Source organism: Acomys russatus, chromosome 30 (assembly GCF_903995435.1).
Source record: "Acomys russatus chromosome 30, mAcoRus1.1, whole genome shotgun sequence".
NCBI classification, from domain to species: Eukaryota; Metazoa; Chordata; class Mammalia; order Rodentia; family Muridae; genus Acomys; species Acomys russatus.
This window is the reverse complement of record NC_067166.1, coordinates 124,869-701,584: the sequence shown is the minus strand read 5'-3', so window position 1 is coordinate 701,584 and position 576,716 is coordinate 124,869. Positions and strand designations below refer to the sequence as shown.

General features: G+C 41.1%; 7 protein-coding genes, 1 non-coding gene and 1 pseudogene across 9 annotated transcripts in view; 3 read left to right on the top strand and 6 right to left on the bottom strand.

Annotated features, from left to right (window-relative positions):
* The window catches only part of Hmgcs1 (3-hydroxy-3-methylglutaryl-CoA synthase 1), an 18,259-nt gene extending 15,181 nt beyond the window's left edge, over positions 1–3,078 (top strand). For both annotated transcript variants that reach the window (XM_051172241.1, XM_051172242.1), the window contains 5 exons: positions 1–122; positions 613–719; positions 1,209–1,334; positions 1,815–1,978; positions 2,744–3,078. The exon at positions 1–122 is cut by the window's left edge and continues 49 nt beyond it. In XM_051172241.1, coding sequence (XP_051028198.1) covers positions 1–122; positions 613–719; positions 1,209–1,334; positions 1,815–1,978; positions 2,744–2,833 — 609 coding nt within the window. In that variant the 3' untranslated portion in view covers positions 2,834–3,078. The remainder of the gene's footprint in view (positions 123–612; positions 720–1,208; positions 1,335–1,814; positions 1,979–2,743) is intronic.
* A 5,422-nt stretch (positions 3,079–8,500) lies between these two features.
* Nim1k (NIM1 serine/threonine protein kinase) lies at positions 8,501–21,205 on the bottom strand. Its single transcript, XM_051172520.1, has 3 exons — positions 20,811–21,205; positions 10,997–11,265; positions 8,501–9,354 (listed from the first exon to the last, which is right to left on the bottom strand). The coding sequence occupies exons 1-3, from the start codon at positions 21,100–21,102 to the stop codon at positions 8,605–8,607; spliced, it is 1,311 nt and encodes a 436-aa protein (XP_051028477.1). The 5' UTR covers positions 21,103–21,205; the 3' UTR covers positions 8,501–8,604.
* A 39,952-nt stretch (positions 21,206–61,157) lies between these two features.
* Znf131 (zinc finger protein 131) lies at positions 61,158–89,258 on the bottom strand. Its single transcript, XM_051172248.1, is given in 7 exon segments — positions 61,158–62,998; positions 64,558–64,688; positions 71,634–71,856; positions 71,959–72,316; positions 77,859–78,003; positions 87,600–87,701; positions 89,010–89,258. Coding segments are annotated over 7 exon segments (1,764 nt in total). The 5' UTR covers positions 89,134–89,258; the 3' UTR covers positions 61,158–62,317.
* A 35,827-nt stretch (positions 89,259–125,085) lies between these two features.
* On the bottom strand, positions 125,086–125,727 carry LOC127212188 (uncharacterized). Its single transcript, XM_051172255.1, has one exon. It carries the CDS (start codon positions 125,725–125,727, stop codon positions 125,125–125,127), a length of 603 nt encoding a protein of 200 aa, XP_051028212.1. The 3' UTR covers positions 125,086–125,124.
* Positions 125,728–160,463: 34,736 nt separating this feature from the next.
* On the bottom strand, positions 160,464–160,570 carry LOC127212512 (U6 spliceosomal RNA). The gene has a single exon (XR_007833555.1). It is a non-coding gene; the product is annotated as a U6 spliceosomal RNA (small nuclear RNA).
* A 57,815-nt stretch (positions 160,571–218,385) lies between these two features.
* Selenop (selenoprotein P) lies at positions 218,386–224,554 on the top strand. Its single transcript, XM_051172601.1, is given in 4 exon segments — positions 218,386–218,601; positions 219,330–219,542; positions 220,993–221,110; positions 223,177–224,554. Coding segments are annotated over 4 exon segments (1,137 nt in total). The 5' UTR covers positions 218,386–218,398; the 3' UTR covers positions 223,780–224,554.
* An 8-nt stretch (positions 224,555–224,562) lies between these two features.
* Positions 224,563–249,048, bottom strand: Ccdc152 (coiled-coil domain containing 152). The gene is made up of 9 exons (XM_051172600.1): positions 248,978–249,048; positions 246,131–246,219; positions 241,624–241,729; positions 237,365–237,433; positions 235,346–235,410; positions 229,837–229,939; positions 226,830–226,957; positions 225,045–225,128; positions 224,563–224,783 (listed from the first exon to the last, which is right to left on the bottom strand). The coding sequence occupies exons 2-9, from the start codon at positions 246,215–246,217 to the stop codon at positions 224,661–224,663; spliced, it is 765 nt and encodes a 254-aa protein (XP_051028557.1). The 5' UTR covers positions 246,218–246,219; positions 248,978–249,048; the 3' UTR covers positions 224,563–224,660.
* Positions 249,049–254,873: 5,825 nt separating this feature from the next.
* On the bottom strand, positions 254,874–498,601 carry Ghr (growth hormone receptor). Its single transcript, XM_051172293.1, is given in 11 exon segments — positions 254,874–256,800; positions 257,041–257,110; positions 268,467–268,557; positions 270,463–270,499; positions 270,501–270,632; positions 276,656–276,834; positions 284,993–285,168; positions 291,363–291,489; positions 333,712–333,777; positions 393,223–393,303; positions 498,369–498,601. Coding segments are annotated over 10 exon segments (1,926 nt in total). The 5' UTR covers positions 393,293–393,303; positions 498,369–498,601; the 3' UTR covers positions 254,874–255,822.
* A 67,998-nt stretch (positions 498,602–566,599) lies between these two features.
* LOC127212187 (mediator of RNA polymerase II transcription subunit 27-like) lies at positions 566,600–569,507 on the top strand (annotated as a pseudogene).
* The last annotated feature ends 7,209 nt before the right edge of the window (positions 569,508–576,716 follow it).

Sequence of the window (576,716 nt, the reverse complement as noted above, 5' to 3'; positions counted from 1 at the left end):
TTTATGAAGGCTAGTTCTGAACTGTTCAACCAGAAAACAAAGGCATCTTTGCTTGTATCAAATCAAAATGGCAATATGTACACATCATCTGTATACGGCTCCCTTGCTTCTGTTCTGGCACAGTAAGTATAGATCTTGGTCCCTAGCTCCCCTTTTCTGAATGATAGTGCGTCTTCAGGGCTGGTCTACTGATGTGAAGAGCAAGGGAGGCTGCAGCTCTTCCTGAGGCTTTGTCACTGTCTCTGGGCTTTCCTGAATCTAGTTTTTGTGTAGTCTTGACCTACAGTTAATAACTGCGGAAGTCCCATCGTTCCCTAAAAGATGCAGGCTTTGCTTTAAGTGTGCACCCAGCACTAAGACCTCAATTCTGGGTGCTTACTGCAGTGTTAACTCTTAGAGCAGGGAGCGGTGGTGCACACCTATAATCCCAGTGTGCAGGGGGTTAAGGCAGGAAGATTGTTAGTGCAGGTCCAGCATGGGCTGTGCAGGCAGACCATGTGTCAGAGTAACGGAAAAAAGCTTTGAGTCAGCTGCTGCGTGGAGCTGCAGACTGCTTGTGGCTCCGACACACTGTAGTGTGCTCCTGTTACGTGTGCCCTTTCCCGTACACAGGTACTCTCCACAGCAGTTGGCAGGGAAGAGGATCGGAGTGTTCTCCTACGGTTCTGGCTTGGCTGCCACTCTTTACTCCCTTAGAGTCACACAGGACGCCACCCCAGGTGAGTGCCATGTCCGTCAGCACAGCACACTGCAGATGCCTGGGAGGCCATCCCATTCTCTGTTTATTTCATTACTTCTTCCCAGAGGCCTTTTTACTCTCTACCCTACAAATCTGCCTTAAGAGACTAGATTTTTCCTCAGTGGTTTTGACTGTATTGAAGTGAACATTTGCGCCTCCCTTGAGAAAAAAGGAACAAAATTAAGGGAAAACTTGGCATCATTGAAAAGTATGCTGAGGGCTGAATATAGAAAACTTTATAGTTTCAAATCCACGTGTTTCTAGCTGGTGGCCTGGCTGATACTAAAGAGTGTCTGGTCAGAGGCGGTAGGAGGTGGTGTCAGGAAGGCACCATCTGTATCTTAGCTAAGCAGTAGCTAGGAGTTTTTAAAAGAGAGAAGAAATCATTTGCATTTGGCAACATTTTATTAAGTTATTTTGAGACATGCTATTCTTGGTCTTTTAATGTTGAAGTTATTTGTTCTTTTAGGGTCTGCTCTTGACAAAATAACAGCAAGTTTATGTGATCTCAAGTCAAGGCTTGACTCAAGAACCTGTGTGACACCGGATGTCTTTGCTGAAAAAATGAAGCTCAGGGAAGACACGCATCACCTCGGTAAATGCTGTGTTGGAGACACAGTCATGTAAACACACAGTACATAAGGCAAGGATAGGACACGCGTCACCTCGGTAAATGCTGTGTTGGAGACACAGTCATGTAAACACACAGTACATAAGGCAAGGATAGGACACGCGTCACCTCGGTAAATGCTGTGTTGGAGACACAGTCATGTAAACACACAGTACATAAGGCAAGGATAGGACACGCATCACCTCGGTAAATGCTGTGTTGGAGACACAGTCATGTAAACACACAGTACACAAGGCAAGGATAGGACACGCATCACCTCGGTAAATGCTGTGTTGGAGACACAGTCATGTAAACACACAGTACACAAGGCAAGGATGTCACAGCTTTGTTGAGTACTACTGTGGTGTTAGTGACAACTGTAGAGAAATAGGGAAATTCCCTGTTTACTTTGATTGCCAGATGGGTTAATCATGTGTAATTTTTGATATTCTGCTCTCCTTTCAGCCAACTATATTCCCCAGTGTTCAATAGACTCACTGTTTGAAGGAACATGGTACCTAGTTAGAGTGGATGAAAAGCACAGAAGAACCTATGCCCGGCGCCCCTTCACAAATGACCGCAGTTTGGATGAAGGAGTGGGACTTGTGCATTCTAACACAGCAACAGAGGTCAGTAAACCTCACTGTGTTAACCCTGCTCTTTGGCAGAATATGGGAACTTTTCACTCCCATATGTCTGGGTTTGGGAGCCCTAAGAGATGTACAACTTAAAGAGATGTCAGTAAGGCAGAGTGACTCAGAGCAAGGGCCCTGGCCTCTCCATCCATCTTTGCCATTTCCAGCTGTAGAAGGCACCTACTAAGTGCTGGGTTTGTCAGGAACTAGAACTGAGGGGAAATTTAGAGAAGGCTCCTTTGTGTCTTAGGGGCTGGTAAGCAGTGTGGGGGCGGGGTGCTGAACCCCTCATATTTCTCTTGAGACCTTTTCAGAAGTGACAGCAATGATAGAATTCCTGTTATATGCTAGGCACTTAGATTTCCTTTTATAACCCTTACAAGCCTTATACTATCCTCTTGAGGTTTACAAATGGTCCTAACTCCAAGGTGAGGCCCGTAGAAGTCTCATCACTCAGGATTACATGGTTATTAACTCATCTCTGTGTGTGTAATCGTACATCTGGAGGTAGCATCTGAGCTGGGCTGTAAGAAGTTATGGTGAAGACTTGGAAGGCCCTCCTTACTACTGAGTAACTGCAGAAACATCTCACTGTAAGGGCAAGACTGGGTGCTTAGGTCTCCTTGGAAAGCTTCACAGTGTGAGTCAGTGTCAGCTTCTAGATTTGTTCTTTATTGGCTTCTCTGTTCTTTTTTAGCCTTCTGATTCTTAGGGGAAAAAAGCCTGTAAAAGCCAACAACTGTTTCCTTTTCGTTTTAGCATATTCCAAGCCCTGCTAAGAAAGTGCCAAGACTCCCTACAACCACAGCAGAATCCGAATCAGCTGTCATTAGTAACGGGGAACACTGAGCTCTGTGGGCCGTAAGGCTTCACAGCGCCTAGGGCTGGGGTGGGGTATGAAACCGTTAGAGGAATCGATGTCTCGGGACAATTTTACAGATTATGTGTTGCTTAAAATGTAATGTAACTGACATGGAGCCTAGAAAACTATTGTGTTCTTGAAGGGTCTCTGCTGAACTTGCTAACGCGCTTCCTGCTGTGGTCTGGCCAGTGGTGAGTGTGCTGCGATGGTGCTAAGGGCTCTGAACCTCTATGCCTCTCTGATGTTTGTATGCATGCACTTCGTTTTCAAACATGGTGTGAGGGCTTCTGCGGCAACAAGCAGAGCTACTAGTGTCCAATTTTAAAAATTGGTTGGTTTTATTTTTTCTTTCTTTCTTTTTAATGTGTAAGAATTTTATACTTAAAAAGTACCTGTAGCATTTGGCGGGGGCAACTTTTCTAGGTTGGGGATTGTGGAATTTAAATGTTACGCACAAACCCTGCTTGAAAATGTCAAGACAAGCATTCTCTTTTTTGAAGATTTGTAAATCCTAAAGAGAAAAGAGGGTTACAGTTCTAGAATCTGGATGAACCATCAGTGAGAAAGCTTAACTGTAATCACATGAGCAGACGGATGCTGGCATCGAGCAGCCTCCGTCACAGCCAGTAGGGCTCACCTGGGCACTGGGGGCAGGACTGTGGGAACTGGTTCTGGCCAGGTCACGGCAGCTGGCGCTCAGCAGCACTGAGTCGCCTGGTGTGAGGAAGCTGGGCAGCCCTGATGTAAAGCAGGAAGAAGGGGCGGGGCATTATTAGGTTACAGTGTTACAAATCCAGTTTACAGACTGACAGCTTAAATTCATAGGACACCTTTTTTCCTTTGTGGTTTGTGTATTTTTGTGTTTTGTTTGTTTTTGTATCTGTTCAATGGAAATAAAAATTAACCCACGTTTTCACATAGTGAACATTTCACATAATCTGACTAGCCAAAAGGAATATTCACTTCAACGTCCAGAAGTCATAACATTTTTCCTAAACTTTAACTTTAAAAAACAACAAAAACTACCACATGAGATAATAAGAAAATTCACTAGCAAGTTTTCTGGGTGATTTTGGTGCTGAACAGTGACATGAGCCTCACGACTAGAGATAGTTGGAACTAATGTACAGAACTAAAATTTTAAACTTTATTTGCTGTTCAATTCTGTGAAGTTTCAGTTATCTAAAATAAACATACACATGTAGTGTTTCAGATTTGCAAGGTGGTATGTAATGTAGCATCTGTAAGATATTCTTGTCAATATTAACTAGTAGGGTTTTGATTTGTACAGTTTTAATTGGTTAAAATGATTTCATTTTAACATCCACTGCTATAGATGAATAATGTAAGTTCAGATTTAAAGAATAGAGGGGAAATGGTGCATGTAATCCTTTTGCAAGTACTGAGAGTTCTGTATGTTTTTAAAAAGAGTAATTTAATGTTTGCGTGCCAAGAAGGTTTTCTCAGAGTCCATTGCCGGCAATGGGCAAGCCTGGCGACACTGGCACGGAACGTTAACCGAATACCTTACTAATAGCGAGATGAATAACTTTGAAATAAAGTTTTAGACAAATATTTCAGATATTTGAGTGTTCTTTTCTGAGCCAACAACTTGGTCATGGGGTCAGCAAATGGCTGTTTTTAAATGTGAGCCTTCAGTTCATTACTCATTGGCTTATTCTGCCAGCATTCCCAAACACAGCATAAGGAACACACTCTGCCTACGGAGAAATAAAGTGTATCCCTTGTGGCCGTGTCGCTCCTATTAGGGTTCTACACACTAGGAAACAGCAGATTATTCTCTGGTGTACAACAACTCATATCATCATTTTAGACCTAAGGTCAGTACGTATTGATACTTAGTTTCATTTTCTGGTCCAGTGTCCTCGCACTCAGGTTGGCCCAGTGTTCTCAGGTCACTTTTCTCCCATACCCTGGGCTCCTAGGAAAGAGACCTTTCCTGTGTCCTGTGGGGAGTCGGCTTTGTTGTCTTTTTCTGGATTTTGAGCTTCACACTAAGTATGAAAGCAATTACTTGTGATCTCCTGTGACATAATTGAAGCTCATCTTGTGTCTGCTACTTGTGATCTGAAAACCCTGAGATGGAAGTTGGGATAGCCAAGGCTGTAGCAGGCTCTCATTTTAAACAGGGTATTGTTTTCATTGAGACAGGCTCTCACGTAGGTTGGCCTAAGCGGCTAATCCTCCTGCCCCCGCTGGGATTACAGGCATTGTGCTACCAGGCCCAGGCAGAAGCCACCTGATCTTAATGTCAAAGTGAATTCTTTCTTCAAACTTTTGAAGAGCTGTTCTTAAGTTAAAGATCCTTTTGGGTTTTGTTTTGTTTTGTCCTTGATTGTAGGGGGGAAATTGATTGTAGGAAGAAGTAGCTGACCTGAGATTCTTTGGGCAAAATTACTTCTGTTGAGGTAGTAATTTGATTCAGAGGATTACAAATAAAATAGGTTCCCCCCCTAAAACAAGATGCCAGTTCACTTATCAGCAGCAAACATTTTCCACCAGCATTGAGGCTTGTGGATTCTGTGGCATTTTCTCCCCACATACTTGTGTGAGAAGAGTCTAGAATCCCCCAGGCAAAGGGATTGTTGTCACACTGACGTATGTGACGAGCACATGGAAACATGACATGGTGGGGCAACCGTCACTCCTAAGACTTATCATCTGTGGTGTAGGAGGAAGACAGCACTGGGTTCTGTGGGTGAACAAAGCAATAGCCAAAGTGAAGTCTAAACACAGCCCAAGTGGAGAGAAACAACACTGAGGGAATTGCAGACGCTGGCTAATAAGCACTGTCAATCGAGACAAATGTGCAAGTGGATCTTAAGTGTGTCAGAAACTGTGGAGGGAAAACTGTAAGACCGGCCATGAGAGAGTTTGCCTCCCATTGAGAACACTTACCTTTGACTTTGATAGGGGCCATCTAAGCGGATCTTGGTATTCTGCTAGATGGCTATGTAGTTTGGACTGCAACTGTGACAATAAGTATGGTGGAACCACCCTAGCCCAGGATTGAAATGCTGAGAAACTCCAGGCGATACAAGTGTTGTTATGCAAGACTGAATAGACATCCCAAGGGTAGTGCCTTCACTAGGGCCATCTGAAATGCACCGGGTAGCAAGCAAACAGCCATGAAGTTGTGGTCCCGTGGATCGTGACGAGATCCACAGAGTCATCAACTCAGTGAGCACAGCAGCAGTTCATTCTCATTGGAATTGACATTACTCAGACTATGGGTGTGCACTTCCTGCCCACAGTGTGTCCTTGAAACAACTGTGCTAGAACCTAGAGAAAACTTGATTCAGTGTCATCATATCTCATAACGTTGGGTCAAGGACTACATACGGAATCCCTATGCCTTAGCCTAGACCTCAATGCTGCAAGCAACTAGTACAAATAGACCATGAGTGGCCAAACCTGCAGGGTTGGTGTGAGTTCTCCCGCAACTAGTGTGCATGCTTTAATAATGGCATAGGTCCCTCTGTGTTTAAACTCAGGCGCGGGGACCAGAGGACTCATCTCACAGTCAATGACTTGAAGGTTTTGTATTCCTTCCAACAACCTAGACTTAAGTAGATAAGCAGTTTGGGGGGTCCCAGGAGGCAAGGAGGATGTTTTCACTAGGAACCCCGATAAGGACACTTGCGAGTCTGTGACTAGCATGGCTGTGGCGCTGCCCATGCCAGGGGGCAAGCCGGCTAAGCACAAAGATATAATGAAGAGAATCGATCCTAAGTATACCAAGGAGCTGATGGTGGTCGCGGGAACCCAAGAGATGCTGGTGGTAGTCTCGGAGCCCATGGTGACAGCGAGCGAGCAGGCAGTGACAGCAGTTATACGCTGAAGATACGGTGATTGAGGACAACGGTCCTTTCACGATGACAGTTTGGGTCATGCTACCTTGTGTAAACTGGTTGAGACGCTGGTCTACGTCTACGGTGAGGGAAAGTTAGGGTAGCTCACAGAAGAAGGAGGGGCTGGTTACAGCCTCCAGACCCACTGCAGTAATTAATGACTGCGGTTCAGCGAGCCTCCAGGCCTGGCCTTAAACTAACTGCATAGGCATCACCTAGAAAGTTGTTTAAAATGTACCTGCTCTTGCACACCCAAGGGTTCACTGAATTGAAAGGCCTGGAGGTGGAACTTGCTGGTCTGGTAAAACAAACATAATCCTGGTGCCTAGAGCTTGAGAGCCATTGTTACAGCTCTGATAACTTGCAGTGCTGAGTCCTGTCAGGTACCACCCACTCCAAGGAATGAACGAATGAATATATATATATATATTTTTTTTTTCCTGTTTTTTTGAGACAAGGTTTCTCTGGGTAGCCTCAGGACGTCTTGGTCTCACATTGTAGACCAGGCTGGCCTTGAACTCACTGCAATCCACCTGCCTCTGCCCCCCTGAGTGCTGGGGCTAAAGGCATGCTCCACAGCACCCAACACTCCAAGGAGTATATTTAACAGAGGGATTTTAAGTGGAGCAGGGCGTCCAGATAGAATGTTACCTTCCGTGCACCACTTCAGGGCCTCCCTGCCGTAGTGCTTTCCCCAGCCACTGGTTCCATAACCGTTTCCATGTAAGTGAAAGGTTTGCACAGGTCCCATTTGGCAGGACACTGCCTCCTCAAGCCAATGCTGTGACCTTTTCCTTCTTGCTCTAAGGCTACTTTGATACAAAGGCCTGAGAAGTTAAGAGAAACCACTTGGTACTCACACAGCATTATCTGGAGTTTCAGAGGGCCAGTGACACCAGTGACCTCTGGTGATCTAATGGTGAATGAGGGTGTTACGTCTTTTTCCCCTTTCACACCTTGGCAGACCCTTGAGATGTGAAGCACATGATGCTTTCAAGATCCTTGGGACTGTGATGGTGCACGCCTTTAATCCCAGCACTCAGGAAGCAGAGGCAGGCAGGTCGCTATGAGCTCAAGGCCAGCCTGGTCTACAAAGCAAGTCCAGGGCAGTCAAGGCTACACAGAGAAACCCTGTCAGGAAAAACAAAAAACAAAAAACAAAACAAAACAAAACAAAAAGGATTCTTGGGACTGGATGCCAGTCACCTATACCACTGGCTATCTTTGGTAATGCCTTTGTGTCCCTATTACTGCTCCTTCTGCCCCTCGCTGTTGTGGGATCATGTCCCAAATAAACTACATGAAAGCTTTCGTTGTCAGCTCTGTTTGGAGGTATCTAATTTATAGCCCTCGCTGTTGGGCGCAGCCTTCGTCTTCCTCAACTCACTCTTTCTACTCCCTCAGTTCTCACACCGTCATCCACTCCAAGTGGCTGCCCTTAAACATCTAGTCCTAAAGCGGTGAGCCCTGTGGGGAGTCTGCATGGCATCTCCCAGTATTTTTAAAAACATAAAAATAGTTGCCAGTGGATGTCTATGTTTTCTGTTAGATTATCCTCCATAGGGGGAAGGAGACTGGCTTTGCTATTTCCTCAGCACCTTAGACACTTGGCTGCACACACAGCATTAAATGCACATATTTCTCTATTAAATAAATGAGTGGTTGGAATATGACAAGAAGACAAAAACCAAACAACAACAAAAAACCCCATGTCAAGCCAGCATCCAGGCTAAGAGACTAAGGTGTGGGGAGGGAGGAGAGGGAGATACGCATGTCTCAAATTTAAATTTTATTTAGGTTTAAAAGTTTACAAAAAAAATGTGTGCATGAGAAAAGTTAAAAGCAGAAACTGTTGGTGGTTAGTTGCCAAAGCTGCCTGGTGCAATTTATAAAATTGAACACAACTTAGACGTGTGCCTTATGCCTCTATAGACACGGGAGCCTTTCTTCAGGTCCCTTTCCTTAGGTTCTGGTAGTTTCATTATTGGGACACTTTCCAACGCCTTTTTCCTTTGCACTCGGTGTAAAATGATTCTGTAGACCCCCGTGATAGAGCTTCGGGCGTCTCTCCCTTGGTTATTTCTGATATGCTCGTCCGTAATCCCCAAGTGTTCTAAAGTGCTTTTCACCTCGTTTTCCTCTTCCTTGAGGGTGCTGGTTTCCGACAGATGTTTAGGATCCAGTTGAAAAGGTTCCAGAGGGGTGGGGTGTGGCACCCCTCTCATCCACTCACTGTTCATGATGTAGTTGATCCCAGACCTCTCCGTAGGTATGGGCTGAAGGACTCCTCGGATGAGCCGGTGGCAGGGCTCTGACACATGCTGGGGTATGCTGTAGGTCCCCTCAAGGATGCTCTTCTTAAGTTTGGCCACAGTTTCTGCTCGAAATGGCATCATACCAGTCACCATGAAGTACAAAAGGACCCCCAAGGCCCAGATATCCACATAAACACCAACATAGTGTTCATCTCGGAAAAGTTCAGGTGCGGCATAGGGCGGAGAGCCGCAGAACGTGTTCAGCATTTCACCTTTTTTGCTTACAGTGCTGAATCCGAAATCTCCCACCTTCACACACGTGCTACTGGTATAAAAGACATTCTCCGCTTTCAGATCTCTGTGAATAATTTGGTTTTCATGCTGTGAAGAAAACATGGGAGTGGGGGGGGGGTGACAGTCACTTTTGAGGTAAATGACAAAATAGAAAATATATCTGTTTCTCTGCAACAGGGAGGTGGATGATGACAACACAACCGTAAAAATTCAATAGAAAACAGCCTGAATCATATTAGCAAACTCTGCCACAACCTTTAACCCAGTGTAATGCCTGCACCCCCCACAAATAGACCAAAGATTTGAGTCTTCTGTGGGATTCATACCGGGGGGGGGGGGGGGGGAAGACCCAGATCTTACACAACTGCACAATTCTGAATCAAATAACAAGCCTTTTCTTTCTTTGAGGTCTTACCTGGCTTTTCTGAGTGTCCCCTTAACTGAGACCAAGAGCAAAAAATCTTGGGGCCTCGGTCCCGCCACCTGGCCATACTCCTTTTGGGGGGGCTCATATCATTTAGCAAAAAAGAGGAGGTTGGGTTTGGAAAGGTTCTTGCAACAGAGCCTGCTGTGTGTGTTGAGTGCATACGTGTCCCCTCATGCCCTCACACTCTAAGTTTGGGCAACAGTCTGGGAACTTTGACCTATTTAGTTTTAAAGGCTTGGGTAAAGCTTTAATGTCATTTGTCCCAGTGAACCCTTGGGGTGACAAAACAAGCTTTGTAAGCTGGCGCTGGTCAAATCTACATTCAGTTCTGTGAGGTGCAATATGAATGACACTTCATAAAATGGGATGCTGACATTCACCTCCGAGCTGTAAGAACTATATGTGAAACTGTGTGGGCAGTGCTCAGCATGGTCCTCCCACACAAACAATGCAGTAAAACCTGAGTGTGACTCAACCTTTCTCTTTTCAGAGACCAGACTGCAGGGCAAAGTGGCGGGACACAGGGCTCCTGCGGAACCATATCTGGACTCCCTGCTGCAGACTGCTGCTCTCCTCCTTGATAACTGGTAGTTAAGAGCACAAGTCAAGTTCCTTCTGTGTGCCCAGCAGTATGGCTGGGCCTAGCGAGCACATGAGTGGTTCTTGGAGGAGTTAGGTAGTGTGCTTCACAAAATCCAGCTTTATATAAAGAAATAATCCGAGAATTAAAGAATGACTTGATTGAACATTAATATGTGAGGTACAGAGGCAGTGAAAGAACTGGGGGCCTGGCGGAGGGGGGCAGTCAAGGAAGATGAGAAAGTTTGGTATTAGCTGGCCTGAGACTGAAGCAAATTTCAGAGAGGGAGAGGGAAACTGGGCTGGCCATGAGGTACGAGAGGACTAAAATGAGAGACATGGGATGAGGTATAAAGGCAACCAGAACAGGATATGAGGGCCAGGGAGCAATGGCAAACCATCTGGGAGGCAGAATGTGAGTTTGGAGAAATGAGTGTGGCCAATAAGTGAAGGATGCTGAACTGGCTTCTCCGATTGGCTCCTATCAACAGATTCTGGAGAAGCCACAAGCCTGCTATGTACCAAGGTCCTAGATGTTGCTTTGGAGGCGAGGACCATGGTCCCAGCCAGACTTCCAACTCTCATGGAAGGGTCAACTGTTTGCTATTGCAAAGCCAACATTCTCTGTAATGACTCTGCAATGATAAACCACAGCCTCAGGTTCCCAAAGTGGAGCCGGAGGCCCTGGCCCCCTCCCCCACCTCCCCACTCCCACTCCCTTACCATGTGCTTTACGGCAGACACGATCTGGGAGAAGATGAGCTTGCTCTCCGATTCGGAAAGCTTCCCCTCAGTGCTGATTTTCCCAAAGAGCTCCCCACCTCCTGCGTACTCCATCACCAGATGGAGCTTGGACAGGGTCTCCACGACTTCATAAAGACGGACAATGTTGGGATGGTGCAACTTTTCCATGCTGGAAATTTCTCTGGATAGCAGCCTTTGGGTTTTCTGGTCTAACTTGGTCTTGTCTAGAATCTTAATGGCCACCTTTTCTGGAAAGAAAAGGAGATAAAGGGGCGGGGTTTTGTTGTTGTTGTTGTTTTGTTTTGTTTTAATGAAAAATAGATATTTAAAGCTGGAAGGGTTCTGGGTCCTTTATTCTATTAGATATAGAGGTTCCGTGGTTCCCAAATCAGTGGAAATGAAAAAAAGAAATTTCTCAAGTTCAGTATCAACATCTCTACACAGGTTTGGATGCCAACTCCTGCCTCCCCACCACCCGCCCCCGCCAAAAGGAGTTGTCACTTGCTGTCTCCACCTGGTTTTCCAAGTGAAGTTCAGACTTTGCTAAGTCCTGAGAGCACTTCTTGATCAGAACTGGCTTCTCTCTTCAGTGTCAACGTCCGTGGTCCCTCCTGGCCAGCGTCCCTCCAATTCCCTACTTTAGTCTCGGGTTCTTGAGGCAAACGCCCCACGTGTGAGAGCATCCCTTTATCCATTTTGTTATCCAGATCACTCGGCCCCTGTTCTTTACTCAGCCCATCCCTGGTGGCCCCACAAGGTTAGCCTTATAATTAACCCGTCCTAGGACATGTCTCATAGCACCCAGACTCTGGGTATCCAAAGCACAGGTTTGCTTGCGACCTCAGCCCACTAGCCTATCAGTCCTGCCTTCCCTCTTATCCTCAACCCTCCCTGCGAGGGCTGTGTCTTAGTTTACTCTTTTCTATGCCTGACATATAAGTTCCAAGGTACAAGCATACCCTGTCTATGCTATGTTGGTGAAGGCTTGAAGAAACTGGCCCATCACTGTGCCGCTGGAGGGAGGGCTACTTGGTGCAATAGTTCTGGATAGCAGTTTGGTATAATGTGTCGACATCTTAACAGTGATTACATACTTCAGTGCAGCCATTTCACTTTTAGCAGTTAACCTTAAAGAAACAACCCGGTATGTGTACAAGGTGTTACAGAGAACAGCGAGTAGCCAGCAAGAGATGGTTAAATTGTAGATCATCTTTGCCTAAAAGTGATTATTAATCTGTATGTATAGATGCAAGAAGATGTTAGATATATAAGACATAAGAAAAATAGAAATGTTCACTTGTACAGAAAAATATGGCAAGACATTTCATTAAAATGTTTAGAAGAGCTCTCTACCTTTATTTATTGATTTTTCAAAAGAAAGGGTCTTGTGTATTCCAGTACGGCTTTGAACTTATATAATCAAAAATAACCTTGAATTTCTTATTCCCTTACCTCTGTCTCCCAAGTGCTACCAACACCTACTTTTTGCAGGACTGGGATAAGCCGGAACTTTGTGTATGCTGTGTGAGCATGCTGCCTACACCCCCAACCCTAGAAGACTTATCTTCTAATTGGGGGGGGGGGGCCGTCATCACAGGTAGTGTTTCTGTAAATGTTGCACTGATTACTAGTACTTGTAATTTTCTACAAAATAGATCATATGACAAAAATGGTTACCATTACGAATAAGCAAATCTTGAATTCATAATAAAGCAACATTTTGCTGTTGCACAAGTCTGGCCAGACTATCCAAAGAGGCAGACAAGTTAGAAGAGGCAATGTCGGGCTGACTGCTTGACCTACTTGCAACATCCTGCTTCATACTTTGGTACACTGTTATTGGCATGAAAATTGATGCCGTTTCCTCAGAGCAGAAGGGTTATTTGCACGTTAAAGGTCAGCTCCACTTTCTGAACTGGACAGAGGTAGTAATGGCGCTCCTCCTGCTGGGATCAATACTGAGCGGCAAGGAGGCAAACCATAAATAATTAAGTCCCCGTTTGGCTATTTCTACAGACTCTCAGCCCAGCCAACAGACTTCCTTATCCCATCCTCTGGGCACTTTTCTCCCTTGGTCCCAGCTTTTCTACTTTCCAGTGGTTAGTGATGATTGCCTCCTGCTGTCTCCCAGGATCCCAGCATCTTGTACAGTCTATTGGGTGAGTTGTTGTTGCAAGAGCTAAAATTCTACCCTTCAGCCTCACAGTCACTGCTGAAGGGTTCCCCCCTCCTTCCACCCCCCCCCCCATTTTTCCCTCTCCTTGTCTCAGTCTTAGATCAGTGCTGACCTCTGTGGGCCCTTTCTTCCATGCACTGTGAGTGGCCAACAATAGGTGGCAGCAGGCATCTCCTGTGCCCTCCTGTTACTTCCCCGCCCTCCCTGGCTTTGGCAAAGGCTCCCTCCCCAGCCAGGACTACAGTTGGACAAGACAAGTGCTGTGGGATGAGTGCCTCTTCACATTCTGCTCCCAAGGCTCCATAACTGTCTCGTCTCATGTTAAATCACTTGCAAGCTGTGCTTTGGAACTATACTCACTCAAGATGTTCTTAAACCCGGGCACTGTGGCTCACACCTTTGAGCCCAGCACTTGGGAGGCAGGGTTGGGCCTCCTTGTGAGTTCAAGGCTAGCCTGATCTATATAGAAAGTCCCAGGATAGACAGGACTACATAGAGAGACCCTGTCTCAAAATATAATAATAATAATTTAAAGCCGTGGTATTCCATATTATTGCTCACCGGTAGAAATGCCTGCCCCCTAAAGAAATCAGGTGTCACATCTAGTCGTGTGTGCACAGATGTGCGGGTGCAATGTACAGGTCACAGGACAACCTTGAATGTCATTTCTTAGGCACCTTTTACCTTTTATTTACGATCAGACCTTCCCTTGTTCTGTACCTTTGCCAAGTAGGCAAGGCTAGCTGGCTAGTATTTTCCAGGCATCTTTCTTCTGAGGATCTCAAAATCTCTGCCCTCCACCTCCCCACCCCAGGTATGTACAAAAGTGCACTGAAGGCTGGTGTTCTATGTGGGGTCTGAGAATCTAACCTCAGGGGCTCACGCTTGTAAGGCAAGCGCTTTACCCGCTGAGCCAGATCCCCTGCCCCTGCTGTTACTCTTTAAACACATGTTCAGGGAGTACGTACCATGCGTTAGGCAATGAGAAGACAAGCACTGTTCCTATGACCCAGTAAGAGAGAGAAGGACTTTGAAAACAGCCCTTACAAGTTGCATGTTTAACATTCGGAAAGGGTCAGAATAAAAAAAAAAAAAGACAACAGCCCCTCTGAGTGAGATAGGAGGAAGTGATGGAGGAACCTAGGGCATGCTGCATGTCCTGGCTTTCGTGAGATGTAACGTTTGTGCTAGAGAGCTGAGAGGACCCCTCTATGGTAGAGATGTAGAGTGATGGATAGTGACCCCCAAAATCAGCCAGGAGTACTAGCAGGCTGGGGTAACCAACAGTCCTGGAGCCTGGATTAGGGACGGCAGCCTTGGGAAACCCAGGGCTTTATGAAGAGTGGCATAATCTTGACTCCAGTTGTGGGAAGAGTGGTCTGACTGCAGTATGGACGTGCAGAGGAGTAGCTGGCCTGGGAGCATGTGAGGAGGCCGTACAATCCCAGGAAGGACCCTCTTGGTGCTGGAAGATTTGAGAGGTCAAACTGCCCTTTCTCCATGTCTGATAAAAACTCTGACATGGGTCCCTCTTAGTAGCTAACATATTTTTTTTTCCAACCTAGATTTACAAGCTGGGATGTCTCTAGAGAAGAGATGGCGGTAAAGGGTTAGTCAGTGGGGCTGCAGGGTCCTCGGGCGCCTGAAACAGAAGGACAACTGCTGTTGCTCAACTCCAAATGGCCATTCCTATTTTGACTGCAGATCTGATGTTGGGTTTTTCTGCTTTTACTTTTCAAGAGAAGGCAGGTATCTGTATATTTATGGGAAGGCTTAAAATTATTTTATTTTATTTTTTATTTTTGGGATTTTTTTGTTTGTTTGTTTTGTTTATTTTACGAGACAGGGTTTTCTTCTCTGTGTGGCCTTGGCTGTCCTGGACTTGCTTTGTAGACCAAGCTGGCCTCGAACTCACAGAGATCCACCTGCCTCTGCCTCCTGAGTGCTCGGATTAAAGGCTGGTGCCACCATGCCCGGCCCAATGGCTTTCCTTACACAGGTTTCCCCCTGAGTTAGCTCCTAGCCCCACCCTCCTGCCTCAATTCACCAAATATTTGTCAAATGCTTAATGCTTATAATAAATGCGGGGCAAACTGCAAGTTATAACATGATACACTGGCTGATGCCAACGAGCTCTGAACTAAAACCCTATGATGGTTTGAACGAGGGTGGCTCCCATAGGCTCGAATCCGAATGCTTGGTCTCCAGTTCGTACATCCACTTGGGAAAGATTAGGAAGCATCTCTTTGTTGCAGGAAGTGTATTACTGGGGGGGGGGGTGAGTTTTGAGGTTTCAAGAGCCCAGGCAGTTCCCAGTTAGCTCTCTCTGCCTCCGTCTCAGGCAGACAAAGATGTAAGCGCTTAGCTAACGCTCTAGCGCCTGCCTGTCTGCAGCCATGCTCCCAGACGTGACGGTCATAGGCTCACTCCCTGAACCTGTAAGCCCCAATGAACTCTTCTATACGTTGTGCCACTGCAGCTGAAAAGTAACTAAGACAAAAGAACCTTTGATTTTTCTAAGCCTCAAATCTTTATTTCTCAGTCATCTGTTCCTTCTCATGCAATGTTCTTTGTTGAGTCATTACTCAGCTCTGTTTTCTTCCTCTCCCTTTGCTCCCTGGTCTCGCTCATCCAAAGGCCAAGAGATTTTAAAATATTCTTGTTTGAATTTACACTTTAAATCTGTATGTATGTATGGTGTGTGTGCATGTATGTATGTGTGCTCTCATGCATGGGCATGAACGCCTGTTGGTGGAAGTGGGCAGGTTGGAGGCCAGATTGGGCTGAGTCAAGTGTCTTCCTCAATCTGTGTCTATTTTGTTGAGGCGGTGTCTCTTGCTAAACCCAAGCTCACAGATTCAGTCTAAATGGCCACTGCACTCTACGGATCCCTGTCTTTACCTCTTGACTCTGGGGTTACAGACTGGTCTGTGTGGCTTGGATGTGAGTCCTGAATATCTGAACTCTGGTCTTCACACTTGGAATGCAAGCACTATATCCACAGAGCCATCACGCCAGCCTAGGTTTCAATACTCTAAACCAATTTTAAGTTGCACCCTTTCTCTCCATCCTCCTCATCTCTTCCTTTGGTTATGATGGGCATCATGATTCCTTCATGAGGCTCATTGGACTGGCTTCATTTACTCTTAAAGCTCCCCGACTTCAGTTCACTTTGCTCACTGAAATCACATCACAGTAATTACTTTGTTTACAACCTTCAGTGGGATACCTAAACGGCAAAATCCAATCAGGCAAGACCAGTCTTTGTGGGCAAGCTGGTGCCTACATCAACATCACCTGTCTCCCCTCCTGCCACTCTGCAGCTGAGCCCCCCAGCTCTACTGAACTACTTTTAAGTTCCTAAGTGTCCCCTCACTGATTCTCACCTGCAGGTACTTTACATACTAGCCTTCTTTCTGAGGCTCTCCCCAGTGTGCCCTGTGAAGTAAACCTTAAGGCCCATCTTTGCCAGCCTTTCTAGCACAACAGACCATGTCTGGATTCTGCCGGGGGTCCTGGTGAACACACTCCTGTAGCCCAACTCTGTGACAATATGTATTACCTGTCTTTCAGTTAGTCTCCTCTAAGCGGCTTATTAGCACATACAAGAGGTGCACCATCTCTGTAAAGTCCCGAGCAAAGCATGCACTCAGGGGGCGGTTAGTATTTACTGCTTGTTTTCGGTGGTGACTGGGGAGATGGATCAGAGGGGAAAGTGCTTTCTGTGCAGGAATGAGGACCTGAGTTTGTATCCCCAGCACTCATGTGAGATCTATAGCCCTGGTGCTATGGGGAGGGAAGAAAAGGGGAACCCCCCCCCATGGACCCACTGGGTAGCCAATCTAGCCAAAAACAGTGAGCCCAAAGTCTGCAGACAAAATGAATAATGTTTAAAAAAAAAAAAAAGCTTAACATGGACATTTACAACCAGCAATAATTGGATTTTAGTGATTTGTAAAAGAAAAAGGAGGAAGTGAAGTTAGAAAAGGGATGGGGGAGGGGGACGGGGTCAGAAAGAACTGGACGATGAATCAGTGTGCGTTTATGAACACAATAAATACATTTTGTTCATGTATGAAATTACCAAAGAATAACTTTTAAAAAATTAAAGGTGAAGAGAGATTCGTATATGAAATTAGCAAAGAATAAACATTAAAAAATTTAAAGGTAAAGAGAATTAAAGGAAGAGATTCCAATCTCAACCTTTAGCAACACACATGAATGTATGTGAGAGTGTACCCACCCACATACATGTACACACACGTACATGACATAACATATGTGACATGCACAAATAAATAAAATGAACAAATAAGTAAAAATGAATAGATCAATGAATGAACAAACTGAAAGAGAAGAAGCAAAGCCTCTTGAAACTTAAGCCAAGGGAAGGAGCAAGGAGGAGGTCACTAAGGGCAGCCAAGAAAAGCACAGGCACCTGCGGTTTCTTTTGTGTTGGTGGCAACAGATGGGCTGTGAAATATTCAGAAGCTTGGTGCATCGCTGCTTTTGAGAAATTTCCCATTGGCCTAAAAGGAGCTCATGATGGCTTTCAGACTGCTCTATCTCCCTGCAGATCCCAAGAGAATCTACACTGTCAGCTATGAAAATAAACTGCCAGAAGAGAGGTCTGTTGTCAACTTCTTCCTGGAGATCCAGGGCAGCTTAGTTATTATAATCATCATCATCATCATCAATAATAACAATAAATTATATAGTATATGATAAATATTATTTATATAATATATGTTATTGTTATATAATATTATTATTTTTATATATAATATAATCATATATTTTTATTATATATGTAATATATAATATGATTATATAATAATAACAACAACAATAATTATTATTATTGTTGTTATTATTATTATTATTATCCTTAGCTACTGTCCTGGGAACTTTCTGGGCATCGAAATGCTCTGTTTTCTATTACCCAGACTGTTCGCATTTCCTAGATTTTCCTGCTCTCTTTTGCACGTGCCATCCCATAACCACAGGTGACACTGGACCTTTGATAACAGGGTTAGGCTATGGTGGCTAGGCACAAGAAGAGCACGCAGACAAGCCTCACAGAACACCGCCTACTGCACAGCGGGGAACTGTTCTCTGAAACTCAGGCAGATGGGCATGAAGTGGATTATAAAATGTATCAGACAGGAAGCCATGTGATTCTTAGGAACACTAATCGCCATTTTTCCTTCTCACCGGAACAGCTTGTGTGCCAAATGAACACTGTCTTGTCCTTGCCTTGCCTTGTGGAGTGCTCTCAGCTTAGCTGGTTACTTTTGTCCATGGTGGATACATACTTACCAGCTTCCTCCCTTCTTTGTTCTCCTAAGAGATACTTCAGACCTTGAGCTCAGGTGAAAGAGCGAGCAGGTGGCTAAGGGCTGCCACAGCCTTCACTCAAAGGCCGCCATGATGGCTGGCCAGTGAGCAAACATGTTTTCTTTCCAGAATCTGATCTGCAATACAATGGGACTAACGGGATGGAGATGGGCAATATAGGGGAGCTTCTAGAACTTGAGCTAGCAAGCACAGTTCCTGGCCAAGATAGGCCACCGATACAAACACCGAGTGTTATTCTGTTCAGAGAAGTCAAGGGGTCTCTATTATGACGACAAATAACATGCTAATAAAGATGAAAGGGCATCATGGCAAGCCATGAAATCCCTGAGCGAGCAAAAGAGATGGGTGAGTGACACTGACTGAGACCCTGCTGTGGGTCCTCAGAATTCCCTACTGCCCCTCTTTCTGTGTGGGCTAATTTAACCAGACCTATGTTCATGGGACTGACTGGTAAACGACTCAGGTCTGAAGAACCTGGAATGCTTTGGAAGAGGCCCTAATGCTGTCATTTAGCGACTTTGTGTAGCACGTGGGACGTAGCCTGTTTGTTCTGGTTTGTTGTTGTTGTTGTTGTTGTTGTTAACTTTACACAGGCTAGGGTCATCTGGGAAGACAGAAACTCCTTTGGCCTCAATTGAGAAAATGCCCCCATCAGATTGGCCTACGGGCAAGCATTTTCTCAATTAATGATTTTATGTAAGAGGACCCAGGCCACAGTAAGCATATTGTGGGTGGTGCTACCCTTCAGCAGGTGGTCCTGGGTTATATAAGAAAGCAGACCGAGCAAGCCACGGGCAGCAAGGCAGTAAGCAGCACCCTTCCATGGCTTATGCTACAGTTCCGGCCTCCAGGTTCCCGCCCACAATTCCTGCCATGGCGTCTATCAGCGATCGGCTGTGACTGGGCTGTGTGAGGTGAACAAAGCCTTCCTCTTCAAGTTGCTTTTGGTCAGAATGTATCATGACAACAATAGAAAGCAAACTAAAACAATATGGATATGCTTTCTAATCTGCTCCACACAACAACGCCATGCAGCCAGTGTAAATGAACCCTTGCCTTGCTTTATGCATGGGAAAACCGCACAGGATGGAGGAGACACGGCTTTTTTTTTAAATGGTCACACCGAAAAACGATGACGCACACAATCCAAACAGGAAACGTCAATTTACTTTTGGCTGCACAAAGGCAAGATAGATATAACTGGGGGGAAAATATCTCATCAATAACTAGTATTTATTGCTCACTTATGCGTCCTTTCTGACACCCAGAGAAGTAAGTGAGCACTGTTACTGGGAGCATTTTTGCCAATGGAGACTGGGAACAGGTACTTTAATTTACAGAGTGACTAAACTAAGTAAGGTAGCTGAGACACAGAAGTGTGAACCCACATACCCAGGAGGCTCTAGAGTGGAGTGGAAGATTTGGTGTTCCCATGACCTCTGAGTGTATGTACTTATGTACATGTGTGTCGGGGGGTATGTGTGCCCATGTATGATGCTTTTTTCTTAGCTGTGCGGTTGATTGCATTCAGGACCTTGCATATACCAGGCAAGCACCATACCACTGTGTTTTCAGCCCTCGAGTTTTTGTTTTTGTTTTTGTTTCTTTCTGTAGCGGTAAAACAGATGAAAAGGGCACAGATTGGGGCTAGACTAAACAGAAAGCAAAAGACATCTCTGACAGAAGACAAGCAGGATGTTGGGGCATGGTAGCAGGGTAGGCCAAGGAGACAACATCAGGACGGGTCTCTCAGGAGAGGCTAGAGCCCACAGCCTCAGAGACGATGGTTTCAGCATGACTTGCTGGTCATGCCAGCTTTAGCTAAGCTGGGGTAACTCTGGGAAAGGGCCTAATTAGGGTAGGATAGCAAAGGTGCCCTGTGCCCTCTACACAGTTCCTCCCTTAGGCCAAATTGGGGAACATTGTTCATCCAGAGTCCCAGGGTGCCCAGTAGCTGGCAAGTGTGAAGAGCCAAGCATGCACAAAGAAGGTTAAGGCAGAATGGAGCTGAGACTAAGCCCTCCATTTCACAAAAGAACAGTGGTGGTCTGCTTGGTTATAGGGGACCCTTGAACCTACTATTTAGAGACCCTAGTGGTGGTGGTGGGCTCTTCTATAACATTCCAGGCCATTGTTAATGACACATCAATACAAACAGAGGCTATGGACAGGGCCTTAGATAGCCTTCTAACCCCACCCTCAGTTAGCGCCTCGGCCCCCCAATACCTCACAGGTAGTCGTTGGGAAGTCCGATCCTACCTTTGGTTAGGGAGTGAACCCCGAGCTTGACCTGGGAAAAGTTTCCGCTTCCGATCTCCCCGCGAATCCGGTAGAAGCCTATGCGTTTCCCCAGTGTGATCTCCCTCACCACCGTCTCATCTTGGCACATGTCCTGAGTCAGTTTCTCAAAGGGTGTCAGCTGGCGTGGCTGATCCCCCGCACCCTCCTTGCCGCACTCCGTCTGACAGTTGCTTTCCGCGCTCTCCCTCCAGTCCCACCTGTCACTGTGCGTGTTCACCAGGCCGCCTCCATTCACAAACACTGCAGTCATCGTCCATGCAGGCTCACGTCTCCATCTCAGCCCGGAGCTACTGTCAGGGCAGTTGGCAGGAGAAGACGCTGCAAGTGAGGCCGACGTGAACTGACGCCTCCCCGAGCACAGTGTCCATGAGAGCGGAGAAGAGATGAGCAGAAAGTCCTTGCTGTGACAGGATAGAGCCTGCACAGCTCAGTGGGGCCCCACTGCAGGCTCGTCCCACCTTCCCTCACCTCGGGTACCGAGGTAGAATCTGATGCTTTTGTGGCAGGTGGCTGTGATGGAGGTGGGGCTTGGGGTTCGGGGACAAAGGCCCACTCTGTTATTTTCCTATGTAACCAAGTAGTCTGGCACTCCAGAGTGTAAAACCCCCTTGGGGGTCCCCGAGTCGCTGCAGCGGGTGCTCATCGCTGACTGTCATTTCGTGTTTCTCCTGCTGTCCCTGGACCCTGGGAACTTAATAATCTGGACTCCAGAAAGAAAGAGTCTTGTAAATCAGCCTTTGGTCGCACAGGCAGCCAGAGAAGGATTAAATCCCCACAATGTCACTTTAGCTGGCCTTTATTTAGAAGAGCTCTCTTCTAAGCTCTGAGCTGTCCTGAAAATTTGGCAGAGGACAGCTCATCCTAAGGACAGAGAGTAAAATAATTATTAGCCCATTCTGATGCGCTCCACAGGAGAATGTGACACAGCCAATATGAACAGTTTCCCAAAAAAGGGCTCTACAAATTTATGAGTCATATTATCAGCACATGCTAAATTACATTATTGCTGAACAAAAAGAAAAGTCAATATGTACACATTCCCACAACGTAATTTTTAGGGAAGCCTTTATAGTCCACATATCTTTCAAGCAAGGGAATTCTACTTCTTGAATTTTAGCAAATCATGTATATTGTATTACTTTGGTTCAAAAATAGATTTTTAATTAAAAAAAAGATGCAGCAGCAATAATGACAAAGTTTATCAATTTTCAAACTGCCTTACATTTGTGACCATGTTTTGTCGCCTTCATATTCCAGTACAGCTTCTCCTTTGCTGGTCGCTTTCATTCTTTCTGGTTTTCAAATGACAAAGGTAACTTTTCTCCTAAGCTTATTTTTTTCTTTATATTTCCAGATGGGCTGTCAGCCTCCCGAGCCTAGCCCTGGAGGGCAAGCAGGGCCAGTGATGGGAGTGCTGCCCTGTGGCCCGCACACCAGCCCTGCCTGTACTCCCTCTTCTGTTCACTGTCCTAGGCTCCCGGAGTCCTTTGCGACGTTAACAAAACAGCTCTAAGCACCTTCTCTCGGAATCCCCTTGGCATTTTTGTATATTTTCTGAAATGTCATGTCTCAATGAAGGTGGAAAGCACTTCCTGCCCCCACTTAGCCTCCCACAGCAGGGAACGTGGGTTCTGTGTTGAGCTTTCACTAAACGGGTATAAATGATTTTTTTTTAACTTGAGCATCTTTTGAATTAAAGATTTAGCAAACAAACAAACAAACAAACAAAAAGTCACAACTTAACATATTTCCTGGGAAATACAGATCTCCAGTCTGTTTGAAGATATTACATTCTTGTTATGACTAGGACCGCCTGTATGGTTGATAGAGGTTAAGTACGGGGCTGCTGCTGGAAAGAGTAGGAGGTCCCTGCCCAGTTTTCCTGCTGTTTCTGGATATGGGGACATGAAGGTAGAAGAGGAACACAGGAGAAAAGGGGGCCACATAGCAGCAACTAGCACAGCCCTAAGGTAGAATGGTTCAGATGTTTACAGAAAATGTTGTGTTGTGTTTTTTCTGAGACAGGGTTTCTCTGTGTACCCTTGCCTGTCCTGGACTCACTTTGTAGACCCGGCTGGCCTCAAATGCACAGCGATCTGCCTGCGCCTGCCTCCCGAGTGCTGGGATTAAAGGTGTTCACCACTACAGCCCAGCTCCTTTACGGAAAATGTTAAGGCAAAAGTTAGTTTGTTGGATTAAGTAAATATAAGACACTAGCTAGTAATTGTTCTGGGCTGCATGGCTCCTTTGAAATGATAACAAAATCTATGACCAGGAAAAGGCACACTCACACAGTTTGCATCTAATGTTATAGAGTTCACAGACTCCCTGAAACCTAACCCTGTATGTGCGACTAAGCAAAGGTCAAGTGACACCGGACGCCGTCATATTTGCAATACAGAGCTAATGAGAGACAGGAGTAGCATCAACCATGAATCTGAAAGAAATTTTAGCTTAACCTATGCAAAGGAGAAGGGCTCGCCGGAGTAGGGGGGGTTGGGGGAGTGGGGGTGGCGGGGGTCACCTTCAGTACAGCAAGTGCGATGAAGAACTAACTCTTGGCTCTGTGTCCTTTCAGAGCACCGCCTCACTGGGCTGCCCTGGTCAGCGGCCTATTGTGCTGCAGCTAAATAAATAAAGAAGGTGTGCTCTGTTCTTCTGTGTCCAAGGCACACAGTACAGTGCCTGGCACTCATCTGATACATTTTTGAAGGAGGAACCAAGTACCAAGTTACAGGCAGTGTTAAACTTTGGTATGACTTAGTGGAGGTGAGTATCTTTTTACTGACACACTAGTAACACTAGCCCAGCCGTTACTTTTAGTTATCTCAGAGAACTTACTTCGGCACATTCTTTCCAAAGCCCAGGCTATGCTCTGCCGGCTGTTAGGACTCTTGAGAGCTTCTTCCTGTGTAGATGAAAATCTTAGCTGCACTTCTATCATCAGAGTGGGGAAAGTGCTGCAGGGCTCCTTACAGCTGCATCTGCTCCTTCCAAGCCTCCACTGTTCCCAAGCCCTCAGGGCTCCGGGCACCTGCTTACCCTTCTCCCACACAATTGCTGACCACACAACTACTTGTTGTGTGCTTGCCTGGTTGCCCAGCGCTCTCAATCCGGGCTCTGTATCTTGCGCTCCCCTCAGGCCTTGGTTAACACAACAGTGTTCTAACCTCACTAACCTAATTTGCCGCTGGTACCTCCTAGGAACAGCACTTCACACTGCGGGGCAGAGGTCAGACATGACTGCTGACAGCGGTCAAGCTGTATAGTGGTTTCTGAGTTGTATACCCTCAAGGTAGATTTCCCGCGACGTGGTCCTAAATTGATTCCCTTTCTCCTTCTCCTTCTTCTTCCTTCCTTCCTTCCTTTCTTTCTTTTTTTTTCTTTTCTTTTCTTTTTTTTTTTTTTTTTTTTTTTTTTTTTTTTTTTTGAGACAGGGTTTCTCTGTATATCCGTGACTGTCCTGAACTTGCTTTGTAGACCAGGCTGGCCTCGAACTCACAGCAATCTGCCTGCCTCTGCCTCCTGCGTGCTGGGATTAAGGACGTGTGCCACCACACCCAGCTAATGATTCTCTTTTCTTAACAGCCGGGAAAAATAGCTCATCTTCTGCTTAAGTTAGATAAAGAAGCTTTTACAAATTTACCAGAATTAGGTTTGCACTGAAGATGAACTGAAACTTGTTAATAGTGCTAATAATTCAATTAGGGAGAAAATGAACTCTTTCCAACTCCAAAATAAATCATGTAAATAAATATAAAGAAAGGCACAAAACACTGGGGGGTAGGGGGTAGAGGGGTGGGGGGCTAGAGGGGTGGGGGGATGGGTACCTCAATGATTAGAAGGTTGAAGGTTACAGAGCCAAAAGCATGGGAGCTGTTTGAGTGTGGAAGAGACCAAAGCCCTAGCCTTTGCTTCTCCAAACCTAGACTGGACCTCCTAAACCTGTCTAGCTCAGGAAGAAGCCTGGGCACAGGAGAGAGAGTTAGGTAAAACTTGCTTATGGCACCCTGTTCGCTTCATCTTCCTGCACTTAGAGTTTTGGGAAAGGAGGGGACCAACCATTTAAACCTCCAGGCAGGATATTTTCTTTGGCTGGACTAGCTCAGGAGGAAAGGAAAGGCCTCCCAAAACCTACTCTCTGCCAGCTGCACAGTCCTTGTGTGCCCGTGACACACACACACACACACACACACACACACACACACACACACACACACACACACACAATAAATAAATAAATGGAGGGAGGGAGGGAGGGAGGGAGGGGGGAGTCCCATCAAGTCTTTGTTTTTTCCTAGTAGAGTGAACGGCCACCCAAGGGGCACCAAAAGAAGTTCTCCAGAATAGAAGAAATGATACCCACCCAAAGCACCACAACAGCCAAAAGGAAATTGAGGGAAATTGAACCAGAAGGAAGCAGAAAACATCTACAAAACCAAACCAAAGACTAACAATAAAAACAATGCCTCCCCCTGCTGCCACCCAACCCCCGCCCCCCCGCCCCCCCCCCCACCCCCCCCCCCCCCCCCCCCCCCCCCCACCCCCGCAAACAAAACAAAACATTCAAGAGACAAGAAAGAGATCTCTTGGGAATTAAATTCTTGAAGGATTCTTTTCCCCTTTAAATCTAGAAGGAACTAGCAATAGAGGACAAAAGAAAAGAAAGTGCAGACAATCAAATCAGAAATTGCAACATCTGATTATCAGAACTCCCAGTCAGTCACACTGTTACATTCTCAATAGTGACAAACATATGTCTCTTGCCACGCTTGAATTGCCAATAAATTGTGGACTTTTCTGAAACAGTTATGAATGAGGAGAAACTTCATGCACTCTCGTGTTCTATTAGACTGAAAATCTGATTGGAAGAATGCACATGGGTGAATGCTTATTCATTTTATAAAGCTTTGTTTCCTCCTTTAGAGACTTAATGGGTCTCTATCAACAGAGTTTAAACTCTGTTTAAACAGAGTTTAAAGAGCTGCCACCAACAGTAGCATCTTGACTGCTTTTTAGTAGTATCCCCAGACATCAACCTTGAGATATACTTAATTTCAGATGAAATCTCGCCCCCCCCTTTTTTTAATGCAGGTAGTTTCCATTGTTGTTTTTGCCCTTTTGCCCCCTTTGATTTTGACCAATTTTTATGGACACTAATAAGAGCTTGGAAACTCATCCAAACAAAAATAGAGCCATGTCATCAGAGATCAAAGCATCCGGTGGAGGGCAGAACGGCCCTTAATTATTAGCTTGCTGCTGCAGCACAGCAATGCATTAAATAAGATGAAAGAAAACAGGGCTTACTTGGTAATTTATTTTCTGACTTGCAATCCACTGAGAAAATAATATCAAAGAAAGCCATCTTGCTTTTGTTCTCTTTGTCTCTGTTTCAAAACTTCTGGGCAAGGCTTTCAGATCATGCTTCTGTTAGTTGGCAGGGCCAGGCTTGCTTAGAAGAAAAATCTGGGTTTCTTTTTTTATTTTATTTTTCCTATATGTGGCAACAAGATTGGGTGATAATTGGACAGTGGTCATAATCCTCCTCAGACCTGTACAGAGATTGTTAACAAATACAGTCCATTTGAAAGTTTATTTTAGCACTTAGAAATAATTTTCACCATCGTTACTTTTGTCCTCAGTTCTTATTTCTCAGCATACACACTGAGATCCTCATGGGGAGCAGTGAGGACATTTTGAGGCAAATGCAATACCAGTGTGAACTGTATTCTGTGCGTACTGTAACACAGCTGCTTCCCGGCTTGACATCACGGGGCTACTTTTCTCTGTTGCTCATCTCGGGTCATGGGACTCTCTACTGTGGGAGAACTCACCACCCGTGGCCAGTCCACTCAGTCTGATGGGCCTGCATCAGCACTTTTCTGTAGAGAGTCCCGTGACCATCGGGGTCACAGACTGAGAAGTCTGTGAGGGCTGTGCAGGTATTCTATACGGATGACCCCTCACAGATCATGCTGAAATGTGGGGCTTATGTTTGTCAAGTTTTGTAATCCCCCAAAGAGACTGGCAATTGAGAGTTTTTTGGTTTTGCTTTTAAATAAACTCTCTATATCTTTAAATGGTGGGTTAAAGATTTTAAAAACATAAGCCATCATGGTAGTGCATGCCTGTAATCCCAGCACTAGGGGAAGCAGAGGCAGGTGGATTTCCATGAGGCCAGCCTGGTCTACAAAGCAGGTCCAGGACAGCTAAGGCTACACAGAGAAACCCTGCCCTTGAAAACAAACAAACAAACACAAACCAACACCCATAAGTAAATGAAACTGAACTGTTGAACCAGAGTTACGTGTTGTGTTTATGTGCTCATGTGTGTGCGTGTGGAGGCCACGCAAAGGGACGCTGTCTGGTGTAGAAAGCCTAGCATTACTGTATAGGGACAGGGAGATGACTCACTGGGTGAAGGGCTTCTTGTCCAAGTATGAGGAGATGAATTTGGATCATCAGCCTAGTCAAAAACTGGAGTACCTATAGCCCCAGCTCTGGGGACACAGAGAAAGGGACCTACCCTAGGGACCTACTTGCCAGCCAGTCTAACCGAAACAGAGAGCTCCAAGCTTAGGGAGAAACACTGTCTTGAGAAAAAAAATTTATGAGATGGGGAATAATAGAAGAGGATCACGTCAACCTCTGGCATTTCATCCCCCCTCCACCCCCCGGGAATGGACAGCCTGACAGCAGTGTTCGAGTGAGCAGCCTTCAGTCCCCTTCCACGGGGTTAAAGAAGTAAAATCTATTTTGAAGCTAACAAAGTTGCCTTTGACCACCAGGCGTGGTCACGCACGCCTGTGATCTCAGCGCTCAGGGAGGCAGAGGCAGGTAGATCGATGTGAGTTCGAGGCCAGCCTGGTCTACTAAGCAAGTCCAGGACAGCCAAGGCTACACAGAGAAACCCTGCCTGGGAAAAAAAACAAAAACAAAACAATTCATTTTCAAAACATAAATCCTCCTGTCACCTTTAAGAGACGGTGCTTGCCTTCAAAGAAGCAGAGGATGCCATGGAGACACTATGCCACGCACTGAACCACAAGCAAGCAGCCCTGAGCACAGAACCAAACACATTCTCCATGTCCCCAGAGCTAGTTTAGGAAGCAACGTGAGAACTCTCCTACTTATTTGCAACTCACTGTTTATTTTTAGGGCATGAAAATATTTGCACATTAAAGCAAAAACTGCTCTTTTACTGCTTTGTAACTTCACTTAGTTCCAGTAGAACACATACTGGAAGACAGGGAAACTAGCACACGAGAGACGAGATTAGGGAATTTAGCTCCCTTTGAGCCAAACTGAGGAAAGTCAATCGTTCATGAGCAACAGAGTCAGTGCTCTGTGTGAGGAGAGAGGACCGCGGAGCAAACACTTCTGTTGTCAGAAAGTTCCAGTGCATATGAAACCTTTATTGAGTCTCCCCTATCTGTGACTGATGCCTGCACACAGAACGGGCAGCACACTCGAGATCTGTGCTGGAAGAGCAAATCCAGGCCCTCCTGCCTGCTAGGCTAGGGTTCCACCTAAGCTACTCCTCCAGCCTTTATTTGCTTGTCTTCAGGGTATCCTAGTGATTTGGTGTGCTGCCTTTTTTTTTTTTTTGAAAGGCCCTGCCTCAGAACATAGAAACTTCAGGTGGCCATGCTGCTGTCTGACTGAAGACCACTTTTCCCAATATCTGCTGATGTTGGGCTTGGCTGTATGTTTCAGTCATGAACTCTGGGCAAAAGTAATGAATACAGTTGATAGGCTACTGCCTTAAAAGAGGCATGCCCCATCCTCTTGCTTTTTCCTATCTTCAGGACAGCTGGAGTGTTGACACAATAGTGTAAAAAAAAAAAAAAAAAAATCACCATTTAGACCAAGATGGAAGCCAGATCCTGAGACTGGCAAAGCCACAGACAGCGAACGCCATCATGGTGTACTGTGGGGTGCCACAGGCTCAAAGCAACATGGACAAGCAACCACTAATGCAAACTCCCAAAACTGTGAACCAAAATAATGTTTCCTCCTATTAACTTGTTTACTGTAAATATTTTGTCACAGCAAGAGAAAGCAGATTGGTGGGGCTTGGTGATACACACCTAAAATCTCAGCACCCAAGCAGATGAGGCAGGGGCATTATAAATTTGACAGTTGTAAGACAAATACCAAGCTTCTATCTCAAAAAACATGCACATACACCCCTGCTCCCCGAAAGAAGAAAGTTATGAGCCCAGGTTCTGTCTTCCTTAACCCTGATGGTTATACGAGGAGGTGCCTTGATTTCTTATGTCAAATTCTATATTGTCTGAACATTTTACAACATGCACAACTACTTTTATAATTAAAAAAAAAACTGTGTCCTTCTACATCTATCTGTTTATACAGAGATAGACACAGGCTGGATAAAGACAGACAGTAGATGAAGGATAGTGGGCCAAGGACAGAAAACCAATTACAGAGGCTTCAGATTTTAATTTTCTGGGACTGCAGAATATTTCAAATATTTATACCTTTGTACAATCAAATTCGCAAACCTTAATTACATCTTATCCTGTGGAAGAAAACACAATGACCCAAAAAGGGATTCCATTGTGACTTCTGAGTAAAAAGCTAGTTTCAAGAAAACAATATCATTAATTTACTTATTTAAATGTTTTTGCTAATATTTTATTTATCACAGGATGGGCATGTGTGGGCATGTGTGGAGGACAGGGACAACTTTGTGGAGTCAGTTCTCTCCCACCTTTACATGGGTTTGGGGTACTGAACTCAGGCTTGCACAGCAAGCATTCTTACCCACTGAGCCATCTTGCCGATCCAGTCATCCTTACTTTCCCAGTAAGACTGTAAATTTTGTAATGGTGTAAATATCATTGGCTTGAAATGTTACCTGTACTTGGTAAATATGTTCTGCTTTAGGAAAAAGAAATTTTAAAGCTTTATATTTTAACATTCTTTTCAGTATTTTTAATACAAAATCATCGTTTCCATTCACTTATAAGCACAGAGTTGTGAATGTGTTCTTTCAGTAAGCGTCACCAGTGTGTGATGAGAGCTAAGGGCCTCTACTTTGAAGTCATTTCTGTCAAATCAAACCACTGAGGGACAGGTGATGGTGGCTTAGGGTCAGAATTAGGGTAAGTCTTGGCTTCCCAGTGAATGTCTGTGCTCCGGGACCAGGTTACTTTCTCTCTCAAGGGTTTTAACTGGCAAGTGAGAAGACTGGACCCATGATGTCTTTGGCTCACTCTAGACCAGACATTCTGGGATTCTGGATTTAGCAATATTAGATAAAGTCCAAACCATCAGCCCAAAGTCCTGATGTCACAATGCCCCCTTCTGGGCCTTTGCAGTATCCACATGGATCAAATTATTTAAAAACCCAGAACCCACACTAGACATACTGGAATACTCCAGTCCAGACCTCTTTTTCTGCCCTCAGCAACTCAGAAGACAGGCTTGAAAGCATGATAGAAGTGGTAAGAGGCAACCCAGAAGAGGCCTGTGGCTCGTGAGAAACAGGGATGCTCACCTCATAAGAGTGCTGGAGACTCAGCACGAAAGGCAGAATGGGATATCTTGTGACCTTTGCAAAGTTGGGTGTCAGCATAAAGAAAAGGCAAGCAAGCAAACAAAGCATAGATGGCACGCTGACTGGGCACAAAACATCGTTTCTATACTCCTGATCACATTCCTACCCCCTGAATTCCTCACTGGCTGGGTTCTTCTTCAAATGCTCCATCCTACTGATTCCGAGGTCGGAGTCTTATCTAACATACGCCCTTGGGACTCTAGAGTCCCTCCTTTTCTGGTTCATGGGCATAGTCACATAGCAGATTGCCTGTAACTTTTCTCGACGCTAGGAGGAACTGAACTGAGAGAGCGCACACGCGCTGACAGCTAGGGAAGGCAGGGACCTAGTGCCTCCTGCTTAACTGTGATTGTCTAATGTGCCCTAACACCACCTTGTTCTAGAAGTAAACCATAATGATTTATTTCTTATGCATGGAGAGGGTGTGTAGGGGGGGCGGGGTGAGGCTGCTCTATCAATAACGGCAACTTGCCTCCAAGTCAGGCAGCCTGAGCTCAGTCCCTAAGACCCATTTGGTAGAAGAGAGAGCAAACGTCCAGTTTCTCTTCTAACCTCCACACCTGCACCATAGCATGCAAGTCCTTGCTCCAACACACAATTAATCAATAAAAATGTAATTATATATTTTTTTATAGGAGAGGGTATTAACATAGAAGGCTCTCGGGAGTTTACAGTTTTGTTTTGCTTCTGTTTTTGTTCTCGAGACAGGGTTTCTCTGTGTAGCCTTGGCTGTCCTGGACTCGCTTTGTAGACCAGGCTGGCCTCAAACTCACAGCCAATCCACCTGCCTCTGCCCCTCCCTCCCCTCCAAGTGCTGGGATTAAAGGCATGTACCACCATGCCTGGCTGAGTTTACAGTTTTATCTCCATCTGCTTTACCAAAATAAGAAAGATTATCACCTGGTTTTCAGCAAATGTGGGGTGCGTGTTGGGAGCAGTACCTCCACACACTCGCCACCCGCTACCCGCCACCATTTCTCCTCTCTCACTTTTTCCTTTGCGTTTTACTTATTTTTTTTTTTTTTTTTTTTAAAGTCACCTCAAGAAGTCTCCGGCCAGGTGTGGAATACCCATGACCTCAGGGGTCTGTCTGCAGCCGTGCTCACACTTCCCTCTGTTAACCAGCTGACGACGCTTGAGACCTCTGTACCAGGGAGCTGGTCTTCGCCTGCACATTTCTTCCCCATTGTCTTGAGTGAGGCAAGCCCCCTCCCAAGTTGTCCATGAGAGCAGCAGACCCACGGACTGGGTGACAGTCCATCCCTACGGTGCTGCTGGCTTCATCCTGAGGACGCCATACTGATAACTCAGATGACCATACATCACAGCTTCCTCAGGAGAGAGACAGCAGGGAGTGAGAGCTATATTTACATTACAGTAGGTGAATGACAAGTCTGTCTTTTTTTTTTCTCCTCTAGACTTGTTCCTCTCCCAGCTTTCCCCATTTGGTGAATGGCAGCACATCCTTCTGTTCGGAGCCTTAGACACAGACTTATTTGGCTCACATTTCATATTTAGTCTGCCAGCCAATCCTGCTGGTCCTCTGTCAAAGAGCACAGCCACTTGCCACCGAGCCCAAGCCACCAAGAGCTTTTGGTTGGCTCTTTTACCCACTGGTGAGGTGGCTCGGTGGATAGAGCCACTTGTCACCAAACTTGACAGCTCCCACACATACATACACACAAAGTAAATAAGTTTAAATGTACAGCTTGTACAGAAATATAGCTTTTTTTTTTTTTTTTTTTTTTTTTTTTTTTTTTTGTCCTGGCAGGCCCAGGACCCTTCAGAAATTTCAAACTAAGTATCCAGTAAGATCTTTCTAGAAGACATCAAATCAGGTTACTTCTTAAAACCCTTAGATTCCTTTCCATGCTATTCACAGTAAAAGCTTAAACTATCATCCATGCGGTCGTCCCCTTCCTATCTGAGGCCACATCCTCCAATAGCCACCTGTACTCACCTGCACTCCAATACTGCTCTCCTCCCTTTTAAACACACTGGGCATGCTGCTGTCACCTCTGCCAGCACATGCTGACTCTGTGAATCTGATTTCAGTGTTAATGCTTTCAGGGAGATTTCCCACTGTACAAACCAAACAGTGTTCTCCTTTGTACCTCCAACACCTGAAAGCAGGAAGCACGGTTTCCTCCACTGCTTCATAAAGCTATGACTCACAATGCCAGGCTGTCTCTTTAATCAGGTCGTACACTTCTTAAGGGTAGTGACCATGTTTGAGTTATTCAGACTCCCTCCCCAAGAACTGCAGTCAGCTAGGCAGGACATCTCAGTTAGGGTTCTATGGCTGTGATGAAACACCATGGCCAAAAGCAACTTAGGGAATAAAGGGTTTATTTGGTCTTATAGCTTATAGTCCATTCTCCAGGAAAGTCAGCAGGACCTTGAGGGAGGGCCTGGAGGCAGGAACAGAAGCAGAGGCCATGGCAGAATGATGCTCCCTGGCTTCCTCCTTAGCCTGCTTTCTTATACCACCAGAGGTGGCACCTAACCTTATGGGATGGACACACTCATCTCAGCACTCAGTGGGCAAGAGGCAGACAGATCTCTATGAGGTTGAAACTAGCTTGGTCTACAGAGTGAGTTTTAGGACAGCAGGGCTACACAAAGAAACCCTGTCTTGAAAACCAAATTCTTTATGAAGTAGAGTTGAGGTTTATGCTTTAATATAGGTTAAGAAAGACACGCTTGAGAGCGCAGATGTGTACTTCTCAAAAAGGTCTCAGAAAGTAAGACAACCCAAGTGTGGGTACAGGCTGCCTGTCCAAGAGACGATCACTAAGACAAGCGTTCTTAAGCAAATGGTGGCAAGTCAAATAAGCCTTTATCCCACGCCAGACACACAGTGAGCGGAGACTGACTGAACAGACTTGGCTTTACGCCTAGGTGAATGAAGTCTATGCCGGAAAACACCTTCAGGATTCAGAAGCAGGCCAGCATGTTGGACTAGATACGGAAACCACAGAAAGAGAAACAAAATAGATATATTTACCTTATCAGAATTGAAAATTTCTGGATACTAAAAAGATGTCACTAAGAGTCAGATGAAGGGCTGGAGAGATGGCTCAGAGATTATGAGCTCTTCCAGAGGTCCTGAGTTCAACTCCCAGCAACCACATGGTGGCTCATAACCATCTATAATGAGCTCTGGCGCCCTCTTCTGGCCTGAGGGTGTACATGCAGACAAAGCACTGTACATAATAAATTAAAAAAAAAAAAAAAAAGTCAGACGGAGTGGTGCATGCCACACCTGAAAACCAACAGGTTGGGAGGCAGAGGCAGGGGGGTCTATGAGTTCAAGGCCAGCCTGGTCTACAGAGTGAGTTCTAGGAAAGCCAGAGCTACACAGAAAAAAAAAAAAACTGTCTCGGGGGAAAAAATTTAAAGACTGAAGCATGAGGAAATGCCCATGCAGTGTAAACCGGCAAATAAAGATCAACTTAGGAGGGAGTTTTTCTTTTTGTTACTGCCAGGCCTCAAACTCAATACCCTGCAAACAGGAGACATACACTCCACTGAACTCCATCCCATCCCAGGGAGGAGCTTCTATGCCTTGATTTGTCAAAAGGGTTAAACTGATCCTGCACGCTTGCTTCTGAGTGTGGCTTATACCCATACACTTGGCCCTGTCAGACACCTTGCAGGAGTGCCCCTAAGTCATTACTGTCACTTTCTTTTTTACCCTCAAAAATACCTTACTACATCTGTCACTGCCCCCTCTCATTTTGGAGGCAGAGAGGGTAAGTACTGGTGTAGCTATGGATCCTCTCTTAGTTTGGGTTGTTTTGTTTTGAGAAAGGGTCCTACTATGTTTCCCTGGCTGGACTAGAATTCACTGAGACCCACCTGCCTTGGCCTGCTGAATGCTGGGACTAAAGGTGTGCACCACCATGCCTGGCCTCCTCTTTGGCGCAGTGGTGCTGGGTGATGGTGTAGTGCGCAGCACTTTGCTTTCTTGTCAGCATTATTCCCCAGAGAGGAACCTCGGGCCAAGTGAAACACAGTGCTCATTTCCGGAGAAAGGTTTTGTTGGCAATGGGGCAATTACTCGGTCTGGTGCTCCATCCTACAGCCAGGTGATCCAGGCAATAAGCATAAGACAGTCTTTAGTATGATTGTTTTTAATTGCTGCTTTTATTTTATTTTATGCTTTAATTTTGGCTTTTCAAGACAGGGTTTCTCTGTGCAGCCTTGGCTCTCCTGGAATTCGCTCTGTAGAGTCAGCTAGCCTCGAGTTCACAGAGATCCATCTTCCTCTGCCTCCCTCTGAGATAAAAAGCATAGGCCACCATCACCTGCCTTGTTTTTAAATCTCTAGAGATTTCTGTGTTATGTCTCCTCCGAACCCAGAAGCTGATTCATCAAATAGCCCAGTTAAATAATGTGCCTAGGATCATTTAGGCCGGAGAATCCAGCTGGAATCCTTACCGATGATCAATGTATTAATCAGTTTATTTCCAGCTCTCTGTAAGCACTATTATTTGTGCTGTTAACAAACATTTGTTAAATGTCTACCATGGACCATTGATTCCCCCCCCCTAAGGATGAGTAACCTTGAGAACCCAATGTCCTGGACATCCGCTGTATAGTTTAACACAGACAATCAATGCACCTTTGAGGGGAGAACACGGGGTACCAGTGCTAATGTCTGAAATGCGTCCTGTGTCTCTAGCGCGGAAACTGGCCAGGATGGACCTCAGGCCCTACGTTAAGACAGTTAAATTATACTAATGCATTGTGTTTCAAGGAGGTCAGGTAAAGTAAACAGGCCATGCGACTGCTGTGCATTTTCTTTGGGTAATTGTCTATTTAGATCCCTCGTGTGTTTTAAAATTGGTTATTTGGAATCTAGAGAGATGGCTCAGCAGTTAAGCACTTGCTGCTCTTTCAGGAGACCCAAGGTCAGTTCCCAGAACCCATGTTGGGTGGGTCACAACCACAACTACCTGTAACTCAAGTTCCAGAGGATCTAACACCCTCTTCTAGCCTCTGAGGGCACTTTCACCCGTGTACACACACACACACACACACACACACACTTAAAAATGAAACAAATATCTTTAAGTTGTTAAAGTAGATTGCTCATTTTCTTATCATTACATTTGTTATTTACATTCTAGATATAAGTTACTTATTGACCCGTTGCTGTAGCATTTGTTAGTAGGGTTTACTGAAGGAGACAGAGAGGGAAAGGTCACAAATTCCTTAATGGATACTGATTTTCAAAATATTTTTCCCATTGTGTGGATGAATGTTCTTGATGTTGACTTTTGTAAAGCACAAGTTTTTTCCTTTTCTTTCTTTCTTTCTTTCTTTCTTTCTTTCTTTCTTTCTTTCTTTCTTGTTTTGTTTTTCGAGACAGGGTTTCTCTGTGTAGCCTTGGCTGTGCTGGATTTGCTTTGTAGACCAGGCTGGCCTTGAACTCACAGCGATCCACCTGCCTCTGCCTCCCGAGTGCTGGGATTAGAGGAGTGCGCCACTACACCAGCCCTTTTTTCCCTTTCATTAAGTGAAAAATTATACATTTTGATGATGCTTCACTTGCTTTCATTTATTATTATTATTTTTTTTTTTCCGGCACAAACGTGTATTGGGGGAGGGGCATTGGTCCTTCTCGGCTTCGGTCCTCATGGCTGCCAGCACATCCTCCCACTTCCTCTGGGCCCGGATGCGGATGTGCGTGGCCACCCTCTTCTCCACGAAGTTGAGCATTTGCGGCCATCTAGCACAGGGCATGTCTGCTGCTTCCAATGGCAGCCACAACAGGACATCTTTTATTATTTTTACTTTTGGTATCACCTGTTACCTAACCCAAGGTCAGGAAAATGTATATTTGTTTTATTCTAGGATTTTCATTCTTTAAATTCTAATGTTTGACATATAAATAGGTTTATTTATGGTGTGAGGTAAGGACGTAGTGTCATTTTTTCTGTGTGTGGTGGATCTCTCTGTCTCTCTCTCTCTCTCTCTGTTTTTCAAACACGGTTTCTCTGACTGTCCTGGAACTCACTCTGTAGATCAGGCTGCCTCCAACTCAGAGATCTGCCTACCTATGTCTCCCAAGCACTGGGATTAAAGGCTTGGAGCACCACTCCCCAACAGCTCTGTATTTTAGCTGTAATTATTTAGGTTGTTTGTTTGTTTTCAATGCTGCTCACATATTGTTACTTACCAAATGTTGTTACCAAATGTTTCTGCTAACTATCCCTCCCTTTGTAGCTGCATTCTCTCCATCTATTTGTCATCTGTTATTATATGTGTTATGTCTGTATGTTCAAACACAATAAATCATTGTTTTAATTGTTTTTCTATAATTTGTGTATGTTTTATTGCTGTTAGACAGGGTCTGCTTTCCGCACTGGCCTGGAACTTGCCCAGTGGCTGAGAGTAACCACAAAACTCCAATCCTTTCCCTAATCTGTTTAGAGTGGCGCACAACAGGTGTGCACTGTTGTGCCCAGCCTTTGTGGTGCTGGGTGCTGAGCCAGGGCCTTGTGTACATTAGGAGAATAGTCTTCCAACTGAGCTACATCCCCAGCAAGTGGGTGTCTTTTAAAGAAGCTGAAACTAGATGTATTAGTACAGGCCTGTACTCCCAGCCACTCAGGAGGCTGACAAGGAAGGAGCACAAGGTCAAGGCCTGATTAGGGAACTTAGTAAGGCCTTGTCAAAAGAAAGAAGAGGGAGGCCAGGCATGGTGGCGCACACTCGGGAGGCAGAGGCAGGCAGATCGATGTGAGTTCGAGGCCAGCCTGGTCTACAAAGCGAGCCCAGGACAACCAAGGCTACACAGAGAAACCCTGTCTCAAAAACAAACAAACAAAAAAAAGAAAGAAAGAAGAGGAAGAGGGGAGGAAAAGAAATGGAGGAGGTAGGAGAGGGGAGGGGGGATGAAGCAGGGGAGGGAGGGGAAAGGAGAGGCGAGAATTGAGAGAGAAAGAGAAGGAAGGCAAGAAAACCAAAAAAGAAAAGAAGAGCGACAGGTGAGAAGAGTTTCCACGCATAGACTTGGGTACTATTACAAGCCCTGAGCATGAAGAAACGCTCTCTGCTTTGCTCTCTTCAGATAGCGCCACTGCTCAGGTGCGACGTAGAAACATGAGTGAATAATGATCTGCACACGGACATTAACGGACAAACTGCAGGAAGTCCCAATCAGATACAGACGCACAAGACCAAGCGGTTGTGATTTGGGTGGGGTGACATGCCGAGTGAGGCGCAGGAAGAGATCCCTGCCAGGCGGGAGCCCCTACAGGAAAGGGGCCTCCGTGTACCCTGTGTGCTCAGCAAATGCTCGCGAGTGAATGACGCATCCGGGGTTAGTACGGATCTCGGAGGAGGAAGCAGGAGAATTTTCAGTCTTAGAAATGCCCGTGTTTCCCACACGGAGGCTGCTTCTGCTTGTTCTTGGTGTGCACGATCAAGTCCCACTTAGAAAAAAACGAACAAATATAGGAGCACACCCATCCACACATTCCTATACAGGACATTGTCTGAACTCACAGAGAAATATTCCTGATGTCTGCAGGGGGGAAAAAAGCTGTTTTGCTCATATAAGCCAAAGAATCTATGGTTTTAAAGCAGGGCTCAATTTATAAAATGAAGACGAATATTCACATTTCTTCATAGGTTTATATCTATGTGTATACCAGGTTCAAAAGTATATGCCGCTTTGTAATAATTTTCGTGGGAGACAGAAAAGCCTCTGAAGACGCGGGACGCCTAGAACTCACATAGTTATAGGCAGTCATGCTGGACTTCACACAAAGAGGAAGTGTGTCAGAACCAAGCTGGCCTCACAACTTCACAGAGGCAGTAAATGACGCGAATCCACATGAATCATGGTGTCCTTGAGCATAAGTGATCCTCCTACCTACACCTCCCAAGCCTGACATGCCCCATTGATGTGGTCAGTGCTGGGGACTGAACCCTGGGTTTCCTGTGTGTTAGGCAGACGACACCTTACCTACTGAGCTACATCCCTAGTCCAGACAGACCTCATCTGCTAAAAACAAAACATCCAGCTCTTTGAAAGGATTCTGAAGGGGCTGGAGATGGGGCTCAGTGGCTAAGAGTCCTTGCTATTCTTGCTGAGGACTGGAGTTCAGATCTTAGGACCCATGTCTGTGGTTCATGACCACCTGTAACTCTAGTTCCAGAGAATCTGACATCATCTTCTGGCCTGAGAGAGAGAGAGAGAGAGAGAGAGAGAGAGAGAGAGAGAGAGAGAGAGAGAGAGACGCAGACAGACAGACAAACAGACACAGAGAGACAGAGACATAGACAAAGACAGAGACAGAGAAACATAGAGGAAGGGCAGGATGAGGGAGGGAGGGAGAGAGAGAGAGAGAGAGAGAGAGAGAGAGAGAGAGAGAGAGAGAGAGAGAGAGAGACTTAAAAGAAGAGACTTGACCCTTGGAAGGCTGAAGCAGGAAGAGTAATTCCAGGCCAGGTCAGACCTTCACCTCAAAAACCAAACCCAGGCCACATCAAACAAACAAAACCCAAAACAACAACAACAATGGATGGATGGGAAAGGCTCTGGCTGGCTGGCTATGCCTTTCTTAACTTAACAGCTGGGCATAGGCAGTTCGTCTGCGACCACGGCCTTGGTGACAGTAAAGAGAAAGGCAAATGTAGTTAGAGATGCTTTGTTCTCCAGAGTGGTTCCTGGCTGGGATCTGACTGAGTAGTGATAACAGGCTGTCGGAGAGAGTTTAAGAGCTGCCAGCAGGCTTCTCAGGCAGCTCTTAAAACTACACCGTTCTATGGAGCTTGCTAATTGACCTGTATTTCTGACTGAAGAAATTTCCCCAAGGAGGCTAATGGAAGTAGATAATGACATCTCTCATCTCTCAGGGAGCGGAGCTCAGAGCTCTGGAGAGTGATCATTATTTAAACGCAAAAACATTTCAAGAACCCTCAGGGGCAGGCCCCAAGGATTTCTCTGCCTCCCACCTGCACCCTAGGTTGCTTCGGCTTGACTTTTTTGAATTAGAGTTGTGAAGCTAAGGAGTGCACGCAGTGAAAACCATGTAGTCTGTGAAATGTACAATTTCTGAGAACTTTGTGATAGTAGCAGCTATTCATCTACATGCATATCCGTGCATACAAAAGAAAAGTGTGTCTGCAGTGAGCCCCAGTGAGCGGCCGCTGGTCAGATGAAGGGAAAGGAGACTAGGGTTGAGGAAGGGTCCAGCTGTATCACATTTTTCACCATGTAGAAGTCTTCTATTATTATGTTGATTTTTATTATTATTACCCTATGCCCTAGGGACAATGTGTGTGTGTGTGTGTGTGTGTGTGTGTGTGTGTGTGTGTGTGTGTGTGTGTGCATGCGCACGCACATCTCTATTGTTATCTGAGAATGTCTCCTATCTCTGAAAGCCATGTATATAAAAGTAGCTTTGATGTGTAATACAATACCCTGTCCCATCTGCCTGGGATGGCGGGCTCCCAACACACAAAAAAGGAAAGCTTTGAATCTAGAAATAGATGAACAAGAAAGGCACAGCAGGCACAACTTAATTCAAGTGGCACAATTACCAGTTGGCTGCAATGGTAAAAGAAAGAAAGAAATAAAACCAGGTGTAGTGGCACACGCCTCTAATCTCAGCAGCTGGGAAGCAGAGGCAGGTGGATCTCTGTGACTTCGAGACCAGCCTGGTCTACAAAGTGAGTTCCAAGACAGCCAGAGCTACATAGTAAAACAAACCATAGATAGATAGATAGACAGACAGACAGACAGACAGACGGCATTTGTGGAGTTCTGTGCTCTCCACTAGGCCTGCAGGAGCAACAAGGGCGAGCCAAAACTGTAATTAGGAGTGCATCTGGTAGGCTTTCTAAATGCGTTTTCTCTTGAAGTTAGGACTTCGAGAACCCAAGTACAATGAACATAAGGATCATGACAAGTACACTCACACAAGGCGTTCCCAGTGCTCCAGAATACCCAGGAGCAAACTCAGAGCTGGGTTTAGCCTGGATACTGTTGCCAGGTATTAGACTGAGGGACAGTGGTGGCTCCCTTACATTTATCAGTGGGTAAAGCTGTGCAGATGCTACTGTGTTGCTGTTGTATCACAGATGAGTGCAAGGGTCTTAAACGCTAGATGGTTTATTCTGGGCCACGGCCAGAAGGGTATTTTAGAGCACAAAGGATGGGAGTTCCTGCAGTGGGGTCAGAGATTAGCAAGAAGTCTTCTGGAGAGGAGCTCCTGCGGCAGGGCCAGGAGGGATGAGAGGGAGAAATGGGAGACACTCAGATGCTGCCCTGGGTTGTCTTTTGCCCTCACCTAGTCCTGTCAATCTCAAAGCCTTATTACCCCCCTGATCTTGCTATATACCCATGCCCCAGCCACCCTAGGGCAGGACTGGATTCCACGACACATGGAGACTCACTCACATGAACGTATCAGGAGACCCCAGGGACACTAAGCGGAGAAAGAAAAGTGTTAAGGATGTAACTGGGGTTTATTAGACTTGTTTTATGGCTAGTGATACAGTTTGCAGTGTGTCTCCAGAGGGGACTGCAAAAACTTTAGCCCTCTTCTCTTCCGCTTTTTGTTCCCTGGTCAAGAGCAGGTGGTTTTGTTCCACTATGCTTTTCTCACCATGATGTGCTGAAGTCACTGGAGCCAATAGCTCATGAATAAGCCAGGAACAGTGGCACACACCTATAATCCCAGCACTGGGGGAGGCAGAGGTAGAGGCAGAGGCAGAGGCAGAGGCAGAGGGATCTCTGTGAGTTTGAGGTCAGCCTGGTCTACAAAACAAGTCCACGACAGCCAAGGCTACACCGAGAAACCCTGTCTCGGGGAAAAAAAACCAAAAACCACCAAACCAAACCAAACAAAAACAAGCACACACACACACACAAAAGAACCACCCAACCTGTGAGGCACAGCAACCCTTTCATCTCATAACTTGGTATAGTAATGGAAAGCAGCAGTGTACATTTGGTTTTACTTGAAGTTTTAACTGCATGTGAGGTGTGACATGGTCTAATGGCATCTACAGGATTTTTTCTTTTTGTGAGTTACCAGGGATTGAGGGGTGCCACAGCTTCACGTACAATAAGCATACATTCTCCCACTGAGCTATTTTCCCAGAGAACATGAAAACCTGTCAGACTTAAACCTGCCCTGAATCTAGTTGGTTATTTAGCCTGCTAACAAGCCTCCCTCCATCTCATAATGCTGAGTCAAAGTTTATTCCCCCCAAGAAAACTACCTATCTGATCATTCCAAAAATGCAGATTTAAAATAAGTTCTTTTTACCTTTATTTATTCACTGTGTGTTATGTGTGTGTAGAGGATGCACACATGCCATCGTGTGCTTGTTGAGGTCAGAAGAAAACACGTGGGCCTCAGGGATTGAACTTAGACCTTTCAGCTTGGTGACAAGTGTCCTTACACACTGAAGCAGCTCACCAGGCCCCAAAACTCAGTCTTTCATATTATTTACTTCTTAGACTCCTACAAGTCTGTAGTGTTCCCAGAGTGGTAGCTGTGCCTCTTCTCGGAAATTGTGGTGTTGATTTCTGTATGGACTTTTCTGCATTGATTCAAACAATGAGGGCATGTGAGCAGGACATTCACCATTTATCTAAACATGCATGGCCTCTCAGATGGGCTTGGAACATGTCTCTAAAACTGATAGGGTACTAAGTGACTTGCTATACTTTTTGTTTGGTGCTAAGGCCTATCAGCTGGGCTTGGAACATGTCTCTGAAACTGATAGGCTGCTAAGTTACTTGCTACACTTTTAGTTTGGTGCTAAACACAACATTCTTTGTGAATTCTAGTTTTGCAAGAGAGACCCTTCATTTCTTTCTTGACCACCTAGTAGATGACATTCAAGTGTTAACGTCGGCTTCAATGTTCTTCCCTTTTTGATCCCTGCTCTTCTGTCCCTGTGGCTCTTCCAGAGTCTTCCAAGCAGAAGTCAGTGCTGCCTCTGCTGTCTCCGAGATGCTGGCTGTTTTCTTTCCACATCTCCACCCTTCCTGGTGCCCATGCCCATCCTGCCCATTATCAGGTGGGGTTCTGCCCAGCTGGTCCTCAGTCTCAGTCCTTCCAGGCTTCTGAGCACCCAGGATCCAAGAAGGGTCCCTAGGTTAAGTGAATTGACTTGAATTGGACAGTTATTATTAAAGATGGCATGACAACTGCCCAGAAGGTAGAAAAACAGATATTCTCTCATATTTTTATTATCTGAACAATTGAACACTATAAACTATAAACAACTGTTTTATGACAAAATAAAAGGTAAACAGGTAAAACAAAATTTAAAACAACCGAATATCTTTAAATGCTTTTGTGCCTGTCTGGGAAAGAAGGGCAGGTTTGCTAAAAAAAAAAAAAAAAAAAAGAATGGCCCTGGGAAGCTCATGTCTAGTGGAAATTTTCTGAAACGCTTTGGATTTGATGAGATGTCCCTCTGCTCTCCTTAAGACAGGCTGTGGTTCCCTGGGAAGCACGCTGTATTCGGGTAGACATTCCTGCGGGACCATTTGAATTGGAAGCATCAGAATGTTTGCAAGCCAGCGTTTGTGCCAGCCCCTAAACAAGGGAACCAACCTGAGGGTGGAAGGCTGCCGAGGCTAACAGGGCCACACTAAATGTAAAAAGGTCTCAATTTTTCCCGTTTTTTATTTTTAGGATGTGCTATTGTTAGTCGCTTCCAGCTGATTTAACTCCATTAATCTCCCCTCCGTTTTAAAGACCTTCTCCAAACAGCTCTGCAAACACAGCCCCATGCACTAGCCTGGGCCCTTCTTCCTGCCCCTTAGCTTCTCTGGTTCTGTATTTCCCCTAAGGAGCCAAAAGCAATACAAAGTAGCAATGAGTTAAACTAGGCCTCTAAGGCACTAGCAGCAGCTCAGTGTCTGCCCAGGATCCCAAGGAATCCCCAATCTGTTTCCCCGCCCTCCAAAGACCAACGACTAATAGTTTAATGCCTAGTCTAAGACAATGGTCTGAGATCTGTTGCAATTATGCAAAATTTTCCTAAAGGTTTCGTGCCAGGTACCTTTACAAACCCAGGTTTTTTAATGTAATACACTTGGGGTTTTTTGTTTTGTTTTGTTTTTTGTTTTTTTAAGCCTTTAAATCTCTCTCCCTCCCAGTCTCTCTTCCCAACTCGCCTTTCCTTTGTTGGCTATTCACCCTTAGTCAAGAGCAAGGAAGCCTTGGATTCCCTTTGTAAATTTTTTTGTTTGTTTGTTTGTTTGTTTTGTTTTTTCAGGCCAGGGTCTCTCTGTGTAGCCTTGGCTGTCCTGGATTCCCTTTGCAGACCAGGCTGGCCTTGAATTCACAGCGACCTGCCTGCCTCTGCCTCCCGAGTGCTGGGATTAAAGGCGTACGCAACCAAGCCCGGCTCTGTTCTCCATGTTTTATGATTCAAGTATGTGGTACCTTCAGCAATAAGGTCTTACCTACAAGTTCTGGAGAGTAACCAAAAGCAGTGGCAATCACTTGTAATGTTCAGGGGTCTATGGGACTCCACTGGCCAACAGCTAAAAAAAAAAAAAAAAAAAAAAAGATAATCTGTTCCTGGTACTGGAGGTTTTTATTTCCTGGCTATTGTGAACCAAGCAGCAATGAACATGGATGAACAGGTATCTCTGTCGTAGGACATAGAGTTCAGGAATAACACAGTTGAGTCTTACTGCAGATCTATTTCTAGTTCTTTGCGGAACCTCCATGCTGATTTCCACAGTGGCTGTACTACTTGGCACTGCCACCTGCAGTGAACAAATATTCCCATTTCCCCACATCCCAGCAGCATTTATTGTCTTTTTTTTTCTGTTAGTCTTCCTGATTGGGGGAAAGGCGAAATCTCAAAGTGGCTTTAATCTGCCCTTCCCTGATAACCAAGGATGCTAACAATGTTTGTTTGTTTGTTTGTTTTTAATGTTAACATTAAAAAAATGTGTCTCAGTCATTTAAAAATTTCATCTTTTGACAACTCACTTTATTTCCATGCCCTATTTTATAATTGAGTTGTTTTCTTTTATATATTCACTCTAGATACTAGCCCTCTGTCAGATGTTTAACTGACAAAGATTTTCTCCATCCTGTAGGCTACCTCTTCACTTGAATGAGGTATCCTTTGCTACCCAGAAGCTTTTTTTAGCATCATGTGGTCCTGTTTGCCAATGGTTGGTCTTAATGCCTGTGCTACTGGGCTCAATTTATAAAGAGTATTTCATCACTTTTTTCTCTGTAATATTCAGCGTATAAGCTCTTATGTTGAGATTCTTGATTCATAACAACCAATGAGATGGAAGCAGTAATTAAAAATTACTAGCTCACAAAAGCCCAGGACCAGATGGATACAGAATTCTACCAGACATAAAACACCTCTCTCTCTCTCTCTCTCTCTCTCTCTCTCTCTCTCTCTCACACACACACACACACATACACACACCAATACTCCTCAAATATGTCTTAAGACAGAAAAGTAAGAAAAATATCCACATTATTTTTATGAAGCTAGTATCCAATATCACCCTGATAGAAAAGAAGACAATTCTCCAACAAAAAGAAAGAAAGTTATAGTCCAACCTCTCTAATAACCATGTATGCCAAGGTTCTCAATAAAATACTTTCAAACCAGATTCAAGAGCATATCAAAAAGAGCACCCACCATGGTTAAGTCAGCTTCACTCCAGAGTTGCAGAGATGGGTCAACATGTGTAAATTAATAAATGTAATCTACCAAATACATCTTGTTAGGTGCAGAAAAAAAAAGTCTTGACCCAATTCGGCCTTCATCCCTTCCTGATGAAAGTCCTGTAGAGACTCAGGGTCTAGAGACATATCTCAGCACAGTAAAGGCGATTTACAAGAAGCCAACATCATGCTAAATATAGAGACACCAAGAGCATTTCCACTAAAATTAGGAACAAGACAAGGATTTCTCTCTCCATTCCTACTCAGAATACTGCTTGAAGTCTTAGGTGGAGCAAAAAGACAAAATGAAATAAATCAAGGGGCTACAAATAAGAAAGGAAGAAGTCAAAGTATTTTGATTTGCTAGTCAGATATGATTCTAAACATTAAAAAACAAACAAACAAACAAAGGTTAGAACTCCCGGGGGGAAAGTACCTTCTGATCCTTTTCTCCTGTCTACTCACTTGATGTTAATTGCTCAGTCACCTCTGCTCCTGACGAACACAGTCACATACAAATTGTGTGCAACCTGTCTAAAACTAGCATTGTCTTTTATATCTTCAATACATTCTAGCGTCTAATGGAAGTAAGGACATAGTAGGTTCCAAGTGAATACTAGTAAAACTAACAGAAAAAATAAAGCATACTATATGAGGTTCTATAAAGGAATATACATTACTAGCACCTTTGAACAGATATTTGAATGTAGCAGTTCTTTTATCTGGTGTTAAGTCGGTATTGACAGCATTTTATTCTTTATAACAGTGAGGAATATTGAAAGATACCTTTATTAATTGTTTACCATATAGTAAACACTCTGCTAAATATTCTTATACCATTGATCTAGTCATTGTAACAAATTATGTAATATAGAGACTAAGTTACTCTCCTATTCCTGCAAAGAGAGACACTGTGACCAAGGTGACTATAAGAAGTGTCTACGGGGACTTGCTTACATTTTCAGAGAGTGAGTTCATGCCCACCACAGCATGGAGCAATGGTAGCAGGCAGGGAGGCGTGGTTTCAGTGCAGCAGCTGAGAGCTCACATCTTATCCACAAGGTGGAGTCAGAGAGAGGGAGAGTGGGAGGGAGAGAGGAGGTGAGGCGGGGCTTAGAGAGAAAGAGACTGGGTCTGAAGTGGGTTTTTGAAACCTCAAAGCCTATCATTCCCAGTGGCACACTTTCTCCAGTAAGGCCACACCCCTAATCCTTCCTAAAACAGTTCCACCAAGCACTCAACTATATGGACCTACAGGGACCTCTCTCACTCAAACTACCACAGAGGCTGTACTCCACTGTGCTGATGAAATAAGCAGTTTGAAGAGGTTGAGAACTCTGTCCAACTCCAGATAGCTAGTGAGGGACAGTCCCCTTGGATGCAAAGAACCAGAAAGAGAAAGGAGGAAGAGAATGACTTAAGACAAAGTAATGAAGTGGGGTGTGTGTGTGTGTGTGTGTGTGTGTGTGTGTGTGTGTGTGTGTGTGTTTTCCCTAACATCCTTAAGAACAGGACAATAACAGTGATAAGCGGTAAAAATAATCTCAGGGCCGCACTGAGAAACAGATGACCTAACTTGACCTTTGGGCCCCTGAAGAGGGCACAATTGGTCCTTGGCTCTTTGATAATTGCAGCTCCGATCTTTAGTCCAGATATGCCATTAGGTCATTGAACACTGCAAAAGAGCTCAGAATCTGTAGTGTGCCATTTTTAATTTCACCCAGGCTGACTTTGGACTCTTGGGTTCAAGATATATCTCGTGCATTAGCCTCCTGAGTAGCTAGGATCACAGCCAACTGCCACTGCAGCAGCTGAAGTAAGTCTATTTTTCTTCCTTGTCAAGTCTTCCTTCCCTCCAGCTCATGAGGCATATCTTGTGGGGTGTGTGTGTGTGTGTGTGTGTGTGTGTGTGTGTGTGTGTGTGTATCCAAAGCCTCGTGGATATCAGTCAGACACTCTCCACCACTAAGTGTATCCCTGGCCCATGTCTTCCTTCTGTGGGAAGCACATGACAATTTGCTCAGTTGGGTTAAAGGCACTTACTTTGTGGTCCCCTCATGTTTTTCTCTGAAGTCTTCTTAATTTCTCTATACAAGATTACTCTGAGTGGGGGTTCAGGCAGACTAGCTGAATAGAGGAGGAGGAAGAGGAGGAGGAGGAGGAGAAGTCACTAACAGAGGGACTAGAGAGATGGCTCAGAATTAATAATACTGTCCGCTCTTGCAGAGGATGTGGGTTTGATTCCCAGCATCCACATAGTGGCTCTGAACATCTGTAGCCTCATTTCCAGGGCATCTGACGCCCTCTTCTGCCCTCCACAGGCATGGACATGGTGCAAACAGGAAAACATTCATACACATAGAAGTGTTTTTCTCTTTCTTTCTTTCTTTTTCTTTGAGATAGCTTTTCTCTGTGTAACTCTGGCTGTCCTGGAGTTGCTTTGTAGACCAGGCTGGCCTCAAACTCATAGACCTGCGTGCCTCTGCCTCCCATGTACTGGGGATTAAAGGTGTGTGCCGCCACCACCAGCTTATTTATTTATTTATTTATTTATTTTAATTAACAAGTGCTTCATAGAGGGAAGCGGTAAACTAGGACTGGGGAAAGTGAGAGAACAGGGACTCTCTCATAACACCAACAAGCATTGGAACTGGTAAGTCACTGGTTGGGATGGGAGAACCGACAGTGCTGTGTTGCACAGCAGAGAGGAGGCCAGAAAAAAACTATTGCTTGCCAGATGCATTTGAACTTGAGGAACATTCCAAGAAGAGGTGTTTTTGGAGCCATTAGAATATTTGGCAAGATGTAGCAATGGGTCCTTAAAATTTTTTTTAAATGAAAAAATAAAAGTTTTCTCCAAAAAAAATCATATAAAAGAGAGAGAAAGAGAGAGAGAGAGATTGAGAGAGAGAGAGAGAGAGAGAGAGAGAGAGAGAGAGAGAGAGAGAGAATTCCACAGAGCACTGTAGAGATCAGGAGGCACCTGAAGGAATTGGTTCTCGCCTTCCATCTTGTTTGAAGCGGGGTCTCCTGTTTCACCATTGTGCTGTGTATTGCAGACTTGCTGACCCTAGAGCTCTCTGCCTTCCACATCATTAGGACTGCTGGGGTTGCAAACACAAACACCACCAGTCCTGGCTTTTATGTGGCTTCTGGGGAGTGGAAGTAAAGCCCCCAGGGTTACGTGTCAAGTGTTTTTACCCACTGAGCCATCTCCCTGGCCCAATGCCTGCTGTTACCAGATAAAGGGTTTTACTAATGAGGATGTAGTTGAGTTTCATCTACAAACTATGTTGCAAAAAGAAAATGGCGGAAGTGGGCTGGAGAGATGGCCCAGAGGTTAAGAGCACTGGCTGCCCTTCCAAAGGTCCTGAGTTCAATTCCCAGCAACCACATGGTGGCTCATAACCATCTATAATAAGATGTGGTGCATGCAGACAGAACACTGTATATATAATAAATAAGTAAATCTTTAAAAAAAAAAAAAGAAAGAAAGAAAGAAAGAAAAGGAAAAGAAGATAGAGGAAGCAAGTTGGAAGAAGCGGATAGAGTTAAATCCTTACCTAGGATAAGAGTAACTTGAGTAGAGACTATGACTAAAACTGATAGGCCAAACCCCAGCAGCATAACGTAATTATTTGAATAGAGGAAGGGAACTGAACAAACTGCTAAGAGCTCACAGTGATTATACTTGGGGAGTATGAGTGTTGTTAGTCCTGCCGGGTGGTGGCGGCTCACTCCTTGAAATCCCAGCATTCAGGAAGCAGAGGCAGGTGGGTCTCTTGAGTTTGAGGCCAGCCTGTTCCACAAAGGGAGTTCGAGTACAGCCATGGCTTCACAGAGAAACCCTGCCTTGTAAAACAAAAACAAACGGCCGGGTGCTGATGACACACGCCTTTAATCCAGCACTTGGGAGGCAGAGGCTGGTGGATCACTGTGAGTTCAAGGCCAGCCTGGTCTACAAAGTGAGTCCAGGACAGCCATGGCTGCACAGAGAGACCCTGTCTCAAAAAACCAACAAAACAAAACAAAACAAAACACAGGAATAAAAACAAACAAAAACAAAAACAAAAAAACTAGGAAAACAGACTAGGAGACGAGTACACTTTTTTGAGTGCAACCTGGTCTACAGAGCCAGTAGAATTCGTAAAGATTCTGGTTATGTGACTTGGCTTCCCTCACTGTAACTCCCTTTATCCCATGTCCTCTTCTGTTCATGCTGTCTTCACCTGCTTTCCCCTCATTTGAGGGTTCCCTTCCAGCTTTAGTCTTCCCTCTGCCCCAAACTCTTCCCTCACCACCCCAACTTTGCCTCCCTTCTCACCCTAATTCTAATCTTCACTAACATGCCAAATGACTTACGTTCTTGTTTTAATTTTCCAGGTGGGTAGCTGAAGTAATTTGTCCTTGGACTGCAACTTACCCACCTATACAACTGGTTGTACAGAAAAATATTCTGTATTACAGTGGCTGAGCTAACCTTGAAGCTATTCAAAGTAATTTAAGACATATAGGAGGGTTAATCTCAGCTGTAGACTGCTGCCATCAATAAGTGATTTGAATGTTTTCTTCTGAGATTTATAACAAATCCTAGAAACTCAGCCAATGCATGAAGGTTCTTTAATCCTAGAGAAGTGCGGATTGAAGTTGAATGCAAGTCTATTTTAATTTTTAACATCCCTGAATAAAGTTCTGTATGTTGCTGAAAACACGACTTTACTTTCTCCTTTTTATAAGCAGCAAAATTTCCAAATTTCCACTCATTCGCTATCAATGTGTGAGATCTATGTCCAGAAATAAAATAAATCGTGGCTGTTGAAGAATTATATTTTTAAAGGCACCGTCAGTTGCTGATGAAAGTATTTAAAGTGTGGTACCACTGCTTGTCCTAAATTAAGCTTTCTAAACTAAAGCCCAAAAGCTAAATGAGATGGTGGAAAGGTTTATAACCCATTTGTATGTAGTTATGACTGGGAAACTTAGATTCATACAAACCTGTCTTTATTTTAAATGCAGTTTAAATAAGGAAAAGCACACACTTCATCCCAAAATCCCAGCCGCATTTCTCTCTAGCAGAAAAAGGCCTTTTCTTGAAGGGTTTTCCAGGCTTACCACTTAATAGTGGTCAGTCCAAAAATAAATGCACGAGAGCTTTACTAAGCACATTCAACAGCCCACCAAAGGTGGATCTGTGGAGAGCTGGCCTCAGCTTTTCCCCCAATAGCCTCTGCCAGGCCCCCCATCTACATTCTCTGGCTCCTAATTAGAAAGCTAATTAGAATTCCAAATTTAATAGCTAAATAGACAGGGCAGTCTGGTCCCAGGCCAGGATTCCTTTGAACATCAAACAGCCCCTCTGTCCGCTGTTGGTGCAGTGAGTGTGGGAAGACAGCTGCGCCCTCAGGACCCATGGCCATTTGACTTGCTGGAGGACAGCAATGTTTTTACTCCCATTTGTTTGAGAGGGAAGGTCTGAAGAATAGACTATAAATGCAGGTGAGGCGGGTGGGGGGGAGCCCCACAAAAACATGGTTTAACGTTTAACTACTTTAAGCAAAAGAAACATCTTTTTATGAATTCAGTTATTGCTGGGGCGACGGGAGGGGGCATGAGGAGGTCCCCTTCAGAAACAGTTCCTGGTTCCAACTAGGCAGCCTCTCTGAGTGCAGGGCGCCTTCTGTAGTTACCATGGCAACCCAAAAAAATTAAAAGGGCTCTTGCAACACTAACAGAAACTGTCTCCTGAAGTGTTTCTGTGAATCACACTGAATGCTGATGATGCAAACTGTGTATATAGATTTTCAAACATTTTTTTTTTTTAATCTCGATCACGACAAACAAATATCCGTTTGAAATTGTACCTTGGAACACATTTTTGTTCGACTGCTTTTTGTTGTTGTTGTTGTTGCTTTTTGTTTTTTGTTTCCCTTTTGGTACCCCAGGCCCCAAAGTGCAAACGCAATTTGTTTGATTTCCAAACTTGTCTGAGTTACACCACCCCTGAGCAACACTTAGACTGCAATTCGTTTGCCCTTATTTTGAAGTGGGGTAGGGGAGGGTGAGTTTAACATAGAGCACTCTGTTTACTAATCTGCTCTAGAGGGGTAAACTGGAAAGCAAAGGGAGACAGTAAGGGTGAGGCAGAGGGAAGAGAGAAGGGGGCGGGGAGGGGAGGGGAGAAAGTCAGGGTTAGGGTTAGGGTTAGGGTTAGGGTTAGGGTTAGGGTTAGGGTTAGGGTTAGGGTTAGGGTTAGGCCTCTCCATCGGAACCCCAAACGGGTTCTGCTTGCAGAAGGCATTTTTTAAAGACGCTGTGGAAGTCCCTTCCTGGCTGTATCTCCAAATCCTCTTGCTCCACTATAATAATCCTAGAGAGATTATATAGGTGGAAGAGACATGAGCTTCCTTTTTAATTTGTTGGGTCTTCCCAAACGAACACCCCTTTCTAGGGAGGATTCTGTGTGTAGTGTCCTTGAGGATTCAAGCCACCTCCTCCCCCGGGGCTACAGCTGTGAGAAGTTACATCCACTCTTAATCCAGGTCACACAGGTGCTCAGCCCTAGTTACAAACTACCAGATTTGAGCCGGTGCCTACTCTTGTGGTTCAGAAAACTGGAGTGTATGCTGCCCTCTGGCTCACGTGAGGAACCGCATACAGACACGAGTGACCGCACCGAGCACACAGAAGGCTGCATACGCGCACCCAGACCCCCGCCCCGGTACCAACGTCCCCTTCTTCAGGGTGATGATTGACCCGGTGGACGTCCCCAGGAGCGCCTAACCTTCTCCTAACCGACCTTCACCGCTGCCGCTGACCAGAACTTGTGTCCTCCTTTTCTCTTTTGCGGTCCCGGAGAAGTGCCTGTTTCTAGCCACGCACATCTGCAGCGTGGAGGTGGCGAGGCTGGCGTGACCCAGGCGCTGGCAACAAGCCCCGCTTACCTCGGTCAGGAGGCCGCCGGGGGAGCTCGCTGCGCGGCCCGGCTAGGCACGCAGAGCGGCAGGCGCTGGAGCAGGGCTGGTGAGTGTCCCGGAGAGCAGACCTCTCTGGGTCCCTCCTATGGCTCCGCGAGCTGTGATGGGCAGCAGATCTGACCCACAGGGCCGTGGCAAATCCCGCTGCCTGTCTGAGCCTGGCTCAGCCGCCACTAGAGCCGAATGCCCCCGCAGCGTCCTGAACAGGACCAATCCCGAGCAGGGGGCTGGCTCTGGGGAGCAGGGAAAGGAGACTGGATGGCCACGGCGACGCGACTGTGGGCCTGGTCCTGGCAGGCCGGTTTCTATGGCAGCCAGGAAGAAGGAGCGGAAGAGAAGGGAGTGTGTAGTTGTGTGGCAGGGGGACACCCACTGCAGACTTCCCGGGAGGGGGTTCGGGCCTCCTGCACAGAAGATCCCTCCTAGAGCGAAGATGGGAAGCAGAGACAAGGCGAAATCAACTTAACACCTAGGCGGAACAGCCCTCGCGCCGTTCTGTCCCCTCTGAGTGAGCGCGACACCATCCTGTAATCCTTCCAAGAGAGCGGGGACTTCCAGCAAAGCCCCCTCCCCCGCCGCCACCCCGCCCTACCCCTTCCCCGTGACTCTGGCAGGGCATAATAAGCATGGAGGAAAGAAGTGCTCCTGAGCCCCTTTGCCTGCATCCCTGCATACGTCAGGCCTAGTTCTCACAGTGCCACTTAGTCATGCCCCCCCACCCCACCCCCGTTGCCAACCTGCTCCCTTCTGTGATACCCTGGCTGGTGGTAGGTGCCAATACTATTTGTCTAGCTTACAAACTAGTAAGGCAAGTCACTGGATTGAGTGTGGAGCCGGGAATTTGATTGAGATGCCAAAGAACACAGAAGATCGTTCCTGGAGCTAATGTGCTTTACTTAATATCGGAGGAAACTGAGTTCAGAGAGGTAGTTAACTCAGCTGGAGTCTCACAGATGGCTTAATGGCCGAGCCAGGTCTAGGAGCCTAAATTCAGTTTTGTGAGCAAGGTGTCCACTTTCTCTTTATTGCCTACCCCACTAAATGCCAGGGCAAAATTACAAGAATCAAAATAATCTACACTTAAAGTTCTTATGAGGCAGAAATTAGGGGACTGGAAGTTTTTTTTTTTTTTTTTCCCTACCAGCCAGACACTGTATTAAACAATTTTATAAAGACCAACTCCCCACAGCAATCTGAGTAGGTTCTGGTATTACCATCCCTGTTTTAGCAGATAAGGAAACATAAGCAAAGACAGACTATGATTGTCCCCAAGCTATGGGATGCTGGGGCTGGGGCTGGAACCCAAGCAGTGGGGACTCCAGACTTAGTCAAGAACTTCCCTTACTGCCGCCCCCTGAGTTCCCCTTAAAGGGGTCAAGAACAGAAGGGCAAGACAGAAAACCTTGGACAGCTCCATGCTGTCATCAGCTGGTTAGGTTGGGGAAGTAGTCTTTTCAGTCTATTGGCTTCCCTCTCTATTGGCTTCCCTCCGCAGGACCTCTGAGCCATCTCTCCAGCCCAGGCACTTTCTTATCAGCAGTTAGAAGTTTGTGCTGAGGGTGTCAACATGGCCAACTGTAACTTAATGGGCTGCAGACTACCAGCTTCTCATTGACTCCTCACATGGCAGAGGGAGGGCCAGAAAGTGCGCTGCGGTCTCTCATATAGGTTTGCTCTCACGCGTGAGATTGGCTCTACTCTAATGACCTAATTGTCGTCCATCTCCCAGAGGCCCTCCTCCCAAAACCAGCAAACTAGGAACTGTGATTTCAATATACACACTGGGAACGGGGAGGGGGGTCACATAAATGCTTAGAAATCTGGAGGAGGCCCATCAGATTCTGTCCCAGTTTCCACCCCCCCTCAGAATCTCGCACAGCATTAGATGTATCAGGTATTCATCTTTCTTTCTATAGATCTTTGTCTTTGTGTGACATTTTAGGTAACCACTTTCCATGGATCTTCTACTTCTCTAACATAACTTGACTCATAGCTGTCCAACCTGATTGACTTGTAGCTGCCCAACCTGATTGACTTGTAGCTGCCCAACCTGATTGACTCATAGCTGTCCAACCTGATTGACTTGTAGCTGTCCAACCTGATTGACTTGTAGCTGCCCAACCTGATTGACTTGTAGCTGCCCAACCTGATTGACTTGTAGCTGTCCAACCTGACAGCCTTTATCACTTTGAGAGTGGAAACGCAACTAGCCATGGGAGTGAAGTGCTCACGTGCCAGACTCTCCATCTTCTCAGAAAGGAGACAGCTGAGGGTTAAAATTGAATCACTTTTTTTTCATACCAATTAGTGTGTTTAGCAATGACATTCATTCTTTTTTCTTTTCTTTTTCTTAAGTTTTTTGGCACAGGGTTTCTCTGTGTTGTCTTGGCTATCCTGGACTCACTTTGTAGACCAGGCTGGCCTCGACCTCACGCGATCCACCTACCTCTGCTTCCCAAGTGCTGAGATTAAAGGTGTGTGCCACCACACCCTGCATCATTTGTTCTTTAACTTTACAAGAACCTTTGAAGAACTAGTAGTGGACCAGGCATGGTGGTGCATGACTTTAATCGCAGTACTCAGAAGGGAGGGGAAGGCTGATCTCTGTGAGTTCAAGATTAGCCTGGTCTACTTAGCAAGATCCAGTCTAGCAAGTGCTACACGGAAAGGCCCCTATCTAAAAAACCAAAACCAACCCAACCCAAGGAACCCTAGTGTTGCTGTAGTAATGAGGCATTTATCTGGCTTATCATAATGATGTTCCTTTAAAAACTAATACCACTTATCTTGCTTTGTTGGGGAGGGGAGGCCTTATGCATGCCGTGGAGGAGAAAAGATAGCCTGCAGACGTCAGTCCTCTCCATCAACTAGGTAGTCCCTACGGACCACAGGTGAATAGGCTGAGGCATCTTGCCAGCCCTTGTTGTCAGCCTTTTCTTTTTGCTTTTATTACAGCCAAAGTCAAGCAAAAACTCAACTGGAAGAATGAAAACAATTACACTAATCCTGTCTTTTACAACGCTCTCCCTCCTCCTTCTCCCAGAGATATCTTGGCTGACTTTCACCTAATGTCAGCAAATTATTTCTGACTGATGGGTTGGGGTAGTTTTCATTTTTTTCCCCCTCATCATTCTGAATTACTTGATTTTGTACTTTAGCAAATGTAATTCAACAGCAACAACACACAGTATCAGTGGCTAAGGGGGACCAACTCCATTTAAGTCTGCCGGTAGCCTTGGTATCCTTTTATTTTAGAAATGTTTTGTGAGGGGTGGTGCACGTACATGCCCACGAGGGGCTCACAGGACAATGTTGGGCCTTTTCAATCATTCTCCAACTTACTGGCACTGGGTTTCTCAACCTGGAGCTCTGGTTCCACTAGGCACACCCCTGGGATTCTCCTGTCTGTCTCCCCACTAGGATGCCAGGACATGCTGTCATGCCTGGCTTTCTACACGGATGGTGGGAATCTAAACTCAGGTGTTTGAGCAACTAGAACTTTACCTGCTGAGTAATGTTATTGAGAGTTTTTGGTTTCTTTAAAAACACAGAAATGTTATGTTGATATGTTATGTGGGATATGGGACTGCTTCAGATTATCCACAGCAGCTATATTTGCCTCATGTAGATGGCCAGCACAAGAGGGACAGTAGCTGCTGTTGCTGTTTGGAGATATCCTGACAATGAAGATCAAGCTCTCCCCAAGGAACCAGAGGCCCCTAATCGGCAGCACCCCCTTTCCCTCTAACCTTTCTCTTCTATTTGGTGTTGGGGGTTGAAAGGGATAAGGGTGGTATAAAGAGGTAGGAAAAAGAACCCAATAAAGCAGCCAAAAGTACAACCCCTGGGTGTTTATTTTAGCTGCCCTGATTTTTAATTTTACTTTACTTCTTAATGTTTAACTATAAAATTTCTTGCCAAAATTAAAATACAAGTTAAAAAAGTGATACTGAGAAAAGGCATGTAATTCTCACTATAAATTTGAGTTGCTTCCATTCTCACTGTAGTAAAAACTATACTCCAAACCTGTCTTTATTTCAGCACTGGGGCTTGAGCTCACAACCTCTCAGCATACCAGGCAAGCACACGATCACTGGCTGTATTACCAACGTCTCAAACTTTCCTTCATAAAAGCCAAATACACTAATCAGTGCTGCAGGGAAATCAAGCTTCCTTTTGGAGCTCTTAGTCCTGTTAAATAGTTGTAAAAAGAGACAACTCCATCAGTTTGGGCAGCATGCTGTAACTCTCGCAGCTGCTGGAAGGAGGGGGATGGAAGAGAGAAAGAGAAGCCTTATCTTTTGAGTTTAGGTCTGAGAAATCTGGTAGGTTTAGCAATGGAGGTTGGCAGGCAGCTCCACAGTAGACAGGGTGGCTCCAGAGAGAAAACTCAGGGTATCAGGAAGGGCGTACTCAGGCTTTTGGGCAGTACCCAAAAGAAAAAAGATAGAAAGAAGGAAAAGTTAACTTTTTTGGGTTAGAGCTCAGAAAACAGGCTTAGTAGCTCCACCATACTAAACTCGAGGTAAGCCATTTAAGCAGCTGTACCATGGGACAATGTGCTGGGAAGGGAAAAGACATTATCTCACTAAGGGGAAAATGGGATAATTCCTCCTCTCATATCTTTAGAGAGATTTCGGGTGACTCATCTTTCCTTGGGGTGCACTTCTGAACAAGTGACCAACAGGCTCACCTGGATTAACTGCCTCAGAGGAAACAGCCATCTCTCACCGTTAGAGAGCAAGCCATCTTTCTTTCCTCTCTCTCCTCTCTCCCCCTTTCCTTCCTTCGTTTTTTTTTTTGTTTGTTTGTTTGTTTTTTTTGTTTGTTTGTTTTGTTTTTTGAGACAGGGTTTCTCTGGAACCCTGGAACGCTGGCTGTCCTGGAACTCACTTTGTAGACCAGGCTGACCTCGAACTCAGACTTACCTGTCTCTGCCTCCCAAGTGCTGGGATTAAAGGCGTGTGCCACCACCTCTTCATGGCCAGTGGTATTCATTTTCCAAGAAACCCAAGAAGGGGCAATCATGTTTTCCTTCCTGGTATCTGATGGAATATGGGAACTGGGGTCTAAGGCTGACTGTGAGGGACTGGTCCATCCTCAGTGGCCTCCAAGGCCACGGATCCCTATCTAGCCACCTGACACTCTATGGAAAGCTGAGGATTTAGCATCCTTTGGGGACAGGCAGAAATTGGGAAATGGCATAACCGTTCGTTACCCAGTTCCAAAGCTGTTCACCAGGTGGGTTTAAGTGTCTGGACTGGGGTTTTGGTCACATACTCAAGTATGGCTTCCAGGAGGAGGGGCTCCTTTAAGTAAGTGAGGTAACAAGAAACCAGAGCTCCTTTCTGTATTCCTGGCCTTGGACAGCACAAAACCAAGAACATTTCTGGCTTCTGGACTGTTAGAATTAGAACTAACTGCTAGCTTTTCCCTAACCCTGCTCAACCCACTTCTTTTCCTGAGTGTGATACTTGTGTATAAATCCTTGGGTATCATTTACAACTGGACCACGGGTAATACGAGGCTCTAGATCCAAAGACACTTAGCAGAAGGACCTACTAAGTAGTTAAAATAAGACAAAATTCTGCATGACTTTAGCCTTCGTAAGAACCGCTCCATTTGAACTATGGCTCTGAATTCATATTATTCCCTCCAAAGAATTGCATAGATAATTATAGCTTCACACAGCATAGTCTCCTAGGCACCCACACCAGAGTTAACGGTCAGCTGTTCTGATAATTTAGGTTCCTGACAGATATGAGTCAACATTTTGTGTCTACATCATGCAAACTACCCAGAAACAACTGTTACTAGTCTTTTTTTTTTTTTTTTTTTTAAGTTTTTAATGTCTATTGCTCTCTTGGCATTTCCTGTCTAGGTGGCACTTGCATTTCAAGAACATAAAAACAGCTCAGATGAAAAAGTTTGTGACTTGTCATTACAATCAAAAGCTACCAGCAACAATCCATAGTGGCACATGGCTGCTCTATAGTGAGCCTCTTGGGTCACTCCAGGGCTGCAGACACAGCTCAGTCACCATGGCACTTCTGTAGCATGGTCAAGGCCTCGACTATGGAGTGAGGTCGTCACACACTGTGTAAAGACTGTCTCTGTATTATTCAAATGCTGATTTCTGTGCCTGGACTTTGATATTGTAATTACTATGATGCATCTCCTGTCTTAGTATTTTGTAAACTAAAGCGCTAAATGGCCAATAGCTGGACAGGAGAGGAAGGCAGGACGTCTGAACCCAGTGACAGGGTATTGGAGGAGACAGCTGACATCAGAACACGGATAAAAAAGCAGGTCGCCAGACTAAGATAGCAGGTAACAGGCCACGTGGAGGGATACAGGCCAGGCTAGTATTGTCCGGTTAGAATAGCTCAGTATCTGCCCAGCTATAGTGCATAAATCTTATAATAAAATTAAAGGTCTCCGTGTCATGACTTAAGAGAGCAAGGGCATATGGTTACAATCCCCAGTACTGAAAAAAACATCTTCCCCAACACATGCACTTCACTCCACTGGCCAATCAACTGCTTCCTGGCAGTGTCCTCAGTCACTTACGTCAGTTGTTCACCAAGTGACCCGAGGGCCAACCAGGAACTTGTTCAGTAATGCAGATTCGCAGAACTAACTCCAGACCAACAGAATGCTCAAGTCTGGGGATGGAGCCTAACACACTGTTTTAAAAGATTCTGGTTATCTGCAAGGCCGCTGCCTGTCTGCTGAGCATCGGAAGGCAATGGGCTTGTTCTCTCTTCCCCTCAGCAAAAGGCCACCTTAAGAAACTCAGGTACAAGCATACAGAGGAAAGCAGCACAGTGTGACCATGAGCAGGCACACCACACGCTGAGTGGTCTGTGTGATCTGTGACAGTTCAACCCCTTTTTGTCAGTAACTAGGAAACCTTGACTTCTTAGGGCAGTTGCCATAAAGTTCAGATAATTTTTCTCTAAGTTAATGGTCATCTTACACATTTGAAGTATTCTAGCAACCACCAGATATTCTGGGTTATGTAAATTTAGAGGATACACAATAATGTTTGGGAGCAACATGTAATAAACTGCAGTTTTCTTAGAATTTGGAATGCCAGTAAAATGGAGATTGACAGATTGGGGCAGCCACCACTAGATGGTATAGCTATGGAGCAAGGCAATGAGGTGATTTTGCTGCACGCAACTTGGCAGCTTTACTCATCTCTTATCTCTTCCACTCCCAGTTCCATCAACAGCTGGAGAAGGTTCCAGAAAGAAAATGAGTAATTACTCTGAAGTAAAGGGGTCTCTTAGAGGTTAGTACTTGAACAATGTAACTAGCTCCCTTTCATTTAATCTAAGAGGTCGCTGGGATAGAGGGGTGCAGATGTATACTTAGGTGACTCATGACTGACAGCTATCATTACAATAAGACATTTCTTTCCCAGGTTACACACTTTGGTAGGAACACTAAGTCACACCTTACTGGTGGTAATAAACAAGGTCAAGGAGAAAACACTGCCTTTGTGCTTACCATGCAGGAGGGACTGCAGAAGTTTACAGGGTACAGTGTAAGGTGTCCTTTAAATTCTGACTTTGTGATGATAGCCTCTTCATCTATGGTTTTAGGGCAACACAACCCTAGGCCTCTGACTATAGGACTTCATCAACTGATGGTGAGCAGAGGTTTGGTCTGGCACTGATTCTCACTTGAATTCTTTATGACAAACTTTGTTGCGTTACAGCACAGTTCAGCACACTGCACACGAAATACATTTTGCCTAGGTCTCCTCCTCCAGAAGTAATCACCACAGGGCTCACCTCTCACTTTCCACATCAGTTATGAGACTGATGTGGGGGCCCCCTCTAGCGCCCCCAGAGTTTCTGCATAGCCTTGACTGTTCTGGACTTTGTCGACTAGGCTGGCCTTGAACTCACAGCGATCCACCTGCCTCTGCCTCCCAAGTGCTGGGATTACAGGTGTGTGCCACCACAGCCAGGCTTCAGGTGAACTCCTTAATGACCATGTTGCCACCAACAGACAACTCATGCTAAATTGCAGAAAGACATTAAAATATCCACTTGATTGAGGATTTTACATTTAAGCCTCATTTGTTGTTGGCTTATTCAACATATAAGACACACAGTGTAGTGACGGCACTAGTAAGCCCAAGCTTAATATTAACAACTTGAGTGATATAAAATACCTCTTCAGTATACTTTGTGATTTGTTACCACTTAATGCCAGGATTACCAAAAGTATTACTTGAGCTGATCTTTTGAAAAGTAATTTGTTTAAAATAGACACTACTAAAAAAAACCACTACTACTTGTCATGCCAGTAAGATCAAAAATAAAAAATAGAAGTTAACTCGTGTCTTTGCATTTTTTAGCTAATTCTTGGGTTAGGCAGTATGTATTAACAATCTTGGGGCTAGAGATGGCTCAGACGTTAAGAGCACTGGCTGCTCTTCCAGAGGTCCTGAGTTCAATTCCCAGCAACCACATGGTGGCTCATAGCCATCTAGAATGAGATCTGGTGTCTTCTTCTGGCGTGCAGGCACATATGTGGGCAGAATACTATAGAAATAAAATAAATAAAAAATCTCGTCTTTTTTTTTTTTTTGAGACAGGGTTTCTCTGTGTAGCCGTTGTTGTCCTGCACTCACTTTCTAGACCAGGCTGGCCTCGAACTCACATAGATCCAACTGCTTCTGCTTCCCTGAGTGCTGGGATTACAGGCGCACACCACCACAACAATCTTGTGTCTTTATTCATTAAGGAGCCTTGTTGCTATGGTCACAAAGATACATGAAACATCACCCAAGTAAACTGATAATTAAAAGAACAAGGAAGCTGGAGAGATGGCTCAGCAGGGTACTGGCTGCTCTTCCAGGGGACCTAGGTTTGGTTCCCTGCACCCATGTGGCAGCTCACAACCATCTCTAGCTCCAGCTCCAACAATTTTCTAGCTTTTGGGAGCAACAAACATGTAAGGGTGCACAGACATACATACAAGCAAAACATCCACACACATAAAATAATAATTTAAAAAAAAGAGCCATAAACACATAATTTTAAAGTTTACTTTAAAATGTAAATATCTCCCAGTATTTAACAGGTAAAGAAAATAGCATATTGATTTTATGTGGTTGTTATATTTTTATTTTCCAAGTAATACTGATTAAAAATATTTACACACCTACTTTTAAGTCCACAGTTTAGCACTCTTATTTGTATGGCTTTAAAAGTTATAGCACAAAATCTTTACAGTAAGGATGGGGGGGGGGGGAAGATTCCATTCAAAACAAAGCCTGATATATTATACACATACTTTTTCTCTGTACTTTATTTTAAATACATTAATTTTAAAATGATGCTCATCTAATTTTTTTTTCCATCTGGTGGTAAAATACTAGTGCAACTTCTCATCAAAATAAAGTTTACCACAGATGTAAATGCAGTTTTCCAATTGAAAATGGCCCCTCAGCTGCCGCTTAATGAAAAAAATTTAATGTAACTTAAAAGGAAAAAGAATTGGTAGTTGCCATTATAAGCAAAAATACCAGTACCAGAGCAGTTTACACTGCTCTTAAAAACACAAACTTTGAAAGAACCAGAGTCGTTTTACTGAAGTATTGTTGGTTTTGGAAAGGCACAAGGGTGGTTGTTTTTTTTTTTTTTTTTTAACATTCTAGAAATTCTGCCACCACCATTTCTGTTGTGGAGACAGTATCTGTAACCACTGGATAGACAAAAACGTTGTTCAAAATAAAGCCAGCCCCCAACTGTTCACTGCACAGTAACAATGCACTTCTCTCATGCAGCCTTGTGTTGCCTACATACTCAATTTCCTAACATGCATTAGAATACAAAGGTATGTATTCTAATGATTTTAAGAATGATTTTATAATATGCAAAATATTTAAGGAAGGACATGACCTGGGGAGAATATGGAGACCCTTACCACAATGAAAATAGATGCATTCGTACCCAACTATATAATAAGAATATAATTCATTTAAGTTACCAGAAATATACTTCTCAAAGCTCCACTCATTATGAGGAATATTCCCACTCTGTGGCATTAACTGGAAGGACATCAGCCTGTTTCCACTAGAAACAGTTCAGCACAACAGGAAATAGTTTAACTTTGGTCCAGTTATCTGATAGCTTAAGGTCACACTGCCCATCAGTTTACCCCAAATGTAAGTTTAAAAATATAATTGTTGTTTCATTCTAAAACTGGCATCGATGTCCTGTCGCCGTCTCCTTTTACAGCTTGGGAATACTCTGTTTTGGTCTCTAGCCCCTCAGCATCTTCGTGTTCTTCCACAGCAGCTTCAGTAGCGTCTGCATGGCTGGGCTCCCTCTCTTCTTGGCTCATGATTTCTGGGGTCATGTGATCCAAGTCAGCTTCTAGAAGCTCTGTTTGTACTTCGACTGGCAACTGATTTACCCGCTCAACATGAAGCTCTTCCACATGCACTTCAGTTCCTTCTTCCGTCTGGATGGGACCCACTTCTAGGTAACTCACTTGGACCTGCTCTGGAAGCTCGCTCAGATGCGAGTGGTGCATGTGGCTGTCCTGGAGCGCGTCTGGATGGACTTGCTCCACAGTTACCTGCCCGGAGTCCACCTGGACCTGAAGCAGTGGTAACACATGCACCTTCCCAACCTGCTCTATAATAGTCATTGACGTCACTGGCTCCGTTTGTAAATGTGTTTCCACCGAAAGGACTTCTTCAGTTACTATACGCTCTGAGATATTGTGAGCATCACTAAGATGCCTCCTTAGTTCATTTCCTTGCATAAACCACAAGTCACATAGAGTACAATGGTTGGGCTTATCTCCAGTGTGTATTACCAAGTGATCTTTGAACTGGTCCCAGCTGTTAAACACACTGTTACAGACCTGAAATCACCAAATACAGTGCGTTAATTATAATCATACTGAAGTAAATTTAGATACATTCATTTTCCACAAAATAAACTGAGGGGTTGAGGTTAGCTCAATAGTATCTGCCTAGCATGCAGAAGGCACTGTACTGAGTCTAATCCTCAGCATCAACAATGACACTCATTAAGGTCTGAATGTATAATTTAGTGGTAAGAGAGTTTGCCTAGTATATGAGAGGTCCTGTGTTTAATCCTCAGTACTGGAAAAGAAACAAACAAATACCAAAACACTACCATCCACACTGGTTAAATCAATTCATTTGCTCTTTCAGCCCATACACCTAACAACTTACTAGATTCTGCGACCATGTCAGCATGCCCCCTGATACATATGAAATATAAAGTAACAATATCATGGCTTATCCAGTGTCAAGATTTAGACCCACTCCATTCTTGGGACAAAAAGATAATCTAATCATGAAAGACACAGTTGTACCTTTCCTGCCCCTCTCCCAGAAGCCAAGGACTGTTCCTGTGATTAAGAATGACTAACTGTGGGCAGGTGAGACGGTTCAGTGAGTAAAGGCACTGAGTCTGGGCGCCTGAGTTCAATCCCTAGACCCCAGGTGATGAACAGAGAACAAACTCCTGAAAATTGTCCTCTAACCTACACAGACAGACAGAACAGACAGACAGAGCCAATAAGCAAATAAATGTAAACAAACACTCCAATCTATTATTCCCCAAAGCTAGGTGTGGTGGTGCACGCCTAAGCACTTGGGAGACACAAGATCATAGTTCAAGGTCATCTTTAGCTACAAAGTGAGCTTGAGGACAGCCTGGGATATGACAAACTGCCTTTAAGAGAAAGGAAGGAAGGAAGGAAGGAAGGAAGGAAGGAAGGCAGGCAGGCAGGCAGGCAGGAAGGCAGGCAGGCAGGCAAGCCTGCACTACTGTTTGCACTACTACTCAGGGCAATTTTTTTATCATCACTCATCTAGGTTTGAATAAAAAAACAAACAAAAAAAAATATTCAAATAACCCTTACATAATAAACACAGTTTTTTCTTTATTTCCAACTCTTTCTGAAGCTCTAGTTTGCTTGAGATGCTGACACATCACTGCAATGTTTTGTTAGACGTGCACCCACTGCACCTAACCTACCCAACAGTATAGGAGCTAAGGGCACGTCCAGCTCTTTGACATGATGACAGGACACTGCCATCTACAAAGTTCACATTCAAGAGCTGTACAAGTTTTAAAAAACCAAAAGCCCCTCAAAGTTCAAGGAATTTCACAATTCTGCTTTGGCTCTGTGTACTATTGTTGAGTGCATGGCTATGTAGGAGCTGAGGCTGCCACAGTGTCACAGGAGAACTTCCTACTGGATATCGCTAAAGCAGGCATAGATCAGATTTCAGAATTCCAAGAGTGGTTTCTAACCAACACATAACGCCTTTTGCACTACTATCAAGTCAAAAACTTCTAGTTAATCCCTCGAGTGAAGGACTATTTACTCTGCACTCTGACTGCAAGTAAGTTCCTCTGGTGAAAAGAAAATAAACCCACACATACCTGGCATTCGTAAAGCTTCTTCCTTCCCTTTTTTGCCCCTACTCCAGTTTGGCATGCAGTGAGGTGACATTTGAGAGTGCTATTTCTAGCAAACCGCTCGTGACAATTTGAACATTCAAATGGTTTTTCACCTATTATAAGAAGAAAAAAATACATCAACAAGTTGAAAATATCAGTAAAGGCAAATATGAGCTCATTTTTGGTTATTAATTTTTTTTCCTTTTGCAGTCCTGGAGATTGAACCACAGGCTTCACGCATGCCAGGAGGATGACCTACCACTGAGGCATATTTTTGCTTAACTTTAATGTCTTATTTTTTGAGACAGGGTCTATTATGTAGCTGTGGCTATTCTGTAACTTGGTATATACATTAGGCTGGCCTCCAACTCAAAGATCCACCTGCCTCTGCGTTCTGGGACTACAAGTGTATATACCCTGACACCCAACTCATATTCATTTTCTTTTGAGTGTGAGTGTGAGTGTATGAGAGAGAGAGAGAGAGAGAGAGAGAGAGAGAGAGAGAGAGAGAGAGAGAGTAGGACTTGCCGTGCATACTAGGCTGGCCTCAAAAAAACATTTCTTTTTTTTTTTCCTTTTTGGTTTTTCGATACAGGGTTTCTCTGTGTAGCCTTGACTGTCCTGGACTCACTTTGTAGACCAGGCTGGCCTCGAACTCACAAAGATCCGCCTGCCTCTGCCTCCCAAGTGCTGGGATTAAAGGCGTGCGCCACCACAGTCCGGCACTTCAAACTCTAATGGTCAGTCTTCTGAGTACCTCTGCCTCTTCAGTGCTGAGATTGTAGGCATGGGCCAGAATATAAGGCTTTCCTTTTTCTTTCCTTTTGTAAATAGTATCCAGGCTGGAAATTAAACTCACAATCTTCATGCCTCAGCCTCCCAAGTGATACAGCTATAGGCATGAACCACATGTCTGACTGCATTAACATATCCTTAAGAGGGGGGCACAACTGATAACTCATGTTTTCACGACACCTGAAATTTTTCCTTAGATAAAAATCATGATCAACCTCTGCTTTATGGAGACAGAGAACTACAATTCCACTAAGGATCTTACTTATTTATTTACTTACATATTGCTCTTACTATGTACCAGACCATGATTTAAGTGATGACAATTAAAAAAAAATAAATAAAGACACAGAGAAAGGCACACATCCATAACCTCTCAATATTAGGAGAGGCTGAGTTGTTAGTTCTAATTTGAGGCAAATTTTAGCAACACAGCCAAGATCCTGTCTCAAAAAGTAAAACACAGCCAGGCATGGTGGCATATGCGTTTTAATTCCAGAGGCACACAGATCTCGGAGTTCGAGGCCAGCCTGGTGTACAAAGCGAGTCTTGGACAGCCAAGAAACACAGAAAAACGCTGTCTTGAAATACCAAAACTCAAAAAGAAAAAGGCACTGGGGCACGGTGATGAATACCTTTCCTCTTAGCACCAGGGAGCCCGAGGTTGTAGGCTCCAGGCTAATCAGGGCTACACAGTGAGACTGTCTCTAACAAAACAAAAATAAAAAACAAAGACGAGGCAAAATAAACTGCTTGGAACATTTTCGTGAAAATAAAAGCAAAGAACTAGAGACCTGCTAAAAAAGAGAGCTCTGGGAGAATGGATGGTGCTGCAGCAGTGTGAAGCAGACAGCTCTGCAGGGACCAGAACGCTTGCTTCAGTCAGAGGCTCGGCACAGAAGGACAGCACTGCACAGCAAATGAGTAACGAGTAACTAATTACGACCCTCAGATCTCTGGCTTAGCTTGCCACCTAGCATCAGGGACCAAGAGTGCAAGAGTTCAAATGAAGTCTGTAGTGGGTATGCTGGGAAAGACCATGAATCTAGTCCCCCCCCCTGCCCCCCCCCCCCCCCCGCAAAGTAGCACAAGGCCCTGGGTCTAACCCTTAGCACCATATAAACTGGACGTGATGGTGCACACCTGCAATCTTGGTGCCTGGAAGGTAGAGGCAGTTTAAGATCATCTTGGACGATGTATTTATTAAACTCAAGGCCACTTGGGCTACACCAAACTGTCTCAAAAAATAAGTCAGAGGTTAGATAGTTCAGTATCTGTTCTTTCAGAGGACCCAAATTGGACTCCCAGCAAACACATGGAAAGTCACAACCACAGACTTACATGTAGGCAAAATATTAATAATAGTAATGATGATGATCTGTTTAAAAAAAAAAAAAAAAAAAGACAACCCAAGAGGTTAAAAATGAATTTTGAAAGGAACTCAAAGCAGAGTAGAGGTGCCTAAGACAATTCTGGAGTTAAATACAAAATAGACTGATATATAGATGAAGGGGTTATTTTCAAAGGCGATGAATACTTCCAAGATGGATCAAAATTCTCGATGTGTTACATAATTACAAAATCTTGAGTGGACATTAGTGAAACCTCAAGCAGATAAGCCAATGGCACAAACAGAAAGGTAGCCAAACGCTACCAAGACAATTAGAGCAGTCAGCGGTACAGGATCAGGAGCCAGGCTGAGGGAGCTAATGAGAAGCACAACAGTAAATCAACACGGAATCTTTCAACAAAGCCTGGAAGTAGGGTACGGATGAGGCGCCATGGCAGAGTGCTTATCTGGCATGCACAGGGCCCAGGTTCAGTTTTCAGAAACAGATACATGGATTCACTCCTTTTTGTTTTTATTTTTCGAGACAGTGTTTCTCTGTGTAGACTTGGCTGTCCTGGACTTGCTATGTAGACCAGGCTGGCCTCGAACTCACACAGATCTGCCTGCTTCTACCTCCCATGTGCTGGGATTAAAGGCGTGCGCCACCACCGCCCAACTATACTCACTCCTTTTTAAAACCTTTTTTTCAGTGTTTACTTTTATTTCACGTGCACTGGTGTTTTGCCGGCGTGTATGTCTGTGTGAGGGTGTCAAATCCACTGGAACTTGAGTAACAAGCTGCCATACAGCAGCTGCTGGGAACTGACGCAGGATCTCAGGAAGAGCAACAAGTGCTCTTAACAGTGGAGCCATCTCTCCAGCCCACAGAACTCATTCTTTAAAAAAAGAAAGGTGGGGGGGGGGGGGGGAAGGACTGGAAGAGATCTCTCTAATCAACAAGAGTCATCATTTCTTGACTTTGTGTGGCAGAACAAGGCTGAGGGACAGGAAAGGAGGAGCTGGCTAAGGACAGACGGGATAGACGTGGCTCTGGAAGATGGAGCAGGCTGCTGGAGACGTGGGCAACAAGAGCTACGCTAATGCTGCAGTGGGTGCAAGGGTCCTGAATACACAGCAGGGATCTGGGAGAGGCAATCAGAAATCACACAACCCGGTGCCTCAGTTGACGTCTCAGGGTCTTCTCCAGCACTGCTGACTAACAAGGGAGGGCAGACAGCGGCAGTGATTCCAAGATGGAGGCTCCTCTTAAATACAGATAAGCTCCCTCTGTGCTTACATAACAAGGTTCTGGTTAAGACAGAAGTCAGGAATATGGCAGTAAACTGAAAGGGATGGAAGAGCTGAAAAGGCTTGGAGGTGGAAGAACAAGAACTGTTAGGGGTTCAAAGACAGGGTAGTGAGCGCAGAGATGGCCCACGACTTTGGAGGTGTCACTGCCCCAGTGAGGAGGTTCTGGACATGACCAGAAGACTTAAGTAAACTGACATTAGTTCCCAAGTCACACACTCTTCTCACAATGAAACACAGCTTTGTACAGTTTCCACATGAGGAAAAAATAGGCAATACCTAACTATCTAGAACTAATGTCAATATGAGAACTCTTTTTACTTCAAGAAGTGCTGAGAAATAGGCTTAAAAAAAAAAGTTACATTTTATTAGTGCATACGTTTTCACTGCCAATCTGTAAGCATAGATTGTTACAGCCTTTTGAAAAGGCGACGTGAGGAGCTCAGGAATGGCTCAGTAGAGTTCCAGCCGGTAAGCAAGATGACCCGAGTTTGGACCCCCAGCATTCACTTAAGAACCCAGTTGTGGTAGCACAGCCGTAACTGCAGCCCTGGAAGTGATGGGGCAGTAGGGCAGGCACAGGTAGCTTCCTGGAGCCAGATGCCCATCGAGCAAGCTTCAGGGTCAGCGAGAGTCTCAAAAAATGTGGAGAGTTGGGTGTGGTGGGGCCTTTAATCCCAGCACTCGGTAGGCAGAGGCAGGGGGATCCGTGTGAGTTCCAAGTCCAGGACAGCCAAGGCTACACAGAGAAACCCTGTTTTGAAAAACAAAATCCAAAAAAAATAAGGTGGTAAAAGACACCTGAAGTCTACCTCTGGCCATTACAGACACGTATGCACTTGCTCTCTCTTCTCTCCTCCCCCTTCCTCTCTCTTACACACACCTCCACAGACACATACATATGCTACACACATACAGAGTCAGGAAAAAAAAAAGGGGGGGGCTGGGGATTTAGCTCAGCGGTAGAGCGCTTGCCTAGCAAGCACCAAGGCCTTGGGTTCGGTCCTCAGCTATGGAAAAACAAAACAAAACAAAACAAAAAGAACACAGAGTCAGAGACACAGACACACAGACACAGGTATAGAGGAGGGAGGGAGGAAGAAAGGTAGGGAGGGAAGAAATAAAAAATTTCGTATTTATCAAGGTTTCTCTAACCTGGCAATTCTTTTCTTAAAAAATAAATGACATCGGCCAGGAAGAAAGCTCAGAACTTGCTGCTAAGACTCATAAACTTGACTTCAATTCCTGGAGCCTAAACAGTAGAAGGAACCAACTCCTACAAACTGTTCTCTGACTTCCACACTTATGTGGTAGCAAGTACACACACACAATACCTGCAGTAAGTAAGAAGCCTTAAAAGTATATTGCATGTGGCTGGAGAGATGCCTGAACAATTAAGAATGCCAACTGCTCTTCCAGAGGACCTGGGTTTAATTTCCAGCACCCACATGGCAGCTCACAACTATCTGTAACTCCAAGATCTGACACCTTACACAGGTACACAAGCAGGCAAAACACCAATGCACATACAATAAAATTAATTAAAAACTTAAAAAGACAAATCCTTTCAGTGAAATTTTAAAGTATATTACATGTGCATCTTACAATGATAAATGTACAAGGATGCTTACAACATCACACTTGCAAGCTCTAACAAAAACTCTATGTTTGCTCAGAGCTACAATGACATACCCACACACTAAAATAGCAGTTTTAGTGTCATGGTTTAGCAGCCACAGTAAAAGAAAACTAAGACATACTAAGTGGTTCATTTAAAAAAGTGTAAGCAGAGCATTACAGCACATGCTTACGATCCTAGCACTTGGGAGGCTGATGAGAATTTGCCAGAGAGGGGGGCGGGGAGAGAGAGAAAGAGGGGAGAGAGGGAGAGGGGGGGAGAGAAAGAGAAAGGGGGTGGAGAAGGAGAGGGGGAGGGGGGAGAGAGAGAAACTGACTGACTTAGCTGAGCATGGTGGCACACACCTTTAATCCAGCACTCAAGAAGAAGAGGCAGGGAGATCCAAGTTCAAAGGCAGCCTGGTCTACAGAGTGAATTCTAGGACAGCCAAGACTACATAGAGAAATCCTGTCCGGAAAACCAATCAATCAACTAACCAGAGTCTAAAACCAAATGGTATAAATCCATGCACTGCTTGCTCATGCTTTCTTTACATGTGTGTGCTTATGGTTCCTTGATAATGCAGAGAATATACCTGAAGGCTCGAGGCCAACACTCCCGCTGACCTGCTGGCCACCCCAACCCAGCGGTAATTGTTAGGTGTTTTGTATGCTGAATAGTGTTCCAGAGAGCTAGTAGCTGCTTTTAAGAAATCTACTGGAGCCGGGTGTGGTGGCGCATGCCTTTAATCCCAGCACTTGGGGAGGCAGAGGCAGGTGGATTGCTGGGAGTTTGAGGCCAGCCTAGTCTACAAAGTAAGAGGTCTCCTGAGTAGGAATTCACTGCATGCCACTGGAGCTATGCCTATTAAACACTAAGCTTAATGAGCCTGGTGAAATCTAGAAATAGCTAAGTGACTGCTTTTTAAGACCGTGAACTATTAAGTTGTTAGAGAGCTTCCACCCTTTTCTTATTTGTCTCATCTGTGGGACAGGTGCCACTATCCTCAATGCAAAGAAAGGGGCCTCAATATAGTGACCCACGTGTTTGTCAAACCGGCAATTATCAGGACACCTGTAATCCCAGCACTTGGGAGGCAGAAGCAGGCAGGTTGCTGTGAGTTCGAGGCCAGCCTGCTCTATAAAGTGAGTCCAGGGCAGCCGAGGATACACAGAGAAACTGTCTCGAAAAAAACCAGAAAGAGTGGGTAGCTCTTGGAACAAAGAGTATCTATTCCTTACCCACCTTGGCTGTCCACTAGTCCAGAAACATTTGCCATTAAGAGAGTTGGAGGGAGACAGACATAGATGACTATCTTATTTCTGGGTCAAAATATATTATTCCTAATGGAAGTTAAGTGCCTGCTGCACAGACAAGATGTGAGTTTGTATCCTCAGACACCACGTAAGAAGCCAGGAAGGTGGTGTAAGTGCATAACCCCAGCATCTGGCGAGGGAGGGAGTAGGGGCAGACCCTCGAAGCTCCCTGACTAGCCAGCTTCGCTCAATTGATTAACTTTAAGTTCACTGAAACTGCTTCCAAAAATAAAGTTGAAAAGAAATATTGAGGAAAGACCCATCATCTCTAGCTTGCACACACGCATGTGCATACAAGGTATACACACACCCATAAGCATACTCAACACCCACAGAATACAGCACATTCTCCCAAAAGGTAATTTAATGTATGATCTCTTTCACAAAGGGAAAATATATTTGTTATCTGTGTAACATTAACGTGGGAAGCCAAAATAGAAGAATAAAGTCACATTACAATTAGAATTTAATCATTTGTAGTACTTAACAAATAAACTACATACTTCTTTAAAGAATATAAAAAGGGCAAGACATAAAAGTGACAATCATTTTTAAGGTTGATACTGATTTGTATTTAAAACATCAAATATTTCAAGAAGTGAGTACGTATGCGCCTGCTCATCAGAAAACACGGGGAGACTTCAAGTGAATGTAGAAAAAAAGTTATGCTTGAAACAAAGTATTTGCTAATTACCTGTATGTTTTCGGAGGTGTTCTTTAAAGTGTCCAAAGTGGTCAAACTGTTTCTCACAGTACTGGCATATGTGGATTTTTTTCCCAGTTCTTTGCTTCTTGCTCACTCCACCTTCTTCAAGGTGGTAACAGTTCAGGTGTTGCTTCCACGCACTCTCTCGAAGATACCTTTTATTGCATATTTCACACTTGAAACTCTCAGTGGAGTGTGATTTCATGTGTTCCTTAAAATGGTAAAACAATTTAAACGAACGGTTACATTTCTCACAATGGAACAAGTCCTTCACATGTGACAGCTGAAGTTCCACAATTTCAATACCTTCTACCTGTTTGCTTATGGGGTCAGATGCACAGTCATCTTCGCTAATCTGTCCTTTGCTATCACCTTGACGGTACTTGCTGGTAATGTCCGCCAACAGTGCGAGCGCAGACTCATCGGAGGACCCTGCGCTCTGAATGTACTTTATAGACTGCCTGGCAGAAGCCACGTCCTCCAATGTCTCGATGTTTTCATCTTCTACTTCAATTGTGCCTTCAGCAATCTCCACCTCGATCTACACAGGTTCTGACTCTGCAGATGGCAATGATTCAGTGATAACATTCGAAGTTTCTGCAATCTTTCTTTTTTTTGCCTCATTTTTTCCTGTGGTATTTTCCTCTAATGGAGCTGAGTTTTCTTTGTTTCTGAAATATACAAAGTATGGATTTTTAAAAAATCTATAAAATCAAATAAAAATATCATTAAAATCATAGATTTCTTTGAAAAAAAAATCAATAAATTAAATTTATATGGAAGGCAGAAAACAAATTGGGCAGCCTATAGTAATCAATTTTAAGATTTCCTAAAAGTTCTAACAATTAAAACAATGACATTGGTCTAAGTATAGATATATGAAGGTTAACAGAACAGAACAAGGTCCAAAAACAGAACAACACTTATAATATAAACTAACTTCTAGGGAAAAACAAAACATCCAGAGTAACTCAATGGAGAAGAGACACCTTTTTAGAGTAGTAGTGCTGGAATATCTATCTGCTATGTACACTAGAAAATAAGCTAATCCCAGCACTTGAGAGGCAGGCGGATCTCTGTGAGTCCTAGGCTAGCATGGTCTACAACGCAAGTTCTAGGCAGCCAGAGCTGTTACACAGAGAAACCCTGTCTTGAAAAACCAAAAAAGAAAAAGAAAAGAAAAAAGAAGAAAAAAAAAAAAAAAGAAAAAGAAAATAAGCTTCCACCTTTAAACTCATACCATTTATAAATAATAATAACTAAATGATCATAAACTAAAATGTGAGACCTAAAATTCTTCAATTTCCAGAAAACATGGAAAAGTCTTAGCCTCAGGCCCCCAATCCCTGCCCCTCAACTGCTAGTCTTTGTTTTATAACTGCACGAAATCCTAAGATACAGTATTGTGATGAGAGGGCATCAAATGTCCAGGGTATGCACTGCAAACCAAGCCTGAAACAAGCCAGGGCACAGATCTGTTATCCTCATGTAGAAAGCAACAATACTAAATGAGAAGCAAGCATGAAAGACTAACTGCCACAGCAACCCATTCACAGCAACGACTCAAGTGATGACCACCAGACCCAGGCCAACTAGTCATCAAGCCTCTGGGGCGAGAGACAAGCTTGTCCTGGCTACACTGCTGCACATAGCTGCTTGCATTCAAACTCTGGCCAGGCGTGGGGGCACACGTCTCTAATTCCAGCACTCAGGGGGCAGAGGCAGGCAGATTTCTGAGTTTATGGCCGGCTGGTTTACACGTGAGTTTTAGGACAGCCAGACCCACAAAGGAAGACTCTGTCTCAAAACATAAAAAACAAAATCCAAACAAACATACAAACAGCACCAACAAAAAAACCTAACTCTGTGATCAAGATGAGCATATAGGTGCCATACATACAATTACACGTCAAGAGGAAGAAGGAAAACTCCACATGGCAACTACAGCTTTCTATTAAGTTTTAAATAAGCAAGATGACATTCCAACAATGGAAAATAAGGCCCTAGTGTCTACTCAGTATAATTCAAAATTTACACTGTATTCCAGAAATAATTCCTTTCCTGTAAATGTTAAAAGGAACACTGTACCTATGGCAGCAAAATAAATACATACTTATCAATTGTTCCTCTAAGTAGTAAATTTAGCCAAAACTAAATTTTCCTTATTAAACTGTTTAGCCCACTACTTACATATTTAATGTTTTGTTATTGTAGCACCAAAAGATTTGCCTGCCCAATCTGTCACCTATTAAGTACTTAGTTACTAATATATACTCCTCTTCTAGGTGGCAAACACTTGTTCTTTTAATACAGTTTTAACAGACCACTTTAGAAGGCTTTAACTATGCAACAATTATTTTATTTAACATCAACTCACTGTAATCATTTCAGGTATTTTAAGTAATAAGCTAAAATTATCTAGTAGTAATTTTACCTAATAAACTAAGTTATACTGTCTAGGCATTCATAAAAAATCCAAAAACCAAAAAACATTCTCCCGCCTCTCCAAGACAGGGTTTCTGTGTAGCCCTGACTGTCCAGGACCCAGCTTCATAGACCAGGCTGGCCTTGAACTCACAGCGATCCGCCTGCCTCTGCCTCCCAAGTGCTGGGATTAAAGGTGTGCATCACCACACCTGGCAAAAATCTTTTTTTGAAAGATGTCAAAACCATTTTAGTAAAAAGAAAGAAATGAAGTACTGTTGCTTAAACTATGTTTAAGTCCAAATATTTGAGGTAAATTGTCATTACTCTTAACCAGGCTTCTAATGCTCATTTACTTAAGAGTATGACCAGGTAATCCAGATCCCTGATCCCAACTGCAATGACTGCAACACAGCAAGCTATGGAGGTTTGCCCGTTAAGAGCTCACCGTTCTTCCAGAAGGACCAAGCTGAGGTCCCAGAACCTGCTCACAGCTGCCTGTACCTCCAAGCAGCTTGGGTACCTGACACTTTCTTCAGGTCTCTGCTGCTGTCTCACGTGACACACGTGACATACATACATCCCCATACACACACACACACACACACACACACACACACAAAATAATCTTTAACTTATAGATGCCTCAATAACACAGCAGTAATCGTGCATAGGCAAATTTGTTTCTAATGGTGAAATTTTATAATGTTCCTTTTGAGATAACTGAGAAACTTTAAAAAAAAAAAAAAGAAAAAAGGGGGGATGGCATGCTGGATGTCTCCATTAATTTTATTGAGATGACTACAGAATTCACGAAGCTATTATTACTGTTGTCTTATCATACATCCATTACTGTTTCATACACACACACACACACACACACACACACACACATACATTAATTCCAATTTTTGGGACCCTTAGCTGTGCTGTGTACTTTAGAACAGTGTCCCAGCTTACCAGGCTGAGCTGGCCTCAGACAGAAACTGTAAAGCCATGCTGATCTTAAATACTGAATTCAGTTTTTCCATTAGCAAGTAAGGTCTTGTTTTATTGAGTTTGATTACAAAAACTAATAAAGCATTCTCTAAATAACAAAGGTAACGTGCTTCTATCAGGCTTTTACTAGTTGGATATATACTCTCAGTTGAATGGCAAAGCAAGACATTTTTGAGTCTAGCAGACAATGAAAGGAAGTGGTCTCACTATTGGCACCACAAAGAACAATTTTTATGGTAGCTTTTCAAACTTACCAAACGCCTCAAGATGAAAAAATGTGTAAGCCCCCAAAAAGGTTGAAGTCTAACGCAAAAATCTGGGTGCAACAATAAACCACATTAAAGTGGCTTACAAATACTAACTGGAAGATGTGTCTAATGAAGAACAGGAACATGTGGAGACTTGCTGTGTGTGCCTCTCTGTGGGGTGAGGGAGCTACGCAGTGGCGACACAGAAGTCGGGGCCTGGGAACGGGGTACCTTTCTCTTTGAGCCGCCTCACTCACCACTCAAACTGACCCTGAGTGAAATGCTTAATGACAAGGCTTTATTAAACAATCAGCACTGGCCATTCGTTAATGTACTTTCTTAGCATTACCAACTGAGGCTAAGAAGCTGACTTTAAAAAAAAAGGGGGGGGGAAGAAACAGGGAAATGGGACATTTACAGGAGATGCTTCATATTCTAGAAAATTTAGAGGGTCACACACACGCAGAGTCCTATGTTGCAGCCACTCAGTGCTAGGACACAGAGTCACATGCTGCTGTGCTGCTTTAGTTCCACCACAGGGAGGTGGGAGGCAGACGCAGGAAAACCCTCGCAGCTTACAAGCCAGGTGGTCTCAAATACAAAGAGCAGCAGAGAAAAAGAAGAGACTTCTGGAAGTGGGCAAGTGTTTTGAGTAGCTTCGTTAAACTAGCTTTTGATTTTTCTATCCACACCTGAGCCACAGAACACGCGCTCGCAAACTCAGATGCACGCTCCCGTTCTGTTCTCTGGTTGCAGATGCTGCTTTTGACAATGAGCAGAAACAGACCTTACACAAGACTTCTTTCAGAAGGTTCTCCAAAATTTAACCCGAGATTGTGGCATCTGTACACAAGCCTCAGCACACCTTAATTTTGCTAATTAATTTCTGGTCAGACTGAGCTGGTTTGGATTGGCATAGACCCACAAATGTCTATGAGCTACACACATGGACCAGGTTTTGGAGAGCAGAACAGATATATGCCAAGCTGTTTTCAGGAAAGTTTAATTTCAACTGTCAAATTAGCTGAAAGAAATGTTACCAGAGTCTGGAGGGATGGCTCAGAAGAGCACTAGCTGCTCTCCCAGCAAACCTGGGCTCAGTTCCCAGTGCCCCCGTGGAAGCTCACCACCATCTATAACTCCTGTCTTTTTCTTGTCTCCGGGAACACCCTATGTACAAAGGAACACAGATATTTGCTCACAGGCAAAAACACCCATATGCAAAAAATATCCAAAAATGTTTTTTAGAATCTTACTTACGGACAATTGAAATTCAAATTTTCTCCTAGATTTAGTCCCAATTACATCTCTTGACTAAACCATACCAGTATAGGATTAAATCATGTTGTTCCCCAAGAAAAATGACTTACAAAATTGTTGGCATGTTAGTGGCCTATACTAAATCATTATTTAAAAAACAAAAACAAGAACAGGAGGAAGGGGAAAGCCAAACAGTACCAGGAGGTACCAGTGAAGTACCAGTTCACAAATACGGTCTATTATATGATAGACCCCATTATATGTATTTTACAGGCACTGACTTAGCCTCACAAACAATTCTATGTGGTCTAACTATTGCACCGCCCAGCAGAACTGCGCAGCTTTACCGTGCCAGGGCCCTCAGCTCGTTCTCCCCACTGCTTCCCACGTCCAGGTGCTAAGTGCTTTGCTCACTGTATCCTCTAACAGTTTCTGAATGAAACTCTGTGGGAGTGTTTGTGTTTTTGTTTTTTTTCAAGACAAGGTTTCTTTGTATGTAAGCTTGACTGTCCTGGAATTCACTCTATAGACCAGGCGGTCTCGAACCGAGAGACCTGCCTGCCTCTGCCTCTCGCGTGCTAGGACTAGAGGTGTGTCACCAAGTAGTAACTCCTTAGCAGTGATCTTTTCTCATGCTACACCACCATTGGATGCTCTATTTGCCCCTTTGCAGCTGGTATTTCAGAATTCAGGTGGAGATTTACATCATCTACAGAGTACTGAGTATATAGCAAGCTTATACAAATACATTTAAGTTGTAATTTGTCCATTGTGGTGGTTTGACAGGAATTCGGAGGCATGTCATTGAGGCTGGGGAAATGCACTGCCTACTGACCCTGATGTAGAACCCTGAGCTACCCCTCCAGCCTGCCTGAATGCTGCCATGACAGCGATGGACTGGACCTCTGATCCTGTGAGCCAGCCCCAGTCAAATGCTTTCCTTTGTAAGAGCTGCCATAGAAACTCTTCACAGCAATAGAAGTATGTTCGAGCCTTTATTTAATTTTATTTTTAACATTCTTAGTTTAATAGTTACCACTCAAGTCCAGCAGAAGAATTTATGAGGGCTAGGAGACCACCCTGAGAGCTGCCTACACTATTAAGACACCAGAGAAGCTGCTTTAATCCTATCAGGGTTTACTTGAGGAACCAAATGTAAATGGAAAACAAATCAATATCCAGAATTTTCTTAGTTTCAGAATGCCGGTACTTAATGGTGTAACATATAGTACGGTCTTGACTAACAGTGTTGTTTAGTATTCCTGAAGAACTAAACAGTTACCTGACTTCAAGTGCTTTAATTGCTTCCAGCATTTGTAGAAACTCTGCTGCTTTCCACACATCATTGGCTTCTTCTTCCCCTTGTATCATTAGTTTTGCTGTGTATGTGAACTCAATTAAGTGACGAAAAGCCATTTTACTAACACCTGCAAAAATGATGCACATTATCATTAGTTCACAAGAACTCAAACTTCACAATGCAGAGTAAAGAAGAAAGCACTTGGGATTTGATTACTTCTCATTTTTAAAAATGCCCAGAATCCTTAGCACAGTGTCCTACTCACATTCCGGTACAACGAATCAAGCTGCGATCTCATGCTCCTCCTTCCAGGCCCCAGCCCCACTTTAAAGCTTAATTTACTTCAAAACACATTTTTGTCTGAGTGCCTGCGAAAGCCAGAAGCACTGGATCCCCTGGAGCTAACAGGTGGTTGTGAGTCACCTATAGAGGAGCTGGGATTTGAACTCAGGTCCTCTGAAAAGTAATATACTCTATCTAAACTGCTGGCCCATCTCACCAGCTCCCGGTCCTTAACTATAAATTTGATCATTTCAGATAATTATACAAGCTGTTTTATCATGTATCTTTAACTGGCTTAATTTAACACGTTTTCAAGGTTTACATACGTTGTTGCATATGGCAGAAGTTTTAAAGGCTGGCCAGTATTCTACTTTGTGCATGTGTAAAGTTCCTTTATTCATGGGCCTGCTGATGAAGATTTAGGTCATTTCCACATGTTGGCTATGATGAGTGTGTTGGGGGGTGGTGGGAATGGACATTCAATTAAAATTTTTAAAAATTTATTATTATTGTGTGTGCATGATACATGAGCATGTATGTGCTGTGCTTTGTGGGGCCTAGGACCTGAACTCAGGTTGTCGGGCTTGCACACCAAATGCTGCCGTTCACAAAGCCATCTTGCTGTCCAAAGAGTACAATTCCTTTGCATGGACACTCAGATGTGGGATTACTGATTCTGTGTGTTATGACTTAGATGAGCTACTGCTCCCAATGGCTCATGTGCTCACAGCTTACACCCCAGCTGGTGATGGTACTCAGACTGGACTGTGAGACTCTTATTAAAGCTGAATGCACTATTAAAGAGATGGGGCCTCAGTTGTGCTACCTGCATAGTCTGTGCAGCTTTTAACTGTATACGTACGACACCTGACATTGATCTCCATGAAAGTATTATAAACTCATTCATGGACAGGAAGAATTTATATACTAGCAGAGTTTTGGTTAGATTACATAGTAAGGACTCGATAGACACACGTTGGGCGATTTTTAAAGAAGGGCTGGTGGTGAGAAGGTCTTTGTTGCTCAAGCTGCAGGCTTCAGCCTCAGCACCTGCTGCGTCAAGGTGTTCTGACCTCTGAAGAACTCCTCAAACTCTGCCAAAGCAACTCTCCTCCCTTGGCATGCTCAACACATATGCTAGTTCCACTTAAGTTTTTGGACTGCTTCCCGTTTTCCACAGCAGCCACACTCATTTCAAGCTTCTCACCACACTGCCTTCTGCTTTCTTGATAGGCCTCTTCACAAATGTGCAGTGACCCTTTCTAGATTTGACTTGTCTGACAAGTAATGATGTGGAACATTTTTTTTTCACATACTTAATGGTCATTTATATTTCTTCCTTGGAGAGATTTCTACTTAAATTTACTGTTTTAAAATAATGTAGTTTTAAATTTTTAATTGAATTGTTTCTTTCTAGATATGGTTTGCAAATATCTTCTATTTCACCAGTTGTGTTCTCACTGCTCCTTTTCCTGTTTTGTTGCCTATGATATAAATGTCACATTCGTGAAATGCTCTGCCTGAGTCTTAGTCTATTGAGATATAATTAGTCAACATGGAACACCAAATTGATTTTGGCACAGAAGTATCCTTGTACCACAGGAACAAATCAAAATTGGTCATAGAAAATGGTGTCTTGTATGTGGACAATTTCTTAGGCCATTCTCCTTCCCGGGTTTGAAGGAGACATTCTTTTGTCTCTGTCACTGTGCTGTGAACTCCATGCCACCACCCCAAAGGACGCTGATGCTACAAATGCTGCTGTGTCTGGCGGGTTCCAGGGATCAAATTCAGGCTTCCCTTGGAGGCCTCAGTCTGTAGCCTTGAGCCTCTGACAGCAGCACCCCAGCGTCCCAGTGGGGGGCAGCTGCTGGCTACCATGCTTGTTTCCTGTACTTTATTGACAATTCTTACATCTATCTTCCTAAAGGATGTTGGCCTACAGTTTTCTTTGTAAATTATCTGTCAATCTTTCTATGGTATCAGAGTCATACTGAAATGTTCACGTGCTCCTAAATACTTATTTTCATTTATATGTATCTGTATGTGTATCCACACACAGGTGTCAGCAGAGACCTAAGGAGGGGATCAGATCCTGGGCACTGGAGGGATGGACAAGTATGAGCCATCTGACACGGGAGCTGGAAATGAAACTCAGGTTCTCTAAAAGGGCAGCTGTGTGCTCCTAGCTGCTGAGCTCTCTCCAGCCCCTTATTCATGTTTGGGGAGAGAGGTATAAGGGAAGATGGTATGAATTCTTTAAGTGCTTCACTAGTGAAGCCGTCTGGTTCTGGACTCTCTCTGTTGGGAGGATTTTGGATAGCTAACTACTCCACCTCCACAGGAGGGCCTTCACACCGTTTCTTCATGGTTCAGTAACTAACCTGTTAGAAATTCCCACAGGCTCAACTCTGTCACTGTTTCGGTAACTTAGTTTCCAGAACTCTCTTCACTCTAACTCTCTTGAGAGAAATTAACTTTTGATCTGCACACTGACCTCAGAGCATCTAACAGAGCTTTCTGACATACAGGCACATACAACAAAAATGAAAGTTACTTTTGAAACTGTCTGTCCAGGTATGGTGGCACCATCCTTGATTCATGCACCCCAGAGGCAGGAGGGTTTCTCTGAGTTAGAGGCCAATCTAGTCCAACAAAGTGAGTTCTGGGCCAGCAAGGACTACATGACATGATGAGACCTGTCTCAGAACAAACAAAACCCTGTTTCTACAATTCTTATTTTTCTGTTAAAGTTTTGTGTTTAAATTTAATAACAAAATGACACTATTTCTGTATGCCCCTTAATGCTAGGTTATTGTTTCAGACTAGCTAAAGCAAGAAACAATTTTAAAAGGCTATTTAAAGGCGCAAAAATGAACTTAATAGATTTCTTAACAATTTCTAGACCAAGAAATGCCAAAGTCTAAACTGTAATCAGTGTACAATTGTTAATCAAAAAACATTTTTATGTTTGTTTCATTTATTTTGCACATCTAAAAGTGGCCTGGCCACAACTAACAGCTGTCTGTCTATCTCTATTATCTATGTTTCTTCCTTTCCTTCCTTCCTTTTTTTTTTTTTTTTTTTTTTGGTTTTGAGGCAGGGTTTCTGTGTAGTCTTGACAGTCCTGGAACTCACTCTGTAGACCAGGCTGGTCTTGAACTCAAAATTCACATGCCTCTGCCTCCCGCGTGCTGGGATTAAAGGCAACACCACCACCTGGCTCAAAACAGTGACCTTTATTTGTATAAAGTGTGAGTATTAGGGCTGGAGAAATGGCTCAGCAGTTTACTGGTCAGGAAATAAATGAGTTCAGTTCCTAGCACCCGTATCAGGTGGCTCAACAACTGTGTGTGGCTCCAGCTAGAGGGACTAGATGCCTCTAGACAGACAGACAGACAGACACACACACACACACACACACACAGAAAAAAAACACCACTTTAGAGTATATAATTTTGAAGTAGTAAAATGTAATCTTTTTAAAATAGGGAGATATCAAGCAGGCATGGTGGCGCATGCCTTTAATTCCAGCACTCAGAAGGCAGAGGCAGGCGGATAACTGTGAGTTTGAGGACAGCCTGGTCTACAAAGCAAGTCTAGGGCAGCCAAGGCTAACATAACAGAGAGACTCTGTCTCTAAAAACCAGAAAAACAAACAAAACAAACAACAACAACAAAAAACCCAGAAACAAAAAGAAAAAAAGGCGGTGGTCGTGGCGGTTATCACTTAATGGAATCAAACGTTTATATCTGCTCTAGAAACTATGACACTTTTAAACTCATTTTGACTCATCTTCAAGATGTCTCAAAGCAACCTGAATATTGAAAAATACTATAAAACAGTTATAGAGAGTTACATGCTACTAAGTAGGCAAACTAAAAGTAACTGGTTACCAAGCTGCAATCTTGCTTTTCATTCATCCTGAAGCTCAGACTGACCCAGCAATCTTCTTCCTGCAGTTCCCTGGCTGCTGGGGTTACAATCACAAACCACCACGTGTCTGGCTAAGACAAGTTAAGACTGTCAAAAGTAAGGTCTATTTTGACCCCATCTTCAAGCCATCATTGAGTGACAGATGTCCTTGGAAGACTATAAAGCTATTTGGTTACTTTATACTAGAGGTCGAATACAGAAATCTTTTAGGAACTTTGACTAAAATTTTCAAAGTACGAAAGTCCTTTCCAAGCATTATGTCCTACAATAAAATATTTAACCAAACACGCATAGATGATGCTTATTATACAATCAAGCATGGTACCAAATTGTTTACTTAATCTTTATAACATGTCTGAAATATTGATTAAATAATTAAAAATTAGGAGCAAACTTAAGTAATATGACTCCTACATCTGTAAGAAAACTTAAACTTCTCCGTTGCTTCCACGTCTGACGACCCTAGTCACCACAGGTCTCATTATCACATTCATAAGCTGACCGCCTCCATTCCAAAAGTAGGATAATTTAATCACTGATTCTCTCAACTTAAATATCTCAATTTTTTTTTCCTGCCACAGACTTGGGGGTGGATGAGGATATAAATCTGACGCAGATTCTTGTATAAATGCCTGGGGAAGTGTTTGGTCACTGTTCGATACTTCTCAGCTTTACACCTTCATCCTTGTTTGTTTTGAGACAGTGTTTATCTGTTTATACTTGGCTGTCTTGGATTTGCTTTGTAGACCAGGTTGCCCTAGAACTCACGGAGATCCAGCTGCCTCTGCCTCCAGGCGTGCTGGGACTACAGGCGTGTGACACCATGCCCAGCTACAACTTGTCCTTTATTAATGGCTTTTATCAGAGGTTTCACTGAACCCTTGAAGATACTTACATAGGAAGTATTTGTACTATTTCAGGTACAAAAATCTAATACTAGTATGAATCTCAAATAAACTGGGCCTGGAGGTGAACACAATCCTAGCACTCAGGTGTTAGGCCAGCCTCTAAGAGTCCATGAAAGAAAGTAAGAGGGGAAGACAGAGAGAGAGAGAGAGAGAGAGAGAGAGAGAGAGAGAGAGAGAGAGAACAGACAATGACCTATAAGATCACTATTCTGTGCTTTACTGAACACGGCCAAAAGGCCTGGCCATCTATTTGTAGCAAACTCTACATAGTGTTTCTGTTTAAAGCTGTCTAGAGGGCTGGCTCAGCTCTTTCCAGAGCACCGGGCCTGACTCAATTTCCAGCACCCAAGTGGCAGCTCACAGCTGTTTGTAATTTCAGTTCCAGGGATTGGCACCCTCTTGTGGTTCCTGTGAGCACTGCATACATGTAGTTAAACACAGATGCAGCATAATATTCATACACATAAAATAAAAATATAATAACATAAATTCTCTTAGAAAAAGAAATTATCAAGAGCTACAGAGTAGCCTGGAACACTGCCACTTGAAACTGGCCCACACATTATAACTAACACCATTAACATTCAGAAAAAAACTGAAGGTAGAAGGTTGATCAAAAGAAACGCTATTTCAAAAAAAAAAAAAAAAAAAAAAAAAAAAAGTTTACTGTTTCTAGAGCCTTGCCTGTATTTTTATTACTCTTGCTGAGCCCTTCCTCCAGGCCTGGCCTAACCTGGATTACTCAGAATCACTGGTCCTATGAACTTCAAGTATGGTTCTCTGGTCTTTTGAGTGAAACTCCAGAAAAAGTTACTTGTTTTGCTAAATAGAAGCACTTCCGGTTATATCGGAATAGATTTATTACCGCCCATCTTGATTGAATGGATTCCTCTTTTTCCTGGGTGACATCTTTCTGGGAGACCCAGAATTAGAGGGTTTGTTGTTTATTGTTTTACGTAACTAGCTCAGTACTATCCTAGAACCACCCACTGACCTTACTAATTAGCTATTAGAAATCAACCTGGCAACTCCTGCCCAGGTGAGGAGGCAGCAGACAATGTGGTTGTGAGAAATATAATCTGGAAATATGCAGAGGGGGTGGGCTGGGAGTAGGGTGGAGACACACAGACATTCTTTCTAAGAGATTCTATCTAAGGAAAATGCTAAAGAGCACTTAACTTCAATGTTCTCCTGGGGGGGGGGGGCACTATTCTGATAGTCCTCTAGTTTAGGTTAAAAAAAAAAAAAATCACAGTCAAAACAGCTTTTGGCTGGGTGTGGTGGCACATGCCTTAGCAATCAGGAGGCCAGCCTGTTCTATATAGCTTTCCAGTTCAGGACTGCAGAGGTCTGTAGAGACCCTGTCTTTAAACAAACAAACCAACCAGGCGTGGTGGGACAATGCCTGTAATCCCAGCACTCGGGAGGCAGAGGCAGGAGGATCTGTGAGTTTGAGGCCAGCCTGGTCTACAAAGTGAGTCCAGGGCAGCCAAGGCTACACAGAGAGACCCTGTCTTGAAAGAAACCAAACAAACAAAAACAAACCAAACAAACAAAAAAAGAATTTAGAAAATTAGTCTTTATGAATTAGGGACTACATGTCTCCTGAAGATGAAATATGCCTAAAATCCAAGCCACAGAAAGCTGAACAGGTATGTAAATGGCTTCAGGAGCAACAATTTTGAATTCAAAGCCAAATGGGGGTTGGAGGATGCTGTGTTCATATTTGATAAGAAACCACAAGACACTCTTCTCAATTTCACAGACATGGGTTCTAGTTCCAGCTGAAGCAGAAAGCACAAGCACGGCCCACCGCCTCCTGTGCACTAACGCTCCTGGACAGAACACACAGCAAATATGCAAGAACCCTGAGCAGAGCTCACTAGATATTTCCCAAATATTTCCTCCCAAATATCCTGGCTTAGACCTAAGGGAAGCCCAAACCCCATAGTTGAGCAATGGGTACAAACAGGAACGGCTACCAGAGAAATTTCTAGAGAACCAAGCAAAGTAATAAGAGGTGTGTGTGAGGTAGTTACTTAATATTTTTTTCCTCCTCTCAGAAACATGCAAAATAGGTTGTAATTCTAAGTCCTGCACTCTGGCCGTCACAGCAACGTTCATGTGTTCGCCATCCTCATGTAGCCCAGGACAAGCTGGTTCCCACTTTCTTGCCCATCTGACTAGTAATGGATGATGACTTCAATCAGCACCTTGCCAGGACTATGAAGATTTTGAAGGTAAATTAGGTCCATGGGATATAGGGTGCCTGGACCCACACAGACTGACTGCATGCTAACACAGACAAATAAAAACAAAAGCACTCTCTTACACCAAATGTCCACGACAGAATCCAAAACTATTTATATCCTGAAAAACAGAAGCTATGTCATTCAAGGTCTTTTAGTGAACAGTAAACCAAGACCAAAACTCAAGCGTTCTAATATATGTCTAGGGCTTTCTTTATAGCCAGGTGACCTTGGGAGAAAAATAGAGCAACCTCACGAGTTAAGGGTTAAATGATAATTCAAAAAACTCATTTTTAAAACCCAAATCTGGACAAATAACAAAAGCAAGTATTTTCCATTTTAGTTTCTGTCAGCAACTTAAGTATTTACATATACGTGTACCGCTCTCTAATGGGTGTAGGCCAAAGGTACTGAGCGACACAACAGAAAATTGCAGAACATTTCTTAGAAGGGAAATCCTTTTTCCAGTGCTGCTTTCTCAATTAGCAGCAAGTATCCCAACCTGGCCAGGGTTCAAAATGTAAGGTGTGGGGAGGCAGCTCAGTGTGCTGGCTGTGCAAATCCTGGGGAGTTGTGGCGATCTGCTTGTGATCGGAGAGTACTTGGGAAGAGAGGGACGGGGCTGGCAGAGCAGTCAGCTCTGGGCTCACCTGTGAGACCCTGCGTCAGGGAGTAATGTGACAGCCATCAAGTGAGGCTGTGGATGCTGGCCTTTGGCCCTGACTGACCACAGGCGCAGGGGTATCCAACACACACACACACACACACACACACACACACACACACACACACACTTCCCTGGATAACTTCACCTCGCATAGTCGACTTCCCCCTGAAATAGACTAACCCTCACTCTTCCTCCTTACCTACACCACCCACACTAATGGTCTCTGTAGTGTTTTTCGCACTCCTTCTTTTAGACTGTTGCTACATTTCCACGAACTCCAAGGATGTAGCATTCATAAATTCCTTAGCTCTTGGCACTAGCATACGACTGAACGTATGAGGTAATCAATATGATGAGTAGCTTCCACCAAATAGGCTTTGGCAACACACAGGGTTTCCCTGTGTCACCCTGGCTGTCTTGGATTCACTTTGTAGACCAGACTACCCTCCAACTCAGAGATCTGCCTGCCTCTGCCTCCCCAGAGCTGGGATTAAAGACATGCGCTACCACACCTGGCTTAGGTGGCAGATTTTCTGTGAGCTTTATTCCAACTAATCACTCCAAGCCTATTAACCTGCTTTCAGATGGGAAAACAAACACGATGGCCTGGGCTTAAGCAAAAGCAGTGCTATCTGGCAGCCGGAGTCTCACTAGCAATCCCTGTGTATGTACAAGAAGCCCATGATCGGTCTATCACACACCATCAAAAAATAATTTACCTGCTGATACATTAACTATACCAAAAATAAACAACACTTGTAGTTCTTTACTCCCCTAGGTATCAAATTTCCCAAGAGAACAGTTTCTAGGCAACCTACTCATAATAAAGAATATGTACGAATTCTAAAAGATGCAAAAACCAAGGCCTAGAATGCAGGAAGAAGACTGTGTGCACATAAGCAGATGCTTTAGAGTGTGACAGGACATGGGCAAGCACTGTGGCAGCGAGACACAGTACAAATTAAATCTCTTGCTAGCTGGGCAACCTTGGTTAAGTCAACTTTAGGAGCCTGGGCCACACATGAAAAATGGAAATACCACCACTTCTCAGAAGATTAACATGAGCCCCAAACTACAGGGCACAGTGCTTGGCACTTGACCTGCTCTATGGAAAAACATGTCAGTCATTCTGTTTCAAAGCAGTACCTGAGGACCCTCTGTCTCCTAAACATGATACAACCAAATTTCATCAGCATGTTACTGTCTTAGCTCATCTTTCCGTCTTCCTCACATGACGGCGGTCCATTCCATTTGTGTCCATTAGTACACATCAGTACTTCTGATAGTACAGAGGTCTCTATAATTTCTAATTATCTCTAAAGCACCAGACCACAAAAACAAAGATGGTAGTTTCCATTTATATATGCTTTGAAAACAGTGGTCCCTGGTATCACCACGGGCCAGACTAGTTTGAACCAGTATCTATTTACTACTTCAAACACTTTACTGAAAAAGTGAGTGCCTGGTCTACAAAGCAAGTCCAGGACAGCCAAGAAAACAGAGAAACGCTGCATCAGAGAAAGGCTGCATTGGAAAAACAAAAAACAGAAACAAGAATTCTCAGGTAATAAAAAAAACAATGTTTCTAGTTGTCTACTGGCAACTATTCATATTTATTTCCCAGGATGTCTTGCTAAATCAATCATTTTTGCTAAGTACTGTATGGAAACTGCCACTTACCTTCTATTTCAACCAAAGGTTCTTGAGTAAACTCCTGAAAGAATTTGTAGAAGAACTTACTGCAGGCAGCCAGAACAGCCTTGTGGGCCTTAAAATGGTGTCCTAAGTAAGAGGGGTGAGGAGAAAAATCATACACTGGCGTTAAAACTATGAACCGTGTAAGGAAACCTTTCTTCATAATATAAATACATAGCCACATCTACTATTAGAAAAAAGCCAAACTGGTCCTATCAATTATCTTGGGAATTTTTAATTAGACATGGCTCAAAAATCTTGAAAGATTTAGTTGTTTTTTCTAGACAGGGTTTCTCTGTGTAGCCTTGGCTATCCTGGACTCACTTTGTAGACCAGGCTGGCCTCCAATGCCAGCCTCTGATTCCCGGGTGTGCCACCAAGCTGAGTAAGACTTAGTTTTTATAGAAATTTATACTAAGTAACAAGGTATATTTAACCCCACGAAACTGTGGGCTGGAGAACCGGCTCAGTGGTTAATTAAGAGCAACATCGGCTCTTCCAGGGGACCCAGGATCAATTCCCAGCACCCATGTGGCAGCTCAGAACTGTCTGCAATTCCAGTTCCAGGGACTTGACACTTTTCTGACGTGGAACTCTTCAGGCATTTGATGCACATGTCTAAGTGCAGGCAAAGCACTCACACACTTGAAAGAAACTGCTAAATATAACAATGCAAAAGTTCATATATCATTTAGAAAGAGATGTTTTTAAGAAGTACAAGCCACAAGTGGTGGTGCATGCCTGTAATCTGGCATAGGAAATGTTTCAATACGCCTAATATATTTGTAGGCACAACACACCTATGAACGCTATGACAACAAACAGCTTGTCTTGAAAGCCAATTTTCACTATATAGTAAAGAATCCCAATCTGGACTTGCCTCTACAAGGAAGACTGGTAAAGACTCCCAACTTATTTTTCAGTCTCCCAAAGGGGGCGTGAGTGTAGCCAAGGATTCTCTCCCATTTTTCCTTCCCACACTGTTTGGGAAACCAGCAAGAAAACTTCCCAAATGATTCTTGCGCTGGACTCAATGCAGCTCCCTAAGAGGAGGCTTACTAACAACGTTCAGATAGCCTGTCTTACCAAACATTTCAAGATACTTTCTCTCTCCTTGAGGCACTTATTATTTTCCGTTCGAGCGTGCAAATAGAAAACCTGAACAGGCTGCAAGAAGTTAAAATGTGATGCACGACAGACTAGATTAAAATAGCCAACCAGCTTTCTGCAGCATGGTCTACGTGAGCAATCCTGACAAGCGCCCTCCCCATTCCGATGCAAACCCTCCACAGACTTTTGGAAGAGAGCCCGGAGAGGGTGGGTACAAAAAGGCGGGCAGCTGAGAAGAGAGAACTGAAGCTCCAATTTTCCTCCTCTGCCCACTACTCCACCCACCGTCGACAATCAGAGTGATGTCTGTAAACCGGTCCTGCTCCCGTTGCTCATTCAATCGGTCCAAGATCATTTTATGATGTTCAGGAAACTCCTGAAGGCATTCCATCGCTTCCTCAGCCTCCATGGCCGTCGGGTGCTCTACAAAACAGGAGCATGATAATGTACACCCATGAGCTCGGGTTGACACAAAACCCCTATAGCAGAAAACAAAACAAAACCCAGGAACTGGGTGGTGGGGAGAGTGGGGGTGGGGAGGACGGGGAGGGGGAGGCCGAGAGCAAGGCTGGGGGGGGGGGGGGGGGGGGAGAAGAAAGGCGAGCCGAGCGGCCGCCGCGCGTCGCGAGCGGGAGCCGCGGCCGCGGGACTCCGAGCCTGACCTAATTGGAGCCTGGAGACGCGAGCTGGAGCGGGGTGGGCACACTGCCGGAGGCTCCGGGCGCCCAGGAGCCCAAGTCCGGCCAGGGAGGACACCGATCAGCCACAGCGGCCTCCCAACGGCCCGCCAAGACTTCCGCCCGGCCCGGGCTCCCGCAGCCCCAGCCCCGGTCCGGCCCGCGGCCCACAACGACTCCCGGGTCGCCTCTCCCTCCTCTCCTCCCCTCCCTCCCTCCCCCCCGCCCCGACCCGGCCGGCACTCACTCAGGGAAGGAGGAGCGGCCCGGGCCTGCGCGTCACTTACGTCGACGTGCTGCGTCACGGCGCCGGACGCGGACGCGCCGGGAGCGCCTATCCCCGCAACGCCTGGCCACGCCCCTTTGGGGGAGAGGAGGGAGCCGCCGGTGGGGGGGAGGATGGGGGTGGGGCGCCCGCGGGGCAAAGGCTCCGTAGGCTGCTGCGGCTTCTCCCGGTAGAGCCGGGTAAGGTCAGGGCTGGAAAAGTCGGTGCCCTCGAGCGAGCGCCGCGCTCCTGCAGCCCGTCCGCCCCCACCGGGCCCAGTAACTACACTTCCGACCGCGAACCCAGAGAAAACTGGCTCCGCCGCCCGGCCCGGGACGTTTATATCCCCGCGGCCCCGCCCCGTCCCGCCCCCTTTCCGGGAGCCGAGGTGGACCCTTACCCTTACCTAGCTGGCGCCGGGTCCACGTGCCTCCCTTTCCACGCTCTCCCCTCCGGTGGCGCTCTGGTGCTCAGGCTGGCCCCCAACGCCCTCCATTTCCATCTCCGCAGCCGGGGCCCCCGATCGATCCGCCCGGGTCCTGCCGACGCACGTGCGCCCTGTGCTGGGCGGGCGCGAGCACGCTCGGGCGCCCGGGGATCCCTCTTCCCCTGGGTACGCCCGCGGTTGGCAGCACGTGTCTGCAGACTGAAGAGACCCGGTCAGCTCCGTGAGATCCAGTTGAGATTGCTACATCACAGCTCTCCGCACCAGCCTCCTCCTCCCTAAAGAGGCCGGAGGTTGTCAGTCGGTTGCACGTGGCAGGTTCATTCATTCATCCAAACATAGGCTCGGTTGAGGGTAATCGCTATAATACTTGAGGGATAGTGGTCGTTAATTTCTCAGAGTCAGGGAATAAGGATTAATGAGAGGTCAAATAGTTTGTGTGAGAGTAGATATAATCACTCCAGCAGCTGTGCTCTGAGGCAATGCACTGGTAGTTACTGTTTAAGAAGCTGTGTCCTCCCTACATTGTCACTGTAGTCTGACCAGGCTCAATACTTCCGCAGGAAGTAGTCTAGAGAGTCCAAGGAAGCGGTGTGTGTTCTTATCCAAGCACACATAACACATGCAGACTTGGAGGTCCGAGTGTCCTTGTTGCTGGAATAGGCACATAACTGTCCTTTAACTGTTCAAGAGGTCAGTTTTTTTTGTTTTTGTTTTTTTAAATCACTTTAGGAGTTGAATCCTTGCAGGTCAAGCAGGAAGAAAGAATGGAGATGGGAGGAACAGGACAAGTGGACATGGTGAGATCAAAGAAGAATTGAGCTGTATCATCCTCTTCGGGGGAAAGAGCTGGCTTTAGAGATTCGGACATTGTTGGCACACACTAAGCTGTAAAGATACAGATGTGGCTATTTTATGAAGAATCTGCGAGAGTGACCAGTTAGTGCCTTGTAGATCAAACTGGTGCTCTGTTGTGCTTCTAATATTAGGATTGCTGTTATTATTCACACTTTTTATTTTAGATTTACGTGCGTGATTGTTTTGCCCGCATGTACATGTGTGTGCCACGTGTGTGCCTGTTACTTACAGGTCAGAAGAAGGCATCTCCCAGAACTGGAGTTACAGTTACCATGTGGGCTTTGGGAGTGGAAATGCAAGAGCAACAAGTGCTCGTAACTGCTAAGCCATCTCTCCAGCCTATGTATTAGCATAAGAAATCACATACAGCCGGGCGGGGATCGCTGTGAGTTCGAGGCCAGCCTGGTCTACAAAGTGAGTCCAGGACAGCCAGGGCTACACAGAGAAACGCTATCTCATAACAACTAAAAGAAACAGAAAAGGTGAGGGAGGTGAGGTTTATTTTGGCTTACAGGTTTGGGGTGGGGCAGCTAGGACTGGCTCCTCTCCAAAACAGCAGGAACACTCTGTCTGGTCACCTCAGAGCAGCAGAGCGCTTGTTCGGGACACTGGTCAGGCTATAATCCTGTGACCTCCCTACGGAAGCATGCCTCTCACCCCACAGTCTCCATCGTCTTCAAACAGGACCACCCAAGGACCAGGTATTCAAACATGTAAGCCTTGGAGGGCTGTGGGCATCCAAACCATACTGTCATCTCTGGGCTCACCTGGGACAGGTCCAAGGTCACATGAGGCGTTTATAGAATTCAGTTTCCTCTGTCCTCTTAGATCAAGTCTCTCAAATCTTTACACAGCTTCCTTCCAGCTAGATCCCAGTAGAGAAAGAGAGAAAGCAAGAAGGAACAAGACAGACGCCAACATCTTTTCTTAAAAGCTGTTTCAGTGAACTGTTACTGTAAAGAAATACCTAAGGCAGTGGACTTAGAAGAGGAACCCTTTATGCTGACTCAGCATCTGCAGAGGCTTAACTTCATGCTTAGTCTCATTGCTTTGGATCCCAAAGCGAGGTAACGCCTCACCGTGGGGTGGCTCACTTGCTCCTCAGCCTGTGGATGTTGGTCTTGAGTTAGTTTGGTATCCGATAGGTTCTTCAGAGCTTGCCAAGTAGAGAGAACAAGCTGTAGGGGTGAAGTCCTGACTGAATGTGTGTCGCTTGACATGAACTGGCCATGTCAGGGACCAAAGCCTCAGGCACATGGGAAATGGGCAAAGCCTTTTCCCGTACTGGTCAGGTTTGTAATTGTCAAGTCCTTCCGGAGCGTGATTGTTGGCAGAGCGTGCAGGGATGAGTGTTTCTGAACGACTGACGAGTGTGAGCAAACCAGCAGCTGCAGCTTCCTCCCTCCCTGCTGTTTGCAGCCTGAGACTGTTGCCTGCTGGTATGTGATGAAACTTTTTTAGGGGAAGACACAAGACTGCTTCTCTTCCCGCCCCAGATCAGGATCCCACAGCAGACCGAAAGCAGATACCAGCAAAGTCCAACTTGGCGAACCAGTGAGTTTTATTAGGGTTCCTTACAGGAGCAAAGACGGAATGACTCACAGACAGCCTCACTACCAAAGCCCACTCCAGCGTGGGTCACACCGCACAGCCCACAGGCAGGCATTTCAACAGGCTGTGCCCTTTCTGGGAGTCTCGGTTGATCCCCTTGCGGGCGGCTCAGTTGATTTCTGCTCCTTCCAGGCAGCTGGTCTGGTGTGCTTTGAGAATCTTCTTTGCAGCTTGACTTGTTTCCTCTGAGGGAGACTCTCAGCTTTTCTTATTGACTCTGGTAGGGAGGAGCCTAGCGAATCTGGTCTGTCTTAGGGATGCTCTCCTGAACTATTTACCTTCCTGCTCAGGGAGCTGCTCGGCAGGATGAACTGTTTGAATCCTGGAGGAATCTGTTACGCAACACTTTACAGGGACCTTGCACCAGAAGACTAGCTAGTACATAATAAACAGGCTCAGGTCTGCATTGCTCGGTGCTACCCAGAGTATGCACAGCCCCTCCAACACCAGCTTTTCAGTATGGATGTGTATCTGTCCCTTGCTCCTTCCCTGGTGGCCCCAAGGATGACCTTGAACTTCCAATCCTCCCTCCACCTCCTAAGTGGCTTTGAAAGGCATGCACTATCATAACCAGTTTTATGAGGCACTAAACATTGAACTCAGAGCCTCATGCTCTGTAGGCAAATGCTCTAACTGAGCTACCTCCCTCGCCCATGACTTAAAGCATCTCAATATCCTAGAGACATTGTAATCCCCTAATTTGCCTCCCCTCCAGGTCTTTCACTTTTGTTTTTTGTTTTGAGACAGGGTTTCTCCGTGTAGCTGTAGCTGTCCTGGATTCACTTTGTAGACCAGGCTGGCCTCGAACTCACAGATATCCACCTGCCTCTGCCTCCCAAGTGCTGGGATTAAAGGCATGTGTCACCACTGCCCGACTCACTTTTGAATCTCAATATCATAAACGTTACCTTACCATCTCATGCGGGTAGCATCCATTCAGATTTCTTTTCAGGTTCAAAGTTTGCTTATCATTTACCGTTTTTTGTTATCCACTTATTCTACTAAAAATCTATATTTCAGATTTGAAGCTTTCCTTCTGTTTGCAAGTTCTTTTTAAGTACTTCCTTTAAGGTGAGGCTAATGGTTGGACAAGGTGGCGCACACCTTTTATTTCATCACTTAGGAGGCAGATGCAGACAGATTTCTGTGAATTTGAAGCCAGCCTGGTCTATATAGTGGGTCCTGGCGAGCCCACTTATGAGACACCGGCTTAAAAAAAAAAACAAACAAAACAGTGACAAACTTTTACTTGTTTTTCTGGAAACTTTTTGTTAAAAAATGTCTCTGATAGTAGCCTTAAACATGTCTTCGAAACAGAGCCTTTAGGTGAGGTGGGTGAGGCCTTTACCTGGTTTGCTAAAAATCTAGAATACAAAATAAATAATATTCTCATTCTCCTGCAGTGCTTTTTAAAGTTTTTTTTTAATGTGTATGTATCCATGTATGCTGTGTGTGTGTGTGTGTGTGTGTGTGTGTGTGTGTGTGTCTCCACAAAAGCCAAAAGAGGTCAGCTAGAGTTATGTATAAGTAGCTAAGCAGTTGTAAGCCGCCTGACATAGGTGCTGGGAACTGAACATGGATCCTCTGGAAGAGGAGCAGGCACTGAACCACTGAGCACGTTCTAGCCTATATTGAATTCTTTAAAAAAAAAAAACAACAAAATGAATACAAAACTCCTACTTCTAGGAAGTTGTAGATGGTTCCCGCCCCATGAAAAACCCTGAAAACCCTGGGATGTTATATAAAGAAATAAAGAGAGACTGGCAGGTAGGGAGAAGAAGAAAGTGATCCCGGGAGCCTCAGAAGCTGAAAGCGGGTTTCCTGCCTGCCTACTTGCTTGTTTGCATGACATCTTCCAGACTTTGAACCAATGAAGCCAGAGGTGCCAGTGAGCACAGCCAACAAAAGCAAAGCAAAGAAAACTAATAAAAAGTCCGTCCTCTCTGGCCAAGAGAGCTGGGAAGAATGACTGAGAACTTCTAGAAAAAAAAAACCTGTATTGTTCAGGCCAAGCATTACAGAAAAACAAAAATAAAGCCTTTGCTCCACCTATGCCTGAGTGTAATGTGAAGTTTCTGCCATCGTTGGCTTGTGATGAGGCCAAAACGCCTACCTGGCTTCTGGGGTGAGGTCATAAACAGCCTAGCAGGACCCTCTCCTCTGGGAGTTAACAGAAGCACAATGCAGAGTCAGAATGTGTTTCACCCAGCAACAATAAGAACATCGAGGCTGGAGAGATGGCTCAGAGGCTCAGAGCATTGGCTCCTCTTCCAAAGGTCCTGAGTTCAAATCCCCCACAACCACCTGGTGGTTCACAACCATCCATAATGAGATCTGATGCCCTCTTCTGGACTGCTAAGTCACATGAAGGTAGAACAAAGTGTATATAATAAATAAATATTTTTAAAAAATCTTCCCTGTACGTTCAGGGCTGGCCACCTGAACATCCAGATGTTGCTCAGTGCCATGACAACCCTCTCCCTGAGTGTTTATGGAGACTCAGGGGGACCTGGGCTTCTGCATCCATCTGACAGAAATATGGTGGGGTCCTCCCCTCCTGCAAAAGCCATGTCCTTAAAAGCCTGTGGGTGTAGAAGAATGTTAATTCAGAACATAGCTGTTCTGGCAGGAGATCACATCCTAAGATCTACGTCTATGTGATCTGGCTGGAATACAAACAGGAAACAGGCAAGCAGATCCGAGTTCAAGGCCAGCCTGGTATAGAGCAAGTTTCAGGAAAAGAAAAGCTTAGGTCCAGGCGTGGTGGCACATGCCTTTAAACTCAAATGAAGGTAAACTTAGCTTGTAGAAGGAAACACAAATGTTTGAAAGTGGTGTCTAATTGACAGAATAGGATATGCCCAACTCTCATGCAAAGAGAGAGCAAAGGGAGCTACTTATGAGGCAGTTTTACCAGGACAGTAAAGGAGACACGGGTTGCAGAGAGAAAGAAGCCAGAAGGTTAGAGCAGATTGCTGAGTTAGTTTGAGGCCAGGCAGAGCAATTCCAGGCCAAGAGAGAAGCCAGATTAAGTCAGCTGGAAGAAGAGTTTGAGCCAGAACAGCTGAGTTGAGCCAGCCAGCCCAGAGCTCAGAAAGAACAAGTAAGGGTGAGCTTATTAAGCAGTGAGTCTCAGAGACTGAAAGCATTCTAGGCCCAGGTTAGCTTGTATGGAGACTAGAAGCTTCCAGGACTAGGCCTAGGCCAGCAGAAGGAGGCAGTGAGCCTCCCAGACAACAGCTGAGCCAGGAGAGTAAAAGTTACATGTGGAAAAAAAGAAATAAAAAACAAGGAATTTTAGTACTGAATGTTAATGACAGAAAATGTAAAAATTAAAAATAGAGCCAACAAAGGGCTCTGCACTCGCTACACAAGTGTAGGAGAGAGAGAAAAAAAGCTTTTGTGTTGATCCCAAGTGTGGAATTGGGAACAGACCAGCCGGAGAGCAGGATGTTTATCCCCTTAGAAGTCGAACCACTTCGTTGAGGAGCTTGGGTGTTGCCAGCTGAAAACATCCTAGTAGGGACTCTGAGAGGAGATACATATATGATCCTAAAACAGGAGAGAGAGAGAGAGAGAGAGAGAGAGAGAGAGAGAGAGAGAGAGAGAGAGAGAGAGAGAGAGACAGACTTGGGATTGTTTTAAGGCTGTTCATCGCTACACTTCCAGAGACCTCCTAGAGAGAACTGCTCCAGGGAAGGCTTCAATGCATTGGGCTCAGGCTGAGGCTCTGGGCCTCCGCTGTTGTTCCAGGTTCCAGCAGCAACCTTGGTTGAATTATGGGTTTGCTGAGATCCTGCTGACTAAGCCAGGAGAATCGTTCTTCAGAACTGATATCCTTAAGGTTTCATTTTTGTGTTCTTTAATCTCCTTTTCCTATTGTTTGGGTTAGTCGGGTTGTAAGGGAGGTAGGCTCGTTTGATGAGTTCATAATAAAATATAGTTGCTAAGAAAATTGAGCCTAGGGCTGGAGAGATGGCTCAGAGGTTAAGAGCACTAACTCCTCTTCCGAAGGTCCTGAGTTCAATTCCCAGCAACCACATGATGGCTTACCACCTTCTATAACGTGATCTGATGCCTTCTTCTAGCCTGCAGGTATACATGCAGGCAGAACACTAAATATAATAATAGATAAAGCCGGGCGTGGTGGTACACGCCTTTAATCCCAGCACTGGGGAGGCAGAGGCAGGCGGATCGCTGTGAGTTTGAGGCCAGCCTGGTCTACAAAGTGAGTCCAGGATGGCCAAGGCTACACAGAGAAACCCTGTCTCGAAAAACCAAAAATAAATAAATAAATAAATAAATAAATAAATAAATAAATAAAATCTTGAAAAAAAAAATAAAGAAAATTGAGCCTACACACAAGCTTGATAAATTCAGTCAGATTCCCCGAAATTCCCATATGTGTGTGTTTGTGTGTGTATACATAGATAATACATTTTAAAAATTAAAAATAGTGAATGGATTCAGTGTTTAATAAATATTTATATTTAATGTCTGCGTTTCCACAAATCAGAATACAATTTTCTTTTGTTGTTGTTGGTGGTGGTGGTTTTTCGAGACAGGGTTTCTCTATGTAGTCTTGGCTGACCTGGAACTCGATTTGTAGACCAGGCTGGCCTCAAACTCACAGAGATCTGCCTGCCTCTGCTTCACTGGGTGCCTAGACTACAGGTGTGTGCCACTGTGCCTGGCCAGAATACAATCTTCATAGCTAAAACTCAGCATCCCTGAAACAAGGATGAAGTAATAGTGCCCTATGAAGACCAAGTTTTGAAGGTGCAGGGTTTCCATCTTCCAGTGCTATAGGTGTAGCTGTGACTGAGGTCGTCCATTGGGCATCGTGTCTTGAGTCAAGTGTATGTCCTGTTGTCTCCTGGTTTCTTGGTTTAATCTTACTCATCTTTGTCTTATGGTCCCTTATGATCTAGACAGGATTTCTCTATTAAAACACAGCCCTGGCTATCCTGGACTTTCTTTGTAGGCCAGGCTGGCCTCGAACTGACAACAATCTGCCTGCCTCTGCCTCCCAAGTGCTGGGATTAAAGGTGTGCACCACCACCGTACGGCTTTTTACTGCAGCAATGTAATGTCCCCTTGCTCTTGCTTGATGTGAAGGAGCGGCCTTGTGCTCTCCAGTTTTCCACTAGAGTAACTACCTACAATGGCTTTCACAACGCGAAAAGGATTGCTTTGGTTCGTGGGTCGTGGTTTGGGGTTCCAGCTCGGGATCTATGGGCTCCATTGCTTTGGTGTGGAGTGTGTGATAAAGCAATACATGGTGAGGGCAGGCCAGAACACAGCCATTCTCCTTGTGAGCAGCAAGAGGAAGAGGCTGGATCTCACAGTCTCCTTCAAAGACTCATTCCCAAAGACCAAAGCCTTCTGCAGGCGGTCTCTTAAACGCTCGCTCGCTGCCCAGTATGCACCGTGGTCCTTTGTGAATGGGTGTTGGGGAGCATTTGAAATAGAAACTTTGCCTGGCGGTGGTGGCACACGCCTTTAATCCCAGCACTCCGGAGGCAGAGACAGGCGGATTGCTGTGAGTTCGAGGCCAGCCTGGTCTACAAAATGAGTCCAGGACAGCCAAAGCTACACAGAGAGAGACCCTGTCTTGAAAAACCAAATAAATAAATAAATAAAATTAAATAAACAAAACAGAATGGAAACTTCATCAAACTCTATCACTCCAGTTCAGACACTGATGTCTGTTCCTGTTGCTCTCTCGGGTATCTGAGCCACCTCAATACCACATCTTGTGAATATATCAAACTTATTCTCTTTTTTTGTTTGTTTTGTTTGAGACAGGGTTTTTCTGTGTAGCCTTGGCTGTCCTGGACTCGCTTTGTAGACCAGGCTGGCCTTGAACTCACAGTGATCTGCCTGCCTCTGCCTCCCGAGTGCTGGGATTAAAGGCGTGCACCACCACACCTGGCCACACTCATTCTCTTTACCCAGTCATACACTTGGTTACTGATGCCCATTTGATACTGATGCCCACTGATACCCTTGCCCATTTGTAGATCTCTTCTCCTTTTCTCTCCCTAGTTTTCCCTCTCGTATAGCATCCCAGCCAGCATATACTAATTCTGCACGTGATGGCAGTTTAGTCCAGGATAGCCACATTCACCAGCAGTGCTCCAATAAGGTTATAATGGAGCTGGAAAGTCCCTACAACCTGGTCCTGTCACAGATTATTATTATTATTATTAATTTATTTTTTAAAAGATTTTTATCTCTTGCCAGGCATGGTGGCTCATGCCTTTAATCCTAGTGCTCAGGCTGGGGCAGGCGGATCACTGTGACTTCGAGGCCAGCCTGATCTACAAAGCGAGTCCAGGACAGCCAAGGCTACACAGAGAAACCTCGTCTCAAAAAAAAAAAAAAAAAAAAAAGTTTCTTTCTTTCTTTCTTTCTTTCTTTCTTTCTCTGTAGCTGTTCTGGAACTAGCTCTGTAGACCAGGCTGACCTTGAACTCACAGAGATACACCTGCCTCTGCCTTCCAACTGCTGGGATTGAAGGCATGTGCCACCACGCCCAGCCCTGTTACATGTTTCCTAATGTTTTGGAACACTGTGCACCTTCTGTGTTTGTGGTGATGTTGGTGTAAACAAATCTGCAATTCTAGCTGTACCAAGATTCAGGGCATATTGTGTGGTACTTGATAATAAGCAACTGCTACTGGTTTGTGTCCTATGTTGTACTTGCTGTTGTTTTATTTTTTTAAATGTGGGCCATAGATATATGAAATGCAAATAAATCGAATATATTAAGCATGCAAATATATTAAAATTTTATTAAATACAGTATGTGGTAGCGTCATATATCTCATGCCTGTCTTGTTCCCAGATCATACTATTTTCCTTTGTACTTAAACTAACCTTGTATCTTGTTATGTCCCTATAAGCAGTGGGTTTTATGCCACAGATATATAACACATATGCGCAAATTCATCACATAGCTTGGTGTATGGGAGCTATGTCACCTAGATTTCTGTAAGTATATTGTTCCTTGATACTTGTGTAATTGCGGAATCACCCTTCGCCAGCTGCTAAGTGATACACCCTGTGTTGATAAGTCTTGCTGTTTTGGAAATTTTTTAATAGCTCCAAAATGATCGACTAACAATTTTTCTGTAAATCTGCTTGGCAATTTTTATGAAGAGGATCTGGGAGTTCGAACAGGTGCCTGACACCAGTTGTATAATCCTCTATGAAACAAGGTACAGAAGGTCTCAGATCTGTACACTGTGTAGATGCCTGCGCAGGCATAGCCAAGGATGTGCAGGAAACACAAGACGCCCACGTGCCATGAGCCTCTTATCCCAATTACAGGAGAGGCAGATGTAGGAGGATCCAAACTTCAAAGCCTGTCCGAGCAACCTACCATACTCCCCAGAATAAAAAGTTGGAAAATTTGAGTTATAGCTTTGAAGTGGCAGAGTGCCTAGCGTGCAGGGAAGCCCCGGGTTCAATCCTCAATGCCACAAGAAAGAAACTAAGCAAACAGGAAAGTATCAACACCTAAACACTTTCTTTTCCATTTTCTTTGTCCTTGTCTTGTTTTTGTTTTTGAGGCTAGAGTCTTGCTCTGGAATGTGACTGGCCCTGAGCTCCTAGCAGCTCTTGTGTGCTGGGCACCATGCCTGGCTAACACTAGACATTTCATTTTCCTTCATAAAAAGAGTTTGCATTTTCCAGATGTTGTACATGACACACATGTAATCACTAAATGTGAGCTCCATAAAGGAATTATGATTGCCCAGATCATAACTGTACTTACTCAGTAAATTTTTGCTGATGGGATGAATCTATATAATATAAAATTGCTATGAAGGTAAAAATATGTATTAAAGTTACATTTCTTCCTCTTTCTGGGTATTTTGCTTAACATACTCTCTTATTAAAAAATATAAATGTAAGCCTGGCATGGTGGCGCATGCCTTTAATCCCAGCACTCAGGAGGCAGAGGCAGGTGGATCGCTGTGAGTTTGAGGCCAGCCTGGTCTAGAAAGCGAGTCCAGGACAGCTAGGGCTACACAGAAAAACCTTGTCTGGAAAAACCAAAATAAATAAGTAAATAAATGCATTTTAAAAATACTTTTTAATTAATTAATTACTTTTATTTTGTGTGCATTGGTGTTCTGCCTGCACTGTGTGTGAGGCTGTCAAGTCAACTCGAGTTACAGTTGTGAGCTGCTATTGTGAGTGCTGGGAATAGAACCTAAGTACTCTGAAAGAGGAACCAATGCTCTTCACCGTTGGACCATCTCTCCAGCCCCTTAACACAGTCTTTATCCTTCATATTTTCCCGCTGGACTGCCTGTGAACTACAGTAATAATGGTAGACACACCTACCGAGTTCATCCATCTTTTGGTCTTTTCCTACCAGACCTTTGTGCGCTGGCCAGTCCTTTCACTTTGCCACGCGGACGTTGCTGGGTCTGTCTGTTCTAAATGCATATTCTCCTATTAACTTCTGTATGGAAAGCAGCACTACTTCATCTTCTGAATTTAGGACCATGGCTGCTGAGCAGTCTTAACCGGACCTTTGGGACCAAACAGTTTGCTCTGGTGCTCGGCTCACTGCTGCCCTCTAGTGACCTACTGGTTAGTGCGGCGGACAGGTCGCTTTTCTCCCACCAGCAGGTGTCAGCAAACCTTCAAACCAGGACACTGAAGCTGCTGAAGCCATCCAAGCCCACTGCCTTGCCCCCCAAGATCCTGAAAATGTGAAGGAGGAAGTGTTAGGCCGAGCTTCAGGAGGATGGGGTACGACTGTGGTACCTCTCTTGAGGTGCAAAGTTGGAGTGCTAAACTTCTGTTCTCTGTGGGTGTGCAAAAAGAAGAAAGGGTTACAGAGTGGCCTTCCCAGCAGGACCTAAAGCCACAGTTGGATGATGATGATGATTATAATGATAATAATAATAATAATAGTAATAGCAATAATAGTAGTAATATTAATAATAATTGTTGTTGTTGTTTACAATAAAGGTAACATTTTTATGAGGGTTGTAATGTCTTTAATAGACAAAAACAAAAACAAACAAAACCCAAAAAACTCAACAGGTTAGTTGCAGGTTGGTTTGCCCTTTTTCTAAGACAGGGTCTCACTGTGTAGCCTTGGTGTGATGGAATTCCCTGTGTGGCCCAGGCTGACCTTGAACTCACAGATCTTCCTACCTTCACCCACCCCCGCCCCCACCCCCACCCCTGTGGTGGAATGTGCCACCATTTCCGGCTTGCCCTGCAGTTCTTCAGGGTTTTGTAATTTGTTTTGGGTACTTGGGATTCAACCCGAGGACCTCTTGCATGCTGCTAGCCCTTAAACTAAGACAGCCTTCAGGAGATTTGACAAGCAATGTTTAGAAGGAGGTTCTGATTTTGTATTCCTCACAGCTTCTCTCTCTCCCCCAGAGACACTCTTGAGTCTGTGATATAAATGTGTTATCAGTGGTGAAACAGCAAATCAATTGACCATATATGCTGGCTAAAAACAGTCTGCAGGACATAGAATCTACAAATCTTGGGTTATTAAATACCAAGACATAGTCTAGTTCTGAATTTTATTTTTCTGTCTGTTTTTGGCTTTTTTTGAGACAGGATTTCTCTGTGTAGCCTTGGCTTACCTGGACTAACTTTGTAGACCAGGCTGGCCTTGAACTCACAGCGACCCACCTGTCTCGGCTTCCTGAGTGCTGGGATTAAAGGCCTGCGCCACCACACCTGGCTCTAAGTTAAAGCCTTCAGATCCCTCCATATATAACAGAAGTTCCCTGCTTATTCCTCATTTCCAACATGGTTTTGAATCATCAGGGAAATGTACCCCTTGCCATGTGGGGAATGTTGTCAATGAGAAGACTCACCTTGAGTGTCAGCACACTTGGCCCCTGGATGCACCAGACCTGTTCTTGTGTGTCTGTTCTCCCACACCTCAGAACCCAACCTATTAGGGTGGTAGTGATGGGGCTTAGGACACTCTCCCAAAGTACAGCACCTTGGCATTTATGAGAATGGTAGACGCCAGAAGGTTCTCTCCTGCCTCTTTCCTGCCTCTCTAACATGAGACAAGCCATAACAGAATTCTGCTTCCTGAAGCAGATGCCCCCACTATTCCTGGAAGGAAGGAATGAAAACAGGGACCAAGGAGAGTATAAGCAAGCTGCTCTTGCTGGCTTCTGCTTCATTTGTTACCATTAATTCTTCCTCTTTTGTTCTGTACAGCGCACATATATCACCCACGTTCCCTTTTTCTGTGGGTCTTCATTTCTGAAGACACCTTGTGCCACATGAACTTAAAGAAAATCCGTTTGTAATCTTTTCTCCCTAATATCTTTTTTCTTTCTTTCTTTCTTTCTTTCTTTCTTTCTTTCTTTCTTTCTTTTCTTTTTTCTTTCTTTCTTTCTTTCTTTCTTTCTTTCTTTCTTTCTTTCTTTCTTTCTTTCTTTCTTTCTTTCTTGTGGTCTCCCTGCCATGATCCTGTCAACGAATGAGGAAAAACAAAACTTTTCATGCCATAAGGTGATTTTAAGATGGTCCCTAAGAGCTGGGAGGTAGTGGCATATGCCTTTAATCCCAACATTCAAGAGGCAGAGGCAGGTGGATCTCTGTGAGCTAGAGAGCCGCTTGGTCTACAGAGCAAGTTCCAGGACAGCCAGGGCTACACAAAGAAACCTTGTCTCAAAAAAACAAACCAAAAACAACAACAAAACCCAAGAAACAAAACAAAAACCCCAAAAAACAAAAAGACAAACAAACAAAAAACGTGGTTCCCTAGGACTCCAATCTCTCCTGACATCTGATTGTGTCTTATAACCTCCCCGAATTTGAGCTGGATCTAGTCCTCAACTTCCAAATACAGAAAGAACAGCGTCTTCTTTCTCTGCGGCGGCTCTGCAGACCATGGGTTACTCTGTCCAGTGGCTGCAGCTGAGTTTAGTGCTGTGGGTAGTTGTTTTGTGTGAGTCACCTGAAACCCCCCGCCTGGGCAGAAGCCATCTTTGCTTATGTGTATGGTATACGTGGAAATGAAGTGGAGGGAAATTAATTTGAACCTTCTATACCCTCAGGTGTTTTCTGAGGGTTTGATTATTTATTTTATATTTGGTTTTTTTGAGACAGGGTATCTCTGTGTAGCCTTGGCTTGAACTCACTCTATATACCAGGATGGCCTTGAACTCACAGTGATCCGCCTGCCTCTGCTTCCCAAATGCTGGGATTAAAGGCGTGCGCCACCACGCCAGGCTTGATTATTAATTTTAATCGTCAAGTTAATTGGATTAAGAAATGCCATGGTGGTGAACATGTTTAATCCCAGAGGCAGAGGCAGAGGCAGGTGGATCTCTCTGAATTCAAGGCCTGGTCTACAGAGCTCTTTCTAGGACAGCCAGGGCCACACAGGGAAACTGTGTCACAAAAAAACAAAAAAGAAAGAACTGCCTAGGGATTAATGAGGCTGACGTCAATGACAGGATTTCCGGAGAGATTAGATCAAGAGGGCTCTGGCCTAAAGGTTCACAGTATGATGACATTATTGAGAGAAGTTGACAGATTAAGGGAGGAGGGGACGTGTCTACAGTCTTAAGTATGTCATTGGAGGCATGTCCCTGGGAACTAACTCTTGCCCCCACTCCTTTCCTTTGATTCCCAACAGCATGGTTTTTATTAATGTGGTATTCTAGAAGCAGCCATAAGTTGAGAGGCACTGAGGTCTCTTTCATGAGATTCTTCATCCACTTTTTTCTTGTAGGAAGTAATTTCTAGGAAAACAGTGTCTGGGGATTGGTGAAAGGATGTGATTATATGCCAGTGAGTATTATTTATTTTAATTTTTAAAAAGACTTATTTATGTATTATTATGTATACAGTGTTCTCTCTGTATGTACATCAGGCCAGATCACATTATAGATGGTTGTGAGCCACCATATGGTTGCTGGGACTTGAACTCAGGACCTCTGGGAAAAGCAGTCAGTGCTTAACCTCTGAGCCATCTCTCCAGCCCTTAATTTTTAAAAAATATAAACCGACTCCTCTGTACCCTGTGTGATATACCGGAGCCAGAACTTTGCAGACCCCGATCTTATTTTCACCAACTGGCCTTACGTTGGGCTCCCCCTGCAGACAGTAAAGGGAACTTTCCAAACTGCAATAGAAGGCATGGACTTCCTCCTTCCTGCTTCCTGGTGGTGCATCCTGAGGGAACAGTTTTGCCTTGGGAAGGTACGTTTGTTAGTCAGTTATTCATCATTATGAGATGTCAGGAGCATCTAGCTCACAGGGTTTGGAGGCCAGAAAGTCAAGCACCACGTCACAGACTCTGATGAGGAAGCCCCAGCGCTGCTGCTGCATTGCATCTTGCCCTAGAGTTCCCGTGCGCGTAGCTGTGTGGCATCTTTCACTACCATTTTAGACGCCGCCAGGATTCATGCATGGGATCTCCACTCCAAAGACCTTGTCTAACCTAATCCCATTTCCCAAAGACCCCACCTCTGAGCACCACACTGGGATTTAGTTTCAACCATAAGGCTAATACCAATTAGCATAAAACTTCTTTAATGAATCCAGTGGTGGGAGAGACACAACCATATCCAAAGCATAGAATGTCCATATGCGTCTAGATGTGTCTTCTAGATGATTCTAAACCACGCTGACAATATGAGGATTAGCCACCATAAAGGGCATAGAAGATTGGTCACATAGAGAGCATGACAGAGGGCTGGCTCTTGCTCTCACCGCCCAGCTGCATCTGTTCTTTTCCTAAGGTGTAGCAGCGGCAGCTTGCTGTCCTCCCCTTGGAAACATTAGCACCAGTCAGTGGGTGAACTCTCCTCAAAGATGGGCGAGTGTCAACCTAGTCCCACCTCACTTTCCTAGTCTAAAGCAGCTTAGGGATGCCTGTAAGCATTCGCTTAAGTCTGGCCTCTACTGTGATCCACCAGTTGCTCCCTGTAGCTGATATCTTCCATCTACAAGAGATTAACTTTGCTAATAAAGATACATACCGATGAAAATGAAGGGATGTAGGGGCTGGAGAGATGGCTCAGAGGTTAAGAGCACTGTCTTCTCTTCCAGAGGTCCTGAGTTCAATTCCCAGCAACCGCATGGTGGCTCACAACCATCTATAATGAGATCTGGTGTCCTCTTCTGGCCTACATGTGTACATGCAGGCAGAGCAGTGTGTACATAATAAATAATTAAAATAGTATTTGTTTAAAAAAAAAAAAAGAAAAGTGAAGGGATGTAAAAAGACAGTTTCAGTACAAGAATTGCCACACAAAGCACTTGAGTACCAGTCTCAATGAGCTATTGGTTTATTACACGAAATAACCCCAAGACTGACCATGACCGGGACACAATGGACTCCAGAGCCAAACTCCGCCTGTTTCTAAGACAGGTTTTAACAAGAAAAACTGTAACCCAGTAACAACCAGGTAACCAGATGGAAAGCAACAGGAGGACAGCTTTACATCACTTTAACTAGATAAACACAAGAAAAGTAGATCTTGTTCCAAATACATTGTATCTAGCTAGATAGAAAAAGCATTTTTAAGCTGATTGGCTAGGATATAGGCTTCTGGACTTTCTACTCCCCACAGTTCAGGGAAAAAGGAACCTAGAAGGGTATTGTGGCTTTGCTTAAGTAGAACATATATCCTTAATTCAAGCAGAACATTCAACAAGGATTGAACTGTAAGTAAAAGGCTGTTCAAGCTCCTAGGCAGGTGGAGCCTGAGAATCTGATCACAAGAAAGCAGGTGTTAACAGAGGAGCTACAGTTACTCCATAACTAAAGTAAGACTATGGTTTAAGCAGATTACAAGAACATTCCCTGCTGATTGAGAAGTAGCTATACTTGTATCAGAGAAAACAGACTATCAGTAAAAAGATGGGGGGGAAAGTGGTTAACTGATGAAGACAGGTGGGCAAGTGTAAACATGCATGCACACAACACCAGAGCAGCCACCTACAAAAAATAATTGCTAGATTATCTAGAGCAGTGTTTCTCAACCCTTTCACAGGGGATGCCTAAAACTAACAGAAAACACAGATATTACATTACAGTAACAGTAGCAAAATTACAGTTATGAGTTAACAAGGAAAATAATTTTATGGTTGGGGTCACCACAATATGAGCTGTATTTAAGGGCTGCAGCATTAGCCGGGTGTGGTGGCATATACCTTTAATCCCGGCACTCGGAAGGCAGAGGCAGGAGGATTGCTGTGAGTTCAAGGCCAGCCTGGTCTACAGAGTGAGTCCAGGACAGCCAAGGCTACACAGAGAAACCCTGTCTCAAGAAGAAAAAAAAAAGGTTGCAGCATTAGGAATATTGAGAACCACTGACCTAGAAGGAGAGATGGAGTGCACAGTAGGGACGTCGGCACATCACTTACACAACAATGGGCAAATCACCTAGAGTAGTCAATAAAGAAACATTGTTCTGAGTTATACATCAGGCCAAAGAACCTGGCAGACACTACCACATATCCCTTCTCACAGCTGTAGAACACACATTGGTCTCAGGTGCACATGAAGCTCTCTATGTCAGACTCTTTTGTAAGCCACACATCTTAACAAATTTAAGAGGCTTGAACGCATATCAAGTATTTCTTTTCAGATCATAATAGTATAAAATGAGAAATCGCTTACATTAGGAATCTTAGGAAAATACACAAATCAGTAGAAATTAAACAAAATGATTCTAAACAAACACTAGGTCACAGGAGAAGCCAAAAAGGAACTTGTGGTGGTTTGAATGGTTCCAGAAGACGCGTGTGTTTGGAAGCTTGGCCCATGGAGAGCAGCAGAATTAGGAAGTGTGGCCTTGTTGGAGGAAGTGTGTTGCTGTGGCGGCAGGCTTTGAGGTCTTTTATGCTCAAACTATGCCCAGGGTGGCACACAGTCTCCTGCTGCTGCCCGCAGATCAGGATGTAGAGCTCTTGGCTCCTCCAGCACCATGTCTGCCTGCATGCTGCCATGCTTCCTGCCATGATGATAATGTAAAGCAGCCCCAGTTAAATACTTTCCTTTATAAGAGTTGCCTCAGTCATGGTGTCTCTTCTCAGCAATGAAACACTAACTTAGAAATGAAGATGCCTTGAGACAGAATACATTCTTGTCTGTTTGTCTTGAGACATAACCTTGTAGGTCAGGCTGGCCCTAAACTTTCCTGACTTTGTCTTTCAAGTGCTAGCACCCACATGGCCACTCACAATGGTTTGTAACTCAAAGATGTCTGTAACTTCACATTTCCAGTGAATTTGACACTCTCTGCTGGTGTGTGTGTGTGTGTTCATATATATGGGTGTTTTGGTTGATGTGTGTCTGTGTACCACCTGGGTCTGTGAAGGCCAGAAAATGGTGTCAAAGTCCATGGATATATATCAACTAGGATTTGTTTATTTATTTATTTACTTATTTAACCTGTTTTTCAAGACAGAGTTTCTATGTGTAGCCCTGACTGTCCTGAAACTTACTTTGTAGACCAGGCTGGCCTTGAACTTGGAAATCCACCTGTATCGGACTCCCAAGTGCTAGGGTTGAAGGTATGTTGAGTACTTAAAATTACTTATTTTAGGGGCTGGAGAGCTGGCTCAGTAGCTAAGAGTTCTTTTTTCTTTTTAAATTTTTTTCCCAGACAGGGTTTCTCTATGTGCCCTTGGCTGTCCTGCACTCTTTTTGTAAACCAGGCTGGCCTTGAACTCACAGCACCCCTCTTGCCTTTGTTTCTGCCTCCCAAGTGCTGGGATTAAAAGTGTGCACCACCACACCTGGCTAAAGATTTATTTATTTATTTTGTGCACAGTGCTCTGCCTGCATGTACACCTGCAGGCCAGAAGAGGGCATCCGATCACATGGTAGATGGTTGTGAGCCTCCATGTGGTTGCTCTTGCAGAGGACCCAAGTTCAGTTCCCAGCATCCATTTTGGGTGGCTTACAATCTCTTAAAACTCTAAGGGACCCAACAACATCCTCTTCTGGCCTGTAAGGGTACTTTCATGCACCTGTGGGTGTGCACAGATATACACATAAGTAAAACACAAATCTTTTAAAATGATTTATTTCAAGGGCTAGAGAGATGGTTCAGAGGTTAAGAACACTGACTGTATTTCCAAAGGTCCCCAGTTCAACTCCCAGAAACCACATGAACCAGCATAGATGGTACATAACCATCTATAGTGAGATCTGGTGCCCTCTTCTGGTGTGTGGGCATACATGCAGACAGAACACTGTATAAATAATAACTAAATCTTTTTTAAAAAATTGACTTTCAAGAATACATGCATTGGCTGGGCAGTGGAGGCACTTACCTTTAGCCCCAGCACTTGGGAGGGAGAGGCAGATGGATCTATGAGTTCGAGGCTGGCCTGGTCTATAGAGTGAGTTCCGGGGCAGCCAAGGTTATAAAGAAACCCTGACTTGAAAACAAAAGTAACAAGAACTCATGCATCGTAAAGCCAAGTGCACTGGTCCTTGCCTGTGATGTAATCCTAGGTATTCAGAGAGCTGAAACAGGAGGATGGAGAGCTTGAAGTTTGAGGCCAGTACCAGTAGCTACACAGGAAGAGCCTGTTTTCTGAGAAAGAAATCAAAGGGAAGGAGAGAAACATTTAATTACATCTTTAGTTGTATTACTGTTACCATTTAGCGTCATTTGGACCCAGAAGTGGCTTGGTCGATCAAGCCATTTGCTGTGCAAGCTTGACTACCTCAGTTTAGTCCTTGGAACCCGCAGTGAGGGGCAGGACCAGATATCAAATGCTGTCCTCTGACCTTCACACATATGCTGTGGCATGCACGTACCTGCCTCCAGCACACACACCATGCACACAAACACACACAGCAATAATAACAGAAGTTTTTTAACATCTCTATCACTATAGTGTGGGGGTCTTTTTTGTGACCAATCTACAGCCGGACATGGTGGCACACTCCTTAATCCCAGCACTCGGGAGGCAGAGACAGGCAGATTGCTGTGAGTTTGAGGCCAGCCTGATCTACAAAGTGAGTCCGGGACAGCCAAGATAACACAAAGAAACCCTGTCTCGAACAAACAAAAAACAAAACAAACAAACAAAAAACCCCCCAAAAAACAAAAACAGAACCAAACAAAACAAAACAACAAAAGAAAATGAAACAAACAAACAAACAAAAAAACCCAACCCATCACCAATCCACAATATGTTTTCGATTTGCTATGCAAAGTATGAAAAATGTTGCTTCAACTGAGAGAGAGGGAGGGATAAATCAGGCTGGCCTTGAGATCACAGAGATCTACCTGTCTCTGCCTCTGCCTCCTGAGTGCTGGGTTTAAAGGTGTGCACCACCACACCTGGCTATCATTTGTACTTTTTAAAATGTTATTTAAGAACAAACCCAAGGGCCGGGCTGGTGGCACATGCCTTTAATCCCAGCACTTGGGAGGCAGAGGCAGCGGGAACCACTGTGAGTTCGAGGCCAGCCAGGTCTACAAAGTGAGTCTAGGACAGCTAAGGCTACACAGAGAAAACCTGTCTCAAAAAAAAAAAAAAAAAAAAAACAGAACAACAACAAAAACAAAAAACAAACAAGAAAACCCCAACAAAACAAAAAACCAGAGCCAAAGCTAAACAAAGAAACTGTTGCAGAGAGGTGCAGGGAGAAGAACACATGAACATCAGAGTGTGATGGCTCAGGCCTATAATCCCAGCACTTGGAAGGCTGAGGCAGGAGGATTTTGGTGAGCCTGAGTTCAGCCTGAGCTACAGAATGAGATCCTGTCTCAAAAGTAAATAAATAAATAAAGAAATAAAGAAAGAAAGAAAGAAAGAAAGAAAGAAAAAACTGGATGGGGTAGTACACACCATTAATTCCAGGATTTGGGAGGTAGATCTCTGAGTTTGAGTTCCAGGCCAGCCAAGGCTCCATAGTGAGACCCTGTCTCTAAATAAATAAATACAGAGACTGAAAGAAAGGTGTGATGTGTCTTTAATTACTTATTTTTAAGATTTATTTATTATGTATACAGTGTTTTGCCTTGCATACACACCTGCATGCCAGAAGAGGGCATTAGATGGTTGTGAGTTTAGGACTTCTGAAATAGCAGGTGCTCTTAACCTCTGAGCCACCTTGCATGTCTTTAATCCCAGCACTTGGAGGCAGAGGGAGACAGATCTCTGTGAGTTGAAGGCCAGTTGGTTCTAGGACAGCCAGGGCTACACAAAGAAACTCTTTCTCAAAAAATATCACATAAAACAAAATAAAGTACAATAAAAACAGCCTGAAAAAAAAAAGAAAAAAGAAAGAAGAAAAAAAAAAAAAGGAACCCCCCCCCCCAGAATATTCCTTCTTGGATATGCATAAGACAGGCTACTGTAGCTCATTTCTCCAGTGGACTTCAACCGCCATTGGCTTGACACAATCTCAATCTGTCTCACTCCTCCACTCATACCGTGAATGTCCTTTTATTTTATTTTAGAGACAGGGTCACACTATATAGCCTTCACTACCCTGAAACCTACTACGTAGACCAGGCTGACATTAAACTCACAGAGATCTGCCTGCCTCTGCTTCCAGAGTGTTGAAATTACAGGCGTGGGCCACCATGCCTGGCGATGCCTAGCTTTTTATACAATTTTCCGTCTCTAGCTCAATGGTGTTTATTCCACATTAGTTGACATAAAAAATTTAAGTAACTTTACAGTCACTTAATAATAAGATTTAGAAGCTGGGGCGTGGCAGCGCATGCCTTTAATCCCAGCACTCAGGAGGCAGAGGCAGGCAGTTTGCTGTGAGTTCAAGGCCAGCCTGGTCTACAAAGCATGTTCAGGACAGCTAAGGCTACACAGAGAAACCCTGCTTGGAAAAACCAAACAAAACCAACCAACCAAACAAACAAAAAAAAAAAACCCCAAATTAGGAGTTTGTTCTGAGCAGTATGTCTTTTGGGACTTTTGTAGTTATGCCAGGATTATAGTATACTAGAAAGTCCAGATAATACAGGTCAATTATTTCAAGTTGTTTCTCCATACATCAAGGGGGAGGAAAAATCATGTTTTTGTTTGTTTGTTTTTGGTCTGGTTTTTAGAGACAGGGTCTCTTCACTGTGTAGCCTTGGCTGTCCTGGACTGGCTTTGCAGATCTGGCCTTGAACTCACAGAGATCTGCCTGTCTCTGCCTCTCTAGTGCTGGGATTAAAAGCATGTGCCACGCCTTTACCCTAAGCACTTGGGAGGCAGAGACAGGTAAATCTCTGTGAGTTTGAGGCCAGGCTGGACTACAGAGCGAGTTCTAGGACAGCCAGAGCTGTTACACAGAGAAACTCTGTCTAGAAAAACAAAAAATAAATAAAATAAAATAAAAATTAAAAAAGCGTGGCTACCACACTCACCTCTAAAATTTCATGTTCTAATGTTCACTCCTGGTGTAATGAGATGTGCCGGTTTACAGTACTCAGTTGGTGCTTTTCTCAGAGAGCTATTTCATACACGTGAGAATGTGTTACACAGTTATAATATAGAAAAGGAAATGCAATCCACTTGCAGAAAACATAAATTCCTATTTTATTTTGCTCTCATTTAGGTCATGTATCTGCTGTTCTGAGATTAACAATAAAGATAATAGAAGTAGAAATATAATTCAGCAAATTACATAGAAGAACTGAAGATCTCCTGGGCTGCATGAGACCCTCATTGGAAAGCACACAACACAACACAACACACATAATCGGGTGGGCTTGGTGCTGCACACCATCCATCTCTGCACTCAGAAGAGGCAGGTAGGTCATCTATGGATTTGTGTATAGTCTGATCTACGTATCACATTCCAAGCAACACTACATAGGCTACATAGCAAGACCTTGCCTCAAACTCCCCCTACAAAAAAAAAAAAAAAACCTCAAAGAAAACAGACAAACAGAAGCTAATCTTGACGTCTAAGGAATCAACTAAGCGTCCGCGATCAACTAAACCTCAAGGTGCTTAACACTCCAATGAGGGATTTTCGTTTATTTGTTCATTTGATTTTTTCGAGACAGGGTTTCTCTGTGTAGCCTTATCTGTCCCAGACTCACTTTGTAGGCCAGGCTGGCCTTAAACTCACAGCAATCTGCCTGCCTCTGCCTCCCGAGTGCTGGGATTACAGGCGTGTGCCACCACGCCCGGCCAACGAGGGATTATTGGAAGCAAGAAGATCCACCCAATATCTGGGCTATACCCTGTCGTGGAAGCGGGGCGTGGTGGCGCGAGCCTTTAAAAGTGCTACAAAGGCAGGGGCAGACATTCCTTCGCTCGTGTTAGAACCACTTCTTCAGGACTCCGACACAGACCGAATGAAGACTTGTAGCTCCCCGGGAATCCTCCGGGCCTTCAGCACCAGGTCGACGAGGGCTACCCAAGAGACATCCAACTTCCCGCGTTGAACCCCAGCCAGAGTGTCACGCTTTCAAGTGTGAGCCAGCCGCTGTAGAATCACCCAGACTCCATCCAGTAAGCCGACCTCATGCTTATTCTATCAGCTCTCTTCTTTCAGAGAACCTGACTAATTCAGCTATCTCTGTGAGATCTAAATAGTAACATCTATTAGAGGGTGTTTACATAAACGCCATCTTGTAAAATTACATCTGATATTGGCTTCCACGGACAAAGATAATTTAGAATCACAATACGCAGAGAAATTAGACAACACGAATGGGGAGTCTCTCTCCTAACTACTGGCACCTGAGCCTTTTTCTTTTGTTTGGGGCTTTAATTTTTTAAAAATTAACTTTTGAAATTACACAAATGATTAGCCAGGTGGTGGCAGCACGTGTCTTTAATCCTAACTCTCAGAGGCAGAGGCAGGTGAATCTGTGAGTTTGAGGACAGCTTGGTCTACAGAGTGAGTTCCAGGACAGGCAGGGGTACTCAAAGAAACTATTGAGCTGTTACACAGAGAAACTATGTCTCAAAAAACCAAACCAAGCCAAACCAAACAAACAAACAAACAAAAAAACCAAACACAAATCAAAGTTAAATGTTTTTTAAAAAATATTTTATTTATTTTTATGTATATGAGTGCTCCATCTCCATGCACACCTGCATGCCAGAAGAGGGCGTTAGATCACATTATAAATGGTTGTGAACCACCATATGTTTGCTGGGAATTGAACTCAGGATCTCTGGAAGAGCAGACCGTGCTCTTAACTGATGAGCCATCTCTCCAGCCCCAGCTCTTTGCATTTTAAAAAATCGTTTATTTATTTTTATTTGATGTACACTTGGGGTTTTGCCTGCATGTGTGTCTGTGAGGGTGTTGAGCTCCTGGAGCTGGAATTTCTGACAGTGGTGAGCTGTCATGTAGGTGCTGGGAATTGAACCTGGGTCTTCTGAAGGAGCAGCCAGTGCTCTCAACAGCTGAGCTGTCGCCCCAGCCCTATCTCTTCCCCCTTGTTCTTTGCATTTTGACCAGTTGTGTTATTCTGTACTGGTCTCTGCTTGTTGCATAGAGAAGTTTCTTTGGTGAGTGTTAGGAGCAGTATTTACCTGTGGGTATAAGGACAAACATCTGGAATGCAGTTAGGAATAACTCTGGTTTAGCAGAGTGAAGCTGGTGGGTTTTCCTCTAAGGTCCATGGCTTCACTCATCCCAGGGGTGTTGGTCTGGGTTCCAGTACCAGGCATAATTTCACTCTTGCTGAACAAACCTTAAGTCTGATCAGACATCTGTGGGTTACTGCCATGATCTGAATGCCATTATCGTACCTTTAGGGGTATCTTGCCTTGCTGGTTGTTGTGTGCAGCTCTCCTGGTTGCTTATCTCAGGCTCTAGGAAAGCTAGTCCTCAGAGAGGGAGTTTCCAGTCAGATGCAGGGCATGCCGTCTTAAGCAATCAGGACTCACCTTCAGTCTCTGGGTCATAAACAAAGGTCAATAGCAATAGCGTATACTGTTTGTGAGTCTCTTGGACAGTCCTGACCTGACCAATTTTAAAGGGGGCTTCTCATGCCTGGTGCTGGGGCTTTTGTTAAATGGTCTATAGTTTTGAGGGGGCTTGTGAGCCCAAGTGACCTAACATCATTTAAACTATATATGTATACATACATACACACTTACATATGTGTCCCATGAGGGTATAGCTTTTCCAAACATTCTTGGTGTTATTTTCCCCCTCTTCTTCCTTCTCTCTTTATGTCTTGACTTCCCTCTCCCTCCCCAATTCCCTCCTTCCCCTCCCCACTTCACACTTGTATCCCTTGGGACTGTTTCACCTGCCTGGTTTCCTAGATTGCTCCAGGCTATACTCATCTGAAGATCTGAGTTAGGGCTTCACTGTGTGGACTAGACTGGCCTCAGACTCACAGAGATCCATCGGTCTCTGCCTCTGAGCGCTGGGATTCAAGGCATGTGCCATGACGCGGGCCGGCTGCTTGCTACTGTGCATAAATATGTATAAGGTGGAGCCCTTTGAACTGAGAAGTTTGGCAGCTAAAAACAAGACATAACGGTAGTGAAATTCTATTAAAGTCCTGGGGGTGGAAGCCTGCAAATCCCAGCTACTTGGGGAGATGGGGTGACAGGAGGGTCACAAGTTAAGGCCTGCCTAGTACAACCAATTCAAGATATCCTGGACCTCTTTTTTTGTTTGTTTGTTGAGACAGGGCTTCTCTGTGTGTAGCCTCGGCTGGCCTTGAACTCACAGCAATTTCCCTGCTTCTGCCTCCTCGAGTGCTAGAATTAAAGGTGTGCACCACCACGCCCAGGTATCTCTGGTCTCTTAAGGAGACCTTATATATTAAAATAAATTAATAAAGTGTGTGTTAGGATAAATCTCAAAGGTAGAATGCTTACTAGCAGACACACTGGATTCAGTTTCCAGCCCTGGGAAGGAGAGCGGAATTAGATGACTGAACTTCAACACTTGCAAATCCTCATTCAGGCATCAGTTCCTTTCACTCCCTCATCCTTTCACCCCCCACACCCTCATCCTCATCCCCAATCATTCCTGTGCTTGGAGCCTGGGGTTTCAGTGTCTGCTGTAGAGTTACCAGATATGATCAGTGCTACAGGTCTGTTTCTGGGGAGGCGGGGGTGGGGGGTGGCAGGGGGTGTGGGCGGGGTTGGACCCCTCCCTCTCTGACACATCCAAACTTTTTTTTCCCTAGGCTTACTTGCTTCTACTCTGGATACCCAAGACAGCTGTTAATCTAGGCCAGTGCTCTGGACCAGGTTCCCCCTGTCACCTGCTGTGAGAAGGAAACATGGAACAGCAGTGTCAGCTCTGCGTGAGGGAGGCCTGGGATTCAGCCAACCAGACACCAGAGCCCAGAAGCCTGAGAAACCTTCGTCCAGAGTGTTCCGGGGCCTGGCCACTCCCTCTGTATCCAAAACTGGGACACGTCTATGACAACCGCTGGAACTTTGAAGCCAAGCAGCCTGCCGGGCCCTGCGGTCTTCTGAGTTGGGCCTGCCCAAGACACAAACCCGGAGAGCAGAGGACCCCGACGTGGGAGGGAAAACACCCTGCCCTGGGCTCCCACTTCTGCAACATGGAGGGAGCCACGGGACTCTCCGGAAAAGCTGAACCCCTCCAGCAAGCCTGCCCAGAAGCCATCCGCAAAGCTTCGCTCTCTTAGGTCTCGATAATCTGAGTAAAGACCACCGGAGCCTGAGAAAGCGGACGTTGGTGATGAACAGTGACACCTTTTGTCTGCTCCACGTCAGCCACCACCTGGTGTACGGAGTCCTGCTGATGGGCAGCCCTGCTCCCAGTAGCAGTGACCCCCAGTCTCTGCCTCCACATTCCTTTGGCGACCAGGAGCTGGGAGATTTCTTCAACCTAGGTGCCTCATTGTGTAAGACTGAGACCTTTAGAACGATCTCTAGTCTGTTCCTGGCCGGAGTCCCTACTGAGAGACGGAGTCCATTGTCGATGCAAACGCATAGGAATTTATTGAGCCCACGCGACGAGGTCTACCAACTCTTTAGAGTTGGAGACCCCGAGAAACAGAGGCATGGGCCTTTTATAGGTTTTAGACAAAGAAGAGTTTTAAAGTATGTGACTGGTTTGCAGTCACAGGGGTGTTAGGAACTTTTTTAGTTGGGAGGGGTAAGTACATTCCTGGGAAAGTGAAAATTTTAAACACAAGCTGTAACACAAACTTGTTGTGCTTGGGACAAACTGGATTCTCCAAGCAGATAAGGTTTACAGACTTTGGCCTTAATGGGGGTCCTTAAGGCGAGGGGCCTGGTTCCTTCAATTGGACAGCCCTTTGGACAGATGGGGACAGAGGCCTTACCTAAGCCTGCTTCTCCACATGTCATAAAAGGGCTTCTGTCTTCTGATATGTTGTTACACATTTGAAACTATCTTAATAAAACATCAAAACAGATTTTTCCTGTGTCCTTCTGCTTTTAGAGAAAAACAGAGCTTTGGAGGCCGAGGTGACTGTTGGCTGGTTTCAGCAGCCCGGGGAACTCTGTCGTTGCTCTCTTTGGAATGGTTCCAACCCCTTACTTGGTTGCTTCCCTGAATGAGTTCGGCTGAGGAGACATGGAATATATTCCTTCTCCTCTGTAGAGTGTCATTTCATGGCAAAGACCCCATAGATGAACTAGACCTCAGCCATTGTGACTGTTGACCCTTGAGCAACTTAGGTTTAGCAGTTTTTGTTTGTTGTTGTTTTGATCTTTCTGTCTCCTCCCCCCCCCCCCACCACCTACGACACCAGAGTGCTGGGATTAAAGGCCTGTGCCACCACGCCTGGCTTTGTTTTAGTTTTTAATTAGTTAAGAATTTTATTAGAGATAAAGATATAATTTATTGGTAGAGGGCTTGCTGGTAGCAAAACTAACTGAGATAGGCATTTACTGTTTGTTATCCAATACATCTTGACACTGGGGAGTCAAATGCATTTCCCTTCTAATAGCACGAATGCCAGCTTTCCTGCTAACATGTGCCGTGCTGGCTTTGCGAAGATCAGAGGTAGGTCTTCATAGTTAGATTTTGAGGATCCCTGGGGGGTGGGAGGGAGGTGGGGCACTCCTTCCTGATGGAGGTGGCAGCAGGTTTTCTGGCAGGGGACGATAATAATTTTTCTTTAGTCTTTAATTTACAAGGCAAAGACGCAATCATAGTGACCTCAAACACCAGGGAGTAGCCTCTCCTGAGAAAAAAAACTGGTAGGGATGGGTGAAAGCTGGCCTCGGGTCCGGCAAGTCCTTCAAAATGTTTCTTTAGGCAGAGTGGGGTGGCACACGCTTTTAATGTCAGCACTCCGGAGGCTGATCGATTTCACTTTGAGGCCAGCATGGTCTACAAAGTGAATCCAGGACAGCCAAGGCTACACAGGGAAACCCTGTCTCAAAAAACTAAAAACAAAACGAAAACACCGGGAGGATGGTGGCGCACGCCTTTAATCCCAGCACTTGGGAGGCAGAGGCAGGCAGATCTCTGTGAGTTCGAGGCCAGCCTGGTCAACAAAGTGAGTCCAGGACAGCCAAGGCTACACAAAGAAACCCTGTGTGAGAACACTTGAGGGTAATTAGAGACCCTCCTTCTGCCTGGGGAGTCCAGGCTGGAGGAAGTAGGGCAAAGTGGAAGTGGCAGGAGAGCATCTACACTAATCTGGAGAGAAGGGCCTGGGCAGCTCAGTAGAAGTCCATGTTGAAGCAGCAAGACTTCCCCAGATTCTCAAGGTTTCTGCCTGTGAGCAGGTTGTCTTATGGCCCAGCGTGCATGACCACCAGAATGCCTCCCAAAGTCCCCAGGAGGAGTCCTCTTGGAGAGGAACCAATAGTTAGCCCTACAACCAAGATGTCCACTCCATGCCTAATCTTTTTTCCTAGGGCTATCTCAAACAAATATGCCAAGTGTGGTGGCACACGCTTTTAATTCCAGCACTCCAGAGACAGAGGCCGGAGGATCTCTGTTGTGAGTTTCAGACCAGCCTGGTCTCCAGAATGAGTTCAGAGAAGCCAGGGTCACACAGAGAAACCCTGTCTGGAAACCAAAACCAAAGCAAAAGGACAAATACAACACAAGTTTACAGGCGTTTAATAACTTTATTAAAAAACAAAAACCAGATCAGGCATGGTGGTACATGCCTTTAATCCCAACACTCCAGAGGCAGAGGGAGGCAGATTATTGTGAGTTTGAGGCCAGCCTGGTCTGCAGAGTGACTACAGAACAGCCAAGGCTACACAGAGAAACTCTTGTCTCTAAAAACCAAACCAAACCAAACCAAACAACAAAACAAAATAGAAAACAAAAAAACAAACCCAACCAACAAACAGCAATAACACCAAAAAAACTAACCTAAATACAGACTGATGCAAAGACAAAAATCGCCTTTGGGTGTGAGCAGTAATAGTGCTGTGATAGTGGGAGCTGACAGAGGATGTCCTAATTGCACTCCTCAGGTCTTCTGGGCTCCAAACAGCTCTGGGTGGCTTTGCATTTCTGCTTCTTCTTCCTGCCAAAAACCCTCTGTAGCCATGGCCAGCAGCCTAGGCACCTGGGACTGTCAGAAACAGGATCGTGTTCAGGGCAGTCTCCACCATCACTGGCCTCAAGGTGCAGTCCTTTGTCCCTGAGCAAGCCTGGTGAAGGTTGGCCTGGCTTCTCTGTTTCACTGTCTTTGTCACTGTCCACATCTCGTGAGGCCACTTGTGGCTCCTTCTGACTCTCACTGTGGAAGACTTCTGTGCCCCACTTCCTGATACAATTGAACCTGTGGTGATAGCTCAGGAAATCCCAGCCCTCAAATGCAGGGGGAAAGGTAACCCGGTCCCACTTAATGGACCAGCCCTCCTCAAAGCAGTTGCTTGGCTCTGCATGGCTACAAACTGGCAAAGACTTGGAATATCTCCGACTCAGGGATGGCAAGCCCTGTGCATTTGGTGGTCCAGGCTCTGCAGAATCCGATGAATCTTCTAGGAAACAGGAACAGAACTGCCCCATGGTCTTGCCTTCACCAGTGTAACATCGAGGAAATTCCATGACCTTTTGATTTAAGAGAGACCAGTTAGTTACACTGTGACTTTTAGGTGTGGGGTCTGGGGGGTGTAAGACTTGTTTATTCCCAGACCACAGGGACAAAAGCAGATCAGCACAGAAGGAGATAAAGATGGATCTCTGAGTTTGAGGTCAGCCTGAAAAACAGACAACACTAGTTCCAGGGCAACACAGGAAAACCAAGTCTTATCAAACAAACAAACAAAAAAGAATGAAGATTCTCAAAATAACATCTTGTCATTGGGAGCCAGTGTGGTGGCACAAGCCTTTAATTCCAACACTCCAGAGGCAGAAGCAGGCCAAATTTCTGTGAGTTCAAGGCCAGCCTGGTATACAAAGATGAGTCCAAGACAGCCAAGGCTACACAGGCTGGTACAATGCAACACAAGGTTACAATGAACAACAGCAACAAAACCCTATTGGCCTGGCGGTGCTGGTGGCGGTGCTGGCGCACACCTTTAATCGCAGCACTCTGCAGGCAGAGGCAGGTAGATCACTGTGAGTTCAGTCAGCCTGGTTTACAAAGAGTCCAGGACAGCCAAGGCTACACAGAGAAACCCTGTCTCCAAAAACCAACAAAACAAAACACCAAAACAAACAAACAAGCAAAAAACCCCAAACCCCTATCATCCAGGATTAAATTATCTACCATTAAAGATTATAGGTAACAGAGTCAGATAAGGACTGGGGGAAGAGCTATTGGTTCAGGAAATCATTAGGGATGCCTGGCTTAGAGAAACTATGGCTTCCCTTGAAGTCATATAATGAAGTAATATAATGAATCGCTCTTTCTGTCTCTCTGTCTCTGAGTTATTTATTCGAATGACTTACAGACTGCAGTCCAGCTAGTCCCACGTGGCTGGATAGGAAGGAACCTCCTAGAATCCAGAGGCTCTTAGTCCCCGAGGCTGGATGTCTCAGCAGGTCTTCAGTAAAAGATGGGGTCCCAAAGATGTAGGCTCTAGTGCCAGTCAAGCAACAGACTTGCTAGCAAGGTGAGACCAAGCAGCAGAGTGGAAAACAGTTCTCATCCTTGCTCTTATATAGGCTTCCATCAGAAGGTGTGGCCAAACCAAAGGTGTGTCCTCAGGGTCACTATGTGGATAAAGATGTGTGTCTTCACTAGGTGTGGTGGCTCACATCTTTAATCCCAGAACTCAGGTGCCAGATCCAGATAGCGGATCTCTCTCAGTTCAAGGCCAATTTGGTCTACAAAGTGAGTTCCAGGACTACCAGAGCTGTTACAGACAAACTCTGCATAGGAAAAACAAAGATATGTCTTGAGCCAGGTGTAGTGGTGCACACCTTTAATCCCAGCACTTAGAAGACAGAGGCAAGTGGATCGCTGTGAGTTTGAGGCCAGCCTGGTCTAGGAAGTGAGTATAGGACAGTCAAGGGTCTACAGAAAAACTCTGTCTTGGAAAAAAGAAAAGACATGTGTAGTCCTTCCTCCATATCTGGCCTGTGTCTTTTCATCTCAACAGATTGCATTAAAGGCACGTATTCCTACCTCAAAAGTGCAGATCACTTCCTACTTTAAATTAAGCAAAAATTCCCCAGGGAATAAACCACCACAGAGACAGAGTTTATCCATGTAGCCCAGGCTGCTCTGAGCTCACTTTGTGGACCAGGCTGGAAACCAACTTAAAACTCTCCCTGCTTCTGCATCTCTAGAAATGAGGTCAAAGGCACCTGTCACCATGCCCCTCTTGGAAATCATGTTAATAGTCCTTTGGGCAGCTGGAATGCTGAGCAGACCCTAACCCTGACCTCCCAGCAGAGAAATGTTTAGGAGGAGAACCTCTAAAGGAAGAGATTAGGAGTCAGACTTCTACCCTCCAGCCCCGTCTTCCTGTCTTGCTTGACTTTTTATGTCTATGCGTTTGTGATGACTACAAATGACAATATTTCCATCCTATGCCCTGGCCTGGGGACCCTGCTGCCACACTCATGTGTCACACATTCTCCTACCTGGAGACCTTCTAGTCTCTTGTGTTCATGAAGAAGGCAGGAAGGGATTTGCTGAGAGGACGGGGCTCAGAGTGCTCTGGACTGGAGTCGCGTTTGCAGGGAAGCGGGAAGCCAGACTGGAAAGCAGTTTCTGGAGGAACTGTCCAACCAGGGGTTTCTAAGTCAGGGACATCGAGGGCAGAAAACAATGGCTCAAGATCTTCCCCTGGAGGAGCCAGGAGCCACTGGTGTGAAACCCCAAGACAGCCTCTTCCCACACAAGGATCAAAAAGCCAGCACTACTGCTTTAGGTCCCGGCACACAGGACATCAGCAGTGTGTTCCCTGGGATGGACCACACGGACCACATGCACTCACCTTGTCTGTGGTAATCACAGTCTTGAAAGAAGTTGGGGAAGTCAAGGGAATGACTCTGAAACCTAGGGTTTAAAAACCCCACAAAAAAGACAAAATAAATTTTGAACAGGCAAAGTTGTTTTAAGAGTACATAAACCAAAACAACCCATTGAGGGGCCAGATGAAACCAACGCAATGCCACAGTCGTGATAAGCAAGTCTGTGTGGAGTGACAGGAACCCCCTGCTGCTAATATGAGTGTCTCTGCAGTAGCGAAAACCTAACATCTCGCCCTGACCCTTTGGTGCACTTAGGTCAGCCTAGCACTCCACTGGCACCCTCGGGATGGTAGGGCTACCTTCATAGCCTGTCTAGTAGGCACAGGAACCGGCTCAACACCGCAGTACAAAGATGGCTGCTTGCCTGCTGCCGCCGAGATTTGTGGAGAGGAAGCACATTCAAAGACTTCAAATCGGGTTCCAGTGAGCAAAGCAGAATTTTCTGGGCCTGGCTAATCTCAGACACTACCTAACTGCACTCTGAGAACCCTCAGATCCAGTATCATGCCAATTAATGCATATTATAGGATCTTTGATCCCTGAGATGGGGAACTGTAAAAAAAACAAACAAACCAGGCTTTGGTCCCATTGTGATTGCTGAGATTGAACTGTAAATCCATGTTACTTGTGGTTTAGCCCTAACACACCTTTAATCCAAGAAGTTTCTATTTATTGTAAACAGGTGGTTAAGGTGTGGTACAGCCAGCCTTACACACACCTTTAATCCAAGTGCCTTCTGTACACAGGATTTAATAAAGTTGACCCTAGGTCAAGACGGGACCCAAGAAACCAACTGACCGGGATTAAAGAGTAGCAGGGACTTTAAGGAGAGTGGTATTTGAGACAGTGTGTAGAGTGGGAGGGATCTTTGGCTTTAGGTTTAGCTCTTGGGATTTTAGCTTGAGCTCTTTATCTCTAATTAAATAATCCCAAGTTTGTAGTCCCTAAAAAGTCAGGATCCTGAGTTTGATCCCTGGTTAGCCATGGCTGAACTTCAAGTCCTATGGAGGCACAGGCAGGGCTAGAGCTGGCCTTTAGTTGTCAGTGCCCTGATCTCTTTCCCATCTGGCTTGACCTTGCTTTGCTCCCTGTTCCCAAATAGCCTGTTCAAAGAATCAGAAATCCCTGCAGAACTAAAGAAAAAGTAGTAAAATGTAAAAATTCACAGTGACAAAGCAATGAACAGTAACCCTGGATTTGTTTATTACATATTCTGTCACCACAGGATCCAAAGTTTGTTTAAATTTCTTCTGAATAAAATAAGGCAATGTCAGAATCCAGCCAAAGCTGGTATAAAGAGTGTGGGACTATTAGTTTAAAAAAAAATTCTCATTAAACTTTTCTGCGCCTTTTTTTTTAAAGGGGGGTGTCTCATTTGTATTAAAGACAGAAGTTCTGTAGGAATATTTTATTGTTAATGAAGAATTGTACAGCCATACTCCCAGGTCTGGTCCTTACAAAGGAAATGAAGGAAGGCTGCCATTCTCCAATGAGTTCATGATGTGTTATCTGAGTCCTCTTACCTCTTACACGGTCCAGAAACGTCAACTAGAAAAAATGGTGAAGACAAAAATAAATAAACAAAGGATACAGGGACACAATTTTTTTTAAGTGTTTATTTTATTTCCTTCTTAAACTTCCTGAAAAGAAGTTCAAATAGCAAACTTGAAGACTGAAAGCGATGATGCTTCAGTGTCCTCTTCTCACCTGCATCTGTGTGATCACTCTCTACCTGGTACATCTGTGCTTCACAGGTTAGATCTTACTGCGGGAAAATCAGTCAGTATTCCTGGGAATACAGAAGAGGCACAACTGGAACCCACAGCCCAGCAAAGGACAACAGTAGTTGTTGTCTTAGAATCGCAACAGACGCTGCTCAAGCTGGAGCACTGGAGCTCACATCCTTAGCCGTGGTGTAGAGAATGCAGGTTGACCCTGGAGGAAAAGGGTGGGCTGCACACTGAGAGCTACTAAGGCCCTGGCATGTACTGCACAGGTGAAATCCATGAGAAATAGTATAACTGACTCTCACAATTTCTGTTTCAAACAGCTATCTCCTTTTATTCTCCACAGATGCAGTGGGGCTTGTCATTCAGCTGCCTCCCTCCTTTCCTGTATTCCTCTCACTGTATAACCCTGTCTGTCCTAGACTGTGTAAATCAGAGGAGCCTGGAACTCACAGGGACCCACCTATTGGAGGGAAAGGCCTGCATGGTCATGCCTAGCACAGATCCATTTCCTACTGAGAGGCTACATTTCCTGAAAGCCCTACAGTTGAAGTGTGATTATAAAGTGCCACCCCAGTGCTGTTTCTGTAGGTAGATTCAGTTCCTATTGGGATCTGGAAGTTAATTAAAAAAAAAAAAATCTTGCATGTCAGGTGTGGAGGTACCCACCTCTAATCTCTACACTTAGGGAGGCAGAGGCAGGTAATCTGAGTTCAAGCCAAGTTGAGTCTACATAGATTTCCAGAATAACCAAGGCACACAGAAACTATTACACACATACACTAAAAGACACCTCAGGAGTATTCTATGAAACCTATGAAGACAGAAAGGCTGTATTTGTAGTCGGAGGGCTAGGGACTTAGGATGGCATTAGACCCCTCCTTCTGCCTGGCGAATCCAGGCTGGAGGAATTAGAGCAAAGTGGAAGTGACAGCAGAGCATCTACAGTAATCTGGGCAGCTCAGTAGAAGTCCATGTTGATGCAGCAAGACTTCCCCAGATTCTCAAGGTTTCTGCCTGTGAGCAGGTTGTCCAGCATGCATGACCACCAGAATGCCTAAGGTCCCCGGGAGGATGCTCCTGGAGAGGAACCAATAGTTAGCCCTACAACCCATATGTCCACTCCACCCCTTATCTTTTCCCAGGGTTAGCTCAAGAAAAATTAAACCAGGCATGATGGTGCACGCCTTTAATCCCAAACTCCAGAGCTAGAAGCAGACTGATCTGTGAGTTGCAGGCCATCCAGTCTCCAGAGGAAGTCCAGGACAGCCAGGGTTACACAGGGAGAAACAAATATAAAAACAAACAGAAGAACAAATGTAACACATAAACTTCCAGGTGTTCGTACAATGTTTTATTAAGAACAAATTATTTTATACTTAAAAAAATAAAAACTAAATACAGACAGATGCAAAACAAAACCGCCTTTGGGTGTGAGCAGCGGCCAGGCTGTTGCTGTGATAGTGGGAGCTGACAGAGGATGTCCTAATTGCACTCCTCAGGTCTCCTGGGCTCCAAACAGTTCTGGGTGGCTTTGCATTTCTGCTGCTGCTTCTTCTTCCTGCCAAAGGCCCTCTGTAGCCATGGCCAGCAGCCTAGGCACCTGGGACTGCCAGAAACAGGATCCTTCTGAGGGCAGTCTCCACCATCACTGGCCTCAAGGTGCAGTCCTTTGTCCCTGAGCAAGCCTGGTGAAGGTTGGCCTGACTTCTCTGTTTCACTGTCTTTGTCACTGTCCACATCTCCTGAGGCCACTTGTGGCTCCTTCTGACTCTCATTGTAGAAGACTTCTGTGCCCAACTTCCTGACACAATTGGACCTGCCCTGGTAGCTCAGGAAATCCCAGCCCTCAAATACACAGGGAAGGAAAACTGGGTCCCACTCAATGGAAAAGCCCCCTTCAAAGCAGTGGCTTGGCTCTGCATAGCTACAAAGTGGCAAAGACTTGGGATATCTCTGACTCAGGGATGGCAAGCTCTGTGCATTTGGTGGTCCAGGCTCTGCGGAATCTGATGAATCTTCCAGAAAGCAGGAACAGAACTGCCCCATGGCCTTGCCTTTACCAGTGTGACACCGAGGAAATTCCATGACCTTTTAATTTAAGAGAGACCAGTTAATTACACTGTGACTTTTAAGCCCCTCCCAACCCTTACACTTCAGGAAGCAGGGGTATAATTTCATAACCCCAAAAGTTATTTGCATTCAGTAAGGAGTGGAGACTCTGCGGGATCTGGAGGTGTAAGGCTCATGTCTCCCAGAACACAGGGACAGAAGCAGATCAGCACAGAGGGAGATGGAGATGTATCTCTGAGTTTGAGGTCAGCCTGGAAAACAGACAACACTAGTTCCAGGGCAACACAGGAAAACCAAGTCTTATCAAAGGAACAAACAAAAAAGAATGAAGATTCTCAAAATAACATCTTGTCATTGGGAGCCAGTGTGGTGGCACAAGCCTTTAATTCCAACACTCCAGAGGCAGAAGCAGGCCAAATTTCTGTGAGTTCAAGGCCAGCCTGGTATACAAAGATGAGTCCAAGACAGCCAAGTTTACACAGAGAAACCTTGTCCTAAAAAACAAATGAACAAACAAACAAACAAACAACAAGAAAACCCTATTGGCCTGGCAGTGCTCGTGCATACCTTTACTCCCAGCACTGTGGAGGTAAAGGCAGGTAGATCACTGTGAATTCAGTCAGCCTGGTCTACAAAGAGTCCAGGACAGCCAAGGCTACACAGAGAAACCCTATCTCCAAAAACCAACAAAACAAACAAACAAGCAAAAAACCCCAAACCCCTATCATTCAGGATTAAATTATCTACCATTAAAGATTATAGGTAACAGAGTCAAATAAGGATTGGGGGAAGAGCTATTGGTTCAGGAAATCATTTGGGGTGCCTGGCTTAGAGAAACTGTGGTTTCCCTTGAAGTCATATAATGAAGTAATATACTGAATCTCTCTTTCTGTCTGTCTCTGTTATTTATTCGAATGACTTACAGACTGCAGTCCAGCTAGTCCCACGTGGCTGGATAGGAAGGAACCTCCTAGAATCCAGAGGCTCTTAGTCCCCGAGGCTGGATGTCTCAGCAGGTCTTCAGTAGAAGATGGGGTCCCAAAGATGTAGGCTCTAGCGCCAGTCAAGCAACAGACTTGCTAGCAAGGTGAGACCAAGCAGCAGAGTGGACAACAGTTCTCATCCTTGCTCTTATATAGGCTTCCATCAGAAGGTGTGGCCAAACCAAAGGTGTGTCCTCAGGGTCACTATGTGGATAAAGATGTGTGTCTTCACTGGGTGTGGTGGCTCACGCCTTTAATCCCAGCTCCTGAGTGGTGGGTCTGACAAGTGGATCTCTGTGAGTTCAAGGCTAGCCTGGTCTACAAAGTGAGTTCCAGAACAACCAGGGCTCTTACAGACAAACAACCCTGGGTAGAAAAAAGAAAAGACATGTGTAGTCCTTCCTCCAGGTCTGGTTTAAAGGCCTGTGTCTTTCCAGCTGTATAGATCTGCATGAAAGCTGTGCATTCCTACCTCAAAGATACAAATCACTTCCTACTTCAGATTAAGCAGGACAGCCCTTCAATGGGGCTACCATCATGGCCTCTCTAATAGGGATAGAAAAAGGCTCAAAAATGTCTACTTGTCTTCCACCTAGATCAGTGGAGCAGAAATACCTTCAAAGACTTACAATAGGGCTTCCAGTGAATGAACCAGAACTTGCTGGGCCTAGTTAATCCCAGGCACCTCCGAACTGCCCTTTTAAGATCCCCAGATCTGAATGCCTCTGCCTCCAGAGGGCTCAGATTGAAGGCTTGTCCCACCACACCCGGCAGCAAAATTGAGTTTCCCAACTCTCACTTGTGCCAGATGTTGATACTTGTGGAGAGTAAGTCACACTAGAACTGAGGTGGGGCAGTCACGGACAGAAGGAAGAGATCCAAAGAGAGCAGGGTGGTGGAGGACACGCCTTTAATCTCAGCACTTGGGAGGCAGAGTCAGGCAGATCTCTGAGTTCTATGCCAATCTGGTCTACAGAGCAATTTCCAGGACAGTCAGGGCTAAACAGAGAAACCTGGTCTCAAAAAACAAACAAACAAACAAACCCAGAAGAAAACAAAAACAGACAAAGAAATCTAAAGAGCTGCCAACCTTTGTGTTATGGGCTTAAGACTTATATTAATTTATTGTTACATTATAGATGGCTGTGAGCCACCATGTGGTTGCTGGGAATTGAACTCAGGACCTCTGCGAGAGCACTGAGCCATCTCTCCTGCCCTGTTTTACGGGTTTAAACAATCACTTCTTTTAAGATCTCACCTGGACCTAGTAGTGGTGGTGCCCCATGCCTTTAATATCAGGACTTGGGAGGCAGAGGTAGGTGGATCTCTGTGAGTTCAAGGGCAGCATGGTCTACTAAGAGAGTCCAGGACAGTCAAGGCTACAGAGAGAGACCCTCTCTGGGAATAAAAAGAACAACAACAAAACAAAAACAAAGAAACACACAAACAAAAATCTCACCTTGACACACTAAAAGTTAGATAGCTGCCTGTTGTGGCCCCTGGTGGCACATGGTCTCTCATGCCAGGTTATAGGCCCATCCAGGCCTGTGAGGTCAAGACGCAGCCAGAGCTACATAGTGAGACCCTGAATTGAAATATAAATATATTAATAAAACAAACTCAGAAATGTTTAAGAGCATTTTCTTCTTTGTCCCATGGCTTCCACCTGACTCTCTTACACCTCTTCCCATTTCTTCTATCCTCCAGCCTTTACAGATTACACTCAGCACACTGCAACTTTATGAGATAACATAATTATTTTTGTTTATTTATTTATTGTTGTGGCATGAATTATTCAACTTCCTACAATTAAAATCAGGATTCTGGGTAAGGACAAGATGAAGGGGGGATGGGGGTAGAAAGAATTTTTTTCCTTGAAGCCAATATTGTTGGCTTAAGCCTTTAATCCTAGCATCATGAGTCAGAGGCAAGCAGATCTCTGTGAGTTTGAGGCCAGCCTGCTCTACCAAGGAGAGTTCCAGGACCACCAAGGCTGTTACATACGAGAAATCTTGTGCCTAAAACTGGAAAGAAAGAGTTTAAGAATTGAGCTGGGTGGTGGTGGTCAACACCTTTGATCCCAGCACTCTGTGGGGCAGAGGCAGGCCGATCTCTGTGAGTTCCAGGCTAGCCTGGTTTTCAAGAGCTGAGCTCTTGGACAACCAGGGATGTTGTAAGAGAAACCTTGTCTAAAATAAATAAATAAATAAACAAACAAATAAATAAATAAATAAATAAGAAAACAAAGGAAGAATGAACGAAAGAAAAGGAATTGAATAAAGTTAAGTGGTTTGTTGGGGTGTTAATCAGCCATATCATTAACCAAGGGGGAAAATCATCCTCCAAGAAAGGCCTTGGTTTTCCCTTGTCTGTGCCTCCAAATTGCTGCTCAGGAGGTCTAGACTCTCCTTCTGCAGCTTTGTGCTTTCAGTTTTGCCCTGATTTTTAGAATAACTGACCCGATGTGAGTGTGTGATATGAACAGCTTTTCTGGGACCCATGGACTCAAAGTAAATTTTAGAGAAAATGTTGCTACTACTTTTTTTTTTTTTTAAGATTTATTTATTTATGTATTATGTATACACTGTTCTGCCTGCGTGTATGCCTGCAGGACAGAAGGTGTCTCAAGCTCAGACATCCACCTGCCTCAGCTTCCAGAGTGAAGAGATTAAAGGTGTGCTCTATCAGGCCTGACTTGTCACATAGGATTTTAGTAACTCATGGCTGTCCCTCTCCCGTCTGACCCCACCCCCATCTGACCCCACCCCCATCTGACCCCATCCCCGCCAGGGAGTTGAAGGTCTCCAGCTTCCAGCACTACTACTAATCCCACTCTCAGAAGCCCCTGGAAACCCGGCTCCCCATCACAGCCGCCTATATCTGCAATTGGATTCAGTTGCAGGACAGCTATTTTCTCTGTGCTTCTGGTTTTCCAAAATTGTGCAATCCATGCTGCCAGTGCAGTGTTACCTGCTTCTCCTGCGAGATTCCAGCAGTAGAGAAAGAGAAGCAGAGTTTCTCCATAAGAGCTGCTGGCTCAGCGCATCCATCCACCTCCTGCAGCCAGCTGGCAGGACTAGGACAGCCTGACAGTGTCTCCCAGCCTACAGGGTTGGCCAGAACCCAGACTTCCCCTGTGGCAGGTCCTCATAGGTGTGCACCCAGTGTCTTCTAAGAAGCCTTTCTTGGCAGAGAGCAGTCCGGCCCCTTCTACAGCAGTAGCTGAGCATGAACAGCTTTCTCTCCTGTAGGTTTTACCTGGTGGCCAGCGGCTGCAATTTTCCTCTGGAGAATGAAGGTGTCTGGTTCTCAGCCTGAAAACCACTAGCTCCACTTCTGCTTAGTCAGAGAAACAGGCTCACTTTCTTGGGACCTGCTAAGGCAGATTGAGCTGGGATATGGTGTTTCTGTCTGGTTCAGTGTTGGGAGCCATTTTTTGGCTTTGGTTTTGTTTTGTTTTTCCAGACAGGGTTTCTCTGTGTAGCCTTGGCTGTCCTGAACTCACTTTGTAGACCAGGCTGGCCTTGAACTCACAGTGATCCACCAGCTTCTGCCTCCCCCCCACCCCCCCCCCACACACACACTCTGCTGGGGCTAAAGGGCTGTGCCACTAGGCCTGGTGTGGAGCTATTTTTTGAAGTGCTCAACAGAAGCAGGTCACAGAGTTTATGGCCTTGCCTTACAAACTCTCACACAACCTTGAGCTCGTGACAAGATACTTGTGTTGGCTAAGTTCTCATATAAGAAAGTTATTTATTAATTCCAGTTGTCCATGTGAGCTTGATGTAGATCTTTAGCCTTGAGATGGAGGAAATCTAAGCATGTACATAACTAAAGTAATTGGTAGCTCTGGTTTCTGTTCCAAGAATCTGGTTCACATTGATGAACACTGTATAAAAGCTCTGAGAGAAATAAACTGGTGGCCACAGTATTTACTATTAGTCCTTTTGAATATTTGTTATTTTTCTTTTATCTCTTTTGCTACATCTTTTCTATCTTCTCCTATATCCTTTTTATTTCTCCATCCTCACCCCTCATATCCAGGTACTGGTGGATATTGTCCAGAGCGAGTTCTGGCAGTTCCGTGTTTGTACTAGCATGCAGTCGAAGCTCTGCCCTTTAAGATGCTCCTTGAGAGTGGGAAGGTTGCCAGGGTAATGGGTGCATATGGAGCAAAGGGGAACAAAGTGGGATTGGGGTGCACAATGTGAAATTCACAAATAATCAATAAAGAAATTAAAGAAATATTAGGATGTTATGTTTAGTAATATCTGTATAAACAAAAATGAGCATGCACTAGTAGTTACAGACGAATTTTCTAAGCTTTCTGTCGGGGCCTGATTCCGGCGACAAAACGAAAGACCCACGGAATAAAATCGCGTAAGCGGTTTGAAATCATGGTCGGATTTCATCTGGCGGGTGAGGATAGGCGAGCAGAGAATAAATCGTAGTCGTTACTAACCCAAAATCGGGCTCTAACCATCTGAATTTGGCCAGAGGCAGAGTGCGGCCACCACAGCGACCCCTGCTGTGAAGACCTCTCTTGGAGGCAAAGTTCTGGACCTGTGCTCTGAGAACATTTTAGGCTTCTAGCCTGGATTCCTCCATTGGTTCTGGCTCCAGCTGTGGCCGGACCAGTGAGCACAAGCAGAAGGTGGTCCTAACCATAGACTTGCTGCAAGTCTTGGCTAAGAGCAGCTGGTGTGCTAGTGAGAAGCCTTCAGCAGGCACGGTCCCGTGCGTTTCGTCCACGGACAAGTGCTCGCTGGGACCGTGGCGGGGAGGCAACCAAGGAAATGAACGCGAGATGAAAAAGGCCAGCCAAGAGGGACTGGCACTGGAACCCTGGTCCGTGTGGCCTCAGAAAACCGTAGGCTCACCGAAAGGGACGCAGATGCGATGGGCAAACTGTGTCTCTTGTCTTGGGACATTTGCCTGGCTGAAAACGTATGCTTGTGGAAGGAGGACGTCACGAAAGCCGCTATCCAAAGGAATCGGACTGATTTTCATCTTTTAGGAACACTACGGAGCCGAGAGGATGAGAAAACAAACCGAGACCCTGTGGTCTGCATCGTATCTCCTACATACTTGAACCCGGCCTCGAGACATTTCGGTAGGTCAGCGTTTAAACCACATACCGTCCCCACTGTGGGTTCACAGAGAAACCCACTGCAGCTCGCCTGGCAGAATCTGATTTCGGCCGCAAAATGAAAGCACCGAAGTCACGTAGGCGATTTCGGATCATGGTCAGATTTCGTTGGCGCGTGAGGACAATCGAGCTGAAGTCGCTAGGTGGACAAGTTACTGTTCTTTGCGACCCAATATCCTGAGAACCCAAAGCATGGGCGCTCACCAACTGGAATCTGGCCAAGGCAGAGTGCTGGCCCCACAGCGACCCCTGCTGTGAAGATGTTGCCAGCCCTCAGCTCGGAGGCAGCGCTGTGGACTTGTGACTTGAGAACCATTTTGGCTTCTGGCTTGGACTCCTCCATTGGACCGGGCTCCAGCTGTGGCCCCCACCAGTGTGGACAAGCAGATGGACAGACTAACCACGGACTTGCTGGAAGGCTTGGCTGCTGTACCCCGGGTGTGCTATTGAGGAACCTTCAGCCGGGGATGTCCCTCAAGAGCTTCCTCTGCCAGACAAGAGCTCGCCCTGGCCATGGCTCCAAGGCGACCAGGGAAAGGACCCAGAGATGGGAAAGGCCAGCTGAGAAGGAAGGGCACTGGAACCTTGGTCTGGTTCAACCCGGAAACCTTAGGTGCACCGAAAGGGAAGTAGCTGCGAGGGAGATTTGTGTTTGCCCTGAACGTCTTTCCAAGGGCCTGTGGCGCTTGTCTTGGGACACTTGCCCTGCGGAAAACATGCCTGTACCGACGGCAGACGGCAAGAAGTCCGCTATCGAATGAAATCGAACGAATTTTCATCTTTTAGAAACACCCGGGATGGTGTTTCTAAAAGGAAACGAAGAGGATGAGAAGACAAACCGAAACCGTGCCTTCTGCATCGTATCTCCTGCTTACCGGGGCTCAGGCGGTTCGGTAGGTCAGCGTGGAAGCCCACATTGTCCCCACTGTGCGTTCGCCCAGAATCCCACCGCAACCTGCCTGGCAGAGTTTGACTTGGCCGCAAAACGAAAGCATCTAGAAACAAAATCACGTAAGCCAATTGAAATCACTGGTTTCGTCAGGCCTGTGCAGACAACCGACTGGATCTCCCCCAGCGGAGTGAAGAAGTCGCCATCCAGGTTGTCTGAGGCGGATCCGCAGATCTTGGAATCAATTCTTTTTAGGCTTCTGGGTCGCACTCCTTCATTGGCTCCTGTTGTGCTGTGCTCGACCCCCCCAGTGTGGAAAAGCAGGCAGGCGTTCTAACCACGGACTTGCCCAGGACCGCGATGCTTGTCTAAAACTTAGAAGGTGTGAGGAGAAGCCTTCAGGCCTTCAGGCCGGCACTGTGGGCTCCTTGTTGGCTGGACGAGTGTCCGCCAAGGGCATAGCACTGTGCCTCCTGGAGAAATGACTGAGAGAGACAAGGCCAGCCGATGGGCCACCGGTTTAGCGCCCTGGACCTTGCGCTCCCCAAATTGCGAGAGCCTAAAAGTGTCCCCACTGTAGACTGCATCATGGTTGCCTCATCGACTCTTTCCAGGAATCTGACAAATCGGGGATCCGAACTGTGCCTTTGAAACCTGGCATGCACACCCAGGCTATTACCTTTGAAATCATGTATTAAGCAATTAAGAATTGACACGGACCGCCAACAGCAAGTCACCGTATGTGTTTATTGTGGGAGCAGCGGGCTGCACTGAAGATAGTCCAGTGCGGTACCGACTTTCTGTGGCACAGAGCTCACTCTAAGATGCTGAACCTGGCCTGCTGCTCTCTATGCTGTCAAAAGCTGGCAGGCGGAAACCTCGTGGGGGGCAGCAGCCACGTGGCAGGCAGCTTACCAGGGCAGCGAATAAGCTCCCGGAGTCCGGGCAAAACCCTCAGTCTTCTGGACCGTGCTCTCCCTGAAACAATCAAAAAGAAACAAACCAAAAACAAAACAAAACAAACAAACAAAAAAAAAAACCAAAACACCTCAATGATAGAAATGCAGTCCCGACCCTGCATGGCCACCGACGTTGTAGGCCTCCAGGGGGCGGCGGTGAGGTTACCAGATGCCTTGGGCATCTTGCTGGACTGAAACCGCCTGTGCTTCCCTACTGCCTGGGCTCGAATTCAACAACAGGGACGAATTTGCTGCGTTTAGAAACCACGGAGAGCAGAGATAACGCGAAAACAGAACGAAACCGCGTGCTAGCAGAGATGGGACAGCACTGGAGTGCTGGTCTGGGTGGAATAGAGAAAAGAAAGCAGCCGCATTGGAGGTTTGTGTTTGCACCGAATTTATCTTTCAGGGGGCTGGTGTCACAAGTCTTCGGATACTTACCCTGATGAAAACTTGTGTTTGCCCACGCACTCACCACGAAACTTACTACGGAAAAAGCATCGGACGAATTTTCAGCGTTTAACAGCGACAGAAAGCGCAGGGGATAGGAAAACAAACCCAAACCAAGGCGTCCGGATCGCGTCTCCAACATACTCAGAGCGCGAAGCCAGGTGTTTTTCATCAGCGTTTAGGCCAGGCTTCCCTACCATAGACTCATAGGGCATTCCAACGCATCCTGCCTGGCAGAGTCTATTCTCGGAGCAAAACGAAAGCGCTCAGCCACAAAATCTTGTGCGCGGTTTGTAGTCACCATCGGATTTTGGCCCAAAAGCGGATACTGACCAATGGGAATCTGCGAAAGGTTTGTGCTGTGCTGCAGCGACCCCTGCTGTATAGAAATCGCCAGACTGGGCCTGGTGGGCAGAGCTGCTAATTTGTGAATGGCCCCTTTAGGTTTGTAGTCCTATTGGACAAGGTGAGATGGGTATGGGGGGTAGAGGGGGAATCTCAAGGATTGGGTAACCGCCTTGAGTCAAAGGTTGTAACCTCTGGCCCACCAGACAAGTGCAGGTCAGAGCCAAAGCCTCCAGACAACCCCAGAAAGGACAGAGAGAGAGAGAGAGAGAGAGAGAGAGAGAGAGAGAGAGAGAGAGAGAGAGAGAGAGAGAGAGAGAGAGAAGGCCAGACTACAGGACACCACCTTGGCGCCCTAGACAGGAAATCTACAAAAGAAATAGGATTTTTTTTTTTTTTTCCGGTTTAATAATGAAGGAGAGCGAAGAGGTCGGGAAAACAAAACGAAACCGCTTTGTCAGCTCGCACCTCGTGCACACCGAGGGGCCAGGCAGTTTCTAGTGGATTCAGCTAGCTCTCCGCAATTGGCCTGGAAAACCTGATTCTGGCCACTAATAGAAAGCATCGAGCCATGAAGCAACGGTTTTCAGTTTTAAATCGATATTAGTTAGCTCCGTGTGCCAGCGGATCAGTACTGGGCTTGGCTGACAAGCTTCAGAAGGCTGCAGTCCAAGAACACCACTAGGAAAATGCAAGGCATGAGCACTGAACACAGGGAATTGCCAAGCTGTGGAGTTCTGTCGCCAAGGCAGCCCCAAGCAGAGAGGAAGTGGGTTTGCAGCTCTCAGGCTGCCTCAGAACCCTTCTGGCTTCGGCCTTAGACTGTTTGTTTGGACCAACTCTGGCTGTGCCCTCCCACCAGTGTGGAACTAGGGCAAGGGGACTGTCCACCATCATGCCTAGGATCACAAGGCTCCACTAAAACCCAGAGGGGGACAGTGAGAGGTGTGAACCCTGCATTTGCTGACAGCACGAGACATGATTACCTCAAACAAAAGGAAAAAAGGTGAATTTTCAGCATTTAGTTAAGAAGAGAGTGGGGAGGGCACGAAAACAAGCCCAAATCGCTGTGTCCTTACTGCACTTCGTGACCCTGGCACCTGGGCCCCAGGCAGTTTCCACTGGGTTCAGAGGACACAGTCCAGACCCCGAACTCTCACAGAGTCCCAAGACAGCCAAGCTGGAGGAGCCTACTTCTGGCAGGAAAACAAAAGCACAGAGGAACACAGTCACTTACATGACTTGAAATCACCATATGTTATCAGCCTGGCCTGGCTGGCAGTGCATTCCTTAAAGGCTCAAGGAGCATCTTAAAGGGCAGAGCTTCGACTGCATGCTAGTACAAACACGGAACTGCCAGAACTCGCTCTGGACAATATCCACCAGTACCTGGATATGAGGGGTGAGGATGGAGAAATAAAAAGGATATAGGAGAAGATAGAAAAGATGTAGCAAAAGAGATAAAAGAAAAATAACAAATATTCAAAAGGACTAATAGTAAATACTGTGGCCACCAGTTTATTTCTCTCAGAGCTTTTATACAGTGTTCATCAATGTGAACCAGATTCTTGGAACAGAAACCAGAGCTACCAATTACTTTAGTTATGTACATGCTTAGATTTCCTCCATCTCAAGGCTAAAGATCTACATCAAGCTCACATGGACAACTGGAATTAATAAATAACTTTCTTATATGAGAACTTAGCCAACACAAGTATCTTGTCACGAGCTCAAGGTTGTGTGAGAGTTTGTAAGGCAAGGCCATAAACTCTGTGACCTGCTTCTGTTGAGCACTTCAAAAAATAGCTCCACACCAGGCCTAGTGGCACAGCCCTTTAGCCCCAGCAGAGTGTGTGTGGGGGGGGGGGTGGGGGGGAGGCAGAAGCTGGTGGATCACTGTGAGTTCAAGGCCAGCCTGGTCTACAAAGTGAGTTCAGGACAGCCAAGGCTACACAGAGAAACCCTGTCTGGAAAAACAAAACAAAACCAAAGCCAAAAAATGGCTCCCAACACTGAACCAGACAGAAACACCATATCCCAGCTCAATCTGCCTTAGCAGGTCCCAAGAAAGTGAGCCTGTTTCTCTGACTAAGCAGAAGTGGAGCTAGTGGTTTTCAGGCTGAGAACCAGACACCTTCATTCTCCAGAGGAAAATTGCAGCCGCTGGCCACCAGGTAAAACCTACAGGAGAGAAAGCTGTTCATGCTCAGCTACTGCTGTAGAAGGGGCCGGACTGCTCTCTGCCAAGAAAGGCTTCTTAGAAGACACTGGGTGCACACCTATGAGGACCTGCCACAGGGGAAGTCTGGGTTCTGGCCAACCCTGTAGGCTGGGAGACACTGTCAGGCTGTCCTAGTCCTGCCAGCTGGCTGCAGGAGGTGGATGGATGCGCTGAGCCAGCAGCTCTTATGGAGAAACTCTGCTTCTCTTTCTCTACTGCTGGAATCTCGCAGGAGAAGCAGGTAACACTGCACTGGCAGCATGGATTGCACAATTTTGGAAAACCAGAAGCACAGAGAAAATAGCTGTCCTGCAACTGAATCCAATTGCAGATATAGGCGGCTGTGATGGGGAGCCGGGTTTCCAGGGGCTTCTGAGAGTGGGATTAGAAGTAGTGCTGGAAGCTGGAGACCTTCAACTCCCTGGCGGGGATGGGGTCAGATGGGGGTGGGGTCAGATGGGGGGGGGGTCAGACGGGAGAGGGACAGCCATGAGTTACTAAAATCCTATGTGACAAGTCAGGCCTGATAGAGCACACCTTTAATCTCTTCACTCTGGAAGCTGAGGCAGGTGGATGTCTGAGCTTGAGACACCTTCTGTCCTGCAGGCATACACGCAGGCAGAACAGTGTATACATAATACATAAATAAATAAATCTTAAAAAAAAAAAAAAGTAGAAGCAACATTTTCTCTAAAATTTACTTTGAGTCCATGGGTCCCAGAAAAGCTGTTCATATCACACACTCACATCGGGTCAGTTATTCTAAAAATCAGGGCAAAACTGAAAGCACAAAGCTGCAGAAGGAGAGTCTAGACCTCCTGAGCAGCAATTTGGAGGCACAGACAAGGGAAAACCAAGGCCTTTCTTGGAGGATGATTTTCCCCCTTGGTTAATGATATGGCTGATTAACACCCCAACAAACCACTTAACTTTATTCAATTCCTTTTCTTTCGATCATTCTTCCTTTGTTTTCTTATTTATTTATTTATTTATTTGTTTGTTTATTTATTTATTTATTTTAGACAAGGTTTCTCTTACAACATCCCTGGTTGTCCAAGAGCTCAGCTCTTGAAAACCAGGCTAGCCTGGAACTCACAGAGATCGGCCTGCCTCTGCCCCACAGAGTGCTGGGATCAAAGGTGTTGACCACCACCACCCAGCTCAATTCTTAAACTCTTTCTTTCCAGTTTTAGGCACAAGATTTCTCGTATGTAACAGCCTTGGTGGTCCTGGAACTCTCCTTGGTAGAGCAGGCTGGCCTCAAACTCACAGAGATCTGCTTGCCTCTGACTCATGATGCTAGAATTAAAGGCTTAAGCCAACAATATTGGCTTCAAGGAAAAAAATTCCTTCTACCCCCATCCCCCCTTCGTCTTGTCCTTACCCAGAATCCTGATTTTAATTGTAGGAAGTTGAATAATTCATGCCACAACAATAAATAAATAAACAAAAATAATTATGTTATCTCATAAAGTTGCAGTGTGCTGAGTGTAATCTGTAAAGGCTGGAGGATAGAAGAAATGGGAAGAGGTGTAAGAGAGTCAGGTGGAAGCCATGGGACAAAGAAGAAAATGCTCTTAAACATTTCTGAGTTTGTTTTATTAATATATTTATATTTCAATTCAGGGTCTCACTATGTAGCTCTGGCTGCGTCTTGACCTCACAGGCCTGGATGGGCCTATAACCTGGCATGAGAGACCATGTGCCACCAGGGGCCACAACAGGCAGCTATCTAACTTTTAGTGTGTCAAGGTGAGATTTTTGTTTGTGTGTTTCTTTGTTTTTGTTTTGTTGTTGTTCTTTTTATTCCCAGAGAGGGTCTCTCTCTGTAGCCTTGACTGTCCTGGACTCTCTTAGTAGACCATGCTGCCCTTGAACTCACAGAGATCCACCTACCTCTGCCTCCCAAGTCCTGATATTAAAGGCATGGGGCACCACCACTACTAGGTCCAGGTGAGATCTTAAAAGAAGTGATTGTTTAAACCCGTAAAACAGGGCAGGAGAGATGGCTCAGTGCTCTCGCAGAGGTCCTGAGTTCAATTCCCAGCAACCACATGGTGGCTCACAGCCATCTATAATGTAACAATAAATTAATATAAGTCTTAAGCCCATAACACAAAGGTTGGCAGCTCTTTAGATTTCTTTGTCTGTTTTTGTTTTCTTCTGGGTTTGTTTGTTTGTTTGTTTTTTGAGACCAGGTTTCTCTGTTTAGCCCTGACTGTCCTGGAAATTGCTCTGTAGACCAGATTGGCATAGAACTCAGAGATCTGCCTGACTCTGCCTCCCAAGTGCTGAGATTAAAGGCGTGTCCTCCACCACCCTGCTCTCTTTGGATCTCTTCCTTCTGTCCGTGACTGCCCCACCTCAGTTCTAGTGTGACTTACTCTCCACAAGTATCAACATCTGGCACAAGTGAGAGTTGGGAAACTCAATTTTGCTGCCGGGTGTGGTGGGACAAGCCTTCAATCTGAGCCCTCTGGAGGCAGAGGCATTCAGATCTGGGGATCTTAAAAGGGCAGTTCGGAGGTGCCTGGGATTAACTAGGCCCAGCAAGTTCTGGTTCATTCACTGGAAGCCCTATTGTAAGTCTTTGAAGGTATTTCTGCTCCACTGATCTAGGTGGAAGACAAGTAGACATTTTTGAGCCTTTTTCTATCCCTATTAGAGAGGCCATGATGGTAGCCCCATTGAAGGGCTGTCCTGCTTAATCTGAAGTAGGAAGTGATTTGTATCTTTGAGGTAGGAATGCACAGCTTTCATGCAGATCTATACAGCTGGAAAGACACAGGCCTTTAATCCAGACCTGGAGGAAGGACTACACATGTCTTTTCTTTTTTCTACCCAGGGTTGTTTGTCTGTAAGAGCCCTGGTTGTTCTGGAACTCACTTTGTACACCAGGCTAGCCTTGAACTCACAGAGATCCACTTGTCAGACCCACCACTCAGGAGCTGGGATTAAAGGCGTGAGCCACCACACCCAGTGAAGACACACATCTTTATCCACATAGTGACCCTGAGGACACACCCTTGGTTTGGCCACACCTTCTGACGGAAGCCTATATAAGAGCAAGGATGAGAACTGTTGTCCACTCTGCTGCTTGGTCTCACCTTGCTAGCAAGTCTGTTGCTTGACTGGCGCTAGAGCCTACATCTTTGGGACCCCATCTTCTACTGAAGACCTGCTGAGACATCCAGCCTCGGGGAGGTTCCTTCCTATCCACCATGGGACTAGCTGGACTGCAGTCTGTAAGTCATTCTAATAAATAACTCGGAGAGTCAGAAACAGAGAGAAAGAGAGCGATTCCTTATATTACATTATATGACTTCAAGGGAAACCACAGTTTCTCTAAGCCAGGTACCTCTAATGATTTCCTGAACCAGTAGCACTTCCCTCGATCCTTACCTAACTCAGTTTCCTATAATGTTTACCTATAATGTTTAACTCTGGATTAAACTCTGGATGATAGGATTCTGGGATTATGAATTTATACCCCTGCTTCCTGCAGTGTGAGGGTTGAGAGGGTCCTAAAAGTCACAGTGTAACTAACTGGTCACTTCTACATCATAAGGCCAAGGAGTTTTCTTCGGCGTTACATTGGTGAAGTCAAGGCCATGGAGCAGGTCTGTTCCTGTTTTCTGAAAGATACATCGGATTCTGCAGAGCCTGCACCACCAAATGCACAAGGCTTGCAGTCCCCGCATCAGAGATATTCTAAGCCCGTGCCACTTTGTTACTATGCAGAGCCAAGATACAGCTTTGAGGCAAGAAACAGCTTTGGGGAGGGCTGGTCCGCCAAGTGGGAACCAGTTTCCTTTCCCCGAGTATTTGAGGGCTGCGATTATCTGAGTTACTACCACAGTTCCAGTTGTGACAGGACATGGTGCGCAGAGGACTTCCAGATTGACAACCAGAAAGAACGACAAATGCCCCCAGTTGATGTGGACAGTGAAAGAGAGGAGCCTGGCCAACCCTCACCAGGCTTGCTCAGGGACAAAGGACTGTACCTTGAGGCCAGTGATGGTGGTGAGTGCCCTCAGAAGGATCCTGTTTCTGGCAGTCCCAGGTGCCTAGGCTGCTGGCCATGGCTACAGAGGGCCTTTGGCAGGAAGAAGCAGCAGCAGAAATGCAAAGCCACCCAGAACTGTTTGGAGCCCAGGAGACCTGAGGAGTGCAATTAGGACATCCTCTGTCAGCCCCCACTATCACAGCAACAGCCTGGCCACTGCTCACACCCAAAGGCGGTTTTGTCTTTGCATCAGTCTGTATTTAGTTGTTTTTTTGATATATATATATATGTATTTTTTCTTAATAAAGGTACTTAACACCCGGAGATTTATGTGTTATATTTGTTCTTTTGTTTGTTTTTATTTTTGTTTCCCAGTGTGACAACCAAAAGAAGAAATTCTTCCCACAGAATCTCTACCCAACAGGAAAGAGTCCATGCCTTTTGAGACAGGATCTCACTATGCAGTCCTTGCTGCCCCGTAGCTCACTATGTAGAGCAGGCTGGCCTTGAACTCTGAGATCAGCTTGCCTCCATGGTGCTGGGATTAAATATGTGTACAGCCAAGCCTGGCCATGGAAATCTTTAGTATTTAAATTATAAGCCCTAGGGGCGGTTTGCTGTTAATACAGATCACACCTGCAGTGGTCAGGGTTAACATGGAGGTATTCTGGACCTGCCTGCACCTGGTCCTGTCATTTCTCCGATTGCCCTGTCATTGTAACCTGCAGATCACTAACAACTCCCTGACACACCCTCCAAGAGTTTGTGTCCATGCTTTCACTCTGCCTTCCTTTGGAACACCATATTTAATTAAGAAATCCTAAGACAAGCATGCTGGCCCACACGTTAAATCCCAGCGCTGGAGACAGAGACAGGCAGGATCACTGTGAGTTCAATGCCAGCCTGGTCTAAAAAGTGAATCCAGGACAGTCAAGGCTTCACAGAGAAACCCTGTCTTGAAAAACTAAAAATCAAAAACAAACAAACATAAAAAAAAGAAAAAGAAAAAGAAAAAAAGAATATCCTAGGAAGTGGACAGCTCACTTGTCCCTCCCAACCCTGAGAGTTTCCACATCATCCCAACCCACGGACCCTACCTCACCCTAACCCATACAACCCCACCCATACCCAAAGAGAAATAAATGTCCCACTGAACTGATTATTTCCTACCCCAATTTCATTTATTTATTTGTTTTTTTATTTGAGACAGGGTTTCTCTGTAGGTAACCTTGGCAGTCCTGAATTTGCTTTGTAGATCAGGCTGGTCTCAAACTCACAGAGATCCCTCTGCCTCTGCCTCTTATGTGCTGGGATTACAGGCATGGACCAGCACACCCAGGATCCCACCCCAGATTCAAATCCTGACTTTGCCCCCAGAAAAGCATTACACAGGAGGTAGAGAGGAACTGTTTTAATTATCTACACTTTCCATCAGGAAGCAATGCTTCTACATAGATTTATCAATTCTAAGACAGATTAAAAAAAAAAACAAAACAAAAAACCAAAACAACAACAACAGCAAAAAACCTTTGATCTCAGCACTTGGAAGGCAGAAGCAGGTGCATCTCTGTGAGTTCCAGGACAGCCTGGTCTACAAGTGAATCCAGGACAGCCAGGGCTACACAGAGAAACCCTGTCTCCAGGAAAACAAACAAACAAACTGAAAAACAACTTTGAACAGCAAGAAAGACAAAATAAAGAGACGCCAAGTCTCCTAGGCATGCAGGGCACAGTCCTGGCACTCAAGTCCACAGAGACAGCGCGAGGCTCTCACTCCCGTTTTCTCTGACTCCTTCCAGGGAGTAGGCTGAAGGATGTCATGGTGTAGGCTACCCACAAGGCTGGGATGTCTTTGCTTTCCAGGTTCCTGTCTCATGTAAGCCTCGGTTTTCAATATTTTCTTGGAACGACCTGGGCTGCAGGGTTCACCGTGGGCAAGCATCTCTCCTCCGTTGTGAGCGCTGTCATCTTCTGCCTGGTTCAGAGTCCACTGGGCCCCTGTCCTGGAAGAGCTTCCTACTTCCTGAGAAGCCCAAAGCCTCTCTGCAGTTTCAGCCTTTGGAGCTTCCACATGTGGCTCTCTGCAGCCTTTCTGTCCCCTTTCAGCTCCAAAGGCGGCTCCACCCAGCAGTGTGACTATGCTGGAGTTCCCACTTCCACAGCACTGGGGGTGCTGACATGAGTGGTGGCTCAGGGCCTCAAAATTATCCATGGCCCAGGCCCAGACCTGCTCTGGGTTCATGTTTGGAGGCATGTGGAGCTCTGGGTGGTACCTCCTTCCAGCCAGCTCCTCCCAGGCTGCTTCAGAGAAAGGCATGGCTTCAGCTTCCCAGCCAGGCTAAGCAGCACAGCAGTCTCAGAGGCAGCTGACTCTCTCAGCAGGGAGGCTGTTCTGCTGGAGTGTTCTTCTGAGCTGACCCTGATATCAAAGCCCAGCTGGGTGGGGAAGGGCACACCCTCCCTCAGCAAATCCCTTCAGAGCCCAAGCCTGTCAAGGTGAAGACTGAATCTTTGTGAAGGGATGCCCCAAATTTCTCAGATTGGAGAAATGAGCAGGAAAGACAGTGGGCTGTAACTGGGTTGGTAGAGACAAGAGTCCTGCCTAGCTGGCTGGTGGTGGCCCTTTAATCCCAGCACTCAGGAGTCAGAGACAGGCTGATCTCTGTGAGTTTGAGACCAGCCTGGTCTACAGAGCTAGTTCCTGGACAGTCAGGGCTACACAGACAAACTGTGTCACAAGCAAACCAACAAACAAACAAGAGTCCTGTGCCCACCAGGTCTAAATTTCCTGCACCAAAGGGGCATTCTAATTTGCCATATTTTCATATTTTAAGAAAATAATTAAGTTAGCTATTGCAACATTACCCATATTGGTTTTAGCACCATCTTGATCCTTCCCACTTTTGTTTGCTTGTTTGTTTTTATTTTTTTATTTTCTCTTACACAGGGTTTCTCTCTGTTGCCCTGGTTGTCCTGGAAGTCTTTCTGTAAACCAGGTTGGACTGTCACTCAGAGATCCTCCTATCTTTGCCTCACATGTGGTTGGATTAATGGTGTGTGCCCCCAGCACCCGGCAATAATTATGGTCATGAGAACAATGCTGAAGCCCTTAGAGTGTTGCTCTGAACCTTGCCAGAGAAGCTGTTCTTCCTCCTCCTCCTCTTCCTCCTAGGAGTCCAGGACTGCCAAAGCTTTATGTAACAGATTTCTTGTCTCAAAAACCGAAAATAAATAAATAAATAAATATAAATAAATATGTTGCAATTCTCAGGCTTAGTATTGACAGAAGTTTCTTTCACGGTCCTAATAATAATTACACAATATCCAGTTTGTTGTTGTTGTTGTGGTTTTGTTTTGTTTTCAAGACAGCGTTTCTCTGTGTACCTTTGGCTATCCTGAACTTACTTTGTAGACCAGGTTGGCTTCAAACTCACAACCACCCCTCTGCCTACCCAGTGCTGGGATTAAAGGTGTGTGCCTCTACGCCTGGCTGTTTTTTGTTTTTTTGAGACTGGGTTTCTCTGTATAGCCTTGGCTGACCTAGACTCGCTTTGTAGTCTAGTCTGACCTCAAACTCACAGCAACCTGCCTGCCTCTGCCTCCCCAGTGCTGGGATTAAAGGCATGAGCCACCCTTCCCAGGTAACTCTGATTTTTGGTGTGGCCACAATTCAGGCTGTCAGGCCCTCCCAAGTTCTCTAATGAGTAGTTTCTGTGGTCGCTGCTGGCTCTGACGGCACATTTTCCTCAGGCAGCAGCACAGACCATGTGAGTGTAACTCACATCCTTGGGGCAGCAGTGTGTGTCTGCTCAGGAGCCCTTCTTGCACTGAGCACCACTGGCTCCTTCTCAAGAGCTCACTCAGTCAGGTTCGCTGTGTTGTCAGAGCCTATGTGGCAGGACCCCAGCTTTCCTACATATGAGGTTCCTGGATTTTGCCACTTTTTCTTTATCCTGCAGGGATTTCCTGCCCCATGGACCAGGCCACTCAGGGTCAGGGAGTAAAACAAGGTCAAGCCAGATGGGAAAAGGTTAGGACAGTGACAACTAAGGTCCCCTCTAGCCCTGCCTATGCTGCCGTAGTTTAGCCATGTCTAGCCAGGGATCGACGTTAGTATAACTTTTAGGCAGGGCAAACTCTGATTAAAGTGTTGGTTTATGTGCACTTCGAAAGGCCAGGCATGGTGGCAGACACCTTTAATCCCAGTACTCAGAAGGCAGAGGCAGGCAGATCACTGTGAGTTGGAGGCTAGCCTGGTCTATAAAGTAAGTCCAGGACAGCCAAGGCTGCACAGGGAAACCCTGTCTTGAAAAACAACAACAACAAAACAAAACCAAAAACAAACAACAACAAAAAACCCAAATGTGCAATTTGGTGGTGACTGAGATTTATGAGGCCCAGCAAATTCTGGTTTGTGGCCTGGAAGCCCTATTGTAAGTCTTTGGATGTGTTTCTTCTCCACAGATCTAGGTTACAGGCTTTCAAGACAGGGTTTCTCTGTGTAGGCATGGCTGCCCTGGACTCCCTGTGACTCCAACTCACACCAATCTGCTTACCTCTGTCTCCTTGGTGCTGGGTTAGGGTTAGGGTTAGGGTTAGGGTTTTAACCCAGATCTGGGGGGAAGGAAGACACATGTCTTTTCCTTTTTTCTGACCAGGGTTTGTCTGTAACAGCCCATGATGTCCAAGACCACACTTTGTAGACCAGGCTAGCCTTGAACTCACAGAGATCCACTTGTCAGACCCACCACTCAGGAGCTGGGATTAAAGGCGTGAGCCACCACACCCAGTGAAGACACACATCTTTATCCACATAGTGACCCTGAGGACACACCTTTGGTTTGGCCACACCTTCTGATGGAAGCCTATATAAGAGCAAGGATGAGAACTGTTTTCCACTCTGCTGCTTGGTCTCACCTTGCTAGCAAGTCTGTTGCTTGACTGGCACTAGAGCCTACATCTTTGGGACCCCATCTTCTACTGAAGACCTGCTGAGACATCCAGCCTCGGGGACCAAGAGCCTCTGGATTCTAGGAGGTTCCTTCCTATCCAGCCACGTGGGACTAGCTGGACTGCAGTCTGTAAGTCATTCGAATAAATAACAGAGACAGACAGAAAGAGAGATTCAGTATATTACTTCATTATATGACTTCAAGGGAAGCCATAGTTTCTCTAACCCAGGTACCTCTAATGATTTCCTAACCAATAGCACTTCCCCCACTCCTTATCTGACCCTGTTACCAATAATCTTTAATGGTAGATAATTTAATCCTGGATGATAGGGGTTTGGGGTTTTTTGCTTGCTTATTTGTTCGTTTTGGTGTTTTGTTTTGTGGTTTTTGGAGACAGGATTTCTCTGTGTAGCCTTTGCTGTCTTGGACTCTTTTGTAGACCAGGCTGCCTGAACTTACAGTGATCTACCTGCCTTTGCCTCCACAGTGCTGGGATTAAAGGTGTGCGCCAGCACCGCCCAGCCAATAGGTTTTTTGTTGTTGTTGTTCATTTGTTTGTTTTTTGAGCCAAGGTTTCTCTGTGTAAACTTGGCTGTCTTGGACTCATCTTTGTATACCAGGCTGGCCTTGAACTCACAGAAATTTGGCCTGCTTCTGCCTCTGGAGTGTTGGAATTAAAGGCTTGTGCCACCACGCTGGCTCCCAATGACAAGATGTTATTTTGAGAATCTTCAATCTTTTTTGTTTGTTCCTTTGATAAGACTTGGTTTTCCTGTGTTGCTCTGGAACTAGTGTTGTCTGTTTTCCAGGCTGACCTCAAACTCAGAGATACATCTCCATCTCCCTCTGTGCTGATCTGCTTCTGTCCCTGTGTTCTGGGAGTCATGAGCCTTACACCCCCAGATCCCGCAGAGTCTTCCACTACTTACTGAATGCAAATAACTTTTGGGGTTATGAAATTATACCCCTGCTTCCTGAAGTGTAAGGGTTGGGAGGGGCTTAAAAGTCACAGTGTAATTAACTGGTCTCTCTTAAATTAAAAGGTCATGGAATTTCCTCGGTGTCACACTGGTGAAGGCAAGGCCATGGGGCAGTTCTGTTCCTGCTTTCTGAAAGACTCATCAGATTCCGCAGAGCCTGGACCACCAATGCACAGAGCTTGCCATCCCTGAGTCAGAGATATCCCAAGTCTTTGCCACTTTGTAGCTATGCAGAGCCAAGCCACTACTTTGGAGAGGCCTGGTCCATTGAGTGGGACCCAGTTTTCCTTCCCTGTGTATTTGAGGGCTGGGATTTCCTGAGCTACCAGGGCAGGTCCAATTGTGTCAGGAAGTCGGGCACAGAAATCTTCTACAGTGAGAGTCAGAAGGAGCCACAAGTGGCCTCAGGAGATGTGAACAGTGACAAAGACAGTGAAAGAGAGGAGCCAGGCCAACCCTTACCAGGCTTGCTCAAGGACAAAGGACTGCACCTTGAGGCCAGTGATGGTGGAGACTGCCCTCAGAAGGATCCTGTTTCTGGCAGTCCCAGGTGCCTAGGCTGCTGGCCATGGCTACAGAGGGCCCTTGGCAGGAAGAAGAAGAAGCAGCAGAAATACAAAGCCACCCAGAACTGTTTGGAGCCCAGGAGACCTGAGGAGAGCAATTAGGACATCCTCTGTCAGCCCCCACTATCACAGCAACAGCCTGGCCGCTGCTCACACCCAAAGGTGGTTTTGTTTTGCATCTGTCTGTATTTAGTTTTTATTTTTTTAAGTATAAAATAATTTGTTCTTAATAAAACATTGTACGAACACCTGGAAGTTTATGTGTTACATTTGTTCTTCTGTTTGTTTTTATATTTGTTTCTCCCTGTGTAACCCTGGCTGTCCTGGACTTCCTCTGGAGACTGGATGGCCTGCAACTCACAGATCAGTCTGCTTCTAGCTCTGGAGTTTGGGATTAAAGGCGTGCACCATCATGCCTGGTTTAATTTTTCTTGAGCTAACCCTGGGAAAAGATAAGGGGTGGAGTGGACATATGGGTTGTAGGGCTAACTATTGGTTCCTCTCCAGGAGCATCCTCCCGGGGACCTTAGGCATTCTGGTGGTCATGCATGCTGGACAACCTGCTCACAGGCAGAAACCTTGAGAATCTGGGGAAGTCTTGCTGCATCAACATGGACTTCTACTGAGCTGCCCAGATTACTGTAGATGCTCTGCTGTCACTTCCACTTTGCTCTAATTCCTCCAGCCTGGATTCGCCAGGCAGAAGGAGGGGTCTAATGCCATCCTAAGTCCCTAGCCCTCCGACTACAAATACAGCCTTTCTGTCTTCATAGGTTTCATAGAATACTCCTGAGGTGTCTTTTAGTGTATGTGTGTAATAGTTTCTGTGTGCCTTGGTTATTCTGGAAATCTATGTAGACTCAACTTGGCTTGAACTCAGATTACCTGCCTCTGCCTCCCTAAGTGTAGAGATTAGAGGTGGGTACCTCCACACCTGACATGCAAGATTTTTTTTTTTTTTAATTAACTTCCAGATCCCAATAGGAACTGAATCTACCTACAGAAACAGCACTGGGGTGGCACTTTATAATCACACTTCAACTGTAGGGCTTTCAGGAAATGTAGCCTCTCAGTAGGAAATGGATCTGTGCTAGGCATGACCATGCAGGCCTTTCCCTCCAATAGGTGGGTCCCTGTGAGTTCCAGGCTCCTCTGATTTACACAGTCTAGGACAGACAGGGTTATACAGTGAGAGGAATACAGGAAAGGAGGGAGGCAGCTGAATGACAAGCCCCACTGCATCTGTGGAGAATAAAAGGAGATAGCTGTTTGAAACAGAAATTGTGAGAGTCAGTTATACTATTTCTCATGGATTTCACCTGTGCAGTACATGCCAGGGCCTTAGTAGCTCTCAGTGTGCAGCCCACCCTTTTCCTCCAGGGTCAACCTGCATTCTCTACACCACGGCTAAGGATGTGAGCTCCAGTGCTCCAGCTTGAGCAGCGTCTGTTGCGATTCTAAGACAACAACTACTGTTGTCCTTTGCTGGGCTGTGGGTTCCAGTTGTGCCTCTTCTGTATTCCCAGGAATACTGACTGATTTTCCCGCAGTAAGATCTAACCTGTGAAGCACAGATGTACCAGGTAGAGAGTGATCACACAGATGCAGGTGAGAAGAGGACACTGAAGCATCATCGCTTTCAGTCTTCAAGTTTGCTATTTGAACTTCTTTTCAGGAAGTTTAAGAAGGAAATAAAATAAACACTTAAAAAAAATTGTGTCCCTGTATCCTTTGTTTATTTATTTTTGTCTTCACCATTTTTTCTAGTTGACGTTTCTGGACTGTGTAAGAGGTAAGAGGACTCAGATAACACATCATGAACTCATTGGAGAATGGCAGCCTTCCTTCATTTCCTTTGTAAGGACCAGACCTGGGAGTATGTAGTTTATTGTCCCACACTCTCTAACCAGCCTTGGTTGGTTTCTGGACATTGCCATATTTTATTCAGAAGAAATTTAAACAAATAGAAGCTCTGCACTTTGGATCCTGTGGAGAGGAGTACATAATAAACAAATCCAGTTTTTTTTTTCTTCATCGCTTTGTTGTGGAATGCTGCTGGATAAGGTTGAAGTCTGATCTCTCTGGATAGCCATTTTGTGCTCAGTCCATGAAGGTGGACTTCCTTTTCTTACTGGGGTTCTGTACCTGATCTGGCAACCCCAGATTTTGTGAAGAGTGTCACATCACCCTAAAGGAAAATGACAGGCCTGACCCTTTCCTGATAAGGACTTCCACAAGCATAGGGAAATCATTAAAAGTACCCCATTCTAAGCTTAGATCCCAGCCTCTAGCAAATGACCTTCAATTGTACCTACAAGTTATCCCCTCACACATAGGATAATTAAATACTGTTTCCTCCCTGTGTGTTACTGCTTATAAATGAGGTACTGCACTACTGTATGTAGACCAGGTAAGTATCTTATCACCCTTAGCCTGGGGGCAGACACATTTATCCTCAAAACCCCTCCCTCCTGGCAAGCTGGCTGGGGGCAATGTTCTTGTGCTTGCTCTCTTGCCATTCCTCCATCATGACCATCTGAGACTCCCATTTATTTGAGGGAGGGGAGGATGTGGAGGAGGGACCTAACTACCTGGGGCCTCAGATCTCACCCTAAAGTGCCCTAGCCACCCACCCCTGAGCAAGAAATGGGACCTTTGATCTGGAGGTCCATTCATTCTCTTCTGGAGGCAAGCAGTGCCTGGAGCAGCCTGCCAGACACGGGACCCAGGACACCCACCAGATGCTGAACGACACTTTGTCACTGTGAATTTCTGACCTGGAGGAATGTTGTGTTCAAGTTGAAAGAGGTGTTGGTTTAGACATTTCTTGAGTATCTGCAGACAGGTACACTAGTTACTAAGACTAAGTGTATCGATCCAGGATAGTTTTGCTCTGGACTCTTCCAGCCTGGTCACTGAGGCAAGGCCGTGCTAAGGCTGTACTTGCTACATTGTCCCTGTGGGAGCCTAGGAGGATTGAAAGGACAGTGAGAAGGTCCCACAGGTGTAAGGAGTGGAATCCTTTCTTCACCTGTTTTGATGCCTAGGTGAACTTCAAACTCATCTTGAAAAGAACTGGACACAGGTATGCTAGCCTAAACAAATGACTAGTTCATAGCTTGATTTCCTGGGAATGGAGTCTGGATTTTGGGATGGTTATTTAACTCAGAAATATCCATCCTACCTACTTTGTGACAATTTGTCATGATTATGTGTCCTCAAGACACTGAAGTACATTATGATTTTGCATGAACATGGCTGGAGGTTATCTAGTTTAACAAAGTTTTAAATTAAACATCACCAAGGTAGAAATCAGGAGACCCTGGAGACCATAGACCCATCCCACCCACATCACCAGGTACAGTTTCACTTTCTGCTCCTCCTCGTCTTTTGTTTGCTTTGTTTTCCAAGACTGGGTTTCTCTGTGTACCAGTCCTGGCTGTGCTGGCACTTGCTTTGTAGACCAGGCTGGCTTTGAACTCACAGAGATCTGCTTGCCTCTGCTTTCACAGATCTGGGATTAAAGATGCACGCCAGCACTTGCAGCTCACTTTCCTCTTCTAACTCAGGAGTACACAAAGGGCTTTCCCACTGAGCACCAGACTTACAAAATTAAGATTTCTTTTGGAAATGCCTTAAGAATTCAAAATGGGGAGTGGGTATTACCTGCTAGGTGGGAACTTTTTTGGGCAAGTGTCTGTGCTTATAGGGAAGCAAGTGGCTGCCCCTTTAAATGATGCTTAAGGTCACTGCCAGCTGATTTGGTTTCTGGAAAAGTGTTCTAGAGAAAATCAGCTAGGGACAGATTTAAAACAGTTCCCAATTACCCTTTTTTCCTGCGAGGGCTTTGCTCGCCATATAAAAACAACTTTCTGAGGCAGCTGGTGGTGCACACCTTTAATTCTAGGACTACAGAGGCAGAGGCTGGCAGATCTTTGAGAGTTGGAAGCCAGTCTGGTCTACAAAGTTCCAGGACAGCCAGGGCTATACAGAAAAACCCTGACAACACTGTCTTCCTGTCTCTGAAAACAAAGCAAAACAAAATTTCGTTCTTGAAGCACTTTGGTTCGGATGTTAGGAACAACTAGGAATGAAGCGTGAACTTCAATTTCATGTGTCCAGAAACAGAGTTCTGTTTCTGATAAAGTCTTTTGATAAGATTGTGCCTAAGTCTCCTAAATAAAATCCCCATTCCTTCTGAATCGGGTAAGAACCTGCTGATCACTCTCACCATCTTGTTGCAAATAATAAAAATTTCCTCGCACTCTGGGTTTGTTCTTAGAAGGGTAAACATGCCCGTTGGGTGAGATTTCCAAGGAGAGAAACACAAAGTATGGAAACCTGCTCTGACACCCGCCTTAGAGGGGAACAGAAACATTTTGGAGCCTGGGCGCTGTAGCCCGCACCTCTGCTGCCACCTAGTGGACACACCTCGCAATCACGGCGAGGCGGGGCGGTGCCTGGTAGTCCTGGGAGGGTGCACTAGCTCTGCTTCCCGGTTTCTGGACCAACAAGAACCCTTAGGACTAAGGAGCTTAGTGCAGAGTCTCAAGATTTAAAAAAAAAAAAAGTGGCTACCAGAAAAAATAAAATAAAGTAAATAATGTACAGGGAGGTTGACTCTTCATATGAACACGTTTACTGTGGAGAGCTGTGCTAGCAGAAATCACTGTGCTTACAGCTGTGGCTGACAGCTGAGCAGCAGCTACATTCTTCCATGCTGTGTGACTTTTGAGTTGTTTTTCACAAAACTGGGCAACAACATTCCAAACACAGGAGTAGGAGCTTGTGGTGTTTTGCTATATAAGCCCAGCTGGCTTAAATAAAGTTGAGCTAGGCGTGGTGGGCCACGCCTTTAATTCCAGCACTCGGGAGGCAGAGGCAGGTGGATAGCTGTGAGTTTGAGGCCAGCCTGGTCAGCCTAAAACATCTGACAGACTGCTCTGAAGCAGGAATCCTGAAGGACCTGGACACCTAATCTCTAAAAGGCTGGGCAGCCAATTTCTCAGTATCAGGCTTGATCATAGTGGACGGTCAGTTGCTCATCAACAGTAGAGATCAGCACAGTTCCTCAGTCCAGTGGCTATCTGCCACTCTCATTTCTTGATTCCATCATAATCAGACTGGAGGTGCTGCCAGGAGTGGATGTGTCTCTCTGTCATACAAGTCCTTTTATTATTAAATGCCATTTTCTGTAGATCTCTGAAGTATTTGAAGACTATCTATTTCTCTATTCTATCCGTTATCTATCTATTCCTTTTGAAAACATATACAAGAAACTAAATAAAGCATATTCTTATAGTTAAGTAACTTAGTATCTAGTAAGATTTATATGTGACCAACTACCAATTTCTATCTCCTACCATGCTGAACAAGTTATAACAGTTATCTTTCACCTTTTCAAATAAATTGTATATGTATAATACGTTAAATAAATGTCATTTTTAAAAAGATTGGAAGTAAGACCAATAAGATGCTAAAACCAGAAGGGTCAGTAAGTTCTATTGTTCTGGAAAGGATTGCAGAGTTGGCAGGAGGGCAAGGAGAAGTGTGACTATGGCTAGGCACATTGCAAACAAATTCATAAATACCAAAACAAAGCCACAAGAGATCCAAGAACCCTCTGTCATGGTGTCTTGGAAAGGGACCATAGCAGTTTTTATCTTATTATTTTTTCTAGGCTGTTAACCCTAGGCCAGTTTAGAAGACTCCAAGCCTCTTAATTCCGCCTCTCCGACTAGCCACCTGTCTGTAACCATCTTTGCTCTAGCTCATGGATGCTCTCTAGGAGCTAGTCCCTTCTTTTAGACTATGACAAAATTTGATGTTTAAGAGTGTGGATACCTGCCCCACATCAAGCGCCACCACCCAGTACTGACTTTGCTATTGTTGTTGTTTTTCCGAGACAGGGTTTCTCTGTGTAACAACCCTGCTGTCCTGGACCTCACTCTGTAGACCAGGCTGGCCTCCAACTCCCAGAGATCAACCTGCCTGTGTCTCCTGAGTGCTAGGATTAAATGCGTGCATCTCTACCTACTGACATCTTTTTCATATTAATATAATTTTTCACACAGGATATCTTGACCATGTTTTCCTCTCCCTCATCTCCTCTCACGTCCTCCCTAACCGATCCAAGCCCATACCTTATATCCTGCATTAGAAAAAAAATTAAAAAAAGAAAACAAACAAATGAAAAATAAAAACAAAGAAAAAACAGCAGAAACACACATATACTCATAGAGACAAAATATGAAGCTGCCACAGATATGAGGACAAGTTGTAGGCGCTTTGCTTGACAAAGTTTCAGAGACCGTCGACTGTTCAGCGTGATCTCTAGACACCCAGAACAGCTGTGGAGGCTTTGCTTGACAATGTTCCAAAGATCTCTGGCTGAGCACCACTGTCCTTAAATATTATGTATGGTCCAGGTGTAATTTTGCCAAATTATTCTGAAATCTGGGTTTTCTCCTAACACTGTCTTTTTCTCTTTATTTCTCAGCCCTAATGAAAGAAACACAGGAAAAACTTTTTTCCCCCACAGAGAATGTTGAAGGAAGCCATCTATCTGGCTGAAGGCTTGAGACAACAAGAGAGTTCTTGCTTCTGACTGTGTGCAGATAGGCAGAAACTGCTTGGAAGAAAGTTAGGACCTTGATGTAACAGTACCTGGCTAGATACTGGTAGCTACAGGAAAGTCTCTTTAGAGTCTGTTTTGAGATCAGATAGAAGGTGGGCTTGCACCATCATGCTTCCCCAGTACTTTACAATAGAGGACTCCTTGGCAGTTAGTCTGCGCCTAGATACCACACCTGTTGGTTTGGGACTGGGAGTAAGTCAAATTTGTTCTTTATTAGAGAACATTTAGCTCAAGTTATACCTCCCCACAAGTACAGACAAGTTTTAGAAAAAGTTTTAAAAAGTTACAAAAAAAATACAACCTAAAAGAAAATTACCCCACTAAACACAAAACAACTGTACTTACAAAACTAAAACAAAAACAAAAATAAACTATATAAAAATTTTATAGCCGAAAAACAAAACAAAACAAACAAACAAAAAAACCCCACTAAATAAGATACTTCCTACCTCTGAGAAATCAAACATATTATTAAAACAACTTACAAAAAAAAAATACCAATACTCTCTACCAAAAACTAATCAAAGAGATTAAAAAAACAAAAACTGTATAAAACTACATTGAAATATATATAAATGCCCCAGCCAATGGTAGGTCCAAAATATAGCCTACACACTGTAACTATAAAAACAAAACAAAACAAAACAAAACAACCATTTTCAAGCCTTCAAAACTTAAAAAAAGGTAAGAGATAAAAATTTCATACCTGTCTTATGGTCAACCGGGTCACATTAATCGTGATTACACCAAGGGGGTAAAAAAACTTCCTATACAATAAAAAAGCCTCGAGAGTTATGTCCTCAAGGTAAAAAAAAAAAAAAGTATAAATCAAGGTTTCACAAACATAAACCCCACCTTACAGTTAAAAACAAAAAACAAAATAAGGGGTAAACCCTCAGCCCAAAAATAAAAAGAGAGCATAAAAACAAAAAACAAAACCTTAAATCGTCTTGCCCCTAAATTTAACATCTTAACTTTGCCAAAAACAACACCAAAAAACACCAAGTTAGATCTTACAGTAAATAAAGATCATCTACTTTTTATGAAAATATACAATTAATAAAAACAAGATTTAATAGACCACTGCTTTCAAACACCTTTGGCCTTATAATAAGAAAAAGTTCAAATTATAAAAAAAACCTTTAAAGTGTTCCCAAAAATAATTAACTCTAATTTGCAACAAAAAATTAATAAAAATTATAATTGGACCTTAAAAAATAAAAAACAACTATACAGTTATACAAAAATCAACGGGTAGCTCAAATTCTATTACTTTCCTATATTCAACTGCCTAATCCAATTTTAAAACAAAACAGAAACATAAAAGGTTTTAAGTCCACTAAAATAGTGGGCTAAACTAAAAAAAAAAAAAAAGAAAAAAAAATCACCAAAGAAAAACCTCTTAATAACCATAAAAATATTCAAAAATATTAAATTATATACAATAAAATTTCATAAACAAATAAAATGCCTATTTAAATTAATCAATAACCCCTAACATACAAAAAATACAAACATTAAAACAATTTGTTAAAAGAATTAAATACAAAGCATATAAAAAAATCAAATAGTCCATAAAATACTCCTGTGCTTGTTATTAAAAACATTTAAAAACTAAACATTTTTCTAAATTTAAAAACTATAAAAAAACCCATACATAATTACATTCTTGTTATAGATCTAAAAGATTGTTTTTTCACTATTAAATTACTCCTAAATATTCTCATACATTTACATTTAACATACTTTCAAAAACCTTATCAAAAACATCAATAGAAAGTTATACATCAAAAAAAAAAAAATAGTCCCACTCTTTGTCAAAAACTTGTAAACCTAACAAAAACTCTTAAAAATAAATATAAAGACTTTTATTTTACATTATATAGATAATATTCTTATAACAAAAAACAAGATAAATCAACTAAATCCATCCTTAAAAATATAATTGAGTCTTTAACTCAATATATATTGGTTATTATCCCTAATAAAATACAACATAATAGAACAATCACTTACTTAAAAAAAAACTATAACAATTTTATTATGTTACAAAAGTTACAACTTATGTTTAATAAATTAAAAACACTTTATGATTTTCAAAAATTGTTAAAAAGCGTACATTTAATCAAACTCTATTTAAAAATTACTACTAAACAATTACATCATTTGTTTAAAACTCTTTAAAAAAAAATTCCAAATCCAAGATCTCCCAGTTAACACAAAAAACCTTACAACAACTAAAACTAATAAAACAAAAAATACAAAATGCCAAAGTACAACAAATTATTTATTCTAAACATTGGACTCTTATTATATTAAAAACTATATGCCCACTGCCTGCCACAAACAAAATAAAATCTTAAATTAAATATACACAAATAAAAATAGTTTTTTCCTATTCATTTATGGGTAACTAATTACAAAAAAACCCTAAAATCTAAAAAGTTATTTAAAAAAATACAAAAAATAATATTCCTTATAAAAAAAATTAAATGCTCCATTACAAACATGTAATAATTAAAACATCACTCTATCATATTATATGGGTTAAATAAAATTTCATATGCCTCAAAATCCTATATTAAAGTTTGTAAAAACAGCAAACATTATTTTTCCTTCAAAAATAACAAAAAAAACCGATAACAAAAAAATCTGATAACAAAAGCCCTTTTAGTTTTTACTAATAGATCCTCAAATAAAACTTCAACAATATATCTTTTACCCAATACCTAAAAAAGGCCAGATGCCTTAATCACCTCAAAAAAAAAAAAAAAATATATATATACTTATATGTTTCCAGAAAATACAAAATCACCCAGGCTCAGGCTAGTCTGCTGTAAAGGAGTTCTTGGGCTCTCACTGAGCTTGGAAAGACAGGTCTTGGTGAGCTGCTGGGGTAGAGTGAGGCAGAGCCTGGCTCTGGGCTCTGGGGTGTCTGAGCTGTCATTTCCTTCCTGAGGGCTCGCCCAGCCCCAGGGGACAGGGTGTGACTGTCTCCAAACTCAAGAAGAAACCCACGAAAATTATGTCGTTTATTTAAAAGCCGAAACAAGTCGTTGATGCCGAATAGAAAAAGACGAACACGTCCAACAACAAGGAACCAGAGGCAAACCCTGCTGCGAGGACAGGAAAGCTCTCAGAAGGGTCAAGATTATGGGAGTGGGGCACTGTGCAGGGCTGGAGACCCACCCTGCAGACTGGCCAGCAGGCCATGTGCCTTCCCCAGAAGCCATCCTCGGGCTGCTTGGTCATGGTGGTACCTGGCGCTGAGCAGAGGCCAGGCCCAGGGCCCTGCAGAAAAGGCACGGCAAAATCCAGACACCTCCACTGCTCTGGCTGTGGTGCCCTCCACCCAGCTGTGCTGGGCCAGCTTGGCCCCTGGGGCCCTGCAAAGCCCTTGTCTTCAGCAAAGGGCAAGTGCACTGGCCAGGCGAAGGAAACTGCAAGGCTTCCAAGCGCAGCCCCACATTTGCTGGCAGGCATGAGCAGGAAGAAAGTCAGTTCACCCAGATGTCGCTGTCCTGGCTCTGGGGCCTCTGCTTCCCAGGTGATTTAGGGACCTGAAAAGTGTCCCCCCTTTGGGGTGAGAGGGAGCTTGGGTTCTCCAGCCTGCCTGATCTTGACTTTCAGATTTCAGCCATCCTTAGCTTATGCAGGGGCAGGGCTGGTGGTGTGGTGTGTTTAGGAGAAGGGGACAGGGGTGAGGACAGAATCCAGGCAACAGAAGCCTGCTACTTTGTCCTCTTGAGTCAGGTCTGCCTGCACAAAATCCACACTTGATGGTGCAGCCTGACCTAGAGGCCGCTCATTTTGAAATGTCCAGTTCACTACAATAGTGGCTCAGCACCGAGCAGCGTAGTGGCAGCAGTACGGAAGTCATTCTATTTTATACCTTCACAGCATCACACTAGGGGCTGGACAGATGGCTGAGCGGTTAAGAGCACTGACTGCTCTTCCGGAGGTCCTGAGTTCAATTCCCACCAGCCACATGGTGGCTCACAACCATTTACAAGTGGCCCCAATCTGCCTGGCTCAAAATAAGATAAACGTTCTCTCCTCTTTTTAAATGCTTTTTTCAAACAAAGATAAAAACCTCACCAAAAAGTGCTACAAACTCCTCAACAAATGGACAGCCCAAGAGGGCGAGTAAGTAAAAGTCATAAAACACTCTGAGTCCAAAAATAAAAAAAATGTTCCTAACAGTATTAAGTCATGTGTTAAAAGACAAAAAAGTTAACAAAATTTTATGATTTTTTGTTAAATGTGAGTCCCTGGTTTGCCCCCCCCCCAAAAAAAAGCAAAATAAAACAAAACAGAAAATAAAACCCAGTCTTTAAAAAACTAAAAAAAAAAAAGTAAAAAGAAAAATAAAAAGATTCAATAAAACTCACAGTCCATGTAAGATACCGACACAAATACTTTCCTTATGGATAAATATTAAAAATCTGTTATCAGACAAGCCTAAGATAATATTCTTCACACAAAAGACACTGTCTAAAAAAGAGGCTGCTTCATTAAAACAAACAAACAAAAACATAAATCCTGTAATACTTACATATACATTCTTTTTTTTTTTTTTTTTTTTTTTGTGGCCATGCAAGTGTGTCTAATTTATTTATTTTTTTTTTTTTTGTTTTTTTGTTTTTTTGTTTTTTTTTATTAATTTATTCTTGTTACATCTCAATGTTTATCCCATCCCTTGTATCCTCCCATTCCTCCCCCCCCCCATTTTCCCATTATTCCCCTCCCCTATGACTGTTCCTGAGGGGGATTACGTCCCCCTATATATTCTCATAGGGTATCAAGTCTCTTCTTGGCTACTTGCTGTCCTTCCTCTGAGTGCCACCAGGTCTCCCCCTCCAGGGGACATGGTCAAATGTGAGGCACCAGAGTATGTGAGAAAGTCGTATCACACTCTCCACTCAACTGTGGAGAATATTCTGACCATTGGCTAGATCTGGGAAGGGGTTTAAAGTTTACCTCCTGTATTGTCCTTGGCTGGTGCCTTAGTTTGAGCGGGACCCCTGGGCCCAAATCTGCCTATCATATTGTTCTACTTGTAGATTTCTAGGACCCTCTGGATCCTTTTATTTTGCTGTTCTCCCATGCGTCTCTCATTTAGAGTCCCAATAGGATGCCTTCCCCTCTGTCCCAGTTTCCTGGTAAGTGAAGGCTTTCGTAGGACATGCCCCTTGGGCTAGTATGCAGATATAAGTGAGTATATACCATTTGATTCTTTCTGCTTCTGGGTTAACTCACTCATTATGATCATTTCTAGCTCAATCCATTTATCCACAAATTTCGGGAATTCCTTGTTTTTAATAGCTGAGTAGTATTCCATAGTGTATATGTACCACAGTTTCTTTATCCACTCTTCTACTGAGGGACACTTAGGCTGTTTCCATGTTCTGGCTATTATGAATAAGGCTGCTATGAACATGGTTGAGCAAATTTTCTTGTTGTGTGCTGGAGCATCTTCTGTGTATATTCCAAGGAGTGGAATAGCTGGGTCTTGAGGAAGCCCTATTCCCATTTTTCTGAGATAGCACCAGATAGATTTCCAAAGTGGCTGTACTAGTTTGCATTCCCACCAGCAATGAAGGAGTGTTCCTCTCTCCCCACATCCTCGCCAGCATGTGGTGTCGCTTGAATTTTTGATCTTAGCCATTCTGATGGGTGTAAGATGGAATCTCAGAGTTGTTTTGATTTGCATTTCCCTGATGACTAAGGAGGTTGAGCATTTCTTTAAGTGTTTCTCAGCCATTTGATACTCCTCTGTTGAGAATTCTCTGTTTAGTTCCAAGCCCCATTTCTCAATTGGGTTATTCGGTTTGGTGGTGTTTAATTTCTTGAGTTCTTTATATATTTTGGATATTAGACCTTTGTCAGATGTAGGGTTGGTGAAGATTTTTTCCCAGTCTGTAGGCTGTCGCTTTGTTCTCTTGACAGTGTCTCCTGCCTTACAGAAGCTTCTCAGCCTCATGAGGTCCCATTTATTAATGGTTGACATTAAGGCCTGGGCCGTTGGTGTTCTGTTCAGGAAGTTGTCTCCTGTGCCAATATGTTCCAGGCTCTTTCCCACTTTTTCTTCTAAGTGGCTTAGTGTCTCTGGTTTTATGTTGAGGTCTTTAATCCCCTTGGATTTGAGTTTTGTGCAAGGTGACAAATATGGGTCCAGTTTCATTTTTTTACACATAGACCTCCAGTTAGACCAGCACCATTTGTTGAAGATGCTATCCTTTTTCCATTGAATGGATTTGGCTTCTTTGTCAAAAATCAAGTGACCATATGTGTGTGGATTCATATCTGGGTCTTCGATTCGATTCCACTGATCAACCAGCCTGTTGCTGTGCCAGTACCATGCTGTTTTAAGTACTATTGCTTTATAGTACAGTTTGAGATCAGGTATGGAGATTCCTCCGGAGCATCTTTTATTGTACAAGATTGTTTTAGCTATTCTGGGTTTTTTGTTTTTCCATATGAAGTTCAGAATTGAACTTTCAATGTCTTTAAAAAATTGTGTAGTTATTTTGATAGGGATTGCATTGAATCTGTAGATTGCTTTTGGTAGGATGGCCATTTTTACTATGTTAATTCTCCCGATCCATGAGCAAAAAAATATGGAACGCTTCACGAATTTGCGTGTCATCCTTGCGCAGGGGCCATGCTAATCTTCTCTGTATCGTTCCAATTTTAGTATATGTGCTGCCGAAGCGAGCACACATATACATTCTTAAACCTAAACTAAAAGATAATTGGTCAAGGGGCTGGAGAGACGGCTCAGCGGGTAAGAGCAGGGCCTGCTCCTCGGAAGGTCTTGAGTTCATTTCCCAGCAACCACATGGTGCCTCACAACCATCTATGATGAGATCTGGTGCCCTCTTCTGGCCTGCAGGTGTACATGCATGAAGAGCGCTGTATACATAATAAATTTAAAAAGAAAAAGGAAATAATATTTTTTAAAAAGATAATTGGTTAAATAATAAAAAACTAAAAAGTAAAAAAAAAAAAAAAATGAGAAGAGGGATCATTTTCATAACCAAGACCCCCCTCTTCAAAATATTTTTGTAACAGCCACAGTGCCTCCACCTTTTAAACCAAAACCTAAACCAAAACAAAAAATAAAAATACCCACTAATGTAAAATTCATGAAAACTGTTAAAAACAAACAAAATTTCTACCTTCCAATAACCTCTCTTAAAGAAAAGGCCCCTCAATAAAAACCTCTTCCTTTAAAAACACTTAAACGGCTTCAGTATTCTGTAAAAAATTTGGGACCTAATGCCCCACATACTTTAAAATTTATAAAAGTGATGAAAAACATATGGCTAACACCATATCATTGGTTTCAAACAACAAAATCTACCCTAAATCCAAGTCAATTTGTGATTTAAAAAGCAAAATATAAAAATAAGACCAAAAAAAACAAAAAAAACAACAAAAAAAACTATACAAACTGCTACCCTTAAAAAAAAGACAAACAAACTTACTTTGACAATACTCATAGATAAAGATGACTATGCCTCCCCACAAACACAAATAAGTTTAAATTTTTTTTAAGTTATAAAAAACAACAATTACAACCAAAAAAAAAAAAAAAAAAAAAAAAAAAAAACTACCCCCTAATAAAAACAAAAACAAAACAACTGTACTTAAAAAACAAAAACCAAAAAAATATACAAAAATTTTATAGCCAAACTGAAAAAAAAAAACAGTAAATAAGATACTTCCTACCTCTGAGGGATCAAACATATTATTAAAACAACTTACATTAAAAAATACCAATACTCTTTTTGCTTCTGGGTGAACTCACTCGTTATGATAATTTCTAGATCAATCCATTTGTCCACAAATTTCGGGAAGTCCTTGTTTTTAATAGCTGAGTAGTATTCCATAGTGTAAATGTACAACAGTTTCTTAGTCCATTCTTCTACTGAGGGACACTTAGGCTGTTTCCATGTTCTGGCTATTATACCCACTTATATCAAAACACTAGTCCAAGGGATATGTACCATGAAAAACTTTATTTACCAAGAAAGTGGGTCAGAGGAGAGGACATCCTATTGAGACTTTAGGCGAGAGTAGCATGGAAGAATGGGGAAATAGTAGGATCCACAGGGTCCTGGAAACCTACAAGAAGAACTTTATGACAGGCAGATCTGGGTCCTGGGGTCCTCCTCAAACTAAGGCACCAGCCAAGGAGAATATAGACATTAAACTTCAAACCACTACCAAGACCTAGCCGACGAACAGGATATTCTCCACCGTTGAGTGGAGAGTGAGAGCTGACTCTCACATGAACTCTGGTGCCCCTTTTTTGACCACGTCCCCTGGATGGGGAGGCCTGGTGGCACTCAGAGGAAGGATAGCAAGTTACCAAGAAGAGACCCGATATTCTCAGAGCATATATAGGAGGAGGAGGTCTCCCTCAATCACAGACATAGGGGAGGGGAGAAGGGGGGAAGTGGGAGGGAGGGAAGAATGGGAGGAAACAGGGGAAGGGCTAACAATCGAGATGTAATATAAATAAATTAATTTTAAAAATGTAATAAAATAAAAAAAATACTAATACTCTCTACCAAAAACTAATCAAACCAAGTAAAAAAACAAAAACTATATAAAATTACATTAAAGTATATATAAATGCCCCAGCCAACGGTAGGTACAAAATATAACCTACACACTGTAACTATACATATAAAAATTTTTTTTCATGCCTTCAAAACTTTAAAAAAGGTAACAAATAAAAAATTTCATATTTTTTTTTAATGGTCAACAGGGTCACATTAATCATGATTACACCAGGGGGGAAAAAAAACCCTATACAATAAACAAGCCTCCAGAGTTATGTCCTCAGTGTAAAAAACAAACAAACAAAAAAACACATTAAAAACATAAGTATAAATCAAAGTTTCACAAAGATAAACTCCCCTTACAGTTAAAAAAAAAACAAAACAAAATAAAAAATAAGGGGTAAACTCTCAGCCCAAAAATAAAAAGAGGGCATAAAAAATAATAATAATAACTTAAATCCCCTTGCCCCTAAATTTAACATCTTAATTTTCCCCAAAACAACACGAAAAAACACAAAGTTAGATCTTACAGTAAATAAAGATTATCTACTTTCTCTTTACAAAAAAATACAATTAATAAAAGCAAGATATAATAGATCACTACCTTCAAACACCTTTGGCCTTATTATAAGAAAACGTTCAAATTATTTAAAAAAAAAAAAAAACCTTAAAAGTACTCCCAAAAATAATTAACTCTAATTTCCAAAAATAAAAAAATAAAAATTATAATTAGACATTTTAAAAAAACTATACAGTTGCACAGAGATCAATGGGTAACTCAAATTCTGTTACTTCCCTATGTTCAACTGCCTAATCCAATTTTAAAACAAAGGTTTGAAGTCTAGGCCGAAACTCAAAAAATAACCAAACAAAAACTTCTAATAACCATAAAAATATTCAAAAATATTAAAATTATATGCAAATAAACTTTCATAAATAAATAAAACGCTTATTTAAATTAATCAATAACCCCTAATACACAAAAAATACAAACGTTACAACAGTTTGTTAAAAAGCAATTAAAGCCAGGTGGTGGTGGCACACGCCTTTAATCCCAGCACTTGGGAGGCAGAGGCAGGCGGATCGCTGTGAGTTCGAGGCCAGCCTGGTCTACAAAGTGAGTCTAGGGCAGCCAAGGCTACACAGAGAGACCCTGTCTCAAAAAACCAAAAAAAAAAAAAAAGCAATTAAATACAAAACATATTAAAAATTCAAATAGTCCATAAAATACTCCTGTGTTTGTTATTAAAAAATCAAAAAAATAAAGATTTTTACAAAATTTTAAAACTATAAATAAAACTATACACAATATGAGGTTTCTTCAATGTGGCCTCCTTTCTCCTGTAACTATTCCCAGAAAATATTACATTATTGTTACAGATCCAAAAGATTGGTTTTTACTATTAAATTACTTCCTAAAAATTCTCATAAATTTACATTTAACATACCTTCAGTTAACTTTCAAAAACCTTATCCAAGATATCATTAAAAAGTTTTACCTCAAAAAAAAAAGTAGTCTATGAAACAATTACATAATTTGTTAAAACTCTAAAAAAAAGTCCAAATCTAAGATCTCCCAAATAGTTAACACAAAACACCTTACAACAACTAAAACTAATAAAACGAAAAATACAGAATGCCAAAGTACGACAAATTAATTATACAAAACCTTGATCTCTTACTATATTAAAAACTAACTATATGGCCACTGCCTGCCTCTAACAAAATAAAATCTTATATTAAATATATTTACCTCATACACAAATAAAAATAGTTTCTTCCTATCCATATATGTGTAACCAATTAATTATTAAAAAAAAACCCTAAAATCTAAAAAGTTATTTTAAAAAATACAAAACATAATTATTCCTTATAATAAAAAACAATTAGATACTCTATTATAAACATGTAACAATTAAAAATTACTCTATCATATTATATGGGTCAAATAAAATTTCATATGCCTCAAAACCCTGTACTAAAATTTGTAAAAAAAAAAAAAAAGCATTATGTTTCCTTCAAAAATAACAGAAAAAAATCCGATAACAAAAGCCCTTTTTTTAGTTTTTACTAATAGATCCTCAAATAAAACTTCAATAGTATATCTTTTAACTTACACCTAAAAAGGGCCAGGTGTCTTAATCACCTCAAAAAAATATAAACTTATATCCTTCCACAAAATACACAATCACCCTCTAAATCCCAGACCAGCCAATCCAACCTTTCAATCAAAAACCTTTTGTCAAAAAAAAAAAAAAAAAAAAAAAAAAAATCAAAAACAATATTACAGATTTAAAAATGAGATATTTTCATATATGCTTTTCTACATGTATGCTCACTACTTGTATAGATCCTTCTTGAAACATATCGTATTCTGTCATGATGTTTTTTTTAAAAAACAAAATATGTTATACTACCAATAAATCTTTAAAAAGATCCATGATTTAATAATACAACTCTACAAACTTTTTAAAAGGTCATTAAACTCATTAAGCCTAAAAACTTTCTTACAGTTCTCATCCTAAAGATTAACACTGTAATAATCATTCTCAGCTTTCACAACTGTTACATGAACTTCAAAACTACAAACTACTCATTTTGTTAATAACTGAAAGAAAAATGTTTCCCAGGCCCTCACTAAACATCAAATTATAAATAAAAAGTTAAAAACAAAGATTAATACTCTAAAAGATATAGTTTTAACACTCAAAAATAAAAAATAAAAAATATCAAGATTCGGTTATCTACCCGATAGCACACAAACTTTAAATATGTATATGTTACATCTCTTCCTTATAATAAAACTATGTTAAAATCTTACTAAAAATCATTTATTAAAATTTTAAAAAAATAATAATCTTACCCAAAATATACAAACTCTTCAAACACAAAATAAAAAAACACCTAACTAAATTATTACAAACAAAACTTGGTAACTTAAATCCTAACAATTAATTATATTGGTTAATTTCTATCAAGGTCCTAACTAGGGTAGTGTTTCTTTTAATGTATCCAATTGTATCCGTTCTATGTACCAGAGAACAGAAAACAGTGAAAATTTTCACCAGAAATACCTTGTCTATTTAAGACTTTCCCTCTGAGGGCCCTGCCACAGTCGATTTCTTTGTATCCGAGTGTTGAGCGAGTTCTGTTCTAAACTTTTTGAGACTACAAGCCACGATTACCGAAAAAAGCTGCCTCTTTGTACCCAAAAGCTCTTAAGTTCTGCGATACTGCAAAAACTAAAAACGGTTTAAAAAAAAAAAAAAAAAAACCGAACAACGCAGAAAACTACAACGTGTCTGTTGCATGTACCAGAGTGAGATATTGTGAAACCGTCACAGGAAATCGTCTATTATCCTCTGTCAGACTTATCCTCTGACTGGCCTGGCAGAAGTCAACCTCTGTATCCAGTGTTCAGAAGTTCTGTTCTAACCTTTTTAAAGCTGAAAACAACTATTACCAAAAATCTATATATCAATTTGAGTTTACACCTGACTGGCCTGAGCCAGCACTACCGGCCTCTTTATATCCAAACCGTTCAGCACCATCTGTGGTTCTAAGCTTTGTGAGACTGAATAAACAGTCACTGGGAGAGAAGAAGAAAAAGAAAAAGAAAGAAAAGCCTGGGATAAATAAATATAAATAAATAAATACCTGAATTGGTTGAAAGATTTTACAGCAGGCTGGTTGAGGCAGGCTCTGCCACACTACTGTACCCAAGCTGCTAAACTAAGGCTGTTGTGCTCAGCTGTGCAAGCTTGAGAAAGCCTTACCACAAACAGCGAGAGTCCGTGATATAACACCGTATAGCTACTACCTGAGTGGTGTTTGACCCATGGAGCGAAATTTGTGGAATGTGAACATGAAAGAGGCTTCGGATGAAAACGATATAAATGAAAATACCACCAAGAATGTCCAAACTGTCTTATCCATGCCTGATAAAATAATTGTACAAGTAGGAGAATTACCTGTGCTAATAGAGAGAAGCGGTGAGAGACAGGAGACCAAGGAAGCCCGAGGACAGCAAGGGCTTAACGGGGAACCTGTGGTACCTAAGGAGATTCAGGATCGAGATAAGCAGTCCATTGACCCTACAGTGCCACCTGTTAATGAAACTGAGGAACAGCGACCACCCCCACTAGCTTTCCCAGTCACCAGGGATTATATGGATTCCTCAGTTACAGGGGTTCAGAGATTTCAAGATATCCTCAAAAAACCATACAAGCTGGAATTTAAAAATGAACTAGGGAGAGCAGATCTGAAGCACATTGTTATAGACGGGAGTAACGTTGCCATGGCCCATGGTCTGCAAAGGTTCTTTAGCTGCCGGGGAATAGCCATTGCAGTTGACCATTTTTGGAAGCTTGGCAGCCGAGACATCACTGTGTTTGTCCCACAGTGGAGAACGAGGCGGGACCCTAATATCACAGAACAGCACTTTTTAAAACAGCTCAATGAGGCTGGAATATTATCTTTCACCCCTGCCCGGACAGTCTTGGGGAAAAGAATCGCTTCTCATGATGACAGGTTCCTACTCCACTTAGCGGAGAAGACTGGGGGTGTGATTGTCACCAATGATAACTTCAGAGAGTTTGTGACTGAGTCAGAGTCCTGGAGAGAAATTATTACAAGAAGACTGCTTCCGTACACCTTTGTGGGGGACATATTTATGGTTCCCGATGACCCTCTGGGAAGAAACGGACCTCAGCTACAAGAATTTCTTCGAAAGGAGATAAGAAGTTCTTCCACAGGAGAGGCAAGTTCTAAAAGTCTTGGGAAAAATCAAAGTGGCAGATGTTTCAATTGTGGTAATCAAGGCCATTTGAAAAAGGACTGTCGGCAAGGCTTTCCTAGACACAATGGCGTGTCTATAGCTAATCCACAAAGAAGGCCCCAGCCTCCTGGAGTCTGCAGAAGGTGTAGAAAGGGCAGGCATTGGACTAACCAGTGCAGATCCTCAAGAGACAGGCAAGGGAACCCTCTGCCAAGGGGGCCTCCCTGCCAAGGGGGCCTCCCTGCCAAGGGGGCCTCCAGAGGGCCCCAACATCCAATTCCATTCTGTCATTTCTTGTCAGCTTAGGAGAAACTCATCCACAGAGCAATCGAAGGATTTAGTGCCTATTGTTAAACACAGCACTGCAAATAATTTGACTGTCTTAGAGTTCAAATTGTTCCTTTGATTTAGACGAAAGGGGGGATATAGAAATAGATAGGAACAATAGCAAAAACAGGGTAGATTATTGAATCTGCGCTTATAGAACTTTGTATATTGGTACAAAATTAAGGTGATAATTGGTTACATTGGTATAGATCCTTTGCATAGTGATAGAAAATTAAGGTTATCTTTTGGTTACAGCATACCGTGTATCAACTCATTTTAAGGTATTGTACCTTTGTAATCTTAAAACAGCGATGTGAAGTTCTAGTCTTTTTGAAAGCTACTATCACAAACTGTTTAGGGTAATAAGGAAATGCAAACTAATAGTCCATCAAATTTGTGGTTTTGTCAGATACTAGTTTTCTAAATTTTTTTTAGATTTTTTTTTCCAGACAAGTTTTCTCTGTGTAGCCTGGGCTGTCCTGCACTCACTATGTAGACCAGCCTGGCCTCGAACCCACAGAGATCCACTCGCCTCTGCCTCCAGAATGCTGGGATTAAAGGCGTGTACCACCATGCCTGGCACCAGTATTCTCAGTTAATCAATCAGTATTTAGCTTGAAACTAGTAATTCAGATATATTAGAAAGAGATAGATGGTCTTCAAAGGGGCGGGGGCGGGAGTGGGGGAGAAATATTGCAGGATATTTGATCCCATTGTGATCCCTGAGATTGTGAACTCTAAAAAACTGTATGTATCCCATTATGACCGCTGAGATTGTGAACTGTAAAAATCTAAATTTATCCCAATGTAACCCCTGAGATTGTAAATGAAAGGCTTTCTCGGCCTAAGCCTGGGAACGTGACCCAGAAAAGTGTTTGTTCTCAGAGTCAGATCGACCAACTTTAGTAAACAATTCTCAGAAAAACCCATCTGGAAATTCCCTAAATTCCCCAACACCCTTCCTCGCCAAGAATAGCCCGCCCAGACCTATGACCCCGGCAGTAGCCAATAACATTTAAACAAGCGCCCCTAGCAACTGCCAAGAGCCAATCCTCACACGGGGCACTCAGCCCCTCCTAACCTTGCGGTTTTAGCCTGTGACAGTAACTCGGGTTCCTCCGCCTCCCGAGTGCTGAGGTTCCCTGACGCGTCAGCAATAAACCTTGTGCTTTTGCATCAACGCTGTGGTCCTCGAGTGGTCTCTCGCGATGAACCCCCACCTGAGTGGACTCTAGGGTCCAACATAAAAACCTGTATTTGTCCTAATGTGACCCCTGACATTGTGACTGTAAAAACCTGTATTTATCCCAATGTAACCCATGAGTTGTGATGTGTAAAATCCTGTCTTTGATCCCATTGTGATCCCTGAGAGTGTGAACTGTAAAAACCCATTTTTTGCATGTCCTGGGTGAGCCCTGACACACACCTGTATTCCAAGAGCTATCTGTACAGAGAATTTAATAAAGTTAACCCTAAGTCAAGAGGCAGAGCAAGAAACCAGCTGACAGGGATTCCTTTGAGTTGAGGGGTATTTAAGACAGCTGTAGATGTAGAAGGGCTCTTTAACTCTTAGCTTTCAGCTCTCTGCCTCTCTGAGCCAGCAGGATTTCACCCCAGCATCTGCCTCTGGAGTCTTTGTTGGTAAAATCAAATAAATGGAGTTTTTCACTTAAAATTACACTCTTTTTTTCTTTCTTCTTTTGTTTGTTTCTTTCTTTCTCTTTTTCAAAGAATACTAGAGATAAACGGAAGGTGAGCTATAAGATGACATGATGCTAGGAGGAGTGTAAAATAATTACAATTTATTTACTTATATTATCTATATGAGTGCTCCATTAAGTGTAGTTGGCTTATATGAGCGAAGAGGATATCAGATCACTTTGTAGAGAGTTATGAGCCCCCATGTGGTTGCTAGGAATTTTACTCAGGATTTAGAGAAGAGAAGACAGTCCTCCTAACCACTGAACCATCTCTGCAGGCAAATTTTATTTCTCTTTACAGTCGATTACTTTTATTGCATTACAGTATATTTTACTTACTCTTTCTCTTTTTATCTCATTGCATTTCATCTTACAATTTTGCAAGGCTGTTTATTTTATTTCCTTATTTTATGTAATTTCATTATCACATCTCTCTTCAGTTTCTGTCACTCGCTACAACATGGAATCAACCTCTTATCACTTCTATTCATTGTTTCGTGACCTATCTGTTTATTTCATACATTGTTTCGTTTTTAGCATCACTTTATTTAATTTCATTATGTCTTTTCATTTCATTTGTGTACATTTCATTGTATTAGAGTGGATGACAGTTTCTGCCAGTACACTGTATGTTACACTCTATTTCAATTCATTTCCCTTGGTTTGGTTTTGGCTTAGTTTTGGGGTTTTTGATTATAAAAAACCTAAGACAATATACAATGAGATGAGGGAGATAATGAAAGGAAGTATAAAGTACTGCAATGAAACATACTTAAAAACTAAAATGATGAAATGAAACAATGAAAAGAAGCTAAATAAAACGATTATCAAACGAGTTTTATGCAACAATAAATAGAAACGAAACTAAGAACTGAAATCCAGTCCACAATTTTAATGTAAAAATGATTGACATGTCATCAAATATAAATGACGGAAATGGAATAAAATGGTAGAATCAAATGACTTGGAAAGATGAAGTGAAATAAAGGTTAATGACTGCAATTTAATGCGACAGGCTTTTTTTAAAGATTTATTCATTTATTTATTTCTTATGTATACAGCGCTCTGCTGGCATGTACGCCTGCATATCAGAAGACAGGATTAGATCACCTTATAAATGGTTTTGAGCCACCAAGTTGTAGGTGGGAACTGAACTCAGGACCTCCGGAAGAGCAGTCAGTGCTCTTAACCGCTCAGCCATCTGTCCAGCCCCTAGTGCGATGTTTTGAAGGTATAAAATAGAATGACTTCCGTACTGCTGCCACTACGCTGCTCGGTGCTGAGCCACTATTGTAGTGAACTGGACATTTCAAAATGAGCGGCCTCTAGGTCAGGCTGCACCATCAAGTGTGGATTTTGTGCAGGCAGACCTGACTCAAGAGGACAAAGTAGCAGGCTTCTGTTGCCTGGATTCTGTCCTCACCCCTGTCCCCTTCTCCTAAACACACCACACCACCAGCCCTGCCCCTGCATAAGCTAAGGATGGCTGAAATCTGAAAGTCAAGATCAGGCAGGCTGGAGAACCCAAGCTCCCTCTCACCCCAAAGGGGGGACACTTTTCAGGTCCCTAAATCACCTGGGAAGCAGAGGCCCCAGAGCCAGGACAGCGACATCTGGGTGAACTGACTTTCTTCCTGCTCATGCCTGCCAGCAAATGTGGGGCTGCGCTTGGAAGCCTTGCAGTTTCCTTCGCCTGGCCAGTGCACTTGCCCTTTGCTGAAGACAAGGGCTTTGCAGGGCCCCAGGGGCCAAGCTGGCCCAGCACAGCTGGGTGGAGGGCACCACAGCCAGAGCAGTGGAGGTGTCTGGATTTTGCCGTGCCTTTTCTGCAGGGCCCTGGGCCTGGCCTCTGCTCAGCGCCAGGTACCACCATGACCAAGCAGCCCGAGGATGGCTTCTGGGGAAGGCACATGGCCTGCTGGCCAGTCTGCAGGGTGGGTCTCCAGCCCTGCACAGTGCCCCACTCCCATAGTCTTGACCCTTCTGAGAGCTTTCCTGTCCTCGCAGCAGGGTTTGCCTCTGGTTCCTTGTTGTTGGACGTGTTTGTCTTTTTCTATTCGGCATCAACGACTTGTTTCGGCTTTTAAATAAACGACATAATTTTCGTGGGTTTCTTCTTGAGTTTGGAGACAGAGCCACACCCTGTCCCCTGGGGCTGGGCGAGCCCTCAGGAAGGAAATGACAGCTCAGACACCCCAGAGCCCAGAGCCAGGCTCTGCCTCACTCTACCCCAGCAGCTCACCAAGACCTGTCTTTCCAAGGACATAACTCTCGAGGCTTTTTTATTGTATAGGAAGTTTTTTTACTCCCTTGGTGTAATCATGATTAATGTGACCCTGTTGACCATAAGACAAGTATGAAATTTTTATCTCTTACCTTTTTTTAAGTTTTGAAGGCTTGAAAATGGTTGTTTTGTTTTGTTTTTATAGTTACAGTGTGTAGGCTATATATTTGGACCTACCGTTGGCTGGGGCATTTATATATACTTCAATGTAGTTTTATACAGTTTTTGTTTTTTTAATCTCTTTGGTTAGTTTTTGGTAGAGAGTATTGGTTTGTTTGTTTGTTTGTTTGTTTGTTTTTTTTTTTGGTAAGTTGTTTTAATAATATGTTTGATTTCTCAGAGGTAGGAAGTAAGTGTTTCTCAGCCATTTGATATTCCTCTGTTGAGAATTCTCTGTTTAGTTTTGAGCCCCATTTCTCAATTGGGTTATTTGGTTTGGGGTGTTTTTTGCTTTTATCACCCAGCAAATCCCTTTGTGCTTAAATCATTTGAGTCTGTTTCCCTTCTGTTTCTACAATAAAAGAAATACCCTGGTGACACCACGCTACACTTCTATCTTACTGTCATCCCTTCTCTTTTCATTTTTATTGTTTACCACATTGTGGATTAAACTCCGGGTTCTGCACATGATAAATCTTTCTTTCAACAACATGGAAATAACAAATTTACATCTACCTCTGGAATTATTAAAGCTTTGAATTTTCTTTCTTCAGGGCATTTTTGAAAAGTAGAATCTTATTTTCGGGGCTGGCAGGATGCTCAGTGGGGTAAAGATTCTTGCCACCAGCCATAGTGATTTGAATTAGATGCCTGGGACCCACAGGTAGAAGGATAGCATCAACATCTACAAATTCTGTTTTGACCTCCAGATGTGCACCAAAGCACACATGCACACGCCCCCTGCTAATACATAAACAAGTATAGTAAGGTCTTTATTTTGTACTACCATGAGTTAGTGTGTGGTAATTGATAGTTTTATGGATAGCTTTGTGTGTCTACTTGACACAAGCTGGAGTTATTAGAAAGGAAGGATCCTCAGTTGATTTTCCTTCCTGATTTTCCAGTTGTAAGGCGTTTTCTCAATTAGTGATTGACCCAGACCCCTGACAGTAGTGCTATTGCAGGGCTGGTGACCCTTGCTTCTATAAGAGAGCAGGCTGAGCAAGCCATGGGAAGCAAGCTAGTTAATAGCACTCTTCCACACTTCTGCACCTGCTCCTGCATCAAGGTTCCTGCCCTGTTTGATTCCTGTTCTTGACTTCCCTTAATAATGAACAGCAATGTGAAAGTGTAAGCCAAATAAACTCTTTCCCCATGTCTTAGTCAATAGTCCATTACTGTGATGATACAGTGTGACTATGGTAACTCTTGTAAAGGAAAGCATTTAATTGGGGCTGGCTGACATTTTAGAGGTTCAGTCCATTTTCATCATGGTGGGAAACATGGCAGCGTGCAGGCAGACGTGGTGCTGGAGAAGGAGCTGAGAGTTCTACATCTTGATCCATAGGCAGCAGGAAGTGATCTGGCTTGAGCTTCTCAGACCTCAAAGTCCAACAAAGCCACACTATGTCACCAAGGCCACACCTCCAAAGCCACACTATGTCACCAAGGCCACACCTCTCACACCTCCCCATAGTGTCACTCCTTATGGGCCTCCGGTCTGTAACTCCAGTTCCAGGGGATCTGACACCCTTACATAGACGTTCATGCAGGCAAAACACCAATTCACACAAAATAAAAATAAATAAGTCATTAAAAATCACCTTTATTATACCCCCAACTCTGCTTCATTAAAAAATAATGCTGTTTGTATGAGTTACAACAAGTATTTTGTTTATTATTCCAGGCCTTTTATTTCTCCCACTGAGGTCTTTGACCTGCCCAAACAACTTGGTTTTCTTGTCTACAACCAACATTGATGGATTCCCTGCATACACAGGTGAGAGTGAGGTGTTGGGTGATTAATGGTTGTAGCTCACCCAGAACAGTTCGATTTTCCATAAAAATTTACTTCATCTCATATCCTCTCCAAATCCCCTAAAATTTTAAATTCCTATTTTTCTACCTTGTGGAACACAAATGTTGGACTGAAAGACTTAACTTCATTCTGCATAGAAGAGTTCTCATAATAATTTGTAACATATTCAAATTCTACCATGAAAACCATACTGGGCAGTATCATCCCTCAACTTTCATTTCTCTGGATTTTTTTGTTTTGTTTTGTTTTTTTGTTTGTTTTGTTTTTTTGAGACAGGGTTTCTCTGTTTTAGCCTGGCTGTCCTGGACTCACAGTATAGACCAGGCTGGCCTCAAACTCACAGAGATCTGCCTGCCTCTGCTTCCTGAGTGCTGGGATTAAAGGTGTGCACCACCATACCCGGCTGGAATTTTATAACTAATTTAAAAAGGATTTGTTCTGTTATACATGAGTGAGTGTTTTGCCTGCATGCATCTCATGAGTGCCTACTGCCTACAGAGGGCAGAAGGTATCAAATCTCCTAAAACTGGAGTTATAGATGGCTGTGAGCCACCATGTAGGTGCTGGGACTTGAACCTGGGTCCTCTGGAAGAACAGCCATTGCTCTTAACTACTGAGCCACCTCTATCCCCCATGCCTTTCTTTCTTTATCTCACTTGGCTTCCTAGCATCCCTGGGACAACAAAACACAGTGCAGGTAGGTGTCCTACCACTCATGTGCTTCCTGGGGCCTGTGTTCTCCTTCCTGTCCCACCTTGGCTTTTGGTAGAATCAGTTTCTGGGCCTAGTTCCTATATTTTCGCACCTTTCACTTTACTGCCTTCAGTTTTGTTTTTGTTTTTTGTTTTTAATTCCCCATTGCAGCAGAATTTTATTTCAATTAAAAAATTTTTTTGTTTGTTTTTTGTTGTTGTTGTTGTTTCTGATATTTCCTGCAATGTAATCAAGGATAGTTCTGGGATTCTGAGATAAAGTAAACGTTTTCTATTTGTGCTGAGCAACAGCAGTTGCTCGCTGCTGTACGAGCACATGAAATGTGAGAGACGCAATAGAGAGAAGCTTAAAATTTCATTTGATATTGATTTAAATAAAATAGCCACACTCGGCTAGTGGATATGCTATTGGACAGTCTGGATCTAGGCCAGTAGGCATTCACTGCTGTATGGGAAAAGTAGAACATTAGAAAAATCAGAGAAAAGACACTTTTGCCTTTTTTTTTTTTTTTTTTTTTTTTTTTTTTTTTTTTTTTTTTTTTTTTTAAGAAACAGGGTTCTAAGGAAGTGATACCTACAGGGAAGACATGGAGTGGATACCACATAGGATGCAGACGTTTCTACAGAAAGAGGCAAGGGCATAGAGAGAAGGAGAGGTTTTTGGGACTGAGTGAGATATTTGACCCAGGCAGGACTGTGTTAGCTGTCCATTCAGTGAGCAACACGTCCACTGTGTGAACACTATCACCACGACATTGTTTCTTCACTGTAGCTGTAGCATTCAGCATCCTACTCCTGGCTGTCCAGCATTGGACACCATCCTGTGCTCAGAAACAGTTCTGCTCAACCACAAGCGGATAGCACACAACCGCATATGAAATGGATGCCCCAAGTTAGACGTATGACTAAGAACCCTAGTGGAAATTATAGTCTCGAGGGCAGACTTGACTTGCTTCTGTTTATCACCTTTGGATAACCTGGTCTAGCTTTTCTGTCCTCTCTGGGATCTCTTTCTGGGCCAGTGTCTTCAGTGTGCCAAATCCTGGAAGAAATTCACATGGGTACACACCTGGTCCCGCTGGCCTTGGGTGGCTGGAAGAAAGACACTCAAGTGCCTGTTGCGGGTGCCACTACGATGGGTGAGTGTGTGATGGAGAGATGGGAGAGCACGTGACAGAGAGATGGGAGAGAAAGCAAAGCTGAAGAGTTCGTATACTGTGGGGAAAGGCGGAGCTGCAGACTCGATGAAGGCGAGGAACAGGCGTATGTGAGGAGCCTGTGCAATTACCTGAGACCATGGTGATGCCCTGACCCTGGCTGCTGCCAGGGGCCATGACTGGTTCTGTGGTCCCGCTGCACCTGGGATCTGTGTTGATTTCTGGTGACCCATGTTACCATCAAAGGCCAAGCAGATGTCCTTGGTCTGAGCTGTCACCAGAGGCCAAGTGGATATCTGAGGGGACATGCTGATCTGAGTGGTCTGTGCTGCCACTTGAGACCATGGGGGACATCTGGGATCATGTTTCTGCCAGGGGTCATGTCTTGGTCTTTGGTCCTATCACAGCCAGGGCCTGTGCTGATGCCCTCTTTTGCTTTAGGGAGGTGTGGGTGAGAGAGAGAGAGATGTCCTCCCCCCTAGTCCCTTCCCATCTGTGACAAGTGGGAGAGCTGGCCGGCCCTAAGGTCATGAGAGCAGGATAGCAGGCTCTGCACCTCCCCTGGGCAGCATGGTAGAGCTGGCCCTGGTGTGTGTGAGGGGAGCTGGTGTGCTAGCCTGGGACTAAGGGAGCAGGAAAACTGGCCCGAGGGCATGAAAGCAGGAAAGCTGACTCTGACCCTTGCCAGCTAAGGCGTTGGGTGAGCTAGCTGAAGTAGTGCTGGAGAGTTGGTGGGCTGACTAACTTAGCTACCTCAGATTAGATTCAGGGCTTTGAGTTGGCCCACCCCAACATCTACCCGATCTATGAACTGCTATAGTGTGAAAGGTCTGGTCCTGCAGATCCAAAGCTACAGGATCTCCATGACCCAGGGCAACAACAGGGTTTCTGAAGGAAGTCCCAGTGAGGATCCAGTATTGATGGTGTAGCAGAACCCAGAGGCCTCAAAAGAGACCAACAACTCATGGCAATAAATACTTGTAAGGGAAGATGTGTGGACAAAAAGGTGTACTGTGTGACAATACTACAGCTTCTATGACAAGATTTTTTTTTCTATTTTAGTTTATTTTCTTTTGGGGGTTGGGGGAAATTTCCAGGACAGAGGGAGGATACAAAGGGATGAGGAGGTGAGTGGGGTTGAGGTGCATGATATGAAATTCACAAAGATCAATAAAGAGTTTTTTTTTTTGAAAGCTGTCGCACTATTCAAAGACAGGTCTACGCTGCGTTCACTGGGGATTCTCCAATGTGAGTCCCTCGGAATGAGTGATGCTCAGTTAGGTTTGAAAATTAGAGCGAAGGCAGCTCCTCCCTGGGCCGTACCTGCTAAGTCCCCGTCTTCACTGGCAGGTAGTTACTTATATGACATTTATTCACCTGACAAATAACTATTCAATTCCTATTAAGTGCCAATGTTCTCTAACGTCACAGAGCTTGTAGTTTAGTGTGTATAAGGTGCAATGACAAATAAATACCCAAGATAAATGAAGGGACACAACACGTCAATGGGGCAAATAGCAGAGGGTAAAGATGTAAGAGGAGTTCAGGGGTGACTTCTCCGGGGAGGTGACGTTTGAGCAGAGATTGGAAGGATGGGGAGTGTGGGATATGTGGACATTTCAGACAAGGTTCCATCTCATAAGGGAGCTTGGTCTGGTCTAGGAAAAGCGAGCAAGTCTGTGTGGCCAGACAGAAGGAAGTGAGACAGAGGGTAAGAAATAAGGAGTTCACCCAGAAGCCAAAAGAGACAAACGGTATATACTCACTTATATCAAAACACTAGTCCAAGGGATATGTACCATGAAAAGCTTTACTTACCAAGAAAGTGGGTCAGAGGAGAGGACATCCTATTGAGACTTTAGGCAAGAGTAGCATGGAAGAATGGGGAAATAGTAGGACCCACAGGGTCCTGGAAACCTACAAGAAGAACTTTATAACAGGTAGATCTGGGTCCTGGGGTCCTCCTCAAACTAAGGCACCAGCCAAGGAGAATATAGGCAGTAAGCTTCGAACCCCTACCAGGACCTAGCCAACGAACAGGATATCCTCCACCGTTGAGTGGAGAGTGAGATCTGACTCTCACACGAACTCTGGTGCCCCTTTTCTGACCATGTCCCCTGGATGGGGAGACCTGGTGGCATTCAGAGGAAGGATAGCAAGTTACCAAGAAGAGACTCGATATTCTAAGAGCATATATAGGGGGAGGAGGTCTCCCTCAATCACAGACATAGGGAAGGGGAGAAGGGGGGAAGTGGGAGGGAGGGAAGAATGGGAGGAAACAGGGGAAGGGCTAACAATCGAGATGTAATATGAATAAATTAATAAAATTAAAAAATAAAATAAAATAACTTAAAAAAAAAAAGAAATAAGGCTAAGGAGATAGACACAAGCCAGAGAGTTTAACTTTATGTGGCACTTTAAGGAATTAAAATAAAAAGATTTATTTTATTGTGTATATAATGTTCTGCCTGCGTGTACACCTGCAGGCCGGAAGAGGGCACCAGATCTCACCATAGATGGCCGAGCCACCATGTGGTTGCTGGGAACTGAACCCAGGACCCCTAGAAGAACAGATAGTGCTCCCAACCTCCGAGCCATCTCTCCAGCCCGGAATTTGGGTTTTATTCAAAGTATTGTGAGAGGCCACTGAGGCAGGGATGAGAAACCGTTGAAAGGTATTTTAAGATTATCCTCTGGTTTCTGTTCAGAGACTGGAGCACCCAGGGGTCAAGAAGGATCGGGAGGAAACGGTGTGGTGGGTGAATGAGGAATGGCCGCCGTAGATTCAGATACTTGAACACAGTCCAGAGTTGGTTGTGAGAGCACGGAAACTTCGGGAGGTGGAGCCTCGCTGGAGGAGGTTCGTCGTCGCTAGGAGCGGACTTTGAGTGTTTATAGTCATGCCCCACATTCCGTTTTGTTTTGTTTCATTTCTGACTCCTGCTTGCATCTGAAAACGTGCACCTCAAATTCTTGTTCCAGATGCCATGCTTCTGGCTTGCTGCTGTGCCTCTCTGCTGTGATTCCTTCTTATCCTTCTGGAACTGTAGGTGAAGCAAACTGCTTATGTAAAATGCCCTGGTCATGGTGTTTTACCACAGCAACAAAATAGTGATTGCTAAACTCAGGTGTAAGATTTTCAGCTGACCAGTGGTGGTTCCTTTGGTCTAGGATCTAGACTCTTGGTGGTAACAGTGCAAGCCAGGAGATTTGAAATGAAATCAATTATTTTATTCTGTTATTTTATGTATGGGTGTCTTTACCAGTGTGTGTGTGTGTGTGTGTGTGTGTGTGTGTGTGTGTGTACGTACACATGTGTGTGAAGGGTCTAACAAAGGCCATCCAGGTGCTGGATTCCTAGATCTGGAGCTACAGGTGTTTGTGAGCCAGCTGACTGTGAGTCTGGCATCTGAACTCCAGTCCTCTGATAGAGTACTATTAACTGTTGAGCCGTCTCTCTAGGCCCCCAGATGGGACCTCAGAGGCAGATGGCCAACAGTGGCGATGGCAGAGGCAATTGTTCTATGCTGCTCCGGCAGCCTGAGAAATTCCCTTATTCATTAGGGGCCCACCACCCAGGTAACCCCAGATTATGTAAACCCAGACTTTTGATTTCACTACAAAAGAGAATCTTAAGATAGGCCAGTATGAAGTAGAATCAGAGTCTATTTAAAAAGCATTTAAAATATAGTCTTAGGCATGGGAGTCAAAAGCAACAGAGGCACCCAGGGAGATCATAGGAGGCATGGGAGCGCAGGTGTGAGTTTCTCAAAGAGGAGTCACACTTCATCGAGCAATGGCGTGATTATTGGGACCACTGTTTGAAACAGGAACAGTTGGGTAGGGGGCTCTCTAGGAGTATGTGTTCTTCAAGTAGGCAGACAGCTGGAGATGGGAACACAGATTCTATAAATATAAATAGGTAGCAGCTGAGGATATGATATGGAATAGAGAAATAGGTTTCATAGTCTTCTTTTTAAAGTCCTGGATTGCATGACCAGGGAGGGGCGCTTACATAAAGAAGGCATTAAAAACCTGAGCTCTGAGAACTGGGGAGGGAGAGGAATCAATGAGCAGAGTGATCTTTAAAGAAGATACACAGTGAGATCAGAAGAATTTTCCAGGCCAAGGGAAGAGAAATCCAATGACGTGTATAGGTCAATTAGGAGGGCAATCACTGCACCTGTACAAGGTCAAGTTCACGGCAGTGAACCTCAGTATGGGTGAGGTGAGCAAGTGATGGTGATGAACAAAGACAGATCGGTTCATGGTTGCCTGGATACCAAGCGGCAGCTGTGAACGTGAGAGTGTCTGAAGAAGGCTCTCACTATTGTCTGATGAGGACGTTACATCATCCTCTTCTCCTGGCTGAGAGGCCCAGGCTGACTTAGAATTTACACACCTCTTGGGGCTTGGTCTCTCACAACCGAGATTACAAGAACATCCCACCACCCCTGGCTCCTTCTCAGAGTATTAAAGGTACAGGACTTGGAAGACAGGATCCTTCCTTACTGTCCAGTCATTCAGAGGGACTTTTACCTGAGAGTTTAGGTTGTATAGAAAGGATTGCAGGCCAAAGCATATGGGTGTGGGGGGTGGTGAGGGTGTCAGGTGGCCATGCTGTGCTGAGCTTCAGATCTTTACTTTGTCCTGAAGTTTCACAGTGGGTCTCTGAGTGGCATAATCATTCAGTTATTGCAAACTCCAAGTCTTTCCCTCTAGTTATTGGGGAAACTGAGTCTAGCAACTGAGATGTAGTCTAAGGCCTATGGATTACTGTAGTCCAGTTACGCTGTGTTATGAGGAAAAGTGCAAAGCCAAAAGCCAAGTTTATATTCCATTTTTCAAGATAGGGGGTAACATGGGGGGCATATTGATATTTTCCTCTCTGTCTTTTCTCTCATTATCTCTACTTCATAAGAAAAAACCAGGTTAGTGCCGGGTGTGGTGGTGCATGCCTTTAATCCCAGCACTTGGGAGGCAGAGGCAGGTGGGATTGCTGTGAGTTCGAGGCCAGCCTGGTCTACAAAGTGAGTCCAGGACAGCCAAGGCTATACAGAGAAACCCTGTCTCTGAAAAAACAAAACAAAACAAAACAAATAACAACAACAACAAAACAAAACCAAAAACCAAAAAAAAGAACCCCAACAGGTTAGCATGGGCTGACCTCGCCTGAGGAGTAATACCAACCTCAGCAAAGCCATTGGATGATAAGACTAATGTGCTGACGCCCCAGTTACCTTATGCTGCAGTGGAAATTGCTCTCTGAACAAATATCAACATGTGACCCTGATAGAGCTACTTCTGGACCTCAGGTGATCTACTGTGTTAGCATTTTCACTGCTGTGACAAATGTCTGAGAAATAACCTCAAGGAGGAAATATCTATGAGTGGGTGGGGAGTGTGTGTCTGTTGGATTTCTTCTTTTCCTCCTCTTATTAATACAGTCTACAGGCTGTGTGAAGGTGCTGCCCACACCCCACATGTGGGGATGGTCTTCTCCCTTCCTTAATTGATTCTGGGAATGTCTTCATGGACACCCCCCGCCCTTGTAGGAGTGCTAACTCTTAGACACTTCTCAATCCAAACAAGTTGACAATAAAGACTGATCATTGTACGTACAAAGTAAAACATGAGAAAGGATAAAAATGCCACAAGTCACTTTTGTTTAACAGGTGATGGGTCTTATTATGATGCAGTGTAACTGGAGATGTGGCTTTTTGGCTACACATTAGAATCACCCAGGGAGCTTTATCACCGTCGCTATCAGGCATCCAGGAGATGCCAGTGTGAGCTAAGTCTGAGAAGCCTGATGGAAATCTGTAAATCAGGACTCAGATCTTAGCAATTTCCCAGCTGTTTTACATTTCTATGGCATTGCTGGCAAATGCAGCCAGCGTTCTTGAATTTTTCTGACATGGTATAACCCAGTTGCAACACTAGGTGTCTCTGTAGAAAAAGATGAAAGTTACAAAGAAACTGGTTTGTAGCCTCTTAGCGCAATGCTGGAGGGAATGACTAAGCACTGTGATTTTTTTTTTTCTTTCCTTTTTTCTTTTTCCAGACACAGGAGAATGTGATTAATCTACTCCTTTCCTAGAAAACAGTGGAAGTTGCTGTTGAAAGCATTTGGTTTCTGCAAATACATCCTTAGATCTAGCTTTCTGCAGGTTTCTTTGCTTGTGTAATTCTTGGTATTAAAATACATGAGAATTAGATATAATTCAAGTGCTATCTAAGAGAGAAATGGTTGTATTATAGTCACTCAATTGATTTCCATGTAGATACAGGAAGGTTTGAAAAGAGCGGATATGAACATTTAGTTTAAAAATATCAATGTACACAGTTCAATAACTGTATGACAAAACAAAACAACAAAAAGCAGCCCAAAACTATGTAAGGAAAAGAAAATTAAGGAGCGTGGCTTGAAAGCTGGTAACAGTGTTCTATAGAGTGAATGCTATTTTATTTTTGACAGGATTCTTTGATAGTCGAAACCATCCCCTTCCCCCCACACAAGCCATAATTCCCACTTAAAAAAAAAAAAAAATCTTGTTTTCCTCTTCTTGAGACGATTGGACTTCAATACACATTGACCATTTCCACCTCCTGTTACTCTCTTCCCACTTCAGAAACCTGAGAAGAGGCAGCTTGTTCACACAGTGTGGTGGCTGTGTGGTAGGGTTACAGCTGTAGCTTGATAAGATTTGTTTTGACGTATATTTTCTTCAAATTCTACTCTGGGGGTTTATAAATGGGCAGTTTGTGTTGTGTGTTTAGTTCTGTGCCAGGGTCAGTAATTTCTCCTCATGGGTATAGACGTAATTGATCTTGGGAAAATACAATTAAAAAAAAAAAAATCAAGCCTGATCACCCGAGCTGGTCTCCTGGGTCTGCGGAAGGAGAGGACCAAGGCCTGAAAGTTGTCCTCTGATCTCCACCTGAGCTCAGTGGCACTCATGTGCCCTCTTCCTCCATCACGTACCTTTCCACAAAAGTAACAAGAAAGGGGCTGGGGAGATGGCTCAGTGCTTAAGAGTGCCACTTACCCTTCCAGAGGTCCTGAGTTCAATTCCCAGAAACCACATGGTGGCTCACAACCATCTATAATGAGATCTGGTGCCCTCTTCTGTAAAGCACTCATATGCAATAAATAAAGTAAACAAATCTTAAAAAAAAAAAAAAAAAAAAAAACAAGTAACAAGAAAGAAATCAGTCTTGCTGCTGACTGAGCACTAAGTGGAATGTGATACCCATCCCTTAGGCAATCTCTTAAGAGACCACAATCTCATCTTTTAAAGTAGTTAAGAAGGTACAACGTGTAATCGTGTGTGTGTGTGTGTGTGTGTGTGTGTGTGTAAGGAGCAACTAAACAGTTCTTTAGTGAGAGGATTTGGCAGCAGTGTTTGCTCGCAAATCTCATCCTAGACTCACCATGTGTTGGCTATCACAAGTATCTGTGTTAGTTAATTGGGCTCACCCAGTGGAAAAACAAACGTCTCATATCTGTGTGACAGATGGGGGTTTTGCACTTTGGAACTGAGGCCTTCACCAAAGTCAGGCTCCCAAGGTCCTAGGGAAACAGGAAAAGAGGCACTGTCTCCCTTGATGTGTAGCATTTAAGGAGGCCTGTGGGGTCCGGAAAAGGATATTCCGTGTGTCTTAAAGTTAGCAAAAAGCCCATTTAGCTTTTTAAACATTTTTAACAGGGGCAGTGAGACAGCCCAGAGGGTAAAGGTGCTTGTCACCAAGTCTGAGTTTGATCCTGGAACACAGATAGTGTAAGTGAAAACCAACCTCTGCAGCTTGTTCTTTGATTTACAAATCAATAAAAGTAAGTACCAAATATTTAACGAAGTGTTCACGCATTGCAAAGACACGGAAAGAATATCAAGGTCACACTTTCTAGTCAGTGTTCCAGGCAAAGGGAAGTGGTGGGTGTCTCTTCTTTCACCAGTAGCGCTGAGAATTTAAGCCCCTTAAATTCAAATTTGTCCTTTCGTTACTAGTGGCCTTAACAGGCTTTTGTTAGATTGTTCTGTCAGAAGGCTCTTAACTGATGGTCAGCTTGTGATCTCCAGCCTTAATCCCCACACTGACCGCAGGCCCTTCTGCAACTTTGCTGACATATCCTCTCCTCCTGGCTTTTAGTGAGTTTGGTAGATTTTTGTTGTTGTTTTTTTGTTTTGTTTTTCGAGATGGGTTTCTCTGTGTAGTCCCGGCTGTCCTGAACTAACTCTGTAGACCAGGCTGGCCTCGAACTCACAGCGATCCACCTGCCTCTGCCTCCCAGGTGCTGAGATTAAAGGCGTGAGCCACCACGCCCGGCTGAGTTTGGTAGGTTTTACCGGGTCAGAGGACAGGAGGGGAACACGGGCACCTCCAGAATGGAGGTTTATTCTTAGTGCTCAGCTCCTCGCTGGCTCTGCTGTCTCCATCAGAGCCCACACACACTCAGCACACCATGGTAAGTTAGGGTCAGTTATGCAAAGCTCCTTCTCTTAGAAGCCGGTCCCCATGCGTGACAGCAATCCCATCCTAAACCTACCACATGCCTCCCTCCATGAAGCATGCCCGTGCCTGTCATTATTTTTAATTTATAACAATCCTGTGATGGAAGTTTTATAATCCTTATTTTCTATAACAGCTATAGTAACCACTGATACTTTAGAAACTGCACGCTATCATTTCTGTATTGTAGTTTATTTTCCACATATGATTTTAAGCTCCTCTATCTGTCTTCTCTCTCTTGAGACAGAATATTTCACTATGTAGCCCAGGCTGGCCTGGAACTTGAGATTCTTGAACTTGAGTTTACTGCTTAGAGTTTTACTTTCAAATGAAAATATTGTTGGGGTTGGAGAGATGGCTCAGAGGTTAAGAGCACTGGCTGCTCTTCCAAAGTTCCTGAGTTCAATTCCCAGCAACTACATGGTGGCTCACAACCATTTATAAATTTATCTGGTGCCCCCTTCTGGCCTGCAAGTATACATGTAATGTAGGCAAAACACCATATACCTAAATAAATAAATCTTTTTAAAAATTGTTGAAGAAAGTTTTAGAAAAAGAAAAGCATTCTTTTATTATTTCTTGACATAAAACAAACTGTTTTTACATCAAAGAGCATAAGAGATAGTTTATTCTGATGCCAAATATGAGTGACTAGGGCCCAGAAACAGATTCATGTTACTCCAAATGCCCAGTTTCATGAAGTCGATGATGATGATGATTATTATTATTATTACAGATTGAAGAAAGCCATGAAGCAAACACTTTTCAAATAAATTGGTGGGGATATCAGATAGATGGGCAGTTTGGGGAAACCTGTTACAGACCTCTGATGCTAGCTGATGACATTCTTGAGTTTTGGGTTGGTGGCAGCTAGAAGCTAATGGCCTGTTAATTAATACAATACAAAAGGTTTCACATGACTAGTCACAAGGATGTTAGGTTCAGAAACAGAGGTAGGCAAGGGATGGCTTAAAGGATGATAAAGTCCACCTAAGGCAAACTAATTAGGCTTATGACCTGCAGTGTTCCACCCTCTCCTAACCTGTCAATCAGCCTTTGTAGATGTTCAGTATAAAGTACAGCTCCTTTCCAAGGGAGTTACAAAGTGCATGCACAGTACTCATTTGCCTGATGGTATAGCTGTAAATGGAAAATTCTCACTTGTGAATAGAAAATAAAGATGTGTAAAGCCAGAGGTTAACGTCAGGTATGTGTGCTTTAAACATACAGAACAAAAGAAATATTCTCGAACAATTGTCATTTAATATTATAGCGGAGGTTAAATTTGTACATTGAAAGAAGTAGATGCAGCTCAAAGATTTGAAAACTTTATTAGTAGAACTTCCTCAGTACTTATTACTTTAGAGCTCCAAAATTGTCTCGAAAGTGGCTGATCAGGTTGTTTTATTTATATAAAAAAAAAAAAATCAGCAGGCCTTTTGTTTTATCCAGAGTGATTTAATTATGAAGGATGTTTCTTTCTTTCTTTAAAAATATTTGTTAGCAGCCGGGCATGGTGGCTCACGTCTTTAATCCCAGCACTTGGCAGGCAGAGGCAGGCGGATCACTGTGAGTTTGAAACCAGCCTAGTTTACAAAATGAGTCCAGAACAACCAAGGCTAAACAGAGAAACCCTGTCTCCAAAAAAAAAAAAAAAAAAAGTTAGGAGTGTGCTTCTAGAGTCAGCAGGGTATAGGAGTGTCTCTTCCTTTCTGACAGCCAAGTCACAAGAGCTGCATTCTCAACTTCTTCTCTCTATATTCTGCTGTAATTGCTGATATATATATATATATTTTATCAGAGACAAAAAAAAATGCTCCCTATTATCGTGAAAACATTTCTGTATTTTATTACCTCTGACCTAAGAAAACCAACAGAGCATTCAATTCCTCACAATGGAAATCTCAGATCAAAGTTTGAACTTTAACTTTGTGCATCTGAAAGTGATAGTGTGAAGCCAGCTGTGGTGGCGCAAGCCATTAATCCCAGCACTCAGGAGGCAGAGGCGGATGGATCTCTGTGAATTCAAGGCCAGCCTGGTCTACAAATAGAGTCCAGGACAGTCAGGGCTGTTACACAGAAGAAACCCTGTCTCCAAAACAAAACAAACAAAGAAAAAGACCTGGCAATTTTTGGGACTGGAGAGACGGCCCCCACATGGTGCTCACAACCATCTATAAAATCTATAAATGTGATCTGATGCCCTCTTCTGGCCTGCCAGTGTACATGCAGGCATAATAAATAAATGCTAAAAATCAAAAAAACCCAACCAACCAACCAAACAAACAAAAGCCTCACAAGACAAGATAAGTAGGTTTTTTTGTTTTTGTTTGTTTGTTTGTTTGTTTTGTGGCCTGGAGAGATGGCTCAGAGGATCAGAGCACTGGTTGTTCTTCCAAATGTCCTGAGTTCAATTCCCAGATGGCTCATAATCATCTATAACAAGATCTGGTCTGCAAGCACACAGGCAGGCAGAATATTATAAAGTGAAGAAATAGATCTTAAGACAAAACAAAACAAACAAAACACCGAGGGATAGTGTGACCCTAGTGGTGAGAGGAAGAGAAGGGAAGTTAGCAAGGAAAGGCAAATGATTCTATTACTCTCATCCTTTGCATGGGGTTTCTGGATGTGTTGGTTGTTGAAATAATAACACAGCTGGGGAAAGGCAGTAAGATCTGAGTTCAAATAACTCAGAACACACACTGAAAACTTGCTGTGAGGTTGTGTGTAGCTCAGTGGAAGGGTGCTAACATGGCATGCATGAGGTCTTGTGTTCAACCCCAACCCCAATCTCACCTACTGACTCTGTTGCAAATTTGAGATACTATCACATGCCACATATTGCACCGTGTGCAACCACAGGAACCCAACCCTGACTGATGAGAACAAAAAGAGTCTATTGACTCAAACCTGACAACTCTAAGGTTGGCCCATGACTCTGTAATAACTACTCTGTCCGGGTGTCTGATCCCTTTAATTTTATTTGACAAATTAGACTATAATCTCCCTTATCAGCACAGAGGAGAAAAAGGTCAGGAACTGCTCTTTTAGTCTGCTTTTCCTGGTGTGCCTTAACTTGATCTGATTCCCTCTTTGATTTTCGTGGGCTGGAGGCAACAGCGCTCCTTGAAGCATGTAAGGAAGTTTCTCTATAGTTTTTGTCACTACTGTGATGACAGGCTGATAAAAGCGACTTAAGAAAAGAAGGTCTTATTGCGGCTCATGATCCAAGAGATCTCATTCCTCTCAGCGGAAAAGGGATGGTGAGGTGGATGGCCACAGTGCATCTGCAGGCAGATAGCAGAGAGCGATGGACACTTGCTCTCACACCCCTTTATTCTTTGTTCCTTTTTACTCAGTCTAAAACCCTAACTCGAGGTGCACCCACTTTCAGGGTGGGCCTTCCCTCCTCAGCTAAACAAATCTCTCTGAAAACACCCTCACTGGCATAATCTGAGATGTGTGTTCTGAGTAATTCTAAGTCCAGGTAGATTGACAGTGAAGATGGAGCATCGTAGTTTTTCAACCAGAAATGGAAGTTGAATTAGCAGAAGAGAGAGGGGGAAGGAAACACACTTGCTGATCTGAAGGAAGCAACAAAAGGGCAACAATACTTCACAGTTTCAATTCTTGTTATTTTTTCATTCGGTATTTCATACTCATCATTTTTTATTCATGTCCTCAGGCAGTCTTTGAGAATCTTATTCCCTCCCCCAGAGTGATATCTCTAAGTAGCCCAGGCTAATCTACAATGTTATTTGCCAGGGTTAGCCTTGAACCTATGATCTCTCTGCTTTAGCCAACTGAGTCCTAGAATTATAAATGTGGACCACCACATGTAGCTTGAAAATATTTTATTACCAAAGAACACTCTACTTCATATGGGAACTCCATTGCTTATTTGTTATTGTGTAAGAAATTATCCTCTCAAGTTAGCAGCCTACATTAACAAAAAACATATATTGTACAGTGAGTGTTTTAGTGTGAGGCGTCTCACAGGGTTTTGCTGAATCTTCTGGCCCAGGGCTTGTCAGGAGATTGTCAGTAGGGGTGGTGATGTCCCATCTAACTGTGAGTGCTCGCTGCCACTTAATCTCAGCATGGTCACCAGTTATGAGTCTCTGCATTAAACCCTGCACACTGAGCCGGTGGGGGTTGGGGGGGAGAGGGAGAGAAGCTTCTTTGACCAAGGCTGAGATATTCTTTTCTTGAACTTAAAATCTACTAATTACATGAAATAACGGGCTTCATTATGACATTTTCGCACATGTGCAGACATACTTTGACCATGCTTATCTCATTGCCTTTTCTTGTGTTTTCTCTAAATAGTCCCTTTTTACTTTTATGCATTAAAAAACAAAAACAAGAACAAAAACTAGGTTATACATAAGGGAGCAAATGTGGATAGTGTCATCTGGTTATTTCACTGAGCACAGTGATCTCTGGTTCCACTCATTTTCCTGTAAGCAATGTGGTTTTGCTCTCCTTTATAGCCAAATGACACTCCATCCAGTATATACAGAGCACATTTCTTTATCCCTTTGTCTATTGATGGGGACCTACATTCTATACCTTGGCTGTAACAGTATTACTTCTGTCTTCTTTTCTTGGTCATACACTGAAGGCTATGGGGAGGGGCAGCACAGGGTGTAGATACAAGGAGAGAGGGGCCCTGGGTGCCATCCTAGAAGTGGCTTATCACAAATACCCTTTCTTTATTGTCAGGCAATTAAGTTGGTTACAACTTGTCAAGGTTTAAATGAGGGCTGAGGAGATGGCTCAGTGAGTAAAGTCTTGAAATGACATTCAATAAAACAGCCAGGAGGGGCCTCACTGCTTTCCTCTGGCCTTTGATAGTCCCCATAAGATTTTGACTTTAGCCGGGTGTGGTGGCGCACACCTTTAATCCCAGCACTTGGGAGGCAGAGGCAGGTGGATTGCTGTGAGTTCAAGGCCAGCCTGGTCTACAAAGCGAGTCCAGGACAGCCAAGGTTACACAGAGAAACCCTGTCTCAAGAAACCAAAAAAAGAAAAAAGAAAAAAAGAAGATCTTGACTTTGGCCAGTCTTATTAGAATTATCTAGGTCACAATGCTAACGTGTCTTCCCTTTTTCTGACTTGGAAGCATGTGCTATCTCAAGGCTCCAGGCACCAAATTTTGGCTCTGTTCAGTGATTTGAAATTCAGTGGCTGGCCACAGCTTAATCAGTGATATGGGGAGCCAGCATCCGGTCCCTGCAGTGCTGGCAGCTCTTACTAGCAAGATTACAGGCCACGTCACTTCCTGTTCAGGAAAGCCTGTACAGCAGTGTGATCTCAGTCTCTGGGTGGTATGGCTGGAGATCTGTGAAGTTGGGGTGCTAGACCAAGACTATTCCAGGAACTAGAGCTTGGATCTGCGTCCAGGCTTTTAAAATTCCAGTTTTAAATTTGCATACTATAGGACATTGCAAGATTGGTCACCTTTGTCCAGAAATTTCAGGACAAGTATCCACATGCAACACACCGAAGTAGAATATAACAGTGGATTCGAATCAGGCTGTGTCATCGCTTAGAGGTGTGACAGGTCAAGGCTCCTAACCTTTTGGAGTCCCAGTGCCCTACCAGGTAAGATTCAGTTACATGCAAGGCCAAGTCACTGGTATGCCTTGATTCTAAGTGAAGGGAAATGGAAGGTTTGATTAGTCTGTTAGCTCCCAGACCACAGGAAGATTAATTCAAGGAGGGAAGAACACCAGGCTCCCAGCATCCTTAGAGGCTTAGCCCGGCTGTGTCCACCAGCATATGCAGATGAGGGATATGTGCAGGGTGGGGGGTCAGTCCAGGCTATTGTCCTTTGAGTCTGGCTATTTTCTTTGTTTTGAACTCTTTTTGCAAATCCATCTCTCCACTCCACTCTCCATTCCTCTCTCTCTCTGTCTCTCTGTCTCTGTCTCGCTGTCTCTGTCTGTCTCTGTCTGTCTCTGTCTCTCTCTCTCCTCCTCTCTCTCTAACCACACTTGGCCTTGACCCTGTTTTACTCATGTGATATTCTCCAGTAGTTGGGGTAGGATATAGTGGTGGAAAAAGCAAAAGATGGGCCCCTGAATTTCACCCAAGTGGAATCTCTTGGCTAGTGTAAGCAGATCCTTCTACTGTGTTGAAGACTTATCATATCTATTATAGAGAGAATTTATTCTTCCCAGTATTATTTTTTTAACTTTTTATTGATTCTTTGTGAATTTCACATCATGCACGCTAATCCCACTCATCTCCCCCTCCCTTTATATCTGCCCTTCGCCTTTGCAACCTCCCCACACCAAAACCAAAACAAAACAGAACAACAATAACAAAAACAATGAAACCCGTCTCGTCACGAAAGCCGCAGTGTATCACGGTGTGTTACACAGTATACCCTTTTGTCCAAATAGCTTTACTTGCAAATGTTCATTGCAATGAGTCATTGGTTCTAGGCCTCTGGCTTCTGCTACACCATCAACACTGGGTCCTCACTGGGACTCCATTCAGATATCTTGTTGCTCTGTATCATGGAGACCCTTCAGCTGTGGATTTGCAGGACTGCCCCTTCATGTGCTCCAGCAGCTCATGCACGGGGTAGATGTTGGGGTGGCCTAACTCAAAGCCCTGGATCTGGGCCTGGGTAGTACCTGAGTTGGTCAGCCCACCAGCTCTCCCACTCTCATGCCCTCAGGGCCAGTTCTCTCCTGTTACCCAGGTGAGGTACAGGGCCCACTCTCCAGGGAGCTGTGGCCAGCAAGGGGAGGGGCCCGTCCTCCTACCTGCCACATCCTTAGCTTGGATACCTGACTTCCTAGCATAGTGCATGAGACTTATCTCTACATTACAATCTTCTGTATCCATTTATACAACCCTTTTGCCCCCTGCTGACACCTAGTCAAACTTTTATCTAAAGCCAGTGCTAAGTGTCCAGATAACAATAAAAGCTAGTGATTGCTGTCCATCTACCAATCTATTAGAGTTTAGGCATTTTAAAGATCTATTTATTTATTTTGCTTTATGTGTACAAGGCTCTGCCTGTGGATATGTAAGTGCACTGAGTAGGTGCCTGGCACCTATGGAAGTCAGAAGAAGGCACTAGATTTCCTGAGTCTAGAGTGATGGATAATTGTATGCTGCCTTGTGGGCACAGGGAACCAAACCCTGGTCCTCTGCAAGAGCAGCAAGTGCTCATAATTGCTCAGCCATCTCTCCAGTTTGAGTTTAGGTATTTAAGTAACAGTCTTAAGTGGTTGTCTAACTTAATTGACTCTTTAGTATGCTGTCACAAATCCATTTGTTACTGAGAAAGTTGTTGTTCAGAGAATTAGGTCAGCTGTACAAAGTTATTCATCTTGGGAAAAGGCAGATTCAGTGTTTTCACCCAGTTATCCTGGCTGCCATTCCGAAGCTATTTACCATAACCATGTTTTATCAGTTAGGGATTAAAACACATGTTTTGTTCAGATTCATTGTACGGATGGGGTTTGCTAACAGAATATTTGGTCTACCCGGGAGATGTGTTTCTCGCTCTGCTTCTAAGTGGGCTCCTTCTCCACCCTGCACGTGCCTCAGCTTGGTAGATCTCCACCTGCCTCGGTAGGGAACAGTTCGATCAATCAAGCCATTGCATTTGGACTTTGTCCTCTGCCAGCCTGGCTTGAGTATTGTATCCCCTTTCCCTTGTGGTGCCAGCAGTGACAGGCTTCTCAGATTCGCTGTTTGCATATGGAACATTAGCCTATTAAAATGCTGCTCTGACATCCCCTTCCCCTCTCTCTTGTTTCCTCCTGAGAAATGTTAGTGCTCCTGCAGGCCCGGTGGAGTCAACTCTCCTGCCTCTGTCTCCCAGGTATTTAAATTCTAGCTCCGTTTCCGCTTTTGGAAAGTGGCAAAGTACCAATTTGTTTAACCCAGAGGTTCAAAAGCCGCTTTTGTCTGCACTTTCAGTATGCAAAAGCACCACATGATTGCCTGTTAACTCCTCTGTCCCCTTTAACAATAGGTTTCTTGTTTGGAATAATTAGCTCTAAATGGGCATCTAATTGGTAGGCTTTCAGCTTTTCTTCCTCTCTCAGTTACATTCTACACTGTACACAAAGCCAAGTTTCTTAGTTTTTAAATGTTTTTGAAAAGTAATGGCTTGTTGGTTACTTTACTGGACTAAATACTGGCCTAGATTAGCGTGTTCAGTGCAGTTGCTCTTCCTGGTTTATGAGACCTTGGAAGACTACAATCCACGTTTCCTGTTTTCATCTCAGGGCTGGAGTGTGATCTCTGGAGCTTCCTCCTCTGAGGTCCGGGGAAGAGGAGGGGTGACTCCTCAGAGGAAACAGAAACTCATGACAAACTTAGGAGGTTGTTTTGTTCCATCTTACTTGGGATATGGAGGGGGCACATTTGAGCATAAGATCTTAAATGCTTGGGAACCTGAGGGAAGAGAAGAGTGACAGGGCAAGTTCTGCTGCCTGGGTGGACCCTGGTAATGAGGGCTGGAGAGCCCGTGGGCCTGACCCAGTGACGGTGTACAAAGCTGGCCTGTCCCAGCACACTGCCCTAGCAGATATATCACCTTATGTCTGCTGAGAGGTTATTTTTAAAATTTTTTTATTTTAATTTTGTACAAAGATACTAACCCCAGCATAGCTGATTGTGTCATGGATGAATGAGCTATTTTTCTAAGTCATTTATGATATTTGCCATTATTTATTTTCCCATAAGAGGGGAAAGGGTGTGAACATAAGTCAAGACATATTTAGTCTGAAGACATCACTGATATCCAACTCAGGTCAGTAAAGATGGGCTCAGTTCAAGTCTCTGGTACTAAGTTTCTCCCAGTGTAAGAGTGAGAGAGAACCATTCTGTCTCTGTTATAAGGGTGTGGTGAGGGTTAAAATGTTTTCATTCATGCTCTTTAGTGGTCATCAAAAGTCTCCTCTGAGTCCCCTGTGTCTCAGTAGGCAAGACAGACAAACATGCCATCAAGGCGCTTACGTCACAACATGTGTTTTCTCAGTTATAGTCTTACCTGGAAATCCAATAGGGAAAATAAACAAAAAGGAAGAGAACAGGGGCTAAAGTTCTGCTTGTTTATCCCAACGAAGCTTCCCAGTGGACTTTGGAAGATCTGCTTAAAACTTGCATCAAGAAATATCTTCACACCTGTGAGAGACATAAGCTGAGAAACCAGAGCCACTCTCAAGTTTGCAAGTCCTTTGAGTGTTAGCTGCCCAAGCAGCCATTACTGGCTGGAGTGTTGGACACTAGCTCACAGCTAGCTGCCCCTGCCCCTGGCGCTTTGTCCTGGGTTCCCGAAGCCCTCCAGGTGGAGTGATGACTCAGGATGTCCTTGCACTCAGCCTGGAGCTGGGCTTTGGCTGGAGTCTCATGGTTGGCTGGCTTCTGTTTTCCTTACTCCATACAAGTCTCCTCTGTGGCCATCCCTTTGGCCGTTCCCTCACGCAGGAACTCCTATCCCGGAACGTGCTTGTAGAGGACACAACCGGACACTTCTGTCTTACCATTTGTTCCACATAATTCACAAGTAGCACAGACTAAAGAAGTGTAAGGATAGTGAAAAAAAAAAAAGAAACAAAACAAAACAAAACAAAAAAAACAGCCTTGGCTGTCCTGGACTCGCTGCTTTGTAGACCAGGCTGGCCTCCAACTCACAGTGATCCTCCTGCCTCTGCCTCCCGAGTGCTGGGATTAAAGGCATGAGCCACCACGCCTGGTGAAGTGGTGTTTTTTTTTTTTTTTAATAAAACAAGATTTTTAAAAAACATTCAAAAATGCCATAAAAGACCTGATACATAACTGCAAGAGGCTGTACACATGGCTGGATGGTGGAACACTGGCCTAGCATTTGTGAGGCCCTGGGTTTGATTCCAGCAAGGATTAAAAAAAAAAAAAAGTCCAAACAGAAGTTCTGTAAGAGTTCAAGATTCTGACTTGTGTTTTTTAAAAATTAAAAAGAATTATCATCCTACCAAGAAAGAAAGAATGGCTAATTTCTCTGAGCAATCAGTTCTTCCAAGTAAAAGTCTGGTTGAAAGGAGCCAGTGCATACTCTTGGCAAGAGCCTTCCCTGGGAATGTGGGAGGATTTATCTGCAGAGAAAGAGCTGCCTGGATGCCTGGAGATGGTGTTTCTAAGTTGTTTTTTTTTTTTTTTTAAGGGCAAGCAAGACAAAAGGATTAATAGGCTTGGTGGTGCACCCCTGTTATGAGGCAGGAGGACAATGAACTCAAGGTCGTTCTGTCTTTGAAATACACGCGCGCGCGCGCGCGCGCACACACACACACACACACACACACACACACACACAAACACACACACATATCAAAAGGATCAGGAAACTGTGCACTGAATAGGCTGTTCCCTTTCCCTTTTAAAGCCCCTGCTTCAGTTAAAAAATGGTGCCTTTTAAGTGTGTGCTGTAAACAATTCCCCGCTGAGAGGCGGGAAACAGCAAGTCCGTACCGGTGTTGTTTAACAAGTACTCTCAGCTGGTCTCTAAGGACCTGCGGTTATGGTGAGTAACAGAGCAGAGGTCAAGGGTCAGTCCGCGAACTTCCTACCTTTTGTTTCTGGCCCCAGGGTGCTAAGGAGAGATGCTCCTCCTCTTGGCAACCTGTGGATAGAAAGAGACCTCTCTGCGCTGGGCTATTGCAAAGCGCTAGCTGCAGCTTTTCTTGTGGTCTTAGGCCTTAACTGGTGTCAGCAAGTTGATGCCTCAAGCCTTGCTCATCTTTCCTTCCTCCAGACTGTGGAAATGATACTTTCAAACACTGGTGTTCTTCTTTTTATGTTTGAAAGGGCTTCACTTTAAATTAAAGATTGCATTTACTTTATTAGTTGCTTGCTTGTTTGTGTTTTTTGAGACAGGATTTCTCTGTGTAGCCTTGGCTATTCTGGACTCCTTTGTAGACCAGGATGGCCTCCACAGAGATCTGCCTGCCTCTGCCTCCCTGAGTGCTGGGATTACAGGCATGCACCACCATACCCTGCTTATTTATTAGTTTTTTTTGTTTGTTTGTTTTTGGTTTGTTTGAGACCTTCTCATTAAAAAAAAAAATCATACCCCCCCCGACTCCTCCCAGATCCACCTCCCTTCCCTATCTACCCAACTTTGCGTCCTTCAAAAAAAAAAAAAAAAAAAAAATTATGAGTGGTTTAAAGTATAAGTTTTATTAATGGAAAAGTCAGATAGAGGAAAGCATTTGGACTGAATGCTAAAACACAGCTTCCTTTTGGGTCCTCTAAAGAATTAACTCATCTCGCTACTCAAAGTTGAGAAAGAGCCAAAGGAGACTTGGCTGGCCCTGTCAGAGAGGGACGAGGCAAGGAGCCATTGCCCACAGGCAGGCGGGAAGAAAGCAAGAAAGAACAAGCCTAGGAGGAGGACATGCCGGTGCTAGGCTCTTCCTCATCACGTCTTCACAAAGTTATTCCACCATTAAACCAGTGAGCCAGGCTCCATCCTGGGTGCAGGGGTTTCTTCAACCTCCACAGACAATTCTGTTCAACACAAAGCACTGGTGCTGGTTCAAACTTTGGGAGTCTGATCCTGGCTAGTTTATTTTAGGCATATTTAACCACAGCACAGTTTGGTGAAAACTTATTTTGGTGATAATTAACGCAATCCCATGTGCATAATAAAGCAGATATAAATCTCTTTGAGGAATAGTAAGCTAAATAAAGATTGGTCGTGACCACATCGAGACTCTCTGTACAAGGCTGCCAAATACAAATAGCCAAACACTTATATAATTCCTGATTGTGTCATGGTTCTTCTTGCTGTAGGTAATCTACTGTATATATGTGTAATAATATAAATGTATATGTAAAAAATAAAATAATAATAAAAAAGTAAAAATAAATAAAGATAGGTTCTATAGATTGACTGAGAAAAACAAGGGTCTGAGGGGAAGGTCTGGTGTGGTCTCTGGTGGCCACACAGATAGCACAGAGGTCACCAGGCTAGAATGCACATCCACTCACTCCCAGCCTTCTGGATGGAAGACAAGTACAGCATTCTTTCCCATGAAGGGATAACCCTGAGCGCTGACATTCCCTGAGCACCTCCACACCACACACTTCCTGTTTCTCTCCTCTCTGTAGTTGGCACACACACTGCTAGTGAAATGCTGTCCTTGGTTACCTGTTCCCTCAACTACATTTTCCCCTCTACTGGTTTTAAATTTGTAGGCTGGGGCCCTGTGAATGAAGCTGCCAAATGACAGATGGGTGAAACAAGCACAAGTATTAACACGCACACTGTGTACACACACTCGGGGGTATTTGGTGTCTCTGAGGGATGGTCGCAGCCTGAGCTCATACAGACTACAGACTCTCTGGAGAAAACAATAATCTTGTAGAGAAATGAGGAAACAAATGGAAAGGACCTTGAGCTTCCAGGGTGGCACAAGCTGCAGGAAGGAGTCATATGTGGGTGACCAATGGAAGCTGGATCTGCTGGGTCCCTTTTTCAGACTTGGCAAACCCTAGAGTTGTCCTCAGCCTTTGAAGAAACAAAACTAAAATAAAACTGGAAGGGAAAAAAAAAAAAAAAAAAAAAAAGAAAGAATTGCTGCCCTTCCTGACAGAGGTGGGGAGGTAAAGGCTTTTACTTGTGTCTGCTTTTAATTTGCTTTATCCTACAGCACTCGGTATGTGAAAGGGGAATGCTTTGGGGTGGTGTATTCTGCTCCTTCCTCTGAAAGAGAAAATCACATAACTCCATGGTTCTTTTATGTGTATAAAGCAAGCAATAATAGTAGTCCCCAGGCATGCGGAGGACACTGAAATAATTCGTTCAAAGCATTTAGGACCTGTCTAGCAAATAGCAAGTGCTGTTAGTAAACAGTAAATCCTATCAAATCTCCTACTTAGGAAATCCTTTGGACTTTTCTAGGGAGGGTGAAGAACGGCAAAGGGGAGGGGTAAGGAAGGGAGAGAATTTGATCACTGACTGGAAGGTGAGGGAGGCCATAGGTACAAACAGCGATTTATTAGAATACTCTTCCTGGAGACTGTTGAATTTGGTAGCAACAGCTGATTAGGAGACATTCGGTAACAATTATGAATGAAATATCACCCATTAGTTGGTTTTGCAGGCAAAGAATCTTGACTCCGAGCCCAGTGACCTGGGTTGAGCTCCAGGACCCATACTGTGCCCAAGGAGAGCTGGGCCTTCCTAATAAGAAACGAACTAGGGCTATTCTCCCAAGTACCATTACACGCATCTGACAGGAACATTGTTCAACCATCATGGCTCATTTCTGCCAAGCTCGTTAGAAGCAACCTGACCTTCCTCCAATGTCAGACTCACTGGGGATTAATAAAAAAATTAAAGGGCTGGAGAGATGGCTCAGCCATTAAAGGCTAGGCTCACAACCATAAAAATTAAAGTATAGTTGTTGGAGCTTTTTAAAAATTTAGTAGAGGTATCATTTTTGTGTGAATGCTTAGGCACTACCACACAACTGTTGTTCTCACCTTGTCATCTCTGGCAGCATGGCTTCTCCCAGGGTCCTCCTCATTTGGGATTAGTTTATTCACACAGCTTATTTCTAGAATTGTGTGTGTTGCTTACACAAACAACTTGCTTCTAACCTTCTTGGGCCCGCTTTAGACAAAATTAGCTGCTTCATTTTGCATGGTAGGATTCTCAAGGAAGACGCTTAGGTACTTGAGGGTGATCTTTGGGCCAAGAGTGCTGGGATTACCCAGACATTGTTAGCGAGGAAGAATTTCTAACCATACCTTAAACTTTCTTAAAAAGAATCTGTGTTTAACAAGATCCCTGCATGAATCATGTACACACTAAAATATGAGAACCAATCAGCCAGATCCTGTCATCCTCTGTGTCTTCTCAAAGTCCTCCCTAGTGTTTTTGTTTTTTTTGCTTTTTAACCCAGCAGCAGCTGACCTGGGCCACTTCGATAGTTGCTACGGCCGTGCCTAACCATGTCAGCAATGTTATGTCTGTTGCTCAGGCAGTTAAAGCTGATGACCACAGACAAGGTCCGCCTTAAACTGCTTACAATAGGAAGTCATAAAAGTTGCTTAACTGTTAGATTGCTCTTCCAGGAACGTAGCTGCACTGACAGGTACAAGCTGGTTATCAGTATCATGTAGGGAAACTGTCTGTAGTGCCAGATGCATGACACTTATGCTCTTCTGCACAGTTTAAATCCCGGTGCCTCAACATCTGATACCTGTGGGATTTGTACAGGCAACACACTTAATTTTGCAGCATCCCAGGAATGCAGGCACTGTCTTAACAGAATGATAATGATAGGTCCACAATTAGACTTTCAGATTTGTTGCTCATGAATTTTAAATGAAGGCAACAGATTTCTCTGGGCTACAATTTTTGTAAATGAAGGGATTAGATGTAAGGACTATTAATATAAGCACCTTAAATCAAAGAAACACGTCATCAGCAGACAGGGCTTGATCAATCCCCTTTTATTTGTAAAGCAAGGCTTCAAAAATGTAGGCACACTGGATATCAGTTTATGAAATTTCTTAATTAAGCCATGACAATGATAAGAACTACAGCGTGATAAGGACCTGGGAAGGACTTTGAAAGAAAGATTGTTTACATTGGTGAGAAGCTAAGTGTATCCACTGATTAGATGACAGTGATTGCAAATGTCTGCTGTGGGTTTGACTCAGAAGCTCAAAGTTCAGAAGCCTCTGGGACACATTTGTAGAAGCAGAAAATAACATTGAATTTATTGCCACTACTGAAGGGAGCCGCCTTGCCTACCTAGTCAAACCCAGCATTATCAATCAGTCTGGCCTCTTTGCATACTAAAGGCTAAGTAACTACAGGGTATATGGTGGAATGAAAGCCAAGCTGAAGGCACTTTACACATTCTTAGTTCAAAACAAGTTAATTCTAAGATATGTTTAAAATACAGAAAATGATAATTAAGACGTATAACTGTATCCCAGCACTCAGGAGGCAGAGGCAAACAGACCTCTGTGAGTTTGAGGCCAGCCTGGTCTACAAAGTTGAGTCCAGGACTGCAAGAGAAACCCTGTCTCGAAAAACCAACCCAAACCAAACAAACAAACAATCCCCCACATATAACTATTGGCTAGTAAAACATGTTTCCACTTTTTTTCCTTCTGTAGAAATTTGTTATAGCCACGTCTTTACCTACATCTTCCCCCAAACCATGATTTTGCAGTGTGTGTGTGTGTGTGTGTGTGTGTGTGTGTGTGTGTGTGTGTGGTCACTGCCAGGTCCCCTTAGGCAGCTTTCCTTGAACCTCTCTACCCTTCTCTGTGACTTTGTTTTCTGTGAAGCTCAGGAATTTCCTTGGTTGTGTTTTCATGATCTCTAAGTGTGCAGGAGCAATACCGAAGCGAGCAGACAGTAGAGTAATGCCAAGGCAAGAGCATGTAGTGTGAAGACTAGTCTGGAAGGGGAAGGAGAAAGATATAAAGCTGATATACTACTGGCTGCTGTAGTCAATACCTCATAAAATGGAGTAACTAAAATGTCTGCCATCTCCTGCGTAGTACAAAGTCCCACACTTCTGTTCAATGTCTATTTATTCTGTAATCTGCAATATTTTTCCTTTCTTTGGTATCTTCAACCTCTTTACCTCAACCCCATCAGAGACCTGAGAAGGAATAATATTAATCACCTGAGTAAACAGGAAGTGCAAGTTAGCAGCTTTCAAAGTGAAAAAAAAAATCACAAAGTTAGTTTGCTGCCTGAACAGTCACCCAAAACTCTCTATAACATTGGAGCATCTTCTTCAGCCTTCTGGCTCAATATATCTGACAGACATATTTATGAGGCAGGAGCTATTAAGGACTTGCTTACCCTGTAGCCAAGAAAAAAATTTCAAGATATTCTACCACAATCTGCAAATTTGCAGCCAAATCGTTTTTATTTTCTTTCTTTTTTTAAAGACAGAGTCTTAGGCAGCCCAGACTGGTATAGAACTCACTATATAGCTTAAGAGGACACAGAACCCCTGATCTACTTCCCAAGGGCTGAGATTACAGACATGTGGCTCCGTACTTGGTCTCCAGTCAACTGTCTCTGATCTTCCACAAGCTCAGTTGCCAGTGCGACATTCTATTAAAAAAATCTTACTACTTGATAGTTATTGTTGACTTTAATCATGATGAAGATTATAATTACTGTTTTGAGATCTTATTGTATGTGAGGCCTTGGGATTGTTGTTTTATTATCATTAATCTCAGTTGATTCTCAATTTAGCACCATAAAATAAGGAATCTATATCTATTTCAGGTGAGGAACTTAGAACTTGGAGAAGTTCAGCAACTTACACAAGTCACTTTGGTAGCAAGTGAGGAGCTAGAATTTTAAGTAAACTCTTTGAAGCTTACTGGTGGCAGCTTCTTCACTAAGCAATACTCCACTATCCTATAAGGATTAGTTGCATCAGCCAATGAAAGTTCTGAGTGAACTTTCCTGATATTTGTGTTGTCTAGCGTGCTGTCAACAATCAAAGCTACTATTGCTGGGCATGTGAACTGTGCAACTGAGCGAACTGGTTTGGAGCAAGAGTGAGGGTGAGAAGTGTCCAAATCCCGAAAATCTCATCTTGAGACTTGCAGGAGTAAGGACTGCCCCTTACCCCCACTTTATGTGCCTGCATGTAGTCTTGTGGCCACCACCTCTGCCATCCTTGAGGTAGTCACATAGCTTGGTGACCAGGTTTTAGGTTTCCTCATAAGGACATGTCCAGCTAGCACCTGGACTTCCTCTCCACGCAAATGAAGCATTCCCAGTGCCTCAGCTCCAGCATATATCATCACTCGAAAACCACTATCCATTTCCCCATGGTTTATAGCCAAGGTTAATAAAGCTCTTATCCTCTCCACAGAGAGCTGTATCACTGTAAGAGATTGGAGAAGGCTTTCCTCCCTGGGCATTTACTGCCAAAACTACCAGCCCACCCTCCCAGCTAAGCTTTGCCTAAGCCTCATTCCTTTGAGTCCAGAATCTATACACATCAATGCCTGGATGCCCTGAAGGTAAGAAACAGGACCTGGGCTTCAGAATGACAAACTATAGCTATATATTCCCAAGGACTGTAGCTTCTGTTTGTTTGTTTTCCATCTGTGGCATTTAACATGTAGCATTTAAATAAAAGAAGATTTTTAAAAATCCCATTTTTTGGTTTTTCTAAAATTCAGCCCTTTCCCCCCCTACTTGAGCATTTAATCTAATGGTTCCCAGTTGTGTAAAGAACATTCTGGAGGAAGGACTTGGGCCTGAGTCACCTGTGAGGTAATTTCCTATATGTATCTGCCACCATTTTTGGTATTCCTCGCAGAAGGATATGCTTCCATATTCTGAGAGTACTAACCAAGTCAGCCCTGCAGAGGGAAATGTGCTGCCTCCACTCTCTATGTGAGGGAGATTAAAAAGTCTAAAACTTCGCCGGCCGTGGTGGCGCACGCCTTTAATCCCAGCACTCGGGAGGCAGAGGCAGGCGGATCGCTGTGAGTTCGAGGCTAGTCTGGTCTACAAAGCGAGTCCATGATGGCCAAGGCTACACAGAGAAACCCTGTCTCGAAAAACAAAAAAAAAAAAAAAAAAAAAAAAAAGTCTAAAACTTCTAAGAACATGATATTGCGTATTCCCATCTAAACAGTCAACACGCACACATTTCATGGCTTCAAATTAATTGTGTGCATTTAGCAGGAGCCTTTGTTGTTTTTAAACCATGGGGTACGTAAGAGTCATGGGAAGTAAGAACTAGAAGAACCAAACGGTATCTGGTTTGCTCTTCATAGTTAACTGATGACCCCTGAACAGTCTGAGTAACATGCCTGTGGCTGGCTCTTCTGAGATACACGGCAGGGCGTCACACTTATATAAAGATGTGCTTCATAAATAGTCATCGTATCAGTAGAAGAACTAGAGATTAAAAGAAAAAAAACATGGATACCAAAAGGCAATTGCTTTTTCCATAAACCTCGGGGCCAAAGATAGCTTTAAGACTCTTTCCAAACACAAATGCATACTCAGCAAAAGTGAATTGTTCAAGCCTTATCTGTGCCTGCCTGCATCCTTCAATTCTTATGGCATTGTAAAAGTTGCTGTAAGACACAATGCCTGGTGTTTATATGATTTTCTTCACATTATTGACACATTCCTGGAGTTCATTTTCTGCACATCATGCTGTCTGAGAGTATCTTGGTTTGCATTGCTTTGCTTCCAGCACACTCAACCCTGGCACAGTGTTTTATTATGAAGAATAAGCTAACCAAGCTCTCTGCTGATTCCTGACAGATTACTGTTCTTTAGCTTTTGCATAAAAATTTGCACAGATGGTATTTACTTTTCTTAAGTTAAATATTGTCATTAGATTCAGTTTTTAAAATGAGTGACTGAGTGTTAACTTATCTTTTAAGTAGCTAGCAAACAGTGTGCTTTCTGGACTCATCCTAGAGACTCCAAAGTACAGATTCTGAGCACAGCCTCCTGTTCTTTAAAGCATGTGATGTTAGTCTGCAAACATGAGCAATCTGGGAATGCGCTGTTATTTATTTATTGCACAATCAGAAACCCACAGCCTGCTGAATGTTAATATTTTCTGGGAGTGACAACAGGCTTTGGAAAAGATAACAGCTGTAGAGTCCACAGTTACACACAGTTCAGGAGCCTGGATTCTTTGCAACAGAAAGAAATGAGATGAAGGGTCTATGTTGGCAATAGATTATCCTGGGAGCTGGCCTTGGCTCTGCTGCTAGCATCTGGAAGGGTATGGGTAATCTAACCTCTTGTAGGGCCTCCACATCCTCAGAACAGAGGCCTAAACATTTCTGATGGTTAGTAACATCCCTTCCTATGTTAATCTATACGTTTGCTTCTCACAAATCTGATCTGAATATTTATGTGAATTATTGAAAGAGATTTTGAAGTCTCGAGATATGGTCATTTAAGCACTATGCAAGAGCAACATAAATAAGCTACATAGAACTAGGGGTCTTTACATAAATCTCAACTTTTAAATTTGAATTTGGGGCCACAGGACTCAAATTTCCTTAATCTCTGTAATCCCCATGACCAAGAAATTCCAAACAATTTAAATAATTTTTTCTTAGATATATGTGATGGAGGAATATTCCCTTTGATATTTATTTTAAAACATGCTAAATATCCAGGGCTGAAGAGATGGTTCAGGGGTAAAGGGCACTTTATGCTCGTACAGAGGACCTGGGTGTTGTTCTCAGCACCCACACAATGCACAAGCGCTGTCACTCCAGTCTCAGAGGAGTCTATGCCTTCTTCTGGCCTCTGTGTGCAGTGTATGTAAGTGCTGCATAGACACATGCAGATAAAACCACTGATATACATAAGGAAAAAAACTAAATCCCCAAATCAAAATATCATATTAGCTAAAATGAAATTTATCTGACATATGCAATAAGATGGAATTGAACCATCATATTTAACGTAGTTGTCCCACCCATGTAGGTCTGGCGTGACAGTGCTTGTGCATTGTGTGGGTGCTGAGAACAACACCCCATTACTCTGCTGGTCTTTACTTTATGTTTGTTCCAATGAAGATCAGAGTTCTGGACATGTACCCCAAGAGGTGACATGAAGTAGAAATTTGAATCGTATGGTTAGCCTGAGTGTTCTGGAAATAAAGAAGAATCTGAGTCTTATTTATGAAAACCATAAATTGAAACGAGTGGGAGAAACAATCAGTTACAATTACCAAATAGACAATTGCTGCAACCATTAATACGTAGTATCTATCATAACAAAAATACATTCTTGTTTCCTCTGGGAAATTGGCCCATAGGGCAAGAGCAAACTCCCCAAATGAATGATTAGTGGAAAAATTTGATTGAGGGACAAATAGTTCAGCTGACCCAATTTCCAATAACTTCTGAAGAGATGTTCCAAACTCACCCAACATCCACTGATGGAGGAGTCCATATGCTCTCAGGATGGTGGTTGTGGCCTTATGATGCCTCGCCTGTGTGGTTTAGCTCACACTATAATTCTTTCCTTTCTTTTAGCTGATAGTGGGTTGTTTTTTCTGGGTCAGTATTCTGTGATGTGTAGGCCTGTTGATTTGTCTATTTAAAAGTCATCAAGAGTACAGGTTATCCTGGTGGATTGCCATGGATGTGACCAACTGTGTTCTCAAAGGTTGCTCTTCTTTGAGTATTAAAGTTAATCACCTGAAGCTGTCCATCTTCCTCAAGTCAGATTCCTGAGAAATTACTGGGTTAGGCAACGACCGTCAACTCCCTTTGTGCTATCTTCCCAGGCTGCTCTCTGTGCTGCGAGAGTCCTAGCCGGCAAAGACGGTCCTTGTTTTCTGTTTAGTGTTCCCACCACTCCTGGTGCTGAGAATGGTGCTTCTCTATGACCACAGTGTTTATGCAAGCAACATGATTTATGTGTAAAACATACTTTATTTCAAGGAATCTGGAAGTTTGACACATACCAGTCAGAGCAGACGTGGCTAGCCCAAAACAAAAATGCTGAATGTCTCCAATGGGAGACATCACACATGTTAGTGCATTTTCGTTACTGTTATTGTTAGAGAAAGCAGCACACTTGATATCTCCTCCCAAAAGGAGAGGACATCAACTCTTGTGCATGGATTTACCTAGATTCTGCCTATCTTTTCCATTAGGATATGACTGTGTGCTTTTGCGATTGCATCAGCATAAAAGATCCTAGCCAGGAGTCCAGCTATGTACTGGAAAGTCTCTGCCTATTGGGATGGTCTTGAGCATCCTTACACAGGCCACTGCAACTAGTTAATCCATTTGCCTGTATGTGAGGGATGGAGAAACAGTCATACTTAAAGCTCTTCCCATCTTATGGAATGGTCTAAAGCTGTGGCGCTCAGTTCTGACTACAAAGCTATGTATTCTCCAATGTCTGTAAAAATTAGACCCCAACCAAGATTAATTTGAATTTTAGAATTATAATCTCTATTGCCTGGAGACCGAGACGCTTTTACGTTCTGCAGTGATTCTAATACGCAGAGTGGTTACCAATGGTCTGAACTGATTTTCCTTCACAGAGCTTGAGCCAGCAGCTTCCTTCAGGAGTCTGCATGCTTGGAAAGGATCCATCTGTTACACTGTGCACTTCATAGTGCAAAGAGGAATTTGAGTACTGAAACAAATAAGTGGTTTACTAAATTGAGCTTATAAGCAATGCTCTTTGAAGAATGTCATGTTAGGGTCTTTATTAGAGCCATATTCGCAAATATAAAAATGTACATAACCAGCTGAAGCTGTATTTTGCCATCAACCTACTTTTTTGGGAATATATGAATGTATTATGAAATAAATATTCATTTGGTCTCTTGGGGGTTATTCAACACTTCAAATTCAATTGGGTCCTGACCAAAGCGGCTTTGTTTAAAAAAAAAAAAAAAAAGTTATTTGTGAGGAAAGCTATAATGAGACAGCTTGTAGCTTTATATATACTTTTCTTTTTACAATTTTATAGTCAAGTGACCTCTTGGGGATGGAACAAAGGTGTTTTCTATATGTCTCCCTGTCTCGGGTCTCCTCACAGTCTGCAGTGAAAAGCTCTCAGACAGTGACTGTGTAAGCACTTGCAGCTCCCTCCAGAATTCTGTCTGGCATGCCTACTATAGTGAGTGCTATGCCCGGCTCATCGTGGATGCCTGGTGATTATTTAAGCTGATCTGATGCGAAGACGGACCTGGTAGAAGAAATAGCTGCTGTCCACAGTTGAGAGACTATAACCCTTCCTGCTGTGTGTCTTCCTATACAACCCAAGTTGCTTCTTCAAATGCCTTTAGATAATAACTATTGCTTTCCCTATGGAGGAAGCTTTATCCTGCATATGTGTGGGAGGTATCTTGATGCCCTATTAAAATACAGATTCTTTTCATGACTTTGGGGTTTCTAATGGCCATCACCGGCCCCCAACCCTGCTGCTGCACAGATTCTACTGCTCTTGCACATATGGAAGTAAATTTGATGTAGCTGTGTGGTTTTAAAGGCATCAACCCTCAGCACCTCATTCATTCATTCATTCATTCATTCATTCATTCATCTGTCTGTTTATCTTTTGTCCCCTATTATTAGGTGCTGACTTTTCTTTTTTCTCATCAAAACTTGCTCTGGAAGATGCTTAAATCTCACTCAGAAGGGGAAAATAGAATACACAGAAGTAGTGGCTGAAGAGAGGGAACAAGGCAGGAGAGGATGTGCAGAGGGTTAGGAGGGTGGAGATCAGATCTGAGGAAAGGGAGGTGGGTGGGTAGGAAGACAGAAATCCTGTAGAGAAAAGAGAAACTGTAGGCAGGGCCATCTCTGTAACAAGCTGTAGACCTAAGTCAGGGTAGGCTCCTGGGAGGATATGAAGGGGACTCTAGCAAAGACTGATAGTAGCAGGGGTCATAGAGACTGCAGAGGAGACCCTCTAACTAGATAAATCTCCTAGTAGAGGGAGGGGAGCACCAACTTACACACAAAACTTCAACCCAAAACTCACCCTGTGTGGGTCCCTTTCTCCTCTGAGGGGCTCCACCCAGTAGCGAATGTAAACAGATGTGGAGACCCGCAGGCAAACATTAGGCACAGTACAGGGAGTCTTGTGGAAAAGTGGCGGGGGGGGGGGGGAGGAGAAAAGAACCTGGAGGTGACAAGAGCTCCCCAAGAAGACCAAAGAGCCAATGAGCCAGGCCCGAGACGGCCTTGCTGAGACTGAAGCATCACCCAAAGACCATGCATGGACTGGACCTAGGCTCCCTACAATACATAGCCAATGCGCAGCTCAGGCTTCATGTGGGTCCTCTAGTAAGGGGATCGAGGGCTTTCTCTGACATGTTGGCAGCTTTTTAATCTCTTCCCTCTGGTCACAGGGGAAAAGAATGTGTTTAGTCCTGATGCCACTTGATGAGCTGGGGTGCATTGGAAATGGGGCTCCCCTTTTCTGAGAAATAGGGAAAAGAGATAGGGGAGAGGGCAGAAGGGTGAGAGGATGGGACAGGGAGGTGAGGAGAGAGGGGGTCAGGATGTAAAGTGAATAAATAAATAAATTAATTAAAAAAAACTTGCTGTAGAAAAGGATCAAAATGGTTTCATCGTAAGAACTTCAGACTTAAATTCTCTGATGAGTTTCTGCATTGTAGAAAAAGCTCAATGGATAAAACAGATTCAGGAGGCAGAAGTGATGGTGCAGGAGGCTTCAGGATGCCGACTTCCTCGTTACCTCGGTACCTTACTGGATTCTCCTGTCAGCTTCTCTCATGCAGTCAGCCTGTCTGGGGCTCAGACGTGTGGGTTTGGGACATAGATGATTTGTAGACACAAGCATTCCAGAGGAGCAAATCTCAACTCTGACACCACTATTCTGGTCTCCAAAGCACTTTGTTTCATAATTTCATGTTTTTCTTTCCACATGTCACCCAGTGCATCTGGCAGTGTGCTGCAGAGTCAGCGAGACTCTAAAATTTGGCAATGTCTTAAATTTGAACAAGACTTCTCAGGCCTGACTCTGCTTTTGGAAGTGTTCCCAAACACAAGAAAGAGTCTTAAACTTGCATGAAATGATACACTAAGAAGGTAAAGAAAACAAAAGATTGTTCAAATCAAACACCATGAGACCAGAAGACATTCTTATGTGCGGGTTAAATAGAATAAATAGATAGTGAACGGCAAAATTGTACCAAACATTCTGCACAAAAAAATTGGGATAGATGTAAGGACATCCTGTTGGGACTCTAGGTGAGAGAAGCAAGGGAGAATGGAGAAATAGAAGGATCCAGAGGGTCCTATAAACCTACAAGAGGAACATTTTGATGGACAGATCTGGGCCCAGGGGTCTTGCTCAAACTATGGCACCAGCCAAGGACAGTATGTGCAGTAAACTTCGAACCCCTACCCAGATCTAGCCAATGGAAAGGACATTATCCACAGTTGAGTGGAGATTGAGGACTGACTTTCACACTAACTCTGGTGCCCCATATTTGACCATGTCCCCTGGGTGGGATGACCTGGCAACACTCAGTGGAAGGATAGCAGGCTACCAAGAAGAGACTTGATACCCTATGAGCATATATAGGGGGAGGAGGTCCTCTTCAGTCACAGTCATAGGGGAGAAAAGTAGGGGGAAAGTAGGAGGGAGGGAGGAATGGGAGGATACAAGGGATGGGATAACAATTGAAATGCAATATGAATAAATTAATAAAATTTATAATAATAATAATAATAATAATAATAATAATAATAATAATAATAGGAACTCCAAACAGCAAATAAATATATAAATATGTTTTAGTTTATTACTGGAGAATTTCATGGGTGTATGCAATATTTTTTCAGTCATATCCAATCCTCCTACTTCTACTCCTCCAAGATCCCTCTTCCATACCCACCTTCCCAACTTTATGCACCTAAAAAAACAAAACAAAACAAAACAAAAACAAAAAACCAAAACCAAAACAAAAACAAAAACCAAACCAAAACAAAAAACCCAAAAACCAAAAACCCAAAAACCAAAAAACCCTCTGAACCTAATTAGTGGTGGAAAGAGAGTTCTTAATATTTCCATTTTACAGATGACAAAGTGAGATGAAGTTTAGTCATTTGGACCCAAGCCACACTGATGGTAAGTGAGAGGACTCTGTAACCCTAGATTACTTTGGCTCATTAGTGTATTTCCCTTTACACTCACAGACAGACAGAGGTGAGCCTCTGTTGGTAAACATTAGTTGGTGAAGGATAAAGCGTCATTTTCACTGTCTTTGTTTTGATTATGTATATACTAGGTTTATCCCCAATGAATTTCTTTGATTAACAAAAAATTATTATTCTTAAATTTTTTTTTTGCGTTGCTGGTGACAGAAACTAAGTCTTTTTATGTGCTGAGAAAAATAAATTTTCTTCTTTTAGTTTATCTTTGAGACAGGGTCTCATATAGCCAAGACCTGTCTTGAGCTCCTTTCTCTCTATGTGGCCTGGGCCTCAGCATCCTCCATCCTTTTCTTCTCAAGGGCTGGGATTACAGGTGTGCACCACATGTCTGGCTTGCCCCTAGGTTTCTATAGCTGTAAAGAGAGGATCAGGTGCTCTGACTCTTCACTGGGTTGAGAACTTGGTCCAAGTCAAGTGTCACCTGATGGCATGGACTAGGGTCAGGAGGATGGCTCTCAGTCTTGAGGACTTAGATCTCAGAGAACTTGACTGTAGTCAGCAGTACTTGGACACAGTGTGGCTGCTTAGTAAACGTTCACTTTACTTATAAACAAATCTCTCCCTCCCTCCCTCCCCACCTCTCTCTCTCTCTCTCTCTCTCTCTCTCTCTCTCTCTCTCTCTCACACACACACACACACACACACACACTCGCATACATGCACACAAAGGGAAGAGGATTACAGCCAGTTTTGCTGCTAAGCAATTCACCTTAATGTCTTATATGGGCCCATGTTTCCTGGAGTGTCAGTATTGGGCTAAATGATATGCTCTGAGCAGATTAAAAATGGTGGACATGCATCTTCCAAGGGCTCAAGTTTGCTAGAGAGGCTGATAACAAGTTATGACAGTTTCATCTGCTGCAATTTACCAATTAATCCTTAATAGGATTGCATCCAACATTCAGAGGTCAATATTAGGCAGCACGGTTAGTCTCATTTTATGCATGAGGAATCCTGGATGTTGTAGGATAAATATTTTGTTCAAGGTTACATGGTTAATAAATAGAAATCTTGGAAACAAATCCAGGCAATGTGATTCCCAGAGCCTGAACATCTGTGTGCTAGGATTGAATGGGGCAGTGGAAGGAAAGGCACTTTAAGGAGAGGAGTTCATAAAGGTGGGAATGGTTTTGTGTAAGTGAGGGCCTGGGCTAGAGTGAGCTTCGCTGTGCCAGGAGGAGCAGCATGAGGTAGGGTGGAAATGATCTGGGTTCCTGCTATCCCCAAAGTTAAACCTTTGGGAGCCTGTCAGTCCTGTCATTGGAAAGACAGATAGGCAAGAAACTGGCAAGAAATGTGACCTTGTCTAGGAGGCAAAGAGCAGGCTGAGGAATGTGCACAGAGTCAGTATAATGGGAAATGTCAAATGTGAGCACAGCCAGACCCCTGGCCATGTGGCAAATCAAAAGCTGAAGCTGGAACATCCACAGACGTGTCAGCCAAGGCCAAGTACATGATGTTCTGGAGGCTGAATGAATCCAACAGCCTTGAGGACAGAGGAACCAAGGTGGATGGTTGGGGGTTAGACAACTGAGAAACAGCAAGGGCACACACTGATGACTTTGTTCTCTCCCCCCCCCCTTTGGTGACAGAGCTCAAACCCAGGATCTTGCACAAACTAGGCAAACATTCTACCACTGGGACATGTCCTTAGGCCTTGATTTTTCTGAGATGCCCAGGCTGCCCCTGAAGCCATTGCCCTCTTGCATCCCTTCTCAACATACCAAATGCTGAGACTACAGATGTGTGTCACCACATTTGACTTAAGGCCTTGTTCACCTTATGATGGCATTTGTATCGTTTGATGGTTTTGATATGTTATTGGCACATTGAGAGGTCATGATAACCCTAATCAGAGGCTAAAGAAATACAGAGATATCATTTTCATTGGCACTTATTATTTTCAAACAGTAGCTTTGGCTTTGTGATGACTTATGGTAATAACAATGGGGCCACAAACAGAAAGAGTATGTTAAAAAAGAGCTGTGTAGAGTGGGTGCCCTGTGAATTTTAGATTATACCCTTTGGTGTCAGTGGTGAGTATGGTGCTTTCTCCAGTGAGATGTCACATTTGTATGAGATGACATTCCTCATGATGCCAATGACATCTCTCTACAGAAAACACTTTTACTTTACCCCAGGACTTTTTTTTTTAATCCCAGGTATTTTTGGAGAATGGGGAAAAAAAGATTTAGTGGGGCATATGGTACAGAAGGGGTTACTTTTTGTGGTTCTCAAACAAAACCATTGTAGATTATTGTTCACCTGCCCCAAAACACCAGCTATATCTTCCTTCCTTTTTTAGAGTGGCCATCTTACTAGATACCAGTGCTGGAGAGGGCTAATGAGGGGTAACTAGAGGACAATCTACAAACTTACATTTGAGTGTGGGTTGTTTTATTTTTTTAATCTTCTCTCTTTTCTTTGAGAAGATGCTTTGGTAGCACATACAGATGTAAAACAAAGTAGCAAACCAAGGTCCCCAGAAAATTAATAAAAATGTCTTGTGATAGCCACTTAATTGAAATGGGAAGAACGTTCTGGAAGAACGTTTCTATTACTTAAGCCTTGTCTCTTTGAGGCTGGCTAAATCTCAGAAGTCCAGTAGATAAAGCTTCTTAGCTTTAAGGGAACTAGGAATAAATGCGTTTTGGGAGACGGTGTAAGGTGTTGTCAGTTTTAAATGGTGATCAGGGGACCATACATTTGCAACATGAACATATGAGGAAGGAAGTGTGTACTGGGGCTTCACCAGCAATATGATAATGTGATCTTGGCAAATGTCCAAGATAAAATAATTTCAAGTTAGAGATTAGCAAATGATTTACCTTGTTTGGGGGAGGGGGCAATCTAGCTTATAAGGAATTTCCTAGATTCAGAACTCAGACTTTCCAATTCTTAAGTCTCCTAGAAACTTCTTTCAACAAATATTAAGAATAAAAATTGTGTGTCAAAGTACTCACTGAATCTCCACTGCTGTGATGTAGGCTGCTCATGGCCTTGAGAGCACCTGTGGCAGGCTCTGAGCTCCCGACTAGGGAAACCTGCATCTGGCTCTTCTCACCCAGCTACCATCAACAACCAGCGCCTGGACAAGTGTCTGGACAGACATGGAATCCACTCCCTTTTCTGATCCCAGCTCTCTAACTTAGCTTTATGTGGGCACTATTAAGAGTTTAACACTACTTCAGAGGCGATTTGACTCCCTACCCCTGTCTCTAACATGGTAATGTTTGAGAGACATTATGGTTTGGGTTTGGACAATGTTGTCTTTTTTTTCTAAAGCAACCTTCTTTTGATGTTTCTTATTCTCTGGAAGTACACAGCCCTGCATGGCACCCAGGGCTACACATAGTCACTCCCTGACCTTAGTTATCTTTGGTTCATCAAGCAGATTTTAGATCTGTAAACTTGTGAGCTTGAAGGAAGTCTCCCCTTCAAAGCACATTTCAGAGTCATCTGAACCACAAAGGGTAGTTAGGCCTTATCTAATCCCACCTGCTGTTCCCAAGCTTGCTGCTTGTCAATAGATCCTGTTTACTTAAAAACACTTCGTTTTTTTCCTAAATGTCCTTTTTGTTAATCTTTTGATATGGATGTTTAATGATACTATATTTGGAACTATTCATCTAGTAACATTTAGGATAACTTCGTGCTTGCTGAGGGGGAAGACGGACATCTTTCTGGTCAAAAGGGACTAGTCCCAATGACATTGTGGAAGTCTTGATTCCCTTTGCATATTTAACACAGCCTAAACTAAAGTGGTTAATCATTTGTGGAGGTGCCTTATATTGGAATAACATTTCTTCATTTCCTACTATTTGAGAGTTCAGAATTGATGGATTGATGCCATGTTATCAGCTGTCTTGGCTAATACTTGGTTTATAAAATCACAGTGTATAGTCTACCTAGCTCTTTTATCATGGGCTCAGATGCTTCATAGCAATTACTTATATCTTATAAAAAGGTAAGAATGCTTATTGAAAACATGTATAAAAATGCCCAGGCATAGACAGATGCACTTTGAAGGCGCTAAGTCCTGACTCAGGGTCGGAATTGATGAGATCGTTAGGATAAAGTTAAACTTGATAGTCATTTAGTTATTCTCAGTGATGTTAATATTAGGGTGTGTTTGCATTGCCAGAGAACACTGTTAGGAGATTATAACTGTTAAAAACAATATTCAGGTGGTGAAAAACAGGTGAGATAGTGCTGAGTTCAAGTTGCTGGGCACTCTGTATGTAGATGGTAAAAGTCAAGATAAAATGTCTGCTGAACCTGCTCGAATGCATGTTGCTTTCACCATACCTGGCCCATTCATCTGGGTTCAGAGATCATTCATTTATTTATTTACCAGGGTCTTACTGCGTGGCTGTCCTGGAACTTGCTGTGTAGACCAGGATGGCCTTGAACTCTTAGAGATGCACCTGATTTTGTCTCTGGAGTGCCGGGATTAAAGGTATCTGCCTAGTATGCCTTCTCTTTTATTTCCAAGTTTCCTTCCCAGATACAATTACACTTTAGGTTGTGGGTTTTGTTTGCTTGTTTATTTGTTTTGCTTACCTGCTTACTCCATTTTGATGCCCTTGAGAATGAAGGATACAGTTTTTAAAATTAGGTTTTGAATCTCCATAGCATTATTTAGCATTGTTTTTTTCCCATATAGAGCCAATAAGTATTTATTTGAGTTAATGTAACTTGATTTAGTACCTATTCAATGTTTGCCTAAAAACTCTGCTTTCTATATTGTGCTCAAAGGTCCCATGCTGCCCAGCACTTCCCCTCAAACATCATAGGTTTCCATGTGGACTTCCCCTCTTGTGGTTTGTGCTTACCTGGGCACACACATTGTTGGGTATTTTCCCTTGGAGCCAGTTAACACCCGACAGAGATCCTTTTAGTGGAAAGAGGTACCTTCTAAGCCACACTCAGTGAGAGCAAGAGAAAGTGAAAAATACTTGTTTTCCTGATACACACAGACCACCTCACTATTCAAGTCAGTCAAGAGAAGAAATGACAGAGACATTTAGCAGCTTTAAACAAATATTTTTCCATTTGATTTTTTAAAAAAGAGAATGGACATATATGCATTATTTTGGGGGAGAAATTATTTTATGTGGATTTTTAGTAGGATCTGAGACCCCAGTAAGGCTGGCTAGATAGTACAAGGAAAAGGAATGGGGTCCTCCAACGCCTTCAGATTTCAAATGAAGTTTCTCTATGGGAAGAACAGCTGAGATTCTTGTATTACTTTTTCTTTCTTTCTTTCTTTCTTTCTTTCTTTCTTTCTTTCTTTCTTTCTTTCTTTCTCTCTCTTTCTTTCTTTTTTCTTTTTGGTTTTTCGAGACAAGGTTTTTCTGTGTAGCCTTGGCTGTCCTAGACTAGCTCTGTAGACCAGGCTGGCCTAGAACTCTCAGCTATCCACCTGCTTCTGCCTCCGGAGTGCTGGGATTATAGGCGTGCGCCACCATGCCTGGCTTTAGGAATCTTTTACTTTGAAATTTCTGTTCCTTCCCCAATTCCAGCTAGTAATTTCTTTGTACAATACTTATCTCTGTAACGATTTCACATTATAATCTTTAAAATTCTCTGCACAGATCAGTGCAGCTCACCGCCCTCATCAGAGAAGTTTTACAGTGGGGGCGGGGATCATACAGAGGCATACAGCTGGCCGAAGTGCGGAGAGTCCACGACAGGGTGGGGGAGGGGGAGGTTCAGTCCTAAAGGAACATCTCTATTAACTCTCTCGTTCAAGATGCGGGGAGCCTCACAGAAGAAGCCGTGGGAAGTGCGTAGTAGCCAGAGTTTGGGGAGCACTGCTGTGAAGTCTTTAGGATGCCACAGGACCTTAGGAGCTTGTGGCAGCTTTTGTTCCCTGCACAAAATCAGGCCAGTTTACCTTTCACGTGACGGGGGGGAGGGCTCAGGAGGCTGCTAGCTGAAAAGCTGCTGGCAGTTGATGGTCACTGCAGGGAGAGTAATTTTTCTTTAAGGGTGTGGCTTTTGCTTAGCTTGCCAATGCTCCTGTGGATGGCCCCAAACCTGTACAAGTATCAACGGCATCAGCTGGACTCTCAGTACGTTGAAAACGAAACGGAGCCGGGGGTGGTGGCGCGCGCCTTTAATCCCAGCACTCGGGAGGCAGAGGCAGGCGGATTGCTGTGAGTTCAAGGCCATTCTGGTCTACAAAGTGAGTCCAGGACAGCCAAGGCTACACAAAGAAACCCTGTTTCGAAAAACAAAAATGAACAAACAAACAAAAACCCAAAAAAGTAAAACCAAAAATCCAAAACGGAACCAATGAACTAACCAACCAACCAAAGGGAAAAAAACAAAACAAAACAAACAAACAAAAAAAACAACCCACATGAAGCTGGGAGGAAGATGTGTTGGGAAGGTGTGCATATATGCATGAAATTATTTTTCTTTCTTTTTGTTTTGTTTGTTGAGACAGGGTCTCTCTGTGTAGCCTTGGCTGTCCTGGACTCACTTTGTAGACCAGGCTAACTTTGAATTCACAGCTATCTGCCTGCCTCTGTCTCCCGAGTGCTGGGATTAAAGGTTTGTGCCACCATTCCCGGCCCGAAATTCTTAAGATAAATAAAAATGTAAAACTAATAGCCCTACAGCAACAGTTAAAAAATTCTGTTGGGATTCATAAGTCTTCCTCGAAGTAGGACTACTTCTACCAGGAAAATGTGGTTTGAGGCCATGGAGGTGACTCAGAGGGTAAAAGCTGTTGCTGTGCTAGACTGACTGAATTTGATTCCTGGAATCATAAAGGGGACCCACTTATAGGGGAAGCCAAGTACAGGAGAAATGAGAGCACCCTACCCCACAAAATGTTTTCTGATTTCCATATTTGTGCTGTGCCACGCATGCACTGCCTGCTCCCAGTGTTGTTTTGTGTGTGTGTGTGTGTGACAGAGAGAGAGAGAGAGACAGAGAGAGAGAGAGAGAGAGAGAGAGAGAGAGAGAGAGAGAGAGAGAGAGAGAGAGAGAAAGAGAAAGGGAGAGATGGACACACACACACACACACACACACACACACACACACACACACACACACAGAGGCCTGGTTTCTTTTCAGGCTGGACTGCCTTCTTAGTTGATTAAAGGAAAACAGAAGAGCGGAGCCCACGAGGCTGTACACCAGTTCACACTCAGCTGAGCACAGCCAAACCCTGAACACGCACGGATCTGCAGGAGCAGGAGATCAAAATAACGTGAACAGCAGGTGACTTTTCTCAAGAAGCTTACAGTGTGGATTTAGGATAGAACTTCCTCACCATAAAGGAAAAGGAAAAAAAAAAGTTTTTCCTTTTTAAAAAACAGCTGTGTGACTTGCTGGCTAAGCACATGTTCTTCCTTGTAGTTTGGAAAGGAACAGCACTTAGAGGACCTCTCTCTCTCCCCTCAGCCCTTCCTCCCACCCTGGACTGTACCACTAAATCTTAAACAATGGGGTGATCAAAAGCAGAAATTCAGTTAGTACTTGTCGAAGCCAGTCCCTCTGTATGCACAACTTCGCCTGTTACTTTTGTCTCATTGCAGTGATCGGAACCTGTCTAGGGATTTGCTGTGCTTGCAAGGTTGCTGCAAGAGGAAGCACCGAACTTTGGACTGCACCTCAGAGGGCGAAGTAAACAACAGGGCTATAAAAGTCAGTGTCAGCCTTCAGCTTTGTGGTGCTGCCCTACTAGAGTGGAGACAGAGGAAGCAAGCTAGTCCAAAGGGGCTGCGTAAGTAGCACTTGATTCTTTCAGAGTTTGGGAAATGTATTCTGAGACTGATAAAATATATCCCCCCTACCCTTAAAGTAGGCTTAGTAAAAAGATGGATAGAAGATATTAAAAAATTTTAAAAAATGAACAAGAATTTGGGTATGGTAGGTGAAGTGTCTGGGAAGCAATTAGGGGGTGGTATTTGTTTTGATTTCTGTCATTTACTGCCCAGGGGAAAGGAAATAGATGTGCAGCAATTTCTTTCTGTAGGAGACTGTGCTGGCATATGGGCAATCTTACCTGATTGAATTTCAGTGTTCTCCACTGAAGGGTAGAGGAAGGACAAACAAGATGAAAAGCTAGTGGATTTCAGGAGCAGAGATGGAGTGTATGTGCTGGCTGTCCTGGGACACACTACATACACCAGGCTGGTCTCAAACTCACGGAGATCCACCTGCCTCCGCCTCCTGAATGCTGAGATTAAAAGCGTGCGCCACCACACCTGGTTTTTCCTGGAGAGGGTGGTCTCAGTATATAGCTGGGCACGGCCTCTAACTTTCGATCTTCTACTTCAGCTCTCATATGCTGGGATTACCCGTGAGCTGCCTTGGCCGGATAAATTTGTATTCAGAAGCATTAAATGCCCTGAGGCATATTCTCACTTTGTATTCCAGACAGATCTGGAACTCACTCTGTAGCCAAGCTGTTCTTGAACTCAAAGGTATCCTTCTGCCTCAGCTTTCTAGGTGTCAGCTTTACACGCATGAGGTACCATACTTAACTTCTTGCATTAAAAAAAAAAAAAAAATTTATTTATTATTATGTATACAACGGTCTGTCTGCATGTACACCTGCAGGCCAGAAGAGGGCATCCGATCATATTATATGATGGCTGTGAGCCACCATGTGGTTGCTGGGAATTGAACTCAGGACCTCTGGAAGAGCAGTCAGTGCTCTTAACCTCTGAGCCATCTCTCCAGTCCCAACTTCTTGCATTTTTATGTCAAAATGACTTTGAGTTAAGCTGTGTGGATCTTTTTTCCTTTCTTTTAATGATTATTGCACTTAAAAAAAATATGTCTCTAAATTTACCTTAAAAATTCTGAGAGAGATGTCCCTAGTTTGGGGGCTATTTCTGGTTAGGCACTTGATATTTTAACTTTTCTGGGAGAGGGGGCATTTTTTTTTTTTTTTAAATCTGAGAATGTTCTATGTAGTCACAGGAGCTTCATGAAGGCAGCAGTAGTAACAGGAATGAGTCTTGGGTGGGGCAAGAACAATGACTTGTTATATTGCTCCTTGTCTAGAATTTTCTTCTCTGGGTCATATTTATCATGAGTATGGTGGCAACATTAAAGCAGGTAGTCTTATATCTGAAGAGATTCAAATCTTATCATATAACTAGATACGGAGGACTAACAAGTCCAAAATACTGAATGTACGCAAGATGTTTATAAGTGTGGAAGGCTTGAACTTGAAGCTATAGTTTACTCTCTGCCTTTTGCCTAGCACTTTACAGGGTTTCATGGAAGAAGAGCTAAGGGCCATTATGAGACACATCCATGTTGGTACCCTGCCTCCACTGCTGCTATGTCCTCACATTCTTTCTGTGCTGGCTCCCAGTTTTATGCAGAATTCCCTACTAGCATTTCCTAGGTTGACAGAGAACAGAACAAAGCAGGTAGAACTTAGTGAATCGCAAATGAGTCAGTTTACAGAAAGGTTCTGTGACTACAGCTACAGTTGGAAGGTGTTTCTATGCACGTGTCTCCAAGAGAGATGCCTGGCTGTCTGACCAGGTACATTTCCATAAGCATGCTTGCTGCAGTATCATGCTGCAGATAGCTGGCCGACTGTTTGGTCATTCCTCTGCCTTTTAGCTGGCACTTTCCCCTTTACAGGAAGATTTAGTGGAAGGAGGCTCATGGCAATGGCATACTGAACCTAACCTAACAAAATGGAAATAGAATCCATGAGCTAAGTTATATTAAGTAGGAGTGCACCCATGCTGTTTAAGGAAATTCATAGCATTGACTGTGAAGTTATTTCTGAAGACTACACTTTCTGTTTTACAGGACAACCTCAGCGATGTGGAGAAGCCTAGGGCTTGCCCTGGCTCTCTGTCTCCTCCCCTATGGAGGAACAGAGAGCCAAGGCCAAAGCCCTGTTTGTAAGCAGTCTCCAGCCTGGACCATCGGAGATCAAAATCCGATGCTAAACTCCGAGGGCACAGTGACAGTGGTTGCCCTGCTTCAAGCCAGCTGATACCTGTGCCTTCTGCAGGCGTCCAGGTAAGTAGTCTTTGAAGGTTTAGGATATCTTTAGGGAAAGGCTATTAAATAGAAACATATACATGTAAAATGCAACAAAATAGAAATAATATAATTGTTAAATAATGCTTTTGGAGACACGTATGCTTGTATAACACAAATTTGATGAAAAGATGAGGACATATGTGTAAATGCACACACACACACACACACACACATGCACACACACATGGATATATACAATACTACCAAATTGTTTACTGTGGCATTCCTGGACTTTGGACACGTTTTTCTTTTTGTGTTACTACATTTTGTAAGTTTCTTGTTGACATGATTTACCAGTGTAAAATCTACTCCTATTAGTGGGGCAGATACTTCAATATAAGAAACAGATGTAGGCTGTGAGCACAGACACAAAAACGCTAGGATGGTAATAGAAAGTCTTGCATCATTTAATAACTGCAAATAAAAAATACTGGTTGAGTCATCCACCAAATATTAATTGCACAACATTCTGTATATATGCAAGGTGATAAGCATATACTAATTTGGAACTCATTTTCACGCAAGCATTTATCATAAAGTTTCAAGTTTAAATAACTGTGAAAGTAAAAGCCTGTCTTATAACACAAAGAAAATTTACAGTCAGTTAAAAATCGTAAGAGCTTCACAGAAAGTTAAAAAAATGTGTAAGGCAGGACAAATAAACAAAATAAATGTCATCATTCATTTTGTGTTTTCCCCCTTAGACTGGAAGACCTGCGAATAAAACTACAGAACCAAGGATACTTTAACATTTCTTATATTGTTGTTAATCATCAAGGCTCCCCCTCTCAATTAAAACACACACATCTTAAAAATCAAGTGTCAGACCACATTGTTGTTTACCGACAAGAAGAACACCAAACAGACGTCTGGACTCTCTTAAATGGAAACAAAGATGATTTCTTCATATATGACAGGTGTGCCCTCCTCCCAGGCTCCTCCTATTTGTTTATTTACTTTAATCACATGCAGTGGTCTTCTTCACTGCTGAATGTGACAGTTCTGTTTTCATCTCACGTGATTCCTCACTGTTGGAAACACTTTTGGTTTTTTCCCTACAGCAGCCACTGACCTGCTGTTTTTCTCCACAGCATTCTTCCCTCCACCCCCCACCCCCCATTCTCTTCCGCCTCCATTCTAACTGTTTACATGCTTGTATTATTCAGGATGAGTTAGTTTTCCTTCTGTTCACACTGAACATTCTGGAAAAATGACCTCGTGTATTCTCTGACCCCAGTGAGCGGAAATAAGTACAAATTTCAAAGACAGTAACTGAACATCAGATCAAGATATCACACCCACAGTTACATTCATGAACACCTTAAATTCAGTGATTCAAACATGAGTCAGTTACATTTTTCTAAAACGTATTCCTTAAACTTTGACCTTTCTGTGAATCCTCTTGGAGGGAGGCCAGGAGTAAAGAAATCAATTCCATAATAATGCCTTCTGCCTTCGGCCCCCACCCCCCATCATCTACTAGGTTGTGCTGTAGACCATCACAATACAGTCTTGTGTGATGGCCTTGCTGTTATCTGTTCTTCAGAAAACTGACAGGCAGGTGTTAAGGGCTTCTGGGCTTTCACCAGCGTCTAAGTCTTGCATTTACCTACGTTGCATTCATGATCAACCCCTCAAGTGACTTTCCTGTTACTTCTCTAGATTTTTTGCCACAACTTTCTCAAATGTTTCTTTCCTGACTTGTATTTAGTAATGAAGGATTTAAAGTAAGGCATTTGTCTTTGTTATCAAGTTTCAGATTCAGTCTATTGAAGAGTCTGGTTTTTATATTTTGTATGACTTCTTTGAGCTAAATATAAGTCCACCATTCCACTAAGAGGTTATAGAAATCTGACTAGCTTAAACTCCACAGTGAGTTAAAGGCTAAGCTGAATTACATTATAAGAATCAATCTAAAAAACAAAACAAAACAAAACAAAACAAAACTCAAGGCTGGGGATGTTGTTCACTGACAGAGTGCTTATACAGGATATGTAAGGCCTTGGTTTGATTCTTACACTACAAAAATAATAAATAAATAAGGTACTGGCCAAAACTTGGACCTTGATTTCTGGCTCTGTGTAATGTGTCTTGCCTAAGCAGTTATGAAAAGCTTCCATGATTATTCATTGGCAGAATATATGCTGATTAGATGTAGTCGAGTCACAGTTATTACACATTTATTATTATTCAATGTCATGTATAACATTTCAAAATACTGATTAGACTCAGTGTAATCTTGCTATAACCTGACCTTCTACATAACCTGGAAACTCAATTGTAGACCCCATTCAAGGAAATCCATTAAAAGCCTTAGTAGGGCCAGAGTACAGAAAATTCAATAGTAACATTGTATTTGCCTTTTAGATGTGGCCGTCTTGTGTATCACCTCGGTTTGCCTTATTCCTTCCTCACGTTTCCGTATGTTGAAGAAGCCATTAAGATCGCTTACTGTGAGGAGAAGTGTGGAAACTGCTCTCTCATGGTAGGTGTTTTTCTCAATTGTTTTTAGCTGAGGATAAGGAGAAAACTTTTAAAAATCTATCTGAGTAAGTGGTTCATCATGAATTATAAAGGAAATTTTTATTTATTTATTTCTAAAGGAGTAATTTAAAAATTATTTATTTATTACATATACAGTATTCTGCCTGCATGGTTGCCAACACACCAGAAGAGGGCACCAGATCTCATTATAGATGGTTGTGAGTCACCATGTTGTTTCTGGGAATTGAACTCAGGACCTCTGGAAGAGCAGACAGGGCTCTCAACTGCTGAGCCATCTCTCCAGACCATATAAAAGGAAAATTGAAATGTTCATTTTCTGTTACATAGCACACCTTAGAACATATTTTCAAGATTCATATTGCTGCCTTTATCTACGGAGGCTTTAAACACAAACAAATGATGGCTGGAGAGATGGCTCAGTGGTTAAGAACACATACCACTCTTGCAGAGGACCCCTGCTCAGTCCCCAGCACCCACTGGCAGCTTAGAGCCATTCTAATTCCAGTTCTGGGGAACAGGTAGCTTCTTCTGGCCTGCAAGGGCAGTGCACTTAATACTAGTAGGCAAGATACTCACACACATAAAGTAAAAATAAATACATATTTAAAGATAATAAAAAACCAATGTCGATCATGTCAGTTACTAATGAATGTCACTGCGTGAGGACTTTAGTCAGCTGTAAAATATTACAGCTGTGGTAACTTGGGCATATTCAGATGTTACCTGTCAAGGAACTGAGGCTAGGCAAATACTTCATTTGTAAGGGTTCAGGACAACCGCTTTGCTGAAGAGCTATCCTCTTTCCACTCTGTAAGCTGAATGACTGCACTTATCTGAAAAAGAAATGTGTTCTGCTCCTCACTGATATATTCTAAGATCCATGACAATATTTGTTTCTTGTTATGAGAAGTACTACACTTAAATATTTTAATAAAAAATCTAATTTTTATTAACTATTTTTCTCTAATACTTAAGAGAAAATAATTTTAAACAATGTTTCCTTGATGAGGTAGATTGTCAAGTTTTAAATTCAGGTTTAAAAAACATTCTGAAATTATTTAATAACTATATTTTCTGATTCTTTCCCCAGATATAATGGAAACTTTCTCAAATTTCAATAAGTCATTTAATCAATTAGCTTTGTTGGCAGGCCACTTTAATTATATAACATATTTAAATATTCTTAAAATTCAAAAATTTACTTTAGATCTTAAAGATGAAGAGACTGGGTTGCAAATAAAGCTCTTAAAGTTGAACTAACACAAAATAATGCCATCAAGATTTAATTTTTCATATTTTGGGATTACTTTTGGTTTTGCATTTGTGAAAAATGCCTATTTAAATACACCCAGCTGCACTGAAATAAAAAGGCAAACACATTTCCTGTAGTAAGCTTAAAACTTATCAGCAAATTTGTTAAAGAGAGTAACATATTATAGGATCTGGTATCTGGACCGAGCCAGCATGTGTCTGTTTTGATGTTTCCTGGACGCCTTCAGTTGTATGACACATTATTTGTTCTACCAATAGAGAAAAACCCTGCTGCTAATTAAAGTAGGCTGCCATGCCATTTTTACCCTACGGAACTGTGTAAGCATTGCCAAAGCTCTGGTGAAATTAAAAACATTTTCTCACACATGTTGCAGAATGAAAAGCTGCCAGTTTTCACTGGCATTTTTGAGTGGCAGAGAGAAGTCATTTTGCTTTAGGAAACAGGATTAGATAAGATGGCAGGAGTGAAATGTGACACGCAGCCACAACCAATGTTAGGATTCCATATTTGGCTGACTTCACTATGCTTTATATTTTTTCAGCTAGTTTACTCAGTTTTGATTTTGCAGAGAGAAATGTAATTTGGTTTTTTATAACTTTTATAAAAATTGTAGACATTGAGATTGAGTGAGCTCTTTTTCATGGATGTACTAGCCAACTGTATCCTAATTAACTTGCTGGAATAACATGTATGTTGGCTCTACAAGTAATTTTTGCAAGCATTCATGGTACCTCTATAAGCTTGTTAATAAATGCTTTACAAATTTGTTCCAGAGTCTTGAAGATGAAGACTTCTGTAAAAATGTATCCTCAGCTACTGCGGGTAAAACAGCGGGGCCTGCAGAGGCACGTCAGCATGGCAAACACGAACGTGAGCACCTCGCAAGCAGTGAGCCTTCAGAGAATCAGCAAGCAGGAGCAGTAGATGTCGAGTCGCCGGTGCCCCCTTCAGGCCCCCTTCACCACCGGGAGCACAGGGGCCAGCACAGGCCGGGCCACTTAGAGAGCTGAGACACCGGGGCCAGTGAGGGTCTGCGACTTTCACTTGCCCAGAGGAAGCTCTGACGAAGGGGCTGCATAAACCAGCTCCTGTGTAAGCTGTCCAAGGAGTCTGGGGCAGCCACGAGCAGCTGCTGCTGCCACTGCCGCCACCTCATATTTGAGAAATCAGGGTCTGCAATCACTTGACAGTGTGCCGAAAACCTCCCATCTTTGTGTAGCTGACAGGGGCTTTTTGCGGAGGAGAAAGTCATTGAATCCTGACAGTGTCGATCACCTCCAGCTGCCTGACAGAGTCACCCTCTCAGCCCCACAGAAGCCAGCTCCAATTGAAGCTGAAACAATAATACCAAAAAGTGAAAATGACACTCAAACTAAATATTTTAAATTAGGTGTACAACCCCCCCAAGTCAGTCTAAAGACACAATTTCATTTCTAGAAGTCTGGCAACCCACTTAATCAGTGAACTAAAAGTAGGAATTGGACTTGAGCAAACATGGAGAAATCTACCATATTGGCCTCTAAATTTAAAATTTTATGCCACAGAAAATTTGACCCAAATCAGATTTTTACTATGGGCAACTGAAAAGTGATCGCAGCTTTTGGTTAATATGTCTTTCTTTTTCTTTTTCCAGGGTTCTAGTTACATTTATGAGAACAGAAACATAAACTATGACCTAGGGGTTTCTGTTGGATAGCTCGTAACTTAGAATGGAGAAGAAAGAACAGAGGCACATTTTCCAGTTTTTCCCCTTCACTTAAACTCTCAAAATAGGGAACTTTGTTTTTTTAATCTTACATTTTTAACCACTTAAATCTTCACCAGACTACATTTTAAATATCTTCTTATCTTTTTTATATCTAAGACTCCTAGCTTGACTTTCACTATATCAACCTGTGTATCTTGTTTTCTTTATCTAGTGTTCTCTTACTCTTCTGAGTATGACTTTTGAAAGATGTAATGGAAGAAAAGTATGTTGCTAATCTGCACACTGCTTAAAACGGTATTTCCATAATCAATGATGGTTTAATAGAGAAACTAAGCTCTATGAACCTGAACTCTTATATGACTAATACCATTAGGCAAGAATGCACTACAGAGTTGGTTAAGTACAGATTTATATAAATAAACGCAATTTAAAAATACTCAAAAGTATGTGTCTTGTCTTTATTGTTTAGCACACTCACATTGAAAATAGAAGTGAATTTTTAATGCCTTTAAAGAAATTAAGTTGTAGCTAATACATTAAGTGCCCTGCTCAAAACCGTTTCCGTGTGAGGCGGGAGTCTTTGACTGCTGCAAGGCGCTGCTCTAAGTCTCGGACGGTGTTTTGGAGACTTGCAATCTCCTTGTTCTTTTCCTCTTGAAGATGTTGAAGTTTCTAAATAAAGCAGAAAAAAAATTGTCATAGAAACTTAGAAGTAGGGTTAAATACAAGGAATTACAAAACAACAGTCAAAACTTACTTGTAGTTTAAAACTACTTTGAAAGGCCTGTAGTTTCATTTTTGTGTGATTTAAAGAAAACTGGTAAAAGGCTACAAAAATAATTTAATATATTTAAAATAAATATTAGGTAAATTTTATAGGAACACACTAAGATAATTTACTGAAGTTGCAGTCATGGGACAAAATGCACGTACCCTTCTGTAGATACTTTGTGGCAACATAGTAGCATCCAGATGTGGTTTTGATTTAGTCTGAGCTCTTGCTAGTTTGGTGTCAAACTGAACCAATCAAAAAATACAAAGTTATTAAGAATGTTACAGTTTAATACTTAGAAACAATGCTTTTTTAGAAGAAGTATACCAGTAAAATCCTTTGCTATATATTTTGTAATTGAAGACAGTCTGCATACAACAGACAGAAAAGTCTTTATGAAAAAATTTGAAAAAAGAACAAAGAACATCCAAACAGCAGTCAGTTAAATGTGGGGTTAAGATCACTTTGGGGGCTTTAAAGAAGGGTCAAACACCTGGGCGCTGGCTCCACAGACCCTAGGGCTTTCCCTCAAAACACCACCACTCTCTCCACTATCCCGTGTGAGACATGTGCTTGACCACTGAGCTCTATGTCCTCACATTACAACTGGTATACTTTCATCAAGAAAATACAGTGTGACCCACAGTCTTAGGAGAAAAGCTCACATGTCTTTCAAATTTCAAAGCCAAATATGGAATTTGGATGTGATTTAGTCACTTTAGGCTTTTTTCTTTGAATTAAATTGAGTCAACTCAAAAGATTCCTACAGCCTAGTCTTACCAGCTGTTTTTTTTTTTTTTTTTTTGCATGATATTTTACTATAATTCTTCCCTTTAGATTTACCTTAGTGTAGCTTTTCAGAAACCTAGAATAAGCTCTCCATGAGATTGTGTTCTGGTTTGAGAACAGGATCAGCATAATGAAGACAGATAAAGACACTCGAGTACTGTACAAACAGACTAACGACGTGGTCCATATAGCAAGTAAACTGCAAATTCCTAGTGGAGATTATACATTGGTGGTACATCTTGAAATTTGGCTGTGGTGTGTCAGTCGGCCATCCAGCCCTCTGTGGACATAATTGGTAGGAGGCAGACGTGGCACCACCAAAAGCAGTACAGCAGCACAGTGGCAGCCATAGCAACAGCAAAATCCCTCTGAAGCAACACATTCCCTCTTCTGTCCCTAATGTTACATACAGACCCCGGTCAAGTAATCTAGGCATAGCAAAGTTGCTGGAAAATAAATATTAAGTTATTTTAATTAAGATATGTAAAATTTTTTAAGATATGTAAATTTTTTGCATAATGTAAAGTGGAAGTAGAGATGGCATAATAATGAAAAAAAAAAGGTTGGCAGAATTTACAAAAACTGCATAAGATCAGTATGCTGTCAATACATCACTATCCTTGAGATTTTCACATATAGCAGAACAGCTCATTAAAAAGAATAAAGAACTAGAAACGCCATGAGAAACACTATTTAAAACATATTTACAAATGTTTTAAAGGAATTTTTCCTCTAGAATATATATTTTCTTAGAAATATATTATGGAGAAATTTGTCTGTTTTTATCCTGAACAAAACAAAAAGCTTCTGTGATTTCTTCTGGGGAGAGAGAGAGTTTCAGTACCCTCCCCATGCTAAGATGGTGGCCTTCCACTGCCTGCATAGACTAGGCTGTTAAACCAGGTAACTCCTGGGTTGTCCTCATTCTCAGAGGAAGCAATATCCTTCCTGGAAGCTGGGACCTCCTTCAGCTCAAGTGCTGAAAAGCTCAAGCGCCAGTAGCCTGTAGACTAAGCTTGTGCTGAAGAATGAAAATGTGTGGAGTTTTCTCAGAGGGCTCTATCTAGTCCTGAAATTTATGTCACTGAAATAAGAAATAAACAAAGCATGGTTTAGACTGAGGAAGGTGCTTGTTTAGCCAACTTGTAAATACCTACTTCTAGATGTAGTCGGAGTATTTCACTTTGCTTTTCCTTCTCTTGAGTTCTTAGTTTTTCATTTAGCTCAGATATTTCCTTCTCCTTCTTTGCCATCAGTTCTTTGTGCTTTTTTTCATTTAATTTAACTAAGTAAAATAGAAATAGATGTTAACAGTTCAAAGTTGTATGTTTTCTTTTTTATTTACTTATTTAACATGTTTATTGATCACCTGTTTACTAGGCATTATACTAAACACTCTATGCAAGACACATGTGTTCTGCGTTTTCACTGAACTTGCATCCTAGGCCAGGAGGCAGACACTAATGACAACGGTGACCGCGACGACACAGGAGAATCATAGCAAAGTGCTGACAACTCAGGAGGAAACGGTATTAGTTGCTTTTTCTATCACTGTAACAAAATGCCCAACAAGAAGCAACTTAGGGGAAGAAAGTTTTATTTTCTCATGGTATGAGTGGATTCAAGCCACCATGTGGAGAAGACACGGCCATGGGTGGCTCTGTGGTGGTGGGAGCCTGCAGTGGGTGCCCAATCTCAGGGGACCAGAAGCAGACAGACACTATGGACTGGTGCTGGGCTCTAAAACTCAAGGCTTATCACCCCAAAGACACTTCCTCCAGGTAGGCTTTACCTCCAAAAGCTTCCACATCTCCAAAACAGCACCAAGTGGAGACCAAGCATTCAAACACATTAGCCTTTGGGAGACATTTCAGATCAAAAAGTTGACAGAATTGTTAACCAAGTTTGGCAGATGAGCCCCAGATGGAAGGGATCTTTCTCAGGACGTTATCTTTAAAGGAGAGCCACATATACAAAGCCATTTGCTAGGTATAGCTGGTACATCAAATGAAAGGTACTGAGAGAAATGCTGGCTCCATCTTAGGAGAAAGGAATAAGAGGCACATGATGAGCCCACTGCCCAACTGTGTTAGATTGTGGTTTTAACGGGAAGCCTGGCTTCATAGCTTATCATTTGTATGCACTGGCGCCCTAGACTGTGCAAAGCACACTCATGTGCGTGTGGTGGTTGAATAAGTTGCCCCCACAGGCTTGTATATTTGAATGCTTAGTCACCAGGGAGTGGCACTATGTGAAAGGATTAGGAGGCGTCCTGCTGAAGCACCCGCCTGTCGCCATGCTCCTGTCATGATGATGATGGACCAAGCCTCTGAAACTAAATTGTGCTTACAATTTTAAAGTAAATGATTTTTAAGAAAGTGAACTATATTACTAAGTCAGATTTTAGAAATTATGTGTGTAGGGTAGTGTTTTAAAATGTATTTTGGACAAGGCATTGCACAGTGTTTTAAACACAAAGGTGTTTCAGATGGTTTGAGTAAATTATTTGTGCTCTTAACTACAAATAGCTTACAAAATAAGACACGCTATTGTTGGGAAGGGTCACAAAGTTTGGCTTGCTGGTTTAGAAAGTCTGAACTCTTACACTTGACTGCAGATCTGCAAGTCTTTGCTGTACCTTCCAAGTGATCAGGCCTCTTTCATGATCAACACCACATCTCTGTGCTTCATCAAATTTCCTACTCTCTGAGCTTTCTTATTCTTGCTAATGACACATGTCATCAAGGATGGAAGCCTCAAAAAAAAAAATCTTTGATTTTAATAAGAACTAATCAGCTCATAAAACCCACAAGTAAGGGAGTTTTACCCACAACTAATCCATGACTTAGTTTCACAACTAATCCATGACTTAGTTTCAGACCTCATTTTCCCCCCAATTTGGACTAATATCTAGTCTCTCTGTCACTGGTACATCAATACCCCCTAGTCCACTGCTGCCATGTCAGTCACCCTAAATACAATTGTAGTTATGGCTATCACCTTCTCACAGAGTGTATGCACACAGTGGGAAAGAAATGCAGAGAGGGGGTGGGGGCTGGATTATACAGAGAAGAGCTTCTGGGTAGAGGAAGCTCAGTCCATGGGCTGGAAAGTTCAGGGTAGAGGGTGGGCTACGCTGGGCTGAGGGATGCTGGGAGAATCTGGAGGCCAGGTCTGCTTTAGTATGTTTAATAGGCACCTCAGCAGCTTGTCCAGACCCTGAAACCCAGCAGCAGGAAATAGGCAGTCATCGCCTTACATGTCCATTGTCTTCTTTTCTGAACATCTGTCTTGAGGTCTGTGCTGGTTGCCCGCTCTTGTTTATTGCTGTGGATGGATGTACTGTGAATTTTTAAAAAACTAGTACTAGTTAACACAATTGTATGGTCAGAACTCTGGGCTATTATGAGTAAAGCTGCTATAACATTTACAATCAGGTCTTTGTGTGGTTGTATGCTTTTATTTCTCTTTGGTAAATACCCAAGAGTGGTACTCTGTATCACATTAAAATGTTATATGGTGGCCATGGAAGTGAACCTCTCAGATTACAGGAAAGTTTTTAAAAGCTGTTTTAAAAGATGCAAAATTATGTCTAGTTATAGTCAGGTTGAACATCTTCTCACATGCTCATTTTCTTCCTGGCTATCTTGGAGTAGTGTTTGTTCAACATTTTGTCCATCTTCTTGTGGATTGGTATATAATGTGGAGCTTGCAATTAGTTACGTGCTCCTACCTCAGCCTCAAGTGCTGGGGTCACAGGTGTACAGGCCTGACTTCAAGTTAATTTTTATATATGATGCTCATAAAGATAGGATCATTAACCCTGATTTCAAAAATAACCCAACCCACCACATATATACAACAAGACCTGTTTTACTGAAGAAAAAAAATCAATGAAGTTATATTCCATATACTAAGGATATAATTAAAAGCTTATTTAAACCTATTATATTAATTATATAAAGATGCCATTTTACATAATGCAAAATTGAGCACAAACATGAATAAAACTTAGAACTATTATGCTATATTGCACAGATACACAGAAATTAAAATGCACCAAGGCAATTTTCATTCAAGAATACTGTTATTGGAAAAATAATATGCATCTTTAAATTGTTTCATGCTGTGCCAGAATTCAATAAGTAAAAAATTTAAAATTACCTGTTTTATGCATCTCCTGATAAAGTTTGCTCATTTTGAATTTATGTTCCTCTTCTTTGATTTTCAGTTCATTTATAAGTTCAGCAATTTCATTTTTATATTTCTAGAAATTAAAATATACCCACTTTAAATGTAATAGTTATAGTATTTGATAATTAAAAAGGTGATTTTCCCAGTTTATATTAATGTTGGCATACAACCATACCTGAAGCTTTTTACATCGATTAACTTTTTAGTAGACATATATAAACCCTTCGGTATTCACACACACACACACACACACACACACACACACACACACACACACACACACACTCATACCTTGCTTATATGTGTGCCTATTTCCTGCCCCCTCCTTCAATTGGTCCTTTTCCATCAGAGAATGCACTGTATCTTGTTTTCCATCTTCCTGTGGTTTTAATGTGGACTGTCCCTCACAGGCTCATGTGTCTGGATACCTGGTTACCAGATGGTGATGCTGCTTTCAGAGGTTGTGGAAACTTTGGGGATAAGCTCTGAGATTTGATAGCCTGCCTCACTCTCTGCTCAAAATCTGCTTCCTGACCATGGATGGCTGCAATGTGGCTGACTGCCTCCTGCTTCTGAGGCTGTGCCTTCTCTGCTCTGATCAGATGTGTGCCTTTAAACTGTAAGCCCAAAGAAAACTTCCCTCCCTTAAACTGTTTCTTGTTAGGTATTTAGCTGTGAAAACAAGAAAAGTAATTAATACTTCCCTGTTCCTTTTCCCCACTTCCTTTAGACTCCTCTTTCCTCTGCACTATACTCCTTCTACTTTCATCTCTCTCTCTCTGTCTCTCACACACACAGTGTATATTCCCCTTCTCTCTCTCTCACACACAGTGTATACTCCCCTCTGTCCCTTAGCCTCACCTTATTCATCTTTCCTTTGTTCCCCTAAACATTTTTGCTTCTACCTCCATGTCAAATATATGTGCATGATTTTATGTACTTATATACAATCTAGGAACCACAAATGAAAGAAAATACAATATTTGTCTTTATAAGAATGGTTGAATTTGTTTAATATGATTACCTACAGTTGTATATTTTTTCCTACAATCTGTTATTTTACTTTATGGCTGAAAAAGAATCCCATTTCCTCCTCTTCTTGTTCCTTTTCCTCCTTCTTTTTGTTTGTTTGTTTGTTTTTTTTTTTAAGGCAGTTTTCTTTCTGTATCCCTGACAGTCTTGGAACTTTCTCTATAGACCATGCTGGTCTCAAACTCAGAGATTCACCTGCCTCTGCCTCCCAAGTACTGGGATTAAAGGTGTACACCATCACTGCCTGGCTTAGATACATTTTTGTTGTCTATTACTTTACTATTGGTATCTAGGATTGTTTTTATAACTGAGCTATTATGAACAGTGCCACAATAAATACTGATGTACATGTAATTCTGTGAAATGCTGACCTAGAACCCTTCTGCTAAATAGTCGTGGTGAAGCAGAGTCATATAGTACATGTAGTTTTAGTTTCTTGAGAAACCCCCATACTGACTTCCCCTTGCAATATATAGTGGTTTCCTCTTTGCCCATGTCCTTAGTTACCTTTTCTATTGCTGTGAAAAGACACCATAACCAAGGCAACTGATGAGCAAAGAGTCTATCTGAGGTTTGAGAGTTAAGAGTCCTTGATCGTCTTTCTTGTTTGGGTGAAAGGTTCTATAGATATCTGTTAGATCCATTTGACCCATGGCATTGGTTAATGATGTTATTTCTCGGCTTAGTTTCTGTTTCAATGACTTATCCTTCAGTGAGAGTGGGGTGTTGAAGTCTCCCACTATTATTGTGTGGGGATCGATGTGTGGTTTAAGCTTTTTTAGGAGATCTTTTACATATGTGGGTGCCCTTGTATCGTCATTGGCGGGGAGAGTGGAAGCAGGCAGGTGGGCATGGCCATGGAGCAGTAGGTGAGAGCTTACATTCTTATCCCAAAGTATGAGGCAGAGAGAGCAGGGGGGAGGGGAAGAGAGGGAGAGAGGGAGAGCTCACATGGCACATAGTTGCAGACATCAAAAGACAAGTACATGGAGGTGATTCCTCCATGATTTTACATGGGTTCTGGGGATTGAACTTACGTTTTCTGGCTTGCTCAGCAGGTAAGTGCTTTTACCTTCTGAGCCACCTCACTGGCCCTGTACAGATGTTTGGGAAGTTTTTCTTCCACTTTATAGGTTTTCTTAACTGTTTTCCTTACTGTACAGATTTTTAACTCCATGAGGTCCCATTTATCTACTGTTGGCATTATTTCCTGAGCGACTAGAGTAGCCATTGCAGAAGTCCTTACCTACATCTCTATCTTCAAATGTTTTCTTTTGGTTTATTTTTTTAAAATCTATTTTATTAGGTTCTTATACCTCTACCTCCCTTCCAACCCTTATTCCACCCTAATCTCTTCAAACCCCCAAATACCAGGTAGAGAGAAAGAAGGTTAGAGGGAAAAGGGGGAATAGACCTTTTTAGGCTACTTCCTGATGATTAGGGACACAGAGTTCCTTGGGGCAGGTCCAGTCTTTGTCATCAGAATATCCAGATGCCCAGCAAACCAGCAAACCAGCAAACCAGCAATTTTAACAATCTAGCAACAGTAAACAAAACTGCAAATGCAGCAGCAGGATGAACCAGCAGCAGCAGGGGGAGCAGCTGCCGCCACAGACCTTTCAGGGCTCACTATCTGCATCTGGCAAAAATCATGTCCCTGTTAGTGCATGAGACAAACCCTATTACCTGCTGTGAAACAGCCTCTTATCCCACACCTGGGATTAAAATGAAAACACATTCACATAACATGACTGAGTTTTTAAAGAAACCAAAACTCTCGCTGCAGTTTCCCCGTGTTCTCCTCGGACAGTTTTAGTGCCTCACACTAACCCTTTGGTCCATTTGAAGCTGACTCTTATGCAGGTTGAGAAAGGCACCTACTTTCACTCTTCTGTGCGTGGATATCCAGTTTCCAACCACTTGTTGAAGAAGTTGTCTTTTATCTAGTATCCATTTTTGGCATCTTTGTAAATATCAGGTGGCTGTAGTTGTGTGGGTGTGTATCTGAATCTATATTTGGGTGTTCTATTCTAGTCCATGGAGCCACATGTTTGTTTTTGTGCTAGTACCATGCTGATGTTTATTACTAAGGCTCTGCAGTATAACTTGAAATTACAGCTTAGACTTTGTGCAAAACCATGTGTGTATATGTGTGCAAGTGTTCGTGAGCATGTTTTTGGACAAGAGGTTTATAGCTATTACTTTATACTCAGTGTTTTCAGGAGGTAAAGCAAAACAAAAAAACTCAGAGGAGTCAGGATATACTAGTTTGTGTGTCTATAATTAAATACAATTACTTAGTGTGACGGGTGATGGTTAGTATTAATTGTCAGCTTCACAGAACCTAGAATTACCTGGGATATAGGCCTCTGGGCATGCCTGCTGGGGATTCTATTGATCTTATTAATTGGTACGGGAAGACTATTTCTCTCTCTCTCTCTCTCTCTCTCTCTCTCTCTCTCTCTCTCTCTCTCTCTGTGTGTGTGTGTGTGTGTGTGTGTGTGTGTGTATGTGTGTACCTACTCCCTGCGTGGGGATCCTTGTCTATATAAAGTAGAGAAACCAAGAAAGCACTTTCATCCTTCTCTGCTTCTTGGCTGTGGTGTGATACAACCAGCTGCTGGAAGCTCCTGCCCTTGACTTCCCCACCATGGTGTAGTGTAGTTTTGATCTGTGTGTCAGACTAAAGCCTTTTTCATTAAGTTCCTTTTGTTAGTGCCTTCATCACAGCAACAGAAAAACAACCAGGACAAATAGCTTAAAGAAACACAGCTGGGACTGCCATTTGTGCTGTTTACCCTGCCAGGCACGATGCAGGATTGGCCAAACCTATAACACTTCTATATTTGAAGCTGGGCAGAGTCAGTTCAGGGAGAACCTAACACTGGCCATTTTATCTGTTTGTGTGTATCTAGGTTTCTAGACAGGCAGCTAGAAAAGTCAACAGAATGTTCTCTATAAACTACACGAGGTGAGTAAGTCATTGTTTAAGAAAACACATGAGAAAATTCTATGCACCTTTCCATTTGGCTGCATCACCTGCAGATGCCACTGAAGGCATGCATTAGCTTGATAACATTCAGAATTTCACTCCAGCTTCTGGGCACAAGGGCTGAGTAGGTCAGTAGTGTGTGGGCTGAGCTGGGCTATAACACACTGGGAGATCTTCTTTCTTATTATTTTAGCCTGTGTCAGTCCTAAGGAGGAATTCCTTCTTTTCCTTAGTGACGCCAATCCCTAGGAAATGATATCTGGCTGCCTTCTTATTTAGTTTCTGAAAATTTAAATTATGGGGTAGCTTCTGGATATATTCTTATTTTCTGTGTGCAATGTACAGAATCATCTAGCAAGTATTTCCATTAAGCATATTCTATTTTTTCTCCTAAGTGGTTCTCCATGAGTTTGGGGATTAGCAAGATTAGCAAATTCCCACTGCACTGAGGCCATGTAAGAAGTACTCCTTGGACAACAGCTGTGTAAGAAATTGCTGTATATATGTGAAGGAGCATGGTCAGGCTTGAAGTTTCTGTGCCTGCACTGCAAACTGACTTATCTTCTAATGTGGAGCTCTGCAGTAAAAATTTGTAAAAGAACAGGAAGAATTAAGGAAGGAGGGGAAAGAAAGGCAGAGAAAAGGGTGGGGAAAACTGTCTTAGAGACACCCAAATAAAAGGCAAAATCCTCCAAAATCACAGGCAGAATGCTTTTTCTTACTGGTAAGGATTACTCAGACAGAAGTCCTGGTTGGGCACTAGAATAAGCCAGTATTTCCTCAAGAGATCCTCACATAGGAATTTGTCAAGCTATAGGAAGATCCTTCAAGCTGGGTATGTAGAGATCCAGCTTGTGTTCTGGAGGTCTTTGAACGTGATATGTTGGCTCTTGGCAATGAGAAAAAGGTGGCACAAGAAACCTCCGCAAAGGATTGGCATTTATTTTGTCTTTTGTACCTTTGAGGCACTGAGTTATATGTTCTGCAATTGCTATCATTACACTGTTCTTGAGGGAGAGAAGAAAATATAGCAGAGTGTCAATGGCCCCTGGGAAGAACTAAGTTGTGCCCTAAATTATTTGGATGGTGCAATGATTACCCAAATCATAAAGAACGCTGACTCATTTCTTTTACGGTAAAAGACCTAAAACTAATAACCATCAGAATATGCTTTGAAGTAAATCTATTAGCACAATTGAAAACCATGTAGCAAAATAATTGCATCTCTTCTTAGTAGAAACAGTGTGGAAGTGATATTAGTACATTATGTTTTGTAAAAAGACTAGGATTTGCAAATGTTACTGTTCAATTATTAAATTTCTTTACATTTTGTACACACATATACTATACTTACACAGTTTTGGTGATGTTTACTAATTAAAACAGCTTGTTTTTTATTTGAATGAACAAATGCTTTTCAAGAGTTTAGTTGCATATAGTGGCATATAAACTCACCTGCTCATCAGATTTTAACTTCTCTTTCATAAAATCAACATCTCTTTTTAGGTCTTCATTGTCACCTGTGTACAAATAGTCAAGGAATATATGACTAAACAGCACTTAAAATCAATTTGGCAATATCTGTAATAGTTAAGTTTTTGTTCTTGCATGAGCTAAGTATGCACTCAGTATTTCTAGACCCTGGGACTAGGAACAAAGAAGCTGCTTCTTTTTTACACAACTTATAGTCTAGTGGTGTGTCAGATGCAACAGCTGTATTAGGTAAAACTTCCATAGTGGCACTGTGTTTGCAATACTGTGAGAGCATGTGGGGGGAAAGCCCTTGGCCATCCTGACATTCGGAAAGGTTTTTGGGAAGAAGCAGCCCTCCTGAGCTGAGATTTATGAGGTAAGGCTTCTACATTAGGGAAGGGTATGCAAAAACAGAGACTGAGCAGCAGAGGATAGGCTTGAGAGAAACACTTCAGAGGTGATGGGATGGCTTGCCATTGTAACGCTAGCTTTTGGGAGACTAAGGCAGAAGGACTGCTGCAAATTTGGGTCAGTCTGGGCTAAATAATAGTTTTCAGGCAAGCTTAGGTTATACAATGAGACTCCATGTCAAGAAACCCATGAAAAATACGTAAGTAAAAATATGGGCTAGCAGAATGGCTCAATGGGTAGAGGCTCCTACCTCCAAGTCTAGTGACTTGAGTTCAATCCTGGGACCCACAGGGTGGAAGGTGAGAACCGACTTCTGCCAGCGCTCCTCCTACTTCCACCTCCCACATAAAGAAGTAAATAAATATAATAAAAGTACTTAAACAGTAAAGAAAAAAGCTACAATTTCAGAATAGGAAACTTGGTGGAGTATAACTGAGGAGGAGGAGCTATACCAGTCCAAACTACACTATCCAGGAAGATATAATCCGTATGGACGACTTGGAATTTTTATATGTTACAGAGAATCATCAAAGAATCTTGAACAACAAAGTAGTGTAATGACTGCATGCTATTAAAGCATGGCTGTTGCACTCTTGAATTCACAGCAGCTTGTGCACAAGACCTGCACAAGGTTGGGCTAATAAATATCCTGTCCCAGAGTAGAGGTGGGCTCTTAAGGACCCAATTCTTTCTGAACATTTAAAGGCAATTAACAGCTGCTGTAGTGGATGAGACATTTTTCCTCAGTGGTGTAACCACTGGTAAGGAGCCTGCATTCCTGTATATAACTTCTCACCCATGATCTTATAAGCAACCCTGCTGTAACTCACTGGGTCACCAAAACAAAAACTAAAACAAACAAACATGCACGCACGCATGCACACACATGCACACATGATTTATTTTCCCTTGAATAAAAAACATGCCAAAAATAGAAAAATATTCTCAACCAAATGAAACAATATCCCCAATGTTCTTTCTTCTATGGGCTGAAGTTTCTAATACAGGAACCTTTGGGGGCACGTTTTATATCTAGTCTAGAGTAGGTTACTTCCCTCTTTTGGCCTTTGTGACTAATATTGCTATTAATATTAGTGTACAAAAATTTATGCCTCTGGTTTATAGTCTTTTTGTTCATATCTTGCAGTAGAACTTCTGAATCAAATGGTAATTCTATGTCTCAATTTTCTGAGTAATCACCACTTTGTGATAACAGGTACATTCTATCCCTATCAGCAATACAAATACACCTTGTGTTCTGAGATAGGTGGCCTGCCTCTCAGTGGCCTGGAGTTTGCCAAGTAGGTCAGGTTAGCTGGCCCCTGAATGAGCCCCAGGGATCAATCATCCCTTGCCTCTGTCTCTTACCAGTGCTGGGTTTATAAGTTGGTACTACAACAATGGGACTAGGTTTCTTTTACCTTTCCCTCCCTCCCCCTCCCTCTCTCCCTCTGCTCCTCTGTCCCTCCCTTTCCCCCTTCTTTATTTTAAACAAGATTTCTGCAGAGTATACTCATGGAAGCAATTTATTCAATCAGCTATCATTCCAGCCCCCAAGCCAAGCTTTTAAGAATGATTTCCCCGACTTACCTTTCAAATGGTGTTGATAATGAATAGTTTCTTGTAGCCCTTTTATCACATTTTGAAAAGTAGCACATTCTAAAATATAAAAGATACATTTATTTGAAAATCTTGATTGGAAAAATTGAAGGAAAATAATATTTAACTGAAAATTATGTGCTCTTAACAAAACAATCAGACATCGCTATGTGAATTACAATATATGGTGTCTAAATTAGGGCCACTATTCCTGTGATGAAACCTGGAGGCAGGCACTGATGCAGAGACAGTGGAGAAGTGCGGCTTACTGGCTTACTCCCCATGGCTTACTCCCCATAGCTTCCTTAAAGAACCCAGGGCCACCAGCCCACGGACAGCACCACTCACAATGGGTGGGTCCCTTCCCCAATAATCACTAATTAAGAAAATGTCCTGCAGGCTTGCCTACAGACTGATCTTCTCGGACTATTTTCTCAATGAGGGTCTCTCTTCTGCCCCTGCCACTCACCCCAGAAAGCGCTCCATTGCATTCTCTTTTCTTGGCGTTGCTATTTCCAAGTTAACAGAATACCAGTTAAATTGCAGTTGCCTATTAAGCATTAGCTGATAATTTGCTTCACATGTCACTGTGTACGATGACATAATAAGAGAGATGTGCTCTGTGATTACTTGTTGTTACTGTAATGTACTATTTGAAGGAATCTAGCAATTAGTGAGATGAGGCAGCAGACATTCCCTTAGTAGTTAGCAAGTGAAAATCCCCTTGATACTTTGTGTATACTCGAGTTATTAAAATGTATTTTAAAAATTTGAACACAAGATGGCAGGCTTACCACATTTTTCCACATTAGAAATTATCTAGATAAGGAACTTGTCATGAACTAGAATACCACTCAATGATTTCAAATAAAAGCTTTTCATTGTCTTTGCTAACTTTAATCTGTCATCTTTTCTTCCAGAATTTATTATGCTTCCCTAATAAATTTTTCTTGATTAAGCTATTCCTTAATAATTTAGTACATCAGTAATGACTTTAGTGCAAATTTAGGATCTAGTGTTATCAATTTTTGTATTAGTAAATATTTCATAGAGTAGTTTGAAATAGTTAAGTGCAATTAAAGCATTGCTTAAAGCGTGGGCCTGAAATATCTCCCAAAGGCTCATGGGTTAAAGGTGTGGCTCTTAGCTCATGGTAGAATCTTTAAGAGAAACAATCTAGCGAGAAGTTAGGTCACTGATGCATGCCTTCAAAAGGAATTGTGGGACCCAGTTCTCTTCTTCCATGTGTCATGTCATCATGTGTGCACCAGGCCCAAAGCAATGGGGTCACATGGTCATGGACTGAACACTCCAAAACCAAAAGTTCAAATGAAATTTTCTTCTTTTAGGTTGATTTAGCCCAGGCGTTTGTACAGTAATGGAAAGATGGTTAATTTAAGTGTATAAAAGATTCTACTAGTACTTAGTCTTCAACAGTAATATTATTACCACCTTGATCATTCTTAGAACATGACCCAAATTTACTTTCTTTGGTATTTAGTTAAGAGGCTGTATAAAAACCAGTAAAGAGGTAACCATAGTAGCATACTCATAACAGCTAAAATTTGAATGAGAATGAATCTTTTAATAGGCGGATGAATAAACTGTGGTACCTCCACAAAATTCAATATTGAGCACAGAAACGTGAAGAAAATTTAAAGGAAAGGCCAAAGTCTGAAGAAGTTGTGCATTATGTGACCCAACTGTCTGATCATTTGCAATGAAGAGCGACACCCAGTAGAACATCAAGGGTTGTTTGATTCCTCCAGAAGGAGAAGGGTAGGCAGAGAGCTGCGAATTCTTTAGGGCAGTGAAACTAGTGTCTGCTTTGATACTACATAATAGATGTGGACGATTGCACACTTATCAAAGCCCATCGAACGGCTAACACAAGAAGTGAGCACTAAGTAAACATTGGATTCTAAATAGATATCTATCAATTCAGTGTTGCCCCAGGAGCTGTAACAAATGCACGTTGTTTATGACAGGAGAACTAGGAGAAACAGAGTGTATACAGGAGTTTTCTATACTTTCATTCATTTTTTTCTCTGTACATTTAAACCTGTTCCAAAATGTCTACTAATTTAACAAATTCAAACTAAAATAACTTATGATTTTGACACATAGTATCACACACTTAAAAAGCTTTTCCATAATAAATACAAGTACTTTAATAAGTTTTTAGTGGTTTTGTCTTTTTGACATTTAATAAAGTTTTAGATATGCAGAAAAATTGCAAAGATTATGCACAGACATATATATGTACACACACACACACACACACACACTATAGCCCCATCCTATAACTCCTATTATTAACACTCTACATTAGTGTAGCATATATGTTACAACTAATGAATCAATATTGATATGTTATTAACTAAAATCCACACTTTATTCATTTTCTGTGTTCACTTGCTTTGCTCATCCTAGGAGGCTCTCCACCACTTTGTACTTCTTAGGCTTCTCTGCTCTGACGGTTTTCTTTGGTTTTGATGACCTTGACAATCTTGTGAGATATTGGTCAGGTATTGCGCCATGTTCTTCTGTGGGAATTTGTGTGATGTTTATTTCATGATTAGATCGGGGTTGTAGAAATGGGAGGAAGTTTACAAAAGTAAAGCATCATTTTCATCATTTCATGCCACATCAAAGGTGCATGGTGTTAATACAGATTGTTCTTATGTCACTGATCATGTGAGGTAGAATTTGTCCAGTTCAACACCAGGTACTTTATATAGTCCACCTTGTGCTGTGTGCTTCCCTACAGAAAAGGAAATTACTTTACTCACCCAACACTTAACCAGTGTGCATGGAGCCACGCTCCACCCATCTGAAAACTAATTATCTCATAAGCCATTTGGAGCTCTGCCACATGGGAGGTCTGCTTTTCCTTACTTTATTATTGACTTATAAAGAATGGTTAAGGATATTTAGTTTGCATTATTGGTGTAATTCAACACTGTTCTATACTGCTGCTAGAATCATTCCAGTTTGGTCACTGAGAGCTCTTTCAGCTGGTTTCTGAGTTGGTTTTGACAAACTCCATTACTATGGGTTCATTTTTTCCTTTCCTTTAAAAAATACTTTTGAGATGAGAAAGGTGTGCGCTCTCTCTCTCTCTCTCTCTCTCTCTCTCTCTCTCTCTCTCCTCTCTCTCTCTCTCTCTCTCTCTCTCTCTCTCTCTCTCTCTCTCCTCTCTCTCTCTCTGTGTCTCTCTCCCTCCCTCCCTCCCTCCCCCTGGTAGGACTGAATTCATCATCCTCCTTCAGTCTCCTGAGTACTGAAATTCTGTAACGTAATACCATACCTGGCTATTTGTCTTGGTTAGTACTGTCTTTCTTGTGACACTACAAGATATTTCCATCCTATAGCATAAGTCTCATCCTAACCCTACAATAACCCAGTTCTTTCTTATTAGAGAAAGGTATTAGAAGATAAGATCTTAGAGCCTTACATATATAATCATGTAACAACAATTAATGAGAAAAGAGGCCATGCATTTGAAAGAAAGCAAGGAAGGATATAAGGGAGGGCCTGGAGGAAGGAAAGGGGGAAATGATATTATAATTTCAAAAATGAAAAGTAACAAAAAATGAAAAATAAAAAACTGAAATAGAAAATATATGTGCATAATGTCATTTAAAGTGAGTCCAGGACAGTCAAGGCTACACAGAGAAACCCTGTCTCAAAGAAACAAAACAATCACAAAAAGTGTTCCTACATTTTACCCCTCCCCCTCTGTGTGTGTATGTGTGTGTGTTTATGCATGTACATACACATGCACGTATATGTGTGCATGAGTGACATGTGTTAAGTCAGAGGACAGTTTTTGGTAGCTGATGCTCTTTTTCTACTATGTGGATCTTGTGGATCAAACTCAGGTCATCAGACTTGGCTGCAGGTGCCTTTATCCACTAAGCCACTTTGTCAGCTCATAGCTTCCTTTTTAACTCTTAAAATTGGTAACCCATCTTACATTTATGTAGTAGGGACTCAAGTTTTGCCCCATGTGGTGTTATAGACCTGTACTAAGGCTTCAATTTGCAATTTCTTATATGAGCAGTGTCTGGGAGAAGATTTAGCTTCCTTCATTTTATGTTTTAATGGCTAAACTAAAAAGAGTACCATGAGATAACAGCCTGGAAAATTCTACATGCATTTAACATAGGTTACACATGCAGAGAAAAATGTCACCCACCATAGTGAGCACTCTCTTTAGATTAGTATCTCTTTAGGCAATAACTGACCTTCTGTTATTGTTTCCTCCTTTGTCTGCATTATCTTTAATAAGCTGTTAGTCTTTTCCAGCTGAATATCCAGAAGATTGTTCTTTCCAGCGGTTTCTATCATTTTCTGCAGAAAAAATTGGATACATGCTATCACAAAGCCAATGACACTATTTTAATTCTTTTGTTAAGAATACAAAGACAGGCAGGAGACACTGTCAAGAGAACAAAGCGACAGCCTACAGAATGGGAAAAGATCTTCACCAACCCTACGTCTGACAAAGGTCTAATATCCAAAATATATAAAGAACTCAAGAAATTAAACACCACAAAACCAAACAACCCAATTGCGAAATGGGGCTTGGAACTTAACAGAGAATTCTCAACAGAGGAATATCAATTGGCCGAGAAACACTTAAAGAAATGCTCGTCCTTGTTAGTCATCAGAGAAATGCAAATCAAAACGAGATTCCATCTTACACCCATCAGAATGGCTAAGATCAAAAACTCAAATGACACCACATGTTGGCGAGGATGTGGAGAGAGAGGAACACTCCTTCATTGCTGGTGGGAATGCAAACTAGTACACCACTTTGGAAAGCTATCTGGCGCTTTCTCAGAAAAATGGGAATAGGGCTTCCTCAAGACCCAGCTATCCCACTCCTTGGAATATACCCAGAAAATGCCCTACCACACAACAGGGACATATGCTCAACCATGTTCATAGCTGCTTTGTACATAATAGCCAGAACATGGAAACAGCCTAAGTGTCCCTCAGTAGAAGAATGGACTAAGAAACTGTGGTACATTTACACTATGGAATACTACTCAGCTATTAAAAACAAGGAATTCCCGAAATTTGTGGACAAATGGATTGATCTAGAAATTATCATAATGAGTGAGTTCACCCAGAAGCAAAAAGAGACAAACGGTATATACTCACTTATATCAAAACACTAGTCCAAGGGATATGTACCATGAAAAACTTTACTTACCAAGAAAGTGGGTCAGAGGAGAGGACATCCTATTGAGACTTTAGGTGAGAGTAGCATGGAAGAATGGGGAAATAGTAGGACCCACAGGGTCCTGGAAACCTACAAGAAGAACTTTATGACAGGCAGATCTGGATCCTGGGGTCCTCCTCAAACTAAGGTACCAGCCAAGGAGAATATAGGCAGTAAGCTTCAAACCCCTGCCAAGACCTAGCCGACGAACAGGATATTCTCCACTGTTGAGTGGAAAGTGAGATCTGACTCTCACACGAACTCTGGTGCCCCTTTTCTGACCATGTCCCCTGGATGTGGAGACCTGGTGGCACTCAGAGGAAGGATAGCTAGTTACCAAGAAGAGACCCGATATTCTAAGAGCATATATAGGGGGAGGAGGTCTCCCTCAATCACAGACATAGGGGAGGGGAGAAGGGGGGAAGTGGGAGGGAGGGAAGAATGGGAGGAAACAGGGGAAGGGCTAATAATCAAGATGTAATATGCATAAATTAATAAAAAAAGAATACAAAGACAAATGAGAACAAGCCATTTAACATCTGAAAGTGTAATAACTGAACTTGGGATAGAATTTCAAATAAACTATACTGTACTGGGCCTTCAATTTGTCATTTCTTACATGGTTAGCACCTGGTAGAAGACTTAACTTTCTTCATTTGGGGTTTTTATGTATTTTGGAGCTAAAGTAAAAAGAGTTTACTGAGACAACAGTCTGAAAGTTTCATGTGCACTTAGGTAGGTTACACATGCAGGGTATAATGTCAGCTACGGCAGTGCTATCCTCATCACAGAAGTCTGACTTTCCGACTTATTTTCTATTTTAAAAGCAACATGGTAGGGCTGAGGATGCAGGCCAGAGATAACGCTCTGTGTTCACATTCATGAGGCCTCCCTGAGATTCAGTTCCAGGAGAACATACCCCTCTCCCTCTCCTCTCATGGAGAGACACATGGTAAAATATTAAATCACTCTGTTATAAGTAAGAAAGATATGACCTGATCACCTTTCTTTCAATTATGCAAAATTTAGTTCCATGTAAATCACAGGCATCTATTGAGCACAATAGTAGATGCCTAAGTCACCTCCTCTGGAGGCTGATGCAGAAGGCGCTCTTGAGGCCTGGAGTTTGTGTCGAGCATGGACACTACAGTGAGTTTTTTTTTTCTCAAAACCTAAATCAACAGAGAACAAAAGTAATTCTTGTATTCGTTTCCAGACTACTTTATAATGATACGATTACACTATTGATTCTGTTCTGCACTTAGCTGCTCTGCTTAGCATTATGATCTGGGAGACAATGTCACAGCCAGAAATCTACTGCACTCTTTTTACACCTATTCTGAGTTTTAGTTTTGAAAATGCTATTAGGGAAAATTTTATTGCTTATAGTTTTTCTACTATGGGCAATAAATAAGCATTTTGAACACGTTCTTTGGTGTACTTGTACACAGCACAATAAACTCCCCTGTACCCTTGCACACATCCATTCATCTTCCTCTAGCCACTTCCCTGCTTCTGTCCTCAGCAACTCACACTGTGTTATTTTATCTGTACTTATGATGCTAAGAGGTAAGATTCTAAATACCAGAATACCATATCAAACTAAAAACTGGACCATTTAAAAAATATAAGATACTCGAGAATATGATAATGTATTTTAACTTACCATCCAAGCATAAGGCAGTGACTCCTTTCTCACAGGGGTACTTTCTTCTTTTCCCTGTTGCTATGCTAATCTCTGGACTAGAGATTTATTTGCCAAGTTTTAGGCAAAGAGAAGGAAAAGAGACTAGGTAGGAAAAACTAAACACATCTAAGTTCTATGTTATAATTACTCATTATGTAGAAGACTGACACACAAAACTACTTCACTTTTCTTTAATACTATTTTAGAGTTTGTGGGCATTCTGGCATTTCTTCCTTAACTTTGGCAAAAATACTTCACTAATTTGCTTCCTTGCCCTAGGAATATTTTTATATACATTAAAGTGAGAAAGGAAATTGTGGGAGAGTAGGTAGAAAGAAAGTCGGAGCCAGAGGATGAGGAAGAGTGTTGTGAAATGCTGTCACCTGGGAAGGACACAGCTGTTGTATGAATGGACTCGCAGCAGCCGTGGTCAGTGCATGATCAAGGCAGCCGACATTCCAGTAAGAGTGGGAAAGGGCCCATGCGACTGTCTCTAGTTGAGGAGCTCCTGGCAACTGACTGCTGGTGAAAGGGGTACTTTCTTGGTGCAGGGAACACTGGCTGTACTTAGTGAGCTACTAAGGAAGAAGAAGAAAAGGAGGAGAGGGTGATGATGAAGAGGTAAGAAGGGAAGTACTGGTGGGGAGGGGGTTGCACCACATACGTGTCTGTGCGACGTGGGTTGGATGCGATCAAGGAACATTGTATACAAGCATGAAATTACCAAAGAATAAATACAATGTTAAAGTTTTAAAAATATAGGAAAGGGTTTAGCAAAATGCATTTTCATTATTCAAACCTGGCTCTTTTTTATATTAAAATGTATGTTTATTCAGCAACAATAATGATACATTTTAGTATAATAACATACAGTGAAAAAAAAGTAAGTCTATTGGTGTTTTCTACTACCTAGCATGTTATTCTTTGAAATTTTGGGACAATAAATCAGCATTCCCAGGAATTCTCAGCCTTCACACTGCTTTTCCCTTGAGACAGGGTTTCTCTGTGTAGCCCCGACTGTCCTGGAACTTACTTTGCAGACCAGGCTGTCCTTGCCTACCAGGCTCTGCCTGCAGAGTGCTGGGGTTAATGATGAGCGCTACCACGCCTGGCCACACTTTTATTATTTAGCTAACATAGTTAAAAGTCATATTTAAAGAGTAAAACCACCAATTTCAGTAATACTTAGAAATACAACATATAGAAATATTCAAACAATGAAAATCATATCTGAAGATTTGGGTCTCTCAGGAAGGTAACAACCCCTCATGGAATCAAATGTAGACACTACTCACTTTATTTTTAAAATGAAAACTTTTAAAAAAATTTTGTGACTTCTGACTGCATTGAACTGCACCCTTAGAGGCCAGAGGAGCGTGCTGCACCTTGGATCTGGAGCCACAGACAGCTGTGAGCTGCCAAGTGGGTGCTGGGAATAGAGGCCTGGTATTCTGCAGGAGCAGGCAGTGCTCCTAACCCCTGAGCAATCTCTCCAGCCCGGGCTCCCTTATTTCTCCCCGTCTTTTTTTTTTTTTTTTTTTTTTTTTTTTTAATGAATTTTTCTTTCTTCCCATGTTTCCTAGTTTCTCCCTTTGACAAGCCCTTTTTTTTTTTTTTAAATGAATTTTTCTTTCTTCCCATGTTTCCTAGTTTCTCTCTTTGACAAGCCCTTTTTTTTAATGAATTTTTCTTTCTTCCCATGTTTCCTAGTTTCTCCCTTTGACAAGCCCTTTTTTTTAAATGAATTTTTCTTTCTTCCCATGTTTCCTAGTTTCTCCCTTTGACAAGCCCTTTTTTGTTTCTCTACAGTCTTGTGCTGTTCTTTGTCTTCACCTACCTTTTCTATCTGTGAGAAGTCATCTATAAGTTTGTCAATATTTACATTGTTAATCTTCTTCACACCTCCTTCACTGCTTTGATCCATGCCTGAAACATTGAAAAGTAGACAACACTAAGAAAGACCCAAAAGCATCACAAACATTAAAGCAACCGGGCTCTGAGCTCCGTTTATTTGGAGAGCTTTTGTTCTATAAATGCCACGTGCTAAAGGACTGCACCATTGGAGGACCCATTGCAGAGCTTCTGTTATCTTCAGGATTCACAGCAGTTAAATGCATTGTTTTCTCTACTCTACCATCCCCACCCCTGGCAATTTTCTCTAAACGTATCTAAGATTTGTGTGCTTATATACGCATGTATAGAAGTTATTTGCCTCCAATATTTAATAAAATCTAATACTGCCTAACATGCATCTCTTTGCCTATCTGCATGGCGGGACTTAAAATCTGATGCATTACTCAATCTGAGGCACGGCTTTTAAATGAAAACATTGTCTTTTAATATGCTTGTTCAAGTGTTATGCCACAAACATTCTCTTAGCCTGCATGTTTTAGATTTTGTTTGGCAGCATGTTTAGTAAATAAATGATGTATAAAAAATAATGTACCCACAAAAATATTTCTGTATTTCTATGATTTTGATGATATCTCCCATTTTTGGGAGATACGACTTTTAGTAACAGCTAACAGCTGAAATAAAGGCAAAGTTTTATTTTTTTATTCCAAATACTTTGCTTATTCCAAAGTTTTAACCCTATACAACCACACATGTGAACTCATCCACACAGGACAAGAAGCTGAATGGGGCAGCATTTAAGTATGGGAGTGGGAAGCTGCTTTAACAGAATCAAGATAAGACAATATCAAAGTATGAAATACTTGTCACTAGACTTTTCTTATGTAAAAAAGGTGGTGATATTCTAGATTTGGGAAAAGACAACAAGCCAATGTATTGGATATAAACTAGTCCAAAGTAAATAGCAATGAAATTCCTGAAGCAGTTACTCAAAATACTTTTTTGGTGGTCATATTGTTGTCAAACGGGATGTTTCCTGATGTTACTCCACCAAGAAATTCCATTTTCTTCTTCTTCTTCTTTTTTCAAAATTACTTGATATTAGCAGCTTTTAAGGATTTTGAAATCTAAGTTTTGGTTATGTATTTTCAGTGTAGTAAAATATTACCAATCCCATATTGCATATGAGTAAAATTATATTTAAAATTCCTTAGTAAAAAACTTGTTTAAATTACAAAATAATTATAATAGACCCCTATGATAAACTAAGTAAGTTAAATTCTTTGGTGAACAAAGTTAAAATAAAATTGCTAGCTGATATTGTTATTTAAAATAGAGGATAAACTGAAGTATTTAAAAATCTCTTCCTAAAAAAAAAAAAAAAATCTCTCCCTAACTTTTTTCTTTTTAGTCCCTAATATTTTAAATAATTAAAACAAAACAAAACAAAACAAAAAAAAACAAACCTAGTTCTGTCTTACAACTAGATTCCTGAACTAAAGCAATTTAATTTGAGCTGTCATCTTCTCCGATTTTTTTCTTTATAGAACTCATAGGACATATGTACATATACCTGTGACTGTGGTTGAGGATATAGCCCCCCCTCTCGTGTGTGCGCGTGCGCGCATGCATTGTGCGTTGTGCATTGTGTGTGTGCATACGTGTATTGTGCGTGGGGGGAGGGCAGGCAGTGGAGGAGTGGGTAGGTGTTCCCATCACAAGGCAAACTAAAATTTAACGTTAATATTCTACTCGCTATTTCTGTTTCTTTCTTTCTTTTATTTTTTCTTTTCGGTTTTTCAAGACAGGGTTTTCCTATGTAGCCTCGGCTGTCCTGGACTCACTTTGTAGACCAGGCTGGCCTCGGAACTCACAGAGTTCCACTGGCTTCTGTCTCCCAAGTGCTGTGATTAAAGTCATGTACCACCACACCCGGCTCACTTAATGTTTCTTGCTATCTCTCTACCACATTCATTTCTAGATGTCTTTTGTTATTATTGTTGACTGGTTTTTCGTGACCTTGGCTGTCCTGGAACTTACTCTGCATATCAGCCTGGGCTTGAACTCAGAGATCACCTGTCTCTGCCTCCTGAGTGTTGGAGGCATGTTCCAACAAAGCTCCTCCCCTGCTCCGCATCCCCATCACTTCTAGCCATCTTATTTGCCCTCTTCCCCCAATCGCCTAGGTCCAGATTATTTTTTAATTTTTTTTTCCCGAAACATGGTTTCTATGTGTATCCTTGGCTGTCCTGGACTGGCTTTGTAGACCAGGCTGGCCTCGAACTCACATCAATCCGCCTGCCTCTGCCTCCCGAGTGCTGGGATTAAAGGCGTGCTCCACCACGCCTGGCCTAGGTCCAGATTCTTTTAACAAATCTGGTCTTGCCCAGTGAAACCAGGTGACAAGTTAGTGTTCGGTGCTGGTAGACTTCTCTACTGAGCGGAGACTGATAATGACGTCCAGGGCTTAGCCTCCACCAAGCCCACAGCAAGCAATAGTTCCGTTTCCCTCTTTGGCTTGAGTTCCAGGGTTTCCCCTCTTAACAGCCCCACGCAGTCGGTCCTGGATAGTCCTTTGTAGGTGCCAGGAAGGGGCTTGGGTCACTTCCTTTTCTTTTTTCTGGAATTCTCCAAGACTCGCTCTCAGACCCTATGGCTAAGACCCGCCATGGCTTCTCAACAGACAAGCAGGGGTGTGGGCGAGGGCCGCGGGTGTGACAGAAGAGACTAGGACAAAACTGCAGGAATTCAAGATACTTCAAGGAGGTGTAAGGGAAAGAATCTGTGGGAAACTGGAGTTCCAATCTCCCGGGAAGAGCTTGGAACGTACCTGCGGCCAAAGCGCGACTTAGTCTCGTGCAAAGTCCTCGGGGTGCCAGAGGTCGGTCCGTCCCAGATTGTTGTCCTCTTCCGAGTGGAAAGCAGGGTCTCTCAACTATGGGGCCGTTGTTCTCCTGGCCTGTCTGCACAATCCTCGGTCCCTTCCCCATTTACTGCCCCTAGGCACTTTCAGGTGTCTCTGAGACCACAAATCAACTCTCAGTGACTGCCAGATTAATTACTGTTTTGCTAACGCACGAATAAACCACAGTTTTTCTTGGTCTAAATAAGTCAGTATAATTAAATAAATAACAACCCATATTTATTGCCGTGGTTTATAGGTCTTTTAAAGTAACAGATTCAGTTAATAGATACAGTTTGCCATCTACTGTCTTGTTTTCCTGGTTTAGTGATTCAGGGCATGGACTCTTATGTAGGTTCTAACTCAACTCTTTTTCTACTTGGTGTCTTAGACAGGTCTTAATTTCTTTGTATATCTCAACTTTTTGTCTGTAGAGTATGATTAATAAGATTTTCTACCCATTAAGGCTGTTGTGCCAATTACATGAATTTATGCACTTAAAAGATGATTGGGTTTCTTGCCTCAAGTGTTCAAAAATTATTATAATTTCCAGTGTTGTCCAATAGTAGTTGAAAGTGTACCTGCTGCAAAGTTTTTAAAATGAGAAATACACGGTTTATTTTCATTAATTTGATTTTTCTATAGGATTAAAATTTTATAAAGCATAGAAATGTAAAAAGTAATAGGATTACTCATATCTCATTATTAGAAAGGTGGGACGGCATAGCATGAGAGCTGGTTCCAAGCCGAGAATTGAGTCTCCGTTGTTATTTAAATAAGGTTTCTTTAACATTGGTACCAACACACAGATAGAGATATTAAGAATAAATGGATACTGAGATTCTTTACATGCTGACGAGGGACATTGACCTGTGGCTTTCTCTCATTTGCTGTGTCTTTACCTGGGTGTGGTATTAGAGAAAATCTGGCCTCAAAGAAGGAGCTTGGAAGAACTCTGCATGTTTCTTTTTCTCTTGAAAGTCTGATAGATTTCTTGGTTTATTATTTTACTTTTTGACTTCTTGGTTTAAATGTGATGATTCATATTGATCTAGAAATGTGTCCATTTTCTTTTAGATTTTGTAACGTAATGAAGTACAGGTCTTTGAAGTGTCCCTTTATGATACTCTGAACTTCTTTGGTGTCTGTTGTAATGTTTCTGAGTTCATGTCTGGCACTGGGGATTTGGGTCTTCTCTTTCTTTCCTTTGGTTAAGGGGGCTGAAGGTTTGTTGATCTTGGTTAACTTCTCAGGGAGCCAGCTCTTACATTCACTGGCTCTTTATCTTGTTTATTTTATTTATTTCTGCTCTGACTTTTATTCTTTCTTCCCACCTATTGGATTTGGATTTTATTTGCCCTTGTATTTTCCAATTTATTGGGTTGCATCATCATCAAGTCAGGGTTTTGTTTTTTGTTTTGTGTGCGTGCTCTTTCTGTTTTTTATTTTTTTAAATGTAGACACCTAAAGCTTTGCTTAAATTATTACAAAATTGTAATTTTCAGTGTTGTCCAACAGTAGTTAAAAGTGTGGCTGCTGCCAATTTATGATTTTTTTGAGTGAGAGATGCAAGATTTACTTTCATTAATTTGATTTTTTAAATAAAATCTTTAGATACAAGTATATGGCCTTGAGTGACCACAGACACCAGGAGAGTAAAAAGGGGGAAAGGAACTTCATATAAAGAGGTAGTAGGGCACAGGTGCCATGAAGGGAAAATGAGAAAAATGAGATGGTAGGACTCTAACTGGGAAGTGGGGACTGATGGTAGTATAAAGGGAAAGGAAGAAAGAAAGACTAAAGAATACTCAAGATGTTTGAAAAAGCCATAAGAAACATTATTTAATGTTTATTTAAAAGTACACACATATCTATACAAATGTGTGTCTATATAAATATGTGTATAAACTATATATGTGTGGGTGTGTGTGTGTGTGTGTGTGTGTGTGTGTGTGTGTGTGTGTGTAATTTAAATCGCGTTATCTGACTTGGGATGACAATGTTCCCCTGAAGAAACAGACTAGTAATGCCAGTGTCAGACATGCAAGACTTTCCTTCTAGCTGTGAATCACGGGAGCCTTCTGTTGATGACTACTATCTAAGTTGGCTCCATATCCTGTCTACTATGAATAGAGCAGCAATAAACACTATTGTGCAAATCTTTATGTGAGACATGGACCTGTAATCCTTCATGAGGACTGGAAGAGCTAGATCATCAGGAAATTTTATTTTTAGGCTTTTTTTTTTTTTTTGAAGAATTTTCACACTGATTTCACCAATGGCTACATCAGTGTTCATTTCCACAAGTAGAGTGGAAAGGATCCTCGTTCCCCTCACACTCACCAGTATTTGTTTGTCTTCTTGTATCATCATACTTATTCATTTGCATACGCTCTGTCAATCTTGCATCCCTAGGGTGAAGTTGTCTTTGTTATGATCATCTTATTGCATTCTCAAACATGGAATAAAACTCTTAAAACCATGCTTGAGAATGCCAGAAAGAGGCTTCATATTCCTTGAAGCTTGAAGTACAGGCGTTTGTAGGATGCTAGCATCTGAACTCTGGTCCTCTTGATTGCTAGGCAAGTCTGTTAGTTTTTTTTTTTTTTTTAAGTATGTGCTTCCTTTGTGCTTCTGTGCCACAATCTTGCTACTTCTATTTCAATTTTAAAAATTACTATTCTACCCGTTATGATGGTTTGTAATCAGCAATGCTTGATATCATATTGCAATTGTCTCAGGATGCCATGATCCATGCCCATACTGGATGGCAAACATAGCTGCAGAATGCTTTGCGTGTCAACTGCTGTGCTGACATTTCCCCTCCCCTCTCCTGTTTCTCAGGCCACCTTATTCCCTAAGAAACAATGCCACAGAAATTGGCCCAGTGTCTGCCTTCATCTTAATTAAAAGACTGAGAAACAAGAAAGTTATGTTAATTAATAATTCTTCAGTGGCTTTTATGAGTCCAAGTGAAAGCAGTCATGTTAAAAGATAAGACAGGCCAAAGGCTAGTCATTTGGCATCAAATATTTGTTCAAGCTGTGAACGTGAAGGGAATGCTTGCATTGGCTTGCAGTGCGTAAGTGGGGTAGAGTCATAACAGCTGAGGGACAGCTGCCTTGACGTGGGGAGTAGTGGGAAGATGCTGAAGTTTCAGTGGCTGACATGTAGACCTTATAAAAGTTTCATGTGACTGAGAACATTAAACAGTCTTATTGTTGTTTCCAAAAAGGCATAGGCACTATGCACAAAACAGCAAACAAGCCACAGTGTCCTCTTGGGGCAAAGTCTAGTGCAGAAAGGAAGCCCAACTCTCTTTAATTCTTTGAAGGCTGAGGAAGGTGAGGAAGCTGTAGAAGAAAAACAGGAGGCACAGCAGAGGTTCTTTGTGAGGTTTGAAGAGAAGGAGTCATCTTCGTTACATGAGTGTACGAGGGAAACATCAAGTGGGCACAGAAACTGCAGCAAGCCATCCAGATAGACAAAGGTGGCTATAGTAAACACACACAAGACTGCTTTATTTTGAGAGACGATGTATCCTGGGACTCTAATCGTTACTGATGAGAAGTCTGTGCCCACCTTCACAGCATCAAAGGGCAATATGAGTGTTTTGTTAGAGGTGATGCAGCTTGCTGCTTTAATTCTAGGACATAATTTACTATTATGAAGATTCATTTATAGTATACTGTTTTTACTTTATAAATGGAATCATAAACCGTAGACAGTACATGTGTTTACAACATGGTTTGTTAAGTATTTTAAGCTCACTGTTGAGAACTGCTGGTTAGAAAAAAAAAAATCTTTAAAATATATTACTGTGGTGTGGAAAGAAACTTTAAAGAAAGATTTACTTATTTGTATTTATTTGTATGGCTATTTTGCCCATATGTATGTCTGTGCACCATGTGTATTCAGTGCCCACAGAGTCCAGGAAGACATTTGATCCCCTGGGACTGTGGTTATAGAGAGCTGTTTAGCTGACATGTGGGTGCTGGAATCCACTGGCTCATTTTGGATACTTGGTTCCAGGCTGGTGGCTCTGTTTTAGGAGTTGTGGAACCTTTGGGTCTAAGGACACACCTGACAGAACCAGGTAGCTGGGGTAGGGACTGAAAGTTATATTTGCCTCTAGTTCCAGTTGGAGCTTTGTTTCCTTATCCTCTAAGATGTGAACAAGCCATGGTACAAGCTCCCATGGTTAGAGAGCAAGCTGCTCCAGCTGCCGTGTCTTTCCAACCTCTAAACTGCAAACCATAACAAACCTCTTGCGGCTAAGTTGCTTATTCAGGCAACAAGATAGCAAGTAGTATAGAGATTTATTGTCTGCTTCCTATGATGACAAGTAGTCAACGTGACAAAATCAATATGTGAATCCAGGGGGAAATGCTCGCCCTGATCCCACGTAACTCACTCAAGCTAGTACTGTAGCTTAGAGATCATGCCCAGCATCTCCCTTTTCCCATTTCCCATGTACTCCACATCACTTGGCCTCGCCATTTAGCTTTTATGATGTGTTTAAGGTGTGGCTCTGTAAGTTTCTGTTCACATGAAGGAGCCTGAACAGAAGGCACAGTCCAGACAAGAACACAGCTATCTTAACCACCTCTGCCCCTCTACTGGTTTGTGATCCACTACCCACTGATGTTTTTAAACTAACTTTGCTAAGTCCTTTACAATGTGCTAGTCTCAATACACAGCCGGGTTAAGGTGCTTCATGGTGGGGCTAATAGAGACACACCAGCAGAAATTCAAGAAAATAAATTTATTGAACTTTGAAGGGAAAAATCCACAGACATAAAAGAAAATTAAATATAGACTGCAGGACACAACTAGTCATACTGTGAATAATGGCTTGTGTGGCCAGCAAAGTACCAAAAAAAAAAAAAAAAAAAAAAAAAAAAAAAAGACATTCTGGACCGGTTGAGGTATTTTAGCTATTTTTTTTTTTTTTTTTTTGGCTATAGAAATGTGGTCAGCATATGGCAAAATGGTAAGATAGCTCATCAAAACACACATCTTTAAGCGGAATAGATTCTAAGTTCATGATATTTCATATGAACTAAATAATGTAGCCGTTGGAGAAACCATAGCAGCAAGGTAGCAGAAAAATCTATTAGAATCTATTACAGAGTCACACGGTGGACCTTAAACACCCAGTGCTGGTTTTCACTGTCTCTCTCCTGCAGGAAAGAGAGTGTAAAGATCACTAAACATTAAGCCTGTTTCCCCACAAAGGTCTGAGAAAAACACTGTTAAAAGCCAAAGGTAATTTTAAAAATTCAAGTGTCTCAAAAAATATTTAACATGAGGAACATTCTTCAGTGGACTGAGAGTCCACTTTCTTTCATACATCTTTTAGAGGGATAACCCAAAGAACTATGTTTATGTTATTAGGGAATCGAAGGCTGATTTTTTTTTTTTTTTTTTAATTGTGTGTTTTACCCAGTTTGAGCTCGATCTTCCTGGGAGGGTAAGAAGTGATGAAACTCTTCTTCCTACTTGAAATACACCTTTAAAAGATTTGATGACAAGGTTTCTGTTATTTGGTTAATTAATTCTGAGTTTTCCTTTGCGACTGGAAAGTCATTTATTCTGTTCCTTTTTGCCATGAATTAAAAGCATGTGTCTGGCTGTGATTCAAAGACCTAGGTCTTTGATTTTCTATTCTATTACCTGCTTAAGTTTCTCCAATTTGCTATTGGATTTCACACGTGAATTTCTTTTTGTATATATGAGTTTCTTAGGTTCCTAACAAAAACAGGCTGTGTTTGACATCACTCCACAGGTGGGAGGGCCTCCTTTTTCTGCTCGCTGGGCTCTCAGAACCCGACTCTGTGCGCTCCTGCTGCGTTTCCACATCCTAGCCAAGCATAACACCATCACTCATACTTCTCTGACTTGTAGCCCTGTGGCTTGAACTTAAATTTGGTGAAGAAAGCATTTCTTTCATCATTACCATTCTGTTATTGTTTGGTGTATGATATGTTTGTTGATCCGTATAAAACTTTTAACTTTTTTAAATTAAAAAATATTTGTTTAAAAATTTATGTTTATTCCAATAATGCATGTCATTAGACATTTTAGATTAAAGAATTTCTGGGAGTTATAAAAAGGGCTTTGTAAAAATCTAACTTGTTTGTTTTTCTTTAGGTAGGTTCATTGACCAAAGCACTAAACCCTCTTTACACTGTAATTGTTACATTCTTGAATGGATTGTTGTGAACTACAATATGCGTGTAGTATATTATAAAATATCCATGCTTAAAGTGTAAATTATTAAAAATATCTGTATCAATTTTATGTCAAAATAAATGTTTGCATATCCAAACTAGGTTTACCTTCTCACTTAGTTTTAGTTGCCAGTTATTTTTAAAAAAGAAAAAGAAATTAGCCTGTGCTATAATCTGCATTCAATTTCCTGAACTGCAAAAGCCATCTGATTGTTTTGCTTTTTCAAAAAGCATGATTTACATACATGAAAAACATAGCTATTTAATGCTTAATATCACGAAATTAAGACCCCACAGAACAATCACTGCCACTAAACAGTCCTAGAGACAATTTTTAAAAATATTTATAGTTCACAATGGGAGTATCTATCTGATTAAGCATTCTTGATTTTCCGTCTTATGATAATGTTTCTACATTTCCAGAAAAGGAATTTTCAAATCCACATTCATCCTCACACTCTCCCAACACAGACTGAAAACACAGTTTTTGGTTTAAGCGTTCATGCCCAGCCATTTCTTTGCTATTAAAGATAGTAGAGGCTACTGCATGGCTTTGTTCAGTTGGTCTGTGCTCACATAGCCACAGGAGGAGAGGAGCTTCTTTTTATCAGGCAAAGGCAAAGCAGCTGCGTTGAGTATAAGGCCCTGTGGAGACTGCACGGTGTGAACCGCGGTGTAATCTGGGATAGCCATCTCCGCATCTGGAGCAAGCTCCGCTGTCTTGGACATGCGTGCAGTAGTGGTAAGGCTTTCTGTGGTGATGTAAATGTCCTCTTGGTTAAAGCTTGTTTTTAGACATGACATGGCCTCCATGTGAGGGGCCACAGTGATGCACTTTTTGGCATCTGCCTCACAGAAGTAGGAACTGTTCATGCCGTAATTTTCTTGGCCGAGAGCACCCACCTCTGGCTGTTGGTTGTCGCACTGGGCTATCCCCGCCTTAATCTTTTGGCCTGGGGAAAGGACTACACTGCCTGCTGGTGTGATGTCACTTACTTGGGCGTAAAAGTCAGTGTTTGCCAGTGAAGCAGGATTGCTCATCGGGGTAGAGGCCAGTTGGTGGGTTGACTCAGTTTCACTGCTCACAAGTGCCTGTGGTTTGTCTTCTTCCACTGTTGGCGTAGTACAGGGGTGCAGAGAGCCAAGGGAAGCATCAGAAGGCGAGTTCTTCAGATTCTTCCGGTCAAGGCACAAGAGATCAGCTTCTGCTCTTAACTTCTGTGGCTGAGCAAACTCTGAGGTACCATCACACATGTCATTGGTGTGGAAATCAGTGTCCAAAATATCAGGATCGTAACAGCTGGTACGCCCAGAATCATCATCTTTTGCTCCGAGGATATTAATTGATTTCTCATGGTTGTTGCTTAGAAGTCTGTCTGTGTCTGACCCTTCAGTCTTTTCATCTGCATCATCAATGTCTAGTTCAATAAACTCAACCCAGGAGTCATCATTGTAGAAGTCAGGTTTGTAGTTATCATGAATGCCTAAGATAGTGTTCACTTCCTCCAATTTTCCTTCCTAGGAGGCAGACAGAAAGTGGAGATCTATGAAAAGCAACTCAAAACAATTACATAATTTTAAATAGGGTGCACTAAGTTTTCAAAACAAACAAACAAAAACAAGAAAACCAAAACAAATAAAAACAACCCAAACAATGAAGACACCAACCAACCAATGACAAAACAAAACCTTCTCAAGAGAAGGCAGTATTCTTCAGGAATTACTTCACTGACTGACTCAAAGTTTATATTTAATTACCTTGAGAAGATCTGGATCAATTCCTTTAATCTTTGGAACTGGGACTGGGGGTAAAATCAGCATCTTAATCCTTAAAAACAAATAAAGTTTTATTTTTACATCTTAAAAATTACATAGTATCTTATTTTAAAAGGTAGAGATGGAATATAGCCAGTGCTATCATTTATTCTAAGTTTTCTTTTATTTTGTATAAGAATAAATCTCTCAAAGAAATACAGGAAATACAATCAAACAGGTGAAAGAAATGAATAAAATAATTCAAGACTTAAAATAGAAATAGGAGCAAAAAAGAAAACACAAATTGAGGGAATCCTGGAGATGGAAAACTTAGGTAAGAGAACAGAAACTACAAATGCAAGCATCATCAACAGAATACAAGAGATGGAAAAGAGAATTGCAAGCATAGAAGATATGATAGAGAAATTGATACACCAGTCAAAGAAAATGTCAAGTCTAAAAAGTTTCTAACACAAAACATCCAGGAAATTTAGGACACTATGAAAAGACCAAACCTAAGAATAATAGCAATAGAAGAAGGAGAAGATTCCCACCTCAAAGGCCTAGAAAATATTTTCAACAATATTATAGAATAAAGTTTCCCTAACCTACAAGACGCTTACAGAACACCAAATAGTTTGGATCATAAAAGAAAATCCTCCTACCACATAATCAAATACAAAATGTACAGAACAAAGAAAGAATACTAAAAGCTGCAATGGAAAAAGACAAAGTAACATATAAAGGCAGACCTGTTGGAATTACACCAGACTTTTCAACAGAGACTTTAAAAGCCACAAGGGCCTGGGTAGATGTCTTGCAGTCTCTAAGAGACAACAGATGCCAGCCTAGACTACTATATCCAGCAAAACTGTCACTCAACATAGAGGGAGAAAACAAGATACTCCATGAAAAATTCAAATTTAACAATATTGTTCCCCAAATCTAACCCTACAGAGGATTCTAGGAGGAAAACTCCAACACAAGGAGGATAACTATACCCAAGAAAACATGGGAAATAAATAATGTCATACAAGCAAAACCAAGAAAAGGGAAACACCACACACACACACACACACACACACACACACACTACCACCAACATCATAATAACAAGAATTAACAATCATTAGCTATTAACATCTCACAACATCAATGGACTCAATTCCCCAATAAAAAGACACAGGTTAACAGAATGGACGTGAAAGTATGACCCATCATTCTTCTGCATACAAGAAATGCACCTCAGCAACAAACACAGACATTATCTCAGAGTAAAGGGTTGGAAAAAGATTTTTCTAAGCAAATGAGCAAATGGACCCAAGAAGCAAGTTGGAGTAACCATTCTAATCAAAAGGACATGTCATACTTATCAAATGAAAAATCCACCAAGATGATGTGTCAATTCTGAATATCTATTCCCTAAATGTGAGGGCACCTACATTTGTAAAAGAAACATTACTAAAATTTAAATTGCACATCAAACCCCACAAGTTAATAGTACAAGACTTCAACACCCCTCTCTCACCCATGGACAGGTCACCCAGACAGAAACAAAACAGAGGAATAATCAAGTTAACAGATGTTATGAATCAAATGGACCTATCAGATGTTTACAGAACATTTCACCCAAACACAAATGAGTATACCTTCTTCTCAGTATCTCATAGAACCTTCTCCAAAATTGACCATATACTCAGACATAAAGCAAGTCTCAAGAAAACTGAAGTAAGCCCTTGTATATTATCAGACCACCATGGATTAAAGATAGATTTCAACAACAAAAAGCCTACAAACTTATTGAAACTAAACAACTCTCTACACAGCAACTAATGGGTCAAGGGAGAAATAAGAAAGAAATTAAAGATTTTCTAGAGTTCAATGAAAATGAATGCACAACATTTCCGAACTTATGGAACACAATGAAAGCAGTGCTAAACAGAAAGTTCATAGAACTAAGTGACTTCATAAAGAACTCGAGGTCTCATACTAGAAAAAAATTTAAATGTTTAAATAGCAATTTTATTGTTAAGGGGTAATATTGAGTAATGATATTTGCAATTTCAAAGGAGTCTATAATTGCTGTAAATTTATTTAGCTTCTTGGAAGGATATAAAAAATTAGAAGGAGGCAACCCTCCTAAGAGAGAGGTGTTGGGGAGGAGTGTGGGGTGGGTAAGAGAGAAAATCCTGCTGTAATGTCCCAGCCACCGTAAAGCCACCTCGTGTTTATACTTTCTCCTGTTAACAAGGCTGCTTTATTGAGATTTATTTGCTTTCTGCTTTATGATTTTCTACTTTAGGGAAATAAATACAACTTCAGAAAAATCCTATAATGACTAACTCACCAGCTTTTAAAAATAAGAATACAAACAGTGCTGATTGTGTACTTTTAAGGTAATTACCACTTTTCAGGGTCCATCTTATTCAAGAACAATTGATGAGCTAAAGGGCTTCAAAACCTACTGCAGAAATCTCTTGTGCATAACTCCAAATTTATTCCCCCACTGGGAGATTGGAAAGATTTTTTTAAAGCCTGAGAATGTTAAGATTAAAAAAAATCAAAACAAGGTAAAAGAATTGATTTGAAAGAAGATTAAAATATAAAGGAAAGGATAAAGTGAGGGGATTAGCGAATCAGCATTTCATGCTTGGTGGGAAAGCCTGGCTCAAGAAGACTTTGCTACAGGCACTTATTCTAGACTGACATAATAGAAATTTAAAAGCACACCTGAAAGCTCTAGAACAAAAAGAGTGAAATAATCAAACTTAGGACTGAAGTCAATGAATTAGAAACAAAGATAAGAACACAATAAATTAAAAAACAAAAACAAACCAAGAGCTGGTTCTTTGAGAAAATTAATAAGATAGACAAACTCTTAGCTAAGTTAACTAAAAGGCAGAAAGATAATATCCAAATTAACAAAATCAGAAATAAAAAGAGGGGCATAACAACAGACATTGAGACAATCCAAAGAATCATTAGGTCTTACTTCCAAAGCCTGTACTCCCCACAAAGCTGGAAAATCTAAACAAAATGGGTGATTTTTTTTTTTGGTAGATACCACTTACCAAAGTTAAATCAAGATAATGCAAACAATTTAAATAGATCTATAACCCCCAAGGAACTAAAAGGGGGTAATTAGAAGTTTCAAAACCAAAAAAAGCTCTGCGCCAGATGTTTTCAGCCCAGAATTCTACAAGACTTCAAAGAAAAGTTATACCAATATATACCAATATTCCTCAAACTAATCCACAAAGAAGAATTAGAAGAATATTGTGAAACTCATTCTATGAGGGCCACAGTCACCCTGATACGTAAACAACATGAAAAGTCAACAAAGAAAGAGACTTTCATACCAATTTCCCTTGTGAACATTGATGCAAAAATACTCAATAAAATACTCGCAAGTCCAAGAACACATCAAAAACATCATTCACTGTGATCAATTAGGTTTCATCCCAGGGATGAAGGGGTGATTCAATATATAAAAATCCATCAATGTAATCCACCATATAAACAAACTGAAGAGGAAAAGCCGCACATGATCATCTCATTAGATGCCAAAAAAGCCTTTGACAAAACCCAATACCCTTCATGTTTAAAGTCATGGAGAAATCAGGGAATACAAGGCACATCTCTAAACACAGTAAAGGCAGTATACAGCAAGTCAACAGACGACATCATATTAAATATAGAGAAACTTAAAGCAATTCTACTAAAGTTAGGAAAGATAAGGCTCCCTACTCTCTCCATATTCATTCAACACAGTACTTGAAGTTCTAGCTAAAGCAATATGATGACAAAAGGAGATCAATGGGATACAAATCGGGAATGAAGAAGTCAAAGCATCAATATTTGCTGATGATATGATTATATAATAAATGACCTCAAAAATTCCTCCAGAGAGCTCCTACAGCTTCAGCAAAGTGGTTGGATACAAAATAAACTAAAACAAGCAGACAAACAAACAAACAAAAACAAAAACAAAAAAAAAAAAGAAAGAAAGAAAAGAAAGAAAAAGAAAAACAAAACAAAACAAAAAACAGTAGCCCTCCGTTAAGCAAATGATAAATGGGTTGAGAAAGAAATTAGGAAAATTACACTAGTAATATAAAATATCTTCATATAATTCTAACCAAGCAAGTGAAAGACCTTTATGATAAGAACTTAATGACAATGAAGAAAGAAATTGAAGAAGATATCAGAAGATAGAAAGATCTCCCATGCTCACGGATTGGTAGGATTCGTATAGCAAAAATGCCAAAATCAAATTACAGACTCAACACAATTCCCATCAAAATTCCAACACAGTTCTTCACAGACCTGAAAGAACAATTCTAGACTTCATATGGAAACAAAAAACCAGGGGTATCTAAGACAATCCTGTACAATAAAATAACTTCTGGAGGTATCACCACCCCTAATTTCATGCTGTACTACAGATCCATAGTAATAAAAGCCACATGGCATTGGCATAAAAACAGACAGGATGATCAGTGGAATCAAATCGAGAACCCAGAAATGAATACACACCTAAGGACACCCGATTTTTGACAAAGAAACCAACACCGTACAACAGAAAAAAGAAAGCATCTTCAACAAATGGTGCCTGTCTAACTAGATTTCTGCTTGCAGAAAAATGCAAATAGATCTATATTTATCACTCTGCACAAAAATCAAGTTTATGTGAATCAAAGATCTCAACATAAAAGCAGAGTACACTGGGCCTAACACGAGAGAAATTGGGGAATAACCTTGAATGCGTTGGTACAGGAGAATGCTTCCTGAACAGAACATCAAGAACTCAGGACTAAGATCAACAATTAATAAATGGGACCTCAGGAACCTAAAAAGCTTCTGCAAGGCAAAGGACACTGTCAGTAGAACAAAATGGCAACCTACAGAATAGGAAAATATATTCACCAACCCTACATATATAAAGAACTCAAGAAATTAAACACCAACAAACCAAATAACCCAATTAAAAATGGGGTACTCAACAGAGGAATATCAAATGGCTGAGAAACACTTAAAGAAATGCTCAATGTCTTTAGTCATCAGAGAAATGCAAATCAAAACGACTCTAAGATTCCATCTTACACCCATTAGAATGGCTAAGATCAAAAATTCAGGTGACACCATATGCTGGCAAGGACGTGGAGAAAGAGGAACCCTCCTTCATTGATGGTGGGAATGCAAACTGGTACAACCACTTCGGAAATCTATCTGGCGCTTTCTCAGAAAAATGGGAATAGGGCTTCCTCAAGACCCAGCTATTCCACTCCTTGGAATATACCCAGAAAAAGTTCCACCACAGAACAAGGACATATGCTCAACCATGTTCATAGCAGCCCTATTCATAATAGCCAGAACCTGGAAACAGCCTAAATGCCCCTCAGTTGAAGAATGCATAAAGAAACTGTGGTACATTTACACTATAGAATACTACTCAGCTATTAAAAACAAAGAAGTCCAGAAATTTGTGGACAAATGGATGGGACTAGAGATGATCATACTGAGTGAGTTAACCCAGAAGCAGAAAGACTCACATGGTATATACACACTTATAATTGGGCACTAGCCCAAAAGGCATGTCCCACGAAAGTCTTCATTTACCAGGAGATTGGGATAGATGTAAGGACATACTACTGGGACTCTAGGTAAGAGAAATATAGGAGATGGGAAAATAGAAGGTCCCAGAGTGTCCTAGAAACCTACAGAAGAACATCATGATGAGTGAATCGGGGCCCAGGGGTGTCTGCTTAAACTATTGCACTAATCAAGGACAGTATAATAGTAAACATCGAACCCCTACTCTGATCTACCCACTGTACAGGACATTCTCCACAGTTATATGGAGAGTGCGGACTGACTTTGACATGAACTCTGGTGCTCCATATTTGACCTCCATGTTTGGGGAGGCCTGGTGGCACTCAAAGAAAGAATAAGCAGGATACCAAGATGAGACTTGATAGCCTAAGACCATATAGTGGGGGAGGAGGTCCCCCTCGGTCATAGACCTAGGGGAGGGGAATAGGGTGAAAGTGGGAGGGAGTGAGGAATAGGGTGATACAAGTGATAGGATAACAATTGAATTGTAATCTGAATAAATCAATAAAATTTAAAAAATAAAAATAAAAATGGGGTACTGAGCTAAACAGAGAATTCTCAACAGAGGAATCTCTACTGGTTGAGAAGCACTTAAAGAAATGTTCAATGTCCTCAGTTATCAGGGAAATGCAAATCAAAATGACTCTGAGATTCCATCTTACACCATCAGGATGGCTGATATAAAAAATCCAAGTGACAGCACAAACTGATGAGGATGTGGAGCAAAGCAAACTCTCCTCCATTGTTGGCTGGAGTCCAAAATTGTACAATCACTTTGGTGGTTTGTCAGAAAATTGGAGATAGTTCTACATCAAGACCCAGCTATACCACTCCTGGACATATACCCAAAAGATGCTCCACCATACCACAATGATACTTTTTCAAGTATGTTCATAGCAGCTTTATCGGTAATAGTCAAAACTGGGAACAACCTAGATGTTCCTCAACTGAAGAGTTTAGACCTTTATACAATGGAATATTACTCAACTATTAAAAGCAAGGTCATCATGAAATTTGTAGGCAAATGGATGGAACTAAAAAAGATTATGCTGAGTGAGGTAATCCAGACCTAGAAAGACATACCAGGAGATTGGGATAGGGGTATGTACTCCCCTATAAGTTGATACTAGCCATAAAATAGAGGATAGCTATCATATAATCCACAGACCCAAAGAAGGGAGGGTTCAAAGAAGGATGCTTAAATCTCATTCAGAACAGGAAATAAAATGGACATCTGAAGTAGATGGATGGAGGAAACTGGGTGAGGGAATAGGGGTGGGGATCAGGTGAGGGGAAACAGGGAGAGGGCTGGGAGAGAGAACTGAAATTGGTGGTGGGGGCATCTGTGGGATGGAGGAGGCTCACATGAGTCTATGATGGTGACTCTCACTGTGACTCCTATCAGTCGAGGGTATGGAACATGAAGTGGCCACCTCTTGTAGCCAGATGGGACTTCCAGTGGAGGGAGGGGGAGACAGCAACCAGTACACAAAACCTTTGACCTAGCCAATCAATGACTGGCCCAACTTGAGTCGCATGCCATGAGAGATAAAGCCCATTACTGATACTACCCATAATATTCTGCTATTTGTGCAGACAGGAGGCTAGCATAACAATCATCTGAGAGGCTTCATCCAGCAGCTGATGAAAACATGCAGAGACACACAAACATTGGGCGGAACTAGGGGAATCTTATGGAAGATGGGGAGGCAGGATTGGAAGCGCCAGAGACATTAAGGACACCACAAGCAAACCTACAAACTCAACTAACTTGAACCCATAGGTGTTGGGGGTTGGTCTGGTGCTATGTATTCTAATGCTAATTACTGGCTCTCATGATCTGGTTGCCACCCAGAGGAACACATTCTCAGGTACACCATGTGACATTGTGTAAACTTTGCTTGCTAATATTCTCTGGCTGGTTAGAGTAACTGGCATCCTGTAACTGGGCAGAAGAGAATTAGGCAGAGCTTAGGTTCCCAGGGTTGGGGTCAAGTGGGGACCACCAGGCAAGAGAGAGAAGAAGGAGGAAGAAGATGTAGCAGGAGGCAAGGAAGCCATAGAGAAGCAAGTTGCATGGGCCAGTATGGACCATGAAGACATGGCCATGAGGGCTGGCCTGACAGAAACAACTGAGGCGGAAACAATTATGGCATGTAACTTGGGGTGTGTAGCTGGGAAATAGTGAAATCGCTCAGGGGGTTGATATTTACCCAGTTATGATGTCTTAAAGCTTTTATAATTCTAAAACATCTCTGTATTGATTATTTTGGAGCTGAGTGGTATGGAGAAGCCCTCTAGACTCTAATATCCTTTTCACAACACTTAGGGGCTCACAGAGACCAGACCAGACCAGAGAGCATCCATGGGATGGTTCTAGCCACCCCCACCCACACTCCCGACATATGTAACAGATATGCAGCTTGGTCCTCATGTGGGACCTCTAACAGCAGGAGCAGAGGCTGCCTCTGATTCTGTTGCCTGCCTTTGCAACCCTTTCCCCTAACTGGACAGCCTTGTCTAGTCTCAGTAGAAGATGCTCCCAGTTCTACTTGATATGCCAAAGTGGGTTGATATTCATGCGAAATCTCCCTTCTCTGAGAAGAAAGGGAGGGTGTTTAGAGGGGAGGTGAGGGGAGGTGAGAGGGTAGGACTGGGAGGGGAGGAGGGAGGCCCTACTGGATGTAAATTAAATGGAATAATCTGAGAGAGAGGGAGGGAGGGAGGGAGGGAGGGAGGGAGGGAGGGAGGGAGGGAGAGAGAGAGAGAGAGAGAGAGAGAGAGAGAGAGAGAGAGAGAGAGAGAGAGAGAGAGAGAGAGAGAGAGAATCCAAAACAAAATGTAATAAGACAAGGCAAAAGCCCTTATGTCAATGAGGCAACCCAGTGTGAGGAAAAGAGTGTCTTAAGAGCAGGGAAACATGTGAGAGACACACCTGTTCATACTGTTAGGAGTGTCACAAAATCTCATACAATATAGCAAAATCCTCATTCCAACATAGAAACCAAAATTGCAATGTGGGCCTGCAGTCTTTTTGTTTCCCATTTCTGCCATATGGAGATGCAGCTTTTTCATGAATTAACTCGAAGGCTAGGTTGGTCATTTGATGGGAACACAGAGGAAAGATAGCCTGGGTTGAAATGGTGTCCTGATTTACTTAATTCAAATATGAATGTCCATATGGACTTAGCTGGCTTTCACTTTGAATTATTTGGATTATAATAAAGTAAAATTCTTTCACAAAACTTGAAAGATATATTGATCCTGAAGCCCTCAACATCCCTGGGATTTTGAGCAAGACAGACAAAAGTGGCATTCTTTGGAGCGCTTTAATTTTGGGACTGTGCATTAGTTCTGTGCCAGCTGGTACTATTGTCTACCATTTTGTGCTTTTATTACAACATGAAAATTTGAGTAGTGATAAAGGTTTCTGTAGGAATGTGAAATAAACTGATTCTTTTTTTAAAAACTACAAAAACTCATGGGTGTGCAATAAAAATTTCAAACAAATCTCATAGTCTGTTGATTTTGACTGAGAACTTCATTATTCATAGAAAATGTACTTTTGGAAAGTCTGGTGCACATATTTATTTATACTGCCATAGAGGAAATGAAATGACCTTTGTGGGATGGGTGGAACTGGACACTGTCATGTTCAGAGAGACAGAAAGACAAACATCCCGATGCTGTCATTCAGGTACAAAACAGAGATTTAAATTTCTCTATATATCCACACATATGTGGGAAATGGAAGCAAAAAGGGTACTATGAGAAATGAGGAACAGGTTTGGAGGAATGCAGGGAATGGGGCAGATCATGTGAATCTCTATCTATCTATCTATCTATCTATCTATCTATCTATCTATCTATCTATCACCTATCTATCTATCTATCTATCTATCCATCCAGAAAGAAGAGCGGACTGGTGGGAGGAAGAGAAGCAGCAAGGAGGGGAGAAGGTTATAAACAAAATACGATGCCATATGTGCTTGGACACATCACAGTGAAACCATTTTTTTTTGCTTCCTAACCCCCAAAGATGATAATAAAAAAGCAAAATATGCTTTTATTTAGAGGCAGCTCAGTTAGTAGAGTGTTTGCCTAGCATGCATAGGACTTTGGGCTGAATTCTTAGCACCACATAAAACTGACAATGGTGGAGGCAGGAGGATCAGAAGTTGAAGACCATCCAGTCTGGACAAACAAAACAGAGGCTAATATATATTTTTTGAAATTTTTCTTTATTGAGAAGATGATATTTTGTTGCACACATTTTTAGCCAAAATAACTAGACAACCCCACATGTTTTCTTGGCCTTTGTAGCTTGTAATGAACAACTGGTGTTAAGGGTAAATGGCTTTATAGACACAGCAGTTTTATTTACTACAGTTCCATATAAAATTGGGAATTTTACTGTCTCTATAGACTAATTAACTCAAACCAATTATTTTGACTCTTGTTGGCATTATTCAACATAAAGATATATGTTTATTTTCTCAAATAACTGAAAACCCTACTGTTTCAATTGTAGTAGATGTTTTTGCAAAACTGGAATTGGGCTAAAAAGCTAAGTTCAAAATAAAACTACACAGTGAGTTCTGCTCCCTCCTCACTACATTATAAAATCTGAATATGAAACCCCACAGAAAATTGAGTTCATTAATTTGTAGTCTTTCAACATTGGCACTCAAGATTGTAGGCACTACCTGAATTATTTCTAGTAAAATTCTATTTTGGGTATGGCTAAGTTTGAGGCTTGGGAGTGCTGGATGACCACAACAACTAAAAGCCTATACTATATATTCCTATATTTCACTTGGAGTCACTGGTGCCTCTTGGCTTCAGCTGAAGAACTTGATTTCAATTTCAGATGGTACAGTTGACTACTGGTGGCCCAGCACTGAGGGATTTCCCAGGACGCAGAACTTGTAGTGCAAAGACCAACTGAGTCCTATAATCTTGGAAGTGGTAGCCACATATGTCTTAGAAAGAGGGGCTCATGTGATTCTGAAACTATCTTAAATGCATACAAGGGGCAAACGATATCAATATTTTTTTCTGCATGTTGCATAAAATGTTTTCTGCAATCTCAGCTTTTCCCAAGGGTGGAGGGGGGAGATATTTTATTGTTCAAAGTGATTTAAAAAATCGTGTTGTGTACAAAAATGTAGACTTTCAGAGAGGTTAAATGATACAAACAAGCTGAAGCCGCAGTGGTTGAACAGCTACGTCCAACTTTTTGGACTCCAAGAGAACATAAAATAGAATTTCTTAAAACCCAGAAGGAATTTTGACTGAATTTCCAAACAGGTGAGATATAAAATCATGCATAGCCAAGTAATTTAAATGGAACCCAAATTTATTTGAAATTATGTCTGTAAGCATAAACTTATGCTATAGGAAAGTCTTAGCATGAGTTGTGGCGATGGCTTCAGTTTGTCACTTCGATGAGATTGCACACAATGACCACAATAGACTGCTGAAGGTTTAGCGATACCATGGAGCCCTGATGTGAAGCAGTAGCTTGTTGACCACCTTTGGGGAGCTCTTCTGATGAGAAAGTTTGTCAACATATGCAGTCACTAGAACAAACCTCTTATCATGCTATGTGACCTCCCGATCTAAACCATCCATTTTCTAAGGTAAATGCTATAGACTGAGTGTAGATGCGATAAGTGCAAAATGAGAAATGAAAAATTTCTGAGCTAATTAAAATAACCTTCCATACTGTACAAGGGAAAATTCCAAATAACAAATGGGAATACACATAGAAATCAGAGCTTGTAAGAACATTAAAGAGAGTGTTTCACACCTACCTTTTCTGTTTTGAAAAAATAACTACAATTAGCATCACTGCTACTCCAAATATTCCAAAGATAATAATTAAGAACCATGGAAACTGGAAATCTAAAACAGGAAAGAATATTTCACTAACAGAATTATGAATAACCGAAGCAAAGTTTACATTGCACTATCCTTTTCCAATTGAACATGTTTGCTAATTTGTATTCATATAGCAAACTTGGTTTTTCACTTGATAGCCATGGAAACACAATGGAATGACTTTGGATTTTCCTTTCCTAAGCATACAACATGTTTGTCCATTGTTTAAAGTCCCTTTACATAAAACATGTATATATATACATATTTAATTTCATATATATATAAAATTAAAAAAAAAGAGGTCAAGAATTTGAGAGAAAGTGAGGTGGTGACCATTGTGGTGTTGATGATGGCTCATGGGAGGGTTGGAGGGAGGAAAGAGAAGGGGAGATAATGTAATTATATCACAATCTAAAAATAAAATTATTATAACAAGGGAAAAATTAAAAATGAAAAGTAAATGTGTCAAACAGATTGTTAAAAAAAAAACCAAGCCTATAAGATTCTTATATGTCCAAATGTCTAAGGCATATCACCAGGGTTTCAGCACCAGAAAAAAGCTGTTGCTGTTGAACCAAAGTAAATAATGCCTATTTGATATTTTGAACTGTAATAATATATTTTAGCTTCCACATTGAGGATATACCAAAGTTATAAGGGCAGAATAACCATGATATACCTACACAAACAAAACATGTTTTTATAGCTTTAAAACTGTGGGTTTTATGTACACTGTACTGAGGCTGTTGAGATACTGGTATGCTTTGTGAGCCTTGGGAGGATTTGTCTGAAACCTTCATCTCTTTCCTTAGGATTAAATGTCCCCCTCCCCCATCCTGTCCCCTTGAGGTTTGTTTGTTTTGTTTAAAAATTTATTTATTTATTTATTTATTTATTTTGTATATAGTGCTGCCTGTATGTACACCTGTACACCAGAAGAGGACATTAGATCACATTATAGATGGTTGTGAGCCACTGTGTGGGTTTTGGGACGTGAACTCAGCACCTCTGGAAGAGCAGACAGTGCTCTTAACTGCTAAGCCATCTCACCAGCCCCACAATGTTCTTACCACAGACGCAGAAGCTAACTATCTTTTAATACAGACACCTAGAAATCCTGTGTCATCTCTGTAGGTCTCCTGTGTAGAGCTCCAGATGTTTCATGTGTCCCATGAGTGTGATAACACATGACTTACTGGGCCTTTCTCTAAGTAAACACCACACCAGTATACCCCCAAATCCATAAGTACCACTTTTTTTTTTCTCCAAACCTTGGATATATTTGTTTCTCTCCTGGATACAAATTCAAAACAAGCACATTGTAGAAAAAAATTAGAAATATAGAGGCATATGAAGGAAAAAAAACCACTCCCCTGGAATTCTGTTGTTCAGGGACAAACATTGTATTCCACTATCTGAGTTTCCACCTGCCCTGGGACCCTTCTTAAATCAAATAATTTGGAAACAAAATTCTTTTGTTATTTCTTTAAATTTTATTTTATTTTATTATTTTTAATTATGTGCATTTGTGTATGTGCATATGAGTGCAGGTGTCCACAAGAGCTAGAGATGGCGAATCCTCTGGAGCTGGTGTTACACGTGGTTGTCAATATCTTGAGGTGGGCACTTGAAAATGTACTTGGGTCCTGTAGAAGAACAGGAAGTGCTCTTAACCACTGAGCCATCTCTCCAGCCCCTCCTTTGTTTCTCTTTCATTGCATACATTTCCTACAGATACTGACTTCAATGTCTTGCCCCTGATATGTGAAACTGAAGAATATTGACCTAGACAATATACTACTATTGGAGGCATACATTAGCATTTATTGTCAAAAGTCATGCTAGTTGTTATTTAAACACACACACACACACACACACACACACACACACACACACACACACACACACACACACACACACACACTTTACCTTCTTCTTTACAGGTCAGTGTGTCCGCTGGAGGAAAATGTTATGTGGAGTATGTTACTGAAATCGCTGAAAGACCCAAGGCTGCGTTGTCTGGTTCTCACACGTAGTTCATATTCCTTTCCCAGTACCATAGCATACAGTGAAGTGTCTGTTCCCCAGATAGGGCCAATCTTTCAAAACAAAATATAAGGACAAATTGCCTCAGGCATCAACAACTCAATGCACAAAGTCTTCAAGTGTTTTCCCTTTTCTCTTTGAACTGCATTTCTAGAAAGTAACATTTTAACATGTCCAGTGGCAGTTGGCTATTAAACAAAATAGAATGAGACAAAGTATGTAAAGAATAATTTTGTTAAAATAATAATTCTCGAATTTATTTTAGTATAAGCCCAAAGCTATACATTTGCTTAAAAGATGCAGCCAGGTGCTTGCATTAGGTTGTGAAATAGTTGACTAAGGTTAAGTTATAACAGACTTAAGCATGGCAGAGCTATAAAGGAGGTTATAGATATGTCACTTACTTATCTGGGACATTACACTTTTGTATGGAGAATATACTAGAATGGGAAACCCCATATTTCCATACCAAAACAAATGATGGCCATAAGCAAATCAGATATCTGTAGCAAATATATTCCCAGGGAAATTTGTGTAGTCATTTATTAACAATCACAGAACTCAAAATGGTTCTGGAAATACTATAGTTGTCTTGAAATGCCAAATAATTTTATCAAAAACACTTTCTTTATGCCAAAAGTCTCAAATCTGCCTCAGGATGGTCTGTTGCTCAGGAATCTGCATAGAAACGTGTGAGGTAGCTATTTCTTGTGAACTAAAGCACTCTCTTCTGGGAAGAGTGTCTTTGGACTGTGGGAATAAGCAAAACCCACAAGACTGGAAGTTTGCAAAGCCTAGAGGTGTCATAAGGCCTTTCTACATGGTCACTTAAACAATAACTATTGCTCAGGAGAGGAGACTGTCCAACCAGCTGAACTCCCTGCAAGCTCTACAGGGAGCAGTAGGCCTTAGCCTTCCTGAGTCCTCACCTATGCTGCGTTTGAGTCAAACGTACTCCTGTAAATAAGTCTCATTTATTCTCTTTCTATCACTCAATAAACTTACTGGTTCAGTAACCTAGAATTAGGTGGAACACTTTTGTTGATGTGTTATTGGTACTCTATCTATAGGGAGTAAGGTTTGGTCACATCCCCCCAGGAAAATGCACACAACAGTCACTGGAGACCCTGAGCTTTGAGAATAAGAATTTCACAGTTTGTTTTTACTTTATTTTACTTTTATTTCTCTTCTTCCAGATTTCTTTCTATTTGCTTGTTTGTTTAATCTAGATTCTTGTCAGCCATCGCCCTCTCCTTCCTCTCCTTCCAGTCCCCCTTCCCCTACTCCTCAGAAAAAGGGAACTACATTACCCACCCAGCCCAGCTTATCACATCACATCAGGCTTGAGCTGCTTCTTTCCCCCTGTGGCCTGGCAAGGCAGTCCTGTCAGGGGAAAGTGATCAAAACGCTGGCAACAAGAGTCCATGTTAGAGACAGCCCCCGCTCCTCTGACTATAGGACCCACATGGAGCCTAAGCTGCCCATCGGCTACATCTATGTAGAGGACCTAGGTCTAGTCCATGCGTGGTCCGTGGTTGGTGCTTCAGACTGCACGACCCCCGTGGGCCCTGGTTCGTTGGCTCTGTTGTTCTTCAGGAGATCCTGTCACCACTGTGTCTTTCTATCCTTCCTCCTACTCTTCCACTAGACTCCCTATGCTTCGCCCAGTGTTTGGCTGTGAGTCTCTGCATCTGTTTCGAAACCCTGCTGGGTAGAGCCTCTCAGAGGGCAACTCTGATAGGCTCCTGTCTGAAAGCATAGCAGAGGCAGAGTATTGTTAATAGTGTCAAGGGTTGGCCCTCTTCCACCGGGAGGGTCTTGGGTTGGGTAGGCAATGTTGGATATTCCCTCAATCTCTGCTCTATCCTTATCCCTGCATGTCTTGTAGTCAGGGTAAGTTTTGGTCTTTCCCAAAGTTTTTAAAGTTAGGATATTCTTTCTCCCAGAATTAGCCTTATAAAACGTTGCTATTAGAGACAGACCCAAGATCCACATCATCACAATCCTTTTCTCTAAGGAACCTGTGGGTGGCAGGGGTTGCATATCATGTACCCTGTATATCGGATACTTACATTACAATTCATAGCAGTAGCAAAATTACAGTTATGAAGCAACAACAAATACTTTTATGGTTTGGGGCCACCACCACATGAGGAGCTTATGTAGCATTAGGGATGCTGAGAACCACCAGCAGTTAGACAGAACCACTGCTCTAAGCCAAACGCTCCAGGCATGTACTGCTCAATGTGCTTTTAGATGTTTTGAGTAGAACACCTTGTTCCTGTTAATAGAAACTGTGGAATATTACCTTCCAACAGCATAGCTTTTCACACTAATAAACCTTGTGATTTGTTTTATTAAGTCAGAAGCTGGGCCTTCAACATCTGAAATGGATTTGTTTTTCCTCCCAGTTGGTTCTAGTCACAAAGTACTTTCCCCCCATCTGTCCATGACAGGTGTGTCTTCTTACAGGGGCCCTGAGTAGATGCAGTGTGTGCATGCTTAAAATATTTTCTTTAAAGCAAGACTCTGGATTTTAAACTTTCTTGTTTTTCATGAAGTAGTTTTGAAAGCTCATGTTTCATGCTTGGGTCAAGGCCTGGTTTCTCTGCTACTGTCATCAATATTATTTATAGATTTCACTAACAACTGTAAATAATCACATAGGGAGTCCCAGAAATCAACCCATGGCCCCTCCCATCTCTATCTTTCTATACTATCTTTTTAGTTTTTTGAGGGGACTTTCAACTGTATCAAACAAGGAACAAAAACTCTACCCCTGGGAACTAGAAAAAGTACAAACCAATCCCAAAGGCAGCAGAAGAATGGGGCTACCAAGTGTCAGAGCAGAAACAGGTGAAATTGAGACCAGAAAAAATACTGGAAAGGATCAAAGAAAAACATTTTATTCAAGTATTTTTAATTTAATTGTGAGTTTTGGCATTTAATAGTTGGGTATCAACTAATAAAAATTGAGAAAAGTTTATTTAATATTCATAAATGCCTATAATGTTTTTGATCAAACCCACTTTCCACCTCTCATTCTTTCCTTATCATTCACTTTTCTCTCCCAACTTAGAGTTCACCGTCTTTCTCTTTTTAAAAAATACTCAGTCTATTTATTGCTTTGATATGCATAGGTGTGGAACCACGTGCTGCAGCACGGAATGCCTCTCAGATCTTACATTGCTGAAGAAAATTGTCACTTTCTCAGCAGCCACCAATTATCAAGAGCTTCTCAGGCAGGAGCAGGACTTCGTAAGGCTCTCTCCCATCCGCACTGGGAGTTTGGCTGGCCCCATCTCCTGTAAGCCTTTTGCTGCAGGCAGTCCCACTAGTGTGAGATCCTGTATGTGAAACTGCAGGGTCATGACTAGTAAATAGTTTCCCTACAGCCATCGACTCCCTTAGATGCTTCTAACATTTCTTCCCTTCTTCATCAATAACCTTTGAATCTTAAGAGGAAGGCGTAGGATACAGATATTCCATTCAGAGCTGAGTGTTCTGCAGTCTATTATTCTCTGCCTTTGACTGACTGTGGTTTCCTGTACTAACCACTATTTGTTGAAAAAAAAAAAAAGAAGATTCTCTAAGATCTGTATTAATCTATGGGTAGAATTATAATAACTGGGGGGTGTTAATTATTACGTCCATTTAGTAGAATAATAGTACTAGGTTCTCCTCTAGGGGCTTATGACCTAGCCAGTCATGTTGCTTTGGTCCAGATAATGATGTCAGGTATGGGTTCCATCTTGGGTAGAAAACTTTAAATCTAACTAGAAAGTAGTTAGTTATTCCTATAACATTCACACTACTATTAGTGGGTCTTTCTTTCCAGACCCACTGGAAAGGTGGGTGAGACAGCTGATGGCTTGTTTAATTTGTTTATAGAAATGAAAACTAGTACAGTAACTAATGCAGAGTATAGAGGTTACTCAAATAACTAAAACTGAAGTTACCATATGTTTATTAGTGATTTTTACTAATAATTTATATTCAAAGGAAATAACATTAGTATGTTAAAGATACATTTGCCTTATCATGATAATTGTAGCTAAAATATGAATCAACCTGGGCTCACTGAAGAATAAATGGGTGAAAAAATGGGATATATTGAAATGTACAAGAGAGTATATTTTTGAGCAGTCAGTTCAAAAACATCTGTAAAAATACATGTATTTACTCATGGAACCATCATACTACATAAAAATATTTCAAAGCATCATTGACATGGTAATTAATAATGATAATTATATAATAGTGCTATATGATATAATTGGTATAGTTATTCTCAGACTATTTATCTATCGTATTGGTTTATTGATATGTAGTCCTCAGAAGTTTTCACAGAGTTTATTATATACCATAAAATCATCATTTTTGCTAACACCCTCATGGAGCCTTTTGGGGTAAGTCTTAATATTTTGGAAGGCTACCAAAATCATGTTGTAGATATATGCTTTCAAAAATCCTACATTTCTCTCGAGAGTTAAAATTTATCCATGGTTTAAACATTGTCAGGTGTTCAGTAGAAGTGTCAACTTTTTTCTTGAGAAATGTTTGATAACTCAAATATGAGTAATGATCTGCTAGTATGTTGCTCTTGATGTAAAATTCATGCTTCATGCAAAAGAGCTGCGAGTTCAGTCTCATTGAATCAGTCATTTGAGTGTTTTGATCCATCATTACCTTGAAATGTAGAAGAGTGCTGTGTGTGCTCTCCATGTGCCACACAGAAGCTTAGACAGTGATAGACTTGAAGGCTATTTAAGCAGAGTCTCCTATGAAGCCGCCCCCAGGCTCTACTGTGAACTGCACAATGTGTCTTTTAGTAAACAATGGGACTGTTGTCTTGATTCATGCCAATAGTGAGCAGTTTTCTTACCACTGTATTTTTATGGCACAAAAATATCATTAGAACATACTGAGAAATTAGTGTTGACCTTGTGTGTTCCTTTGAAATGGTCTCAAGAGTCCCCAGAGCTACATAATTCTCATTTTGAAAACACCTGCCTCAGGTGCCTTTAGTACCTGGTGCAGATAAGTTGTTCCTGGCTAGTGAATAAGTGCTTGATTATGACTCATACTGAGAAAGACTTGTTTGAATTAGCATCCATCAGCCTCTTAGGTACCATGTTACAAACCAGGTATCTAAATTAAAAGGATTCAGAAAACAGAACCTTGAAGACAAGCAATTGTTTGAAGCAGCTGAAGTTGTACTCTCTGCTAATGAGAACATTGGTTTTTTTTTTTTTTTTTTTCATGCTGCGATGAATGGACAGGGCCTCATGTCCCAAAATTTAGGGAGTTAGCCCTGCCAGGGTGTTGGGTACAACCTTATGCCTATCCAGAAACTGTGTGGCTCATCCAGGGCTGTGGCTGTGGTTAGATTGATGTAGAATTAGTTTTATTTGGAATGGCGTGGTAACCCTGTTTCCATTCTTGTTGTTCGCCGCGTTGAATATGTCTCAGTGCCAAGTTCTCCTGCATTTGGCAAGGGTGTGAGAGGGTTATGGGCCAACTTGCCTTCTCACCTATGTAGGGACCTCATAGCTTGCTTTTCTCCAAGGTATGTAAAAGAACACTCTTCTGAAACCTCTATGAGGTAAATTACTTCTCTACGCCTCTCTCCTGGAGAGACTTAAGAACAGATTTTAATATAGGTCTTATGAAGAGCAGCAGTTAAAACCATGAGAGGACATTTGGCCATAGCCTACTATTGACCTTGATCATGATCCTACTTAAGTTCAGCCACATCTCCAAGGACAGCAAAGTGATTAGTCTGTGACCTAGCTCTATGGTTAAAATGAATGCCACAGATGACTAGGAAAATGGTTTTCTTCTCCCAATAGTCTTCTACATATCTACATGGTAGATTCACATCAGCATTTGCTGTCTTATAGACTTTTAAAGACATTAATTTAATGATTATATCAGTCTTCCTCTAATAGCAAGTTGTAGGACACATAACTTGAGTGTGTGGGATTAGGTGAAGAGAAAGTATTTTGACAAACAGGAGAGTGACTGTTGGACTAGGAAGAAGAAAAGGTAAAGTGTAAGATGCAGCGACTCTTACCACTCTCCATGTAGTTTCATTGACTTCTTTGAACTGAACTTCGTACTCCAGAACTACCCACCCCTTCTTCACGTCTGCACTGGGTGGTGCTTGCCAACTCACTTTGATGTCTCCATAAATCTTGGTCAAACTGATGTTTAGTAAATTCCAGGTGAGGCCAACGGGTGGATCAGGTATCACTGTGAATTCAATGGAGAATCAGTTCTCAGACGAACACTCTTGATATCGATAGCCTGCGTTCTCCAGAGAGACCAAAGCTATTTCATTTTTTGACCACACTCTTCATTCCTCCAGCAATGCACACTATTAGAACTCTTTATTTTATAACAGGGCAACAGTCTTTTAAATATAAGAATGATGTTTTTCTTAAAAACATTTATAAAAGCTTCTCCAACTCCCTTTGAGTCTTAAATCTGACATGTAACTTTCATTGGAAGAGTTGTCAATGCTACATATTTGTTGTAGAGCGGATAACATTCATGTTTTAGAATTTGGACACACACACACACACACACACACACACACACACACACCAGAGAAGCAGAATGACTTCACTTTTTAAGTATGGCACATTTTGGAACAGGAAGCAGAGAATTTTTTTTCCTTCCAAACTTTGTGTGAGCTGATGAAGGACCTTACCTTATGCATCTCTGTGCTGGCACAGTCCAGTCCCCTGAGCACTCTGCAAATGCTGTCTTCCTAGCAATCCTATTTTGTTTCTTAGTCATAAGAAGGAAGGTATTATGCTGCTTTCTTGAGTTAATGATAATTCAGTGTTTTCTGTCTCTGCTGAGCTGTCATGTGAGCAATTTGAAATTGTATTTTGCTCAGTTTCTGCTGGTAATCCATCGATTCTATTTTTAGATAACTCTCTATTCTTATTATAAGGACTATATAGAATTTCACAAAGGATGAAGACAAGTATGGATTCCAAAGCTAGAATTTATATATAAATTTATGCCATGTCTCAAGCAAAGTATTGCTAGATAGGGCTTATTACCAAGCCATTTGAAACTACTTGAAGATACACAATTAAAATTTAATTTCTGCACTTAGCTACTTAGAATCTCTATAATTAATCATGGAGAAGCCTACAAACACATGTTATATGGAGGTTTTATTGAGACAGAAGAAAGCTTTTGCATTGGCCTAGAGTGGACACATACCTATGATGGAAGTGTATGTTATAGCCACTATCACATAGTCTGTGTTTTTTATTTTTTAGAAATAAAGAGTTTGGTGCCCGTGGGAGACCTCCCCCTTTCTCTCAGGAAAAGGAGAGGGGAGTAAGAGGGAGGTGAGGCACACGAGGAGGGGGGCTGAGAGGGAGGAAGGGGGACTGCAATCAAGACATAAAGTGAACAAATGAAATTGAAAATATTAATTGGATATACACACAAATCCATTTTAGAAAGTAAAATGGAAGGATATTCACACTACATGTCCCTATATAATAACAGTATTAATTTGTCCTGGATTTGTTAGAAATGGAGAAATAACCACACGCTTGACTTTGTACGTGACTAGTTTTAAATGCATATTTCCGTTTTAATTAACTTTTTAAAGTTAGCACACAAAGTAGCACATTTATTATAATATTTGCATATGTATTCATTAATATACATTGTTTTTCTTCATCTTCTTCCTTCATTGCTTCCCTTCACCCCACAGAGTCTTCGATTGCTAGTCCTCTCCCTCCATGAACATCGTCCCTACTTCTCTTTCATGCTTTATTGCCATCTCTTTCTCTTTCTGCCATGAGATATCCTCCTGTTCTTTTATGGTCCCCTTTCCAACACCATGAAAATCTCTTTCCTCATACTTTTAAGTTTATTTTTATTTTATGCGTATAAATGTTTTATCTGCATGTACATGTGTGTGAGTTGTATGTGCATACACCACATGCATGAATGCCTTCAGAGGCCAGAGTCAGGCATTAGAACAGCCGCCCCCCCAACTGGAGCACTACAGCAGAAAGCACTATTATTTATTTATTTATATTTTATATTTGTTTACTTTTCATCCCAATTGTAGCCCCCTTCCTTGACACCTCCTGGCCCCCCTCCCTCCCTCACACCCTCTCCCTCCCTGTAGTCCTCAGGAGGGGAGCCCTCCTCCCCTAACATCTGACTCAGCCCATCAAGTCTCACCTGGACTGCCTGTATCCTCTTCCTCTGTGGCCTGGCGAGGCTGCCCCACCAGGGAAAAATGATCAGCGAGTGGGCAGCAGAGTCCATGTCAGAGGGGGCCCCTACTCCCCATGTCAGAGGGGGCCCCTACTCCCCATGTCAGAGGGGGCCCCTACTCCCCATGTTATGGAACACACAAGGAGACTGTGCTGCCTGTCGACTACATCTGAGCAGGGGGTCTAGGTCCTCACCATTCATGGTCCTTGGTTGGTGCATCAGTCTCTGCCGCATCTCCCTCTTCCACTCGGATTTGTTGGCTTTACTGGTCCCCTTGTGAATCTCTTGTCCCTTCCAGATCCTTCTATCCCCCAATTCTTCCATAAGACTCCTGAAGTTTGCCTGCGAATCTCAGCATCTGCTTTGATCCCCTGCTGGGTGGAGTCTCTCAGAGGACATCTATAGTAGCCTCCTGTCCTGTTCCCTCTCTTCAACTGCTTCTGGTGTCTATTCTATTTGGCCTTCTTAATGAAAATTAAGCATTTTCCCTAGGGTCTTCCTTGTTATTTAGCTTCTTTAAATCTGTATATTGTAGTTTTGTTATCCTGTATTTTGTGGCTAATATCTGATTATAAGTGAGTATATATCATGCATGTCTTTCTGGGTCTGGGTTGCTTCATTTAGGATGATCGGTTCTAGTTCCATCTATTTGCCTGCAAATTTCAAGATTTTCTTGTTTTTAATGACTAAGTAGTATTCCATTGTGGAAAAACACTCTTAATACCTGGCCCACCTCTCCAGTCCATAGCTGTCCATCTATATACACATGTATATCTAAGATTTGAAAGAAAGGATTTCATTATGTAGTCTGCCCTGGCCTTAAATTGATCCTCCTGACTCTGCCTCCCTAGTGCTGGGATTACAGGAATGTCATTATACTTGAGGCGTATACAATATTTTTGATAGAAAGTTTTCTAAAATGCACCACTCATGTTTGTTTATAAAAACTTCCCATTTCAGCTTAAATAGATGAGACACATAGTGTCTATGGGAGAAGGCCCAGAACCACTGTGGGAAATATATAGGCGCCTGCTCTTTACTCTGACACGCACTTACACTTTTTAGCTGACAATTCCTCCTAGACATTTAAGAGCATTTGAAACTGGATGTATACAGAAGAGGTTTCTTGTCTTCCTGCCCAACATCCAGCAGCTCCTCTTCCATCTTGCTCAGTGGTGACCTTACCCTTCCAATCCCTCAGGATAAAAACAATGAATTCTTATCTTTTTGTCAAGACCACATATTCTGACAGCTTCTCTTTGAAAATAGAATTATCACTTTTCACTTGTGTTGGCCTCTTCCCTGTTGTCTTTTCCCCCTTTCTTTCGGTTTGTTCTCCACACAACCCACAGACACACAGCAATTCTCTTAACTCTTACCTTAGAGCATTACAGTAGCCACCAAAAACCTTCCAGAGTTTTCTCTCTCACTCAAAGTGAAAGACTCAGTCATCACAAGAGCCTGAAAATGACCTCAAATCTTGTCTCCTCCCACTCATCTGTGATAGGTCCACTGCTGCCTGCGCTTCCTCCATTCGGGAAGCATGCTTACATCCCAGAATGGTCACCCTGTGCTTTCCTGCTGAAATGCTTTTCTCTCAGAAACTAACAGGTGTGTTCTTTACTCAGCTGAACCTATCTTCAGGGGAGCCAGTCTGGATGACCCTACTTAACACTGCAGCCTCCACCGCCCCCCCCCCCCCCCCGGCCGTGTACGTTTTCTGAATCTCTCTGTAACACTGGCTCTTTCCACTCTCATTGGGACTCAATTCTACCACACAGACATTCTCTTTTTCAGAACATGAAACAATGTTTGCTGAATGAATGGAGTAAATGACAAATATCTAACTAATCTGTTATTTTGTTTAAATGCAAAGGACAGCCCTGCGAGGGACAATACATGCACAACACACGGGTCAACTACACGGGTCAACTGTGGTTTCAGTGTGCTGGCATCTTTTCTTAGAACATACGAGGTTCACCAACACCGCCTTTCATTCAGTCCCTCTTCCCTCTTTTTGTGGTATTGTTGTCATTCTTTTAGTCATGTTTCACTTGACTGTCAAAGTCTTCCAACAGCCCTGCCCTTTAGTTTGCCCTATTCCAATTGATTGACCACAAATGCCAAAGTCATTTCTTTAAACAGTGGTAGTAGGTTAAAATCACAATTTATTTTCTATCTTATTTTACATTGATGTCATCATTTAACAGTTCTGAGCCTCCATTGCATTATCTGTAAAATGGGGTTTATAATAGAACCTATTTGTTGGAAGGACCCTGCTGTTTGAGGTTGCTAGCCATTCTGAACTTGGTGTTAGGTGCAGGACTCCATCCCCCCAGAAGGGCCTCTGGTTCTCTGCCTGACTTCATCTGGAGAGCATCTTTAGACATAGATGCTCCTAACCACATTTGATATACAGCCCTTGACACAGCTTCCTGCTAGCTCTCCGTCCCTATGCCTATAGGATAATTAGGTGCTGTGTTTCTGTTCATATGATAGGAGAGTGCTACCAAATGCAAAACAAGCATCCTTAAAGTGCCTCGTTTCAACCAATTATGAACACCTATCCTGGAAGCCCCCTTCCACTCCCTAAGGGCTATATAGCCTTTGTTCTCCCTGATTAAAGTTGGTTCCTGGAGTGTTTGCTCTTGTTTGTGATTGTGCTCTTCTTGCCTTGGTGGGCTGGTGGCTAACAGCCCCCCAGGGAAGAAAAGAGCCACACTTATCTCTTATGACCATTATATGAAACATAAGTTCTCTGGATTAATTATTTCCTTATTTAAATACATATGAATGCAACATTTGGCTGTAAAGATCAAGCTCCCCTGCCCTTTTTTGTGAGGCACACAGACCAAAGATGACTTTTCAAGGGGCTGTTAGGCTTATGCATTGCTATCAAGTTCTTTAACATTTCTTTCTTTCTTTCCTTTCCTTTCCTTTCCTTTCCTTTTCTTTTCTTTCTTTCTTTCTTTCTTTTTCTTTTTTTTTTCTTTTTTTTTTTTTGCTACCATTAGAACTGAGTACTTTCTGGAAGGTCTGTGACACTTGGTAACTCTCATTCATACTTCATGAGACAACTGAACTGTCATAGTTTGACTCAGCTGGCTCCTCTTCATCCTACAGGCTTAGCAGGTCATTCATGCATTCGGTCACTACCTTGTTTCTTTAGGCATCCAAATACCTCAAGTCCAGGACCCACCACACTGTGTTGTGGCACACTGCCCTGCAATTATTTTCTAACTTCCTAATCACACTGTTTGACTGTAACATGTATAGTCAACATACATGCAGGAGCTCAGCAAAAGTCAGGTAGATGAGTAAAACTTGCTACTGTTAGGGACAGGGATACAGCATGGATCTTAAACCAGGAACCTTACAACTAACCCATCCACTCCCTCACTTACTTTCAGCTTTGCAGCTGGGGGAGGCCATTAAATAATAAACAGCCTCTAATCTCATTAGGCAATCTCTTTTTTTCTACTTCTACTTCTACTTCTCCTTCTCCTTCTCCTTCTCCTTCTTCTTCTTCTTCTTCTTCTTCTTCACCACTCTCTTTAGGTTCTTTTTTTTCAGATTACATCTCAATTGTTATCCCCTCACTTGTACCTTCCCATTCCCCATTCCCCCCTATCTTTCTCCCTATTTCCCTCCCCTAGGTCTGTGACAGAAGGGGACCTCCTCCCCCACCATATGATCACAGCCTGTCAGGTCTCATCATGATAGCCTGCTTACCCTTCCTCTGAGTGCCACCAGGCATCCCCACCAAGGGGAAGTGGTCAAATAGGGGGCACCAGAGTTTATGTCAGAGGCAGTCCTCTGCTCTCCACTCAACTGTGGAGAATGTGCTGTCCATTGCCTAGATCTGGATAGGGGTTCTAGGTTTACTGCATGCATTGTCCTTGATTGGTGCAGTAATTTGAGCAGAACCTCCTGGTTCCAGATCTGCCAGCTTTAATGGTCTTCTTGTAGGTTTCTAGGACCCTCTGGATTCTTTTATTTCCCCATTCTCCCTTACCTCTCTCACCTGGAGTCCCAATAGGAAGTCCCAGTATCTATCCCAATCTCCTGGTAAGTGAAGACTTTCAGGGGACATCTCTGTAGGGCTAGTGTCCAATGATAAGTGAGTATATAGCATGTGTATCTTTCTGTGTCTACGTTAATTCACTCAGGATGATCATTTCTGGTTCAATCCATTTGTCCACAAATTTCAGGGTTTCATTGTTTTCAATAGCCGAGTAGTGTTCCATAGTATAAATGTACCACAGTTTCTTTATCCATTCTTCAACTGAGAGGCATCTAGGTTGTTTCCATGTTCTGGCTATTATGAATAAGGCTGCTATGAACATGGTTGAGCATATGTCCTTGTTGTGTGCTGGAGCATCATTTGGGTATATTCCAAGGAGTGGAATAGCTGGGTCTTGAGGAAGCCCTATTCCCAGTTTTCTGAGAAATTGCCAGATTGATTTCCAAAGTGGTTGTATAAGTTTGCACTCCCAGCAACAATGAAGGAGTGTTCCTCTTTCTCCACATCCTAGCTAGCATATGCTGTCACTTGAGTTTTTGATCTTAGCCACTCTGATGGGTATCAGATGAAATATGAAAGTCATTCTGATTTGCATTTCTCTAATGACTAAGGACATTGAGCATTTCTTTAAGTGTTTCTCAGCCATTCAATATTCTTCTGTTGAGAATTGTCTGTTTAGTTCTAAGCCCCATTTTTTATAATTGGGTTATTTGGTTTGGTGGTGTTTAATTTCTTGAGCTCTTTATATATTTTGGATATTAGACCTTTGTCAGATGTAGGGTTGATGAAGATCTTTACCCAGTCTGTAGGCTGTTGCTTTGTTCTGTTGACACTGTCTTCTGCCTTACAGAAGCGTCTCAGCCTCATGAGGTCCCATTTATTAATTGTTGACCTTAGAGCCTGAACTGTTGGAGTTCTGTTCAATAAGTTTTCTCCTGTGCCAATGAGTTCCAGGCTCTTCCCCACTTTTTCTTCTAATGGATTTAGTGTCTCTGGTTTTATGTTGAGGTCTTTAATCCACTTGGACTTGAGTTTTGTGCATGATGATAAATATGGTTCTACTTGCATTTTTCTACATGTAGATATTCAGTTAGACCACCACCATTTGTTGAAGATGCTATTCTTTTCCATTGAATAGATTTGGTTTCTTTGTAAAAATTCAAGTGTCCATAGGTGCATGGATTTATTTCTGGGTCTTCAATTCGATTCCATTGGTCAACTAGCCTATTGTTATGCTAGTACCAAGCTGTTTAATTACTGCTGCTCTTTTAGTACAGCTTGAGATCAGGTATGGAGATTCCTCCAGAGGATGTTTTATTGTACAGGATTTTTTAAAAAGCTATTCTGAGTTTTTTGTTTTTCCATATGAAGTTGAGAATTTATCTTTCAATGTCTTTAAAAAATTGTGTAGGTATTTTGATAGGAATTGCATTGAATCTGTAAATTGCCATTATCATCTTCATTACTAAGGATTTAATTAAATTTTTTTTCAGATTTACTTTAATTTCATCTATTGTTTTGCCTGCTTGTATATATGTGTACCATGTGCATACCTGGTACCACAGAGGTTAGAAGAAGGTTCTTGGAACTGGAGTTCCAGGTAGTTGTGAGTCACCAGGTAGGTGATGGGTCCTCTGAAAGTTCAACAAGTGCTCTTAACTTCAGAGTCATCTCTCAGCCCCTGATTTATTTCTTCATAGCATTTACTACCAGGCAACTATTTTTTAAACTTAAAAATTTATCTGTTTTATTTGTAGGGGTGTTTTGTCTGCATGCATGCCTCTGTACGTTGTGTTTTATGTTCAGAGGCTAAAAGAAGGTACTAGAAGCTCCTAGACTCAAGATGGTTGTTAATTGCTATGTAGATGATGGGAAACAAACTTGGGTCTTCTGGAGAGTAGCCAATGCTCTTCGGCACTGAGCATCTTTCTCTATTGTTCCATTACCAGGCTTCTTTAAGCTTGAATAAAGTTAACTGTTATTTTAGACTCTGTCTCTTAGATTCCCATGCAACAGACTGCCTATACCTAAAACCACAAAGACTTTCTACTTGATTATACTTGGAAATTGGTACTTCTTTAATATTTACTCTAAAGCTACATCAAATGAAACAAACCCATGGCTTACCTATTTCTTCAATGCTAAAACACATTTGGTTGGAAACTATATAATCATTATCGATTAACACGACACAGTAGATTGTCCAAATGGAGGTGAACGATGGGTTGAAGTAACAGCTGTTTTCTCCAGCAGAGACATAATCAGGACACTCTTTCCACTTCGGGGTCTGTTCATGAAGGGTTCTGAAATGGAGGGTAAAAAAAAAAAAAAAAAAAAAAAAAAAAGATTAATCATTCCCCAAACTATGCCACAGCTTTAGTCAAGGTGTGTGGCAGTCAGTCAGATCCAGTAAACTAAGACACAAATATATTACAACATAAAAATGTAACATTTTAGCAGTACCATTCCTAAGAAACATCACATCCATTCACAGTGCTATTAGTGTCTGAAGATCGTCAGGAGCCTATTTGATACTTCTGCTTAAAATAAAAACATCAGTTTATTGAGTGTATCTGCTGTATGCTTGTGCATGTGTATGTATGTGTGTATATGAGTCTATGTGCATGTGTGTATATATGAGTCTATGTGTATGTATGTGTGTGTATGAGTTCCCAGCTCATGGATCCAATCATTCTTTAATGACCCAATCAGTGGATTCATCACGGATGGCTTCATAATTTAATGGCATTCTTGGGAGTGGTACAAAACAGAGAGTGGCTCTGGTTGGAGGAAGGAGGGCACTGAAAATGTGACTTTGAAGAGTGTTATCTCCTTCCTAGGCTCCTCTGTCTGTGTGGCTCTCTGCTTCCTTGACAGCATGAACCAAGTAAGGTGTTACTGCCGTCATTACTTTCTGCATTCCACAGGCATATTCAGGGGACCATGGACTGAACCTGCTATGATGATATGGGCCAGAGTAAACCCCTCCTCCTTTAAATTGTTTCTCTCATGTATTTGCCACAGTGGTGTGATGACTGACAAACCCAAGTGGGATAATTCATTGTCTCTTTGTTTTGTTTAGGAGTCTGTCTTGGTTGAGAGGAGGGTTTACAGGTGAAGAGGACATTTGGTTAAGGAGGGTTAAAGGTCAAAGTAGGAGCCACCAGGAGGCTTCAGTTGGTAAAGCGCTTGCTGTGCAAACTGGGAGACCTGAAGTCAATCCTAAGATCTCATGAAAAAGCTGTGTAAGAAGGAGAGCACATGGAATCCTAGTGCTGGCAAGGCAGAGACAGGAATATCCCTCTGGCTCATCTCGCCAAATAGACAAGGCTCCAGGTTCAGTGGGAAACTCTATCTTAAAAATTAAGAGGTAGTAAGCAATGGAAGGAATGAACTGACATCCGCCTTCTACATCACACATACATACACGCACATCTGTGCACACGGGTACATATATGAACATTTACACACACACACACACACACACACACACACACACACACACACACGGTGACAGGAGTGACTCTGTGCAGGCACAGGTGCTGGGGCTGGCAAGCTAGATGTGGCTGTTTGAGACTTTCCCACTGTTGGGTGGTGCTGGCAGTAGTGGGCAATGAGAACACAGGTGGGCATATGGGTGTGTGTGTCGGGGGAGGTGGGGAAAGCAGGGCTTGAAAGGAAGGAGTGAAAAATCCCTGAAGACATTTTATTTCCTTCTTAACAGCTGTTTCTCAGGCTGGTTATTTGGCACTTAGGACTAAATAGAATCAGGGGCCATTGAGTCAGCTGTTCCTCAGCTGTCTGAACACACGGGATTAAAACAGGAGAGACTTCAGAATCTGGGGCAGTAAACTGTTGCTTAAATTCTTATTGAGATTCTTAAAAGCTGCGTGTCCTTAGGTGAAAGAAGAGTCATCTATAACAAGGAAAGGAGGTGGAGCAAAGCAGAAGGAAAGATAAAGTGTGTTTGTGAGTGCGCATTCATTGTACTTGGTGTGACAGTGGAAGAGCAGGGACAGGTGACCCACTGAATGGTAATATTTTTGTTTAATCTTGACATTCAAACTAAGAGTGAATTGAAACTTTTTTTTTAAATTAAAATTGCCCAGAAAATTAGACATTCAACAATATCCAAGAAGATATCAAATGTACTTTACGTAATTAATTGTGTCTATTTTAAAAAGTAAGTTTTAGGATGGTGCAAAGATTCAGGGCAGCTAGTGGTGAGCAGGTCTGAGTTTATTGTAAGGAGCCACCTAGCTGTGTCCTGCTCCACCATTTCTATGAAGTTTTCTTACATTTGCTGACATTAGTGGCCATGTTCTCAGGAGCTTGTGTGCAAAACCCTGGTTAGGATTTCTAAACCCATTAGCTCCACAGGACACAGGACTTACAAGAGGTTGTCTGAATGTGAAGCATGTCGATCAGGCGTAGCCAGGTCACAACTCAACTCCCAGTCTTGGGTGCTCTCTCTCTGTCTCTGTTTCTGTGTCTCTGTCTGTCTCTCTGTCTCTGTCCCTGTTCCTGTGTCTCTGTTTCTCTGTCTCCTTCTTTCATTTTTGAGACAGGGTCTCTCTGTATAGCCCTAGCTGTCCTGAAACTTTCTTTGTAGATCACTCTGACCTCGAACTCAGAGATCTACTTGCCTCTGCCTTCCAAGTGCTGGGACTAAAGGCATGTCACTCCACCTGGCTAAAATGTATTTCTTAAGTTAGTAAATCTAGGGAAAAAGCCAATAACTTCATGAAACATGAAGTCACCTGTCTTCCCTGTGTTCTATACATGACACAAGATGAGCTAAGGAAGCTACTTTCTTCTTTTTAGTCCTCAAAATGAAGTTCTTTCAGTTTACCCCCAGACTACCTTGTGACATGAATAAGGACCATCACGATTTCATTTAAAATAAAAAGAGAGTGAAAGTAGCATTTCTCTCTAAAGGTTTGTATTGGAGTGAAAACAAAGAGCAAAGAGGTCATAAAAATAAAACCAAACTCCAGTCCCACAAAGTTTAAATCAATTCCAACTAAGGGATGCCAGCTGCTAACCACCATGAGCAGCTCCTTTCACCAAGAGCCACTGGATCATGTGGAGTCCCTGAACCCATAGTCATACTTACAGCCCACCTCTGTCTGGCATAAACTTCAGGAAGGGACATCCATCCAACCTCCTTTGGCAAAGGAGGCAGAATAGTCTTCACACCTGCACCCCAGTGAACTGGGTCTCAAGTCCTTTAAGAGGAAGTGTGGTGATACAAAAAATTTTTTTTGAGTTACAATAAATGGTAAAAAGATTAAAACCACAAGGTTGATGTTGGCAGGCTCTGCATGGCTCCCATGAAGCCTTCATAAAGCTCCTCCACACTTGTCCAGTGCCTCTTTCTGCCATGCTTCTAAATTGCATGCAAGCTGAGTCACCTTTAAGTGCAGAGGCTGGGTTTGGTAGGATCTCAACCACAGGGTATCAGAGACTGCTCTGAATCAGCTGCTTTCCTAAGCCGGGCCATCTCCTCTGCCAGCTTACCTGGCTAAGATCAGGTCCAAGAACACACACCTGCCTGTGCCCTTCTGCCATATTAACAGCTCGATGTGCTTAGATCCTTGTATGTTTTGAATTCCAAGACCAGCCAGATTACACCACCACACTCCCTGATTCTTTCTGCCTCCACAGACTATAGTGTTGAATTAAAGTATGCTGCAGTATTGTGTCAGGGATGAAAGACATGGTTTTATAGTTTCAGGGGTTGCCTAGGAACAAACTCTCAGGAATAATAACCAGAGGTGGAAGTCTTCTCTGTGTCTTTGTCTCTGGGCAAGTGGGTGCTGAGAGTTCATGGATCAGTGCAGCCTCATTCTGATACGCGAATCCTTGATTCTACACTTGATTCTTGGATAATCAGGGCAGAGGGCTTTTGTGGGTTTGGCTAGGATGTCCAAAGCATTTATGTTTTTGTATAGAAAACATGAAATCCTCATTTTAGGTGTTTGGGTTGGCACTTGGTCATGAGTTTGTTTGCATTCATTTAAGGAGGCGGGGATATTTTTCCTCCTGGCATTCTTGGCTCCACTAGGGCTAAAACAAGGATGCTCTTCTGAAACTGAGATTTTCCCTTCCTCTGGTCATGCTTGCAGCAGACTCCTTGTTGGTTTCCAGTTTGAGTGCAGAATGGGGATGCTGGGAAGATTGGGATGTGCATAGGAGGCCTGCAGACATAGCTACTGTGGCTCTGATGGGAGGAAGAAAGACACAAGGATGCTTGTGAGGGCTTTGTATGTCTGGAATTATCTTCTGCCCTACAGTTAGGTTAGGTGAATACTATGAGGGTGGAAAATCATTTTCCTGGAGTGGGACTAGTTCAAGACGATATCCCATTGTCCCTTGCACCAGTTTGGTCAACAGTGCCTGCATGACAAACTTCTCACTTGTTTTGATGGCTCTGGTTGTCTGAGCTGCTGAAGCAAGGTTTAAAGACGGAGTCCAGCGAGTTTCTCTCTTTTCACTTTAGAAATAACAGAACCAATTCATACATATTGAAAAGTGTTCCCAAACACCTTAGCTTTGTGTCTGAGTATCTGTCTATCTATCTATCTATCTATCTATCTATCATCTATCTATCTATCTATCTATCTATCTATCTATCTATCTATGATCTATCTATCTATCTGTGATCTATCTATCTATCTATCTATCTGTATCTATCTATCTATCTATCTATCTATCTATCTATCTATCTGTCTATCTATCTATCATCTATCTATCTGCCTCTGCTTTATTGTCCCATACCTCTCTCTAGTATCAATATTAAGGTAAGTAAGTGATGTAGTTGGTGCCAAACTACCTCATCTCCATGTGCTTTCAGAAGGAGAGGGTATGTCTGTTATGCCTCTTATAACTAGAAGGTACATAGGGCCAGACTGGTTGTTTGCTTAGAACTTTTGTTATCTGTAAATTAAACAATCAGGTAGGCATAAGAAAGTTCTTATAATCTATCAATAATCACAAGCAATAAGAAATCAAAAGTCATTTTTGTAGCTTAGAAATCCGGGCTCTATATCATTATTATTTTAAATTATTATTATATACTAGGAAAACCTGCTATTGATTAATTATGTACTTACTATATAGAATGAACTATGTCAGGCATTTTCCATCTAACAAAAATTGTCCTAAGAATCTATGAGCTAAGTTTACTATCTTACTCTCAGAAGGGAGGCAGCTCAGCTAACTAATTTGCTGGCTGCTATTTGGTGAGCAAGGGCTGAAGCCAGGATGGACTTCAGGATACTGGCTTGGACTAACTGCTCCCTGCATCTTCCTCCCCTTTCTTGTTGTGGTCTATGGAGTGAAATGCATCCTTCTCAGATCCTTGGATGAGAGCCTAAGATAAAGGGTCCTCACTAACACTACAGCTTGTCTTAGGCCTTGTCTGAGGGTTTGTGTGGAAAAAGAGGCAAGAAAATATTTAACTCTGACATTTAAAAAGGTGAAAATGTGAAGTTTTGTTCTATAGCACAGTGGTGCTATAAGTGCTATAGTGCTGTATAGTGTGCTATAGTGTGCTATTGTAGTGTAGAATACTATAGCAGCATAGTGTACCATAATATAATGTACAGCTACAAAACTATAAGTGAACAGCAGGACAGAAATTATAGCTGATTATATGTGACTATACATGATTAATTATGTATTTCAAAATATTTAGTAGAGAGGACTTGGGACGGTCCCAACAAAAAGAAATGATAAATACCCAAAGTGATAGACACACAAATTGTCCTGACTTGATAATTCACCTCATATTGATATATTAAATCCTCACAGTGTGCCCCATGAATTATACTGTTATAGTGTGCATTGAAAGTGGTAGAAGAGAAAAGGAAGAAATTGCATAGGAATGAAACTTAACTACCAGTGATGACCACATTTTTAGATGTTTGTTTCCTCATCAAGTGTTATTCTAGAGGGCTGTGGATAAACATGAAAGAGCAAGTTCCCTCATTTAGTATGATTAATTAATTTAAGACAATGGTCTGTTCTTATATAGAAACCAAATAATGGAAGCTATTAAAACACACTCCCCGCCTCCAAAAAACACAAGTGTTCTTCCCTGGACTATAAGCATTGTCACAGTCCCTGAGTGGAAATCTGACTCCTTCTCATGTCACCCTCTCAAGTTTCAGTCTCATGTCATCTGTACAAGCTCTTCTCGTTCTCAAACAAACCAACATAGCCTCAGGGCATGGCATCTGCATGGCACCTCCACAGCCTTTCCTCAAACACACCATTTTCCTCATTTCATTTCTTTCTTCAATTTAACATGCTATATTAGAGAGGTCTCTGAGAGCACTTCAGTTCAAATGTCACTCCAGCCTCCACATATCACTCACATGTATGCATGGGCATGCCCACATACTCTCACTCATAATTTGAATTTGAATCTCTCCACACAATCCACACTGACAAATCAATGAAGGAAAAAGTCAGAAGGGCAGGAAGCCTTCACCTTTTATAATAGTACAGCCTAGTAGTTCCCGGGTTCTTTAACTTTTTATTATCTCCTTCTGTCCAGTAGCATGTGAATGTCTCCAGCTCAGGAGAACGGCACTTGAGTTGAAGCTCCCCAGAAGGATCTGCAGAACAAAGAGAAAGGGCACACATGGAGTTAGGAGGGTCATATGAGGGTCCCACGAAGCACACACGTGAAGTGTGTAAAGAAGGAAAGCTCAAGCCAGCCTCTTCCCTCTCAGGTATGTGGTGCTAACATTTGGAAAAGTGTTGTCCTGGCTCGTCTTCTAAGCATCTATTGCTTGCTACTGTCAGTCATTAATTCCGAAGCCAAACAGTTGTGCCTTCATTGCCAGCATTATCCCTTAGGGCCCGCTTAAGATCCAGAGCTAGAGAAGAGCATTCAGGGACAGGTAGTTCATGTGGAAGGCATGCCTAGACTAGAAGTGAGGTAATGGGCAGAGAGGGAAAGGCCCTAAGGAACAATGCTTAAGCCTAAAGGTGGTATTGTTCAATACCCACTTACAGCATCCTGAAAAGAATGTTGCAATCCACAAGAGAGTTCAACCTTTGTCCCTCAGATTAATTCCCACGTGTACAAATCAGTGTTGCAACTGACGATGTCCCATGTCCTGAAGAAATGTGAGCATTAACACTGTTTGTAGTCAAAGATCTTAGAATATCATCGTTACTCATTTGCATTTCTTTGCAGGCTTTGTGTGTGTGTGTATGCATACACATGTGTATGTGTTCAGTATGTTTGTGTGCATGTGTGTGTCTTCCTCTCTGGCTCGTAGCTCGTGTTTTAGACAGTGTCTCTCACTGACTTTGCCATCCACATAGGCTGCTTGGTCAGCAAGCCTGAGGGTCTGCTTGTCTCCCTCCCAGCACCAGGACTGGGGATGTATACCACAGACCTGACTTTCATGTGGGCACTGGGAATCCACACTTTAACCACTTGGCCACCTCCTCAGACCCCAAAGCCTTCATTTGAAAGATGAGGACCCTAATACAAAACTTGGGAGAGAGATGGAAGGTAAGCGGAAGCAGGGGAGGAACAGCTGGAGGCAGGGAGGGATTTGGGAATGGATATAACCAAGACACATTGTATATGTGCATGGAGTTTTTAAAAGGAGTTAAAAACACAAACAAAACAAGGGATGGGATAAACATTGAGATGTAACAAGAATAAATTAATAAAAAAAAAAAAGGGAAAAAAAAACACAAACAAAAAGATGAGGAGTCCCATGTAGAGTTACGTCACTATTTTAGTTGTTATTACTAGTTACATCCTGTTTCCTATGACATCATATTTAACCTTTACATATACACTTCATTTATTAGTGCCTATAGATTGCCTTTTGCTTCCTGGAAAAAAATCTGAGGTGAAGAGGGCTGGGAATTACAAGCTTAGACATCCTCCTATTCCACTCTCAGAAAGCAGTAACCTGGAAATCTCCAGCTTTCCATGCTGGAACAAACGGAGATGTTTTTAAAACACGTCTTTGCTTACTTCTAAAGTTATTATTTATGATGTATACAGTGCTCTGCCTGCATGCACACCTGCAGGTCAGAAGAGGGCATCAGATCACATTATAGATGGTTGTGAGCCACCATGTGGTTGTTGGGACTTGAACTCAGAACCTCTGGAAGAGAGCAGTCAGTGCCCTTAACTGCTGAGCCATCTCTCCAGCCCCATCTTTGCTTACTTCTAGAGATTTGGGTTTCTTTGGAGGTACAGTGTAGGGAATGTGACTTTTAAAAGTTCCTTGGGGGCAGGGCACTTTTGCAATATGTATTTCAGGTTGAGAACCACCGCTGCAGATAAACTTACATGAGACCCAAAAATGTGGCTTTTGCATGGCTGTATTCACTCTACTGCTCCAGGAGACTTATGTGCCAGCACTTTGTATATACACAGAAGCCTCAATTAGGGTCACTTTTTTCAACTCAAAAACATTTCTTAGAATAACGATTCATGAAAACTTGGATTAGGAAAGCTATTTAAAAATCTTTGCACAAAATTGTATATCTTAATGATACTTCTGTCTAAATATCCAACAGAGCACACACTAACAACAAAAATCAAGACGACATGGTGCTATCTTTATTGCATTTATTTAGAAACTTCAGGGAGAGTTGTATTAAAGTTTTTAAAAGTTCATGAAGTTTGGTATTGGATCCAAGCCTACAACGTTGGAGAAAGAGTGCTGCTTACAGCGTGTCACCCCGACATTGCCATGATTGGTTTGGAGGTCAAATGAACTGCATGACTTAAGTAAGCGTCCTCCACAGCTGCTTGGTGGTTCTCCCTTTGGAGGAAGGTGATCTCCCAGACAGTCCCCAGACAGAGCACATCAAACAGCTGTTATGTTGAAGGATTAATTTCCCAAGATGCTTTTCTATCCTTGACTCACAACACAGCAGGAACAGATCCTAAATGAAATAGCACACAGTTCCCCAAAGTGTGGTTGGGGTCTGGGGCTTAAGTAGAAGGAAAAGAGAGGAACTAAAATGCAAAGGGAAGACAGGGGAGAAAGAAGGCTTTGATGAGGAAGGATGATTTTCTTCTGAGAGCTACAGATGTTGGACTGAGAAGCAACCAGCTGTTGTCTGTCCTTAAGTAGAGACTCTCCCTATTCCATGTCTTGAAAACCATCTGTTTCCAACTTGTCACCTCTTAACACAAAGAGGAAGATTGAGCTACCTTTTGTGGGGATGGCAAGCAGAAGGGAAAGTCTTTCTCCTTGATTACAGTAATGCCAACCAGTTGACAACTTCCTCTTGCTTTAGTGTGGCAGTGAACAAACAATAAGGAAAGTAAGAAAACAAATAACAAACAAAACAAACAAACCAAGACAAAAATAACAAGTCCATTGATTGCTTTCCACAAACTGATTGTTAGGCCCTATTACCGAAGACAATACTTACATATCTCATTGAACACAGAGTCACTGAGCTGGTGTCTAAGTAGAGCCTTCACTCTACTGACAGTGTTTATGGTACTGGAAGGGACTCTGTACTTTACCAGAGGAGAAAAGTAAACACCAACCTAGCTACAAATACTTCAGCCAACAGTGGCGACCTGTGTGCATGATATGCTAGCACAATAGTTATACAAACATTGTGGAGGTAACCAATCACTATGTGCTTAGATTTAAGGTTTACTCCATGAGATGAAACCCATGCCTTACACTGCACATGAATGGCAAGGGTGGTTGAGAACCTGAGACGAGATAAGCTATGGACCTAGGAAAAAATAAATACTATTGCTTTGTTAAAGGAACATAGCAATAAAATGACTCCTAATGACATTCTGCTATACCCACAGATCCGTCTCTCACTTAGCCATCATCAGAGAAGCTTCGCCCTGCAGCAAATAGGAACAAATACAGAGTCCCACAGCTTGATAATGTGCAGAGGGTGAGAGACCTTGGAGTACTTAGTTCTAAATGAGATGTCTTCATCAAATTTTCCCCTCAGGGCTCAGAGCTATGAGGGGAGGCAGAAGATTTGTAAGAGCCAGAGTAGATGGATGATACCAAGGAAAGAGTGTCTTCCTGACACAACAGGCCTGATACCCATATGAACTCACAGAGACTAAGGTAGCATGTGCAGGACCTACACAGACCCAAGCCAGGTGAGGTCTCAGCACGGAAAGGGAGAACTGGGCACCAAGAAACTATCTCCAATTTATAACTGCTTTGTTTTCTTCAGTGGAACCCCACTGGGCACACAAACCATACTTAAGGGAAGGCCCCATGTCCAGCATTAGATGGCTAACCTAAAATGAACTCAATGGCCTTTTGGAGACTTTTTCATCTCATATTGCTTTGGGCATTTTTTTAAAAAACCTTACCATTGTTTCGCCTGTATACTTGTATACTATGTTACCAATGTTGAGGTGTTTTTTTTTTTTTTTTTTTTGTGGAGGGTGTTGCATCTATGTGTGCATCTGTGTTTCTTATGTCTTCTTTATTTTTGAAAATTCTGTTTTTGTTGATTTGTTTTTTTAAATTTTCCTATTTGTTTTATAAAAAGAGACAGAAATGAGGCATGAAATTGGATGGGTGGGGAGATGGGAGGAGAGGAAAGAGAAACTTAGAATATATTGTATGAAAAATTTTATTTTTAATAAAAAAGATAACATTCCTTAACATGATCAAGAAAAATCAACAAGTTAAACTTGTACAAAGATGTCCTGGGAAAAATGGTTTCAGGGCTGGTGCTCGGTGGTAGAGCCTGGTTTATATGATGCTCTGGAATAGGTCCTCATCACCACACACAAAATACAAATAAATGATCTTCAAATATGACTTCCATCCTAAATGATGACTGAAGCTGTAAGACCAAATCAGTGTCTGTGTGGTAATAAAGCATGAAAAGTGAGGAGGAAAATACTATAAACATAACACACCATGAGATCAGGTGGCTTTTGACTCATTATGGCAAATCTAGGTTCTGACAAGGAACCTGTATATGAAGACAGCCAATCTCCCTGCTCTTTGGAAGGAATTTTTACTGCTGAACGTGAGCCAAAGTGAGGAAGTACTTCCTGTCAACTCAAATGGTTTCATATGCTGTGAGGATTGCATAAACATACAAGTCGAGGCCAAATGTGGTGAAATTGTAATGTTCCTTCCACAGTAGTAAGCGAGAGAGGGCGATTCCAGCAGAGAGCTCTTCCACTTCTCTGTGCTTCACAGGGTCTGGGTGGCTGATTAGCGTCCATGTAGCCATGATTTAAGAACAGTTCAGTACTCAGCATTTATATTTGGGTCAGGCAGTACTACAGAATAGAAAACATTTGTGATTCTTAAAGACTCAGTGAGTGAGTACATGAAGTTGACACTATGATGACAGGAAGAAGTTGCTGCACTCCGTGTCCCTGCTTTGCAAGATCCTTATCTAGGTTCACGGTGGAACTGAAGTGGGGAGGTGACAAACCGTCATTAAGTGCCTCGAAAGTCATGTGACAGTTACTGTCCTGCACAAGAAGGTGCTATCTTTACCACTTTGTAGATAAGGAAACTGAGGCACAGGGAAGAAAAACAACAAGTATAAGGGTCACTTCACTAAGTGGCACAGCCCCAATTGCCACCAAGCAGTTATGTTTCAGTCTTTATTCTCAACTACTACACCCACGGCTTTCAAAGTTTTAAAAAGTGACCCCTGGGAAGAAATTTTTTATATGATTTCCCCATATGCATATATTTCTATATGTTTCTGATAGTACATGTATATAAAATGAAAATGTCTCAAGTTATGAATCTCACTGTATTGAATAAGTTCCAATTGTATACAGTTATATAACACACACTTATTTATAATGTATTTATACACATGCCATAAACACATATAAAATGTAGCTTGCAACCTTGTAAATTGATTATCTAATGACTCACCACTTTCACATCAAGAAATAATACTTATGGAACTAATCTTCCTTCTAGAAAAGCTGAAAATTAATTTTGGCTTGTAATTCTTTCTTTTTTAATTTTAAATTTTATTAATTTATTCAGATTACAACTCAATTGTTATCCCATCACTTGCATCCTCTCATTCCTCCCTCTCTCCCACTTCCACCCTATTCCCCTCCCCTAGGTCTATGATCGAGGGGGACCTCCTCCCCCACTTTATGGTCATAGGCTATCAAGTCTCATCTTGGTAGCCTGCTTATTCTTTCTTTGAGTGCCATCAGGCCTCCCCACCAAGGGGAGGTGGTCAAATATGGAGCACCAGAATTCATGTCAGTCAGTCTCCGCTCTCCACATAACTGTGGAGAATGTCCTGTACATCAGAGTAGGGGTTTGATGTTTTCTACTTGTATTGTCCTTGGTTAGTCCTATAGTTTGAGCAGACCCTCCCTGGGCCCTGAATGGCATGGTGTATTAAAAATAATAAGAATTCTTTGCCTTGAGTGTCACCTGAACAATTGATGGAAAGTACCAGAAAATAACTCATTGATGCTAGGTAGAATCTGGCAACATCAGTTTTGATTCTAGACACCTGGGTTCCATTCCCACACCCTCAGTTACAATCTTCAATCTTACCAAGATTTCACAGGGGGAGGAATGGGAGGACACAAGTGATGGGAGATGTTGTTATATTGTTAAGTTTTACATTAAAACAAGGGATTTCAAGCAAATGCTTTCTCTCTGTACTTCTGAGAATCCATTGCTCACACAATGGATCAAATGTGCAAAGAAGCATATCAGGGGAGACTTACCTGTAGTTCATGCAGATACTGTGGGGGTGGGCCTTCAAAAGGTCTCAGGGATGTTTAGAGTGCCACTGTGTGCTCAAGGTGGATTTGTCGGCTGTATTTGTTTTTAGGAAAATCACATGAAAAAGGAATAGTGCAGAACTCAAATTTCATGTGTCCAAGTTCTTTTACCAAAAGCACAGTCAAGTTTCCTGCACTAATCCAAAGCTGCTCTTAAAAGAATGGACTGGGCGGTTGAAATCCTGATTTAGTATTTTACCTTTTGAAAGAAAACGTAGTGTAAAAGTCTTGTGGTGTGAGTGTTTGTGGCTCCCTGGGTTCATACTCAGTGCTGAGGACACTGGATTGACTGAATTTATTCCATGCCTGCTACCTAGCAGGTCTGTACTGTGCACTTACACATAGAGCAATATGTTCCTTATTCATCCTGTCGGAGTCTTCCCACAGAAACCTCTGATTTTTGGCCAACAGACCCTTCTGAAGAGTGTTTGTGCCATTTCCAGAGCGTTCTTCTGAGGAGCTGAAGATACTCACTAATTCCTCTCTCAAAGAAAGCTCTACTTCAGTAAATATTCTGTCTTTGAGGAATATTAGTCTATTAAACTATGGCAAATAAGTCTTCAACTAAGCTGCTTATACACAATATAATGACCAGGAATGGAGTTGAAAAGATCTGCTAGACATTTTGTGTTTAAGTCTATTTAGCTGCCAAACAATAATGAAACTACAAATACTGAGATTAAAGATATAGTGTCGGTTACGTCTGTTTGTAAAGTTATTCTGTTAATATATCCAATAAAAATATAGTTGTTTTGGTAAAAATACTTAAATCATATAAGGCAAGAAGTTATAAAGTTTATTAAGTATAAGGCAACTTGAATTTTCTTGTTATCTTCTATTGGACAGTCACTTTTACAATTTTAAAGCCACTATTATTAATCTAGCCCTCAACTGTCCTGGGAACAGAGTTTTATAATTCACTGCACAAAACACTTCTCAATCCCTTGGCCATATGAAAAGTTCCTCACTGACACTTAGCTGAAGAAATTCTAAATGGGTTTGTTAGGGCTTTAAAATTCAAATTCCTGTACTGGCACAGCAACAGGCTGGTTGATCAATGGAATCGAATCGAAGACCCAGATATGAATCCACACACATATGGTCACTTGATTTTTGACAAAGAAGCCAAATCCATTCAATGGAAAAAGGAGAGCATCTTCAACAAATGGTGCTGGTCTAACTGGATGTCTATGTGTAAAAAAATGCAACTGGACCCATATTTGTCACCTTGCACAAAACTCAAATCCAAGTGGATCAAAGACCTCAACATAAAACCACAGACACTAAGTCAGTTAGAAGAAAAAGTGGGGAAGAGCCTGGAACATATTGGCACAGGAGACAACTTCCTGAACAGAACACCAACAGCCCAGGCCTTAATGTCAACAATTAATAAATGGGATCTTATGAGGCTGAGAAACTTCTGTAAGGCAGGAGACACTGTCAAGAGAACAAAGCGACAGCCTACAGACTAGGAAAAGATCTTCACCAACCCTACATCTGACAAAGGTCTAATATCCAAAATATATAAAGAACTCAAGAAATTAAACACCACCAAACCAAATAACCCAATTGAGAAATGGGGCTTGGATCTAAATCCTCAACAGAGGAATATCAAATGGCTGAAAAACACTTAAAGAAATGCTCAACCTCCTTAGTCATCAGGGAAATGCAAATCAAAACACCTCTGAGATTCCATCTTACACCCATCAGAATGGCTAAGATCAAAAAATTCAAGTGACACCACATGCTGGCTAGGATGTGGAGAGAGAGGAACACCCCTTCATTGCTGGTGGGAATGCAAACTAGTACAGCCACTTTGGAAATCTATCTGGTGCTATCTCAGAAAACTGGGAATAGGGCTTCCTTAAGACCCAGCTATTCCACTCCTTGGAATATACCCAGAAGATGCTCCAGCACACAACAAGAAAATTTGCTCAACCATGTTCATAGCAGCCTTATTCATAATAGCCAGATCATGGAAACAGCCCAAGTGTCCATCAGTAGAAGAATGGATAAAGAAACTGTGGTACATATCCACTATGGACTACTACTCAGCTATTAAAAACAAGGAATTCCCGAAATTTGTGGATAAATGGATTGAACTAGAAATGATCATAATGAGTGAGCTAACCCAGAAGCAGAAAGACTCAAATGATATATACTCACTTATATCTGCATATTAGCCCAACGGGCATGTCCCATGAAAGCCTTCATTTACCAGGAAACTGGGACAGAGGGGAGGGCATCCTACTGGGACTCTAGATGAGAGAAGCATGGGAGAATAGCAAAGTAGAAGGATCCAGAGGGTCCTAGAAACCTACAAGTAGAACATTATGATAGACAGATTTGGGCCAGGGGTCCCGCTCAAACTAAGGCACCAGCCAAGGACAATACAGGCGGTAAACTTTAAACCCCTACCCAGATCTAGCCAATGGACAGAACATTCTCCACAGTTGAGTGGAGAGTGGGGTATGACTTTCACACGAACTCTGGTGCCTCATATTTGACCACATCCCCTGGAGGGGGAGACCTGGTGGCACTCAGAGGAAGGATAGCAGGTTACTAAGAGGAGACTTGATACCCTATGAGCATATACAGGGGGAAGTAATCCCCCTCAGGAACAGTTATAGGGGAGGGGAATAATGGGAAAATGGGGGGGGGAGGGAAGAATGGGAGGATACAAGGGATGGGATAACCATTGAGATGTAACAAGAATAAATTAATAAAAAATTTAAAAAATTCAAATTCCTAGTAAGGAATCCACAGACAGAATAAAATTTAAGTATTTGAATGTATTGGCGAATTAAGCAAATGTTGATGCTTATGTGCCATCCTTTAAAATTCTGTTAGTAATTTATGGGTTAACAATCTAATTGCCTGGGCATTGGATTTTTAAATGTTCCCTGTGGCTTTCATGGTTAGCATTTGACAGTTAATTTAGGAGCCATTAGGTTATATCATGCTTTCCTTTATGAGAGTCAGAAGGCATTCTGTTTACTACTACTGGGGTCTCTTGTCTGGAATTCACATGTCAGGTTCTTAGCCAGGAACAATGGGAGAAAGAAGTGTGGGGACATTACAGTGTAAGCCTGAAAGCATGGCAATACTTTTGCCAAAATCAAGCTGATGTCACTAAAAACTTGAAATTAGAAGTGACATCAGTTTTGATTGTCAGCACAACCTAATATCTTCTGGAAAGAGTCTCATTCGGGACTGTCTAGATTAGCTTAGTCTTTGGTGGGTTAGCTTGATTATGTTCATTGAAGTAGGATGACTTGCCCACTGTAGATAGTCCCATCTCCTGAATGTGTAAGAGTGAAGAAAGGAAGAAGAGCATATATATTATTTTCTTCTCTTGACTATGCCTGGGACTGGCTGTTTCAAGTTCTGTTGGCTTGGCTTTCCCGTACTGATGGACTTTAAGTGGGAACTATGAGGTTAAAATAAACCCTTTCTTTGCTAAGTTGCTACTATTAGTGTATTTTATCACAGCATTAAAAAATTAACTAAGATGATACACATTTTTTTGGTTTTAGGGTTGTGCTAAATCCATTAATTTGTGCATTATTCAATAATCTGAGCACTCAATTATGGGAAGCCAGTAGATTAATAATTATAGCTTCCTGAAGCAGTGTACTTAGTCAAGGGATTATGACAGGCCAGACAGAATATTTTATATAAAGAGGTTGGGTGAAATCATTAAGGAAAAAAAAAAAAACTCAGGTGTTACTGTGTCTTAGTAATTTCTGCCCTGCATATATTCTTTTGTTCTGTGGAATTACTATCACTGTATTTTTGAGTCATATGTATATATTCATATTTTAAAATGGTTTATGTGCACAGCATATTTCTGTAGTATAAAAAGAATGATCAATCTGGCAAATACAAAGATATATAACATATACTTAGACATGACCGCTAAATCATAAAAAGAAAATATTTTATTTTAATCCTTAGTAAATATTTCTCAGAACACAGATTGCTATTCTCTCTTGTATGTGCTACTAATATTATTCTTAAAGTATATATTGGGAAGCAAGGTAGCTGGGCCACACTTCACTGCTCTCAGTCAAGAGTTCTCAAAGAAAGTTCTGTTTATTTCCCAGCAGACATTTGGTAATGACTGCAGACATTGTTGATCATCAAGACTTGGGTAAAAAGTGATGCTGGCATCTCTTAAAGATGTGAGCAATGCACAGGACAGTGGTCATGGCAAACAACAGTCTGGACTCAGGTCAGTCCTGCCTGACTCCAAACAAGCTACAGTATAAGAGTACAGAATAGTTTTTTAAAATTTAAGTGTGCTTGTAGAGTGAAATAAGGACAGAAATTGCTAAAGCTTCATTTTCTCCTACTCCCTTGTTTATCTAAACTTTGTTTTTTGCTCAACAAAAAATGTTTTGCATTTTCAAGTCCATTGGATATTTTGTGCCAATTCATGTCAAACATTTGAAGCTTCAATTAATTCAGAAGCATTTATGTAGCCTGGTTGCATTGTGAGTCACAAAAGCAACATTGTGTCTGAATTCTGAACAGCTACAAGCATCAGATAACATAATGTATGCAGAAGTAGCAAAGGATAAAGATGGTTAGAGGGAATAACTGCTTTAGAAAACCTCAAAGGAATGGCCACTAAGAACTTAAAGTCAGTGTATCAGAGGAGGAAGGCTTCAAACAAGAGGAAAGACAGAGTGAAGGCTCTACATAGTTTCCTGAGATGAAAAACAAGCAGATGGAACTTATTTACCAAACATCATTAGCAAGTGGCATTTTAGAGTTAGCTTTGTTGACCTATGACCTATTAGATTAAGATCACCATTCGAGCATGCTCGTTGACCACCTGTATATGCATATTAAGATTAAGATTCACAGGACTAGCTTTCATGGTAGCAGAAGGTGCCATGCACCATTGAAAGGACAGGAACAACCAACACTCCTACCCAACTGTGGCACCCATGAACCACATCAATGACCAGCATAGGACAATAACCCTAAATGTACAGTAGTGGCACACTTGCCGTGGCAGTAACCAACAGATACCTATTGGATTTAAGACCTGTTGAAGAAGAGATAACCCATGCCTAGTACTGGAATTCTCAGTGCTAGTGAGGTCATGGTTATTGGAGGAGAATCTACAATCACATTTTTACCAAACCAGCATAATCTCTAACAATAATCTATGAACATTTGTCTTTATGTGCACAGACAAGTGTAGTCTTTACTTCCCATCAACAAAGTATCTATTTGCAACACATCAAGATTGCTTCAGAAACCCACGACCATTCAAGATGCAGCCGCAGACTCTTGTCCCAGTAAATACATCTACAAAACACCCCTACACCTAAAGCTCGGAGAATATTGCAGAGGTGGTGGTGGAAAGGTTGTAAAAGCCAGAGGATCAAGGAGTTTGTTATGAGATTGTGTCTCCTGGTAATGTCAGAAGATATGCCCATAAAATCTTACCAAAAGGGCTGCCCAACACGGGACATGCCAAAGTGGATGGAGGCTTCAACCTCACACAAAGAACTGTAAGCAACTGAAGAAGGCTGAGAGAGGGAGAGGTGTTCTTCCTCAAAGAGCACACTGATTGCTTGTCTACTGCCAAGTGGTGAGCCCTGAAAACACACAAGTAACATTATACAGGCTGACTGACCATGTTTTATTTAGGACTGTGCATACATGTACATATATACATGTAATAACAATTAAATGTATCAAAACCATCTGCTTGAAACAGTTTGGACGTAGGGGCTGAGGAGGTAGCTTCAGTTAAGAGCACTAGCTGTTCTTTCAGAGGACCTAGGTTCAATTCCCAGCATCCACATGGCCTCTCAAAAGAGGCCATGAATTTGAAGGAGAGTGAGGAGGGGTATATGGGGGGGTTTGGAAGGAGGAAAAGGAAGGGAGAACTGTGACTATTATAATCTCAAAAAAAGTAAGAAAGAAAGAAGGAAAGGAAGAGAGAAAAAAGACTCGTGGATTGGGCAACTGCTTGCCAGCTCTTTCCAATTGGTCTGTAGTGGGTCTCAACTCTGGGAGCATATTTTAATTACTTGGAATCCTCAGAGGACAAATTCAATTGGGTTGGGGTGATGCCTGGCCATTGGTATTGTTGAATTGCCCAAGTAAATTGTGATGAGTGTGAGGATCACTGAATAGAACAATGGGCTTCTATATTACACTAGCACAACAACACATTTCTCAAGTGTTTATATTGAAAGGCCCCTCAAATACCAGCTCTTGGGAAAAACAAGCCGAATACGGATTGGATTAGCAAGGTGAAGCAGTGTGCACTGGATCCCAGGGAAGCAGCAGCGGCAATTTGTAAAAGTAACTTTTATTCTCCTGTTTCAATTGTTATCTTAGAGATTTACTGCTTCCTTTCTGCCAGCCTATGCTTAGTCCTGGAAGCTTCTAGCCTCCATACAAGGTAACCTGGGCCTAGAGTGTTTTCAGCCTCTGAGACTCACTGCTTATTAAGCTCACCCTTTCTTGTTCCTCTCTCTCTCTCTCTCTCTCTCTCTCTCTCTCTCTCTCTCTCTCTCTCTCTTTATTTAATTAATTTATTCAGATTACAATTCAATTGTCCCTTTCTTGTTCTTTTTTTTTTTTTTTTTTTTTTTTTTTTTTTTTTTTTTATTTATTTATTACTTTTTTTTTTTTTTTTTTTTTATTAATTTATTCTTGTTACTTCTCAATGTTTATCCCTTCCCTTGTATCCTCCCATTCCTCCCCCCCCCCATTTTCCCATTATTCCCCTCCCCTATGACTGTTCCTGAGGGGGATTACTTCCCCCTATATATTCTCATAGGGTATCAAGTCTCTTCTTGGCTACTTGCTGTCCTTCCTCTGAGTGCCACCAGGTCTCCCCCTCCAGGGGACATGGTCAAATGTGAGGCACCAGAGTATGTGAGAAAGTCGTATCACACTCTCCACTCAACTGTGGAGAATATTCTGACCATTGGCTAGATCTGGGAAGGTGTTTAAAGTTTTCCTCCTGTATTGTCCTTGGCTGGTGCCTTAGTTTGAGCGGGACCCCTGGGCCCAAATCTGCCTATCATATTGTTCTACTTGTAGATTTCTAGGACCCTCTGGATCCTTTTATTTTGCTGTTCTCCCATGCGTCTCTCATTTAGAGTCCCAATAGGATGCCTTCCCCTCTGTCCCAGTTTCCTGGTAAGTGAAGGCTTTCGTGGGACATGCCCCTTGGGCTAGTATGCAGATATAAGTGAGTATATACCATTTGATTCTTTCTGCTTCTGGGTTAACTCACTCATTATGATCATTTCTAGCTCAATCCATTTATCCACAAATTTCGGGAATTCCTTGTTTTTAATAGCTGAGTAGTATTCCATAGTGTATATGTACCACAGTTTCTTTATCCACTCTTCTACTGAGGGACACTTAGGCTGTTTCCATGTTCTGGCTATTATGAATAAGGCTGCTATGAACATGGTTGAGCAAATTTTCTTGTTGTGTGCTGGAGCATCTTCTGGGTATATTCCAAGGAGTGGAATAGCTGGGTCTTGAGGAAGCCCTATTCCCATTTTTCTGAGATAGCACCAGATAGATTTCCAAAGTGGCTGTACTAGTTTGCATTCCCACCAGCAATGAAGGAGTGTTCCTCTCTCCCCACATCCTCGCCAGCATGTGGTGTCGCTTGAATTTTTGATCTTAGCCATTCTGATGGGTGTAAGATGGAATCTCAGAGTTGTTTTGATTTGCATTTCCCTGATGACTAAGGAGGTTGAGCATTTCTTTAAGTGTTTCTCAGCCATTTGATACTCCTCTGTTGAGAATTCTCTGTTTAGTTCCAAGCCCCATTTCTCAATTGGGTTATTCGGTTTGGTGGTGTTTAATTTCTTGAGTTCTTTATATATTTTGGATATTAGACCTTTGTCAGATGTAGGGTTGGTGAAGATTTTTTCCCAGTCTGTAGGCTGTCGCTTTGTTCTCTTGACAGTGTCTCCTGCCTTACAGAAGCTTCTCAGCCTCATGAGGTCCCATTTATTAATGGTTGACATTAAGGCCTGGGCCGTTGGTGTTCTGTTCAGGAAGTTGTCTCCTGTGCCAATATGTTCCAGGCTCTTTCCCACTTTTTCTTCTAAGTGAGTTAGTGTCTCTGGTTTTATGTTGAGGTCTTTAATCCACTTGGATTTGAGTTTTGTGCAAGGTGACAAGTATGGGTCCAGTTTCATTTTTTTACACATAGACCTCCAGTTAGACCAGCACCATTTGTTGAAGATGCTATCCTTTTTCCATTGAATGGATTTGGCTTCTTTGTCAAAAATCAAGTGACCATATGTGTGTGGATTCATATCTGGGTCTTCGATTCGATTCCACTGATCAACCAGCCTGTTGCTGTGCCAGTACCATGCTGTTTTAAGTACTATTGCTTTATAGTACAGTTTGAGATCAGGTATGGAGATTCCTCCGGAGCATCTTTTATTGTACAAGATTGTTTTAGCTATTCTGGGTTTTTTGTTTTTCCATATGAAGTTCAGAATTGAACTTTCAATGTCTTTAAAAAATTGTGTAGTTATTTTGATAGGGATTGCATTGAATCTGTAGATTGCTTTTGGCAGGATGGCCATTTTTACTATGTTAATTCTCCCGATCCATGAGCAAGGAAGATCACGCCATCTTCTCAGGTCATCTTCAATCTCTTTCTTCAGAGTTTTGAAATTTTTTTCATACAAGTCCTTCACTTGCTTAGTTAGGGTAACTCCTAGATATTTTATATTGCTTGTGGCTAATGTGAAGGGTGTGGTTTTCCTAATTTCTTCCTCTGCAAGCTTGTCATTTGTGTATAGGAGGGCTACAGACTTTTTTGAGTTAATTTTGTATCCAGCCAATTTGCTGAAGGTGTTTATCAGCTTTAGGAGTTCTCTGGTGGAGTTTTGAGGGTCACTTATGTACACTATCATATCATCTGCAAAGAGGGATAATTTGACTTCCTCCTTTCCCATTTGGATCCCCTTGATCTCCTTTTGTTGTCTTATTGCTCTGGCTAGAACTTCGAGTACTATATTGAAGAGATATAGAGAGAGTGGGCAGCCTTGCCTTGTTCCCGATTTGAGAGGAATTTCCTTGAGTATCTCACCATTTACTTTGATTTTGGCTATTGGCTTGCTGTATATAGCCTTTATTATGTTGAGGAAAGTGCCTTGTATCCCCGATCTCTCTAAAACTTTAAACATGAATGGGTGTTGAATTTTATCAAATGCTTTCTCTGCATCCAAGGAGATAATCATGTGGTTTTTTATTTTCAGTTTGTTTATATGATGGATTACATTGATGGATTTCCGTATATTAAACCATCCCTGCATGCCTGGAATGAAGCCTACTTGGTCATGATGAATGATATCTTTGATGTGCTCCTGTATTCGTTTTGCAAGTATTTTATTTAGTATTTTTGCATCTATGTTCATAAGAGAAATTGGTCTGAAATTCTCTTTCTTTGTTGAGTCTTTGTGAGGTTTAGGTATCAATGAGACTATGGCCTCATAGAATGAATTTGGTAATTTTCCATCCATTTCTATCTTTTGGAGTAGCTTGAAGAGTATCGGTATTAGCTCGCCCTTAAAGGTCTGGTAGAATTCTGCACTGAAACCATCTGGCCCTGGGCTTTTTTTGGTTGGGAGACCATCGATGATTGCTTCTATTTCTGTCGGGGAAATGGGACTATTTAACTTGTTTATCTGTTCTTCACTCAACTTTGGCAAGTGAACTTGATCAAGAAAATCGTCCATTTCCCTTAGATTTTCAAATTTTGTGGCGTATATGCCTTCAAAGTAGGATCTTATGATTCTTTGAATTTCTTCAGTGTCTGTTGTTATGTCTCCCTTTTCATTTCTGATTTTGTTGATTTCAATACTGTCTCTCTGCCTTTTAGTTAGTTTGGCTAATGGTCTGTCTATCTTGTTGATTTTCTCAAAGAACCAGCTTTTGGTTTTGTTGATTCTTTGGACTGTTTTCTTAGTTTCTAATTTGTTAATTTCAGCCCTGAGTTTGATAATTTCCAGGCGTCTACTCCTCTTGGGTGTTTCTGCTTCTTTTTTTTCTAGGGCTTCCAGTTGTGATGTTAAGATGCTTATGTGCGATGTTTCCAATTTCTTTTTAAAGGCACTTAGTGCTATGAATTTTCCTCTTAGCACTGCTTTCAATGTATCCCACAAATTTGGGTATGTTGTTTCTTCATTTTCATTGAATTTCAGAAACTCCTTGATTTCTTTCTTTATTTCTTCCCTGACCCAGGTGTCATTTAGCAGAGAGTTGTTTAGTTTCCACAAACGTGTAGGCTTTTTGTTATTTCTGTTGTTGTTGAATTGCAGCCTAAGAGCATGGTGATCTGATAGGATACAAGGTATTATTTCAATCCTCTTGTATCTGTTGAGGCTTGCTTTGTGACCTACGATGTGATCAATTTTGGAGAAGGTTCCATGGGGTGCAGAGAAGAAGGTGTATTCTTTCTTGTTTGGGTGAAAGGTTCTATAGATATCTGTTAGATCCATTTGACCCATGGCATTGGTTAATGATGTTATTTCTCGGCTTAGTTTCTGTTTCAATGACTTATCCTTCAGTGAGAGTGGGGTGTTGAAGTCTCCCACTATTATTGTGTGGGGATCGATGTGTGGTTTAAGCTTTTTTAGGAGATCTTTTACATATGTGGGTGCCCTTGTATTGGGAGCATAGATGTTCAGAATTGTGATGTCATCTTGGTTGACTTTACCTTTGATAAGTATGAAGTGTCCTTCCTCATCCCTTTTGATTAATTTTGGTTGAAAGTCTATTTTGTTCGATACTAAAATGGCTACACCTGCTTGCTTCTTGTGACCATTTGCTTGGAATATTTTTTTCCAACCTTTTACCCTGAGGTAATGCCTTTCATTATGGGTGAGATGTGTTTCTTGGATGCAGAAGAATGTTGGGTCTTGTTTATGTACCCATTCGGTTAGTCTGTGTCTTTTTATTGGAGAATTGAGGCCATTGATGTTGAGAGATATTAATGACCAGTGACTGTTAAGAGTCTTAATTTTGATGTTGTTTCCAGTCGAGCGTTTGTGTAGTTGTGTTTTTGCCATGGGATAGTTATCTATTTCCTGGGTAGTTTTGGTTGTAGCTTGACCCTTTGGGATGGAGTTTTCCTTCTAGTACCTTCTGTAAAGCTGGGTTTGTGGATAGGTACTGTTTGAATTTGTTTTTGTCATGGAATATTTTGTTTTCTCCATCAATGGTTATTGATAATTTTGCTGGGTAAAGTAGTCTGGCCTGGCATCTGTGTTCTCTTAGGGTTTGCAGGATCTCTGTCCAGGCCCTTCTGGCTTTTATGGTCTCTGCTGAGAAGTCAGGTGTAATTCTGATAGGTTTACCATTAAATGTTATTTGGCCCTTTTCCCTTGCAGCTTTTAATATTTTTTCTTTGTTCTGCATGTTTTGTGTTTTGATTATTATGTGGCGGGCAGTTTTTCTTTTCTGGTCAATTCTATTTGGTGTTCTGTAGGCCTCTTGTATGTTTATAGGCATCTCTTTCTTTAGATTGGGGAAATTTTCTTCTATGATTTTGTTGAGAATAGTTTCTGGGCCCTGGAGTCTGATGTCTTCTCTTTCTTCAATGCCTATTATCCGCAAATTTCTTCTTTTCATGGTGTCCTTAATTTCTTGGATGTTTTGTGTCAGGAGTTTTCCAGATTTGGCATTTTCTTTAATGGTTGATTCAATATCTGTGATTGTATCTTCTAGCCCTGAGATTCGTTCTTCCATCTCTTGGATTCTGTTAGAAAAGCTCACCTCTGTGTTGCTCGCCTTCTTCTCTGAGGTCTCACGTTCTCGTTTTTCTTCTGTCTGTGTGTTTATCATTGAATCCATTTTCATTTTCAGATCTTGAACTGATTTTTTGATTTCTTTCATCTGATTTTTTGTATATTCCTGAGTTTCTTCCATTGCCTCTTTATAGGTCTTCAGAGCTTGAACCGTTTTAGCTATTTCTTTCATCTGGTTGTTTGCATTTTCCTGCAATTTTTCCAGTTCCACTCTATGTGCTTCTTTTATGTCTCTCACCTGTTTGTCTGCGTCTTCCTGCATTTGATTACGAATTTTATTTGTTTCCTCCATTATCATCCTCATTACTAAGGATTTGAGGTCATTTTCTTGTATTTCCGTTGTATTTGAGTTCTCTGGGTGGTTTTCTTTGGGATAGCTGGAAACTGGAGACGCCATGTTGTTTTGGGGTTTTTTGCGTATGCTTTTTCGTTGTCCTTTAGACATCTTGCCGTCTTTGTTTTTGTTGGGTAGCTTCCAGAGTTGAATGGAGGGTGTCTGATGATAGATTCACTTGTTTTCTTACGATTTCCCTAGGCTGCGAGCTCAAAGCTTCACTGGTGTGGATGTTAGGAGGTTAGCCCTGTTGTTCTGGTCTCTCACAGCCAGTGATCCTCAGTCCCTCTCTGCTGTGGATCCTGCAATTGTTCTGGGTCTCTGAATGAGCGTTGGGTCAGGCCAAGGTATCCACAGCCTTCTGTGTTCCCTGCCAAGTCCAGCCAGGAGCACTGGGACCGAACCACGGGCAGAACTCAGCTAGATTCTCAGGGCCTGAACCGTCTGCCAAGCTCAGCTAGGGATTTTGGGCCCAAAATGCACACAGGGCCCAGCCAGAATTTTTGGGCTGGGACTACGCACCAAGCTCCACTAGGGCCTTTTGGCCCAAAGTGCGTGCTGTGGTCAGTTATTGACTCAGGGCCCGAACTGACCACCAATCTCAGCCAGGAATTCTGGATTCAAACTGTACACTGTGTCCAACCAGAGTCTTAGAGCTGGTGGAACCGAGAGCTCTGTCCAGCCTGTGCCACAGCAGGAGAACTGCGGCTGCTCTGAGTTAGCGCCAGTAGTGGAACAAGTGCTCCACCCGGACTGTGTCACCGCAGGGGAGCTGCCGCTGAGCTGAGGTGGTGCCTAGGATGGAACCGCGCACGTCACCAAGCCTGCGCCACAGCAGGAGAACTGCGGCTGCTCTGAGTTAGCGCCAGTGGTGGGACAAGTGCTCCGCCCAGACTGTGTCCCCGCAGGGGAGCTGCCGCTGAGTTGAGGTGGTGCCTAGGATGGAACCGAGCACGTCACCAAGCCTGCGCCACAGCAGGAGAACTGTGGCTGCTCTGAGCTAGCGCCAGTGGTGGAACAAGTGCTCCGCCCGGACTGTGTCCCCGCAGGGGAGCTGCCGCTGAGCTGAGGTGGTGCCTAGGATGGAACCGAGCGCGTCACCAAGCCTGCGCCACAGCAGGAGAACTGCGGCTGCTCTGAGTTAGCGCCAGTGGTGGGACAAGTGCTCCGCCCAGACTGTGTCCCCGCAGGGGAGCTGCCGCTGAGCTGAGGTGGTGCCTAGGATGGAACCGAGCACGTCACCAAGCCTGCGCCACAGCAGGAGAACTGCGGCTGCTCTGAGTTAGCGCCTGTGGTGAAACCAAGTGCTCCGCCCAGACTGTGTCACCGCAGGGGAGCTGCCGCTGAGCTGAGGTAGTGCCTAGTGTGGAGCAGCGTGCTCAACTACGCCTGCGCCACAGCAGGGGAGCTATGGCCACGCTGAGTTAGTGCCTCAGGCAGAATTGTTTGCTGGGCCGGGCCAATACCCGGGACTCTGGGGCCGAACTGTCCGCCGAGTCCAATCTGGGTCCAAAGGCTCCACGCGACCCAAATCCTGCCCCGAGTCCCCTCTCCCGCAGCAATTCCCACCAGCCACCACACCAATCGCCTCCACCGGAAGGCTATGAGCTGCAAACCTCAGCCGCCGCTGCTGGTGCCGCTGGTGCTGCCGCCTCTGCCGCTGCCGCTCCGATCAGAGAAAAACCACGCTCCTCCCGTGTGCAGGGGCACGCAGGTCCTCCGCACCCTGGTCCCTCCGAACCGTGGAGCACTCCCGCTGCCGTGATGTTCGGACCTCGGTGTTCCTGGCTCAGAAATCTGTGCAATTCCCTGAATTGTTCACTGGAGCCTCCAAACGCGGTCCACATTGCTCGCCGCCATCTTGGATCCCCCCCCTTTCTTGTTCTTTCTGAGCTCTGGGCTGGTTCAACTCAGCTGTTCTGGCTCAGACTCTTCTCCCAGCTGATTTATTTAATCTGGCTTCTCTCTTGGCCCAGAACTGCTCTGCTTGGGCTCAAACTAACTCAGCAATCTGCTCTAACCTTCTGGCTTCTTCTCATTTTCTGGCTCATTAAGTCTTCACCTGAGTTCTCTCTCTGCCACCCATATCTTTATTTCTGGCCTGGTAAAGCTACCTCCTCTCTCTGAAAAACTGCCTCTTTCTTCTCCCCTCTCATGAGAGTTGGGCATATCCTGTTTTGTCAAATCTTCTCTGATTCATCACCGTTTTCTGCCACTCAATTAGACATCACTCTCAAACATGGGTGCTTCCTTCTATACACTAACTTTACCTTCGTTTGGGATTAAAGGCATGTATCACCACACTTGGACCTAAGCTTTTCTTTACCTGATACTTGCTCTATACCAGGCTGGCCTTCAGCTCAGAACTGTTTGCCTCTGTCTCCTGGATTAAAGGCATGTTTGTATTCCAGCTGGATCCCACAGACCTAGAAGATCTTTGGATGTGAGCTCTTGCCAGACCAGCTATGCCCTGAATTAACATTTCTCTACAGCAATTTGATATGATGAGGATACAAAATTGTCTGTGTAGCCCACAGAGGATGGCAGCATGCTTGACAACATGACTCGCGGTTGTCCATGAGTGGTTTTGTGTCTCTCAAGTAGATCAGGACTTAACTTCCACTTGTGTGGAAAAGAAATGCAGCTGTCTTCCAGGGGTTCTCACATTGCAGTTGCTAACATGTTTGGTGCTTGGAGTTCAGCTGCGTAAGTTGTGGTAGTCATGAAACGGGATGCAGATCCTGGGAGCAAGGAGAATGCCCAGGCTCCAGCTCTGTGTCAGTCCAGAGAGAAGAGCCACAGTTGCTTTGGCAGAAAGTTGCAGCTGCCCACAGGGTACATTTTAATACAACCATGGAAAGATGACAAGCTTGGAAGCTAGTGGGATTTGAGTTTGCAACTGTACAACTTGGTAGCAGAGTTATAGTCACCGGGAAGTGAGTCACACTGAGTACCTGATTCATACTTAGTCTTCAGCAAAGGACTACTAGCAGGATGGAGTAGAGTAAACACACCATTTCTGGTGCATTAGGAGATCCCGATGCCTCTGGGGAATTGACCTCTAAGGATGAAACACAGCAAAGCTTTATTTGACCTTAGCCTAAAAATGCCTCATAATTAGAATATAAACCCCAGATAGAACTCTTCATAGCTAGCCACTGTGGAAACTTATCTTCTATGTGTCTAGTTATGATGTTAAACACATTTAGGTCAAGTGCCTAGAATCTAACAGAGAACTGACACCTTTGCACTTTTAATATTTTAGACTGAGCAATTTATGCTCTCAGTGCTTTCTTGTGCATTTGAGATATTTGGATTCATTCCTACTCTCTGCCTACTAGATGCTAGGAACACTCCTTTCTCTCCCTGCACGACTACCAAGTGTCTCCACATTCCCAGAATTCCCGTTGTGGGAAATAAAATCATATCTGGTGAGAACAGCTTTTGAATGGAAATGTCTCACTCAATTACAGTACTGTTTTTATTACTTTTAACTTGAGTAATTGAAAAAAAATTGTGTGCAGTGTGTGTGTGTGTGTGTGTGTGTGTGTGTGTGTGTGTGTGTGTGCGCGCGCACACATGCATAGGTATAAGCATTCTATGGCAATGTATGAAAATCAGAGGACAAACTTGGGTGTTGGTCCTCACCTTCTGCTTGGTTTGAGACCAGTTTCTTTGTTGTTAATCATTGCCTGCACGGGGGGAGATGAGCCATGAGCTTCCGGAGTATGAGAGATACATACTGTTGCACTTTGCGTCCTGGGAATCTGAACTTGACTTCTCATACTTGCATGGCAAGTGCTTTACCAACTGAGCCAGCTTGTAAGCTTCTCTTTTTTATATACACGCAAAACATTTACTTAGGCAATGTCTAAATGCATAAAAGTAATTTCAGAAATTAAATTCCAGCTGGTGCACGCCTGTAATCCCAGCACTTGGGGAAGCAGAGACAGGTGGATCTCTGTGAGTATAAGGCCAGTCTGGTCTATGAGTCTAGGACAGCAAAGGCTACACAGAGAAACCCTGTCTCAATATATATATATGAAATTAAGCTCCTACTATGTGCCACACTCCTAGAATGTGCTTTGCCATTTAATATGCATGGTTCTTGTGTGTGGAGTGTTGTGTGTTAGTGTTATTATCCTCACTTATAGACAAGAAACTGCTTCTTAGAGGTCAGATAATTTCTAGGCAAAACACAGATGTGGTAAATAGTAAAGCTGGGAAGTGAAACCACAGTTTTCTCACTTCAAAGCTTTTCTTCCCATATGGTATGTGTAGAAACTTTTTTTTTTTTTGGCATTAAGTTCAAAGACTTATCAACATCTATGAACTTCTAGCTAGCTGTAGAGAACAGAGCCACAAGATTAAGTGCTGTGCACTCAGTTTAAAAAGGCCCTATATTTACCCTTTTACCCTTATGTATGTGAAACAAATGGGAAAAATATCTTCATTATGAGAAACATATGCATTGCCTTCAAGGAGGTGCCAGATTTCCTCACAGAAATGAGAAACGGAAGATGGTCCCAGACTCAGAAAATCTTCTGACTGAGCAAATAAGATTCATCAGGCAACCCCACCACCACCAAATGAAACATTTTAGCATGTACAGGAAACACAATATAGAACTGTTTAAATGTTTAAATAAAGAGAAGCATCCTTGGACAGTATCATAGAGAAGATCTGATAAGAAAACAGGGGGACAAAAATATGAGAGAGAAGCTTGAGACATTTCCGTGATAGATGAAGAGGCTGGATGCTTATCTATGATTAGCTCATATGTTGGTGGACCACAGCCCACTGACAACTCTCAGGAATAGATGGAACAAAATTATGGCCTGTATTTGATTCTTCCTTTTCCAAGTCAGGAGCTCTGCTCACTTCTCGCTATAGCCAGAGGTCAGATAGCCACATAGAAAGGGCATTCGTTACAGGCACAGAATAGTCTTCTGGGACATGACTTTGGCTTATTTAGAGTCACAGATTCTTAGAGCTGAAAGTCACCCAGACTCGCCATTCTGTTTTATACACGCGGAAAATGATGCTGTCTAAAGACAGAGCGAACTGCTGATGATCTTGCGGTTGGTAAAGAGCAAGGGTCAGAGATGGCCTCTTGAATGTTGCTCTTCTATACTTACTCTGCATCTAAGAGTTGCAAACCCTAATCAATATCCAAGGGTATTAATATCCAGTACTTACAGAGTTTGGCTTGCCCCTGAGCCCTTAGACTGTATGACAGAAAGTTACGATGATTTTTCGGACTACAGTAATAAATTGAAAGCTTATGAGAAAATCAAAGTGAAGAATCATTCTGAGTAGTAAGGCTCCAGTATCAAATGTGTCACCAACATATTTCAATACACTAGGTGGCAGCAAATGGGTATTTAGTTGTATTTAGTCAGTAGACTGGCAGACTGGAAAGAAAATGAAACTAACAGTTTGGGTCTAATGCTGCCTGAATAATGTCTCCAGGAGGGTTAATCTGATGCTTTCTAACATGCATGGCAAAGCCACAGCTCTTCTTGTAAGTGTTCTTTACCAAAGTTGCCCCTTAAAAACAGTTAGTGGTAGACAGCTCCAGCTTAGAGCTGTGCAGCTGCAGATCCCTGGGGAGGCATGGCCATACACTATGCATTTCAAGAATGGTTTCCCTGAATATTGGAAAGAAGGTAACAATCAGAGACAGGAATGGACAGACATGAAAAGACATTTAAGGGAGCATATTGCAGGATATGCCCCAGAATCATAGGATAGCAAAGACTGGCTGTGAATCTTGGCAAAGGAGATATTTGAAATTAAGTAAGATTAGAGTCTACACATTCATCCACAGGTACCAAAAAGATTATGTAGTGTCTCAGGGTGGTGCTAGTAGGTGATCCATTAAGGGATAGAAAAAAATATTGAAATATATGTTTATGTGCTATTTATCTCACATAGAAAAGTAAAGAAAGATTTCTAATATTGCAGATCAGATTCACAAATATCTTTGCTTTGCCTGCATCCATGAGCCACATGTCACATTTGCTATGAGTGGAATTCCACAGAAAGAGTGGGGGGGGTCATGATTCCCAGTGTTTCTTATCTCTTCACATAGCAGAGTTTTTCAGGCTCTCCTCGGCTGATTTAAAGGATATACAATCTTAGGGGATATGGTGCTGCTCAGCTATAATCATCTTATAACAAATAAGTGGCCCAAAAGATCCATGCAAAGAAATATCAAATCAAAGGCAAACTAGTAATGCAAGTCCATTAACAACCAGAAAAGAGCTGGTTGGATGTTTTTCTTTAGCCGTAGAACAAGCTCTCATGAGCTCCAGGCAAACCGGATGAAAGGTAACCTCCAAGCCAGAAGAGGCTCTGATGTATTTGAATAAAGATTGACTCCTGTTCTCACTATGGATAAACTTCTAACTTGATGTGTGCTGGAACACCTTTAAAATAACACATTGAGAAGTGGGTTATAGGCTCAGCCTTCAAACTGCTGTTTTATAAACCACTTAAATGAGAAGTCTCCCTTCCCAAACAAATAAACTTGTTAAGGTGCATTGCAAGAAGCATTCTGCTCTATAAAATATCAAACAATATTATTTGTTATAATAAAGACAACAAAAACAATATTTGTATAATAAAGAATATTAATTGGTTCAACTATATACAATATATACATACACATATGTATGCATATAGAATTCAGGGCCTTGTACATGCTTGAAAAGCTCTCTACTTCTGAATTATATCATCATCCTATAAAGTTTATTTTTATGTATGTCTTATGATAAACAAAAATCTGAGAATACTATTTATGTGTAAGGAATTTTTTTTTTATTTTTTATTTTTTTATTTTTTATTAATTTATTCTTGTTACATCTCAATGTTTATCCCATCCCTTGTATCCTCCCATTCCTACCCCCCCCCCCCCATTTTCCCATTATTCCCCTCCCCTATGACTGTTCCTGAGGGGGATTACGTCCCCCTATATATTCTCATAGGGTATCAAGTCTCTTCTTGGCTACTTGCTGTCCTTCCTCTGAGTGCTACCAGGTCTCCCCCTTCAGGGGACATGGTCAAATGTGAGGCACCAGAGTACATGAGAAAGTCATATCACACTCTCCACTCAACTGTGGAGAATATTCTGACCATTGGCTAGATCTGGGAAGGGGTTTAAAGTTTACCTCCTGTATTGTCCTTGGCTGGTGCCTTAGTTTGAGCGGGACCCCTGGGCCCAAATCTGCCTATCATATTGTTCTACTTGTAGATTTCTAGGACCCTCTGGATCCTTTTATTTTGCTGTTCTCCCATGCGTCTCTCATTTAGAGTCCCAATAGGATGCCTTCCCCTCTGTCCCAGTTTCCTGGTAAGTGAAGGCTTTTGTGGGACATGCCCCTTGGGCTAGTATGCAGATATAAGTGAGTATATACCATTTGATTCTTTCTGCTTCTGGGTTAACTCACTCATTATGATCATTTCTAGCTCAATCCATTTAATGTGTAAGGAATTTATAAACATGTAAATGGTGACTATGTGTTAAAGTATTTTTACTAATGAGATATACAATCCAAATTTTTGTGATTTATGATATTTTTATACATCCATATATATATATAAAATGAAGCAAGAAACCTAGACACTATCAACCTTCTGCATTTGTCCATTTACATTACCATTACAAAATACCTGAGGCTGGGGAATTTATGAAAAAAAAAAGAAGTTTATTTATCTTGAAATTCTGAGATTCAAGATCAAGACTTTGACTTTTGTTCATCTTTTGTGAGGGCCTGGTGGTGGATGGCAATACAGGGTTCCGAGTGTGTAGGTGAGAATGATCTTATGGTAACACAGGAAGCCAGAGAGACTGAGGAGTTAGTGCTTCATTCCCCACCCCCCCAGAAAACCTTTGTTGAGAATAAATTGTGATCTCCTGAGAACTATATTACTCCCTTCCAAACTGAGGATCCCAACAGTCAACCTTTTACTAAACACAGCCTCTTAAAGTCCTACCACCTCATAATACTTGGGACAAAGCTTCTGACATGAGTAGTTGTGGAGACACACAATGTAGAAACAATAGCACCATCACAGAAAACAAACTGTCAATTTGTTATTTGAACATTTCTGTTTTATTCTCCTGAGCATTTACACCTTCCTCAGTGTCTCCAGGTATACATTTATGTGCACAGGTCCAAGATGTAGAGTCAAGGTATTTGTTCCCTTCTAACGCTCCAGATGCCTTCACCCTTAAAGGCCTGCTCTGTGGGCAGTACCTATTAAAAAGGAGGTACCTGCCCATCAGATAAAACGCAGCTATGTGGAAAGAAAGGGAGCAGACATCAGAGCACAGCACTACTCTAGTGTGAGCCAAACACTTTTCTTACCAATAAATCTTCCCAGATTAAGTAAAACAATTCTTGAAATTGTCTCCAGTATTTTGTGCTATATAAGGAACAGCTTAAGTAAAAGTTTTGCATAGGTATGGAGAAACAAGTGTGCTGTTACAAGGTGGACACATGGAGACTTTCTCTTGCAGATGAGGAGTTTCTATGTGTGGCTCTGATGATTTCTTTGCCTCCTTGACTTCCTTTTTATTCATTCTTTCCTCCTCTTCTCTGTCACTTTCTTCTTTCCTTTCCTTGTTTGGGGAAGGGTCTGACTATGTACCTTTGGATGGCCTATAACTCACCATGTAGGCCAAACAGGTCTTAAACTCTCAAAAGTCTGTGTGCTGAGTGCTGGGATTAAAGGTGTGTGCCACCATGCCTGGCATCTTTCATTTCTTTATACAGCTTTATTGTTGGTTGTGATAGTTTACACAAACTCTACTAGAGAAGGATTATGCCCTTCTTGTGAGCCAACGCTTGGCATATGGATCCAGGAGGTCTTAGCCAGAGCTAGGCACCGAATCACCACTGGGCACATAGGCTCTACCCTAGACCTGCTGAGTCACTCTCACTGGTAGGCAGGGTAGCATTCCTTGTCTTTATTCTCTCTTCTTAATTTGTATGGCTTCAGGTCTTAACTCTTGGGCAGAATGTGCAGTCTGGCAGTTGGAAAAGGAGAAGAGTCAAGTTCAGAGGCTTCTCCATTGGAGTCAAGTCAGGAGACACTCACACTCGACCTGCAGTTAAACTCACATTATGCTGTGAGATGTAAGGCTTAAAGATGTGAGTTGTAAGTAAGATGTAACACAACCTGTGGCTATAACAGGAAGTAAACAGTAGAATTGGTTGGTGTAAAGAACAGACTTTGAATCATCCTTTTGAAAAAAGGCTGTATGAGGTCATTGAAATGTGTCTGCCTACACAGGGGCAAGTATTGCTCCCATGCATCTCAGTGCCAGAAGAAGAGACACCAAGGATGACTCAGGACAACTCAGATTAAGGCAACTACAGGAGAAGTCAGCATTATTCTCCCTTACAGATGCGGGATTAAGTCTTTGAGAAGTTGAATAGCTTACTTATCTTCATTGAGCTAGTAAGGAGAAGACATGGGATTTAAATAAGATCTCTAGAATTCACCAGTGAGTTTTCAACTGCTTCATCTACTACCTGTATGGTCCTAAATTCAGGCTACTACTAGTAAATGGATGAGGAAAACAGTAAAAGCACGGAGAAGACAAGGAAGGAGAGGGCTGGCTAATGATCTGGCAAAGGGCACTATCAGCTATTTACTTGGACCATTAATAGAACCCAGTGTTTTGTTAGAATGTAGGGGAGTAATGAACCTTTCTAAGCTGATGACTTAGTAACCTTGAAACTGTAGGTCAACAAACAGGAAACAGGCACTTAATTTGGAGTAGGACACAGAGTTCCTGTCTCGGGGGAAATTTTATAGAATGTCAGCTGTTGTGCTTCACGTTTCCATCGAATGCCCCCAACTCCCCAGAGCGATGGCCCAGCACTGATTCAAGAGCAGTGTGTGTCTTTGTCTTTGGAGCTACAGTGGCCACTTCTGACACCAACAGATGCCCTGGGTGGTTTCTTCCCATGGTGTAATTTTTTAAATATAACTTTATTTACAGATCCAGGCAGGTCTGAGCACCAAAGGCTAAGTGCGGTTGTTAGTCCCCGTGCCGACACAGCTAAATTGGATTAGCTAGCATGCTCATGAAGACGTTCCACAAGGTCAATAGTACTTTCTCTCTCTCTCTCTCTCTCTCTCTCTCTCTCTCTCTCTCTCTCTCTCTCTCTCTCTCCCCTCTTTTTTTGTTTTGTTTTGTTTACACTTCTTCACCTACGAACGGGGACTGCATGAACAAACCTGGGTTTTAGAAAAATGCTGGGAAGGAACATGTATACTCTGAGTGAGAGGCCTTCTTTATTTGATTCTAGAAGGCACTCTTCTCTCCCACAGCATGGATTTGCTCCAGATCAATGGAATGGGTATGGCAAGAGTAACATTACAGAATTATTGTGAGGGAAGCTCTCAATAGTTCCAGTTTAAGAAGTGTTTATCTAGCCAGTGGATAGGACATTCTCCACATTGAGTGGAGAGTGGGGACTGACTTCCACACTAACTCTGGTGCCCCATATTTGACCACATCCCCTGGATGGGGAGGCCTGGTGGCACTCAGAGGAAGGACAGCAGGCTACCAAGAAGAGACTTTATACCCTATGAGCATATACAGGGGGAGGAGGTCCCCCTCAGTCACAGTCATAGGGGAGGGGAGTAAGGGGAAAATGGGAGGGAGGGAGGAATGGGAGGATACAAGGGATGGGTTAACAATTGAGATGTAATATGAATAAATCAATAAAATATATTTAAAAAAAGAAGACTAGAATAAAAAGAAGTGTTCATCGCCCCTCATCTAGGAAACTTGGCTACTGTAATCCATGTTTTAAAGTTAATTCTGACATTTTTTCCCCAGATAACAGATAATGAGCACTGTAATTCATCAGGTGTGGTAGCGATCTTTTTGGTGTATTATCTTGGTCAGTTCTCTTACTTAAGAGTACCAGAGGGGATTTGGTTTGAAGACTGGTAAAGATATGAAAACTTGGACCCAAAGATGGGGAGCACCATACCTAGGAAATTTTACCTCAAAGCTCATATTTTCACCTTTTTCCTAACACTGTGTGAGTTTAGGGAACAGTTTCTATAGCAAGATCAGGTAAAGAGGCTGTGGAGCAGAGCGGTGAGTGGGGATTCCAAAGTTAGAATGCCTGGGATTGAACCTCAGATCAGCGTGTCTTAGCTGTGTATGCTCCGGACAAATCACTTCTCTTCTCTGCCCTAGTCAAGTCTTCTGTCAGGTATAGAAAATCACATCTGTCTTAGAGGCTTGCTATGGGGACTCTTGCTGTTTAAAATATGTAAAGTGTTCAAACAGAGCAAGATAGAATATTAAAGGAAAAACATTGTCAAGTGGTGAGTCTGGAAATGAATCTGTTTCTTGATCCTTTCAACACATACAAAACTTCTTACAAGTCTGCATCAGATAACAGTTCTACTGGTGTTTCACCTATCAGCCCCACGGCAGTGTTTTCTTTATGTGACAACTTCAGACTCTTTGTGATACATATGGTACCAAGACATATGTTAGGTCCCTGAAATCGCAGGGCAAGAAAAAGGGAAAGTGTAAAAGCATGGTCTTTACAATCAGACCAGAGAGTCTATCTGATTTTCAGCTGTACCACAAGAGGGTGGTTTTATAGTCTGTAATTTAGAAATTTATACTATAGTTGCTATGTCAGATTTATTTTTAAAGGCCCCAAACCTCAACTTCAAGACACAAACATTTGAAAGGTCACAATTTAATACATTTGTCACAAATAATCTGATGTAAATTCTGGTACTTTCATTTAATCTCTTAAGGAGTGGGACAGAGGCACTATTTCACTTACTTTTTATAATGAGTAATCTCATCAAGTTCAAAATTTAAATTTTCTTCTATAGCACCCCAAATCTGGTGGTTTATGAAGTAGAAAGAAAAACGCAGCATTTGCATGTGCCTCAGTACAAACCACAGTGAGTTACATGCCCAAAATATTCTGTAAAATTTAAAATAGTGCATTTATAGTTTGTGTTTTTCTGGATAGCTTTTGAACCAGAAATGTAATGTAAGAATGAGGCAAATAGACTATATATAGCCTTAGCATAGGCACAGCTCATGGAAGCGAGGTCACAGTAAAGTTTACCAAATAAAACGTCTTTCCAGCTTAATAAAAAACATCATCCGTATTTTTCATAGTGGTCCCCCCTCCAAGTTATTGGACAAAGATGAAATAAGGGGACGAGGTAGAGCTGGAAGAGCAGCGTGGAAACAGTGATAACAGACCTGCATGTCATCTTTAGAGGGCTTTGCCTCCTCCTCAGTGGGCCTTAGAAGCTTTGCAAACATCAAGGATAGTCATGTTCCACCTGGTAACCTCTCAGCCAGTGAGGAACTGTCTCTACCATGGTGAGGTCTGGCCACCTCTTTGCTTGCTCATTCTCTTAGGTTCTCACCTTGAGTCAAGTGCTGAAGGATGCATTCTTAAAAAAGGATGTATCCACATTGTTAAGCAAGGCATGACTATATTTTATTACCTTCAAAATCTCTTTTATTAAATATTTTTCTTTGACTATTAGTTTCACCCCAGATTTCCCCTCTCAGGTCCACTAATTAAGGTACTGTGCTTTAAACAACTAATTTAAATTCAATCATTGATATTATTTTAAAATACTTATATTCTGTTTATATAATTTAAGTTGATCTTTTATTTGCTTTGAGCTTGTCTCCTAACCCAACCTCTATATTTTTTTGCCTCCTCCCCTTCCCTTTTATGTTTGGCCTTCTTTTTTACTCTAGACAATTTAACTTCTACTCTCATGTCACCTATACATATGTAAATTTAAGTCTATATATAAATTATATGAATTACAAATGAGAAAAGAATACATTTTTTTGTCTTTCTGGAATGGACTGGATTTGCTTACATGTTATTTTCCAGTTGCATGCATTTTACTGTAAATTGACATAATTTTGTCATTCTTTATGGGTGAATTAAATTACATTGTATATATGCATATACCACATTTTCTTTATCCATTCCTTTGTTGATGAGCCATGAGGCTGATCCCCAAATGCAGCTATAAAATTAATACCTACTTATAAAACTATCCTGAAGGGCCCTAGATGCTGGGCTGTGTGTATGTACGTCCTCTTCTTCTCTGTGTTAGTGACATATTAATGAAACAGTATAGCACGTTTTCAGAGCTGGACAGTAAACAGAAGCAAGACAACCTCATGCTCAGTGGAAATTCTTGTGCAAACTGTAGAGTAGGCAGCACAGATTTTCACGGAGAGAGGAACAACTGGAGCCTCAGAGGTTAATTGACTTGTCCAGAGTCCCAGGTTAGTGTGTAGCAGTTCAGAGCTGAGGCCCAGTCTCTCTGATGTGGTCTGGATGTTTGGTCAGGCTTCTGAGATGGCTCCTCTCTTTGAGCTTCATCTTTCAAACACCTCATTGCACTTTAGGAAATTTTCAGAATGGGAAGGCTGTCACCACTGTTCAAGAGACAATTAGCTCTGGGTAATTTAAGAGATGGGAGCCTAAGGGCTGATGACATTGCAGCTTATTGGTTTGTTAAGGATGTCACAAAGTAAACAAAGTAAGAAACCAGTCGCCTTCAGGTAATTGTCCTGTAAGCTGCGACTTAGGTACAAGAAATATTTCTACTTCTATTTTCATATTTCTGTTTTCCTTCTCCTCCTCTTCCCCCTTCTCTTCCTTTAAATTCAGAGCAGAACAAGAGAATAGAGTAAGAAAGAAAACTGAAATCTAATATTTCCATGTTAACAGGGGACGGTGAGGAATCTATTCTGAGGCTTAATATGAGAGATGAACAGGTCTCTAGTAAAACCCAGAAATAAAGACAAAGCCAAGGAAACAATATTCCCCCCTCTACTCCAAAACATATATAAATTCATATTCCCACATATGCACACCCTTTGAATGGCTGACTATGGCCTCCTTTACTTCAGAAAATAACCTCAGCACCTGTTTATATGTCTGAAAAATTTCCTGCCGGGCTGATGAACCATCTGAAGAGACGCCCAATGTCCTTGCTATGGCAATCAAGTCCAGACTGCCAACTTCTCCAACCCTTGTAGGGTCTTCATAAGTCTTTGCTACACCTGATGCACAGGAGCATGGGATGAAGACACAAATACTCCGTGTTGACAATAATCAGGGATCCAACAGTACATGCCTTAGAAGTGGTGGGTTAGGTCACACAAGGCCAGGACCTTCGACTATGCTCTTTTTACTTTAAAACATATTTTTTGTTATTGTTGTTGCTGCTGGAAATCTCCAGTCTTTAATTAAAAAATGAGATAAGTCATTTAAAGTCAAAATTTTAGCTTATGTATCAATGACCTGACAAATGCATTTGGTATTAGAAATACCCCAGACAAGATCCATTGCTATGATGTCTAGAGCCACCAGATCTGTCTGTTGAAGAGGAAAGAAAACTGTATTCAGGCAAGAAAACTTTAAACCAGAACTCCATTAATGCATGCAGGGTTCTTTTGTCAGGAGACAGGGGCAAAGCAAGCTAGGGAGCTGGTCTATCTCCCTGTGACTTCATTTAAGTCAGCAAGCTCCCCTGCTCTATACGTGAACTTTATATAAGACTCGTAGGAGCACATTCCCTGTAATTTCACTCTGGCCCTTGATCTTATATTGTTAACATACTGTGATGCATCTGTTGTGATGGGTCAATCAGTCCTGTTCGTGCTGAAGAGGGCCACGATGGCATCTTAAGCTGTGTACAACGAAGCTCAGTGTCTTCTATACAGACAGTTCTCGGCCATAATGTTATAATTACAGCATTTTTTTCAGCAGCAGCACCCATACACTATAATTATAGCTAAAGCTAAGGCTATGTTTACAGTGTACTAAAAAGGGTGACATTGTTTCATTTTAAGTGATCCATTCACTTCCTCTGCTGGCATGCATAGTAATATACTGAAATACATAGTAATGGGAGAGTCATGGTCCTAATACGGTTTTCTGAACAGCAGTTTCAGATACTAAGAAGCTAAAAGATGAAAACAAAACCCTTAAAACCCCTAAATCCTAAATGAGAATCTACACACAACGATTGCCAGTCTGATGCCACAATGACTTGATATGAGAGGCCAGGGTGGGCAAGATTGTGTGGACTAGCATGCTGGTGGAGACTGTGGGCCTCATGGTTCCCTCACTTGATCTGCCTTATCATGCAGGCTATGGCTGAGCTCCTCTTGTATGTCTATAGCAGTGTTTTCTCCTAGGGTGTGAGCATATCGATCGCCACTCACCCCGTTACAGAGAGCGTTTGTACCTCAGACACACTCATTCCCATAAAGACATAGTTTATTTGTATCCTATTATGATTCAGACATCCTTCAAAATTCTAAGTAAATAGTAAGAATAAAATAGAGATTTCTGCTCTAGAAACCTGATTCTAATGTACATTAGACTCTCACCCTTTGCTTATGAACCTGGGTGAGTGAAAAAAGAGCTTTGTCTTTGGTAGTGAGTGAAGTGGGCTCATCCATACTGTCTTGGACACCAACACTTCACTAACAATTTCCCTTCCTCCTTCCTTCCTTCTTTTAAAGTTAATTTCTCATACAATATATTTTGATAATATTCTTTTCTGCAGTTCCTCTCAGATTGCCCCAAGCTCCCTACCCATCCAGTCCTTTTTATTTTTTAACTCTGACAATTTCACACACATATATACTGAATTTGGGTCAATTTCATTCGTTGTTACCCTCTCTCATCTCCTTCACCCCCCCCCCCCCATGGATAGCCCCTTTCTAACAAGCCTCTTCCTTCTTTGATGACAATTTTATTTTTATTTTAATTAGGGTCGCTTGCATGAACATGAGCAGATATTGTTTACTAGAGCATGGGCAATTTATCAGTTGTCACACCAGTGAAGAAAATGACAGTTCTCGCTCAACACTCATTAACAGCCCATAGTCTTTCAGTGAAGGGCACATACTTGTCTTCCAAAGGCTCTGAGAAAAGAGCTTTGGATTTGTCAATTTGAAAATAGAAAATGGTTATTATAATGGCAGAGCATTTAGCTGTAGAAACAAGCCTCATCTCTTTTATTCCTAGGAATAATTCCTAGTAGAGGGGAGGGAGCAGGTCAACATTCTCCTAGGAGTCAAGCGCTATGATAAATATTTTACAGAAGTGTCCAAGAGCAGCCCCATGGAGACATGGAAGCAAGTCACCCAGGCAGGAGCTGCCTCTCAGCTTGTGGCCCTATCTTTTCCATCAGGTACCCCAGCTTTGTGGAGACTGGAGAGCTCCTCGGGCCTCCTCTTTTGGTGCTCCATCTGTAAGTGGATAAACTAAGTTCTCACCAGACTGACATGGTGATGGGGCTTCTTGGGCTACCAAGCCTTGCACGTCATTCTGGATGTGAACAGCAATTGAGAGAATTCGTAGCACTGAAGTTCTTTTTAAATATTTTTTCCTCAAAACTGTTTGAGACTTAAGAAATGTTACTCAAGGGTAGAGATATACTACCCTAGAGGCAGGGGCATTTCTATAACCTTGCCAGTGACAGAAAAAGCTGGGCAGTAAATGGAGGGAAGGGTAGATAGGGCGCTTTCCATAGCCAGGTGACCTCAACCCTGAGACTGTGGTTCAATGGAAAAGGGGCAGAATTTCAGAAAGTTATTTCAATTCATGGGAACGAAACTTTCTGTTACAGTAGGAATGGCATTGGGGTTTCTCTGTCCCTCTGAGGACTTACTAGTGTGGGGTATGCCTAGCACAACTTCATGGTGGCAGGTGTACAAAGCAATATGTGCAAAAATCCCTACTCAAGATGGATCAAATGCACACACATAAAAGATCAAACTTTAAGCTGTTGTTAAGAACCACTGAAGTAAATCCCTGTGGTCTTGTGATTGACCAATATAAATCATATACTGTGGATCATGAGAAAATATATGTCCTAGAAGCCATACATTTAAATAGCTTTTTAAAAAGATATATAGCCTCATTACTAAGGTACTAGGTCTCTGTGTAGAAAACAATCACCTCTTGACTCTTTTTTTGTTCAACTGCATATTGTCTCATTGGCATGCTTGCCACTAGGTACTCAAGCACTTGAAAAGCAATGCTGGCATTTATGCTTCAACTCTTTATTAAACCCATACATCTTTCAAAATATGTAGTATAGATCCTTTCTCAGTAAGCACTGACATTAACTTGTATTAACTATATGACATACCCAAGGAAGATTAAATAGTTTTTCTTCAGTGTATAACTGTATATTACCTAAAAACCAAACCAAACCCTGTTTATCATACACGGTAGCTACGTGGACCAAAGGCCTTTCTGGAACAATAGATGTAGAGGTTCTGTCCCATCAAGACATAATCTATACCTACTATATAGGATCTAGGGCTCACTGGTGATTAAAGAATTGGGTGTGAAGCCGCAGGACTAATGCATCAGGCAGTACCGAAAAGGTCATGACCAACTGTGGGCTGCACAATCACTAAAGAGCGCCCACTACCTACTGGGACCACCTAGGGCAAGAGAAAATTTATTTTGGATCTTGTCCTTGAACATGTATGCTATATTTTAGCAGAAAAGTCCTGCTAGGTGTCTGTATTTAGAGTACATGCAGGCACACTATAATTTCTAGGGAAGTTAGGGAAGGGCTTAAACATAAGAAAAGTGTAATCACTTTCTATTGTTTTACCCTCCTCCTCCTCTGCCCTGAAAAAAAAAAGAAGAAAAGAAAGAAAAGAACATACTACACACACAGAACCAGAAGAACCTTCATTTGAGAGGTTTCACTAACAGTGGCTGGCACATGTGCAGAGAGGGGAATAGTTTTCTAGTAAGTAATGCTAAGTATAGATTTACACTTATGGCTTGGAACACTGTTAGGAATTAAAGGAACACTTAAAAATGTTATGACTGGATATTTATCTTATAAAGAGTCTTTATTTCCCGTCCATGCTAACATGTATGTCATGATGATTGTAGTCTTTGTTTAGGTATTTGAAGTTGGAAAAGAGTCATTGATAAGTGAATATTGACATGGCTGTTTGAAGAATTATTTATTTATTTATTTTCTTCCTGATGCAGGGTCTCAAATAGCTCAAGTTCACCCTGATCCTGCTTTGTAACGGAGGCTGGTCTTGAACCACTGGCCTTTATGTTGCCACTTCCCAAGAGCTGGGATTATAGGCAACCCTCACTACACTAGTTTTGTCAACTAAGGATGGTTATTCTGCACAGCAACCCCAGTATCTTCTATACTCTCTACTGGTCTGTAAGAGGGCCGAGTAAGACATCCTCTCTGAACTTCCGCTTTCCTTGTATAAAGTCTGTAGTTCTACCTGCCTTCCTGCTGTTTCTGAGAAGCAAGGAAGAGAGATGGGAAGCATCACCAGACTGCGTGGCATCCTCTGGAGATTTGGACTGCATGTGAGTCATGAAGAGTTTACCACTCATTTGGCTTCTAGAGAGAGCCAACATAAACACAGTCTCCTTAAAAACAATCACTAGAATCTGTGTTTACTTACTGAATCGCTGACTGAACCCTTTATAAACAAGTAGACTGTCAAGAATTCAAAGTCAGCTTCAATGTCAGAGCCCAGTCAGAGCTGCTCTCCAGTATATGGCCAGAGCTCAAGTCCCTTGTAACACAGGAATTCCCTGTGTTCCATCTACTGCACAACGTACAGAGCCACACTTCCTTTGTGACACAACTCTTTTAGTTGTACTGATGGGCAACAGTTTTTTTCTTTTTATTGAAAATACATTTTCCCCCTCACATAATATATCCTGATTAAGTTCTCCTCCCTCTACTTCTCCCAGTGCCCCCCTACTCCCATCTGGAGCTACTCCCATTTCTGTCTCCAATTAGAAAAAAATACATGCTTCTAAGATATAATAAAGTAAATAAAATATATGAAAAAATACATTGGAATAATACAAAACAAATGGACAGAAGGAAAAGGCACAAGAAACAGATAAAGATGGAGAGAAGGATTCGTTCGCACACTGAGGAATAAAAACACTAAACTGGGAGCCATAGTAGATACACAACAGGCCTATGGGGTGAAAAGGGAAAAATAAAAACATATAAATAATCAAAAAGATAAAACTTTAGAAGTGGATATGCTGTGACATGACACTCTGAACAAAAGACTTCAAAGATGCCTTTGAGTTAGTTTCCCGTAGCTGTAGTGCTGGGTGTGCAGCCTGCTCATTGGAGGAAACTAAATTACATCTGCAAGTAAGGCAACTAGTTCTCAGTGTTGAAATTGTTCAGTAAGGAAAGAATGCTTGAAGCTGAGAGCAGCTGAGCTTTTGTCAGAGCAGCGGTGGGTGGGCTGTACCAGGAGTAAGGCTTTCTTTCTTTCTTTTTTTTTTTTTTTAATTAATTTATTCTTGTTACATCTCAATGTTTATCCCATCCCTTGTATCCTCCCATTCCTCCCCCCCCCCTTTTCCCATTATTTCCCTCCCCTATGACTGTTCCTGAGGGGGATTACCTCCCCCTGTATATTCTCATAGGGTATCAAGTCTCTTCTTGGCTACCTGCTGTCCTTCCTCTGAGTGCCACCAGGTCTCCCCTTCCAGGGGACATGGTCAAATGTGAGGCACCAGAGTACGTGAGAAAGTCATATCACACTCTCCACTCAACTGTGGAGAATATTCTGACCATTGGCTAGATCTGGGAAGGGGTTTAAAGTTTACCTCCTGTATTGTCCTTGGCTGGTGCCTTGGTTTGAGCGGGACCCCTGGGCCCAAATCTGCCTATCATATTGTTCTACTTGTAGATTTCTAGGACCCTCTGTATCCTTTTATTTTGCTATTCTCCCATGCGTCTCTCATTTAGAGTCCCAATAGGATGCCCTCCCTTCTGTCCCAGTTTCCTGGTAAGTGAAGGCTTTCATGGGACATGCCCCTTGGGCTAGTATGCAGATATAAGAGAGTATATACCATTTTATTCTTTCTGCTTCTGGGTTAACTCCCTCATTATGATCATTTCTAGCTCAATCCATTTATCCACAAATTTCGGGAATTCCTTGTTTTTAATAGCTGAGTAGTATTCCATAGTGTATATGTACCACAGTTTCTTTATCCACTCTTCTATTGAGGGACACTTAGGCTGTTTCCATGTTCTGGCTATTATGAATAAGGCTGCTATGTACATGGTTGAGCAAATTTTCTTGTTGTGTGCTGGAGCATCTTCTGGGTATATTCCAAGGAGTGGAATAGCTGGGTCTTGAGGAAGCCCTAATCCCATTTTTCTGAGATAGCACCAGATAGATTTTCAAAGTGGCTGTACTAGTTTGCATTCCCACCAGCAATGAAGGAGTGTTCCTCTCTCCCCACATCCTTGCCAGCATGTGGTGTCGCTTGAGTTTTTGATCTTAGCCATTCTGATGGGTGTAAGATGGAATCTCAGAGTTGTTTTGATTTGCATTTCCCTGATGACTAAGGAGGTTGAGCATTTCTTTAAGTGTTTCTCAGCCATTTGATACTCCTCTGTTGAGAATTCTCTGTTTAGTTCCAAGCCCCATTTCTCTATTGGGTTATTCAGTTTGGTGGTGTTTAATTTCTTGAGTTCTTTATATATTTTGGATATTAGACCTTTGTCAGATGTAGGGTTGGTGTCGCTTTGTTCTCTTGACAGTGTCTCCTGATTTTTTTTTTTTTTGGTTTTTTGAGACAGGGTTTCTCTGTGTAGCCTTCGCCATCCTGGACTCACTTTGTAGACCAGGCTGGCCTCGAACTCACAGTGATCCGCCTGCCTCTGCCTCCGGAGTGCTGGGATTAAAGGCATGCGCCACCACGCCCGGCGAGTAAGGCTTTCTTACCCTTGGCAGTGGAAGTGCGGCCAAGGACACAATGATATCATGGGTGGGGGAGGGGCTCATGAAGTCCCACCCTATCTGAGGGGCATCTGTCACCTGATGGATGCTGGGAGGCAGAGAGTCAGTTTTCTTTAGATGCATCTCTGATAGGCTGCCTATGTCCCAGTGGATGAACTACAATACAGCCAAGCATAGACTGGCAGCATTAAGAGGACTCAGGGGGTTAAAGTTAATGAAGGGGTAGAGGGAGTGGTGGAAACTACAAGTTAGAGGGCAGAGAGTAGAGAATGGAGTTGATTAAAACATTATATTCATGTATGGACTTCTCAAACACCACATTAAAAATAAAAATGTTCACACACACACACACACACACACACACACACACACACACACACACACACACACGGGGGCACACTGGAATGGATAGATAAGATCTGAAGACTACTGTGTTGCAGAATCCCTTGAAGGTTCCCTGTGATCATAAAGTAAAGTTAGTGTGCAGTGTCAACCCAACAGGATTTGGGATCACCTTGGACATAAGCTTCCACCTATAGTGTGAGAAATGAATTAGCCTCTGCACATGCCTGTGAGGTGTCAGAGAACAAGCATTTAGTCAATAGATGGCCTTTAAAACAAGAGGGAAGTTTTCCTCAGTAGGGTACACAGTCGTGTAAAACCTTGTCTTCATATGTTTAATAAAATCTTACACATTTGGCTTAAAGTTCATCAAATCTCTGAAAGGGGTTTTCTTTTATTTTCCTCTCATGGGGCACTGTTTTTGATCTGAGAGTTTTTAACCTTGTAGTAGGGTTGTTAATTCTGTGTTCTTAGTGTATTTTATGTTGAACACCAGCTTTATAGCTAAAACTACTTCATTAGAAAAACAAACAAACAAAGAAACAAAACGAGGCCCTTGGTAGAATCTCGCTAGTATTTTCACATGCGCATCAGCATCATGCACACAACACAGTTAAGTGCTTGTGGCATAGTGTGGCACACACATACAGTAGGGTGGTGGGAGCATTGGGTCGATCTATCCCGCATGAGCTGCTTCTGTGTTTTCTGTATGGCTCCCATTCACTGACACAGACATTGTTTAGCACAGGGCTTGCTTTTCCAAATCATCTCTAGGATAAAAGGAAGATAATGTCTGATAGGAAAAAGTGGGATAGTACATTTCCTTTTATGAGGAGATCAGCATTTATGCGATTTATCAGATCTGAACAACAATTACCCAGTTTTCTTATTCACCACAAACAGATAATCACTGTGTTCAAAATGATAGGTACTCATCAGGCACAATTAAGCCTTGGGATTTGACAAGACAAGGTGGTCAAGCTCCTCAGACCTTGTGAGTTGATAAAGGAAGTGGCTGGGGAAACCATGCTCGCCAGTTGAAGGGAGAACAGAGAGCAATGTGTACTGTTCAAGTGTCACTGATGGTCCGATGTGTTGCCTGTACCAATCGGTAAACATTCTTAACTGACTCTGCCCTCACTTCTTAGAGAAAACAACAACAGGCGATACCATCTACCAAATGAAAAGCTGCTAGATACCCCAAAGTACCTCCCCCTTCTACAACCTCTCACAGATGAACATGCTTGATCCTTCTAAAACAGGAGAGTTGTTCAGAATTTGCTGTCTGGCACAAATAACAGATAGCTGGCATTTGCTGAAAGTATTATCAGTCTACAGTTTGGGTCACCACCAAGGGACATTACAAATATGCTGTGCAATTTACTCATAAAAATCCAAATTATGGTTTGATGACACTGTCATTACAAACAATAAGAGCAACAGCTTAAAATAATCTAGGTATAGCCCTTTCCTTTTTTGTTTTTTCTTTCTTTTCTTGTATGCATGAAATGGAGTCTAGTATATACTTTTTCAAATAAAGAAATTTAGCTCTATAATTTAAAAAGCTCCCACAAAGAGATTTTTAGGTGTTGTAAAGGAGTTTAAAAGTCAACGATAATTGACTTAAAAGCTCAATATAATTAATTAACGTAGTCCATAAAATCCATTGCATTTTATATACTGCACTTATGTCCACACTAAAGGAGCCTTGTTGGGGCTGAGAATTTTGGATCTCAGCACCCCCACATTATCAGTACCACCGACGACAGTGACTACACGTGCACACAAACACATAAATAATAAAAATTCCAGGAGGTTGATGTAATCATGGAACAATGGACAAAATTCCATGGTAGAACAGAAGGCCTGAAAACTAACCCAGACAATGTGTGGAACCTTTTCTATGAGCTGAAGGTTGAGTTGGGTCTTGTGGATAGTAAAAGAAGAGACAGTCAAAAGACAAGGGGATGGCCTCTGCTGAACTTCTGACATGAACTCTGGTGCCCATGATTTGGTCACTGCCCCTTGTCAAGATGTCCTTGCGGGCACACAGAGGAAGGAGATGCAGGCTATCTTGATGAGACCTAATAGGCCGTGGCCAGACAGTGGGGTAGGAGGTCTCCCTGCATGAGAGGTCTAGGGGAGAGGAAGAGGGAGGGAGGGTGGAAACGAGAAGATAAGAGTGAGGAGATAACAATCAGGATGTAATGTGAATAAATTATAATAAATGAAGTATACATAAAAAGACAAGGGGGTGTGATGCCACGTAAAAGAGAACACATAGCTTATACAAAGGCAGTATTTTGAGGTATAAGGAAATGGGTTGGAGAGATAAATTCTTTTGCCAGTGCAAGCATCATTTAAATTCTTCCAAATAAGAACAAAATAATGTTTTAAAAGGAGTTGTAAAAAGAGGCACCTTTCTAAATTCAATAAATTACTGTTGGTCCAAAATAAATCAATTCTCTTGGCCACACTTAATCTGTAAGCGTAAAGAAAGTAAAGCAAGCAAGCAAACAAACAAACAAAATAAGAAAAAGCCCTATAGAGAAATTGAAAACTAAATCCTGAAAAATACTTTTCGCTTATGAAATTTAAATTCTGTCACATTTCCTATTATCAGTATTTCAGGTAGAGAAAGGATAGCAGCTTGAGTTGTACTAACACACGGAAACCATCAGTGTGAGTTAGCACAAAGACAGAAAGTCTTACTTGTCTCCAGGCTTGGATGTTTTTTCAGATCAAATGGTAAAATTGCTGCCCCAGTAGCTGGTGTAACTGGAAAAGAGAGAGAATAGAATTGTTAGCCATCCATGCAGAAGATCTGTTGTGAATCTGCTTCGGCACCGTTACAGCATTGTTTTTAGATAACAGGCCCCCAAATGCAAAAACAAACAAACAAACACATTAAAATTAAAACTACCTATGCACTACAAGGAGCCTGTAAATACAGAACAAATGGAAGCTTTTTGGTTGTTATTTACCTCTGATCTCATGCCCAGACCCAACAGAGAACAATGAAAACCATTCCACCATCGATCATTTAAGTCCAAACTTGTGCATATAAAGGGGAACACAGTTTCTCTTAAAGAAAAAATTTCAGAAACCACATTTAGTCAAAAAAAAGTTTATTTTTGGAAATAATATAAGTGTGAATATTTCTAGGCCTGGGGAAAGTGTAAGGGGGGAAGTGCAAAGTTGAATATTTTTTGACAGAAAACATAGGCTAGGTCAATGAGGAGCAGGCTGCATGGAAAGTAGGTACGGACGGAGAGCGAGCAGCAAGATTGTCTTTCCAGCTTGGTTCTTTTGCAAAGGCCCCAGCTACAAAAGGACTAAACTGCTGTCTGTTCTTGGTGAAAAAGGCTCTAACAGGACTGGATAGATCGTCTCTTGTTACCACCAGGGCACAACAAACACCAAGATTTAAAGGGAGGGGAGCTACGTGTGACATTTAGTCATTCCACTGTATTTTAACACACAAATTCTTAAAATATTTGTAATACTCAATGTGACAGGTCTTTTCAAACACTATTGACCTGACTAGTGGCTGAGGACTTCCTTCTTTAGGATGGAAGCTGGCACAGGAACAGTCAATGCATGGTTACAGAACTGTTTGTTTGTTTGTTTCGTTTTTGTTTTTGTTTTTTTCAGTGTTATCCAAAGCCTCTTGGGAGAAGATAGGATCTAATGTTAAGTTTATTACCAGTAGCCAGTGGTTTAATAAATGCAGCCAAAGAATGCAGCACTCACAAAAAATTAAATATGTGAGCTCAGGAGGCTTTCAGGGTTAGGTGATAACCTGGGGATGTTTAGAGGGCATCGAGGCTTCTTCAGTCTCATATTCTTCACATGCTATGGCTTGGATGTGAACTGTCCCTCCAAGGGACCATGAACTATTTAGGGGTTATAAGTTGATTGTTTCAGAGATTTGTTACAGTAGCAGAAGCTTATGAATATACCTCATCATCTGTATCCTTCGTGATACTCTCAGCAATAAACTAAAATCATTCATTAATGCATTTATGAGTTCTATGTGTTAGTGAAGCAAACATCAAATTTAATGAATGAGTCATGGGAACTATATTTTTTATAGCTGAAAAATCTTTCAAAATTATAACCTATTTATAGCTAAGATATCTTTCAGAAGTCCAGTGTTTTTTACACATACTTTTGTCATCTGAAGTGAGAGACAGTTTTGTGGCACTAACCTGCCAATCTATGGGATGGGACATTATCTGCAGGTAGGCAGTGTGAGAATTAATTATCTATAGGACGGTCCTTCACACCTCAGCATTAGCCAAGAGTATTTTCACATAGCATTTTGGCGATCAAGGGTACCCAGGCACTCTGTTTTCAAGACTGTAGTCAGACATATTGTGCTTGTTTTTTCTGTACTCTCTCAGACAACTGATAATATTGTCTTAGAGCTAATGGGAGGTCACACACTGAGAACTCTGTCTCTCATAAAATACAGGAAAGAAAAAGAAGACAAAGACGAAGTGGGCAGTGAGCTCACCCACTCCCATCCCTCTGAATTTCAGACCTGGTAAGTTTGGTCCACTTGTTCTTTGAGTTACTTTTTGACGTTTTCATGACCCTTTTCCAGGTATCTGCTTGAGAAGAAGCAGCCATTGTACCTGTTGCAAGTAATGTAAATTCTACTAGACAGAGTTAAGGCTTTCTATCAAATACGAGACTTTAATGTGGGTACAAATTATTTTTTGGGGGGCATCCTGGGGCTATCTGGGTATTATCAGGTAAAGGACTAAAATAAAGATTTGAATTTTTCTGGTGAATCAATTTTAAACTAGTATTATAATATTATAAATTTCATATATACTGGTTTTCAAAGTTTCTATTTACTCTTGAATTTTTACATTTTTTTTCATTTATAGAAGCTTATTTACTACCATGAATGATTGTGGCAAGTAATTAAAATAAAAGCAGACAATATATATTTCCCAGAGTAAAAAATGTACTAAGCATCCATTTTAATATGAACACTAAGCAAAAAATTGTATTTTTTGACAATATCATTATGTCTAGCTGCTGACTTCATAATTAAAAAATTTATGATTTGCATTAATATTCTCATTATTATTTTGGGCTAGTCTTACCACCATCACCAATTTCCTTGTCATAAATCAATACATTTTGTTTCATTATATGTCACCTCAAACTGAGCACAAAAATATTATTACATACATTTTTAGACTTCTTATTTTATGTGTATGAATGTTTTGCCTACATGCATATATGTTTACCACATGTATGCCTGGTGCCCACAGAGGTCAGAGGAGGGTGCTGGACCCTCTAGATCGGGAGTTACAGATATCTGTGATCCACATGTGGGTGCTGGGCACTTAACGTTGGTGCTCCACACAAGAATAACCAGTCCTCACAGTTGCTGAGCCATCTCTCCAGCCCCCCCATACTATTTTAAGCATAGTTAACTGAATTTATATCTCTGAAACAAATACAACAAACAGCTAGTAGAAAAGAAGGTGAGAACACACTAGTTAGTGCCAGGTAGCCATGTATAAGAACCATTTTTCACGATCTTTATTCCTTTTGGGAAGGGCTAGCACAAGGAAGTCCACTTTGTTGGTTTGAAACAGGGTCTTAACATGAAGTCTAGCCTGGGCAACACGTTGGCCAGGGCTTTTTTTTTTTTTAGATGTTCATATCTTTGGTCTTCTACTTAAAACTTAATCCTACTTCAGGACTATCAAAGATGAACTTGGGTCATTTGTGCGTCTTTGCAATGTGTGGCCACATTGACTAAATCTCCTTTTTCTACATTCCATTAAACAAACAAACAAATGTATATGGTCTCCACTGTAAGTTACCTGTTTTATTGATAATTAATCACTATTACGGTTTAGATAACTCAAAGTGGAGGATATTAATGAGAAAGAGGGAGGGAGAGAGAGAAAAAGAGAGAGGAAGGGGGGAGAGAGAGAGGCAGAGAGAGAGAGAGAGAACACTAGCCTATGGAATTATTCAGTGTTTGATTCAATTTTCAATTTGAAATTGAGAGAAGAGACACCAGTGTCCAGTTCTTAGGTGAGCAGTAATGCTGACAAGTTTTCCCAGAATGATGCCTGGAATGGAATGTGCAAGTCAGTTCTGAGTAGTGTCTGAGCCAAACTGCTGGTCTGGAAAAACTTGGGGAGCCTTGGACCCCCTGACTCCTCACAGAGACATATGGTGTTTCCTGCTCTGTGGCACATTTAATGACATTTTCATGAAGCAAAAGCCTTGCTCAGCCAACACTCTATAACATGCAATGAATCAAGACATAAAAAGAACAAATGGCATTCTTTTGGAAAGCGGATGCTGGTTACAAATGTAATGCACAACATGCTGCTTTAGCAAACGCAAATGTCACGCTCACTCATCAGTTTAAATTAGTGTCATAGTCATGTACCCAGTGTCTCCACGTTCTGACCAGTGAGAAAAAGGCAAATAGAGGAAGAGTGTAAGCAAAGACCACAACTCTGACAGCAATGTCAATTAATGAGGCCACCACACAGTGATTTTGGTTATGATCTGCAGGGATTCCATTTATTATGTAACCCAAGGGGATCAATAAACATTTTATAGGAAGCTTTAGATACTGGGATTAAAAAAAAGTGAAACAAGCCTATAGCCATTTCTATCCCATCAGGATTCCATAAAAGAAGCAGCCAAGCACTAGGGGAGCAAAATGGCACCGTTCACAACTGTAGACAAGCTTCTTGGAGAAAGTGACTCTATGAAACAGTTGCCACGTTCAGGACAACAAGCAATGGTGAAGAAGGGCAAACGCAATTGAGCCAAGAACACGACTGCACAAGACACAATCTACATAGACCGAGCTGTGATCCACTGGCAGTGGGTTGAATACATGAGTTAGGATATGTTGGCGTGGGAATGAAATCAGACACACTTTGGGAATGATCTTGCCCAAAGACTTAATTTTGTTCTGCAAGCATGAGCTCTCTCTCTCTCTCTCTCTCTCTCTCTCTCTCTCTCTCTCTCTCTTTCTCTCTGTGTGTGTGTGTGTGTGTGTGTGTGTGTGTGTGTGTGTTGATTTGCTGTGCTTTGAAGTGGAGCGCCTCCTGCTGGACTTGTCCAGAACGGGTTCCTGGGAGGAGCTCTAATCACAGTGTTTCTCTACTTTCCAAGTGGAGCATGGATCTGGACCTCGGGTTATGCCTGTAAAACAGGGACCCACCCGTCTCCATCTAAGGGACAAGCCAGTTCCTACATACATATAGTTTTCTTCAAGTAATTACTAAATGCCAGTCATGCTGTTATTGTTCTTGTTGTTCTTATCAATAGGCACAGCCTTGACTGTGGGGCAAGCCTTCTCCCGTGTCTCCCTATTGGATCTCGTGAGGCTATGGCACTTCATTCAGAACAGCACACAGCCATAAGCCCAAACACTCTACTTAGGTACTCCTATAGGCTATCTGTAGTTAGTAGATTTTCTTTCCCCAGAGAACTGGGGAAGTGGTATCAGTGGAACATAGAAATCCACCCACGTGAGCAATTCAATATGAGACCAAACACACCCAATCCAAGTGGGAGGATTAATGTTCTGGCAAATGTTGTAATTTGCCGTTTGTGTAAGAGTGGCAGTTGTAACCAGTCCTTAACGAATAATGTGAACACAAGTCAGAAAAACACAGTACTTCATGACAACCATTCTCCACAATGATAGAAGATGATGCACCTGAAGCTCCACACAGAGCACCTGGCGCGAGGGAAGCCCTGGGGAGTGAGAACTATTGCCTTACTGCTAACAAATGTTTATGGCGATGACAATGGTGATGCTGTAACTGCCATGAGATGCTCATCTCAAGATGTCCTTTGAGAGTGTTCGTCTCTTCTACCCAGCAGCTGTGCATGCCATGCTTCCATTCCTTGCTGCTGTGGCTTATTTGCTTGTGTTCAAGGGTGCACAATGATTTCCTCAGGCTAAGTATTATTGCCTTAGTCTTTATGAGCCATTAGGTGCACAGGAGATGGTCTCTAGTAGAGTAATACAATTGCAAAACTGCAATTTCTCTCAGTGTTTGTATGGGGCCACAAGAGAAGCAGACATTCTAGCATGAGAATCTCCACTTGGAAACTTTGTAATTCGTTGAGGACTTTTCCATTTTTGTGAAGTCTATTTATTATTGATAATAGTCTATAAATTTTTTCCTTCCTAGATCTCAGCCTCTGGAAACCTTTAGACCCACACCCATCTTTCTTTTCTTCTTTGTAAAATTTTGATGTCCATTTCCAGTGAGTGCTTTTCTCCTTCTAATTTATGCTTGCAAAAGGTGCAATATCAAATTCATTGTTTGGACATACTGCTTCTGTACCTCAGACTATCCCTGAAGGGTCTTCTGTAATAGGAATAGTAAAAAGTGCAATGTGATATTTAAATCCCAGATTTAGAAAATGCTTAGAATGCACTTAGGCACCATTTGAAAAATGCTCACAACAACCCTCTGGAGTGGTTGTGCTAGAAGTTACACATGGCGAGTGAGGGATCTGACCTCTAGCTTGTCTTAGGCCAGCTAGAATTACAGAACAGAGCTCATTTTTGAATGGTAGCTAGACACTAACTTGATTCACTCCACTGTTTTCCAAACCTGCCAAGGCATCAAGATGTCTATGGCATTTAGTACGTATCCAGTCCAAGGCTCTGACTTATGGAATCCCCGAGGCACTAGTCAGTGTGGATATCACAAAGTCCTATGAGCATATTCATAATTCTCACCCCACCTCTTCATTTCAGGAAACCCTGTGACAAGGAGCATGCAGGAAACTCTTTGTATCATCTGGTGTGCTCTTAGGGTCACCCTATCACACACCCCATCCTGTGCTCATTAGAAGAAATTTGATGAATTAGTAGAGCGACATATGACTGCTTCAGAAATTCTAGAAAGCAGATAGACCAGGTTGATGACAGTTTGAGCACAAATGCTCTGCAGGAGTTGGTTTATGAGGAACCAGATAAGATGTGTGGCACTCTCTGAGCCAGGCCTCCTCTGTCACTGTCAGCAGTTGGTATCAGGCAGATTCTATGGCTACAATTGCCCTCTTGGCCCCTTGGCCCCTTGGCACTCTAAATCTCATCATGGTTTAAGCCAGAATTTCTTTCCTTTTGTGGTTCATTAAATGAATTAAACTCTCACCCATAGTTTTCTCTGAATAAAAGTACATTATTTTGCACGTATTTATTATGATTGGCAGCCCTGAAGAAGCCCGTGTAATATGAACAGAAGTCTCTGAGCCCTTTATATGGGCAGCATTACATCTCCACATCTCCATGAAGATGCATGTCTCTTCTGTCCTTGACCAGTAAACCACAGGGCCCACTGTATGAGACGGAGAGTTAAACAAACCAACGAGACAGAACTGAAGCAATATTGTAGTCTCATGCACATTTTCATACTCACAACCTTTGCTAGATAGCTAGACACTATCTATGTAAGACATTGGAAAAAGAAATCAGAGTTGTGAAAACAGGCATATTCTTGTATCCATCCACAACAGTTGTTTTGTTTTACATGTGTCCCATAGGCAGTGTGGTGGGCAGGTATCCAGAATCTGGACCTCCATTCTCCCAGGGGTTATCTCTGGTAGAGAGGGTCTAATGGGGAAGTTTCCTGTTTAACTTCAAGCTTTACGTATCCCCTTTCCTGTCTTCAGTGCTCTGCTTGGAGAATTTACAAATATCCTGCCAATACAGCTCCTGCATGAGCTGAGGACATCTGCTTGCAATTAACGACAGAGACCACAGTCTGATTTTTCAACTACAGCTTGCTGTATTATAAGGTATAGTGAATTTTGAAAACCACAATAGTATTGTTATTTTTTTTTCACAAAGAAAATAAAGAGAACGGCCTTGTAATAAGAGAAGTTGCAAGGAGGATTTGCAGAAGGAAGCTGTGGCCAGATAAGACCCAGCATTCATTTTTGTGAAAAGGCCCCTTGCAGTTTCCTTGTCTTTCCCTTCTATGGCTAACAAGAACAGGCAAGCATCATATCCAGATGTCCCACCTCCAAAGCTGCTTTTCATTATGAAGAACAGCAGGGGTGTCAACCCCAGCCCACAAGCAACAAGTAATGGGGTATGCCTTTTATAGCAGGAACCCAGATCAATCAATCCAATGCTAAAAGCAACAAGTTGGCACTGGGTCAAGATCAACCCAGTGAAAGACAGTCTGTGAAATACAACAAAGATCAGAAAAACAAATCAAGAGAATATTACAAAGTTAGACTGAAGTGTATGGAGAACAGAAATGTTCCTTCTTTTTAACGTTGTTTGAGATACTTTTAATACATGTTAATTCATTTCACTGAAAATAACAGGGAGAGGCTGATTTAATTAAGCTGCAACCTCAAATGGCGAATCATGAATAGTGGCTCTCCCCAACTCTGTGCTCAGTGATGCCATGCCTTTAACCTGAAGTCATCCAGAGTATGGGAATATTTACACCATTAGAAGTGGCAACAGATGCATGGTACGGTCCACTTCTGCTGGATGCTGTGGAAACTCCATCAACCTTTCTCTATCACTTTGAATGTCTTCTCTTCTAAGAAGAATTGTTGTATTCGTTTCAGTTGAAATATAATCTCTTCATTCTTTATGTCTCCAAAACACTTAAAAAAATACCTGGACTGTAGTATATGCTGCTTTTTTATATCTTAGTTAGCAGACTCGTCCAATAAAGAAAAAAACCCTCGCAGGTTGAAGGTAAGCACCATATCTCGCCCTCATCTCCCTTCGGTCTGTCATGGCACCTGCTCTAGTCCTTACATAGTGTGAGTGTTTAGTACATAGTTACAAATGTATTGAGTGATTCAGCTTCAGGGTAAACTGGGAGACACTGTGACTTTGTTTATATTCTGAATTTACCATTTATCTTATTGTCTCTGGAGTCTCAAGCTGCACACAAGAGAAATTATGTATCATTAGACCTTGTAACAAATTTGAGTCATGAATAGTCAAGTGTGGGGCAAAGTCAGCATATTTTTACTAGCTTTCATGACATATATTTCAGGACAGCTTTAAGCATATTTTAACTATCATATTCATCCTATGTTAATATCCTTGGCTTTCAAAGTACGGGAAGAAATAGAAAAACCAGACTGTTTAAGTTTCTTTACTCATTTTTTTTGTTATTGGTGTTGGCAATGAATGTACTTTCTATAGAGCAGAGGTCTTTAAAACACCAAGGTGACAGATTCTTGTTTGTTCGCAGTGGCAACACTCAGGTTCTGGGAAATGATTGACAAATTAGTGCATCTTCTTGTTCAGACCCAGTGATACACAGAATCTTGGCAAGTCCAGAGCGTCTTAAGAAAGAATATGTTTGGCAGAAGTTTTAAGGAGTGTCTTTCCCCTTCTGGGCACAGCCATCTTTCATAAACAGGTTGGTCTGGGTTTCTAGGCTCTGCTTTTCAATACCTACCAAGGAGTTCTAGAACAAGCTCCCATTCCCTTAGAAAACAGATATTTCTGAGCCAGCAAAAGTGCTTTTGAGTTATAATTGTTGTGTGGAAGCATGGTGTGTCGTCCCTTGCCCCCAGATGCTGGGGACACCATGGTAGAGAGCAGATGAAATTCAACTGCCTTGGACCCATGCTTGTATGCTGGAAGATTAAGGAGAGAAGCAAACAGGTATGTGCTAAAGTTCCAGGTCAGAGTTCAGAACAGTAACACATAGAGGGAAAAAAACCTACCATAGACCATAGTCTGGTATGAGCCACATATATTCGTGAAACAACATTCCAGGCTGAAGAACAAATATATGGGTCCTGAAATGGATTAGGGGAGTAGCAAGGGCTGTGTGTGGCAGGAGCAGAGGGGGGTGATGGGAGGACAGTACTTGGGGCTGCACAGATGCCAGATGCCAGTCTGCTTACAGCCAGAGGAAGGCCTTGTGGACAGTTCAGTAGACCAGAGTCTATGAGATGGACCCTGACGAGATGGAACTTTGACAGGTCCCCACTGTGGCGTGACCATCCCACTTCAGCAGCAGTTGTGAAATGGGGGCTGCTGTCTTGGGGCCACGTGGTTTATGGTTTTAATTAAATCCTTTTAGGCTATAGAACTTTGTTTGGGATATAGGCACAGACTGGTAGAACATGTTTGTACAACATATATTTACAGAATACCTATCAGGTCCAAAGGGAGTCAGTAGGTTAACTTAGACCACAAAATGCACTTCTCTCTGTCCCAGCATCCTTAGTCCCAGACCAAGGAATTAGTTTCCATGTAGCACATTCCTGGCTTTAGATCTTTGTCTACCTTTTTGTTTTCCTTGCCCTTTCTAGAATGGAAGGTCAGAGATAATTCTCATTTATGGAGGGCAATTAATAATTGAGAAACTGAAATGAAGGAGTTCAGCAGAAATCCAGGTACATAGTGGCTTTGGTTACTTTGAATGAATACTATTAAGACCTGTGCTGCTCATGTGACAGTGTGAGCACTGCCCTGTGTTGTATCTGGCATTGTTTTCTCTTCTCTACATGATTTAATGTTCTTACCCCTCTAAGTTTTATTTCAGCCTGTTGAAAGAACAAGTATTTTATTTTTTCTCACACTGCACACAGTAGGCTCTCAATCAATATTTATAATACAAGGGACTATCAGACTTTTTGTTCTGATATCCTCTTTTTAAAACTAATATCAGCCTGATACTATCTGTTTATTATTACTTGTAAAGAAAACACTTTATCCCAGCACTTGGGAGGCAGAGGCTGGTGGATTGCTGTGAGTTCGAGGCCAATCTGGTCTACAAAGTGAGTCCAGGCAGCCAATGATACACAGAGAGACCCTGTCTTGAAAAAACAAAAATAAAACAAACAAACAAACCAAACCAAAACAAACACCACCTTAGTGGAAAGGCATGCATATTTTTAAGTATTTTATTTTATTCTGTTTTATGTGCATGGTGTTTTGCCTGCACGTTTGACATGCCTGCATGGATGTCTGTCTGTGCATCATGTGTCTGTCTGGTGTCCAAGGGGGTCAGAAGAGGGGGACTGGATCCTTAGATATTGGAATTATAGATGGCTGTGAGCAGCCATGTGCATGGTGGGAATCGAACCTTGATCCTCTACTAGAGCAGCCCTGTTCTTAAGACCCAAACATCTCTTCAGGTCTGGGATCATTTTCTAGATATGTCAGCTTTGTAGCAAAATGACAGAAAGGTTTACAAACATTTAAAACTTTTTATATCCATTTTCTGAATGCTAACTTTGGAAAGGAATTGTTGAAAAATCTGTTTTATGGCTAACATGAAAGTGGCATCTTTATGATTTTGTAGTAGAAAATGGAAATTCTGACCAAAGTGTGTGGTAGGCAATATCATGGTCCACTGTGAGCATGTATCTAGGGAGTGTGCCTGGTGCTATCACTTCTACGTATATATAATAAAAATATAATATTTATTATACCTATATAAATTATTATTATTATTATTATTATTATTATTATTATTATTATTATTATTATCTTATATAGATGGTTGTGAGCCACCATGTGGTTGGTGGGAATTGAACTCAGGACCTCCAGAAAAGTAGTCTGTGCTCTTAATCTCTGAGCCATCTCTCCAGGCCCTATTATTTTTTACTTTTGCACCTTCTAGTATTGTGCTGTAAATATAATAGCTAAAACTAAAATCGAAATAGTTAATCATACAACTATCATTTGAATGTAAAATTATGCCATTTCCTTCCTGGAAGGAATATACTGAATAGAAAAGTAGTTATATGCCTTTGCAGCTATAAGGTAGGCAAAGTGTTAAAATCTAGAACATGAGTTTTGTTTTCCTTGCTACAATAAATTTGTTGATGATATGGTATGAACAAAATAAAAAGCCTTTTTGATAATCCATATGTGGCTTCTCTGGCCACCAGTGCCTTGCACAGTATGTCTTTGTGTCAGTCCAAAGGGGCACTCTGCCCATAGGCTTTTGGCAGGACAAGGACACTATATAGTTTTAAAAGTTCCCTGGTTCAATGTGGGAAAAGAAGCAGCTAGCCAAGCTCAGAACAGAGTTTCCTTTGTGTTGAGGCCAGGAGGTAAAGGGGGATGGCGAGGGGAACCTGAAGAGCTTGTACCCTGCTGGACTTTCTGATGGACGCAAATTTAAAAGGCATACAAAGACACCCTTGATAGAGGAAGTAAAGGATGATTTAGAATGTCTATAATTTACTGCAGTAAATAGTATATGTATTTCCTGGTTGCAGCTAATATAACTGAAAAACAACCAAAAAATATGTATGAACATTCAAACTCTAACTGTGTCATATTTTCTCCTTACTTTCCCTAACTTTCAACTCCTTACTCAGCAATAAATTATTGCCAGTTTAGCTTAACACATTCTTTTCTGTCTACATCTGGCACTAGGTGTAGCCCAAGCTCCTATCTTCTCCAGTCTGCAGTGCCAGGGAGTTTTATTATCTTCTCAGCCTAAACTGGAATATCTGAATTGCTAATCTCCTTGTAAGAAAGTGAATGCACAGGGAAAAGAGATCTGTAGAAGCCAGAACTCCTGGAACACCAATGTAATTTTAAACAAGAGGTTGGTTTTTTTTTTTTTTTTTCTGAAGAAGAGCATCTTCAAAAGAATACAAATCTCACCTAGAAAGTGTATATTATTTTTGGCTTGTAAAGAGTTTTACTCATAGCAACGTCTTTGCTACTCCTAGGTCTTAAAGTCTTTCTTTATCGGAATGGCTGCCTCAACCTCCTAGGTTTTTGTTCATTTCTGAATTGTCTTCAGATGTGATTCTGACCATTCCCATCTTTGAAATAGGTTCTTGTCAAATCTAATGGTATCTTTTCAGTTTCTGCATTTCTCAATGGTTCTGATACATCTCTCCCAGGAGGTCACTGCCAAAAATAGATGCTCTGTTTCCCAAATGCACAATCTGCTGGCTTTCCTTCTACCTGCCTTTCTTTTTAGTCTCCTTCACTGGACTCTTGGTCTTTTATTTTGAAGTTCTACCTCAAGACCCAGCCATTCCATTCCTGGGAATATACCTGAAAGATGCTCCTCCACCATCCAACAAGGACATTTGTTCAACTATGTTCATAGCAGCTTTATTGGTAATAGCCAGAATCTGGAAACAACATAGATGTCCCTCAAGTAAAGAATGGATAAAGAAACTGTGGTACATTTACACATTGGAATACTATTCAGTTATCAAAAAACAGGGAAATCTTGAATTTTGTTTTTTAACCTGTCTCTTATGTATTGATCTGTCATGGAACTCTTCTCTCTGCTACTTCAGGTATTTTTTTTCTTCTGAAAAATGACTCTGCTCATGTATAACAGCTTTAAATGTCACCTATATATTGGTGGTGCCAAATCGTTTTTAGTAAGTGCGTTCATTAAACTTTAGACTCAAAAATAAGAAAATAAAAAAGTAAACTTTAGACTCTATTCAGTTTCTTTTTGTGCTGTCCAGTTAGTATCTTCACCCAAATACAAAGCCTGAGCACCCTGGCAGAAGCTGTTTCCTCTCACTATTGCATCATCTCTATAGATTCTTTCGCCATCCGCCTTGGCATCTAAGCCAAAATCTGTGTCATCTTTTTCTCTTCACTTTCTGTAACTCCCGACATCTCTCCAGCAACAAGTTGTGTCGGTTCCATTTCAACACATGTACTTGTACATCCTGTGTGCCCAGATCCTGCAGCTCAACTTTCAAGTGGTTTCCTAACTGTTTCTCACACATGTACTTTTTTTCTTCACTAAATTAGTCACCTAAATCATTAAAACTAATTTAGAGTATAAACCAGATTACGATACTTTATTCTCTAAAATTAATACTCAGAAAGTTCAAACTCCTATCATGGCCACACAGTTATAGTTTATCTAGTCTGCCTTGTCCCTTTCCACCTCGTCTTTCTTTTAAATAAAGTCACTTTATTCTAGTTAATTCACAAGTAAAAGCATGACATAATTAGTTTAATGAGGCTACTCAAATATGTGCACAGTCCTAAACTCTACACATTTCAGTAAACGTCTATGCAGTCAGACGGTCAGTCTGAAGTAAGGGAGATCTACACATTTCAGTCTACGCAGTCAGTCTGAAGTGAGGAGCTTCACTTATGGTTTTACATATTCCTTATCATTTATACTTTTATTCACTTATACACCACAAAAAGAAAAAATATTATGAAGTTAAAACTAGGAGAGTATCTTAAAAATAGCTCTTGTCATCTGTCATGACTCATATGTCCCTTTGCCTACATCCCATAATTCGGTGCCATCTAATTCTATCCCCTTTCTCTCTTATTAGTAGAATCCTAACTTTGTTTAGGCATTTATACCTCACCTAAGCAGTTCATTGCCCAAAGAAGCTGAGCCAACTTACTACTCCAACAGATACAGTTGGGCTGAGGATATTCCCATCATCCTTTGAAATGGCTGGTTCTAGAGGAGGTAGCACAATGGGAATGTTGCTTCTAGAAAGGTTAAGGAAAAAAAACTATACAGGATAATGTAGGCTCTTTGCTTTGCATATTGCATCCCAGATCCAAAGATGAAGCTGATACACCCAAGAGGCCAAAGGCAAAACAGCCTTTGGGAAATGAATTTGGAGTCAGTCAATCCAGTGTTCTGGTTACTCAAATGAGCTGGTTTACTTGCTGCTTAAGTCACCTTGAATTATGCTCTGTTATTTGCCCTGTTCTCGACTGACGCATTGCAGAAATGGGCTCCAGTCCACTACTCTAACTCCTTGTGCCGAGCTTTCCTGGTGTTAGGCCCAACTCTTACGTGTGCTGAGCTTATTCCAGCTTTAGTTCCTGCTACTTCCAGCTCATGCGTACTCTTTGTGCTACTAGCTCAGTTTTGAGCGCAACACCTTCCCAGGGAAACTTGCTCCTACTAAACAACCCAGTGGTTTCCCAGTCACTTCTACTATAGCATAATGCTTATTTCTTCACAGCTCTAATTCATCTTTGTGTTAAGATGTTTAACCATTTACTTTTATTTACATGTGTGGTCCTATCTTCTCTTTATTGGAGTATAAGGTCTAAAAACAAAAATATTTATTTTTCTCGGTATGGGAGAGACATCCATGAACATCCATGAGATGCACATATGCATGGCTGAAGCCTTGGACTTTTAGCAATGGGGTCCGCATCTGCATTCCCCTTATTACCTGTACTGCCTTTAAAGGTCAAAGGTTATGCATTCTAAAGATACACTTGTAAATACTTTTCTAGAAAAGCTTTGATAATTGTTTTAAGTTAGAATTAAAGAAATGCATGCTAATTTGGTCAGTTGGATGTAAAGGCAGAATCTTAGAGTACAAAGAACTGCAAATTTAAGAGGTGGCAAAGGCAAAGTAAGAGAAGAGGGAAATAACATAAAACATGGTGCAATCATAGGGAAATATTGCATGAAACCCATCAGCTTCACAGTGCATTTTTACTAATGAAATCTGTATTAAAAAGAGAATATAGTGTTTTATCTATGTCCAGCAATGGTGAACCATCATTATTTCCTGACTCCTTGACTTAAAATCCAGGACTTGATCTTAACCTTAATTAATCTTAATCTATACTTGGAAGAATCCAACTCTAGGTAAGTAGATGACATATACACAATACTTGAGCACATCCTCCTTAAGCCCATTTCATAACAGCTAAAAGCAGTTTTGCTCATTCCACTAAAACATTTATAGTGAGCGTCTTGTTTCCTAAATGTCCACTGTTTTGCAAGGTTAGGGCTAAAGAAGGAAGTGCTGACATGACTCTCAAGCTTAGCAGTTGCAATAGTAATGAGCAAAACTCAAAGCAGAGGCGGCTAGAAGCTCCTGAACTTAGGGCCTGGTGATTCATAAGACATTTGGGAAGTGGGAGCAGCATGTTTGGTCTGAAAGCTTCTGCAATTAATGATATGAGAGCAAATATCTGTAATTTATAACACAAAAACAGAATATTATAAAGATCATTGATACTACTTGGGGAAATACCCTTATTTTCTCTTTAGGATTTTATACTGTGGACTTTAAGTCTTCCAAAGGCATTTTTTAAAAACGTCTGTATTTGGGACCTCATGAAACTGAAAAGCTTCTGTAAGGCAAAGGGCACTGTCAACAGAACAAAGCAACAGCCAACAGACTGAGAAAAGATCATCATCCCTACATCCAACAAAGGGTTAATATCCAAAATATATAAAGAATACAAGAAATTAAACACCAACAAACCAAATAACCCAATTAAAAATGGGGTACAGAGCTAAGCAGAGAATTATCAACAGAGGAATATTGAATGGCTGAGAAACATTTAAAGAAATGTTCAATGTTTTTAGTCATCATGGAAATGCAAATCAAAATGACTCTGAGATTCCATCTTACACCTGTCAGAATAGCCAAGATAAAAAACTCAAATGACAGTACATGCTGGTGAGGATGTAGAGAAAGGGGAACACTTCTGCATTGTTGGTGGGAGGGCAAACTTGTACAACTACTTTGGAAATCAATCTGATGCCTTCTTGGGAAACTGGGAATAGTGCTACCCCAAGACCCCAGCTGCACCACCCCTGGGCATAAATCCGAAAGATGCTCCACCGTACATCAAGACATTTGCTGAACTATGTTCATAGCAGCTTTATTCATAATAGCCAGAATCTGAAAACAACCTAGATGTCCCTCCACTGAAGAATGGATAAAGAAACGGGTACATTTACGCAATGGAATACTATTCAGCTATTAAAAACAAGGAAATCTTGAAATTTGCAGGCAAATGGATGGAACTAGAAAAGATCATTCTGAGTGAGGTAACCCAGACCCACAAAGACAGGCATGGTATATACTCACTCATAAGTGGACATTAACCCAACATAGATGTCATCTGAGCGACTTCACCTAGTGAGGGATCCAAACAGAAGCTGGGACTCACTGCTAGACTCCCAGTGGAGCGATGATGAAAGTGGTATGGAAGAATGGGAGAATGGAAGAACCCAGAGGATTCAGGAGCCCCACAAGGAGACCATCAAGGCAGGTGGATCTGGACCCAGGGGGCCTGCACAAGCTGTTGCACCAAGAAGGACAATGCATGCAGAAAACCTAGACCTCCTGTTCATATATAGCCAGTGGATAGCTCATTTTCTATGGTTGTGGGGAGAACAGGGACTGAATCCGACATTAACTCTGGTGCCCCTGATTTGATCACTTTCCCTTGGTGGGGAGGCCTGGTGGCCACACAGAGAAAGGGGAAGTAGGCTATCCAGATGAGACCTGAGTGGCTGTGGTTATGTGGTGGGGGAGGAGGTCCCCTTCTGTAAGAGGTCTAGGGGAAGGGGATAGGACAGAAGAGGGAGGGAAGGTGGGAACAGGAAGATACAAGTAAAGTGGTAACATTTGAGATGTAACCTAAATAAATTATAATATTTTTAAAAAGGAATAAAATCTCTGTATTTAAAGTTCCTGAGAAGCAGATAGGATGTTTCTGCATGCTTTCAGGACACGGAGACACCTTATGACTGAAGTTCCCAGAAGCTGATTCAGGTCTGACTCTGAGCCTTCTCAAGTCTCACCACATTGGTTAATATTCCACTCCAGTTGTCACTACACATCCATTTCCTGCTCTTTGGCCAAGATTTGTTATGATTTTCATTTTTTTCTTTCATCTAGGCTCTCTACTCTTCTTAACTATGAAGATAAAGAGCTTCCTCCTACTGTTTGTAAATAAACCCAGGGATGAAATGTTCTGTTGTAGACATACAAAGTATATGGAGCCAAAAGAAGAAAAAGACTTGGCAGGAACAAACCATAAATTAATACATCAAGAACCTCTCCTGCCTCATGTTAAGGGGTCAGTTTCCACTTTCACTCATACTAAGTGACTGAAAAATGTTGAAAGGCAGCACTTTTAGCCACTATTTCCTCGGAGACATAATGTAGAATAGAACAGTTATGTCAGAGAGGAAGGGAAGGAGGGAGGGAGGGAGGGAGGGAGAGAGGGACAGAGAGAGAGAGAGAGAGAGAGAGAGAGAGAGAGAGAGAGAGAGAGAGAGAGAGAGAGAGAGGAAGGGAAGGAGGGAGGGAGGGAGGGAGGGAGGGACAGAGAGAGAGAGAGAGAGAGAGAGAGAGAGAGAGAGGGAGGGAGGGAGGGAGGGAGGGAGGGAGGGAGGGAGAAGGTTCTTCATGACTTGTGAACATGTTCCATGGGATAGTGTGGGGTAGGACTTGCAGTGTCAGCACCACCTGAACACTTGTTAGGGATGGAGACTCTTAAGTGACACCTAAGACCTCAGATTCAGAACTTGTATTTTATGAAGCTCCCCAGATGGTTCATATGCACCGTAAAGACTGAGAAGCAACATTCCAGATGGCTTTTCTTGTCCTTTTCCTTTTCCAGTCTTCAAATTGAGGCTCCGTCCTTGGATTTCTTATAGACCTTGTTTTTTACAAACAAAGAAGATCTCCCAATACATAACACAAGTGGCCTTATTGTTAGGATGCAAGAGCATCCTGACCACAATGGACTTGCGATAGGAAAAATGTTCACGGTTCCCTTCTGTTGGGAAGGAAGCATCTCACTCAAAATTTATGCTAGTTAATTTTACTGAGCAGTGCATGGAGGGACTTTCTGAGCTGGGATCACTAAGCTGTAATTTGAGAAATGAGAGGCCAGCATTTGGTCCAGATCCCAAAGATCCCAAAGGTGTGTGCTGCTCACTCCAGACAGTGAAGAATCTTCTGAGTCTGGTCACAAGGAATTTGCAGAAATTAATAGACACGTGAAAATTCAAGTTGGCTAATAAAATTTGAACTCGAGCAAACAATTTACACTTTGTAATGCCAATTTATTTTCTACCCAGATTTTCCTCTCTCAAAATACCTCTGACTGTAGTAGGTCAAGGATTGGGAATATTTGTCAATTACAAATATTCTAGCTCTTTCTCAGCCTCCCATTCCCACCCTGTGGGATTAATCAGAGAAGAAAAACAGAATATGTTAACATCTTGCATCATTTCCACATTTTATGGCATTTGTTAGTTCAGACCCACTTTTGTCTACTTTAAGAATCAAATTTTAAGGTTCATTCATGTCTCCAAGATAATGTTAGTCAAATTTCTCCAACAATTCATTAGTGTTTCTTTTTCCTGCTTCTGAAAACCGTGTGTTCCAAATTATGTGGCTTTTCATAATGGTGCCTGGCATTGTGTTCTCCCAAGGAAAATACTCAATGTGCTCATTTTTTTCCTGCTTAAAGCACTTTATTACCATAATCTTCTGCCATCACTAGAATAGATTTAGCAAGCATCACCAAGGGAAGCTGACCTCAGTTGCCTCATAAAGATAATACAGAGATGGAGTTTTTCGTGAAAAACATTTTTTGAGAATTTTTGAGAGGGTTTCTTTGTGTAGTGTTGGCTGTCCTGGACTCACTTTGTAGACCAAGCTGGCCTCGAATTCACAGAGGTCTACCTGCTTCTGCCTCCCTTAGTATTGGGATTATGGAATGTGCTACCATACCTGACTTTTCTTTTCTTTCTTTCTTTCTTTCTTTCTTTTCTTTTCTTTCTTTTTTTCTTTTTTTCTTTCTCTTTTCTTTCTTTTCTTTCTTTCTTTCTTTCTTTCTTTTGAGATTCTAATATAATTGCATCATTTCTACTGTCTAACCCATCTTATGTAAACCCCTTGCTCTCATTCAAATTCATGGCTTTGTTGTTACACATACACACACACATACACTCACACATGTATATGTGTGTGAGTGATATATATGCATATATATCCCTACGTATATAATTGCAATCTGCTAAAAACATATAATGTTGCTTTTATTTATATGTTTTCAGGGCTGAGGATACCAGATGGTTTCCAATACTGAATGGAGTGTCCATTTTTTTCCCTTGATGTATGTAATTTATTTTACTCAGGTGTAATAATATAAGTGTATATTTTAAAAAAGAAACACAGATACAAGTGATGGGATAACAATTGAGATACAATACGAATAAATTAATGAAAATGTATAAAAAAAGAAACATAATAAAAAACCAAGACCTTCCTAACAATGGAAATATTGGAACCCAGAGAGGTAGCTCCTACAATGACAATGTAGATGTAAATGAAAGCACCTTATGCTTTTTCTTGTGTCAATAAGTTGAGACAATAATAATTTTAGAGAGGGAAAGAAAATTTTACTTCATATACAATATAGGGAACTTAAGTGGTAGGTATACTTAAATTCTTCCCCGTCCTCTTGTGTGTGTGTGTGTGTGTGTGTGTGTGTGTGTATGTGTGTGTGTGTGTACTCTTGAATGTCACAAGAGTATGTACTTAAATCACAAGACTGATGAGAATTTGAGATCATGAGAAATGAAATAAAATAAAGGAGAGGAAATGCAAGAGTGATGAAAAGACTTAGTCTGCTTTCCTTCTTCCATAAAAGAAGCATGACCCTAGGTCTAAAATGGGAAGAAGTTGTAAAATTGTGGAGTGCCCATTTTTTTTTAAAAGAAGATGTTTCTCACATGACTCTTATATTTGGTCAATCTTTAAGCATAGATTAAGATGCATAGGATCTTATATTAAGAACTAAGAATACAAAATAAGTCTTCATTCTCAAGTGGAGTACAGCTTAATGAAGACATATAGAAACATACATTGTGGCATAACAGCCAGGATGAACCAGAATGAGCAAAGTACATTACAACATTTTCCCAGCACACTGCCCAATAGTCCTTACTAGATCAAGGATGGGGTGGCTGAATGCCAGAGCATCCTGGGAAACCTACACATGCAATGTCTGGGGATGATGGGTAGGTGTTGGAGAGGAGAAATGCCAACGAGGCACAATCATAGAGAATACTATGCACTCATTTAGACTTTGAAACAGCTCTACCTGAAATAACTACAAAAGAATGTAATTTCATCATCAAAAGAAAAATTTGAGAATGATTTTGAAAGTGAATGAAGCTTAATTTACATGTCAATATCTCAAGCTTACACAGACAGTGGAAAAGATTTGGGGAATTGCATTGCATGCTGGGTAGGTTGAGAGATTTTGAGCAAGAGCCATGGCAGACAACACTGTATGCACTGTATGTGAGGAACAGGACCATGGAGTCACATACAAATCTGTTTGAAAAGTGAAGTTGTAGCTATGAAAGCATTGAAATTCTAAGTTAACCCAGGAAATACAAAGGGCTTCCCAAATACTGATTCAACTGAACAGCAATTAGTTTGAAGAGCAAACAGTCATAATATTATTAAATGATAAAATAAATAACAGAGGGCCTGGGAGTCATCTCAGTCAGTCAAGTAAGTGCTTGCTTTGCTTTGCCTCTGATTCTATCCCTAGTTCTTAAGTAACAGGCTGGGCATGTGGCACACTCTTTAATTTCAGTGATGGAGAGGTCAAGATATGAAGATTCTTGGGCCTGCTGGCCAGCCGACCTATCCCACTCCATGAGTTCCAGAACAGTGAGATGCCCTCTCTCTCTCTCTCTCTCTCTCTCTCTCTCTCTCTCTCTCTCTCTCTCTCTCTCACACACACACACACACACACACACATACACAGAGAGAGAGAGAAAGAGCGCACTATGGTGGTTGGGGCTGAGTAAAATTACTTGAGGTTGCCCTCTGGTATCCATGTGCACGCACATCTGCACACACAAACATGCACACACACACACACACACACACACACACACACACACCCCATACAATACACCATACACACTACACATACACACTCACACACATACTCACACAGTGCTTAGTTACTCAAAGTTATCCTCTGGTCTCCATATGCATGCATATTTGCTCACACATGAACATGCATAGATATCCATACACACTCACACAGACACTACACACATTCACACACAAACCACACACATATCACACACACACACACACACACACACACCACAAACTGAAACAGAAATTGATAATAAATAAAAACCAATAAATCCTAGTAAGTTAACCCAAGAAAATACTTTAATACAAAACCACATGACTGCCATGCATAGTGCTGCCTGCCTTTAATCTCAGCGCCCAGGAGGCGGAGGTGGGGATCTCTCTGTGAATGGCATATCTACACAGTGAGTTCCCTACAATCAGAGCTACTTAGTGAGATGCCATCTCAAACCAAAACCAAAGCACAAACAAAAACAGCAAACCATATAACTGCAAAGATCTCATGGTCTAGAAATCAGAACCCAGCAGTTAGTAAGATACGTCCCTCAGTTTGATCTTCCTATCTGACTCATTATTCTCATTTCCAGCTAAAACAGCCTAAGTGAATCACCATCCAATGCTGGACTATGAAGTCAGTCACTAAATAGACTTGGCTTCCATTCAAGGATGCTTTTAAAAATTTGTTTGTAAAACAAAATACCATTAAAGTGTTTTATTTCTACCTATGCAGCTGTGTTTTATGTAGGAAGCAAAGAAAAGTTTCAAAAAGTTTCCAATATTAATCCTCTATGTTTGAAAAATTACTTATTACTTATTAAAATTATTGCTATGGAAAAAACAATTGAATTTCCCAACATACTTACTGAGACCATTTCTGAGAAATATAATGGCTATGACTCTAGGTCAAATCAATGTATAGCTCATCTTCCCAGACAGTTAAATTGATTAGCTTTTATCCTTTAAAAGAGTTTTTTTCCCTGCAAACCACACACCATGGAAAGGCCATGCTTGTTGCATTTGCCCCCCCCCCCCCAAATACTTTAGGAATAGGTCTAAGAGGGCTTTGCTGTTTGTACAGAAACTAATTCCATGTATATGTGTTTTGGGTTCTTTGGAAGTTAAACACGACATCTACATTTGGTGATATTCAGGCATCCACCTTAGAGGAATCAGATAAGCTATGGTCTCTCTGGCATCCCAGGACTAGCTATTTCAATGTTTATTGACGAAGAATTTATGGACTTGTGCTACTACTGTGAACCTTTGCAGAGACCTTCACTTTTTTACATTCCTGTGGCCATGGCCTCTTTTTTTCTATTCACATCTCTGCCTTATCTTCAGCTCATTTATTCTTTATCCTTGATTTGAGACAATAATTTACCATGACAGTTAAGTACATTTTCTTCTCAAACTAAATAACAAAATGACAAAAGGATTCTTTGATGATTTTCTATGGTGTTTTGGAAAATTTTAACCCACAATAGGCAAAAATGAGTACATTGTGCAGCTACATCCTGGATGCTTCTACAAGCTTGAAAATATAGTTGAGGAACAATAGTAGTATCTAGTATTGGATAAGGCTATGATTTTGGCGTTGGTGCAGGAATCCCGTGTTTAGTACTTTACAAGGATGATCTCCCTTAACTCATGAACTAAATCCATGATAAGAATTCTTTTTCCTTTCTGAACTGCCAGTTTAACCACACAGATGACTGAAAATGGCGAGCATAGAAATCCACTCTGGGTCCCACAGGTGGTTAGTAATATAGCCAGGATCTCAGACCTGACAGAGGCACTAGTGTTCATCTCTAAAGATTTGACATTGAGTTGGCATGTCGTTGAGTGGTTCTGTTTATGGATCTCTTCCGTTGTCTTATTGCTGGAATCAGTGATAGTGAATGAACCTGATAAACAGAATGCAATCATCACTGAAAGCATTGGAAGGACCTAACTGCTCAGTGAGCCACAGCTTTATGGGTAAATCATTATGCTCCTGGGTTAGTGAGCTAAATGATCAAAACCGTAGAACGAGTTAGTGATTGTATTGAAAATATAACCTATATTTTTAAAGGCCATCTGTAAGGGTTCTCAAGTGTTTTTTTTTTCCACTTTCATTCCATCCTGGATTATTTATCTATTATTCACCTGTCTCATAATTAATTTATCTATTCTAAAGTGAAGCTTAGGGGAACAGAAAAGTTTGAAAGCATGACGACATTATTTTACAAGCTAGAGTCCAGAAAGCAATAGTATACACTTTATATATTACCTTTGGTAGCTTTCTGCTTATAATTTATGAATTATAGGTGCTTTGATAAATGAAAACACTTAAGTGAAAACATAGAAACAGACACACATATGCATCTTCATTCACCATATAATAATTAGTTAAACAAATGTTTTCATACTCTGGAAGATGTAGCCATAACTCAGGGAACTGTGTGTGTGCAGGGGGCAGGTAGTCTGGGAGAATATGGAGATAACGGGGAACAGACCCAGGGAAGAATTATACATTTCTTAAAAACAGGTGACAATTTGTATCTCTTGGTTACCAGATGGACATGAATGGTGGATTTGATGGAAGTCAAATATTTAATGTGGAATTGAAATTTATAAATATTAGGTTACATTGTAAAATTGTGAAAAAAATCCAGAACATATTACAAATCATTCTGAAAGTTGATGTTGGTTCATTTGTATCACAACTACCTGTTTCTGGGAACTATCTGAATGATAAGATCAGGTATTGAAGTTGTGTAGCCAGTATTTATTCACTTTGTTCTTTTAGACATCTGTGTACTCTCCAGTTAAGACTTAATGTTGGTGTATATTTCCCCAAGTCCTGGGTTGGAAGAACCAGAGATAGCAACATTTAAATTGGGGTAAAGAAAAAAATCCCAAATTAATTTGAAGACATCGTATGCTAGTTTGATAGATTAAAACACCTGGTTAAACTCTGGAAGGGTAACAGCCTCTGAAGAGCTGGTTCAGAATATTAGCTGACCTATCATTCAATGAGGCTTTCTTCCTAAACCTTACTAACTGTGTAATGATGGGCTATCAAACAGACTATACCCTCATCAAATGCTATTTTGAGGGAATGAATCTACGGCTAGGTTCCTTGACAGAAATGCTCTTACCTGCTACAGAGTTGCTGAAGGTTGCAATACAAAGCTCGGGCTTGTGTGAAATGCCACCTTTTAACTCTCACATGCAATCTCTTATTCTGTCTACAATTCAGTCACATGTCAGAAGTGAAACTGTGCAGAGGAGGACAGTGGCTATTAATTCAATGAGTATTTGTTGGATGTTAGCAGATATTATCATCCTAAATTTCATACAAGATTCAGAGGCGAATCATGCATGCATTGGATACTTCAACACCTTACGCTATTACAGACAGATGAAAGAGCGTGTTTTACATGGTATACATATGTGTTGTACAAAATGAGCACTGTGAACGGCTAAATTGGTTGTGTCCAATGAAGAAAAGAAAAGGCTGTGGAGACAATGGCAGTGCTGTCACAACGATGGGATTCGTATGGGAAGAGGCCTCAGCCCTTTATATAACGGTCGCCTCGTCACCCACGCTCTTTCCTGATTACAGAAATCTAAGCTTTTTCTGCTAGTCCATAAGTTACTCTGTTCATCTACTTTTCTGTGTGATTCCATAAACCTACCAACTAAAAATTGCTCTTTTAGTATATTAAAAAAAACCCAAAGGCTGAAGTGCCATATGTCTTGCTCTGGAGCATTTATCCAGTTCTAAGTTCAGTGCTTGGCCCATGGGAAGGAATTATATGTGGATTGATTAATTTTAGCTCAACATAGCAGTGAAAAGGACAGTATCAGATAAGTAAGAGTAAAAGAACGGCAAAGTGATTAAAATGCAGAGCAAATGGAGTGATAGTTAAAGTGAAAGGATGTGTAGATTATAGGTACTTTGAACTCCAGGCTAGGTAGGCTGGATTTGTTTTTACCTTAAGATACAGTAGCAATATCTTTAAGCATAAATTTAAATCAAGTGTATTGCTCATGGAGCAATGAAGCTCTTGTAACAAACCTGAGGTGGACCACATCTAAAGGCAAGGACAAAAAGCATTGAAAAAAAAATTGTATGTTAGATGCCAGATGAATGACTTCACCAGGACAGCTCCAAATGCTACCGGCAAGTCCATTGTCCTAAACAAGTTCTCATAGCAATTAGAGTGACCAGGAAATGTATCTCTCAGATCTTCTGTGGCTGAGAAACCATGTCTATGCTCTAAAATACATTCACCCAGTGACTTACCATGATAAAGACACCCAGACAAGTCCTCTCCCAGGAGACTGGAGGTTCTTCCATCCAGTAACTGTCAACCTTGCTGAAGCTTTCTTAGCATATCTGCTAACACTTTTCCTCCCTTCCTCTTTCTCTTGGGCTTCTTTCTTCTTTCATTCCTTTTTTTCCCTTCTACTCCATAGACACTGGACTTGCACCCCACTCTCCTGGAGCTCTGTCTTTCCTTCCCAGGGATTTCTTCTAATAAGTCTGTCACATATTTAATACCCCAGTAAATGGTCTGCAGGCTTGCATCTCAGAAAATGAAGGCTAGCACTGCAACCACAGTGATTGGTCTCAGGACCTTGACATTTGAAACAAAATGGTTTGTAGACAAGAACTACCTGCAGAAGAGACTGGAAAGCACTGTGCTCTGACCTTATGAGCCACTCAGCTTTGCTTTTCTTCTAAGAATGGAAGACATGCACTGGGCAAGAAAGGCTGGCAAGCTGTGAAATGGAAAGATGGTCTCAAGGACCTGGAAGGGCTCAAGTTCAGGTTAACTCCATGCCAGTGGTCTGCATGCCAATGGGCGGGGTGGGATGTCTATGGTTAGAGTAACATGGCTGGCCTCTTCATCCAGGGCTTTTCTTTTACTTTACTCTTTTCTCTTGAACATGTGCTATCTCTAAATTTGTTTTATACGCCTGGGCTTTTTGGCTGTCTTCATTCAGGAATTTCCTTTTGTGTCTCTAGTTACTTGCCATGTTTTATCTCTTACACACACACTTACACACACACACACACACACACACACACACACACACACACACACACACACACACTTGCATTCCCCTCTTTTGTGAGCTCATCTGTGTGAGGTCATTGCCTCGCCAAGACCATCAGACATGCCTAGATGCCTAATCTTGGACTCTCTGCTGTCAGAATTTTGAGCTGGATAAACCTCTTCTCTTTATAAACTAACTTCAAGATGATATTTTTATAGCAACAGAAGATAGACAAAATTGAAGCTTACTCTCTGAGTGGTCCTCAACCTTCCTGATGCTGTGGCCCTTTAATACAGTTCTTCATGGTGTGGTGACCAGGCCCCACCATAGCTTTATCTCATTGCTACTTCATAACTGCAATTTTGCTACTGTTATGAATTGAAATGTAAATGTCTGATATGAAGGATATCTGATATGAGAGCCCCCAAAAGGCATTGGGACCCACAGATTGGGAACTGCTGCTCTAACAGGTTGGTCTTTTTAATGATATTTTTTAAAGTGTCCTGTCTCAGAATCTGCCCATATGAAGCAACAGAAACAACAGGAGACTATACCTGGACCTGTCTTGCACAAAACCGCTACAGTGATGCATGAACAACTGAACTTAAGACAACTTTTCTCATTTGACTTCTAGGCATTCTTCGGAACTTCAAGAGATTAACACTTCCCAGTAAGCACTCCAAGCAAACAAAATATCTAGATCTCAGCTTGGGCACCATTTTGATTCCTAACATTTACTAATGGCTTGTCCTTTTAAAAGGAGATAGCCTTTTCAAAACTCCGAGATGTTTAAACCTCACAGTATTTAGGGAAGTATGCTGCAGAAGAGAAGCCTCACAGCATGTGCCCTTTGATCAGCTGAGTGAGGAAGAGATGACTAGGGTCTGGTTTACTGACAGTTTTGCATGTTATGCAGGCACCATTAAGAAGTGGAGAGCTATCACTGCAATCCCTTTCTGAGAATCTTGAACAACACCAGTGGAGGGAAATCTTCACAGGGGGCAGAGCTTTGGGCAATATACATAGTCACATATTTTGTTTGGAAGGAGAAATGGCCAGATGTGTGATTGTTCACTGATTCATGGGTTGTAGGCAACTAATTGGCTGGATGGTCAGGGACTTGCAAAGAGCATGATTGGAAAACTGGTGAGAAAGACATCAGAGGAAGAAGCATGCGAATAGATCTGTACAAATGGGGGGAAGATGTGAAGATACATGTGTCTCATGTAAATGTTCACCATAAGGTAACTTCATCTGAGGAGTTCAGTAATCAAGTAGATATGATGACCTGTTCTGTGGACAGTCAGCCTCTTCCCCCAGCCACTACTATTATTGCCCTATGGGCCTTTGAACAAAGTGGCCATGGTGGCAGAGATGGGGGTTATGCATGGTCTCAACAACTGGACTTCCACTTAACAATACTGACCTGGCTTCACTTCACAGCCAGAGAAGTGCAACAGTTGGCCTACAATCTTGGTCTTACCATGTTCTCCACTACCCTGAAGCAGGTGGCCTGATAGAAAAATGGAATAGCCTTTAGAAGACACCGTTACAGGACCAGCTGGGTGTCAGGAGCCTGGAGGATTGGGGCAGGATTCTCCAGAGGGAAATACATGCTTTGAATTGGTGTCCAATATATGATATGGTTTCTCCCATAATTGGGATCTCCTTGAAGAAGGAAATATTGCCTTAAAAGTCTTAGACCACTTGAAGATTGCCTTAGCTCAGAGTCACTTGCCCAAGTTCATGGTTCTTCCTGGTACAGCCTACACTTGAGTCTCAATGACTGACTGACAACAAAATCTGGCTGTATCAATCAGGGTGGATGCCGCTGGAGAATTTGAAGGTGGGAGGATTCCCAGTAGGGACCAGACAAAACCTCTCTTCACATCTCTTTATCTTTAATAAACATTCTGTTAACAAAACTCCACCTCAGAATATGCTACCCATCAAAGTCAAACTGCAAAGCCAGATATATCACTGGTCATTTTGGTGTGCACGTGAAACTAGTTTAAGTACAGATTTAGATAATTCTTCAAAACAATTGTTAGCTAAACCAATGGACAAGTTACTCAGCAGATTCACTTTTTTTCTTTGAGCACAATGAAGGATATACTAACAAGTTCAGTTGAGTAAGAGAGAATGAGTGCTTCAACAGAAAGCAGAAAATGGAAGGACACTGGATTATATAAGAGGTATATGTTACAGTGTGACATAAAAAGTAATAATTCATATAGCAGGGTTTCCAGTTTCTCCCCATTCACTGTCCTAGATCTGTTTTCCATCCTTCTTTCTCCCTTGATTTGTGATGCAGGAGACTGCCGTCTGCAGACAGCATCTCCCAGAGTTCTAGGCCTTCCCACTGTCAGTTGAGTTTAGCCTCTAAGAACCATTGCTACACGTCCTCATACCCATGCCTCTTTCTGCTTCTGGAAAACACCATGCTCCACCATGATGACTCTGGTCACATGACTCTGTTTACACTGTTTAGAGTCTTATCAGGGCTCTGGATTACTGTGCTGTTTCAGACCTGGAGTTCTCAGCTCTTAGGTCTGCTCACAATTCCTGGCTGATTTTAATTCTCCCAACCTTTTTATAAGCTGATAATATCAGTGTGCTTTTTTTCTTTTCTTTCTTTCTTTCTATTTTTTTTTTTTTTTTAGTCAAGTCTTTTAGATTTGCCCTCTTTTTCTTCCTGGACCCAGACTGATAAATAGAATAGAATTGGATTTTTATTCTATGATGCTGATTGGTAGTATTCAAAAACAAGCATTTTAAAAGCTGTAAGGAAATGAAGCGTAGGATGGTAATACATCAGACCTTGACAACAACATCTTTTTCATCTCTTGTCTCAGAGTCTGCCTGCACAAGGCATCAAAACATCAGGAGACTTTCAGTGGGATGTTCTTGCTCAAAGACAGCAAAATGCTTCATGAATAGATGTGGTTAAGACAGCTTTTTATCACTGGAGTCTATAATTTTATTCATTTGATTCAAATTCTATCTGAATGCTATTTTATAATGCTATTGTCACGTATTGATCTCCTCACACATTTAAAATTCCTAACACTCAAATGGTGGAGTTATCTTAAATGCACATATTCATGAGATGTCCTACTAAGTTTTTGAGAAAGAATAGCTCAATAAAAATCCCCTGTTGCTTCGAAGGCTCCTTCCACAAGCAGACCCTGAAGTGTGGGCTAAACACACATAGGATTTGATGAAAGAAAAGTAACCATTTGTTATCTATACTCAGGGTTATTGGCTGCAGCATAGTGACTGAACCTGATCTCTTAACTTTGGAAGTGCAAGTGAACAAGTGAACAAATGCAGTAGGATTTCAGACTTCAGCAACAGACATTAAGAAAAAATGAGCATGTAGTAGCACAGCTCACTTCACCTACATAATGCAACTTTTCTGTGAAAGGTATCATTTTTTTGTTAAACCTGAGGGTTCAGAAAATGAGATTAGTGCTTGGCACTGGACACTACAATGCCAACCAGTGGCTTTTACATTTTTCAAAAACATCAATCCACAAAAGAAATACATTTTACATTTTGACTGATAAGCACCTCATTTATGCTTCTGTTGTCACAAAATGCTCATCTTTACTATAACTGGCACAATCTTCTATAATGTCAGTTATAGCTATGCTTCTGCTCTAGAAGATTCCATTAGAAAGCTATTAGATGGAAGCTTCTAAATAAATCTCATGGAAATCTTACAGCTGCTGTTTACAATGTAGAAAGCACGAATGAAGAACTATTTTTATAAAAGAAGTCTAAATCTATGATATAAAGATGAATACCATATTATATTTTATTTTAAGATGACTTACATAAATATGGCTGAGTGGAGAGCATAAGAAAATATTACATTTGTATTCTTACAGCTAATGAAGGATTTTCATATTTAATAGTATAATTCGATGGCTACAGTAGCAGTCAGCTCCATGCAAATATCAGGGCACAAGATGAAGTGATCCACTTGTACCCCAATACCAGACAACAAAGATTCCCAGGGTCAGACTGGAGTCTTCATTTTTGGGGCTCTTATAGGTTGCTTGAAGGTAATTTGAATAATTGCAAAGTACACTTAAGAAAGTTTCTATCCCTAACTGTAAAACAATAAAGATATATGCCACTCTCACTTTTATAGGGAATATTTTAAGTCAGTGGAGGTGTGTGCTCTCAACACTCAGAACTGTCAAGAGAACATTATTAGTTTGGCTAGCACGAGACTTCTGCTTTTCCCTCATTTACGTACACTGTTCCTAGTATGGGCACTACACTAGAACGACTCTTCTTCTTTTCTCATTTGAAATTAAAATCATGTTTTCCATGTTCAGATTAAGTATTTTCTTTTTCACGCTCTTTTCCCCATTCCCATCTCCCATAACCCTTTTCAGCATTTGAAGTTCTAGTCTCACTTATACCCTGCCACAATACTAGCAACTGACTGTGTTGCCGTGTGTTTTGATATTATTTAATATGCATATTTGAAATGTCCTGATTAGGCCATGTTCTCTTACAATAAAAGCAACTAAGTCTTTTGGTGGCTAGATCATTCTTCATCCTTAGCAGAAATGTGACCCTGGGCATGATACCTAACCATTTGGAAGAAAGTCTCAATTTCCCAGTGTACTTCAGGGATACAAGCAATTATCCTGTCTTCTCCTGGGATGGAATTTACCCATACTTTAAATACCCAGCTCTTCCAGCTTCCACTTAAGGCACTGGTTTTAAATAGCCTGGGTCTGGGAACTGTTGGAGCTTGGTATTCATGATTGCCCCAGGAGCACAGAGAAGGACAGATGGTTTTAAGTAGTTGCAAGAATATACTGGCTGCACTTTCTTCTGCTGCGCACAGGGCAAGTAGGCAAAACCCACAGCTCCTCTTTTTCCATGGAAAGTGATTGGCTGCATACCTAGAAGTGTAACTTTCCCAGCTGCTGCCCATAGGTCAGTCTTGTAATGAGTCAGCATCTGAGAACTGACTGAGAAGACAACGAGGCTGAACAGGCATCTGGCCATGTCCCACAGTTCCTTCCCCTAGCTGGCTTCAAAGAGAATCAAGCCTCCAGGAAGCCCACTTGTCAAAAAAAAAAAAAAAAAAAGCTGATGGATTCCACCATTCAAGGGCCTCTGGGAGTGCAAGAAGAGTTATAAAGGGTTTATTACATGTGTGATGTAAAAGAAAGCATGGGCATTGGCCGTACGGCCTCTTCCTGGCTTAGTGATGAGTGAGTGGAGGACTCCAGCTGCGGGCTTATTACTGTTGAGAGAAAGAAGTGGACGATATACATACTACCCTGTCAATTTCAGCTGCTTTCCAATGAACAAACTTCTATCTTCGCTACCTTGGGGGACAGATGGGCCTTGATGTGCTAACATCTTGAGGGGCACCAAAAATACAAATGTTGATTTTAAGGAGCAAAATGTGTCTAAGTGGTACCTAGAATTTCAGCCCAGGTGGGTTAGCGAGGTTCACTTACTGCACAGCCAGGCTGGCAAGTTTGAGAGAAACAGCTGTTTTATCCTATACGCCAACACCCAAACGGAGAGTAGTCAAGAAAAAATGAAGAAAAAGGACACTGTGTTATAAGAAAACAGTTTAGCAAATCTATGGAAACTGCCCTTAGTGAAATGATTAGTAACTTACACAGCAATAAGAGCCGCAAGGTCCTTGCCAAGGTTAAGAGAGAAGTGTGTAGATGAAATGTGATTTCAACATAGACAGGAAATATAAAAAGTACTAAGCAGAAACGAAGGACCTGCAGCAGATGATAAATGAATTTAAAACAAGTCAACAGAGACATTTATCAGAAGCTTAGGTTGAGGGACTAAATTCTGGTACTCATATGGTGGAACAAGAGGATGATTTCTGAAAAGTACCCTCTGACCTCCACATGTTTACCCCCCCCCCCCCCCCAGACACAGACACACACACACACACACAATCAAAATATACTCTACATTGGAAATTTGCTAAGGGATTTTTCCTTACTAGAAGGTGACTAAGGAGATAGTAATTTGCTTGACTCTATCCACCATAGGCCTCATGTGTACAACCATATATATTTATTATGCATAATATATATGTATATAGATTAAAACCAATAATCAAGAAAATACAGACTGGCCTAGTGGTACATGCCTTTAATTTCAGCACTTAGGGACAGAGATAAGTGGATCTCTGAATTTAAGGCCAGCCTGGTCTATATAATGGGCATCAGGGCAGCTGCCAAGGCTACATAGTGAGATCCTACCTAAAAACCAACCCAAAACATAGATTAAAGAAAATACAGTCTACTAAGTAAATTCTTTATAGAGAAATAGTTTAAATTGTTATACATGCCAGATTTTTTTTCTTTTATTCTAAAATTGGTCTAATTTCCTCTTTCTTTTTATATTTTCAAAATTCTCACGCTAGAGAAAAAGAACTTTGGTTCTTTACAGCGATTGGCAGAGAGCAAGTTTCAGTGTCTATGAGATGAATGAAAGACCAAATGGGAGGTTCAGAAGACAAGAACCAGTGGCATAGAATTAGTAACAGGTCCTTAAGTGATTGACACCTGTGGACAGTTGAATTAGACTCCCTAATCTATCACTAAATTGCAATAAATTGAGGTCAACTTTAGCATTTAATGATTTTAATCGTATCAGGGATGAGAGAAAGCAAGGAAGTAGAAAAATTCCATTTACACTGATTATTTAATGAGACTTTGGAAAATAATAATACTATGACATGTTTTGAACTAGTTTCTTACTTGGGACAAGTACTTGATAACCACTTAGAAAAATATATCTATTAATGAGTCAAGGTCCTTAAAATCCCTTTGGTGCTATTATCTCTAAAACTGTGGAGTAAGATTTTTAAAAAAATACCATGATGTCATAAATAGATTAAAAATGAAATAAATATGTAAAAGTAATGCTACACTAGCAATTATATAATAAGCCATGGTCTGAGACATGTTATTATTAATTATGTGGTGAGCTCAGTAGAACTTTAGGTTTTGGAGGAAGGGAGATTCTAGTCTTTCTCAAAATACATTCCTTTCTGAGGTTATGACATGCTAACGATAGTTGACAAGGTATAAGCCCAAAATTGTAACAGGAGACAATACTGAGTGAGGATGAAGATAGAGTTTTTAAAAACAACACATCTGGATAAAGACTGACAGCATCACCTGATCTCGTAGGTCCACTGAAGGGTAAGGTCACACCAATGCCTCTGGGATTATTTTGATATTAATATCAGTTTACTCCACTGGTACTAATCTCAAAGACACTCTTTAATAAACACACGCTAATTTCCATCTCAGAGACCAATTTCCTGGACTACCCCACCTGAGACAAATTTCTCTTACCTATCAAAGGTAGTTTCATGCTAGTCAATAAAAAGCTGACAGTCTAAGTTTTTGAGTGTTCTCTTCTCCAAATTGCCTCCCTAGGCCTTTCCCTGGGACCGTCTGAGCCTTTCTACAGGCCTGCAACTAAAAGTCTAAAGTCTAGCCTCATAGAATCAAGCTCTAGCAGTGTCCTGGTGCTGAGGGAAAGTCTTGTAAAAGACTTGCTAATCAATGTTTAAATATGACCCCAGACTTTTGAACCTATGAGTAGCTTGAAGTATCCGGGACAGGGACTGTGGAAAAGACAGAAACACTTTCCTTATTTAAAAGGAGTAGCAGCCTGGCAAGGCTGCAGAGGAAGAGGATACAGACAGTCCAGAAAAGACTTGATAGGCTGAGGTCAGATGTTAGGGGAGGAGGGCTCCCCTTTTCTGAGGACTAGGGGGAAGAAGGGGGTTAAGAGGGAGGGAGGGTGGGGATTGGGAGGCGGAGGCAACGAGGAGGGGCCTACAATCAGGATATAAAGGGAACAACAAAACAATAAAGGAGGCAGCAGCTACTTATCCAAGTGTTTAAAGAATCTAGGCCCAAGCTGGTCCAATTAGTCAAAGGAAAAACAGAAACAAGAATGCTGTCTTACTGTTAATACTTCAAATTTTAAGCAACACACAATTCAATTTCATTAAAAAAAAAATTCTGTGAAAGCCAAACAAAACACTCCTGTGTGCTGGATTTGGCTCAGGAGCATGTATTTATGACTTCGGTGATAAGATCTTTCTGGTCCACAGGCCCTGGGGGCCAATTCCAGAAAAACATTTGGAAGCTGGCTGGCTTTTCAAATTTCTGTCTGACGTGACATCTTGCACTGAGCCTGAGAGGAGGTTCAAGCCAAGGCGTCCAGTTTAACCTGTCTGTAAGAGTCATTTCTTCCAATGGATGACTCAGTGGCCAAGGCTTCATGAAAACTGTTTATCTCTTACAGAACAGCTTTGTCTATTGTCCCTCTTGGAAGTTATGCAAACGAGCTCACTTGCTCAACCTGACAGAAGTTTTCTTACCACAGGGCTTTGAAATAATGCTCTATAATTTGAGTTTTAAATGAAGTAGTGCTCTTATGAAAAGTGCCTGTCTGTGGATATTTTTCATATTTCAAATTCATTTGCAAACTTCATTGACATATCTACTTAAAATTTTTTCTGGTTAAGGTTTTTCAAGTAGCTGGTTCTTATTAAAATAGAAATATGATTTTTAAAAAATATACCAATCTGTATAAATAGCTTCCTAGAACTGTAGAAAAAAAAGAATCTCTAACAAATTTAATATGCAAACTTAGGGACAGTTTCAGCACTTTTATATTTAAGTGCACGAATTACTTTTTAACCCTGGCAGTGGCATTTATTTAAATAATCACAGTTTAATAGTTTAATTCTCTTGATTAAAGACATACTGCTTTTCTAAGTTTCCATTCAGAAAGGAGTAGAGTAACCTCTGATATAAGTCTGATAATGATCCAATTCAAGTACATCCTTTTTTTTTTTTTTTTTTAGTTTTCTTTGATTTAGGAGCTATGACCTCACTGCCTTTAAGAACATCCCCTTTAAGAATGAGTTTCAGACAAGCTCTGAGAAGCAAACAAGTTAAACTATGATAAAGCCTTAAGCAATACCAGCAGTCCATGCATGCATCAATACGGGAAATTCACTCATTACCCCCTAATGGAGTGAGGGCTGGGGCTGTTTTCCTATTTTTTCTCAAAAATAAAACATTTCCTTAGGGTAAGGCCTCTTTATGGCAGACAAGAAAACAGGAGATTCCACAGAATGATATAAATGCCCCAATAAACCCAACTATTCTTGGTTCTAATTTCTCTCTGCCCACTACAAAGGTATCCAGGAAGTCACAGGACAATACCTAAAGGCTCTTTCACGTTCCTACACTTTGCCTTGCTTGCTTCCCTTGCCAGGAATGGTTCCTTCTCATAGCTCTGCCATGTCACAGCTGCTCGATCAGTAGACTCTAGACAGCATTAAAGATGGAATCCATCTCTACACATCATTTAAGATCTAATCTCAGAACATTTCTTTTCTGTACTGTTCTTTGGCCTGCTTTTAAGCTATGATCACTCTTCCTCCTGCCCCTCAATTCTTCATCTTGAAAATTTTATACTTGAATCCTTCCAAGATAAAAGTCCACATTGTTATGGAAATTCATGCACTAGTGGTACAGTCCTTGGTAAATATGCTACTGGACTTTTCACTTGGTACGGGGCTCCAAGGGGGAGGTGAACTGACAGGCATCTAGATGTCTACTCTCAGCGCTTCCCAGCCTCTTGGAAAATGCTGAGAGTAGTGCCTTCCAGTACCTGGAAATGATGCTGGCTGATCCCCAAGGATGCTGGGATCTGAATCTAAGAAAGCTATTCAGGCCAGTTCATAATTCTGTCAGGGTGATGTTTTTGCTGGCCATGATACCTGTCTTGAAAGAAACAAATGTGTCTTGAACTAGGCTTCCTTCCTAGGGGTATGAGCACATGGCTCTCGCCAGCTCATGTCACCTAGTAGTTACATGTTCAGCAATTTTGTGAGCTAGTGGCTAAACAAAGCCTTTATTCAGAACTTCATTACATCAACTTAAAATTAAATTATATTAAAAGCAAAGTGATACCTAAAATCAATCATCCCACAATCATTTTACTTCATTTCATTTTTATACAGGCTCATGAAGTTATTTTTGCCTATGAATATCTACCTGTTAGAAATACCATGTAGTGGTTGGCCACATCCAACTTTTACTTTCAGTCGTGTTGGCAAAGCGAGAATACTATGGAAATCAGCAAATGCTGCAAGGGATCCACTAGAGCGGTTAAGCTTTGAGTGACACAACGCTGAAATAGTCCTCATCGCCTGGCCTTGAGTGAGCCATTTGCTCCCTGCTCTGAGTTCATTCAGCCATTCAGATCCTTCCTCCACTTTGTCCTAAGTGAAGTCACAGCCAAACTCATGGTCATTACAGACTGAAATGAAACTGGTTACAAGTCGAATGGCGTGCTTAGTAGACACCTTTTAAGAGAGATTAGAAGGTGAAGAGTTAAGGACTGGTTTGCTCAAGATTCACCTTTCTTCAAGTTGGCATTCAGCAGACATAGCTGGCTTCTTGCGAAGGACCATGGGATCCTTCTAGCTCAGTGCTCCAGGTAATCAGTTCTGTTTGACTTGCTGTGGATCCCGGTCTCTTTGTCATAATAAGGAGAGGAACTGGTGCTCAGCCACAGATGCTACATGGGAACATCAGGTGCAATTACGACTGAGCAAACCTGCTGAGCAGCCAACAAACAGCTGCTGTAGGAAATTAAGATGAACTTGGCTGAGCTAAGAAACCCACCGATTGTCCTGCCTTCACCTGCTTTTGTTCTCTCACCTACTTCCATGCACACCACTGGAACAGCTTCCTAATTGGCCTCCAGACTTTTCATTTTTTTCCCCTTTCAATTTATAAAGGAAGTGATAATCCTTTCTTTATGGGAAACGGTTGCTTCATCTTTCTAGAGCTCTTATCCCTGGTTGCCTCTCCAAACAGAAACACAACAAGGCAGCCAGCCCTGGCACTACAGTCAGACAGATCTCCTTACTGCACTTAGCCCATCACTCAGTCACTCCACAAGTGTACCTGCCTTACGGCCAGTCTTTCATATGAAGGAACCCCATGTCGCCATCAACGCGCTTCCTCTCCCTTCTAATCTCCACTTAAGATCTATTTCGTTGATGAAACACTATACAGCTACTCTACTCAGCTGGTACCAGGTCAGATACTCCAGCAATCCCTCTCAACTGGATCCCACCTTTTTATCACTTATTAATAAATTCATTCTTATTGGAGAGTAACAAACAAAAACATATTAGGAAACATACATAATAAGCTGTAAATCATAGGAAAGGACAAATAATATCCAAAGAAGACAAAAATGTCAAAATTTACAATATAAATGACTTTGTTGAGCGCTATCCAATTGAGATGTAACAAGAATAAATTAATAATAAAAAATTAAAAAAAAAGAAACTATAAATTGGCCTGGGGTCCTGAATCCATCTCCAATATCATCTAATAACCCAGGGAATAAAAGTGTCACAGGGAGATTGGAGTGCTGTTAAAGGGTCCCATTTACACAGTGTAACGACTTATGGTCTAGGTCTGAGGGAGCAAGAGAGATAGAATATACTTAGTCATGAGACGTCTTGTGAGCACAACACTGACAAAATATTGACAGATTTCAGATTTCATAAGGAGCTATTTAGGAGATGGGCAGATGACTCAGTAGGTGAAGTGTTTGTTAAGTAAAAGCATGAGGACCTAAGTCCGGATCCTAGCTCCAACTAGAAGCTGGTATGAAGGCACACGCCTATGTTCCTAGCACTGGGGGCCAGAGTGAGTGGATTCTAGGGGACCAGTGGCCAGCCAGTCTACCTGAGATGATGATGGGTTCAGTGAGAGACTCAAAAACAATGTGAAAATGGTATCTAATCCCCAAGTCAACCTCTGGCCTCTACACAGACAGACAGACAGACAGACAGACAGACAGACAGACAGACACAGAAACACACACACACACACACACACACACACACACACACACACACACACACACACACACACACCGTTTAGGTGAGGTGAGTTATACAGGAAAATTCCAGTAGTAAAATTTTCCAATCAAATATAAGCAAGTAGATCGGCTACTGGAGAGACTCTTCTCATACTCTTACGCAAGGTGGAGGCTGCATGGATGGGGAGACATTTTACATCACTCCTCATTCCAAGCTTAGCTTATTGGCCTATTCCCTTTTCATCTTTCAACTTCAAACCCGTGCTTTAGAAATTGGCAGCTGAGTGCTCAATTAGGAAGATTCCCTCACCATTCCAGGTCTCCAAGAGTGGCTATTCAATTCAAAAGGAAGCAAAATTTGGATTAACTTTTTGAAATCTCCATCTATTTCTAGCTAAGGAAGTTCCCTGCAAATGAGAACTGTGTGCAGTCCCTTTGGCCTTACTGCACATTCCTACCCCAAGCTCTGCATTCCAGGGCATTGCCTTGAGAAATATGCCTTTTTGTGGCCCTTTAACACAACTTGGCCTGTACAGGAAGGTAGCTCTATGTCCCCGAGCTTTTAGATCCAGTTAAGGAGCCAAACAGCTGCACCCATGCCTCACTCTTCTAACGCTGTGGTAATCAACACAGGACTTCCTTACAGGTTGGCCATGTAAATGTTTACCACAAAAGCTGACTGTATTTGTTTATGAAAAAATAGGGCATCGGTCTTTTTACACAAACACTTGAGACAGCTTCCCTTGGTTTCATACTTTGTACCCTAAGAAAAACATAGGAATTCAAATCAAACGAAGTCTGAAATTATATCTACCACTTACACGAGTGTTTATTAATTGCCTACTTTAAACAAAGTCATTTATCAGATGCTACATAAACACGAGGTATTTACAGCCAAAAGATGACAGTGCAGAGATCTCAGAGCTGAGAACTAAAGTCCAGGGTTGATTAACATAAGTAAATTTCAGAATATCTATTATTGGTAGCAATGAATAATGATTTCATAATTAATCAGTGATTATTGATTACTTATAATCCAAAAATTTGTGATAAAAAATGGAGGGTAGAAGCAGAATTTTCATTGGGCAATGGCTTAGCCTTCTATGGAGACTCATGAGAATCATTTTTCTTTTACTGTGGCCCCTAAGGGACTGCTAACACCCTTTTCTAACTAGACTAAAATCAGTTTCTTTTAACCCAGTCACTATACTTCACTGTATGACTATGTGGGGAGAGAGAGAGAGAGAGAGAGAGAGAGAGAGAGAGAGAGAGAGAGAGAGAGAGAGAGATATCTAAGGAGCCTCAGGAAAGATGTTCTTTCTCATGGAGAAAATGAATTTCACCACTAGACATGAATTCATTTGGATGATGCATGGTCCTCCATTAAAAAGTGATCACCCACCAGGCATGGTGGCACATACCTGTAATCCCAGTACTTGGGAGGCAGAGGCAGGCAGATTGCTGTGAGTTCGAGGCCAGCCTGGTCTCCAAGTGAGTCCAGGACAGGCAAGGCTACACAGAGAAACCCTGTCTTGAAACCACCCCCCAAAAGTGATCACCCTTGAGAGAATTATCATATTCAGAATTCCCAGGCCATCATACTTCAGAATAAATTAGGTCACCTGATTCTTCCCAGCCAGCCCTTAAGATTTAAGGGGTCTTGAAGTAGAAGGCATAATCAAGGGGTGGAGTTATTTTGGGAAGGGCAGGTCTGGTGAGGAAGCTGCAGAGGAGAACCCAGCAAAGGTTAGTCAGGGTGTTGAGTTCTATGGGTAAGTACCTAGAGATGAGATAAGGAGCTTCAAAGAGCTTGGAAGGCCCTGGGTGCAGAAAACAATGTTCTCATCTGCATGGCTTACTTTGTGGCACATCTAAGACTTACTGGAACATTCCTTGCCATGATTTTCAAAGCTCCTTTCCTTACCTGTCACCCTTGCGGGTTGTGTCTATGTAATCTCATTTCTTTTTTTGCAAAAGTGGGACAGTTCAAAATTTAAACATCCTATCCTTTGGTTCTAAAAGAGATGTCTAGTCTGAAGAATGACAGAACAGGGACCATGAAAGCTGGATGCCTCACACGGGGTCAAGAGTTCACATCCTGAACTTAGCTGCTTCAACCAAAGTCTGAAAGAGCCTTCCCTATTTCTGGGCATTCTTGATGCTGCCAGCAGCTGGTATGGCTCCCACAGACAACCCTTGACAATGTTACAGCTGTTTCCTCTCCTGCCAAAGCCATTTAAACTTCTAGAGTTCCCTGCATTCTTTTCCATCAGCTAGAGCTAAGGGTAGATGATTGGACTCAAGTGCTTTTCATCTTGATCACAGAAATGTACATTTTCTTAATGTCGAAAGCTTCCTCACAGAGCTCCCTTGTAGAGACTATGAGGTGGGTGGCCAACAGAGTGTTCTCGCCGGCTTGCATTTTCCTGGGAGGAACTGAAAAAAAAAACCCCCAAACAAAACAAACAAACAAACAAACAAACAAAAATCAAGTTGCTAGGCTTGCATCAGAAAACCCAACTCCAGCTCCATGACAGGTAAAGCTGGCTAAAGAAATCCAATAGGGAATGAAGGTGAGGGGCCATTTCACTTCATCTGTGGACAGCCTCAGAAGTTTTGGGCACACACATCATGCTTCTATGATTGCACTACTGTTAGCAGTCACCTGGTCAGTACCAATTCTAAATACCACTGAAATTCCTCTCCTTCCTTTCCAACTTCAATCTTAGGTCTCTACATGGCTATAGACAGACTGTTCTGGAATAGATTTTCATTATTTGAAACCTCATGCCTGCAAGTAAAACTTGTCTGTAGCTTTCACTCTAAGTGCCTGGCGTGTGTTCAGAACTGAATAGTAGATCCACCCAGCACTGGCCCAGCTGAACGTGGGGGTGCAGAGTGCTTCTCGATTAGTCTCACCTTTTCGATGTCCATCTCTAGCCTCCTTTTTAGTGAATCTTGGATGATGCCAGGCAGGCAGTGTGTTCCCAAGTAACGTTTGTGGCCAGGAGAACCACACCATCCGGGTTGCCTTTCTGGTCTCTAACTTCCCAATTACCTTCTCTTGACTTGGCCCCAGAGCCATTCACAAAGGTTTTCACCTCCATCTGGCCCTCTCTGCCTCTGATTCTCTCATTATCACCCGCCTCCACTTGAAATTAATGGCATTGGTTTTGCTGGGCCTTGCCAAGTAACGGTAGCAAATTTGCCTATCTCATTTAGATCCAGGTTGCAAATTTTAAGGCTTGCTATTTATTGCAAACATAAGCTAAGCTTTGTTTCTACCTTACACCTTACACATGGTGGTACCTCACTGTACATATTATACAAATGACTGTTTAGAGACTCACTGTCAACTGGAACACACAGAGCTGGTTAACCCTGAAGATTCTTTCTATCTACCTCTTTCCCTCCCCCCTCTTTCTCTCTCACCCCCCATACATGCTTTATACATTATTGTTGAAAGAAAATCTGGCACTATCTATTATTCAGAGACTTTCTATTTGAAAGACCAAGTTATTAGCTGAGATAAATTTAGACTTTTCTAATAAAAATCCTAAAGTTATATGAAAACAAGAAAATTAATTAACACAGGAAAGAAAGCTAATGAAGAGAAAGTGTTTTTTTAAAAAAAGATTTGTTTGTGTATTTTTATGTTTTTGTGGGTGCACTATGTGAGTGCAGGTGTCATTGAAGGCCTGGGGACATCAGATCTCCTGGAACTGGAGTTACAGGCAGTTGTGAGTCACCTAATATGGCTGTGGGAGCTGAGGCTTGGTCCTCTAGAATAGTAAGTACTTGTAACAACCTAGCCATCTCCCCAGGTCTGGAAACAGAAACTCTTATGGATTTGTTTTTCTTGCTGAACACAATCATGTGAGGATAATGCAGGATAACAAGTCAAGGTAAGTGCTGATGGAGTATATTTTCAGAGCTAATGGCATGCTCAACTATTCAAGACCCAATGCCTTTCATTCCAGATGCTGAAAACATCAACAGGCTGGTAAATTGACGATTACCACTGACTTTTGCAGGACAGAAAGTAAGAGATATGCCACTGTTGGATGGATTTAAAAGGTTAGCTTTTAAACCTACACCTTTGACCTGAATTCTGAGCAACGTTTTTTTTTGTTTGTTTTTTTTGTTTTGTTTTGTTTTGTTTTTTTAACAAGGAATTGTTATATTGTCCCGGTGTGCCTGGAAAGGAAGCAGCCGGTCACTGGGAGTCCATATAGCTCCTCTGAGAACAAACCTCTACCGGAAAGGGAAAGGTCCTTCCTTTCCTTTCATGGATGGATTATTGGATGATTGTTTAGGAAAGTGTTGACGTGCTGTTTCTCAATATCAGTGAAGCAGTTCATATTATATTTTATGATATGCTATGAACAAAATATGTTATTGTAGCCTGAATAATCATAGAGTTAAATCAATTCACCAGTGACTGAAGAAGAACAAAACAATTGAGAAATTAATTATAGAACTCAGGAGATCCTGGGTCATAGCTCTTCAGAGTAGGCTGTAAAATATTCTGAAATTGTTTGTCTAAAGGTTTTGTATGAAATGAAAGATACAATATCTTAATTCTGTCATAAAAGAAGTGAGTGCAGAATTTCCAGTTTATTTTATCTGATCAATGAACATTTAGTTTTGAGAAAATGTGAAATCCTAAGTCTAAATTCAAAATTTGACTGCAAGACCACAAAATTCTACTGTGCCACTTGCCACTGACTGATCCACAGCTGGCAAATGCTCTCATGGAAGCCTCCCTGACGCCTGCAGAATCTGCTCCAGTGTGAACTCATTCAAAGCATCATCTTCATTTTGAAAACAAGCATCAAAGCAGAAAGCAAAACACAACAATCTACATTTTAGCACTAAGGATCTTACTCTTCCAGAGTCCATCCTCTCTGACAAGAAGGAAAGATGCCTATGAAAGTTGGGAGTGAATGAATTGAGGGTTGGTAGAAGAATATACAACGGTGGACAGAGGACAGGGCTCAGGCTGATGGGAAAGGGTGTGGTCCAACCTGTGCAAGCATCTCATCTTCTTCTGTTAGTTTGTGCCAAAGCAAGGATTTGTGAGACTAAGTCACATCTTAATTTCTTTAAAAAATACAAAGAGAAATGAAAAGACATCCCCAAAATTCATATTCATATATGAAAACAGAAGGAGCAAAGCTTTGGGGACTACACAGAAGATAAAATGGTTGTATTTGTAGAGTTCCCATGGAGGAAGAAAGAGTTTAGACAGCTGAGAGTAAAGCTTATCGCCACTGTCTGTCTTTCCCTCATTCTTTAGTCTTGGGAATTCTGGACCAGAAATCAGACACCCTGGCTTTGACAAAGAATAGGAAAACAGGGGGCTGGAGAGATGGCTCAGTGGTTAAGAGCACTGCCTGCTCTTCGAAAGGTCCTGAGTTCAACTCCCAGCAACCACATAGTGGCTCACAACCATCTATAATATAATCTGATGCCCTCTTCTGGCCGGTGGACAGAACACTGTATACATAATAATAAATAAATCTTAAAAAAAAAAAAAAAGATAGGAAAACATAGCCAAGTCAGAAATATGTCAGGGTTATCGATCTATTGCCTTCCTTCCTTCCTTTCTTCCTTCTTTCCTCTCCTTTAGCCAGTCCATTCTCTAGTGATGGTCGAGAAAAGGAGACCTTTTCAATGAGATTCTTACATGCTCCTATTTCTACTGCATCTTGACTTAGTCCCCAGAAAGTCTAAATCTTTTAAATGGGTTGACTTGCGCTTTTTGTTTGTTTGTTCTGAAAAATAGATACATGTTTCTAAGTCTACTGTATTTCAAACAGAGGTGTTCTGTTTAAAAAACACTAACAAACTTATAATAACTCAGTAATAAAAAATAAGATAAGGTAGATACACGTCTATTTGGGCCCTACCCTCTTTTTGGTGTTTATGACTGTTGGGCTCAATGTTAGTAATGACTGATCTCAACTATCTGACAATTCAATATTTTGACCCTTGAACTTGTCCACATTATTTATGAACCATTTCTTTAAAAAAAAAAAAAATCAAACAGCCAAAACCAAAACCCTTATCCACCCCACAGTGCCACATGTTTGGGCTGTTTTTAGTCACACGTTCTTCACCTTCTCCAGCCTTGGCTGGAGTCTCAGTCCTCTGGCTCAAATGTCCTTTATGGACTGGCAAGAGGGGACCTCGGAGGTCAGTGGGCCCTGGTGAGGACGGGTGAAGAGCAGAGAGTCTGGAAAGACATTCCAAATGCACTGCCGTCCTGAAGGAAAGCTCTACTCCTGCATGTGCTTGTCATGTTTTCATAGGCGTTACCTGTGGAAAATGTGGGCACTGTGCCCCAAAGTGATGAAGACAAGAGTTGTTCAAAGGCAACTTCTTGCCTATCAGCAGGTGGGAAGTCCCCAGAGTGCTCATCCTTTCTACTCACATCCAAGGGTTCTTTTTTTATTATAGGGACAATCTTTCTCTTTGTTTTTTAAATTTAAAAATCTTTAAATGTATATCTTGAGAATTTCATACATGATTACTATATTTAAATAATTTCTGCCCTTCCTTCCTTCAAGTCCTCCCACATTCTCCCAAGTCCTCAAATTCATGGACTCTTTAAGTATTATTGCCACACACGTATGTCACACGTGCATATATGTAAATAGCCTGCTAGGTTCATTTATTGTTGCTCATCTATAGGGTGTTTAGGGCTGACTACTTGGGGTTGGATGACTGGCCTATCATCTCCAGAGAAGACTGATTCTCTGTCTTTCAGCACTCATTTTCTAAACATTAAGATACATTCATTCTTTGGCATATCAAAACTTCAAAGGCATTAAAACCTGGGAAATAGTGCTTGCTTTTATAATGCTGATTTAAAAGCAAAGAAACTATGAAGAAGTAACAGACAAAAGCCTCATGAGAAAGTGTGTAACTATTCTGTGCGCTCCTTCTGAAATCTCCAGTGGTGTGGGAAGAGAATAAAAGCGTATGGACAAAATGATGCCGGGTGCTTGGAAATCAGCTGTCAGCCACCAGAAAGTTCAAACTCAGACAAGCACAAGTAAAATAAAATTAGGTGCCACTATTTTTTCTATGATAGGCTTAATTGTGAATCTTTATAGCTGTGGCATTTTAACATTGTTGATAGACTATTCATGAATTACATAACCAAAGATGAGAAAATGAGGATGAGCCGGAAGGTTTCCTTTGAGCTGAGCACTACGAGAAAAGGAAAAGCACCACTCGGCAAACCAGTGGGAAAGCAGAGTGAATTCCTGGTTTCCTGATTTTAATTCTTCAGGAACCTCAACTATTGCACAAAACAGTGTGTGGAGTAGGAAGGACCTTTGCAGTCTTTGGACGAGTTTGCTCTGCAGAGACACAGGTAACCTAACACTGTTTTAACAGTTGCACTGGAAGCTCCCAGAAGCTTATTTATCTAGCAGATGACAAGGCTTAGGAGTAACAAGAAAACAGAGCTGGAATGCAGCTTCTACCTTACTCTTTCCTTACTATACCAGTCACAGAGAGAGAGAGAAAGGAGTGAAACTAGATCGCAAAGGAAATCCTTCCATCTGCAGAGAGCTATGTCATCACAGAGATAAACCCGCTCTTGTATTAGCGTCAAAAAAGGTGAGAAGGCTGGGGCAGGAGAGTTGGCCCAGCAGTGCAGAGCATTTGTTGCTCTTTCAGAGGGCCCGAGTTCAGCTCCCAGCACCCACACTGTGGCTCACAGCTGTCCATAACTTCAGTTCTAGAGCCAGCACGCTCTTCTGACCTCCACTGACACCAGGCAGGTGTGAAATCACACACATATATGCAGGCAAAATATTTATAAAATAAAGTCAATAAATCTAAAAAATAAGAAGTTGAAGACATTGTATGAAAGGATAATAATAAGAATAATTCTGTATAGCTGTAATTCAGGAAAAATCGGCCAAAGGAACCTCACATTGGTTATGTACCTTAAGGAGAAAATATTACTAGAATAAGCTAATAAAAGAAGACTATGAAAAATCATCACACACGAAAAAGAGCAAGATTAAGGTGGCTAGTGATCACACGTGATCTGGGGGTGGAAAAAGGGTGGACAAGTGCACACACATCATTTATATCGATGCTTCAGTTGAGGTTCTGCTCTGCTCCTTAAACACATAGCTGTTTTGTTTCCCCACAGCTTGTGGGAGGACATGGCATCTGCTTTGTGAAGTCTAGGATTAACTGCATCAGCTGTGTGGTTTTTACAGTCTTTACCCCCACTGAGCACCTCTGCTAAGCAATTCTGGATCGAGGGGATTGTAGAGACAGGCTAATGGTTAAACATTAACTAATAGGAAAGTTGAATGGTTTTGCCATAAATATAGTAAGTACCATTCCGTGGGATTGAATTTCATTTCCCACAAAAGTTATTATTTTCACATAACTAAAGTAGAAGACCAAACAATCATTAAACGCTATATAACGACCTTAAAGAAATACAGGAGGGAATTCATCTAGCCAGGTTGCGTTGCAGCTGTAGCTTCTCCACATGATGAATGGTGTTCTGTGACCTTATAAGACCATTTAATGTCATTGCCTTCTGGATGAGAAAGGATCACTACAGGATCTCAAAGGGTCTAGGAAGGATGCAAGGGAGGTGACACCAACCAAGAGCCCTTCACACTGACAACCCTCACTTCATGTGAGTCCCTTTCACCTTGTCGCTTGGTGACTGGAAGGAAAGAAACCCCACAACTTAAAACATTTTTTTTCCAAAATCAAAATGTTGAGGAGGGAGACAAAGAACTGTTTTATTTTGAAAGAGAATGGAATTTAGGGTTAGGGTTAGAAAAAGAAGAGCGTGGAGAGGAGGAGGAGGAGGAGGGAGAAAAGAGTCAGGGTAATCTGAAAGAAGCTGATGGATAGATGCCAGTAACTTGTGTGGCAATGGTGTCTAAACAGCTTGAGGCGTCCTAATAATTCCTGGCATAGCTATGGTCAGTGACATCCAGTGGGGGCATGTAGCGAACTGTGTGAACTAGTTAGTACCCTTCCTTGACTTCTACTTTGATACTTGCCAGCACTTCCACTAGAGGGCAGCAGGTGGAAAGGAGAGGATGTCAACATGGATTAACATTGGTATTTCACGCCAATGGCTGTCAAGGTTGAGTGCAAAGGGTAAACTGATTGAGTGGGACTGTGAGTCTCGTAACTAGTGGGTTTCCATTTCTAATGAATGAATGAGGGAGGGAGATCAGCCTCAGGCAGTGGATGGAAAAAGTTTTCATCAAAGAACCTCTTTCACTTATATTTGGAGTTTTTCAGGCACACACACAGAGACAGAGACAGATGCACAATCACACACAAACATAGACATACATGCACACACAGACATTCATGTACACTGACACACAGGCAGACATAGATACAAAGACACACACACACACACATACACACACACACACACACACACACACACACACACACACACTGCAGTCACATGCACATCATGCAGGCTACATCACATTCTCTACTTTTTCAATATCTGCAGGTTTGGGGCTTGTAAATTAGTAATTTTCAAAATATTATCCTTTATTCTAAGATAGGTCAAAGTTGGTCCTATATAGGAACTCTGAAGTCTCTTCCAAGTTTAAACAGACTAACTCCATGAACATACTATATGTTTAAGAAGTCTTCAAAACTTTCAAACTTTTCTCTTCTAATATGTTTTTAGAGAAAGATAGCATAGAAGTAACTGAAGTTGATATGATTTACAGTTTTCAGAGTATACTATACTACACATGGCCCCTCTTAACTTTTAAATTCATACCACAAACCCATAGGTAGAAAAATTCTTTTTTTTTGTTTTTTTTTTTTGTTTTTTTGAGACAGGGTTTCTCTGTGTAGCCTTGGCTGTCCTAGACTCACTTTGTAGGCCAGGCTGGCCTCGAACTCACAGAGATCTGCCTGCCTCTGCCTCCCGAGTGCTGGAATTAAAGGCATGCACTGCCATGCCCAGATAGTAGAAAGATTCTTTATATCTATCTATATCTATATCTATATCTTCATTTATTGTTTTTATTTGCAGGAGGATTTGAAACAAAAATTTAAGGGTGTTTTTCTTTTCTCCCCTAAACACGAATCATTCAAGTAAAACCAACTTAACAACAGAAATTAGCAAAGGAAGGGAAAGTAAGCACAAGGACCCAAGAGCAAAGGCTGGGGGAGGAAGAGGAGGACGAGGAGGAGGAAGAGGAGGAGGAGGGGGAGTGCGCAAACAGCAAAGAACATGCGCAACAGATGCTGTGGTTCACCTGCCTGGGACCGCTCCCCAGAATGCAAGCACAAGGATCCTCTTATGAGGATACCTCCCCCAACATCTGAAAATGTTTCGACTCAAAACTTAAGGTTAAAAAGAGAAAAAAGGAAAAAAAAAAAAAAAACCCAGATTCTTAACCCCACTAATGGTTGAAATTCCAGCAACAGTCTTACACTGGTGAGGCCATAAGTAATGGCATCTTACTGTGCTCCATTTCAGAGCTCACTGCTGTCTCTTCTAACCTAGGATTTAGAACTAACTCTTCTGTCATATAATTTGGTGGAATTCCAAGAATGATGACAATGTTCAAGTTACATGCAAGTAGAAGGCATATGGGTCAAGGACAAAAATTCTGCCCCACTGGAGAGCACACTGGTTTCCTACTGTGTTGTCTCCTTCCTTTCTCTTGTTAGCCACCCTGTGGTGAGACAAGCGGATGGTATTTCTTATTCCGCAACGTTTCTAGTCTTCAAATAGATTCCATGGAATCTTGCTGTCAAATGCTAACCCCCATGCAGGCAGAGGCTGTGTTGTGGTCCTGCCACTGCCAATAACCACATTGCATCTTGGATAACCCATTGACTCCTCTGAGTATGGATTTCCTTTACCACATAGGTGTCTGGTCCTAGAGCTTCCTACCGAAGACACTGAAACTCATCCTTACACTTTAAAACTGGATTCTAACACCTGACCCTCAGGAGATTGACGTGAAATATGAAAGATCAGCTTCTGTATACAATCAGTTGAAGAGAAAATGGACAGTCTCCTGTAGCATTCTACACCTTCTAAAATACTACGTGATTAATTATTTATTACTTCTGCAGGCTGTTGTCTCCCTCATGCAGATGACCTCTCTATGTCCCACCCTTCCACATTTCACTCAAGAAAGTTCCCAGACAACAGGGTTTTACTTTTATTTTAAAAATTTTTGTTCACTGGCTCATTATGATCACATAGCATACTATGGATGTTAGTAAATGTTCAAAAATATTTGTTGAACATATTAATTCCTGGTATCTTTATGAAAAGTATGGTCATTTCCAAATCAGAGACACTAAAGACAATTTATCTTACAACACAGATTTGAGTTTCAGAGTCAGCTGCCCCATAAAAGCTATTGATCCATGCGAATGCTACACATGGCATGTTTATTTCTTCCACTACAAGTTTATTATCACTTGGTGTCTGTGGGAATCGCCTTAAGACTGTTCACATGCCAAAGTTTGTTCAGGCTTAAAGCCTTTGTACAACCTATGTGCACATAACCAGTGTTTCATATCACTTATCGTGCCTGGTATGATATACCTGTTGTTATTTGAGATTTGAGAGAATAAATATAAGAAAAAAATAAAGTACAAGAAAAATTTTGTGCGTTTAGTGTTGTTATACTGCCTCAAGAGAAGAGTACCAGATTAACATGTGCAAATCCAAGGGTTTGATTCTCAACACTGGAAAAAAAGTAAGGATATTTTTGACATATGATTGGTTGAATCCAAGGATGCTGTGCTGTATAATAATCAAACTGAGATTTTTAAAATAATGGGGAATTTTCACAAGTAGTTGGGTATGCCAAAATATTTACCTGGCAGCTGTTTGTCTCCCTTATAGGGCTCATAAGCCAACGTGACATGATTATTTCAAAGGCATGTGTCATCTCAGCATGTTAAATATTCTCTGTATGGATAAAATCTTAAATATTCCAGATTGATTTTTCTCTGTTGGTAAAAAGCAAGTCTTAAGACTGATAAAATTTAATCTCACATCAATTATATTAGTTTCAGCAACTGGCTTTGCAGTTATCATGCCCTCCCACTCTTCTTTTAACAAATGCTCACAGATGTCTGTCAGTGAGTTTCTACCAGGCTTTAAATTGTGAGGCTGTCGAGGGACAAATGACAGGAAGCATTTGTTGAGAGCACTCAGATGTGACTGCACATTTATGGACATTTGTTAACTGATGTTTAAATTGTTGCATTCCTTGTAAACTAGTGTGAGTGACAGGCTTTAATGGTGAGTCTCAAAGCCAAAGTGAGTCATAACCATTAGTGTGGCACACTAACAACCGTGTGACCCATGATGCCTCTGGAACAGACCAGGGAGTAGGTTGAGCCCCATAAGAGTTTTAGGTGAGAAATCCTGTAGCCTTTTTAATATAAACATGGTCCCACCCAGCACACCAGCTTTTACCTGGTTATGGGCTATTTAATGCAGATCTCAATGGGATGGAGGCTGGAAATTCTGGCTCTTACGTGACAGTCACCCATATACATAGACTCAGATTCAGAGTTTGCAAGCAGGTGTTTGTTCTCTGTGTTTCTTTTTGGGTCAACAAAACTAAAACACACACGTTTCTTCTGTTGGACGAGGATACTTGGAACTGAGTGTTTCTTTACCTAGTATGAGTCACTAATGCCCCTAGTACTTATTTTATGGTTCAGGAAATCTGGTTTGACTTTTTATGTAATGGGTTTTCTCTTTTTATTTTTTGTCTGACTGCTTCCAATCATCTTGAAAAACAGAAAAATAACAGCCGTCTTTGAAAAAAACTTCAAGTCTGAAGTTGCTCATTCAGATTTTGATACCACTTTGAGAACGGCCCAGAAAAATGATCATACACCAAGCTGTGTGGATGCTGTCAGCACACACCTTAAATATCATGGGCAAAACTGCATGGATTTGTGGCTTTTCATGGAAAGCCATCAGCCAGTCGTTATTTATTCAACTTTAATCGTATGGTCCAGCTGGGTTGCTCTTGTCTGCTGTAGAAGCAGCCTCCCCTGCACCCCCAGGACACTCACAACACTTTCTATACATTATAAACATGCGTTTGCTGTGGCATACCTCACATGATCTCTCTTTTTCATTATGACCCTCTTAGATGGAAACCTTTGCCCTCTTAAAGGCTAACTTAGGGTTTTTTTTAGCACCTGGCTGAAAAAAAATCTTAGTTAAATAATAGAACAAATGGACCTGTGAGAAGATAATGGGGTTACTGTGACTGAGTGTATAAATATTTGCTTTACTTTTAAAAGCACCCAGAAATTTTTCACCTCAGTCAATATAGAAATCCTGGGACAGTCTGTTCAACATGTAGGCATTGACTTCAGACTAGTGGCTTTCAAACAGACCTTTTTTTTTTTTTTTTTTTTATGCCCCACCTGCCCGGAGACACTTAACTATTTGTGGAGGCACTTTGGGTGTTAGAGTTGATGAGAAAATCTTTGTGGTCTCTAGTGTATAGATGTCATGGATGTCGCTAATATGCTATAATAAATGCACTGCTGGTCTACTACCCCAGAAAGACTATCTTACCTAATATCCCAACGGTGTCCAGGAATAGCAAGAAATTCTCGTGTAGAATCATGATCTCTGTTTGACTCTATCGTAACCATGTTTTGTGAGTGCCTGCCTAAAATTCTGTTCTAATCTAGTATCTCTTGTAAGAACATATTGAAGGTGCCTTAAAAGACTATACTTTTAGTAAGCCATCTCTCCCATACACATAAAGTAACCAAAAAAAGCAGGGATGTTACCTGTTCAGGGTTTGATTTCTAATTCTTGACCATAAATGAATGCTTAGCTTTTGTAGAAAAAGACACATGGATGTAGGTTAGCACTGGGCCATTTTCAGGAAGAGGGACCTATCTGAGGTCTCCTATAAAATTTACAAATCCGTCTTTGTTGATTAAGGATCCTGAGATAATTAAATGAATTTAAATACCGGCTGTTTAAAAAAACTTATTGCTAAAATGTGAACAAATTAGTTCCATCTTTTGCTTTGAAGCCAGCCATACATGATTGAGGGGCATGAGGTGATGGAACTGAAGTCAGGCAGAGAACCATAAAACATCACTCTGAAATCTTTGTCTGTCACAACTGAACATTATCTTATTGCTTACAAAAATGATTCCGAGTAGATCTAATGGAGTAATGCATTTGGATCTTTGTACGACAGTCACTCATTTGCCCAGAGACTGGCAACCCTCATAGTAGAGAAAAGCTTGGATAAGAAGAAAAGGCCTTTGCCTATTATCTTGTTCACTGGTTTTTAGCTTTTAAACATTTACTGCATTATATATTTGAAATAAACCTTATATGGAAACTCAATGTGTAAAATAAAAATAAGTGTTATAGGAAACTGTGCTTAGGTAAGGATGGGAGCCCAGAGTGCTTGCACACTTACCCTAACCCTGAGTGCTTGCACAGGTGAGTTATGCACACTTACCCTAACCCTAACCCTAAACCTAACCCTGAGTGCTTGCACAGGTGAGTTATGCACACTTACCCTAACCCTAACCCTGAGTGCTTGCACAGGTGAGTTATGCACACTTACCCTAACCCTAACCCTGCCTGACTCAGCAGCCCTTTTGACCTTGGGATGCTTATAACTGAACTCTATCAGATTTGCATCTGAATACATTTATAAGCTGTGTAAAGAGTGAGACAAATATTCATGTGGCAATGAGGTATTAGAAACTCTTTTAGGGGCTTAAGAGAGAGCTGAGCTGCTGTTAAAGTACTTGCTGTGCAAGCCTGGGGCCTAAGTTCAGTCCTCAGCACTCACATTAAAAAGTTAAAAAGACACCATGATTTTGAAAGGCAGTAAGAAGGGGTATATGGTATGGTTTGGGGAGAGGAAAATTGTGTGTGTGTGTGTGTGTGTGTGTGTGTGTGTGTGTGTGTGTGTGTGTAGTAATTTTATGGTAATTTCAAAAAAATAAACAATTTTAAAGGGCATAGAAATACACACTTGTGATTCTAGTATTAGAGAGGAGAAGAGAGGAACATCCCTGTGTTACCTGGCCAACTAGCCTAGCTTAGTGTTCAGGCTGTAGGTCCCAGTAATAGACCCTCTCTCAAAACAGGGAGCAGATCCAGAGGAATGGCACTGAAGAAGGTTGGCCTCCGTCTTTCACATGCACATACACCCACAGGCATCTGCCTGCACACAAGAACAACTGGACACCAGGTATAATACCAACTACTGTCCCTTAGTTGGGTAGGGGGAAGAAGCGAGTATCTGGCTCAGTGCCCTTGGGAACTGTGCTGATAATCCTCTGCTGGTGGTTAGGGACAACTCAAAGATATAAATTCTCGGACACTATCAACTCTCCAGATTCAGGTGAAGGTGGTTCTAGCAGCCTGAAGGCAGCATATGAGGATAAAAGTGCTAGGTATGAAAGCCCCAGAGGAAATTGTGTGCCCAAGAATGGCAAAGAGGTCTACTGCAAAGAACAGCATCCTCTAGGATGGCTTTGGTTTCTTATATTCTCTGGGGCCTTGATTTCTTCATCTGCTGCACAGGAGAGAGATGACATGTTTAAAGTCTTCAACAAATAAATGAATGACCTACTAAGACAATGTAGGAGGAGTGCATAAACATCTGATTACTGGTGTCTGTTCTTGGCCTGAAGCCAAGGTACTGCAAACCCTAGGGCCTAAGTAAACATGGAGATGAAGCAGAAATGTACAATTTAAATTTCTACTAGTATATACCTAAGACTAGCACTTCAGTAGCATAGATAGTTTTGGAAACTAAGGATAATGACTACAGTGCTGTGCAACCACACTTAGGAACTTCAGAGTGAACATCCAGAGAAATGTTGTGCTGGTCTAACCAACAAAGAAAAGTCAGGTCCCATGATACAACAGTTTGTCTACCTGTCCAGGACCATCTGAGCATGGCACCTTGGGTATTTTGTTTCACTCTGTTCCAGTGGTTCTCACCCTGTGGGTTGTGACCTCTTCGGTGGGTCAACTGACTCTTTTACACGGTCACCTAAGGCCATCAGAAAACACAGACATTTACATTACTGCTCATAACAGTAGCAAAATTACAGTTATGAAGTAGCAACAAAAATAATTTTATGGGTGGGGGTCACCACAACATGAAGAAGTGTATTAAAGGGTCACAGCATTTAGGAAGGTTGAGAAACATAGAATCTACTCATAACAAGCCGGTCAGACCAAACTGGCCGACTCAGGGTGAAGCTGCTGAAGTGATTGTCTTTCATTTGCTTCCCTAGACTTTTGCTCTCTGCACAACATATCTTTTTATCACAGTTACTGTTAAGAAAAACATGCCCTACCTCTCAAACCAAAGGAGCAGTGGGCCAGTGAAGGGTAGAGGAGAAATGACGGCACATGCCAAAAGTTAGGTGAAAATGACCCTTTTTCAGAATAAATCAGCTGTCTCTAAATATTTTATGTATGCTAAGTCCATCTTCTTCCAGTGAGTTATAGTCTAACACTCGTGGCTTTTAAAGTTATAATCAATTACAGTTTCTATTCATTTTCTTCTCATTTCTTTTTTTTGGGGGGTAGGGTGGGGTGGGGGAGCCAAGCTTCCCCAGTCTTTGGCAACCAATTCTCTCCCCACTAAGGCCAATATATTAATAAGGTTTACACAAAGTGCATTCCTACCCAAAAGCATTCTTTCCATTTCTATACATCCGCAAGGTTTAAAATGGGACACACAACGTCATTTTTACATTTAGATACTAAGAAGTTAAGGATTTTGCTAATATCATATTTATTTTCAACCAGGAGAGTTTCATATTTCTTACAAGGAACTTAGGGAGGCCTGCTATTTAGGGAATGGGTGGAAAAGTTAATTCAGCCATTTATAGGATGTGCAGTCAGGGTCTTTCATAATCTCAAGTTCAATGTCCAAAGGGGCTATGAAAACTTTTATTTGGGATCTGCAGGTCTTCTATCTCTCTCTGTCTGTCAATATTTGAGTAGACTTATCATGTAGATGGGGCACAGATAAAGGTAGTGTAAGGGTGACAGTGTTGGGTGGACAATTCTATCTGCTCCAACTGTGACTCTAATACTTCTTTGAAATGTATCCAGTATGTCTTGGCAACTTGTAGCAATCCTGTGGAGCTTCAACTGTAGTGGGGAAGAGTTTGTTTAAAAAATAAAATTCCCCTACTGTGCAATTATTTCCTATTGAACAATAAGATCAGCAGAATCTTCCAAATAAATTTTGTGTCATTCAGCAAATGATTGTAAAGAATGTTCAAAAATATAAAGAGAACATTACTTGGTGAATTCTGGTTTCCTTAGAACATGGTATATCATTCTCAGAAAGTCTTTTCCTCTTAAATGGTATAGAAACATGCAACATGTTCTGCAGAAGCGCTCTCCAGAGTGGGGAGATATGAACTATGAGCTTCTCCTGTAGGTTGTATAATTTAAATGTATAGATATACATATAAATTTCCACATATTATATATAAATGTCATACCTTAATACTATATATCTAGCCTATAAATGCTAAACATGCATAACCAGTGTTCCATCCTGTGGTTAGCACTTTTGTTTTCACTGGCCTGCTTACAACTTTGAAAAATAATTATTATCTGATGGATTTGGCACATGCTTTTTCTTCCTTTTCCTCCTTTCTATATATTGCCTGTTCTTCCAAGCCTGACAAGTCCTGTCTTTTCCTGTGGAACCTTTGCCATCTGTAGACTGAATATAATTCGACTGAAATCAACTGCCTTACTTCTACTTCAAAGAGAAACAAATATAAACAGAGTGCTCATGTATAGTGAGCTTTGCCAAGTGACTCCTCTCTTGTCTCCCTAAAGGAAGTGATCAGTAGGTGTTTGTTGATTTTAAATGCATAGAATGAAACTACTTCTTGCCTCTCTTGTGCACTGAACATTGTAGAACTTGGGGGCTGAATGAACTGTTTTTTATGTTCATTGTTACTCCTATGGAGTATGACTTGGGCCATGTCCACCATTCATAGACAGAGCCTGACCCTCTATTACCTAATCTCTTAACCCTGATTGGTCATTGGAGACATCCCTTGCATTCCTCTTGGCCCTAAATTCAAGCTTTGAAGATAGGAAGAGCTGAGGATCTCTGCAGTGAACTTGGTGAGTTAATGCTTTCAAGTTGACTTTGTTCAGAGAATCTCCATAATCTGCCTTTCTTGTGAAAGTAGACATAAAGTGATAGCCCTCGTCCCCAAGATACTTGCAGAAGCTCTTTACATCCAGATGGAACTTTTCTGAACAGCAGGGTTTGTTTGCTTCTTCCTGAGGATGCTGAGGCCAAAGGAGATGGATGGCGAGTTGCTGACTGAGTAATATGTAGATAGATGGCATACCTTGTCATGGCCCTTCTATACACATCACATCTTTATGTGCATTTCTCATCAGCAATATTACAGGTACAGCCAGTGCACGAGTCAGCCTGGTAAAGCCTTCTGAAAATGCAGCATGGAATAAGGGACTTGCTATGAGAACATGCACTGAGGAGGGGTGTAGAACTTCATATTAAGGGCAAGTGATTAAAAATAAAACACTATTACAACATTTTAAACAACAGAGTGATGGGACTGTTCAATGTTTGGTTCCCATTAAGTTTTCCACAGAGCAATTAAATTTAATTAAAATAAATCTGCTCAGACTCAGTATATTTCTAGTTATGTATTTGCCCAAACAAGTAAAGCCCCATTTAAGAATTTGAGAGCCAACATTCCCTTCCCATGCAAACCTGTCATCTTCAATCTAGCTCCTGGGCAGATTTTTCCAGGTGATTCTTTAATGATAACTGCAGTGCCATGTATTGTACTAATCAAACTAAACTGAAGAATGAATTATAAAACTATGGTTTTAAAAAAATTCTACACCTATAGTTTTAGTCTGCCTTATATTGAAAGAGGAAGATTGAAGATAAAATAATTTGACCTGGCAAAAAAAGAAACACATGGTCCATGAATGTCATCTGAGATCATGACCCATGTTGTGTCCTGTGTTTTTTGCCTGAAGCTGTTAGGTAAATGGCAGGTAAAAGCACACATGCACACACACACACACACACACACACACACACACACACACACACACACACACACATATTTTGCCTGAAGCTGTTAGGTAAGTGGCAGGTAAAAGCACACACACACACACACACACACACACATACACACACGCGCACGCACTCATGTGTATGAGCATGGTTGCACACACTTGCCTACATTCTCTTAAGCAAACAACATGCCCTATTTTTAAGCTCCAGGCAATTTTTAAAAAGTTTTCTGGAAAAAAAAAGAGAAAGTTTTCTGGAAAACTCAAATATTTCGATTTGCTTAGCTTAACAAGAAAAGAAAGAGGGAACTGTTTTCTCTGTTAATTTCTTCCCTATATAAAAGGACTGGTAAAATACATGATTTATATTTACTATAAAATATTTTGTTTTCTTACTGTTTTCCCCCCAAGCCAACAAGAAGCAAACACAAATTATTAAAAAGAAAGCCAAGATGCTATTTTTGGAACTGGCTATTGAAATCACTACTTTGTGTAAGGGGCTGCACTCCTATATTTGCTGCAGCATTATTCATAGTGGTCAAGACATGAAACAGCCCACACTTAAGACTGAGTATCATGCCACTTGCCACAGTAAGAATGGACCTAAAGAACATCAGTTTAAATGAAAAAAGTCAGATCTAGAAAGAACAAACATGCTTCCATTAATGCATGATTTTAAAAAGAAAAGGTAAAATTGTAGAGAGAAAAGTGGCTACCAGATTTGGGGAGAAGGACATGGCAGACTGTCATATATAGGGCACAAAATAGAAAATATGCTGTATTAACAAGTCTAGTGATTTAATGAACACCAAGACAGGTTATCATATTATATATTAATATATATTATTAATGTAGTATATATTATTATATTCAGGATTTCCACTATATAAGTAGATCATAGCTTTTCTTCACACACACTCACACACACACACACACACACACACACACACACCCCTATCTTATAACATTGTTTATCATAAGATATGCAATGAAATTCATTTAAACTAAGCCATCAGTTCCTTCATTCTTCTTATGAAGTCAAAAGCTGTTCAAATGTTTCAACTGTTGATCAGAACATGGAAATTCTCTAGGACTGAAAATAATTCCAGCTCTAATCTCTTAGTCTTGGATGCATTTTTCAACTTCTTTAATGATTCTTATGCTGTACTTTTCACTTCACAGGCTTTTAAATTCTTCAAGTCTTGACCCTGGTGGACTGAAAGTCACCTTAGTGAAGAAAGGAGAGATTAAACCACCATGACTCTGGACCCGCAGAGGATCTAAGCTGTAATTCTTTGGCTCAGAACCAGGGTCTAAAAGCAGCCATGGGGAAAGCTGCCACAGCCCAGCCTTCAATTCTCTCCATGTCTGACTTGCATAATGTTGACATTATAACACCAGAGAGATCAAAAAGTATTTCAAACAATTATGACCTCTCTTCTATAAATACTTTGGAATCACTTTAAGAAACAAAATAACCCATTCTTCCCCTTTCTAAGCTGCTGTTGACATCGTCAGCAGCTCACTACTCTGCATTTATTTTTGGTCACAAGGTCATCAGGACATCTTAAGGCGTTAAGTCACCTGCTAAACTATGTTTTCCAACATGAGCTGGGTGTTGAGTGAGGGAGTCGGCTACTCTTAAAGCAACAACCGAGTCCAGTGCTACAGTGCTGCAAAACCATATCGTTCCTGCCCTCTGGTAAAACCCAGGTAAAGAAAACTGCCAGGTGCTCAAGACTTTCTCCGAAAAAGTCTCCCCCCTTATTGAGGACATGTTTCTTTCCAGACAGACGCCTCCACACCCACTTTCATTCTTCTTCTTTGTTTCTGCCATGACACGTGAGTCTAGAAAGATTGAGACCACCAGGAAAGTATAAAAGAGAAGAGGGACTTATCCAGATGGCCAAGGCAGCTCACAACTCAGGGTACATCCGTCATCTAGTTCAGGTGTCTTCTTCCTTAGGACTCAGCCACATGGAAATCATGCAGAGAAGAAGAGGACAGACTCGCTGGAAGCCTGAAAGTGACCCTCTCAGAGAATATAATTAAGAGGACCACATTCCAAGCTCCGGAAACGGACTCTGCTATGCTTAGTCACAGATGTGCGGATCGATTAGTGGGCTAATAACGCTTTGGTGTGATTTTAGTATCTCTCCCAGAGACCTGGCTTGTCTTCACCGTCCACACCCTCAGCCCACTACATAACATTGATTTCCAACATGAAAACCCCAGCTGCTAAGCCTGACCACTATAGCCCTCTTTAAGGCATTCCCAAAGCAGCTCTCCTGGTTTTCGATTTTAAAGCAAAGACAGGTTTCCTGTTTCCTGCTACTTAAAACTTAGATTTTTCCTTTGGACTGAACACAGCACTGTTTTTTCTTAATGCCACAGGCTGAGAAAAGGAAGGCAAGACTCACCTGCATTTCCAAGAAACGTGTTGCTGGAGATGGCCAGTACCAGGGTTAAGAACACCCACCAACGAGCCATACCGACGACACCTGCAAACAAGAAGAGGCAGAAGGTCAAGGCAAGCAGTGATGGATTGTGGTTGTGGTATAACATTCAAAGCCCAGTGAAGGTGTGAGTGTGCTGACAAGACAGGTGTAGAAGGAATCTTAGCAAGTCTTGTGTTGCCTCAGACTTCAGTGCTGGTATACTTATCATGAGGTTGGAAAGAATTCTGTTTCATGAGCACCTCCCTCAGGATATAGCATGGACAGACAGATTGTGGCTGATAGCCAGAGGATCACCTCCCAGCAAATGATCCCCTCATCCCCACACACTGCCTCACTAACAGAGCCAGTGTAAATTCATTTTAATTTAATCTGGAAATAGAAAAAATTGCTCAACTCAGGGTTTTGAGAAAGAAAAAAGAAAAAAAAAAAAGCAATCCTCTATAATACTAACATTTCTTAAACTTGTTTCCCAAGGACCAAATGACCCTAATTTATACTTTAAAAACACTGTACTGATGAGCCACCCCAGAGAGGTGAAAAGTGAGAAGCACCTGCCCTTCAAATTTGAAGAGAAGCCTGGTCGATTTTGATCTTACAATGACTGTGCGCTCTGAAACACCCAGGGATATACTCCCCAAGAGCGATCCGTCCTGATCTTTCTAGTCATTTAGAAGCCTAAGTGTGGCTGCACTTTCAGTCTAACGAATGAGGGAGCAACCAACAGGCTCTGTCAGCACATACCTTTATCTGAAAAAAATATAGATATGCCTCTGGAAAAATAAACTATGGTGACTACATCCAGGAGTCTCTAGAGACAAGTCTGGACTGGCTGGAAAGGAACTCAGTGCTCTCTTCTTTGGAGAATGACTCCTTCATTTGCCAGCTAATGCCGAAGTCTTAGTTCCAGTATTTCCACAGAACTGCCCTGTTTGCAATGTCCCTCAGGCACATCTGGTCACTACTCCACCAGTTCCTGTAGTGCCTCTATGGACCTCTTTTTTTTTTTTTTTAAATTATCACTATGCAAATTTGACAATGCTGAAATAACTCTTCTCGCTATTCCTTAATCAAGGTGAACTGATGAGCAGGAGAGTTTGTTCTCAGGGATCTACAGGTGAAGTTCTGAGGCAACAGCCACGGAACTCAGAAGAGCTATTTAAAAACATGCCAAATGTTTTACATTTTTCTTTGTAGATGGAGGACAACCTTTCGAATCCATGTTCTCCAAGTATTTTTACGTAGCAAAAACACGTCTCTATGCAAACTGAGTGTTTTCTTGTCTGAATATATTTGCATGCTTTCATATATGAGGACGACCCTCCCTTCCAAACATTGCCCCTTGGATCTTTGACAGGTCCAAATGCGAAAGCTAACTGGGAGGCTTTGAGTAAGTGGGTGCTATTGTAACCTGTTCCACCCCCCCACCCCCCCACACTCTGATCCTTAGCAGGAAGGCTATGGGCTGACAGCTTTGCATTTGCAAACTTGAGTCACTAGCATTCTGTCCTTACTTCTAGGGACCCAGCCTCTGTAATGGTATTTTGGAGCCTCTTAGCAAAATGAATCAAATAGCTAGACCAAGTGTGTAATAGAATGAAAATGCTATCGTGTTAAAATTTCTTTGGATCTCATTAAAAAAAGAAGTAGAAAACACACCGAGAAAGTGGACTCTCTATTTTAGCAGTGAAAATTTAACTAGTCATCTCAGAACACAGTGTCAGGGCAGAAGCTCCTACTGCCATATGCTGTCTTGATATTGGGCTGTAATAGTGAATTCTTAATCCTCATTTTTTTCTGAGTAGGTATATGAAAATGTTTGCGTTTCTCAGAAGATATCGTCCCTGCTTTAGAAGTTAGGTCTTTAAGAATCTCAAAAGGACCAATAAGGTGCCAGAAACAAGTGGGATTTAGATAAGAAAAATAGTGGACAAACTTTCTCCAACCTTCAAACTTTTGTGCTGTCTTTTAAATTTAATTAAAATTTGGGCCTTGTACATGTTAGGTAGGTTCTGCCACTAAATTGCACTCTGCCTTAGTCCCCAGTCTTCTCAAAGTTGCTTCATGCTCATAAATTTTACTTGCCCCAAATGAGGAACTGGTGTTACTACAATGCTGTTATAAGTCAAGCATAGTGCCATATGACACCTTTTTTAAATGTCACAAAAACAAAATGAAACAAGCAAACCGAATCCCTGAATCAAAACAAGTCAGGGGAACATTTTCACACTCCAATCACAGAAAGAGGGATATTTAAAGCTGTAACTTTGTAGTGTAAATTACTACAGTTTGTTTATCCATTCTTCAACTCAGGGACATCGATCTACCCAACAGACAGGACATTCTCCACAGTTGTGTGGACAACGGGGACTGACTCTGACGTGAACTCTGGTGCCCCATATTTGACCACCTCCCCTTGGTGGGGAGGCCTAATGGCACTCAAAGAAAGAATAAGCAGGCTACCAAGATGAGACTTGATAGCCTATGATCATATAGTGGGGGAGGAGGTCCCCCTCGGTCTTAGACCTAGGGGAGGGGAATAGGGTGAAAGCAGGAGGGAGGGAGGGATACAGGTGATGGGATAACAATTGAGCTGTAATCTGAGTAAATTAATAAAATTAAAATAAAAAAATAAAGCTGTAATTCTCCCTAGCAGGGGCTCAGAACAGTTGTCATCTGGCGCACACTGCAGAAGGGCTAGACTTGTAACACTCCAGGCATAGGAACCATGAGGAGGACACAGAACTGGAGCTGATTTAGTAGGATCCAACTGCTTTATCTGACTCCAGTTTCCCCTCTCCCATCAGTGATGTTTCAGTGGATACAGTCTAGAGAACTTGTCATTGGCTTTGATTGGATGTTGTCCCAGTCAACTTTGCAGAGCTCCATGTTGAGCCTTCTGGGTTACTCTAGCTGAGACCAGATGCCTCACCTAATGTCTACAAGTCTATCTGTGGACTTAGGGGAGGACAGAGTTCTGTCACACAGAGTTTGGAATTTTAATTTAATACACAGTTGCCAGGAAGAGAGATCCACTTCAAGTTTTTTTCCACCCGAATTTCCAAATTTATAAAGATGCATTAACATCAAGATAGAGGAGTTCATCCAAAGTGCCCATCTAAGAAGCACTTATTAAAGGAGAAATATACCAAATTTAATTTTCAGATTTGTAGTATTTTCCTAGGGGGAAAATCTTTCTTTAAATTTCTTGTGATATTTATTCATTCTTTGGCTACAGACTCCTGGCAACATTTTCAGCAAGAGGGAGAGAATAGGCTTCTTTTCTTACATAATAGAATTCACACCACTTCCACTCTCAAAGTCTGAGGCATTTTGCCTGCTTCTCTCCTCCTTAAAATGGAGAATCAGTTTAAAACTAGAATAATCCAGCTGGTATATTCTGTAGACTGCCCAACAAAGAATGTTCCCAAATTATACAGTCAGTTCTATGATATACCAATCATACTGTGGTTGTGACATAGCACACAGACCCAAAAAAAGAGATAAAAGTTAGATGTGGCATTTCCACCCAACATATTATAACCAATTCCAAGCAAAGAAGAAAACAGGCTACATTATTTTAAATGAAAATGAATAAGTATTTCTTGAATGATTAGTGGCTACTAACATTATACAAAGCACTATAGGGATTAATGCAAAAGTTATACAAACTGTGTCTTCACTGTAAGAACTAGGCAATACTTGAAACCAAGAAAGGATAGATCCTATTTATATACCTAAATAGAAAGTAAAAATAGGAAAAAGAAATCAGCTATTGAGTTGAGGGGCTTAAAATTAGAACTAAATGATAGATAGGATTTTGATGTGTAACTAAATGATACATAATATTTTGATGTGTAAAGAAATTGAGACACAGCCAGGTGTAGTGGTACACACTTTTAATCTCTAATATATCTGAATTACTAATTTCTAGCTAAATACTGATTGATTAACTTAGAAAACTACTGCTGGGCATGGTGGCCCACCCCTTTAATCCCAGCACTCTGGAGGCAGAGGCAGGTGGATCGCTGTGAGTTCAAGGCCAGCCTGGTCTACAAAGTGAGTCCAGGACAGCCAGGGCTACACAGAGAAACCCTGTCTTGAAAAACCAAAAAGAAAAATAAAGAGGAGAGACAAGCTGTAGTAAACTTGTACAGACCAAAGCTCAATACCAACGATCCAGTGTAGGGATGGATTCTGAGGGAGTTTACTTAATGTTCTGAGACCAGTGACTAGAGATCATTGCCCAGGTTCATAGTTAAAGCTGGGTTAGCAAGGTAGGACAGGACTGAAGCAGCATTTTCTTTTTTTCTCTATTCTTTTTATAAATATTTTATTAATTTATTCATATTACATCTCAGTTGTTATCCCATCCCTTGTATCCTCCCATTCCTCCCTCCCTCCTGCTTTCCCCCTACTCCCCTCCCCTATGTCTGTGACTGAGGGGGACCTCCTCCCCCTGAATATGCTCGAAGCAGCATTTTCAATCATACAGCTTTACGCTGTAGATAACACGGGAAAAAATGGATTTTCCTTAAGATAAACCTGCTTCTCATGCTTTCTTCATTTAATTACTCAAAGGACCTGGTGATAACTGGTTACAGGAGAAGGTGAGAGAAGACACATCTATGATAAATGACTGAGTGAACACAGGAGTGAAAGGCAAAACTACAGGCAGAAACCAGGGTCCTGGGATCTGATTTGCATAGGAGGAAGAGAAGGTCACATGACTGTTTGGGCTACTTAGTGATGACAAAGCCACAAGGATTCCAGAAATGTGAGAATTATCTAGTGTGAATTTCAAGGTACAAGAACAAGCAAAGGGAGAGAAGCCAACAATAAACGGGAGAGTTGTACAGAGATGACTATTAGGTAAATTTAACATATAGAGAGACTATTTCGTGGAAAAACACCTATCTTTGTTAAAAGTAATGTTAAAACGTGTATTAATGACATGGCGCGGGTGGGGAATCTGTTCTTGTGGCTTGCTTATAATTTAGCAGAAACAAAACATTGCCCCAAACCACCACTATCCTCTGACTTTTGTTAAATATTTTAAAGGAACTTGGACAGTGACCTCCTTAAAGTGTGCTGCTAGCATATTAATATACGGGCGGAGTTCAGGATAGAGTTGGGGCTGGAGCCAACACCATGATGACAGATGGATTAATCAGAACTATAATGTTCCCTCAAATTCTCATTTTGCTAATCTCACTTTTTTTGATATTGAAAGAGAACTGATCTTAAAAGTCCAGTTGAGATAGAATTGCTTATGTTGTACAGCAAAGAGCTCCAGAACATAACCTAGTAAACATGTGCAATCCAGTGTTGGTGTGTATTACTAATGAAACGTTGCAAAACTGAATTAACCCAGTGCAGAAAAATGCAAAGGCTAATCCAAACTGATACCTCAGACCACCTCTTCTAATTAGCACCAAGCATTTATTTGAATAGTTTGCATATAGAGTTTACATTAGGATTTTTTTCACAGTGGGGATCATTTGATCAGATATAAAGTTATTTCCCTCCCATTAATGGAGGAAGGAGATGTTTACAGAGTTTTGTTTTCAATTAAAAATATTACTTGTGCAAGTGCACACATATGCATGTGTGCATGCGCGTGCATGTATATGTGTGTGCATGTGTGTCTGTGTGCACTCATGCACATGCACATATACAAGCTACAGTACATGTCTGAAGGTCAGGATAATTTTGTGGAGTCAGTTCTTTCCTTTCTTAGCATAGTTCTTGGGATCTAATACAGACCATTAAACTGGCATGGAGAGTGCTTTATTTACTGAGCTACCTCTGAGCCCCACATATTTCTGAAAAAATAACAAAAGTTGTGTGTTGCTTAACATTGGGTGCATAGTCTGAGGAAAATGTTCTTAGGTGATTATTGTCATTTCAACATGGCAGAGTTCACTTAGACTAATCTAGATGGTATAGCCTACTATATACTAAGGCTACACGATGATATATACACATATACATATATGTGCATATGATATTTTATGTATATAATGGATATATTCACCTGTATATGATGTATTTATAAATATAAATAAAATATACACACCTATATGTTCATATGTATGCATTTATGCATGTAGTATGACCTAGTTATGACCAACTAGCAACAGGAGTTTAAAATAAATGCAAGAGGAAATGATGTAATAAAAATGCAGTAACCTGGGAGGAGGTCCCCCTTGGTCACAGTCATAGGGAAGGGGGGTTGGGGTGAAAGTGGGAGGGAGGGAGGAATGGGAGAATGTATGGGATGGGATAGAAAATGAGATGTAATATGAATTATTTTATTTTTCAATTAAAAAAAAAGAAGAGTACTTACACAGAAACACTAAAAATAAATAAATAAATAAATAAATGAAAAAAAAATGCAGTAACCAATTGGTCCCTCTTGTTTTCACAAGTAGATATGTACCCTAAAGCAATGGTAGAAAGTATAGTGCAATTAGCTTTGTGCGACTGGCAATATAGCAGGTTTACCTAACTCTAAGCCTAAGCCCAACCCTAATTATTACCCAGACATGAGTAATGTAGTTCACTATGTTATGAAGTCAAGCGGTGAAAGGAAGTCTCATCTTTATTATGATAGCATGAGAACACTCTTGGGTATGCATCCTGGTGTGGTGAGAACACTCTTGGGTATGCATCCTGGTGTGGTGAGAACACTCTTGGGTATGGATCCTGGTGTGGTGAGAACACTCTTGGGTATGCATCCTGGTGTGGTGAGAACACTCTTGGGTATGCATCCTGGTGTGGTGAGAACACTCTTGGGTATGCATCCTGGTGTGGTCTGAAACATTGTTATATAGAAAAAGGGTGGGCTTTTTTGTTTTTAGTTTTGCTTTGAGATTGCGCTTTTCTCTGGGAACTCGTGGGATTTCAGGATAGGAACATTAGTTATATGTATGGTGAGGTATAAATGAAAATGGCTCTAGTAGATCCTTTTTCCACCCAATAAATAAATATATGTTGTTTATGTTGGAGCTGACCAACTTAAGTTACCTGTGGTTACTAAACATTTGAAATATGGCTAACGTGAACTAGGAGTAAAATAATGTTATACTTCATTTAATCATAATCAACTCTTTTAACTACACACTTATGTGTATTTGGATAAGGTTGGAAGGTGAATATGCTTTTCCAGCTGTACAGTTTATGATCTAAATTAAGGTCATAAAATTTAGTAGCTAACTTGAGTATGTTAAGTATCAACAATAACTTTCTAGTTGGCAACATTACTCATACATTTTATGGTTCAAATGTTTATATTTACACTAAAACATTAAGCTCATTTATGCTCATATTATGTTATTAACACATATTTTGTTACACAACAGTAAGTATTTTAAAACATTTTTAGAAACATAAACATTACGAGCATGCTTTCGGAGTTCCCCACAAATGCAGAGGAACGGGGACCCAAGAGTCACAGAAGTGTTTGGAGTCTTCAGTGTGATGACATTCACCCAAGGTTTTGCAGGGGTTTCTTGGAGTGAGCATTACTTTTACTTCCATATGTGTAACTATCCACAATGTACTGTGGACTAACAAGTGTTTCCTTACTGTCTCTTTGGAATTACAAAAAGCCCATGATCTGCTTTCTGCCACCCTCTGCAGTGTAAATACCTCTGCTAAAGCTGATTTTAGCCCACTAATATGAAGCCAGTAGAAATTGGATCCAGCCCATCACTGGCAGGGAAAGTGGCAGTCTCTGGCTAGCTCTATGTAAAGTATCAGGTACAAAGACTGAGGAATGTGCTGACCTGAACACAAAATGTAAGAGGGCTTCAGCATGAACCCTGGACATTTGATTTCACCTAATGACATCTAATCATCTGTCAGCAGATCCTGTTTAGTTAATAATCACGCAGAGATACATACCCAGGTCTACAGACATTGTAATAGCCCTCTCGCCTTCATCTTCATTTCAGAGAAGGTAAGGTAAGTAGTTAGACGAGAAAACTAGGTTCAAACCCAGCCTTTACTCATCTTTACTTATTATAAAGACTTTTCCCATAAAAAACCCCTCAGAATTAGATAAAATGACTTATTCAAATAATTTTTTACTCTTCAATAAATTGCTGATTATTAGAGTTCTGAGAATGGCACCACATTGTTCCCATAGAGTAGACCGAGAGTGGGGCTTAATTTATATACTATGTGACAGTGAAGACTGTGTGAGTGGTAAAGCAATCAATCTATGTCACACGAGGCTGCAGAGAAGGGAAAAGCCTGCCATCAAGTAACGTGTTTCCTGGGACTATGGAGGAATGTTTTCTGTTTGTGTTTATGTGTGCAAGGGATTTAACGCTCTTACATAGAGGTCCAATTGTGTGGGAACTCTGCTAAGGATCGATACATTACTTTAATAATTGTTTCTGGTGTTATTGCAGAGCTCAGATAATTTGTTTTAACTACAGATTTTTAGAGCTGATTGAGTAGATGAATTCTAACAGTATGAGGGCTGGCTTGAGGCGGGGACCCTTCCTGGGAGACCAGAGAGGAAGCATGGTCTCCCCCCTTTTTATGGACTTAAAACAGAAAGAACATTTTGGCAGTCAGGTGTTTGGAGCTCTTTTTATATATGTGTGTGGCAATCTTCTTCAGAGAGGAACTTCCTTAGTGTCAGGACATTCTATTTAAAGTCAGCAGGGTGCACTGAGCACTTTGCAGCAACTCCCTCAAGGATAGATGCTAAAGTCTAGAGCACTGCTTCTCAACCTGGGGTGGTGCTGGTGGTGGTGGTGATGGCGGTGGTGGTGGTGGTGGTGGTGGTGGTGGTGGTGGTGGTGGCGGCGGTAGTGGTGCTGGTGGTGGTGGTGGTGGTGGTGGTGGTGGTGGTGGTGGTGGCGGTGGTGGTGGTGGTGGTGGTGGTGGTGGTGGTGGCGGTAGTGGTGCTGGTGATGGCGGTGGTGGTGGTGGTGGTGGCGGTAGTGGTGCTGGTGGTGGTGGTGATGGCGGTGGTGGTGGTGGTGGCGGCGGTAGTGGTGCTGGTGGTGGTGGTGGTGGCGGCGGTAGTGGTGCTGGTGGTGGTGGTGGTGGCGGCGGTAGTGGTGTTGGTGGTGTTGGTGGTGGTGGTGAATAACCCTTCTACAGGGTCACATATCACATATCCTGCATATCAGATATTCACATTATGATTCACAACAGTAGCAAAATTATAGTTACAAAATACTAACAAAATAATGTTATGGTGTGTGGGGAGCATTACAGCATGAGGAATTGTATTAATGAGTCACGGTATTAGGAAGAGGGAGTAGAGGGCCATTAGCTCACCCAGACTGACTTTATTTGGTATGTTTATGGATTTACAATGCAGGCATGATTCTTACGTGCGAGAGGCAAACCAATCTTGTGGTGCTGATTTGAACAGAGTGTCCCTTCTTACAGCACTTTATGCCATTTCCTTCATCAAGCCCTTTTTTATTTTCAAATCAGAGTTTGAAAAAGGAAATCCCTTGCTACTTATTAGTTTCATGGCTTCTCTCTTTCCACAATTAACTCCTTTAGACTTCTGAGTTATAAATTTTTCCCTTATTTTTGAGATTGTAATATAATATCATTTAACCTTTCCCTTTCTTTTCCTTCCTCAAAATCTTCCCATATTTCCCTCCCTGCTCTCCCATTGCCTCTTTTTCATTAATTGCTTTTACCTGAATATATGTCTATGTGTATGCATATAAATTTCTAAATATAACCTGCTCAGTCTGTATAATGTTACTTGTATGTATATTTCAGAGCAGACTTTATATTTGACAACCTATTGGTGTGCTCTTCCCTGGAGAAGACTGTTTCTCCAGCTCTCAGCGTTCCTTGTGGTTCTTTGTCTAGAGCTGATGATTATTAATAACCATGTTAGAACATAGAGAACATGGAAAAATTATTTAAACAAATTTAATGTTGCTGGAATTACGTGCTCTGAGACAGAAATGCTTTTCGTTTCAACTGGTTACTACGACTATGGGATGGAGGTTTTCACTGAACAAAGTCTTCAAACAAAAGCATTCCCTGTCTTGATAAGATAGGGATCCAGCCATGAGCAATGTGATGAGTCAGACTGTCCCACGTGCTTTGAAATCTTTAAAGAATGCAGGTGTCCCTGACTCTTTTGCACAATATCAGAAATGTAGGGTTTTTTTTTCTCCAAAGACAGAATTACTTTCATAACATATGAAACGAAATCTCTTTGTTTTTCTAAATTCTTCTTGTTAGAGTTGTCCTTTTCAGGTAAACAAACTGGGAGCAAACAAATTAAGAATGAGGCACTGAGCTCTCCTGGGGAACATGCTGCTGGAGGGGTTGCAATGGCAGGCTGCAGGGCCAAGCCATCATTGCTTAAAGTGGTGGGTGACTTGGGTGGTCATCAACCAGGGAATCTTGATTAGCTTCCCTGAGTACCAGTCCATGATTTCATGACAAGTGGGAATCGTTATCATTTATTAAGGGTCACCCATGTCCTGATATTACTGGGCTTGTTGTGTCTCTGTTCTTCTGCTTATCATCAAAGGAGAGACAGTAACTGTGCCTTGATGACTCTTTTATCTGCAACAACTAGCACTGGAATTTGCTCATTATAGAAGTACACCAGACATCTTATTATTGCATTCAGTCCTCACACAGAGACTGAAAATCAAACCTCATAGAACAAAGGAGAAAATGGAGGTTTAGAGGCATATAAAGACAAGAGAATCTCCCCAACTCACAAATCTAGGCTATGTCTGGGCAGGATCTGGAGGCATTCTCAGTGTGTTTAAAGCCTGCCTTTAACTTGTCTACTTCTCAGTAGTAAACTACACAAACCAAGATTTTATTAGTGAATGAGACTAAAACTAGAAAGAGCAAGAAGAGTAGAAAGATTAAATTTGAGACTGGGATTATAGAAAGAGACAGACAACACAGTATTTCCTGTGCATAGGACTGCCAAGGGTGGCAATAACATCAATGCTGGCACATCGATGCTGGCATGATAACTTATAAATGTCCATGTAGCAGCTTATTCAAGAGTTGTACCAACTGAGGAGGAACATAATAGTTGTCTCTTTGCCTTAGAGCCTCCAAGAACACCTGGTTTACTTCTGAGCACACTGCTTAAGGGCTACTCTGTGTGCTCAATAGATGACATGGGGTCATCACCCTGCCCCATTTAAGTCTATACATAGAAATAGAAAGAAGCTACTTTGGCCAGACTGACTGTCTGCAGGGGAGATAGAAATCCCAGGCAGATCAACGTCATGTCTCATCTCTAAGGCGTTTACTACATACTAATCACTACAGTCTTTAGGATCACAGGCACTTGAACTTAGATCATTCATTGTTGATGGCTGCAATAACAACTGTGCTGTACAACAGTCTAACACAGCAATTCTCAACCTGTGGGTTGCGACCTCTATGAGGGTCGCGTATCAGATATCCTACATACCAGATATTTACACTAGTATTTATAACAGTAGCAAATGTATAGTTATGAAATAGCATTGCAGCATTAGGAAGGTTGAAAGCCACTGGTCTAACAGAAGTGCAAGTCACACGTATCATTTTAAACCTTTTTGTGGTCACCTTCAAAAAGGAGATAGCTGGATTATGTTAATTTTATTAAAATATATTTTTCAATTAGATCACTGTGTTCTAGTTACATCAAAAGTAAAAATATCACACAGGTAGATTAAAGTAGCTGTTCAAACACTTGTCAATCTTAAGCTGTGTGAATCTCAGTAAAATTCTGTACAGAAAAAAAAAATGGACACTCAGAACCAATGGAGCTTTGTTTAGGATTTTACACTTTCACTATCAATTATGTTTCTGATTGCTTATTCACCACAAAAAAGAAAGAAAAAATAAGAAAAAACCTTCCAATGTAGTTGGAGCTAAAAACCAAGCAAACAAACCAAACCAGCAGCAACAACAATAAAAACTATAACAACAACAAAAACAATAACAACAACAACAACAACAACCAAATAGCTTTATGTCCTCTTCCATGACCTGTGTTCTTTTCCTGTTGTCTGTCCTTCTTCATCACCTAATAGTAGCCTCTCTTGGTCTCTTTTTATATATATTATGGTCTCTCTATATATTATAGGCTAGGATCTACATATAAGGAAGAACATGTGGGTTCCTTTCTTTCATCTTCCTTGAAATTTTGCTTTCCAAGTCCTTCCACTTTCTTCCAGATTTTCATGATTCCATTCTTCTCACAGCTGAATAATGTTCCATTTTGTACATGTGTCACATTTTACTAGTAAGTCACCATTGGTAGACATCTAAGTTGGTTCCATTTCCTTCCTATCATAGATAGAACAGTAATAAACATGGATATGGAACTATCTCTATGGAGGGTATAGAGTCCTCAGAATATATGCTCAGGAGTGGAGTGATTACATCATATGGTAGTTTCTCTCTCTCTCTCTCTCTCTCTCTCTCTCTCTCTCTCTCTCTCTTCTTTTCTTTCTGTTTTAGTCTTCAGATACAAAGTTTCCTGTAGCCCAGCCTGTTCTAGAGCTTGCTATACTTACCGTCTCTTGCCTTTACGCCCAGCTCATAAGTGGACTTTTCAACAATCATCTGTGTCAAATGGTTGAGACAGTAAATATGAAGTTAGGAACCAACATTATTATTCTATGAAGTAGCAAGATAAAGAAATACACATAGAAGTGAAATCGCTTAGGCAATGTTCTAAAATGTCACTGATGAACTGGGCGGGCTAAATGCTGGTGGGCTTCCTCCAAGATTTCCTAATGATTCCATCAAATGTTGGCTGACTTAGGTCTTGCTGTCAAGAGACTTTTCAGGTGCAACTAAGATGACCAATCAACTGAGTTTTAAAATAAGGTGAATGTCTTGCTACGGGGACCTATGAAAGCAGAAGAGGAAATCAGTCACTGCAATGGTGGAGAGAGCACAGAAATTAAGAATTTGGGAGGGACTTTATCTGCCTTTAGTGGAGGAATAGCTTGAGGTGCAGTCCAAGCAGCCACTGGCAGCACAAACTGGCTTCTGGCTGCCTACCAGCAAAGAAACTGAAATACAGTCTCACACCAGTGAGGACCTTAGACCAGCCAACAGCCCTAATGAGCTTGGAAGGAACATCCAGAAAGCAACATATCCTTAGGATACCTTGACCTCATCCCTGTGAACTCTAAGCAGAGAGCCCAACTGAGCCACACTGGGCTGAGACATCTATATAAATGTGAAGCAATAAGGTAGTGTTTTAAGCCATTAAAATTTGTGGTAATTTGTTACAGAAGCAATAGAAAATGAAGAAAGGCTCTAAAAGTCTGTAATTAAGCCTTAGGCTGGCTTCCTAGATCAGGAAGATAATAAATGATTCAATCTTATCTGTATGTAGAAATTTGGAGGCAATGGGGACTTTAATAATAATGTCTACTGACAATTGTTATGGGATGATACAAACAAATCAGATGGTAAATGATTTATAATTTTGTCTCCTGCAATTTCGTGGGATAAGAAGATTTTGACCTAGAAAGTAGAATGTGTCAATGCAGACAGCAGCAATATTCTCTTATACGCTAAGCTCATTAATTATCCTGTATTTCAACTCTAGAGTCACAAAATCACCATCTGAGTTTTATCTTATTTTCCCAAGTTTATTTTTAAAAATTTAATACAGTAGTCAACTGAGGTAGAATTTTTTCTTAATGCAGTAAGGAATGAAAAACAAAAAGGTTTTATTCAGGAACATTGGGCTAGTCTCTTGACTCTGGCTTGTGTTAACTCAGGCCCAAATGTCTGACTACCTCTAGACCACCTAAAATAATTTATTTCTTGAACACATAAATCTATATGAGATTGTACGAGGGAAAACCAAGAAAGTCTGGAAGATGACATGTTCATGTGTTTGTTGGCCTTGCTTTTTTTCATCTTAATTCAAGGCCAAACTAGCAATTAAAAACTGGAATACGTGAGTAGGAAAGTAAATCAAACCCAAGGTTGAAACCTATCACTGAGTGGGGGCAAAGGTAAGATAAATAGGTACAGTCTGTAATGGCCACTCCATCTTGGTGGCACAAGTGCAAAGCTTGGCTCAGGAGGGTTTGTTTCTCATCCTCCTAAATGAAACATTTAATTCCAAGGATATTCATGTTTGCATGTTTACTTTCTGAGGAGCCTACCACAGTGCATGTCAGGAAATTATAATTGAATGGCCTGACTGTGTTTCTTTTAAATCAGATGGATGATGGAGAAGCATTGGAACCAACAGGTTGAGCAAAACTGTGAACCACCGCTATTCACACACTGTCCATCCACAAGAAAGTCAAAGAAATAGACATGTGAAATGATTTTTATCCCTGAAATACCACTGATTGAAGTTCAGAAACACACCACTCCTCCTCCACTCAAATTGAAATGATCAGAATGGAACTTTTACATTTCGATGATTTACGATGAGGTTACGATAAAGAAGCAACTCTATAAGAAATCAGAAGGAAGTTTTTCACACAATAGAATTCCCTAGTGCTAAAGAACCAAAGGGAGCCATTGCAGACAGTGGGCAATAGTATTATTGGATGGTTGTAAACAGCTAAACTAAGTGCTACTGAAGTTGTCTCCTGAAATGTCCTGGGGTAAAAGCTCTCTGACCTGTAAACAAGAATTCCCCAATGCAGACACAGGTGCAGCTGCCTCTCATGCCTATGGTGGTTCAGTTCTATCTATTTCAACTGATTCCCAGAGTCATCCTCTGATTCTTATCTTGTTTGTTGGGTTAATTTAAAAACCACCACCACTGGCCTTTAATCCCAAGATTTGGGAGGCAGATGCAGGGGGATCTCTGTGAGGTCAAGGCCGGCCTGGTCTACAAAGTGAGTCTAGGATAGCCAAGGCTACACAAAGAAACTCTGTATCGAAAAACAAAACAAAACAAAAACCAAACAAAGAAAAAAACCTACCACGACCACCACCACCACCAACAACAACAACAGACACCTGGACCAAATCCTTATCCAATGGACAAGTAGATTTATCTTTTCTATTTCTTATCTTTTTAATGAGTTCACAGTTCACCCAGTTACCTAAGCTGAAGACTAATTTCTCCATTTATTCTTACATTTAAGTTAGCACCATAAAAGGAGAATTTTTTTTTTTTATTTCGAGCTTGTCACTGGAATATAGTGCTCTTCCCTGTCCGTCCCCACGCCCACCTCATCTCTTTCATGTATTTTCAACAACCTCCTTTCAGTCTGCCATTCTTTGCCTTTCAGGTTGCTGTTTGACAGATCATTCTTTCAAAATCACATTCAAATACCATTATCCTCATTGAGTTGCTTCTACCCCTATGACTTAATAAATCACTCTTTTATGCCTATACTGATTTTTAACCTCTATTATGTGCCACAAATCAAAATCTCAAGACTATGGACTGTTGTGTGGAAGTGGTGAGGTCAGCTTTCCCATTGGTACCTCATCCTCAGCACCCTCAGAACACACACCATTCTCTACTATGCTTCTACAGGACAGATAAACAGAAAATAAAAATCTGGAGAATACAAAGTAACAAAGAATTGATGAGCTCTTTCATCAGCTGCATGAATCATGAATTTTTCCACTGAAAATCATCACTAAACGCCACTAGATTTCTTAAGATGCAATTTGTTGGATGATAAAGAGCTTTTCTAATTTCTGTTAATCATAGTGGTCAAAGTAAGTCATGATGGGGCCCAAGAAACCTCCTGGGGAGGCAGAATCAAGTCTAGAACCTAGAAGAGGGATGGGGCCCCAGGTACCATTCTAGCTTAGTTTCTATCTATAGATGTGGAAAGCGAAACCAGAGTAGTGAAAGAAAGTGTATAAGACCCTGCAGGTGGCTACAACTTGGTTAGGTGAGCAGCCAGGCCACATATTCCCAGTCTGATGGGCAGATTCAGTGTTTATATTACCTGTAGCCACATTGTTTTCAAGAAGCATTTCAGAGGACAATCAGACACATTCATTCCAAGGCTCATAGATACCAAACTTACATGTTCTGGTGTACTGTCATTAGGCATAAACAAATCATAACAATATGAACAGTGATTCCCATCTGTCTTGATTCAACTGGCTTGCTAAATATACATCATCCCTCAGTGGGGGCCAAGCTCTTCTTGCCATTTTCTTCTAAGTGGGCAAAAGTCTAGACAATTCTAAGAGAAGTATTTGCTTCCAACCAACATCTAGTTGAAATAATTTGTTAGGACTTTGGAAAAAAGTTATTCTCCATAAAAAAAAGCAAGCAAGTAAGCAAACAAAAACAAACAAACAAAACCCCAAAACATAGCATGTCTGTAGCCTGTCAAGTCTTACAGTAGGAATAATAAACTCACAGAAAGATACATCCAGCTCTGTGTGATCTGATCTGGCCTCTGTCTACTCTACTTTTTCCAAACTTCCTCTGTCTACAAAGCCATCTCTATATCTCTAGGCCCTTTGCTTCCTTCCTCTTCCAGCTTCATCTACCTTTGTTATGCCTCCCTTGAACCTTAGCTCAAGGTCTTTTTGATTAGATTCCTCCTAGTGGCAATGCCTACCTCTTACATAAAGTCAGGTGATTTTCTTCTCTAAGTCCATAGAAGCCTTGACAAACTTCTCCTTTACAGTCAGTGATTTTCTCTTCTCTCTTTAGAGGATGCTCTTGGGATCTTTCCCTACTCTCTATTACAGTACACAGCAATCCAGTTTTAAATGAATTATTGTCAGAGAGGACAGAGATCTCAGGACAGCATTTTAAAAGGTGTTTGGAGGTGGTAGGAACATGGTCTTCTGCTGAAAGTTTACCTGGATGCCTCAGAGGAAGATAGGAAAATGATAGTTTCTGTCAGAACAGTCAAAGAAAGGTGATTTTGATTAACCAAGCAGGAAGAAGCCTAAGGCATCAGACTTAATCAGCGAAAATCTATGTCTAGAACTATAGAAGGGCAAAGTCTTGGTTTTCCTTTTCCTCAAAATGATGCCCATCACTTAGACTTCAAAAAAGAGGAAGACAATGAAAATTAAACATGCAAGATCTTTAGGGCATTTTCATTGATGTAAATTCAATACAGAAACGGAAAATATGGAACAGAACTAAGACTTTGAAGTATTTCCAGATGCAGAGCTTAATCTCTCAAATTGTACCAGCTCCACAAATGGACTGGTGCTCAGAAAACTACTCCTTCCTGCAGTGAGCAGACTTTGGACGCCTGAATTACATCTCACTGATGAAAGCAGCAAGCACTCAGTGGCTTTGCCAGCACTTGCTTACACTTGGAAAAGAATTACTTGGAGACTTAGAGAGAAGAAGCGTACAGAAAAATCTAGGTAAAATAGAAATAAATAAAGTGGAAGCAAAATCAATAAGTGCAAGCTTAGCTAGGTCAGAAACATATTTTTTTTAAATGCAAAAGCAAGTAGGAAAAGTGACCGAGGCCTGTCCTGACTTTCGGAACATTTAATCAGAGTTAATCATACAAACCAACACTCCTGTAGATACTTCTGAAATCAAAGCTGGCTATTGCTATAATTTCTTTCAGAATTTATATCAAGACCATTTTCTACTCCATTCATTTACCTTCGCGAGATGATCTCAAAGGTTAAAATCTGGTGGAGACGCTAGGGTTGAAGTTAGAATTTTATAGCAGTGCCGTAGTCACTGATTGGGGTGGCTTGGTCTGCAGCTCCTAGTAGTTGTTGCTTGGGTATATAAATCTCTGAAAATCCCCATAAATTAATAATCATCTATCTTGTGATCTCTCCCCCTCACTTGCACACGCCAGGTGCCAGAAGAGTAAATCAGTTGTGTCAGATGATTGCTTCATCTAATGCAGCTGTTGCCCTTTGCCCAGAACATTTTAGGATGCTTCCAACTGAAGTGAAGGACAAGGTGAGCTGGAGTCTACCTGAGGCCATAAGATCATGTAAGAGGAGAACTGAACATTAGAACTTGAGGCAGACCATGCTTTTCATCCATCCATCCATCATAGATGGAATACACACATATGAAACCCTAAAAATGACAACCTTGTGAATAAACATTTAAAATACTTTATTCAAAGGATTAGTACAACAATCTGTGATATGCTCTAAGTACAAGTTACTAATTGCCAGTCTTAGCTATACGGTCTACTTTGAATCAACAATAGGACCTACTAAAAGACATTTTTCAGAAACCTTCTAGCTGACTGTGGTCACGTGACTCCATTCTGGCTAGCAAGTCATCAGGGAGTAGCATGTAATTTTGGAAAAGTGAGCATCCTCTTTTCCTTCTCCTGCTGGATTGGGTGCTGTGTAGTCCTAAATAATGGGGATTGTATGCAAATCTAAATCTTCTTAATTTATAATTGAAAGGGGATCTTTTCTCCTTACCTCTCAGATTCCAATGTAAGTAAGTGGGGGTGTGTGAGGGTGTAGGGGGTGCTGAGTGAAAAGACTTATAAAACAACATAACCAAAAATGTTACCCAAATACCCAAAGGAAGACAATGCACCCAAGTGCACAATGTTTGCATTTGCCTTCTTACAAATATTCAAGAGTAACTCCTCCTTTTTCAAGAGAGTAATAAATCTCATTGTAGTGTTGAAGCCAGATATATTTGGAATACTTAGAAATTGCTAGTAGGTTAAAAAAACCATTAAATTAAGCCATTTTATTGTCAGTGACAAGTTTTATTGGGGGGCAAATTATTAGACTTTATAGAGGCAAAGGGCTTGTTAGGTAAGAATGCTACTTTGGCCTAATAAAGAAAATGGATGACATTCTGTTTTTTGTTACAATTCAAATCTCAAGCTACTAGAGGTTTCATCAATTAAAAAATATTTGTACTAAGAGAATAAGAAAGTGAGGCTGGGCTGCCCCTTTCTAGGTTTTTGTACTAGCTCCTATAAACCACTTGGATAAAGTTGTGCACCATGAGATAACATGAACAAGGTAAAACTGAAATCTACTTCAAACAGAATTGCAGTTGCAGGCTCCTGGAGAGAACATTTTAATCATCTGGACTTTGTCATACTGATGTCAGCATACTTTAGGTTTTTATATTTCTCTAGTTACCCAATAAAAAATATTAACCTTAAAAGCGACTTTAAAATATAACCAGTGCCAGAATTGCTGGATGATGTGACACAGGAAGCTAATAATTTGAACTTCTTCTTTGTGCCAAACATTGCAATTATAGGATTTTTTAATATTTTAAAATGAAGACAACAATATCTGTGAGACATTTGAGTAAGCAATTACCATTAATGGGATACACGCTGATAATCTCCAACATATTTCTCATAAAAGTTCCAGAAAGAAAGGATTTATTTCAACTATGAAGAAATGGAAAATGTTATAAATGATGATTTTATAAAGCTGAAGAAGGGATTCAGATTATATATTAAATGCCTATATTAATCAACAGAGAATACTACAAGGCATTAAAATGTAGAAAGTCTTAAGAAAGTACTTCAAATAAGAGGGAGTTCAGAGAGATATAGTAAAAGATTTTTCTTTAGCAACAGCAGATGCTAGATTATAAATCAAAACATTTAAAGTGTGAGAGAATAATCAATTCACAAGTTGAATTATATATCCAACTAAACTATCACTAAACACTAAGTGGACTATGACACTTTTACTACCTCAGGAGTATTTAAATTATACAGTAAAGAGCTATCTGCATGCTAAAAAACTTTTTCCTTTAAACAAACAAACAAACAAACAAAATATAAAACAAAATAACTATCTCTTCCAACTATTCCAGTCATTGCCATTTCAGTTATTTATTTATTTTTCCATTTCCCTTGAAATCAAAGATTTTTGAGAGAGGCACACCTGCTGCTATGTATTGGAAGGGTAGACAACAACCAGAGGCATCACTATGATAGCAAGTATGTGGTGGAGAGATGGGAGACAAAGAAAAGGGAATGGTATGTGCACTATGAAGAGAGGTGGAGACTTGGGGGTGGTGAGGATCAGCTTGATGGGAATGGCCTGTACTGTCGCCTGAGGTCATGGTGAAGTCCTGTGCTACCATTCAGGAACATGGCTGAGACCATGGCCATGCAGTTGATATCCTCTGTGGCTCATGTTAGTACCACAGGCCATGCAATGTCCCTGGGCTGGACTGCCTGCTGGAGCCATCTCAATGTCCAAGAGCAGCACAAAACTGGCCCTGCTCCTCACTAGCTGCAGCACAGGAGAGCAGGCCCTGCCCCTCACCTGAGCAAAGCAGAGACCTGGCCCTGGTGACATGTGTGTGAGAGATCTAGCCCCACCCCTCACCTGTACAAAGCAGGAGAGTTGGCTCTGATGGCATAGTCGCAGGAGAGCTGGCAGGCTAAACAACACAGCTTCCATCCAGGTCCAGATCCACGCCTTTGAATTGGCCCACCTCAACATCTACCCCATCTATGAACTGTTGGGGTACAAGAAGGGGGCCAGTCCTACAGAACCAAAGCTACAGGATCTCCCTGACTCAGAGCAGCAACAGGATTTCCAAGAGGAGAGACAGTAAGGTTCCAGTATTGATAATGTAGCAGAAGCCAGAGACCTCAAACCACAACAGTGACTCATTGCAATGAATATTTGCAAGTAAAGCTGTTTGGGTAAAAGAGAATACTGTGTGAAACACTGTGATCCAGTAGAGCTTCCTCAGCAAGTTGAGGATTTTTTTAAATGTTATTTTTCTCTCTCTTTTATTTTTATTTTTTGTTTTCTGCAGGGTTGGGAGGTTGAAAGGAATAAGGGCAGATATGGAGGAGTGGGGAGATGATTGGGACTGTGGTGCATGACACGAAATTCACACTGAATATATAAAATGTTAAAAGAAACTTTTTGAAAAAATAGTTATATTTCTGTCTCTAATTCCTTTTTGCTCAGTTTCTTAAACCAATTCTAATCTTTATATAATCTTCACATTTCTTATCTGGGTCTGATAACAGGTAAATTCATCTCAATAATGCAAGAACGTGCCATGTCCTGATTTAACATGCTTGTACTGGCAGCCCATAAATGACAAAGTGCTTACTGTGTTCTGAAAGTCTTATCTAATAGTCTTCCATCCCTGATCTCTGCCTCCATTTATGACACACCCTTCTTACTCCTTCTGCCTCAACAAAACTGATTTCTTTGGTGAACATAAAATAGTACTGTATTAACAATAAAAGGCATCACAAGGCAAAGTCGCTGTAAAGGACATAGCAGTTCAAAACAAATGTCATACACCTGCAAATACCTGAGTTCCTATCTATAAACAAGCCAAAAAGTCACTATCTTCAGTGACTGCAAAGACTATCTGAAGCAAGTCCACAAGGACTTTTCTTTTTCTGTTATTAATAAGTGTTAACTATTGAGAATCCATTTAGAAGTGCTTGCAGAGATTTCTTGGAAATAGAATCAGAGACATTAAAATTTTTACTTCCTTTATTACCCCAAAATAGCTATACATTTATATGAGCATTTCTAACTATCCTTCACAAATGTTTTCCAGCTTCCAGTTTCAATTGTTTACAGACAATCCCTCTATTTATCTGTTCTTCTCTTTGGAAGAGGTAAGCAAAAACCAAGAATGGGTACCTTTGTACCAGCAATTCATCGCTGAATGTGCTCAGCTTGCACAAAACTGGGACATCGTGAATATGAAGAAGTTTAGTGATAAAAGCACTGTACGCCACTACACAAGAGTTGTATCCATTACTTAGAAAAATCTTATAATCCCTGTAACTTTTTCCCCCTGAAAAGGTAACAGTGGTTATTCTTTTAAATACTTTTATGTTCAGATAATGTTTCTACTTTAGAGCAAAGCAGTGAAGTGGATGAATAAACAAGAAACCACAGTAGCCATTGTTAAAAGTCATTGTTTTTCTTGAACTAAACTGGTTGTGTTTATTTTGTAAGAAGAAGCAAAGTTGTCAATCATCAGCCATAATGGCATCAACTCTTTGCATCAGGGAACAGTGAACTCTAATTCCTGTTTTTCAGGACCATTTGGTGAGAGTGGCTTTTTGATTTGTGACACTAAAATCAGAACAACATTTGTTAGTTTTGTCCAATTCTGATGAGACAGTCTTTGTTTGATTTTTATTATATTTTATGATTTTCTCTTAGGATCCTGTTCATTGCTAATGAGAGATAGAAGTGGATTGTATCTTAATAGGAGGGGAGGAGTAGAAGGAGGGAAACTATAATCAGGGAATGTTAAGTGAGAAAGAACCTAGTTTCAATAAAAGAAAAAAAAAGATAAAAGTTGAAAATAAACAGAAGTTACTAGCCTTGTGGTTAAATATATGTTGATTTCAATATGGCTGGCAAAGAGAAAGTATGTACTAAAATGACAGAAAAATAAATCTATTAAGACTAGATACACCTATATTCTAATGGTCCCTTTTAATCTTCAAACAGAAAGATAATACTTCAACAGATTACCCAAATGGAAAATATCCGTGACATTTATACTGGTGTGTACAAACATGCATAAATTTCTTACATAATAAATGAAAAAATACTTTAATATATAATTTTTTCTTGAGTTGATGGAAAATTGGCAGCCAACATTTATTACCTTTTATACACTGAATGTCTCAACTAACCACTGGCCTTTTCTTACTAATCGGATAATCTGTATCCATTTAATAAAATAATGATAATAATGTTTTCCTGTGTGCAATACAAAACCATGGAACAATGGACTGTTTATTTTGGCTTGAAGACCTTGTACAAAGGTCCTTCTACGTTCTCCAATATAAAATCCTGCTTATAAATTAATAACACCCAAAAATTCAAGCAGAGAAAAACCATTACTTTAGCCTTTCTGTTTGGCCAAAATCTGAAATTTAGGGAACATAATAAGCTTCTTAAAATTATTTTTAAATTAGCTAATAGATTCCATTAGTGTGCCAAACCTTTTGTCCCAAACTATTTCCAAAAAAACTGTACTGGTTGTTGACGTCGTTCTGCTTTACAATGTGTTTCTTTTATGTAACTACTACCTCAACCCAAGCTGCATTTTCTTAACTAAAGTAAAAAATGATTATTTCTTTTTTCATTTTCTAAATAGGTGTTTTAAGGGAAGAAAAAGAAACTGAACTAAATAAAAATCAACCCAAGAAGTAACAAAAGAGTGAGCCAAGAGTGTCTTCAGAGATCTGCTTTTAAAGCAGAAATCCCTTTGGAAGATGAAAATCATTAACAAGAGCAACTGCACAACTGAAAAGAAATAAGTCATTAACAGGCCAGAGAAGATCCACCGCATGAACAATCCTAATTCATGAGGCAAAATTCTAAATTACAGCTGCAGGACAGAGGAGCAGGTGACTGAAAGGGCTAGCACTAAAAAAAAATAGGGATTTAATCCTGAAAAGCTTGCTGGGCTCAGCACTTGTAGCTTCCTGCTCCAGAGCAAGGTGGGAGATGGGTCCTCAACTGAGACTCTTGACTGTACCCATGTAGAAAGTACTATAACAATTTCTTGAACCTGGAGGCAGTACAAGAAAATTGAGAACTCCAAAGTACCCATGCTTGCCAAAGTATTGAGTTACTTTGGGCTACTATATACTTAATAATAATGATTAGGGCCATTGATGTAAATTATTTTTCCAGTAGAAGTAAATTTGACCAGTTTCTAGCAGTTGAAGGCACTGAGTACATGGCAACAGGTTGTAGCTATAAGAGGAATGACAAGTAAATATCTAACCACAGCATAAAACTTTTTCTTCCTGAATCTTCAATAGTGCACATAATTCCAAGGTATCCTATAGGGCAACGATCTCTTTCTAGCTCTTGACTCTTGCCCTGTGCTATTCTGTATATTATGCCTTATGTAATGGATTCTATAGAATTTGTCTATATGTCATGGTTAACATATAAATGGCTTCTGGGTTGAGGCTATCTTACTGATTTATCTTTTCTTAGAATTTTACAAAGAGCCAGATACTTAATGGGTGCTCGGGAAATGATAAATTTCCTGGGATTTGTTTTCACTTGATTGTCTAATTTATAATTTGAGGTATAGTAACGATGCCAAAATAATACAATTATTTTGCTTTTATATATAAGCAATATGCCCTTAAGAATTTCTGTGATCCGACAAATCAAAGACACACTTTCAGCATTCCTATCAATGATTGCCATGGGTAGATAAATACTCAAAGGTGCTCATTGAGTGTACTCATGTGTGGGTGGACAAAGCTATGAACAAATTCTAATAGAATAATTGTACCAGAATGTTATGTTTTGGATGACTTTCCCTCAAAGGCCATATTTAAAGGTCCCTTGGGCCCCAAGGATGGGCTATTGAGAGTGATATGGATTCTTGGATGACAAGGCCATCTCATTAGAGAAGTCTCCATATGATTAACAGAGTGGCCCTGAAAAGGATCTTGTGATCTTCCCCTTTTCTTTTTTCTCTGTCTTGGCATGAGATGTGGGCAGAGCCTCTATTCTGACATGATCCATTGCTGTGTACTCTGACAAGTTTTCCTTGTCAGTGACCCAAACCAACAAGGCCATCTGCTCTTGGACTTGAACCTCTAGAAATGGGCCAAGATAAACCTCTCTTTAGTTCATAAGTAGCCCATGCCATTTATTTCAGTATAGTGATAAAAAGCAGTTAGTATCCTACAGTCATTTAATTTAACAGTTCCTACCATGTGCTCAGTACTGGGTTGAGGAATACAGGTACAGTGGTAAGGGGAGGAGACATAGGCTCTGCCATAATAGAAATTTTAATCTAGTGAGACAATATATGTGATTAAAGTGTCCATACAAGCATATATAACATGCTATAAGTGCCATGAAAAGATGCATAGCCTAGTATGAGCATTAGAGGGTATTCTGAAGGTCACCCAAAAGAAATCATCCTAGTCAAAGTTATAGCATGTAACCATGTCACCATTTTAGAAATCATGTGTATAGGCACAGAATAAGTGGTAATAAAAGCTAACAAATTATGACCGCTCAAGTTGCTTCTTGGCAACTGGGTCTGGGTAACAGAATCAATGTGATGTTTATAATCATTGGAAGATCTTAGAATGAAATCTTTGTATACGTTGCCTGTTTATGTGTGGTGCCTGTTTATATGTGAAAATACTGCTACCCAAGTTTTTCTGATATTCTTTAACATACCATAAGTGTGTGTGTGTGTGTGTGTGTGTGTGTGTGTGTGTGATGTATGTGCAATTACCTGCAGGATCTAAATACATTGGATCTGCTGGAGATGGAGTCATGGGTGGTTGTGAGCCACCTGACTTACATGCTGGGAACTAAACTCAGGTCATCTGGAAGAATAGCAAGTGTTTTTAATAGCTGAGCCATTTCTTCCACCCCCTCCCCAATTCTTTTATCCCTGCCCCAGACTTTTAGACCTGGAAGTTCAGCCTTTCCTCCCACCCCCAAGGGTATATAAGGAAAATTTTAAACCACTTTATGGTTTAAAAAAAAAACCAATGCCTTGATCCTCTATCACTCAGGAAAAAACAGCTAAATGAAATATTGGTAAAACTTTCCAAAAAAGTTTTGGGCAGAAGACAAGCACGGAAAAATTCAAGCCCAAAGGAGAAATTTCCAGAAATTTAGAAGCAAGTGAAAACAGGGGGTTATGACAGTTCAGCGTTTGTGCCAGGAACAAAGTATATATGATATTATTTATTGCTGAAGGCTTCTCGGGGAGGCAGCAGCATCTGGTTTCAGTGAGGTCTTGCTTTCATCCCATCCAGCAGCTGGACGGAGCTCTGCAGCCCAAGGAGTACTACCCACTTGCCAAGGTGACACAACAAGTTAGTGACTCTTTCCAGATTAGACCACAAGAGCCTCCTGGCCCCTTGAATGCCAAGAACAAGTCTCATGACCAACAGAGAACTTTAGCCCTTCTTTGTTTTGACTTTCAAGTGGCCCCTTCAGCTTTGGGTTTTATTGGTATTTATATTTTCAGAGTCCCAGAGAATCATCCTTTCTCACTTTGATATGTTTCTACCATGGGTGGATCAGATATCAATTTGTTTTGGGGTGAATGCCAAACTCCCTTCCAGCCTTCCACTAGATTTATTTGTCTCGACTGAATGGGTAGTGGCAGGAGAGTAAAATGTGGCTGTGCAGTGCTCTGCTTACACTGAGGACAGCAAGGTAACTATGAATAGCTAACACTGACAGAGAAGGTGGGAACTTTGGTTGACCCCAAAGTGCTTCTCAGAGGCAGGGAAAACCTGCTGGTGAGGAGACAACTCTGCCAGGAGAAAGTACGGCAGTGTTCACATCTGTTTGAGCTCTCTTCTCCACAAGTACTTTTTCACTCAGAGTTCTAGCAAAAGGAAATGAGTTCCTCTAGGTTTTTTTTTCTGCATGTGTCATCCACAGTAACAGAAAAAAGGTGTTGTTTCCAAAGTATGTGCTTTCCCCACAACCTAATAAGACTATGCTATTTGAGCTGCAAAGGGAACAAGGAGGCAAGAACACATATGAAAACTCTTTTAATAAGAAATTCTGACATTAGTAAAATAACCAGCCAAATTATTCAGTGATATATATATATATATATATATCCACACATATACAGCAATACATTAACCAAGACTATTAGTATCATGAATAATGTTACAATAAACTATATTTATAATAATGTGAATTACTATCATAGATCCAAGTAGCAATTTTAAAGGAAAGAAATGGAAGAAGAGATGGATGGAAGAGAATTTTAATCATCCTCCATTTCTAAAGTTCAAGCTGGACAATAACAATTCAATGAGAGAATTAAAAAAAAAACCCCAAATGAATGGTCAGAGCATACTCTAAAACACATAAGAGATTATTAGAAACAAGACTCCATTGTGCCCGTGGACCCTGCAGTGGCAACCAACAGGACACAGAGACAGCACACAAGCTTTCAGAATTCAAAGCAACCCCCAGAAGACACAGTATTTGAGTAATGGAAAACACAGCTGCTATGAGTGACAGCAGATTAACTCTACTAGTCTGAATGAAGAATTCTAGCAGAAGCACAAGAGAATTGCTATACAACTGGACTCAGGACAAGTTTATGTTACGTTTATTGCAGATGACCAAATGAAATATGGATGCAGAGTATTTCCCTTTGCTTCTTTTCATTATCTTTAACTGGAGCAGAAGCATTAGGAGCCAGACATGAGGGACGTGGACCATTGTTTGGCCTTATCTCACATTCTGGTTCATCGACTTGTTATTCCAGGGTTCAGCCTGCTGATTCCAATACTATACTATTTAGTCACCTGTGACTGGGCTGAACATTATAGTCATCATCATGACAACAAATCTCTAATCTCTTAATCCAGCAGTTGCGTTTGTTTCAAAGTTCAGTTACTCTTTTAATAAAGTCTCAGTTCAGGTTTTTTAAAGGAAAAATTTCATCTAAGGATGAGTCTTATTATTGTCTTCCCCCAAATGTGTTTTCTCAACCACCCAACATTTTTGATTTGAGAATATGTAGTTCTGAATAATAAATCCCTTACCTATTCAATCTGTTGTTACATGCTGTACTGTGTACTCTAACGAATGCCAGAACAGGCCACCTGAAAAATACCTTCAAATATTACACTTTATCTCCTCACCCCCAAAGAGTTACATCTTTCCTGAACACCTGTAAATAATTACACATCCCGCCAATCAAGTGCAAATAGCAAAGTTTCAAAGTTTGCCCCAACCACCTGTGCATATATGTTTTGATGGTACCAGTCTTAGCAAAAGGGACACCAGGCAATTGACCAGGACAAATGTCATACAGCCCAACACCTCCACTTCAAGTGTAAGTTCTGGCCTTTTTGATGACAAATTTTAGGCAGTTTCAAAGTTTATTCAGCATTGCCGTATATCTCTTCTCAAGAAAAATAAAAAATGGCCACTCCAGGTTTGAGATTTTTTACATTTTTCCTTCTTAAGTTTTTTCTCCATCACTTCTCCTCAAACCTTTCTTCTTCCTTCTCTCTTTCCCACTGTTTCTCACTATTTGTTCCCAAGGTCGTACCTACTCCACGCTGTTTTTATGTATTGAACAACATGAGGAAGCTCATACTTGTGTCCTAGCCAATTTTCTGCCATCTCTTGTGATGAGATTGCACAGTCCACAGATTTACGGACAGGTGGTTGGGGCAAACTTTGAAACTTAGTTGTTTGCACTTGATTGGCAGAATGTGTAAATATTTACATGTGTTCATGTTGTATGTCATGTTGCAGAGCAGGGGACCCTGACACCTAAGGCTACACAGCTGAAAAGCAGCTGAGCCAGGATTCCAGTCAGACTGCCTGACCCAGAGTCACCAGCAGCCAACGTTCTGTGTAGTCTCTTCTGTGGCATTTGAGTTGCACTTATGGTGGATATGGACTGCTTATGGGTTCTAAGTAGGAAATTAGACATCATATCTGTGCAATTAGGCTCTGTTGCACTTGGGAAAACCCAAACTGTCACTTCATTAAACTGCTATACATTGGTTTTAAAGCTAGCTGATTGACAGGGCACTTTATTGAGGTTTCTCCATTTCTCTCTCTCTCTCTCTCTCTCTCTCTCTCTCTCTCTCTCTCTCTCTCTCTCTCTGTGTGTGTCTTAAGTCTTGCCTCTTTCATAAGGAAGCCCACAGGATCAAAATACAAGCCAGAGGTTATAATGACCCCAACATATGATAAAAAGTAAATAAAAATAAAAATTTAATTTATTATATGTTACAGTTATTCTTTGTGCCATCCTCCAAAATAAACCAAATAAAATCTTTGTTTTGGTGCCATTTACTGTTTTTCTTTGTTTCTGTGATCAAACAGAATTTTCATTGTTGGTAAATTTTTAGATTTAAATTAAACCATTTGATGGGGAGAATGCTAGAACAATAACTCCTTCAAGACCAGCATACTTAATGAGCTAATTCACAGTCCATGACAAAGCTGGAGAAATGGCCTGGCTGCTATAGCTTTTCTTTCACTAGAGATTGCAATAATACTCTACTCTATTTACAACTATACCCTGCTCTTACTGGTTGTGAAGATTTGGAGATCGGACCACCCGCTAAATTTCCCCAGCTAAATAAACAGCTACAGTTGAGAGAAGTGCAAAATTCTTGGCTTGTTCTTTTATAGCCACCCAGCGTTAATTCATGACCGAGTTCCAACAGGATACAGACTGCATCCAACAGTGTGAAACTGGGATTCCAATTAAAGCTACTGGCAAATATATACTCATTAGGTAAGTGCTCAACTTGTGCCCATCATCACTCTCCCTCCCTCTGAACAATGCCTGAGGGTATAAAAGCCAACACAATTCAGATGACACACAGTGTTAACACTGGAACAAAGTGCAGCAGCTCAGGAAGCCGGGTCTACCAGTAAGATGGCAGTATGTAACAACAGGAAGAGCACACTCAGGAAGAAGACAGCAAAACATGGTAACAAATGTAAACAGTAGCAATTCTGTATGAAAGGCATTTTGAACAGATGTAAGCAGTAGCTATCTGCATGAAAGGCATTGTCTATGTAAAATAAACTACAAGGGAAAGACTTAACCCAGAAAGCAAAGTTGCTTTCTGGATTTGCAATTCTTTTCCTTAATGGCTATTCCTTTACCTTTTGAGATGAATTGGGCTTAAAGTAGTCATGGAAATATGATAAAATATGGAAAAAAAGCCACGGTGAAGGCATGTTTTGCATATTTGTAGCAAGAGCCTATCATGTGTAAGCTATTACATTTTGATTAAGCCTGTATCATGCATTATAATCTGTGGCTTGTAAAGTTTTTAACCATTTCTGTCTCTACCCTTGATCAAAGGTGACTGCCCTTTCCTGGCACCTCTCATGAGACACTTTGCTTTGAGATATAGTTAAACCAGCACCTGTCTCAGATAAGCTTCTTCATCATACACGTCAAAAAAGTCCCAATGGATAGGTTCTCAAAAGTCAAATCAGATGCTAGAGACTAAATCAAGACACCTTGCTGCTAAGGATTCAGTGTAAATGCTTCCCATGGGCTGGTGGTACTTTTTTGGGGAGAGAGGACTGTGAAAGTTTTTGGATGTGTGACATAGCTGTCAGACAAAGGGCTTTAGGGGTTCACCCTGAGCCTCTCTGATTTCTAGCTGGTGACCCCTACAAGCAGATGTCACATGCTTCTGTTGCTATGGAGCCAGCCCTACACCACCAAACAAAACCTTTCTTCTCTTTAGTCACATCTTTCAGATGTTTCCTTACAGCAAGGAGAAGAGTAACTAATGCTCAGGTGGGCTGCGGTAAACTTGACTGTGTGATTCATAAGCCTTTGGGACTGGTTTAGTGGAAGGCTGTGTAAGAACTGGAGCAGTAGGCTGCCTATGTCTTAGAATACAATACGCAGAACTTAATATGGCCTTCTGTTTGGAGACCAGCACTACAGAGAACTGAGGAGAGTAAAGGCAACACTCATGAGGTTTAAGGGTGAGTATGGACCATACTGGGAGCCAACTGGAGGTTATTCATGATGTGTTATGGAAATGGATCAGGCTATGTTCTCTTTGTGTCCTGAAATCTTGATTGAGGCTGACTTCAAAAGTGATTCGAGACAGCTTAACATCTAAACTTTGGCATGATTATTGCTCAGTATTTTTAGTAAGGTTTATAGTGAGAATTCAAAGCAAGAAGCAGAACAGAATGATATGAAAATGTGCTTCTTGGAATATGAAAACATAAGCTTGTAGACCAGGCAGAGTGGAAGCATGCAATGCCAGTATTTGTTAAAGAAATTAGTATCATTAAAAAGGAAGCTTGAAATCTGAACCAGTACAGTAGAAAAGATGTATTGAGGGTAAGACTGCAAGCATGTATCAAGGCATTAACCATCTAGCTCTCCAGGACATATTATTAAGTGCAAATTAAGGGCGTGGGGGGGTCAGGAGGCATAGGAGAGAAGGTAGTGACAAGTGAATATGATCAAAATATATATGCAAGGGATTCTCAAAGAATAAATAAAATTTAAAAATAGTTTGGAAGGAGAACGCCTGAAGAAAGAGTACCCGAGAAGACTGAGCTTCAAGAGCAAAGATGCTAAGGGAAATAAGTGCTTTTCTAGGATTAACAAGGCAGGCACTTGGGGCTGATGTAGCTGTGGCCCAATGGAACCAGGGTATGGCTCAACCCGGCAGGAGAACTTGCCTTTCTCTCCATGGAGCTTCTGTGTTTGAACACTTAGTGCCCAGATGATGGCACTGTTCTGTGAAGTTGAGGAACCTATTGGACACGGAACCTGCCTAGCAGATAAGGGTTATAAAACAGGGCTGCAGGATTATAGGTGTCTCTGGTTCTGACTTGTCTCTTAGATTCCTTATTGGCACCATGGGACAGGCAGCTGCTATATGCTTCCTCTGCCATGAAGCTGCCACTGCCGTGCCTTTTCTATCACAATGGATGGCACCTCTTCCCACTGTCAGCCAAGATAAACCTCTTGCCTCATAAATTGCTTCTAGCAGATATTTTATCACAGGGATGAGAAAAATGACTAATGCACTTATAGAGTTCCTCTCTCAGGCTGAAGTGGGGCACACTATTTAGGGGGATTCTTCATTAACTCTCACTCAGTTTTTTCTTTCCATACTCTTTCCCATTTATTGTACAATGATCACAATTCTTTACCAATGTCCTTAGTAAGTTCCTGAAACAGATCTGTGCATGACTTAATCAGAAATTCCAGTCTAGTCCCACCTCACTTTGGACCTGCCTTGATTTTTTAATCTGCATTTCTCAAACACAACATCTAGTTCTGGATTTTCCAGTTCTATTGGTCTCTGTATATTTTTGAATTTCTTAACTTTTTTTTCTCATATCTTGAACCACATATGTCTTTGGGAAGAGAGTTAGAATAAACTTATGGAAAATTTCTTCTTTTGAGAGTTATAAACTCTCATAGAAACAAAGAGAAACTTGGTTACCAAAGCAGAAAGACTGGAAACCACACTAAAGTGAAAAATGGCAATTAATCTTCTCACTGTCACCTGCCACTCATACTGTTGGTTCTGGGAGATTTGAAGGGAAAAAAATCTGGTCTGGAGACCAGCACCTAGAAGCTCTTTGTAGGCATCCTACACAGAATCCAGAACCTCCGTGGCAAATTTAGCACTTTGTCTTCAAGGTAAATTGAGGTTAAAGAAATTTCTCATTTTGAAGTAGGAAAACAAAATTCTGGGGGCTGTAAACTTCACTTTGGTCTTGTTTGCCAGTATGTGATAAGTAACGTTACAAGGATCATCAGGAGCATTAAAGCTTTTCTCGTTGTTCTCATTTATGCTTGCAGCCAATTTATGTCTTGTACCCGGAAGTAAGGATGTAGAAGAGAAAAGAGCGACACTGACGCAGCCCAGCCCAACTGCCCCAGTCAAGCTCTAATCTCTCCAGCTAAACCTTTTTGTCAGAACTCCCAGAAAATAATCGGTGACATTTCTAAATTTTGTCTCATCTATTTCCTCTCCTTCTATTTGGGCTGCTAATGAGCTGTGAAGTAGCCAAAGACAACCATCTCCCTGATAGGGGGTAGAGGAGAAGATTAAAGGGCAGAAAGTCTACAAAGCCATCAGGAGTGCGAGCTAGAAGCTGTGTATCTTTTATTATATACATAGGGTACATGACACATTCTCCAAAATAACCACCCCCAACCAATCGTACTTTTACCTAAAGGTATGTTTCTGAAAGTTAAGGTGTCTGTAATTTGCTATGCTAGTCAACTGAGATCCAGAAACCTGAGAGAATGTTTTCATGATAAGCTTTCCATAACAGGGTTGCGGTTTTGGCTATGGCAGGAAATTTTTTTTAAATTACTAGCCTCACTAAGAACTCCTCAAATTCAACTTTGTTTCCCTGATCGTTGGACTAGATGTTCCGAACACCAATGCAATATCCTCAGGGTGCTCAAAAGCATTTTGAGAATAAAGGGATGATACCGCCAGATTTCTAGAGAAGAACCAGAATGGGAGAAGGAACCTAAGACTGGAGAGAGAGGATGTACTAAAGCGTTTAATCCAAGACACAAAACGAGCATCTGCGTATTGCACATTTATCTGTTTGGAGACCCTAGAGTCCACTCCTAATGGGTGGCCTCAATCAAATACAAGTCCCTAAAGGACTTGGATGTTGAAGTTTTATTGTGGGAAAAGTTGAGAAATTAGTATGCAAAATCCATTCATATACATGAACTTGTAGATCTTTATCTGTCATCCACTAATTAATTATAGTGCCAGGAGTATGCTTTCTGGCCATACAGGCTTCCACTGGACAGTTTTGCAAAGCCAAGAATGGTTGGCAGAGGTAGTAAGAAGACAGTCTGGTCTGATTATATGATGAAAGCATCATTATAAAAATATCCAATTTAATTAACTGAGAATGAGAAAATGTCTTTGACATTTTAATCCATGCTTAATTGGCACTATTATATTGGGCTGGGGTGAGGTGGCATATCATAGTGAGAGCACACGATAGAACAAGACTGCTAACTCCATCAGCCAGTAAGGTATGCGACTCAAGGACAGATCTTCAATGGCCTCATAGTATCCTTCCAGCACACCCTCCATTAAGTCCGTTTCTCATAGTTTCCACCAATAATGTCACCCTGAGCCCAAAGACCTGAACACATACGCCTTTGGAGTTAGGGAGAGCATTCCATACCAAAGCTAATGTATTTGCCAATGAAGATAAGAAGCCAGGTTTACTAAGAGTCTCTTTAGCATACACGCAGAATTAAAAAAACAAAACAAAACAGGAAGATGGGCTGTTCTCTAGCTAAGAAGAAAACAAATGGATTCAGATGTAGTTTAAGTTTCATTTATCAATTCAACATTTATTAAATGCCTTGCACATCCTGGGCCTTATTCCAGATATAGAACAGAGAGAAAGAGGGAAGAAAACAAATGAGCAAAAAACCCAACCAAACCAAACACACGCTCACAATCCTTGCTATCCCATCCCATACATACTTCTGAAAGTGGGTCAGCCAATAGATGAGTAATAGGAAGTATTGCAGAGAAAAATAAGCAGTGATGTGGAGTAGGGAATGCTGTGGGTAGGTGAAGATGCTCTTTTTTTTTCCTCTGTAGTACTTTCTATTACTGATTACTAATTTTTTCTCTTCTGATACACATGTTTCTGTAAAATTTGTTCAGGTCCTATAGCCAAATAGCAAAATGATATTGGTATAACAGGAAAGGTTTCTCTTGGGAGAGAAGAGGCAGAATAGCACTAGAATTAGAAGCTCAGTAGGAAAGGGGGAAAGTTCTCAGGTTAGCTGATCTACATGGTTTCATTTAGGAGGATTTAAAATGAGCACCTTCAACAATGTGTCTTCCTCCTATCTGGCACAGCCCTCTGCTCTGGGAAGATTGTACCTCAATAGCTGTCTCACTGATTTAAATCTTCATCAGTCAGAATTGTCTGGGCTCTTCAGCAAGCATTCCAGAAATCTGTATTTGTGTTTTAAAATAATATTTTGTAAGGTGCAAGCGATCTCCCCCAATCCTAGTTTTTTCATAATCTCTGTTACTTTTAAAATATACCTCATAGAACTGAAGGTTTAAGAACAGTAGTTCTCAAAAAAAAAAGTAAATACAAAAAAGTAATAATAATAATAAAAAAGAACAGTGGTTCTCAACTCTATTAATACTTTGACACTTTAATACAGTTCCTCATATTGTGGTGACCCCCAATCATAAAATATTTTTTTTACTACTCTTTAACTGTAGTTTTGCTATTGTTATGTATCATAAAGTCAACATGTGATATACAGGATATCTGATATGTGACCCTTGAGGGGGTTGCGACCAACAGGTTGAGAACCACTGCTTTAGATGGACACATTAACAGTGTCATGGTAGAAATGGTTGCCCAGATAATGACAAGACTTATACAGAATCTGATTAGAAAAGGCTTTAAATGCCATTCTGGAGGCCTTTGAGTGGAGGCATGAAATGATGCAAGGTGCTCAAGATGAACTGAAGACTTAAGAGCACGGAAGCACAGGGTAGAGAACCCTCAATGGCCTTGGCCAAGTGGGTGAGGATGGTGGTTTGGCAACAGGATGATAGGATGGAAATGGCAAAAAAAAATCGCCCCAGTTTGCTGATAAACTGGCCTTATGCAATAAGACAAAGCAAGGTGTCAAATACTATTCCAACATTTTAATGTAAGCAACTGAAGGATGGACTGTTACCAACTGAGGTGGAAATAGTGGGACTATGAGCAGCTGTCTGTGTTATGGAGCCAGACTAATATGAGTACCCATAGCGCACTCAAGTAGCAGTCACATATCAACAATGAAATTCAAGGTTTTCAGCCAATAAACTGTATGAAGGCACAAGAGCGATATATTCAGTCTCTAATAAACATGTTAGTTTTTCAGCCCAGAAGCTCACTAGCAGCTAATGCATAAAGTACTACTGCAATTCTAGTGGCTTGATTTTTAAATTATTATAATGAGAGCTGGTATTTCTGGAAATGAAGCAGGTGTGGTTATTGTGACAAGGAGTTAAGAAAGAAAAAGAGAAAAAGAAACGAGGGGAGGAAGGTAGGTAGGTAGAGAGGGGGAGAGGGAAGGAATAAGGAGGGAGAGGGAAGGAACAGGGACATTCCAAGGCTTAGTGTTTCTGCGTTATTCTAAAAACTGAAGAAATAATGAGTAAAACATGGAAGGTGACTTAGGAGGAGGACCTGTGAGGCTTGAGAGACTCAAGGAAAAGTGGAATAGCAGGGACAAATAAATCAAATTAAATAGGTCAAGTAAAATGAAAATTTGTTAAGCATTTCCAAAGTGAGCAGATGTCACAGCATTACTCTCATCTCTGTTCCATAATCAGTAATATAGATAAAGTTCTTAAAGGGTTGTACTGAAGACAATAGGCACAGAAAAATGGGGCCGTGGCTAGAGAAAGACACCAAATCAACAATTATGTAGTTACTTTTTATAAGATTGGATAGAGACACAATAGCATGTGTGCATGAAGCTGAAACAGTCTGTGGAGGTAATAATACAGGAGAAGGGAGGGAAAATGATTGAGTTAATGTCCCTAAGTATAAAGCAAGAGAGGGAGCAAGGGTCTCACAGAGAGGTTTATATTTCATAGAAGTTCTCTGTTAGCAAGAAGAGAAGAAGGCGTTTCGATGCCTGGAATCAGACAAACAGAGGTGTGGTAGAGGGAGCTTGTGAGTAGGCTTCTGATTACTTTTGATTTGAAAGACAGGTTAAGTTCACAGAGGTAAAACATAGAATGTAAGAGAGGCTTGAAGATAGGGGAGGGGGTGTAAAATAATTGTCTGAGAGTAGAGACGTGAACAGAATAGAAAAATACGGGGGTTTGCCAGATATTACCAATAAATAAATAGCCCAGTATATTTAGGGGGTCATAGATATCGAGTCTCACATTTCACGTTTCCCCCATTAAATTGAGCACTAAAAAGTTGGCATTGTAAAGGAAAAAGACTTATTCTTAATCTGGGTTTACAATTTGCCAGGAAAATGTATGATGAAACAGGAGACATAAAGTATTACAATAGCAAACCATGGAAAAATCTGTGATGCAGGATAATTTATTTCTTAAGAGATGCTAGAAGAGAGATAACCAATATTGGCTTCAATTAATTTTGTATAGTAAATGCCATTAAAAGATGCAAATTTTATAACATGGTAGTATCTTTTCTTCTTCTTAAAGATTTATTTTTTTATGTCTATGTGTGTTTGCCTGTATGCATGTGCATATGTATAAGGGTGCCCCTAGAGGGCCAGAGGAGGGTATTGCATTTTCTGGAGCTGGAGTTAGGTGGGTACTGAGAACGAAAGTCCAATTCTTTGAAAAAACAGCAGGGGCTCTTAAAGGCTGAAACATCTCTCCAGGTCCTAATCTTTTTCTTTTTAAAATATTCATTTTCTTTTCAAAGTTGGTAATTCAATATAGCACTTGCGCGCACACGCGTGCGCGCACACACACACGCACACACACACACACATTCTCTCTCTCTCTCTCTCTCTCTCTCTCTCTCTCTCTCTCTCTCTCTCTCTCTCCGTCTCCTCCTCTCTCTCCGCTCCTCTCCTCTCATCTCTCTCTCTCTCTCTCTCTCTCTCTCTCTCTCTCTCTCTCTTCCCCTTTCCTTTGGGAAATTGGTAGAATGTATAGCAACCATACCAATAGGACAATCTATCCTCTTTTGGGTCTCACCATTCATTAAAAACAAAACATTATATCAGTCAGGCTTGCAAATGAAGCTTACAGGGTTCAGCAGATATGTGGGTCAAAACATCATTGTACAGCTGTGAAAACATTTGCAAATTATTTTAATGCATGTGGCTATGACAGATTTCCTTACCAAACAACACTCCATTTCCAGCTATAGCACTTTCTGGTGAAAGTCTCAGTAACTTTTATTTGTTACCTTTTCCCCTCTTTGGATATTTTGCACTGGGCAAAAATGGGAGCCTGGCTCCACACTCAAATACAGAACTTAGAACTAAGGCTGAGGCAGGCTGAGTTGACCAGCAATTCTCTTGACTGCTCTCAGATTTGTACAGTATAGTTGGAAGAAGATATCAGAAAGTAGACATTAATCCAAGATCAAATGAGGTCAGAGCTCTGAATTCCTTAAACATACGCCATCCCCCCGCCCGCCCCCCTTTCCCTCTCTCATATGAGTTTTAAAATAGCATTTCTAATCTGGGCTATTTCTTTCCTGGTTGGCTCTATACCCAGCTCTATAGTCAAGAAGTTTAGTGATGTGCCATGGACACAATCTCCAAACTCATTTTCTGACTCACTTTCTATTTGATTTTTAACAATGACGATCAGAAGGCGGTTCAGAGGGAAGTCAAGGATGTCTCCCATTCTTCCACATTCTAGAAGAGCCTGAGTCACTTCAGAACTTCAGCTTCTGATAGGAAGCCTCCGCCACGGCTCTCACTCGCCAGCGCTACAGGAATGCCATTTCCTCCCACAGTACCTTCAGGCTCAGGCGTGACCATAGCTCTACGAGCCTGAGCATAGTACCCACAGGGATCACGAGCCTGCACTTTCCTTGCTGATGACTTCAGTCACACCCACCCTTCTTCTCTATCTCTCCCTGCATTAAAGTCTCTGGAGGCTTCTAGGTTGAATTTTGGTTTTTTGGCAAGACTTTGGCTAATAATAGGCCACTTCAAATTCTGTGACATCTAATTTTACAGCTGCACCTCCATGCCGAAGCTGCTTGATCAGAGGACCGCTGAGGAAGAAAGTCACATGCCAAGCCTACACGACATGCTCATATCTTCCCTCAGTTAAACTGGGTGGATTTGTAATACACATTTCTCATTAAAACATTGATAAATAGGCAACTGAATGTCATAGACAGAACGCAAATAGCTCTTTACAATAAAAGTTTCACTTCCTGAATCAAACGTTATCTACAAGGCTAGCAATGTGTTCTGAGTGAACTTGAAACTGGAATCAGTTTGGGGAAAGGGCTGCCTTGACGCTATGGACAATTACTGTGCTAGTCATCAGCTTGCTTGGAAATCTCTCTCTGACCTATAAAAAGACTCAAAATTCCATGCTATAGAAAGAAACATACAAAATGAAGTAATTTTAATATACTACAGAAGTTCTCAATAGCAACAAGTGGCCAGTTTGATGTGTAATTTGTGCTAAATGTCATAAGATTAGTAGTACAATCTTATATTTATCCAAGATTAGCACTTTGGTTATAAACACCGAGGTCAAAGAATACTGCAGTTAATTTTCAATGAATCGACTTCATAATCAACTGTTAATAATTACAGCCCTATTTCCTTGTAAGGGCTCAGACTTTTAAGATCCTGAAAGTCTAGGGAAAATTCTGCTATCATCCAGGTGTATTTAGGTCAAGTTCCTTTTTATAGATCTATGAATTCAATAGGCTTTTTATCCTAAAGATAAGATTGGCAAAGTCACTAGTCAACTTCAAAAAGGTAGTAATATTAAACACACACACACAATTATTTATTTATAAGATATACAGTATATAAAGTCTAGCAACAGTAACATATTTTTACTAATACTTAATACATAGGAGATCTAAGTGAAGGGAAATAAAACCTGAATGTTAGCAACACTTTTTTTTAGTTTTTGCTCCCAAGAGGTAAAGTAGAGCAGGGAATTGTTTTATGAAGCAAAATTCAGCTGTGCTTCTGTTAGTCCCTTTATCTTAAGCCTCAGTTTTGCCATCTTAATAAAAATCATTCTTTTTGCTTCAAGGAGACAATCAGTTGAAAAATGCAACATCTTATAAATGGATATTGAGAAAGAAAAAAATCCATATTTAATGCACTTATAAGTTGCAGACTGCATGCTGATGTAAAATACATTAGACCAGAAAAGTACACATTTACAATCTGATTAATAGGGCAAGGTTACTTGCTTCCCCAAGTATACTATGCAGTGAATAATACAAGAATATGAAGAGCCCATCATAGCTCTTAGCTCCAAAACAAGTCCTCAGTAATGTAGGTGTTTTATTGCAATCAATTCTATTACCATTATGAGAAAGTATATTCTGAAGCTTTTGTTCTAAAGATTTTGTTCCAAAATACTTAGTACTTCCCTTTATTTTTACAAGTGATTGACATGGATAATGTGGTAAGTTGGCTGACCAAAGCTAAAAGACTGTTGGTCAAATCTAAGACCTGACAACTATTTATTAACTTAAATTGGTTTGGTGATCTTACAAAGACACTCTGGGTTAAAAATCTGAGAGCGAAAAAAAAAAAAAAAAATCTGAGAGCGACCTGTAGCCTAGGACTGTATGATTCTAATGTCCTGCTGTGAATCTTTATCTAACTTAATTTTTTATTTTGAATGGCTAGATATTCTTTTTCTTTTCCTTCCTTTCACTTTCATTTTTAAACAAAACCCATGAATACCAGAATTCCAAGTACAATGCTACCTATTTTTCAAAACATGCAGAATATAAAGCTTAGAACTCTGTAGATGATAAAAAACTATTTGCCAAATATATAATCTATAGCACTTTAAAAAAGAAAGTTATAAATTACAAATAAAATAACAAATGAATAAACACCAAATCAAGTAAAACATGCACAAAATCATTCAAGTAAAGACTTGTACATGGACTATGCCCTTTACTTGGACATGTTTTCTTGCTTGTTTTATCATTCTTGATTCAACAGTCCAAGATTGGGCTTGATCAGAATTTTCCATAACTCCAAGAAGTAGACTTCCAGCATATTCTCTGCTGGTCCCATGCCAGCCCTACTTTATCTAATGTCTGACAACTCCCAACATGCATGCTTAATGCCCCCAAGGCAAGGAAAGCCTGAGAGGCTGGTAGGTAAAATCTGCCCTTGAAACAGAGAAACTGCTTCCAACTGGGACATGTGACTTGGTTTTAAAGTTAAATATTCAAAAATCTGGAACATGCCTTAGCTAAAAGGAGTAGTTCTAACTCATACTGCCATTCTCTTTCAACATTTAAAGAGAAAAGAAACCTCTTTGAGATAACAAAGATACCCTTTATAATGGAAATAGAATCAATTAAAAAACACAAGCTGAAGGAAATCTGAAAATGAAAAATTTAGGAAATCAATCAGGAACCTCAGAGGCAGATGTCACCCAACAGAATAAAGGAGATGGAAGACAGAATCTCAGGCAATGAAGACACGACAGAAAAATAGACACACGTGTCAAAGAAAATGTTAAATCTAAAGACATTGGAACAAAATTCCCAGGAAATCTGGGAAACTATGAAAATACCAAGTCTAAGAATAATGGGAATAGAGGAAGAAACCCAGTCAAAAGCACATAAAATATTTTCAACAAATTCACAAAAGAACATTTCCCTAGTCTAAAGAAGGAGATCACTATTAAAGTACAAGAAGCTTATAGAACACAAAATAGAGTAGACTAGAAAACAAATTTCCCTTGGCACAGAGTAATCAAAACATCAAATGTACAGGACAAAGAAAGAATATTAAAAGTTTCAAGGGGAAAATACCAAGTAACATGTAAAAGTGTATCTATTACAATGACATCTGACTTCTCGATGGAGATTCTAAAAGCCAGAAGGACCTGGACGGAGAGACGTTCTACAGATTCTAAGAGTCCACAAACGCCATCCAAGATTACTATGCCCAGTGAAAATTTCAGTCATCATATATGGAGAGAATAAGACATTCAATAACTAAAATCAATTTAAGCAATTATCCATCTATAAATTCAGCCTACAGAAGATGCTAGAAGGAAAACTCCAACATAAAGAGGTTAATAATACCCAAGAAAACACAAGAAATAAATAATTCCAAACTTACAAACCAAAATCAAAAGAAGGGAGCCCCTCTCTCCCCCCTCTCTATCTCTATCTCTCTCTCCATCCCTCTCTGTCTCTCACACACATACACATACACACACACAAACACCGGCACCAGCACCACCACTACCATCATCATCATCAGCAGCAGCAGCAGCAGCAACAACACAATATATAGGAATCAACGATCATTGATCATTGATATCTTTCAATTCCCTATTAAAAAGACACAGACTAACAGGATGGATGTGAAAACAGGATCCATTCTTCTGCAGCATCCAAGAAACACACCTCAACATTAAGGACAGACAACACCTAGGAGAAAATGATGGGCAAAGATATTCCAAGAAGATGCATGTAAGGAGCAAACTGGTGCAGACGCTTTAATATCTAACAAAATGGACTTTAAATAAAAACTAATCAAAAGAGAAAAGGAAAAATACTAAATACTCACCAAAAGAAAAATATTACCAAGAGGGTATTTCAGTTTTTAACATCAATACACCCAACACAAGGGCATTCAAGTTCATAAAAGAAACACTACTACAGCTTAAATCACATACTGACTCTCACACTCTGATAGTGAAAAAATTAAATGCCCTACTCTCACCAATAGACATGACAATCAGACAAAAACTAAACGTGTGTGTGTGTGTGTGTGTGTGTGTGTGTGTGTGTGTGTGTGTGTTTATATGAAGCCAAAGATTGTCCTTTCAAGATCTGTGAAGAATTGTGTTAAAATTTTGTTGGAGATTGTATTGAATCTCTAGGTTTCTTTTGGCAGGATGGTCATTTTTACTATATTAATCCTACTGATCCATAAGCATTTGAGATCTTTCCACCTTCTAATATTTTCTTCAATGACTTGAATGAGAGAATTAACAGAGAAGGGGAGGAAAGAGCAGGACAAGGGAGGGAATTTGGGGAGAGTTAAGAATTAGGGGCTATTTGAGGGATAGTATGGAAACCTATTACAGTACAAGCTTCTTAAAATATCTTTATATATGAAAGCAATTTAAATGAAATCACTAAGAGTGGGGAGACAGAATCCCATCTGGACATCTCTTGTTACCAAATGAAGTTTTCAGTACTGAGATTGGGTTACATCTAATTAAACTGTTCCAAATGGCGAAGAGGGTTCCATTGGAACCCCCAAACCATCCAGGCTGTTTCCAAGACTGTAGGTTGCTCTCCACAAGGTGATGGTAAGGCCTATTGCTGAAGATAACACCCACACAACTCACTGACCATAGAGAAGTGGAGCTTATGCTTATATAGAGCCTTCATCCTTATGTTCTAGCATTTTTGGTACAGGAAGGTACTCTGCATGCGACAAAATGAGAAATGTAAATACCAACCCAGCCACAAACCCTTCAACGTACAATGGTGTTCCACCTATAAGCTATGCTACTGAATGGTGACTCAAAGGTGGTGGGAGTAACCAATGATATCAGACTTGACTGAAGGACAACTTGAGATGAAAACCCATACCTGATATTGCTTGGGTGACCAGGAGCCTGAGATTAGATAGCCCAAAGACCTAGGGTATTGCCAAATGCTATTGTTCTAAGAAACAAGAATATAGCAATAAAACGGCTCCCACTGGCATTCTGCTATACTCATAGATCAGTGCCTTGCTCAGCCATCACGAGCTGCAGCGAATAGGAAGAAATACAGAGACTCACAGACAGACATTATGAAGAGAGTGTGACACCTTGGATTACTTAGCTCTAAACAGAGTATCTTCACTAAATACTTTTCCTTTCAGGGTTCATAGAACCTTCAGGAAGAGGAGGTGGAAAGGGTATGAGAGGCAGAAGGGATGGAGGACACCAAAATAACAAAGCTTTCTAAACCAGCAGGGTCCCTGCACATATGAACTCACAGAGACTGAGGCAGCATGCACAGCATGCACAGCACCTGCATGGGTGTGCACCAGTTAGTGTCCTAGAGCTGAAAGGAGAAGTGGAAACATTCCCTCATGCCTAACCCAAAAGCAGTTGATAACCAATTGATAAATGCTTGCAAATGAAAAGTTTAGTTTCCTGCAAGACACTCTTACTGGGGAAGCAAACTACTGTTAAGAGTAGGCCTCATGCCCAGCAGTAAATGGCCAATAGAAAATGAACTCAAATGGCATCTTTGAAAGTTCTTTGCCAAAAAAAAAAAAAAAAAAAAAAAAAAAAAAGCACTCTTCCTTTTAAAATTAAATTATCTTATTAGTTTAATTTAATTTTATTTATATTTTTCTTCTCTTTTTAATATATATATTCTTCCATTTTAGTGTTTTTATGGTTTCTGACTATGTGAGCTAGTGGGTCTTTGATTCTTGTACCTTCTCTTGGGCTCTTATCCTTTCTTTTTGTTTTGTTTTCATCCAATTCTTAAGTATTAGTTTTTGTTTTATCTTATATTATGTTATATATATTCATTTATTATTGTCCTTTAGAGCCTGTTTATTTTCTAATTAGAGTCAGAAAGGGGGTGGATCTGGATGAGAAGGGAGGTGGGGAGGAGCTTGGAGGAGTAGAGGGAGGGGAAACAGTGATCACGAAATATGTGAGGAAAAATCTATTTTCAATAAAAGGGAAAAGAGGTAAGAACTTCTAAAAGCCTTTCCTGTAAAGGTCCTCTGTCTAAGGTATACGGCATACTTGTCTCAGCCAGCAAAATTGCTCAGTCTTAGAAAGAACAAATTGCTTATACTGAAGATTAGGATTGTGGAGTCCTTTTGTGATACGAAAGCAATGGAGTCGGAATAACATGGGATGTCACACATCATCTCCTTTTTTGACTTTTATCTCTAACTGCTTTGTATCTTCTCTCTGCAAGCTCACTTCCCATGAAAATTGGGCATGCAGTCTGGTGAACTGGACCAATGCCTACCCTCAGACATCACCCAGCTTCTTCTCCTCCCGACCCAAATCCACAGTACCATGTGGCCTAGGCAATCCAAGCAGAACTTTGCTAATTTCATTAGCCTTTGAAGGGAAGTTCCAATAGACAGTTTCATGGTCAGCGCATCTGACTGAAACTCTGCCTACTGATGTCTGTCAGGGCTCTGTGTCTCATTCTTACAAAATCATAGATGAGGTTTGCAGATGCAGCATCTAACTCTAAAGTTTGTCCAATCAGCACTGGCAGCCGTGGGCTGCTCAGTGCACTCATGTAAAACTTCCTTCACGTCTTCCCAAAGTCCTCACTCCCTGCCTTTTATCCCACTCCTTTTCATTCTAAGCACATAAAAGCCTGTTGCTTTGTACTCTAGCAAATTTTCTGTGGGAACACATAGACTAAATTCTGATGTTTTTCTCCAGATATCCACAAAACACTTCTTTTTAATTCTCTGAGTAAATGCTTCCTTATTAGAGAGGCATACTCTAACTATTCTAACATACTAACTCCTAACTCCTTCCAACCCCACTTCACCTACTCCCTATACACATATTTTGATTTCCCCCCAGCATTTATCATATATATATCCAACCACGAAGCATAAGAGAAGACATCTAATCTTGTGGAGTTTGTGTCACCTACAACAGTAGAATCTTTCTTAATAATTGTTAAATGCACAGAAAGTGTCAAAAGGGATCCTTCATTTTGCATTCTTGTCAAAAGGTGACAGCGTGCTCTGCTGAGTCTTCAGATGAAACACGACATCTCTTTCAAGCCACTCTTATGGCAGTTAGCTAGAATAGGCTGTCACTCCACCCCTTAGACAAGCTCTGCTCTGCTTTGTTTTAAGCCATGTGCTTATTCCAATAGCACATTCCATGTCTTGGCACTGTGTCCATTTCTGAATGAGATCATTCATTTTCAGCCCAAAACAAGGTCAAAGGCTTTTCCTAGTCTTTCAATAACGTTTATACCAAATCACAGTAGGGAGTTTTCTTCATATTGCACAGAAAATTAAGCATTGGGAGAGATTTGGGATATGACAGTAAAAACGTAATCTCCATAACCGTCTAACTCTGGCAATCACAAATGAAACCCCAGCACTGGGGAAGCAGAGGCAGGCAGATCTCTGTGAGTTTGAGGCCAGCCTGGTCTACAAAGAAAGTCCAGAACAGCCAGGGCTACACAGAGAAACAAACAAAGCCTGCAGCACGCAGCAGCAGGCAGCAGGCTGCAATGCACACGTGTAATCAAAACTTGGACACATCAGTAAAACATGTTCCACCATTCTCTCAGTGATGTTCTCATTCCCTGCTTGACTACTGTGTGAACTTGATAATCTCTGCTTTATTCTTCTTTGTTTAGATGAGGAATTACATGGAGCAAATGACATACCATGCACATGAACACACACACACACACAGAGACACACAACACTGCACACTGGGGAGGGGCACAAGTGCACACGCATATGCTATAGATTTTAGATGTGGAGTTAGTGATTTCCTCTGTGAATACAGGGATGGTCACCTTGCACCAGAGGGTTAGATTCAGTCATGTGACCCTATTTGAGATTACAAACTATATGGAGATCACAATACCGCATGGAAGTAGGAAGGAAAAGTGAACGATTTCAAACCATTATTCTTCAGCATCTTAATAGTAATTTATTCAGTAGACAAAATCCATAACTGTGGCTGATACTGTGCAATCATATGCTATAAAGAAGAAACAAATGTGTATTTCTTGATGCCAAAGCAAAAGACAAATTGATGTTTTTTTAACTTTTGCATGTTCAATTGGAAGAACATTTTTATTTTGCCTTTCTTTGTCTTCTTTATACCTTGCATTTTGAAATTTACCATAAGAGTGTAATTTTTAACATTTTATTCAATAAAAATTGTATATCCCACATGTATAGTTTTTGAAAATCTCAGGCTATGTCATGAATGACTGAGGCTTATTAGAGATATTCGTGCTGCAGACTCTGTTTACTGCACCTCAGGATCTCACCCTTTAAAATTAAGACATGGACATGAAGATCTCTGATGTCCACTCTGCTCCCTCCCCACACCTTGATATGAGTCTCACTTTGTAGTCCAGGCTGTACCTAAACTCAGGATGGCCCCACTTCAGTTTCTGAGTGCTTGGATTATACTGATGTACCACCGTGCCTACTCTTCTGCTTTCAGAACCGTTGATTCTTCCCTGTTGAGATTTTATGTAAGTGCAGAAGGACTTGTTTGAAAGCAGTCAACCTGTGGAGAAGTTGCTAGAATGTTTTGTAGAAACATCCACTTGCTAAATGTAGTGACTGGGGTCTTATACCTCTGCATTTTGGCTTGTAGATGGTCTTAGTTTGTGTAAATTTCCCATCTTTAGCATATCTTTTATCACTGGGGAAGAGAGTAGGAACTAATTTCAGCCTCTTTTATTCCCTGGAAGATAATCTTGGAACACAATTTTGTTGAATGCAAAGGGTGGGAGGAGGGTTGTCACCTAGTCATTAGGGACCAAGGACGCCACTAAGTACCTCTCAGGACAGTAACATTCTCCACAACAAAGAAATGTCTGGCCCTATATATCAGTAATACAAAGACTAAGAAAATCTGGTCTAGAGAGAGAAGCTTTAGATTGGTGATGGCCAGGCCAAGATCATGTTACAGAAATAAAATAGTTTAGGGGTTACCACTGTCTTTTCACATCAGATGGACCCTATGAACGTACACTTATGACTTAATAAATATTTGTGTGAAGCTTCTACATTAACAAAATGAGAGGAAAGTCCTTATTTAAATACAAGAGAGCTAAATTTTCTCTGGATATCTTTTTCTCAACATGTTTTATTAGTAAATCTGATAGACTACACCTTAAAAACATAAAACATGTAGACATTATTAGGTTTAGCAGAGCAAAGCTACTGGATTCAGGCTCATTTCATTTCCAAATCCTTGTAGCTAAAGACATATTTCACTACAGTTGGCACCCAGCTCCCTCCTTCCAGTGTAGACTTGGGGCTAAGAACCAGTCTTTTACGTAGAGTCTGATACATCTTGGATGTAAAAGCAGCTGTGACAGTTCTTTTTTTTTTTTTTTATTAATTTATTCTTGTTACATCTCAATGTTTATCCCATCCCTTGTATCCTCCCATTCCTCCCCCCCCCCATTTTCCCATTATTCCCCTCCCCTATGACTGTTCCTGAGGGGGATTACGTCCCCCTATATATTCTCATAGGGTATCAAGTCTCTTCTTGGCTACTTGCTGTCCTTCCTCTGTGACAGTTCTTAAGGACAGAGCGTTGTCTCTGAGACCCAGCTGTGAAGATAAAGTCAAATAATGGGGTACTTTCCACATTGAACCCCAACACTTTGTAACTCTCTCACTGTAAGTTATTCTAAAATATAAGCCACATACCTTTGCCTTTTATAACACATGATATTGAGCTTAATCTTCTCTTAATGGCTTTAAGATGTCATTGTAAAGGCTGTGGTGGTGCTTTGAATAGGGATGGCACCCATAGACTTATGTGTTTGAATGTTGGCCCATAGAGGGTGGCACTATTAGGAGATGTGGCCTTGCTGGAGGAAGTGTGCCAATGTGAAGGTGATTTTGAGGTCTTTTATGCTCAAGGTAAACCTAGTGGGGGCAATCTCCTTCTCTTGCCTTTGGATCAAGATGCAGAACTCTCAGCTCCTTTCTACCACTGTCTACCTATACACTGCCATGCTTTCTGCCATGAACTAAACCTCTGAAACTGCGAGCCAGCCCCAGGTAAGTGTTTTTCTTTATAGGAGTTGCCATCACCATGGTGTCTTTTCACAGCAATAGAACACTAACTAAGCCAAGTGTCAGCTAGTCACCTGTACAAGGAGCAGCAAGTTCATGTACAGCATTTATTTTTACCGAGGTTCTTGTTGCCTTAGTAGGTCAGGGGTAAATGATACTTTCTGTTTTGAATTCCTTGCCTTCCCAAAGTCACCGCAGGGTGAATTACAACATACTCCTAAGAGTAAAAAGCTATGAAGGCCTAAGTTCTTGCATCCATTCTGCATGCTTAGAACTGCTTATCAAAACTTGACTCTCAGTGATAAGCCAAAGAGTGTATAAAATTAGCCTTTCACATTATTTTGACATTGTCTAACACTTACTAAATGTTATAACTTTATGTTATACTCTGAATGGTTCTTTTTCATAACTGTTTAATTATGTTCTCATAAGAACTGTATGAAGTAGGTTCAAGTTTATGTTTATCCTGATACAAACAGAAATGAATTGAGGAAGAGAAAATTTTTTGCATAAATGGCAGGGTTCTGGTTTAATGCCAGGTGATCTAGCCCTAGAACTTTGTTTTAACCACAGCTACAAAGGCTGCAAAATGTTAGGGCTGGGCATAATTCACAGATAGGTTTTGTTTGCCTCATGAGCCGGTAGTAATTTTGTAGGTGACCATGTAAACCTGGGTAGCCTACACAGTTTTTGGTGAATGAGAGCTTAATGCTGGCTTTCCTTTGATTTGCACAGCTATGGGATAGGCATGAAGAAAGGGATGCTGTTTTCTAATTTGGACAAAGGGGCCAGATGAGCTAGTGGCATTCAGGGTTGTCAACACTAATGAAACAAAATTTGTGGGTTGTTCTCATGAAATTCCACATGTCTGGCTTCCATGAAAAGGGGCCAGGGTAAATGTGGCATTCCAGGTAACAGCAGTTTCTCTAGACCAGCTCAGCTCACACCTTTATGTGAAATGGCAGACACTGTGGGTCTTTCCAGCTGTGACCTGTGTATAGCACACTTCTAGTATTTCATGTAAAAACCACCTCCTTCCCCTCCTTATGAATAGTTTACTCATGCTGCAGTAACCAAGTTCCCTCCCTATGCAGGTGAACAGAAAACTAGTCTAGCTCCCTTCAGTTGCCTGATTCCTCAGGTGACCAACAGGGTGGATTCTGTTTTCCTGTGCAAGCTGTTTTCTAGGACACACTGTTCTCTTGTGGTTCCATGTCTGGCAGAGAAAAAGAAAAAAAGAAAAAGGAAAAAAAAAAGAGAGAGAGAGAAACATAACTTTGCTCTTGGTGTCAGCGGCTGATAGCAGCTCTCATTGGAGCATTTCTCCATCAACAGGAAAACTGCATACACAAGCATGTACATTTTAAAGGCATTACTGTTTCATTTTGCTTTTTATGGCAAAGCAAGCATCGCTCAGGCCCGTAGCTTGTGGGCAACTGGAAGAGAAAAGATTTTGCTGAGTGAACAGCCGTCATCTGCCAGACACTTTCTTTTCCAGCCTGAGCTTCAGCACATGGCCCTTTGTCTCTGCCAAACCAACGGGATCCAGTAGTTCCACACAGCCTTCCTGTGCCCTTACCACAGAGATGGCTGCCCTGATCTGCAGACACCCAATACACAGTGAGCATCATTGCCTGTCCTCACATCTGCCTGAGGATGCACTTGACAACTCCACTCCTTGCCAGAGCTCCCTTTACTTGATGGTAGACATGGAGGGAAATCATTTCACTTTTTGGATCTCTGTTTCATGCCCAGGATGTCCAGAAATAGTGTTGAAATCTTTATTCTGTCAAGTTCATCTGAAGACCAGAGTTTAAACTTTAGACATTTTAAACTGAGACCTATTTAATGACAATTCTCTCCTGGTTTTATGTCTATGGAACACATCTATAAAAAAAATTGAGATGACAATGGACCTAGACACTGTAAAAACTTTTCATGTCTCTTTAGGAAAAAAAAAATCCTAAGAGCTGGTGGAGTATCATCTGAAGGCACAAAGAACCTAAGAAAGAAAACAAACCTGGCTGGATTGTAATCCTTTTCTCTGTATCTTGTACCTCATTACCTAAAGGCATGATGCCTGGATCTCCTGCAGCTATATTTTTGAGCATAAGGAATAGGTTAACACTGTATGAATTAGGTAGCAAAAGGCTAGAAGCTCATGGCATTGTTTATGACAATGTAATATTTTGTGGAACTTTTATTTATTTTCTGAGTCTTGGTACTACAAAGTATGGCATTAACTCCCCCCCGACAGGGTTTTAATGGGGATTATTTAAATGACACATGCATATGAAATTGCCTTTGGATGATGGAAGTCAGTCAGTCCAAACACAAGTATATTACCTTTCCCCCCCTCATTTACCCTTCCAACTGTATCTCCAACTCAAGGGAAAAATCAACCCAGAATTACTTGGTACTGGATAACACTTCTAAAACAGGCTCCTGTATAGAGAGAGGCTTTTTACTTAATGTCAATTAACACAGATTTGTCCTTGAGTAAACAAAGTCCTAGGGACCTAGGAGAGATTCCCTTCAATGTCAGCAGCTGTAGGTCAAGGTAAGCAGCAGGTTGAGCCATGCCAGGTGAGCAGAGAGAAGGGTGGCAATGCCTGGAAGGGAGCGCATCAATGTCTGAGATAAGAGAACCTCCAGAAGGTTTTCCCAACTGTTGTCTTCCTGGGAAAATACAACACAGAGGGGAAAACTAGTCCAGAGGCATGGGGGTAGCAAAGGACCTGCCATTCTTTCATCATCTAAAGCCTTGCATATTGCTTTAATTGTTGTCTACATGCCTGCTCACCTGGGAATAAGTGATCTTTTTCTAGTGTTTTGTACTTTTTAGAGAAAGTTAAATAACTCTATTATTTCCCATTTTTAAGGCAGTGGGTTTTTGCTCATTTACTTTCTACACTGTACCAATTACTGGCAACTTCCCCTTGAATGAGAGATCAGCAAAGCTATTTAGTCAGATGGCACGTGTTCTAGGCTGCACTATCCACAGCATCATACCAGGGTCTACATTTCCTTTGCTCACTTGTGTATGGAGTGAGTAAGTAGGTGAAGGTAATATGCACCGGAAGGGCTATGTCCCCCAAATCATCTCTGCTTTCCAGGACACTGGGACTATGTGAAACCAAACAAGAAACATTTGAAAATAGGTAACCTTTTCTCACCAGGAATCATTGCTGTAAAACAAGCTAAGTTATAGGGCTTGCCTAAAAACTCAACAGTGAGAAAGGAATGGGATGGAAGAGAGAGACATTCTGACAAAAATCGTATTAACACCATCAACAGCCAGAGTCAAGTGATCCAGGGTTAATGCAAAATGAGATAAGTAAGGAAATGTAAAGGTACAATTGGATTTAAGTTTTTTTTTTCCTTTGAGATAAATATGCTCAAATAAAATAGAATACTCTGTGGACTAGAGCAAGAAGGTTCCTTTTAAGGACAGCAAGTATTAGGAATATATGGGAAACACAGATAAGAATATCAATCTTTGACTCCAAGTGCAAAACAGGATAAGAAGCAGACACAGAAGGAGGACCAGTAGCTGAGCAGGGCCTAGTGCCAAAACAGATCCCTCAAGACACCTTCAAGTCTGGCTCTGAGGTTGCTGGGCATTGGCATCCCCATTTTGCTTTCTTCATTTACTTGTATGGCAGTGTTGCTGTGACTATGAATAAATCACATGGAATATGCCGTAGCAGAGGCTAAAGGCATAGAGAATGGTGGCAATCAGGAATGAGAAGGCTTTTGGGAAGGCTGGACTTTTGGTCCACTCTGTGGCTGTGTCATTTGCTCTCACAAATAGACTGGTTTTTATGATTCTCCTTTCTTTGAACTCCTGTCTAACTTTTCTTTCACAAATAGCACTAAGACTTATAAACTGTTTACTTTATACAGTGCTCTAGGCATATTGTATACACATGTCTATTCGTTTGATCTTCACAATCCCATGACTAGGATACAGATGAGATATCTGAAGTTGAGAGATGTCAAGAAACTTCCCCAGATTTTATGCAGCTAGTAAGTGACAGGACTAGGAATGGAGCACAGACATTCTGGCTCCAGACTCTGTGATCAACTAACAGCTTATCCCAAGGCCATGGGTCTTCTTCCTCATCCCAAAGCTGGCCTTGGACCAGACCAGAGACCTCAGAGCAATAATTGGACTTCACCCTCTGATGTGTATAAGTATATATTTGGTCATTTTCTCAAGAAAGTTGTCCAATGCAACTTTTAGATACAATTATCAATTTGTAGAAACCAAGGACGTGAAGAAACATGCAAAAGCACACATGTGGAAACAATCTACAAGCGCCAGTCAGTATGCAATTTGCCAAGATCTTAACTCAGTTTCTTCAATAAATAAATTTCAGAGATAGCGTAAAAGAGAGAGGGAAGAAGAGAGGGAAGGAAGAAGAGGAGGAGGATAGGGATTTGACCTGTAGATTAAAAGTAGCTTAAAAGATTCATAATCATTTGCAACACACAGATATTATTTGGAAGCCTATTTAAACAAAATATAAAAAAGTAAACTATGACATTGATGAGACAATTGTAACTTAAACAGTATCTGCATATTAAATAATTTATAGTTTTATGGTAAAGGTTTCAGAATTATATTATGACTATAACTTAAATGGTTTATCTTTTAGAAATTTTATTGATGAATGAAGTGAAATGATGCCTGGATCTGCTTCAAAACAGTATGGGAGTGGACAAGTGGGTGGGGGCAGAAATGATACTGGGTTGGCCAGGAGTTGTTAACTATTTAAACTGGGTATTAGATACGTGAAGGCTGTACATTAGCTTGAAGACTCTCTATATAACAGCTGATTACAAATTTAGAAGTAGAAATATTCTAGGGGCTAAAATTAAGGCAAGGAGGGTATTCTACACTTAACAGTATTTTATCAGCATACACATAGTTTATCCTACTTTTGACAGGTATTTGAAACCTTAGGGGAAGAATTTAGAAAGAATGAAAGGGAGCATATTATCCTTGTTCCAGAAAGAAAATACCTAGGATTGTTAAGAGAACTTGAAGCTACTCCCTTTGGGTTATGCCATGATAATACACTCAGAGCAAAAGCACATAGCCCTCTGTGGCCTTGCTATATGTCACCACCTGCTCACTGCCACACAGAAGTATAAGAAGAAAGAAAATCATGCTCAGAGGATGAAAACTACATATCCAGTGGAAGGAAATATGGGACATTTAGCCACATACCAGGGGAAAAGACCTCATGAAATCATATTCAACGCATGGTCCTAAGACTGTTTTCTTTTGGCACACACTTAGCTCTCAAATTTGTCGTCTGAGCAATCTTAGATGAGCAGCTAATGAGGATTTCAACTATCCTATCTACAAGTTGAAAAACATGGACTAACAGTTCTAGAAGATAAGTCTACCTCTGTTTTAAGACTATTGACTTATATTCTTCAAACTGAATCTGAGAATGCTAAGCCCAAGGTATTACCTCTTTCCATCTTCTGAAAGCTTATTTGCAGCCTAATTCATACTGAGCCACAGAGCCTGAGTTTTACAAAAAACAATGAAAGAAGATGGAATTAATAAAGCTTAAGGGAACTCATTGAATAAAATGAAGGCTGAAAAGTGATATGCCCCACAACAGGATCAATGTCCAGACTCAAAGGATGGGCTTCAGATAGGAGTAAAATAATTTTCTGTTGAGACATTGCCTACTCTGTCTAATCTCACTGTATATCCCAGGCTGCCCTCATCACCTTCCTGCCTCGGCAGGAGTGTTGGGACCAGCAGTGTAGGATACTACATCCAACTCCTATGCTGGTATTCAATCATTCTAGGGTGAACATTTTTTCTGAATCCAGGCTGTCTTCCAAGGGCTGTGATAGGTATGCTATTGGCTGAAACATACTTGACACAAAATTTTCAGGCCAAATTATGTTGTCCCAATTTCTAGAACTCAGGATCCCTGACACAGTATATAGGCTTCTATTTGGGATCCTTGGCTCAAACGGAGCTGCAGAGCTATGGCTTAATCTAGATGTACATGAGACACCAGGCTTTAAACTTCTTCACGTTCTATCATTAGCTCTGCAGCAACATATTAAGAGAGCAATTTGACCAATTTGCTAATGGCCTGCAAAGAAGGAGCGAGTCCTTAGAAATGATGAAGAAGCCTATTAAATGAATAGCTGACAATACTTTTGACCTTAAGTTGTTGTGGTTGTTCACTAAGCAGGAACTAATTCTCTCTGCTTGCAAAGCCTAATTATTACTGTGCTTATGGTTTTCCTTTTGACATAAAGTACCTCTTCACAAAGCATAGAGGTTCCTTAGGACTGCCTCAACTGGTCTTGACAAGAGAGGAGATGAATCATCGGAGCAGCCTGGCACCATCTTAGTTTGTAATACCCGTTACCAAGGGCTAAATCTCAGAGGGCCAGATTCAAGGAGCATCTGAGTTTTCTCCTTTCTTGTCACCCGCCCTCCCCACATCTACCTTTCCTTCTTTTTCCTTTCCTTCTGTTTTCACCTCATCCTTTCCATCATTGACTTTTTACTGTTTCTTTTTCCTTTCCAAAAGACAATGTTATTCACAAAGGCTTAATTCTACTTGAGAAAAATTGCAGCAGGTGCCTAAGCCGACAGAATTGCTGTCAAGGGTGGATTCATGTATAAGGAGAGTGGGAACAGACAGGTTCAACACGAGCTTCATTGGTGGCCTCAAAACTCATCAATGGCAACAGTTGAAATATTCACCACCATCTTTTGCATAACAGAGATGCACAGAGATGGAAGACCACATCTAGCCATGGCTTCCATGCCTCTACTGCAAGTTCTCCTCACAGCTTGAAGATATGTGTGCAAGCCTTTGTTAGCTGAATGACCAACTCTCTATTAAACCTATGTGAACTATGATCCTGTATGTCTGGGTTGGGCTAATTCCTATGATTGAATGCATTACTTTCTCTTTATTCTCCCTTCTCTCTTTTTCTTCATCTTCTTTTTTCCTTTGCCTCCACCACACATATCTTCTTGCTCTTCTTCCTCTCCAATAGGATATGTCAAGCACGACGCCTTCCAGCTCAGCTCCTAAATGCCTAGACTCATACTTGTGTGTCTCACCACTTCTCCCCCATGCATATTTTTTGATCACACACTATTATGGAAATGATGAACTGCTAATTGATTTTTTTATTATTAATTTATTCTTGTTACATCTCAATGTTTATCCCATCCCTTGTATCCTCCCATTCCTCCCCCCCCCCATTTTCCCCTTATTCCCCTTCCCTATGACTGTTCCTGGGGGGGATTACCTCCCCTGTATATGCTCATAGGGTATCAAGTCTCTTCTTGGCAACCTGCTGTCCTTCCTCTGAGTGCCACCAGGTCTCCCCCTCCAGGGGACAAATAAAGGATGTGGCCTGGGGCAGAAGTGAACTAATAACAGATGAGTAACATGTATCAATAAATATATGTGATAAAGGAAAATATTTGAGTGAGTGAGACAAGAGATATTAATAATCTAGTAAACTAAGAGACAACAGTTGAGAGGAATATAACCTGTGGAAAAACATAGCAAACAAATAATTCAAAATGCTACATTTGGGAAGGAAAATTTATGTTCACTTTTTGGCTACATAATGCCATTCTCAAATCAATCTATTAGTATATTTTTCTGTGTATTTTCCAATATGTGAATATTGATACCTCTCTTGTCCATTCATAGTGTCTGGAAAATTCAATAAGTATTTATTATTTTAATAAGGTGACCTGATATAACATGAGTACACCTTCCTTCTAACTGCTGTTAGGGGGTTTCACAGAAAATGATTTTTTTCTTGCTTGCCTATAAAAGCAACAACTACCCACAAGCAATCTATTTTCCCTAAAGGAGAGATGTGGCAAATGAGATAACATTCTAACACACTGGTATATTGTCTGAGAAAAGTGGCAGATATTCAGAAGTGAACATAATGTGGGAGCTTCCATCACTACCAATCAGAGGAGGCAAATTGGAAATTAATTCTAATCATTTAATATCTATGGTGGGGACAGCCAAGTGTCTTACCAGAAAGAAAAAAATGCATTTTATAATACTAACAATCAACTTCACTGCAGTTTATTTATCTATAAAGGACATGAAGAGAAATGAAGATTCAGTATTTCAAGAAAATCTCTGCTGAAATTTTAAGTAGGTGATGATGTCATCAACTTGACTAAGGATTATTTTGTACACAGAAGTTATATTACAAGACAGTTTACTTCCTCATATTTGTGAGAAACTGGGCTTGAACATTTAAAAAAACATATTAATCTCCAGGAAACAGTTATGACTGAATGCTTCGGATGGCAGCATACTTTATTTACTGAGTTATTTACATGGAAGTTACGCTTTCATGCCTTCTGTATACTGTAACTTTCACATATATCAATACACGCTCAAAGATACTTATAGAACTTAAGACAGAAGACCTAGGAGATGTCTTGCCAATGTTTAAAGCCAAGAAGGATGTGCTAGGAACTTGTGGCCTATTTCTTCCCTTCTGAAAATGACCATCCACTATGTCTAATAGCCAACAGTCCAAGAGGAAAAGAAGTGCACCACAAGTCAAAGAGTTTTAGTTTCAGTCTTGGTGTTGGTATTTTCATCAGCTCCTATTGTCCTTTTTATGTTCCTAAAAGAGTTTAGTTGTAGGACACATGGAAAGATTGGTCATGAAAAGCAAAATTAAGTGTATGTTTTCCTATAGGATAAACATGACCTCAGTCCTGTCCTAAGCATCGTTTCTTGGCTGAAACGAGGGATAATCCCAGAGGACTTCAACCCCACTTCCTACCCTTTAAGACTTCAAGATCAGTCTCCAATATGATTTTCCTATGCTAAGTATGTAAAACCAAAACTGACATCTAAGTCACTAGCTCTACCTCAAGCCAGATACTAATGGAAAGGACACAGCACCCTATAGTCTAGGCTATTTGCTAATGATAACATGTTTTGTTTTGGCAAAGGAGAGAGTGAGGCAATAGATTTAGTGTGTTTGTTTGTGAAAAACTGGCAAGTTGGCATAAACACATGAAAGTAGTTCTTCAGCCAGCAAGATGGCTCAGTAGATAAAGGTGCTTGCTGCCCAGCCTAAGAACCTGAGCTTGTTCCCCAGACAACACAAGATGGAAGGAGAGAACCGAGTCCTACAGATTGTCCTCTGATCTCCACATGCATACCATCACCAACACACACACACAAAATCAATCAATCAATGTTTAAACATTATCTTAAAAGTAGTCTTTAAAAAACATCTCTTTTCCTCTAAGTGTATACAGGCTAATAGACACTACATTGGTCCTTTATTTGTTGCTGATCTGATGAGTTCAAAACAGACAATGCATGTACTTTCTATGTTCCTTTCTATGTTTCTATACTAGATTGTCCTACAAAAATCATCTATCAATGGACACTAACATCCTATCTGAAGGTATGTGTCTTATCCATCCATACCACCAAATAAAAATAATTTTTAGACATAGAGACCATTTATGAATTTTTTGTAGAGTGTTGAAATGTTTAGGTAGAAAGTAATTTTAAAGAATTGCTTGATAGCCAAATGTTAAAAGAATGCTCTCAAAACAGTAGCTTTTGTGTAAGCATGGTATATTTTATTTCTTCTCTACTTTAAACACAAGCTGGCTTTATGCTAAGCAAAAGCTTTCTTTCATCACAAAGAGTCCCCTATCCTCCCACATCTACTGACACACTTGGCAGCAGAGACTGCTTTCTGCCTACACAGTCATGGAAACCAGGAGAAAAAAAAACGCCTCCATCACTCATCGGCTGGGAGACTTAGCCCTATGAAAACACCATTTACACATTATCTTAATAGTACCAAATAATGACATTGCTGCACCGTGCTATAAACTTTTACTTTTAGCATTAATTCTGATTTCCCATTGCACATTCCTTTCCCTATTTTACTCGTGGGGATCTAAACTATTTCTGAAACAATTTATTGCTGCCCCCACCCTTTAAGAATGTTCACAGGCTTATCTGTTTTTGAAAGTAATTCTTGCTCATTGTATGCCAAAACCTTTATCCAGGGAACAGAGTGTTTGGGTCTCATGTCTTGAATTTGAATGCATATAAGATGTGTATTTTCTGTTTTCTTAGGGATATTCTTAAACTGTGCTATCAAAAATGATCTCTAAAATAATATTTAACTATTCCAAATATATTTTTCCAAAGATTTTTTTCTGAATCAGGAGAAAATGGAAAACAGAATTACAGACAGCATTTGTAATCATTACTTCACAATTCATCATTAACTAGTTATTTAAAAAAAAAAAAAAACTCTTTCTTCTATATAATCCTTTTAGTGATGGCTCCTCTGGGATTCATTCTAGAAAATTCTGTCTAAATAGAAAGCCAGCAGCTTCCCACAGAAAACACCCCTCAGTATGTTGCATTTTTATTTTATTTTATTTTTAACACATAAACACAGTACACTACATACAACAAGAAGAACCATGAAGCAATCAGAAATTATATAAATGCTACACATTCATAGTGTTTTGGTTATTTGTATTTGGCAACCTTGAAGAAAACATCTTTCCTATCTTGGTGAGTCTAAAATTGTGAACGTAAATCAATATCTATTATATCTCATATCTATCAGCTTAAAACATCTATGTAGACTTAAAAATAACTTACTCCCTAAACAACTAAGCTTAATTATAAATCTAAACTATCTGGTCTTCAACTACATCAGAGACTTGAGAAGGAATAAAACTTAATTACCTGACTAAACCAGAGATGCAGGAAAGCAGCTTCCAAAAATGAAAAAAAAAAAAAAAAAATCAGACAGTTTGCTGTCTGAGCAGTCACCCAAAATTCTCTATAACATTGAAGCATCATCTTCAGCCTTCTGGCCCAATATATCTGACAGACATATTTGCGAGGCAGGAACTATTGAGGACTTGTTTACCCTGCCTAGGCAGAGATTGGCTGTCGACTCTGCCTGCATCCAAGCTTGCCCATTTTTAGACAGATTTCTGTCTGTGGCAGAATCAAGACACTTTGCCCAGTGGCTTGTTTGCCACATTTGAAGCCATCTCCAGAAGGAGATTCGTTGATGTTAGTTGTTCTTTTAGGCCTCAGTATCTTTCTAATTCTTTGGAAAAACTAGCAGTGCAAACAGACCCCAGTTAAATTTTAATGACATGTATCAAAAACAATGCTTCACTGACCAGTATCATTTGTATCTAGTTTAGCTTGAATAATAAACAGTTCTTTCCTTATATTTCACCTTTGATTTGTATTTTGTTCTATGGAAATTCTTCTGTTCCTCAATATTAGCCACCATTTTTTTTCTATTCATTGTCCACTATTTGGATTTTCTGGTCTCATAACACACATCAGCCTTTTCCCTAATAATTTTCACACCATATAGTGATATGAGAAAAAACAAACAAACAAACAAACAAACAAAAAAGAAAAAATTAGCAGATAGACTTCACAGAGACTCTACAAATGCAGACCTAACCCTGACTCTCTTCTGCCTATTCTGCATTCTTACTCTTTCTCTTAGGTACAGGGCTGAGGAGGTAAAATGTTTGCGGGTCAAGCATGAGGCTCTCTGTTTGAATCTATAGTACCCAGGTTAATTAACAATCAACAAACAAACAAAACTGCTAAGCATGGCTATGTACATCAGCAACCCAATGCAGAACATCCCAGAGATTTGATGGCCAACCATTCTACATGAAACAGCTGAACTCCAGGTTCAGTGAGAAACTTTGTTCTAAAAAAGGAAGGAAGGAAGGAAGGAAAAGGAGAAGGATGGCATTTAATAGAAGAATAAGAAAATATCCTAAGTTGACGTCTGTGTACACACTAGTGAGCATACCCCTACACACACAGCATTTGTATAAATTTATTTCAAAAACAGAGTATAAAGAAATGATCATAATGAGTGAGTTAACCCAGAAGCAGAAAGAATCAAATGGTATATACTCACTTATATCTGCATACTAGCCCAAGGGGCATGTCCCACGAAAGCCTTCACTTACCAGGAAACTGGGACAGAGGGGAAGGCATCCTATTGGGACTCTAAATGAGAGACGCATGGGAGAACAGCAAAATAAAAGGATCCAGAGGGTCCTAGAAATCTACAAATAGAACAATATGATAGGCAGATTTGGGCCCAGGGGTCCCGCTCAAACTAAGGCACCAGCCAAGGACAATACAGGAGGTAAACTTTAAACCCCTACCCAGATCTAGCCAATGGTCAGAATATTCTCCACAGTTGAGTGGAGAGTGTGATATGACTTTCTCACGTACTCTGGTGCCTCACATTCGACCATGTCCCCTGGAGGGGGAGACCTGGTGGCACTCAGAGGAAGGACAGCAGGTAGCCAAGAAGAGACTTGATACCTATGAGAATATATAGGGGGAGGTAATCCCCTCAGGAACAGTCATAGGGGAGGGGAATAATGGGAAAATGGGGGGGGGAGGAATGGGAGGATACAAGGGATGGGATAAACATTGAGATGTAACAAGAATAAATTAATAAAAAAAAAAAGAAAGAAAGAAAAGTCGGAAGTGTCTGAGCATGCTGTGGGCTAGAAGGGAGGGAGAGGAGACAAGAAACCTAGTGAGTTTTCTCCTCTTTATCTAGCTAGCAATCATTCTTCCACAAATCCCTTAATACCTTGTGCTCTAGCCTCCATCTCCAGTCATACTCAAAACTTCCCGATCTGTCACTTTGGAGATGCCATTTATTCCTGTTTTCATTCCTTGCTGGCATCCACACCTGTTCCTGGAATGCCCCATCCCTCTGCCTAGCTAGTGAGGTCTTGCCCTAGCTCTAGCCAACCCTTTGAATTGCTGGCTCCTTGAATTCTCAGGGCATTCTATGCAGCCTTCAGGTAGTAGTTCCCACATAGCGCCTCACAGAGGACATGCAGTACAGTGTATCTGTTCTAGAAAAATCAGTGATCATATAACAATCCAGGTATCCTGCAATCATTTCTAATTTTTCATGTAACATGTAAGTAGTCTATGCCTTTTTATACAAGAAGAAACCAAATCTAATAAATGTTATGCAATGGGTTAAGGCTTTACTTTATTAGAATTAATTCAGTAGAATCCAGAGTCAGTTAAAGCAGAGGACATTGCTAACTAGGTCAGTATACCTATGGAGAAAAAAAATCTTTTGGTCATTTAATAGTGAACTGTTTATTTTTAGGCAGAGAAAAGTGACCTATACCAATTAAAGCCATCCCATCTTTCATACACACAAATATAATTGGGTAGAACTCACTGTACAGCATGAGTCGGCTGTTGAGTTTATGTTTCTCTGCCAGAGCTGCACAGTGTTAAGGTATTAGAGAAATCCACCTGTGCACAGAACTGTCTATCAGCAAGTGGCAATCCCACTTCTGAGGGTCAATAGTCTTGGGTGATACACAACTCAATCTGTCTGGAAGAAATAAAGTCAAAGCCACATGGAGATGAGCTGTTGCAATGTTTCATTGAATAAATGCTGGCACTCTTTAATATCAAAGTGTAGCCACAGTGTGTCATAGGCAGAGAGCTTTATTTCAGGGTTCCTCGTCCAAATTCAAATTAAGTGCAGATGCTTGCCCACTTTTCCCTGCTCTTTATGTGTGAATCTCCCAGTGACATTTTCCTTTAGAATCTATTACAGTTTCTGTTTCTGTGTTTTCTTTAAAGAGGGAAAGGAGGGAGGATATTTAAATGACATTTAGAGTCCACAGCTAGACAGGAAGGAAGTTTATGCTCTGAAATATTTGTTTTCTGACTTTGTCCTACTTGGAATGCTCTATTTATGAAGATGAATGGCCATAATTTAAAACCCATGGAGGAAGTAAAATGCCTGAACTCAGGTGAACAGGTCAATAAACTCCAATGATAATTCATATCACTATACTATAATCCTCAAGCAACTCTCTATACAGTAGAACAACTGAAAGCCTGCCAATGCATTGATTTTAACTTAATTCTTCTGTGGAGGCCAGACTTGGGTAGTTCAGTACTGGAGTCTTTGCTAACATGCACAAGGCCTTGGTTCAACCTCCAGCACTACAGGCATGCAAACTTTTTTTTATTTAATAGCTGCTGTTATATTGCCAGAAATAAGCTTCCTATTAATAGCAATCACTATGCACAACAGTTACACATGTGTTACAGCCACTCATTATCTACATTTGTAGCATAAGAGAGACCATCAGAGTTGAGATCAACTCTGAATAGACATGGCTCAATGGATGTTCTTAAACAAACAACTCAGGGTCTCCTCCTTCTGCATCCATACTTTAGAGGAGAAAACAAAATATGCAGACAACATGATTTCTATAATGCAAAATGGGAACTATTTAGTGGGTCTTATGTATAAGAAACATTGCTACAGACTCAGAATACATGCAAGGGTTGGACCTAGGCCTTCTACACATTTGTAGCAGATGGGCAGCCTGATCATCATGTGGTCCCCTAACAATGGGAATTGAGACTGTCTCTGTCTTTGTCTCTGTCTCTGCTATCTGTCTTTAGATCTCTTTCTCCTAGTTAGGCTGCCTTGTCTGGACTCAGTGGGAGGGGATGTGCTTAGTGCTGCTGAGACTTGAGATGCCAGGGTGGGTTGGTACCTCTTGAGGGCCTCCCTTTTTCTGAGAAGACAGAGAGGGGGGAAGAGTGGGAGGGGATATGAGAGTGAAATTGGAAAGAGAAGACAGCATCTGGGGTCACGCTGTAAAAAAGTGATGTAATAAAAAATAATGAAAAAAAAAAAGGCTCAGAATATCAATAATCAATAACCCTTTGGACAGACCGAAGAACAAGTGTGACCTACTACCTAGAGAAACCACATCTAGATCTCTGATGCTATAGTGGGTTGATGTGTTGATTTGTAGCTATTTCTCAATCTGGTCTATTACAATGCTTTCTTTTTTGGTGTCATATTTCATTACCTCTATTTACTGACAAACTATATAGTGACAAGTAGGAATATTTTAAAAATTAATAATATAAGCTGGGTATGTTAGCTTACAATTGCAACCTTAGTACTTAGGAAGTTGAGGCCAGCCTGGGCTACATAGAAAGACTCTGTATCAAAAAGAGGAAAGAAAGGAGGAAGGAAAGAAGAAACCAAGAAGGAAGTGAGGAAGCAAAAAGTGTGGGAGAAAATTTAATACTAGTGGATTAACCAAAATTTCCAGAGAAGACAATTTTTGTTTGTTTAAATATTCTTGTCAAGAATTAGGATAAAACTAACCCAATGAATTATGAGTTGGTTACCAGAAGTTGAAAATACTGTAGATTGAGTACTCTTGATGCCAAAATCTTAAATATGAAATGTTGCAAAATCAAAACATGTTGAGTAAATGGCATGCTGCCACAAACAGAAAATTCCACAGATGACCTCAATAGATCCTAGAAAAAAAACCTGAAATGATTAATAAATTTTAAAAATACTGTACAAAATTATCTTCTGGCAAGGTAAATATAAAATACAAGTGCACTTTGTATTTAAACTTGGATATGATCCTCAAGATATCCTACCAAATACATACATGTCTTTCTTAACCCCCAAATCTAAAATCTTAACCTCTTCTGGTCTTAATTACCTCAGATAGAGGCTACTCACTCCATGTTAAGAAGAAAACAGGAATGCAGCACATACATATGAATGAATAACGAGATAAAGTGAGCACAAGGGAGGAGTTTAAGTGTTCAACAGAAGGACAGCAAAGTCTATTAGGCAGAAAACTCCTAATAGACAAGAACAATCTTTAGAATGCAGAGGGCTCATTGCAAAATGTTTCAAAGTACGTTAGCACCCTGTTCCTCCCCCACCCCACCTAACTTGCACAAAGTATGAAGTGCAGCTCCCATGGGGCCATCCAGAACAAATTCAGCTCCTTGACCTAGGTATGCTTCCTGGGAACTTATAAGATCCATCTCTTGCTAGATTACAGATCTACATGTATTTACTCTTTTACGGTGTCTCTGTAGCCTTCTCCATAAAACAATTAAACTCGGCTCCAAATTTTGCTCTTCAGAGACCAACTTCCAAACAACAGAAGCCCAGTCCCTAGTGAACAGAGTGGACTCTGAATCTTTAGGCATTCTTACAAAAAATAATATTGTTTACAATCATTCAATTAAGTGGTGAACCTGAGAAAGGTGTGGTTTTGTAAGTTACCTAGGAGAGAAATCAAGGCAAAAGAGTAATTGATATAAAATATTCAAAGACACAGGTGGGCTAAATGCTAACAAGATCCTGAAAATGATAAGATGGGATGTGAAGACGCATGGGGGAGGGTTTAGCCTGAGAATGGCCTTGCTCTGGCTCTCATTCACACTAGGAGAGGAAGTATAAATAGTCAACAGAAGATTTTTGTTGTTCAATTTTTTTCTTTTGAAACAGGGTCTTGCTATAGTTCAGGCTGGCCCTGAGTAACTGCCTCATTGTCTAAACTGCTGGTATCCAGAGAGTTTTCTATGGGAGGACGTGTCCTTTCTCATAGGATGGCTTAAATCAGTGTTTCTCAAACTTCTGTACTTGGACCAGTTGCCTTGGCATCACCTGTGAGCTGGTTAGAAACAAACCAAACAAACAAAAACAAAACACATCTAGATTTATGCACCCACCTTGATCCTGACCTACTGAGTCAGAATCTCTGGGAAGAAGTCTACCCAAAGCTTTGACATCACAAGTTTTCTCTATGACTATTTATATCAATGTTTGAAAACAAACTCTTTTAGAGCAGGACATGGTCACCTGCTGAGAGCAAGAGGGCTGGGTCTGGGGCCCGTGGAGGTTTATAGCAGTTGCCAGGAGGAATGTGGGATGCGGGGGTGAGAGGTTACTGAAAGATCACGATATTATGTGAAATTAGCATGCTTTCCTGAATTCAAAGTCTTCCTGTTAGCTTGCCTCTAAGTACTGTGGACAGTAACAAAATGTTAGTGCAAAACTATATTCTGCTTCTTTTTTTTAAATTTTTTTTAAATTTTTTATTTTTATTTTATTTTATTTTATTTTATTTTTTATGTTCTGCTTCTTATATGGGGAACTTTCACTCAGGAATGATTGTTACTTAGAGATTTCTCATGAATAGCATGTGCGGATTCAGTGAAAACAGAAAAGCAGTTATTTATCTTAGGACAAGTGGAGAAGGAAAATAAACTAGAACAAAATTCATCATGTCCAGAGTGAAGCTGTACCTAGCTATGTGGGCCTGGAGAAGTTACTCAGCTTTATGTTCCTTTTTCTCATATGTAAAGGTAGATCCAGCATTCATTTGCTCAAACAGTAAAGGAAGGAAGGAAAATAAATACATGATGAAGAACCACAATAGAAAACACATTGTGATGGACGTGGCGATGGCTACATTGGTACTCAGAGACCAGAGAGGAGAGCACAATTAATTCTAATTAAAGTAAACAAGAAAATGCTCATAAATGAAGTAGAGTTAGAAAAGGAAAGAATGAGAAGAAGTTCAATAGATGGGTAGCCATAAGGTTAGGGTAAGAGAACAGCCAGCCCAGGGAATGGAAGCACTAGTGTAGACTGATAATGCTGAAACCACGGGGGAGAGAAACAGTCTTCTCCGCTTTAAAAGATCCATTTTTCAAATAAATTTCACTAGTCCAGAGATAATAGGGAAACATCACACTGTCATTTACTCTTCTCGTTTTTCAATAGTTCATGAATATTAAATTTTTAAGTGCCTCTTTCAGAACACTTCCTGGCTGAGTGTCATTTTCGAAAGGAGTGTCCATCCCTCAGATTTTCCATACTCCTAACGTGGAAGATTGTGGGCATTGCTGGGGTCACTTACAGCGGTTGCTTGCTGCTTTGAAAAATATTGCCTCTTTGAGGCCAGAATTTAAATTGATTCCATCATAAGAAAGAACACACTGTAATAAATTTTTTATTAACCTTTTTTAAAGTGGGCCAACTTTTTATTCTCATAGTAAAATTCATATATTGAATCTCTGGCAACAAGTGGCTGCTAAGCACCCTTTTCCTGTCTTGGGTCATGTCTCTGAGGGCCTGAGTGAGCAGAAAGCAGCTGTTGTCTTGGATTTAACAGCAGTTCTGGGCTCCTTGAAGCAGCACTGTTACACAGAGGAGCAGTGGGCTCCGCATTTGCAGAAGGCAAAGAAAGCATCCATTTCACTTTGATCCATTTCACATTTTCAGCAGCAGACTCATCGATCACATTGGCATGCCTCAAGCCTCCTTCCCCCTTCTGGAAAAATGCTTATTTCCCAGTCACATTTTACAGCATCTGAAACCTTGAAAAGGAGGACGCGTTCAGAGCATCCTTGCTGTAGGCACTGTGGTCCTCAGGTGGTAGTGTGGGGATCTTAGTTGCAGTTAAGGAATTGTATGCCAAGTACACCAACCTTGATTATTTAGTTCAAAGAACACCACTTTCCTGGTTTTTCAGATTACATCTGGTGAATCACACAATTCTCCATTAAAAAAAAAAAAAAAAGTCCTTTCTGGTCTTTTAAAGGATGTCGACAGCCTGAAAACACTAAAGGAAAATGTTCTTTCCAAGGCATGCACTTTCAGAATTCATACTTTTCAACATGCTATTCTGTGGGCTGGCTTCAAATATTATTATGATCTTACTTTGTGCTCTGTACAGAGTCAACAGCAAGAGAGGCGTGTCCTAAATGTGAGATATACGTCTGTGTCAAATCCTTCTATTGGAATAGAGCCCATATGCCACAATTCTTGACTTTTAGGCCTGTGCAGGTTCCTTTCTCTGACACTGTGTTTATATTCTGACACTATTTGACTTTTAAGAATTGAGCTCTAAGTGGGTTGATCACAAAGCCACTTTCTTCTGGAAACCCTCCTTGATGTTCCTGTTTCAGTTTCTGTCCCCAGGTAGCTGCCTGGAGTTCCTGCTCTGCTCACCTCAGACAGTGGACTGTAATCTGGAAGCCAAATAAACCCTTTCATCTCCAAGTTGCCATTAGCCAAGGTACATTACCACAATAGAAACCCCAAACATAGTCCATCACTGAGGGAAGCCAAGCCAGAAACCCAAGCTCAGGAACTGATGCAGAGACCATGGAGAAATGCTGTTACTGGCTTGCTCCACCTGGCCTGCTCAGCCTGTTTCCTTATACAACCCAGGACCACCTGCCCAGTGGTAGCAGCCCCCACCATAAAGTGAGCCCCTCCCACATCAGTCAAGGAAATGCACCTACAGACTTACCCACAGGCCAGTGTGATGAAAGTAATTCCTCAGTTGAAGTTCCTCCCTTCCCAGATGACTAGTTTGTGTCATGTTGTCAAGAAACCCACAAAAACAAACAAACAAACAAACAAAAAACCTAACTAGCTCACAAAGAATCCAACAATCTCTATTAACTCATTTTAACCCAGCTGACTTAATTTCTTAAAGGAGATATAATGAAAATCAAAGACCAGGGGAAATATTAGAGGAACTGATTCAATTGTTATGTAAACTATTCTCTCTGCACCCACACGTTTCACTGCAGGAAACTATACACTTTAGAGTCATCTCTTTGAATTCATACCATCGTCACGGACTGTACCTCCTTTAACACTCTCCTTTATTATGCTGTTAGTAATCAGAGTGCAGCTTTTTTCTTAAGGTCTGCACATCTTGTCTTCTCGTTCCAATGTGTACTTCTAGCCTCAGGTCAGAGATATTCAAATATACTTCACTCAGAAATAACTTGCCAAACTCCTTTGTCTTTAGTTTTAGTTACAGGTAGTTAATCAGCAGTCCAAAAATGTTAAATGGAAAACTCTACAAATGAAATTATAGTTTTAAACTGTAACACTTTCAAAATATGGAAATCTCATGCCATAGAAATGTGCCCTATGTCCAACTACCCACACAGTGCGTGCTTCCTGCCCTGTAGTGACTTAGTAGGTTTCTCAGCTACCAGATGGTGCTTAAGTAAAACTTATTTTATTAATGTTGTCCCCCAAAGCATAAAATCAGTAAGACCAGCAATTGGCCATGATCTAAAGGAGTTTCATTAACTATAAAGATGAAGGTTTTCAAGGAAAAAAAAAAGGATCATATTCCAAGATGGCAAAACTCTATATAGGTAAGAACAAATCTTCTATGAAATTATGAAAGAACAATAAATTTGTGTTACTTGTTTGTATTGTTGACATAAAACTTCAAATACTGTAACTCTATTATATCTAAATTTCCAGGTAAGAGGGAAAAGATGTTTAATTACAAAATTCTTTACTATCCCGAGTGAGTTTCAAGCATCCACTGTTGGGGTGGTATTCTTACAACATATCTTCTGTAGATAAACAAAGGCTAATTACTTTCAGTGCTTCTCATGGAGTGTGACTTTGAAAAGGCTAATCTGGATTACACTGCAATGAGCTGGTTTATCTGGCAATAGCTATAGTTCATTACTAACCAGAAGCAGCCAGAAGAGGGATCATCTCATGAGCACATTGGAAAAACAGCTATTTGCATAGAAGGTTCCTGAATTTGTTTTTTTGTTTTGTTTTGTTTTGTTTTGTTTTGAGCTTTATTTGAGTGTAACGATTAATTAACCATCAAGTTATGCATTAGACCATTTACCACTATGAATTCTCTCAATTAGGCTAAGCTTTGGTTATTCCCTACCACATTCAACAAAGACTGAGAATAAAATTTCCTTCTATGGAGAGTATTATCTTTGAGCCCCACATATGTTTCTCACTTAGAAACAGCTACTCTCTTTCTTAGACCAAAGCTTATTGAACAAAAAGTACTTTATCAATGCACTGCATTTATTCTTTAGTCGGGCTATGACTTTTAACAATACCCACTGTAACCAAGGTAACAGAATCTTACCTCAAGGACATTCAGAGGTGAGATGCCTGAATCTCCCACCCTGCAGTTGCACTCTCATCTCCAATAACATGAGCTTGCCCAGTTGATATTAAGTGAGTATCTATACACAAGGCACTCTGCCCTTTACTGGGTAGGCTGCTCCTTTGTGGGCCAATCCTGTATTTAACGGCCCTTTCTTCTATTTGCTCACTTACAGACTTCCAACCGCCCTCCTATGTTAGATGCAGCCAATGATAATTCTTGGCTTTATAAAGCATGTTCCACTTCTGTATATAATCCTCATTTTACTACTTGGCATAATTTCCTGCCCTTTAAGCATTATGGCATCCATTTTAATATGTCATTTAATTTCTTAATATCCATTTTAAAGCCTGTGACCTAGGCTTGAGGCTAGTAACCTAGCTATGGTCTGACTGTAAATATTTACACTATATACTTTTTAAAAATTTTTATGCAATAGTACTCATAAAATCCACAACTGAATTAACATTAGGGGATGACTCTCGCAGATGTTTGGCTCAAATGAAGCTCATTATTAATTAGATGTAAAACCAGAACATACTGTAAGCCAGGTTCTTTTTTTTTAATATTGAAAAATAAAATCATTCATATTACATCTTAATTGCTATCCCTTCCCATGCATCCTCCCATTCTTCCCTCCCTCGTGCTTTCACCCCATTCCCCTTCCCTATGACTGTGACTGAGGGGGACCTCCTCCCCCTGAATATGAGCTAGGTTATCAAGTCTCTTCTTGGTAGTCTGCTATCTTTCCTCCGAGTGCCATCGGGCCTCCCCATCAAGGAGACATGCTAAGCCAGGTTCTATGGACAGCATATCATATGTCTCCAGAAGTAGATAAAGCATGCTAAAATGATCATCTTCCAGTTGATGTTTAAAGCATGGAATTTCATCATAACCTACCCACTCCCACTAATATATTTTCAAGTTTGTCATTCTAAAGTCATCAAGTTTGTCACCAAAATTTGCCTAATGTTCATGTGGTACTTCAGTATTTGTCCAAGTCCTCCTATAGTTTAATCCTACTGAGTTGTCAGTGAACAGTCACCACCCTCCACTCCCAAAGGACAAATGATCTGACTCAAGTAAGGTTAATGTTTCTAAGTTTCTTTTATCGTTTTAGCATCATCTCTAGAACGTTTAAGAGCACTGAAATTTACAGGAGGCATTCAGTAGATAAGGTGTTGGCTATATGAATACTTGGTTCCCATTCTTTCATCTTTTCGTTTATAATATTGATTGGTTTTTTTGCTTGTTTGTTTGATTGGTTGGTTTTCGAGACAGAGCTTTTCTTTGTAGCCCTGGCTGGCCTGGAACTTGCTTTGTAGACCAGGTTGGCCTCAAACTTACAGAGATCTACCCACCTCTGCCTCTGGAGTGCTGGGATTAAAGGTGTGCATCACCATGCTTATTCTCCATATCACCCCTAAGAGCTATAGTATTGATTAAAGCACTGGGTCATGATATATATTGTTGTCTCTGTAATTAACTAGTTTTGTTACTTCAAAACAAATAAACTCCAAGGAACTTCTTAAACCTCTCAATGCTTGTTAATCTATCTGAATAACTGTAATGTTTCATTCATTATTTAAACAAAAACACCTGGCCCTGTTATTCAGCAGGCCTAGAGCCAGGCATTGAACAGCCACTAGTACACTTGATCCTCAGGAGTTTCAGATTGAGGCACAGAAAGGCTGATTTACCCATGCTGTAGCTCACATGTGCTGGTGCTCACATTTGAATGGGGAAGTCTGGCTTTCATATCTACTGTCATGCTTGCTTTCCCAAGCTGTGACATCACAGTGTTTAAGTAGAAAGGAAGATTTCTGATCACACTCTACCATATCTGAGGCTGTTAATACACCGAAAATGTTTGATTTTTTTTGTTGTTTTTGATTCTCCTCTACGCAATATTTGTTTTTAAGGTATGAAAACGTTAAAATGCTGAGCCTTGAACATAGATTGGATGCAAATACCTTAAGTGAATTTGGATTCCTTCCAGTCACAACTGTTGGGAATATTTACCAGAAATGTTAAGGACCATGAGAGCCAGTTGACCTGTTGCCAGAACAACAGCAAATCAAAAAAGCACTACAGCAGACATCAAGAATCCAAGGGGAAAGGAAAAACACATTTCCTCAGAAAAACATGATAGTGTGGGTTTCCAGAACTAAGCTCTGGTACAGCTGAGGATCGGATAGAAAGGTACTCAGTTATTCTCGGGGAGTTTTTAACAGTATGCATTGTGACCTCTACCCTCACAGTCAAGAAAACTCTGAGAACGTAATGTCTTGTTTCTGGTTCCTTCTTTCTCTCCCTCCCTCCCGTTTCCCCTCTCTCCTGAGACTGAGGAATGCAGTATTTCTTTTATGTCAACAGTCTGATTTACCTGTTTATGGGTTCCACATCCTTAGATTCAACTACACAGAGACCAAAAATATTTGAAAAAATTGTATCTGTTTACATTATGACCCACAGCAGTAGCAGAAACATAGTAACAAAGTTGCAACGAAAACAGTTTTATGGTTGGGTAGTCACTACAGCATGAGGAACTGTTTTAAAGGGTCGCAGCATTACGAGGGTTGAGAACCACAAAAGCTTAGAGGTAACCCACTTGCCTAACACACATGAGGTTCTGGCTTCAATTCTCCAGCACTCAAAAAAAAAAAAAAAAAAAAAAGAAACAGGATTAAAAGTCCATGCACGATGTGGAAGGCAAAGCAGGTTGAAAGAAAACTAGCTACAGAGTACTGAGTAGCATTGTTTCCTTACTTCAAAGTTATATTCAGACTTAATTGAGTATTCCTTGGCTGTATCAAATAGCAGCAGCATTAAAACAAAATAAAACAACAACAACATGTGAGCAGTGCATCAAGGCAGAGTTCAGAGGAAAATATTTCTATTTTATAGTGGCTATCATGCAAAGATCTGTGGAAATGTGGTATTTAAATTCAAACTTTTGTGCTGGGAAATGTATTCCTGAAAGGAGTTCCTGGTGACTAATATTAGTTACGAAAAAGGTATTGTTGGCTCTTTGAATGAACAAAAGTCAGATCTAATTTGAAAGAAGCAGCAGGGGACACAAAGGCAGAACATCTGCGTTCAACTCGTGTCATCATTGGAACCATCCTCCAGGATACTGGAGGAAATCTACTGAGGATACAAACATGAATTTGGATTTAACCTTTGGGGTGTGTTGAAATGTTCTGCTTGCATATTAGATGAGGAAGTCTACGGCAGAGCAGTTAACAAGCATAAGACGTGATTCTGAATGAATAATGTGTTGTGTATGTGGGTGTGAGAATATTTGCATACAGACATTTCTCCCCACTCCCAGGCCCACTGAAGAGGTAAGACTACTAGGTTACTGTTAACAAGTCATCTTTTGGCAGATGTATTAGTTCTTTTTTCTGCTGTTGTGATAGAGCACAGTGACCAGGGCAACTTCTAAAAGGAAGCTCTTATTTGGGTTAAACGGTTTCAGAGAGGTAAACGTCATCAGACACGGCAGCTGGAGCAGGAAGCAGAGAGCTCACATCCTGAGCCATAGGCACAGAGTAGAGCAAGGGAACAAGAAATGGCTCATGGCTTTTAATCTTTTTTTTTTTTTTTTTTTTTTTTTTTTTTTTTTTTTTTGAAAATTAAGCACATTCTTTTATTAACTCTTGGACTATTTCTTATAATGTATTTTTGATAGTATTCAGCTCCACCCAAACTCCTCCCAGATCCAACCCCATTCCTTTCCCATCCAACTTTGAGTCCTTATACTTCCTCATACTTAAAAAAAAAAAAGGGCCCATTTGTGCTCCTCATGTACTACTCGTTAGTGTTCAAGCATCCACTGGGAGGTCGGTTCTCTCCCAGAAGCTATCAGTTGCCAATATCTCCTCAGCTATAGGTAGAACTTCCTGCCCCCTCCCCTCTCCAAGCTGGGATTTGGTCTGGTTTGAGCCTGAGCCGTCTTGTGCATACCACCACAAGAGCTGTGAACTCATGTGTGCAATGACCCCACTTTTAATCTCAAAGCCCACTCCTAGTGACAGACGTCTCCCAGGAAACATCCACCGAAAAGTGTCATCAACTAGGGGCCAAGTATTCACACGCTTGAGGTTGTGGGGAACAGTTCTTTTGTATGCCACCACATCCCATGTTTCTAAAAGACAAAGTTAATGCTCATCCCATGGAGTAAACGCCCATAGGAAATTTCTAGAAAGAAGGCTTTTACATTATAAAGACTAGGGATGTCCTGAGTCTCTTGAATGACACGGGTCTGTCAGCCTGGCTGGACTTATTGTTAGAAGAATCAGAATTTAAGGACTATGGCTCAATTCCGGCCCAAGGGGAAGTTTTCATGTGACTGTTAGACAACATGCTTGCAGAGGCAAGAGGAGTGGGCAGAATCAAGAGAAAGAAGCCCCATCATACCTGTACCCTCATGGCTCCTTCCTTGGACACCTACTCCAATGTGTGCTGAGGCATGAACTGGATTTATCTGTCAATGTGGAATGCACCAGAAATAAAAATGTCTAAATGAGCCTTCTTGTCATAGGGGTTGGAATAATTATGCTGTTGTTTCTACTTCAGGAGTTTTCCATGAAAATCTCAATGTATGTCCTCCACTTAACTCTAAGTTTTTTCTATATAAACTGCATAAGGACCGCATGCATATGAGGAGTTGCCTGTCTCCTTTCCTCATGTCCCATTAAGCTCTCAAAGACTCTCCAGCTGCACCCTTCCCAGCAAAGACTGAGAAAAAGCAGTCTGTTAGCAGAAAGTAATAAAACAGACAATACCTAATCTGACTTCCGTTTCTTCAAATCTCCCTTCTGCAGAACAAAAGAGTTTCTTTCTAGCATAAAGTTATCTGGATAACATCTCAACTAATCCTGAAGTCATAATTAAACACAAATACATTTTCATATGTACCTTGCCTTATATTTACTGTCATGCTTTAAAAGTGCTCTCTATCTGGGGGAGGAGAATAGGGTGAAAGTGGGAGGGAGGGAGGAACGGGACAATACAAGAGATGGGGTAACAACTTAGTTGTAATCTGAATAAATTAATTAAATAAAAAAATGTTCTCTAACTCATCAACATTTACCTAAAGGAGAACCATACTTTTCAGGCCAAATCCACTCTTCTGGCTTCGCCAAGTTAATAGCAGCCTCTGGACCCATCTGTCCTGTCTTTGCTCTTGACTCAGAAGCTCTCTGCTTACCACCACAGCACTGTTCACTATATATGACTTTATATCTTAAACTTCAAGGAACGTACACAGCCCTGGGGTACCAGCAACCCTAGCGCTTAACAATAAGGTCATACTTTATTTTCTATGAATATTATCTGTGAACTATGGATGCTCATAGCCACGTACGTGGCAACAGAAACAAATTGTTTCCCCCAAAGAGAATCAATTCCTATTTAGTTTCTTCATTATTTCTCCCCAAATGAATATATTCCAGCCCACTATTTGAGTCAGTCAAATCCACTTATTTAGTTTATTATTGCCTGTGTGCCTCTACTGTGAAAAAGGTGTTTTATTCTCTTCCTTTATTTGTAGTGGTAAAAGAGAAGACAAAAGACAGAGTCATAGACTTTGGCAGATTCTTGCTCTCTCCACATATCCACCCATAATTTAGAACATAGGTCTACAAAGAACTCTACAGACAGCCTAGTTCAACTCTTTTTGGCCACCTCCCTGCTTACCAACACTGACAGGCTCTATGGCTGGTGTCCCTGGCCATGGCTCTCCTGCTTATGCTTCATACCCACCTTTCTATTTCCTATTTTCTTTGGATTGTATCTATTGTTTATCCAGGACCCATGCCATCACATGCTTCCCCACGCTTCAGAGATGCCATCACATGGTGAATCTCTGGTTTCTCTTGGAAGTATTTCTAATGGCATTATCTCACTATGCATTCTCTAAAGCATCAAGAGAAAAATGGCCCAACTTAGAACTCTGTATTGCAGACAGAAGAAAAAGAGACTTTCACTCAGGATAGGACAAGAGAAAACTAATTTTTGAGTCAGGAAACTCTGTTTGTCATCACATCTCTGGCACTGAGAGTGGAACCTATGCATCATGGATGTATGGTCTACATGAAGACCCATCAGTGTCAGGTCGCAGACCACGAAGGAAAGGAAAGGAGAAGTCATAAGACCTGGTAGGTTGTCTTCCCTCACCAGAAATACACGGCACCATGGTGTTTTGTAAGATTGTATGCACATCCTGACACATCTTAGAAATGAGAATAAAATTAAACACAAAATTTGTTGTGTGTATACTTTATATCATCTGAAATCATATATTGTAGAAAGAATCTCTTGTGTACTGTACAGAGGCATCATCTAGTAATAAAAAATGGATGGCCTATTAGTTGAGGCAGGAAATGGGAGGTGGAAGTTGGGACAGAGTCTGAGTGAGATTTGCCATGGATTCTGAGGAAGACAGCTACATGAAACCGAGGAGAGGTGACCAGCCATGTGGCACACATGGAAAGGGATAGACAGGCAAAATGAGTTATGAGTTAATCTGGGAATGAGCCAATGTTTATGGCTTAGGCATTTATTCATAAATAATAAGTCTCAGAATCATTATTTTGTGAACTGGGGACATGGGTTAAAAAGTACATGATTACAATATGTGATAATTGCACACACTTTAATTTCTACCACAACTAATCATACAAAGTAAGGTGTGGAATTCTCCACCAGGAACAACTTGTCAGTGCTCAAAAGGCTTTGGATTTCAAAGCACTTCAGATTTCAGATATTTGTGTTTGGTGTGCTCAACCTGTCTATCTCTGACTGAGTTGGGTCCTGTGCCATGGCACTTTTATTATTGTTTTATTTAAAAGAGTAACTTAGGGACAGCAGGCTACCAAGAAGAGACTTGATACCCTATGACATATACAGGGGGAGGAGGTCCCCCTCAGTCACAGTCATAGGGGAGGGGAGTAAGGGGAAAATGGGAGGGAGGGAGGAATGGGAGGATACAGGGGATGGGATAACTATTGAGATGTAATATGAATAAATTAATAATAAAAAACTTCTTTAAAAGAATATGATCAAAATATATTATCAGAAAAATAAATATATTTTTAAAAATAATAAGTTTTACCAAAAAAAGAAAAAAGAGTAACTTAGGGAGAGGAAGTCCCCCTCAGTCACAGTCATAGGGGAGGGGAGTAAGGGGAAAATGGGAGGGGGGAAGGAATGGGAGGATACAAGGGATGGGATAACCATTGAGATGTAATATGAATAAATTAATAAAATATATATTTAAGAAAGAGTAACTTAGCTTTTCTGGTAATGACTGGTCAAGGCAATGATCCTATTTGTCTTTCTGGATCTGAGATACCTTGCTCTGTTTTTCAGTTTTTGTTTGTTTGTTTTCTAGTTCAACTCATTTATCTATGAATTTCATGATGTCATTTTTTTAAAATGGCTAAGAAATACTTCATTATGTAAATTTACCACATATTCTTTATCCATTCTTCTGTTGAGGGACATCTATGGTGTTTCTAGTTTCTGGTGTTTAGGAATAAACCCACAATGAATATGGTTGAGCAAATGTCTTTGTGGTAGGATAAAATGTTCTTGGAGTATATGCCTAAGAACAGTATAGCCACACTTGAGTTAGGTCGGTTTCCAACCTTCTGAGGAACCACCACACTGATTTTAATGATGACTATACAAGTTCACACTTCCACCAGCAATGGATTGTGTTCCCCTTACTTCCCATTCTTGCCAGCGTGAGCTATCATTTGTGTGGTTGATCTTAGCCATTCTACCTGTCATAAGATGAAATCTTAAAGTAGTTTTGATTTGCATTCCCTGGGGGCTAAAGATTTAAGTGTTTCTAGCCCATTTGTGTTTCTTTTATTGAGAAATCTGTGTAGATCTGTACCCCATTTTTTAAAAATCCAGTTATTTATTTTCGGGAACTGCAGGATACGGATCCATAGCCAGACATTATAGACAGAGTGAGACCTTTGAACACACAGCTCTAAATTAGATGTCTCCATCAAATCCCTCCCCTCAGAGCTCAAGGAACCCATAAATAGAAGAGAAAGAAAAGGTTTAAGGTCCAGAGGAGATATAGAACTCCAGGAGAAGAAGTTCCTCTAAACCAAGATGACCAACACTCCGATGAACTCACAGGAACTCACAGGAGCTGCAGTAGAAGCCTGCACGGGTCTGACCAGGTCCTCTGTGTATATAGGATAGCTTCCAGCTTAGTGTTTTTATGAGATTTCTCAGTGTGCAAATGAGTGGGATTTTGGTTCTTGTGCCTTCTCTTGAGCTCCTTTCCTGTTTCTCCTTCTCAACTTCATTGTGATAGTTTTTCTTTTATATTATTATTATTATATTTTACCTTGTTATATTTATATTATTAATTTTTAGAAGCCTGTTTGTTTTCTAATGAGAGATAGAAAAGGAGTGGGTCTGGATAGGAGGGAGGTAGGAAGGAATTTTGAGGAGTAGAGGGAGGGAAACCATGATCAATATATATTATATAAGGGGAAAATCTATTTTCAATAAAAGGCAAAACAAACATGTAGAGGAATTTTAATCTAGCAAAATGGCTGATGTGGCAGGAGATCACATACAAAGACCCGCTAGGTGTAGGTGATCCACTGGAATGCAGACATTCCCTGGATTATAGTATGATCTGGCTGGAATACAGACACGAGCTTAGTACACACCTTTAATTCAAAACAACGTAGGTAAGGTTTTGTAGAAGGAAGCAGCCAATTGAGAGGCAGACAAAGTAATGAATCAGAAAAAGATTTGGCAAAATAGGATATGCCCAACTCTCATGAGAACAGAAAGAGAGGCAGGAGGTGGGGAGGGGATCAGTTTTACCAGAACAGTTGTACAGAGAAGCTAGACATAGGTGAAGACAGAACAAGGCAAGAACGACTGGGAGCCAGAAGACTAGAACAGACTGCTAGAGTTAGTTTGAGACTAAGCAGAGCAATTGAGTCAGAAGCAGAGAGAAGCTAATTTGAATCAGTCATCTTGGAGAGTAGTTTGAGTCAGAACAGCTGAGTAAACCAGCCAGCCAGAATACAGAAAGATCTGAACCGGGTGATCGTATTCAGCAGTCAGTCTCAGGGGCTGAAAACATTCTAGGTCTAGATTAGATTGTATGGAAACTAGACACTTCCAGGATTAGGCCTACAATAGCAGACAGAGATGTCAATTACATCTGTCAAATAAAAGATCCCTTTAAACAAACAACAAAAGAAGAGTAATTTAACACTAAATTATTTTCAAAGTATTTTGTGTTTTAAGAATCCTCAAGAAAACTCACATATTCAACTAACCTCTGCTCATAGGGGCTCACACAGGCTGTATGGGACTGACCTATGACTTCTGCACATATGTAACAGTAATGTAACTTGGTCTTTTTATGGGACTCCTAACAGTGGGAGCAGAGGCTGTCTCTGACTCTGATGCCTGCTTTTGGGACCCTTTCTTTCTATTGGGTTGCTTTGCCCAGACTTAATAAGAGAGGAGGTGCCTAGTCTTAACAGCAACTTGATATGTATGGCTGGTTGATATCCATGGGAGGCCTGCCCTTTTCCCTAAGAGTAACAGAATGAGTGGAGGAGGGGAAGGGAAGGGACTGAGGGGAGAGTAGGGAGGAGAAACTGTGGTCAGAATATAGAATTAATTAAAAAATAATTCTATGATAATGCAATTTAGGAATGGTGGCTAAAGGTTGAAAGGCCTCTGTAGGCTCAATTTTCTTAACAAATATATTTTATTATAAATAAAGATCTAAGGTCCAGAGGAGATATAGAAATATATTTTATTATAAACTTATTAATTGAGAGTACCCCACTTATAACCCGACTAATCTAAACAATAGGAAAAGAAGATTAAAGAATACAATAACAAAACTGTAAGGATATCAGTTCCAAGGAACGAGTCTCCTGGTGTAATCAGTAGGATTTCTTCTGCTGGAACCTGGAGTAACCAGAACCCGGAACCTCAGCAGGAGCATGGAGCCCGAAGCCTTCCCTCAAGCGGTTCTCTCTAGGACCATCTGGAAGTGAGGGGTGAACAGCCAAAACTATCCCAAGTCTCCAAAGACCCCCACCTCCAGTTTTGGCCTCATTTATATATCTCCTCTCAGAGTCTGTTCATGGATCTTTTCAGCTAGCAACAAGCTCCCGCACGAGGTGGTTTGTCTTCTAGTGGATTAGCATCACCTGTTCTCTCACAAGACCATTCCCCATCCCACACTTGGGATCATAAAAAAACAAACAAACAACGGATTTATCTCTCCTTCATCTCCCCCTTTCTATCTAATACAATAAGCTATATACAACAGGCCTCTGTTGACATTTTCAGTCCAGCCAGCCATTTATCCTCTTTATTTTATATAGTCAAAAAAGATGAATATTTATTTCCTTTGGAAAATTCCAGGGAAAATTTTCCTCTCCTATTGTCATTTATGCAAAAAAGATTTAATAATAACCTTCTTTCTAAGATTTAACTCATAGTTCACAGCTATATTTATATTGCTGTTAATAAATTTAGGACTTAAATACTTAATTATAATATTCTACAACTTGCATATTTTGATAAGTATATTTACAGTGAAAGTATTCAAAGAGATGGGCAATAAGGCATAAAAACATTTTCCCTGATGTTATATCATTGAGTAAATTGTTAAACTTATCTATTCTGTTACTCCCTCAATGCACATTTGGAGCAGACTTTGGTTTTCTACTAAGAAATGCCTGCTTATTAAGTTACATCTCGTTTGTCAAGACCATTTGTCTGAGCAATTGTTAATGGGAAAGTAAATGAAACATTATTACATAAATGCTTAGAGATATGACAGCAATCTTATTCTAAATTAAATAACGAAAAGGTTAAATAAATACTACAATTTTGCAGGAATTTGAACATGACCTTTAAAATGGTAAATCTTTCCCCTTATTTTATGACTTATTCTTGAAATACCATTATTGCAATGTCTCAAAACTTTTTTAATTTTTGGTTTCAAAGTTTAAGTTAGATGAGAGGTAATTTCTCATTCAGCTCATTTTGAGATACTGTAAATTTCTATTTAAATAATATGCTTGACTGCATCTTCCCAATATAAACCTGTGAAACAGGAAGTCCTGGTGTTTTAGCCTTGTGGACCGATATCTGGATCAGAGGGCCTACCTACACGTACTTCTACATATTGTCTGTCTGTCTCTCTGTCTCTGTGTCTGTGACTGTGTCTCTGTCTCCCTCTCTCCTTCCCTCCCTCCCTCTCTCTCGCTCTCTCTCTTTCACACACACACACACACACACACACACACACACACACACACACACACACATTTTATGATCAAACATCTAAAGCAAAGCCCTCCTGTCATAGAACAATAGGAATTCGAAGACAAAGGGAGAAAATTGCCTTTACTAATGAATGGCTGTGACCTGGGGAAGTGGCTCAGTGAGTAAGTATGAGGAGAGGAGCTTGGATCCCCAGCACAAACATATAGAAGCCAGGCCTCCCTGTAACCCGGCTTCTGAAGGTGAAGACAGAAAATCCCAAGCAAGCTGGCCAACTAAACTAGGTGAATCAGCAAGCTTTGGTTTTAGTGAGAGATCCACCTCAATATATAGGGTGGTAAGCCATTGGGAAAGGAAGGTCCTGGACATCAACCTATTATTGCTGTATGTGTACATGCACTCACACACATGTGACACATATGCATATCACACAATATACAAATCATAAAAAGTAATGAGTGGATGTAACTTCTATGAAGTAAATGTTGAATAACCTTGTTAACTTTTTGAGAACATACATTCTATGGGAGAGAAAAAGTAATTCATTTTTCTATTATGACAAAGTAGTTTAGTCTATATTTAAATTAATGAAGTAAGTAGGATCTGAAAAGCTTTATTTCACTTGCATCTTTGGGGGTATAAAAGAAATATACACAAATATCTTCACAACAATATTATTGAGATATAACCATTCACATCAAGGAAGTGGTATTAGATGTCACTAAGGTTCATTTAAGAAGTGACCTCATGATTCTCTTAGGTGTTTAAGAAAATTCGCAGAAAATGTGAGTTGAGAAACACAAATTAAACAAACATCAGAAGGAAAAACAAGGTGAACACAAGGAAACTAAATAAGTCCTGTAATTCCAATTTCATTGCTAGACACAGTCTCTGACCTGGGTTAGAAACAAGAAGGTTGCAGGGCTTCTCATGTCAGGACCATGAATACCTCATCTGCGACAGGACCGAGCAATCGCCCATTAGAGGAACCACAGCCATAAACCTTGAGAATCGTGAAGAAAACGTGCCAAGGATTTGCCTCTGTTAGCTATCCTTCTCAAACAGTTCCTACCATCTCTCTCCTCACAGGTGGTGTCCCCACTGTCCTCAATAACTAATTCTTCATGAGTTTCTTTCCCTGCTTGCATGCCCCCTTCCACAGAAAGAGACCTCTCGTGCCACAAATAGAATCAGGAGCAAAACCACACAGACCCATCCTTGTGGTGCTGGCCGAGCACGGGAGAAAGCAAACATTAATCAAATAATTTTACAGATAAACAGAATTATGTCAGTGGTAACTATCTCGGAGAGAATTTTCAAGGCACTATGGAAACACAGGAAAAGGGAATAGATACAGTTCTATCATGACTAGTCAGGGAAGCCCTCTGCAAGACAATGCCAAGTGAACTGACAGTCGTGATGGAAGGAGGCCACGGTGAGGAACAGATGCTGAGTTTTCAACCCTGAAAAATGATAAACACAGTCATGGTGAAAAGGAAGGATTATGACATAAATTAGAAAATTGTAGACAAAATGTCAGATCCTGGTGAGTTTAGGAAAAAATAGGATAAAGGTTAAGACCACTATGAAGGAACTCAGTATTTTTGTACTGATAATGAACAAACAAAATGAGTCTGCATTTGGAGAAGGGTTGGAGAAAGGCCAATCTTGTGGACAGGCAGCAATGGAGGAGAGGAGAAATGTGACCAAAGCATGCACAGTCTGCATTTGGAGAAGGGTTGGAGAAAGGCCAATCTTGTGGACAGGCAGCAATGGAGGAGAGGAGAAATATGACCAAAGCATGCACAGTCTGCATTTGGAGAAGGGTTGGAGAAAGGCCAATCTTGTGGACAGGCAGCAATGGAGGAGAGGAGAAATATGACCAAAGCATGCACAGTCTGCATTTGGAGAAGGGTTGGAGAAAGGCCAATCTTGTGGACAGGCAGCAATGGAGGAGAGGAGAAATATGACCAAAGCATGCACAGTCTGCATTTGGAGAAGGGTTAGAGAAAGGCCAATCTTGTGGACAGGCAGCAATGGAGGAGAGGAGAAATATGACCAAAGCATGCACCATGCCAAGGGAGTTCATATCCTTTCGCTCCACCTCAGCAGCTTTGCTCTCTTTGAACAGAACATGCCCCTTGCTCCTCAGGGCTGCTCTTCTCTTCATGGCAAAGAAGAAAAATTGCCCATCCCAGGATTCCCAGATATTAGGAGACCCAACCAGGCTTCAATCACCCAAATCACGGTTAATGAGGGGATTTTTTTTCCTGCTGAGGACCTAAGGCATATTTAGTAACACAAGAGTCTTTTGTGTTCCTTGAATTATATTGGATAAGCACTTACAAGGCCATGTGAAAAAACTGCATTGGAGCCCATATCATTACAGTTCTTATTAATTATGCAGTTCTTAATTATAAACAATGACTATTTTCTTACTTGCTTACTTACTTACTAAATTAGAATTATTAAATAGCCTTCATTATTTCACGTTTGATTTCTTCTAGACTACTACTCTACCAATGATATTCATAGACTCAACACCCTACAGATAAAAAAAAATGTTAACAGACAAATGGCTGTAATCAAGTCATGAACCTATGTAAGTAAAAGGTAAACCCTTTCAGAGAGGAATATGACCCGCCAAAATAAAATATATAATCTATTATAAATATATTATAATTTTAATATGTTAAAATATATTACAAATATGTGTTTTTAATATATATAATATATGAATGTACACACACACACAATATTCTGCAACCTAGGAAGTCTAGAGTCCAGGATCAGAATATCAGCTAATTAAGTCCCTGTGTAGGATTATTTTCTAGTCTGAACGCATAGTGTACTGTGTGATGGAGAGATTCCTTTCCCCTTCTTATAATGGTAGTGACAGAACCCAACAACTCCTTAACCTTCATCACATTACTTTATGAAACTGGGATTTTAGAGAAAATTCTGGGACAGTGCAAACATTCTGTCCGTAGCCCATGGCTAGAAAGTACTGAAAGCCAAAATGTGTATAATGGGCTCAAAAGCCTATGGTGGATTTGCCTCTCATCCAGCCCCTCTGATAATGAGGAGTACAGCACTTCCAGTCCTTAGAACGAGACCACCATTGTCATGCTAGCAAATGAAAAATGCCTCATGGAGTCTGTAGCCCACCTAGCAGACACAGACACAAGCACTTTTCACACACACCCTGCTAGCATGAGCTTATCCATCTTCCAGTTTCTTGAGCTCATCACATTTGCCTCCTTTACAGCCTCAGTACACGGACCTGATTGAAAGCCACCCCATATACAGTACGGCATCCCGTTTGAGTTTTATATCAGGCAGCATTTTTAAATTTCTTTTTTATTAAATATTATTTTATTTTTTACGTATACGTTTATATTATCACACATATATACATATGTGTTTATGTGTATGAGTTATATAAATGTTACATCCATAGTTTTGGCTACTCGTATGTGGCAACTTGAAGAAAACATCTTTCCTATCTTGGAGCGTCTAAAATTCTAAATGTAAATCAGTATCACATCTCTTCATTATCAACTTAAAACAAATTTTAGTAAAGCCCTATAAGTAACACCTACCATTTAAAACTGAACTGTAAACATGGAAATGGTTAACTACTACTTAGATGCTGCTAAATATTGTCCCTAAAAGCGATCTTTGATGATGTGATTTGTCTAAGATCTTGAATTTTGCGTCATGTTTGGTCTATTATGTGTTACTGGAGATTGCATTAAAACCTTCTCTTTAAAGCTGACGTTTTTATTAATTGGTTTGGAACAGAAAGGAGATAAAATTTTGTGTCAGTAAGTGACTTTTGAAATACTTAAAATTATTTTGAAAAGAATATAAAACTCAACAACTTATTAAGTTATAGAGACATTCTTATGTTTATAAATACATAATATGTTATATTCTATACATGTGTAAAATGATTATACTAGAAAGGAATTCTTTCAATTTTCCTGTTTTATAAATCTTTGCATAGAATAGATATAAATTTCAGAATATCGTTGGCCATTTTTGTAAGATTAAGTGTTGATAAATATTGAGTTACAGTTTTCTCTTAGAGTTTAAAAACAGCATTCTGTGAAAAAGCTGTTTTAAAATACTTATTTTGTCTCACAATATAAAAGACAAACAAGTTTGTTGGTAGCTGATGTATTTATGGAGATTACATCCACTGCCCTCTTCTGTTCCTGCCATCATGTTGAATTTCCCACATGAATATTTAGCTCTAGTTACACTAAGAACACATCCTCCACACATGTTTATGTGTACATAAGCCTACATACATGTAGGTTTATATAACACACACACAGACATACATTACACACACACACACACACACACACACACACACACACACTACACACATACACACACACACACATACACTACACACTTACCCTAGGACTAGTACCTAAGAAGAAAGTGGATCTTTAAAAATTTTTTTGTATGTTTTAAAATGCAGCAGTTTTTGTTATAAAATTAATACATAGTTAAAACAGGCACACCTTCCTGCCTCCACAATAATGCCTAAAAGCCTCAACAAATAAATTATTTAGTGGGGAGACATGGTAACCCGAGTTCCCCTTGTGTACCCAACAAATCTTTTACTGACAAGTTAGCATGAGCTAAGCAGGAGGAACATTATGTCCCACTATTGCAGAGAATGAGGAGACGCATTAGTGATGTGTCAGCACCCAAAGAGCAGATTGGCTTCAAGGGCAATTAACCTCCTACTTTGTTATTTAATTATTCCTTTATTTTTTTCAGACTGAAAAGAGCTTGGTAGAAGTTAACTAGAGAGATGCAGAAGGCAGCTTTGCTGGGGACCAGTGGGGTAATGAAATATGTTGTCAGCATACATTTTAAAGAGGAAAAAATTCAGGCACCTATTATCAAGCTAGAGAAAGTAAAATAAATAAATCTTATGACTACAATATACCCACTCTTGTGGTTTCTCTCTAAAATGCTCTCCATGGGCTCGTGTTTTGAACACGTGCTCTCTTGTTTGCAGCACAATTTTCAAAGCTGTGGGGTGTTAGGGAGGAGGCCTGTGGCTGACAGAAGTAGCTCACCAGGAGCAGGGTCTTGGAGGTCTATCCCAGACCCTGGTTCCGCCCTATTTTCTGGCTCCCTAGTCAGCTGCAGTCTCTGACACATACTCCTGCTGCCTTGAACTTCACCATTCCTTTGTCCTATGATAGATGGCAACCCTATAAAACTGTGAGTCAAAATAAACGCTTCTCCTGTTAAGTCAGTTTGGTCACAGCAACACAAAAGGTAAGTTAATACATCCACTTAAATCCCACAGCAGGTAACTGGCAGTAAAACACATGCTAGTCTCCTCCACTCAGACCCTTGCTCTTGGTAGACGAAGAGCTAGAGTGAAAGTCACAGGAAAACCTGAATCATCCTGCAGAAGATGGGAAGAGTACAAATCCTCTAACAAGTTTTTTTTTTTCTTTCAGGGTAAGGAAATCACTTCCCAATTAACGATTCGGCTTCCACACAGGAAAGGATGAAAATGCAAATCTGTGGAGAAGCCTCATTAAACATCCTGAAAAAGGAATTAGAGCTCCTCCAGCCCCCCCCCCCCCAGTCATATGCACCCTTCCTTTACCCAAGGCCACGTGGAGCTCTGCTGCTAACGAGCTGCAACTCTCTTTCCACTGCGCCCTGGGGTTTTTCCACTTTTAAAGACCAATTTCCCATTAACTTCATATAGCAATCATCAAACAGTGGTGACCATTGTTTGTTTCTCATTCTTTTCTTTCTTTGTATTTGAAGAGAAGCAATTCACATTATTTAAGACTTGATCATCTAGTTTATTTTTAGAAATGGTGTCTTCAGGGGCCAGGATGGCAATTCCAGGGAACAAAAAGGACCAGGCAGAGACAAGTTCATTCCCTTGACTTCTCACCACTCAAGAATATGTATAATTATTGCCTAATCATTAATGTTTTCAAGTGAAGTGAAAAAAAGTGTGTGTGTGTGTGTGTGTGTGTGTGTGTGTGTTCAATGAACTTAAGAATGTTTAAGTATCATACCTAAACACAGCGAACACTCTCCTGCAGATTTCAACTGAAAGCTCTTATCATATTTGGTCATTTTTAACCCTGACTTAAGAAGGAATAAATACCTGGGAGTTTATAAACATTCCTACCAGCCTCTTTCCTCCAACATAAATTCTGATTAATTTGGTCAATGATAAAGTGATTTAAATGGACAGAGAAATTTAGAGGCCATTAACCTAATTCATCAACAATCCAGATAAGGAAATTGTGGCCCAGAGATTGCAGCCGCCCACTGTCTCGGGAGGAAGAGACTGTAGATCCCATCTGACCTCTGACGTCTTTACTGTGCACGTTATTAAAAAGCAGTGATGTGTACGCTACTCTTTACCAAGGCACAGAAGCTGAGTCTTCAGTATATACAGACTATTGAATAATTTACTGTAACAAGTGCCCTTTTAATGTTAGAGTCTTTTCTTCTAAGTCAAGTGACTGTCATAACATGAACATTAGGTTGTGACCTCCAAAGACAAAGGAATTATCTCACCCACACCAGTGCTCATGCTATTACCTCAGGAAATATTCACTGGTCAGTGAGTAGTTACTTTACAAGTTTTTCAAAGTTCTATTACAATATATATTGGGAATAAGTTTCTATAAGCTCAAAAAAAAAAAAAAAATCAACCACACACAGACTTTCAGTGAATAGATCCAAGAAGAGGAAATAGGTGAGGCGATCTCAGATGATGAACGGAAAGGAGCCACTTAGATCGCTGAGAACAGACAGCCCATAAGTAGCAAAAGAAGAAATAACAAAACTTGCTATTCACAAGAACAAATTTCAGTAAGTTTTAGGCTTCCTTTTCCTAGCAACAACACAAAAAAGAAAAGGCAATTCATTTCATGTTGATATCATCACTGTCAGTAGCTTGAAGTATTTATTTTCTTGGGTGCTGAACCCTTGCCAATAACATTGGCCATAGCATGAGTTTCTGTCTGATTTCTTAGGTAAATGTGGCACGGAACTACTCTATTGCCTTGTCTTGTCTACGCTTTACACATTCCTGTTCTCTCACTAAATGCAGACTGTCCTCAGACCTTTTTTCCAGGAAAATGTTCAGTAGTCTATATGAATGAAAGTTTCAAGTCCAGTTCACTGGTAGAGAGGCTATACAATGTATGTGCATCTAAAAGGACATTGTGAGAAACGCTAGGCTTCCTTTCATACTATGAACATGTTGGCAAGATCCTACTCACTATGGAAGATTAAGACAAGTTATTTGAGACGCCTTTATCAAATACCTCTCCTTATGGTCCAAGTATTCACTCAGAAGAGGAGGTGGAAGCATTATAAGAGCTATGACTTTCAGGAAATAGCATCTTCAAGGCACAACAGGGCTGAGGCCCTTTAGAACTCACATGGCTGTACATGACCTGTACCAGTTCAAGCTGGACAGAATCCCGGCATGGAGAAGGGGAAGTGGGACACAGTCCCGCCCCTAACCAAAAGGTATTTGCAGTCAGTAACTGCTAGGAGAGGAAAAACACATTTTCTCCAATGGAGTGATACTGGGTGTGTCAACCACACTGCAGGGCAGGCCCCAGGCCCAGGAAGAGCTCCACAATACAAAACAAACTCCATGGGTTTGTGTGTGTGTGTGTGTGTGTGTGTGTGTGTGTGTGTTCGCGCGCGCGCACGTGCTTCGTTTGTTTTGTTTGGGTATTTTTTGGCTTTGGGGTTTTGTGGGATTTGTGTTACTTGTTTTTTGGTTTTAGTTTAGTTTTTTTTCTGAGAGAGAGAGAGAGAGACAGAGACAGAGACAGAGACAGAGAAAGAAGAGAGAGAGAAAGAGAGAGAGAGAGAGAGACAGACAGACAGACAGAGACAGAGACAGACAGAGAGAGCATGAAGTTGAGTGGGTAGGAAGGAGGGAAGACCAGGGAAGACCAGGAAAGAGTTGAGAAATGAGGAGTCTGGTTAAAACATATGTATGAAAAATTAATAAAAAATATATTATATAATAAGTTATTACTCATTTGGTTTATTAAAATGCTTTTTCCTGTCAATCAATAAAATGCAAGAATTGCTCTTTTGATGCGTGAGTCCTTTCTAAAATATCAAATATGATCCGGTCATTCACCCATGTAAAAAGTGCTGGCCACAGGTATCTGCTGATCCCTAGATAAAGACCAGGGTGCTCTTGGGTAGGTAGAGCACATGACCCCTGCCTGCCTTTCTCACCTCAAGCCATTTCATTTCTCTAACTCACAATCCTCTTTTATATTGCTGCAACTTTAAGAATCACAATTCCCTCTTCTGGTTGATGACCCCACACAGAACTTTCTGGCATCACTCAGAGGTGTCATTACAAACCTATAATGCCGGCCCTGGGAAGACTGAGTCATGGACAGCATGGACCACATAGTGAGATCCTATTTTGAAAAGTAAAAATGAGTCAAACAGCAATAATAAGAAACTGTAACTTTCACGACCCAGATCATGTGTCCCTTCTTCGGGGATGCCATCTACCACTCTTTTTGATGTGGTGAGTCTTTGCTGTCTCCTCAACTCTCTGGTCTCCCATTGTGTTACACTATGAGTGTATTCATGGTTATTCCCCAGAGCCCATATCTGATCTTCATTACATCCTTAGTGCAGACCCCACACAGGCGCTCAACGTGAAGATGCAGAGTTCAAATAACTGTTGCTGCATAGAAGAGGACAAAGATGGGTTTTCCGGGTGGTTCCAATTCTCATGGGTGCTATGGCTTCTATCTACAGAGAGTGAGTTAGAGTTTTCAGCTGTTTAATTCTTAATGTTCTGGCTTTAACTTCACATTTATAAATTGCTCCATCTTCCTTGAGAAACAGGGACTTCGTAAAGTTACTAAATGCAAAGACCCATCAGCCACAGGTAAGGAATGAAAAACATATTTAAACAAACAAACAAAATTTGCTTCTGTGGTCACTGTACCCTGAGCTTGTCAAACATTTCTTATCTTCTGTAGTGCATGACTTATCAGTAAATGGTGATTGAAAGAGATGTACTCTAAGATACAGGAAAACCAGCATTTCTATTCTCAGTCACTCTGAATAATAAACAAGAACTACCCATATCGGCTTCATGAATGAATTCCTTGGTTCCTTTAATCACTATGTCACTATATTAAAAAAGTCATTTGTATGTATTTTTTAAGAGACAAGTCAACACTCATCAGTATAAGAGAATATTCCACATTCAGTATGTATACATATATGTGAACCAATTAATATATATCTCCTTCTATTCTTTACAGAGAGTCCATCTTGGGATGAGCTTAGAATACTGTATTTCTGTGTTTCATAAAAAGCCTTGGACTCAAGATCTAAAGATGTGAATGAAACCCAAGTCATTCATTAAACAGCAAGTGGTTATAAAGCAGAATTGATGCAATTTTCAAAGCAAAGAAAACCAAGAAATGCTTTAACTTATGAGCCTTCAAGACCCCATTGAAAAGCTGAGGAAAGCCACCACAGAAGAGGTTAAAGTTTAACTTTGCTTTACATACCCTAAAGTCATGCAAAGTACAATCTTGCTCCTGACAATTTCAAATTGTGAGTGGTGAACAACCAAATAAAGTAGTTCCCAAGATTTCTCACAAAGGAAAATTTTAGTTTAACAGGCTATCCTCAGAAATGCTGTTTTTAATAGCCTGCCTTTTGGAATCATGAATTTCAGACAGATATATTTATTTACTCTTTCCCTGTGTGTATGCCTGTGGGGATGTGAGAAGAAGCCAGAGAACAACTTGCAGGAGTTGGTTATCTCCTTCCACCACGAGGAGCACAAATTGGATTTAGTTTCTCAGGATTCACGAAGAACCTTTACCTACTTAGCCATCCAGATGGCCTGAAATCATAGATTTTTAAGAAATTATCCTTTGACTTACAAAATCCAAGTTCCAAAGAAGTCTCCAACCATTGCACCACTGTGTTCTCTGTGCAGACTATGTATTACCTCAGTGTTGTAGCTTTTTTTTTTTATTTCCTTAAAAGCCTCATTTTTGCTTTGTCAATGTGTTAAAATGTTAAGTTTAGTGACGTTAAGGTAATTTCTTTTTATGGAGATGACTAAGGCATCATTACGTTGTGTTAGCTATGTATTAGTCCATAAAAAAATTAACATCTTTTAAATGTTAACTTAAACAGCAATTTAAAGCAACTGGCATTTGTTAATGTACAGAGTAGGAATAGGGTCTAGAGGCAGCTTAAGTGGATAATGTTAGTTTATGGTCTTTCATGAGGTTACAGTCAAATTTTTATTGGGGGAGGGACTTCACCTCCATGTTTACTGTGGTAGTTTGATGAGAATAACCTCCATAAGGGCATATGCTTGAATATTTGATTCCCAGTTAGTGGAACTATTCAGGAAGGATTATGAGGTGTGGCTTTGCTGGAGGACGTACCATATTTGGAGTGGGCTTTGAAGCTGCAAGAGGCTTGTTCCATTTCTAGTTAGCTCTCTCTGCCTTCTGCTTGCCTTAGAGATGTGAGCTCTTGGCTGTCACTCCAGTGTCATGGCTGCATACCCCATTCGTGCCTGACCATTGCTACCATATTCCCCATTGTGATGGTAATGGATTCTTACCCCTGGTATGGTAAGCCCCAAATAAACCCTTCTATCTGAAAGCTGTCTGGGTCATGATGTCTTATGATAGCAATAGAGAAGTAACTAACACGCTTACTCTCATGGTTGCTGTCAGCTGTCCAGTGTCACATGGACTACTAAGCTGACAGTTTTAGCTCCTGATTCCGTGTTGGCTGCTGGGAATTCACTGGTTCTTGCTCATGTGGTGTCTCCAGAGGACAGTCAAAACAATGTCTGTTTTCCCCCAACGTGATTTTCCAAAAAGTATAGGAGACAGATCAGCAAAATCAGAAGTCACAGTGCCTAGGAATGACTCAGTCTCCCAAGTTGTACATATTCACCTCCACTTTAGTGCAGTCATTAGCAATATGTCATATAAGTTCAGCCCACACCAAAGGGATGAAATGAAACCACACATCTTGAAAGTAGAAATGCCAAGGGACACTACCTGGCATTTGCTAGAAAAATGGAGGTTAGATGCATTTGGAATTAGAAAGATTTGCACTTGAATCTTGACTGTATTGCAGCCATCTGTCATCATTTTAACAAATTAGCTTCTTGTTGTCATAGTTTTCTTTATTGTTTAATCTTATAGCTCATGGGGTATGGGCTGGGAATAAGCCACTTAATATGAAAAGTGATATTGGTATAGCAGTGATCTATAAGAAGAGCTTCCTTAGAACACTGGCTACATAGCCATGGCTCTTTAAGCAAATGATTTATATGTATGCTAAATCAAGAATACATAGTCATTTGCCTTGTAAATGCTTACAGGATAGCAGTCACAAGAGTAAACCTGAAGTTTAGACAGAGAAAGTCCAATGTGAAATTTCCCCTCTAGAAATTGGAGTCTTCCCTAGATAGAAGCTGAAAGAGAAGCAGCTTACACACACAGACACACACACACAGACACACACATACACAAATTACACTCAAGACTTTAAATTAGATTTTTATAATTGCATATTTTGTTTATATTTGTATAATTTTGTTTATATTTGTGTGTGTGTGCGTGCGCGTGCGTGCACGCACGCATGCCATGTGTGTGTTACTTAGAGAATAGCTTTCAGGAGTGAATTTTTCAGGAGTGAATTTTTTCCTTCTACGTTATTGAGAGGGTCTCTCAATACTGCCTCCTTTACATACATTGCACACTCCAGGACAGCTGGCTTGTGAGTTTTGGTGTGGTTCTTCTGTCTGTGGCTCCTATCTCGCTATTAGGAGTGTGAATATTACAAATGTGTGAGCACACTGACATTTTAGAAAAATAAGTTTTTATCATTTTTTTATTCATGGGTGTTGTGCCTACATGTCTATGTAACACATGTGCCAAAAATAGCATAGAAGAGGTCTGGGATCCCCAGGAACTGGAGTTACAGAAGGCTATGATTGCCATGTGGTGCTGGGAGATTGAACCTGGGTCTTCTGGCTGAGAACAATGCCAATTTAATGTAGCCATTTAAGTAAAAATAACAACCACATATATGTGTTCTGAAAGACAACGGTTTTTCTCCTTTAAAAATGATCAATGTTTTATATATTGAAGTATACAAAGGGTCACCTCTTAGTCAGTATCTACTCATCCCTCCACAGAAAAAAAAAAAAAAAAAAAAAAAAGTCCATTTTACATGACTTTCTATTTATATCTTAAAAATTAGATATCTTTCCAAGTCAATAATTTGTGTTTTACATAGATTTTATGTTATTAGATACTAACTCTAGACTTTCAGCAACTTGTAATCAAGACAAAAATAAACAAAACCCCTTAAAGCTCATTCTTTTCTCAATTTAGAGTTAGTGGTTAGAGGAAGTTTAGTGTTGGTTAGCCTCGATATGCATGTTGTTTATCTTCCCCGAGTCAATGCTCAAATAATTTACAAGAACTCATATTTCTCAACTTCATGCCCCAAGTTCCAACTCAACAGAGGGTAATTTGTAGATGGAGCACTGCAAATATAAAGATTACTCAAAGAGGGCATTGAGTGTTCTACATCCCTCATCTGACAGCTCAAGAAGGAAATAGCCAGGAACTATAGAAAGATAGGGAAAAAATGGCCAACTGTTTGGATTCAGACATACTATAAAATAACAAAACTTTTTGAATTATAACATTCAATATCCTGCCCTGAAGACACTAGCTTTCATGTCTTCTGTTGGTCTGTGTCACAACATTACTTACTAATGAGTGGAGTATGACTGACTTTCTAAAGAGCTCTGTTGTCAATTTATGTGCAAGCCAACATATTAAAAAGTAACAAGTTTTACAAGCATAAGGTTAAAACACTTCTCAAACTCAAGGCTGGCTCTTAATTCAATTTCCGGTTGCAGTTTGATAATATATAACTTTAAAACACTTCACTTCTAGTCAAAGTCCACACACAGAGAAGAGTGGAAGTAACTAAATATAGTATTAACAGTAGAATTTTAAAAAGATGTCTTAGCTTTAGCTGTTACTTACTGTGAGTCACTGGACAAGAAACTTAACTGACTTTCATTTTTTTCATCTGTCAGAGATAGTAGAAGCATCTTAGGGATAGCAGGAATCAAGCATGGCGAAACTAGGAGGCTTCTGGAACTTATCTGACAGTATTATATTAATTTTGTTTTTAAATTTACCACATATTAATAAATTAGATAATATCAATGATGAATTGTGCCAAGAAATAAAACATGATCAAATAAAATCTTGACCTACTTAGGAGAAGTTACTCTAGTTGGAGTCCGAGAAGCGTTTCCTGAGACAGAGATGGTGGGTTAGAAGGAGAAGAAGACCAGCCTCGTGGGTAGAGGAATCTATGCACACTTTGTTACTTTGTTAAAATCCTTCCTCTGAGTGGGGCCTGGTGGTGCACACCTTTAATTCCAGCACTCCAGAGGCAGAGGCAGGTGGATTGCTGTGAGTTCGAAGCCAGCCTGGTCTACAAAGCAAGTCTAGGACAGCCAAGGTCACACAGAGAAGAAACCCTGTCTTGAAAAACTTAAATAAATAAATAAACTTTAAAAACTTCTTCCTCTACACTCCTTCATTGCTGGTGGGAATGCAAACTAGTACAGCCACTTTGGAAATCTATCTGGTGCTATCTCAGAAAAATGGGAATAGGGCTTCCTCAAGACCCAGCTATCCCACTCCTTGGAATATACCCAGAAGATGCTCCAGCACACAACAAGAAAATTTGCTCAACCATGTTCATAGCAGCCTTATTCATAATAGCCAGAACATGGAAACAGCCTAAGTGTCCCTCAGTAGAAGAGTGGATAAAGAAACTGTGGTACATATACACTATGGAATACTACTCAGCTATTAAAAACAAGGAATTCCCGAAATTTGTGGATAAATGGATTGAGCTAGAAATGATCATAATGAGTGAGTTAACCCAGAAGCAGAAAGAATCAAATGGTATATACTCACTTATATCTGCATACTAGCCCAAGGGGCATGTCCCACGAAAGCCTTCACTTACCAGGAAACTGGGACAGAGGGGAAGGCATCCTATTGGGACTCTAAATGAGAGACGCATGGGAGAACAGCAAAATAAAAGGATCCAGAGGGTCCTAGAAATCTACAAGTAGAACAATATGATAGGCAGATTTGGGCCCAGGGGTCCCGCTCAAACTAAGGCACCAGCCAAGGACAATACAGGAGGTAAACTTTAAACCCCTTCCCAGATCTAGCCAATGGTCAGAATATTCTCCACAGTTGAGTGGAGAGTGTGATACGACTTTCTCACGTACTCTGGTGCCTCACATTTGACCATGTCCCCTGGAGGGGGAGACCTGGTGGCACTCAGAGGAAGGACAGCAAGTAGCCAAGAAGAGACTTGATACCCTATGAGAATATATAGGGGGACGTAATCCCCCTCAGGAACAGTCATAGGGGAGGGGAATAATGGGAAAATGGGGGGGGGGGAGGAATGGGAGGATACAAGGGATGGGATAAACATTGAGATGTAACAAGAATAAATTAATAAAAAAAAAAAAAAAAAAAAAAAAACTTCTTCCTCTGATAGCAGGCTACCAAGAAGAGACTTGGTACCCTATAAGCATACACAGGGGGAGGAAGTCCCCCTCAGTCACAGTCATAGGGGAGGGAAGTAGGGGGTAAGTGGGAGGGAGGGAGGAATGGGAGGATACGAGGGGTGGGATAACAAATGAGATATAATATGAATGAATTAATAATAATAATAATAATAATAATAATAATAATAATAATAATCCTTCCTCTACCATCCTTGCCTTTTCCATAGTAAACCCAAGTTGGCCTGACAAGTACATAGTCTCTCCACTCCCAAAGTATATTTAAAATAGGAGAGCTTTTGGTTGAAGGTGCATTCATAGCTTACGTAAAGACAGGATATAGCATTAATGATTGCTGAAGTTTACTAGTCAGTACCTGGGACTCAAAATTCTATTCTCATTACTTTACACTTAAACTTTCCCATAGCCCAAAGCTGATCTGGAAAACATGCCATTTTATAGAGGGCCCATTTCTTTGTCTTTGACTAGGCTATGCCACGTGTGTGAGGAGTTAAAATCAAATGTTTAAAAAATGAGTCTGAACACATGTAACTGATGGGCAGCTTGGTCTTCATGTGGGTCCCCTAGCAAGTGGAGTGGGGGGCGCCTCTGACATGGACTCAGTTACTTGCTTTTAGATCTCTTGCCCCTAGCTGGGTTGCCTTGTCTGGCTAAGTGGAAAAGGATGTGCTTAGTCTTGATGTGACTGGATCAACCCACTTAGCCTATTATGGGTTGGGAGGGCTCCCATTTTCTAAAGGGAGGGGGAGAGGGAGAGGAGGGAATGTGGAACCAGGAGGACAGAAGGGAGGGGTGTGCTTCGGATGTGAAGTGAATAAATAAAATTTTAAGAAGAGCCTGAAAATGATTTTTATCCATATAAGTGTAAATCAGTAGTGTCCAGCAGAAAGGACAGACCTGTTTTAGCAGATTCATTTCAGTATTCTTTTACTATACACAGGGTTAATTTCTCTCCCTTGAAATGTTTATTTTTCTCATATTCACTCACTAATGAATATCTATGTTATATTATGTGTTCTTTTTGCAATTGTGGGAGAGTTATTTATTTAATTTTTAGACAATTCCTCTTTAATAAATAATTTTAAATAATCCTTATAATGGGAAATTGTGTGCCTCTTTGTTCATATAGGAATATTTCAATGTCAAAAATTAAAAGTCTTATGTTTTTGTGTGTGGATTCCCCAGGTTCCTGCATTTTACACTGTATTGCCATAAGTGATTCTTTACCCAGGAATGTCCTTACCATAACCATTACCACTCCACTGGCCAGTTTTCAGTCATCCCTTAACCTTCTGAAAGCATCTCCTTGCTTAGGGAGGATCTCCACCATTGGCAGACACACATCTCCCTGAGACACACATGCATCAAGAATGATTTTTGCAGTATAGCAACAGCTTAGGCAAAGATGTCATGGGAAGCTAATCTCTGATGAACAGTGGTGCTTTTTGGAGAAGAGAGATTTCAATAGTTCAGGACAAATGAGCACTTCAGGAACTCATTAAAGCCCTAATTTAGTTGTCTTGGATAAGGAGGAATACTTAAACACACACACACACACACACACGCACACGCACACGCACACACACACGCACACACACACACACTAGTATCAAGTGGGCATATGCAGTGAAGATTCTAAGTCTTCAGTCTTCACAGGGTATTATGGGAAGTGATCTCTCTCTGCTGAGCCCAATGTGTTATCAGGCACTGCTTCCACTCAATTAAATTAAAGAAGCCGTGTGAAGTAAGGACGAGGGCCACTGATTTTTAACCTGCTCAGATTCATAAAGAAAGTCAATAAAAATAGGCAGAGCTGGATCCAAATCAGCAAGCCAGACCTCTGTGATTTCAAAGTCGACTTCATGTCTCATGTAGAATACCAAACTATCTTTAGGCTGCCACAATAGCTGGCACCTCACAGGCATCTGCCAACTAAAATTTATGGCAAATCTGCGTGTGTTCCCAGTGGAAAGAATTGTTGGTCAAGTACATCAGGTGTCTCAGTCACAACCCAGCCACTTGGATGGGTAACCCAACTGTCACTCTTCCATATGAATGGCATAGACAAACATATTTGTTGTAGCCAGAATGTGTTCCCTAAGGGTTTATGTGTTGAAATCCAATCTTCGTGAGGTACTGAAAGGGCAGAAAGTTGATCTAAGTATGATGCTTCCAGAGGAGGACTTTGGGAGGTTGTTGGAGTTAGATAAGATCATCAGGGTGGACCGCTTATGACCAAGTAGTTATGGCTTTGCAAGAGGAGAGGAAAGGACCAAGCAGCACACACATTCATGCTCCCTGCCTCCTGCTATGTAACACCTCGCCCTGACTACAAACTGTTAGTAGTATGGCAGTATTCATATGTGGCCTGTCATCTGTAGACATTCAGAATTGTTAGGTAAAATAAGCCTATTTTCTACATTATTGACCCAGCAAGTAGTGTTATGTTGTTAACAATGGAAAACACACTAAGAAAAAGGTATTCCATTTTCACACTTTATGTTAACAGGAGCTAACAAAATATAACAGAGTCTAGCAGAATGGGAGAATTGAGTTACAAATATGTCACTCTCCCATTGTAGGAGCTCCTATTTTCATCTTTATATAAAGTATGTTCTACTTAGAAGATTTTTATAGAGATCTCCTGACATTGAGGAGATATAAATCTTTCCTGAAAGAATTGTTTTTGTCTCACAAAAATTAAGTAACCCGGAATTAAAAACATATAACTCTTTTAAGCTTTCATAATAAATATATTTCCAAATGCCTCCTACATTGCCCAGCATAGAGGCAGAATTTAGAGTGATTGGCTCATGCCCTTAAGGTCTGGAAATTCTCAAGGTTATATCCAACCAGGTGTTAGGATTAGTGTGGGATAGGGAAATGGAAGTGGGTAGCATTCCTCAGACTCTTCCTTTTTAAGGCTTGTTTAATATCATATTCTTAAAGAGAAATCTTGCTATCAGTATCATTAATAGACATCTTAGAATAGTACTATGAGAATAAATGTTGAAATTGAATTTATATAACATTTGAGAAACAGAAGTATGCAGGAATACCATGCAGTAACTACTCAGTCCACCAACAAGCCCTGGGCTCAACTTGGTATCCTGAGTACTCAACCCAAGAGATGAGCATGTATATATACACTATCTGTAGGTGCAGGAAGAGCTCCTGTTATGTGACACATCCACTGGTAAGTTCTACCAGGTCATCTTCCACCAATAACCCTAAGGAGCTTTGAGTATACTTCTTGGTTCTCATTTCCCAAATTCCAGGCATAAAGAATCTTAAATCCTTTGTACATAAGAAAAGAAATTACTACATTATAAGACCTGCCTCAGGAGCTACTTTGTTTATTGTGTCATCTCTTCATATCCTTCAGCCTAAATTAATACCCTGTCTCACAAAAATTATATAATTTGTAGCTTATTACTCTTTATTCAACTCAGTTATCAGTTGTTCCATAATATCACTGCATACATTAATAATGTTGCATTCCTAAATTTAATGCTGGGTCCAAATTGAAGAGTAAGGCAGTATACTGCTTTTATATTCCCAATGTTTAGCACATTCCTAAGGACACATTAATGGCTTGGTAAATACATGCTCTTTTTTTGATTCTTCATAGGAAGACCAAAAAGATACCACTGGTTTGGCCAAACTTGCCTCCTGTTGGGGGAGGGACTTATTTATTCAGTATCTTTCCCCAAGTAGCTCTAAAATAACTTTTCAGATGATAAAAATCTTGTAGAAATGCTCAACTTTACATAATCAAACTTAAAACATCATGGCTGTGATAAGGGTATATGAAGGAAGATCTAGCCTAATTAGGGCTAAGTGGGGCCTGGAAAGATTTCTCAGCAACTAAGAGCACTTGTCCTCTTCCAGAGGACCTGGCAACCGTATGGGAGCCACAGCTGGCTGTAACTCCAGTTGAGAGGTGACTTCTTCTTCAGGTCTCTGTGGGCATCAGGTATCCATATGGTGTACAGTCTTACATGCAGGCAAGACACCCATATACATAAAATATTTTAATAAAAAGACATTATAATCATATAATGCCTCTGTATTGCTTGAACTTGTAGAAGTTTCAAAGGTTGTGGGCAGGATTAACTTTGGGATGATTGTCATTAAGTGCCATTATTCAAGTAAGGAACTAAAACAAATTGCATGATGTGCCTAGATCACAGTCACCATCATTGTCTACATCTTTTTGCCCCCAGACTATGCCCCAAGTCTCTTATTAACCCTTTGATTGCTCAATATGTCTTCCTACCACTAAGGCAAAGTCATCAATGGAATATTCATTGAGCATCTATAAAAAGTAAGATATCTCTTGGGCAACATTTTTCAGAAAGATAAGATACTACACTGCTAATATGAGAGATGTCATTCCTCATTATTCTCTGGCTTTCACCTTAATATTTTTATATACTCAATATAAACATGGCATATTTTTTCACCTATCAACACCTTGCTGAGGGATTCTGCATTTTTCTCTGTCCTTATGGGAAGAAGACATCAAAAAGCCTTTATTTCTGAGGACTCTTTATAATTTCTCATTCATCTATTCTTTATGAGGCAATTTTTTATTTGTTTTCCAGGCTAGAAAGCACATAGTTTGAAGGTCTCCAGAAAGAAAATTGCAGGGTGAATTAAGATCCTGAGTAATCGTGCTGCCCAAGAATAAAGTCGGCTTTCTGACAAATAGAAAGCAAATTTTAAGTTTGAGTTTCTCATAGCCATCATCAAAGTCCAAATGGGCTTACATCATCAGCTATCACACTAGCTGAAAGCAAGTGAGGGACCTGATTTTGACTCTGCTCTGCAGTGGCTACAGTCGATTTTCCATTGCAATGACAATACTAGAGGAGACAAGTGGACATGGTTCTTTTTTTGTTTTGTTTTGGTTTTTGTTTGTTTGTTTTAATTTTTATTGAAAAATAAAATCATTCATAATACATCTCAATTGCTACCCCATCCCGTGCATCCTCCCATTCCTCCCGCCCTCCCGCTTTCACCCCATTCCCCTTCCCTATGACTGATGGGGACCTCCTCCCCTTGAATATGATGCTAGGTTATCAAGTTTCTTCTTGGTAGTCTGCTATCGTTCCTCCGAGTGCCACTGGGCCTCCCCATCAAGGGGACATGGCCAAATAAGAGGCACCAGAGTTCGTGTGAAAGTCAGTCCCCAGTCTCCACTTAACTGTGGAGAATATTCTGCCCCTTGGCTGGGTCTGGGTAGGGGTTTGATGATGACTGCATATATTGTCCTTGGTTGATGCCATAGATCGAGCAGAACTCCTGGGCCCAGAACTTCCCATCATAGTGTTCTTCTTGTAGGTTTCTAGGACCCTCTAGATCCATCTATTTCCCTATCTCCTATATTTCTCCCACCTTCGGATGTCCTCACCACTATCCCATTTTCCTGGTAAGTGAAGACTTTCATGAGACATACCCCTTGGTCTAGTGGTGGACATGATTCTTAATGCAGTAAGTACATTTTGAAGCAAAATAATAAGATTTTTTTCCTTTGGACAATGAACTATCATAAGTCTTCTATACATTAGAAGGAAAAAAACGCCTATATTAAGATTTTTGAATGAAAAAAATTTTTAAATATTTTCTTTTATTAAATAAATAATCTAGTACTATGCCAAAATGTGATTTATTTTCTAAAGTAATAAAGAAGCTATCAAATAGTTATTGTACCAAGCATGTATATGCAGCACTGTAAGTTATTCCCTGCTTAAAAGGTCATAAAAATACACCTTCAATTTGTAAAACCTTTGTATGTTCCAATGTTGAAGGAAGTTTTTGGTTTTTTTTTTTTCAAGAAATTTTCCACCACCTCTGCTGGGTTCCTAACATACAGTCTTCTCACTATGATATCTTTTTAACTTAGACCCAACCACACAGGTAGAGGCTTGCTATATCAACACATTTATAACTTGATAAACACACTTCATTGGTATCAGGATCATAGTCATCTAAAGAAATGATATCATTATCATCCACCATGAATAAGTCCCATAGGAAGACACACTTGTGGCCAATTCTGAGCAGATGGCAAGGAGAATTCATATCCTGTTAAGAACTCCTGGACAGCAAACCAATTGCAGTAAACCATAGATGCTAAAGACCTTGTGCAGAAATACAAGGTAATTATTATTATTTTCTTAGAAGAGAAAAATAAGTTTCAGAAGAACTGATCATCATATAAGTGGTAAATTCCCAGTCAATGAGCCTTAAAGTATTTGCTTTTCTTAACCACACCCTTTCCACACTTAAGCCAGCTTTCCTGCCTCAAATTAAGGTAGCAGCACACAACATTTATCTATTTCAAGGCCACACATACTGCAGGATATGGGGACCTAATTTCATGCGGATGTTGGAATATACTTTCTAATGGAAATTGAGCACTTTTGAGTTGACTGCAACATTAGCAAGCCATTTACCTCCTGAGTAAAAAGGCAGGTTGTTGATTTAGTTGTGTCCTCTACTTGGAACTCAAATCCTTGTTGCTGAAGGGAGCATTTCTGTCTGATGTACTTTCACCTCATTTGGGGCCAGATGGCACACTCTCTGGGACTTGGGCAGAACAAGCCTTCAATAAACGTTTGATTGCTACTAGTGAGTCATGTTCATGGAAGCAGACACAATAAGGCGCATGAAAGAAATACATCATAGTCAGAACCTGTCTATAACATGCAGCTGCAACTTGCTTATCTCCAGAAAATTCTAATTCTGTAATTTCCTTGGTAGATGCTCTTTGATAGGGAGAAAAAGTTATCTACAGAGCACATAAAACTATATTTATCTCAATTATTATGCTTTGCATGAATTTATAGCAAGTTCAGGCTTGAAAAACCCATGAAGCTGTCACCACATTGACTACAGATACGTAATCTGAAAAAGGTGCATTGTTATCCTCCTTACAGGTTTGAAATCTGCCAATGGCATAATGGAATGGCTAAGAAAACACCATCAATATTAAGCTGTCTTTACAGATACAGAATGCACAGAACTGAGATGTCCTCATCTGTGTTTTAGGCAATAGATATTAGTTAGGGGAAGAGAGTGGAGAACTTGAAGCATATATTTCATGGCAGAGAAAGATACAGTGCCATGGTGGGCAAGAAAGACCTCTGGGGCAGGCAAGAAGAATTTAGAAAAAAGACCACAGGGGTTTCAAATATAGAAAGATTTCTATAGCATAGAAAAAAAAATTAGATTCAACTGAAGAGTGAAAAAATAGGGTTTTGTTTGTTTAAGCTGACTTAGTACAAGGCTGAATTTTCTCCAAAGAAAGTTCTAGAATGGACTGGCCAGTAAGAAAGTGATATTTCAATTTTTTATTTCCAGGAGGCAATAGAGTAGATATTGAAGCGGAGATTTCTACACTACATAAAGTTACCATTTAAGTAGTTATCAAGCTAAGCAACTGTGCTAATGGGTATAATATTGTCACTGTAGATGTTCCAGATTGGGGGAAAAAAATCACTTCTAAAAAGGATATCCTTCCTCGTTTACACAACTGGCTGAAGGTTGGCTTCAGGCTTATCAAACTCAATTCTCATAATTCAAGGTGTAAACGCTCATATTATTCCAATCACTACTACATCAGGGTAGTTTCCTCCCCAATCCCCTCTTCCTAGGGCCCTACACTAAGTGCTCATCCTCTGCTACACCCAGGCTCCTTTTGCAAAGACAATGTGTAAGCCACACACCAAAAAGGAGAAGTATTTCCATTATTGACGTACTTTAAACATTCAGTCTTTAATAGCAACCACACATTGCTTTTGGCTAAGACTGAGTGTAAAGCAACCACATCTCCAAAATTATATCATTTTCTGGTGAAAAGAGTGAAGATGTATAACCCTCAGGTTAGTATATTTGTATAGAGCCCATGCCTTTCTTAAAAGCTAAACAGTCCAGTGTCCCACATTCTTTCTGTATCACTCAGATTTATTTGTACATTAACAATGCTTACCAGCAGATAGCCAAAAAGGCTGGCCAACCTGGACCAACTTCAAGATTTGTTTCCACACTGGGGTGTTTCATGCACTTGGCAGAAGCAGGCTGCAACTGCAGCTTCATTTATTACATTGTGCTATAAACATTATGTCCTGAACTAACAAGACACTCCACATGACAGTCCCATACGTTACCAAGCATTGTAAACATCTGCTAACACAGGCGCCAGAGATAGCATAGTCAAGGCCTGCTGTGTCCATTTGAAAGTGGTTTATGAGGTGTAGTGTACTGTTTAAAAGCGAAAAATCAAAAAACACAGCTGCAAACTCCAACTAAAACAAATATTTGCCAGGCAAAAGTTAGGCTCACTTTTTAAAAAATATGCAGTAATGTCGTCAACTGGTTGCTGCATTTACAGAGTTTCATGTCACACCTTTGTTCATTAAGCACTGGCTTTCCATGGTATTTAGGAGACCAAAACTGTGGTCTCACTGTGATCTATAATTTTCTCTAAACTAATATGAAGCCAGAAGTTTATATGGGTGCAAGAAGGTAATGAAGATTAGACAGGGCTTCTAAAGCTACAAATAAGAATTTCCCAGAGACTCTTGGCTAACATGTACCCTTCTAGCCCATCCAGAGCTCTATTTGGCATCTAATCCCAGAACAGAGCTTTGCTTTTGTCAATAGGAAAGATAATTTTTAGCTACAGCACACCACACACACACACACACACACACACACACACACTGGTACTCTGTTTTCTGATATTCTATTTTAATATGTGGAAATATTTCAGTAGCTGTCACCTCCAGAATAAAAGGGCACCTTGTATGAGCCATGGAGAAAGCGGCCTGGAGCACCAGTTGCACTACGCATCCAGTTCCTGTAGAAAGAGGTAAGCACTGTCTCAGCCACTAATCCCCTGGACCCAAATGGCAGCACCCTGGAGGCACACAGACCCATAGCCAATCTGTCCCCAGCTCTCAGTTTCTGTAACCACAGATGTACACATCTCCTAGACACTCAAATGCCCCCTTTCACTCAGCTTCTCTGACAACTCCAGAAAGCATCATTTGCGGTCCTCGGACCTTCCAAGGCAGGTGAATTAAAGTCCAGGAAATATATTCCTATTTAGGAACTGCTTTGTCTTCCCAGCTCTCTGGCTTCCCATTGCATTCCCCAGTGTCCCTCCAAGATCTCCTGGAGACACAAACAGCAGGGAGTCTCCCTATGATTTCTTTCTCCCTCTCCCTGCCTTGGCTCGGGAGACCAACACACCTCTCACACAGCACACACATGCTGCACACCCCTTCAGCACACACGCCAGGGCCAGACCATGGAACCCTGCAGCCTGGTCCCAGCAGACCTACTCCTTGGTGCTATATATAAAGTCCTTGCCTAGAAATAGATTTCCCCACGCACCCACAAATGGATAGCCCTGTTAGGCACCCACTGCATGCAGCCAGCTCTCTCCCTCCAGACACACTTCCTACCACACTCACCCGCTCAACCCTCAAGACTCTGCAGTTCTATCGGAACTTTGAGCCTGGTCGATTTCACAAGCACGAGTGTGTCCAAAGCTGGGACAGTTTGGCTTGCCACAGTTTCCACCCACCCCAGTTCATGGAGACTGGTGGCGGTGACTCTACTGACTCCAACTCCTCTGCCTTCAGCACAGAGTTGCAGCTAGCACAGAGGCGCGGAGGCAGCGCGCTGCAGGGGTCGCGCGCGCGCTCACCGCCCACCCTCCGGAGTCCCTCTGGTCATTCCACCCGCGAACCCGCTTCAGATAGCATCAGCAGCCTTTACAGTCCCTGCCCCAGTTTGGCAGGCTGACAATGACAAACAAACACCCTGGCGAAAGTTTTAAGACTAACAAAACTGTTTTAGGAGGAAACCTCTCCTTTGCACCTCACACCCTGGTTGCAGCAGGCTCCAGGTTGAAAAGGTTTGCCTGGCGCCCCCAATTCCTTGTCGCCCCATCAACTTTCAGCTTTACACAGCACCAAGAGCAACACACACCACACACACACACACACACACACACACACACACACACACACACACACTTCCAAGACACGGATCTGGTTACACTAACCCATGAGCAGAAAACAACTTTTAAGAAGGGAATACAGTCCACCTCAAACTTGTCAGAAAATTTTCTGGGCAAATGCATAAAAGTGATCCCCATTTTCATAAGCAGTTGGCATGCCTGGGTCTACTCCCAGGTCTGCCGGCACAAAGTGGGAGAAAAAAATGCTGGGGCTCCTGGAGTGCCCCTCCAGTACCTCAGAGCTTCGCTTCAGGAGACAGACCGCCGGTTTGCGTCCTCGTGGGGGCCGCTGGCGCCTAGGCCTCAGGCTCGCGTGACCCTAGCCCGGGGTCCCCGCGGCTGCCGGGGCTCAGCAGCAGCCGTCGCCGCCACTGCCGCTGTAGCAGCCGCCTCCGCCAGTGCCGCCGCTCCCTAGACCGCCTCCCCTTCCCATGGCTGCACCCTGCTTGGCAGCTCGTGGCTGTCAGGCTTGTGGGAGGAGGAAGGGGGCGGGGTGAAGCGGGAAGGGAGGAGGGGAGGGGAGGGGAGAAGAGGGAGGGGAGCGGTGGGAAAAGGCCGCTGGAGTTCAGGTCAGCGAGGAGCCTGCGCTGCCTGGATACAAGCTGCCCAAGCGAAGGGCTGCAGGAGTTGAGGGCGGCCGGCTCAGGAGCGGAGGCGGGGAGGCCTAGAGCCGCCTTGCTACTCTTTCTGCGGGGTAGGCAAGAGGCTTTCTGGCAAGGAGTTAAGAGTTAGTGCGTGTCACTTTCAACTGGGCGACGGGGCTCCTCCTAGAGGAAGATATTGGTAGTGCGTGAGATTTCTCTCTGTGTCTACCAGGTTTCCCCCAAAGAATGCAAGATCTACAAGTCCTCAACCACAGGCAATGCGTTCAAAAGAGAGGAGTGCACCTCCTGCGGGCACCAGAAAAAAACAAAACAAAACAACAACAACAACAAAAACTTGGGACATGTGAAGAGTCCACCTGACATTACCAGTTCAGTCGGCTACGATTTTCAAACTCTCTTGCTCACTAGTATATAAAGGACCTTCCCAACCCGGGAAGTTAAAAAAACGGACACAAAGTGGGTAATTTACCAAGAATGCATGCATGTTTTCAGAGAGCTATCTTAGTACAGGGCACGGGTCTTCAGGGAGAGCTGGGACAGAGCCCTGCCTGTGGTTTGTCCTTGTTTGTGACCTAGGGAAAGACACAGTTCATTCATCAGACAGGGCCTCTTGGTTCCTCAATCCATTTTGTTGGAAAAATTAACAGGGACAGGAGTTGTCAAAGCACTTCCCAAAGTAAGAGTGCTGCATAAGTATTGTCATGAAGCACCAATTTTCTCTCAGTTCTCTAGGCATAGAGTACTCTAGGCAAAGGTACAAAAGTCCAGCCCCAGGCTGTCGAGCTGTCTCGTATCTGGAGGAGCAATTGGTCATGCAATCGTTTTACTGTTTACTTTATACGGACAGCTAATTGTAACCTCACTTATCTATATAACCTTCTTACAGCTTCGGCTTTAAAAAGGACTCCCTCTCCCACCCCACCCCATCCTTTTCACGTTGCTTTCAGACCCAGCACTGAAAAAACAAACAAAACAAAAAACAAAAACAAAAAACACACACAATTCCACAACAAGGTATTGAGTGGGGCGAAGACTTAGGAACACAGGACCAAAATCTCTGGGAATTCTGTTTTCAAAGTAATCATACAATTGGAAACTTCATTTAGCGTCCTTCCCAGGAGCCCAGATATGTCTCAGATACCTACTGGTTCTAGAATACAGAAAGGGGAAACGAATCTGAAAACGGTATGTATCTGCATTGTGCCAATCAGGAGTAGGGAGGGGGTGGGCTGGTTAGTCGCCTTGGGCCAGTCCTGTTTCACAGGCAAGCTTTCCCTAAGGCTCTCCCTCAGCCCCTTGGTTTCCAGGCTTTGATGAAGCAGTATGGGTGCTTATGGACTCTGGAGCTTTTAAAGGCAGAGTTGCCCAAACAGAGAAATCCGAGAAAGGAAACCCTGAGGTCAGGCAAAACTCCTGCTAGGTGGTCTGTGCATGCCAAGCTGGCTGAAAGGGCAGTGCAGGAGCGGTCACCAGGCAGTCCTCACAGGCTGACTTTACTCTGTCCTGGGTGACCTTCCATGAATGCAGCTTGGATTCTGGCAACACCAACCTATTTCTTTATATCCTCTCTGTGCTCTCTCCCCTTCAACTTCCCCTCTTGTCAAACCAAGAGAGCCTTGCTCTAGACTAGGAGGTGTCAGACTCAGGGAAGGTTTTCTAAGTTCTGATCACACTCCAAGGTGATTTCAGGGTCCTTCTTAAACAAAGGAGCGCTGTCTTCATGTTGCCTTGGATTCAGCTGCAGCCTCCATTCTGTGAGAGATAGAACCAGATTTCCTTAGATTCTGCTCTATCTTTAATAGAAACACGATCACGCATAAACAGTGGCTGATATTAAAGAAACAGATTGTGATGTAACTTGACAGGGTATAACATCCCCTGGGAGACAAACCTCTGAGCATTTTGTGGGAGACTTTCTAAGTTGGGTTAACTGAAATGGGCAGCACCATTCCAAGAGCTAAAAGCTTGAGTTGGAGAGAAAGAGGGAGAAGGGTGGAGAGGGATGGGGGGAGGGGTGTGAGGGAGAGAGTGCTGAGCCCTAGCATTCTCTCTCTGCTTCTAGACTGTGGACAGTCTGATCAGCTGCCCTGCTCTTCTGCAGCCTGTCTTTCTCAGCATGGTGGATTGATCCTCTTCAACTCCTAGTCAAAATAAAGCAGGGATGGAGAGACACTTCAGTTACTAAGATACTTACTGTGCAAACACTAGGACCAGAATCCCTAGCGCATACAAACATAGTAAACAGAGCTCAGTGACTTTGTGGTATACAATTAACACTGGGGAGGAAAAGACAGATGGATCTCTGGAGCTCAATAGCCAGCCAGTCTAACCTCGTTACAGACTCCTGGGCCCCTCTGAGAGAGACTCTGTCTCAAAACAACTGGGAAGATGGAGAAAGGACAGCTGAGGTTTACCCCGCAAACATGAGCATACATGTGCACATGCACCCTGCCCCTGTGAATGTGCACACATGCCTATCATACATATACAAAATTAAATATATAAATAAACTTTAAAGAATAAAAACAAGTCTAATTCCTGTAAATTGATTCTTGTCATTACTAATATAAGGCAAAATTTGTAATTTATAGGAAAAGCAACGTCTATCATTAAACGCCATAGTCTTGCTATCGGTCCTTAAGATATCTAGATCATCATTTGTCAAGTTGTAAGGTGTTTCAAAATATTTAGTCAGATATAATGAAAACATAATCTATAGGGTGATATATAGTATCTTGAATTCATATTCCAAACATACATCCACGCATCTAATTCCTTCTCCATGACTATGCGCCAATCACAGCCGTCACAGTTGTCATCTCAATAGACAGCATCTACTTCTTCCCAGTTACCAACGTCGTGAACCTCTGTGGTCGTCCTTACCTTGCTTTTGTTCTGTACTCCACGCTTAGCATCTGTCTACTTCTTGGAGAGGTCATGAAGCAATCATCTTGAAACATCAGAATCTTACCTCTATTGCTGCGATACTTTTTAGACTCAACTGGTCTCTCTGTTTCAACAATTATTCCTCCTCTCATTACCAATAGTCTTGATCCAACACACAGTCTGGACTAAGTCAGATATGGGATTCTTTTGAAAACCAAGCCATGACATCTCTTGGCCTACCAAGTCCACATTTGAACTAGTATACACATAAAATGACACATAAGGCTCTGGGCTGTGCACTTCCACTCTGTCTCTCCCCATTACCCCTCCTGAACTCAGCTCGCTCCAGAACTCCCTCCTCTTTCTTAAACAGACCAGGTAACCTATAAATGGCTCTTGATATTTCTTCAGCTGTAAAAATCTTTCTCTTGAATGTTTGTGTGCTTCCTTATCTTTGCTCAAATAGTACTTTGTCTTTGAGTCTTATCTTGACCAATTTATTTTACCTTATTACAGTGTACCTTCTGTGACACCCTTTCTCATCTTCACTGTAGATATCTTGACTAAAAACATAATTCACCCTTCAAAAGAGTGGAATCAATTAGAATTCAGACTAGACATTTTCAAATTCAGGTTACTTGGTCTGGCTTTTAATCTCTCCAACTTACACAGCCGTTCATTATAAACTTTCTACATCTACAGCTCTCTGGGACTAGAACTTAACTTTGGTCATTCTCTTGTTCTGTAAAGTACCAATGTCTTTTATCAAAACAAAAGAAAGCAAACTCCCAAAGCAGCACTTGTAGTTAAAAGATGAGCATTGGTTAGGAAGATTGGGCCTTTGTGACTCATCTGCAGCCTTGCTAAGCTGCTTATTGATTTCATGGTGACTCAGCGAGAGAGTCACCATCTAAGATTGTAGGCATAATGCTACTGTACTGTGTAAAGAGTTAATACTGATCTCTGTGCCCCCCCATATCTGGTTGCAATCCTTGTTCTGAGAATCTCCTGTCTCAACGTTGTAAAAACACTGCTCCCCAGTTGTCCCCTTATATGCCAATAAAGCACCTTACAGCAGGGGAGAGAATAGGGCTGGAGAGAGGAAGTGGGGATTCAGCCTCAGGCAGAGGTGCAAGAGACAACAGAAGAGAGCAACTGGATCAGGAAATCCATAAAGTGCAAGTATCTTGCAATTAATGCTGAGAAGAAGCCAAATTAGCTTAGAGGGTTAAGAATGGAGTGATATTAGCCCTTTGTCTGATGTAGGGTTGGTGAAGATCTTTTCCCAATCTGTAGGCTGTTGTGTTTAGTGGTATGGAAGGACCCGGAGGAGTCACACAGGGGTACCATCAACGCTGCCAGATCTGGACCCAAGGGGGCCTACACTAACTGAAGCACCAACCAAGGACAATTCATACGCAGAACCTAGACTCTCTGTTCAAATATAGCCAATGGACAGCTCTTTCTTCATAGTAGGGGGGAGGGATAGAGGGAGGGAGCAGGAACTGCCTCTGTTTATCATGAACTCTGGTGCCTGTGATTTGATCACTTCCCCCTTGGCAGGTAGGCCCTGTGGGAACACAGAGGAAAGGGATGCAGGCTATCAGGATGAGACCCGATAGGCTGTGGTCAGCTGGTGGAGGAGTAGTCTCTCCACCCCACCCCTGACACCCACCTCAGAGGTCTAGGGTAGAGGAATATGGTGAGAGAGGGAAGGAGTGTGAGAATAGGAAGATACAAGTGAGGGGATAACAACCGGGATGTAATGTGGATAAATTATGATTAAAAAATTAAAAAAAAAAGAATAGGGTAACAACTGCTCAGTATTGTGCCAAAAAGCATGTTGAATAAATAACATACTCCAGTCTCAAGCCAGGTTTAGAAAGAAACTGCAAGATACACATTTTTTTTAAAACAGCCACTAACATAAGATCATGTACATTATTACACTGACTTCTGGGATGTCAAATTGGTTGGATGGTTTGAATACATAAGGCCCCCTAGACTCAAGTGTGTGAATGTTTGACCTACAGGGAGTGGCACTATTAGGAGGTGTGATCTTTTTTTTTTTTTTTTTTTTTTTTTTTTTTTTTTATTAATTTATTCTTGTTACATCTCAATGTTTATCCCATCCCTTGTATCCTCCCATTCCTCCCCCCCCCCCATTTTCCCATTATTCCCTCCCCTATGACTGTTCCTGAGGGGGATTACCTCCCCCTGTATATGCTCATAGGGTATCAAGTCTCTTCTCGGTAACCTGCTGTCCTTCCTCTGATTGCCACCAGGTCTCCCCCTCCAGGGGACATGGTCAAATGTGAGGCACCAGAGTACGTGAGAAAGTCATATCCCACTCTCCACTCAACTGTGGAGAATATTCTGACCATTGGCTAGATCTGGGAAGGGGTTTTAAAGTTTAAGGAGGTGTGATCTTGTCAGAGAAAATTTGTCATTATGGAGGCAGGGCTTTGAGGTCTCATAAGCTCAAGTCTGGCCAGTGTGTCTCAGTCTCCATCTGCTTCCTGCGGATCAGGATGTAGAACTCTTAGTTCCTTATCCAGCACCGTGACTGCCTGCAAACTGCCATGTTTCTTGCCATGATGATAATGGAGTAAACCTCTGAAACTGTAAGCCAGCCCCAATGAAATGTTTTCCTTTATAAGAGTTGTTTTGGTTATGGTGTCTCTTCACAGTAATAGAAACTCTAAATAAGATAATTGGCTTGGCAGTTTGTACTCAGATATTTGGTCAAATGTTTTTCAAGATGTTTCTGTGAAGAGATTTTTAAAGGTATGGTTAACATTTAAAATAATAAACATGAGTAAAGCAGATTACCTAAAAAAAATGTAATGTGTATGGAGCCCTCGATCAGCTGAAGGCCTTAATAGAAAGAGATTGACGTCATTCTAATAGCAAACAGACTCCGAAAGGGAAGCACTGCCTCTTTCTAGTTCTTCAGGACCCGAGGAGGAGGACTCCAAAACATTTAATACAGAATTTTTTAAAGTAGGCAGTGCAATCCCAAGCTCATGATACCTGAGAGGAATACACCATAGTCATGGCCTTGACTCGCACTGGTGGGCTTAGAATCACCTACAGGAATGTTCTGAACCTGGAAGATAGCAGACTACATCTAGCAGCCTCATGGGAAGATTAAAAGATTGATTTCAAAAGAAGTTCATGAATAGATATCCCCCTTACAGTCATTCTAGCATTTAATCACAGAGATGTTTTAAAATGAGGAATAATATTACCACCTTTATCTGTTCAAATGAAAAAAAAAACGACTTTAAAAATCCCATAGAAAATCACCTCTATTCTATCTGGTGATTATGTAGATGAGAACTCACCAACTTGTTTGCAGGGAAGCTTGTTCCACTTTGTGACTGTGCTATTTATTAAAAGTACTTTAGCCAGCATCTGCCATTTTATTATTTATACATGGTTTTGTCTCTAAAAGCCTACAGGGAAAATATTAAAATTTAAATTCATTATTTTCACATGACACACTTTCACTTACCTCTTCTCCAAGCCAAACACATGCAGGCCTCTCCACTCCTTGTTTAAATCACTGGTCTGCTCCCTCTGTCTACTGCCCCCCGCCTCAGTTTCTCTCTCCTTTTGAAATCGCTGGTTCTATTCCCAAATTTAGTCCTTCTAGTGTCACCACAAGGTAGAGAAGAAGGAGGAGCTCCTTCACAGGTGCCAGGGAAGGATGGAAATGCCAGAAGTCCTGGAGTCTGAAATGTGCAGCAATGGTACCTGTCACTCAGCCTGCACTCCAAAGGTCTCTCCTGAATACAGGGGTTTCTACCCTTTCTTTTTCCATTCCAACCCTTGGTTTCTTCTTTTCACATATTATTTTGCCTTTTGCCTTGATCCTCTTTATTTTCAAAATATGTAGGGAAATAAGAACATGAGAGAATGCAAATGAGAGAAATATCTGATGAGGAATGAGAAAGGTTCTTGTAGTAGCCTCCTGTCACAGAAATCGGATATAAAGGCTTATTTCCAATGACTGAATACAGTCTAACTTGCTAATTAAACTTGTTTCAAGGCATTATAGATGTTCTAGAGGAAGAATGCTGAGTTGTCTGAGCACTGAAGGAACAGACATGTCGACTTTGTGTCTGCCTAGTGAAGCCTGGAAAAGCCAAGCAAGAGGATGAACTGCTGTTAATTCTGTGATAAGAAGTCTTAGGTAGGAGTGACCATACCAAGGAGGCAGAGAATTAGCCATGCAACAGCACTCTTTTTTTCATAATGATATAGAAGTACAGGTTTGGATTCAAATTTCTCAGCTATTAGGGAGTTCTACACAAGAAAGTGGTTACGAAGTCTTCTGCTGGTTGGGTTGATGCTCTGTGCCCAAATTCACTGTTTCCATGCACAAACAGTGAAGAGCTCCTGTACATGCACTTGGACCTCAGCTTATATGCCTTAAGGAAGTCTCTCCAATCCTGAGACTCCAGGATATCAAAACTGTAAGTCTAGCCTAAGGCACCCAGCGTATGGTCTAGGGAAAAAGGAAGCACACTTGTGCATGGGCACATCCCATTCACTCAAGTATTTCTTGTTCCTGGAATAAGGATATGGTGTGAGGGGGTGGGGGACCAAACAGCTCAGGACATCTCTGGCAGGAGAGCGAGGGAAATACTTATTATCTGATTTTGTCTGGACCCATGTGTATTTCTTTAGTAGAGACAAAGTTAAAAGGTGGGGTATTTATCTAAGAGCACCTAGCAAAAAAGTTTCATGAGGTTTTAAGTTGAGGAACTCATTGTAGAATTCAGTGAACATTAAGAACCTTGTAAAACCTCCCAGGCTAAGAAACCATCTTGTACAAAGAGGCAGAAAGATGGTAAGGGTCAGTGGTTGAGGTATGAGAGGACTAGAGTGAATAAATGTTGTCTGTATATGACAGGACCACAGCACTCATGAACTCACAGCAGTGGTGGTTGCCTACACAAGACACACACACAAGTCAATCCAGGCAATATCCAATTGGAGCTAATTAGGCTCCATTCCCAGCTGAAGAGCTACTGACAGTTGATGGCTGCTGGGGTAGGAAGGACGATGCCAGTTTTCCTCAAGGGTTATGCCCCCCTGATAGTTGGCCATTTTCTAGTAGATGTCTTCACCCTTCCAAGTATATAGATGGCAAAAATTGAACATGATGGGTTATTTTTAAAAGGCAAGGAGTTGTGGGTGGGGTAGGGTGTAGATCTTGGAGGAGTTAGGGGGAAGATTGGGGACTGGATTTGGGAAGAGTCAGTGGGGGAAGAGTGGGGAAATTAATATGAACAACATAGTTGTGTGAGATTCTCATAGACTTAATAAGCTTAGGAAACATTTGTTAGAAAGAATCGAACTTCATTTAAAAGGCAATTAGTCTCCATTGGTAAACAGTTATTGTATACGGTATTGGGTTATATAAATATATTTTCATACAAGAATATATAGTGTGCTTTGAGTGCATGCTTCTCCATACCTCCTGACTCTCCCCTTTCTTAACTTCTCTCCTGTTATTGCAAGTCTTTTGTTCCCAGACATTTTTACTTATGCTTTCATGACATTTTTCTTATATGTGATCACATAAAGTCTAGAAATCACAACTAAAAGAAAAGATGTAATATATTGCCATGCTGAGACTGGCTCAATTCCTTAATACTATCTCCAGTTGCATTCCTTTCCCTGCAAGCGACATAACTTTATCCAGATCTTGTGTTCATTTGGGCTTCTGCTTATCTGGGTACGATTTGCTCAAAACTCGAGTCTCATAATTTCACAAACACTATAAATTTTGCAGGAACTATAAATACAAATAAATGTCCAGATACCAAATCTTCAAGTGTAGGATATAATTAAAGTTAAAATTATACCAATGTTCAGCCAAAAGTCTCTATGGCAGTGAACATATGTTAGTACTGGAGACTGAACTCAGAGCCTTGGACAATACTCTACCAGTGAGCTACATCCCTATCCCTCCCTCCCATTCTCTCATCCTTTCTCCCTTTCTTTATCATGTTGTGGACCCATGTATGTGTATTGTCTGTTCATGTGTAAGAGTGTGAGTATGCACTTACCATGACTTACATATGGGTGCCAGGCGACAACTGTGGTACACGCTCATATCTTACCCCTTACATGAGACAGTTGTTCATTGGTGCATATACCAAGATAGCAGGCCCAAGAACTTCTGGGGACTCCCTGTCTCTGTCTCTCATCTCACCACAGGAGTGCTGGGATTGCAGATGTGTGGCTCTGTGAAGAAAGAGGGAAAGAAGAGGAGGAGGGAGGCAGAGAAGAAAAGGAGGGAAAGAGGGGGAAGAGAAGGAGGGGGAGTTGGCAGGAAGGAGAGGGAGAGAGAGAGGGAGAAGAGACAGAGAGAGAGACAGAGAGAGAGAGAGACAGACAGAGAGAGAGACAGACAGAGACAGAGAGAGAGAGAGAGAGAGAGAGAGAGAGAGAGAGAGAGAGAGAGAGAGAGAGAGAGAGAGAATGAATTAGGGAGAATAAGAGAGAATGAACCTCATCTAGCCCAGTGTTGGTTACAACCTCACTATGTAGCTGTAATGAATCTGAACTTCCTGACTCCTCTTTCTGAGCACTGGAATTGAAGATGTGTACCATCACACCCAACTTATGTGACATGTATTTCAAGAGCTAACTAATGCTGCCCATTATTTTAGTTTTATGTTCTGTTTTTTTAAATCCCATTTCTTCATCTGTTTTGCTTACTTATCCTTTGGCCTCTATGCATATTTCCAGAAGCCGCCTGAAATCCTCTTTAGGAAAAATATGGGATACAGAAACATTAAGCAGATAAGTAACACAAATTCTAAAAAGATAAAGATGTGGACAGATTGAAAACTCTGACACCATGTTTGTTTTGGAAAACATCAATCAACAGAAGTAAAGTGATTGCTGTGTATCATGTATCACATCTTATCTAATACATAAATACTTATGACAAATTATAAATGAGGGAGTAGTTCATTTCACATGTTATAATGTGTGTAGAATGTTGTGGATGAAATTATTTTAAGCTTTTTGGATAAATACTGAGGACTGGTAGAACTGAGTCATGTGAACAATCTAGTTTTAGTTCTTGACAAAGCTCCTCCGTCTTGAGTCCCACAGTGGCTAGACTAGTTTGTATTCCAGCAGCAATGTGCAAGGGTTTCCTCCTGAGCACATTCTTTCAGTGTTTTCTGTTTTCTTAATGACTGCCATTCTGACGGGGATGAAAAAGAAGTACAATGCAGTTTTAATTTATGTTTTTCATATGGCTAGTGATGTTGAACTTTTCTTTATATGATTATTGGTTACTTGTAACTCATCTTCTGATGTTTATGCTCTATGTTACAGAATCAACTGAAGCGTCTCTAGTAGAGAAATGGATAAATAAATATTATGAGTAAGCACAAAGCGAGTCCAGGGCATCCAGGGCTATTACACAAAGAAACCTTGCCTCAAACAAACACCCCCCAAACCCAAACAAAAAAGCCCTCATAAACCCCAAAACACCCATTAAATTATTGAAAGCTGGCACAGTAACACACTCTGTTGTTGTTGTTGTTGTTGTCATTGTTGCTGTATGAATTAGGGTCATCACGATTTTTCTGATGAGTTCCCCCATACTGTTCTGTTGAGGTATTCTATCTTATGACTTCCTCACCACAGGTTATGCTCTCTATCATAACCTAGTCCTTCTGAACAGGAATCCCAGACTTATAATCCTTTATTTTGATCAAAGCTTGGTCTAAAGAATACTGTGTCAAAATTAAAACATTTACCTGAAAAACATCTTAACCCCTAAACAATTAAGCTTAATTGTAAAACTAAACTATGTGGTTTTTCAACTCCATCAGATACTTTGGAAGGAATAAAATTGGTTACCTGGGTATACCAGGAGTGCAAGTTTGTAGCTTTCCAAATGAGAAGATGACAGATAGAGCTTGTTACCTGAGCAGTCACTCAAAACTCTCTCTAATGTTTTTAGGTCTAGATAGATGTTTTAAGTTGACAATGATGAGATATGATAGATATTGATTCACATTCAGAATTTTAGACACACCAAGACAGGAAAAATGTTTTCTTCAAGGCTGCCAAATACAAATAGCCAAAACACTAAGAACATAATATTTATATAAATCCTGATTGTTTCATGGTTCTTCTTGCTGTAGGTAGTTTATTGTATATATGGTTAATAATATAAGTGTATATGTAAAAAGTAAAAAAATTAAAAACAAACAAAAAACATTTACCTGATATAAGCAGAAAATTCATTTATTATAACTCATTTTATAGTTAATAACATAAAATTAATAAAAATATTAATTATTATAAACATTTGAAAATGTTTAAATGCATTCACTGTTAGCTGAAAATCAATCCATTCATGTGTCTTATATTTGTAATCCTAACACTCGAGGAAGCTGAAGCAGGAGAATTGCCACCAGTTGTAAACAAGCCTGTGCTCTGCAGAAGGACACTGTCTCAAAAAATATACAATAAATAAATAAATAAATAAAAGATCAAAACAATAAGACACTTAAAAATCACATTGGAAAAGAAAATGCATGTCAAAAGTACATTCAGTCAGGATGTAGAGATAAAAAGCATTTTTATTCATGACAATTCAGAATTCAAGTTAAATATATTTCCAGGACAGTTTTGTGTAACGATGAACTTGCAATTGTATAGTTCTTTTTTCTCACATCTTCAAATTTTTTAGGTATTCATTTATAGGTAAGCTGACAAATGCTTTTGAATGAAGACTATGAATGAAGCCAATTTGAAATGGTCCCTCATTAGCTGTCCTTTGACATTTTAAAATGGGTTATTGTTTTTAGGAAAGAATTCTTAGTTTACTTACTATCTCACTTAACTATTTGTTCATGTCCAGTGTTACGTGATTCTCCCTGCTGAGAAAAGATGCAGGACAGCTCTGCTTTTCTTTCTTTCTTCTTTCTTTCTTTTTCCATAAAGCTAAGGCTGAAGGGGCCAGACTGGGAGTTGGTTTATTAAGAATGAGAGTGTGATCCTATTTTAGTTTTAACTTTACAACCCCTGCTATCTTCACCTTATCTGACTTGATCTTGGCATGTTGAGAAACCTGAAACCTTGAAGCTAGTTTAGCTTAACCACAAATTTCTATTCATATCGGTTCTGTGACCCCCAAAGAAAGGACACAAACTATTTTCTGCTGATGCAAGACCCTAATTAGCAGGGTCCCATTGTCCAATTTTTAGTTTCTGAAAATCAAGATATGCATTAAAATCTTGCAGAAATTTAAAGCATTGTTATAAATGAAATAACACTTTCATATTTCCATATTCTAAAGCATATCTCCGAAGGTACTATTGTTGACAGAGATGTTGAAGTGTAAACAATCCTGCTGAGGCATTACTAAATCTCCTAGCGACAGCAAATGCACAGAGATAACCATTAAACAACAGTCAGGGTGCTACCACTAACATGTTTTTTAAAGGCAATGTAGTAATGTGCAACAAAATTTAAATTCCGCCTGTACTTTGTTCTGATCCTTTAGTTTCATCTCTGGAGTCATCTTAGCTGTGATGATGTGATGTCTTGTCTTATTGCTCTAGCTAGTGGCTCAAGCACTATATTGAAGAGTGGAGGTAGTAGAATGTGTGTATTTATAGTATATTATATTTGCCCCTCATGCGCGCGGGCGCGCGCACATGTGTGTGTGTGTGTAGTGACCAACCCTTCCACTTGTGTAGAACTGCTTCAATGTATCTTGCTTTTACATAGGCACTTCAGGTGCATTATTTCCTGGGCTCACTATTAACCTTTGTGCAGTTAATGAGAATCAAAGATAAAATCTGAAGAATTTTTTAAAATTCCATACCATTAACATTTTTGTTATTTAGGCAGATATTTAGAATTTTGTTATTTAAGGCAGACTACATTTACTTCATATTTCAACATCACCAGGAATTCTAGCAAGGATTTGTACATTTCTTTGAAAATTTATTATGCATTTTTATGTGCTGTGAATCACTGTATTTTTTCTCATAATGTGAAGCATAATTCTGCTCTATGCTCTTATCTTTTCCCTAAGATAAAGAAGCCAGCTTTAGAAAGGTTGTGTAACTTGTTCAACATTGAGGAGTTATCAGCAAAGCAGGGATTTTAATGTGGACTGGTCTTACTCCTAGCTTATGCTTTAATAAACACATATATCTTTCTCAAATACCCCACATACCAAAAGATAGAGGCCAGCCACGCAGTGCATGAAAGTAACACTAGCAACTCCATAAATACTTCCATTGGGAGAATGTCTTTGTTCATTGAACAAGCATGCGCGGATGGCCTAGCCTTTACCTTTATACCTTTTCAAGAATTCCTTCTTGTCACAATATTCCTTTACTCTGCAGCTAATCTGCACAATACCCTGTAACAGTGCATTTCCTAAAAAAGTATTGCCTGTAATTTAGGGTGAGAGTGTCTGCCTCTGCTGGCTCGGTGTGCCAAATCTCCTGAAACTTTAATTTTTATTCCTTTCTCTAAAGTAAAATAGAGTAGACATGACAAGAAAAGAAAAACATTGCTTTGTAGCCTTGATGAAGGAGTGGGAGTGAAAATAATGTCAGGAATGCGTCTAGAAATCATCATAAAAAATTAATGAATCACTATAGAGTACACACACACACACACACACACACACACACACACACACACACACACAAATGACTGAACTCACTCAACCATTCAATAATCTCTGTAACTACAACAAAACTTTATTAGGGATTCTCATTACAAACTTTAATACCTAAAATACTGATAGATCTCTGTCTTAATTTACAGGCACCCTCCCTAAGCTTCCTAGTTTGATAATGTTGACCAATTAAAGCATCAGAGTTAAATACTATTCAAATCTCCAGTGACTCCTTTAAACCTATTTTTTAAAAAAATGAGTGAATGGAGTTGGAGAGATGGCTCAGAGGTTAAGAGCACTGGCTGTTCTTCCATAGGTCCTGAGTTCAATTCCAGCAACCACATGGTGGCTCACAACCATCTATAATGAGATCTGGTGCCCTCTTCTGGCCTGCAGGCATTACATGCCGATGACACTGTATACATGATAAAGAAATAAATATTTTTTAAAAAATGAGTGAATGATCCAAAAGGACCACAAGCCTCTTATGTGTGGCATGATATGTTATCATGTTCGTATCAGTTCTTCTTTGAGGATCTGGCATCTCAAATTTTCTTTCTTGAAAACATGCAATTTCTCTGTAAAATGCATTCAGGTTTATGGTTACACTAACAAATTGATGCCATGCGGGCAGATATGGGCCAACAGGCACTGAACCACAGTGTGTTCTTTGCTATTCAGTTTTGTTTACATGTCTCCATAAGGGTAAGCTGCAGGAAGTCTTATAAGAGTTTGGGAGTATTTTGCAGGTATATCAGATTACTGCAGAAGAGCCCCCACATACTCTGCTTGTTACTATTAGACAAACTATAAGAACACTGTATGTGAAATCAACATTTAACAAGTCAAATCTTCAAGAGTCCTAAGGACAAACATGAAGTTTGATTTATACATATAATTTTCTTCCCACCCCAGCTACATTCATATATATATTCCTAGTTCAAGTCCAAGTTAAAAGTTTCTCCCCAAGATCTCCTAGTGACAACTGAGTCCTTAGTACTTATTTTACAGTTAGCATTGTTGTGAAAACATTAAATGCTCAAAGTGAGATGCTCTGTAAGTCTCTTTCCCTTTAGCTTTCACAGGAACGAGTGAGACAGGAATGACTCCATGTTCCTTAGGCATAGAGGAAGTACTGATTTTTATGGCTGCATTAAAACAGACCTAAAAATACAAATTCCCTTTCTCCCTATGAGGGGTGGTAGCTAGATTTTTTTTTAAAACTCACCATGGCCTCCTGACTCAGTGTCACCAACATGAAGCAGAAAAGACTGGATTTTTGTTTCACTAGTTGCAGTAAAGAGTTAAGGCAGAGGGGAACAGGAAAACAAGGTACGGAGGAATCTCCCTTCTATCTTGACAGAAACTCACAAACTGACCCATCCCCTGGATGTGCCTCCATAGCTGATATGGCTCCTGTTAAATAGTAACTAAAGGAAAATGCAGAGAGTCTAAAAGGGAACTGGCCTGTGGCTCCCAGTAGCTCAGCGGACGTGTTGCAATGAAAAGCAAACATGTTGAAACTCAACTTTTCTCTGTTAAGTCATAAAAGATAACTCAGGATTTGTGCCATAAGAGCCATATGCTCAGACACGTTCATAGTTTTCCCCCAGATGAATTTTACTTAAATTACTTTCTGGATGAATAATGCTTCAGATTTCAACTACCTATTTTCTGACTATCCCAACCTGAGTCCGCAGAGAGTAAATAACTGATTATATACAAGATCATGTAAGTTTTATTGATTTAGCGTTTCTATCTCCCTCAAGCATCCAACATGGCTTGTCCATCCTCTCTGACAGTTGGTATCACTGAGAAAATTGAAGGACTCGAGGATTCCTGAAGACCCACCATCCACTCCAGCCAGTATGCCCACCACACTGGGCAGCAGCAGTCTGCATGTAATACACCATTATGCCCACTCCTGTAGTTTAAGTTTCCTTTGCTATGAAAGGAAGACTCTTGTGCACAAGCCTATGTCAGTCAGGGCCTTGCTGTTTTCCTCGCCATCTGCTAATTCATCTTTGCTTTTGAATTGTCTCTGGAAGGAGATGGAAATAGTACTGCACTTGCTTTTGCTTTAAGACAGAGGTTCTTAACTTGGAGATCGTGACCCCTTTGGGGGAATCTCATATCAGATGTTTACATTATGATTCAAAAGTAGCAAAATTACAGTTGTGAAGTAGCAATTAAATAATTTTACAGTTGGGAGTCATCACAACAGGATCATAGAATCAGGAAAGTTGAGAACCTCTGCTTTAAGAAGAAAAGCTATACTTGGTCTTGCTTTTCCTTGTAGGGCATGTTACTCACCCCACCCCCTCTCTTAGCTACAAAAGGTCTCCTACACTCATTATTTCCAGGTCTTCTTCTCCAAGTGGTCATGATGGCATTCCACTCAGGTTTTTCCCTCCAGAAATCCACTGAAACTTTGTGACAGCCAAATTGATAAATCCTGTTATCAATTCTCTGTTCTTGTCTTCTCTTTTGCTAATGATCAAGATTTTCCACTAGTTCTTTGAGCATTTCATGAGTTTTGAACATATTTACCCCTAGACTAAACTCTTTCCAGATTTACTCCCTTCCTTACCCACCCAAATTTGTACTATTACTTTTATTATTTGATGGTTAGATGTTGCAAAGTAGATGACAATGCTTACAAGCAGCATTTAAAAATAGTTGATTACTATCAACTTCTTGAGAGTCCTTCTCTACTGGGCAATGAGGGACATGCAGGTGGCTCTGTGGACACTGGTAGTCCAGCACGGCTTGACTCAGCCAATTAGAAAAAGCTGGCTTTCCAATAGGATTGGTTTTTGAAGGAGGAAGCCACCACGGTTACATAGAAATCTCAATGGCCCCACCTCGTCACACACATGCTAGAGGAGGAATGAGCTGTGTGCTTTTCCCTGTTCCTTCCCATGGATATCAGAGATCAGGTCCCATGAATCCTCTGCTACTTCCTGTTTTGTGAGATTTTTTTCTCCTCAATAAAACCTGTGCTGCATTTAACAATTTACTATTAAATACAGCCTTGAGTCTTATTTGAATCCCAGATTTCCCTTGTGTTAGGTTTCCCCTCTCCTACTGGAGTAGCCTTTAACTATTTCTTTTAGTCTCATGGTCAAACAATTCTCCTAAATACCATAGGTCTGCACTCCAGCTAGGGGAACAGATCCGTGCCTTGTTCAGCCATCACCAGAGATGCTTCCTCCTGCAGCAGATGGGAATAAATAGAGACCTGCAGCCAGACATTGTGCAGACAGTGAAACACCTGGAACACTCAGCCATACCCTCTCTATCAAATGGGCTGTCACCATTAAATCCCTCCCCCGAAGGCTCAAAGAACCCTGCAGAAGGTAAGGTGGAAAGAGTATCAGAGACAGAGCAGATGGAGAACACCAAGAAAACAAGGGCCTCTAAATAAACATGATCTTTGTATATACGAGCTTAAAGACTGAGGTAGCATGTGCAGGGCCCACATGGGTAAGCACCAGACATGTCTTAGAGCTGAAAGGAGGTGTGGACACTTGCCCCCATCTCTAACCTAGAAACAATCTCCTACTGATAACCACTTGCAAATGAAAATTTTGATTTCTCCAAATGACTGTTAGCAAGGAAACAAACTACTTTTAAGGGTAAGCTGCTTGCCCAGCAGTAAATGCCAACAAAAAATAAACTCAACAGCATCTTTGGAGGGTCTTGTCTCAAAAATGTCGTGACAGGGTGTTTTCTTTTTGTTTGCTTGCTTTTAATCTTATTCTTAATTTTTATTTTATTGTATTATATGTTTTCTCTCTTTTTACCATACACATCCTCTTTGCTCCATTATTGTGGCTCCCAGTTTAGTGTTTTTATGGAATCCTGAGTATGTGAATAAGTAGGTTTCTGCATCTCTATTTTTCTTGTGCCTTTCCCTGGGCTCTTTTTCTTTCATTTGTTTGGTTTGTCCTATTCCAGTGTGCTAATTTTTGTCTTAAGTTATTATATTTTATTTTCTCACTATCCTTTAGAAGACTTGTTTTTGTTGTTGGTGGTGGTTTTTAGTGGTTTTTAATCAAGACTCACAAAGATCCACATGTCTCTGCCTCCGTAGTCCTGGGATTAATGGAATGCACCACATTTGGCTGACTGTTTTCTAGTAAGAAACAGAAAGGAGATAGATTCAGATGGGAAGGGAGGTGGAAAGTAAGTAGGAGCAGCAGAGAAGGGGAAAACTGTAATCCAGATAATAGTTATCCTACAAAACAGAAAAGGATGTAGGTGGAACAAATGGAACTTTAGGGACATTGTACATCCATCGCTGACATCTAATTAGGCATGTAAGAAGTTACTACATTGTTCTTTTCCTCTCTGTTTATGTTTCTATATACATTTTCCTTCCAGTAACAGCATATCCCAAACCAGTCATTGTAGAGATTATATTTAATCTTCACAATGGAAGAAATAAAGTACATCTTATGTTAATGTTATTATTAAGAAGCAATGTGCATATGGCTTCCAGTCTGGACTGAATGAATTCTACTTTGTTGCTTCATCTTTCTGCCTTTAAGGCAGCGTTACTCACTCTTCACTACATTTTTCTCCTACATATAAACAGCTAATAGATTTTAAGGAGAATTCTGCTATCACAGACTGAAAGGTTGACAAACCAGGGAAGCATTTGTCAAGGATTCCAGATATCTTAAATCAAAGAAACATTGATATTTTGAGATGATGATCAATAGTTAGGCTTGGAAATATGTATGGTTGAAAGAAAAAATTATGTGTGCCTATGCATGCACAATGTGAAAATTCATTTAAAATCTTTTATTTATCATCATAATCACTATTTATGTTGTTATTATTAGGATGATGATGATGATATGTGTGTGTGTGTGTGTGTGTGTGTGTGTGTGTGTGTGTTTTAGGAATGTATGCGAGTGAAGGCGTATCATAGCATACATATGAAGGACAGAGAAAAACCTTTGGGGGTCAGTTCTATCTTTGTACTATGGGTTCTTGGGACTGAGTTCTTGGCTTTCCAGGCTTCCAAGGCAGGTATTTTGCAAACTGAACCATGTTACTAAACTTGTGGAAAAAATTCTTGGGTCTCAGATGCTAAAAAACTTCAGCCAGACTCTGGGTAAGAAACTCTTTTCCTATGTCCTTGTAATATTCTTTGTTTTTGTTTTTTTTTTAGAAACATCTCATGCTTTTTTGGAGCTGCAAATTTCAAAAATAAAATTGCTTTAATTTACTTTCTTGTGAAATAATGCTATTCTTATTTCATTTTCCTAGTTTTATTAACATTTCTTATAGAACTTGAGACTCTATTTTAGAGAATTCCTGCACTTTCTGATTTTATTTTTAACAGTAGCATGGATTTTCTAAACATTTAAAAATACCACTAACATTGATGGCTCTGGGTTTGCAGTTTCATTGTTCACTTAGGGGCCATGGGATCAGCAGCCTCACTTTGTTGTTTGCATTATCCAGTCCCAGATTGTCCATTGCTCTCATCTCTTAGGAGCTTTCAAAAATCTTTGAGTGGTGCATTGAGGGCTGTTACTTAGAGAATATATTTATTTCTCTGCATTTCTGTCTCTTATTTAATGCATTGTACACTTCCTCTAGATTTACCAGTAAATTCACCTTTCTTCTGTCTTCAACCTACACTGTGATTAGTGTTCATCTCTTAGATTCACTGTCACCCTTATTCTAGCTTGCTGTGTTTCTCAGGATGCCAATTTCTATTCTTTGAAATTTCCATACATGCATATAATATGATTTAATCAGCTCTATCAACGTCCCCTCCTCTCCAACCCCCACTACAACTTTTTCCTCCCAGCTTCATGGGCTCTTTTTAAAAAAACCCTGTGGAGTCTAGTTAGTGCTACAAGTGTGTGCCTGGCTGTAGGAGCAAATTTTATGGTCTACATCTCTCAGTGTTGAGGTATGTATTTGCCCTGTCATCTCCCCGAGGCCTTAGAACAGAATCAGGTATTCTTCTACTAAACGCTCCTACTGGGAGGAATCTCACTTATAGCTTACTAGCAAAGACAAATGCAATTTAAACAGTATGTAAACAGAACCATTATAGTTTATGATATTTCTTATTAGTCATCCAGTGAGGCGTTTTCCTAAAGAACAGCCTGAGGAAGCTCCTTAGAAAGTGTCTGTACAGAAGCCTTCCCTTTGTTGGTGACATAAGCTAAATCTTAAGCAGGAAGTAATCGTGTGCAGAGCTGAAGAAAGACTCTTTCACGCAGAAGAACTATAAAACAAAGAGCTTTGGGTATTTTTAAAAGACAAAATGAGTAAGTGTAGAAAGACAAAGGATAAAATGAATAGCCCAGTTAATTGTCTACTGCAGTCATTCCAAGTGAAATACATGGTTCCTCAGTAGAAGAACATTATTCCTCATAGGCTCTGATGACTTACTAAAGATGAGTGTTTACATGGATAAATGAGCCATTTACACATATATGAAGAACAGACCACAGAACAGCTATGCGATAAGCTAGCAAGTCACTGGGGATTTTAGGAAAGAGATTTTCATATGCAGAAAAGAAATTTTAGAGGTATAATTTTAGTATGGTAAGCACACCACTATTTAAGACTGGGGAATGCTTGGATAAAGGATTCAGATGGTGAATGTAAAAATGGCCTAAGTTCACTCCTCAGAGGATTTTAGTACTTAGAGACCAGGAAAAGAAGTAGACAATAAAATGGAGAAAGAATGGTGAGTGTGACAAGAAACAGGGAACAGCTGAGGGGAAGATTTCACAGAAAGGGCAGGAACCAACTGTGTTGCTGACAGCTGAGAAGTCAGGGAAGGAGACACATGTTGGATTTTTCTATATGTCAGACATTGTTGCAATAAAAATAGTGGGCACAGAACAGTCTGGAAGAACTGGGTGTTTTCTGTGGGAAAATGAGTTCAGTTGTGCCCAGAGACGCTGTTCTACAACTGTTTAAGAATGTGGTATGAAAAGCAGGTTGGAGAATTGTGTAGCTTAGAAAGTAAAGCTTCTATTTCTATACTTTTTGTTCTCAAAACAAAGAAAACAGAGCACATTTAGGCTTTTGGAACTAAGTCAGAAAAGAAACTTGATGAAACACAGGAAGGGGAAGTTTATGGAAGTCCTTGATTTGACCAAATGAGAGAGAAGATGGAGTGCAGGTGCAGGACTGAGGGATTAACCTTTGATGGGGCAAGAGCCTGTCTTCAGAAGAACAAGAAAGCAGGCAGGTTTGTTCGTCGGGCAGGAGAGTATGGCTGCTCCAGGCACTGATGCACTTGTATTGCTGCTATAGCCACAGTCAAATTGCTCTCAAAGGAGGAGCTGATGGTTCCCTTTGAATGAAAAGTGCCTGTGTGTCTTGTCACAGTGGCTAATGCGATCTAAGCATGAGTGGCTTACAGACTGCACAGCCTCTCAAACCTTGAAATCAGATCACCTATCACCACCTCCCCCTTTCCTGTTCTGGTTGACTTTCGTACGCTCTTTAGTGGTGTAGGGTGTCATCAACTCAAAATGTGCAATGGTCATTTTCACTAGGTCAAAACTACATTAACTAAAAAAAAGTTGTTCAATGTAAGTAAAATGCAAATTAAATTTAAAAATATAAAATAATACCATTACTCATCAGGACTGCTAAATATTTTTAAGTGGAAAGCATCGGCACAGCATGGAATGTCATTGTGAGCTTAAATTATTACAGTTTTTTTTAAAGAATGTAATTAAAAGGTTTAGCAAAATAGAAAAGGCATGGAAGTTATGGCCCAGTAACATCAAAATTCCTTTTATAAACAGTTGCAAATTTTTATATATGTCTTGTTAAAAGATGTATCTAAGAATATTAGTAACAGAATATTTCACAGTACTATAAACTTTAAACAGTGCATCTGTGGTGAGCGTAACAACTGCAGCTGGTGCTCTTTGAACCCACTGCTGTTTTTGTGCTGAAGCCCGGTGTCCCACAGGCCGCTGTCAGGCAGTGGTTGAAGATGCTACAGCAAGCTTATTTTTGTTATTTACTTGTCTTTGACTCAAGAATGTCCCATAGGCCTTGCTGACATTTTATCATTTTTTCTCCTTTCCATAATGGCTGTATGAACATGTAGTCAGATAGCTCTTCCAACTTCCTCCAGTGCCCTCTATTTTCCCCTATAATCAACATCTCCAAAATAATTGGATGTTTGTGTTTTTATTACCAGGTATCTGCTGATGAGTAACTGATGCATTGAGGAGTTTTTAATGGAGCTGGGAGGGAGAAGAGTTGTGCTTGATGTGAGAGGAAGGTTTAGGGTGTAATATTGAAACTATATGCCTTAGATCAGTAATAATGTGGCACTGTAATGTGGAAAGGGTATTGTTGTATAGGAAGGGTCAAATTCTTTATCATCTATGCATGGAAGAAAGCTATAGTTAGAGTTATGGACCAAAAAGTATATTCTTCTAGTATGTTCCTTCTAACTTACTACATCTGACAGTTTAGTATATATTGCAGTACATATTACTTATTTGCCTTATGCCCTTATAAACCTCCTGTACGTTCTTAAAACCTATCCACATGTATTACAATTTTCTATACATCCCAGAACTGGAGGCCTATAGAAACAGGATATGATGAAGTATATAACTTAAGTATTACAGGAGACAGTAAGTGAGAGAATGCTGGTGGCAAGGTGATTATAAACAATTTTCATTTTTGTTTCCTACTTTTATTTTTTAAAACTCATAGAAAAAAATGAAGACTCCATAACAAAATTGTATGCACTTTAAGCATTTTTCTTTATTATATAAACTATTTAGTTTCCATTTAAAATTTTTTATCTCTTACCTGTCTATTTATTTTAAATAAAATATTAAAGTTTACTCTATTTGTTTAGAAAATTATCTTGTAAAGTAAAAAATTTTGTATATGATGTTCTTATTTAAAAATAAATTTACAGTATGGGATAAAGAGATAGATAAGCAGTTAGGAAAATTTGCTGCTCTTGTGTAGGGCCAGGGTCCAGTTCCTTGCACTCACATGGAATCTCACAACTGTCTGTAACTCCAGTCCCAGGGCATATGGTGTCCTCATCGGCCTCAGTAGGTTTCTGCACGTACTCAGTATTTATAAATTCATAGGCACTCACATGTTAAGGATAATAATTAATAAGAAATAAACCTCAAAAAAGTGCTGGTATCATCTTTGAAAAATACACTAGTTTCTTCCTCCATTTGTGTGAGTGCAATGAAAACATTGTTAAATTATCAAGGAGATTGTCAGGTAAGAATATTGAACATTTATTCTACTCTACCATGCTCTGAGCCCAGGATGCTGGTTTTTATGGATTGCATTAACTCACATTTCTTGGCCTATGCTGTCTATTTTCATTCAATGGGAAATATTGGAAAGACCAAGAAGAGCAATATTTTCAATAATTATTCTCCTAGTTTATTCTCTTAAACCCTCTCAAGGTGACCTGTCTCCCATGATTTCAGTGCCTTGGGCTCTGGCCACTCTGAGCTTCCTTCTCCATCTTGCTTCCTTCTTCATACCTTTCAGAAAAATTATCCCTTATGGTATTTCTCAAACCCCTCCATAATTTGTGGACAGTTTTCTCATCACTTCTCTACACATCCCATTTGATTTTTGTTGTACCCTTCATTGATATCTCATTTCTTACATATGAGATTGATTTTTAGTTTAACTGCTAAATGTACTTTTTCACACTTTTTTTTCCAGTTATTGGTCCCTTTCTGAATTTCAGCCATGGACTTCTTAAGTAGATTATAGACTTTCCATTCTAGACAACCGAACACCAACACTGTACTAACAAACTTATATAAAGAAAACAAGATGCATGCCCCAGAATAACCAAAGCCTTTTGTAAGGCATGTTACATAAAAATGGGTTGGGTTGTTCTTGGTAGAAAGAACATAAGGGATGATCATTTTATAGCTCCCAAATTTCTATAATTAATATTCATTAATGAGGAAGTTTTTCACAGGTAGCAAATCAGAGATCTTCTGTGAAGAACTGGCTGCCAAGATCTTGAACAACTGGGCAGAGGTGTCAAGGTTAGGAAGTGGCCTAAAATCTTTGTGACAGTAAGAATAACACACCCTAGCAATGGTTATAGAGACACCCAGAAGCCGACTAAGCTTGAATGCTACTCCCATCTATTGTCTCTTGGCTAAATGTTCTACTTCTATTATTTTGGCAAAACCAAGGCTTATTGGGTGAGTGTAGCTGACTTATTTTCAAGGTCATTTTACCTATAGCGAAACTAACCATTCAAACTGAAATTACTCTCAGAAAAACTCAACTTATATTATTGAGTTTTCTTGTTACCTTGTAGTGCATATAAAAAGAAGACTATTGAAGTTATATAGAAGCAGATTGACATGTGGTTTTCCCTGGCAAATTAAGCTTAGAAGATAATAAAGATCCTCAGTGCTATAACTCAGGATTTCACTGCCTCGTATTTTAAGCTGTTCTACACCTTTTCAGATCTTCACCACTTGTCTTCTACCACTCCGTGACTCTGTAGGCACGCTTTATTCTTCTTACCAGTTATCTCTAGTTTGAGCATAACCCAAGTTTATAACAGTTTTTTGCTTATTTTCTTTGGAAACCTCTAGGTCTTGGCAGTGTTTTTCAAAATACTGTCCATGGACTACTTGTATCAGACATACTTGAGAGGCTTAATAGAAAAACAAAGACTCCCAGGATCAAGTTAATAGGAATTAAGTCCAAATAGCTGGAGGCTGGAATCCAGATTTACATATAGATGAAGGGATTCTCAAGCATGGGAATAGTATCTAGATTTCATTTCCAACATTAACAAATTATTTCAGAAAGACCATGATTTCTACAACAGAAACAATCTCAGCCAATCTCTTTAACTGTTTAAATGAACAATTTTGCTGAGCCAGGCATCGAACTAAGATAGAGATATAGCAGGGAGTAAGGCCAACACTGATGTGCCTTCATGGCACTTTAAGGCTAATAGGAGAAACAGACATTGATAAACTAGTAGCCTAAATAAAGATAAGTTTAAAGTTTTAGCCTAGTAAGTTGTATTTAAATACAAATATAATACAAGGGTGTAAAATAATATGAAGTCTCCCTTGAAGGAAAAATACACTTAAGCCAAGAGAGGAATCAGTAGGTACTAGGAGAAAATGAGAGGTGTCCATTTCTAGGCAGGAAGAATGTCATATGATAAGACCCGTAGCAAGTTGGTATGTAGGACTGAGACAGCAATTTGAATGCAAGTGAGGTGAGAGGAGGGGTAAGGAGAGGAGCCTGCCCACAGAGGGCTGGCAAAACATTTTCAGACATTATCTCAGATCTCAAAACTCAGCTTGTAGATGAAAATTCATTTTCCAGAAAGATATATCTAGAAAACACGGCCGAGAGGTTAAAAGATTGGCCACACTGTTCTACCACTAGCTAGCTGTGGTACAATTTAAGCCACTTGACCTCCATTAGTTCTGGTTTCTTTACCTGTAAACTGCGAGTAACGCACATTGATGCTCTTGTAAGAACAAAAACGAGGGTGAGAGCTGTGGATGTACCTTGAAAATCTTCACTCACTGTAGATCCCCAGTAGAACCCCAGATTACTGGAGTTTTACTACATGATTTTAAAGCTTTCCTTCAGCATTCACTGTTACCCAAACAGGGAAGTTATTCATTTAGGATGGGTCACCAGGAACTTAGTTCTTGATTCTCTTGTCTGACTTTATCCACTAATAATCCTTCCTCCTGCTCCTCTTCCTCCTTACTCGTTCCTACACCTCCTCTTACTTCCTCTTCTTTTCTCCTTCCTTAAACTCCCCTCCCTCCCTCCAAACCTTCTCTCCCCTCTCCCTCCCTCTGTATTCCTCCTCCTTATTCTCCTTTTCCTCTCTCTCTCTCTCTCTCTCTCTCTCTCTCTCTCTCTCTCTCTCTCTCTCTCTCTCTCTCTCGCTCTGTGTGTGTGTGTGTGTGTGTCTGTCTCTCTCTGTCTCTCTCTCTGTCTCTCTGTCTCTGTCTGTCTGTCTGTCTGTCTCTCTCTCTCTCTCTCTCTCTCTCTCTCTCTCTCTCTCTCTCACACACACACACACACACACACACACACACACACACACACACACACACACACATGCCAAGCTAGCCTCAAACTCACTATGTAGCTAAGTAGGTTTTTGAACTCCTGATCTTCCTGACTTTACCTCTCAATTGTTGGGATTATAGGAATATGCCACCACACTAGGTTAATGTGGTATGAAAGTAAGCAATGTAGGAATTAGCAGCTCTGAGAGGAAAGGCCTTTTATTGTGTGTCAGTTTGATCCAGAAGACATTAATACTAAACATACTCAGCATTTCATGAGGTCACACGAGTTTGGAGTTTGGCTCCAGCTTAAAACCTTATTTTGTGACTTCTAGAACTCAGAGCTGCCATGTTATCTTGCAGCACAATTTGCTTTTAAAAATAAAATTGAAGAGGTGCAGAGATGACTCTGTGGTTAACAGCATTGACTGCTCTCAGAGAGAACTGAAGTTTCGGTTCCCAGCACCTGTATGGTATAGACAACGATCTGTAACTCCCATCTTAAGAAAATTGGTGCCCTCTTCAGGCCACAATTGGCACTGCATGCATGTGGTATAAAGACATCCATGTTGACAAAACACCTATACATGTGAAAAGTAATTAAAAATAAATTCAATCAGGAAAAAACATTGCCTCAAAACATAAAATTTCCTATTTTGTTTCTTGTTCAGTTTTCTTTGTATTGTTTTAGTCTTTAATTTTTAATTTTTAGTTTTTATTGCATGTATATCATTTTAATTATTTTAGTGTGTAAACTTTTGCACTTGCTGTTTTATCAGTTAAATTACCAGTAACCTTCCTAACTCAGGTCATGAAAGGGAACCCAAATGGATATGAACAGCAGAGTGATCTGTTAAAATCGATAAGAAACAAGAATATTGCAAGGCATAAAATTTAAGGCAATTCATGATGAGCAAGTCAGAGAAGATGCAAATTCTTAAAGGAATACTACACACAGCAGAAAAAGAATGATGGTTTCATCCATGAGGATTGTGGGGGAAATACATTTCATAAGAGAAAAAAATGAAGAGAAGAGAACAAGGAAGGAATCAGCAATTTCAATACAGCATAACAGGAAACACCAGACATTACCAGGAAAGGAAGATAGAGCTCCCAACAATCGTACCAGCTGGAACAACTAACAACAACAGCAAACCCCTCTCAATGTAAACTTGAATGCAAATAGCTTTAAGTCACCAATGAAAGGACATAGAATGGGTTTAATTGCAAGATCCAACTATAAGCTATCTCCAACAAATTTAAAAAAATCTCCAAACTGAAAATCAAAGATTGAAATATAAATCTAACAAGTAAATGAAGGCAGTAAACAAAATGGCACAGTGACTCATAAGCCATAAGCTTAACAACTAATCAGAAGAGGTTAAGGGGCACAACCCATTAATTGAGAAGACAACTCATCAGAGGCAAAGCTAGTTTAAACATTCATGTCCTAGCCCAGGGAAAGCCCGGCTTCATAAAATAAGTGCCAAAAAGCACAAAAGACTGCATAGATCCTGAACAACAATGTAGGAAAATTCAGTACTCTACTCTTAAATCTAGATAGGTCTTGAAAACTGAAAGATTTCAAAGAAATATATAACTAAATGGTGCCACAGATTCGGCCCCAAAGGTAGGAAACACACACTCTTCTCAGAAGCATGTGGAACCTTTTCAAAAATCTATTCCCTTTGTCTTTCTTCTGCTCAAGCCCTCCTGTTTGCTCTCTGGCCTCTTTTTCTTGAATTGTTCATATACATATGTATTCATATATATAAACAACTATATAAATCCTATCGTACATAATATGTATATATGAACATACATATAGAGATACAGATTATATAAATACAGATTAGATAGATAGACACATAAATAGATAGATAGGTAGATAGTTAGACAGACAGATAGATAGATAGATAGATAGACAGACAGACAGACAGACAGACAGACAGACAGACAGACAGACAGACAGATAGATAAGTCTTAAGCATAATGCACTCATTTCGTATAATGTTACTTGTATGGGTATGTTTTCAAGGTAACAGCTTTACTACTGTGATCTACAACATTTTTTTTGTTCTGGCCAAGGCAAGAAACTGCAAATTTCTCTTATCCTAAGAAAAATGATTGCCTCGTCACTGATGAAAAGAAAGACAGACTACTAGTGGCATAGAGCAGTGGGTGAAATAGTCTGTTTGGAGATATGCTGGGAAGTGTAATTTAACATCACGATGGTTAACAATTCCCTAGAAACAATAGCAAGAATAACATCAGAAAATACACACTAACTGGAAACTAGACAGTGTACTTTTGATAAATAGTAAGACAGTGAAGAAATAAAGAAGAAAAAATTAAAATCCTAAAATCGAATAAAAACACAACTATTGAAACCTCTAGGATAGAACCAAGTTAAGCCTGAGAGGAGAGTTTATGTTCCTATATGCACCTTATATGCACTTTAACAATCTAGAAAATACGATATCAAATCCAAGCATAGCAGATGGCAAGAAACAGTACATATAATAAATTAATAATAACAAATAAAGGGAAGAAACTAATTAAATGGACACTCAATGCATCAAATTAGTTAAACAAGTAGTGAGGTCTTTGAAAAACATAGCAAGGTATATAAACCCTAACCAAACTAGAAGTGGCACAAGACTCAAATGCACAGAATTAGAGATTTAAATGGACTGTTTACTGAGACTCCAGTGAATGGTGAGGAATAACCATTACTAAATCTCTGTATTTGTAGTTCTTAGCTTGCAGTTCATTTCCAGGTTATCAGTTCTCATAGATTCTCACTGGCAACAGTAACAGTGGAATCTATACAGTTGGAGGCATAAATAAAGTTTTGAAGCATTAAATCAAGCAAGGGAGGGATAATGCAATTGGAAGACAGTAAATCTGAGATGTGTGAGGCTGCTGCCAGCACACACATTGTTTTCTAGTACCTTTTGGCTTAGACATGACTGCACTCTAAAATAGTGGTAAAATATGGTAGAGGAAATATATAATTAATAACAATCATTTATTATCATTATTGAGTAATATATAATGTATGTAACTGCATATATTTTCATACAGTTGGCAACACAGTAGGTACTTGCTCTAGCAACACCAAAAGCGCATGATCTTTACATTGTGCTGTGACACCATGATGGCTGAGGCAGCACTGGGTGATAGTGAAATTTTCAACTCCATTGTAACATTAGGAGACAACATTCATATGGCAGTCTACTGTTGATGGAAACATCTTTATGTGGCACAAGACTACCTGTGTAAGTTTGGGATGGGACCACTAATGTAAGGTTTCAAGTACCAAAATATTTTAGGTTTGTGCCTCTGTGATGTTTGTTAAAACCATTCATTGCTATTGCTTATTATAACTGCAGTCAAAGGTAATGTGTAATAATCGTGACCATATTCAAAAAATTTTACTTACACAAACAATGGGATACATTGGTGTTTTGTTGCATAGTTTGCTTTGCTCTGATATAAATAAAATAAAGGACCCGGATTATAAAACAGAAGGGTTAGTGAAAAAAAGAACTGGTAAAGTCTGAGTGAGTTTTGCTGCGCCATTTTCTTAGCCTTTGTAACTATTTTATAGTAAAAATATATAAATCAGAGAAAGCTAGGGTAATTATGACAGAAATTCTTTGCTCTATTTTGTAACTCTTCTATAAGTCCAAGTTATTTTGCAAAAAATAAATTTCCAAACTCAATTATTCATATATATATATATATATAGGACATATACATACACAAGTGGAACTGAAGTTGATGAGGGAGAGAGAAAGCAAGGCATGTTGCTGTAGGAGATAAACGTAAACTTGACCAGATGTATAACATTTGCTGGTTTGATAAGCTTTGGGAAAAAAACTACAAGTTCAATTGAATATGTTCTAGATTTTTTTTGCACCAGCCCCTTGAGAGAAGACACTACATCCATCTTGTGTAGCATTTTGTTTCTAATCGTCTGAACTGAATGTAGCATGGGTCGCTGTTCAACACACACAACTTTATATTTATATATAAAATCAGGAAATTAAACACCACCAAACCAAATAATCCAATTAAAAAATGGGATACAGAACTAAGCAGAGAATTTTCAACAGAGGAGTATCAAATGGCTGATAAACAGTTAAAGAAATGCTCAACATCCCTTGTTATCAGGGAAATGCAACTCAAAACAACTCTGAGATTCCATCTTACACCTATCCGAATGGCTAAGATCAAAAATTCAGTTGACAGCACATGATGGCAAGGATATGGAGAAAGGAGAACACTCCTCCATTGCTGGTGGGAATGCAAACCTGTACAACCACTTTGGAAATAAATCTGATGCTTACTCTGGAAATTGGGAATAATTCTGTCTCAAGACCCAGCCATACAACTCCTGGGAATATACCCGAAACATGCTCCACCATACAACAAGAACATTTGCTAAACAGTGTTCATAGCAGCTTTATTTGTAATAGCCAGAATCTGGAAACAACCTAGATGTCCCTCAGCTGAGGAGTGGATAAAGAAACTGTGGTACATTTACACAATGGAATACTATTCAGCTATTAAAATCAAAGAAATCTTGAAATTGTCAGGCAAATGGATGGAATTAGAAATGATCATCCTGAGTGAGGTAACCAAGACCCAGAAAGACACGCTTGGTATATACTCATAAATGGATATTAGCCAAATGATACAGGATAACTACACTACAATACACAGACCTAAATAAATTAAATAACAAAGAGGACTCTAGAGCAAATGCCTACTACAGAGGTCCTCTGAAAGACTCCACCCAGCAAGGGATCCAAGCGAATACTGAGACACACAGCCAAACTTTGGAATGGAGCTCAGGGAGCCTTATGGAAGTGTTGGGGAATGGAAAGACCTTTAGGGCTCAGGAGCTTCACAAGGAGACCAACGGAGCCAACAAATCCAGGCAGAGGGGGGTGGGGTGCTGCCGAGATTGATGCAGCAACCAAGGACAATAAATGGTGAAGACCTAGACCCTCTGCTCAGATGTAGTCGACAGACAGCGCAGTCTCCTTGTGGGTCCCATAAGATGGGGAGTAGGGGCCACTTCTGACATGGACTCTGGCCACCACAGGTTGATCATTTCCCCCTGGTGGGGCAACCTTGCCAGGCCACAGAGGAAACAGGCAATCCTGATGAGACTTCATAGGCTGAGGTCAGATATAAGGGGAGGTGGGCTACACTTGCTGAGGACTAGTGGAAGGAGGAAGGTGGTATGAGGGAGGCGATGAGAGAAGGAGCTACAATCGGGATGTAAACTGAACAAATTAAAAATAGAAAATAATATTAAATAAAATTTTTAAAAGATTAAAAACAAAGACTGACTAGCAAACATAGTACAATTCAAATGATTCCTTAAAAAGCAAGGAAACAATGAAAATGCAGTAAAGACTGCTCTTTATTTACCACCTGCTGGCCAAAGAGTAGCAGAATTAACATCAGGAGAGAGAAAAGAGACTGGGGTAGGGAGAAAGGTCCAAGCAGTAGAAGAGCTTATGGTAGAAATTTACACTAGTTATCAGCCCTTCAAAGTGAATTTTGAAACTAATAAACATGAGGCTTTCCTGGTAAGAGTTTAACTGGGATTACAGAAATGAGGGAAGATAGTTCAAGAATGAGGATTGATCAACAGGGTCAAAGACCAAGCCCTGATGAGGGAATTGAGTTTGGCAATCAGAGTTGTTGCTGACTGTACTCGGAGCAGCTTCAGAGCAGGCAAGAATTCAGTAGAAAGAGGGGCAGTGGAAGGTGGTTAAGGAAAGTGGGCAATGTGTCTAGCCTTGTCTTTAAGAAAATTTGAGGAATAAAAGAAGTTTCAAAGAAAGCCTCCCTTTCCTCTTTTCGTTTGGTTCTGTTTTCAGCAGGAGGACACAGAGCTGCTGTAAATTATCTCCTGGGGGGAAGGAGCAGACTAATGTAGTGACAAATGTACCGAGTGTGGAAAGGGGTTCTACATCATACATGAAGTGTCCTAGCCACTCAAACTTGTCAAATTTGGTAAATTTGGCTCATAAATGCACTATTCACTAAAGCTCTCATTTTATGAACTGTCTTAATATCTTCCTAGTTGTATTTTTTCTTTTCGAAAATGCAATTTGGCTATTTGTATTTAGCAACCTTGAAGAAAACATCTTTCCTATCTTGGTGAGTCTAAAATTCTGAATGTAAATCAATATCTGTCATATCTCATCATTATTAACTTAAAACATCTATCTAGACCTAATAACATATTAACTCCTAAACGACTAATCTTAATTATAAAATCAAACTATGTGGTAAGACTGAGAGGAATAAAATTAATTACCTGAGTAAACAGGGAGAGCAGGTTAGCAGCTTCCAAAATGAGAAGATGACAGGGACAGTTTGCTGCCTGAACAGTGAACCAAAATTCTCTATAACACTGGAGCATCTTCTTCAGCCTTCTGGCTCAATATATCTGACAGACATGTTTCTTCAAGGTTGCCATGATGGGATAACAATTGAGTTGTAATCTGAATAAATTAATAAAATTAAAATAAAAAACAAATAGTCAAAACACTATGAATGTAATATTTATATAATTCCTGATTGTTGTATATATGTGTAATAATATAAATGCATATGTAAAAGAATCTATTACTTGTAAAAAAAAAAAAAAAAAAAGCACATAAGGGTACTGAAGTGCAGCTCTCCACAATAGGTGGCTTCTGGCAGGGCGTTCAGGAGAAGAAGGGCTCAGTTCTATTTAGGGGGCAGGCCACTGGGGGTTCGACCATTCTCCAGTGAATGTATAAATAACACAGATTGGACTTGGATTTTTTTCTATTTTATTTTTATTTTGGGGGGCATCAAAAGGGTTAGGGGCGGACATGGAAGGACTGGGAAGCGAGTATCATGTGGGTATCATGTGAAAATTTCAAAGAATCAATAAAAATATTATGTTGAATAATAAAAAATAAATTAATAAAAAAAGAAATATTAATTTGAGAGGCTGGGGTGATGACTCAGTGGTTAAGAGCAACTGCTGGTCTTCTAGAGGACTGTAATTTGATTCCCAGCACTCCCAACGCAGTTCACCATCATTTGAACCCCAGCACATGGGGATCAGGTATATTCTTCTGCTAGCCAAGGATGCTGGACACACACAGTGCACAGACATGCATATGGGCAAAACACTCATACACAGAGACAAAGTAATAAAACATTTTGAATTTAAAAACCTTTCACCACTCCAGTTGACCAGCACCATTTGTTGAAGATGCTATCTTTTATCCTGGGACTCGCAGCTGGACTCTGGGCAAGTGCTGCTAGTTGTACAGAAGAATTGGGGGATGGAAGGAATGAGGTGGGGGTGAGGGGGTGTTAGGAGCTCCACAAGGAGACCTTCAGGGCTGGCAGATGTGGACCCAGAGGAGCCTGCACACACTGATGCACCAACCAAGGACATTGCAAGCAGAGAATCTAGACCCCCTGTTGAGATGTAGCCCATGGACAGCTCATGCTCCACATGGAGAAGAGAAGGGGGAGAGTGGGGGAAGACTGCCTCTGACATGAACTCTGGTGCCCAGGACTTGATCACTGCCCCTTGGAAGAGAGGCCCTGTGGGAACACAGAGGAAGGGGATGCAAGCTATCCAGATGAGACCTGAGAGGCTGTGGTCAGATGGTGGGGGACGAGGAGCCCACCTGTTAGAGGTCTAGGGGAGGGGAATAGGGTTGAGGAAGGACAGAGGGGAGGGTGGGAACAAGAAGATACGTGGGAGGGGATAAAAATCTGGATGTAATGATTCATATATTTAAACACACACACACACAAAACAAAAAACAAAAACTCCTTTCACCTTATATGTTCAAATGAAGGAGAAAATAAAAATGAAAATGTTTACACCTTAGTCAAAAATATATTAGTACACATTGGAGGGAGATGTGTGTCTATGTGTATTAAAGGGAAACACAGTGCGTGGCTCACATGATTTAGATCAAACGGAAGGGTACCGTGTCAGCTTAGAAGATGAGGTGAGACCACTGACCCTTTCAAACTTTTATAGTTGTTCAAAAGCAGGTTAGTATAAATGCATAGGGAAAATCAATTACCAAACACCAGGGAAGCTAAAACCATGTTTAGAATTTCAGATACCTTTACATTTCTCTATTTTTTCTTTTTTGCATTCATTGCCCATGACCCTTCATTTATACCTCCACTGTTCAACAGGAGAGTGTGTACTAAGTTCCTGCTCTTCTGAAACCCAAGACTGACGCTCCCAGCAACCTTACACACGTAATGCACGTTAGACACCCAGGCGTTCCCAAGACACTTTTAAAGACCCAGATGGGTCATGACAGTAACTCTGTATCCAGTTTGGATCCTCGCAAGTGGATACTCAGGGGCTAAGAGTTATGTTTCTCTTACCCAACATCCAAGGCAATGCTAATATTTCAACATGACTGTCAGTGGAGCTGGCAGGAGAACAAAGCCACTGAAACTGATTTCTAAAGAACGAAAGTCTCTGAAATAAATTGTCATTCAGTTGATTAAAAAACAAGCCTTTGGCACCCAGCACTGACTATATCCTGGGCAGATGGGTGCTCAACATCAAAAGATAGATACAAAACTAGTTCCTAGTAACAATGTGCTCTGCCCTGGTGACTAATGTGAGCTAGTGCCTGTCAAATGAGAAATCACATTTTTCCAGGATGACTGGAGATCGTGCCGCTTAGGAGAGCTGGTGTGGTAATTTGGAGAATATCTCTCTAGTGCTACAGGCATGTGTGAGCCATAGAGACAGCAGCTCTGCCATTTTAATATAAAAATTAGGAAGATGTCAAGGAAAATGTCAATAAACTTGGTCATTTCTCAGGCTATTCTAGCATCCATGTTGGCAGAAAGGTCCTAACTGTGATTATTCTGTTGAAAAGATAATTGTATAAGAAGAACAGATACGAAATTACTCTAATTTTATTAAGAGTGTTGAAAAAGCAGATGAATTTATGAAAATGAAAGTATAGTAATGGAAACACAAAGATGATGTGAGGTATTCCAACAGAAGTGTTATCTGACTAATTTTGCTTTAATTTAATAATAAAAACAAAAATGTTTTCAGAATTTCATACCTTATTACTGTATTTACATCATTTCCAACTCTTGTCCCACCAACCCCTCTACAACACCCCCAATCCCTCTCAAATTCATGGAATTTCCTTCTTTAATTATTATTGTCACACACATGTATAATATGTATGTATTTATGTATGTGTATATATATGCATGTGTATGTATGTATGTATGTATGTATGTATGTATGTATGTATGTATGTATATAGCCTGATGAGTCCTTGCAGTGTTGCTCCTATGTTTATCTGTTGTTTAGGGTTGACCACTTGAGACTGGTTAGACTATCAATTTACCCCGGATAAGATGGATTCTTCCTCTCTTTGCAGCCTTTGTCTGGAGTCCTTTTTCTCGGAGTGGGTCCTTGTGATATTCCCCCAATCCACATTGGCACATCAGCTGGTGTAGCTCTTGTTCAGGTCTTGCTTGGGCAAGCAAGCTGTTGCAATTTCATGGCTGCAGCTTCCTGATATGTAAAAGACACGATCTTGCAGCAGAAATTCTGGTGCTCTGGCTCTTACAATCTTTCAACAGCCTCTTTTATGATGCTCCTTGGGACGTATGTGTAGAGTGGCAGATTTGTCCATTGTAGTTAGGGACCCCACAGACAGATGCCTCTGCATGTGGATCCGTTGTGGGTTTGTCTTCCATCTGTTGGGAGACGAAGCTTCTTTAATGAGGGGTAGGAACTGCACGTGTAGCTATAAGTATGCACAAGTTCATGAAGTCCTAGAAAAAGAGGACTGGAGGAAGCATACTTCAACATAATAAAGGTTATACAGGAAAAATGCAGCACCATTTCCCAATAGAGAAAAACATAAATCAATCTCATTAAACTCAGAAGTGAGGCAGTGTTGCCCACTATTCCTTCTCACTATAGCGCTTGAAACACTATTGAGAGCATCAAAACAAGAGAATGAAGCAGAAAACATATAAATAGGGAAAGAAGACAAATGACCTTGATCTGCAGTTGATATGATATTACACAGAAGAGGTCCCTAAGTTCCACTGGAAAACTTTGACAGATTGTCAACACTTTCAGCAATGTGCCAACTTACAAAAATCAAGTGGCCTTTCTGTACCAACAATAAACACCCTGAGAAGGAAGTAGTGGAAACACTCCCAGTCACAATAGCCTAAAAAAGAAAACTAAACAAACAGGGTAAAAATAACTCTATGATGAAATCTTTAAATCTCTGGAGATAAGAGAATGAAGAAGACACTAGAAGATGAAAAGAGAGTCCATGCTCATGGATTGACGGAGTCAATATTGTGAGGACGACCATTGTACCAAAAGCATTTTACAGATTCAGTTCCCAGGAAGTAGAAAAAGATTATCCTAAACTTCACATGGAACCACAAAAGTCTCCAGATAGCCAAAGTAACCCCAAGCAAAGGGAATTCTGAAGGGATTAACATATCATATTTGAATCTATGTTGTAGATTTATAGAAATAAAAACGCCATGGCACTGGTCCAACAAATGGAACAAAATAGAAGACCCAAACATGATTACACATAAATATGTTTTACTGAGCTCTGCTTGGCCTCTGAATGTTGTTTCTGGCTACTTTTTGCAGGCTGAGGAATCATGATAATGTGATGGCACTAGCTAAGAAAAAAGCAGGGGAAGGTCCTCATCCTTGCCAAGAGTTGGTAGTGTATGCATCAAGAAACCCCATTATGCCACCTTATGGGCTGGTCTCATCTGTCAGGGTACATTTAATGCTGTGTTATGTATTTATTGGAATTTCAGAATCAAACTACCTCTTGCTAATTGTGTCTGTGAACTGAGACTAAATTCTAAACCAGAGATTGCCGCATTCTTTGACCAGTAGTTTTCTTGTGTGTTTATTGTATAATTTTACTTATTTTCTACAATAAGACTCCTTAAGTTTTCATATTTTATTGCATTATATTATTGAAACAGGATCTTGTGGTTGAGGCCAGCCTAGAACTCACTTATTATCACAGCTGGTGATCCTCCTGCCTCTACCTCCTAAGAGTGCTGAAGTTATAGATCCTGAGTCACTTAACCAGCACTTTGTTTTTTAAATCAAATATCTAGGCAGTGTGTTTTTAGGCATCTGCAAGTCCTCTGGTACCACATCGTTTCCTCTGCTACCCTGTATCTCTGTCTACCAGTCAGCTTGTTAACTTGCAAATGAAGTATCTGTCCTACAAGTGATATTATTTTGCCTGGATGTTTCATTATATTTTCTTGATTAGTCTGCTTTTATTGTATATTGTCAGCACAATGGTTATTATATGTCTAATTATTAATAAATAAAATGTTTAATCTATGAAATATAAATAAAATGTTAAAAGCTATCTATATAATATCATTATAGTAAATGAAATGATTCAGGGTGAAATAGTGGTTTGATCCTAAGGAGTCATTTGTAGGAATTTACAAGTGCCTGACACACATAAGCTTTTTTAGACTCTCAGCAAGGAAAGTAGGAATACAAGATGAGTAGCTTCCTGTCAGCTTAAGAAACATTCATTTGTACAGTACCACCAAAGCTTTCATCATGTCCTTTTTCTGTTGTTGTTCTTTGCCAATTACCATCTGCAAGCTCCACTTACTTTTTCAAGGTATTTTTTCTGTTCATTAAATGTGACTTCAACTAAATTAGGAAGGCTACAATTTGATATGAGATATAATATTTACAAAACTATGTTCTGGCCCATTACTTAAGTTTAGTCTTTGTGTTAGAGTTTCGTAGGTACATTCAGAAAGTAAATCTATACATAAGGAATTTTAGAATTACTACTTGTTCTGTGAGAACAGCCTTCACCCTCTGCTCTACTGATAGCCATTTTCAATTACACTCCCTGGGAAGCTGTCCATGGAAAAATACCAGCTTGAATCTAATGGAACTATGTGTTCTGTACCTTCAAAAAAACTCCTGGCTTCATGGTATATTATAATTTCCAAACTCAGGTTATATTTTTGGTTAAAGCTTTTATTAAGACAGAAAAAACTTTATTCTTTCAAAAATTAAGAAGTTAACATTTTTAACTTTTTTTTAAATTAATGGAAAAGGTTAGCGTACATAAAATAAGATGGCAAGTGTTATTAACCATTTGACAATGTTATCAATAAACAATGTGTTTGTTGTGCCACTTGGTATAATATTATAGGATTTTACAGGTTTACTTATATACATTTCATATTATTTGTTTAAAATTAGTTTGGTTTATTTATTTGTTTTTCTTGCTGAGATGGCATCACACTATGAAGCCCGAGTTTACTTTGAGCTGACTATGCCTCCAAGGCTAGCTTTGCACTTATGAGAGTCTTATGCCAGCCCCACCCACTCCATGCTGACCCACTGATGTGCAGTCAACCGCAGTGAGCTCACAAGTGCAGCAGTCTTGTCATGTCTAGAAGACACTGTTATGGGTCAGCCTTCCCAACCTCTGGCTTTTATATTCTGTCTTCTCTTCCATGATGGTCTCTGATCCCTGGAGAGGTGTTCTGTTTGTGGCGGAGCATGCCACAGACACTTTTTCTCTCTTACTTTGACTGTGAGTTTCTTTATTAATGTCCAGAAACTTCTCTAATGAGGTCTAAGAGTCATACATAGTAAGCTGTTTGTTCAGTGACATGAATTTAGAGGACAGTTTGATAGAAGCTACTACTTAGAAAAAGAATGGTACGTTTACCCTTGGGTCCTGCAACAGTTGCCGAGAATTTTATAAATGGTGAGGACATAGCTAATCCAGTCATCTTATGCACACTATCTTATGTACATGAAACATTATCTTTGAGCATTTAGTGGACATTGTTCTGTCAAGGTTATGGAGTATGCATGCTGTCATGTTTTCTTCTCAATTAATTACGGTTGATTTTTCTAAGTTTCAACATTTTTTTGAAGCTGAGGAGTTTATGGACTATTGCTGTTTTAATTAAGTACTGTGGAAGTACAGTGTCTTTTCTAATATTTAGTGGCTATTGAGTTTTCTGCATACAATTCTTTCAGATCTTAAAATTTTCTCAAGACAATTTTTTCTTATTCATTTATAAATACTTTATAATATATTTATAAATAAATATAAATATGAATCAATTGACATCTATGTAACAGGTATCCTTTCTCCATCAATGATCCATAACATTTATTTATGACACCTTATATATGACACCTTTATTCACATAAAATTCTCTTATATTTTAACTCAAGCAATTTAAATATGTGTTTTCATTCTTGGACTATAGTTTTTATTTAATGAAATAGATTTAGTACCATATGATAAACATACATTTCTGTATGTATTTATTTGGCATTAATACCCAATTTTTCTTTCCAATTAATTTTGTGCTTTTGTGGTGTTATCAATATCTTTTGGATGATAAAATTTATGCTCAAAATATTTTTCATAGATATTTTTATTTAGGTTATTGTGTTTTAGACTCCCCTTTACTAGGTAAGTTTTTTGGATAAAGTGGTCTTTTATTTCCTAGTAACTATTGTTAATATGATTATTATTAAGGATAGTTCCAAACTCCATGCTTGGTTAGAACACAATGCCAATACATGGAGAGAGAAAGCATCTTGGCACATTTTGTACAAGAGCAATGACTATCCCATGAATCAAATTACTAGAGCTAGTGGTGATGATTAGGTACTGTGTGCCAGGAACTGTAGTTAATATGCACTTGACTTAGGTAATTTAACTCTGACAGATGTCCTACTGAATTAATTCTGCTAAAATTTCTCTTTACAAAGGGAACTGAGAAGGACTAATAGAACTCTAAGCAACTGTCGACGTTAACTATAGTCAAGAACCACACTGGTGAAAACAACGTAAACAAATGTTTTAGCGTGCTATTTGTTCCCGTGCTCTCCAAGGGGAGAAACATTTGTTGCAAAATTAAAGGGACATGAAGTTGCTGTCCATGATGCTGTTGTATAGAAATTCTTTCTCTAAGAACTACCACGTTCTTCAGATGGCTCCATGCTCTGCCCCTCTTAGAGAGTAATTCCTTATGCGTTAAGACAGCAAGCAAGCTTTAGCTGTTCCAATCACTGACAGTAAGGACCAGTTGGTGAATAAGATTTTTTTTTTTATTATTGGTATTATTTAGTTACTTTTTCTTTTTCTTTGATAAAACACCCTGACAAAAGTAGCTTAAGAAATAAATGATTTTTTTTGATATCCGCTGTAGTATTTATTTTAGCAAATCAAAGAAAACATGGTATGCATGATTTTTTAAAAAGAAAGAAAGAAATTATTTATTTTGACTCATAGTGTGAGGGTCCCATTTACCAAAGCAAAAACATCTCAGCAGCAAGTGCTTAAGGCAGCTGGCCACACTGCATCCAGTCAGGAAGCAGAGAAGGTCATGTATCTCACTTAGTCTAGGACAAAGGCCTAAGGAATGGTGCCACCCACTTTTAGAATGAGTTTTCCTGCTCCTGTTAACTTAATCAAGACAATCTTTCATAGGCTTGGCCAGTGGCTAACTTAACTAAGACAATGCCTCACAGGTGTGCTTAGAGGCTTTCTCCTAGATGATTCTAGAAACTGCAATGTTTATAATAAATATTATCCATCACACAGAGTCTCGTGTAATCTTTCCTGGCCTTGAAGTCATGATGTAGCCAAGAGTGAGCTGGAACTCTTAATCTTTCTGCGTCTGCCCATCAATTTTTGGGAATACAGACAGTCAGTGTAATTCTAAATGGTGAATGAGATTTCAACAACTCTAACATGAGGGCAAGAGAGATGCACATGTGGGGACCACAGTCGCCTTAATAGCATACACTGAAAGGAAGGGAGATAATCTCTTCCTTCTTGAACCACATGGAAAATTAACCATTACACTATACGATAAGATCATTTCAGAGTAGCTCAAACTGTTTGAGAATTACCAATAACATTAGCTTCCCTGTTTTTATATCCAGTGAAGAAATAGATTGAGTCCCTAGCAAAAAAAAAAAATAGGAGTTATAAACAAAATGAGATTTTATATACATATAATCATGTTACTTAATATACATATACATATGGAGTATCAATACATATTGCACATGTACAATATATAACACATATATAATATATAATATAATATGTAAGGTAGTATGTGTGTGTGGCTTTGTATTTCAAGATAAAACAGTCTACACCAATGCAAGAAATACTCTACTAAACTCACCTTTACATTTTCTACTGAGCTGTTTAGAAAAAGAAGATAGGTAAATTTTTTTTTCATTTCAAAAATTCCAAATGTCTTTATAAATTAGCTTAACGCCAGTTCAACAAGTTTTTCTTGAGCACTTAAATCTCAGAGTGTACTAAGCATAATAGCTCAATAAAAGACTAAATCGTCCTTGAATCCTCAAAGAATCCATAACCTTTATTAATGGAACACTGTAAACATCACTTGGCTATGTTCTAAGAGATTACTGGGAAAATTAAGTTATGGTGATAAATTGAATAAAGGAATATAAAGAGAATAAAGGGAATAACCCACACTTTTAGTAATTTCTAGATTCTCTTTTCAACAATGATGTCTATTAGAATTTTATTTCTTAGCCTTTTCTATTTAGTGGTAGAATTTGACCTCATAAACCGCTAATAAAATGTAGCAAGAAGATGATGACAGTTCCAAGTGCAGGCATAAGAGCAGTTGTGTGCTTATGCTTTCTTGTTAAACCCTCTCATTTCATGTAAGCCAGCCTGGGTAGTCCAGGCCAGATCAGCTAATTGGTTAAAGAATTATAAGTAAGCCTAGCTGAGATCAGTTTATGTCATTCCAAATCAACCATTCTACCCAACCCATCTATAGTGTGTGGGAAAAATATAACTGGTTATTGTAAGGCTTAAAACTTAAGCCATTAAGACTGGGAGTAGTCTGCTTTGTAGAAATATCTATCTAATATGGTTTGTAGGCATGGGTAAGGCTCAGCAAGTTCAGGCGGCCTGGGAACACATGGAAATGTGCATGGATATACACTTAGTGGGAAAGACCAATGATAAGAATAGCTAAGAGACTATCATGTTAGACTTCACTAATCTTATAAGTTCTCCAAAGCCCAAGCCTTCTTAGAAGGGGCTGCCAAGAACCTAGATGCCCTCATTGATGTGTATCAGAGACAGTTTTGAGGCTCAAGAACTTAATATCAGAAACTGTAGATGTGGAAGCTGATAGACACTGTAGAAATTTCATGGCCTCATTCTGCAAACAGCAGAAGTGGTGATTAATAACCTGTTCCAAATTGTGCAATTCTCTCTTCACTGTCTCTTGTTTGTTGTGCATGTACAGTTAAAGAGTTTATTACCTTGAATCAAGATCACAGCAAACTTTATTTCTGGCTTACAGACAGCTTTCCTCTCTTTGAATTTTCACATTGCAGAGAGCAGAGACAAAATTAAGAAGTGTCTCCTTGCCTATTCTCAAAGGGCACTTGTTACAGAATTTGAGGTTTGCCATGGTGTTACCTCCCATAAGGTCCACCTTGTTTGCATGGTAGTATGCTATTAGAGTTTTAAAATATGAGTCTAGAAGCACAAATACTCAGTATATAGCAATTTAAAATTATGCCATGTGCCTTTTACTATGTGCAAAAAGAAAAGGGGAAACTAAAAAGGTACCTCTAAGCATTTCTACTCCCCAACACGACCACCACAGGTACACTGTGAAGAGGCCCTGACTCACTGTGTAGAATCTTGGGGAATTTTCTCAAATTGCTCCTATGAAGTCTTCCCTAATGAATTTAGTCCATTTCATTTGAATATCTGACCTATGGCAGCAGTTGGCCATTTACTATAGATCGTGGTTTCAGAATTCTGCATACTCTGATATAGTGTGTGTGTGTGTGTGTGTGTGTGTGTGTGTGTGTGTGTGTATCTTGTGAGTAAACCCTCTGCTCTGATATACTACTTGAATTCCTTGCATTCTTTTTCTAACTCATGGCACTTTCCTCGGGATTAGATCTGTACTTTATGTTTTAAAGATGCCGTCCACCAAGCAACATTGCAATGAAGGGTTTACCAGATAACGGCAGGCACTCAGTGGTATTTTGTTTGAAGTTTTTGCATTCTGCTGTTATCCATGTAATACCCAGCCCCCTCAAAATACTGCAGCTTGTCAGATCTCCAAGCAGACACCTCCTGTTAGCTATTTCATCCATTTCCATTAGCTCTGAGCTCCCCTACCTATCCCCATTAGACTTTTTGTTTTAGACAGAGCCTCACTATGCATCCCTGGTTGCTCACTATGTAGAGAAAACTGGCCTGGAACTCATAGAGATCTGCCCGCCTCTGTTTCCTCATTACTGGGAATAATGACACTACCTCTGTGCCCAGCCCCATTAGCATATTTTTGATGACTTGCGGAATCATTTTCATACTACATCTCAAAATGTCATTTAATTTCATACCATTTGACCTTCTTCCCTCCTCCCCAAATCAAACATTCAATGGATGTCCTCGTCCCATCCCAAACGAGAGACACACTGCAAAAGAACCACAAGGCTATAAAGTATTCATGTCCACAATTCACTTACAGAATTATAAGGCATGGAATATGATGCTATTTCTCTGACTTCGAAGTTCAATCTGTTCACAGGTCAGAGCAGAATACAAATAATCCATTTGAAGATCAGTGCAAGGAAAGAGAGCTCGGCATCACTAGAGGCACAACTATCTGACTGGTTTAGGACTCTAATGGGACTCCAGAGGACTCCAGAGGATGCGTGTGCACTCTTGCTTTGGACAGAGCTTCTGCAGAAGACAAACAATCATTTAGTAATGTCCTTGTGCTTTTGTCCAATTTTAACAACCTGTAGGACAGAAACAGTTTCCCTTCCTTGTTTCTGTCCATTGCACAGAAGACTCATTCAGACACCATAAGCCTTCCATGTGCTTAATCACGGCCTCAACTGATTTGTTTGGCAGAAATTTCTGTGATTTTATCTGGCCACAGAAACAATTACACAAGTCTTGTTTTCAGGATGGAGTTGTGATTTTCTGTTTTTGTCTGAACATCTTGATTTGCAGGAAATCTTGATGGCAAAGCATGTACTGTGCTTTTGGAGAACTCATGACAGATGCCATAGGATGTACAAAGAGTTCTGCATGTGAATACAAGTAACTGGTATGTGGGGTTAACTTTTTGTATTGTTTTGGGGGTCAGAGCTAATGGAAAAATAAAAGGCTGTGTTTATCTCATAGTTAGAAGGAAGATGTTATTTACCTGCTCCTTACTGTTCATATCTGAATCTGTTTCAAGAGAGTAGAATATTCTGCTTAAAATACAAATGCTGCTAATGCTGTTTTCAAAGTCCAAATAATGAATCTCATGTTGATCATTTTCTTTTTAAAGTGGTCTCTGTGTGTGTGTGTGTTGTGTGTGTGTGTGTGTGTGTTGTGTTAGTTACCTAATGTGATAACATACCATGAGCAAAAGCAATTTGTAGAATGGAGTTTATTTTAGCTTGGGAGAAGCTGTAATGGCAGGAGATGTAGGACAGCAGACAGCAGGAGCAAAATATTAGCTGATCTCAGTTTTAGCCACAGAGAAAAAACTGGTTGTGAGACAAAGCTATAACCTTTTAAGGCTGCCCCCCACCTCTCCCCAGCCTCTGTGACAGTGTTCCCTTCAGTAAGGCTCCATGGCCTAAGACTCCCATAAGCTCCCCAAACACTACTGCAAACAGAAGACCAAGTACACAAATTAATGATCTTATGGGGGACAGTTCTCATGTAAACACCAACAGTGTATATGATGTGTACATGACATAGAAATCCGAGGAGGATATTGGCCATCCCACTGTATTACTCTGTCCTTGTTGCTTTGAGATAAATCTTTCATTGAATGTGGAGCTAAGCTGGTAGCCAGTACAATCCAGTTATCCCTGCTGCCCCCTGAGCACCCAGAACTGGGGTTACAAACACACATGGCTATGCCTGGTTTTTGACATGGACACTGGCATCTGGACTTGGCTTCTCATGCTTGTACAGAAAGTTTTCTTACCCACTGAGCCATCTATCTAGCCTTTAGGGTTTTTTACTTGGGTTACTTGGGTGGTATTTTGAGGTAACCTTTGCATTTCATGAGCTTATATCATGCTATGCTTTCTTAGGAACAATTGGCTGCAAATGATATGGGCAGAGGAAGACTCACCTGGCACATTGTTGTGAGCAGGGACTTTATATGTGTGATAGGGAGTTTACTATGTTTTGATGAGAGTTGAGCTCACTCTCAAATGAGTATCTTTAAGATAAGAGTCACTAAGACTTCCTAAGGAATCTAATTATCTAAAAAGAATGCGACAGCACATCTTAAAAGGAGTAAATATTTTTTTGAAAAAAAGGAGTAAATATTCAGAACGTCAGCTTTTCTGGACATTATCTGCGCATGTCTTCCTACAATCCCCAGCTCTGAGGGGCTGACCGCAGATTTTATTCTTCCTCCTGTGCTGCTTCTCATTCTCAGTTATCTGTGCCTGGGGAGGAGCATGAAAGACTTGCTACTACAGTGATGGTTCTCTGCTCTATATGTGACACGTGGAGAGAGGACAGCAGTGGGAATAGAGATAATCTTCCAAGAGGAATGAAAGGGTTTTGGCTCCTGGCAGATGCTGGTGGCAGGCAGAACAAATAAAACTAAAAGCCTCAGTCTAAAATGGAAGCCAGGCTGCTCATGTTTGCCACCAGTGATCTCTGGGATATGTTCATACAATGCCACCAATCTTCCTCCCTTCAGTTGAAACTGTCTCCCACAAACAACAAAACATCCAGAGTACACCCTTTACTGGCCGCATTCTGATTTTCACCTGCAAGTGCTTTTGACCACTTTGAAGATACAAAGAACCTTAACAAAGAATGAAAAGAAGGGACCGGCTTCCTCTGAGCCTTTCACCAACAGTGTAGATCTCGCAACTGGAGCCAACCAAGTCATACACCGAAATGAATGCATCATTTGAACAGCAGAAAATTGAACAGGGAAGTTGAATTCTAAAGTCAAAGAACAAAGCCCAGAATCAAAGGCTCTCACGTAAAAATGAGTTCCGCTCCATTTTGGTTTCTCATTTTCTTTCTTTGTTGTCATCAAGCTACGTTCCCAGCTAGATATGCATACTTAGGAAGTTTGTTGGAAGTCAGTTTGAAATCTAGAAGAAAAAGCAGACATATAACTTGAAGATGTGGTTATTTTCATAGAAATTGAGCAAAAATTTTTCTTTAAAAAATCTTATGGCAAGGACTAAAAGCACTTGTATTAGTACAAACAGTTCCTGGTTTATAAATGGATCGTGGGCCAAATTTTTGATTTTTAAGTCAGTTGCTTATGATTTGGAGAATTTTTGCTCAAAGGAATAGGTGTAGGTTGTGGCTAGAGATAGCGCTTGTCATGATAGCTTGTGTAACTCAAAGTCATACATCTGAGGCAGAGTTTCACACAGAGAAAAAAAACATGATGAATCTTTCTGGTATGTTAATGTGCCCATGGAGAAATAGCCTTCCTGGAGTAAAATAAATATGCATAATTTGGGGAGAATATTAGAAACTTAAAAATTTTTAAAGATAAAGTATGAAACAACACAAACATCTTGCATGTAGAAGTTGAAGCCTCTGGACACTGATTTCTGCTCTGTCCTGTCAGGAAACTGGACGGAGATTGGTAAAAAGCAGGACTGTGCAGTGGTAGAGGTTCCTATTACCTGCACCATATAATTTTCCTGAAGGAAACTCCATTAGCCCCAACTAGTCCTAGATAATTAGTCAATCACTATTTTATTATGTACAGAGAAAAATGGAACCCAACGGTCCATGACAACTATATGCAAAGGGCTGTGCTGTGAATGTAACATGATATGAAAGGCAAAACATGTGAAACTGAATAAGGCCTGTAAGTTAGTCACAGTAAGATCCACGAGAAGCTCTAGAGAGAAATGAATTGTGAAAAAAAAAGTCAGTATGTGTGCAACATCCCAGTCACTGCCCTAAAATATCTCTCTGTTAATTAACAAGATGAACAGTCTCCGAATACTATTTTTGCACTTGCCATAGGGATAAGGATGGTTGAGCAAGGTTGGAAGCAGTTGTGGATCAATGTTAGAAAGGCCTTTCTTTGGAGGTTTCCACATCTGCATCTGACAGCTGAAAGAAGCAGGCTAAATGGTTTCCCAGCTCTAGGATCTCCATGAGAGGCTCAGGGTGGGACTAAGCTCTGCTCATAGACATTTTCATTAACTTGTTAAGTTGGGGTCTTGTTTCAAGGCTGTATGTTTGAGATCCCCACTTCACACTCAAGCAATTCGCTGGCCAAGAACACTTCCTGCCTGGTGAGGTTGGTGTAATACACAGCACTATGCACAATTCTCCAGCCATTCATGAGTGGGAAGTGGTGATTATTTACGTGTGACAGGTATTAATTATATTGCCAGTATAATTAATGCTATTGGATTTCTTTCTGCTTTGGTGGAAGTGAGATTCTTGTATAAAAAGGAATTATTGGTGGCAGAAATGCTACTTGAGGAGAAAAGCCACAGGACTTAAGATTAAAATAGCAAATGTTATTGACTATGTACATTGTTGCTGAGCACCATCCGTGCTTGCCTGTGGATACCATTAGAAGTACCTAAAATATACATGTCTGTACACAAATGTACACATATATGCATATATATGTAATGAGATTTTCTGACTAATGTTGTATTTACTTTGACTTCAAAAAGTAATGGCAGAGGTATGATATTGAGGGTCAGATATACATGAAAGGTGTTAGAGAGAGACAGATGCTTAAGGAACCAAGAAGAGCTCTGCATATGACATAGTCACTTCCTACACTATACAGTGGTGTGGGGAACCATCTTCTGTTGTGCTCAGTTATTTGAGAGAAAAATCAAAAGCAGTCTAGAAATATCTATGGTATTCTAAATAAGGAATATTTCCCAGTCTTTATGATTCTGTTGCTAATCCAGAGGAACCTATAACATTCATGAAAATTCTTCAAAACTGACTTCCTCTGCTAATCATGCCTGGTGTGTCCTAATACAACTGATTTTAACTATTTAAAGGAAAGGCATCAGTAAGGCCAGGATATACTCATGAGTTAATGGAACATTTTCAGAAATAAAGTTTTGGGCTGGAGAGATGACTCAGTGGTTAAAAGCTTTCTGTCTGTTGTTGCAGAGGGCATGGTACCCACATGGTATCTCACAACAGTCTGTAACTCCAGTGCCTGGGGATCTAATGTGTTCTTCTTGATTCCTTGGACATTGCATTCCTGTATTGCACAGACAGAGATTCAAGCCCATTAGCAAAGAGACTTCTTCCTTGGTGCATAGGGCCGTAACCTAGCCCAGGTGAGCAGACTTCACTTCTGATGATGTGGTGAATAACCTCTTCTGACCTTTAAGCTGGAAGTTTGCTATCTTCCACTGTCTCCTGAAGGAGAGATAAACCTGTTTTTTAGGATCCCAAGTGCGGGATTGAAATGGTCTTGTGAGAGAACAGGTGAGGTTAATCTACTAGAAGACTGATCACCTCGTGTGGGAGCTTGATTGTTGCCAGCTGAAAAGATCCTGTGACCAGACTGGGAAGAGATATATAAATGAGCCCAGAACCGGAGGCGGGGTTTTTTGGAGACTTGGGATACATGTCTGGTCTGTGAATCCCTCCTGTACCATTAGAAGAGCCCTAAATAAAAGGAGTAGCTACTCTTGAAATGAGAGAAGGTTGGACAATTTTTTAATCACAAACAGTTTTTAAATCACAAATTTCATAGTTTGCCAGCTGGATAATGGTTTTCTGTCCTTCCATAGTAATCCGCAAGTGAAATTTGTAAATCTGTAGAGTCCTGTATTGCTTTTAAATTTTGATTGTTAGTTAAGGTTAATATGATACAGCCAGGATCATAGCCATATAGTTGTTGAGGTCTTGAGGTCCTTCCCTGGTTGACTAGTTGAGCAAGAAGAGTAAGGTAAGCAGTTAGCATTTTGTGGTTCTTGTGGCGTAGGAAAATCCATTCCAAAGGTTTATCCTCTTGTGGTGGTGTGATACCTGTAGAAGACAACTTAGTGGGGAAAATAAGTAAGTTTAAAGGCAGCAAAGAACCCACTTGATACACAAATGCTTCTTTTAGTCTGGATTCAAATAGCCATGGTTCTTTTCTTGTCTCTCAGGATAATGCCCACAGACTATCCAACAGTACCTTTCCTTCTAGAGTTTTAAGTAGATTGGTCAGTGCATACAAAGATTTTGATTTTGTTGAAACTGCACTGGAAATACCAAGTGCGCTCATGAGGCTGGGGAGGAATTGCTCAACGAATTCCATTTCCCTGAAGTGCCCTAATTCACCTTGGTTGCAAAGTTAGCTTTTTCATAGGCTTTCCTAAGTCCTCATGCAAAAGCAGAGAAAATCCAGTATGGGAGTATCAAGTTTCCCCCACCATGCTTCAGGGTCACTCTCGGGTAATGAAGGATACTGAGGGGCTCCAGTAAGGAAGCTGAGGCAGTCGGCACTGGTATAGTTGTCAATCAATGGCTGGTGCTATTTTTACTTTGGATTTTGCCTGAATGGGTGTTTTTGTTTTTGTTTTTGCCTCTTTTTCCAATTCAAAGGCTTGATCACTCAGTTTATTCAGGGAATTAACCATCTCTGTCTCATGATTCGTGTCCTCCTTATCTTTTTTAAAGTATTTTAATAATAGTTAGAATCAATACCCAAGTGACCCAGAATTGAACAGGAATCTTTTCTCCTTATTATTGTTGCCTTGTCAACATTCTTCCAGATTTCTTTCCTATACTTCATCTAACGTTCCTTTGGAAACCAGAGATCATATTTGCCCTCTTTCTTTCTTAAAAAAAAAAAAAAAAAAAAAGATGCACAAGCTCAACATAAGGCAAGGCCTTCCCTGGTTTCTGCCCCATTATTCCTACTCCCCTCCTTCTGTGAAGGTCCTCACTAAAGGGACTAGTAGCTGCAGAAGACACTCTAAAACCAAGTTCTCACCCCCAAAGGAGATTTATTTTCCTGAGAGAGACAAAGGGTCGAGGAATAAGAGACAAAGACAGGACATAGAGGATGAAAGGGAAAGAAGAAGGGAATAAGGAATTGGAGGGATATTTATCCTGGGAGAACAAAGGAGAGCCTCTGGGTAGGCAAAAACCCCATGTTAGGATGAGGAGTTTAATCTTGATTGGGTGTGTTAATTAAGGTGGTCAAAAGGGGAATTTTGATTGCTGGACTTCAATACTTTGATAGCTGGAGCTTGGTAGTCAGCCTGAGGAGGAGGAAGTGGCCAAATACAGGAATAGACTTCGGTGGCTGGCTTGAGGAATGTGATCTCATGGTTTTTAGCAAGGCAGGAAGAGTAAGGGAGAAACGCAAGGCTTGCCAGAGCCATGCTTGCCATGCTCAGGCCGGCTAGAGCTCCTTCACACACTCTCTTGTCACATAGCCAAGTTCAAGTCCCAGATTCCTGGTGCTACTTGTTTCCTTCTCTAATTAGTGGCAGGACCTAAAAATGAGAGGGGCTAAATTCTCACACAATAGCCAATTTTATTCAGAATATCCAGCAATTTATACTCTCAGGATTAAGAAGACTCGCATGAGTAAAGAAAAAATCACAAGGGCAAGCCATATGTACCAGAAACATGTTTTTCATAAGGCATGTGAATAAAAGCTGAAGTAAACTCACGCCTATCTGCTACACCTAGGAAGCACATGAAAACACATTCCAAACGCAATTTTGTTTTGAAGAAACTGAAGTCACAAGACTCACGTTATCTTGGAATTTTCTCATAAGAACTCAGAATTCTCACATGACTCCATTCTTTGGCTGTTTTCCTGAAACTGGTGAGTACTGCTGCACACAGCGTTTCTTTAAGTTGGACTTCATCTGGGCAGGACTATCATAGAAATGCGAGGCTGCATGATGTTGAGTATATTTGCTGTTAATGTGCTTAGTAATTTGTTTATCTAATTATGATCGTGGTTGTTTTCCTATTCTATGGGTTACAATACCACCCTCATCGACTGGAATAGCTTATTCATTTGTGTTCTCCATGCATTCTGACTTCCTCAAAGACAAAATTATTTAGGAAAAAGTATTTTTAAGATGATACATTTTAATCATGTGTTTCAATGACTCACCCAGAGATAAAGGGAACCTGGAAGCCATTGGAGATCTTGGCATCACATAATTCTAAAGATGTTTATCCCAAGTAAGTAATTCAATGGTACCCATACAGGTGGTTTTCAACCTGTCGGTCTCGATCCCTTTGGTGCCAAACAACCTTTTCATGGGGATCACATAAGACCATCAGAAAACACAGATAATTATGTTATGATTCATAAGAGTAGCAAATTTTCAGTTATGAAGTAGAAATGAAACTAATGTTGTAGTTGTGGGTCATCACCACATGGGGAACTTACTAAAGGGGTATAGCATTAGGGAGGCTGAGAACCACTGGTCTAGATTCTAGATAAAGTACTTTCTAAGGAGCAAAACAGAACCCGGAGGCCATGCATAGTTAGGATTCAACTAAGATATAAGCAGAGCTTCTTTGTCTCTTTCAAAATCAAATCCTTCTTCGATGTATTCCAAAGTGACCAGGGAAAAGGGAAGAACACAAAAGCCTTAAGTACAAGAGGAATGTCCTCCTGTGGGTTATTTCAGAATCACTTTTCTGAGAAAAACCAAAAGTAAACAGTTGTAAAATCTGCTGAATGTTGATCCTTTCCCCTGGGCGAGCTGTTCTTCAAGTCTGGAAATGCTCTTCCTTTCCCAGAATTCTCATGGCTGGTTTGTCCTCTGCTTAAAGCATTACCACACCACTCCTGTGTTGTAACTCACTGCATGTGTCTGGCCTTCTGACACTTTCCTACTCAGAAACAAGCACTTTATTTGTTGTTATTAATTAATTATTCTTTTTTTCAGGCTTGTTACCAACTCTAAAGATTTCAGTAGCCCATGCTCTCTGAGCACATACTATGTCGATAGGATCTCATGAAATAATGTCTCAGATTTACCTCAGAGCCATCCTGGGTAAGACTGCCTGGTATAGAAGCCTGAAGCATCACATTTCTCTAGTTCAACTTAATGTTATGAAACAGTAGTGACGAAAACTATATTTAATAGAATAGAAATAGCGAAAAAGAGGCACATAGCATAACATAGCAGGGGAGCCAAGAAATGCCACCAATCAATATGCTCAATTAACTTTCAACTTTCCCATTTAGTTTCTAAAATATAAAAAGAGACAATGACAGTTTCTTCACTAAGAGATGCTGTGAAATTTAGAAGTGGATAAGCAAATCAAGAAACTAGAGCCTTATATTAGACAAAAACATCAGTTCCAAGTAGGTTAGTCCTAAATATAAGACTGGAAACTGCATAGTGCTTAAAAGCAAACAGAAAGAACTTTTCTTGATATTGTCATTAACAAGGATATCACCTAAAGCACAGACAAAATAAAATAATAAGAGAAACTAAATAAAATCAAGACGTTTCTGCAAAACAAACACACACTCAATAAAATGACAGGGTAGCCATACATTTGTAACTCTCAAATAAGGTGTAGTTTATTGTTTACTCTTTTTTCTAAATCATGCCTTAAAAGTCACAAATTTCCCCCCAAATATCAAAATTTTTTGTTTAACAATACTGTAAGTACCCAAACAATGAATTAACATTGATATGCTTATGTGTGGTGGTTTGAATGTCCCTTAGGAGCTCGGATTTGAATGATTAGTCATTAAGGAATGGCACTACTTGAGAAGAATTAGGAGGTGCAGCCTTGTTGGAAGAGGTATGGAATAAGTATATTATTGGCGGTGGGATTTGTGGTTTTAAAAGTCCATGCTAGTCCATCTTTCTCTCTTCCTGCTGCCTGTGGATCTGGATGTCAAACTCTCAGCTATTCCTCCAGCATCATGTCTGTCTGCATGCTGCTGTGCTCCCATTATGATGACAATGAGCTAAAGCTCTGAAACTGTAAGCCAGCCCCATTTAAACCTTTTCTTTTATAAGAGTTGCCTTGGGAGACCTGGTGGCACTCAGAGGAAGGACTGCAGGTTACCAAGAAGAGACTTGATACCCTATGAGCACATACAGGGGGAGGAGGTCCCCCTCAGGAACAGTCATAGGGGAGGGGAATAAGGAGAAAATGGGAGGGAGGGAGGAATGGGAGGATACAAGGGATGGGATAACCATTGAGATGTAACAAGAATAAATTAATTTTAAAAATTAAAAAAAAATAAAAATATTTGTTTTTCTAGGATAAAAAAAAAAGAGTTGCCTTGGTCATGGTATCTCTTCACAGCACTAGAACACTAAGACAATATGATATTTTAAACTAATCAACAGACTTTATTCATATTTTGTCCTCTGATCTGCAACAATTCTCTGTGTGATTCAGTATTCAATCCAGGACACTATATTTCATCTAATTTTGATTTTCCATAATATTTTTGACATACAGAAAAGTCCCTTTATCTTTGTGTTTCAGGTCATTGGAACATTTGAGCACTAATGGCCAATTGTTTTGTAGAATGCTCATTTGGGCTTGTTTAGTTGTTTATAGTTCAAATCAAGGGATGCATTTTAAAATAAGATCTCATGGAAGGATAGCTTGTCCTGCTCAATGCGTCATACTAGGAGGTACATGATGTTGCTACAATGCTATGTGACAAAGCAAACTTTGGTCACTTGATGTCTTCTGCCAGGAGATATTACTGTTTTCTCCTTTATGCTGGTGAGAAATTCAACGGGACATGCATGGACATACTTATTCTACCTTCTCATTGCTTTCATATTCATTTGTGTTCTTGTTGGCAGCCATTATATTTTTAATCTTTTTTATTACGTTTCTTTTTAATGTATACATTTATACTATTACACATGAATAAAATAAATTACATACAGCAGGAAGAACCACAAGATAATCAGGAATTATATAAATGTTACATTCATAGTAGTTTTGCTATTTGTATTTAGCAAACTTGAAGTAAATATCTTTCTATCTTGTTGGGTATAAATTTCTGAATGAAGATCAATATCCATCATATCTCATCTCTATTAAATTAAAACATCTATCTTGACCTAAAAACATCTTAACCCCTAATCTACTAAGCTTAACTGTAAGACTAAACTATCTGGTCTTTAACCCCATCGGAGACTTGAGAAGAAATAAAGCTTAAATACCTGAGTGAACCGGAAGTGCAGGTAAGCAGCTTCCAAAATGAAAGAGTGACTGAGACAGTTTACTGCCCAACATCCTCTATAACATTGGGGCATCATCTTCAGCCTTCTAGGCCAATATATCTGACAGACATATTTTTAAGGCAGGAACTATTGAGGACTTGCTTGCCCTGTCTTGGCAGAGTTTGGCCATCGACTCTGCCTACATCTAAGCTTGCCAATTTTTAGGCAGAATTCTTTCTGTGGCAGAAGCAAGGATATTTTGCCCAGTGGCTTGTTTGCTACATTTGAAGCCATCTCTATAAGGAGGTTCTTTGATGCTCATCATATTCTTTGAGGCAGGCTGGGTGTTAGTTGGCAACCATTATTATCACGTGATAGATCTGGTCCCCACTATCTGTGTGGGGATTTTTATTATTTATTATTAGAGAATTTGTTGTAAAGAATTGCCCTTAGGCTCTCATTTTATCAAAGTAATTATTTATATTACTATAGATATATGACATTTTATTCCCTAAATCTTCACTGATATCTTTGTCCAATTATCCCAGCTTGCTTACTGAAAGCTCCATCAACTTGGCTCTTATACTTATTTGATGCATCCCATGATTTCCAGACCACTTTCTTATTTTTCTAGAAGCTATAAAAATACCATGTCTTGGTTTCATCGTATGTTAGAATTGCTTTAGATATGACTCAGACATTAATCTACTCTTTAAAACTTTCCAGATGGCTCTCATATGTAACTTAGTTTAAAAGTCAGACTTTCTCGATATTTTCATCTGTGAATTTGCTACACATCCAAAGAAAACTGATTTATAACTTAATATATAAAGTTCCATGCTCCTGTGCATATATGTGCATATATATGCTTGAAGAGGAATGACAGTTAAAGCAGGCAAAGAATGCTAGGTAAGAAAACTCAAGGCAAGGTGTGAACTGAAATAATTCATTTAGATAATCTTTATCTACGATTCAGGTGGAATTAGTACTGTCTATGAGCTATGATAAATTTTAAGATAGCAAAGACTTCATAATCTTGATGATTATTGCTTCTTTAGAACAAACTTAGGGACAGGAAGTTCCAGGCCAGCGTCCCAAATTCACTCTTGAGATGCTGTTCGTTTTAGGTTGTTTAGCTTGTGCTAACCCTGTCCCATCATGCTTCACTACCCTTTACAAACAGCAGCTAAATTTTAGCCATTGTCTTCACAGCGACAATTATCTGAAAAGGATGGAAATGTGTGTTCTCTGTTAACTCACATTTTAAATTATTACTTTGATGAAACATGATATAAGACACAGAAAAGTGCATAATCTATAACGTACTACTTTAAAAATATTTCTAAGATGAACGCCTGTGCCAAGAAGTAGACTGTTCACGGTGTTCAGTAAGTCCCCAGCGTATCTTTCGTCTTTAACAATTTTCTTCTTCTCCTTAGGGGTAACAGCTGCTTTTATTACAAGAACTCTCTTTGCCAGTTTGTGGATCTTATGAAAATTTAATCACACTATATGCATCCCATGCTTATTTTTCCTTGAATGTACTTGAGACACTTGTTTTCATGTGAAGCTCTACAGTTCATCCGTTTGCAGTGTTGCACTGTGTGCCACTGAATGACTAAAACACAATGCTCAATCTACTGTTTTTAGCATTATGCAATTATAGAACAGGTTATGCAGATATTGAACCAGCTCCTGGTTTACATGAGCCCCTGTGACTACAAATATAGGTGCAGGATTGCTTATGCAATAAGGCAAATTTTACATATTCATTCAGTAATTTCATAATTTTCCCAACCTCCACAGTACAGTACTGAAATTTCTGATGTATTTTGTGTTTAATGTTCCTGGTCATAAATGACTTTCAGATTTTATCACCTCTAACAGATATGCATAGTTATCTCATTGTTGCTTTTTTCACTTTTAGAGTATGTAGTTGATATTAGACTTTTTAAAAATATACTTGTTGATTATCCATATATTTTATTTCATAAAGTACCTCTGGTAGACTTCTGCTTATATAAGAGCATTGGTCTTACAGTCTTTTTTATAATAGATTTATTTATCTTTATACTTTAATATGTTACTGTTCCTCATGGGTTACATTGCTAGAAATATTTTCTTATTTTACATAACTTATATTTTTGCCTTTTTGTTATTTTGTGAACAAACATCTTCATTTTAATGTAGCCCAGTTTCACCACGGTTTCTTCTTGGTTGCCGATTTTTTGTGTTGTTTATGAACTCTGTCAATACTAGGGGATTGAAGATATTTTTACACCCTTTAAAGTGTAATTTTGTCTTGTGAACTTGGGTCTTTAGGTGATAGATGTTACAGTACTTGCTAAGTATGTACAAGATCTTAGGCTCTACCCTTTTCACTACAAAAAAATTAAAAATAAAATAAAATAGAACTCTAATCAACTTGTGATTGGTTTTATGAAGTGAGGATTGAATTGAGTTTTATTTAACATAGATAACTCTCTGTTTTGTGATAATTTATTTTAAACTGTGTTTTTTTAATAAAATGATCAGTAGTTAAAAGTTTCTGATTGTAGGAAAGGTAAAGGAATGAGGAAAGGTATGTGAAATTGGGGAGAAATCAAACAATGAAAGCTCCATTAATTATATTTTCTTGGTGAGTGGTGTCAGACAATATGTTTTACCATTTACATTTTTTCTGTTACAAATGAAAAGAGAAAAAGGTCAACAAATAAGATATTGAACCAATTTCTTTTCAGAACTGTTATCTAATTTCAGGTATTTTGAGTTTTAAATATTTCAATATTGATTGAGTTAGGAATGGTAGACTTCCAAGCCATAGAATTGTTATTTATTTATGATTTTACTTATAAATATTCTATTATAGTTTTGGTATGTGTTAAAGTATATATATATACAATGGCTAGAAAAGAAAATAAATAAAAGAATAAACATATTTTACAAAATTACTTCTCTGTCCTTATTAGTTTACAGACTTTATTAAATTTACTTTATATGTAAATAATTTGTGCTCTTGAGAGTCTGTGCAAAAATGAGAATTGGGTTTGCTACTTTCATAAAGGAAGACCATTATATTTGAAATGTCTAGCCTGCAGTCTTCGAAAATAGTGATGGTTTCTAAGCCATCATTATAAGATGAAAGTTGTAGGTGATAGTTACATGATGAAATTTTTTTGTTCTGAGAAGATCAGAAGGAAACTCAGGACTCCTAACACCAAATCTAACCCAAGAATGTGCAGAATCCTTGCTGGCCATTGAGACCACTGCAAAATTACTCTACTGTATTGCTGGTCCTCAGCTGAGCATATCTGTGAGTGTTCTCTGTGATCTCATTATTGCCTCAAAGATCCACTGGGATGAACAGGGTAAGAAATTCTGTTTTGATTTAATGAGAATGAAATCTTTCACATGGGGAATCTCCAGTTTTCCTGAGTGAAGTCCTTAGAACAAAGAAATGGTGTAGATCTCTAGTGTAACTTTGTTTCTGTGAGAGGGGTAGGCCCACCCACAAATAAAAAAGAATGGTTCCTAAGATGGCAGCTATATTTGTAGGGAGGCAGAGAACTTTGAGTTGGATTCTGCCTACCTTTAACCTATTCATTTCAAACATTATAGGTAAATAAGACAGAAGTAGAATACTAATAACTTTCCTTGTGTATTTACTGTGGAATGTAATTTTACATTTTCTAAAAGAGAAGACAGTGTAAAACATTTTTCCATTTTCTGAAATTGAGCCTTTTTGCCATGAGATTGACACTTAACTATTGCAAATAGTTGAGTCTTCTACTACTGAAATTAATTTTTTTCTTGAAATCAAATCTATAACAGCTTATGAATAATTTAGATATATTACCATCAAAATACTTAGAAATGCACATAATGTGAAAAGGGCAGTGAATGTTTCAATTCACTCTCATTTGTTTCCTAAGGAAACATGCTGAACTTAGTATTATAGTGACTTAGATCCATGCACAGCACTGATTACTATAGTGACACAGCATTTTCCAGAACTGTGATTTATGCATTTAACTTCTTCTCCAACAATTTTATAACACTTATTTTGGTCCAAGGTTGGAAAAGCCATAAATAATACTAATGTGCACCAAATGAAGACTTTGGTTTAGCTCCCCTACTATCCATATTCACACAGTGGAATTGATACTTACCCTCAGTTACTTCAGTCCAATAGATCATCTTACCCTAGTGTTTACTGTGACAAGTGCTAGAATGTCTCCTATCCACACTGGCCTTTTCTCTGATCTGATTCTTTCTCAAGCCTGGGTGTTGTGTTGAGCATTTTGAGAAGTGCCTTGTCCTATGTGATCTTTCAACCCTGTACTCACTTTGGTAATTAGTATTGGCCTTTGCCACTGCCCGTGGTTAGAGGATCGTTCAGTGGTTAGAGGATCGATCAGCTCACACTGTCACAGACACCTGTCTCCCCTATTTCCTTGACAGCTCTTTAGCTGTTCTCTCTCAGTGCAATGGGTCACTTTGTGAAGACTGCTTCCTCTCCTTCTTTCCTGCTGTCCCCTGTCCTTACTTCTCTCTGGCCTTCTTTCTCAGTGTTCATCATAGTCTGACTCTCTTGGCATCTTCTCCATACCTTGTCAGCATTTCCCCTAATAAATCTCTTTTATATCCAATTGCACTTTGGCACTATTTCCTGGGTGACCAAGACAAACTATTAAAAAAAAAAAAAAACCTAGGTTTAACCTTCCTTCCTTATTTCTTGGGAGTGCTAACTCTAGGACACAATTCTACCTCTATCTCCTTTAATTCCCCATATCCTATTCCTTAATTGATTTTTCCTTTTGACAGGAGAATAGCAAACATTATTATTCTGTAAATAGTTCAATTTTATTGTTTATTTTTGAAACTTTATAGTCTAGTTTCCATCTTCCTTCTGGCTTTGAAAAGTTAAGCCATTGGAAATTCAGAAAACTAAAGCAAACAAATAAAACAAAAATCTCCTTTCTTCCCAGAAGCCCTGGTGCATAATTTAGTTTCTACACTATCTGTTCACCAATGGTCCATGCAGAAATTCAGTATATCCCTTGGCTTTGAATTGTGTTCACCCTCTTCTTGGGGGCAGTAAGACAAGAAACAAACTCTCATTAATACTTTAGGTAGAAGAACTACAAAATCTCTGTGGATAAAGAAAACAATTTAAAAGAAGTAGAAAACAGCATGTTACTTAGAAACCACTACACTACCATGTAAAACATTAGTAAACTTTTTAAAAATTCTTGTTTAGATGTCTTTCACTTCTGAAGGCTTATGACTCAGGTTTGGGGCACAGCACTCTGTTATAGGTATAATGAAAGTGTGTGTGTGTGTGCATGTGTGTGTGTGTGTGTGTGTGTGTGTGTGTGTGTGTGTGTGTGTGAAGTGCATGAGAGGACTGTCACTAAAAAATTAAAACTTCTCCTGTGGTCTTTGAAGCTTGAAAATTGAAGCTTTTGCTTAAAAGAAAAGATTGATATTAGAATTAGCTCCATGTACAAGAGAGAAGAGTTCTGAGGGGAGCATGACAGGCAGTGAGGGTTGCAACAGTGTTAACGCCTATCTTTCCTTCATTGGCTGGGTTTTCTTCCCATTGTGTGTGTGTGGAGTGGAACTTTGAAAGAATTGTCATCATAAAGGGAATGAATAAGTGACTGGATGATAATGAAGGTTGGAAGGTCTGCAGAGGCCAGAGGGAAATCACAGACTGGTACCCTGGTCTCGACATCCAGGATCAACTGGTGATTGCTCTCCTCTCAAGATAAGGCCCGGACTTGAGCAGTAATTTTTTTCACTCCTTATCTGTGAAAACCAGGGACTGGATCTTACAGGCCAGAGGCTCTCTGTTTCTGAATGGACCTTTAATTAGGGTGAGGAAGAGGAGTGAGAGCTGCAGGGGAGGGAGAGCAGCAACTGTCTCATCCTGACTCAGGCCCTGACAGTAACTTCAGAGAGCCAGGCATGATTCTGAGGAATAGTCACTGGGAGCAGATGGACATTAGGTGACAGGAGATAAGAAGAAAGTGCTTTGGAATAAATATTCTTTGTGGTGGTTTGTGAACAAAATTGGAGGGTAAATTTGTGCCATGTGCTCCATTATTAAACTATTTATATAACCATTTTAATATTTTTTTTTCTTTTCTCTTCTCTCTCTCTCTCTCTCTCTCTCTCTCTCTCTCTCTCTCTCTCTCTCTCTCTCTCTCTCTCTCTCCATTTCTTTAACCATATGATGGTGGTGAAGTTTTTCTACTATGACAACCACCAGATTAGGAATGTCTCATACAAAAATAAGAACTGAAGCCTCATGCCTGGATTGTTAACTTCTGCATTTCTAACCAGCCTTATGCTTGATAACCTCCTAAGCCCAAGCATAAACACTAAGCATTTGAGATAGGAAAAACTAATTCTCCATTTATTTTCAACTATTTTTTAAAAACCTTACACTTTCTAAAGCTTTGTAATATAAAAATCATAGTTTCCCTTGGCAGGGCTGCCTTGCCTACCCTGAAGAAACTTGAAGTGTTAGGATGGGTTGGTGAGGGTGGGCTCCCCTTTTCTGAGGAGTAGGGGAGGGGGATAGGAGGAAGAGAGAGGGTGAAAGGGAGGGAGGGGGACCAGGAGGAGAGGACGGAGAGGGGTGTAAAGTGAATAAATAATAATAATAAATTATTGTTTGGTAGATGGTGTGTGGTTTATTGCAGAAATCATGAGACTTGGAAGAACTACTTGGTTTAGAGCAATTTTTTTTCTATTCAAGTGAAGGAAGTGATTGTTTCTGGGTTGGGAGGAAGTGCTTCTAGGGCACAAAAAAGAGAGCTTGGGGATTAGATGTTAGCGGCTGGTCCTTGCACCCATCCTCTCAAGTATTTGGAACTCGAGCACAGGAGTGTTTGCTGAAAGTGACAGGCAGGGGTGCATGCATATTGATAGAAATCATTGGATATATTTGAAGCTATGAAAGTGCTTGGATCTTGTGTCCAGCTTATATCGTAAACTGTGGAATATAAGATTAAAAGAAAATGTCTCCTAAAGGGTAAAGTCATCCCAGGACAGAATCCACTGTCTTCACATTAAATTAGAGTTAGGTTCTCCTCCTATGGCAGGAGTATGACAGCACATAGGGAGGCATAGAGAATGTTGGAACTGCACTGAAGAGGACAGGACAGTGAGCTTCCTTTGTCATCATTCTCTTTCTAAACTTGGTCTTTATTCAGTTTTTATATTATAATGAGAATTTAAAGACAAAAGAAAACATCAAAAACCAAAAAAAACCAAAACAAAACAAAAACAAAAACAAAAACCACTCATGACAAACCTAAGCAATGTGAACCTAGCCAAATACACAAAAAGGAGAATTTCTATAAACAGCAGGACTAACTATGTAGCCCATAATTCTATCAGCCCAGGGCTAGTCAGGTTTCTGAGAAGGCAGTGTGCAAGCCACTTCCACTGAAAGTGCTCATAATTGAGCTGCTGGAAAACAGTGTAATAGTCTGAAAGCCAAGCCTGCAGCTGGACCAGCAAGCAGTTTGAACCCAGGAGGTACATCCAAGTGTCCTTGGTAGCAAAGAATAAATTAAAACTTACTTACTAATACATTTGGGGTAAAACAATGCTATATACCACAAATATTCTGAAGGAAAAAAATACACGTAGTGAAGAATATTGCCTCCAAATATTCACAAATGTGCACAAGAACTGAAATCTGCAATATGATACCCAAACAAGAAAGACGAACCCACTATGAGCTTGGGGCATGCTAGAAGTAGAAATGGCCTCCATTCACTGGGCCTCTGAGACCATGGTGGTAAATGTGATCAGGCGAGGTCAGAGCTGGCATTTTAGTTTTTTTACTTTGGCTTATTTGAAGTCTCAATAGACATAAATTATTTGACAAACATTCAAGAGTAAATAATTCTGACGTGGGGGAGACAGGCTACTTCTATGAGTTTCTCCCAGTGTCAAAACAGTGAGTACAGGCTCCCATCCAAGTGCTAACAAACCCCGACCCTGCTTAGCTTCTGAGATCAGACTAGATCAGGCATGTTCAAGGTGGAGTGGAGTGATGGAAGGACCCAGAGGGTTCAGACCCAGAGGGTTCAGGAGCCTCACAAGGGGACCGTCAAGGCCTGCGGATCTGAACCGGGGGCGGGCACTGCAAAAACTGTTATACCAACCAAGGACAATGCATGAGGGAAATCTAGACCCCCCCCCTGCTCAGATATTGCTCATTCTCCATGGTTGTGGGGAGAGGCAGGACTGCTTCTGACATGAGCTCTGGTGCCCCTGATTTGATCAATTCCTCTTGGTGGGGAGGCCTGGTGGCACACAGAGGAAAGGAAAGCAGGCTATCTTGATGAGACCTGATAGGCTGTGGTCATATGGTTGAGGAGGAGGTCCCCTTCTGTCAGAGGTCTAGAAGAGGGAAATTAGGCAGAAGAGGGAAGATACAAGCAAGGGCATAACAACCGGCATGTAATCTGAATAAATTATAACAAATTAAAATGTAAAAAAGAGAGTGAGTACAATGCTATAGAAGCTCTTAGCTGAGGCTGTTTTTATAGTGAAATCATTAAAAAACGCCTTCTGTCCTCAAAAATGGGAAATCCATTGACAGTGCACTACTGTGAGCTGCAGCTGATCTGGAAGGGTCCTATGATGACAGCACATTGTTTCTATGGTTTTATCCACTTGGGATACCAGAACTGTAGTAGAAAAGATTCCAAATATTCCCAGGCACTTATGTGATCTTAGAAAGAAGTTCTCTAAGTTGAGACTTCAATAAAACAAAAAGAAAACATGCTATACCTTTATCAACTTCAGCAAAAAACTAAGAGTCTCAGGCGCAGCTATTTAACAAAAACCTCAATTTTGTATTTTGATATCTGGTATTCAAAGAATGGTGTCCTTCTTGTTTTGATATAAGTGTTAATCTCTCTTCCATGATGCGTCTCTCCTTATGAGTCTGTGATGGGTGTCTATTGCTCATTGAAGATGATTTAAATTCATGCTGAAAGAAACATACCAAATAGAGACAATGTCATATACATGTTAACCAGTACATTTCCTTACAGCATAAATTTTTGTATGTTTTGGCAATACTGATTCTTCAAATTTTTCTGTATCAGGAAACCGTCTGAAATCTCTAAATTCCCCTGGAGAAAATTCAACTGGTTGTATATAAATTTGCTTTTAAAACTATCCCTCTAGTAATATGTATATTCTACCTGCATTGAAAGTCACCATTGTAAATTAAATGATTCTATTTATTGGCTTTGATAGTCACTTGTCATTCTTATGTCTTCAAACTAGATTAAGATTTTCATTATGTGAATCACTTTTAAATGACAAACAGTAAAACAAGACCTTAGAAAATTAAATAACCCCACTACTACCATGGCTTGACTTGTAAACACAATCCTGTCCCTGTGCCTGCAATGGCTCCACTCTGCTGGGTGAAAACAAGTCTAAATCTACTCAACTAGAGCCTCTGTTAAATTTCTGCTAACTATCCCTATCTTCTCCCTTACAGTCTTTTCCTTTAACTCCTCTTGAACTGTGTTGATTTCTCCAGCCAAAGAACAAGTAAGTGCTCAGAATATGAGCCTATGAGGAACATTTCAGAGTTAAACTATAGAAATTTGCAACTGTTTCCCCATTGATAAAATTTAAATGGAAGTAGTCAATACAATGCAATGTGTGCAATGTGGTTAATAAAGATAATGGCCTTTGACTAGAGACAATTGAGACAATTTTCTTCTCTTTTTGAATGCTTATTTAAATTAGCTTCAACATCTGCGATTTTGTTATTAAACTATGGCCATCCTAACAGTTTCAACTCAACAAATATACTCTTTAATTCAAATCTTTCAACCCAATGTTCAAGTTGTGTTTCTGAAATGGTAGCTACTGATATCACTGTCTGTTACTAAAAGGACAACAATTTGCAAAGGTTTCTGAGAGTGGAGAGGTAAATTGTTATACTTCATCCACATCTTCATTTTCTATGAAGGAAATGAGACTTGGAGGGATGCAAATGCTCCCTATCGGGCCATCTGTCTTCTGTAATGCAAGCTTCCCCCAAACGTAGCGTCTTTATTATTTTGGGTGAAAAGTTGATATCTTGTGCTACCATTCTTCTGTTCACAGCACAGTCCTCACGAGCCATCACTGCCCATGGCGACTATAGCTAAGGGAGTGTGTTCTGTAGCAACAACGTTTTCTTCAAGGGTGAAAGTTTGTTTGAGAGACATATGCTGTAGAAATCTGGCTCTCCCAGCTATGATTTTAGACAAATTTCTTAACCCCTTGTAGCTGTTGTTTTCATATCTGATAAAATGGAGACTCTAATCTCACCAAATTTATGGGTTAGGTCACAGCGGGAATCAAACTCTGGAACATAGAACAAACCCCCTAGGTTTCAGAGTACTCACCCTCCCTTGTTCGGATAAGCAAGTGGTATATAAATTTAACACTGAGGCTTCCGACTTTGCATCTTCAGCTGAGGAGATTCAGTATTAGAGAGATGGCCCCAAACCAATTTCAGTTAGCAGGTTTGTCCTTTTTTTTTTTTTTTTTTTAATTTTCCAAGTCCTATAGGATGCATAAATTGGAAATCAAAGTCTTTGCCCCAAAGATACAAACCATCTCACATATCAGAAAAAAAATGGTTTCAGTTGTAATGCTCTGTAGGTAGAGATTTGAGAGTTTTTTGGGGAACACATCTGTAGTGTATAACACCCCCCCCCAGTTTATCTCACTGGTAAAATTCAAGGAAAGAAGAAAGTTACCCCTGGATTTGTTGAATTCCATTAGCAACAACTGGAAGATTGTTTAGGCTAAGTGTTCCCCCAGAAACCAATGTGAGAAATCTTGAGAACAGCTAGATTATTTGCAGGTGACCTCAAAGGGCATCAGTAGAGAGACAGAGAAGCCAACATGTGGAGAAAGTGTATGATCAAGCAGGTTATTCTGTGAGCAATGGGGCTTAGTTTATTTGAGAATCTAGTACAAATTATAGATAGTTTGGTCACATGTGACAGGCTCAAAAGCTTAGAATATTAACATCAGCCTTACCCGATTACTACCTACTCTTAGGAGATTTAAATGCCACCATCAGCCAGTCCCAGTGTGGGTGGAAAGGAAGCCATATGACTGTGTACTATGTTGGCATGCATAATGAGTTTGAAGGCAGTATGAGTGATGATCACTGTAGCATGTCTTATGATAATAATAGTAACCACCCATGATTCATGAAACTGAAGGTAAATGCTTACCTAATGAAAGATCTTTAAAGAAGTCAGATAAAAGACTGACACCCTCTGATCAGGGAAGGCAAGCCTCAGAAGCCTCCGGCACATGAAGACACATACAAAAATTCACATCGTTTCAGTCTTATCTCATTCTTCATATTTAATGTGGTCTATTATAAATCATTTCAAAACACAACAGGTCATCATCTCCATGGTGCCTGTCTTTCACTCAGCACACAATGATGGGATGTTTATTAAGTTGGTGGAGCCATCAAGGATCAAGACTTGGCTAGCTTCATGCATTTCATTCGTCAAAAGTCAGTGGAGTCCTCATCTTAAGTGGGCACAGAAGGATAATGTAAGAGTGGAAGGTTAAGAATATAGGGGAAATAGCATGACCCTAACTCAAACTTCAGAGTCAGTTCATGTTACTACTCTGGCATATGCCTTCACTTGGGACCAGAGTGACGGGTGGGAGATTTCAAAATTGCCCAACATGTTTTCTTATTATAATTGGAATGAGGTCTAGTGGGGTTTTTTCTTGTCTTTTCCCACTTAAGAGTCAGTTGTATGTGTTTCTGGGTTGCAACCACCTAGTAAAGAACTAAGACATTGTCTGGAGCTTTCGTGTGTCTACATTCAGACTTATTAAGGTTAATAAACACTCATTGAATTACTTATATGTCATAATGCATCACAGCTAAAGTACAATGACTTTTTAATCTGTTCAATTAAGACTTTAAATGAAGGAGGCCCATGAAAGACTACTTATCAAAAACTTTCCATGTAATAGAGTATCAATGATCTACTATAATTTTGTATTTACACACACACACACACACACACACACACACACACATCACATCACACCACATCACATGTGACAGGCCAAAAAGCTAGGATATTAGCATCAGCCTTACCTGATTACTACCTCCTGTGAGTGAATGGAGAAGCATAGTGGACCCAAAAAATGTTTGAATTCTTTACTATGTGGTCCCAATCCAGCAACACACACAACTCTCCTAAGTGAGAGAAGAAACAAAAGAAAACACACACACAAAAAAAAATAGACCTCTTTGCAAATAAAATACTTAAAAGCTTTGAAGGACCTAGTGTTCTAAGAGTGACCCTATTCATTAATGAGCTACCTGATGGCAGACAATCCCTTGGTAGCTCTAGTCAGGGGAATGACCAAAACATGAATAGAGGGTTGGAATGTTCTGCCAAAGCCACAGGTCTCTGAGGAGGGGAGACCTGTTCAATCTTGAGCTGATTACCAATTGATGGCCATGAAAAAAACCATGCCTAAATACTTTGAATTTTAATAAAAAACAGAAAGGAATGGATTCGGGAGGATGGGATGTTCTGATAGCTGCACACATGGGGGTTCCTGGAATGTGGTGCTCCTGGGAGAGCCTGGAAGCCTTGTAGCCCTTTCCACACCCTTTGCCACATGCATCTCTTCCATCTGCCTGTGTCCTTTGAGACATCCATTCCAGTGAAAGATACATTTTTCCTGATTTCTGTGAATTGCTCCAGTAAATATATTCTACCTAAGCAGAGTGGCCAGGATCATTGAGGTTTAGTGAAGAATTTAGGAGGTAAATATTGGTTGCTAAGTCCTGGACTTGGGTATGATGATAGTTCTAAGTAGAAAGTGTATAACTAAACAAATTAGGGACACACAGCTGCTCTCCACTGTTGGGGAGAGCACATGAATTTTGGTAGCCAAAGGTCATAGTTGTGGTCTACATTTTGAAAGCTGAATAGGACTAAATGAAACATTTTATTTTTCTATACCCTTACTTTGCAAGTATAGCCTTTGGACAAGAATTATGTATCAGAGAAATGGTTAATGTACAGGTACAATGATTGCTGTATTAGCAATAGCTTTGGAGATAATGTTTTCTTTTTTGGTATGAACTGAGACAATGATAATAGCTAACACAAACTATTTAAAAAAGAAATGTGTCTGTAAAAGTCCAACACTGTCTTCCCCTGGACGTTACGAGCAGGTCCATGCATGGAGATGGATCTGTCCAAGCCTGTGGTTTGGGTGGCTGGTTGATTACAGATCAACACCGCAATATGGATAGGAAGTTTAAAGGCGAGATCAGTTAGTGGGCTATTAGAGCACTGGCTATTAAATATTTGATTAATGAGTAAAGTAACCAACCAGAAAATATATGTCCCTTGTTTTAATTTAAAAACGAATGGAAACATTAGCCAGAGGTTGGCAAAGCTATTCCTTATGTGCTAGATCCAACCTACCATCTGGTTTTGGAAGTAAAAATTTTGGAATGTTAGCTGGGTTGCTTTACATATTATTTATGGTGGCAGTTTTTATATTACAGTGGCAGGACTTGATTAATCATGACAGAAACTAATGCTCTCTAAGTCTAAAATGTTTACCCTTACACACACACACACACCTTGATTTTTAGACACATGACTTGTACTTTTTTTGTCCTCTTAATTTTTTGGTACAAAGTGTGCTTGATGCTCAGCTAAATAGGACACAGATGTTGGCCTCTTTGTCATGTACATATGTTAGCATTCCCTTGTGATGATCACTGCAGCTTCGTTCTGCCTATAAATAAATGCTATTAGCCACAAGAGATACTGGTGGAACAAAATCTAGCATTGTTAGGGAACCATGGTGATTATACAATTTGAAGTACTACTTTTGCAGATGAGAAAAATGAGACCCAGGTATGTTGAGAAAATGTCCCACATGTACCCAGCTCTGGTCACTGGAAGGACACTGTTTCTTCTAATAAAAATTCCAGAGAACACCTTCTGAGCAAAAATAAGCTGTATTAACTTTGTCCTATTTCTCTTTTGTGCTGAGTAAATTCAGTTACCTAATGGTTCTCAAATTTCAATATGAGTCAAGATTGTAGGCACTTGTTAATAGCAGAATCAGTGGGCTTAATCCCACTTTTTCCCAGTATTGCTTATACCATGAGTCTAGGGTGACCCCCAGGAAGCTGAATTTCTAAGAAACTTTCCAAGTGATGATAATGATGCTAGGTTCACAGACAGCACTTGAAAGTCTCTTTGAATCAACCTGGGAATAATTCATTCTTGTCCCTCGTATGTGTAAGTACTTTAAAGCCAGATCAGTCATTATCTATTCATCATTTATCAGTATGAGAATCAATAAAGACCTTACATTAATCTCCATTGAGGGGATTCTTTTATAGTACCACAAAATATCAGCTAAATAAAATAAGAGACACATACAGACAAATCTTAGCTATCACAGGTAAAGGAAGCAAAGACACATAAGACAGAAAGCCTACATTATGTGACTGTAACAGCAACAGATAGCTGAAGTAGGAGCGCTGGTAAATATAGCTGAGGAGAGGAGGTCCCTATAAATCCAGGTGCTTAGAAACCCTCTGGTACTTTGAGATGCATGATTCATTAGGCACTGAGCTGCAGAACTGAATCCTTGTGCCATCATCTGACCCATCTTCTCCCCTCATGCAAATCTGAATTAATTATGCAAAGATTCATGCAAACATTCATGACTGAAAAATGTATTAAAAATAAAAATTCGGTTGGCTTTGTGTCCATACATTCACAAAATGGGGCTTTTGGTCACAAGCTTCTTTTACAACTTAAAAGGAACAAAACTATGCTAAGCATATCATAAAACAAACCAGAAATAAGACAAAGAAAATGCTAAGCTCACTTGATTTTTGAATGAACGAGGAAACTAATAGAATAGAGGTTTTGTTTTTTTTTTTTTTCTTGGATGCTTTGTGATTTAAGTTGTTTTGCCTTTTTCTTGAGAGAAAAGTGGGTGTCACTGCTCAAAAGATAAAATCTGAACTGGGAAGTGGTGAGCCAATATAATTCACACTCCACCCTCGCACCAATCATCAGCGAAAATGATTGAAGTGGTTTTCCTGCGAGAAAAAGCTCTAAAAATTCAAGACTGGGAAAATTTAAACCTGATGTTTTTCATGCCTTCCAATTCTCCTCTGCCTGTTGCAACACTTAGTTTTTTCTCTCTGCATCTGTGCCCGTGAATTGCCAAACCTCTGGCCCTGTGATCTCTCTGGTTATCTGGGATTAAGTGGCCTACTATAGGGCATGACTGATACTGAGCTCACCCTCATCCTCCTCTGCCAACCCAAGTTACTCACTCCATCTCTTGCATGTGTTCCGTCTCTCACTGGATGCTCTTATGCTTGTCAAAGTTGTCATCATTCTCCACTCACATAGCTTAAAACTTCATTGTGAACCTGGCCAACTTTTCTGTTCCTCAAACTTACCCTGTTGCCATTTCTCGCAATTACCCTTGACGATGGCTTTTCCATCTGTCTACTGTCCTTCACTGTCTTCTCATCTGTGGCCCCCTGCCAACTTCAAACCCTTCCCAGTTCATAATGATGCAGAACACAGTCATACACATAGACTTAGAATCCTCCCACAATGACCCCTGCGCCTCTTACCTCTTAGCTGAGTAAATTAATTTAATTTCCAAAGTCATGAGCCTCAACTATATAATTTCATTTCTAAAATGTTAATATTGGCACTCAGCCATAGGTTCTTAGAATAAAAAATACACAAACTGCTTAGAAAAGTGTAGGACACTTGATAAGTGCCCCCAAATAGAGTGATCATCTAAGATATGACTTAAGTAGACAACCACAGGGCAGATGTTCTGAGTGTCGGAGTAAACCTGAAGAGCTTTTTGCAGGCCTTTGGTACCATTGAGATCTCTGCTCCAGGGAGAACAGTGTTAGCCAGCCTCAAGGATGGCACGCACAACAAGAGATGAGGCAGGGCTACAAGAAGACCTTCATCACACACTTCAAGGACAACTTCCATCCAGTCAAGCAGGGCCTCAATGATCTGGAACCTCTGAGCAACTTGGTAGGCAAGCCATCAGAGAACCACCCTATTCAAACACCAGGCTGCTGAGCCTGGATCCTGTGCAGTACAGAACACTGCTCTATAGCCAACTTCCACACATATACCAATGGCCCAGCAAACTGCAGTACCACACAGGCCTAGCATCTGGCCTTTTGAATTCATAGTCCTTGAGGAGCTCTGCAAAACAGATGGGCCTGTCTGCCAAGTGTTGACTGAAGGCTCAAGCCACCACTCTGGCTCTGCCACCACAATATGTAAATGATGTCATCAGCCACATTGACAGGATGTTTCCAGAATTGTCTTCCCACTTATCCAGACCCAACAGTACTTCGGCAATGCTTCTGATGACTTTGGGGAAGGTCTTTAAGAATGATCGTCATCCTGAGGAGCCTGTTCATTTATTGCACAATAGTGAAGGTATAATGAGAAAGTCGACACAGTAGACGATAAACTTGACGTAAGGCCCAAATGCAACTATCGAGAATTCCTTAAGGTGACAGATAACACCACCACTGCCTGGAGCCACAGTGAGCAGCTACCCCAGATTCAAGAAATTATAGTTAGAGGCCTTTGTGACTTGGTTGAGAAACTACATAAAGCCGTTTCAGGGCCAGGCCAACACTACAGAAAGTTTCTGCAAGAGGACTTTCCCACTAATGTGGAGAGACTTCTGAACTCTGAAAGCCTCCCACAGCACCTGCCAGCAGTGCTGCCAATAGCCCCAGCACCATCCCAGATTCGCCCCGCCTATTCCTGCAGGCAGAACTGTCACCCGTCAGCAGTGCACCATGGAAGAATGGCCTGCAGCATGATGCTCTTCCATGGTCCATGTGTGTACTGGCATCTCTATGAGGTGCAGCCCTGCCATCACCTCTGGGTCTATTGTTTGCTTGAGCCCCCTAAAATAAACCCATTGCTCTTGTGTTGGGGTTGCTTGATTAATTTTTTAACTTATTTTTGTAAACAATAAACCTTTTGTACCCAGAAAAAGATATATTGGGGGAGGGAGTCCTATATAGTATCCATTTTCATAGCCACCCACCCAGAAAGGAGTGCCTAAACTTTCCCCACAGTAATGGAACAGATTCATTTCCAGTTTTTGTATTTTCTTGTTTTGTTTTGGGATTTTAAAAAATAACAATATGCTTGCCTAGACAGTGCCTGAATAATATTCATTTCAATATACATGAATGAGAATTCTCACAGGAGTCCACTCGTAGATCAAGAACTACAGGCAACTAATGACGAGGGGGCGGGGCACTTGCAAGAGAGAGAAAGGGAAGAGAATTAGACAATTTAGATTCTCTCAAGGATTAGTCCTCTAATTGGTTATCCAAAACAAAGTAGCCAGCCCTTAACTCATATGCACACAAGCTACACTAAATGGACCCAGCATGTTGTATTTATATATTTATGAATATATATTGAGTAGAGGACTATATATCAATAATGACACAAAACAGGCCGTCAAATTAAGAGGGAGAGAGTGAAAAGATACATGGGAGGACTTGAATGGAGGAAATGTGGGAGAGGGTTAGAGGCGGGGACAGGGAAGGAAGAAAATGATGTAATTATATTTTAATTTCAAAATTGTTAATTTTAAAAAGGTTAAACTCCAATTAATTCAAGGCAAATGTGAACCCAATCTTTAAGCTCATGGAATTGTGTCTTTATTGCCTTCTCTGTCATAAATCTTGCAGACAAAGTACTAAATAAAATACTCAGTAAACTTTGAATTTCTGTTAAAGGGAAATATTTTTTAGACAAGTATCTCCCTGCATGACACATCTGGGCAGTAAATCTTATGTGTTGCTGATTTAAAATTCAATTTAGCTAGACTTAGCATTTTTATTTACTAAATTTTACAGTGCTTTTCTCATAAATGTGGGCTTTAGCAAGCAAAAATTCCCATTTTTCTGTTCCTCTAATTAAACTGAAGGCATTGCTAGGTACATCTTTTTATCCCCCCTAGTTCCAGAAAGGTTTTCTTCAAGTATTCTCTGGAATATTTTTCAGAATATTCTCCTTCATAACTAAATTAAATAACTTGGTGCTAATTGAAATATCTGTCCATGGGTGCCACATATACTTAGTAACCAGGTTTTCAAGATCATGGGGCAATCTGATGCACTATCAATTAAAAACAAACAAACAAAAAACAAAAAACCAGACACCACCAATTTGAATCTCCTGATGTGTCTTCAGTACAAAATCTAATCGCTTTGAGCAATGATCTCAACCAAATGAGTTATTGAGAAAATACTGAGATTTCATAGAACGGAAAGACAATCAAATTCTTAATCAAGAATTATCACTGTTAGTTACAATAACTGTATTTGTTCCTGTCAAGTCTCTTACACCAGCAGGTAGGGCTGGGATGGCAGGGGACTTGGGTGAGCCTGAGGTTTTGTACATGGTAGGCAAGCACTTTACCAATTAATCGGGTCTCATGCCCTGCAATAACTTTATATCTTTAGGTGTTCAAAATCTATCCTAACTGAAAATATTGCTTTTCATGATAGGAAATTCAGAGACAGATTTCATAGCTTTTATATGGTTTAAGAATATTAATTATATCACTATTGTTATATGATATAATTTTCAAAGCAAAGTTGAAAGCTAAATAATTTTTCTCTTGCAAAATACTAATCTCCCTGATTGCTTCCTCATCTGGACAGTAACACAATATCATAGGCTTGAGAGGTGTGATGGTTACTTTTCTTCTGCTGTGAGAAAACTTCATGATCATGTCAACTTATAAAAGAAAGGGTTTATTTGAGCTTATGATCCCGAGAGTTAGGGTCCGTAATGATAGGGACAGCATAGCCCTAGACATGATGACTGAAGCTGAAAGGTGCAAGCTGGGGATTGGGCTTGCATCATGAACTGAGAACATGAAACAGAGAGAAAGAAAAGTAGAAATGGCATATGGCTTTTGAGACCCCAAAGCCTGTTGCTAGTAACATACATTCTTCAGCAATGTTATATCTCCTACACCTACCCAAATAGTGTCACCAACTGGGAACCAAGTATCAAAGTTCTGAACCTATGGAGGCATTCTCATTAAAACCATTACAGGGGGAACAATTTTTATTAAGTTTTCCAAAGATTTATTTTGTTTTTAACTATGTATACATGTGGAGGCATGCATTTGAGTGTGGGTACTTAGGGAGGCCAGGGATACAGATCTTCCTGAAGCTGGTGTTTCAAAGCAATTGTAAGCCAGTCAACATGAAGTTGGCTTTTCTGCAAGGCATCTCTCCAGCCCCATGAAGTTATCCATTTAAATGATAAATATGAAGAAGTTGGGATTGTTGCTTGGCTGATGTACATAATAAAGCTTACTAATTATCAGCAGTTATTATTATTTTATTGTTATTTTGTCTCTAAAACCATCTTTTCATTTACGAAATGAAATCTTCTAAAAAGTACGTAATCAAGGAAGTATTGTCTCGGGGAGTTTTTCCTAATTTTAAGCGCTATGTTTTGTGATCTGTTGTTGATCTGAAATTCAAATTAGTTGAATGTCCTCCATTTTTATTTGCTAAGTGTGACAATCTTTTCATAATATGTGTAGTCTTGAGCAAACAGATATCCCTATTTTTCTGTTTCTCTATTCAAGTTGAAGAAATTTAAAACCAAACTTGAAGCACAATACTCTGAGTGACAGAAAGTCATGTCATAAATCCTCCCATTCTTCCCTTGACATCTACTGAAAAAAGTAATTCAACCAAAGGTATTTTAACATAGTTCCATTCTTTTTGATGTAGTGAGCACATGTGTGGAACAAGCAAGTGAATTAATGGGCCATCTTTCTTCCACAATGTGAGCTGCAATCCAGTGTTGCTGAACTAGTGAATAAGAGAGACAGCATAGCTTGTACTTGGGTGTTGTCCTTCACAGAAGTTGGTCTGTTTTATTCATTCCTTGGGTTATGCCTTTTGGGAGACATAAGTGAACATCTGGCTTATTTTTCAGGGCTTCTTCTCCTCAGCAGAACTTGATCTTGATTCATTTTCTTTGTATCTTGAGACTGCCAAGATCATGGAAAGGCTCTTGGTTTTGGGTATAAATCCTCTGGAAGGATGAGCAGAGTTCTCTGAACTTGTTTCTGGGAAAAGAGTCCCTTAAGTCTTTGGTGCTTTTAAATCTCTAAAATGTCTTCAAACAATTAAGAGAAAAAACACATTTGATTCAGACTTCTATGTGTAAGCAGATTTGTATCCAAGAAGAGAAGACCACCTGGACCCAGGAGTTTGAGACAAACATGAGTAAGATGATGATACGCCATCTCAAGACAAAAGCAACATGAATTTCCATTGGTTCCTGTTGGGATGGTTCATCCAAAGTGAGGTGCACCACAAACATGCAAGAGCAGGCTTGTACCTGCCCTTCCATTCCTGTCCTCTCTAGCACCATATTCTTAGGAGACATATGTCATAACGTAAACCACCTTTCACTACTACTTTGTCTCAAAATATTTAGAATTCTACATTTATATATTTTAAATGGATAGTACTGTCTCTCCAGTTTGATCCCAGCCTGAGATAAGGGGGAAAAAGATACTCCTATTACATAATTCTCTGTCTCTGTCTCTCTTCCCTTCTTCTCTCTCTCTCTCTCTCTCTCTCTCTCTCTCTCTCTCTCTCTCTCTCTCTCTCTCTCTCTCTCTGTGTGTGTGTGTGTGTGTGTGTGTCCCTGTTAATGCATGATTATATATGTGTAATTGCATGCAAAAGCTAGAGGACAACATTGGTGTCTTTTTTCAGGAGATTTTTCCAGACACAAGGTTTCTCACTGGGATCTGGATTTAACCAATTAGGCTATGCTGGCTGAGTCAGGGAGTCCCACTGATCTACCTCTCTATTTCTGTATCCTTGGGATTACAAACACACACCACTATAGCCAAGCTTTTACATAAGGTCTGGGGATCCAAATGCTGATCACAATGCTTGTGTGACAAGTACTTTACAAGCAAAGCTATATATATATATCCCAGCACAGTTTTTTCCAGGAAAAAAATCATTAATCAATATAGGTTGAGCTAGTTACATGAAAATATAACTGAAGTTTTGATCTTTTAGAGAAATTGCAAGTGTGTTGGGAGTATGTTTATATTAATAATGCATATGACATGAATTTCTAATATATATTGTCTTACCTAGATTATTTTAACTTTTTATTGTACCACTCATCATCTTGAACTGCCTTTGTATATGACTTTGATAGTCTGGCTCTTCTTAAGACAGCAAGTTGAAGCTGGATGTGGTGGCTCACGCCTTTAATCCCAGCACTTGGGAGGCAGAGGCAGGCGGATCGCTGTGAGTTCGAGGCCAGCCTGGTCTACAAAGCAAGTCTAGGACAGCCAAGGCTACACAGAGAAACCCTGTCTAGAAAAAAAAAAGTAAACAAGTTGAGTCATATTATTTTATACTGACTTAAAATTACATATAAGTGCATATATATACAAATACGATAGTACCAGGAAAGAGAAACTGTCTTTTGAACTGTTGGTCACAAGAGTCCAAGAGACTCCCTAAATAATATTGGCTATTGATGTGGCCTTTGCCTGTTTCCCAGAGTTAAAGGTAAGGCTTGATTGCTGAAGAAACCACACACTTTTGACACAGGACCCAGAAGATTCAAGTTATATCTGACCTGAAATCCTCCTGCCTGAATCATGACTTTCATAGTTGTAAAAGGTGCTATGAAATTTGGCAAGGGAGAGTAGCAATCAACAGTCCTACATTGCTGTGGTGTCTATGCCTATATACATATACATATATATACACACATGTATATATGAATAAATATACAAATGTATATGTTTTATATATGTATAGTATATAGAAGATAATATATTGCATATATATGGCATGCAATATATTCTATTAAATATATTAATATGTATATGTGCATGTGTATATATAAATAAATACATAAATGCAACCTGCTTAGACCATACATGTAGTATGTATGTATGTATGTATGTGTATATGTGTGTATATATGCATATATATTTCTGTACATATATATATTTCTGTGTATGTGCATGCATGTATGTTTGTGTGTGTTATTATTAACAGTAATAGTCAAAGAAAAAGAAATCATGAATTTGAGAGGAAATATGGGTGGGACATAGGAGGGGTTGGAGGAAGAAGATGTGGGAAGGTTTTAAGGGAGGAAAATGATATTTTATTTAATTTTAAAATAAATTGAATTTCATTATAAAATTATATATTAATTAAAATTTTACAAAATTTAAAAGAGAAAATTGGCCTGCTTGCATTTATTGCATGGAGAGAGTTAGTCTCCAGTACAGACTCATATTGAATCACAGTGAGATTTAGCTAGATTCCATTTATTGCTTAGTGACTCTTGATTAGACTCTTTCTTTATATTATGAAAAAATCTTACAACTAAAACAAGTCTAATCCAATAGAGACTCTACTTTTTGTATAATCTAATATAAATAATTTTAGAGTTTATTATTCCAGTTTTTATTATATTCAGAACATAATCAGATAACCAAGAGTCAACATATTTATCTTCAGTTGTAGAATATCAAAAATTGTAGATACTATCAAAACCCCGATCTACTGCCAGCAGATCTCAAGTGAACAGCTCAGTCCTTACAGCCCCGTTTCTCTCCCCTTCCTGATCATTCTCTCTCACAAATACAAGGATGTGCTTCCTGAAAACACTTCCCACAGCCACCTGCTTGCAAATCTCCTTCCCAAGGTTTGTATTCTTAGTATCCCAAGCTGTGACATCAGTAGTACAATATTTCATAACTTGATTACTAGAGAACAGCTATTTTAAATCTCCTCAAGTCCACATGTTTAATTGGTGCATTTCATTTTACAAAGTAACCAATTTCATTACAACAATTAATACCTGCATATAGTACACTTTTTCATATCCACTCCTCTTTTTTCCAACTCTGATGTTCTATCTCCCTTCCCCTTATCCCTCTCATTATTTCCCTTTTACTCACATGATGTTTTTTTCCTTCAGATTCTATGTGTGATGCATGTTTATCTGTCTGGTGACTTCGCCTATGTGATGATTTTCATTTAACCATTTTCTTGAAGATAATATAATTTAATATATTTTTGTGCCCAAATAAAACTCCCCTTTTTAAATCCACTCATCTCTTGGCTATCACTTAGGCTGATTGCTTAACTTGACTGCTGTCAACAGGGCTGCAGTAGCCACGCCTGTGGTCTCAATACTAAACTGATTGGACTCTTTGGGATTTTTACCCAGTACTAGTGATGGATCATTTGGTAACTCTTTTCAGAACATTTTTATTGTGAAAATTATACTGTAGATTCTTTTGAATTTGAGAACAAACATTGCTTACCATCACTTACCATCTTGTTCCCTTTCTGCTCATGGGTCTTACTAGGCCAGCTACCAACTCATGATCTCTCCTCGGGCGCATTATTTAAAGTCTCATTTTATATTATGCAGGAAATTAGGGACAAACACCGAGCTGGAGACCTTTGATAATCACATGAAAGCCACACTAACTCAATTTCTGCAGAATTGGTTGTATTGTATGCCCCCTTAAATCTCTCACTTTTTAATCATTTTTATTTTTTGTCTATTATAAGATGAAATGATAGAACTACATATAACCTCAATTCATTCATCTGCACCAAATATGTAAACTAAAAGCTGATGCAATGTTGAAAAGATGGTCGAGCAAAAGATAAACAAGTGAATTAAGGAAGCTAGAATTTTGTCTCATAGGCATGTTACTGCAAGAGCCATTGAGGAAGATAAATGTGATCTGACATTGTGGCCATACTGTGTATCAATCAATAAGTCCTGATTACAAGGGTGCTGGCTTGGAAGGTAAGTTTAGCTATGGGCAT

Coding starts and splice junctions, on each gene's coding strand:
- Nim1k (XM_051172520.1), bottom strand. CDS start 21,102: ATGACTGCAGTGTTTGTGAATGGAGGCGGCCTGGTGAACACGCACAGT. Junction 11,266..20,810: donor GGTTCACTCCCTAACCAAAG/GTAGGATCGGAC, acceptor TTTTCTTTCCAG/AAAAGGTGGCCATTAAGATT. Junction 9,355..10,996: donor TGTCTGCCGTAAAGCACATG/GTAAGGGAGTGG, acceptor TTTTCTTCACAG/CATGAAAACCAAATTATTCA.
- LOC127212188 (XM_051172255.1), bottom strand. CDS start 125,727: ATGGAATTTCCTCGGTGTCACACTGGTAAAGGCAAGGCCATGGGGCAG.
- Ccdc152 (XM_051172600.1), bottom strand. CDS start 246,217: ATGGATCAAAGCAGTGAAGGAGGTGTGAAGAAGATTAACAATGTAAAT. Junction 237,434..241,623: donor GGAGGAAACAATAACAGAAG/GTCAGTTATTGC, acceptor TTTATATTTTAG/AATGTGCTACTTTTCAAAAT. Junction 235,411..237,364: donor TTATCAACACCATTTGAAAG/GTAAGTCGGGGA, acceptor ATTTGTACACAG/GTGACAATGAAGACCTAAAA.